At 41.1% G+C, this 576,716-nt stretch overlaps 4 protein-coding genes and 1 pseudogene across 8 annotated transcripts; 2 read left to right on the top strand and 3 right to left on the bottom strand.

Annotated features, from left to right (window-relative positions):
* Positions 1–34,667: 34,667 nt before the first annotated feature.
* Positions 34,668–34,785, bottom strand: LOC138817414 (U2 spliceosomal RNA; annotated as a pseudogene).
* Positions 34,786–120,264: 85,479 nt separating this feature from the next.
* On the top strand, positions 120,265–387,780 carry Pcsk2 (proprotein convertase subtilisin/kexin type 2). Its single transcript, XM_070006706.1, has 12 exons — positions 120,265–120,841; positions 155,586–155,690; positions 270,490–270,603; positions 274,231–274,339; positions 281,621–281,658; positions 337,591–337,667; positions 350,737–350,825; positions 357,231–357,406; positions 370,974–371,189; positions 373,113–373,213; positions 379,104–379,331; positions 384,680–387,780. Exons 1-12 carry the CDS (start codon positions 120,665–120,667, stop codon positions 385,164–385,166), a joined length of 1,917 nt encoding a protein of 638 aa, XP_069862807.1. The 5' UTR covers positions 120,265–120,664; the 3' UTR covers positions 385,167–387,780.
* Positions 387,781–392,011: 4,231 nt separating this feature from the next.
* On the bottom strand, positions 392,012–450,434 carry Bfsp1 (beaded filament structural protein 1). Of its 2 annotated transcripts, none has more exons than XM_070007654.1 (8): positions 450,355–450,434; positions 420,499–420,559; positions 409,637–409,732; positions 407,078–407,170; positions 404,455–404,562; positions 396,763–396,983; positions 394,456–394,541; positions 392,012–393,124 (listed from the first exon to the last, which is right to left on the bottom strand). In XM_070007654.1, the coding sequence occupies exons 2-8, from the start codon at positions 420,517–420,519 to the stop codon at positions 392,166–392,168; spliced, it is 1,584 nt and encodes a 527-aa protein (XP_069863755.1). In that variant the 5' UTR covers positions 420,520–420,559; positions 450,355–450,434; the 3' UTR covers positions 392,012–392,165. The 2 variants fall into 2 exon arrangements, with proteins under 2 accessions (XP_069863755.1, XP_069863754.1); XM_070007653.1 differs by lacking the exon at positions 450,355–450,434 and adding an exon at positions 425,749–426,125.
* A 664-nt stretch (positions 450,435–451,098) lies between these two features.
* Positions 451,099–480,452, top strand: Dstn (destrin, actin depolymerizing factor). The gene is made up of 4 exons (XM_070006704.1): positions 451,099–451,234; positions 474,303–474,610; positions 477,003–477,079; positions 479,235–480,452. The coding sequence occupies exons 1-4, from the start codon at positions 451,232–451,234 to the stop codon at positions 479,342–479,344; spliced, it is 498 nt and encodes a 165-aa protein (XP_069862805.1). The 5' UTR covers positions 451,099–451,231; the 3' UTR covers positions 479,345–480,452.
* Positions 480,453–483,879: 3,427 nt separating this feature from the next.
* Rrbp1 (ribosome binding protein 1) lies at positions 483,880–556,560 on the bottom strand. 4 transcript variants are annotated; one of them, XM_070006700.1, is made up of 24 exons: positions 556,306–556,560; positions 525,260–527,609; positions 510,054–510,202; positions 508,731–508,853; positions 506,359–506,511; positions 505,416–505,534; positions 503,460–503,613; positions 499,985–500,123; positions 498,176–498,345; positions 498,014–498,048; positions 494,637–494,727; positions 493,732–493,824; positions 491,799–491,891; positions 491,628–491,711; positions 491,396–491,485; positions 490,739–490,831; positions 490,291–490,362; positions 489,257–489,352; positions 488,560–488,643; positions 486,673–486,789; positions 485,936–486,019; positions 485,427–485,525; positions 484,904–485,047; positions 483,880–484,415 (listed from the first exon to the last, which is right to left on the bottom strand). In XM_070006700.1, the coding sequence occupies exons 2-24, from the start codon at positions 527,586–527,588 to the stop codon at positions 484,380–484,382; spliced, it is 4,647 nt and encodes a 1,548-aa protein (XP_069862801.1). In that variant the 5' UTR covers positions 527,589–527,609; positions 556,306–556,560; the 3' UTR covers positions 483,880–484,379. The 4 variants fall into 4 exon arrangements, with proteins under 4 accessions (XP_069862801.1, XP_069862803.1, XP_069862802.1 ...); XM_070006702.1 differs by having other exon boundaries at positions 486,682–486,789; XM_070006701.1 differs by lacking the exon at positions 556,306–556,560 and adding an exon at positions 555,805–555,821.
* Between the last annotated feature and the right edge of the window lie 20,156 nt (positions 556,561–576,716).

Genomic DNA, 576,716 nt, shown 5'->3' with positions numbered 1-576,716 from the left:
CTGAACATTGAAACAGACTTCACAGGCATGAGATCAGAGACCAGTAATTCAACCTAGCACCTTGGCCCCAAAGTACCTCACTCTCTAGCTCATGGATGTGTGCATATTCATATGAACACACACACTCACATACACAGAGACAGATTTCTAACATCTGAAATTTCACCCAACAAATTATTAAAGTATTCAAATTCAGAGGTTGAGATATTACTTCTAATTTATATCTGTTCAACATGGTGGTACATATCTGTAATCCCAGCATTCAGGAGGCTAGGGCAGGAAGATGGTGAGCTGAAGGCCAGCCTGAGCTACATAATTAGACCTTGTCTCAAAATAATGTCCACAATAAGGTTCACAAATAAAGCCTGTAATGGATTCTTATCTTATCTATCTATCTATGAATGCTATATTACATAATATAATATATTCAAATATATATGAATTTGACACATTACTTGATCTATTAATATTAATATATTTAAATGTATTAATTCAAGTATATAAATATATTATGTTACATATATCCTTATTACAAGCTTCATTATACACACACACACACACACATACACACACACACACACACAAAAGATCCTGATGACAACAACAATCTGTTAATCCTTGGTAGCATACCGCTGCCTCGTTAGAATAACAGACCATGCCAAAGAGCCCCTTCTGTGGACATGGGTAGAATATGTAGTAGGTCTAGGTCCCAGATGAGGGAAGGCCAAAGGTAAAACACACATACCACTCAAGTTGTCTAAGGCTGGTCTATTGCTGGTTGTATGTTAGAGTCATTCAGCTTACAGATTTGTTGAGTGGATCTTCTTTCATGATACCTCAGAGCAACTTCTTAAAGTCGCATTGACCCTCATCCCTGTTCTAATCATCTACACTTCCCTGGGATTCAGAATCCAGCATCCCCTCTCCTTCTCCACCTACTCTGAGAAAGAAGTTGCCTTCCCAGCAGGCTTTGGAAATACTTCCTGCAGCTTCCCAACCTATAGTGTGAATCTATAGAAGCAGCAGGCAACTTAGGAAGAGTGGAAATTCAAAGAGCTCTGCTGGTTGGCACTGGCTCTGAGATTAGCATCAAAGGCTAAGTAAGTAATGTTCCTAATCACACAGTCATGCAGATAGCAATTAGGACTGCATTACACGGATTACTCATGTCGAGCTGTGTACCTGAGATCAAACACAGCTAATTTTCTACTCTTATTTTAATTCCATCAATTAGAAAAATAAATTGCCAATAAGAAGTCATCTTTTAAAAGGGTTTATTTTAATTTTTTATAAAGTACTTGGGGAAAAGCCCAGAGAAGAGTTTCCTGAGTGACTGCTGGTTTATAAAGGTCGAGAGAGAGCTTTAAAAAAATGTTCCAAATAGCAACAGAACTCTAAACCAAATTGGAAAAAAATAAAAAGCAATAGGACAGGGTTGCCTGGTATCTTCTGAAACAAAGAATTATAGTTTAGGATGGAAATACATGTGAAAATTGAAAATTAGGTTGAGAATATAATGTAAATGAATCCAAAGCTTTGCTCCAGCTTTACCAGTAGGTCCCCAAAGCAGACTCATGGCTCAGTCACTCAGCCCCATGGCAGCCCCAGGCTCCCTGGCTGGGTACAGCTATATACAAACAGTCCTGGACCAGCAGAGCCAGGGACCACTGGACAGCCCCAGCCTGGCACTGCCCTCTGATGCCACGCTGAACCTTGTGGGCAGTAGTGGCTGAAATGACCAGGTGGCCTAGAACCCGCAGATCTAAGAACAGGTGCAGCAGACCCTGATGGGGAAAGGCAGGAGGTTAGTGGCTAAAAGTTGTCTTGGAATAGTGATCCTCAGATCCCCAGGCCACTGGCACCCCACTTTTACAGCTCTTTTACCCATATCAGTGCAGTCTCCAAGACTTCGGGCTCATTCGCTGATCTCGAAAGTCAATGCTGGCCCAGGCCTATCAGAGGCAGAAGGAGCTCAACAAGCTGGAGGAGCAACTTTGCATCCAGGTCCGGGAAAACCAGAGCCTCCATCTCCAGAATCTGGAGCAGCAGGAGCGGCTGTGGTTTCTGGAGCAGCAGGCCAAGGTGTGGAATCAACATGCGTGGGATCAGCACAGGATCCTTGAGACAATGGAAAGAGACCACAAGATGCACTCCAGCTGGTTCAGCTGCAGGACGCCTTCCACAGGCTGAGCGGTGAGAAGGAGGAACTTGCCAATGTGTTGCGCTCAGAGCAGCAGGTGAAGAGACATCTGCAGGAGAAGCTGGGCCAGCTAGAGGAGAAGTTAGGAGACTTGGAAGAGATGGCTGAGTCAGAGAGTCAAGCAGCTCAGAATCTGCAGGAAAAGCATGACAAGTCCCTGGCCGAGCTGCAGGAGCTCAGAGCCATCTGTGAACAGCACATGGCCTCCATTGAGCAGCTGATCTCAGAGAAGGAGGCCCTGCAGCAGTACCTGCTGAATCAGACCCAGCTGCTGGAGCAGCTGAAGCAGGAGCAGGTGAAGAGCCACAGGGTCTATCGAAAGTTACAGAACACTCTGAAAAGTCTGAAAGTCACCAGACATCAGAATGAGCAGCTGAGGGCCCAGCTGAGCTTCCTGGCTTTCCCTAGGGAAGGCAAAGGAGTGGACCAAGCAGAGAAGGGTGAGGAGGTGACTCCACCTGATGTGACTGTCCCCGAGGACGTAGACAACCCACAAACCATGTGGGATTTTTACCTTGACGCGATGCATGTTGCTGAATCAAAGAAGGAGAGGCTCAGCCGGCAGCTGCGGGAGCAGCAGGCCCGCTGCAGTTGCCTGGCTAACCTGGCAGCCCAGTGCCAGATAAAGCTGGAGCGCCAGACCCGCTTCCCAGAGAGCCAGAACCACAACGTTGCTGGGGAGAGAAAGCAGGACGCACAGGCACCCAAGAAAAAGCTGAAAATCTGCTTCACCCACAACCTGCCCCGCGAGGTGGACTATCGGAAGCAATCGGATGAACTCCAACATGGATACAGCCAGCTGTCAGAACACATGCCCGCCATTGCAGAGGCCACTGTATTCTCTGAGGGACAGATGGCGAAGCTGGATGAGCTGGCCCAGGAGAAGCAGGAAAAGAAGGAAGAGCTGCAGGAGCTGCTGTGGCGCCTTGCAGGTGAGGGCGCAGGGCACCAAGGCCAGATCCGGGCAGCCGCGCAGACCCCTGCTGCTGAGGCCGCCTCAGACGTCCCAGGCCCCACCAACATGGAAGTTTTGGAGGAGCGGCAAGCCTTTGGAGACGTGAAGTTTGAAGACAACCTAGAGGCAGCCCAGAGAGAGGCTGTGATGCCTTGGCCCCTCAAGGACTGCTCTACAGATCAGATCGCGCTGGCTCAGCCTAATACCCAGCACCTGCTAGAGCTTGCAGGCTTGGACGACCACCCCTGCTTCCCATTGTTCTACAGGACGGATGAGAATGACGTGTTAGAGATAATTATTGCCTAAAACCTAGCAGCTTCCACCTGGAGAAGTGGACACTTGTCCTCTACAATGCACTTTGGGCCTTGACAGTGGGTGGTATTGTCTCAGGACTAATTCTAGTGAGGTGTGGAGTGAGGAGAGGTTAACTGCAGGCCGGACAGAACAGAGGCTGCTCTAGGGACATCTAACTCCATTTGATGCCAGGGAAGAGGCCCAGGCTAGGGTTACTACAAAGAGGAAATGCTTTGCAAAGGAAGATGAGGAGCAATGGCACAGTTTTATATTACTATTTCATAAAAGTGATAGTAATTGTTTCATGGCATATTTTAATAATACTATATTTTCTCAATTTCACGGCATATTTAATAATACTGCATTATCTTAATTTCATAACATATTGTTTTAATTTTTATATAATACAGTTACATTGTTGTAAAGTTAATCATTTCATGGTATATGTTGGTACAGTCATAGTACATTCACTTGCACTTTTGAAAACATATTGAACTCTGTACTAGTAATAGTGAATTTTCCTCTTTTTATGTTAAAATGCCATAGTGAGGATATTGTGGTGAGAAAATAATAATAAAAACTGCAGAAGATAAGAAGATACTAGTAATGCTCAAAGTTTGGGGAAGAAATGTGAATAGAACAACTAGAGCAATGCTGCAACTGAAAAATATCCACCAAATGGAGTACAGAAATGTGATCCTACAATAAGAATATAGAATGAATAAGTATTCATAGAATATCACATATCTCAATAATTTTCCAGTGAAACATACTGCAATGCTGAATGTTATTTGTTAACTAAAATATGAAGATTCAAAGCAAAACCTCACGTGAAAAGATTGGTCATTTCTATGCCTACTTTGGTCCTTTCACTAAGCATGTATCAAGCATTTATTACCTGCTGTGCTCTAAGGCAACGGCTTCACAGCCAGAGGACCTACCTTCATAGAGCATGTTGTTTAAAGACAGTCCACAGACTAGGTCAATACAAAGTTATTGCACTAAGATGGATACAGTGGGTGTGAGAGCAGCCATGATGCAATAGATTGACCTATAGTAGGCTGGTAAGAATAGTTACCCTCTTTTAGGAGCCTAAAAGAGAGGAATATACAGTTAGCCACATAGAAGCGAGTAAAGAGCTCATTCCAAGCACAAGGAATGACCTGCACAAAGATCAGGAACAAGAAAAGACTCTAAAGGACAAAATACTTCACATTCAGGACTCAGCAATACCCTACCCCTTCCTATAGATACAAACAGTATTCTTTCCAGACTTGTATTTGCCTAACTATCATGGTAATTTGCAGTATGTCTTAGAAGATGAAAATACTTATGGCTTAAGTTAAGGATTTACCAAAAGAATACGGGGCTGAGACCACATCCTCTTGGCCTCTCTTTTGGCTTCAACCTCTTCTACAGTCCTGAAGCATATGTTATACAGAGGGAGATGAATTAATGATGATTCCTAACTAGAATCTAAGCATCATGAAGGTAAAGAGCAAGTATGAGCTGTCAATGTTTGTAACTATGCCCACAGCAATTACTTGACACAGGCTAGACAACAAAAAAATCATATGAATGAATGAGTGGATTGCTTCCCCTGCCCTTTCAATCCAGGGACCCTATCAATCCAGGGATCCTATCATGCCTCCAGGGAATTCTAAGCTCCGTGCTCTTTGTACTTAGTAATCTCTATGGACCAAATATTTAGGTGCAGAAGAATGAGTGAGATCCAGTACTGGAAGACTATCTAGACCAGTGTGAATTGGATTAATTTAGAGCATAGCAGTTTTCCTATTTTACCCAGTACAGCCAGAATTATGCAGTTTCTCTTTAACGCAGGCTTTGCGAAGAAACAACATGCATTATTTAAAGATCAGCAACCAGAATAAACACTTGTAAACAGTGCATATCCATTTGCAAGCCGAAGATTAATATAATAATAATGCCTCGGATATGAAGAACAGCCAGTGAAATGAAAACCTGGCTGGGAGAAATTGCTTTCCTTCTTTGGATGAGAGTCACAAGAGACCAGAGAACAAATTATTTTCTTAGCTTTAGGTCCTTCAGGGCATCAAAGCTTCCTGAGAAGGATTATGTATCATGGAAAGTGTTAATGTATCTTATGACTCCATTTCTCTCTGATGCATACTCTGGAATCAATAAAGATGCTTAGCAGTTAAGAATTTCATTAGGCTACTCTGCAATACCAGGAATCTCGTAGATGTATATAACACCTATCTTCAGGAACTTCTTTTGAAGCAATTATAGAAGATGATCCTGCTGTATGGACCCAGTAAATGATGCCAATTTAGGTTGCTTTTCTCCTTTGGGATTCATTGGGCCTTGGGTAGGATAGACCTTATGCAAGTATTCCAAGTTTTATATGCTTTGTAAATACGTGGCTCCACTAAGCATCCCTTGAAAGATGAGGAGAAAATAACTACTTTTTTCATGGTACTAGGATCTGAATTCAATGGCACTATGCCTTGCATCTGCTAAATAAGTGCCCTACCAGTTGAATTATGCCTTAAGTCTTCCATTTGTTTGTTTGTTTGGTGGTGGTACTGGAGCTTGAACTCAGACCTTTACTCTGTCACTTGGCTTTCTTGCACACAGCTGGTGCTCTACCACTTGAGATACAATTCTAGTCTATTATTCTTTTGGTTAATTGGAAATGAAGACTTTCAGACTTTTCTGCCAAGGCTGGTGTCAAACTGAGATCCTCCAAGACAGTTTCTGAGTAGTTAGAATTACAGATGGAAGCCACCAGTGCATGGCTCCTTCAGCTTGTTTTTGGTTGTTTTCTTTTCTTTTCTTTTTATCTTTGGTTGATTATTTAATTTGCTTTTTTGAAATAGGGCTTTGGTAACTTTTTCCTGAGCTGGCCTTAAACTGCAATCCTTATCTCCATTACTACACTTTAATGGAGAAACTAATATTTAGCTAAGAAGATTGTACAGGGAAATAAAGAACATTGGTTAACTCTGCAAGACAAGAATGCAAAAAAATCACAAGGCATTCAGAAATTCTTTTTAAGAATTACTTCATGAAAGACAAATTCTCAGCAGCTGAGAGTTCAGAGGAAGGCATTTCCCATTGGGACTTGTGTATTCTGATAGTTAAATTTAAAGGGAAAAAAGAGATTAGCAGGAGTACTAAAACTATTCCAAGAAGCACCCAAGGCTGACATAGTATTTGTATTGATTGTGAATTTCCTGTAATACTAGTCTGTTTCAAATTTATTCATGACAAAATGATCAATTGCTGGGTGCTGGCAGCTTACACCTGTAATCCCATATACTCAGGAGGATGAAATCTGGAGAATTGTGGTTTGTAAAACAGCAAAGACAGAAAAGTCCTAAAGTACTTCCAAAGAAGGAAAGAAGGAAGGAAGGAAGGAAGGAAGGAAGGAAGGAAGGAAGGAAGGAAGGAAGGAAGGAAGGTAGACTGGGAGGGAGGATGGGAGGGAGGATGGGAGGGAGGAATGAAAATAAGTGATGTAATAGAGAGACTTGAATGAATATTATCAGCTAAAGAAACGAAGGCCAACAGTCTTCCAATACTAGGGGCTCAATTATTACTGCAGAAACATTTTCAAATCAATGTGTTTTTTTCAACTGAAGTATTTTGTAAATCATGTAGTCATGGAATATCTTGTAGATCAGTGTAGAATCATTTTTTGTGATTTATCTATCCTTTGATCACTTAATTATATTAGGGCCTTTTGCTAAAAACAACCTTTTCTAATATAGTACTTAGCATAAATCAAGATTTCTATAATACCCACTAAAAATATGGAGCTAGAAAAAAATACAAAAGTCTTTCATTTCAAAGCTGAGCTGCTATCTACATATTTGAGTTCATTTGGCAAAACAAGAAAAATCCTCATCTCTGAAAATGAGTTTTCTGAAATTCTCACCCACCTGTGTGGTGCTATGAGAGTTATCACAACCCTGTGTCCAGCTAATTCTCTGGCGTCATGAATATTCTCTGCATATGCATAGGTCAACATACTGAAGAGGCAATTATCTGAATTCTAGTCCCCAAGGAAGCAGACAAGGGTCAGAGGGGTTAGGGGAGGAAGAGAAGGAGATAGTTTAGTTCAATCATGCATATTTGCTCAATCTTTTGGGTTTACTTTGCTTGCATATGCAGGGTTTCCTTACAATGAACATTTAAAGAGATATAGTATGTGGTTCATTTTAGATGAATTTTAATTTTATAGACTATAATACAATTCTTTTGCTGTGCAATGCAGACCAACAATCATCCTGATTATATTTCTCATTTCAATTTCTTTTCTACAATCTTGAATCAGGCTTCATGCCAGTATGAGTCTTCTTGTCTTTTCTCACCTTTGTACCTGTCAGCCTATCAGTCATTTTCATAAAGTTAATAGAAAGATTATAGTAAGATCTATCAGGAAGCTTCTATGGCTTGATAAACACCCCCTCTTCCACCTCCATACTAATTAATTTCAGTTCTAATCACTTTATTCTTTGTAGGAAACAAAACACCTAAATTTGGTCCTCATAATCTTTGTCTACCTTCAGATTCCTAAAAATAATCCAAAACATGCATAAACATAAGGTTCTGAAGAAGCAAGCTTTATCTTTTAACTCTTTCTACCTGAAAATTTCATTGTTGGAGAAAAAGAGGCTAAGTATTCTCCTTTTAACTGGGGAAATATTTCCTAGATCTTTGTGATGCTGCTCACACAAAGTAGATGTTCATATTTTGGTTTCAGATCACATTAATTGTACTATTTATTTCTTCTTCCTTTGAGATCTTTTATGTCTGTTGCTGCTGTCTCCTGAATACATTTCCTGTTAGCAGGAAGCCCTAAATGAGGAACAGAATATGAGGTTCAAGACACTTATGTCTAACTTTTGTTTGTGGATAGCCATCATCATTTTGGCATGAAAAAAGTAAGACAAGAAGTAATGGCCTTTTGTTCAGGAGGTTACCTATCAAACTTCTAGGAGATCTTATCCCAAATGCTTGGATGCTAGGATTGTGTAATTCCAAAGGAAATATGTGTGTGTGTGTGTGTGTGTGTGTGTGTGTGTGTGTGTGTGTGTGTGTACACACACATGCATACATACACACACAGCCTTACTGAGTGAGTAAGGCTGTAGTCAACCTTCCTATTCTTAAACATCTTTAACAGAGCACCACAATGATTGGAGCACTGGCTAACAAGCCAGGAAACCTAGATTCTAGTCCCTGACTAACAATATATCTAGGCATTTGACCAACGACTGGTCTGGTCACCTTTCTGTTGTTTGCCTTCTTCATTTGTGGAATGAGAAGTTGAATAAAGAAAGTTACCTATTTTAGTTTTAACAAACAGAGCTGCTATAATTCCAGGGTGCTCTCCACTTCTGACTGAGTTTCTCTTTCTTTGCACCATGCAAATATAGAAACTTTCAGCATACAGATGGGGAGAGACATGTTCTGCCATCTGTCAGCCCTACTTGGGAAAGAATGTAAGACAGCCAAGGCAGGTAAGGATTGTGAAACTTCTCCTATATAATCAAGGGTAGACAGGTCAACATAGTCTCTGCAGCTCCAGCTACCTACCATGCTGTACCACTTCATGGAATTCTGAATCAATGTACTCCAGGTTAAAGGGGCTTTGTAGAAAGGCGATTCAAATGACCCTGTTCTCTACTTCAGTGGACCACATTAGACTCCAAATAGACTTTCTTAATGGTTAGGTAGATTAAGTTGGTTGAATTTTTAATGGGATGAATTGCTTTCAATGTTACAAAAGCTATTGTGATTTCTATGGATATACTTTGTAGCCTGCAGTGTCAGGTTTTGCTTTGCTTCTTTGCCATTTTATGAGGACAGTAACAATCCTTATTCAATGTACATAAAAGTTTGTATTTTCCCAAGTGAAATATAGTGCAGTCTTTCAACTGTCAAGTCTGTAACATGAGAGAGAGATATACCTGTCATTTTTACCCCCTCCTTCTCAAACTTTAAAATGTCACGTTCAAATGAAGGGACAAGATTCTTGTCTTGAATTCTTCTTGCTCCTGCCAGATGTCAGATGCATTTCTGATATTACATAGGTAGTCACAGGGCAGCAAAACATTCATAAATATGCAACAGCCTGGAAAATTTTTGCCTAAGTAGTTTGGTAGAAGGAAATAGGCCTGCAAATAGGATCACTGTAGAACAGTACAAGATCATAGGATTCGCCAGCTGAAGACCACTTACTCAATAGAGACATCTGTAATCAAGGTCTAAGCCTCTATTTTTGTATTGTAAGTTCTTCTACTATGACTGGAGTTTGGAAAGAAATGGCAAGAAGAAGTTGGAAAAAGAATAGTCTCCTAAAGATTTAGGGGAAGTTCTCTGCAACATCATGTTCTTATTATAGGAAAATGAAGTAATTTCCCATGTATTTTCTTACACCTAAGGAGAATACTTTCCCCCATATTCTTTATCTAATAGGTGACATGTTCCTCTTAGGATGATCTACAAATTCCATCATGAATGAGACAATGTTAAAATATTATGTTCTACACAGGATTTAGTTGAGATCTTACCTGTATTCAGTTAGCCCAAGATAGAGTCTCTCTCTTTATCAATAGGGCCTAGCTTAGACATTAAGTTGCACCAGAATTCTAGCTTTTCCCTGCTGGTGTCAAGGAATCCTGATTCCCTGAATTAAGATGATCTATTTAAAGTATTTTTGGACCTGAATTTACAAAGACCTCATCAAATACAAAACTGAAAAAAAAATGTACTCACAACAAATATCCATTCACTGAGTAAAAAGGGCAGTTGGGAACAGGATTCATTTTCCCCTGTAGGTTAGGACTATCTTCTGCTGGGTAGGAGGCCTAGTTTTGTGATGTATGGAAATACCTTGAGGATAATTGTAAAAGGTGTTGTACTGTGGCCTTGGGATGTCAACCCTTTATCTCCATGCTGTCTGTGGGCAGCAGCTGTCAAGTAGTACTGGCTACCAAGAAAGCCTTGGCTTCATCAAACCAATATCTTCCTGTCTACAAGTTAGGTTAGCTTGGCCTTTTCCAAGTTCTCTTCTTTTTTTCTGTTCCAGCAAGGTTTTTTTTTACATTTTTAAAATTATTATATCTTTAAGTAGTTGTACAAAGAAATTCCTATTCTACAAAACAGTGTATGAGTACAAGGGTGACAACATTGTTACCCATCACTCCTAACCCATCTTTTCTCTCACTTTTTAAAAAAAATTGAGATTAGTTGATTACATAAATTTCACAGTATTGTGGAATAATGATACTTAAAGTCACAAACATTTTAACCTTCACAAGGCCAATTGTCATTGTCATGATCTGAATTCTATGAGCTTTGACAATACAAATTATTTCTTCCACATCTGGGGATGATTACATTTCTTTCCTTTTGCTTAGTGTTGGCTGTTCCCTCTTTCCCTCTCATTCCTCCCTTCCAATCGCTGTCTTTGGGGTACTTAGTTCTTTTTCTTCTATGTCCAGTGCAGCTGATGGGCCCCTTTGTTGTATGTTTTTCTGTTTCCCACTTATTCTGTTCCTCCTACTGGCTTCTTTCCATTGCATGCATATATCTACCCAATGATCAAGAACATAGAGTCATTTAGCAGTGACAAAGTGGTTGGCTGTCCTTTGTTTCTTGAGTTCTGTTTATTTGTCATATCTTCTTACATTTTGGCTTTAGCATCCATGTGTCAGGGAGACCATGTGCCATTTGTCTCTTTGTTCTTGGCCTACTTTGCTCAAAATAATCTGCTCTAGTTCCATCCATTTCCTTGCAAATGCCATTATTTTATTCTTTCTAATGGCTGCATAATATTCCATTGTATATAGACACCACAATTTTGTGATCCACTCATCAGTAGTGGGGCTTCTGGGTTGTTTCCAATCTTGGCTATTGTGTACAGTGCTATAATGAACATGGAAGTGCATGTGTCTTTGTATACTGGTTCTTGTTGTTCAGGGTAGATGCCTAGTATGGCTGGTATGGCTGGGTCATAGGGGTGGTTTATATTTAGCTTTCTGAGGTACCTCCATACTGCTTTCCAAAGTGGTTATATTAGTATACATTCCCACCAGCAATGCAGTAGGGTTCCTCATTCTCCGCATCCCCTCTAGCATTTGTCGTTGGTCAAATTTAGGATGTGGGCCATTCTGACGAGGGGTAAGGTGGTATCTCAGTGTTGTTTTTATTTGCATTTCCTTTACAGCCAGGGATGATGAACATTTCCTCATATTTTTTTTTTGCCATTTTTTGTCTCTTCTTCTGAGAAGTCTCTCTTTAGTTCCCTTGCTCATTTCATGACTGGTTTGTTAGATTTGTGAGGAGTTATTATGGATATTAGACCCTTGTCTGCTATTTTTCTGGTAAATATTTCCCCCAATTAGTTGGCTTTCATTCTAGTTTGGTTGATATTTCTTTATCTGTGCAGAAACTTTTTATTTTAAGGTAGTCTCATTTGTCGAGTCTCTCTCCAATTTGTTGTGACCCTGGGACTCTGTTCAGAAAGTTCCTGTCTGTGCCTATAAGTTCTAGTGTCTCTTCTACTCTGTCCTGCAGTAGTTTCAGAGATTCAGGTTTGATGTTAAGGTCTTTAATCCATTTTGAGTTGATGTTAGTGCATGGTGACAGGCTTGGGTCCACTTTCAGTTTTCTGCCTGTGGCCACCAACAATGTACAAGCAGAAAGGGAAATCAAGGAAACAACCCCATTCACAATAACCTCACAAAAATACAGTATTTAGGAATTAACCTAACCAAAGATGTAAAGGGTCTATTTCATGAAAACTATAAAAGCCTAAAAAAAGGAATCATAGAGGATACCAGGAAATGGAAAGATCTCCCATGTTCCTGGATAGGCAGAATTACCATAGTGAAAATGGCTATACTGCCAATATTGATATACACGTTCAATGCAATTCCCATTAAAATCCCAATGATGTACTTTACCAAAATAGAGAAAACAGTCCAAAAGTTCACATGGAACAACAAAGACCTAGAACAGCCAAAGCAATTTTAGGCAAAAGAAACAATGCAGGAGGGATCACAATACTGGATTTCAGGCTCTACTATAGAGCCATAATAACAAAGACAGCTTGGTACTGGCACAAAAAGCGACCCAAAAACCAATGAAACAGACTAGAGGACAAAGAAATAAAGCTGCATATGTACAGTCAGATGACATTTGACAAAAGACGTACAGTGGAAGAATCATAACCTCTTCAACTATTGGTGCTGGGAAAACTGGGTGGCCACATGCAGAAAACTGAAAGTGGATCCAGTTTGTCTTCTTAACTCTTCCTTCTATACCATTCTCATCTCTCTGTTTTTCATACCCAGAGGTCACATGAAAAAAAATGAAGCTAAGATTATTCTATGTTGACTAATGGTTGAGTCAGAAATATACCAGCTGTGTAACATTGAGTCAATTACATATGTTGAGTTGTCATGGAACTGCTTTATGGTTGATGGAGTCTGGTTGGTGCCTTGTTTTCATGTCTGATAGTCTTTCATTAGATAATGTAAAAACTTCTATTGGTTATCATGGAATGGTCCAGTCAATTGGCTTGAATCCCAGATTAGCTCCATGTCCTTACACTCAAGTACTCAAGGCACTATTTACCATACTCACAAGCAATAAATTCTTCAAACTTTAAAAAGTTGTTTTATATTGAAGATTTATTCAAGACCTTGCACATACTAGGCAAGCACTTTACCACTTGAGTTATACCTCCCAGCCCTGCTGTGAGCTTTGGAGAGGTAATAATTCACAAAATCCAATTTACTTTTCAAATTTTCCTAGATCTTATCTTTACTAGAAGATGAACTACTTCTTTTTTTGATATGCCTATGATTTAAAGTTGTAATTCTGAAAATAGATCAATTCTTTAATAGATATATAAACTAGAGCTCATAGGGCTACATTGAGGATGAAGAAGTAGAAGGTACAATATACAAATGCATGTAACTTCAAAATACTCAGGCTGCTTGTGTAACACCTTGTGAGAAGTCAAGCTGGAATGTTTACTTATCAAAAAAGCATTGATTCTCCTTCAATACTATCTCCAAATGCAGGTTATAAATTATCTGTATAAATTAAGTTGTTATACTACTGGAGCTACCTCCAGTATTTACATACGTAACTTTGCATGTGTAACTTTTCATAATTGCTTAGACACAATGGTGACATATTAACTCCACTTAATATTATCTTAAACTCAGATAATATCTTAAAGGTACTGATGTATTAGCTTAAGCTCAATATGTTTAGAGGCTCAAATGTAGATTTGGGAGTCATTTAGGTCCACTGAGTTTCAGATAACAGACTGTGCAAGTTTCCAGAAACTCACAAAGGACAGCTTAATAGTAAACTACCTTGGGACTTCTTGAAGGAAAACTATGTTATATCTTTCAACTTGTTTATCATGAGGCCTAGCCTTACCTGGACACAAAAGTCATTTACTGGCATGCATTTATTTTGTTAAAAGGTTGAGTGTACTCAGCCTCTCCATCCAAATGTGCAAGATCTGAACCAGCTTCTTAGAGTGCTTTCAGCCTGAGGTTTGGACTTGCGCAGAGGGCCAGGCAGAGGGGCCTCTGCAGAAATAGCTGAGCTGTGCTGCGGTAAATGTCATGTTTGCTGTGCTCCTGGAAAAAATTTAATGAAGCATTCTGCACACAGGCAGCAGGATGCTGACATTAATCATCATTGCTGACTTCTGGGCTTTAAAGCAGATGGCAGAACTCATGGGTTCTCACGCAAGCAGGTGAAGGTCATGAGGTGATCCCAATTGTTTTCCTTAGCAAGACTCTTCCTTTGCTGATGTTTTTACCTTCTTCTCAAAGGACAACTGTCATGGAAAAATTTCAAAGCTTTACATCAGCTTTTGCCTGTATGGAGATGTGTCTATGTGAAACTAACTTTACTCCATAAATCCACTTTTCTCATGTGAAAGATTAATAAATATGGCAGGAGAGATCCTCTTGAGGAATACTCAAAAGGAATAGAAAAAGAGCCATGCTCTCCAAAAACATAATCCAAATATATTAGTCAATTGGAAAATAGAATTTCAGGATCTCTGAAGCTCTTCCCTTCCACCAGTCCTTTTCTTTCTCACCCTATTTCCCTTGCTGTGAAAGCACTTGGTATGAATTCACATTGGGCCAATCAGACATTATACTCTCCTGCCACCTTCTATATGGCATCTATTTCACTCTTAAGATTGACCAGCTTGTAAGCTTGTAAGCAGCATGGAGATTGATGGTTTTGAGGCAATGTGATTCCTCTAGCTTCCCCATCCATCATCCACAGAGTCACCATTACTCAGTTTGGGGGTATATTGAAGAGTTTTAAGATGGTGTTAGACCAACCAGAACCATTTAATTGTTCTCAGAATACAAATGTAGTTGGCCAAGAAGACTGTCAGCTAGACTTGCCTTTTTTTCAATATATGTGAATGTTTTGCTTGAGAGTTAATTGTATACAGGGAAACATCATTCCAAAGCCAGTCCTTGCACACATGGCACATAGTATAGGATCTGGATTCAGAAGACCAGAGCCAGGTCTGGAATAGTTTGGCTGGCAGAGACTACCCAGGTTTGAGGGTCACATGTACAGGTTCTTGAACACTCTGGGAAGCAGACAGATACCACTACTGTCAGTCCCACAAGTGCAGTTCTTACAAAAAGAGAGACCCTCAAACATGAAAGAGCCTTTTATCACTTTGAAAACCTTTATTACTGTTGAGAAGCAGACCTCTTGCACCTCCTAATGATTTTATTAAGTCCTAAACTAACTGAACAGACTCCTTTTAGTGCCTGAAACAGTCATTTGGATTTCTAAACTTCTCTAAAGAGCCTATGTAGCTGTTAATTTGTATATAAGTGTGAATAAATTCAAGGGTAGTTTAGTGACTTCTTATTTTCTAAAGGTGATAATGCTCAGTTCTAATTCTCACTCAGGATGCAACCTGTGGGATGACTCTTCCACAGAACCAGAACCCAAATTAGTCATTCTAAAGTTAGGAAAACATCCAGCCAATGAGCTAAGCAAAGGAGCACAATGCAAGATTGTCCTTCCAAAGAGCTAAACATTCTTTATGCAGCACCTGAGATGTTAATCAAACACCTATTCTTAACAACTGCCTTATGATAAGTGAAGGGGAGTTAAGACCATTGGAATTTGAACCTTTGGAACCATTCTTGTTTCCCTGCATAAAGATGGGTACCCTACATTCCATAGGTAGGAGGGCATGTTGCTGGACTGTTCTGTCTGCAGGAAAGATTGTTTTTCATTATACTACATGCAACACTTTGAATATTTGTGTCCCTGTAATAGTTATGTATTGAAATATCACAATAAGATGGTCTTTGAAAGTAGAGATCTTAGTAAGTAATTGAGTCATGAGACTGGGAACTTCGTGGATATTAGTAATGATCTAATAAGAAAAGACCAGGGAGCTAGCTTGCTGTCTTTGCAGCATGTGAGAAAACAAAAAGAAGTCTGTTGTCTGCAACCTAGAATAGGGTCAGTTTCCCAGAATCTGGCCAGGCTCACATCTTGACCTTGGACTTCAAGCTTGCTCTGTGAAAATTGAATCTCTGTAATTTGTAAGTCACTTAGCCTATGATACTTCATTATAGCAGACTGAACTAAGATATTATGCAAATCTTCCTACCCTATAACAATTGTGACCAGCTACCCACATTTATAAATGTATTCACAATAGAACCTGTGGTCATCTCCTTAGGCCTATAGGCATATTCAGTGATTTTGGTCTACCTCACCCATATCTATTTCTCATTGCACAATTGGGTTTCTCTGCCTACCAATTTATCTCCCATACTGTTTGTAAAATCAGTGGATTCTGGCTTACACATGTAATCCTAGCTATTCAAGAGGTTGAGTTCTGAAGATTATAGTTTGAAGCCAGCCAGTAGGAAAGTCCATGAGACATTTATCTGCAGTTAACCATCAACAGACTGGAACTGAAGCTGTGGCTCAAATGGTAGAATGGCAGCCTTGAGCAGAAAATGCTAAGGGACAGCACCCAAGTTCTGAGTTCAAACTCTAGTACTGCCACAAAAATAAAATAAAATAAAATAAGGTGGCTGAAGTAGATTTTATTTTTCTACAACAGTTGCAATATTATCTGTGATTTTATAACGGTCATCCTACAAACATGACCTCAACATTTCTCTCGTTGAGACTAGATATCTTCCATCCTGGAACACACTTAGAAATGTGTCGTTGCCATGATGAATAAAGCCTAATGGAAATAATGCTACACTACTTCTTCCAAGACTAGATAGCAGAAGAGCTATATATATATATATATATATATATATATATATATATATATATATATATATATATATATATATCTGCCTTGTTTTAGAGGATTTGTTCTTAGAACCTAGATCTATGCAAGAAAACCAAAGTAGCCTTCCCAAAGAAACCACATAGTGAGTTTATGTGGAAGGGGCCCAGCAAACAGCCCAGCTAAGACCTGAACTGCCAGGGGAAAAATATTTTTAAAACGCCAAGCATGAGAGTAATGATTCCTCAGATACATCCAGCACAGCAACTTAGCTACACCCATTTGAAGCTCCCCCGGTAAGCCCCAGACTCTTGACTCCCAGGATCTCTGAGAATCAAATGGTTGTTTTATGCCATTAGGTTTTGGAATTGTTTCTTATACAGCAATAGTAACTGGAATATCAACAAGGCTTTATAAACCTTGAAACAGAAAATCATATTCCATCCTGAGATTCCTTTCATGCCCCATAAACCTCCACAATGGTCCACAAGTTGCAAACTTCCCTGGGAGCTGGCTGAGAGTTTCACAGCTAAAACTGGCTCCTGATAAAGACTTGACCCTTAACCGGGCACCAGCAGCTCATGCCTGTAATCCTAGCCACTCAGGAAGCTATGATCTGAATGACAACCATGGTGCCAAGCCAGCCTCAGCAGGAAAGTTCATCAGATTCTTATCACCAAAGGAAAAAACACTTAGAGCTGTGGCTCAAGTAGTAGAGCACCAGACTTAAGTGAAAAAGTTAGGGGACCATATGCCCAGGTCTTGAGTTCAAACCCAGTATTGGTACATATGCACACCTCCCCCCCCCACACACACATATACACACTCTCTCTCTTTTAAAGATCAGTTTTTTAAAATAACTGTCTAAAAAAATAAATAAATAATAAAAATAACTGTCTATCCCTACTAAACGCAGTTTCTCAATGGTAGTGTCTCAACGGATTATATTCTCTTGGGAAAAAAACTATCAGAAGGGGAGAGATTTGTCCCTTCCTTATAACCTGCCATAATATCCAGTTTTATTGCTCAAATTATCACTAAGAAGAATCCATCTCTCTGTCAGTGACATTGATGTTCTACTCTTAACTAAGCTCTCAGACACAAATTTTTCTCCCTACTCATCACTGAAAAAGAAAAAAGAAAAAAGGCCACCAATCTCTCCTTTCTCTGTCTTCACACAAGTAAAGTTCTACATATTGTCTGGCTTTGTCTCTCCTCTGCAGGTGTCAAGTAGGAGGAATACTCACAGTATTTTACTCACATCCAGATGATCAGACCAAACTCTTGTCATATACCTTGTCCCCAAATCCACTTCTGTGGAGTTTGGTGGTAAATAATGCCCACATGCTTCAGTGTACCTTATCAACCCCAACAAGAAAGGCCTCTTCAATCAGAGAGGACTCAGAGGATTAGTAAATGTCTTCTATATTGAGCCAGAGGAAAGTGTGTTTTCTTCTCTTTTTTTCAGAACTAGACACTTGTTCTTGAGAATGACAGTATGAGTCTAATCCCCAGGTGTCAGAGAAAGCAATCAAAGCAGGAAGTCAATACAAGGCTCTCATACTGCCAGGCCACCAAACAGGGTCACTTGGACATGAAATGTAGCATTAGTGACTATAGACATTGTGGGTTGGAAATATCTCTGGAGAAAGCAGAGGAGATGTCCAAAGGCCAAGTAATAATTTAAGACAAAGGAAAAAGAATTAAGCCTCAAGAAATTCACAAAATGCTTACTAATAATCATTATTCCATTTATTCCACCAGATGTTTTATCTATTTATATCTTCAAGTGGTTGAACCAAGGGTATCCAATTCAATAGTCCATTTATGAATACAACACATCTTGATCAATGACCCTCTTTTCATAATTTTTTAACGTAAGAGTTTATAGATATTACTTATATTCCAGTCTAGAGACAGTAGCAACAATACTGTCTTCCAAGATTTCATTACATTGTAGCCCATAATGAGACATTTTCAGCCATGTCTGATTTACAGGAAAAAAAAAAAAAGAGCACTAGATCAGGGATCAGAATATTCTGGTTGTAAACCCGTTCTGCAGAAAAATGTTCATACAGTGGAAGCTTGGTTTCTACACGGGGTTCCTAGCCAACTGAGACCTCTGAACAAACACCCCATCCCTCCCTTTTGACACTTTGGAGAAGCCCATCAATTCAAGGTTTCTGATCATTTCTGAAATGGGCAAATGTCCTCATGTTATCTTTGGCTTGAACTCCTTTTTAGTATGTATTGTGTCTTAAAGCCCCAAAATAAAATCCATTCTCTTACTCAATACCTAAGATACCTACTTACCCTAAGCATTTGTGGGAGGAAGACCATATATCCTGTTAGGGGGCAGAGTAGAAACACATGTCAGGTCTTCCTGCTATGTAAAGTCTTCCTAATAATCTTGCCATCCTTCAAGTATTCCTGACCCTCTGTTTCCACCTTCAGGTAAGGGGTTGAGCCCTGTAAGTGTCCCCTTCTATTGTCTATCCTCTCCTCTTGTAAAAAGCAATAATAATGGATTCTCTGACTCCATTTTCTCCTACAGAACATTTAAATCATGTCTTTTATTGCCAGGTTCTAGCAAATACAAAGTCCTAAGAAAAGCTAGTTCTATAAATAGCTGAAATTATGATGATAACTAAGTAGATTATGCATGAGTTGCCCCCTTCATTAAGCAATAAGAAAAACACTTCCCATCCTGGTGTTTGAGTTTCTCATCTTTAAAATGCCAGGGTTGGACTGTGATCCCCCACATTGGCATTCACTGTGTGCCCACTGCAGAGCCAACGCTATGCATGTGGAAAAGAAATGTCAGCATATTGGCATCTGGGCTAATGAACAGATCTGCTAATTGTGTTTTATGTGAAATGTGAAATTCAAGGAAAACACTAGGGGATATTAGCATTGCTAAGCAGTGTCCTGTGCCATTTTAAAAAATATGTTCATTCTTGCTCTGCCACTAATCATCTGTGAAACTTTGAGTAATTAGTTAAAATATATTACCTACTTCTTTCTTTTCAGATCTGCCTTTGTCACTTGCTGTGATTAGCATGGTGATCTCTGAGCTATGCTACAACCACTTTAGTCATCTGTTTGGTGGGATATAATAGCCCTACACCAACACTGTATCTCCCACACTTCTACTCCTAGGTATAAGTCAAAAAGAAATCCATACATAAGCCCGACAAAAGATGGAGAAGAACAGTCAAAACAATACTCTTCACCATAGCCTTACTGAGGGCAGGATGGTGTTTCCCCAAAGATATGTTTGTATCTCAACCTCCAGACCCTATGAATGTGGTCTGTTTTAGGAAAAGTATCTGTGCAGATGTTATTAGGTTAAAAATCTAGAGAGGGAATGGTCCTGGGTTACTCAGATGGCTCTAAATCCAGTGACTAACATCCTTTTAAAGCACACACACACACACACACACACACACACACACACACACACACACACACGAGAAATGTAGTGTGAGAACCAGTGTCTTGTGTCTGTTATACTAGCTATTTGGGAGGCTGAGATCTGAGGATTGCAGTTCAAAGCCAGCTCAAGCAAGAAAGTCTGTGAGACCCTTATCTCCAATTAATCACCAAAAAGTCAGAAGTGGAGCTGAAGCTCAAAGTGGTAGAGCACTAGCCTTGAGTGAAAAAGCTCAGAGACAGTGCCCAGGCCCTGAGTTCAAGCCAGAGGGACAGCGTGCATGTGCCCCCCCCCTACACACATACATACACACACACATGAGAACTAGAATGAGAGGAATATAAAGATAAGACCATATAAGGACAGAGCAGGGATTGAAGTGGGTGGAGCAGCTACAAGCCAAGGAACACCTAGAGCTACCCAAAGCTAAAAAGGACCAAGAAGTTTTGTTCCCTAAAGCCTTCAGCAAGAGCACAGATGCTAGAACACCTTAACTTTAAGCTTATGGCTTCTAGAACCATAAGCAAATAAATTTATAACTGTCTCCAGGAAACTAAGACAAGTCCCCAAACTGAAAGCTATTCTTATGTTCATCAACTATATCATAGATAAATGTCTTAGTATGTTTTGTGTTTCTATAACAAAATCCTTAATATGGATAATTTTTTCAAGATAAGAGCTTTATTAAATTCACAGGAGTCTGGCTCTAGGCAAGTTCTGCAGAAGGCATCTCCAGCATGATCCCACCCAGATCTCAGGTATGTAAGTTAGACCTAATCCCCAAGGAACTAAGAAATGTACTTTTGGTAGATGATGAGGTCATGAAGTCACAAATGGTCCTAACACTCTTGTAAAGAGAGCATGCTGGCCCATTCTACCTTGTAAGGATACAATGAAAAGACAGCTGCTAATGACCCAGAAACCAAGACAGCAAACCTTCCAGATCCTAGACTTCCTAACCTTTAGAAGTGTGAGTAATAAATTTCTGTTGTGAATAATCCACTTAGTCTATGGCATTCTGTTACAGTAACAGAAACTATTAGCTAAGACTGCAATTAAATAACTTTACTAAGACCATACTATAGATGAAGAAGGAAACTGGATCGAGACCCATGAGTACTTGTCTGTCCTCACTATACCACACTGCTTATACAACTAGAAAAACTAATTTGCCACAGAGACAGAAAACAGACATGGTTTTGTAAACACAAACATCTAGGACTTGTAAATCCTTCTTCACTAAACTGATTTTCCAGTTTTAATATCCTTAAGGGTCATTTGTGTGTTCCTGTTTTATTTGTGGTGAAGTATGCTTGCTTCTTTATACATAATTAATTAATTATAATGATAATTTATGCCCATGGTATCCTGCAAGTCTTCTCTTTTTCCATAAGGTTCCCTATCTACTCCTCTCCACTATGCTTTCTGTCACCAGAGAGAACTAACAAATGTCACCTGAGAGAAAGATATGGCACACAAAGGCATACAGGTCCATCGTCCCATCATGCTGAGGTAATAACTGAAATTAACTTTCCAAGAACCAAAAGTGGACAGCGAGAAATCATTAAACAACGTTCTATATTTGATGTATATAATATAATAATTACCTGGTTCATATTGTCATAAAATGCATTTAAGATATTATAAGAAATATAGCCAAAGATGGGTAAGACTGCTTCGTCGCTCCAGAACTGAACACATGATATAATGTTATATTCAAAAGTTCTGTTCATAAAAAGCTATTCCAAGTACTCAAAAGAACAAAGTGAGTATTTTTAGCTTGAGACACATAATGGAAAAAACAGGTAGGAGGAATTGACTAGGTAGGCAGAAAAAGAGCAACTGCCCAAGTAAATACAGTACATTTGTATAGTCAGAGACAGGAAGAGGAACAAATTGAAAAGTAAGGTGAAAATAAAGCCATTTTCTACAGGCTCAATAAATTGGGCCAAAAGAGAACAGAGAATGTACTTGTGGATAGTGACCCCTAAAATATTCTTCCTCACTTGAAAAAAAATACTTTAACCACAATAAGTTTTTGATTCAAAGCTTTTGCTTCAATTGGCTGACATTACCTCAGTTACCTAATCTCCTTGGTTTATCCATCCCTTTCAGAATAATACCCCACTTCTTAGATTTAGATTTACATTTTACAGTACAGTACAGTACAGTATCTCTCTGGTTCACCTTTCAAACTCACTCATAAACACAAGCCTCTGGTAGAGTCCTATATGTTTCTTGACAATCCCATACACATGTCGTTTGATAACTCTACATTAATTCACTACTTCTTCCAGAAATATACCCATCTCCCTGTCATTCCATTTACGTGGCAACTCCCACTTAGTGTTTAAGACCAACCAATGATCTGGGCACCAGTGGCTCAAACTTGTTATCCTAGCTTCTCAGGAGGCTGAGCTCTGAGGATCGTGGCTGGAAGCAAGCCAAGGTAGGAAAGTCTATGAGACTGAAACACCAGAATTGGAGGTGTGGCTCAAGTGGTAGAGTGCTAGCCTTGAGCAAAAAAGCTCAGAGACAGTGCCTAGGCCCTGAGTTCAAGCCCCAGCAAGTGCACATAGGCATGCACGCACACACACACACACACACACACACTCACTCACTTACAAAACTGCCTTCACCAAGCTCCTCTGTTTTAGTATAGAGATAATTATATGGGCTCAAAAATGACCCATTTACCTGTCACTCTCATCTAATAAACTGAAATTTGTTAAGGGCATTAGGCTCCAGTTTATTTGTCCCTGTATTTTCAGAGCTGACTGAAACAGGGAACATGGCAATGAAGGCGTCCTTGTTCAACTGATTCAAATCAAATACATGAAATGTAGTATTTGAAACAATTCATTGATAAAAATTTCTTTAGCCCCAAAGCCTACATATCCTTTGTCCCAAGGGATTTCTAGACATCATTTTTTTTTGGATATTGGTCCACACATGTCTTTACAGACAATAAAGTAAGTAGAGGTATTCGACTTGTAATCACAATACAACTGAGTTACTAAGAAGCCAAGAAAGTTATTACCTTCACAGCCACCACAGCTGCTCCAGCAGAAGTGCTCCAACTCGAACCCTTTTCATGAAACCTCAAGGAGTGGGTAGTTTTTGTGTGAGTGTCTGATCATGTATTTTGCAATAGCTATGGTAGACAAAAATCAACTTTTGTGTACTTCTCAGATGGCCCAAGCTGGCAAGAGAGTCCAGTGTTCAGCTCCCAGGAAACTGGGTCACCTATGATATGCTGTCACATTGTTTCGATTCGGCAGTTTGAGCAGGGAGTGTGGGTTGGGCACCGCAATCAGATGGAATTTACTGCTGGTAGATGGCGATTTGTTGCATTTTGCATTCTCTGATGTACAATGTCTTTGATTGCTAGCACTGTCATTTCAGGTTTGACATCTTTCTATGGGGAACATCTGTGGCATGCAGCATTTTTCGTTACCGGCCCCAGAAACAAAAAAGAAAAAGCAGACAAGATAGTGCTAATTTTTTTATTCATATGATACAGTGGCATGTATGATAACAATTATACTACCTCTAGGCCCCAATTATTTTTCCACTTTGATAATTACTGGATTCCTATCTTGTGGCTTTCTCTTGGCTCCTCTAATTCACACCTTTGTGTCCACCTGGACCTTCAGAGCTCTGAGTTAAAGCTGAAATGATGGCTATTTCTTTGTCATTTCTTAGATGGACACTCTTTAGATATAGCTTTCAGTAATGAGAACATGCCAGACAATAGTCACCAGGCCTATCCTCTCCAGAATTATTTCTGTCCTTCAAAAAACATATTCCTTTTGACATTCCCAGTTTTACCACCATTCCAAACCTACTACATACAGCCTTCAGGATATTCCAATCTGGTCCCTGTGGAAAATAGCTGACAGAGAACTAGATCCAGATAAAACTTAGTAATTTTATGTTTTAATTCCTGCCTATTCCACTCATATACAATGACATTCATTGAACATAATTACTTTTTGTCAGGAGTAATGCCGAAGGAGTCCCTGTGGGAAGAATTTCAGGCATCCGTCATAACTTTTGAGGAATGAAGGGTTAGAAGTTCCTTCATGTTCCTATAAACAAAACTGGTCCCATCTTCTCCTACAGTATCTGAGTGACAACAGAACAATCACTTGGGTGCCCAAACATTTGTTACGGCTAATGTTTGAAATTGCTGTGGGACCCTGGACAAGGTAATTGACACCACTGGCTAGTTTTAGCAGGTGTAAAAGAAGGGAATTCATATAAATAGTATATGCGTAGCTATTGATAACAGTAGAAAAATGCTGCATAGACATGGGTGAAAAGCTCTAGGACATCTAAGAATGGCTCCCAGAGCTTGATATAGGATGCTGACAAAACCAGCAACAAGAATACTCATTTTAGTAATCCTTTTTGCTTTCCATGAAATGAAGTGTAAATATGATAAAATGCAAAGAACAATGAATATAAAGACAAAAGAGAGTTATTATGATAAAGCAAATTTTTTCCCATCCTTCTTTGGACCACAATTTGCTGCTTACTTTACAGGTTGTTTGTAAGGGAAAATATTTTCTGTCTAGGAGCTGGTTTCTGATTATATCTATTGCAGATTTTAGAATACTTCCTAGAATTTTTAGATACTTTCTTCAAACAGTGCCCTCTTTAGAACTTACACAGGGGATTAAAAATAATGATGTTAATTCTTCTCCTCCATGAGAAAGTTGATTTATGCTCCTCTTTCCAAGCTCTGGGAAAGCTCTGGGATTGCTTTGACTAACAGTGTGGTAGAAGCAATATAAGAGGTTTCCAGGTCCAACTCATAAGAGATGGAAGCTCTCCCTCCTTGCCTCTTGGAAAACTCACTCAAGAAATAGCAGCTGACACCTAAGAAGTAGAAGTGACCATCCTGAGACTCCCATGCCATGAGAATCCCAAACCTGCAGACTCTGGAGGATGAGCATCACATGGAAAAAGAAATGGGCCAAACATCACCAAGACACCTGTCAAGTGGTTGAGCCATTGCATCTAGGTGCTGGGTGACAAGATCATCTTGAACATGGATCTTTTAACCCCTGTTGCTTCTCTGCCAGCTGATATCTGGGAGTGATAAAACGCCCTAAACAGGCCCTTGTGAATCCCCAAGTCTCAAAAGCAAAAGCAAAATAAAATGTTTGCTTTACTCCTTAAACATAGGGAAGTTTGTTATGCAGAAAAAAACACCTGGAATTTGTCATCATGATCATTGAGAAAAGAGATACAAAAATGATGGAATTGCAGATAGGCCCAGTGGTTCATACCCTATAATCTTAGCTATTCAAGAGGCTGATACCAAGAGGATCACTGTTCATGGCCAGTCCAAGCAAAAAGTTTGCGAGACCCCAACAGTATGTGGTAGTAGCCTGTACTTGTCATTCAATGAAGCAGGAATTATAAATAGGAAGATCTTAGTGTAGGCCCATCCTGGAATAAGTGTGAGACCCTATTCAAAATATAACTAAAAGCATAAAGAGTTAGACATATGGCTCAAGAGGTAGAGTGTCTGCCTAGCAAGTGCAAGACCCTAAGTTCAAACTCTAGTACTGCTCAAAACAAAATTCAAGTGTCATGACTTTCTCTTTATGGACATCACCAGCTAGGCCTGTGACTCAGAGGCTTTTTTAGTTGGAGTCAACAGGACATTGGTTCTTCATAAAGTCAATATTTGCCTGTGCTAATGAAGGAGTAGAGGCTCACCATTATCAATCATTTGAAATTGCTTAATGGATCTAAAATCCCAGGTGGTGTGTATGTTTGGAAAGAAAAATGGATAGCCTCTTTTGTTTGATGTTGGGAAATATGTGTCAGCAGAAAACTACTTCACTTGAGAACAGAATTTGAGTAGTAACTAATTATTACCCTAAAATGCTCCATGATGGACTTTTGCTACCCAGAACCTCATTGCCAGACTTTGTTTCAGTGCTCAACAAACTTCAGCTTTTTATCTAATCATTTTTGTAGTTCTTCCTAAATGGATTCTCTTTGATTATCAATTGTAAGAATGAAAAGTTCTAGAGCCTTACATATTTTTACCATTAGATATTTTCCTTCTCCTCTCTCTCTCTCTGTCTTTCTTTGTCTCTAATTGACTCTCTTTTTTGGTATGTGTGTATGTGTGTGTGGTGTGTGTGTGTGTGTGTGTGTGTGTGTGTGTGTGTGTGTGTGTGTGTGTGTGTATGTGTGTGTGTGTGTATGTGTGTGTGTATGTGTGTGTGTGTGTGTCTATGTGTGATACAAATAGATATTTTGGCATACATTTAGTTTTATAGAAAAAAATCTGAGTGAGAAACTACTAAGAATTTCTTTACCCACTTCTAATTTTTCTCTGGTTTTAACATCTTAAGTTACCACAATGTATTTTATTTTGTCCTTAATAAGCCAATTTTGTGACATTATTATTACCTAATTCATATTAGGTTTTGATCACATAGCTTTGGACAAAAGGATGATGAAATTTATATACCCTGATATAGCCTTCACTTTATAGATATTGCAAAGATAGTGCACAGCTGTATACCTCACACAATGATTGTATAAAAGAAAAGGCAACTCACGCCTGTAATCCTAGCTACTCAGGAGGCTGAGATCTGAGGATCGCGGTTCAAAGCCAGCCCGGGCAGGAAAGACCGTGAGACTCCTATCTCCAATAAACCACCAGAAAACCGGAAGTGGCGCTGTAGCTCAAGTGGTAGAGCGCTTGCCTTGAGCTGAAGAGGTGAGGGACAGCGCCCAGGCCCAGAGTTCAAGCCCCACAACCGACAAAAAAAAAAAAAAAAAAAAAAGAAAAGGCAAAACAAAGAAAAGTGAAATTATGTCATCTGCAGGAAAACCAGGAGAACTGAAGATCCTTATGATAAACAGGATAAGTTAAGGTCAGAAATAAATTTTCTTGTTTTTTCACATACATGTGGAATCTAGACATAAAAACATAACAGTATGACCTGATTGTAACAGGGGTTTTTTAAAACAGTTGATCACTGCATCAGGGGAGGGAGAAAGAAAAGTAAGGTAAGGTGATGTATTATGGAAATACATTATGTATGTGTATGAAAATTTCATAAAGAAATCTATCAAAAACTGTTCAAAATGAAGAGAGAGGAGCAATTACTTTCTTAAGAAACAGTGCTACAGACAAGTCGAATTTAATCAAATCACATTACACAATGCTATACATATCACAAGGAAGCCCCTTCCCATAATTTATATCAAAAATATTAAATAATTTTAAGTAAACATCATACATTAATGTAGTGCATTGGACACAATTAATGAATTACTGTTGATATTTATTATCTAAAATAGGTTTTTTAAATTTTTTATTGTGAAAATACTGTACAGAGTGGTTACAGTTACATGAGCAAGGTAATGAGTCCATTTCTTATCCAGCATTGTTGCCTCCTGCTTTGCTTTTCCCCTACCATCTTGTCACTTCCACCTCCTCAACTTCACCCCCCCACCTAAACCCACTCCCCCCACCCCCACCTAAACTGTAAAGTTCGTTTTTCAACATTGTGTCCTGTGCATCGCATTGTTGCAATGGGTCAACATATATCTCTATTTAAACAATTTGCTTTTAGCCTTCCACTCCACAAATTATACCAATATCAAATACAGTGAAAACAGGGGTTATACTGTGGGGGGAGGGACATAAAAGGAAAAAAAATCGCATGGTACCTTATAACTTGTAAGAAACAATAGCAAGAAAGAGAAAAAAACCACTTGTGTCCCTATCTTGGGGTTCATATCGCTTAACATCATCTTATCTGACCTTTTCTGCTTGTCTCAGACATATATTAGTTATTGCAAATAAGGGAAACTATGTTTCTTTGGGCCTGGCTTACTTCACTTAATATAATTTTTTCCAAGTCTTTCCATTTCCTAACAAATGGGACAATGCCATTCTTTCAGATGGAGGCATAGAATTCCATTGTGTATATATACCACATTTTCTTGATCCATTCATCTACTGAGGGGCATCTGGGTTGGTTCCATATCTTAGCTATGTCAAATAATGCTGCAATAAACATAGTAGTGCTGGAAGCTTTAGTATCATCTTATTTGTGATCATTCAGGTAAATGCCCAAAAGTGGGATTGCTGGGTCATAAAGGAGCTCTATGTGGAGTCTTTTGAGGAACCTCCATACTGGTTTCCAAAGTAGATGAACAAGTTTATATTCCCACAACAATGCAGTAAGGTTCCCTTCTGTCCACATCGCCTCCAACATCTGTTGTTATTAGAGTTCTTGATTATAGCCATTCTAACTGAGGTGAAGTGGTATCTTAATGTTGTTGTGATTTGCATTTCTTTTATGGCTAGAGAGGTTGAGCATTTCTTCATTTGTCTATTGGCCATTCTTATTTCCTCTTCAGAGAAGTTTCTTTTTAATTCTTTAGCCCACTTATTTGTTGGGCAGTTGTTTCTTTGAGGATTTGTTGATGGAGGATTTAATTTTTTTAGTTCCAGATATATTTTAGATATGAGACCTTGTCTGTTGTATGGCTAGTGAAGATCCTCTCCCATGAGCTTTCTATTGATCTTGCTAGCTATGTCCTTTGCCATGCAGCAGCTCTACAACTTCATGCAATCCTATTTGTCCAACTTTTGTTTGATTTTTTGTGTTTCTGGGTCTCTATTAAGAAAATATCGCCTTGTGCCAAGGAGATCTAGAGTTTCTCCTATTCTGTCCTGTAATGTTTTCAGGGTGTCTGCTTTGACTCTGAGATCTTTGATCCATTTGGAGTTGATTCTGGTACAGGGTGATATGTAAAGATCTAGCTTTAGTGTTGTACAAGTGATTTTGCCGGCATCATTTACTGAAGAGGCTGTCTTTCTTCCATTCTATTTTTTTTTTAGCTCCCTTATCGAAGATTAGGTGGCTGTCGGTCTGTGGGTTCATTCCCGGGTTTCAATTCTATTCCATTGATCCTGATATCTCTTCTTGTGTCAGTACCAAGCTGCTTTGATTTTACTATGTCTTTGTAGTAGAGTTTGAAATTTGGTATTGATATTCCTCCAGCACTGTTTTTTCTGTTAAGCATCATTTTTGCTATTCGGGGTCTTTTGTTGTTCCATATGAATTTTTGGATTGCCTCTTGGAATATTGATAGGTATCGCATTGAATTTGTAGATAGCCTTGGGAAGTATGCCATTTTGATGATGTTGATCCTTCCAATCCAGGAGCATGGGAGGTTTTTCCACTTTCTAAGTTCTGCTTTGATTTCCTTTTTCAGGTTTTTAAAGTTTTCATCATAGAGGTCCTTCACTTCTTTGGTTAAGTTAATTCCTAGGTATTTTAATTTTTTGTGGGGCTATTACAAAAGAAGTTGTTTTCCTGATTTAAGCTACACTCTTCTCATTGTTGACATACAGAAAAGCCATTGATTTTTAAGGGTTAATTTTATACCCTGCTACTTTGCCAAAGTTTTGAATCAGCTGGAGCAATTTGGGAGTGGAGTCTGTGGGACTCTTTAAATACAAGATCATGTCATCTTCAAAGAGGGAGAGTTTTACTTCATCTTCCCCTATTTGGATCCCCTTTATGTTTGCATCTTGTCTTAATTGCTGTAGCTAGGCATTCTAATACTAAATTGAAGAGAAGTGGAGAGAGTGGACATCCTTGTCTCATTCCTGAGTTTAGAGGAAATGGCTTTAGTTTTTCACCATTAAGTATAATGCTGGCTGTAGGTTTGTCATATACAGCCTTTATTGTATTAAGGAATGTTCCATGGTTTTTCCAGAGCAGTCATCATAAAGGGGTGTTGGGTCTTGTCAAATGCTTTTTCTGCATCTATTGAGATAACCATGTGGTTCTTATCTTTGCTCTTGTTGATGTGATGAATTATATAGATTGATTTGCGTATATTGAACCAGCTTTGCATCCCTGAAATGGATCCTGTTTGATCGTGATGTATGATTTTTTTGGATGAATTGTTGAAGTCGATTGGCCAAAATTTTGTTAAGAAGTTTTGCATCAATGTTCATCAAAAAAATGGGTCTATAGTTCTCTTTCTTTGATGAGTCACTGACTGGTTTTGGGATGAGGGTTATGATGGCTTCATAGAAATGGTTCGGAGGTGAACTTTCTCTTTCAATTTCATTGAAGAGTTGAAGGAGTATTGGAGTGAGTTCTGCTTTGAAGACCTTGTAGAATTCCGCTGTAAAACCATCTCGTCCTGGGATTTTCTTAGATGGGAGGTCTCTTATTGCTGTTTCTATTTCAATGCTTGATATGGGCCTGTTAAGATGGTTTAACTCATCTTGGTTTAGTTTTGGCATGTCGATATTTGCTAAGAAATCGTCCATTTCTGCCAGGTTCTCAAACTTATTAGCAAAAAGGTTTGAGAAGTATTCCCTTATAATGTTTTGGATCTTCGTTGCTTCTGTGGTGATGTTTCCATTCTCATCTCTGAGTTTGTTTATTTGGGTGTGTTCTCTTCTTTTTCTGATAAGATTTGCTAAGGGTTTGTCAATTTTGTTAATTTTTTTGAAGAACCAACTTTGTTTTGATTCTTTCTATGGTTTTTTAAAAATCTAATTTGTTTAATTCTGATTTAATTTTAATTATTTATTTCCACCTACTGGATTGGGGTTTATCTTGCTGCTCTTTTCCAAGGAGGCTCAGATGTCTCATTAAATTGTTGGTTTCGGATCTCTCCAATTTGTTGATGTAGGAACTCAGAGCTATAAACTTGCCTCTGAGTACTGCCTTTGCTTTGTCCCAGAGGAGCTGGTAACTTGTGTGTTTATTTTTATAGAATATCATGAACATTTGAATTTCCTTTCTAATCTCTTCCATGACCCACTCGTGATTCAACAGTCTCCTTGTGTTCAGTCTCCTTGTGTTACAGGACTTTCTTTGGTGGCTTTTGGTGTTGAGTTCTTTGTTATCGAAGTTTTTATTTGACCTTCAGTTATGAAGGACAGTTTAGCTGGGTACAGTGTTCTTGGTTGACAGGTGTTTGTCTTTAGGGTGTGGCATTCATTATTCCAGGTTCTTCTTGCTTTAATTGTCTCTGCTGAGAAGTCTGAGGTGATTCTAATTGGTTTCTCTTTATAGGTGATTGATCTTTTCTCCTTGACAGCTTTAAGGATCCTTTCCTTGGTCTGAGTTGATCCTGTGTGAATTATAATGTGATGGTGGGATGTCTTGTTCTGTTCTGGTTTATTTGGGGTCCTAAAAGCTTCTTGTATGGGAATAGGCCTATCTCTTTTGCATGTTTGGGAAGTTCTCTGCTAGGATCCTGTTAAATAGATTTCCTAGACCATTAACTTCTGTCTCTAGGTGCTCCTCTATACCTATTATCCTCAGATAAGGCTTTCTGATGGTGTCTTCCAAATGTTGAATAGATCTATCATATTTCTTGTATTTGTCTTGGATAGTTGTATGTTCTTTCTCTATAATATCTAGGCTGCCTTCAATCCCGGAGATTCTATCTTCTGCCCGGTCTAACCTACTGTCAAGACTTTCTACTTTGTTTTTTTATTTCTTTTCCTTCTAATTGGCTGGCTTTTTTTGGAGGGGGGATCCTGTCATGGGGCCTGAACTGTGGGCCTGGGCGCTGTCCCTCAGCTCTTCAGCTCAAGGATAGCATTCTACCACTTGAGCCCCAGCACCACTTCCACCTTTTTTTTTTTTTTTTTTTTTGCTTATGTGGTGCTGAGAAATCAAACCCAGGGCCTCATGCGTGCAAGGCAAGTGCTCTACCACTGAGCCACCTTCCCAGCCCGTAATTGGCCGCTTTGATGGCTTCAAATTCTTTGTGAGAACTTTGTTTTAGATTTTGTATGAACTTACTTCCTTAATTTGGTGTTCAGTGTTTACTCTCAAATAACTTAGTTGATTAGTTTTGGTGTCCTTGGACTCCCTTTCCTTTTGTTAGTCTCCATCCAGCATTCCCTTTGTGGTCTCCCTGGATTCCTTCAGCTGTCTGTTTATGGATTCCATGAATGCCTCTATCGATCTTTGTCTATTCTCATCCCACTCATGCAATTCCTGTATTACTCTTTTTTTAGCTTACTCATACTCACGCAATTCCTGTATTTATCTTTGTTCTCAGCCTGCTCACACAATCCCTGTCGTTCTCTTTGACTCTTCTTAGCCTGGTCACACAATTCCTGTATTAATCTTTGAGCACCTTCCTCACACTGATGAGATTCCTGTAGTAATTTTTGGTTATCTTCCACATGTTTGTGAGGTTCCTGTATTAATCTTTGGTTAGTCTCGTCTGGCTCCCTATCTTACTTGCAGTGAGTCCTTTGCAGGATTTCAATCTTTGCATTCACGGTGTTTACCAGTAGTGTTTGTAGAGCTTTTTGGAAACTCATTAATTGTTCTGTCACCTGATTATCCTGAGTGGGAGCTGAGATACCTGGACTTGCCACTTTTCTTGTGTTTCTTCATCTTGTTCTGCCCACTTGGTATGAAAGTAACAGCAATTTCATGCTAGAACACTATATTAAGGAAAGCAACAACCAGAGTCCTGTAGTTGCTGAGTCAAAATGCTGCAGATACAATCTAGTTCAACAGATACAATCTATTCAACATCAAACAACTATGGATTAATGGGCTAAAAACATCCAAGAGGGATTTAGCAAACCAGAAATTATTAGGTTTAAAGAGAATTGTGGGGGAAAATAGGATTAGAATGACGTGGAAAGGTAAAAGGATAGTGAATTTAACCAAGTCCTAATCTCAGAGGGAAATGGATAGGACAGAATGATAGGAGAGAGATTTAAAAAAAAAAAAAAAAGAAAAATGGAAAAACAAAAATTATATTTAAAAATGAAACTTAAAAATTATGTAAGTAATTAAGAAATGATATTGAGAGAAGAAAAGGATATGATGAGAGGAGGGGAAACATAAAAAGGAAAAAGGAAAAAATAAAAAATAAAAATTATTAAAATTGGAATACTTGAAAGTTATATAGGTATAAAGAAATAATACTACTATTAAAGAAGTTAAGCCTAAGAGGTTGTGAATTGAGTAATAAGTTTCTGGATTTAGTATGTACATAATGAGGGATAAGGTCTAATAATCAATGATGGGTATATATCTGGGGATGAGCAGAACAGCAATTAAGTCATGCAAAAAAGAAAGAGAAAAAAAAAGGATCAATAGGTCAAAAGAGATTTTTTTTTAAAAGCACACACACACATACACTCCTAAAATAAAAATTATGAAAGAAACAAAAGAAAAAAAAGAAAAGAATTTTTAAAATTAATAATAAATAGGTAGAAAAAAGAGTTCTTTGATTTTTTTTTGGGGGGGAAGAGGAGGTGGAAGGAAGATCTTGTATCTCCCCTGTGTCAGTAACCAGTCTCTTGGTGGAGTCTCTGGTCTGCTTGTGGTGTTTCGTTTTCCTGTGGCTTGATTGGTTTCTTAAGTCAGTTTGTTTGAGCAGGTAGACAGCTCTGCCTTACCCAGGACTTTGTGATCCTCCTCCCAGACTAGTTCAGTGGGAGGGAGATCTGCTTTGAGTATCACAAAAAAGGGAAATGGCTGTTTCCTCTAGTTTGTAGATGCTGTGATGAGGCTAGGTTCTGGATAGAGTTGAGGCCTTTCAGCAAACAGTAGCTTTCCCTGAAGGGCTAGCTCCTGAGACACTCACAGAGCCCAGCCTGGAGCCATTCTCAGGGCTTATGTTTACTGAGTTTCAATTGTTTGTCAAGGCTGCTGTAGGGAGGGGCAGCCTCTGGCTCTGTTTACCCAGTGAAGAAAGTCACTCCTCTGGGGCAGAGCTTTCTCTGCCTGAGCAGGTTGACTTTCCCCTGGGTGGAGCTGAGCCTGGCAGGTCAGGTCAGGTTCCTGTGACCTGCTAATGGCTCCAATTGTTTCTTTCCAAGGCTTGGGTTGGAGCTAGCTGCTCAGCCTGGCCTTTGTCAGTATCAAAGATGGAGATCTTGGGGTTGGGAAGGTGGCTCAGTGGTAGAGCGCTTGCCTTGCATGCTCAAGGCCTTGAGTTCGATTCCTCAGCACCACATAAGCAAAAAGAAAAAAGCCGGAAGTGGCGCTATGGCTCCAGTGGTAGAGCGCTAGCCTTGAGCTGAAGAGCTGAGGGACAGCGCCCAGGCCCAGGCCCCACGACCAGACCCCCACCCCCCAAAATAGATGGAGATCTTCTCTGGTCGTGGAGGAGGAGCTGCCTTTCCACCGTGGCTTCATGAGAAGGAGTGAGGATGCCAGGGTTCTACTTACGCCAGACTTGGTTCCTGGACTGTCCCTGGTCAGAAATCAGCAGGATGAAGATTTCTGCTCCTTGTCAGTTCTTGCTGGTAGTGAGTAGAATCTGCTAGCATGCTGCATCTGGCACCTGTATCCCGGACTTTCTCTGTTGGTATGGAGGCCACATTTGCCACCGCAGCCACTTGCAGCTATGGCTACCAACAAGTGCTCAGATCTGTCTCATTCACCAATCTGCCTGGATTTTCCCTCTCTGGCCAAACTCTGTATATTGTCCTCAGATAAACGATGTATCAGATATTAAACTGATAAGAACAGATACGACACTTGATCTTAGCCAAAAGGCAGAGAAGCAATCGGTACCCTGAATCTTGTATATACACTTCTCTAATTTGGGGAGGGGAAGGGAAAAAGCAAAATGTTTAAATATGGATACAGATTGACCAATTGTAACAATGAGTTGTACAAGACACTATGTTGAAAAAGAACTTTACAATTTAGGGGAGGGGGTGTGGGTAGTTGTGGAGGTGGGAGGGAAGGGATGGTAAGGGAAAAACAAAGGCAGAGGCAATAATGCTTGATAGGAAATGTACTCATTACCTTGCTCATGTAACTGTAACCCCTCTGTACAGTATTTCTACAATTAAAAAAACACAGCATAGTATTGGCCCAAAAATAGATTCGAAGATCAATAGAACAGACTTGAAGACCCAGAAATAAAACCATACATTTACAGTTATCTGATATTTGATAAGGGATCCAAATATATACAGTGGAAACAAGATAGCCTTTTCAATAATTAGTGTTGGGAAAACTTGGCATCCATATGCAGCAAACTAAAAGTGCATCCCTGTTTATCACCATGCACAAATATTTGAAATTACTGCAAGAGGGAGTAGGAGAAACACTAAAACTCATAGACATATGCAGAAACTTTTTGAAAAGAGGCCTGGAGCATAGCAGACAGGAGAGAAACGACAAATGGGATTAAGTTAAACTGAAAAATTTCTGCACAGACAAGGACATAGTTACAAAACTAGAAAGACAGCATCAACCTGGGAGACCTTTACCAGCAATATATCAGACAAAGGCCTAATATCCACCAATACAAGGAGCTCAAGAAAGTAACCCCTCCCAAATTTAATAAGCTAACTACTAAATGGGAAAAGGAGCTATGGAGAGATTTCTCAGAAGAGGAGGTAAGGATGATAAAGAAACACATAAGGAAATGCTCATCATTCCTGACCATAAGGAAATGCAAATCAAAACAACTCTGAGATTCCATCACACCCCAATTAATAATCATACCGTGAATTCTGACAACAAAAAAATGTTGGAAGGGATGTGTGGAAAAAGGAACTCTATTGCACAGTTGTTGGGAATGTAAACTAGTACAACCACATTGGACAACAGTCTGGAGATTCCTCAAAAAAAAAAAAAAAGAAATATAGATATTCCCTAAGATACAGCCATACCCAGAACATCACTAGCCAGGATACTATAAAGACATTTGCACAAACATGTTCATTGCTGCACTATTCATAATAGCCAAGTTGTAGAAACAGCCCAGATGCCCTACAATAGATGAGTGGATCCCAAAAATGTCATATACAATGAGATTTTACACAGCCATTAGAAGAACAATACACTATTATGTCATTTGCAAAAAAAATAGAATAAATCTAGAACAAATCATGTTAAGTGAGGTGAGCCAACCTCAGAGAGACAAATGGCGCATTTTCTCTCACATGGGGAAGCTATATTTAAATACACAGGGACATAATAAGTTATATAGAACTCTTGGCATTCACATATAGTGAAAACAAAGGAGGAGTACAAAGGCTCAATGCCTATGTGCATACACAATAAGGTTTATCAAAATGAACTCCAGGAAATGGAAATGAGGTTTTTTATTTTTTGCTAATTGTGTACTTTTATTTTTATTTTGTTTGTGCATTTATCCGTCTTTGGGAAGGAAAGGGGGATACAGAAATGGAGGAACAAGGGGTGAATAAATGCAGCAGTGGTACCCACTAGATGCTATGTTGAAAATTAATTATACAATTTGTGTGTGGGGACAAGAGGGAAAAACTGAGAGAGAGTAAAGGAAGGGTAACCTTGTCCAAAAAGAAATGTATTCTTTATCTGACTTAGGTAACTGTAATTCCTCTGTACATCACCTTTATAATAACAATAAAAAATTAATTAAATAAATAAATTTTAAAAAAAACTTCCTCTAAATACTACTTTAGGTGAATCACACAAATTTTGATGTTTGATTATCATTTTAATTTAGCTCAAAATATTTTATGTTTATTTCTTTTGAGAGTTTCTTTTGATTCATTGTATTATGTGAGTGTGTGTTTAATTTTCACATATTTAATGATTTTCCAAGTACATTTCTAGTTATCAATTTCCATTGTAATTGCATTGCTGACTAAGAACATGCATTATATGACTTCTTTTAAACCCACTAAGATATATTTTGGGCTTCAAGTGTTTATATTCAAGAATGTTTCACGTGGACTTAAGAATGTGTATTCTACTACTGTTGGGTTCAAGATACTATAAATTTCAATTACAACAAGCTGATTTGTAGTGTGAATGAGGTACACTCTACACTTATTGATTTTCTGTCTTCTTAATATATGATTACTGACAGAGGAAAGGAAAAGCCTTCAAGTATACAGTGGATTTGTCTATTCCTCCTGTGACTACATCAAATTTTGTTTCATATAGTTTAATGTTCTGTTGTCAAGCATCCATAGCTTAGGATTGCTATGTCATCCTGGAAAACTAAGCTTCATAGTGTAGTACCATTTTTATCCCAGAGGATTTTCCTTATTCTTGAGACTGGCTTCTTTGATATTAATATAGCTTGAAGTGTTGAAGGGTGAGGTCAAGGGAATGGGGGGCAGATGTGTGAAGAGAGAATGGGTGGAAGAATGTAGTCATAACACTCAATGCACATAAGTGAAAATGTGACTAGGAAAATTGAAGAGATGAGTGGGGTTAGGGGAGATGGGGAGAATGATGAAAGGGCTGCAATTGATCGAGAGACACTGTACTCATAAACTCACATGATGAATTGAGACCCTTTGTACAAGTAAAGATAATAAGAGAGAGTAAAAAGAAAATTAGAATAGATACTCCAGTTCTTTGATTAATGTTAGCAGCCTTTCTCACCTTTAATTTTGTTAGTCTTTATATTTAAAATGAATTTTATGTAAACTACTTATCCTTGAGTTTTGTGTATAGACACATATTATATATATATATATATGTATATATATATATATATATATATATATATATATATATATATATATATAAAATGTAGATCTAGTCTGAGAGTCTCTTTTACTTGATGCAGTTAGATTATTTAAAGGGATGATCAATCTGTAGATTTAACATCAGCCATGTTTGTAACAATTTTCTTTTCTTCCAACTTTATTTGTATATTCATATTTCTATTTTATCTCCTCTTTGCATATCAGTTATACTTCTAATTTTAAAAATTCCAATTGCTTGAAGCTTACAATATAATTTAAGTTCACCTTCAAATAACACCATTCTGCTTCACATGAAGTTCAGGTACCTCATAAAAATAGTTTGTGTCCTCTCTCCTATCCATTTCAACATCATTGTCATTCAGCTCACATACCCATAGGCTTTAGTCACCCAATACATTCTTACTATTATTACATTATACAGTTATCTTCTACATCAATCAAGAATAATGAAAGTTTTCTATTTTATTTTCATTGATTTATTCCCTCAGATTCTTAATGTCCATATCTATTTATTTCTATATATCTGTATCTCCCTAAGATTTTTATCTACATCATTTCTATTTTCTGAAGATTGTCTTTTTAAAACATTTATAGCAACACAGACCTGCTGGGGATGAGTTCTTCAAGCCCTCATTTGTCTTAGAAAGTTAGTTCTCCTCCACTTTTAAAGGATATTATTGCTAGATAAAGAATTCTAGATTGGTGGGAGGTTTTTCTATAACAAACAAAATTTAAATAATATGATTCTTGCTGACATTGCCTCTGATGAGAAATGTGATAAATTTCTTGTCCTTATTCCTCTATAGCAAAGACAGCATTTTTTCTCTAATGTCTTTCAGTTTTCTTTCTTTATCTTTGATTACTTACAGTTTCAATATAATAAACCTAGGATGGATGTGTGGCAGCTTTTATTTTGTGGAACTAGTATGTTTAAGGTGTGTGTGTGTGTGTGTGTGTGTGTGTGTGTGTGTGTGTGTGTGTGTGTGTGTGTGTGTGTGTGTGTCCTGGGGCTTACATTCAGGGCCTGGGTGCTGTCCTTGAGAGCTAGCATTCTATCACTTAAGCCACACCTCCATTTCCAGCTATTTAATGGTTAACTGAATACAAGAGTCTCATGGATTTTCCTGTTTGGCTGACTTTGAAGTATGATCCCCAGATCTTAACCTCCTGAGTAGCTAGGATTACAGGTGTAAGCCACCAGTGGTGGCCATTTAATGACTTCTTAACTTCTCAGTCTTTGTACTGCTATCGGTCATTAGGTTTAAAATTACCAGTTAGCTATTATCACTTCAAATATTTCTTCTGCTCCACTGTTTAGTTCTTCTAGCAGTTCAATTGCAGATGCTACACAGTTTGAAATTGCCCTGAAGTCCTTAAATATTTTGTTCTGTTTTATATCTTTCTTTTTTTCTCTTGGCATTTCAGTTTTAGTTCAGGCTCATTGATTCTCTCCTTAGCCTTGTTGAGTTCACTTGTGAGTCTATCAAAGACATTCTTCATTTATATTATGTTGTTCTGATTTCTACCCTTTCCTTTCAATTACTTTTTAAAACCCCTGTGTCTCTATTTATACCATCAATTTGTTCTTTTATCTGATCTTTTCTAGTTTTTCCATTTGATCCCCTAACATACTAATCCTAGTTATTTTAAATTCCAAATATTATAATTTCATAATCCATGCCATATCCAAGTCTAGTTTCAATGCTTGCTTGTGACTGTGTACTCCACTCTTTTTGGCATGCCTTGTAATTTTTTCTTGATGGTCATATTGTATTGAATAATAGCTTGTAGTGAAATTTCACAGAAAAACAGGATGCTTGAAACCTATGGCACCCAGGAATTTCTCCTTGTAATACTCATCTATATTAAACCTCCAACAATTCATCAAAGCTATCATTTGAGTTTTGTGTTCTTGAGAGTTTTTTGGTCATTACTCGGAATCGAACTCAGAGTCTTATGCCTGTAGACAGGCACTCTACAACTTGAGCCCTGCTTCCAGCCCCTTTTGAGCATTGGCTATTTTTTTACATTTTAAATTTATTGTTATTGGGAAAAGCGATGTACAGAGGGGTTACATTTACATGCATCAGGTAAAGAGTACATTTCTTTTTGGACAATATCATCCCTTCCCTCACTCTCTCCCAGTCTTTCCCTCTCATTCCCACCCACAAGTTGTATAGTTTATTTTCAACATAGTTGCATTGGCTATTTTTAATATATATTTTATTGTAAAGATACTGCAGAGAGGGGTTACAGTTACATGAGTACATTCCTATCGAGCATTGTTACCCCCTCATTTGTTTTTCTCCTACTTTTTGAAGTAGAGTCTTGTTATAGGACCATGCAGACCTGGGCTGTCACCTCTGATTTGTGCTTCTCCATGTTGCTTGGGATGACAGGCATGCACAAGACTGCTCCAAGACATTGTGCTTCCCATATAGCTGGGATTAACAGATGCATGCTGCTGCACCCAGCCATTGACTGAGATGGAGTCTCTAGAACCTCTTTGTGTTGGAGCTAGCCTTGTTTTCTTATCTACATTTTTTTTCTTGATAGCTAGTTACCCTATTTCTAATTACTGAATAGCTAGAATTACAGGCTTGAGCTACCATGTCTGGCATTAAGTCTTCCTTCACACTTAACCAGTTTATGACTCCCGGGTTCTTCTCCAGGTAAGCAAATTGCATCTGTGACTCTCAGTATCCACCATTTCCTACAAATTTTGAAGTCACTAATTTGCCTTGCAAGCTTAGCACTCCTGTGTATCTAGGAAATGATCCTAAAAAGATTTTAATTTACATGATCCTTTTCATGTTTTCAGGATAGAAGTGACAGCTTCCAAATGCTTTTTTCAGTAGTTCTAGTTTTAGCAGACATGGTACTTTTTAGATAAAGTCAGGGCTGTGCCTTCTGTGAGAATTTGTGTTAAAACGTGATGCGTGGGCTGGGAAGGTGGCTCAGTGGTAGAGTGCTTGCCTTGCATGTGTGAGGCCTTGGGTTCAATACCTCAACACCACATGAGCAGAAAAAGCCAGAAGTGGCGCTGTGGCTCAAATGGTAGAGTACTAGCCTTGAGCTGAAGAACTGAGGGACAGAGCTCAGGCCCAAAGTTCAGGCCCCACGACAGACAAAAAAACAAAAACAAAAACCATGCTGTAAATGATGGCAAGGCTCTAAGTAACTGTAAGAGCTCTGTCCTTTATTAGGGTCAAAATAATTGAAAGAATGGAATCCTGACAGTTCATCCCATCAAGACTATTTTGTGCTCAAACACTGCTATATAAGTGGTGTTCTGCCAGGAACTCAAGCCTACATGTTACTTAAAACAAACAAGCAAAAAAAAACCAATGTTTCTTCAAACAAATGTTGTCATTATATTCAATGTACATTTTGCAAGAATTGAGCTATATAGCTTGGGGTAGGGATGGGAGGGGTAATAATGAGGGAGAACAATAAAAGGGGTGACATTAATCAAGATGCATTGTATTCATAACCTAACTTAAGGAACTGTATCCTCTTTGTACAACTACTTAATCATAAAATTTTTGAAAATTAAAAAATAAAAAATAAAACATGCTGCAAGATTTTTTAATGTAATTTTAGCCCAACACTCATAGTTCATGCCTGCAATCCTAGTTATTCAAGAGCCTGAGATCCAGAAGATCAAAGTTTAAGCAACCTAAGCAGAAAAGTCCACAAGACTCTATCTCCAAAATAACTAGAAAAAAAGCCAGTAAGAGGCATGGCTCAAGTAGTACAATACTGCTGAGGCAAACAAGCTTGAGGAATCAAGTTCAGACCCTGGCACCAGCAAAAAAAAAAAAAAATTAAAAACCCCAGTTTTTAAATAATATGAATATAAGAATTTATTGAGTCCAACAATACAAACTCAATCCCTCAAGTAAACAAAAATTTTTGTTTATTAAAGTATATATTCAGCCAGGCACCAGTGGCTCACATCTGTAATCCTAGCTACTCAGGAGGCTGAGATCTGAGGATTGCGGTTCAAAACAAGCCCGGACAGGAAACTCCGTATAAACCACTAGTAAACCACTAGTAAACCACTAGAAAACCAGAAGTGGCTCTGTGGCTCAAGTGGTAGAGCACTCGCCTTGAGCTGAAGAGCTGAGGGATAGTGCCCAAGCCCAGAGTTCAAGCCCCATGACTGACAAAAAAAAGTTAAAAAATAAAGTATATATTCATAGGCTATTTTTAAAGTTTAATATAGAAATTATAATCTCATGAACATTGAGTAGTATCAAATTTAAACTCTAATGCATTCATAAAGAACATTGTTTAAAAAGGAAATCTTTTTACTCTTCAAAGCCTGCTTACAACTGCCCTAAAAATAAATGGGATTTTGTAAGTTAAATGAGATACAGTGGGTCTACCTGAGTATTCTTGAGGTGTAATCATAAAAGAAAAACTTATACAGATGAAATATAGCCTCCCCCTTTTAACTACCTTGATTTAGGTCTACTATGTCTACAATTGCCATTGTAAAGAACATTTTAAAAAATAATATGAGAGAAAAAATGTAAATAGTGAGTTTTTCCACCTTAGAAAGTTTTCTCTATATTCAAATCTATTTTCAAGCAGACTCTATGCATTATTCTATATGTGCCCAAGAGAGGAGATCTGATTTGAGCAAACCTTGAACATCTTTCTGGGTTTAACAACTCAGGATTTTAAAAAGCTAAACAGTTGAAATTATATTTTTGTTTTCTAATCTATTTATAGGTTTGTGGCTATAGAAATGAGAAAGTTTCATGGATAGAGAAAAGAAAACGTATTTTTTGCCTGTCATGGGGCTTGAACTCAAGGCCTGAGCACTGTATATGAGCTTCTTTGGCTCAAGGCTAGTGTTCTACCTCTTGAGCTACAGCATCACTTCAGGCTTTTTCTTGTTTATGTGGTTCTGAAGAATTGAATCCAGGGCTTCATGCATGCTAGGCAAGCATTCTACCACTGAGCCACATTCTCAGCCTGAATGTTTTTTTTTAAATTTTCTCTATATTTTAAACTTCTTATATAATTTTATTATATTTTAATTTGCAATAACAGCTCATTCTTTTTGCTAATTATAAAGGTAATGTACAGAGGGTTACAGTTACATAAGTCAGGTAATGAGCACATTTCTTTTTTGAACAGTGTCACCACTCCATCATTTTCTCCCAGCTTTTATCTTTAAGTAGTTGTACAAAGGAGTGTCAATTCAACCTATCAGTTTATAAGGATATTACATCTTGATCAATGTTACCCCTTTCATCATTCTCCCCAGTCTCTCTGAATCCCACTCATCCCCTACAGTTACTTGATTCCATATTCACACATGCACATTGAATATTATGACTGCATTCACCTACCCTTCCTCTCTCCATATGTTTACCCCCTCCCTTTGACTTTACCATTACCCCCATTGACAAAGCATATTTCAGCTTCCTGGTATTCATTTTGTTATACTGTAAGTCCGTTGCTCAGTGGAGTTACGCCATTGAAATTCTTCTCTGTGTATAACATGCTTTAGTCAATTTGTTTATGTATATTTGCATATGGTCCTGTATGTGTTTATAAATGACATCTCAGAAGATGTCAAAATCCTAGTAGCAAAATTCCCACAGAAGTCTGTGGGAATACATGTTGGAGAAAAAACACTCTCTTATATATAACCATGTACTGAGCCCACACCAGTTCACCTGATTCTCCTCTGTGGACATCCTTTTAGTCTGTTGCCTATTACAAACCTCTTGATTTCTCTGTTGCATGTGACATTACTCAAATTAAATGATGTCTGGAACACCCCAGTTTTAATTGTAGAAAAGATTGTAAAGATTAAATAGCTCATAACTTGCTTCTTTGTTTTTTCTTTTCTTTTCTTTTCTTTTCTGTCAATCATGGGGCTTGAACTCAGGGCCTGGGCACTGTCCTTGAGCTTTTTCACTTAAGGCTAGTGCTCTACCACTTTGAGCCATAGCACAACTTCTGGTTTTCTGGTGGATAATTGGAGATAACTTCCCTGTCTGGGAACAGACCTCAGCCTCTTGAGTATATAGGATTACAGTTGGGAGCCACTCGTGCCCAGCTCCTAACTTGTTTCTTGAAGGAGAAAGCCAAAGTTCAGTAGGAATTACATGGTCTTCCCAGGCTTCCATAGTCTCAGCACAGGCCTAGCACCATTTCTTCTTGCTGCTGTTCTTTTCTTGTAATAGCACATTGAATGGCTCCTACAGGGCCTTTCCTGACTTGCTGATTTCATTTTACTGGCCAAAGTAGAGTATGAGGGAAGCTTGATCACCTTCTCATTCCAGCATGTTCTCTTTAGTTAAGTTTTCCTTTGAGTCATGTGTTGTTTTTCCTTTGGGCCTTTAATTGCTGTTGCAATTCACATAAAAATAACTTAATTTTTTAATGTGTATGTGTAACAAGAACACTGGCTCCTCTTTTTCTATTGTTATCTTCAAAGAGTTATATAAAGAGGCCTTGATTTAACATGTCCATGTACGTGTACAGTGTCACCATTCCATTATCTTCCCCCACAGACTGTACTATTGCCACCTGTCTCCTCAAATTTCATAGTTCAGTTTTTTACATTTGTACATTGAGTGCTATGATTGTATTCACCCAGCATTCCTGTTTGCATTATCTGACTCTTCTCATTTTACCTTAACCCACTTTAGTTGAGATATTTTCCACGTATGCTTATTCATTTTGTTAAATTTCCTATTAATTGTCCATAGGAGTTACAGCAAGAAATCTCACTCTTACACATACCTCTCTTTAGTCAGCTTGATCATGTATATATGTATATGGACTTGTATATATTTTCATACACATATTTTAGATCTAGTTTCCACATGTAAGAGAAAACATATGCCCTTTGTCTCTCTGACATTGGCTTACTACACTTAATATAGTTTTTTCTAGGTCTATCCATCTCCTTGAAAATAACATTATTTTCCTGATGGATGAATCAAATTCATATGTATATGTACATATATGTGTATATATGTATATACATATATGTAATATGTGTATATATATAATCTTCTGTATTCATTTGTTGGTTGTAGGGCATCTGGACTGTTCTATAACTGGCTACTGTGCATAACGCTGCAATAAACATGGGTATGCAGGTGTTTTTATTGTATCTTGACCTGCAGTCTTTCAGCTAAATATCCAAGAGTGGTATTACTGGATCATGGAGTAATTCTATTATCAGGATTATTTTTTACTTCCATAATGATTGTACTAATTTTTATGTTTCCACCAAGAGTGTACAAGGGTTCTTTTTCCCCCATATCTCCCCCCCACCAGTATCTGTTATTATTCACATTCTCAATGCTGGCCATTTTTACTAGAGTGATATGGAATCTCAATGTTGCTCTGATTTGCATTTCCTTGATGGCCAGATATGCTGAGCATTACTTAATGTATTTATTGGCCTTTTGTACTTCTTATGAGAACTGTCTATTTAGCCCTTTAGCCATTTATTTATTGTTATTGATTCTTTGGTGGTTTGTTTTATTGAATGTCTTGTATATTATTTTTCTTTAAGACTTTTAGGTTGAGTTATTTAAATCTTTTTTAAAAATCCTTAAGTAGTTGTACAAAGGAGTTCTGTCCAGTTTTTATCCTAGGAATATTTGTTCTCTGCATCTGTCCTGTCAATATTTGTTCTCTACATTATCAACACTCTTCCCTGGTTAAATGTTAGCCTTCTTTGTATGTTTCTTGTTGATCTTCACTCACATTTACTTCTCTCACTGTTAATTTCCTTTAAAACCTTCCAATCAAAATTTTCATTTTAGCTGGGTCACTCCTGTAATGCTAGTTACTCAGGAAGCTGAGATCTGTGGATCATGGTTCAAAGTCAGCCTGAGCAGTAAATTCTGTGACACTCTTATTTCCAATTAACCACCAGAAAAACCAGAAGTGGCACTGTGGCTCAAAGTGATAGAGTGCTAGCCTTGAGAAAAACAGCTTAGGGATATCACCCAGGCCATGAGTTCAAGCAGCAGGACTGGAAAGAAAATTGCCATTTATTTCTCCGAGGGGCCCTCAGCATACTGCTGACTCGGAATCTTCCTAGCTTCTCACAGACAATGCTTCTGTTTTCCCAGATGGTCACTAACAGCACAAAATTACAAACACTTTCACTCATTTTTTTTTTTAAAAAATAAGGCCTTCAGATGAGTTTTTACACAAGTAATCAGTCTTCCTGAGAAACATCAGGAAAAAGAGATGAGGATGTCACTTAGCAACAAATATCTTGTACATAAAGTTGATTTCAAGAAAATATTACCCTCTCTGACAACTGGTAAATAATGTATCTGGAGTCAATGACTTTGGAATTTCCCTGTCTCTTACATCAACAAGAAGTGACTACTTCAGAGCTATAGTAATGGAAATAGCTTGGTATTAGCACAAAAACAGGTCCAAGGACCAATGTATCCGAACAGAAGAGCCAGAAACAAACCTACAGATTTATAGTCATCTAATATTTGGTAAGAGAATCAAAAACATAAGATGGAAAAAAAGACAATCTCTTTGACAAATGATGCTGGAAAAACTGGATATCTACATGCAGAAAACTGAAACTGGATCATTGGATCAAAATGGATCAAAACCTCATAGTAAGACTTAAAACTTTGAGACTGCTACAGGAAGGACTTGGAGAAACATTAGAGCTTCTCAGCATGGGCAAGAGTTTTCTGAGTAAAATTCTAAGGGATTAACAAATTAGAGAATTTACATGTAGAATTATATCAAACTAAACAGTTTCTGTATGGCCAAGCAAAAATGCCTACAAGATAAGAGATCTTTGCCAGTTATAAGTCTGATAATGGTCTACTGATCTAGAATATACAAAGAGCCCAAAAAGCTAACCCCTTAAAGAATCAACAAATACGCAGGGCAACCTGGGCAAGCCACTCTACTTCGCTGAACCAGGTTTTGTCTCATGCAGGACTCTCTTGGCTAGAGGAACACAAACACAAACTCCCACTAGCTTAAGTAAAGGAGGCATTGCTATTGTTTTAAGTACAATGAATCATATTAATTGCAGATTCTACATATTTTGTGTTGTTTATTTCTTGGTTACCTGTCCTGGGGCTTGAACTTAGGACCTGGGTCTTTTTTGCTCAAGGCTAGCTCTACCACTTTGAGCTACACCTCCACTTCTGACCTTTTTTGGCAAATAATTGTAGATAAGAGTCTCACAGACTTTCTTGCCTAGGCTGGCTTCAAACCACAACCCTCAGATCTCAGCCTCCTGAGTAGCTGGGATTGCTGGTATGAGCCACTAGGATGGAGTATATTGTTTTGACCACCCATGGTCAAAAATATCAGTGAAATAAAGTCAAAAGAAATTGCCCCTCCTCCACGGTACAACCCCTGTTTTCACTGTATTTGATGCTGGTATAATTTGGGGAGGGGAAGGGAAAAAACAAATTGTTTAAATAGGGATACAGATGGACCCATTACATGAGATGTACAAGATGCTATGTCGAAAAACAAACTTTACAATTTAGGCCTGAGTGGGAGAGGTGGCAGGGGTGGGGGGAGTAGCTGAGGAGGTGGGGAAAGGATGGTAGGGGAAAAACAAAGGAGGAGGCAACAATGTGGCTAGGAAATGTACTCATTACCTTGTTCATGTAACTGTAACCCCTTTGTATAGTATTTTTATCACAATCCTCCTACAGTCCTCCGCTCCAGGCACACCTTTGTATAGTATTTTCACAATAAAAAAAACTTAATTAAAAAAAAGAAATTGCACAACCCAAAATTTTAATTCCCATGGATATGCAGCTCAGTTGATGCAGGGAAGCTTTTGGTCAGTCCCACACTACTGTTAGTTGTTAAAAAGAAAAAAAAAAGAATCAACAACCCAATTAATAAATGGACTAATGAGGTAAATAAAGATTTCTCAAATGCAGAAGTAAAAATTACTAACAGACACATGCTCAACATCTCTGGCCATGATGAAAATGCAAATCAAAACACTGAGATTCAATCTCACCCTTGTTAGAATGGCCATCAGCAAGAATACACAGAATAAAAGATGTTGGCTCAGATGTGGGGCAAAAGAAACCTTAATACACTGTTGAGAATGTACTTGTTCAGCTATTCTGGAAAGCAGTTTGGAGATTCCTTTAGAAACTAAACATAGTACTAGCCTATGATCCAGCAATATCACTCTTTGGCATTTATCCAAAAGATTACAAATCATGATATAGTAAAGCCACTTGCACACCATAGCTAAGGCATAGAAATAACCCAGCCCCTCAGTAGATGAATGAATCAATAACGTATGACATGTTATGAATCTCAGAAACTGCCACCACTATTATTTACTCAAAAAAAAAACCCTTAATGTCATCTCTTTTGGGTTGGGTTTCTTAAAATAGATCCCAAGATAGTGATTCCTGTCTAACTCATGAGATTCTCAGACACTAAGAGAAACCTATAAGCCTAAAGGAAAGCTGAACAGGGCAGGAGAAAGAGATTGACAAAGATACGTGTATCTGGAATCTAGTTTCGGCCTGATGCCAAAGGGAACTGTTCTATGTGAAGCACAAAGAACACAGCGATGTCTCTCACACAGCAGGGGGTCTACATTTTGACTCTCTAGTTTCAGTGAGTCCTTGGTGACAACCTTCAGCCTCCCATCCCAACATTTTTTGGTGAGTAGCTCTATTGACTCAGCTCAACCTACCAGAGAAGGAATTGAAAGCCATGAGAAAGCAGCAGTCACCACAACTGGGGGATAGGTGTGCCAACCTGGTGAAGGTGTTCCTGGAGCACTCACAATCTACTATGGCATCCTGGATTTCTTCCTCTACTCATTGAACTTCTTTCTGCTCAGTCAGTCAGCAAATCCTAATATCTCAGCCTTCAGATTTTAGCCCAACCCAACCCTTTTCTCACTACTTTCACCAAAATAACCTTAACGCAAACCATCTTCTCTTGCCTAGACTTCTGTGGATTCTTTTGTCAGTAATTGTGTATCTCTCTCTTTCATAAGAACTGGGAAGTAAGACAATTAAGACTGTTTTCTGAGACGTAAGCTAACCAACACGAGACCAATTAGGAAAATAGAAAGATGTACTTTCAGGAACAGAATGACTCCCCTCAGCAAACCTGGATGTAGAGTGACAAAAAGAATGAAAATAGCCTAGATCAAACATATTATATATGTTAATATATATGTTAATATGCTGTGTATACTACCATATATTTTTCCTTGTCATTCCACCCCTAAACATTCTAGTATAGCAGCTGCTTACATCAGATTTACATTTTATTAGGTCTTCTAAGCAATCTAGAGAGGTTTTTAATATACAGGATGATATGTATAGGCTATATAGAAATATAATACCATTTTATGTAAAGGATTTAAGCATCTTCAGGTTTTGGCATCTGAGGCAGTCTTGGAACTAATCCTGTGAGGATTACAGAGGCAAGATTGTCTCCCAAAGAAGTGATTGATTGGTTAGTTGAGGAAGCCACACAAAAGGGAATGAGAGAGAAAAGCTTTGAAAAAGACTCGTGAAGTCTGAGGCAGTGAATATCAGTGATCCAGATACTATTGACAGTGCAAAAGCTTCATTTTAATTTGCTGCAGTTCTGCTTCATTCTCTTGATCTATTCTCTGCTTAACAAGTGTATATGGGACATCAAGAGGGTGAAGGAAGGGGTGACACTGATCAAAAAGAAATGACTTACGTAACTGTAACCACTCTGGATATCACCTTCACAATAGCAATATACTTTTTAAAAAAAAAGAATTTGAGAACCCCTCTGTTGGTGACATTTTCTTCTCACTGTAAACAAAAAAAAGGGAATTACTTTCATATGCATCAATATCTTGATACAAAGAGCCAGCAAATGACAAATTTCCTAGCTTTCATGCATGAAAGTAAAGATCCTCAACTGTGGTAAGTTTATCACATTAACATATACCTCTAGTTTTGGCTTTCTTTGGACACAAGGAAAGTCAACCTTGCTACAATGTCTTAAGAAAGAACCTTTCCCCCAAAAAACCTCCAAAAATGAAAACTTGAGGCACGATAGCATTGTTAAACTTTATGCTGTAGTGTGAAATAAGAGGAGCAGAAAAGAAGCCAGCTTTGAAAATAATAAGATAGGGTTAGGATCTAATTTACACACATAGTGATTTATTTTATAATTGCAGGTTGCTGGAAAATTATGTGTTTCTTCCTCAAAGCCCCCAGTGACTGCAAAAGATAATTACCAACATAGCTCAGCTCTGTTCGTAGTGTGCCAGTGTCCCATGTCTCGAAATAACTTAACCTCTAGCATCACCAAGCCTCTAAAGAGAATTAGGAACAAGAACCCCACCTCAATAAATGGAATATGCCTTTCCTCACTCAAATGTATGAACTTCCTTTAATTACTTTTCTACTGTTTTCTGTGTAAGTAGATACCCAGGATGAGTTGAGAGAATCCATGTAAAGAATTTGATGATAAACACTTTCTAAAATTTTTCTTTATTTGTTGAGTTGAGGGTGAGTAGTAATAGAACTATTATTCTGAGTAATAGAACTAAGAGCCTTCTGCTTACTAAGCAAGTGCTCTACCACTTGAGTCACACCTCCTATACTTTCTGTTTTCGTTTTTTAAATAAAGTCTCCCATGTTTGCCTAGATCATGATCTTGGACCATGATCTTCCTCCCTTTTTCTTCTGAGTATATCTGGGATTAGACATCCATCACCACATACAGGCCATGCAGTGTTCTGGAAGTTAGGTTATTTCAAAGGATTTTATACTACTCAGTGGCTCCAGGTTGTTAATCTATGGAACTTTAGCTATGTGCCTCCATGTGTACATGTATGCATATGCAGACACACAGAGTTATTATTGTTATCCTTAAATCAAGTGCCTACAGTGTCCTGAGATGAAGACTGATATACTTTTTTAAATTTTTGTTTTATTGTCAATGTGATATACAGAGGAGTTACAGTTACATACGTAAGGTAGTGAGTACATTTCTTGTTGAACATTGTTACCCTTCCCTTCATTTTTCTCCCACTTTCCCTTCCCCCACCCCACCTCCAAGCTGTAGAGTTCATTTCTAACATGTTGTCTTGTGAGTAGCACTGTTGCATTGGTTCTCCTTTTGTCCTATGTCTCACCATTTTGTTGTTCCCTTTCCTTTCCCTAACTCAGATAAACATATATACAAAAAATTTGTTGGGTAGAAGTGGCAGGAACAGAGGATTTTAGAAAAACAGTCCTTGTGAGTGCAGATGCTTCCTGTAGCAGGAGTTGAAAAGGCCAATCACCTAGGCCCATTCCTCATCTCTGAAACAAGCACAAGTTATGCTGTGGGTATTCAACAATTTCTTGCTGACTCAGTTGATCTGCTATTCATCTGTCTTTTTGATCATTCCCTGGCAGAGGCCCTTACAGGCAGTGAAATGCTGAACCAGCAAAAAATATATAGAAGTTCAGCAGGGCTCAGACATTTTCCAATTCTGTTTCTACACTTATAAAATGAGTGAGTTAGGCAAGGATTCTTCCAGCTCACCTCTAACTCAAATGCTCCAACTCAGCCAGGAGACTGAGGTGGCAGGTGTTTTTCTTAGGGATTGTTGGAAGAATTATGGAAAGAGTAGCTCCTAGTTCCCTAAAAGTCCAGGGCTTATCAAGCAACAGCTGTGCTAATTGATCATATTTGTGCTATCCACAGTCACAAAAACATTCATTGTTTCTCCAATTCACTTTAGTGGAGGAAATAAAATGTACCCTATTGTGGGGTTGGAGTCCCATTGGTGGTATAAAATTGTGCTTTTATTTGAAGTGAATTTTCAAGTTGGCTGGCTTTATGCTGCCTTTGATACCTACTCAATTCTTTGAATACAACCTGGCCTTTGTTTATATACTTTTACATATTTGTAGTATGTTAACTACTCCTGGCTTCATTTTCTCCCAGCACTGAGAAGGGATTCCTAGGCTACTGAATAAAAGTAATTTCAGCAAGAACCTGACAATGTTTCACTCATAATGTTCCCTTTGCTTATTCATCACACTGCCTTGATATAGGTAGGACCCTATGGCTGGGTCCCTCCATGCAGGTATTGCTACCTCTGGCCTTGAGTTTTCAGAAGCTAAGAGGAATGAAAGCAGGTTCTCGGCACAAAACTTAAGATTTCACTGACTTCACCCTTGCTTAAGTCACTTTCCAGCACACTGCTCCCCTGTCAGCTCTGTGAAGTGAGTGGGAGGCTATATGGTGAACAATATGTGCCTCCCCTGGCTTGAAAGAGAAGGGAAGGTGAAATTCTGTGCTGTTCTGCAGGAATTTCAAAGCTAATACATGGTGGGTGTTAGAGGCACATGCCTTTAATCTCAGCATTTGAGAGAAAGGCAAGAGAATCCAAGTTTGTCTTTGTTTTTGCTTTTGCTTTGTTTTTTATTTTTAAATAAAAGCTTATCCACATGAATCTGCAAAGCAAGTCAAGGCTTACATGACATATAAGTGAGCCTTTGGTGCTAGAGTTTCCTTTGATGGAAGTGTTGGCACAAAAGACCTCTGAGCTGAGAGGTTCTGCTTCAGATATCCAGGTTTTCTCATCCATGAATGTTAGAGAGATGTTGAATACACTCTGCTGACTGTTAGGGAGTCTGAGATTCCCAGAACTGTACCACCAGTGGTGAATATCCATTATTCTTTCAATTTTTTGTTGTGTTGTTTGGGCCCCCCTTTTTTTGTAGTGGGGGGAGGATTTTACTATGTACGTTAGGCTGTCTTCCAACTTCCTACGGATTCCAGTCTGCTTTTTCACCCACAATCCTTCTGCCTCAAGCTTCTAAGTACTAGAATTACAAGAGTAAACCACCATGTTAATAGCTGTTGTTCTTGATCAGTGAGGTTAATACAGAGAAGCCAAGAGCTTCAGTAAGAGTTATCCGAGGTGCTAAAGAGGTAGAGTGAACAAATTACTTTACCATGAAGTTAGAAAACTTCACGGTAATTTCAGTTTCCTAGATGCCTAGGAAACAATTTGTTCTTGGTATTTCTCCCAGAAAAAAAATGACCATAAACTGGGACAGATGGTCGCCTCTGAAAAAGCATCATTCTTTGGTTAAGATGGCCCTGGTACATGTTTCACTATATTCCTCTTCCTGCTTGCTACAATTGCATGTGCCCTACTACTCTTCTCTTTAGGTACTGGTAGTTCTATAATCTTGATGGTTTCATTGTATATGAAGCATCTTGTGTATCAAGGCTCTAGGCTGTAGATGCAACTGAGGCAATTAGCTCTGTCCATTCCTTACGTAGTTTCTTCCTATGTGACTCTAGCAATGTCCTTGTGACTTTCTTGGGCCACAGGGACATTAGCAAGCATGACATATTCATCAGGGCTGCCTTCTTGACAGTTTTAGAACTCTAAAATTATTGTTCCAATTCCTGTCAGCCTGCTGGATGATGAAACACCTACCTGGACCAGAAATGGCCCACTCCAGATGAGGATATCCCAGACCAACTAGATTACAGCCCATTTAGCTACTGATCAGAAACATCTGAGGAAATTAAATGAGACCAGAACTTACTCTTCACCAAGCCTATCTCAAATTTCCAGCCTATAAAATCATAAATAAGTTGCTTAGGGTAAAAAAAGGGTTGATTGTCTGCTACATAGCAAAAAAAAAAAAAAAGGTAGCTTGTGAGAACTAGAGAGATAGTTCGTAAGTCATCAGTGCTGAATGTTGGTATATGATAAATATTCAATAGATAGTACCTATAAATAGCTTCTGGGGACAGGAGAGAGTACTAAAGAACAAAGAATGATATGTATGCCCTCCAACATTATCTTACACTCTATGTGAGTTAACCTTTCTATATAAAATGATAAGCAAAGTGCTGTGTCTGGGAGAAGCAAAGCTACTTGTTACTAATATTTGTATATTCTTACTGAGGTTTCTTCACAGTTTGTACCTGAAGAACAAAAATGATGATTACATGGCGAACCTTGTTCTGACCCCTAAGATGAAGTGGGTAGGTTTGATTTCTTGTTACCAAGGCAACCTCTCTCAATAAGCTTTGAAAAGATAATTACTCTGTGTGAAGACTTTTCCTTGCATTGCACCCAATGCAGTTCACAGACAATACATTTACATAAGAAACAGCAGACACACACAGGGTCCCCTTGATTTGATGAGGTATAACTACTCAAAGTATAAATATATATCTATAAAAGGATTTAATCAGGACTAGTTTATAGGAATCTCATCACAATACAGAAGGATGATTTTTTTAGGTCTATCAGGATATAAAAAATTAAACTAGTGGGTTGTTCCCTTTTTACAAATTATGAAAGTAGTGCCCACTAAGATTGAACCATAAACCCATCATCTCAGAGCTTATTAAAACAGAACTGGGACAAATAAAGGTTGAATGTCCTTCAATGCACTGATTTACAGCCAGCAAGCTGGTGCATAGTATGGCAACTTTAGACAACAATTATGTACCATGTATTTCAAATACTAGAAGAAATGATGTTTGAATATTTTTACACAAAGAAATGGTGTCTGATAGAAGAAATAACTGGTTTGCCTTTATTTTAAACATTATACAATTGGACAACACATGATATCTCAGTTACTATGTACAACCTTTATGTTTTTAGGTATCAGATAAATAACAAATGAATGAACGAATGAATGAATACGTCTCCTGACTCATATTCTAGTGCTCCTCTCATCATTTTATGCAATTTTATGATGGGCCAGTGAAGGAGAATGTATTTTAAAATACAGTACTATATTTATTCTTTTTTTCCATGCATTTTTATTGTAATTCACAGAGGGGTTACAGTGATGTAAGCCACGTAGAGAGTACATTTCTTTTTGAACAATGTCACCCTTCCCATCCCTCTCTCTCAGTTTTTCCCTCCCATTTCCATCCACAAGTTGAACAGTTCATTTTCAGCATAATGTCTAGTGAGTATCACTGCTGCAGTTGTTCACCATTTCCCCCACCATTTCTGCACCCCTTTAGCCTCTCAAAGAAAGATATATTAACAAACTAGACAAAGGAAAAGAAAGAAAAACAGCAACGAAGAAAAAATCCTCTTCTTTCTATTGATTAAAATATTATTAATTATTAATTGCTACCTTAAAACCTTCAGGTAATAATTAATAATTGGCAAGCTTAAAACTTACAGAGAAAGTTGGGTGCTGGCGACTGATGCCTGTAATTCTGGCTACTCAGGAGGCTGAGAATTTTTGGTTCAAAGCCAGCCCAGGCAGGAAAGTCTGTCAGACTCTTATCTTCAATTAACCACCAAAAAGCCAGAAGTGGAAGCTGTGGCTCAAATGATGAGTACTAGCCTTGAGAAAAAATGGTCAGGAACAGCACCCAGGCCCCAGGACTGGTGCATGTGTGCATGCATGCATGTGCACGCACGCACGCACACACACATACACACACACACACACACACACACACACACACACACACACACACACACACACACACAAATACAGAGATATACAAATTAAAGTATTATATAGTCCTTCCACCCAGAAATGTCAGTGGTTTTCCAAGATGAGGGCTTGCGTTTGTCTTTGTGTCAACAGCTGTCCTATAGTACATACTGTCAGTCCCCCTACAATAACCTCTCAGCAAGCACTCTCCTCTCTACAAATGTTCCTCAATACAGCAAATATTGTTGGTTCTCTGTCTGAGAAATTTGTCATGCCTGTGGAAGGGAAAGCCAAAAAGAAATGTCAACCAGTATTCCCAAGAAGCTCTTCTCAGCCAAAGAGGAGCACTGAGTGGGTCCCTGAGGATCATTGTACCCAGTCTTCCAGAGCTCTGAAGATGCATTACGCACCCCTTTCCTGCTGTGGGAACCTTCTCAGTCACACACATAACTAAAAGTGCAGTGGATTAATGAGGTAATAAGAGTTTTCCTTTTGGGTAATAGGATATAACTAAATACCAGGAGTAATCCTAATTAATGATGCATGTGTTACTCAATATTTGATGCTTAGAGTCTTTAAAAAAAACTCATGAAGAATCTGGCTAGTGAACAAAATAGAAAAATGATTTGAAAAGTAAAAATAATATTTTTAAAATCCCAGAACAGTAAGCAATAATTGAAACTACATTTTTTTCTCTATGTATCTCTGATTAGGTACTACAGTCTAGCAATTTTGGTGAGATGTGAAATAGGGAATAAAAGACAAAACTTGGGCTTTTACTGAATGGGTATGCTTTTGAAAGATCCAGTGTAAGGCTAGGATCTATAGAAGGAAACTTCCAGATATAGATGGCAGGGGGGAGAGGGGAGGAAATAGATTCTAAGGTAGGCAATCCATTCATGTTTAATGTTTGGCTTTGACATGCTTAATGTTTGGTTTTGGCAATAGGTGAAATATTAATAATAATAAGATAAGAAAACTAATAATAAGCAATAAAATATAACATAATAAATACTATTAAACAGATGAAATAAAATTGCTATTTAATAATAATAGTAATAGTAGTAATAAGAATTTAACCAAATTTCCTTTTAAATTTCTGACCATAGCCAACATCACCAGACTGGAGGTAAACTGATATACTCTGAAATAGTCCAAGCCTTGAATGCAAGTTAAAGTGGTCTAGAGATTTAGTCATAGAGTCATTTTGGTGGGGTCAAGAGCCTTTATTTTGCTAGCCCCAGTGAGAATGAAGAAGCGTGATCTTACCGCATTCTGTCTCACACTTTAGAACCAAGTGAGGACTTTGAGCTGCAGAAAAGAGTCACTGTGGGGAAGAAGAGAAGGGGCTATTACTGTTCTCTGCTCACTTCTGTTACCTCTTTCCTTTTCTCACTCTCTAGATGCTCAGCTCTTGTTGTTGTTGTTCTCGTAGCTGGCACTAGCACCTGAGTCACATTTCCACTTCTAGTCCTGGTTGGTTAATTGGAGATAAGTGTCTTATGGGTGTGTCTGCCAGGCTGACTTTGAATAGTGATCCTCGGATCGCAGTCTCCTGAGTAGCTATACAGGAACTCCCAGGACCCAGCAGACCAGTTTTTATTGAACTTAAGAGACATGGATTCACTGACAGGGCCAATGATTAAATAACCCTTTGAGGTTTCTTTAGGACTCTCCTACAGTGGCTTTCTCTCCTAGAGCTCTCCTGAGCAGAGAGAGCCTATGTCTATTCAAGCAGCAAATGTATTCTAAGAAAAATGCAGAACGTCAGCCTAAGGGCTCAAGTGAATAGCTATAGTGGAGATTCAATGGTGGAGAGGTTTACAAACTACAACTATGCAATGAACTGTGTAGAGAGGGTAGAAACAGGGACTAAGCAGAGAAGCTAGTACCCCATGGGCTCTGACCCAATGTGGTCTCTGGTGGGATTCCTCAGAAGCAGATTCCAAAGAGAATCTGAAGGCTGGAAGTTCTTGCCAAAGAGAGAACTGGAGAGGTTATATAAGGAAAGATGTGGTCTCTATAGGGTTAGTCAAATACAAAATGAGCTAATGGAACTGCAACCTGTAGGAGAGCCTGAGAAAACCTGAAGAAACACATCAAGGGTAGGTCACCAAAGGGGAAGGAGGCTAGGGTATTGTTACACCCTCCTCATCACTCATATGTTGAGTATCCTTCTGGAGGATATTTAATATCGAAACACTCCTGGGCCTTTATGTACACAGAAACTGTGATGAGAGTCCCAGTCACACAGATGCAGGAGCAGTCATCTGACGTCATCAGCTCCATACTACATGCATGTAGTATGCAGAATCCAGCCACCCTGCCCCCTCCTCAAAAAAGAAAATAGCATACATGGGGCTCAGAGTGAAATGAAAAGAAGATAGAGGGGGAAAATGTGTGCCTGCTGTTGGCAAGCCATTTGAGGAATAGAATATATCTCTAGATCTGGAAAGGGAGGACTCTTGAAATGGAAAGAGGATTTCAAAATAGAGAGACAAAGGATTCAAAAGGCCAAGGGCACAGGTAGGACTGGGGAGACAAGACTCACAGGCGAAATGAATGCAACAGAAACCAGCATGTGCCGAGAGAGCTCATTTACATAGCTTAAAGGAGAACGAGCACCATGGGTAATCACCAAGGAGAGCAGAGCATGTATGGATAAAGCCTAAGACCCATATCCTCCAGGATAGATGGAGCCAGCAGAGCCCTTCCACATAATTTGTTCCAGTAACCTCTTTCAGCTGTGACATTTAATTAAAGCCAGGAAGAAAAGTGAGAGAGAAAATGAATGTGCCTAGAGTGGGGAGAGAGGAGCACCACCTACCCTCCCCCCCTACATTCCCAACACAACCATAAGGAGGTCCCCAGAGCATGCAATCGATTGAAGCGCCTTAGGTTTGCTGGATGCTAAGACTGTCTCAGGAGAAAAAAAATCCCGCAACGTTATTTCAGGGCTGAAATGTCTTTCTCAGCTCCCCATTCTTAATTTGCTAGAGACTAGTCCAGAGAAAATAATTACAATGGCTTCAGTAATGTGTTTGTTTTACCACTTTCAATTAAGGACACAAATAGAAAGAGAGAGACAGACAGAGAGCAGAGAGACGGAGAGAGAGTGAAATGGTGGAAGCACTTATTTGCATGTTACCATTCCTCCATTCAAGCTTGCAGTTTTTATCAGGTTATTTTAAAATGAATAAGTCTCCAAATTGCTGTATTTTGTGTAATGATGAAAGTACAGTTAAAATAAGTTGTGGTGCTTTACATCTATAATATGTTCGGACATACACATGCATAATGAAACCAATACTAGGGAGTGAACTACCCATCACCTCAAAATATTCTTCCTGCCTTTCATAAACCCTCTTCTTCTTCAGCCTCGCTTGCTCCTTGGAACCCCCAGACAGCCCCCTGCTTCCTGTCCCTATAGGTCAGTTTATGTTATTGAAATTTGATGTTAATGAATCTTCATGGAAGACTTTTTATTAATCTGATTTCTTTCATTCAACATAATTATTTGGACACTCATCATTTTTTTTTCCTAGCTTGAACTTAGGGCCCCGGTGCTGTCTCTGAGCCTCTTTGTGCTCAAGGTTAGTGCTCTACCACTTGAGCCACAGCACCATTCTGGCATGTTCTGAGTTTATTGGAGATAGTCTTAACGGATTTTCCTGCCCAGGATAACTTCAAGCCATGATCCTCAGATCTCAGGCTCCTGAATAGTTAGGATTATAGGCATGAGCTACCGGCACCCAGCTTCATCTGTGTGTTTTTATGGTATTGATAGTTCACTACTTTTCGTTACTAAGTGGTCTTCAAGTTTTCAAGATTGTAAAGTCAGATTTTATTTTCATTTTTGAGACATGGTCATTTTATTAACTACTTTTGGCTTCTTTAACAAATTGCTATGAACTGGATGATTAAACAAATACAGAAACTGATTTCTCACAATTCTGAGAACCAGAATCTAAAAATCAAGATTCCTGAAGGAACATGGTCACTCCAAAGGCTCTAGGGGAAAATCTGTCCCAGACCTTCTCTTAGCTTCTGGTGCTGTGCTTAGCCCTTGGTTCTCTTTGGCAGATAGATTTGCCACTGCCTCTCTATCTTTGCATGTCTCTGTATACCTACTAGGTACCCCACTAACTCACCTCAGCAATTACATCTGTACTCATACTATTTTCAAATAAGTTCATATTCTGAAGTTCTAAGAAGGACATGGATACGTTTGGCAGTTTAGCAGGGGGAGAAGACAGTGCCAACACGATTCAATCCAGTACAGCCATCCTTTCTCATTAAACTAAATTTGCTAAATTAGATTAGGAAAAATAAAAAAAAGGCTACTTAAAAAAATTCAACCTATGGAGATAATGTGAGCCAGGAATCATATTTCCCAAAATGTGTTTCAGATAATTACATATGAAATCATATTCTCTAAAAAGAGGACAATGTAGTCAGTTAAGTTTGGTGAATGCTATATTGGGGACAAAAAATATAGTAGTGTCTTTATTGAAGGCATATCAAATCTTTGGCATGCGTTACTAGAAAAAAGCTGTCTCTTTTCATTTTTCTCAGTGCAGCATTGCTTTCAAAAGAGCTACAAGTCAGTACTGAAAGGCAATTTAACACTTTCTTGCAAAACTCTTGAAAAAAAAGAGGTTAATTTATATGTTATATTATATATACAATAATGCTCCTCGTTTCCCAAAGTACATTGATCACCTACCTGCATCTGCCCCCAGATGATAGCATCATCTTCTTAAACAGCAACAAATAGAATTTCTATTTCCCCAAAATAGAATCTGAGCTCAGATGATCTCTTTTGTCCTTTCTTCCCTTCTCTTTCCCAAATGTTTTGTTGTTGTTGTTGTTGTTGTTGTTGCTGCTGCTGCTGCTGCTGCTGCTGTTGTTATTTGAAAGAAGGGAAGGTCTATGCCCTTTTTAAATCTAGAAAGTTCAGCTTGAAATTCTGGGTTTCCTCAACAATAGAAACACATCAAAGTTATCTAAGAATGGACAGCGGGAACAGCAGTGGAAGGATGGAAATTCAATGGCTAAACCAAGGAATTGGAGATGGAAAAAGGACTAGGCCAGCTGCTCCAGAAAGATGGTACCTTGATTTGTTCCAAGCCCAGATCTCAAGTCCTGGTGAATTCCTGAGCAAGGGAAATTGGCCTCTTTGTACCCCTCGTGTTCTTCTCAGAAACAGAATGCCTGGGTAATTTGTCTCTCATGGTTTCTAGATAATTATGTTATATCAAAACTGCCAGTAAGATTCATACTTTTCACAATCTCAACTGTTTCTTTTTCTTCCTACTGTCTCATAACTGATTTTTTTCCCCTTCATTTCTTGGCTCCATCTACCAACGGACTCCTTCTCGTGTGAGTAAACAATCTGCCTGCAAAATAAACTAATAAGTATAGTACAAAAATAACTAACAATGTTTCTGAATTATTCTGTGACAAGAACCATTATTTCTTTTCATTCCTGTCATAGGCATTATATGTCACCTTGAGTATCCAGTTGGGTATACTGAGAATGCAAGCATTTTCTTAATTTCTACTCTTGAGGTGGAAAGCTTTTTGAATGACAAGTGAAAGGCCTCCAGCGCATGCTTGAGCATGCACACACACACACACACACACACACACACACACACACACACACACACACATACACACACACACTGCCAAACATGTCTGAAGCATGTTTTCATTTGGAATCCACCAAGAGATAGGCAAGTAGCCCATTGGACCTCTGTCATTCAAAGAACAGACTAGAAGACAATTTAGGGGTTTTGTTTTTTACTTTTGTTTTATTTTGTTTTGTGTTTTACCATGTTGCCAGTGTAATATAATTCTATGACCCTGGGTAAATCTTGAATAGGTCCGATGATAACATTAAGACCACTATACATAGTACACCAACCTTCAATTTTGAAATTCATATGACCAGTCCTTCATGGCGATAAAATACGTGGACCTGATTTACTGTAACATACTATGCCACAGCTAGACAATTATCGCATGTAAATTGGAGGGGTGGAAATGGGGAGATCTTTCTTCATCCTTGCCTATCCAATATCCTCTATCTGAAACTTCTAACTACAGGGGATGTCTCCTCCTGGAACCAACTCCAGCTAGACTAAGGCTGTGGAAAGACTGTGTTCTGAAACAAGTAACATCTCTGTTTCTCCTAACAGCAGCAGAACTTTAACTCTAAAGGAACTCAAGGCAAACATCTTCTCTCTGCACTCTTTGAGTCTCTCAATGAGGTTTACAAACATTTCAAAAATAAATGCTCTTTGTAAATGTTGCCTGTGATGGTCTAGTACCTCACTTTAGAATTGCATTTCTATTATGCGTTGGTTATGTTAGAAATTTCCATTTTAAGATACTGCTAGAATAAGATATATGCCAAAGGCAAAAATGTTAGCATACCCTTTCTTTAAAAAAGAAAGCAAGAAATTAGACAGGCCTAGAAAGTGGGATCTTTCTTTGATGCTGTACTAACCTGATTTTCTGTGAATATATGATATAAGGACAAAGGAGACCTATGAAAATATAAATTATATCACAACCCAGACCAAACACAATACAAAGTTGCAAAGTTAATTTTTATTTTAAATTATGTTTTTATCATTTTTAAGTAGCTGTACAAAGGGGTTACAATTCAACATGTCAGTTTATAAGCACAAGTATCTTGATCAATATTATCCCTTTCATCATTCATTTCCATCCTCCCACAGAGCACATTCCAAATTTCAAAACAAGTTTTTGAGATTAAACTTCAAAAGGAATGCTTCTAAAGACAATTCATTTTGAAAATTACTTCGAGAAAGCCAGGTGCTGGTGGCTCACACCTATAATCCTAGCTACTCAGGAGTCTGAGATCTGAAGATCATGAGTCAAAGCCAGCCTGGCAAGAAAATCCAGTAGACTGTTATCTCCAATTAACCACTAAATGGCCAGATATGGAGCTGTGAGCCCAAATGGTAGAGTACTACCCTCAAGTGAAAATGCTAATGGACAATGTGCCCAAGCCAAGTTCCAGGCTCAGAATCAGAACAAAAAATAAAAGAAAAACCATCAAAATGTCCATGATAAATATCCAATATAAATGTAATTTATATTTGGGATAACACATGCAATATCTATTTATTAAACAAGAATGTTTGTTCATGCTGTAGTATTAAAAATACATAATAAACCAAAATTTTATGTTATAATTCATATAGTGAAATGATAAGCACCAATATTCTAAGTTGTGGGATTACAGTTAATTTTCAGTTTTCCTTTACATTTTCTATATTCTCTGATATTTTTACATTGAATATTTTACCTTGTATAGTGATACAAAAAACAAGATAGCTTCTTTCTATTAAACAAAATTCATTTCTCTATCAAAGATGAGGTCTTTTATTCAACATAATTGTGCTTGTGTTTACTGTTACAAAATCCAATAGGGGTATTTTGTATCAATTATAATTTGGTTTTAATTATAAATTAGGCAATATTGAAGTATATGCATCTATGACAATTTTTGAAAGGTATCAGTGAGCCAAGTCACTTCCAAATGAATCTTTTATAGTCTCACAATTTAATACCTATTTCTTTTATCCCACAGGTGTGAATTGAAAATAGATAAATACATAGGTATAAATTTAAAATGCATGAACATGTTTCCCAGAACACAATAAGGAAATGTCACAAAGAACTGAGCAGTTTAAGTTCCTGATAAAATATCTTGCTTGCTGAGAGCCAGTGGCTCATACCTGTAACCCTAGCTACTTAGCAGTCTGAGATAAAAGGACTGGGATTCAAAGTTACCAGAGCAGAAAATTCCTGAGTTCCATCTTCGATTAATCAGCGAAAAGCTAGGCTGATGTCATGCTTCAGGAGGTAGAATGACATCCATGAGCAAGGAAGCTACTGTACTTGCGTGCGCGTGTGCACACACACACACACACACAGAGCTTCCTTATCAATATTGGATATATGCATTTGTGCCTGTAATTTCCAGTAATATATACAGAGTTTTAGTCTGTATGTTTATTTAAATAAGAATTCCATAGTCCTGATACTATAACTATCTTATAAGTGAACTATCTTCACTTATACTAAGTTCCTTTTGGTACCATGATAGGGGGGCAGGATTTAACTTCTTGAATTGATGCATTGAAGAGAGAGAAGAATGATACAGCAGGCTAGCATGTGCATGGATTCTCATCTGGTCTTCTTTGGGTATCACAGAGCTCATAGATGGAAAGTAAATGAGGAGCAAGAATGACTGGCTATAGCATTATCTTTTAATTGGAGTTTCTATTTCTATCAATGTTTCATTTACTCACCATAATAGCTGAAACCAGCTTGGCAGAAGCAACATTGTTGGTTTGGACAGTACACAAAAGCACACATGCAAGTGTTTTATTTCCAAGGATAATGGAAGAGGAATTCGGGATTTTGCCTGGGGAACAAAGTAGACAGAAGATTAACTGTGTTTCAACTAGATGCTTGAGGTGTCTTTGCATCCAAGGAAAACTTAAGGAATCTTTCCCAGTTCTCTTTATTCCAGCCCTTTCTAGCTAAGTGGTTAATTTTTATAAAAATTAGCGGTAAAGGATACTTTCTTCTAGTTAGCAATTGAGAAGGATGGAAATTTGGAACTATTGTGATTTGAGAGAGATAATAATGAAAAACATCAAACTATTAAGTGCATAAAATGTGAACAAGTAACTTTGTCCTTGCATGACAGGGACATTTTATAGCTCTTGTCATTGGACTCAGTTTACAAATAGAAATGGAAATGCTGAACTTGCTTATTCTGAAGAATTGAGTCTACAATTATTCATGGGTCTGAATAAAATATTAAATAATATTTTCTTTTTCTCAGTTATGAGGCCTGAACTCTGGGCCTGGGTACTGTCCCTCAGCTCTTCAGTTCAAGGCTAGCGCTCTACCACTTGAGCCACAACTCCACTTCTGTTTTTTTCTGCTTATGTGGTACTGAGGAATTGAACCTAGGGCCTCATGCATGCAAGACAAGTGCTCTACCACTGAGCCACCTTCCCTACCCTAAATAATATTTTCTCTTTTTTTGTACATTTCTTATTGTAAAAATGCTGTGCAGAGGGGTTACAGTTACATGAGCAAGGTAATTAGTACATTTCCTATCAAGCATTTTTGCCTCCTCCTTTGTTTTCCCCCTACCGTCCCTTCCTTCCCACCTCTACAACTACACCCCCACACACAAACTGACGTTGTAAAGTTCATTTTCAACATAGTGTTTTGTACTTCTCATTGTTACAATGGGTCAACCTGTATCCTTATTTAAGCATTTTGTTTTTGTCCCTTCCCCTCCCCGAATTAGAGAAGTGTATATACAAGATGCAGGGCATCAACATCAAATACAGTGAAAACAGGGGTTATACCAAAGGGAAGGAACATACAAAGCAACAAAAAACATCACATGGTATATTATAAATACGTTAAAAACAATAGGAAGCAAGAAAAAATATTTGTGTTCCTATCTTGGGGTTCATTTAGCTTAACATCATCATATATGGTCATATATACATAGCTTTTGGCCTTTTCTGCTTGTCCTGCACATGTACTAGTTATTGCAAATAAGGGAAACCATGGGACCTATGTTTCTTTGGGCCTGGCTTACTTCACTTAATATAATTTTTTTCTAAGTCTTTCCATTTCCTAACAAATGGGGCAATGTCATTCTTTCTGATGGAGGCATAGAATTCCATTGTGTATATATACCACATTTTCTTGATCCATTCATCTACTATGGGACATCTGGGTTTAATCTGTATCTTAGCTATGGTAAATAATGCTGCAATAAACATAGTTGTGCTGGTCTAAATAATATTTTCTAAGTAGTCTTTTGCTCCAAAGTATTATATCCTATCCTTTTCTACTGTAAAATACTTGAAATAACCAGCTTCTATGGAGAAGAGTTTTAGTTTTAGTTCACAATTTTAGAGGTTTCAGTCCATGATTAGTTAGGCCCATTGTTGTGGACCTGTGGTGGCATGTGTGTCATAGTAAGAGTTCATAATGAAGCAAGGCCTTCTCCCCAAGTCTGGGCCATAGGAAAAGAGGAAGATCTCCTGATCCTACAAGTCATATCAAGGACATGCCTCCAATGACCTAAATACTTAAAAAATTGCACTACCCTTTAGTAGCACCCAACTGGGTGCAAGATCTTTTTTTGATATGTGGGCCTTGAGGGATATTCTAGATCCCAGCTCAGGTACCTTAGAAAAAGCTAATTGTATTTATTATCAGACTTACGAATGCCAGTTTCCCAAGTTTTGAAATTATTCACATTTGTAAATCCAGTTACCAGGAGCGTTACTGGAGGATCAAGGTCCCAGGAAAGGCCAAGCAAAAGTCTACAACCCTATCTGGAAAACAGACTAAATGCAAGTGGACTGGGGGCCATTGCTCACATGGTAGAATACTTGTTTAGCTAGTGTAAAGCCCGTGTTCAACCCCAAATACCTCAAAAGAAATAAAAGAAAGCAGAATCTTGGGTCTCATTGTGGCAGAATTAAATTAGAACCAGGGTTTTGTAGTTCACGCAGGTGACTTTGTACACTGTAAAGTTGAGAATTATGCTGTAGTGCCTTAGTTCTCAAACCTGGCCACATATTATTTCTGGGAATTAAAAATAACTATCTGGAGCCAGGCACTGGTGGCTCATGCCTGTAATCCTAGCTATTCAGAAGGCTGAGATCTGAGAATCATGGTCCAAAGCCAGCTCAGGCAGGAAAGGCTGTGAAACTCTTATCTCCAATAAATGACCAGAAAAACAGAAGTGGCGCTGTGGCTCAATTGGTAGAGCACTAGCCTTGAGCTGAATTGCTGAGGGACAGTGCCCAGGCAAGCCCCATGACTGAAAAAAAAAAAAAAAAAACCACCACCACCAACAAACTATCAATTTATATCTTAATGTACATCCACCACTTTAAGTCAATGTCTCATTTCAAGAACTTGAAATGAATAGTTAATATTCTCTGAGGCTGAGGTGCTTGGATGGCTTAGTGTGTCTGGTAAACCTTGTGCTGCTCAGTGAGTCAGTTCATTTACAAATGAGTCTCTTATGGTCTCACAATTGACTACCCATATCTTTTATCCCACAATTGTATACTGAAATTAGGCAAATACAGAGGCATAAAATTAAAATGAGTGAAAATTAGAATTGAATTAAAACTGTGAGACCTGCTTTTCTTTTCCTTTCTTTCTCCTGAAACAGAATCTTGTATGATCTAGGCTGGTTTCAACATGCAATCCTCCTGTCTTCGTCTCCAGATGGGATTATAGACAGACATCATTATTTCCCATCAAGTTGTGACTTCTTTATTTCTCTAAAAATAAAACCGGGAGGTAAGTCCTGTCTTTATGAAATTTTGATTGTGTTTGCTCACAAAGTAAATGACAACAGAAACAATAATTAAAAAGTAATCCGGGTACAAAATTTTTCTACTAAATTTTTCCCTCCAGTCTGTGATAGTAATGCTATTCTTAGCTTACAACATTTTTAAAGTTATTCACATATATTGAGATTTTTCCAAAATAGTTGAGTTTTTAGCTTTTATTTTAAATAAGTTTTTGATTGTGAAAATACTGTACAGAGGGGTTACAGTTACATGAGCAAGGTAATGAGTACATTTCTTATCCAGCATTGTTGCCTCCTCTTTTGTTTTTCCCCTACCATCCCACCCCTCCCATCTCCTCAACTACACCCTTCACCCCCCATCCCCCCTAACTTGTAAAGTTAGTTTTTCGACATAGCATCTTGTACATCTCATTGTTGCGATGCTCAACCTGTATCCCTATTTAAACATTTTGTTTTTTCCCTTCCCTTCCCCAAATTATACCAACATCAAATACAGTGAAAACAGGGGTTATATTATGGGGGAGGGACATATAAAGCAACAAAAAAAATCACATGGTACCTTATAAATATGTTAGAAACAATAGCAAGGAAGAAAAACACCTGTGCCCTATCTTGGGGTTCATTTTGTTTAACATCATCTTATCTGCGTTTTTAACTTTTTTAAAAAGAAATATCTTTGTATTTTCTATGTGATACTTAAGCAGCATTTATAATTTCACAAAGAGCTTGTATTTTCCATTAATGGTCACGTGCATGTCTCCCTCCCACATGCTCTTGAATGCCTCCCAGGCTCAGTGGGTTCTGTGTCTGTCTCCTTAATACTGGCTGGGTTTTGTGTTAGCCATCTGGCTAGCACTGTTTCTCCTAGTGTTTCTAGGACGCTTCTATGGAATCCAGGCAGTGCACTGGTCAATGAGAAGAACCCCAGGGTGAAGTTCTGTTCAGGTGTGACAGCCAGCCAATGGTCAGCATGGAGCATGAGATGGGAGTGTGAACCTAGCTACCCAGGTTTTCATCACTTCAGGCTTTTCTGCTGAAGTTCCTGATATCTTGAACAGTGATACTAGCTCCACTAGACACTGCCCAAACTCTTAATGAGGAGTCCCAGATCATAATAAAATGCTGTTTTATGCCATGCTATTTTTGCAACCATAGATAACTGATACAATTAACCAATTTTCTTTCTTTCATTCATTATGACGTTAATATCAGGCTATATCTGAAGTGGTTCCATGTAATTTAAGGATGTTAGAAATCCACACTAATAATTTATAGTTGCTGTGTGACAATAAAAAATGATGGGTGTGTTTGAAATAAAAGAAAAATTTTCCATGTAAGCAGTGTGTAATTGCTACCCACACACCAACAAATAGGCACAAGAAACTTGTGGATATTAACATAAACATCTCATTCAATATAGGGGAAATGCCTGCTTGTGTTTTCTTAACTGACCTACTTAGGAATATCAAAGGCACAATTATGGCAGAGGCTTAATTTCCAAATGACAGAAAATACTTAATTACAGTTGTATTTAAACAAACTGCAAACAGATAAGGTGAATTAATTAGGAATGGATTTCATTTCCTATCACTTGTTCATGCATGTAATATTATTCTGTTTGCTTGTTTTCCCTTCTCATTAATAAAGGAAATGTAAAAATTACAAGAATTGGAAAGGAATTTGCAAATGGGTTCAGAGGACTAGATATTAGAAAACCACTCATTATTAGTGTGGATTTGAACTCCTTTGAATTTGTAAGGCTTCAACAAATGGTGCTGGCAGAATTGGCTATACACATGCAGAAAACAGAAGCTAGATCGTTACATATCACCCTGCACCAGAATAAATTTCAAATGGATCAAAGACCTCAATGTAAGACCACATACCCCGAAAATATTATAGGAAGGGATAGGGGAAACACTAGGGCTCCTAGGAATAGGTCAACACTTCCTAAGTAAAGATCCAAAATCACAACAATTCAAAGAAAGACTAAATAAATGGGATTACATTAAACTGAAGATTTTTGCATGGCAAAGGACATAGCTAGCAAGATAAATATAAAGCACACAAAGGGGAGAAGATTTTTACTAGCTATGTGCCAAAGAAGGGCCATATCTAAAATATACTTAGAGCTCAAAAAATTAAGCCCCCACAAAATAAACCCTCAAAGAAACACAAGACAGTTAATAAATCATTAATAAAAATTAATAAAGACTTAAACAGACACTTCTCAGGAAAAGGAGTAAGAATGGCCAATAGACACATGGAGAAATGCTCAACATCTCTGGCCATAAAAGAAATGCAAATCAAAGCTGGGCTCTGGTGACTCACACCCGTGATCCTAGCTACTTAGGATGCTGAGATCTGAGGATCACAGTTCAAAGCCAGTCTGCGCAGGAAAGTCCGTGAGACTTATCTTTAATAAACCACCAGAAACCCAGAAGTAGCATTGTGGCTCAAGTGGTAGAGCACTTGCCTTGAGCTGAAAAACTGAGGGACAGTGCCCAGGCCCAGAGTTCAAGTCCCACAACCAACAACAACAACAACAAAAAGAAATGCAGATTAAAACAACATTGAGATTCCAGCTTACCCCCGTTAGAATGGTGATTATTAAGAAAATTAACAATAACAGATACTGGTGGGCATGTGGCCAAAAAAGAATGCTGCTACATTGTTGGTGGGAATGTAAACTTGTTCAACCACTCTAGAAAACAGTATGTAGGTTCTTCAAAAGACTAAACATAGAGCTTCCCTATGGTCCAGCAAATCCCACTCCTGGGCATTTATCCAATTGAACACAAACAGTGCCACACTAAAGCTATTAGCACAACTATGTTCATTGCAGCATTGTTTACCATAGCCAACATATGGAATTGACCCAGATGCCCCTCAGTGGATGAATGAATCAAGAAAATGTAATATATACATATATATATATATGTATGTATATATGTATAATGAAATTCTATTGTTCCATCAGAAAGATATTGTACCATTCATAATGAAATAGAAAGACTTATAAAAATTATATTAAGTGAAATATGCCAGATCCAAAGAAACACAGTTTGCTTTGTTTCCCTAAAATGTGCCTATAAATCTAAAGTAAACACATTGAATGGTAAAAGATAAAATATACACTTGGACATGATAAATTATACAGGACTCTAGACATTCACACAATAAGACTAAAGGAGTATATTCTTAGGAGACGATCACAAAGACTCAATAACTATGTATATATGATCATATAAAATATTTATTGAAATGGAAATAAGAGGTTTTATGTTATTTTGCTTTTGTTTATTTTCTCCTTTGTCACTGTTTTCGATTTCTATACCTTTTGTCTTGTAGGTTTGTCTGTTTTATGTTTACCTGTTTTTATCTGTTTCGTCCCACCAAAATGGTGGAACAAAGAGTGAACAGTGATACTCACTAGACACTATGTAAAAATGAACTATAAAACTTGTTGGAGAGTGGGTTTGGGAGGGAAAAACTGGGAGAAAATGAGGGGAGATGTGACACTGTTAAAAGGAAACGTATTCATTATCTGACTTACATAACTATGATCTTGATATACATCACCTTTACAATGACAAATAAAAAGAAAACATTCAATAGTGTTAATCTACCCTGCCTAAAGTCGGAGGATCATGATTTTGAAACCATCTTGAGCTATTTAGGAAGAAGACTTTTTTTTCAAATTAATTAACTAAATCAAAAAAGGCAAAACAATAGGATAGCCTAGTCATACTCTTCTAATAAGTCACCATGTAGATAGTAATGGTGCCCATCAGACACTTTAAAAGGATGACTAGATGGCTGGATCAGTGATAGATTAATAAATGGATCCATGGGTCCATGGGCGCATCAATAGATGGACAGACTGATATGGTGCTAGGAATTGATCCCAGGCCTTTTTACCCCTTGGGCTCTAATTCTCTTGAATTCTTTTTAAAAATTTATTGTAAAGGTGCTGAAGAGGGGATGCCAGTTACATGTTAGGTAATGAGTACAGTTCTTTTTAAACAGTGTTACCCTCTCCCTCATTTTCTCCCTCTTACTACTCCTCACTACCCTATGCCCCAAGTTGTAAAGTTCATTTCCAACATAGTGTCGAATGAGTATCATTATGGCATTAAATCATCCTCTGTCCGGCTGTTTCTGTGATTCCCTTTCCCTTATATAGATAAGCATATATATGACAAAATGTACAAAAAACTAAAACAGCAAGAAAAAATAGAAATAACTGCATGCAGGACAGAATAAGGACCTCTTGTTTCCAATACTTGGAGCTCATTTTATTACACTTCATTATATATGGTCCTATGCACTTAGAGATTGGGCTATTGTGATCTCCTGCTAAGAATATTGTAAACATATTCTAGTTATTACAAATGAGAGAAACCACAAAACCTTCTCTTTGGTCCTGGCTTGCTTCTCTTTGGGGGGGGGGTCGGTCATGGGGCTTGAACTCTGGGCTTGGGCACTGTCCCTAACTCTTCAGCTCAAGGCAAGCGCTCTACCACTTGAGCCACAGCGCCACTTCCACTTAATATTTTTTTCCAGACCTTTTCATTTCCTTACAAATGGGCAATGCCATTCTTTCTGATGGAAGCATAGAACTCCATTGTGTATCTCCTTGATCTATTCATCTATTGAGGGGCATCTGGGTTGGTTCCTTATCTTAGCTATGATCCCAAACCTTTATACATGTTAATAGGCAAATGTTCTGCCAATAAGCTGTCTCAGCCCTAAAATAGGAATCTTAGACACAATAAAAACTCTAATTACTAAGAAAAGAATGTGGAGCTTTTAGTTCAAGAGCAAACATCCTATGACATTATTACTGTTACTTGCTATCTAGTTAAACATTAGACAATCATCTTAGTTGGAACAACACTTAAAATAACAACTGTGCACTAGGTGTAGATCCTACAGATACAGCTTTCTGTAATGGCTAGGAGCCAAGATCTGATTACCTGAAAAGGAACCTCAATGGCAAAACTTCAATGTGTCTGCTACATTCCATTTTGTGAATGTACATTTTATTTCCATTCAGCAACACTCACAAGTATCAGCCATGTGTCACATAAGCTGTAATACTGACCAATATGTCATTGCAGTAAATGTGGGTCCCATTGGATAAGATGCAAATGATACCTAAAATTTAATAAGACTGAGTGGTACCCAAGTGTAGGGTTCTCAAGGCTCCATGGGTTATTCTGATACACAAACTTGGCTGAAGACCCATGTAAGAGAAGAGAGGTTTTATTGTCTTCTAGAAAGACTGCAGGAAATGGGCAGAAGCAAATACTGTAGTCCAAATGCCATTATTATTGAGCAACCATGCCATGCCAGTAGTATGTAAAAAGGTGGTGAACCTTCAGCTTTTTTGACATTTATTTTTCTAATTGCAGAATTTTCCTGTACATCAAACATCTTGCCTTAAAGCTTAACTGAGGGAAATGTATGGGATAGAGTGAATCTTGTTTTCCTTCTCTTAATTTTAATTCTAAGACTAGATTCAAATGTCTATGGAAGCAAGTTATATAAATTGTGGGGTTTGGTGGATCTGTAGAGATGTCTGGAATCATAAACACATTGATATACCCAGCAGTTGAACTGAGGGGCAAATTTTGGTGCCTGAGCATCTGCCTGTGACCTAAGCAGGTGTAGTGGCTAAATGCATCTAGTGAAGGCAAGGTTCATTTGCATTTTTGTTTTCAGGAAACAGGGAAGCACCCACTGTTTGTTTATGCTTCTCCAAATGCAGGTGCGTTGAATCTAAATATAAGTGGGCTGGCATTTATTCCAAACAAGCTGTTCTCTGCTGCTATGAGTCTTAAATAGCTCAACACACTTGCAGGTAAGCATCTTACTTGGGCCTGAATCAAATTTACAGCCATTGGAGTCTTGGCTCTAGAGTATTGCCTTTTCCAGAATATTCTATGATTAGAACCAGATAATATGCAGCCTACACATACTGGCTTTGTCCATTCAAATTATTTCTATAAACACGTGTGCTCAGGTTTTTGTGTGGATATAATTGTCTAATGCCTTTGGGTCTATATCAAGAATTATGAGGAGAGTATATTTAGTTTTCTAAAACACCTTCACTTGGCCTGCACTATTGTTGTATCCACATCATCACCAGCATTTGGTGATGTCAGTGTTCTGCCTTTTGGTCATTCTGATAGATGTGCAGCAGTATCACACTGTTGCTTTAGTTTGTATCTTGTGATAATATTTGATGTGGAGTGTCTTTTCATATGCTTATTTTCCCTTTATGGATCTTGAAATGTGTGTTCAAGTCTTTTATCCATCTTTTAAGTTGGATTATTTATTTTCTTATGGCTGATTTTTTGACAATTCTTTGCTTATTTTAAAAAATAGTCCCTTTCAAATAAAAAACAAAATGACACAATAATGAGGATATAACAACAAACTACAAGGAGATCCTTGGAATTTGATATAATAGTATCTCCATAATAGAATGGTATCGTGTACATTATAGGCCCAGATAGCTTAACTCTGCTTCACTTGACCATCATAAAGAAATCAATGTTTGTCTTTTCAAAGAAAACCAGTGTGTACTAATCATTCCCTCTGCCTTATCATGCTGGGAACCCTCCCACCTTCTTCTAGCATCTGGGTCATAAGAAGTAATCAATGTGCATACAGGTATCAATGATGCCATAACAAATATACATTTCTCATAACCCTAAATTCTTTGTTAGAACAGTTCAAGGATCATGTGAGGAAGTAAGTTAGAAATCTTTTCATTTTCATGTCTTCTCTTCCACTCTTTATCCCCCCTGTCTTAGAACTGCCTTGTTTATTTGAATTAGGGAAGGGAAGGGGAGCAACAGAATGGTGAGACAAAGGACAAGAGGGAACCAATGCAACAGCCATATACACAAGACAGTATGTTGGAAATGATCTGTACAACTTGGGGGTGAGGCAGGGGGAAGGGAAAATAGGAGAAAAATGAGGGAAAGGGTAACAAGTTTGACAAGAAATGTACTCATTACCTTACTTATGTAACTGTGACCCCTCTGTACATCACCTTGACAATAAAAATAAATAAATAAATAACAATTAAAAAATAATTGCCTTGTTTTATCTATATAATGGAGTAGTTCACATCTGCTAGTGCATGTCACCCCTGAGGTATTGCCTCTTTCTCTGCCTCAGTCCCAACTATCAAAGAGAGGCTGCCATTGTGGGATCCTGTCTCTCTGGCCATTGCTGAACCAATCTAATTTCTTCCCTGGGATTTTCCAAAAATCTCACCCTGAAAGCTTCTGCTAGCCACCACTCTTATTCATGGGCTATTGCACAGTTTCCATAGGTATCCATGTCTCCCACCTTCTCTACCCCACCTCCTACAGACTCTGAGCCAGAGAGATCTTTCCTCCCGAACTGTATTTGGATCCTGTCAACTCCTTTCTCATCCCTCTCTTTTGATTTACCATCTCAGAATTTTCACCAGTTCCCATTATCTCACTTCATAGCTAGCCAATCTCCCCTACTATCATGCTATCTTTGAATATGTGAGACACATACCCCTGCCTTAGCACAAATACCATTTCTCTACCTGGAACAATCTTCCCATCTAAAGCAGCCCCCACTCTCCTTACTCAAGTTTCCACTCAGGTGCCACCATAACAAAGAGGACTTTCCTTATCTTCCTGACTGAGCCTCCCCGGTATTCTCTTTCCATGTGCATTGCTTCTGATTCATCTTCCTACTTTCTACCTGAAATCCAGGTAGCTTTCTGTGTATTGTCTCTCTCCTCCCATTAAAATTTAACCTTTAGAAAAGAAGGAACTTTTTATTTTATTCATTGTTATTTGTCCAGCATTGAGGACCTACACTTGTAGGTCCTGGATAACTACTATGGTGAATGAATATCTTGCAAAATGATTCCCTTATTGAGTACTTAAACTAGCTTCAACCAAATCCTAAGAACTTCTGAATGGCTGCATTTATATATGTCTTAGGAAATGAATGAACAAGAAAAAGCTTTAGTAATTATCTTCTAAAACCTCTTCTTTTCAAAGATGAGGATCTGAAACCCAGGGCGAGTTGAGTGAAGTACCCAAGAACACACAGCTATTCATTGCACAGCTGCTTTTGGCAGGAAAAAAAAACCTTACCAGACCCATAAAGGCTTGCTCCCAAACAGAGGGCATGCTTCTCCTGATTTCCATGACATCAGGAAAGCTCTCAGCAGGAAGCAGGTGCAGCCGGCTAGCTGTGTTTTCTCACAGGCCAAAGCAATATAAGCGTGACCTAAGCATCCTAAGACGAGATGGGGAAGCAGAAAATAAAAGGGCTCCTTACCCTTCCTCCTGTTTGTGATTATCTTTGTACAAATGAATCAGATAAATGTTTGCCAAATAAATAACACCGTGGAAGCCAGAATAAAACCACTCAAGGAAAGAGATCCAAGGTGCTTAATTCTTCAGGACTGGTTTCTCATCCTACAAAGTGTCCCTGTTCCTGTTCCTTCTCCTCTTCCTTTCTATTTAGTCTTACTTCCCTCCGCACAGGACAGTGCATTGCAATGATGAGTGATTTCCCAAGTGTTTGATCACAGCAGCTTAATCTCAAGGAACCCTGATGAGCATCTCATAGGTTCTTTCCAATACACAGCGAGAAACACTGCCATAATAGAGAATTATGAAGCTCAGAGGTCTTCATAGGATATCTTCCATTTCCAAGAGATGGAACTGAGATTTTGAGAGGTGTAACGACAGGTCTTGGGATCACCCATTCAGTTAATGGCAGAACAGCCCCAGCTATGACTTTTCCATTAACCTGAACTGCCTATTGAATTATGCCCATTTGGCTTCTGGAGAAGAACTGAGTTCAATTACGTTGGCCCTGTAGAGTATAAATCCTAAGGTACTCATAACAGATGATCAAAATCCTACAAGTTGTGTGCTAATTTATCTAATGAAATCTAAAACATACCAAATATTAGATGTATATATTTATATACATTTATATATGTATATATTCATTACATGAATATCTATGAAGCTTCAATATATAATATATAATGGTATGCTGAAAACCAGGAACCTACCATCCAACTAAAGAAATGAATATTTAACCTTCTACATGTGTATGTATATATGTATGCATAATGATACTTTTTATGTACCTGATCTAGTGCTCTACTTTTAATTTAAATTTCTGGAATGTATTTTCTTATATTGTTCGCCCCATTTATTTCCTCTTCTAAAAACGATTTGTGTCATTAGTTGATTTTTCATTTTGACTTGTTCACTTTTCCCCCCTATGTGTTAGGAGTCAAACCCAGGGCCTCACACATGCTAGGCAAGTGTTCATTGATGGAGTCACACCTCAGCCAGATTGTTCACTTATCTAAAACTTTATGTATTCTGGAGTTGGATACTGATCAGATATATTGATTAAATACATTTCAGAGAAGTTTTTGTTAGCAATGTCTTCTCTTTTAAACATTTCATATCTGTCTATTAGCCTAAAATATCAGTATTTTTTGTCCTAGTAAAGTATCAACCTCCATGTTTTCTTTAAGGGTTTTGATTTTTTTTATTTTATAAAGGTGATGTACAAGAGGTCACAATTACATAAGTCAGGTAATGAGTACATTTCTTTTTGAACAATGTCACCCCTTCCCTTGCTCTCTCTCAGTTTTCCCCTCCTATTCCCACCTACAGGTTGTGTAGTTCATTGTCAACATAGTGTCTAGTGAGTACCATTGTTGCATGTGTTCACCATTTGTCCTACCCTTTCTGTACCCCTTTACCCTCTTAAAGACAAATTAACAAACAAGACAAAACAAGAAAAAAAAACAAGAAAGAAAAAGTTTGTTGTTTCCACTTCCTGGAGTTCATTTCAATAAATATTATTTTATATGATCAGAGACACAGAGACGTTACACCTTTGTGTCCCTCCTCTCAGAGTGTCTTCCTTTGCTCTCACTGTATGTTGAATGCCTAGAGTGTTGTATAATTTCTCATGTCCCAGTGTATTTTAGATCTTGCTTCCGTATATAAGAGAAAACATGTTCATTTGTCTCGTTGAGCTTGGCTTATCTCACTTAACATGATTTGTTTTAGGTCCATCCATTTCTCTGCAAATGACATAATACTGTGTTATTCTTTCTAATGGTTTTGTAAAATTCCAATGTGTATAGGTATCACGTTTTTTGAATCCACTCTTCTATTGTAGGGCATCTGGGCAGTTTCTTCCATTTGACTATTGTGAATAGTGCAACAATGAACATGGATATGCAAGTGTCTTTGTGGTATCCTGGCTTGTGCTGTTCTGGGTATATGCCCAGGAGTGGTATGGCTGGGTCGTAGGGAAGATCTATGCTTAGTTTTTTTGAGGAACCTCCAGATTGCTACCTACAGTGGTTGTTCTAGTTCACATTCCTAGCAACAATGCAATAGGGTTCATTTTTCCACACATTCCCTCCAACATTGTTTTTGGTTTTTGTTGTTGTTGTTGTTTTCCAGTCATGGGGCCAGAATTTGAGCCTGGGCAGTGTCCCTCAGCTCTTCAGCTGAAGGCTAGCACTCTACCATTTGAGCCACAGCTCCACTTCTGACGTTTTCTGCTGATGTGGTGCTGAGGAATCAAACCCAGGGCCTCATGCATGCAAGACAAGCTCTCTACCACTGAGCCACCTTCCCAGCCCCCCAGCCATTGTTTTTTTGAATTCACAATGTTGGGCAATCTAACTTGGATCAGATGGAATCTCAGAGTTGTTTTGATTTGCATTTCCTTTACTACCAGATATGTTGAGCATTTCCTCTATGACCAAGTATGTTGAGTATTTCCTCATGTGTTTCTTTGCCATTCTTCTGAAAAGTCTCTCCTTAGAAGGGTTGTGACTTTAAACTCTTCACTATCTATCCCAACTCCATAAAGACATTCTTTTATAGTTTTTTCAAGAAAATTTAATGACTTTTTTATGTTCAGGTCTTTAATCCAACTAGAATTTATATTTACTTACATTGCTAAGGAGGGTTTCCTATGCATTTTCTATATACTTAACTAATGATCACATCATTCACGATTATCTCATTATCTAAAATGCCAACTCTACCATTTGTCACTTCTATTGAGTGCTGTCTTGAAGTCACAAAGTTGATAGCAAATATCAATCTTATCTTTCCTTAACAATTCAAGAAATCTAAGTGATAGGCCAGAAGACCCCCACCCTGTTATATCATCCATTCTCTTTTAGTGTATATTTGCTAAATTCTTTAATAAAGGCTTCTGTAATAAAATAGTAGAATACCAAATGCATCCCTGTGTTTCAGATACTTGACTGCCCTCCTCTGTGAAACATATTTCTTCCCATTCACCATCTATTCTTCCCAAACCTCTCATTCCTAATGACTTACCCATGGAAGTCACCACCTGAAAACCCAGAGGCAGAGCTGGTTGAGTGGCCTTTGTTCATGCTTTCCCTTCAGCAAAACTTTTACCCAGTGGATTTTGCACTTGAACTTTCCTGTCTGGCATTGCCTTTAAGCTCTGTAAGGGTAAGAATGCTAACCTGTTAACTTCTACTTCCCTGTAATCTAACAAATTGTAGGTAAGTCATGTCTTATAATTATTGAATGAAAACATGAGTAGATGCTCAAATATTCTTTTAGGACCAGTGATAAGCAGCATGGGAAAGTTAGAGGTAGTTGACTCCAAATAATCAATCCTAGGATAATCAGTCCTGCTAAAATCTAAATTACACCAGCAGAATAGCTAGAGAAAGCCCATCCTTAAAAGCAAAATATGGAAGTACTAGTGACTTAATGTGTGTGACAATGTTTTGCAAACATAAAGCCCTACACCTCTATACAAGGTAGGGTAAGGTGGAGAGTATTAGGATTTGAACTTAGGTCTTTGTACTTACTAGGCAACACTCTATCATTTAATCTACATTCTTGGTCATTTCTTTTGTGTCCTTGTTTATTAGAAAAAGTCTTGTGTTTAGCATAGGCTAGCCTCCACTGGTGATTCTCCTGCCTCTGCCTCCCATGTAGCCGGGATTACAAGCCTATGTTATAATGCTCAGCTAGCATAATGCAATTTCTGGGAACTCTTGTAATATTCCTGATTGCCTATTTGCCTCAAAAAACAATAGCTTTGGGGCTGGGAAGGTGGCTCAGTGGTAGAGCGCTTGCCTTGCATGCCTGAGGCCCTGGGTTCAATTTCTCAGCACCACATAAGCAAAAAGAAAAAAGCCAGAAAGTGGCACTGTGGCTCAAGTGGTAGAGCGCTAGCCTTGAGCTAAAGAGCTGAGGGCCAGAGCCCAGGCCTAGAGTTCAGGCCCCATGATTGGACCCCCCCAAAAAATAGCTTTTTGATACCCAAACTCCATGTGAGAAATCATCAAGACCATTTTCTGAAATCATTAAGGAAAACAAGACACTGGATTTATCAACAAATAAGACAACACAATTCAGTAAAACACCCAAAGGCAATATGATCTTCCCCACCTTGTTGACAGTTTGAAGTGAATTTAGAAAAAATAATCCTTTCACAGCAGAATTGATTAATAATCAAAGTATATAGCTAGTGTCTGTTTTGAGTTGTGCAATATTTTATTTCTGTTTTCTGGATCACGAGTATTTTCATGTTGCCTCTCTGAGTTGTTTTCACCCACAGAAGGAAGTTTCCAGGTAAAAGAACAGTGAATCTCTTTCTATTCTACCCATTACTATTAGTTGGATCTTCTCTACTCTTGTGCTTTTTTGTACTTCTTCAAAAGAGTAGCAAATGGTAATTCTAACAGGATTAGTAGAACAGATAATCTTAACATTTAAATACCAGGTAATTACAGCATAGTGCTAGGTTTACAAGTCCAGGAGTGAACAAAGTTGGAGAGATTAGACACAAGCTCATGTGGCCAGTTGTAAGGTCTTCTGATTTTAAATTCTTCCCTTGTGGGGTTTCCTCTGCATATAACTGCATTTGCTCTGCATTAAAAATCAATATGAATGAATCAAGATTGTTTTAAATGCTCATTAAAAAAACTTGAGCAATTTAATAATTAGACCACATAGGAAATTGGTGAGAAATCAGGGAAAGGGCCAAGCCATTCTTGCTGCAGAATAACCCTGTATCAGATGCTATCACCTCTGAAATTTAGAACTAGATTTCCTACTCAGATTCTGGAAAAGTGCCTTCATCTACCTTTTCAGCACAGTATGAGACTATAGAAGGCAGTGAGGTATGCCACACGGTTTGTTGTTGTTGTTGTTTAGGGTGTGTGTGTGTGTGTGTGTGTGTGTGTGTGTGTGTGTGTGTGTGTGTGTGTGTGTTGAGGTTTTTTTTTTGTCAGTCATGGGGCATGAGCTCAGGGCCTTGGCACTGTCTCTGAGCCTCTTAGTGTGTTTGAGCCACAGCACCACCTGTTTTTTTTTTTTGTTGTTGTTGTTTTTCTGAGTAGTTTTATTGGAGATAAGAGTCTTGCAGACTTTTCTGCCTAGGCTGGCTTCGAACTTCAATCCTCAGATATCAGTCTCTTGAGTAGCTAGGATTAGAGGCATGAGCCACCAATGCCCAGTGGCTATGTTGTTTTATAAAAATTAATGAATATGGCACCAAAGGAGAAAACAAAGCAGATGTATAAGCATGTATAATCAGGAAGGCATTATGTACATAATCCTAGCAGCTTTATTCAGTGGTTTATTCCATTTCAGTAAATATGTTGATAAATGAGCTAATTGCAAATTTGTTAAATAGTCATAACCAGCAATTTCTGCTAAATGACATGGACTGTCACAGTCAAAAGGATGACAGACTCTTGTGTGACATGATTTCATAGGCTGCTTCCTGCCATTGCCATCAAATCATATTTGGGCAGAGAGCAAATGGTGACCTGTCATTTTTACATCATGTGGTTACTAAGATGGATATCTAGGAGTTCCAAGTTCCAAATTCTCCAATGCCCAAGGTTTTGTAGGTGGGTTTGAGGGTTACATTGTTCTAGGTTCCATCCATTCTCAACTACTTCATGTAAATACCAGTTTGCTGAAGTAGAGAAATGAGATGAATAGCTCACATTAATTTTAATGCTTTTTGTTTCATCTTGTGGTACAGAGACTGACCACATCAGCACTAGCTGGGAACATGTTAGACACACAGTGTCTCAGGCCTTACCCTGAGAGCCAGCATCTGCATATTAATTTGCACCCCAGGTAAATCTTAGGCACTTTGAAGTTAACTTTTTCAAGGGAACCAATATCTTTGTGATGTCCATTCCCCCCACACACACACACACCCACTCCCCTTCCACCATGAATTTCTGATTTTCAGCATCTCTGTTAATCTCTAAAGAGCATTTGGAGGTTAACCTATCTGTTTCGGTCACCTACATCTAAGTGAGTGTAGTTATTATAGTAACCAGCATCTTTCCTTTATCCATGTTGGAATTTCTGTCTTCACTGCTCTGTTAGCTATCATGATACACTATACCACGGAAGCTATTCAGAGATTTTTCCCATGTGACACAAAGTACAATTAATAGGTTAATTCCTTGCTAGTCTTACTGTTCATGAGACAGTCCTTCATTCAGTTATAAATCCGCTTATATCTCATTGACACTACCATCCTTCTTTCTCATCTGGTCATTGACATCCATGCATTTGTCAAATTCAGATTAGTTGCTTTGTATAAGCAGGCTTTCTGTTTTACTCTTCTGTTTGTCATGACAGTTATAGTTGGTCATTCAGTCCATTTCCATGTGCTCTGGCCAGAGCCATCATTGTTCTTTATCTACCAAGTATCAGTCCCATTACTCAGCATTGTATATGGATTATCTCTAATTCTCTCAGCAGAAGAGCATAACAAGTGGTATCCACCCCATATACAGATAAAAATAGTCTCAGAAAGCTTAAGTTTATTTGCTCGAAACTCCACAGCAAGGATACAATGACACCCACATTAAAATGTGGATTAGCCTGAGTCTAAATTGGCTTCTTTTCATTGCTTCATGCACCCTTATAATGTATTTGACAATTTATATCATTACAGTCAGAAGTTTGCATTTGCATAATCACATTAGTGATGTCTCCAAGATTTTACAAGCATTGGTTTCAGATTGTGTGCCATGCATACTTTCCATTTAGGAAAAGGGGTATCCACAAGTGGACCTAGGTTCTAGACAAGCGTATTTTGATTACAAGGAGGAAATTCACTCAGTGTTGCTTAAATAAAAGATAAAAGATCTAAGCCTCTTGGGTAGTTAGGATTAGAGGTGTGAGCTACAGGAACATGACTAAACCCTTTGTATTAAAAAAAAATAACAAACGTACATAGTTTAAAATTCAATTTGTTCTAAAGAAAACAAAATGAAAAATAGATCCTGTCCTCCACCTATATTGCTATACAGTCTTCTAATTATTTTCTAATAGATAAATATTGTAGCTAATTTCTCAGGTATCTTTCCAGATTTATTTAATATATTCAATCATATGCATAATATAAGAAAATGTGTCAGAAATAAAAAGGTTTGTAACACTGGTTAGCATCCATCACAGACTTCCGGTACCCTGTAATTTTCACTTAACACAGCATCTTGGCAAGCCTTCCATATCAGAATATACATGATATTCCATTTTACGGGTATGTCATAATTTATTTAATTGCCTCTTTATTGATGGACGTTTGGGTTGTTTCCAGTCTTGAATTATGACCAAAAATGTTACTATGTAGAACACTGATTTGACAGGCTGGAAAATGGTTCCCTAAAGATACCAGTCCCAGCACTCTGGGATCTGGGTTACTATATGTGGCAAAGATTTTAGAGATTTAAATTAAGGCTCTTAACTGAAGAGGTTATTTTGCATTCCTCAGATCTGTCTTGAATGCATCCATAGAGAAGCAGAGGCTATTAACACTAAATATAGTTAGAGAGATATTAACACTAAATATAGTTAGAGAGATATTAACACTAAATATAGTTAGAGAGATAGTGTAAGGAGAGATACTTGGAGATGCTTGCCTTGAAGATGGCAGCAATGCAGCCAAAGGTTGCTATGACAGTAAAAGTTGACAGGGGCTCTATCCCGGAGCATCCTTGTGAAGCATTGCCTTGTGGATACATTGGTTCAACCTCATGGTGAAGAGTTCAGACTTCTGGATTCCAAGAAGATGACAATATAAATTTCTGTTCTCCTAAACTCCCAAATGTATGATCATTTGCTTGGGCAGCCAAGGGAAACTAATATACATAGACATAAAAAACCCAATTTGTACGTATATTAGTAATTTCCATAATAAACTCCCCAACAAAAGTAGTCTATGAATGTGCATCGTGTTGTCAATTGTCCCATATGGTGTGTGTGCCATTGGACAACCCTTATGACAAAGTATAAAAGTCTCACAGCTCATATCAAAGTTTAAGTGTTTTGATTATAAAATTTAACATGATATTAAGTTTTAGTATGATAAAGTAATTATGACTTTTTAATGCATTTTGTTATTATTATAAAGTACAGAGGGGCTATAGTTACGTAAGTAAGGTAATGAGTACTTTTCTTTTTGAACAATGTCACCCCTTTCTTCACTCTCTCCTACTTTTTCCCCACAAGTTGTACAGTCCATTTTCAATATAATGTCCAGTGAGTACCACTGCTCAGCTTGTTCACTTCTTACCCAGCCATTTCTGTGCCCCCCTTACCCTCCCAATGATAGACAAATGAACAAACAAGACAAAAGAAAGGAAAACAAAAGCCAAAACAAAGGAAAAAACTTCTTGTTTCCATTTTCTGGAATTAATTTCAATAAATATTATTTTATATGGTCAGATACACATAGGTACTGCACTTTTGTGTTCCTCTCCTAAGAATATCTCCCTTTGGTCTCACTCTGTGTGAATGCCTACAGACCTATATAATTTATCATGTCCCAGCGTGGTTTGTTTTAAATGTTACCACCTAGTGTGTTCACGTGTATATTTGTAGGCACATTCTAGCTACCACAATGAGGGAAATCATACAATCTACATTTCTTTTTTTTTTGGGGGGGGGGGTCCGGTCGTGGGACCTGAACTCTGGGCCTGGGCGCTGTCCCTCAGCCCTTCAGCTCAAGGCTAGCGTTCTACCACTTGAGCCACAGCACCACTTCCAGCTTTTTTTCTTTTTGCTTATGTGGTGCTGAGGAATCGAACCCAGGGCTTCATGCATGCAAGGCAAGCGCTCTACCAATGAGCCACCTTCCCAGCCCTACAATCTACATTTCTTTGGTTTACCATTACCTTACAAATGGTACAATGTCATTCTTTCTGATGGATAAGTAGAATTCCATTGTGTGTGTGTATATATATATATATATATATATATATATATATACCACATTTTTTTCTTCATTTGTCCACGGAGGAGCATTTGGGTTAATTCCATATCTTGACTGTGGCAAACAATTCTGCAATGAACATGGTTGTGCTGGTAGCTTTAGTGTGGCTTTGTTTGTGTTCTATTGGATAAATGCCCAGGAGTGGAATTTCTAGATCATAGGGAAGCTCTATGTTTAGTCTTTTGAGGAACATCTTTTTATTTGAATTGCATTCATTCTAAGGTAGATGGACTTGTTTTTGATTAATTGTTTGTATTTTTCTCTGTAATATCCATTTGTATCCAATGCTAGTAATCTGTTGTGGTTTTGATCATCATTTAATCCACTTTTAGTCATCTTAATAGGTTCAGGTAATTGATTCCTTGTATCTGAATTGCAATTTGAATTTGGTTTTGTTTGTTCAGATTTTTCTGGTGCTGGAGATGTGATAGAGTCTTGTACATACTATGCAAGAGCTCTACCACTGAGCTACATCCTATTCGTTTTGTTCATTTGTCTTTTGTCTTTGCTCATCAGACTTTTTGCAAATCACAACCATTAAATTTTTAATGTAATTAAACTTTTTTAGGCATTAGTTTTTATCATGCTTTGAACATCTTCCTCTATATCAAGATTATTTTTAAACACCTCTAATTATTCATTTCAGCTTTCATATTTAAATCTAAAATTCTTTTAAAATTCATTTTGGTATAAGGTGTGATAGATGTAGTAAATTATATTTTTTCATATGTTATTCTGGTATCCTAATTCTATTATCAGTGATCTATCTTCTTATTTCCTCATATATTAAATTCCTATATGTATTTGTATATTTCTGAATTTTCTCTCTTGTTACAGGGATCTTTCTATACACACATAAATATATACACAAAAAATATATACATACACACATACATATAATATTTAATAAAAACATAGCAAGCAAAAAAAGTGAATCCTACTTCTTGCATCCTTTGAGACCCCTGACTCAAAGCCAGATATGAAGAGCATTGTAAGAGCATGGGCTTGGCTTTCTCACAGACAAGCCCCACACTGCACTCTGATGACCACTGTCTTTTCTTTCCCACTGATCTTCCACCTTAACAGAGGTCCTTTAATAGAGAGGACTAGAGAACACCCCAACTAGAAGATAATTTCCATTGAGGACCAGGGAGAAGGCAGGTTAGAACAATCATAAGGCACTTGTGTAGGGAATGGACAAAAGCTACCACAGCTTTTGCGGAAGTGCTTCCAAGAACACAAAATTACATTTGGGGCTGGTGATGTGGCCAAGCATAGCTGCAGGAGGTCTTGGGAACCCTCTAAGCTTCCCACCACAGAAACTATAAAATCTCTAAAGCTATCTCCAGGGATGGCACACATAGGTCACAAGTACCCAGCACCAAAGACAGGAAGTACAGTAAAAACAGCAGCAGGACACACTGGCCTCTGCTTCCCAGTGATTCAAATTTGGGAGAAGGGAGGGAAAGACTTTCTCTGATATATCCCTTTCCTGGGATGGCTTACAATTGTTGCCACATTTTTATACTGTGTTCTGCTTCTAGAAAGTTATTTGTTTATTTATTTGTTTCAGCCTATTTGTGATGTACAAGCATGTACAAGATGAACTGATACACACACGTTTTCATATTCTTAAAATATAAAGCTATTTAAATAGATGCCAGTTGGAAGGCAAATGCAGACAAACCAGTTTGTTTTTCTTCATCTTAAGAGTAGAAGAAGCTCTTGTCAATCAGACTGTGATAGCATCAGCCTTGAGCAAAGATACCAGACAGACTGAAGACTCCACACAGAGTTGTTGCAGAACCCGCACAGAGTGTGTAAGCGAAAAAGGGGTTCATCCTCTTCCAGTTATTCTAGACAGACTCCACCACAGAGGGGAACCATCCCTGCCAAGGACCCTATTAAATTTAAAATTAGTTAAGGAGGAAAGAAAGATAAACTTTACCTCCTCCTTCACCTTCGAAGCAGAATGGATTATCCACTGGGCTCTGGGGATTGTATAGCTCTGGGAAATCCCATAAGAGGAAGGTCTGCTGGGAGAGGAAAAAGATAATGCCAGCAGAGGCTAGACACAGACCTCAGAAACTTCTGCTTAAATGCAGCTCATTAATTCTCAGGCCTAGCACAGGAACTTCCTGCAACAACATTTTTCATCTCTGATAGTCTTACATTGACCTCTTTCTTAGAGATCATATACATTTTGATAAAGATGTGCAGAGGGCTTTGAGTATCTGAAATAAAAGTAGAAGATAAGAAATCCTACACTTTGAAATCTGAAAATATGCACACACACACACACACACACACACACACACACACACACACACACACACACACACACTCCACTTTGTGTCAAGAACTACCTAAATATAGTGTATTTTTTTCACTAAGAATTCCATTAAGAATTCTGATGCTGTCATGTCTTCCTTTCTTTTATTGGATCCAAATGAGAAATACCCTTTCATGATAGATGAAGAAAAAATAGAGGTAATATCAAAACATCACAAAATTCCCAAAGCACTGATCTACTAACACACTTGATCTTACAGCCTTTGATTATTAGGCAAAATGATCAAGGCTAGCACCCAAGCAGGAAGGCTGCAAAATATGTGATATATACACAGAGAATCTTCTTATCTGGCAGTATTCCTGAGCAAAACACATTTTACTTTTGACTATTTGCTGATCTTGTTTTTTATGTGTCATATTTCAAAACTGCAAGAAGCCAAGATGGAGAAACAGGACTAGATTTATTTTCTATGTGAAATAACCCAAATAAGGGTAAAGCTTAGAATACTGATTTTCTTTTTAAAGTTTTTTATTATCCCTAAGTAGTTATATAAAGGGTTTCCAATTCAACATATGTTGATCAATATCATCCCTTTCATAATTCCCCTCTCCATCTCTCTCAACCCCACCCAACCCTCTATTTACATAGTTCCACTCTCATGCATTCACTCACACTTCCACTCTCTCTATTCATCTATCCCCTCCATGGACATTATCTCCCAACAACAAATGTTCTGGTTTCCTGGTTCTTAGGTAGTTGTTTAAAGGAGTTACACCATTGGAATATGCCCTTGCATATGCCATACTTGCGTGTGTATGTGTGTGAGTATGTGTATATTTGTTTTATCTAACTTCTTCATGAGAGAAAACATGCATCATCTGTCTCTCTGAGTCTGACTTACTTCAATTAACATATCTTTTTTCCAGATTAAACAATGATTTTCAAGACACTGGCCATCAGGCAATGATGAAATGAAAATAAGAAAATTACTCTGCAAAATCTCAGCTTACTGACTTGAGCAAAAACTGATCGACATATCTTTGGAATTGCCTGAGATATAGGAAAGAAGCATCTAGGAGGATTAAAGGGAGAAAAACACATGGCAGGTGTAGGGCCTTTTCTATCAGCCAGAATAGAAAGCCTTGTAATTCATAGGAGCACTGGGTAGCATGCTAAGGAGGATATTGTCTGAGTAGCCAAGAACAAAGAATTACTCAAATTGTAGAAGTAAAATCTGTAAGGATAAAAAAGTTTCTAAATCATTGAGCTACTTCTGAGAAAAAGAAAAAGCTCAAGAACATTTATAGGAGCAAATGTATCCATCATCAACAAAATAAAACTTAAGTATTGATCTGGTGGACAAGGGGGTGGGAGGAGTGGACAGTTCTAGAAACTTCAGGAGGTTGGGTCACTGGGAACATGTCCTTATTACAGGCCCCTCTATGTCATATTCTCCCCTCTTCTTTCCTGTCCTGCTGCCATGTTCTTCCCAGGCACAATGGGCCAAAATAAATTCTTCCTCCTTGAGTTTTTTCTTCCTGTTGGTATTTGGTCACAATATTGAGAAAGTTAACTAATACAGTGGGAATTCATGGTTTGAGCCTCATTGTGAAAGGAAAAGGTTCCAGTCTTTCACTGGATGAGCAGATTACTCTAGGGTTTTAGTATAGATAATATTGAATCTAATTAATAAAATATCCTCCCTTCATACCTTGCTAATTGCTTTGATTACATTGCTTTTTTAGCAAATGCTGCTGCTGAATAGTCAGTCTTCTAAAGACTTTAAGATAAGGGAAGAAAGAGAGATTAGTGGGGTCTTAAATATTCAGCAGGGTTGTCTATACCTTTCATCATCTTCATCTCACTACTCTCAAGTTGTAGGAAACTGGCAGCATGCAAACCATTTTCATTAAGGAATGAAAACTGACTTTAATGGATAATTGTTGTATGGATTTTGACCAAGTTTGCATTTAGTTATTAATTTCTTTTTTTTTGCTTATCTATCTATAACTATGTGGTATAGTACTTCGATTCTCCATTGAACTGGTTATAGTATTTTAACAGATTGAACCATAATCACTACATCTTTCAATAATGAATTAATTAAGTCTTTGATGGGTGCCCATTTTCATCAGTGCAAGGCTCATAATTTTACCTATTTTTATAAAAGGTATTACTTAACAAGATCTTTGTTCCTGGCTGATAACATTCAATAATTATTAATTCTGCCAATATTAGTTTCCGTAACAATTAAGGCAACTGACTTACATTATACTTTAAATCTATCTAGAAAAGATAGACTCTAAAGATAACAGTTATGTCTTCAGTCATTTCAGATACCCACCTAATTATCAAGCATGTCCTAGAAATTAAGTATTGCATTGTTAGGAATTAAAAAATAACTTCTTCCTAAAGGTTTTACATTATATTGAATGCTGGTTCCTGGGGGGGAAATGCTGGTTCAAGTCACCAGCAGTAAGACGAAGTTGAGCTGACTCTTCTGCTGTAAGCGAAGCTTTACACTGACAGTCTTACCAGCACTCTCGGCCAGGGAAGACCCCGAAGGAACATTTACAAGATGAGAGTCTGGTTTAAGGTATATCTTTCAAAGAGAGTTTGTGGGCCTGTGGTGGGAGGGAGAGAAGGAGGATAGCAGTGAAGGAAGACTGTGTAAAATTTTGTCCACCAGGTAAGGTTGATTTTTATAGTCTAAATGGAAAAAAAAATATTCTTCAGCAATATTTTCAACTTCCCCTTGATTTGATAGGTAATTTCATAGGAAATGACTGCCCATTTGTATGTTTATAAAGGACTCAGCTTGGAGAAAAGGTCAGTGTTCTTGCTGTGCATAAAATATTTATGAAAATAGCTTGGGCTTTGCTTTGTTTCTCCACCTGTGGTCATCCACCCCACCTCACACTGTAGTAACAGCCTGCCTTGCCCCACATTGGGCTCAGTGCCTCTCATAGCCATTTATATCACATCCTTTCTGAAAGAACTCAAGCCTTTTCTTCCATGATGTCAAGGCTTTCATTCTATTCTTTTTCCATTTCCTTTCTCTCTGGAAATACTCCACTTACTTTTACTTCCCTGATGAGTGATAAGTATTGTGAATGACAGTTTTAGAACATGTGTCACAAGCATTTTAAAGCTGCCATATTGTTCATCTCCAAAAGGGAACATTCAACATCATGGCAATTCCCTGTGGTTGTGTAATGCGCGGACTGAATAACTTATGTGGCAGCCTGGCTAGCTAGCACCGCATGATGTTATTCGGATTTCTACAGGTTTGGGGTAAACAGGAATAGCTTCAGATGACTACACAAAAGATTCAGATTAAATCAAAATGAACTCTGGCTCTAAAAATTCCAAAATAAATAGTAAAAGCAGTATCCTTGCTGTGCTATTTATAATGTAAAGCTATATCTAATTTATGTACCTTCTAAGCTTCCATACAAAAATTAGAGTTGATTCTCACAGATGGTTTGATTCTCACAGTTCCATTCATTGACTGTAACCAGATACATGCAGATGAGCAGGTAGAACTAATTTGAGCTTCTCATCTTTCTAGTGTACTCCTAGATCCTCTTAATCTTCGTAGAAGATGAAATTGGTGATGATAAATGTAACTATCATCAAAACTATCATTAAAGTGAAATGCCACACATAATGCACAGATTCTTAGTACAACAGTTAGACTCTGTAAATATTAACTATTACTCTTATTATCTATTCTCTAACTATTCTTGCTTTCTTCTAAAAGCATACCTCCTGCACCTATCCAAGACCCCTAGTCTAAACCTGCCACTGACCCTTTGTCCACCTAATCCCACATTTTCCCATGTCCATCACTGCTAAATCTAAGCAATCATGTGTGCGCATGCATACACATACTGTTTTGGGGGCTTGAACTCGGAAGCTGGGTGCTATCTTGGAGCTTCTTTTGCTCAAGAGTCTTGCTCTACTACTTGAGCCATAGCTCCACTTTGGGCTTTTTGGTGACTCATTGGAGATGAGTCTCATGGACTTTGCTGTCCTGGCTGGCCTTGACTCTTGATCCTTAGATCTCAGCCTCCTGAGTAGCTAGGATTACAGGTATGAGCCACCAGCACTTGGTTGAAAAAAATGATAAGCACACACAGGCACTAAGACAGATGAGTTTGAGAACTAGTAAGAGCACAGAGAATTTCTTTTGAATACTGGGGATTGAGCTCAGGGCTTTGCATTTGCTAGGCAAGTGCTCTACCTTTAGAGCCTAGCCCTCAGTCCCTTTTATTTTAATTTGATTTTAGATAGGGGTTCATGATAATTTTGCCAAGACTGGCCTCAAATGGTGATCCTGAGTAGTGGTGATTATAGGTATTTATAGGTATGTACTACCATTTTGAGACAGGGAATTCTTATTAAATGCTACAAGATGTGGTTTAACCAGCTATCATAGGCTGAGTCATATAACACAGCCTCTATGAGCTCCATGAGCAGGCATTGACAATTTTGACAGAGGGTGACATTTCTCTAGCATCAAAATCTTGAGACAATGTAGGAAAAGAAGAAAACAGATAGAAGACCCTGACATAAGCCCAACTACTGGATCCTTCTAAAACAGTTCTCTGGTCAGGTGATTCTCCCTATCTGTCTCAAGCACACAACCACACATACACACACCTAACACACCTAATGCTTTGCCCATTACTCACAGAATAAAATCTGAATCTGGACCCAACTCATGACCTACCTGTCTACCATGGACCTGTGCATACACCTGCTACCCTGTTATTTGGGATGTTGTTTCCTTCCCTGTCTTTCCACTTGTTCCTCAAAACTGCTTTCATACGAGGTCCCCCTTAGAAGTCATCCTTAATTCCTTTGTCTCTCACCTTCCCAAAGACTTAACAGCCTTCTTTAAACTTTCTCTGCATCCTAGGTCAAGTGATGACCATAATTTCTCTTGTTTGGCAACAAACTACTTTCAAGTCTTTCATCCTGAATATTATGAATTTGTAATGTGCTGTGTTCCTGTATTTTAATTTCTAATTTTTTAAAGACCCTAGGCCTGTCGGATAGCCACTGGAATTAAGAGTTTAAGTAATTAGATTAAGGTAGTTGTGAATGGAATCTTCTCTCTGGATGATTTCCTAGTAAAATAGTTTACCCAAGATGGTTTAGGTATCTCTGCTAGAATATCAAGAATCCTCACTGATAGCTCTTTTGATGCTTTTATCTCAAGGATCGCATGTGACACTGTCACTTTCTAAGTGACATCCAATTCAAGATTAACAGATGCTTTCGCCCACATTACATTTCTCCTGTCTCTCTTGTCTACTTGTCTTTCTTGAGCTTTTTGTTCAGTAGTAAACTTTGTTTCCTGACATCCAACTACCTAACCTCTAGCCAGGCAAAAAACAAATAAAAGTCATACACCTTTGTGGAGTCTTCTTGTCTCTTGTTCTAAAACATTCTCCCCAATTGCAACCTTTAATATTCATCATGCATTGCTTTTCTGGCCCTCCAGGGGAGCTCTCTTCCACATCAACAGGCTCTAAAATGCTGTTGTTTACAGATATTTCTCCCAGGAAAACTCAGGGCAAGGTGGCAGAGTGATACTGTGTCCTCTGATGAGATTCATTTGGTTTGGGGCCTGGCCACAGTTCTTAAATCCTGTTGTGAATTTCATTTCCTGTTGCTTATCCTGTGTGTTAACTTTCTGCTTGGTAAAATTGCAAATTCCCAATGAAAACATTCAACGATTGATTAGACCCAGGCTGCTTGGCAATTTCTTTCTAATCTCTTTTATTGTGCTTTCCATAAAAATGACAGCCTTGGTATAAATCCTACTTTAAATCAATACCAGTAAGTGCTAATCTCTTCACAGCACTGGAGATGAAAATGTCAAATGGCACCTGCTGGGCATTAGAACTCCCACAGTAAATCATCAAAAATTAAAGCAAGACCAAATTGATTTTTATTTTCCATATTTAAAAAAATCTCAGATTCATTATTTTTTTCCATTGAGTTATTCTTTTTATTTTTACTTTCAGTCTCCTTGGATGAGATTGGTGAACTGAATTTGGAATGGTGGATATAATGTCTCCTGGAAAAATATATAGGACCCCAAGACATCATAGGCAAAGCTCAGGATAGAGTTGATTTTTAGATAACACATGTATTTGTCACATTGTAACCGTTTTTCATATGACAATAACTCAGTAAACATAATCTTAGTTTAAAAAAAACATACCACAAATAGCATAATGAAACTCAATAAAACAAATTTTAAAGAAAAGGAAAAGGAAATTTTAAAAGAGTGGATGATAGAGTGGTAAATTTGATTAAACTACATAAAACATATATATATGGAAATATCACAAATAAACTCCTTTGTACAAATAATATATACTAATAAAAACAAGATGAGACAGGCACTGATGGCTCACGCCTGTAATCCTAGCTACTCAGAAAGTTGAGATAAAAGGATCTCAGTTCGAAGCCATCCCAGGCAGGAAAGTCCCTGAGACTCTTATCTCCAATCAACTACTCAGAAAATTCTGTAAATGGCACTATGTCTCAAGTGATAGAGCACTAACCTTGAGCCAAAGAAGCTCAGGAACAATGGCCCAGGTCCTGAGTTCAAGCCCCAGGACTGGCGTGCGCATGCACGCAGACACACACACACACACACACACACACACACACACAGAACAGAAAAGTTGATCAATAATAGAAATGTCTAGTCCATCTCCCATCCTTGAGGGTGTTTCCAGAGCTCCTGTAAGTCACACTGGAGGATCCTCTCCCCAGGAGTTGGCAGCCTGAATCTGAGCATCTCACAATCAAGATTCAGGAATGTGCATCATTTGAGTTTCCAGTGATCTTAGAAGAAAAGGGAAACTGTAACTTTTTAGGCTAAGAGGAACCTAAATAAACATTTTGCTCAACTTCCTACTCCACTCATTGTCTCAAATAAGGAAGAGAAGTTGAGAAACTTAAGCTAAGCCAAGGCCAGACAAAGCAGCAGATCTTTAGTTATTTAATGACTGTCTTTTGTCATTACATCATGCACAAGAAATGCAAATTCCTGATGTGTTTATTTGTGTATATGTGAGCACACAGGTGTGACAATATCCACAAAAAATGAATACACAGGAAACTGTTCGTATGTGCTAAGAATATACAGGAGTTGCCGGTAATATAAATATTACAGAGAAGGAGAAGACTTCAACCAAAATACTTTTCATGCTTCTTCTATGGTTCCCTTCTAGTTTTCTTCACAGGGGATGCTAATTAAAAAGGAAATGCTTATAAAATATGTAGGCTAAATGAGTAATAGGAAAAAAACGCTGCAGATAAAGCACATCATAAAACAAGGAGTTAGTGTTGGCATAGTGGATGATGTGGGCTATTCTCATTAACAACAAAGCATTGTCTAAACTCTGGTCCATAAGCTAACTCATATTTTTAAGTTCATTAACAGCAATAACAAATGGGCACAGTTTTCAAAATTATATGTTTCTTCCTTCATCAATTTAAGTAAAAGTCATAAGGTAACAAATACAGATGAATATTTGAGCCAAGCAGGTAGCAAAATTAAGTAACATGATGCACTGGGTGAAGGCTGGCAAATGAAAGAACACATCTAAAGGAAATAGGACTCCTTAGCTAGAAAGTAATTAGTTCATCCAACTTTTAAAAACATTTTTATCAGCATATATTTGTTGTACAAAGATATTTCAGTGTGAAATTTCTATACATGCTTACAGTGTCTGATGACCAAATATCCATCCTTTTCCTTCATCATTTCTCCCTACTTATTCAAAAAATTATCAGGTTTCAGATATGGAACCAACCCAGATGCCCCTCAGTAGATGAATGGATCAAGAAAATGTGGTATATATACACAATGGAATTCTATACCTCCATCAGAAAGAATGACATTGCCCAATTTGTTAGGAAATGGAAAGGCTTGGAAAAAATTATATTAAGTGAAGTAAGCCAGGCCCAAAGAAACATAGGTCCCATGGTTTCCCTTATTTGCAATATCTAGTATATGTCTGAGTCAAGCAAAAAAGGTCAGATAAGGTGATTAAGGAAATGAACCCTAAGATATATATTCAAATGTTTTTTTTTCTTTTATGGGATTGTTTCTAACACATTTATAAGATTATTTCTTTGTTGCTTTGTATGTCCCTCCCCCAGAGTATAACCCCTGCTTTCACTGGATTTGCTGTCAGTATAATTTGTGGAGGGGAAGGGGAAAAACAAATTGTTTAAATAGGGATACAAGTGGACCCATTGCAACAATGAGATGTACAAGTTGTTACGTCGAAAATGAACTTTACAACTTTGGTGCAGAGGGGTGGGGGTGGGGGGGAGGGATGGTGAGGATTGGAAAGGGGGGAAAGGATGGGAAGGGATGGGAAGGGGAAACAAAGGAGGAGGCTACAATGCTTGATAAGAAATGTACTCATTATCTTGCCCAGGTAATTGTAACCCCTCTGTACAGTATTTTCACAATAAAAAAAATCATCAGGTTTCATTGTCTTATTTTTATTTATATACATTCATTCTCCTTCCTCTTTTCAAATCCATGGGTACCCAACTCCCCAACAATCTGCTTTACTTTCATGTCATTCTTTTTGTTTTTGGTTCTTTAATTATATTTTTGTTATCTTTATAAGTTTTTGTACAAAAAGATTTCCATTTATATATGTATATATATATACATATATGCTAAAAATGTTACATTTTAATCAGAGTAACCCCCTGTATTGCTCTCTCCCTATCTCTAAATCCTCTATTGTTTAACAGCTTTCAGTAAGTGTCCTTATGCCAGCTATAGCCATGATGTATTTCAGAATATAGCCACATGTATTTTGCAGGTAATATAAATATTACAGTGGAGAAGACTTCAGCTCAATGTCAAGTTTACCTACTTAATCTGGGTTTCTGTTTTACTTCTAGACAAAATATTTTTCATGCTTCTTAAATGGTTCCTTTCCATCTTTCACAGGGGATACTAATCAAAACAGAAATGCTTATAAAATATATAGCCTCAATATTTATTCTCCATCATTTTCTCTCTCTCACACACATTCATTCATTCTTTCTTTCTCACCATCTCATCCACCCAGTTGATTTTGGCAGAGATGTCAGAAAATCAATGTGGCATTTCCCAACTGGTAAATTTGCCAATGAGTTCAAAATAATAATAATAATAATAACGATGGTAATAATAGTAATAATAATAATCATGTGTACATGTGTACCACCAGTGGGAGACTTAACAGTTAAGGATGAGAATTTAATGTAGAGTTTGATTAACAAGGAAAGGTGAACCATGAAAAGTAACACTGTCAAGGGCTCCTGTGGGTTCTCGTGATAGCTTGGCTTTCTGATTTCATGGAATTGCATTGTGCGGAAGGGACACATTTGCCTCAGAAGCAGAGGTCAACAGGATGGCAGGTGTTAAAGAGGATACTGCTGTCCACAGAATGAACAATGCGGTGGAGATGAGACTGGGGTTGCCTCTAGTTAAGCTGTGTAAACATAAATGAATCACTCACATCCTTGCAGCCTTTCTCATTTGTGAATTGGTCATAAAAATACCCGATGCCCTTGTCCTTTTTTGTGACACAGAGTGAAATGGAAATACAAATCAAATTTCTTTGTACAAATACAGAAAAGAATCTACATCTTGACCCTATCCAGGATTTAGATGCCAAACAAATCCAGAAAGACTGGAATTATGATGTCTAGGCTATGAGAGGAACACAAAGGCAAAGGAGGAGAACAGAAAGCTGTGGGCAATGAAATGCAGTCTGTGCTCTCTGCCCAGAGACCCTGGGCATCCATTTTTACCTTCTCCATGGCGCCTCCCCTGCTTTTGTCTGCTTTTACTTCTGAAAGCTGCTTTCGTGACCCTCTTTCAGCCTCTGCCCTCAAGACACTGGAGCTGCTTTGTTTACAGAGATCACTGGAAGTGCCCCCTCCATGCTGGTCCTTAGACAATGACAGCTCTTTTGTCTCTAGTTGAGACAAACTTTGAGAGGTAACTGGCACCCCACAGCTCCTCACAGACCCAGGCTGCTCTGCCATCATTCACCCCTCCCCCCCCCACTCCATTCTAAGCCCTCTGCATATCCTTTATCAACCACTTATACTTGAGACCTTTCTCTCTTGGTGTGCTTCTGGAATTTGTCTCAAAAAAAGGGCTCCCCCCTTTTGGTGGGGACAAAGATTGATTGAAACTGGTTCACCTCAGTTAAAGCTTTATTTTTTCAATTCAAAAATAAAGTATGCCTTATGTACACAGAAAAAATGCTATCTTTTTCATCCAATTATTGACAATGTTTTGACAAAACCAGTTTTTGTTTCAGCTCTGAGAAGGTTGTAATGGATAGGTGTGTACATGTGTGTATACAACTGTGTAAAAGAGATACTTCAAAACATCATGGAAGAAATACAGTTGGGCACTGAGGATGTTGCTCAATAATAGAACACAAGGCCCTATGTTCCGACTTCAACACTGTAAAAGGGAAGGAGAGAGGGAAGGGGAGGAGAGGGATATTGGTTCATTATATCTGCAGGATAAATCAGCCACAGATGGATTTAAAGGTTCTTTTGGTGCCAGTTCTGGGGCTTAAACTTAGGGCCTGGGCATGGTTCCTGAGCTTTGTTTGCTCAAGGCTAGCACTCTACCACTTGAGCTAGAGCTCTACCACTTGAGCCCCAGCTCTACTTTTGGCTTTTTGGTAGTTTAATGTAGATAAGAGTTTCACAGACTTTCCTGTTAAGGATCACTTTGAACCATGTTCCTCAGATCTCCGCCTCCTGAGTAGCTAGGATTACAGGCATGAGTCATTGGTGCCCAACATAAGAAAATATTTTTAATACATCTGTACTAAGAAGAGAGGGACAGACAAAAGAAGGGGCAAGGGGAGAACGCAATCAAGAATTTATTGTGTATATCATAAAACTTAGAAAAGCAAGGGAAGGGGTAGGTGGAAGGGGTGAGAATGTTGAAGAAGGTGACATTGATCAAGATACATTGTATTCATGAACTGCTTTGTTAAATGACACCTCCTTTGTACTATTTAAAGATAATTTAAACTTTTTAATGCATTTGTACTGAATATACAAAGATCTTTCTTTTGTCCTTATTCTATACACCAAGCCATAACTATAACATGGCATTTTCATTGCATTAAGTATTGTTAGTAATCTAGAGATTTAAGTACAAGGGAGGATGTATACTAGTTATAGGAAAAGAATTCTAAACCATTTTATATGAGGCACTTGAACATCCACAGATTTTGATTACTCACTGGGGGAGGGAGTCCTAGGGACTACTATAATTTCAGCTTCCACGATACCATATCTAGCTAAATGGTAGTGAGTGGCATAAATCTCACTGTGTACTTGATCCATGTAGGCATTAGGTTTGATATAATGGCCAATAAACAAAGTAGAGTAAAGCCATTTAGCTGATACATCAGTGGTAAGATATAATTAGACGAAGCAGGATATGGATTGGGGATTAAATATATTTCTTCTTAAACACACAGAGATAAATAAGACAGCACTTAAATGTGCATTTTTTTCCATATCCTAAAATTGGGAAAATATTCCTACAGCAATGTAAGCTACAGTTGTTAACCGATTCCATAATAATTTACAAATGCAAAAACACATAATTAGACTAACAGCTATTTGTAAAGTTAATTGTAACAAAAAGAATATTGAAATCACAAAGCATTCTTAAAATAACTTAGTTGAGTACTTTGTAAGTAGAGACATTTCAGCTATATTCGATTATAATTACAAAACACAGTGGGTAGATTCAATCTCGGGACTTTCCATTCTGGGCTTAAGAACTATGTGTTATTTATTTTAATGATCTGTTCTGTTGTAGGTGTATCAGATCTGAAAATAGTATTCTCATAGGTAATACAATTCCAAGTCATTTTTTATTCTTAAGAGAATAGAAAGAGAAAGAATATTAAAATGCAGAAAACACCTTAGGTTGCTGAAGGATGTCTTAATAACTGAAATACTTTGGTTAGTTATCAGGACTTCATTCGGTGATATCATACATCATATGAGTGTGAAGCTTGCTATTTACCCAGTGAGAGCAGAAGCCTCCTCCTCCACTTTTCTCACTTCAGTGTTGCTTGCTACTCCTCACAGAAATTGAGACGTTACAACAGACAAGGGTCTCATACCTAAAATATATCTGGAACTCAAAAAATTAAATCCCCCAACAACCAATCCTCAGAGAAACAACTGCCCAACAAATAAGTGGGCTAAAGACTTAAAGAGAAACTTCTCTGAAGAGGAAAGAAGGATGGCCAATAGACACATGAAGAAATGCTCAACCTCTCTAGCCATAAAAGAAATGCAAATCAAAACAACATTGATATACCACCTCACCCCAGTTAGAATGGCTATAATCAAGAACTCTAATAACAACAGATGCTGGAGGGGATGTGGACAGAAGGGAACCCTACTGCATTGTTGGTGGGAGTGTAAACTTGTTCAACCACTTTGGAAAGTAGTATGGTGGTTCCTCAAAAGACTCCACATAGAGCTCCCCTATGACCCAGCAATCCCACTTTTGGACATTTGCCCAAATGATCACAAACAAGACCACACTAAAGCTACCAGCACAACTATGTTTATTGCAGCATTATTTGCCATAGCTAAGATATGGAACCAACCCAGATGCCCCTCAGTAGATGAATGGATCAAGAAAATGTGGTATATATACACAATGGAATTCTATACCTCCATCAGAAAGACTGGCATCGGCCCATTTGTTAGGAAATGGAAGTACTTGGAAAAAATTATATTAAATGAAGTAAGCCAGGCCCAAAGAAACATAGTTCCCATGGTTTCCCTTATTTGCAATAACTAGTGTATGTCTGAGACAAGCAGAAATGGTCAGATAAGGTGATGTTAGGGAAATGAACCCCAAGATAAGTATTCAAATGGTTTTTTTCTTCCATGCAATTGTTTCTAACATATTTATTTATAAGATGATTTCTTTGTTGCTTTATATGTCCCTCCCCCATGGTAAAACCCTATGTTCACTGTATTTGATGTTGATATAATTTGGGGAGGGGAAGAGAAAAACAAATTGTTTAAATAGGGATACAGGTGGACCCATTGTAACAATGAGATGTACAAGACATTATGTTGAAAAGCAAACTTTACAACTTTGGCAGTGGGGGGGGGGTGTTGGGAGGGCAAGGATGGGAAGGGGAAACAAAGGAGGAGGCAACAATGCTTGATAAGAAATGTACTCATTATCTTGCCCATGTAATTATAACAACTGCTCTGTACGGTATTTTCACAATACAAAAAGAAATGTACTCATTACCTTGCTCATGTAATTGTAACCCCTCTGTATGATATTTTCACAATAAAAAAACTTATTAATAAAAAAGAAATTGAGACTTTAAGGTAAACCATAATCTAAGAACTTGGAGATCTGGAGGCCTCATTCTGAACTATATTCAGCTATGGTCAAAGTCGTCTGAGCTTCAGTTTTCTTCCTGTGACAATAATTGAGAAAAAATAATAGAATTAGCATAATTTTCATTGTCACCACTGTATTTTGACCATCAAAAAGTCTTTTAACTAAAACTGAGGATAATGACTTGCAACCTCCCAATTTTCTAGAGAGTACAGAATAATTCTGATTGGGAGAAATGGTATTGTGGACAAAGAGTTTCTCTGTTACCATGAATAAACCATAAGTCTGTTTTGTCCCATATTAGTCCCTCTTTTGTTCCAATGAGAAAAGTATGGAGTCTCCATTCAACTCTATAATAACTTGGTGGTCCAACGTTTTTAAAACCTTGATTTTTGTTTTCCCACTTCCAGACAACCAGCCAACAGATACTCTTTCCTTCAGCCTTACTCAGATTAGTGTAGTATAGTATTGGCTTTACCACTTTTCAATCAAACACAGCTCTTGGGTGTGGTACCCTCTGAAGATGTGGCCAAGCTCTCTCTCCCTTCTTCCGACAGCTAGATGCACTGGGAATGCCATACCAGCCCAGATCACACCTTCAAGCTAAACTGCAAAGGACCAATAGAAATAGAGTCAAGGTGGAGAAGCAGCCCCTGGAAGAGAAGCATAAAAGTAAATGGCTATATTTCCTAATTCCATCCTGACAGTTATTCCCCACAGTGGGGAAACAATAGATGGTTTCACAATGTGGTAAAGAAAAAAGCAGTCCATTAGTAGAGAAAACCCACCTGGCCTCAATATAAGCTACATGAAGGATGCTCAGCCTCAATGCAGAAAGTCTCTTTTCTGTTGTTCAAGTCATGCCAAATAAAGATGAACCCAGAAGCCTCAAATTACAGAGTGATCTGAGCTATTTTCTTTCCCTTTATGCTGGTACCAAGGCTTGAATTCAAGGCCTCATATATTCCCTTTCTGCAATGGCTACCCTACACTCTACCACTTGAGCCTCTCTTCCAGTCTAGTGTTTTCCTGGTTAAATAGCATTGGAATCTCTCAGACTCCTGGACTGACATCAAACTATGATTTTCCCGGTCTTAATCTCCTAAATAGCTAAGATTACAGTCCGGAGCCACCAATGCCCATCTTTTTTGCTTTCCCTTAATATGAAAATCTTTGGTAATCACACAGACAAAAGCAGAATTCAGTTACTGAAGACAACTGCCTCCTCTCTTCTGTGACTTCATAGGAAACTAATCCATCGGGGTGGTCCCATCCAAATCAAGGAAGAAGGACAAAACAAATAGTCACATCTAGGCTCTCTACTGGCTCAGCTCTGTAATCCTAGCTACTCAGGAGGCTGAGATCATGATTTGAAGCTAGCCTGGGAAGAAAAATCCAAAAACTTCTGATCTTCAATTAATTTCACAAAAAGCCAGAGGTGGAAATATGGCTCAAGTGGTAGAGCACCAACCTCTAATGATAAAGGGAGAAAGCCCTGGCTCCACTACCATCACACACACACACACACACACACACACACACACACACACACACACACACACACACTCACACACATGCACACACACACACACACACACACACATCATCATCATCATCATCATCATCATCATCATCATCACCATCATCATCATGTCTGCCTCCTTTCTAGGAATCTGTCTTCATCATAGAAATATCAAATATTAATCTTCCTGCCCCACTATTCATCATTCTGAATATAGTCCATGTCCAGGTGGCATTCTGGAGTGCATTTGTGATCTGAAAATGTGACTATAGATGAAAGATTTTCCAACATTACCCTAGAAAGGAAATTCTCCTGGAAAGGGACATAGTGGGATGCAGGGAGAAAGTGAAGAGCAAAAAAGGATTTCTTCAATGACAGTTTTCCTTGTCTTCTTCAGGGCCAGCTGCAAGAAAATTTATTCCAATTAGGCATGAATTTTCAGCATCTTTATGCTGGTATCTGTGAGTAAGATCTTTGAATGGTGATCTAATTCTCTTCCCATAGGTTGTTCAATTCAAAGTACCTAACCTAGTTCTAAGCTCCTAGGTGCTTGGCAAGGAAATTCTTGATTCAAGAGGATTTGATCATTTAAATGATCTCTCTGAGAAACTGAGATTAAAAATGGTTAAGTACCAAGCTCACGGTCATGCGGCTAAGAAGTTATAGAATCTGGATTTGAATTTGAATGTGTTAACTCTGAAGTGCATACTTTCTCTGTGGCCACAAAAAGAATAAGGCACAGTTATGAGTGAGGGCTGTAGGGCCAGATTTCCCAGGTAAGAATTCTAGCCCAACACTGAGTTCTGGGATCTGGTTTGCAGGCACCTTAACCAATTTGTACCTTGCTTTCAGCATATGTAAAATGGGACTTTAAAAGTATCTACCTTGATGTGCTGTTTCTCAGTATTAAATGAATTAACCAGTGGGAAGTACTTCCAATAGTCCTGAGCTCTCAATCATTCATTCAGTTAAATCATCCTGACCAGTTTGTATGGTTGTTAGTATCAAGGGATATGGCCAATCAAAGAATATGATCTCCAAAGTTAGGTAAAGTTCTGTCTATGCCTAGGAAAGCCCAGGAGGCAGCAGAAGAAACCGAGTGACGTTCCTTGCAGTCCCACTTTGCACTGGAAACTTCTATCACCATCAGCTTAATCAACTTCATCACCACCCTAGTTTCCTTCTGTTCATCTCCAGCTTTCAGTTGCTTGAAATTCCATTTGCACTTTCAAATATCTCTCAACAAAAGTCTCCCATGTCAAGGTCTTTATTCCTGAGTCAGGCTAAGAGGGACAGAGGTAAGTATTTCACTGATTTTGTGGCTTATGTTTGACTCAGCCAGGAAAGCAGCCTGGCACAAGGGAGGAAGAAATAGTTCATGGGTCAAATGCATCACCTTCATGTTCTTTCTCTATTTAGCTTCTCATAATACCACTGGTCTTCAATTTCCTCATATGCAAATAAAAATAAGAGAGAGAGAAATGTAGTCAGAGTGTCTAGCTAGGTGACAGAATTTAAGCACAGAGTACCCAGTCTTGACCCATCCCAGTCATATCCACTTTGACTCAAGTTATGATAAAAAGACAAGTATTCTCCAAGATCAGGAAGAGAGAATGTATTAAATGCATGAAAAAGAGGAATAAACAAATACATTGAGAGCTAAAACATTCCTATAATTTGGTATCATATATGATTCTGTTCCTCATGGAAGGCAGAGCAAAAATGGAAGTCAGGGAGTTTCCAAAAGAGGAAGAAACATAGCAGTGCTTCCAAGACAATAGTCTAAACTGACCATCGTTTCTCATGTAAATCCTCCTGAAGGTAACATTGAGTGACATGATAGGCAAGGCTCTTGACATCAATTTTATCGTAAAGATGTATATCAAATTTTACTTGGATGTTTTAATAAAGAATTTGGATAACAACTGAGAGGTTAATGTAAAAGCCCATTTCTGTTTGAGTTGAAAGATTGTTGAGAGATTAAGTTGATGTGGTTTGAGAATGAAGCTTGACAGTAAATTGAACATGACACTGGGCAGTCAGAAAGCATAGCCAGGCTGAAAGATATGGAATAGGGAATTTATCACAGCAATGAAGCTTTGTAAAGTTACGGGAGGTGGTGATAAAGAAAGGGTCTGACAAGAGGAGTTAGCATGCCCTAGAGAAGTCCTCAGCCAGACATCCAGAAGCACTGGCATGAGTGGTCATAGCAGAGGTTTTACAGAAATTTGGAAGCCAGATGTTTCCCATAACGAGAGGGACTATTAGCTGGACTGTTGTAGAAGTTTGTAAAAGCCATTTTCCCTCATGGCTCATGTTGCTGTGAGTTTACAGACAAGAGTCCAGTAGCCAGACTGGGTTTTGTTTTTTGTCAGTCAGAAGGGCTTGGAATCAGAAAGCAAAACTTGGTCTGGAAACAAACCAGAACCACCTGCATGTGTGTCTTTCAGCACACCAGACACCATAACCTTCTGAGGACTAATGGCTGTTGCTTCCATTCACTCCTGCGCCCCAGCTTCCCACAGAGTTCTCTTCTGGATGGTTCTAATCTGGAAACATACAATAAAAGGTGGTCTGAGTAAATATTTTTTTTGTCATTTTAGCCAAGTAGTATCTGAACAAAGATCACACAGGCCCTTTCCAGCTGGTCTCAAGGAAGGACACAAAAAGAGGCAGACAGAATGTACACATGACCATTCAAGATGAGGCTAAGCCAAATGAACTCCAAGACAGGGAGTTGTTTTTAATGTACTATGAGATTTCTTGTTTCTTTGTATTTTTCCCCTATGGTTTATCCCCTGTTGTCACTGTATTCGATTTTGGTATCCTGGGTATTATACATACATTTATCTGAATTAGGGGAGGGAAGGGGAACAACAAAATAGTGAGACAAAGGACAAAGCAACAGCGATACTCACAAGACAATATGTTGGAAATGATTTGTACAACTGGGAGTTTGGGGAGGAGCTAACATATTTGACAAAAACTGTACTCACTACTTTACTTATGTAACTGTAACCTCTCTGTACATCACCTTGACAATATTTTTTTAAAGAAGAGGAAGGCAGATAAATTAAGGGTTCCCGAATCATAAGAATTGTTTTAGAAGTGGCTTATAGTAATTCTGCTTCTGATACAATAACCACCTGTTAGACCTGTTGGGTCATTCTCTGATCACATTGTCTCACCTTTATTTTCAGATAAAATTCCAAAATGTATTCTTGGGCATCTACTCAGAACATCACAAGCCAGGATACCATAAAGACACTTGCACATCCATGTTCATTGCCACACTATTCAAAATTGCCAAGTTATAGAAGCAGCCAAGATGCCCTACAGTAGATGAGTGAATAAAAAATGTGACACCTATACACAATGGAATTTTACATCAACATTAGAAAGAATAATATACCATTTGCAGAGAAATGGATGGACTTAGAACAAATCATGTTAAGTGAGGTAAGCTAAGCTCAGAGAGGCAAATAGTGCATGTTTTCTCTCTTATGCAGAAGCTAGATCTAAATACACTGGGACATAATAAATTATGTGCATCAGATCATACACAACAATGTTTATGAACTCCAGGGATATTTTTTTGTTGCTTGCTGTTTCTATTTTCTTTTCTTTTGTTCTGTTTGTTTGTTTATATGACTTGGGGAGTGTAAGAGGGACACAGAAATGGAGGAATAAAGAGCGAACAAATGCAGCTGTGGTTAAAGGTGAACAATACAACTTGTGGGTGGAGACAGGAGGAAAAACTGGGAGAGAGCAAAGGAAGGGTGACATTATATAAAATGAAATGTCCTCTTTACTTGACTTATACAATTGTAACCCCTCTGTACATCACTTTTATAATAACAATTAAAATATTTTTAATTCCAGGATATGGCAGAGAAGATCCAAATAATGACTTGCTTTAATGCTTACCTAACCAAAACCACTGTGCTACTTTGAAACCTAATCACCTTCAGTCATCTGAGTGGATCTAGCTGGGTCCAACAGTACCCTAGGGTAAGAATAATTAATGCATGATTACACTGTCCCTTATAAGGCCTCTGATGAAGAAATGGTAGCACCAGGTGGGCTGAAGGACTAGATCTTCTATTTAGTAGTATAATCATTCCACTCAGGCTTATCATAATACAATAATTTATATCATTTTATATTATGCAAAGCATTATATATGTTTACTCTTTTCAAATCCCCACATTCTTAGGGGACTTAACAAAAGAATGAATGGCCTTCTGTAAGTTTAAAATATTTCTCTAAGTCACACAGCTAACAAATACCAATCCAGGTTTTGAATTATGACCCTCTGATACCTCTCACTGGACTTCCTTGTCTTGCTCTCTACTATTTGATAGGGCCCTGTCATTGCAAAGTACTTAGTAGGAAAGAAAGGTGTTTCTGCCGTGTTCACATCTTGGTCAAGTATTATCAGCTGAGTCAGGCTCTTACCTGAGGTGTATCAATAACTGTAATCAAAGATCATCTCCAAGATCAAGCAGCAAATGTGATCGCTCTCAGCCTGTGTTGATATCCCTCACCTCAATTCCTCACCCTGTCAGAGTTGTGCAATAGTTAGATGAGCAGTTCCACATACCTGCTAAAAGTGGTCATGTACCTTGCCATTGCCATTCTAGTTCTCGGGGTTCATACAAGTATTCTCAAACTTTTCTTCCTTTGGAGTCACACAAACTCAGTCTAAGAGTTGGTTTTTAGGCCAGGACATTATATACCCATATATATAGATATAGATATAGATATAGATAGATAGATAGATAGATATAGATATAGATATAGATATATACACATGTATATGTATATATATACATATATATACACTCATATATATACCTATATATAGGTACTACCTACTTATCCACCAGAAAATCTCTCTTTTATCAGGTTGTTACTGATGCTGATTAGTAATGAAGGCTTTATATATACTTGTTTATTTAAATTGGCAAACAAAATATTTAATACTCATAACATGTTTTTAAAAATGCATCTGCGATGGAATTACTAAGTCAAGCTTATCAACATATGCATTACTTATCTTTCTTTTTCCTGTTGCGAATGCTTAAAATCTACTCTTGTAAAATATAATACATTGGAGTGGGGGAGGCAAGGCTCAAGTGGAGAGGTCCTTGCATACATAGCAAGTACAAGAGAGAATTGAAACTCAAAACTCCATTACCACCAAAACTAAAAAAAGAAAGAATACAATCAATTATTACCTATAGTTACTGTACTGTTAAATAAATCTTTTTAATTCATTCCTCCTGTCGAACTGTCATTTTGTATCTTAAGATCTTTTTATGTGTACATCTCTCAGGCCTGCCAGGGAAGATGGGATTTTATCCCAACTGTGAAAACATAACCTCTTATTTTGCTAATGAGTTCCAACTACCAATGATCTGGTTTGACGTAGGAGGAGAGGGAGTATATTGTATTCTCCATAGTGTTACTATCTAAAAATTAAAAAATAGGTTATCAGAAAGACCTTGTAAATTACTAAAGACAAAACAATTCAAAATAGTTATTAAATGTATTTTGTTTTATTTTGTTCCCAAGTAGTGAAATATCTAGCAAAACTTCTAAGAGGAGAAAAGTCTGTCATCTTAAAGCAATTTATATCTTAAGTGTAAAGTCTGAGCCCACTGCTGTGAAACTATTTTCACTTGAAAACATCTAGTGAAACAGGCCAGTGGCTCCTCCCTGTGATCCTAGCTACTCAGGAGGCTGAGATATGAGGATCACAATTCAAAGCCAACCTGGTCAGCAAAAGTCCATGAGTCTCTTATCTCCAATTAGCCACCAAAAACAGCTAGAGATGGAGCTGTGGCTCAGGTGGTGGACTGCTAGTCTTGAATAGAAAAGCTTAGAGACATTACCTAGGCCCCGAGTTCAAGCCTCAGAAAAGGCAAAAAAAAAAATTAATTAATCAATTAAACATCTGTGAATGTCCAAGTATGGTCATGCCATAGGTTTGGTCCATGTCTTCATAACATGAACACACAAAGATAGAATGATTCTGTCTCTGACTTTTATTATTTTCTCCATTTCTGAAGTGCACTAATTGTTTTTTACAAGACTGGTGCTTTAACCAACTAAGCTATGGAGCCCACCGCACTAATTGTTTTTTATGCAGAATTGTTTGAGTACAGTCTGTGTTTTATAGATATGTACATTTGTGTTATTTTTAAAAGGCTTCTACAGTCCAAGTGTTGTGTGATCAATTTATTACTGGCCATTAAAATTGTTATGATAGTAAAAGTGTTTTGTTTTCTCTGACTTGCCCACTTTCTATAAAGGGTGCTGCCTATTGACTCCTCAGCAGAAACCCTCTTGAGGACCAGCCTGGATTTGAACTATGCAAATCTGGAAGAGGAGACTGTTTTCCCTGAGCCAACACAATTCTATGAAGAGTTGTCAAAAGGTATATAAGAGTACAGCTGGAAAGGCACATGGAAGTGAGTAGTCCTCAAGACCTGTCAGATACTTTAGGGAGTATCAAGATATTCGAAGGTGATCCAATTAGAGCAATTGAATTCAGGCTCTAGAGACTTGAAAAGACCCCAGTTTTCTGGAGCACTGTATATGCATGAATGCTTCTGCATAACAGTCTCCTAAGATTAAAATTCTCTGCATTGTTTCAATGTGTTCCAGTTTCCTTTTCCCATCTCCACACTAGTTGTTCTTCTCCCAGGGAGTAGTTCTCAGAAGTCACTGCAGTGTTTCCATTAGTATTAAATCCTACACTTTAAACTTAAGATTTTAATATTGAGCTGCAAAGCTTTTCAAAACTTTCAAATCATTGCTGATAGTGCATTTGATATTTTTTCTCAGAAATCATGAGCTTTGTGTTTGCTAAGAACTGTCGAATTGAAGATAACTTAAAGAAAATACCTATTTCTTTCCCTCATCTAGAGTGGTTATACTAAATGATATGTAATAAAGCAATATCTCTTATTAGGTTGTGATTCCTTTCCCAAATCCCAAATATTCACTTTTGTTTTTGCTGTTGTATCACCTAATTTATTTTAATCATTTTCTTTTTAGAATTTTAATCCCTATTTGAAATGTGAGATAATGATCTTTTCTCCCAGGATTAAGTAATGGAAGATAGAGAAACTCAGTTCTGTATTTATGGATGCATATTTGAGCATTATCATTTTGTGGACTTAAAAAGTCACTTTTACTCAGGCCTCTTATTTTGAAACAGCTTCCTTCACTTCTCACATTTGTGCCTGTCTTCATTGTAAATTGTTTTAGCATGGTAATATGCTCAGATCAATTGCCAGTGGCAGTAATGCTGGTATCAATCATGTACAAACACGTACTAGCTGGGAGACAAATGAGATACTCCCCCTTCTTTTAGTCTGGTACAGTTTGCTCTTTGAGAAGATGCCTTCAGTATAAAGCAATTTCCAGGGAAATCACATCAGCAAGGCACTATGAATTATTTTTCCAGCTCACCTGATCTGCAGAGGGAGAAATGTGCCGAAGTGTTGACCCAGTCAGCACCATGGACAGAGCCCACCACCGTATTGCTGTGGGTGGTGCATCTGAGCTCTCTCAGGGCTTTTTATGCCCGCTTTCCCTCCCGAATGTTTTCTGTAGTGAGTTCTTTTTTATTTGCTACGTTTCTATCCATCAGATATTATAATTTCCTGGTTCTACCAAATGTGAAATCTGCATATTATGTTTTGGAAATGTTTCTTTACAATTCCGGATTTCCCCATTTTTCCTATGCTTCTTGCCATGGTTTTCATGGATATTATTCTCTCATACTAATACATAAACATATCTATATATTACATTACATGTTGTCCTTTTTAATTGTAAACGTGATGGACAGCTGGGTTGTTTGTTCTTCTATATTATGTTCTTCAGGGTTTCATATTGTTTTGTTTATGTTGACTATTATGTTGCATCTCCCAGATCCTGAAATGTGGTTTATTTACTGAAAGTGTTGCATTTAAGTGTGTAGTAAGTTGGCTGTCCATCTTTTCTATGTCTTATAGGCCATATTTCATGGTGGTTTTTCTTCAGCTAGAATGAAAGAGATAGTGCCCACAAGTGGACTCATTCAGGAAAGTTTGTTAAGGAGCTGATTTCAGGTTTATGGAAATATGTAGAAAATATAATAAAGTGTATGATGCAGTCCATGAAACTAGCAAAACGATGGGGCTACTGTCCTCTTAAACCTGAAAAAGGAAAATAAGAAGGTGGTTAATGGGACCCAGACCAGCTTCCTTCAACAAGCTACAATATTTGGTGAGGGATGCAATCCATTTGTGATGAGCCACCAGAGAAGGAATATAAAACATAAATCCCTGAGTTGACTTCCTTGCCCCACTCCTCAGATTTTTAAACAGTGCTTCCTCTTGGCAAATCCAAGGGGAACCTGTAAAATGCCTCTTATTGATGTGCTCTACAAAGTCAATTTGCAGGCATAATTCATGTCAGAGAAAAAGAGATGGGGGGCAGGGAATAGAAATAACATTATCTGTTATGCATTGGGGGAGCCTATAAAATATGTAATGATGTCAAATATTACCAAGGTGTTGTAATCTTGGACCATATTATAGAACACATCTCACCCATGTACTGGTACTTATAAACATATAGCTGACCCTCCAGTATCTTATCCTGCTAGAACACTTTTTCCTCCCTTGAACACAAAGTCTGTGTGTGTGTGTGTGTGTGTGTGTGTGTGTGTGTGTGTGTGTGTGTGTGTGTGTGTGTGTGTGTGTGTATGCTCGGGCTTGAACTCAGGGCCTCACAGGTTTTTCCACATGAGGCTAGCATTCTGTCACTAGACCCATACTTCCACTTCCATATTTTTGCTAGTTAATTGGATATAAAAAGTCTCTTTTATTTGTCTACCTGAACTAACTCCAAACTAGGATCCTCAGATCTCAGCACTCTGAGAAGCTAAGATTGCAGATGTGAGACACTAGAGTCTATTATTAGTCCATAAGATTATTCAGTAAATACCACTCATCACTCAATAAATTGGACAAAGTAGTCACCATTGTCTAACACTCTGACATAAACAAAAATGCCTTCAGATCCATGAACTCAGCCATATGTGAAAACCCGACTTCATTTTCTACCAAAATCTCTTCCTCCATGATTTATCTTTTAAAATCCCTCTTGGTTGAGTATTGGCCTTAAAATTGCCAAACATCCACAGCACTGTGGTTTTTGACAAATCACCTCAGCTAAAGACGCAATCTCATGCTCCTTATTTATTCATCTGGTCTTGCCAAGGAAACCTGCCAGCTCCTCCTCGTGTATGTCTCATGGGGAAAATGAGAGGAGGAATAATAAGGGCACCTTGAAGGAACAATGTAATTATACAAAAAGTACTGTGGGAAATGGTGAGATGATTTTCTCATCTCATGTGGAACTGAGAACAAGACACCTTCATTCTCTACCAGTGAAGGAAATGTGAAGACACCTGCTAGGGTAGGTAAATATTTTTTGAAAGATTTGTTTTGATTACCAATTGAATCTTGGTGTTTACTTACTGCAATGTGGTAAAATGACGAATGGGCTTTCTCTCCTCAAGACTGAACCTGTGATTTGGCTCTGCCACTAGTACCATGTTCTAAACAGTTAAGTCAACCTTTTATTGACAAGTTACACATAATATAGCAACATTCTATCTGCTAAGAGGTATAATTGCTTTGAGGACCATAAAATGGAATGACCCTTCTTCACTTCCACAAATACCTAGTTCATTACATGTCATACTCTTCATCCAGTACTTAGAGGATGTGTTAATGTAGCACCAGACCAATTGCAAAGTTTGAGTTTCGTTTTAATCAATACTCTTCAATATATGTGTGCTTCATAAATAGTCTCTCACCCTGACATATTGTCCATCTTTGATCACCAGAAAGTAGGCATCTGTCCTTTTTATCTATCTAAAATCCTTGCCTTTCTTTCCTAGAAGAATGACCTCTTATTTTCTTTTGTACAAACAAAAACTTCACACTTTCAATCTATAGTCTTTAGTTTAGGACAAAGTCAGGTATCAACTGTAGCAAAAGTCCTAGCCAGTAGACCAGGTAACTCATTCTAATCCTTGGAGCTTGTAATTGGAAAAGAAATGCAAAAAAAAAGAAAAAAGAAATGCCCACATACTATTAACCAAGTTAAAGAGCTACTGCTGCAAAGTTTTAGGAAAAAAACTATTTGGGAAAAGTAGCTCTTTCCTAAAGTTGAGCCAAGAAAAAAGGTAACAAGAGCCTGAAAGTGAAGATGAGAAAACTTTGGATGCAGCTAGACCTGAATCTGTTCCTATCTCTGGATTCTTAAAGTATGCAAAACAAGAAATTCCTTTCACCATGTGAGCCAGTTAGTCTGTAGTTCTATCACTGATAATGGAAAGATAGGCTTGTGATTATTTCAAGTGTCAAACTACAATTTGTAATATGTCCAAAAGTCTATGGTCATGTGACTAGAGTCCAAGACTATTGCCCTCTCTGGGCTTCATCCATTCCATTGTGACTGCATCTGAGATGATCCATTTTGAAGTAAATGAAGCCTTACTTCTGTTGCCATCATATTAAGCATTGTCATTCTGGCCAAACTCGGACCCCTCCTCTACCTGTATGGCTACTCCAGAAGGAATGTCCAAAAAGACATCCACTCTAATTTATCTAGGTCTCTGAGAGCCCAATGATTCATTCCTCCACCCAGAAATAAGATTATCAAAATGTTCTTTCTCAGCATTTTAGAACAATACTCTTCAAGTGCATTACAGATATTAATTTTTTTAATTCATCCTTCAAAATGGCTTGTATTACTGAGGACATGACTCAAGAAGTATGTGAGCAAGCTTGAGGCCCTGAGTTCAATTTCCCCAGTACTGCCCAACAAATCGATCAATAAATACTTTGTTTCAATTGTACTAGTTCATGAAAATGTGCCCTATTTTGTGTCAGGGTCTTCCTATGTGGTCTAGTCTGGCCTCTGATTCACCATCCTCATGCCTCAACATGCCCCAGACACTGGGATTACAGGTATGTGTCACCATGCCTTGCTTGAAAACAGACTGTTTAATAAAAATTTCTGCAGCTGAGACATTTCTTGATTTTGGATGACTATCCTGGACATATTCTCCCTGCCCCCTTATCTTTCTACTGTGAATAGTGTTAGGCATGGCTATATGACTTACTTTGTTTGATGGTCATGATGCAGTGATAGTTTTCAGAATTTCTGCAAGTCTTGGCTTAGGTTTTGAACTCTAATAAAAGCCCACACAAGGCCAAACAGTAGTGGCTCACACCTGTAGTCCTAACTACTCATAAGATGAAGATTTAGAGGACTGTGGTTGGAAGCCAGCCCAGGTAGAAAATTTTACCTGACATCATCTCCAGACTAACCACAATAAAAGTCAAGCTGGAGGCATGACTCAGGTGGTAGAGTGCTAGCCAAGCAAGCAACCCTAGCAAGTGGAAGAATTTAAGTTCAAAACTTGTTACCAGCAACTAACTAACTAAGCAGCCATAAGAATGCCCTCAGTCGCTGCTACTATCATGTCAGCCTGCAATTCAGAATAAATGACATGGAGTAGATCTAAACCAAACAGAGGCCTGAAATAAAGCCATCACTTAACAAGCCCTGCCAAACCATAGGAAACTACAATAAAAGAGTGAAACATTTGTGTTAACCACTGAGTGTAGGAAATTTGTTACCTAGCTTTATAGTGGAAGTATCTGACTGGCACACTTTGTATAGTCACATGCCTGTGTTTCATGAGACACTGCATTGCCTTGCTCATTAAGCAGTATGTCTTAGTAGACATGAGGTACATAAAGGAAACAAGAGTTTGGACTAGAAGATACCTTTGAACACTACCCCTGAACATGATCTTCAACACCACTAACACAAGTAATTACCATCCTCAATTTATATTGAAGTGAAAAGTATGAATCAGCTTACTTCAGTTCATAACTAAAATGACAGTACCAAGGTCACACCAAGGAACCTTTGTCTTTCCACTGTGCTATGCTAACAGGTCTTGAGTCATTTGTAATTAATTCACACTCTGCCTAAAATTCTTACTCTCCTCATACTGGTAATCCTGGCTGGGACTTCTCTAAGTGCTGTCTTACAGCAAAGTCCAAGACATACACATTAACCATGCTGGACATTTGCAATGACTTTCATTGCCCAAAATAGGAGAGTTCCAATTTGTCTATTCTGTGTTACCAGAGTGCAGGAGGGTTGAATTGTGGACATTTGAACTGAGATTGTTATATCATGCTAATAATGTAAAGAATACACATTTATTTTACATTATTTGAATATGTCCCATGAAACCCATTATTTAGAAAGAAAACAAATCACAAACTCAGGTGACTTTAGGAGCCAGATAGGGCATGTAAACCAGCTGAATCAGGAGTCTAGGTGAGGACTGCAAACTTGGCATCTTAATGTACTAAGTACGGAGAACAAGAGCACTAACTCAAGCTTGTTTAGCCACCAAACCCATGCCTTTGATTTTTAAGTGGAAAACAATAAACTTTTTAAAGATTGTGGCTATTGTTATTGTCATGGAGATCTATATAAAACATGCCTGCAAGGGGATGCCACTAGCATGTAATCTCCAGTATGAGCGAATGCATAGGGTAGTGTGTTGTTAGAAAATAAGTACACTGGTTAGGTTGCATATGAATAGAACTAAAAGAAAATAAATCTACAAAGATACTAGTGATGGTGTCAAATGAATGTTTCTAGAAATCCCTTGTGTATGAGGATGTAAATTTTGGTCCTTCTCCCCCATAGCCTAAAAAGATAAATTGAACATTACATTATGAAATTTCCTAAAAACAGACTATGCCATAGTTCTTTAAACCAGGAAAGGAAAGAATCAATATTCTCAAAAATGTCATATCTGAAAGCACAAGCCAAACATGATAACTGCTATTCCTGCATGTTAAATAATACTATATATCAATTTCAGGACTTGGATTGGGTCATCCAAAGTGATTTAAAATCCTGTATCATTATCTGAAGCTTCCAAGTCAAGGGAAAGACTGTTTTGGAAGCTTGTGTATTATTACAATGGCAGAGTTGATCTTAGATAGCTTGTATCTAGCCTCTAATATGTTAGGTATTATTTTGTACATTAGATTTTTATCTTTTAAAATCCCTGTTTACATTTTCTAATAAGCTACATACCTTGTTCTCTCCAAATTATTTCTACATTACAGGCAGTTTGAGAAGTACAAGAAAAATCTCCCTATTAAAGATAATTTCCATAATCCTTCAAAAAGTGAATTGAGGGAGATTTACTGCATTTTTTTTAATTTAAAAAAAAAGTAAAGAGAAAAACACAAGGTGGAGAATTCATGAATAGGTAATCACTTTCTACAGACAATAAGCAATGTTCCAATAAGCCCTGAGAAATAACTAATTAATTTTCCAAGTGAGCAAACATTATTTTGTAGTCCTGTAAACCTGGGGAGGAATCTAAAGATAGTGAATAGCACCACGTTTTCTAATTCTCAAAAGAAGATTAAAAGGGCCCTTGGTCCTCATTGTTTTGCTACTTCAAATGCTATCAAAATAATAGAACCTAAATTAGCACAAGAAATAAATTTTCACTGTCCCAGAAAACAAGGAAGCAAGGAGTAGCTTTTGTTTAGGAAGAGTCGATTAGTCTGAATAAATCTGACAAGTTGTTGAAGTTACAAAATGCATTCTAGATTCAATGCTTTAACAATAATAAAACACTTGATTGAGCCCCATGAGGCCCCCTCAGCTATGCTAATCTAAAATGGCTTTAGATTAAAAAAAGAAGAAGAAGTCACTGAGAATTCTCCACTGAAGGAAAAACAGACGATGGTCATTTAAGGAAAAATGTATAAATTGACAAAGCTATAGGAATTGGACTGAGGGTCTACTAAATCGTATTCCAATGACTTAGAAAAAATGGATATATACTGAGGAACTAATTAAAGCACTAAAATCCTAAGTTAAAAGCAAATGAAAAATATAGGTAAGTACCACAGGAAAATGAGGTATGATCATGAAAAATAAGCAATCATCTTGGAAGAAAAAGGAAAACTTAAAATTGAGATCAGAACTTGGTAGGATCTATGCAGCACTGGTAGGGTTTCAGAGATCGTGAAGGTGAGCTGAGATCCAGGAAACAAGGAAATCAGAGTCAGTAGGAAGATAGACTATAAAGCGTGCTAGTACAATATGATAGAAATATTATCAACCAGTGAAAGTATCATTAGTGCACTCGAAGTAGGCAAAAGAATGCAGCAAAAATAGCAAAGCTTAAAAAATGTATGTTTTAGTATTTATTTATATATTTGAGACAGGGATTCATTATGTAATCCAGCTTGATAAGGCTATGGTTTAAATTGTGACTTTCAGTTATACATATCTCATTCCTCACCAGACTGCTCCCCACTTGGTGTAAGAGAAATCAACAGAAAAATCACTTTCTTTAGTGATCCAATCAATAATCAAAGGCCCAGAAATCTCCTCTAGGTCATCCATTAGATTGCCCCAGCCCTGTGGTAGATTTTCCTTGTCCTCTTGAAGTACATCTGAATGGGAGAATTCAATAATGGCTTTTGTTTAATCATTCTTGGATTTATAGTTATGAATCCATGAAATGGTAATATCCTGGTTTTTTCAAGGAAAAACATCTTCAAGGTGGAGGGAGGAATTCTGACATATTTCTTAACCAGAACCAAATAGCCCATGGAATGAAACACTAAAGAAATTGAAAGACAGTCAAGGGCTGATGGTTTCATGCTTGGTATTAGAGTCAATCTTGATTTCCTCAAGTCCACAAAATTAGTAAAGATGAGAAAGTTTGGGGTAGGATTTCAGAAAGAGCAAAGGCTATTAGCCATCATAATACTATCAAAAAGTGTGACTGTCCTCACCATTCCACAAGCTCTACATTATAGTCTGTGCTTTCGTATCTCTTTGATGTGTCTTTTCTTTTCTGGTGGGATGATTGGGATAATAGGGATTCAAATCAGGGTCTAGAGCATGTTAGGCATTCATTCTACCACCGAGCTAAGCCCCTGTTCCTTAACAGCTCTTTGGAATTCTGTATGTTTGCATTTAGAATGTATCAGATCAACTTAAGAGATGGAGATGTTGACAAGTGCAATGGTTTGGTCATCTAGTGGTTTAGGCAGTGATAGCACAATCTGCAATAAAATTCTTAAAAACTGGTTGCTGGGTCAGTCCTCAAAATACACTGCTGCCATTCCCACCCTGCTTACCTTCTTTCCCTAAAACACAATGGCTATTCAAAAAAAAAAAGTAATTGTTTAAAAGAGTGATATGCATGCATACATGGACATATATTTGCATTTCAAATATCAATTAAATGAATCAGTACATGTCTTCTACAGGCTTACCACGCTGCTGTGCATTAAAATTTTAGCATTTCCATCACAAAAATCCTCTTTTCAATTGCTATGCCCTTCTCACAATAAAAATTTATGACAAATTATGTACTATGTAAACCAATAAAAGCAGTGCATTTTAAGCAGCCATACAGGCTTCTTATTTAGTTTGTACTCTATTTTACATGGCTTTAATTATTTTCATTGTTATTATAAAGGTGATGTAGAACGGGTTTACAATTACATGTGTCAGGTAAAGAGTACCTTTGTTTTTGGACAATGTCATCCCTTCCCTTGCTCTCTCTTGGTTTTTCCTCCAATTCCCATCCACAAGTTGTATATAGTTCATTTTCAACATAGCATCTAGTGAGCAATATTTGTTCACTCTTTGGTTTTATATATTTGAAGTACAAACATTATATAGTTCATTATATGGTGTAATAACGATATTAGAATCTGGGTTTGCGTGGTTCTCAGTTTGGGATTCTGGGAAGTCTAAGAACATGATGCAGACATCTGGTCAGTGCTTCTTGCTGTATCCTAACACAAGTGGAGAGCATCACAATGCCAGACAGAGAAAGATAGCCAGAAAAAAGCTGGCTCTAATAGTAAAGCCACTCCCTAAGTAATTCCTTAGCCCATTCACCATTGAATAATTAAGAGGGAAGAAACTTCATGATCCAATCACCTCTTAAAAGCCTAACCCCAAGCCACGTACTGGTGTTTACACCTCCCATCCTAGCTACACAGTAGGTTGAGATCTGAGAATTACAGGTCTGAGCCAGGTTGGGCAGTCAAATTCAAAGTGGAGATTGTTCTTTCCAATTAACCAACTAAAAAGCCAGAAAGAGAGACATGGCTCAATGTGATGGAAACCAGCCATTAGTGAATAAAGCTAGGCCCTGAGTTCAAGGGCCGTGTGTTCGTGCATGCACAGGAGCCCCACCCCTCATTACTACAGTAGTGACCAGATTTCACCTTGAATTTAGTAGAAGATGAACCATGGTAACATACAAGATTCAACATTTACTACTAACGTATCATCCTTGGAACTTATTTTGTAAGTGAAATATTACTCTGTGGTTTCAGAAAAAAATTAATAAATATCTCTAAATAGATGATAATTTCATGTTGGGTTTTCAGAGATTTAGCTACATTAGCTGTGCTATTTCCCGACACCCATAATCTTCTAAATTGACTTATTTGATACTCTTCAGATCTATTTTTCTAAAGACTTAGATTTTATCTCTGTTGCTGCATTTGAAATACTCTCTGTGATGGTGAATCAATCTAGCATAATTTTCACATTTGATTTTTTTCTCTCAAAGGACAATATAGCACAGGAAGAGCCACATGGCAGTGCTCTACACCAATCTAGAACTTGAACTTCAACTATGGAAAAGCAAGAGGGAAAGAGCAATAGTTCTCTGAGTAAAAAAGCCTTGTGTTACAAAGAGATAGCAAAAGGGATAAGTAGTGGAGCAAGATAGGGATAAAAGAAAGAAGCCTTGCCAGGCTTTGGTGGCTCATGTCTGTAAGCCCTGCTACTCAGGAGGCTGAGAGCTGGGGATTTTGATTCAAAGGCAGCCCAGGCAGGAAAGTCGGTGAGACTCTTATCTTCAATTAACCACCAAAAAGCCAGAATTGGAGCTGTGGCTCCAAAGTGGTAGAGTGCTGGCCTTGAGCACAAAAAAAGCAGGGACAGTACCCAGGTCCTGAGTTTAAGCCCCAGCACGCACGTGCATGTGCACGCGTGCACACGCACACACACACACACACACACCTTAGCAAAATGAATCAATTAGAAGAGATATTTGAAGATTCCAGAGTTGGTGTGAGCCTTTTATTAATACTTTCCCGGAAATCTTGTTTCCATTCAAATCCTTCTCACATTTAGTCATGTTTAGCCCATGGTCTGCCACCTTCTCCCATATCATTTAGTTTGCTTAAAGGAATTAAAACACTGCTAATAATGATGGCATATGGAACCTCTTGTGTTTTAATCAAAACCTGCAGCAATGCCCATATTTTTGCTTGGCCATGTTTAGAAGGCTGTAAGGAAACCAACTGTGTGAACAGCCAGACCTTGTCTGGAAGACAAGTGTGATTATTCTACCTGTCCTGCTTTTTTTTTTTTTTTTTTTTTTTTTTTATGTAGGTTGTGATTCCTTGCTAAGTAGGAAAAGGATAGATAGAATATGGGTATGTATAATGTGTCCGTGTAACAATTTCAGATTTAATCCATAATATCTATTTATCTATCTCTCTTAAGAAAAAAGTGTCTTACCTCTTTGCCAATAGAAGGAAGAATTTGGGGATTAAAAAACAAACAGGGTAAGTGTCAATATTCACTGTTCCTCAACAATTTAGTTACTTAAAAACAATCGTACTCATTATCTTGCCCATGTAATTGCACCCCCTCTGTACAGTATTTTCACAATAAAAAATAAAAATAAAAATAAAGCAGAGCGAGGCTACTTCTCTCACTCGGGGAAGAAGGGGAAGTCAGTCCTTGGTTATTAACCGAGTCGCCTGTAACTGCATGGCGCACGTTTAAGTGGATAACTTACAATTCCTGCCACTTGAACTGAATCTGACTCCAGCGAGACCGCTTGTAAAAGCGGTGCCAAGGACCTGTGACCACACCTTCGCAAACTAGGGCCCTTGCTGTCCACGTGCAGATCAAGGTCCCCAGGTCTGAGGACGTACCTGCGGGCGGTCCTGGCTGCCCCCTCCATCTCTCCCCAAGGCAACTTAGACCCTGGGTAGTTTCTCCTAGGGCCATGGCTGCAGGGGGCCAGCACGGCCTTCTACTGGATTTCTAGCTGCTTAGTAGCTGACCTGTGCAGAGCTTCCCCCCCGCAAAAAAAAAGAAAGAAAAAGAAAAAGAAAAAAATATATATAATAAGCCAAGAGGGAAAAACTCATTCCTGCACTCTGGACCCCAGGAGTCAGTCACCCTTCTTAAAAGGTTGCTTTTCTTAGTCCTCCCAGAGCCAGGAAGGGGAGTGAATTCGCTCCTGGGATTGGCCCAAAGTGGCGGGAGGAGGATTAATATTTGTTTTGTTATGAGGAGAAGCAGAGGCAAGTATGCCTCGTGTGTGTGTGTGTGTGTGTGTGTGTGTGTGTGTGTAAGAGAAAAGCAGAGAGCGAGAGAGCGAAGGAGAGAGAGACAGAGGAAGACAGAGAGACAGAGACACAGAGAGCGACAGAGACAGAGAGAGAGAGAGGGAGGGATAGAGACAGTTGTTTTGTAGCTGAAAATAAGCAGGAGGAATAGCCATAGGGAGAGGCCGGTGCCCTAGCTCCCCTGGGGGGTGGGGGAGCCGCACACCCCGTAATTCCCTTTCCAGAGCCTCACAGATTTCCACAAACAATGACATCACTTGGGCGCCGCCGCCGGATTCCAGCTGGGGGGGATTTTCCTGGGCGCGCGGCGGGCGGCGGGGCGGAGAAGCTCGAGCTCTCCCCCGCGCGGCGAGGGGCGGGGTCGCGGGCTCGCCCCCCGCGGGCGGAGGCGGACTGGCCGGACCCGGGGCTGGGGGGGGGGGGGCGGGGGCGCGGGCAGGGGAGGGCCCGGGGCGGCCCAGGGCGGGGCGTGCCGCTTCTCTGGTCTCCATTGGCCACTGGCGGGCGCGCGTCACCCAGGCTGGTGCTCGCCTCCAGCCCGGGTGGAATTGGAGCCGAGGCGGAGCTGAAAATGCAGATTTAGCATCAAGCATCAAGACCTACACTCGCTCTTTCTCTCCGGTACACACAGCTCCCCACATTCGCACCCCTGCCAGCCAGCCGGGCCGCCTGACTGCACAGCTTCCCCACCAGCCAGATGCTGGAGAACACACACTAGATTTGCTGCTTTCCAAGCCACTATACTCCTTCTCTCTTGCTCTATACTTATTTTTTTTTAAAAAAGAAAAAAAGCAACTACATATCTATTTTTATTTGCATCTTCCCTCCGCGTCCCCAACTCCACCAGCCTGCGCGCCTCCTAGCCCCACTTTCCACTCCCAGAGAAGGATGAAGGGTAGTCGTGGCTCCCCGTGGAAGGCAGCCGCTGGGCTCCTCTTCTGTGTCACGGTTTTCGCATCTGCCGAGAGACCGGTCTTCACGAATCATTTTCTTGTGGAGTTGCATAAAGGGGGAGAAGAAGAAGCTCGCCAAGTTGCAGCACAGCACGGCTTTGGAGTCCGAAAGGTAAGCTGTACCCCCTCCACCCCTCTCCTCCCCCCCCACCCCAATGCATTTCGCATGTTGTATCCAAAAATTCCAAGGGGGCAGCCCTGCGCAATCTCCTTGCAGAAGATTTGCAAGTTTTCTGTCTTTCTCCTGCGATGCAGATATTCTGCCATCGGCTCTCAAACACGACATTGCCTCCGGTGATCTTTCACGGGTTATATAATTAAAGTGTCCTTCATCTGTACTACTAAGGTCATCAAAATAATATTGCTCTTTGACTTGGTTGGGGCGGGGGAGGGGGGAGGCGGGCCCCGGTGGGGAAATCGGATAACACCTGAGAAAAGGATGCTTTGCGCCAGGGCTGCTGTCCGAGGTACCAAGTTCTCCAAAGCTGCCTGGGGATGGAGGGATAAAAACCCCAAACTGCTTGGATTGGCGTAGCCTGCTTTGCTGGGGGTGTCTCCTGCACCCCCCATTCCCCCCTGAGAGGAAGGCTGGTTTCCCACACACAGGGCTTCAAGTGTGGACATTGCAATTCACCTCGGTACTTCTCCAGCCCGCGCCTAGGAGACTTCTTCAGAGTGACTCCCTCCCTCCTCCCTCCCCCCCCCCCCCGCCTCCCCAGGAACAAGTGCTTCCTGAGGCTTCAAGTCTTGGAAGCATGAAATTGGTCTTTCTTTCTGAAACCTGGGCGGAACGTCTGCACTTTCTCCCCCTCCCACGACCGCCCACCCCTGGAGCGCACTCCTGGTTGGTTCGCTAGTTCTCAACTCCTTGCTGTAGGGAGCGAGCAAGAGAGGTAGAGTTTGAGGGTGATTCCCTACGGAAAAGTCGAGGTGTCCTCTCCTGATAATGTGGGCGGCCAGCCTGGCTTTCCCAGGAGAACGCGGGGGATCCCCATTACAAGAAGTTGCCAGAGTTCGATTGTTTAGGCAGCTGGATGAAGCTGCTGGCCTCAGACACCTCTGGGAGCCTCTGGGGACGCTAGGGTGCCCATTCCAGGAGCACAGAGGAGAGGGGAGTGCTGCGAGGGAGACTGAGGCTGACCTGCTTGTCTTTTCTTACAAAATACCCGCGTCCGAGCTCTAGAATGTCCTTAGGGGACCTGGCGGCCAGGTGGAATGGCGTGAGGATGTGGGGGGCGGGGGGAAGAAGCTGGGATGAAGAGAAACCGAAGAACACAGATGCAATCTGTTGACCAGAGGACGGAGTGGATGGAGGTCAGTTAGATTCACTCCTGATTCCGGGAGGACACAAGAGGCAGGAGCTCTGTGGCTTGCTGCTTTTCGCCTTGGAGGGCTGTGCGCCCTGGAACTCCTTTCTACCTCCTCCACCCAGCCTGCCTTCCCACGCTTCCCGCATCTTTCCCTGCCACCACCAGGGCTCCTTCAGGGCCAATGGGCTCTCTAGCCTCCGTGGGGCGTAGACAGCAGTGGGTGATTTGCATCCCAGGTGGATCTGACAACGAGTTTCACAGAAGTCTGCAAGGAAGAGCCCGGTCTGCCCTTGGCGCGCGGGCGGGTCTCAAAGAAAAGAACTTGTTGCTGCGGGGCGGGGGGGGGGGGCGGTAAGAGTGGGAAGCGGGAAGCGTGGGTGGAGAAGGGCACAGAGGAGGCGCCAGCTGCTGGAGCAGCCTGCTGTCTTCCTGGCCCACCGCCTGCTGGCGGTGTCCAGAGTGCAACGTAGTAGAATCCCCGTTTCTTCCCACCCCAAAGTTGACAAGACCCAGGACCCAGGCGCCCATGAACGTGATGATTATTCATTGACAGCTACTGGGAACCTTTCTGTGTCAGAGGCCTCGCGTACATTCTTACTGAATCTTCTTAACAGCTTCAAGGTGGCCACTGCTGTTTACTCAGCACTGAAGAGGGAATTAATTCAGATAGGGGGCCGCAAAGAAAATCACATAGGATGTTAAAGTCGCTCTTAGAAAGTTGAGTCTGAACTCCTTACCCCTTTGGACACACTAAAGCAAGCTAGATGCTCAAAGGGTTTGCCAGCCTTGGGGAGCAGGCTAGGGAAGGTGGCAGCAGACTTCTTTTTGGAGTGTAGGGAGTTGCTACTGACCTGGACATACCCGTGGTCCCTTCCCTCTACTAGGCCTCTTCTCTGTGGATAGGCACACTGCTGCCCTCCATATTTATTTCTCTCCACTTCCTCCTTCGAATATATATTTCCTTTGGATCCGAGCATAGAAAATCAAACCTAGCTAAAGCTGAGAGGATAATGGCTTAACTTATTACTTCTCCAAGATGAGAATTTTTGTTGTTCAATCCAGTGAACAGCTTTATGAAGGATCCACAGCTTTGATTATGGGAATTCAAACAAATAGAGACAATTTGTTGTCTCAATCAACTTATCTTAAAACCAAAGGGAGCTTCTGTTTAGGGGAATAACTAGGCCTCTTTCTTCCCCCATTCTTCTTGGAGAGGAGCCCATTGATTTTTTTTTTTTTTTTTTTACATCACAGTGTCAAACCCCCAACTCCCACTTAGGAGGAAAAGGCTCTTACCTTCTTTCTTTACCTCTCCCCAAGCCTCTTGGGTCTTATCTTTTAATCATGTCTAGTAGGTTTTACCCTAATACATATTTAAGTAAGTCCATGACAACAGTACTTCTATCAAGGAAGCCTGCAACATGCAACACTCATCCTTCAAGACCTAATCTAAACCTTTGCAGAGCTTGGACTACAGTGAGCTTTCTCTTCTCCTTATGCCTATGGAGCTAATGGGTCAAACCTGTGCTAGGGAAAGCCTATGCCAATACCTTCTATCACATGTCCCCTGTCACCTCAAGCACAGCAGTAAAGATGCACCAAACTATTGCTTTCCTTTGGAAAGCTAAATATTCAAGGATGAGCTATTGAATATTTTCCAGTTCTTTGCCCTACCTAACAGGCACACGATTGTGTTTGCCAGGCTTTAAAGACGCTTTCTTAGCTTTAGTAATGATTTCAGGTTTCCCCAGCCCTGTCCTGTCTTGCTTTTTTACACTGCAATGCACTTTTGCTGACACATGTCATTTGTTTTGTTTTTTCAATCCTCAAAGTGTCCTTCTTTGGGTTGTGCTCCTCAGCAGCCTTCCAGGGTTCCACTGTCACCCATAACACTCACAGTCAGACACAAAGGAAATTCAATGGTTATTTGTTCATCCATACATGCGAGCTCATTAAATTATCTCAGTTCAGCCTCTCAAACTTTACATAGAAATCATGGACATCAGCTGCAGCCTTAGTTCTCAGATGAAAATGTAATGACCAAACGGGTAAAATAATTGCCCATAGCTGGCAAATTAAGGAACTCACATTTATTTTATTTTTGTTGTGTTGATTAACTAGATTTAATTATTCCACAATGGATATATACTTCCTTACTCTCTTTTAAAACTGTATTTTTTGTCTTTTCTTTTTTGAGATTTTTTTTAATGATAGAGTTGATATACAGAGAGGGGTTACAGCTTCATGAATCAGGCAATGAGTATAACCATGTCTTCTGTTCCCTCACTCCCAGTTTTTCTCTCTCATCCCCACCCACTGTTGCATTTGTTCAACCTTTGAGGAACTTACCTTAAAATCAAGACTGAAAATGATTGCTTTTTTTTTTTTTACTATACTGCCTCCTGAAAGGCCTCCCTCACTGTCAGGAGTTCTACTTCAGAGTTCTAATATTTTTCTTTCCCTTTTTACATGTATTTGATGGTAACATACAAATGCATGTCACCCAATAATGAGTGTGCCAATGGACTTCTTCAGGTAGCCTATAGACCTACAAAGTGGAGTAATAATATGCTGAGATGAACCCTAGGAATATGAGATTCTGCAAATGAAATATTAGAAAAGGATTTGTCAGTTTTGTGTGTGTGCCAATCCTAGGGCTTGGGCCTGGGTCTGAGCTTCTTTTGCTCAAGGCTAGTACTTTACCACTTGAGCTACAACACCACTCCCTGCTTTAAGCAATATATTTGAGGTAAGAATCTCATAGACTTTCCTAGTCAGATTGGCTTTGAACAGAGATACTTAGATCTCAGTCTCCTGAGTAACTAGGATTACAGGAGTGAGCCACCAGTACCTGGCTTACTTTATTCTTATAAGACCATTAACAGCAGGGTGCTGGTGGCTCATGGCTGTAATCCTAGCTACTCAGGAGGCTGAGATCTGAGGATTGTGTTCCAAAGCCATCCTGGGCAGGAAAGTCCATGAAACTCCTCTCTCCAATAAACCACCAGAAAACCAGAAGTGGCACTGTAGCTCAAATGGTAGAGCACTAGCCTTGAGCTGGAGCTGAGAGACAGCACGCAGGCCCAGGGTTCAAGCCCCACAAATGACAAAAAAAAAAATTAGTAAACACCTGTATTATCTCTTTGAAAGGGAGTCAACATGTATAAAATTACCTCAAAGACAGACTAAAATGTGCTACTTGATCATTGCCTGGTCCTGATTCAACACCTTTGTCCAAAGGAGAAGAAGCATGTAACTGCTGGGTGAGTGGCCTTACAATAATGACACATGTATTATTCCAAGGAGCACCTTCAAATTCCCACTATGCTACTAATTTTAATTCCCTTGAAAGAGGAAATAAAAAGTATTGATTGAATCTATGTACTGAAGTTAAATAAGAGTAAAATTTTTTTTAAAATCAAGAATTGGACCAGATACTGGTGGCACAAACCTGTAATTGTAGCTACTCGGGAGGCTGAGATCTGAGGACTACAATTCAAAGCGAGCCCAGGAAAGAAAATCTGTGAGATTCGTATCTCCAATTAACCACCAGAAGACTAAAAGTGGTGCTCAAAGTGGTAGAATGCTAGCCTTGAGCAGAAGAGCTCAGGGACAGGGCCCAGGCCCTGAGTTCAAGTCCCAGACAAATTAATTAATTAATTAAAAATTAAAATTAAAAAATCAAGAATGAATGTTAAAGAAAAACTGACTAGGTGTTTTTATTCTATTGTGGTCTACTTTGATTGTGGTACTAAGGTTTGAACTTGGGGCCTTGTTATTGCTTAGCTTTTATGTTCAATTGATGCTCTACCATCTTAGCCATGCTGTCAGCTTTGCTTTTTGAAATCCCACAGACTGGGCAAATAAGGGAGAATAGTTGCAAGGCTATACTAAAGCTACCAGCACAACTAGGCAAATAAGGGAAACCATGGGACCTATGTTTCTTTGTGCCTGGCTTACTTCACTTAATATGATTTTTTCCAAGTCTTTCCATTTCCTAACAAATGTGCCGGTGCTGTTCTTTTTGTTAGAAGCATAGAATTCCATTGTATATAAATACCACATTTTCTTGATCCATTCATCTACTGAGGGGCATCTGGGTTGGTTTCATATCTTAGCTATGGAAGACCAATGGAATAGAACCAAAGACCCAGAAATGAACCCACAGACCTATAGCCACCTAATCTTTGACAAGAGAGCTAAAAATGTAGAATGGAAGAAAGACAACCTCTTCAGTAAATAGTGCTGGCAAAATTGGTTAAACACCTGTAGAAAACTAAAGCTAGATTCTTATATATTACCCTGCACCAGAATCAACTCCAAATGGATCAAAGTAAAAGCAGACAGCTTGAAAACATTACAGGAAGGAATGGGAGAAACTCTAGGGCTCCTTGGCACAGGCCAAAAATTTCTTAATAAAGGCCCAGAAACACAACAAATCAAAGAAAGGTTGGAAAAATGGGATTGCATGAATCTGCAGAGCTTCCGCATGGCAAAGGACATAGCTAGCAAAATCAATAGAAAGCCCATAGATTGGGAGAAGATTTTCACTAACCATGCAATAGACGAGGGCCTCATATGTAAAATATACTTAGAACTCAAAAAATTAAATCCCCCAACAACAAATCCTCAAAAAAAACAACTGCCCAACAAATAAGTGGGCTAAAGACTTAAAGAGAAACTTCTCTGAAGAGGAAATACGAATTGCCAATAGACACATGAAGAAATGTTCAACCTCTCTAGCCATAAAAGAAATGCAAATCAAAACAGCATTGAGATTCCACCTCACCCCAGTTAGAATGGCTATAATCAAGAACTCTAATAATAACAGATGCTGGAAGAGAAGTGGCCAAAAGGGAACCCTACTGCATTATTGGTGGGAGTGTAAACTTGTTCAACCACTCTGGAAAGCAGTATGTAGGTTCCTCAAAAGACTCCACATAGAGCTCCCCTATGACCCAGCAATCCCATTTCTGGGTATTTACCCAAATGATCACAAACAAGACCATACTAAAGCTACCAGCACAACTATGTTTATCCAGCATTATTCTCTATAGCTAAGATGCCCCTCAGTAGATGAATGGATCAAGAAAATGTTATATATATATATATACATATATATTATGTATAATATATATGTGTGTGTATGTATATGTATATATACACACATGCACATACATACATACATACATACAATGGAATTCTATGCCTCCATCAGAAAAAATGACATCGCCCCATTTATTAGGAAATGGAAAGACTTGGAAAAAATTATATTAAGTGAAGTAAGGCAGGCCGAAAGAAACATAGGTCCCATGGTTTCTCTTATTGGCAATAACTAGTATAAGTTTAGGACAAGCAGGAAAGGTCAAAAGCTATGTACATATGACCATATAAGATGATGTTAAGCGAAATGAACCCCAAGATAGGGACACAAGTGGTTTTTTCTTTCTTGCTATTGTTTTTAAAATATTTATAATGTACTATGTGATTTTTTTGTTTCTTTGTATGTTCCTCCCCCATGATATAACCCCTGTTTTCACTGTATTTGATTCTGGTGCCCTGCATCTTGTATACATACTTTTCTAATTTGGGAAGGGGAAGGGAAACAAACAAAAATGCTTAAATAGGGATACAGGTTAACCCATTGTAACAATGAGATGTACAAGACACTATCTTTAGAAGATGGTTAGTGTAGAATGGTGCTTGCAGACATGACTGCACTTGGGAGGCAGAGGTATGAGAATCATTTGAGCCAAGGAGTTTCAGGGCAGTCTGGAAAAGAGAGGGAGACCCTGTCTCAATTGGTTTTAATAGCATGAAAAAAAATGTACAGTGAAGTTTTGTTGGTTTAGACCTGTAGTCCTAACTAATTGTGAGGCTGAAAACAGGAGGATTGTAGTTTGAGGTCATCCCAGGCAGAAAACTCTATGAGACTCTGTTTCCACAGAAAGAAAGGTAGACACAGTAGTGTACATGTGTCATCCCTGTGGTGACAGGAGCCCTGAAAGTTGGTAGACTGTGGCACAAGAAATCCCACCCTAAAAATAAATAACCAGTGAGCCAGGAGCTGGTGGCTCCTGCCTGTAATCCTAGCTACTCAGAAGGTTGAGATCTGAGGATCATAGAAGCTAGCCCAGGGAAAGAAGTTTGTAAGACTATTATCTCCAATAAACTACTCAGAAAAAGTTGGAAGTGGTGCTGTGGCTCCAGTGGTAGAGTGCTAGCCTTGAGCAGAACCAGGCTCAGGGATAGTGCCCAGGTCCTGAATTCAAGCCCCAGACTGGCAAAAAAATAAATAAATAGCCAGTGAAAAACAGGGCTGGAGGTATGGCTCAGGGTGCAGTGCCAGCTAGCAAACATGAAGTCCTGTGTTTAAATTCCAACACAGTCCTAAATAAATAGGAATATACATGGGGATCTGAGCATAGGGCTGGGTGCAAAGAGTAAGATAGCTATTGTTTGTAGTGGTAAAAATATCAGTGCGGTGGCCTAATAAAACTTTAATTATTCAAGGAGCAATCATGGATTGTGTATTTGCAGAAGTAGCAAATGAATTTTGTGTGGAATAGACTCCATCCTAGTGACAACCCATCCATGGGCTAACTATGGCCTATGAAATGACCTGGTTCCAATCATTATGAATTTAATTATTATTATATTTTTGTCGGTCGTGGGGCTTGAACTCTGGGCTTGGGCGCTGCCCCTGTGCTCTTCAGCTCAAGGCAAGCGCTCTACCGCTTAAGCCACAGCACCACTTCCAGTTTTCTAGTGGTTTATTGGAGATAAGAGTCTCACAGACTTTCCTGCCCGGGCTAAATTTGAACCGTGATCCTTAGATCTCAGCCTCCTGAGTAGCTAATATTACAGGCGTAAGCCATCGGCGCCTGGCCAAACTTAATTCATTTTACAACATATTTGTTGTTGCTATCGAAAATTACAGCTTCCTTAGAAGATTTGACTGGCTGTTTGATACAGAGAGAAGAATATAGTTGCCACGAGAGAGCCAGTATAGGTCATAGCAGACTCTGACAGCTTTCTAGCCCCATATGCTAGCACACAAAACCTATGATGGTTTCTGAACCCTAGTCACCATATTCATTTCCCCTTGAACTTGAGCCACAGTAAGCCCGCATTTCTTGACCTGCTTTGTAGGTCACTGTGACTATGTGCCAACTCTAGCTTATGTAAATAGAATGATATTCTTCTCCCATGCCCAATGTAAAATCCTTCCCTACAAACTAATTGCTCCCTGCTCTTCCTTCTGGGGCTTGAGAACAGCAACTTTGGAAGCTAAATGCCAAAAACAAAAAAAACAAAACAAAACAAAAAAACAAAAAACAAACAAACAAACAAACCCAGCAGTCATAAAATGAAAGACATCTAGATCCCTGGCTCCTGGCTTAGAAGACCTTCTGTCGTGAGAAATAAGCTGCTATTCCATTAAGGCTCTGAGATTTGGGAGGGAGGATGGTTATCTGCAGCAGCCAGCATCACCCAAACTAATATGCTGTCAATAAACATCCCTATTCTTACATTGCTGGAGGGATGCTCTAAGCCTGGCAGCAAAGCCAAGCCAAACCACAACAAAAACAATCTTTCAAAGCCTTGTGAGAGCTCTTGTGCTTTTATCTCATGGTGTCAATCATCTGTCCAAGTTTTCTTAAAAAATTTGTCTTCTCCAAAATAAATATAAAACTCTTTCAAATCTATGCCCCCCCAACTAGGACAACTAGGAGCCAATATATCTGTTCATTAGAGGTGGGTTTTTTTTTTTAATGTTTCTTCATTGATGAATGCAGTTGAATCAAGATGGTACTCAAGTGGAATGTGCTGGAATAACTGTGCTTTGAAAAACCATCCCTGTATGATCTATTTCTCTGTGGACAGAGTTCAGCCAGGAAGTAGAAGCAAGTGGCAGCCAGCCAGTGTGTGCCTGACATACTTGTGTAATTCCCTAAAATTCCAAACTCAGATATCACCTATAGTAGTATGGAGAAACTCTGAGCATAGATAATAAAGTCTAGTTAATCCATAACCACATAAAAAAGAGTAGAGGGGGTTGAACCTTCTTTTTGCCGACTGAGTGAATACCTTGAAATCAACTTCTATTTCAAAAGGTCCTCTTGTCTGTAGATCATGTTGTACCATAGCAGGAAGAGATGCTTCCAGTTTGCAATAATTACATAGTCAGCTGTAACTACTCAAAGTCAGACTTTAAGAACAAAATATAAAATCTAAAGCTTAGATTTTTTTCTTCTGATAGAGAAGGAATTTTGTTTTAACATTGAGCTCAGATCCATCATTTTGCATAGAAATCCTGTATTGAATTTGTACTAGACTGTACAAACAGGATTTGCATTTTTATTTCTTTTATTGAGTTATATTTGTTGTAAAGTCTATTATAACAATGAAAATGGTCAGGGAGTGAAGAAGTTGAGATAACACTGCTGTCTATATATTAATAGGTGAGACATACATAAAAAGAATAAAACTGCATTAAAAAGTTCTTGTTACCTGTAATGTTAACTTAACCCCATCTTTTTGGATATGTTGAGATGTTCTGAAATGTTATGAATATAATTGACTATAGCAAACTCTTACATTGTAGGTGAAATAATGACACAAACTCTTCCTTTTTTGGTCTAGAGCAAAACAGTTTGGGAAACTGAGTTTTTTTGAGGCCTGACAATTTTACAGGATATTGGTAGAAAGGACAAGAACAGAAAGAAAACTTTAAGATCTTCAGGTTGCTCTTCATTTATAATTTTAAATGTGACATTAATTTCCATAAATATCCATTTCTTTTCCTCATCTCATTATTTTTTAAAGTACCAAGTGATATAAAATAGCCTGGGAAAAAAAGCATTTAAAATAATCCCAATCTCATTACTCAGAAATAACCATTACCATTATAAGAAAGTTTTATTAAAATATTTCTGTATGAATATGTAGATATAAGCAAATTGTTTTGTAGAAATGTAATCACATTAACCATTCTATTTGCAGTTCTAAATTATTTAATTAAATTATTATAGAATTTACTTTACAAGTTTGCAGGAGGGAGTGTAGTCATGGAGATGGCAGGGCAGGGATGGTAGGAGAAAAACAAAGGAGGCAGCAATGCCTGATAAAAAATGTAATCATTACCTTGCTCATGTAATTGTAACCCCTTTGTATGGTATTTTCACAATAAAAAACCTATTATAAATAAATAAAAATAAATATATATGTAAATATGCACATATATGTATAAAATTATTATAGAATTTAACTGTAAATAGAAGAATTGAATTGAAAACTAAAGAAATTATTTAAGTTCAGTTCTGAGAACATAGCTTCTGTTGTAGAACACCTGCCTAGTAAATTACAAAGCTATGAGTTTAAACCCTGGTTACCACACACACACAAAAAGAAATTGTAAAACTTCAAATAAATTTTGTCATATAGTTATTTCCAAATAATATATTATGTGCACTATTTAGAAATTTCTGATAATGTAATTTAAATATAAATGTTAGAAGGACAAATAATTATATATTTAATTGTGTGCTTCAAATTTAGCAATATATGGACTGATTTGCAAAGTGGAAAATTTAACATCGTAACAGTCTTCTTCATCTTCCCTCTTAGAATCCTCAGTTTTTATTAGGTATATCCTTGTCACATGATGTTACAAATAAATATTAAATTTCTAATTTTAGCCATAATTTATAGTATTTCTTGCATTCATTCTATCTTAAAATTGCTTTTTATTTCCTTACAAAATTTTTTATTAGAACTTCTGTAGTCTGGTAAAAGATTGTTTCATTGTCATTCATTTATTGGCTTTCTTAGAAAAACCAAGGGACTAGCCTCTGCATGGAGGCTATTACATCTGAATCTGAAGGGAGAAAAGTGAACCACCGAAGTCCTTTGTGTAGGTACCAGTCAAAGTGTGGTGATAACATCCACCTAGGGTCACAATTACATCAAAAAGTGTAAGAAGGAAGGTCCATGAGAGTGGATCATCAACATGAAAGAAGCAAAGGTGGTCAAAAAACTGAAAAATCCACGGTGAGAAGACTCATTCCTATATACATCATTCATACCACACACACAAATAGCATTGCTAAGGAAACTGTGAAGAGAAATGTACAGAAGAAATCTTAAGAAAAAATCTAAGAGGTCTTGGGATAATGGAAGAAAGAGCCAGAACTCAAACTATTGAAAATGTAGGAAAATCAACTGTGCCAGCTGAGAAAGGAAGGAAGGAAGGAAGGAAGGAAGGAAGGAAGGAAGGAAGGAAGGATGGAAGGAAGGAAGGAAGGAGGGAGGGAGGGAGGGAGGGAGGGAGGGAGGGAGGGAAAGAAGAGAGAAGGGAAGAATGAAAGAACAAATGAAGGAATGAAGAATGAAGAAAGAAGTGTGGGAAAGAGAAGAAGAAAGGGAGGGAGGGGAGTGATAGAGGGAAGGGACAGAGGAAAGGAAAGAAACAAATAAGGAACAATTATGACTACAGGTTTTAGAAAGAAAGTCATTGTTGAAATTGGAGGAGTCATCTTAGAACTCTGGTAGAAGAGAAGTATGTTAGTGTGGGACTTCAGGAGTTGGCCATGAGATGAAGATTTAAATGAAAGTTTAAAGTTTATGCTATGAGTGATTCTAAAAATGTTGACAGTGGTGGATCAATTAGGGGAAAGGAAAGTAAGCACAAAATGCACATTGTAGAACAGGTTGACACTGATGATAACTGGAGCTCTGTCCAACAGAGAAAATGGAAGCTGTTACAGCACATTTGCCTCAATGTCATCCTGCCCAAGGGCATTTATATTCCTGTTGCATCCAGACGTGTATTAATGGTTGACAGTTACTCTAGCCCGGGGTTAACTCTCTAGCATTTTGGCCTGCCATAACTCAGATAGGGTAGAATATAACTGTCCAGGAAAAAAATATCATAGCAATATAGAGATAGGTGTGCAGCACTAAATGATAAGTCTTGGGGGTATCTGAGAAGAAAAGTAATAACATCTGCCTCAAAAAGGAAGCCTGGTTTTGGAAGGGAGTGAGTGGAGGTATCAAATGTCAATGATTCCCTCAAGAAATGTGGTTGCAAAGGGTGTCATAGTAACTTGATGTGTGGAAAGATTTTTATGCATAATGATTTCTAAACACTTGTCAGACCACTTGGAGATTGTTACCATACCAAAATATTGTGACATCACTCATTAATCAAATTGGTTTATCCAGAATCATTTACATTTTTTGCAAATAATAATTACAATGATAGAATTACAGCTTGTCAAAGCAGGAAGAAATATTAAAAAGACATTGGGTTAACCCTTTGTCTTATACTTGAGGGATCTAAGTGTTTACAGTCTTCACACTGACAAGGAACATTTGAAACCCCACTTGATCATGTGAGTTGGTACTATCTAACCAGGTTTTCAAACTGGATGTGCAGTGATGTGAACCACATAATAAGCCCATGATGGATGAACCTCAAACACCAACTCATTCCTACTACATTGACTCATCAGATTCATCTGGTCTGGCACTCACCATTAACTCCTAGAGTATTTATTAATTCCAGTTTTCTTTCATATATATTTTATTGTAAAAAAAATACTGTACAGAGGGGTTGCAGTTACGTGAGTAAGGTAATGAGTACATTTTCTATCCAGCATTGTTACCCCCCCTTTTTTTTCCTCTACCATCCCTTCCCTTCCCACTTCCCCAACTCCTCCCTCCCCCCCACTCCCATCCCCAAAGTTGTAAAGTTCATCTTCAAGATAGTATCTTGTACATCTCATTGTTACACTGGGTCAACCTGTATCCTTATTTCAGCATTTTGTTATTTCCCTTCCCCTCCTCAAATTAGAAAAATGTATATACAAGATGTAAGGCACTGGAATCAAATATAGTAAAAACAGGGGTTATAGCATTGGGGAAGAACATACAAAAGAAGCAAAAATCAAATAGTACATTATAAATATACATTAAAACAACATCAAGAAAGATAAAACCACGTGTGTCCCTATCTTGGGGTTAAATTCACTTAGCACCATCTTATATGGTCTAGGAGTGGTTGTGGCCAAAAGGGAACCCTACTGCATTGTTGGTGGGAGTGTAAACTTATTCATCCACTTTGGAAAGCAATATAGAAGTTCCTCAAAAGACAACACATAGAGCTCCCCTAAAACCCAACAATCCCACTTTTGGGCATTTATACAAATGATCACAAACAAGGCTATACCAGCACAATTATGTTTATTGCAGCATTATTTACCATAGCTAAGATATGGAACTAACCCAGATGCCCCTTAGTAGATGAATGGATCAAGAAAATGGGGTATGTATATTCATATATATATATATACATATACATTATACATATATATATATATATATATATATATATATATATATATACATACACATACACACACAGGGATTCTATGCCTCCATCAGAAAGAATGGCACTGCCTCATTTGTTAGGTAATGGAAAGACTTGGAAAAAACAAACTTTACAACTTCCACGCCGGGGGTGGGGGTGTGGGGGTGTGGGGGCGGGGAGGGTAGTTGTGGAGGTGGGAAGGAAGGGATGATAGGGGAAAAACAAAAGAGGAGGCAACAATGTTTGATAGGAAATGTACTCATTAACTTGCTTATGTAACTGTAACCCCTCTGTACAGTATTTTTACAATAAAAAACATACAAAATATTATATTAAGTGAAGTAAGCCAGGCCCAAAGAAACAGGTCCCATGGTTTCCCTTATTTGCAATATCTAATATATATCTAGGACAAGCAGAAAAGCTATGTAATATGACCATATAAGATGACGCTAATTCCAGTTTTCTAAGTAAAGCTGCCCACTAATTCCATACAAACAACAACCTACTGGGTTTATACAAGGTAAAACAAAGAGTAGGAATTAATATTTCCTTGACTACCCCCTTAGTGCCTAGCAGAGTGCTGTGCATTCAGTAGCCACTGAATAAATGATCAGAATCAATCTAAAAATTTAGCATTGTCACTCTGTACCCAATGTAGGATGAATAGCTGTGTCATGAATCAGTTCAGTAAGAAATTCCAAGCATACTATATGAGGTTATTTGAATATCTGATTCTATGCCTCTGTTAAGTGGCACCCATTAATTCATTGCTCTTAATAGCCTAACCTTTTGTGACTTAATTTTTAATTAAAGAATCAGCAACAGGGGAGAATAAAGTGATTCACAAATCCTGTCTTTCTTTGACCTTAGCTTGTTCAAGAAAAAAGAAGTTTGATTTTATTAGGAACCAACCACTCACATTTGTGTTATGCCAGTCCTGAAGCTTGAACTCAGCCTGGTCCTGACTTTTAAAAAAATTTTATTGCTTAAAATTTATTTATTGGGCTGGGAAGGTGGCTCAGTGGTACAGTGCTTGCCTTGCATGCATGAGGCCCTGGATTCGATTCTCAGCACCATGTAAGCAAAAAGAAAAAAGCCGGAAGTGGTGCTGTGGCTCAAGTGGTAGAGTGCTAGCTTGATTCTCAGCACCACGTAAGCAAAAAGAAAAAAGCCAGAAGTGGTGCTGTGGCTCAAGTGGTAGAGTGCTAGCTTTGAGCTGAAGAGCTGAGGGACAGCGCCCAGGCCCAGAGTTCAGGCCCCATGACCAGACCCCCACCCCCCAAAAATATTTATTTATTTTTACAGTACAGAGTGTTTACAGTTACATAAATCAGGTAATGGGTACATTTCTTTTTGAACAGTGTCACCTCTTCTCATTTTCTCCTAGTTTTTTCCCTCTCAAGCCCTACCCCCAAAAGTTGTATAGTTCATTTTTAACATAATATCAGTGAGTATCACTGTTATTTGTTCACCCTTTGTCCCACCATCTCTGTGCTCTCCCTTACCCTCCTCAAAACAGATAAAATCATATACATGACAAAGAGGTACAGAAATCAAAAAATGACAAAAGAAACACACACACACACACACACACACACACACACAAACAAGAACAAAATACAAAAAACCTCTTGTTTAGGCCAGCCCAGGCAGGAAAGTCCGTGAAACTCTTATCTACAGTAAACCACCAGAAAACTGGAAGTGGCGCTATAGCTCAAGTGGTAGAGCGCTAGCCTTGAGCTGAAGAGCTGAGGGACAGTGCTCAAGCCCAGAGTTCAAGCCCCACAACTGACACACACAAAAAAACCTCTTGCTTCCCTTTGTTGGAGTTCATTTTGATAAACATAATCTTACATGATCATATGCAAATAGCCATTGAGCCTTTGTGATCCTCTCCTAAGAATATCTTCTTTTGATTTCACTGCATGTTTAGAGTCCTGTTTAATTTATCATGTCCAAGTATAATTTTTGTCTTTTAACACCTATCGTGTTTACTTGTAGATTTATAAGCACATTCAATTACTACAAATGAGGGTAACCATGCAACCTATGTTTCCTTGAGTCTTAACATGTTTTTGAAGTCTTTTCATTTCCTTATGAATGGCTCAATGCCATTCTTTCTGATGGAAGCATAGAATTCCACTGTGTATATATACCACATTTTTTATCCATTTGTCCACTGAGGGTCCATCTGGGTTGATTCCATATCTCAGTACTAGAATAAAGGATAATCATGGATAACCCACTCTATTCTGTAATGTTATGCTCTTGGGAAGGGAAGTCTTGATCTTAGAATCACAGAGAGGGTTGCATGTTATCCTACAGCATATTTTGGATGTGGTAAATAATGAACATGGTTGTACTGATAGCTTTAGTGTGGCCTTGTATGTGCTATTGGATAAATACCCAGGAATGGAATTGCTGGGTAATAGGGGAGGTTCCTTGAGCTCTTCTGTATGTGAGCATGACCCACTTCTGGCTTTTTAGTAGTTAATTGGAGCTAAGCATTTCATGGGAGTTTCCTTCCTGGCTCGAATCGTGATTTTCAGAGCTCAGCCTCCTGAGTAGCTAGGGTTACAGAAATGAGCCACCAACACCCAGCAGGAAGTTATCGTTCTTTTTAAAAGAAGTTGAAGAGAGTTTAAAGGAGACAACAGACATCCAAGAGTCAACTCTAGTTAGTTATTTCTGTCTGTTTCTACGTACTGTCATTTAACAAGAGACCCAGACAGAGCCTAAAGAATTCAAGATTTGGGGAGAAGGATGAGAACGAATCCATTTATGATTTATTGAAGTCTATGAGCAGAACTATAGAAGAAGAGAGGCTCAGAATCAGGCTGAAGGGATTGGAAAGTTGCATAAGCCAAAATTAGGGGCCAGTAGTTGAAGTCAAAAGCAAATCCTCTTGACCATTAACTAAAACAAATAAAAGGTCCAAAGAAGTACTATAGAAGCTTTGAACCCCTAGACAATGAATATTTTCATTGTCTATAACAATCCTCAGTTATAGCAGAGGAAAGTGTAGACACAGAATATTTAGTTCATGAACAAACATGTACTGAGAACTTTCAATAAGCAATTAAGAGGTCAGTTACCGACACACTGATTTAGGAACAAGTAGGCAACATTCAATTCCTTGGTCTGAGAAAGTTGCCAAAAGAGAGAAGAAAGAGCAAACTTCAGGGTGAAAACATTTATAATTTGCTTGTATCACAGTTACTAAATCCCACTGGCTAAAGCAAGCTATATAGTCAATCTCAGAGTTAGTGTGGTAAGGGACTAACAAAGCCAATGGATTCAGAGACATGATCAAAATGAAAACCATTACTGTAGCATTCTCCTTCAGGCCTTTCCAATGGTTACAGGATTTCTAAATTGTCCCGTTGAAAAGGAAAGGGAGTTGGGAAATGTAAGCATCCATTGCCATTTCACTTTGGTGGAGAGCCGCTCCTGGAGAACATCAACTCTCTGGCATTCCTGCATGGTCCCAAGAAATCATTTCAGAATCTATAGCCAGACAGTGTGTGAAGGCAGAGCGATGCATGAACAATATTGGCAGGTACAAGTGATGACTATGGGTGATCTCCAGGGTGGGCCAAGGGAATACAAGCAGGGTATCAACACCATCTACTACAGCAAACTTAGATAAAATACAGGTCCTGACTTCAAAGAATCACAGATGAATGGGAGGTCTTTGCTGTGATTGATTTACAGTGTAGAACAGGTAGGGTGATGGCTGTCAGCAGAAGGGAAGGCCTCACAAAGCAGGCAACATTAAGGTCAGATGAATCCACACTGAGGTTTATCATCTCAATAGGTTTAAAGGAAACAGGTGCACGGAGGAAAATACAGATGCACAACATAGTGACTAGGGATTTTAGAAAGACTAGAAATAGTTTTGTCTGGCTAACTACTAAGAGAATAGATGTGGTACTGGCTCATGGGAGATTAGCCACACCAGGCTGAGGAGTTTGTATTGCACTAGGAGATAGAGAAAAATTGTAATGCAATGGAAAAATAAATGCAATAAAAAATCTTAGGACACTAACAGAGCTGGAGTACAGAGTTGAGGAGACCTAAATCTCAGCCTGGTCCCCTTGTCCTATGGAATGGATCAGGTGCTGGCAGCCGAAACTATTATCCTTTATAGCCGATAATGTTACGAGGATGTCAGGTTATTTATCTTTGATATCCCATTGCCACTGACTGATGACCTCAATGTAATAATGCTTGATTAATTATTGTCCTGCAAGTCTCAAGGAAGGGCTAGTTGATACAGTCAGTTCTGCCCAAGAACTTAGTCCAGTTAAGAACAAAGTAAATGCACCCTATTGTGTCCCCAACATATATATATGTATATATATATATATATATATATATATATATATATATGAAGTAAAGTAGATCCCCTAACTTAGAAGCTAACCTGAAAGGAATGAGTTTATCTCTATAGTCTAAGCCTACTTAATAGGTAGATGAATCCCTGATGATCCAAACGATAATGATAATAATGTTTGTTTCAAATTTTTCCTTTTTGAGAACATACATGGAATTTTTTTCTGAGACTCAAAAGAAAGGGCATGTGATTAAGGCTGAGAATCTGAGACTCAAATACCTACTACCTGATATAAGCCAGTGGTTTAGTTCTTTGAGATCATAGTTTGAATCCCAGGCAGACTAGTAGCTCAGTACTAGAATAAAGGATAATCATGGATAACCCACACCATTTCATAAATGCTATGTTCTTGGGGAGGGAAGTCTTGATCTTAGAATCACAGAGAGGGTTACATGTTATCCTAAACAAATGCTTAGGAATAGCTAAGAACTCAGGAAGGTGGGCTCAAGCTAGGTGTCCCTGGTGCTGGACCAATGACTTTCCACTGTCTTCTGATTTTCCTTACACATAGCCCCTAACAAGTGGACTGATTTTTGTAGGAACATCCATCTCTATGTTCTTATTTTATTAACATGTTTTTATTGAGCCCTATGGAGATGTGACATCTTGGAAGGGATGAGTTCTACAGACAAAAAGGTGATATACTTAAGTTTATGTGCAAAGAAAAGTACATTATTAGTTCTATAAGCTAGTTGACAAGACTTCACCACAGCAGATGTACCCATCAGCCTCTATAAATACCTTCTTTATGAGTTAAAGTGTGAAAAACTCAGCAATTGGTCTCTAGTCTACATGTTCCCCTTGTAAAACACCCTAATTAACTGAAGCTGAATAATACTTTACAAAGAATCTCTGCTGGCCTCCTCCTATAGACAAAAGAGCCGAAGACATCCATAAGTAATTAGGCTCCTCTACTGTATGAAAGACATCTGTTTAAAGGAGCAGTCAGGCCTTCCACTCTGCCAGCGAAATCATATTTACTTTATTCATCTAAATAACGTGGCTTGTTTGCCTTCTGTATGAAATTATCTTGTGCGGTTGCTCATTGATTGAGTTTTATGAGACAGCATATGATTTTCTGGGCATCCATATGCCACTCTGTTGAGAATGGAATGGCTTCTTGTTGAGTAGTCTCAATCATCATATCCTTTTATAATTTGGACGCATCAGATTTACCCAAAATGTCCAGTTCCCCATTCCTATTTTCTTCTCTGGTGCCAAGCTCTACTCTTTTCCCCAAAGAATAGAGAAGAATAATATAAATAAATCAATAATATATGGATACCCTATATTCCATTTCTAATGAGTTGCTTCCTGTTTGGGTAATTATGGCAATCTGAGTCTACTGGAATAGGATGTATTTTTAGTCATTCAGATTGTTCATACTTGGATGCTTAGAAACATGTGAACAAGAAGGATCAAAGTGGCCACAGATGTGACTTCTACTCAGCTTGAAAGTTCAGAACTGTTGGTCAGAACTTGACGCAGCCATATTATAAAAACAACAATGTTACTGGGTGCTGGTGACTCACACCTGTAATCTTAGCCACTCAGTAGTCTGAGATCCGATTACTCCATTGTTCTTAGAACACACACACACACACACACACACACACACACACACACACACACACACACACACACACACACACTGTCCAGCTCACATATATATGTGTATTTAAAAAATTAAAGAAGCCTTGGAATTGTGGCATATAACTGTAACCCCAGCATTCAGGGCACAGAAGGCTTGTAAGTTTAAGACCAATCTGAGTGAGGTAATAGGCTTCTAGCCTGGGCTACATAAAAGAAACAAAGGGAAAGAAAGGAGAGGAAAGGAGAAGAGAGGAGAGGAGAGGAGAGGAGAGGAGAGGGAGAGGGAGAGGAGAGGGAGAGGGAGAGGAGGGGGAGAGGAGGGGGAGAGAAAGAGGGAGAGGGAGAGGAGAGGAAGAAGAGAGGGAGAGGGAGAGGAGAGGAAAAGAGAGGGAGAGGGAAAGGAGAGGGGAGGAAGAGGGAGATGAGAGGAGAAGAGGAGAGGAGAGGGAGAAGGAGAGAGAGGAGAGGACAGGGAGAGGGAGAGGGAGAGGGGAGGAAGAGGGAGAGGAGAGGAGAGGAGATAGAGGGTGGAAGAGAAGACAGGGAGAGGGAAAGGAGAGGAGAGGAGAGGGAGAGGGAGAGGGGAGGAAGAGGGAGAGGAGAGGAGAGGGAGAAGAGAGAGAGAGGAGAGGAGAGGAGAGGAGAGGAGAGGAGAAGAGAAGAGAAGAGAAGAGAAGAGAAGAGAAGAGAAGAAAAGAAAAGAGAAGAAAAGAGAAGAAAAGAGAAGAAAAGAGAAGAAAAGAGAAGAGTTAAAGAAAGTGCAGTAAATTCAAGATGCTGGGTGACAGATCTCTAAGAGTTCTTCACACTTTGTCAATTTATATTACCACAAATATGTGTATGTTGACTCCAATCAAACATCGAGGTGTGTCACCCTAAAATGGAGCTAGGTCAAACTTTCTTAGCCACCATGAGGTTCTGCCCCACCGCTGCCACTGCACAGCAGTGTGCATGAAACAGAATCATGCTTCACCTTTCCCTCTGTATCATCCAGATGTGAACTAGAAACATCTGGACCCTTAAGATCTGACTGTTACCCATGCAGAATTCTGCTATATGCCTGTGGAGATCTCACACCCTTTCCAATAGTCCTTCAAAACTCTAAGGATGGAAGTTAGGTACTCATTTCACTCCTATATCAATTTCCTGTTTCCATTAAACATTTCCAGGTAAAAAAAAAATTACCCCTTTAGTCTACACATGCACCCTCCACTCCCCAGGACAGGGACTCAAGTGTGAAACTTGACTTCTCCATCCCAACAAATCCCCCAGCACTCACCCAAGGCATTTGTGACCAGAATGCACATCACCCCTTGTAATGTCAGGGGTGCCACCAAGGCATGTAAAGTATGGCACATGCATGCTTTCTAAACTTCTGAGTCACCTCACCTCTGAATTCCAATTACGGTCCTCTCCTGTCCAGCTTCATACTTCTTACTGTCTCCTCTCTCATTTCTTTGTTCCTATCATGGCTGATGGCAAATTCTTCCCAAGAAGAGCAGACTTTCTTTGTTCTCTAAGCATCAATGGTCTCAGGGCCCTACAATAACCTTGGGATTCTCAGGAATATAAGGACATTTCCTTCCTCAAGAGAAACGCTTGAGGCCAGTTGAAATCATCAAATTCTCTCTTGCATGAGCTCTGTGAAATGAGACACAGTGATGGATACTCCTAAGGGGTCTGTTTCAAGCATGGAAATGCCGATATACCAAGAATGGAACTTAGTTTTATTTTATAGAATTAAAATACCTTTTTATGCATGTTCATTTTGGGGGGAGGTACATGTGTGTGCTGATCCTGGGGCTTAAACACAGGGCTTAGGCGCTGTCTCTGAACTTCTTTTGCTCAAGGCCTTTCTTGGGGCAGAGGTAGTTTATTGGAGATAAGAATTTCTTGGAGTCCCTTGTGTGGGCTGGCTTTTGAACCATGATCCTCAGATCTGTCTTTTGAGTGGCAAGGATTACAGGCATAAGCCCCTGGCACCTTTTAAAAGAATACATAGTGGCCAGGAGCCAGTGGCGTACACCTGTAATCATAGCTACTCAGGAGGTTGAGATCTGAGGATCACAGTTCAAAGCCAGCCCAAGAAGAAAAGTCCATGAGACTGTGATATCCAATAAACCACTAGAAAACCAGAAATGGCGCTGTGGCTCAAGAGGTAGAGTGCTTACCTTGAGCTGAAGAGTGCAGGGACAGCGCCCAGGCCCAGAGTTCAAGCCCCACAACCAACCAAAAAACAAAAAAAGAAGAAGAATACATAGCATGTTGCAAAAAATAATATAAAGAAGAGAACAGAAGAGAATTAAATCTTATTAAATATTATCACCTGTCATTAACACGTAGGTGAATATTATAGGAACATCCCTTTACCTGAGAGCCCTAAGATTTTCAAAGACTACATGGTATTCCAGCTCTTATCTCTTAAAAGTACAATAAACTTTCTTTTCTAGAACCCTGCTTTCTTCTTTCACCTCCATTTCTATAGTCTCTGTAATTTGTTTCAGTGAAACTGAGGTTGCTATCTTTTATTTTTACCTAGTCCTAGAACTTGAACTCTGGGCTTGGACACTGTCCCTGAGTTTCTCTTGCTCAAGGCTAGCACTTGAGCCACAGGGCCACTTCCAGATGTTACTGAATAGTTTATTATTACTCAGCAGACTTTCCTGCCTAGACTGGCTTCAAACCATGATCTAAGCTTCCTAAGTAGCTAGGATTACAAGTGTGAGCCATAGGTTGATATTTTAATATATAATTTGCCGTTGGTGTCATTCCTGTGACATATACAAACTAAAAATATTGATAGATGATGGGCTCTATAGTGAAAGGGGGAGGGGGAGAGAGGTGGAAGGGACAGTGTGAGGGAGGGAGTGAGAGGGAGGGAGAGATCCGTGTGGAATTTAATAGGACATCAAGAGAACCTCATTGTCCACATTTAATACTGACTTGTGACTTGGCCAACTTCAGCCTTTGTCTTGATTGTTCAAGCTTGCAAAAGAACAAGTTGCTTGTAAAGATGGTACCATGTAATTTCGTCATGTGCCATCTACTTCCTACTTCCTTCTCTGATTTTTCATTTAGAGAAAACCTGAACCCTAAAGATAACCTAGCTCCTAAAGGGAGTAGTTAATCTCTCTCATTTCTCATAGCTGTCCACCTCAGAGAACTTGGGCCTAACCTTAGCAAAAATAACAATCTTCCTTGTGTCAATCAGTTGGATCTGAGGATATTTTTTTCCTAGTTCAATCTCATGAGTTCTTTGTAAGTACAAACCTCTTTAGGATGTATCTTATTTCCAGGTGCTTCATAGCATTCTAGACTGTTCAAATCCACAACATGCAATGTGAAGAATCACAATAACAAAAACTTGTTCAGCCTGCACAGGATTGTTGATCTGTTTGTCTGAGGTAGAACACATACCCTTAGATTTATACAAGCCCCACCTCTCCCTATTGTCTTATTCTTGATTTAAATAATTATATTTTACTACTTATTTGTTTTTTTAAAAATTACAAATATTCTGAAAGCAGTAAATATTTTACCGAGACACAGAGGATGCCACGCCCCAAGAAATTTAGTCCTCTACATTGCAACATGCAACTATCTAGTGACTTATAATATTTTTCTTCACACAAGAAATATTTGTGGGGCTGGGAAGGTGGCTCAGTGGTAGAGCACTTGCCTTGCATGCCTGAGGCCCTGGTTCAATTCCTCAGCACCACATAAGCAAAAAGAAAAAAGCTGGAAGTGGCTCTGTGGCTCGAGTGGTAGAGTGTTAGCCTTGAGCTGAAGAGCTGAGGGACAGTGCCCAGGCCCAGAGTTCAGGCCCCACAACTGGACCCCTCCCCCCCAAAAAAGAGAAATATTTGTAAACATGCATACTCTGTATCAGACACTAATGTGCAAAATAGGCATTGTCTCACAGAGGTTGTAGACTAGTCATCCTCAGATCTTTTCTTGAGATAACATTCATTAAGTTTCCATGAGAATTTTTAAAAACAAAGGTTTAGACAACATGCAACTAGTTCAATTGTCTTCTTTCAGCTTACACTTCTTCTAATCTCTATGAATATATATAAAACCAGCCTTATGCATGAATCTTCCTTTAAGTAAAAAAAGTATTTCCTTACTGTGAAGTATGTGTGTGGTCCACTAAGCTGTGCACTAGAATGGCTCTGGTGGAATTGACCGAGGTATATTCGAATTGGCAAGTTGCCAATAAGTGCAAAACAAGACAGATGATAAAAGAAATTAATTACCATCAGGAGAGGCTCCTGGTTCTTGATATTTAAAGGGAGGCTAGCAAATGCAAGGTGTTACTCAGAGAATGCCTGAATGAGTGGGCCCTCCACTCTGCTGTAATAGCCTATCCCTGGGGGACCTGAGGAATATAGAACACACCAAAATGACTCAGTGCTGTCGATCAGAGTCCATTAGACTTGTCCTAGATGACAGCAGGGTTCCATAGTTGATAAATGTTTGATTTAAAAAAACTATTTCCTATTTCATGAAGGAAATAGACCTTTAACTTATTTAATTTAAACTAATTAACACTTTGCTGTTGATCTCAAAAACAAAATTGCTCTGGAATTTATTCTTTTCCCTCTCTCTCTTTGCTCTGGAGTTGACATTCAGACCAGTCAGTAAGCTTCTGAATTCTTGCTCAGGTCAACTTGCCTTGTACATAATCCAAGGAAATCCATAGTGCTCCGATGTCAGCAACATGCAGGACTCATCTTCTGATTGATCTAGATGGAGATAAGTCATTATGAAGAAAAGAAAGCACAAGATGAATGAAAAATAGAAGGATCATGGGCTTCGGAATCCACCAGATTTAAGTTTAAAGGAACCTCTCTAAATAATTGTTACTTCATAAAATCTAGACATTCACACCCCCCTTACAGAATAGCCATGATCACTATTGTGAGGTAAAGTTTGCAAAGTTCCTGGTACATTGTGGTAGTGTGAATTTAATTTCTTCTTCAAGCTTTTTTCTGTTGGAAACTAACAACATTGCTTTGTCACCTTATCCTGAGGATGATTTCCCTCATATATCAGTCATCTCATCTAGCAAATCTAACAGTGTTGACTTAAGTGTCATATCCTCTTGGTACGGGACAACCATCAATGTTCCAAAGCTGATGATGACACATCTTTAGGCATGTGTAGAAGTGACCTGTGCAACATCCTCTCTGTGGGTCTCCTGATCTAATGCTAAACATGGTAGGTTGCTTTGATTGATGTTCACAGTCATCAATGTTCTTGTGGCTGCACTGGAACTTTGAGTTCTTTCCATATTCTGAGTTTGGACTCATCTCTGACTTGCTTTGAACAAAAAAATAAAGCAGAACTGCTGCCTTGCACTTACCATTTAATCTCGTGCACTATTGGACTTGCTTATGGAATAAGCTTGGTCTAGGTAACTAGAAAATGAGCCATGAGGAAAAGAACTAGAATTCCCCAACTAACGGGTAGAGGTAATGTGAACTCAGTGAACTAAAGTTGACAAAAAAAAAATGCATGCGGCAGGCAGTTCAGTCAAGACCTAAGCAACCACTCATTGAGACTAACTTGATGAACCATGAAACCATGAGTTGGACATATGGGGATGTTTTTAAGGTAATAGGGGTTTTATTTTTTATTTTATTTATTTATTTATTTTGTCATTTGGGGGGCCTGAACTCTAGGTCTGGGCTCTGTCCTTCAGCTCTTCAGTTCAAGGCTAGCACTCTACCACTTGAGCCACAGCATCACTTCCGGCTTTTTCTGCTTATATGGTGCTGAGGAATTGAACCCAGGGCCTCATGCATGCAAGGCAAGCACTCTACCACTGAGCCACCTTCCCAGCCCAGTTTTTTGTAGTGCGTAATATGTAATGAAGGTGACACGATCCCTGTGGTAACTGATAGCCTAATGAGTACCCCTGGGCCCTCTCAATCATCAGAGCAACAGACTCACACCACAGGCTTGCTTGTCCTACCAATGTTCAGCCACTGATTGTGTTCTTGGATCTTCTTTATGATTACCTGGCGGCCTGATGATGGAGACAATTTGTCTATGAGGAGGATAGACAGATGATGTGTGCATCCCCCTTTCTAAAGCAAAACAGGAAGAACTAACAGGATGCAAATACTTAGAAGTGTGATATGGGGTCCAGGTTTTAGGGAGGGGGAATCTTTGGTTGGGAAAAACATACAAGTTAGTACAAGTGAGAGGTTAGGAATAATGAACTAGAGAGTACTCAGACATGGTTGTGTTAGAGGTTGGATTCTGCCTTCTCTGGTCCCTGCCTCATCCTGTCTCCTCCTAGAGATCTCCACTCTGTCAGCAAGTTTAAATTGAAGCATTAGTTGTCTATGGCTTAGGGTGCTACCAGTTCATAGATAATTATACTTTCATGTCACTAAACATTCAATATAGAGAGGCAGAGACAGAGAGACAGAGAGGGACCTCTTTACTTTTAAAGGTAAAAGCATCTTGCATGTACTTATATCTATATCACATGGACCAATTCTGCCTCTAGATTCTGCCTGCCCTCCTCTCTTCTACTGTCTCTATTTCCCCCTCCCCAATACAGAGGTGAGATCACTAGTTCTATCCTTATTTGTTTTGTTTTGCTGATTGATTGATATTTTTGTTTATTTATCTGGTTTTTGAGATGGGTTCTCACTATGTAGTTCAGGCTAGCCTCAAACTTATGATCTTCCTGCTTCAGCCCCTAAGTGTTATGGTTACAAGTGTGAACCACCATGCCTGGTTTTTATTCTTGTTACTATAATAGTGAATGTTTCTGTGAACTTTACAATATAATTTTCCTGTCTGTGCTTTTCTTTGTTGGTCTATAAGCATCTGTAGGGCAAAGCCACACACATATGTACACACAAACACACACACACATACCACACTGATATCACACCGCTATTGGTTCTTTTATTGTTCCTTTTTTTATACTTCCCACAGGGTGCCATGCCCTTGTATACAATCTTGAGAAATCAAGAATAGTCTTTGAAATATCATAGGAAAATTCAGAACCCATCCCTGTGTATAAAATATGGACCTCAAAGTTTTATTGTCAAGTAATTCTAAGCTGAACTGGTTTATACTTCCTTGCTGTATTATTCTATTTTCCAATCTTTATTCCTTAAACCTCTTGACAGAGCTTCTCTTGAGAATCACATCCTAAAAATCCTTATATGTAGAGTGATTCTCAAGGTTCTACCAAAGCAGATTACCAACTAAGCTTGACTGAGGGTCATGAAAACTTAGCCTAATGAGAAAAAGGAAGAAAAGCAGCCAGAGGAGAGCAATGGTTTTGACCCAGGGAGTCTTCACTGTTTGGGATATCTGGCCCCTAGTATTCCTGAGAACAAGTAGAAGCACAGATTTAGGATAGAGGTAAGGGGCACAATCCCTCCAGAGAATGCAGGCATGGTCTTAAGGGGAAAGAAAGCTGATCTAAAGAAAAGCAGGACTTGGGCTCCATAAGAATGTAATGCATTTTGTCTGTTCACAATCAGCTACAGCATCCTGGGCTTTTGGTTGCTGGGAGAAGGGTGTGTGTGTGAGTTGAGAGAGGTGCTTCAGCTTGGAGCCCTAGTTATCAGTGGACAAGGAAGAGGAGTTGGGTAGGTTGTGAGGAGGATTGCTGGGATTCATAAATGTGTGTGGCTTATGAGAATTTCTTTAAAACTCCAGATCTGACTTAGCAGCATTATTTCATTCTCACCCAGTCCAAACCTTCAAGCTGACACACAGAATGCTATGAATTCCTTTTCTCCTTCTGAACCCTCCAGCTGACACACATGGAAAGCTGTGAATTCCTTTTCTCCCTTTTCTCTTTCCTTCTAGAGCCATGTACATTTTTTCTTAAGAGAACAAGGTAAGCATGTGTGTGTGTGTGTGTGTGTGTGTGTGTGTGTGTGTGTGTGTGTGTGTGTGTGTTCCTATGAGGGGTGTATAAAATGCTCGTGATACAAAAATACAAAATGCTTTCTCCTGTAATCCTAGCTACTCAGGGGGCTGAGATCTGAAGATCACAGTTCAAAAATAGCCCAAGCAGAAAATTCTGTGAGACACTTATCTAGAATTAACCAGAAAAAAAGCTAGAAGTGAATCTGTGGCTCAAGTGATAGAGCACAAAAACTCAGGGACAGCACTAACGCTCTGAGTTCAAGCCCCATGACCAGCAACAGGAAGAAAGAAGGGAAGAAAAAAGATAGAAAGAAAGAAAGAAAGAAAGAAAGAAAGAAAGAAAGAAAGAAAGAAAGAAAGAAAGAAAGAAAGAAAGAAAGAAAGAAAGAAAGAAAAAAGATAGAAGAAAGGGGAGGGAGGGAGGGAGGGAAAAAGGGAGGGAGGGGAAGGGAAGGGAAGGGAAGGGAAAGAGGGAAGGAGGGAAAGGCAGAAGTAGGGAGGGAAGAAAGAAGGATAGAAGGAAAGAAAGAGGGGAGGGAGGGGAAGAGAAGGAGGGAAGGAAGGGAAGGAGGGAGGGAGGAAAGAAAGAAGGAAAGTAAAAAGAGAAAGAGAAAGAAAGAAGGAAGGAAAAAAGAAAGAAGGAAGAAAAGAAAGAGAAAAGACAACTGAGGAAGATACTGACCAGCAGCACTACATTGTTGAAAGCTGTATGGGTATTAAGTGCCTTCTACCATGGCACACAGCATCTGTCTCCCACCCTGTGGGGCAGGGGGATACTGCTTGCTCAGCAGCCTCAAACAGCTTCCTGTCAGATGTGCTCAGTTAACAGTGGATCTGAGTCTGCTTTTCAAAATAAGACACACACCCCTCCCCTGAAAAAGGCCCAGGAAAACAACCAATGCTTGTAGGTTAATATTTTGTTAGGTTTATGATTAAACAATTTATCTATTCGTTATTCAAGAGTTTCTGATTTTAGCCTTGTGAAATCAGTTTACTCCATTGTCTACCACTACCAAGACAGCTCCTAATTACCAGACTCTGGGATCATGTGTCCCAAGGTTAAAAGGATGAGTCCCATTCATCCTTGCATGAATTCCAGCCTAGGATCTCATTAATTTACAGCCATAATTGTAAAGGGGATGGGTCATAGAAGAGGAAAACCACAAAACTGTGATATTAGGAAAGGTGCCGGCTGGACACTTGGAAAGACCTGGGATTTCTGCCCAGAATCTGCTCAGCTAAACAAGTGCTAGCCCTCCCTGAGCTAGTGCCTGTCTTAACAAAATGAAGCAGTTAGACTAAGCCAGGAGGTATAGCTTAATTAGCTCAAGTAACCCAACTATGGAAAGCCACCACAGTATGTGACAAGCAGAAGTGGTAGGAACCTGTGATTTGAATGGCCTCTGGAAGACATTCAAAATTGAATGTTACAATGTTCTTAAATTTGTATCTTGAAAGTTGGAAATGATAGCATACTTTTCAAATGCTGCCCAAACTAGCACAGATGCAGTACATAGCAGCATTCTTCACAGTAGCTAACAGGTTAGAAGCAACCCAAGTATTCATCAGTGAATGAACAGATAAACAAAATGTGGTCTATACATACAATGGAGTATTAGTCTGGCCTAAAAAGGAAGGAAATCTGATACATGCTAGAAATTATGCTGAAGTGAACTAAGCCAGACATAAGAGATCACATATGGTATGATTCCATTTATATGGGACTACAGTACTCAGCTCACAAAGGCTAGAAGTTTAATGTTGCCAAGGACTGAAGAGAGGAAGAAGCTGATGTTTAATGGATGTAGAGTGGGTTTTGTTTGTTTGTTTGGAGTATTTTTCTTTATGTTTTTCATTGTGTTTTTTTTTTATTGTGAAAATACCATACAGAGGGGTTACAATTACATGGGCAAGGTAATGAGTGCATTTCTTATCAAGCATTGTTGCCTCCTCCTTTGTTTCCCCTTCCCATCCCTTCCCATCTTGCCCCCCCTAGTCCTCCCCCTGAGCCAAAGTTGTAAAGTTCATTTTCGACATAACATTCTGTACATCTCATTGTTGCAATGGTTCTACCTGTATCCCTATTTAAACAATTTGTTTTTTTCCCTTCCCCTTCACAGATTATACCAACATCAAATACAGTGAAAACATGGTATTCATAAGATTATTTCTTTGTTGCTTTGTATGTCCCTCCCCCACAGTATAACCCCTGCTTTCACTGTATTTGATGTCGGTATAATTTGTGGAGGGGAAGGGGAAAAACAAGTCGTTTTAATAAGGATATGGGTGGACCCGTTGCAACAATGAGAAGTACAAGTTGTCATCAAAAATGAACCTTACAACTTTGTTGAGGGGGGGAGGATTAGGTGGGGGGTGGGGAGAGGCTGGGAAGGGATGGGAAGGGGAAACAAAAGAGGAGGCTACAATGCTTGATAAGAAATGTACTCATTATCTTGCCCATGTAATTGTAAACCCTCTGTTCAGTATTTTCACAATAAAAAATAAATAAAAATTTAAAAAATATGTTAGAAACAATCACAAGAAAGAAAAAAAAACATTTGAGTCCACATAGTGCACTGTGTTTTTTGAGACAGTCTCAATGTACATCGTCCAGGCTGGTCTTGAATTCTCATGTAGCACCATCCTTCTACTCTGCCTCCACAGAGCTTGGGATTAGAATGGTGTACTGCCCTGCCTGGCTTGAGTATAGAGTTTTAATTTAAGATGATGCAATAGGTTTGGAAATGGATAGTAACAACGCACCATGTGAATGTACTTAAAACTAAACTCTACACTTTAAATTTTTTTAAATGGAGCCAGGCACCAGTGGTTCACCCCTGTAATCCTAGCCACTCAGGAGGCTGAGATCTGAGAATTGCAGTTCAAAGCCAGTCCAGACAGAAAAGTCTGTGAGACCCATCTCCAGAAAATTGGAAGTAGCACTGTGACTCAAGTGGTAGAGCACTTGCCTTGAGCTGAAGAGCTGAGGAACAGTGCCCAGGCCCAGAGTTCAAGCCCCATGACTGACAAAAAAGTATTTAAAATAGCAAGTTTTGGGAAGATGATTTTTGGAAGAGATGGAAGAGAATGTTGAAAGGGTTGACACTGATCAAGATGCATTGTACTCACAAACTGACATGTTGAACCAAAACCCTTTTGTATGACTACATGAAGATAATAAAAATAAATAAATGTCACTTTTGAAAAAAGCAACAGAGAGATTCTGTATGCCTTTAATCCAGCCTCCTCAAAGTTAAGCTTTTATATAACCTTAGCACAATTATCAAAGCCAGGAAATAAACATTGTTACAATACTATTAAGTAACCTACAGACCTTATTAAACTGGCCAATTATTCCACTACCTTCCTTTTATCTGATCTAGGACCCAATCCAGCATATGTATTGTATGTATTTAATTGTCATGTCTTCTTAGGAGAAGATAAAGACAATTTCCTCAAATTTGGGAATGCTCTGCAGAACTTCCTGGTCTTTTATGAGCATGACTACTTTAAGAACACTGGCTAGCTATGGGTTTGTCTGGTGTTTCCACCTTGTTGAACACATATTACTTATCTGGGGCAAGAAAATGACATAAGTGAAGTTGTGTTCTTTTCAAAGCATCATATGAAGCACATGGTTTTGAAACATCTCATCATGGATAAAGTTAATGTAGATCACTTGGTGGTCTCTGCCAGGGTCATCCTTGGGAAAGTAGCAATTGCCCTTTATTTCTTGTTATATTTCACCCATCAATTTTAGCATCCACTGAGATTCTTCCTAGCTACCATTATTACTGTGGGATTTTCCAAATGATGATATTCAATTGCCATCATTATTTCTATTATTCAACTTCCACTATTACTTCCACTACTAGGAATCTATCTCATTGCCTCTATTCAAATTTAACTTCTAATACTCAGGGAAAAAAAAAACCTGCCAGAATAAGGGTAAAATATATTCCTCAAAGCCGACGGGCTCCTAACCCCAAGTTCTATCCTAGTGTCAGATAAATAGTGCCCCCTTCATAGAAAAGAAAACTCTCACTTGGTACCTTCTGACAGTGGTCAAAGGCATAAAGGCTTGAAGAACAAAAGATAATATACCTATATTCTCTTCCATCCCTCTACTATTTTTAAAAAATCAAACCTTAACATTACCCTATGCATATAAATGAGGTTACATAGAAAAGGTATTGGAGAACCATTCAGCCTAGAAAATACACATTAAATATTTATGTTAAATTTGCCCTAGAGAATGTGGATATTAATGAGCAGGAACTAAATGACAAAAGCTGCAATGTTCTAAAGGACTTGCATTTAGACACCATCTCCTGGCAGAGTTGGCTGTGTCCTTTAAGTCCACATCTTAGATGCTGATTTGACCCCAGGCTTTCCCCCATGTACCAAGGATATCCCAGGATAGCATCTCTCTGAGCTGCTTTGGTTTGAGGACAAATTGACAATTAATGTTGTATAGTTTCCAGTTGTTCTGAAAGCTGAGGGAGTAAAACCTTTTAAAAAAATCAGTTAGCTATTTGCTCCTTACTATCCATAGTTAAGTAACAAATCAACCCAAAATTTAGTGGTAAAAAACAACTATCTTTTTATAATCTTAAATTTGGAGGTCAGAAATTCAGACTTATCACAGAGAAGATGACTAGTCAGTCATCCATAATGCATGCAGACTTCTGCAGAAGACTCGACAGCTAGAGGATGACAGAAATGGCTGGGGACTGGAGTTGTCCAGAAACTTTCTCATCTATGCATTAACAATCTGAACTAGGATGACCTGAGGGTTGGTTCAACCAGGACTGTCAACCAGGCATGAATTTATATCTCTTGATGTGATATGGTAGCTTGAGAGTAAATGGATTTATTCAGTGGTAGGTCAGTATCTTCAAAGCAAGTGCTCAGAGGACAAGATAGAAGTCACATGATCCTTCAAGACCCAGATCCACAAGTCATACAGCAAAACTTCCATATTTGTTGATTGATCCTTTCTTTCTTTATTTCTTCTTTTCTTTCTTTCTTTTGTTCTTTCTTTCTTTCATTCAATCATTTGTTTGTTTTTGTGAGACAGTCTTGCTATGTGGCCAAAGCTGAGATTGAACATGTGTATGTATGCACACACACACACACACACACACACACACACACACACACACACACACACACACACACACACACACACACACACACACACACATGCATATATGCTAGTATCAAACTACCGAGAGTATTATAGCTTTGTAGTAAGCTTTCACATCAAAAGAGTTTTTGAGTCTTCCAATTTCTTCTTTTTTCAAGATGATTTGAATTTTTCTGGATTCTTTGTATTTCCATTTTAAGTTTAGGATCAACAAAACAACAGCTGAGATTTTAAAAAGAAATACTATCATGACCAAAAATTGAAGAATCTTAAATCAGCCCCACTTAATTTGAAAACTTGTCTCTCCAAAACATTCACATCCATTCCCTTTTCTGTTAAACATATACACACAACTAAAATTCAACAGCAAACACATTGAGTAGGGAAACATTTTTTTGTTCAGGGACCCCTTTGAGAATCACATGGAAAAACCACATTTCTTTTCAGAAAATGTATATTGCACATTACTTTCTCAGAATTTTCAAGTAGTCAAATAAATTAGCTAGCCACATTAAAAAATGCAAACTGTATCTCTTCATCAATATGAAAACATGTGAAGAAAAGCCAGAGAGCTGGAAACTTCAAAACTTCACCTCTGTACAAAGAGAAAGACAAGCCTGGAGAGTGATTTGCCCAAAGTCACTTTGTTAGGTGGTAACAGGCATGAGCTGTGTCCAATTGTCCCAAATTCCAGATCAAGATTCTTGTCTAAGTTACCTGGGATCATAGAACAGATGACACTCTTCTTTAGGTCCTCCAAGATTCTTAGAGTTCCTGAGCCAAAGAGAAGCTCTGAATCTTGTAATTTCTATCTGTTCTGATATTCATACCTGCTTCCAAGAATCTTTGTGGTAAGAAAATAAAGGGAAACCTGTCATCCAAAAGGCACATACCAAATTTAAATGATTCCACTCTCCCAAGCAGGCTAAAAGACACCAAGGACCCACAGAGAAAGCCTGAGACAGGTTAGATAATCCAGCTGCAAAGACAGAATTAGATCACAGCACAATCAAGAAGCAACCAGGTACATAGAGTATAAACACTAGTACAAGAGAGGAGAATGGAGAAGTTGACATGGGTATGGCAATGGAGACAGAGCTCCATGGAAGTAAAGAAGGAATCTCTAAAAAATGGAAGAAAAAATATAGAAGGTATTTGGAAAGATAAAGGCATTTCCCAGGTAAGCAAAAGGAAGGGAAGGGACAAAATACAGATGTTAAGAAGTAGAGGACCAAGCTCAACAGATTTGCCAATGGTTTTCTTTTTTTCCTTCTTTTGATTATAAAGTGATATACAGAGGAGCAATAAGTAAGGTAATGAGAACATTTGTTTTCGACCAATGTTACCTGATCCCTCATTTTCGCCTGTTGTCTAGTGAGTATCGCTGTTGCATTAGTTCACTCTTTGTCTCACTGTTTCTGTGGTTCCCCATCCCTTCAAAGACTGTGACCACAGGGAATAAACTAGAGGGAAAAGAAATTCAAAAGAAGAAATAACTGTAAACACTACACTAAACAACAACAACAACCACAAACCTTCTGGTTTCCATATCTTGGAGTTCATTTCAATTAACATCATTGTAAATGGTTATATGTACATAGCTATTGAGCTATTGTGATCTTCTGTTAAGAATAACCTAGATATATTCTAGCTGTTACGAGTGAGGGAAGCCATACAGCTTATGTTTCACTGGGTCTGGCTTACTTCACTTGACATAATTTTTTTCAAGTCTTTCCATTTCTTTATGGATGGGGCAATGCCATTCTTTCTGATGGAAGCATAGAATTCCATTGTGTATATGTACCACATTGTCTTGATCCATTCATCTAACTGAGAGGCATCTGGGTTGGTTCTATTTTAGCTATGGTAAATAATACTGCAATGGACATGGTTGTGCTGACAGCTTTAGTGTGGCCTTGTTTGTGGTCATTTGGGTAAATGCCCAGGAGTGGGATTGCTGGGTCATAGGAGAGCTCTATATTTAGTCTTTTGAGGAACGCCTATTCTTGCCAATGATTTTCTCACATTGCATCTATAGGCCTTGAGTCCTGTGTGCAACCTCAGCTTAGATGTCCCTATCCTGGGACAATTGAGAAGCTAACCATTCTTTTGTCTGACTCTCCACAGCTCCCCTTTGTGGATGGCCTGTACCACTTTTATCACAATGGCCTTGCGAAGGCTAAAAGGAGACGCAGCCTACACCACAAGCAGCAGCTGGAGAGAGACCCTAGGGTGAGTTCTCCCCAGAAATTTACATGTCAGTCTCCACTGCCACAGCTGAGCTCATTTGGTCCACTGTATGCTGTGGGGAAAAGCAGGCGATTTTTAAGTCAAGGCATCTAATGTGTTATGATAGGCCAAAGGGATCTTTATGAAGAGTGGCACTGGTGATTTTGTACTCCTCTGTGTGTAATAATTAGTCCTAGACTCATAAAATATTACCCCTTCACTGCTGTCTTCTTCTGACTTATTGTGTGAGGCCTTTAGCTTGCTCAGGAACCTGTTCTGGCATATTATCAATAGGAGGACATCAAGAGTTAATGAGTCATTTTATGAAAGATTTCCTCTGGTCTGTCCACATGCTCTGAGGATGTTTCCATGTCTGTGTCATGAATGGGAAAATAAGTGGTTCAATCAGGGACTATCTCACAACAAGCAGTGGGCTTTTCACTCGCCAAGCATGGCTGAAGCCAGGAGACCATCTCAGCCTTCTCACCCTGTATTTTCTCATGTCACCAAACTTTCCTCCGTGTTTTAACTATCTTTGTGATACTCATAACTTCTGTTTTCCTCCCTAGTTGTTACCTCATTCTTGGACTCTTAGTTTCATTTTCTACTTCCTCTGACAGTGTGAATTCAAGTTTCTCTCAGGCAAATGTATCCTCTTCCTGCTTTTCAGAATAAGAAAGCTGGTCATCCCCAAGCCCTCCATTTTCCAGTCTTCCACCTCCCTATGTACCTGCATACTCATGCTATTGGATAGACTCTAGTTTCTTTCGTGAAACCCAAGGAAAACAAGCTGCTTTTTATGTATTGAAGGCAGGGTAATCTCTTCCCTGGGGTTTAAAAAAGAGCTGGTGAAAAGTGGGTTGGATACTTGAGTTAGTGATTTGCATAAGTTCCCCTTTGAGTGAATGAATCTAAACATTCATTCTTTTGGAACTTTTCATGTGAATATTTGTATGGCTTTAATCAGAAATTAAAGGCTTCCCCCAAAATCACCAATTGCCATAGGAAATTTTCTTAACTCTTCTACCCAGGTCTTCTCACATGTTCTGGAATGGGATATCTTATGCTTCACGGAGCCACTTAATCATTGCTTTTGAAGTAAGACTCAATAACCTGAGCTACCAGCCAATGTCAAGCATTTTAAGGTTCTCTTGTAGAAGTCAGCGCCATTAGCTTTGAGGTAACAGCCATGGCCGTACCAACTCATTGCTTGGTGATATCCTTTGGCAGCCATTAGACAGGCATCTTACTTGTCACATCTATGAATCTAAAGTGGACCCCACTAAGTGAAGAGCACTCTGGTGGTCATGATACTGTTGATCCTTACATTTTAACCTTGCTCCCATGGCCTTGCCCTTTATGGCCAATTGTTTTCCTTTTATTTTAGGCAATTTCTTAAGTCTTACTGATCTCTCTTCTTTTAATTAAATAATTTAATCATTTTTTTCAAACAAGTTTTTTATCTGTTTGTGGTTTTAGAGTAGAGTTTCCAAGGATTTCTATACATTTTCCTAAGATCAGACAGAAAGAAACACAAAGAACTTGAAGCAGAAGGAAAGAAATGCTGAAAAGTCTTAGTCTGGGAAAGAAAACTGAAGATCAATGAAGCTTTAAAAGAAGCCATTATATGGGCAAACCAGACTTTGTGGGACCATTAGAATCCTCAAATTTGGCATCGGCTGAAAGCAGACAAATAATGATAACTATTGTTGAACAAAAACCATTGACTATGTACGGTATAAGAACAGCAATATATTCTTCCCTGTGTGTTTGTAGACCTTAAACAAAATTCAGATATGTCTAGTGTTGGTATATATCAATTTGGGGGCTCCCAAGTACATTTAAACAGATTGCAGAAAAAAAGGAAATCAAATTAGACAGAGAAAGAGGAAAGCCCAGGTAACCAAAAGAAGTCATTATCCAAGCTCTTACTTCTTGCCTACATGTTTATGAACCAAGTGTTTGAAAGTATGTATTTTTTTTAATCATTCTCTAAAATCTGTTGTCTTCTAGACCTATCAACTCTATCCACACATGCCGGTCTAACTTTCTTCTCCTTCCTCTCCCCCCACCCCCATACACTTTTTTGGCCTCTCTCATCACGGTCTGTAGGCTCATGAAGAGGAGTAGAGAGCCTAGGGAACCTAGGAATCCTGAGGATTCCTGAGTACGGGATTATGGGAATTGCTACCGGCTGTCAGGGCTGGGTCTACCTATGTAGCTTTCTAGTCAAAGAAATCAACATGACCTGCTACCAATGCAAGACATAACGACAATAAAAGATGGAAGAAAAACATAATTTTTCATCCATTTGTGGTCTTAGAGTAGAATTTCCAAGGATTTCTATGCTTTACTTAACAACTTATTTTTAGGTTCAATGGAAAGTGCTTCAACATGTTGGCCTTTATTCATCAACATGCAGACTATTTTAGAAGTATTCTCTTGTCTTTCCAAGTCTTTCTAATCAGCACATTGCTGATTATCATCATGTCAGTGCTAAAAAGTGAAAAATACTGGGTGCCAGTGGCTCACACCTGTATTCCTAGCTACTCAGGTGGTTGAGCTCTGAAGCGTGTGGTTCAAAGCCAGCAGGAAAGTCTGTGAGACTCAACTCCAATTAATCACCAAAAACCCAGAAGTGGAACTATGGCTCAACTGATAGAACACTCTGCTTAAGCAAAAAAGCTCAGGTTAGCACCCCAGGCCCTAAGTTCAAACCCAAGGACTGTCATAGAAGAAGTAAATAAAGTGAAAATTGTGTCTTATGTTTTTAATATCTGTACATAGTATGCATCTGAGTACACTGTTCCATGTGTGATTTCAAAATAAATAGATGATTTAAATGTTTTTCATTGAAGATATAATTTAGGAAAATTCTCCTTATATTTTATCCCTGTTCTAAATTAAACAGCCAAGAAACAAAAGTATTCTTAAGAATCCCATGAAAGCTTGATTTTAATTTCCTTTTTACAGTACTGGTATGTAACTCAGGATCCTGTCATTCTAGGAAAGCACTGTACCCCTTGTTCCTTTTTTGCCTTGGTTATTTTTGAGATAGGCTTTTGTGTTTATGCCCAGGGAAATCTAGACTATGATCCTCCTGTTTACACTTCCTGCATAACTGAGATGACAACAATACCACGTCATCTATCGTTTTTGGTTAAGATGGAATTTTGAGTAATGTTGCCCTCCCTAGCCTCTGTTTCCCAAGCAGACAGTATCACAGGTGTGAACCACTGTGCCTGGCCTAAATTTTAATTTCTAAAGTCCAGTATATTCTCTTTCTAAGCACATTCAGTTAATAACCAACCTCCAAAGCTAAAGTAATTTGAGAATGTAGTCAATAAATCCAAAGCTACAATGAAATAATAAAACTAAAAATACCTTCTCAGAATGAAGTACAAATATTCTCTGCCCAAAACTTCTGTGAGATTTATTAAATTTTATCTGGAGCAGCATCAGCAAATCTTGAAGCCAAACTTAATTGTGATTCACAGGCAACATATCAGAGGCCCCACGCTCTGCAAGCTCTTGAAAAGCTTTCTTTAAGATGGCATTTGTTTCACGGCTCTGTAAAACCCCAGTTACAGGCCTGAAATGGAGTGTTGAAACAAAACACATTTTCAAAGCTATACAACTCACATCTTTTCACCAGTAATGCATATTACACACAGAGAAACCAAATAGCCTAATAAAGACAACCCAGACCTTATTGGTTGAAGAATTACCTATGTTTCTTTTTTGTTCTAAGTAATTTTACCACTGTATAAAGATTATTTTTTTCAACCTTCTTCAAGTCTTCAAGTTGGAAACTTCAAGGTCTGGGATTATAGGTCAATGGTAGAATGCTTGCCTAACATGAACAAGACACCAGATTCAATCTCCAGCACTGAGAGAGGGGGGGGGGTGAGGAGAGAGAGGGAGAGAGAGGGAGAGAGGGAGAGAGGGAGGGAGGGAGGGAGAGAAAGACAAAGGCAATTTTATTAGTTCATTGAACACATACTTTGTTTTACTTTCCTCAAGAAATAATAGCTTTGTCTTTTGTATTTTGGATCTGTGACTCCTTAGTTTCTTTCTCTTCCAAAAGTATCTATGTCTAGCTGGCAGCCAATGGCTCACACCTGTAATAGGATCACAGTTTGATGCCAGCCAAAGAAGTAAAGTCCATGAGACCCTTATCTCCAATGATAGAATGCCAGCCTTGAGGAAAAAGCTCAGGTACAGGACCCAGCCACATGGCTGGAAAAATCATCTATGTCTAAGTGAAACAAAAGTGATATTTGCAGTTCTGAGTCAGAGCTCAAGACCTCACAGTTGCCAGACATGCCCTCTATCACTTGAACTCCTGTTACCCCATCCCCTTATTTACTGTAATTATTTTTAGATAGATTCTTGTATTTTTACCTGAGGCCAGCTTACACCATCATCCTCGAAAGTATGTTCACTCTACAGTTGATATCACAAACATATGCCACTACACTCAGCTTATTGATTGAGATAGGAGTCTCATTACCTTTTTGCCTGATCTGGCCTCAAACCACAATCCCCTTGATCACTGCCTCTCAAGTTGCTGAGATTGCAGGCATGCTTCACCAAGCCCAGTCCTCTTTGCTCATTCTTGAATATAATTGTGGAGTTTTTAACTATGTTCTAATAATAGATAATAACACTTCAACATCACACAGCCTACCCACTAGAGCACAAAAGGAAAGCTTTTACTCTTTGAAATTAACTAGACACTGTCAATAATGAAATATAAAAGACCAAGCTAATGAGAAAACCACTGACATCATAATATAGAAACTGCTATTGTTTTGGAGATAAACATCACTGCACCGTTGAAACTCAAGTGATTGGGAATGACTTGTAATTACTGCAAGTTCCTTTCTGACATGATATAATAATGCATGTTAAATCCCATTCAAGGGGTAGCTTAGCCACAATTGGTGAATATATGTATATGTATATATATATATATATATATATATATAGAGAGAGAGAGAGAGAGAGAGAGAGAGAGAGAGAGAGAGAGAGACTCAGAAAAGTTCAGCATAGATAACATAAAAAGTAATAGCTGAAGGAACCCAGAGCAATATCAGCAATTCGATAACAATCTATATACATCTTTTGAAAAGAATATTAGTGGAAGCCCAGAAATTCACACATCTCCTTCCTCTAAAATTTATGAGAAATTTTGTCTCAATTGTAAAGCTCTTAATTTCCAATTATTTTCAAAGACCTTATATCCATCATCACTTTTTACAATAAGGAAAGGCTACATTGTAAGTATTATCCTTTCCTTTGATTTATATTATTTAATAATTTCATTACTTGAATTAAAGATTAAAGAAAAGAAGAAAAGTCATGATTGCCTTCTCTGTTCAAATAGAAAATGTCCTAGAGCATGTCCTTCCAAAGGTAAATTAAGAGAATTTGTGATGACATCTATTCCGCAAGAGGATGCATGCGTCTCTCGGCCTAGGGCTGGCTAAAAAAGAGAAAGAATATAGTTTTAGAGCTTTTTTTTTTTTTAAAAAAAAAAAAAGGATGTACACTCTAAGAATCATTTCCTTTTATCCTCAAACCTGTTATCTATAAAACAGTAAGGTCTCAGGTTGTGAGATTATTTCACAAGAAGCATACAGGAATGTTCTGATTGCCTCCCAATGTATCTGTAAGGGGAAAGAAAGGAAAAGATCTATCATTTCACTTATTGAGAAATATATGTAAGTAATATTGTAAGTTCATTGTTTATATCATAGCAAATATCCTAGTCCTGGATTTTGTGTTGGATTAGAATATTTATTCCAGAAGGCACTTATGGCTGCTGATTCTTCAGATTCTCATTTTTTTGTAGTCATAACATAACATAACATAACATAATTTAACATGCTAAAGACCTGGGGTTGTAAATGAAAGAGGGTCTTACCCACTACATGGTGCTCCTTTGTCACAGATCTGTACTTCATAAATTAATTTTCCCTGCTCTTCTGCACAAAGAGGATAACAGATCAGGAAGAGCCCCCAGGAAATGTGAATTGGCCTTTGCCTTGAAGCTTTAAAAGATAATTTTACCAGTTAGGCAAAATAGACCCTGAGAGGTTATGCAACATCCCTGGGGTCACATAACTGTGACTGATGGGGGAGGAAATAAACTCAGGACTCTGCAATAAGAGACTTGGTTTAAATAAAAAGCTAAATGAAGATGAATCTTACTTATGAACTTGTGGTTCTTTGTTTCAGAAACAAAGTAACAACTGAGTAACAACTGGAATCTCTAGTTCCAAATACTGTGCAGCCAGGCACTGTGATTCACATCTATAATCTCAGTCAAGAGGATGACACCTGGAGGACTGAGGTTCAAAGCCGACCCTAGGCCAATAAAAAGGTCTATGAGACTTTGTGTCCAACATAACCAGCAAAAATACCAATAAGCTGGAGGTGTGGCTCAAGTGGTAGAGTACCCATTAAGCAAACACAACTAGTGCAACCTTGAGTTCAGATCCTGGAAGCAGTGATGATGATGATGATCATGATGATGATGATAGGAGGCAGAATTCAACAGAGAGAGAAGCTAACCTGGAACAGAAACTGATCTCAGTCAATCCTACAAGAAACTAGGAAACAGGGATGGCCTTTCAGATGTATCACAAGTTGAAGCCAAAGGGACAAGGCATTTGTGTCCCTATATTGGCTAGATATTGGCAACGGCCACATTTAATTCAGGAGTCATTGTCTGGAACTCAGTTCATTAACAGACCAGCCCCCAAGGCCATCTGGGAGCTCAAAATCAAACTAAACCCTCACTCATCCCTTTGGATTTTTTCACTCAAGGCTGGCGTGCTACTACTGGAGCCATACCTCCACTTCCTTATCTGTCCCTTTGGGAAACTAATAATCTGAACCATGGTGCTCCATGACCCTCTGCTCTGTCTTGCTCCTCATTCCATTCATGCATTCTGACTTGGTGACACAGGTCACAGGAGCTGGGCCCATGAGCATGTCTACTGATACAAAGAAGGTTCCGGTTCAGAGGTGCATATGCCTTCCAGGGTCAGGCTCTCACTACTATGCCCAGCCACCTGCATTCATCCTGTACTGCCCTTCTGCAGAGGTTCTCTCTAAAACTCTGAGGGAAAACCTCCATCTCTGGTATATGACCTTGACTATGTTTTGAGCTAAATGCTGAAGCTGCAAAACCCCAAGTAGAGCAGATTCTGCCTTCACCTCCCATCTGGCAGACAAATTCATTTTCTAGACACCATGTCAAGAGGCCAGCAGGTGTTCATAGGCCATGCATTTCAAGGGTGACTCGGCAACCATGAGGAGGAGAAGGATGGGGGAGGTGAGGAGAAGCAGGGGGAAGTACCATATCCATGCTCCAATGGGTGAGAGAGGCTCAGCTGCCCTGATCCACTAGCTTTATTGTGCGGCATCTCCTCTGGGCATTGCAGATGTGCCTGACTTCCCATCTCAAAAAGCTGCTGCTAGTGCTGCAATTAACTATTTGTGGGGAGCTGGGGAGAACTATTTACTACAGCTTCAGAAAGGCAGAGGGGAAGATGCTAGTAAGGAATGTGCTGCTAGATATGAGCACAGTTTTAAAAGATGACTACTGTTCTTGTTGCCATACTTCCAGAAGGAAAGGCAGGAATGCTGTAGAAGAGTGATACTGGCAACTCAGAGATCTCTAGGCAGCTTAAACCTTCACTGGGAAGACTCTAAAAAGCCCTTGTGTCAGGTTAACTCAACCCTCTGGCTTCTGCTATCCATGAGCTGGGATTGCAGGCAGGTAACCACACCCAGTCTCCAATGTCATCTTTCCAACTCACAAGATGAATACTCTTAAATGGCGGGAGTTGTGGAAAGATCTTATGTGACTAGAAGGCAATTTTCTCCAGAGCTATCTCAACTAGTTTCTTCCCCACATACTCACAAGATATGAAAGGAAATGTGTTTGTATATCTGAAAATGAATCTATTCTCTTAAAGTAAGCATTTTTTGTATGAACGTTTAACTTGCCATGTAATTTCCTTACCATGTTGCTTGTTTGCAGAACATTTATTCATTCAGCAGGTATTTACTGAGGTCAAACTATAATGTGGCACTGTTCTGGGTACTGGGAACATATCAATTAATAAAACAAATCTTGCTTCCACAAAGTTTGTATATTAGTGGAAATGAAGAAAAAAATAAAAACCAAGCGAAAAATCAAATGCATAACCAGTGCTAAAAATGATAATAATAATAAAGTATCATAGGGTGAAGATGAATGGAGCAGAGTGTGGGAAGGAGGGAGAATCATAAAAGAGGTGATTCTATTTTATATTTTTTTAAAAATCCAAGGTTGCCTACTGTGGTAAGATGACTTTCAAATACAGACTCAGAGGAGATAAGGAAGAGATTTATGTAGACATGTGCAGGAAAGACATTCCAGGCAGAAGGACCAGCAAGGGGAAAGATCTACTGTCCAGGGCACACTTGTGTTCTAGAAATAGTAGGTTGTGTTCTAAGAACAGCAATAAGGTTGCAAAGCGATGAGCCAAGGAGAGTGCAGAAGAACAAGGTTGGGAAGGAGAAAGAGAACATGGGCCATTTTACTATTCAGGTAGGAAGTTTGCATTGACTCTGAATGAGATGAAATCCTTTTGCTTTGGGGCAAATAATAGACTATGGAGAGGACCAATGAAATCATCAGGGAGGGTTGTAATATGTTAGAGAACTGCAATATTTTAGAAGAGAAAGGCTGGTGGCTTGGCCGGAAGGGATAGGAAGGATAAGAAAAAAGTCAAACTTGTCATGCTTTATAGGGAGTCTTCAAATTTGCTGGTGTGTTTGTTTAGGGATGTGAAGGGTAGGAGAAAAAAAGAGAGAAGGCAATTATGTCTGTGGAAATGTTTGTTAAGTTTACTATAAGATGGAAATACTAGTTGGGTAGATGGGAAAGATGGTGGGTAGAGCAAGAGGGTCAGCAGTAGAAGGAGATTTAAGGTTTAGTACTAAGCATTTGAGAGTTCTACTGAATAAGTGAAGATGCAAACAGAACAAAGGCTTTAAGAGGAGCTAATAATTGATAGTCTTCCACACACTGGGAGCCTTCAATGCCAAGGTTGTTGCTGAGATTACCTTAAAAAATGACTGAAGATAGAAAAGAGAAGCTGAGGGAAGTCCTAGAGAATCAAAGGCTTAGGAAGATAATTGAGGATCCACTAAAAAAAAAAAAAAGACAGTAAAGTAAGGGAGTAAGAAGATCAGAAGGCAACAAAAAACCAAGTCAATGTTTACAAATTCCTGAATTTTTTACCAGACTAAATCAACCATACCTAGGATTATTTCTTATTGAAGATACCAAAGTTTTTTTTCATTTTTTTCTTTCATCTTTTTTCAATCACTTCCTCTAAGAATATCAAAACTTGTGGTATATGTATAGATTTATGAAAGAAAAAGAGTGGCATGAACTTTTTGTTCATCTGGATGCTGTAATATCTTTGCTGGGCAGTGAAAATGAAGACAGGGAATCACAGTAAACTCAGGATGATGAGATTCAAACTCTTAAGAACTCAAGTTAGAGCTGAGCACTGGTAGCTCACACCTGAAATCCTGGCTACTCAGAAAGCTGTGATCCAAGGATCCCAGTTTGATGACAGCCCAGGCAGGAAAGTCTCAGATTCTTATCTTTGATTTTGAAAGCCAGAAATGGAACCATGTGATAGAGTGCTACCCTTGAGTGAAAAAGCTAAGGCATAGTGCCCAGGCCCTGAGCAAGCCCCAGTACAAGCGTGCACACACATGCCACACGTGCATGCACGCACATGCACACACATACATCTCAAGTTCAAGGCAAAATCTCAAGACAAGAACTGGATCTACCAGCTACATGGTGAGGTTACTATAAAGAATCTCTGTTTAACATAACAAGGAAACCAGATTAGGCAACTCTTCTTAATTTTAAGGAGTTATAAAAGTCAAAAGAAAGGTCAAGGTTTGCTTCAAACCAGAAGGAAAATGATCACTAACATGTAATGAAGGAAAATAAAAATCCAAATTGTATTTATTCAATACTCATCTCATTTTCTTGGATTTCAAAAAGATGAAGTTCTTGAAATAGTTTATTTGCTAAGATTCAAAAATCATCCTAGATAGTAATTTCTCACTCCTCATACTGGTGCTCTAAAATGAAATTTATTTGATCCTTAATTCAAAGTGACTAGAAATGTTCCTTACTCATTATACAAAGAAATATAAAAATGCTTAGCTAGCTACCAAACATTCCTAAAATAATGCTTTGTGAGGCGAAGGTAGATTTCAAGTTGTAGAAGCCTAAAGGAAAGTTTCTTTAATACTTTTCTGTTATATTATTCTTGTTTATTTGGCCATTTTCTCTTTAGAATGCCCACTGGCATTTTGTTGTGATACCATCTCTAAGCAGGCTTGCTCATTTTAAGTCCAAAAATCATACGTATTTTCTGAAAGTGAGTAGAATTGAAGCCTTTCCATTTCCAGTCATTTCAAAGTCATGTGGAGTCAGGAGAGGATAAGATCCAGAAAGGAGTAAACAGCAGTTAGACAGGGAGATTCCTGCCTGAATAAGAACCCCATTGTTGGAGGTTTTCTAATTGGTTTGCCATTATCTGGACAGAAAGGACTGTTTTCCCTCTTCTCTATGGCATGTAGCAATAAATGTTGAGAGAAAGCAGGTAAGACCATTTTCTGTTCTCTATTCCCCTGAAAGAAGAGAACAGCTCACCTCACATAAGAAGAACACTGTTTTGCTGGATGTTAGTTTGTAAGGACACCTCAGTGTTGATCTGAGGAGCCCCCCTCCCCACCTGCACAAACAGAAAGCCATGCAATTGAAACCTATTGTGTGGAAAGACACTCAAATAATTGTCTATCAGAGAGCAAAGGAGTTGAGGGTTCTAGTACTAGTGCTGACTCAACAAATCACTTTATTTATTGACTCTAGTTCCCATATGTGTATTGTGAGAATATGGACACATTGGTGTCTAAAAGACCTCTTAGGCCAGATGCCAATGGCTCTCACCTATAAACTCTAACTACTCAAGTTCTGAGGATCATGATTCAAAGCTAGCCTGGGCAGGAAAGTCTCTGAGACTCTTCCCTCCAATTAATCACCATAAAACTAGCAGTGGTGCTGTGGCTCAAAGTGGTAGAGTACTATCCTTGAGCATAAAAAGCACAAGACCAGCACCCAGGCCTTGAGTTCAAGCCCCACAACCAACTTAAGCGGGGGAAAAAAAAGACTTCTTAGATCTTCAGTTTTGATTCCAGAACCAAACCTGAAGTCCTCACCATCTGGTTGTGGTCAAGGCCAGGACTAAAACTTAGGTATTTTCTCTAGTTCCTGATCCTTCTTTTATATATCTTTTTTGTAATTTGAGACAAAGGGATTTTTCTATAAGGCAAAGCACTTGGAAAGCCACCATTTATATGTGGTGCCCTCAACTTTCAGATGTGAATTTTAAGTTCTTTGTTGCTTAACATTTCAGCAGAGCTCTGAGTGTCCATTCCTTGTTCCAAGGGAAACACTAGATGAGGAGGAAAAAATTACTCCTGAACGCCAAAGGCAATAGTTTTCCTTACTATGCATTTTCTAAAAAGTGGTCACATTTTAACTTATTACTTATCATCTTTAAATAGTTGTGCAAGTTCAATGAATCTTGATTAATATCACTTTCGTCATTCTCCTTCTTCTCTCCCACTCAACCCTTCCCTGCAATTTTTCTAGTTTCATAGGATATGCATTTAATATTATGCCTGCACCATCACATGTCTATTTCTACTGCACTTTACAAATTTGGGTTTGGTATTAAGTGTCATTGGCCTGGTAGATGTGGAAAAGTGTACATGAGGGAGTGTACCTCAATAAAAATTAAAATTTGCAAATCACTCGTTTTTAAACATGTCCCATTCTTCACTCCATTCAATCTTCTGTCCAATGGAGACCAGAAACCAAAGGCCAAGAAAGGCCAGGCAAATACGTTTCAAACTCAACCAAGAGAATAATGGCAAAGTTATCCATTGTCCCTTTGAAAGAGTGCAAAAGAGAGTGTTGGAGACTTTGGGGAAAACTCTAGAGACACTCTAAAGACCTTGGAGAGAGTACACAGACAAGGGGAAGCAGATTTACTTCTTCAGCTGATTGTTACCTCCAAATATTGAAGCTTGTGGTTATCAGATGCACAAATGTTTCAAGAAAAGCAGTAAATACCAATCTCTGTACAGACTTTTTATCTTGCCATGAAAAGTTGGTGATCAGCTGAGTCTAGGTTACATACCTGTAATCCCAGCACTTTAGAGCCAAAACCAGGAGGATCACAAGTTCAAGACCAGCCTGTGCTACACAGTAAGACCCTGTCACAACAAAAGGAAAAGAAACAAAATAGCTTAGTGACTACTTACACTGCCCAAGCTATGGAAAATAAAGCAGCAGAACAAATCTAACCATGAACCTCCATGTTTCAATACCCACTCTACAATTTCCCAGAAGACAATGATCCAACATTGACCATACAACTGTATGATCAACTGTATGACCTAGACTTTCCTATTGGTTAAGCTGGTCCACATAAAAGCTCTTCCCCAAGGATAAAAACTAAAATAATTTTTAAAAGGAAACAAGATAAATCTGGGAAAGAAGAAAGAAGAAAAAAATCAAAAGTAAAAGAAAGAAAAAATAAAGAAGGAATACCTTTTCCCTAAGATAACCAAAAAGCTACCTCTTTATTATCTTGGTCCATGATTTCATTTCTGCTTTCTGGAGACAGATAATTCTATCTTCCATGTGAGATCTTTTCCAACTTACCAGTTGTCCTGAAACTTCTTAGGACAAACATTCCCATCTCCTCCAGAAGTCTTAGTTAAATTTGTATTCACTTCCCAAGCTTTATTGGGATGTTGAGAATTGAAAACCCCATTCAGCTGATAATACCAGAGTAATATTGGATCCTCTTCTCTGTGTCCCCCTATATTTTTGAAAGCTATTCTTCTCTCAACATATCCTAGGATCACTGTAGCCATTTGTTAGGCCTACCAATTTTCTTATTGACTAATATTGACCCTACAATTAGGTAATACTTCTAGGTCCTTCTCAGATATACGGATAATTATTCTGTCCTTTTTTGGAATTGGCATATTGATTGTAAAACAAAGAAGCTAGATGTGCTTCCATTTTTCATCATATTAGAATTCATTGTGACTTGTCAAGATTTGTTGGGTCCTGATTTGGTCTCCTTTGCATTATCCTGTCATCTGTGATTTTGATTATCATCAATATTCTCAATCAGTTCCAAAGAAAGAAAAAGGTTGAATGGGACAGAAATAAAAATGACAAAGCTCAGAACCCTTGGTCCAGGATGATATAAATCTATTAATATACACTCTACAGAGTGTCTCACACTGACCCTCTGTTAAAAGGAAATTATAAAACACCCTAAGTTCCAATAGCTATCATTCAAGGTAAATGAAAAAGAGTGTTTCAACCAAGGAAGCTATTTGAGGATTGTGTTCATATGGCTCAACTGCCTCACTCTGAATCTAGCTGATTTGTTTGTGTATATTGCTCCCTGAGAAAAAAGTTTATTTGCCATGGAGCAATCTAAATGAGTCATTCACATGACCAAAATCACCAGACCAACCAGTTTTCAATCTGGTCCTTTGAGGCAATTTGAATTTAGTTCATAACTTGTTCACACACCTGCAAACTGGTTGATGTTAAATCATGAAAAAAAAATCAATTTAATCAGAAAAACAAAATCAATGGGTAATTGCTAATCATGCAAGTACCAGGTGGTGGCTCTTAAGTGTGAACCAAATCAGAAATTTTATATATGTATAACTTAATAGAGCAATTTCTTTTCAATGAATAAGTCATAATATCTTAGAAGTAGACTTAATTCAGCTCATGGTCATATTTCCCATAGCTTAAAAAATACAACTTATTATTTGACTTATATTGGTGCACTCAAAAAAAGTATTCTAACATTTAATCATGTGACCTGGGTGAGTCACTTAACCTTTACTAATAGTCTCCATTTCACCATCTCTGTCATTAAATACCAGCAAAAGTCCGAATATCTAGAAATAAATTGCCTTAGGTTGTTAATATCTATTGTGGAATCACAGGAAAAGTACCAATAATGGGAAATAAATACCCAAGACTTCAGAGCTGGAGCCATAAATTCCTTTTTGGAACCACACATTAATTTCATAAATATATTCTAACTCTGCCAAAGGGATGAAGTTTCCAGCTGAAAACTATTTTTTGCTGGTTCTTCCATTTTATCTCGATTTTATTTTAATTGTAAAGATGATGTACAGCAGGGTTATAGTTACATACGTCAAAAATGAGTACATTTCTTTTTGAACAGTGCCACTCCCTCCCTCATTTTCTCCCAGTTTTTCCCCTCCTGGCCTCCCTCATCCCCAGGTTGTGTAGTTCATTTCCAATATAGTGTCTAGTGTGTATCACCGCAGAATTAGTCCACCCTTTGTCCCACCATTTCTATTTTTTTTTGCCTGATTCTACATCATGGAAAAAAAAATTTAGGTACAACTGGAGGTTTTCTTACCCCAATATTATGGTGGAGTTCTCGAATTCCCTGCCAGAATGTCATGAATAACAAAAATATTAGTCAGAATAGGATGGATTATGGTGCAGTAAGGAATTATCTCTTTGGTTTTTTTATTTTATTTATTTATTTATTTATTTTGTCGGTCATGGGGCTTGAACTCTGGGCCTGGGCGCTGTCCCTCAGCTCTTCAGCTCAAGGCGAGGGCTCTACCACTTGAGCTACAGCACCACTTCCGGTTTTCTGGTGGTTTATTGGAGGAGTCTCGCGGTCTCTCCTGCCCGGGCTGGCTTTGAACCGCGATCCTCAGATCTCAGCCTCCTGAGTAGCTAGGATTACAGGCGTGAGCCACCAGCGCCCGGCAGGAATTACCTCTTAAATGCCACTAGTTTAATACACAAGTATTTGCTTCTTACTTGATAGAGGCCCTGATTAGCATAATCTGTCAGCTACTGGAAGTTTCAGCTTGTTGATAAGCCACTGTCCTAGCATATGTCTTCCACAGCTCTAGAGAAGAAAGAGAAAATAGATGCTTGATGCGCTCAGCCCCCTTATAAATGCCTTCCCTTGGAAAAGGCACCTTCATGCTCCTTCAGTTGGACAGAAATACACATTATTTGTAGAGAATGAAAGAGAAATGAAGGTTCCATTGTGCTCAGAAAGGAGAGCAAAAGTTCCAGCAAAAGTTCCTTACATAGCATTATCTATAGTCCAATAGTAGTAGCAGTAGTAGTAGTAGTAGTAGTAGTAGTAGTAGTAGTAGTAGTAGTAACATAATATGAATAACAGCATGTTCTCTGGGTGATTCCATGGGTTTAAGACTTTTTGAGAAACTGAGAATTCTATTATTCTTGTCTAGATGCTGGCTAATAATAAATTACAGGGGATTTACTCTGAATACAGCCTTCATAGTTCCTTAAGATTCCTAAGAAGCACCTTCCATTCCCTGTTCTTCTGCAATGTGGCCTTGTCCCTTCTCGATCAAGAAGAGAGCTTCTTTCTCAACCTACTTTGAAAGCTCTGTGACTTTTTCTCCAGTAGAATGTTGTGGTGTGATGCTGTGCCAACTCTAGGGATAGCCTCTACTTGAGTGGGGAGCAGGGAGCATCAATTCTTTCCTTTTGGAAGCCAATCACTACACAAGAAGTGGGACTACCCTGTGAACACTGTGCTGTGGGAAGGGTGAATCAAGTGGCAAGGGTGATGTGCTGTGGGATAAGGGAGACCATGAAACCAGATGTGTGGGTGCAGAAGCCATACCACAAGAGAATCTGCAGTGACATCAGCTGTGCCTATGGACAAATTCTCCCACAAAGTTGTTTTAAGTCACTAACTTTTGACCATTAGATGGTCTAGTGGGAGATCCCTAGGTCATTGGGAAGGTCAGTCCTTTGAAAGGAATGGTGGGAACCTGGCCTGTTTCTTTTCTTCTCTGCTTCCTGGATTGTGTTCTACCACACATTTCTGCCATGAAGTAATGCCTCCCCACAAGCCCCAAAGTATGAGGTCAATTGTAAAACTGTGAAGCAAATGCACTTTTTCTCTTTATAAGTTGATTACCTCAAGTATTTTGTGATAGTGTCAGGAAAATCACTCCCACAGAAGTTGTAACCAAATTTTATTTGTGTTCTTTTAAAATGATATATCAGTGTAGGGAAAACTCATGAAAAAATCAGCCCAGTGAAGAAAGCTTGCTTGTTAATGTTCATTCAAACTTAAGAAATTGATGCATTTATATAAAAGAAATAGGCTTTTCCAAAGTGTGATTGTTGGTGTGGAACAAGCTCTTGGTGGACCCCTGACAGTGCAGTGGATATAAGTGCCTCTTGAATGACAGTATGCACAATAGAATGAGGGTGAGATAGTTGGGAACTGTGAGTTCAAATCACAACTTGATTATCATCTATGTGAGCTCCAGGAGAACACTGAGGTCTTATGGCCCTCAGTGTCCCTATTTGTAAAGTGGTATGCGTATAACAACAGCTGAGTATACTTCATGGAGCTAGTGGCCATTGTAGGTCATAAAGGAGATCTCTCTGACAGCTCCAAAGTATGAGTGCCGATCATAGACCCAGAGGAGCATTTTAAGTTGTGTGCTGGCCATCTTAAAATAATATGACTGAAATTGGGTAAGAAGTGACTTTAAAGGAAGCTCAAGGAAGTGGCACTGTGACTCAAATGGTAGAGCACTCACCTTGAGCTGAAGAGCTCAGGGACAGCACCCAGGCCCAGAGTTCAAGCCCCACAACCAACCAAAAAAAAAGGAACCTCAACTTTAAAAATTATAGCTACTCAAGAGTCTGAGATCTGAGGATTTCAGTTAGAAGTCAGCCCAAGCAGGAAAGTTCATGAGATTCTTATCTCCAAATAACCACCAAAACTGGGAGCAGAACTGGTACTCAAGAGCACTAGCCTTGAGCAGAAAAGCTCAAAAGTAGTGCCTAGGCCCTAAGTTCAAGCCCCAGGACTGTCACACACACAAAGAGAGAGAGATAGACAGACAGACAGACAGAGACAGAGACAGAGACAGAAGACAGAGAGAGACAGAGACAGAGACAGAGATCACAATTACAATGATACCTGAGTATTATTTTGATTATCCAATAATACCAGGGTAGCTCCTGGCATTTTTTATGTATCAGACTTTCTAGCTTCTAGCTGGACAAATGGATATATCTGTGAAGAAAACATAGCAGATGATAAACCCTCAAGTCTAAAGTGTAGAGACTTTGTGTCTTCTCCAAAAATGAATTGTTCTAATTTGTTTTTCAATAATTTCACTGGATTATTCCTCTCTGCTCACAGAACTTTCATTTATGCCTGGACCAATCTTTATGAAAGATTTAGTGCCTACTTCCAATGCAATGCTTCACCTTCTCCCCTTTTCCCCTTCATCTCCTTTTTTAAAAGTCAGTCTTTTACTTGAATGTACAGTGAGCCAGGTGGAGTTCACCACCAACAGTCTTCCTTTGGATTGACACTTAGCCTATGAAGCTCTTCCTCAGAGGACACTGCTCATGTTGACTACCCAAAGAAATTAATACAACTTCATAACTGTACAATGAAATTCGATTTCTCCCTCACTTACAGTGTTCTTTGCCTAATATGAGCCTTACTGGAACTCCCTATCTTCTCTGGATGTTTCTGCTAACCCTCATGATAAATGAATTCTACAAGACAAGTCAATGAACATTGAAATTGGATGTTGCTGTCCCTTGGTGGGTAGATCTCAGCAAGGATGGACCCTAGTTTGGGTGCTTTATTCAATGAGTTATACCACTTCCTATGACATCTTGTTCTCATGACAGTGCTAAGAATATCCCCAAGACCTCTCAGCCAGGGCCTGTCCACATTTGGATTGGGTAATCTGGACATGAAAATGCCCTATGCAAATATTTCTCAGAACTCTAATTCATCTGTCCAGGCACAAAAGAAGCTGATCTGGCTTCTCATCCCTGAACAGCCTTTAATCATATGCCACCAGCTCTCTATAGCCATAGATTTTCCATGCACAGATTCAATCAAGCAATGACTGAAAATACTATATTCCAAAAAAAAATACATCTGCTGGGCACTAGTATAATCCTAGTTACTTAGGAGGTTGAAATCTGAGGATTACTGTGGATTGAGAAGGGTTCTCACAAACTTTTCTGCCCTTGCTGGCCTTGAACCATGGTCCTCCCATTGTCCATCTCACAAATAGCTAGGATGGTAAGTGTTAACCACCAGGGCCTGGCTTGCACTCATCTTTATGCTGATGCTCATTGTTGGTTGCTAGAAATCCCTACATATGTCTAACCTGTTAGCCAAGCAATAGTAGGCCATGATAGCAAGCAAGATGCCTGACTAGCGTTTTTATAGAAACAGGGGTGCTGGAACCCTCTGGAGTTAGCCTGATCATTCTCACATGAGTCTTGTATACACACTTTGACCTGCAGACAAAGGTTCTCTCTAGGTGTTGCAGGAAAGCTGTTATCCCACTTGGCTATTCCTAGTATGAATATATTTTCCCAGCAGGGGATGGTGCCATATATCACATGAATCCACATTTTTCTCAAACTTTGAGCCACTCTACGCCATGAACACAATACAAACAGTTCTCTCCCTTCCCTGGTATATTTATTGTTGCTTTGATTCCATATTTCAGGATTTTCTCCTGGTATGTGTTCCATTGAGGAGGTTCTATTTTACTTTCAAGTGAAGTGGAGGAAATCTGTCTATACATTGTTCTGTAATGTCTGAGCATTTGAAGAAGTAAGAGTAACTAGGTATAACTCCCACTCTGCCATTTTTGCCAATTCCTAAATAATATTACATAGAAACATCCATTGCTTTCATTGGGTCACTTCTTTTGGCATGTATCTTCTCTTTAGCCATTGACTATTTTTTGTGAAGACTATCTCACTCAAGGAAAGCAAGAGGAAGTGGCCCATTCATTGAATGAAATTCAGACTAGTTTATGCTGATGTTGTATCCATTCCTTGTCTCATTCCTGTAGTTCATGATTTTAAAAAAATCCCAAAGGAGACTCAAAGAACACATACATTGATTTTTTTTAAGGGGAGGCGATTTTTTTTCCCCTAAGAAGTGCCTAATAGCTAACGGACAAGCAAAGACGGCTAATTAGTGGTAATATTTCCTTTGAAAGGACATGCACATGTGAATAAAAGTATTATACTTGGCCTTTTCTTTAATAAGTGAGACCTTTGTCTTTTTCCTATTAATAACATAGGCTGAAGAGAATGAATCTGAGGGAGTTTTGTAGCCAAGACCATGATCTGAAGATTACTCAGATCTCATGTATCTCATTTTCTGTTCTGAGGAGATTTTCCCCCCATTTCTTATTACTTCATCCCTTCGTATGGTTGATATTGGGGATCTCTTTATACAGTTAGATCGAACAAGGTATGGTGACTTAACATCCTTAACCCAATTAACCAATATACCCTTTGCCAGGACACCTTCTGTAGGTCCTGTACCTTGGTCCTGTACCTGTAAAGTACCTCCAAGGTACTTTACTCAAAATCCTGTATTGAAATAAGGAAGATGGAATGTGCTATCCTACATAATTGAAAGGAGAGATGATAGGAAAATATTGATAGATGATAGATATCTATGTAAATACATAGATATGTAAAGAGACTACAGATTGAGAACTAAGCTTTACAAAGAGATCCTTAATAAAGAAGTATCTTGTCATTCCTCAGTATCCATGGGGAATCACTTCCAGGGCCCTTAATCTGAAGATGTTAAACGTCTGTACACAAGTGTCCTAGAGACATACAATCTTGATCCATTCTCCTGTACACTTCAAAGCATCATGCTTAATACAATATAAATGTAAATGCTACACAAATGGTTGTGACAGGTTATCATTTAGAAAATGATGACAAGGAAGAAAATCTGTATGTGCTCAATACAAATGAAATTGGAAAAAAAAACAATATTTTCTATCAGCAAGTTGGTTGAATCTCTAGATGCAGATCCCATGGATACAAAAGACCAAATGTTTTCACAGATGGGAGCAGAAGAGTGCATTTGAATCCTTGAGATCTTATTTTGGGCTCATTTTGCTGCATCCCATTGTGCTTACATGCCTCAAAAACTCCAAAAGAAAATGGCCAATTTGATAAGCACATATTCACCTCAGCCAAGTGCAAGGGATCCTGAGGGATCCTGGACTTCCACACATTAAGCATCTGAATATTTGTGGAACAAAACATGAGAATAAATGAAAGTTTTCCAAGAGAAGTTTTAATGTCTAAGTGTTTCTCTCTCAAGTCAGAGTAGACCACTATATAATTTCAAGGGTAAGATTTTCCTGTGATGCTGGTGATTGAACCCAAGACCTCATGCATGCTAGGCAACTGGTCTACCACTGAGCCACATCCATATCCTCCAGGTAAACCTTTTTGGCAGGTACTTAAGGTTTTTATTTCTGGTACTAGCAGAGTTGTCATGTACAGGAGAGAGATGGGAAATAATTCCATCTTCTATGGTGACACTCCAAGTGACTTGCCCCACCCAAATCAAACTAGCAGGCTCAATTACCCTGAACCAACTGGAATAAAAATTACTTTCCTCCTTCCCTTCCATCTTCATCTCCCTTGATGGGTACAAATGAGCCAAGCAAACCTTCCAGAATAGTTCAGACATTATTTTGTAGATGATCCAGTTTATCATGGCACAACAAATGGCCAGAGTGTTTTGGGCTAAATATGAGATACAACATGTTATCGACATGGTCTTAATGCTACATGCTAATCACAACTACAACACTTTGACTCTATGTTCCAAAACTTACCAGCTGTGTCTTCCCTGTCTTTTTCTCTTATGGAAAAACATACATGTACAAGCTATGACTCTCTCCATAGTTCTTGAAAACATTGTATTTTTAGCTCTGCCTGCAGACAACAGCAAACTCAGTAGTTCTGAGGACCAAAGCCCTTTTCATGGTACCCATGGTCCATCCTCACTGTAAGGAATCAGAGTAGAATTTTCCTTCCTCTAGATCTAGCAGTTAGACCATAACTTCACCCATAGCCTAGCATACCATAGACCCACCTAGTAGTAGTCTAGTCAGTAGTCAAAGCCTCAGAAGATACTTGAAGCCTAATGACTGTGTATTCATAACTATAGGTTTACCTTTGGTTTTTTCAATTCAGTTATATTTGGCATAAAATTTTATTTATTTAATTAATTTAATTTAACTTGAAGCCTATAGAAAATGTATAAGTCAAAGATAACCAAGACACTCCTCTACTTAATCCATCATTTATTTCTTACTTGTTCCTGCTTCCTCCAAAGCAGACACAGGCTTTGAATAATGAGGTGAAGACTCATGTTTTAATCCTATTGCCAAAAAAATTTTTTTAAGAAATCTTACTATCTGACCCATGTGGCTCCTTAAAAATTATCTGAAATAAAGCAAGCCAGAATTGGCCTAATTGTGCATAACAAAACCCAGATGTCTCTGGAATAAAAAGGTTAATCGAATGCTAATGATAAATGAATGAGTTGTAAAGGCAGGAAGAAGAATGTTGGAAAGAAATAAGGTACAGTCTCCAAGTGACTTGGAAGAGCAAGCTCTCTGCACGGAATGTTTTTCTTTAAAAAAGGAACTTAACCTTTTCTTTAACACCTAAAATCTGTCAGAGGCTTTATAAGAAAAGTACTAAATATACCATGCCAGGAGCTTAAGCTTCAAACATGAAGCAAAACTACTAAGATGTACCTGGTAGAAAAGAAAGCATAACGAAACAAAACAAAGATGTGGCAATTGTTAAATGATTGAATATTATACTTCTATCCATTTTGGTAGAAGTGGGTATTTAAGTCCTGGACTTGTCAGAGATTCAGTAAGAGCTGGCTGTGTTCTTAAGCAAATGTGCTTTGTAAGTTGCAGAACAGCTCTTGCTGTACTCCTCAGCACCTTCAACTCTTGTCTCCAGCCTGATGGAGACAGCCACATTCACAGTCAGGATAACGTTCTCTCAGTAAATGACACAATAGAATGCATGGATGAAAGTCAAGTGGGGGAGGGGCCTTTATTCTAAACAATGTCACTATGAAAAATGTTCCAAATCTTCAGGGTAGGTAGAACATTCCAACAAGAACTGATGCTGCAGCTCAAGTCTATGCAGATTTGAGAAGCAGAATCTCACCCCCTTCCTCTTCTGGAAATCTGTCTTTTTTTCCCCCTAACACTTCAACTGACTAGTTGAGACCCACCCATAGCATGAGGATAACTTACTTTATCCCAGTCTACAAATTTAAATGTTTATGATATCTAGCAAATTCCTCCAGGGAAACACCAAAACTGCTATTGGAGCAACTATCTGGGCAACATGATCAAACTAAGATGAGACATGCCATTAACCATCATACAGTTCAGCAAGCCAGGCAAAATCAGATAACAATTGATGGCCAGGGGAATGCATGGTAAGAAATACTTCTCCATGAGTATCTACAGGCCCGTCAAGTCTTGCACAGATGTGTGTGTGTGTGTGTGTGTGTGTCTGTGTGTCTGTGTGTCTGTGTGTCTGTGCTGATATAGGAAATAAAAGAATGATATAAATGAATCCTAAACAAGTAAACATATCAAGCAGAGCAGAGTTTGTTCTTTATCTGGTATGAGTTAGATCTCAAGCACAAGAATAAATGTAGTCAGATATCTTTCCTTCCTTCTTACCTTCCTTCCTTTTTTCCTTCCTTTTTTGGGGGGGCGGGGGGGGGGGTCCGGTTGTGGGGCCTGAACTCTAGGCCTGGGCACTGTCCCTCAGCTCTTCAGCTCAAGGCTAGCACTCTACCAATTGAGCCACAGCGCCACTTCCGGCTTTTTTTTTTCTGCTTATGTGGTGCTGAGGAATCAAACCCAGGGCCTCATGCATGCAAGGCAAGTGCTCTACCCCTGAGCCACCTTCTCAGCCCCTCCTCCCTTTCTTTTTTCCTTCCCTTCTTCCCTTCTTTCTTTCTTTCCTTCCTTCCTTCCCTTCTTTCTTTCTCTTTCTTTCTTTCTTCCTTTCTTTCCTTCTTTTCTTCCTTCCTTTCTTCCTTCCTTCCTTCCTTCCTTTCTTTCTTTCTTTCTTCTTTCTGTCTGCCTGCCTTTCTACTGATACTGGGGCTTAACCTCAGACTAAGGGTACTCCCTTTTCTCTCTTAGCATTTTTGCTCAAGATTAGTGCTGTGCTCTATCCCTTGAGCCACAGCTCCGTTTCTGGCTTTTTTTCTTTTCTTTTCTTGCTGGTTAATTGGGGATAAGCATCTCACAGACTTTCCTTCCCTGACTGGATTTGAGCCATACTTCTCAGATCTCAGCCTTCTGACTAGCTAGGATTACACGCACAAGCCATCCATACCCAGGTCAGATTTCATTTTTTAATAGTGACTTGAACCTTCTCATATCTTAATGACAGAAAGAACTTAACCATCCAGGAACAGTGGTGCTAAAGGAGCATTGGTGCCATCACTAGTACACACAGATGTGGCACTGTTCTCTCTGGGTCCAACTTCCTCCTTTGCCCAGTCAGTACTCCTCAAAACTAGTAGGAGAGAACTAGGGTGCATGAAACCATGCTCAGCCCCTGGGCCTTGTACAGTATCTGGCCTTTGGCCTGCCTGCCTTTCTACTCAAGGTGGCTTTACTTGGGATCCTCATTGCCCTGGCTTTACCCACAACTGATGTGCCTACTGAAAGAAAAACTAGACTGGAGTCTGGGGCCTGGTGTTTTCCCCTTCTCTCCCAGAGTGCCCGCTGTTCAGTGTGGACCATCCAATTGTACCTCCCCCTCTTCCTCCCATTCTAATGCTACATGACCAGGTAGGAACCCTTCCTGTAGCAAACAATTCTGCCCTAAGGAGATCCCTTCTTTTGGAAGATGACACTGGTACCAGTATCAATCATGTCCTCCTTAGCAAGGACTCTACTACCCTCAAGCATATGAGAATGCTTCCAAGGGTGGCAGAAATTCACCACAACACTGCAATAGGAATAACATGAGATCTTTCAACCTGATCTGGCCCAGAGGAAGTTGGCTTTGATGAGGAGCAATAAAATCAAGGTAGGGAAGTGAAGATGTACCTCGAGAGATAAAGCAGCAGCGTTGAGAGCAAGTGGGAGCAAGTGGGAGCAAGAAGCACCAAGTTCAAGCCCCAGCTCTGCCACACACACATACATACACACACACACACACACAACACACAAAGGTAATAATAATACTAATAATCATAATGATAGGTCAGGAAGATACAATTCCAAGGGTATATAGAAGCCTTCTCTAGTGCCCAAGAGAAGCAGTAGGTAGGGGGGAGCAGGAGTCATTTTTCCACTCACCTGCTTACTATGATTTGATTGCCTCCTCCAAAGCTCACATTGAAATGTTTTAACAGTGTTAAGAGGTGGACTGCTTAGGAGAGAACTTGGTCATGAGGGCTATGCCCTCACAAATAGACCAATGCTGTTGTGACAAGAATGGGTTTGTAAAGTGGAAATGAGTCCCTGATAAAACATTGAGTTCATCTCAACTCTCTCTATGTTAGGCATAGTTACTTGCTCTTCCACTGTGCTTTGGTAGTGCACACAATTTCTCAGCAGGCGCCACTGCCAGGCTCTTAGACTTTCCAGCCTCCAGAACTATGTGTTAAATAAACTCCTATTGCTCATAAACTATCTAGTCTGTTATAGCGGCAGAACATGGTCTAAGACAATATCTACCACCAATGGCTGCCATAGCACAATGCTTGTTGTTGCAATACTTCATATGTAGTTGTATTTAGAGTCAGGATCTTAAAAAGATAAATAAGAGCCAGGTACTAGTGGCTGGCTATTCAGGGGGCTGAGATCTAAGGATTCTGGTTCAGAGCCAGTCCAGGCAGGAAAGTCTACGGAGACTCTTATCTACAACTAACCAGGAAAAAAAGCAGAAAATGGAGCTGTGGCTCGAATGATAGAGCACAAGCCTAGTGGAAAAAGCTGAGGGACAACTCTGAGGCCCTGAGTTCAAGCTCCAATACTGGTGTACATACATGCACGCACCCACATACACACACGAGAGTAATTATGTTAAAATGACATCACAAGAGTGAGTCCCAATCCAACATGACTAATAACTATACCAGAGGAGAAAATGTGAGCATACACAAGGAAGATCACTGGGAGACATAGCAGTAGGCCGAATGCAAGAAAAAGACAGAGACTAGAGAAGGTATCAGCTCTGATGTACCTGGGACTCCATTTTCTGGAGCCTTCAGAATATGAGAAAATAAACTGTGTTATTTAAGCCAGTCTGTATTAGTTTGTTACAACAGCCTTAGAAAAATAATACATTTATCCTGGTTTTAAATCTAACTGTGATTTAATTTTCAGTCCTAAAAGACTGCATGAAGCAGTCCTCACAAGCTATAGGAAAGCAAAACTGGGATCTTGTGTTGTACTACTATATCATAGAAGGAAGTGAAGACAACCAGATGTTTCTACAAACGCTTTTGTGCTAGAAGGAAGCGATTCTTTGCCTCAGTGGACCAAGGGCAGAGCTCCAAGTGGTAAAGCGGTGCTGAATAAATGAGAGATACAAATATGTTCGCATTTGGGATACAAATGTATACTGTGATAACACCTCTCAACTTCCCTAGATAGCTTAACCTTAATGGGTTAGTCAATATCTGGAAGAAATATTGACTTGGTCTTTTTTGGTTTTGTTGTATGACACAAGGTCTCACTACGTAGCTCAGGTTGACATCAAACTCCTGTAGAGCGCTAGCCTTGAGCTGAAGAGCTGAGGGACAGCGCCCAGGCCCAGAGTTCAGGCCCCACGACCGGACCCAAAAAACCCCAACAAACTCCTGATCCTCCTGCCTTAGCCCATGCTGAAATTACAAATAGTTGCACTATCTAAATGCCATGGTGTAGTTTCCTTTCAGTATTTCCTTGATTGGTACTTAGATGAATGACACACTCATGTGAGTAATTGTGCTTTAGCTAAGCAGTCCAAAATGGTTATCAACATCTGGATTTCTACAGTCTTCTGCAACAACCCCCATTCTGCATTTCTCATGAGTAAGAACATCCAAAGGACAAATGGCCAGAACAGAGTGTTACAACAAAGAGAAAAAACCTCTATAATTCAGCAGATGTCACCTTACCAAAGCAGCTGCAACATACATTTGTGCTGCTCCCTGAGGCACAGAAGGCCTTGAGTTTATAGATCAGAAATTATGTTGGTTGCTTGTAATAGAACCCCAACCTCACCCCCACCCCCAGCAGCACAAAAAGATAAGGGTTTTATTTTCTCACATAGGTGTAATCTAGAAACCAAAATATAGAGCTGACAGGACTTCTCTACTTCAATTCATTTTTCTGCCTCTGTCATTCTGAACATGTGACTTCCAGTCTTAAAGTGGAATAGCTGTGGACACTCTGTTCTTTACATCTCCATTACAGACAAGAAGAGTCAGAAAGATCGAGGGGTTAAAAGTAACTGTCATTGAAGTCCAAAAATATCATTGCCTTACCCTATTAGCAAGAAATGTTGCTGTGATGAATGTATTTCACTGGCCTAGCTCATTGCTCGCCTCACTGTACAGGAGCTCTATACAATATTGTTGGCAACATTGTTGCCACTGGCTGGTAACATGGTTACAACTAGCTAGCAGCATTGGTATACCTGGTTATCATTTTTGCAACTGGCCAGCAACACTGTTACAACTGACTAGAAACATTGTTAAAGCTGACTAGCAAGGTTATTGCACCTGATTAGCAACATTGTTATTACTCTTACATAGTCCTTGTTTCAGGAGAAACAGATGTCCCATTCCAAAAGTCAAACCACATTTCTTTCATTTTCTTTGAATTGTTTTATGGCCTTAATTCTAACTCTGATTCATTTTTTATTTGTTTCAGCATGAAGAATTTTTTTAATTAATGACTCTTTCTTATATTAAGAAGAAAAAAAAAAGGTCTTGGCTGGTCACTGGTGGCTCATGCCTCTACGCCTAACTATGAAAGAGGTTGAAACCTCAGGATCATGGTTCAAAGCCAATCCAGTTAGGAAAGTCCATGAGCAAACATCCTCAGGGACAGCACCCAGGTCTTGAGTTCAAGCTACAGGACCAGCATAAAAATAGGGGAAGAGAAGAGAAATGGGGAGGCTTATTTAAAAAAAAACATTCCCCAACCAGTCCTTCAAAAAAGAATAAGAAAATATTTTCATCTTTTTCTCTATTTATGCAAGATCAAGTCATAAAAGCCTTAGACAAGTTGGTTTTAAAGGTACATGTATATGACTGGCACTTTTAAATTTATTTCAGGATGTGATATCAGACTTTTTTCTTTGGTTAGCCAATTGGCTCAAGCACAAGTTTGAATCTAATCTTGCACTGATAATCTATTATATACAATGGATTTTAAGCAACACATTTGAGAAGGGTTTTCATAAACTTTTACAGATTACTAAAAGGGGTAAAAGTAATAACTTCACAAAAATGAGGTGGCCATTTTAAGAGCATGACATATCTATCAATTTATTAATGTATTTCAGAAGTTCTTCAATATAGTTTTATAGGTTTGTATGCTTGTCATGGATCTAGTCCGAAGACTTTCATAGTTGAGTTGTCATTGTAGATATTTATTTTTCTATGATTGCTTATGCATAGAAAAGCTATAAAATTTTTAAATGTCAATGTCCCAGCTTGCTGAACTTCTATTCTGATAGCTTGTAAAAATGATTCTCTTTAATTTTCTAAGAAACAAAAAAAAAAAATTGTAGCCAGGCACAGTAGCTCACGCTTATAATTATAGCTACTCTGGAGGCTGAGATCTGAGGATCACAATTCAAAGCCAGCCCAGAAAAATGTGTAAGTCTCTTATCTCAGAGCAAAAAATAAATAAATAAACAAAAACAAATTTGAAGTTGTGGCTGAAGTGATGCTAGCCTTGAGCAAAAAGGGACAAAAAGAGCTAAGGACAGATGTGAATGCTATGCATACACACATAAACATATACTGTCATTTGACCTGTCTTTTATAGCATTAACATCTCATACATTGTCTTTACCCTTGTTTTGGATCCAGAGAAATAGACAGCCCCTGTTAGTGAAAACATCTTTGTGTTGTACATGATTTTGCTAAAAATATATCTGCTTCATTTTTATATTATTAGATGTCTATCCTATTTCACAGCAATTTTGTGTGCTTCCAATAGATAGAAACTATTCAACAGAAGTGGAAACTTTCTCCAATATATCCCATGTAGTTAAAAATATATCAACATGATTGTATTTAGTTCTGTCTTCAGGGCCTGGGCGCTGTCCCTGAGTCTCTTTAGCCACCTAATCTTTGATAAGGGAGCTAAAAATAATAGAATGTGAGAAAGACAGCCTCTTTAGTAAATGGTGGTGGCAAAATTGGTTAAACACATGTAGAAAACTAAAGCTAGATCCTTATATATCACCCTGCACCAGAATCAACTTCAAATGGATCAAAGACTCGAAGTCAAAGCAGATACCCTGAAAACATAACAGGAAGGAATAGATGAAACTCTAGGGCTCCTTGACACAGGTTGACACAGAAACACAACAAATCAAAGAAAGTTTGGACAAATAGGATTGCATGAAACTGTAGTTTCTGCATGGCAAAGGACATAGCTAATAAGATCAATAGAAAGCCCACAGATTGGGAGAAGATCTCCACTAGCCATATAACAGACAGGGGTCTCATATGTAAAATATACTTAGAACTCAAAAAATTAAATCCCCCAACAACAAATCCTCAAAAAAAAAAAACCAACAAAAAAACTGCCAGATAAATAATTGGGCTAAAGACTTAAAAAGAAACTTCTCTGAAGAGGAAATAAGAATGGCCAACAGACACATGAAGAAGTGCTCAACTACTCTAGCCATAAAATAAATGCAAATCAAAACAACATTGAGATTCCACCTCACCCGTTAGAATGGCTATAATCAAAAAATCTAATAACAGATGCTGGAGGGGATGTGGCCAAAAAAGAACCTTACTGCATTGTTGGTGGGAGTGTAAACTTGTTCAACCACTTTGGAAAGTAGTATGGCGGGTCCTCAAAAGACTCCACATAGAGCTCCCTATGACCCAGTAATCCCACTTTTGGCCATTTATCCAAATGATCACAAACAAGGCTATACTAAAGCTACCAGCACAACTATGTTTATCACAGCATTATTCTCCATAGCTAAGATATGGAACCAACCCAGATGCCCCTCAGTAGATAAATGGATCAAGACAATTTGGCAGTTTGGTACACACACACACACACACACACACACACACACACACACACACACACACACACACACACACACACACACACACACACACACACACAATGGAATTCTATGCCTCCATCAGAAAGAATGACATTGCCCCATTTGTTAGGAAAAGGAAAGACTTGGGAAAAGTTATATTAAGTGAAGCAAGCCAGGCCCAAAGAAACATATGGCTCATGGTTTCCCTTATTTGCAATAACTACTACAAGTCTAGGCCAAGCAGAAAAGGTCAAAAGCTATGTACGTATGATCAAGGTTAATGGTCTACCACTTGAGCCACAGCACTAATTCTCACTTTTCCTGAGTAGTTTATTGGAGATAAGAGTTTCATGGACTTATTTACCTGGGCTGGCTTCAAACTGTGATCCTCAGATCTCAGCCTCCTGAGTAGCTAGGATTACAGACTTGAGCTACAAGTTCCCACTAATTTTATCCTTTTAAATTATTAATTTAATCAAGTAGTTGGTATTCATAGATCCCCTGATGTTGAAAACATCCCCAAGTTATTAAATTTTACTTTGTCATGAAATTAATCCTTCTTATACTCTGGATTGAACCTGTGAATATTTTTAGAAGTCAAAAAAATGTGTATTCCTAAATGACCTTTGTATCTAAGTCTCCTCTTTCTAGTTGTCTTCTCCTTGACTTCTCCTTGTGAATCCTGCAAAGTGAACTGGGAACTTCCTGATTCTTTTTTATGTTAAAGCTGAGCTAGGTGGGTCTTTACTTCTCTGAACATTTATCTTTAATGTTTCAATTTTTCTTGAACATGCAGTCTACTTGAGTTTCTAGTAATTTCTGGTAATTCACATATTCCTAGTAGTATACCTATTCATCTCAATTATCAAATTTGTTGCCCTCAACTAGTGTGTATTTTTTCTTATTATTTGAACATTCAGTATCTGTAATTATATGTCTTTATTTCTAATGCAGTACATTTCTCCCCCCTCTCTCTCTCTCTCTCTCTCTCTCTCTCTCTCTCTCTCTCTCTCTCTCTCTCTCTCTCTCTCTCTCTCTCTCTCTCTCTCTCTCTCTCTCTCTCTCTATCTCTCTCTCTGTCTTGTTTGTTTGTTATAGCTTTAAAAGTCTGTGTGTTGAACTGGCCTTTTCAAAAAAAAGCTTGTTTTTCTTTATTTTTATCCTCTTTGGAGTTAGATAGGAGATTATGTTTCTTAATCTTTATAATACCTCTTTCTTATTAATATTGAAATTATTCTTTTTGTTTCTTGGGTTAATACTGTGTTAATACCTGACTTGCTTTTCCTGCCCAAAAGGATATGGTGTTGAGTTGATTTCTCTTTACTTCTTAGAATTTATTCCTTATATATCCCAAAGTAATTGTTTTGTTTTATGAATTTTATCAGCATACCTTACTTGTAACAATGAAGGATGCCCATTGCAACATTTCCATACATGTATACAATGTATATATCCTGATTAAACTCAACCCTGCTGTCACTGCCTCTCTGCCTCCCTCCCTCCCTATGTCTAAACAATTGCATTTGTTTCCATGTTTTACTTTCATTCATGTCAATCAGCTACTTTGACCATATTTATATTCATCCTCATTCATCCTCTAGACCTCCTCCTTCTACTGGTAACCCCCCCTCCCAAAAGTAGAACCTGTTTGACTTTCCTATTATTCTATTTTTAGCACATATTAATTGTGCCAAAGGGGTTCATGGTTGTATTTCATATATGCATATATTGTATTTAAGTTAGAAAATCCCTGTCAATTCTCTCTTCTTCCCTTTTCATCCTCTATTGATCAAAAACTTTCATTGAGATTCCCTACATCTTCATACATAGCTGCAATGTCTTTCACATTTACTCTCCTTTGTTCTTTTCTTTTCTCTCCTCCCTCTAATAGCTAGAATCATGTTGTATGCATGTGTGTATGTATATATGCGTGTATATAAAGATAATACATGATTAATAGATGATGGATGTGCACATCAATGGAGTCTATTGATTAGAAGATTAGAACCACATCCTACAAACATACATATATATACACACATATATGTGTGTACATGTGATATCCTAAACAGTCTCATGGCTAGACTCATGTTCTATTCACACATAGATGTGAATATGGCTACACAGATGTGCATATTTATGAATATGTGTCCTTTAGATCTAGTTTCTACAAATGAGTAACCACATATTATATGTAACTCTTTAAACTTAGCCTGTCTTTCTCAACACAAGAATGTCCAGTTCCTTCTATTTTCCTGTAAATCATATGATTTTATTTGTCTTCATGGTGGTGCAATATTATGTACTGTTATCTTTTTATCCATTCATCTTGTGCTGGGTACCTCAGCTGATACCAAAGCTGTTGTAACAAGCATGGGTATGTAGGCACACCCATGTATATGGGTATGTCTTGTATATCTCCTTTGGACATATAACCAGCGATGGAGGATTCAAAAGGTAGATTATAGTTATATGATGAATACAGTAGTTAAAATTTTTGTGGTTGAAGCCAGGTGCTGGTGGCTCATGCCTGTAATCCTACCTACTCAGGAGGCTGAGATCTGAGGATCACAGTTCAAAGCCAGCCCAGGCAGGAAAGTCCATGAGACTCTTATCTCCAGTTAACCACCAGAAAACCAGAAGTGGCACTGTGGCTCAAGTGGCAGAGCACTTGCCTTGAGCTGAAGAGCTCAGGGACAATACTCAGGCCCAGAGTTCAAGCCCCATGACTGAAAAAAAAATAAAATAAAATTTGTGGTTGTTCTTGAGTGGCAGTCTTTTTTCATTAGTTAGTATTTTTTATTGTAAAAATACTGTTCAGAGGGGTTAGAATTACATGAGTAAGGTAATGAGTACATTTCCTATAGATCATTGTTACCCCCTCCTTTGTTTTCCCCTATTATCCCTGCCCTCCCCACCTTCCCAACGTCTTCCTGCCCCCCCCAAAAGTTGTAAAGTTTGTTTTCAGCATAGTATCTTGTATGTCTCATTGTTACAAATCCTTATTTCAGCATTTTGTTATTTCCTTTCCCCTCCCAAAATTAGAAAAATCTATATACAAAATGCAGGGCATGGGAATAAAATACAGTGACAACAGGGGTTATACTATAGGGGAAGAACATACAAAAGAAACAAAAAAAATCACATACTACATTAAAAACAAGAGCAACAAAGAAAAAACCTCTTGTGTCCCTATCTTGAGGTTCATTTCACTTAGCATCATCTTTTTTAAATTTTAATTTTAATTTTTTTAATTGTGAGAATACCATACATAGGAGTTACAATTACATGGGCAAGATAACGAGTACATTTCTTATCAAGCATTGTTGCCTCCTCTTTATTTCCCCCTCCCATCCCTTCCCATACTCCCCCCGCCCCCCACCCGGTCATCCCCCCACCCCCCACCAAAGTTGTAAAGTTCGTTTTTCAACATAACAATTTGTACATCTCATTGTTGCAATGGATCCACCTGTATCCCTAGTTAAACGATTTGTTTTATCCCTTTCCCTCCACAAATTATACCAACATCAAATACAGTGAAAGCATGGGATATACCGTCGGGAAGGGACATACAAAGCAACAAAGAAATCATCTTATAAGTATGTTAGAAACAATTGCATGAAAGGAAAAACAAAAACCAAAAAACATTTGAATACTTATCTTGGGGTTCATTCCACTAACATCAACTTATCTGACCTTTTCTGCTTGACTCAGATATATACTAATTATTGCAAATAAGGGAAACCATGGGACCTACGTTTCTTTGGGCCTGGCTTACTTCACTTAATATATGTCATTCTTTCTGATGGAGGCATAGAAAGGTTGGACAAATGGGATTGCATGAAATTGCAGAGCTTCTGCATGGCAAAGGACATAGCTAGCAAGATCAATAGAAAGCCCACGGATTGGGAAGAAGATCTTCACTAGCCATACAATAGACAAAGGTCTCATATCTAAAATATACCTGGAACTTAAAAAATTAAATCCCCCAACAACAAATCCTCAAAGAAACAACTGTCCAATAAATAAATGGGCTAAAGACTTAAAGAGAAACTTCTCTGAAGAAAAAAGAAAGATGGCCAATAGACACATGAAGAAATGCTCAACCTCTCTAGCCATAAAAGAAATGCAAATCAAAACACTGAGATACCACCTTACCCCAGTTAGAATGGCTATAATCAAGAACTCTAATAACAACAGATGCTGGAGGGGATGTGGACAGAAAGGAACCTTACTTCATTGTTGGTGGGAATGTAAACTTGTTCAACCACTTTGGAAAGCAGTATGGAGGTTCCTCAAAAGACTCCACATAGAGCTCCCCTATGACCCAGCAATCCCACTTTTGGGCATTTACCAAAATGATCACAAACAAGACCACACTAAAGCTACCAGCACAACTATGTTTATTGCAGCATTATTTACCATAGCTAAGATATGGAACTAACCCATATGCCCCTCAGTAGATGAATGGATCAAGAAAATGTGGTATATATACACAATGGAATTCTATGCCTCCATCAGAAAGCATCATCTTATATGGTTTTATGTATATAGCTTTTGACCTTTTCTGCTTGTCTGGTAAGATTATCCTAAACATATACTAGTTATTGCAAATAAGGAAAACCATGGGATCTATGGACCTATGTTTCTTTGGGTCTGGCTTACTTCACTTAATATAATTTTTTCCAAGTCTTTCCCTTTCCTAACAAGGGACATCTGGGTTGGTTCCTTATCTTAGCTATGGTGAATAATGCTGTGATAAGCATAGTTCTGCTGGTAGCTTTAGTATGGCCTTTTTTGTGGTCATGGGTAAATACCCAGAAGTGGGATTGCTGGATCATAGGGGAGCTCTATGTGGAGTCTTTTGGGGAACCTCCATACTGCTTCCCAGAATGGTTGAACAAGTTTGCACTCCCACAATGCAGTAGGGTTCCCTTTTATCCACATCCCGTCCAGTATCTGTTATTATTTAAATTTCTTGATTATAGCCATTCTAACTGGGGTGAGGTAGAATCTCGATGTTGTTTTGATTTGCATTTCTTTTGTCTTTATTCTTTTTTTCCATTTTTTTTCCAATTTTTTTCTTTTTTCTTTTAGTGCTAAAGATTGAACTCAGGTCCTCAAGCTTGCTAGGCAAAGGCTCTAGTACTTGAACACTTTCCCCAGTGCTTTTTTTTTTTAGATTTTTAAATTTTTTATTGTAAAAGTATGTACAGATAATGAGTTATAGTTATATTATTCCGGTAATGAGTACATTTCTTCCTTTTTTAAATTTAATATTTTTGTCATGGTGATATACAGAGGGGTTGTAGTTACCCATGTAAGGTAGTGAGTACATTTCTTGTCAAACATTGTTACCCCTTCCCTCAATTTTCTACCACTTTCCTTCTCCCCTCAATGCCCCCCTCCAAGTTGTACAGTTCATATCCAACACATTGTCTTGTGACAATCACTGTTGCATTTGTTTGCCCTTTGTCCTTTGTCTAGCTCTTTTGTTATTCCCCTTCCCTTCCCTAATCCCCAGTCCTTTTTAGTATTTTTTTTTCCAGTTAGGGTGTTGTGCTTTTACCCAGGATAGCCCTGGACTGTGATTCTCCTACCTCCACTTCATAAACATCTGAGATTATAGGCATGTACCACTACACCCAGCCCACAGGTGCCATTTTAACAATATGAAATATTCCCTTCTCTCCCCTTTATTTGCTTTTGCTTAGCTTCTATCTTGGGATATTAATATTGTCAGCTTGTGTTTGAGGTGAGGAGGTTTTGCATTCATTTAACAGATCTTTGTGTCAATCCTTTGAACTCGTCCTTTATCTTACACATATATCATTTGGTTGACAGTATGTATCTCCTGTTTGCTCTGGTTTATTTTATATGCTTAAACATTTGACAGTGTTGATGTTTACAAGGCCTGTAAATCATTCATACTCACTGTATCCATAATGAATGCATCCCTTACTTTAAATTCTATGTGCTTTATATTCTTGCAATGTTCTCTTTCCCTTCCTTCTCCCTTTGCTCAAAGTCTTTTGCTGGAATAACCAACTTTACTTTGAGTCTCCTGTCTCTAAACAGGAAGGGTGCAGAGCTTCAAATTGATTTCAACAGCCACAATCTCTTTTCCTGTGAGCCTTGCAAACCACATTCCATTTTCCCCTAACTTACAATGTTTCAGATGAAAAGTCTAGTAAGTCCAAATCATTCTGTCTCCTTTGTAATGCTTCTTTTCTTCCTGTCTAAATGTTTATGAGTCTTTTGCTTTCTCCTGGAACTTCTGCAATTTCCCAAATGATTTCCTTCCAGAAATCTGTTATTCAGTGAGAGATACCAATCTAAAGACTAAAACTTTCCTGAGAGTTAGAAATCATTTTTCCAATTTTCTTCCATTTCCTCTGTACCTTCTTTCTCTCAATTCTTATTACATAGATACTAGATACTGCAGTTCTCTCTCTTTCATACCTCTTAACTTTCTTTTATTTCTTTCTCTTTACTTGCTCTGTTCTCCAAGATAATTCCTTGAATAGGTATTATTCACTAATTTGTTTGTTTTATGGTTTTTGGGTTTTGGTGGTTTGTTTTGTTATTTTTTGTGTGTGTCAGACAAAGGGGCTTGAACTCTGGGCCTGGGCCCTGTTCCTCAGCTCTTCAGCTCAAGGCAAGTGCCCTACCACTTGAGCCACAGTGCCACTTCCAGTTTTCTGGTGGTTTATTGAAGATAAGATTCTCATGGACTTTCCTGTCTGGGCTGGCTTTGAACCATGATCCTCAGATCTCAGCCTCCTGAGCAGGCAGGATTACAGGCATGAGCACTGGCACCTAGCACTAATTTGGTTTTTAACATTACAACATTAAATTTGAGATAGTAATTCATGTTCATTTTCTGTTCCTGTAACAAAAGACCTGAGATAATCAACTTAAAGAGAGAATAGTTTCTTCAGGGAACATTCAAGATTCAAACTATAGCATAGGTTTGTACATATCTTCCAGGGGTCATGTTTTCTTGCGTGATTGTTTTCTCATAGCAAATTACTCACAACCTTGTATGCTTTCTGATTTCATTGAGATTGGCCAAAATCATGAACCCTGCCCTGCCCCGCCCCCCCTTCTTCAATGGCTCCAGGGAGGTCCACACATACATTCAGCCCACATTTATCAGGAGTTCAACATGCATCAAGCATGGTTTTCAGTATGGTGTGTATGTAATTCAGTTAATCCAAAGCAGCCCTGTGAGGATTAGACATTCACAGCAGGTATGACTGTTGTCACCAGTGTTTTACACAAAGGAGACTGAGCAGAGCCTGAATGTCAAGATAGGCCATCTGACCACAGAGGCTGGAATGCCCCACCCTGATGCAAGAAGCCTGCTGTTGTTCTCATCCTCAGTTCAATGACCTGTTTTAAGCTGCAGCCTCTGCAGCTATGTCTGTGAATTTTCTACTATCTTCCTCATTTGTGTGTGTGTGTGTGTGTGTGTGTGTGTGTGTGTGTGTAAGGTCAAATGACAGCAGAGTATCCATGAAAGTGCTTGTTCCTGCTTGTCCCAGGATGGCACTGACCTGGGCTAAAAGTCATGTCAGCCTCTCCTCATCTGGTGTCCATCCAATTCATTTCTTCAGCTTCTAAAGCCAGTGGGCAGAAGTGTGACTACTCAGTGTCTGGAAGTATGGCTGCCTGAGTGAATCAGATGCCAACAAGCCAGGCACTTGCATGACAACAGCAAGGGCTCAGGGAGGGTGAGCAGGACACAGATAGTGTCCATAGACATTGCAGTGTCTCAAAACTCCCAGCATCCCCGACCGAGTGTTCATCATTCATAGAAATTGTGAGACATATGTCACAGGTCTTTTTTGATATGAGACTTTAAAATGTTAATCATTTGCCAGCACCGGTGGCTCCTATCTGTAATCCTTGCTCCTCAGGAGGCTGAGAGCTGAGGATCATGGTTCAAAACCAGCTCAGACAGGACTGTCTGAGAGGCTCTTATCTCCAATTAACCACCAAAAAGCCTGAAGCAAAGCTGTGACTCAAGTGGTAGAAAGGTAGCCTTGAGCAAAATGCTCAGGGATGATACTCAATGCCTGAGTTCAAGCCCCAAGACTGGCACCAAAATATAATAAAATAAAATTTTAAAAAAATTACAAATTTTGGAAGGTAGAGAATAAATGCAACAACCATTCGTGGATAACCCTAGAGTTGACCCAGTTGAATTACTTGCACTCCCTCATGGCTTACCTGTGTTCACTTTGGTGCTATCTGTTCACTGTCTGCCCACAGTTCTTCTAATGCCACCTGCTCAATCTGACATTCTAGGCTTTCTAACATTGCTGCATATTTTTACCTTAAATGCATGTTCCTTTATGTTATGTTAGTACAATTTCAGTTGAAAAGGAAAGAAAGCCCCTGAGCTCAAGTCATCATCTTGAAAAGGAGTCTTACATTTCAGATTTTGTGCTACTTATTATTTTTCCTAGCTTGCTTTTCAGCGCCTTGAAATTGCTCAGCTTGTTTCCTTAGCTGGTACTATATACTATCTGCACTACACCTCTGGTGCAACTTTTTGCTGATTAATTAGAGATGAAGGCTCATACACTTTACTGCCCAGGCAAGGCTTTTGAATGATGATTCTTTAGGTCTCTATCTCCTGAGTAGCTAGGATTACAGATGTAAGCCAATGACCCCTGGCTCTGATGATACTTTTACATACATTTATCATTCGCAACATGCTGCTTTTGCAGTAAGTATGCTTTGTGGGTTGTGGTGTCCGGGATGATGATGAGGGGAAGTTAGGCAGACATTGGTTAAAGGTTCCAGCATTGAAGTTAGACAAGAGGAATCTGTTCAAGTGATCTCTTGACACAAGATGAATATTGTTTTGTTGATAACATTGGATTGTATCCTTAAACACTGCTAGAACAGATTTTGCTGTTTTTTCAAGTTAAATGAAGTAGCACAAAATTTTAATCAGGAGAAAGAGTGTGAAGGATTCTTGGTGGTGTCAATTCAACCATGAAAGTGCTTTTAAAAATTCAGCCCCAAACCCATTTGTAATCCCTGCTAACAAGTTAAGGTATGTTTTAAAACGCTCTGCGCCTTGGTCCAAAGATGAAAAGCATAACTGAAAGTAGTTCCTTTGTAATTTGTGTGTGTGTGTGTGTGTGTGTGTGTGTGTGTGTGTGTGTGTGTGTCTTTGCATGAATCTTTTTAAGGGATTAATGTTTCTATAGCATGTGAATTTAATTACAGTGACATCAGCTTAATTAATTGAGTTGACATTTAAGCAGAGAGTGAACAGGGTGTCATATGCAGTGAGAAAAGATAAGCTCAGTTTAAGAAGGAGCTATATACCATAAACAAATCACACAAGGCCCAGGAGGGAGGGAACCAAGAAGGCCATAAGTCACAGGATTGGGTGTTGAGCAGAGTCAAAGAGGCCAGGTTGTGTTGGATCTTGTGAGTCATGCCTGGGCGCAGGATTGCCTGTGCCAGAGAGACATGAGAGGCTTCAGGGAAGTTAAGTGGCATCATTCAGCCCCAAGAGGAAGGTTGATCTCAACAGATTGATGATGGTGTTAAGTGTTGGCAGCTGTGGTTGAGTTGTGGTGTTTGGTAGCCTCTGTGGGGCTGGGATTGGCTCATTGTGGATGGATCCAGATTGGACACCACCATCATCTGGCACCACTGTGGGTTATAGGATACTAAACTGTGCACTTCAGGACGCAGCTGAGCTCAAATCTCTCCAGGTGTCTCTCTGCCCAAGACTAGCATGTGCTTGCAGCCTATCCCATCTGTGGCAACAGCCAAATGGGTTTGTGGAGTTTGGCGTGATGATGCTATTTGGTGCACAATCAACTTCATTACATTCTCACTGTCGAATCATTTCTTATCATTATGAAATTACATCATCTCATACTTTCTGGCTTCAAGTCTATTTTGCTCAGTATTTCTACTGCAACGTTCACTCTCTTATCATGAACCTGATAGATCTTTCGCTAATTTCTTCTCTCTCTCTTTTTTTGCCCTTCTGTGTCAATATTTTAGCTAGTACTTAGAAGCATACAATCATGTTTTGAGTTTTTATCTAAGCTGAAGGAACTTTATTTGTCCATTAGAATTTGAAGTTTATGATCCAGTTGCTGGTGGCTCATCCCTGTAATCCCAAGTACTTGAGAAGCTAAATTAGAGGATCACAGTTTGAGAGCAGCCCTGCAGGAAAATTTGTGAGACATCCTTCTCAACCAATTACTGAGTGTAGTGACACATAGGAAGCGGAGATTGGGAAGATTACAGATACAGGCCAATCCTGGCCAGAAAACTCCAGTTGACTCCACCTCCACAAGGGAAAATTGGACATGTTTGCCTGTGACCCTAGAGATGACCAGAAGTGGGGTAATTTTTACCCTTAGAAGGCAATTGTCAACATCAATTATGATGACAATTTTGATTGCCCCTGTTGGGCAAGGGTGATGGCTACTGGTGCTGACTGAACAGAAGCCTGGAAGATTGCTCAATGATTTACAACACACAACATACTGTACAACTGCACAAAATTTACCAGTAGTGCTAAGACTGATAAACTCTGGTTGAAAGGTTTTCAGGCTGTTTATGGTTGCACTTAATGAATATTATGTCTTTTGACAAAGCCTTCATATCCTTACTCTATTTATTCTTTTTCAGTACTGGGAATTGAACTCAAGGACTTGTACTTGCAAGGAAAGTGCTCTACCACTTGAACCACACTTTCCAGTTCTTTTGCTTTGAGTTTGTTTTTCAGATAAGGTCTAACACTTTTGTTCAGCCAACCTCAGACCATGATTACAGAGATCCTTCCACTTCAGCCTCCCAAGTAGCTAGGGTTATAGGTGTAAACCACCATACTTGGCCATCATTCTTTATTTTTTTTAATTGACGTTTGTCCTTAGCTAGCTAGAAAATGCATTTTCTTTGGAGGAGACACCATTGAAATCTATGCTTTCCTGAGTACCGGGTGATTCCTGGGCAGGCTTTAATGCCTTTATAGACAAACTTCCCAGAAGCAGAGAGAGGCTTCCAGACAATCCTTATGTCTCCTGAGCAGGAACATTTTTCTGGTAGAGAAACAGTTCTCCCCATCTATTTGCACATTTACCAACTTCATATGTTAATTGCCCATCTTTACCATTCTCATTTACCTATTTGTCTTGCTATCATGCAAAATCATGCCTATGTTTAATGCCTGTACTATAAATACTTAACTTGTGACATATAACATGTGATATCTTAATTATCTTTCCAATGTTCATATTCACAATTTTCTTTTCTTTATTCTGAGTCTCCCCAAGAGCTTTCCCTTCACATATTTTGCTAGAAAGTTCATATCCATCCTGAGATCAGATACTTCCCAATTGTCTTAAATTATGTTTTAATACATGATCACTTCAACCCATTAGTATTAATTCTGGTGGTTTTTACAAAATATATTGGAGTTGTTAAACCATCCACCATTGCTCTCTAATTTCACATGTCACTATTCATAAGGGCTGCTTTATTGATTCCATTTCTTGTTTTGTTGAATATCTTTTCTTCACTAATGTCTCAATTTTTTTTTTATTTTAAGTAGTTGTACAAAGTAATCCAACAAGTCAGAGTGTGGTTCAATGCATCTTGATCAATGCCATGCCTTTCTTCCTTCTACCCCATCTTTCCCAATCCCAGCTATACCTTTAAGTTGTGTGGTTATATTTTTGCATATGTATATTGAATATAATGACTGTATTTGCTCTCCCTTTCTCTCTCCATTTGTCTAACTTCCCAGTTTTAATTGTTTGAGCTGTATAATGTTTCCCTACCTGCCAGCCTTCCTTTATTTACAATCCCATTTAACACCCTTTTAACTTCTTTTTGTGCATTTATTCTTTCAGAAGACCTTTGGACTTGATGTCCTCCCATTTCAATAATATACCCTTGAGACTTTTGACTGAAATTTCATTGAACTTCTGAATATGCATACTAGATATTGCCGACTGGCTTCTGTTTCTCTTTTCTTCCACAGTTTTTAACCTCTTCATTTTTTTCCCTGTGTGCTGTGGAAATTTTTCTCAGATTCGCTTTTTCCTTCACTAATCTGATTTTCTACATAGTCTACTATTCTTCTGGGCAGCAGTTTTAAATTTAACACTTCTGTTTGTTCTTCATGCAATCTTTACTGATGTTAAAGCATTTCCTTTGGGGGAAACTCTTTGATCTGGAATTAGGAAAACACTCATTGTCCTCTTGCTGCTAGCTTTAAATGTGTTGTGGCAGAAAGCATCCATCAACCAACTCCTGGGAAAGGTGAACTGGAGGTCCCAGAATCTAAGATTGTCTCTGAATTTCATTCCCAGAAGCAATCCTGAGAGATGCTGTCCACATAGTTAAGGCCCGGAGAAGGAAGGAGCAAACAATTGAGATCCTCTCTGGTTTGACTTCGGCTGTTTAGAAGCACATGAGAAGGACAAACAGACCACCTCCTTCCTCCTCTAAGGAGGCAGCCCAGCAGGGGCTTCACAGGTCACCAGCCTCAGCATACCCTCATTACAAGTCCACACACCTGTCCTTCCAACAGAGCCATCTGTGCCTGTCATAGTCCAGGGTCTGCACTGTGGTGGGCACCAAGTGGCAGGGATGGGATTAAAATGCATCTCCCCAGGGCCTGGCTGGCTGAGTGACAAGGTGCGGACAAGCTCTCCAGAGGCCCCTGGCCATCTGCACTGAATATGGAAGAAATGTGAGTCCTTTCTTTAGTTCATATGCCAGGAAGAGGTTTCTTCTTCTAGATCCATTGTTCATAGTCATTTCCACAGAGGTTTGGGAGGTGAAACTTTGACTGCCTCCAGCCCATCAGGGTGTTAAGAAGCAGAGGGGTGTCAAGAGAAAGCTGAGCTTTATCTGTATCTCCATTGTTTCCAAATATTTTTTCATCTTTCTCATTTTTTCCTTTCTTATTGTTGTACTATAGCAGAGAGCATTTTAAGCAATAGTATTCTAAAGAACTCACAGGATACTGAATTTATCCTGATGAGAATTGAGTTTTCACTAGAATTACTCTGAAAAAAGAGTTCATGACCTTGAGGGAATGCCCTCACATAAAACCCCTTTTAAGAGGCAGCCTCACAAGTTCCCCTGAAAGAGATTTCTGTTTGCAAGAGGCATGCATTTGCCTAAATTACCTGGAGCCATCAATGCTAATTATGGACACTGTAGAAGTAATCCAATCAAATAACTGAAATGGGGTTGAAGGCATGGCTTGGGTGGTAGAGCACTAACCAATGAACAAAAGCATCAGATACCAAGTTGGAGTCATAGTCTTAGAAAGAATAAAGAAAGTAGGCAAGCAAGCAAGAAAAGTAACCGGAGATAAAATGAGAGGAAGTGAGCAGAGATGTTCTCACTATTGCTTAGGAGAGCCTCTCTGTTTCAAGAGTTTCTTTGTTACCAGCTCTTTAAAAATTAATTTAAAAAGCAAAGGAAAGGTCAGATGCTGTTAGCTCATGCCTATAATCCTAGCTACTCAGGAGGCTGAGACTTGAGGATCAAGGTTAGAAGCCAACTCAGGCAGAAAAGTCCATGAGACTCTGACCTCCAATAAACTGAAAAGAAAAAAGCTGAAATGGGACTCTGAGCAGTAGCCTTGAGCAAAAGAAGTTCAGGGACAGCACTAGGGCTCTGAGTTCAAGCCCTGGGACTAGCATGCATGCGTGTGCGCACACACACACACAGCAAAGTAATAGGACAAATATAGCCAGACTACTCAATATGCATATGTAATAAAGGAATTGGGAACTATGAAATGAATCTGGGAGAGGGAACACACTGGATAGAGGAGGAGGATGGAAGGGCTGACTGATCAAGAAGCATGAGGCACATCTATGGCCATGTATAACCTTTAAGCTTAAAGAAACAAAACTCTTAAGAATGAAGAGCTGTTTCATGTTAGGAGTAGAAATGAAGGAATGGGGGTGGGGGTGATATTTCCAGCACTGACACCTTTGGATTCAAAAGGTACCAAATCTTAGATCATCTTACTGGGACTGAAGATGTCAGAAGTTCTGCCTCTGTGACCACAGTGACATCTCACAATGCAGTTCAAAGAACCAGAAGCCCACATGTCACAATCTCTGACAAGAGCTGGGGTAAAGTATGTCAGAAACCACAGACAAACAATACAATGAAATCAACACAATGCGGACATAATATTAAATGTGTGTAAGGAAACAAATTCACTTTCATAAGGAGACACTTTGACTGACTTGTGTACATTTCAAAAATCTTTTAGAACCAAGTTGCCCACAAGACATTTTTTTTAATAGTCTTCTTAGGAAAATGAAATATTACATTCTAGTTGAGGTCACTTTTTCTTTAGACAGATTTGACCTTAACATGGTCATAAGACCTAACAAAGATGTATATTTTAAGAGAAACATAGCTCTTCATTTTATTTGATAGCCCACTTCTGTTTATAACCATATAAACAATAAATAGTTGGTGTGTTACAAATTGCAACTTGATGTGACTTGGCTGTTTTGATTTCAGCTACAGAGTTTGAAGGATGATGGTTTATTTGTTGCCCTGTATAAGTTTTGGTACTGGTAATATATGATATCTGCTCAAGTCAAAACCTGTTACCCAATACTAAATTGTCCTAATTGTTGGAAGCCCAAGGCCTAATGTCCACTCTGCAACTCCAGTTTTTCCATTCAATTTTTCCATTCTTATCATCATTATCCCTGAGCAGAAATCAAGCTGTTTGTTTCTGCTTTGGGGTTTTGGTTTTGGTTTTTGCACATAGTTAATTGCTGCTCACTATTGTAATTCATTCCTCTCCTTTGAGCCTCATTATTTCTCTTGCTGCAGCACACTCAGTGGCAGTTTGGTTTTTCTGTAAGACTCTATATCAAATACATTTTGGGAGTATTTAAACATCCAAAAAAATTCTTCATGTTATGTTCTTTTCTGATTAATGGAAGTGTTGATAAGAATATTCTAGGTTCATCACCTTTGTCCCAAGAGATAGAAGAGCTATTTCCTTCCTTTTCATGGACACACAGCCCTGACCCAGCTCCTGGATTCACACTGAAAACCAGGATCTAACTCACACTGTAAATAAGGTTTGTTTGGTCCCCCGCCCCATACACACTCCCAATCTTCACTCTGAGGACCACTGGTTGATTATTTTATCCAGTCATAGTTACAAATAACCTAAGGAGCTATAAGCCTCATCATTTTTACAATGTGTTGCTGCTATTGATTTTATTTTCTGTTTCTGGTTGCCTGTGCACATAGTGTAGCTAATTTTTTTATGTTATTTATTTTCTATTGATATAACAAACTATCTTAGGCTGGATATTATAAAGACTTGCATTCATATGGCTCATAGTGCTGGAAAATACACTGGTACCTGCTCAACAGCTAATGAGGGCTGTCTCCCCATGTTGTACCATACTGGAGAGAGAGAGTGATTCTGCTGGCTCCAGTGGCTTTTTTTTATGCTTTGAATGCTTCCAAAAGCACCATCTTTAAATATCATCAACACATGAATGTAGAGATTAACTTTCCAACACATGGGATATACATTCACACATAGCAATGTTTTTTTAATCTGATATCATTGAACAGGGAATCTGGAAACTAGGAAACCTCTAAACTCTCATGTATTCTCATATGTTCAGTTGCTTGCCAGGCAAAGGGATTGACATGGGTGAGTGATTAAAAATCTTAAATGTATGTGTGTATATATATTTATATACATATATCTGATATAAATATATAACATATAAATATGTGTATGTGCATGTACATATATAGGCATATATGTATCTATATACATCAGTATACGTACATGTGTATATGTGTGTATACCTACATATGTGTATGTGTGTATGCATATGTGTATTGTGTATATAAATATTTTGATGGGGAAATGTCTTAACTCATAACAATCAGAATCTTTGGCAAAGTTACTTCAATGCTCTGAGCCTCAGTTGTCTCATCTGCAAAGTGGGGGTGAAAAGCATAACAATTTCTTGAGTATATTCTGGAGAATTATCCATAATGAAGGGTAGTGCTTATCACAATGATTATGATAAAATAACATTTAATGAACACTATTTTTGGCTAATTATAAGTTTTGATACTCATTATGCCCCCTATATTTAGCTCAATTACTGCCAGATGGAATCGTGCAATGGAAACTTACAGAGAAACAGCCGTAGCCAATGGAAAGCCTCAAAAGGATCAAGATAATATGGTATTGTGAGTTAGGAGATAGAATTTCAGTATAGAGCTTTTTGATTAGCTTTTTCCCTTTATGGATTCTTGTCAAGTTTATTACTGGGGGAAAAGAAACGTAGCAAAAACAACTATGGACCATCCATTATATTTGATAATGATAGCAAACAACTATGTTACATTTCCTGTACTGTGCTTGTTTGTAATTCTACAGTTATTTGCATATTTATTTGGTCAACATATTTTTCATTCAACTGATTCCATCATAGGTAATAAGAATACACTGATTCTGTGATAGATAATAAAGAAAATGCTAGATTTTTCTTTCCAGTGAATCCCTAAAACCTAGCAGAGATCCTGACATGAACTAGGTACTCAAGAAGCATTTGTTGAATGATTTGGTGGTGAGAGTACATTACTGGTTAACAGACAGTAGAATTTCCTGAAAATGTATCTAAGAAAATGTTGTAGGAATATTACACTCGATTCTGAGCAGAAAGCTAACTGTTTCTTATGTACTTATCTCCTCTACTTGAGAACTCTACTGAGTGCTTGCATATTTTCCACTAGACATCTTACACATTAAAAAAAGAAGAAGCTGTGAATTTAGGGGGAGACTGACTGAGTCATTACCTCTGAATTCTACTGAAGTTCAGTCCTCAGTTGTGTGACTATACTGAACTGAGTCATCCCATGACTCTGTTTCTCCACTTACAAAATTCAGATCACAATAAGTGCCTACCTACCTCAGTCGGTGAAGGAGTTTATTCTACTCCACAGAGGAGTAATTGTATCAAAATAGTACTTTCCAAAATAGGCTTTATTAATAAAGATTAATAAGTAAGATGAGACTTGCAACACCCTTGAAATAGAGCCTAGTACACAGCAAATGCTCAATTTAAAAGAAAAATAAAGGATGTTATCATGAACATTGCTATAACATAATACCAAATATAATTTTTAAGAATAACATTACTTGACTTATGTAATTATAACACCTCTGTACATCACCTTTACAACAACAATGAAGAAGAAGAGGAAGAGGAGGAAGAGGAGATATTATAGGGAAAGAACTTGCAGTAACCAGAAACTGTAAACATATATAACATATATGAAATGTTATATATTTATATATTATTATTTCTATATATAATATCTTATTTATGCATAGATTATAGTGTATATTATATATTTTATATATAAAGTATATATAATATATATATATGAAATTATTCTAGTCTCTGACTCTCCTGGCTTCCTATTATACCTTGCTTAGTTTCATTTCTGCTGGGGTCATGTGTTAAAGTTCAACCCAATTGGATGTCCTGTGACTCTCCCCAGCTCAGTCTTCGCTGTTCCTGCATGCTCTTAGCTTCCTACTGGTAGGTAGCAGGAGCTTCTAAAAGGGAGTTTATTCTACTCCATTGAGGAGTAATTGTATCAAATAGTACTTTCCAAAATATGCTTTATTAATAAAGGTTAGGCAAAGGTAGGTTTGCATCATTAGGGAGTCTGGGGCACTACTTCTGTACACAATATTAAGCAGATGTCTTTATGCCAAGGTCATTTGGCATTTTAAACATACAAAGGTTTCTGTTGCATTCCTGACAAAGAGGAATGGGGTAGGCAGCTTGCAAATATGAAAAATATTTTCCTAAGACATAAAGACAGCAAGTTTTCTTGTGCTGAGGACTTGTGCTGAGAAATGCTCTACTGCAGCTCCATCTGGAGAAGTGGGAAGTATGGGTGAAATTGAGAAGCCCTGCAGGGAATCTAGGTACAAGGACAACACCAACAGGTGTCATGGGCTTTGCCCCAAATATCACTTCTGCTTTAAGCCATGTGACTGAAACGGATCATTTTCTTTCCCTTATTTTTAAAAAAATTTCGATTAACAAATAATTTTTGTGCATATTTATGGGCTGCAGTATAATATCTTGACACTAGTGAGTAGAGGTGGACTAAGCAAATTAGAGTAGCATTTCCATCTCATCTTTTCTTCGTGCTTGGAGGTTCCAAATTCCTCTCATCTACTCCTCCAGAAAAAAATACCATGTGTTGTGGTGAACTATAGTGCCCACCCCCCATGCTGTGGAACACTAAAGCAGAGCCCTTCTTCCTGAGTTGTGGTACTTGTTATCCAAACTCCCTTCCCCAATGCCCCTCCCCCACCACCACTCTCCAACCTCTTGTCATCACTATTCATCATTCAGATGGACTCATTCAGCTCTCACAGATGAGAAAGAACATGCTGTCCCCTGGTCTTTATTTTTATTATTATTAGCCTTAACTGGTTGCACAAAGAGGTTTCAATTCAGCATGTCAATTTAGGAGTATACTGCATCTTGATCAAAGTCATCCTGTCCGTCATTTTCCTCCATCCCTGGTCTTTAAAATGAGGATAATACTAGATCCCTTAAAGGGTCATTGTGAACATTTAATTATTTTTCAGAGTACATAGGCAGGGGGAAAAAAACCTCAAACAATGTCAATTGACTTATTTATTTCTTACATTCCTAGCATTTAACATAGCATCTATAACTACAGGAACTCATTAAATCTTTGTTAAATAAATAAATGAAAGAACTTTATTAGTTCACTGAAGGGTAATTATTCAAACCTTTGCAGAATAGCACTGGGCCATGTACACAAATCATAAGAACAGTGTTGTAATGAAATCAAACCTGATATATTTTTGTCTCTGTTAGCATTCTCATTGTGAATGTCACCATCTTTTCTTAGGCAGACATTTTTCTATAAATGTATTTCTCCCAAAATGAGAGCATGAACAATGTTATGGTACTAAGAACTGGAGTTATTAGGATGAACTATTTCTATAGGGCTTTCTAAAACACAATTATATGGACAATACAGTTGTATCTCCCTGTAACCAGAGTATTGGCAATGCAATTTGTACAAAGTTTATGGGAATGACTTTAGTTCCTTGGTTGTCTCTTGGTTTGCAGATAAATTATGTTAAGGTGATCATTTCTTTTCAACTTGGCATTTACAGTGAACATGTGAAACATGAAAAATAAATTTGAAGCAAAAATAAGCCCTTTGGTAAGGAGGCTACATACTAATTGATAGAGAAAGTGAAGTTTCCCAAAGAGAACAAATTGAATCCTTTAACCATAGATGGCTCCAGGCAGGGGATGGCTTAGTATATCCAGATGGCATCAGAGTTCAAAGGTAAAACTACCTGTCTTGAAATTGGATATGTGATAGTCAAAAGTCTGGTTGTGCCTATCATGGGTAGAATGCTATTAAGTAAGACCTGGTAGAAAGGGCACTATTGAACAGTGACTTAGGAGCCCCCAGCTCCCTCCAGTTCTCATTATCACTCCATCTGGTTAGACCAGTGGGTCATTAATGGAAATAATGTCAATGATTGGAGAATCTTTATTATGTCTTATGTAGAGCTCCGAGAATTATATAAGGAGCTACACGCAGACACTCTCAGCTTTGACACTTTTCCTGGAGAAATTGGTGTCAGTGCTAATTATAACTCTTTTTTGCCACAGTCTTAAAGAAAAATCCCTCCCTCCTGAGCAGCTATTGGTCCTTAAATAACAAGCTTTGAAATAAAAATAAATAAATCTCATGGACCTCTCATTTAGGTAGCTAATTTGGGAGGAGAAATAGTCTGGATGCAATTGGCTTATTTATTCCTTTCACTAAGTTTTCTATTAGATGTTAAATTTTTTTCATGGTTTACCTGCTTAGGACATCCTTGAAACAAGAATACTAACCATATTCTGTTGTAAGATTAGATCCTCTTTGCTATTATAATTCCATCACCACCATGCAGAGTTAGTTCATTGACTTTATCAATTTCATTGGACAATTTGGGAGAGGAGGGAGGGCCCTTCTTACCAAGAACCAAGGCTAAAGAGTAGAATGATAAATAGTCTCCAACATCAACATATTTTCAGGCTAATGGACAAGATTATTATAGATACAACTTGTAATCCATTCAAAAAAATAGAGATAAAGAATAATTAGTTCTCCTTGGTGACCAGAGATAAGTAGATGGGGGAGCTGAAGTTTGAGCTGAGAGCCTTGAGGTATGAAGGGAAGCCTTTCTGGAGTGAATAGTGTCATTGGAGGTAATGTCTATTAGGTAATATGGCATGCAGTCTAATGTAGTCAGTAGGTGATTGTGTGACCATGACAGGAACTCCCTGACAGGCAAGTGATGATAATCCATATTTCCATGTAACTTCTGTCAAGTTATAGCAAACTGAAGAAAGTATTCTCTTCCTTCACCAAGGTCTTAATTGAGTTCCTCAACCCTGTAGACAAGGGTAGGGACAGGGGAAGGAGGGAGACGGAAAACAACAGACTATTTGGTTTGTTTTTAATTTTATAAGGTAAATAATAACCACAAAAGCTAGAAGTAGAAAAGAATGTTTCACAAAGTAGCAGATAAGGTGCAGAGCACTAAAGTTAGGTAATGTGATGGACAGTAACTAGGAAGTACAATTCAAAAGAATGGCCAGGAAATGCATTGTCAAGTTTACATTGAAGCTGAAAACTGAGTTATGGATAAAGAACCAAATATCCAAAGATCTGAGGAAGACAACGAATACAATATTTTTTAGGAGAGGAAAAAGAATGAGAATGGACTGGAGCATAGGAAGTTTCATATATGTATTGCCCAGCTATTGCTGCATAACAAACTATCCCACAACCTAATGACTTTTCTGAATGTCAATAATTTAGACTCAGGTCAGGTATTTGACTCCCTCAGGCAGCTGTGGGTTGCCATGGATCACACAGGCAACTTTGCTGCTCTTAGCCAGGACTTATTAACATTAGGCTTTAACCAAGACTCTGGGGTCTTGGTTGAAAGATTTGAGCTGACTCAACTCTGCCCTTTGTGGTCCTTCACCTTCCAGTAAGCTAGCCCAACCTAGAGAGTGGGTAGCAGTCCAAGGACCACAGACATTACCAAGTCTTTTGAGTCCTCACCCCCAAACTGGTATACCATTGTTTTTTTCCAGATTCCATCACAGAGTAAATATTAACTCAAGTCATAAGCTCAGATGCTAGAGGAGGGGGCTGAAAGTCACATTGCAAAGAGAAGTATTTAAGGGAGAATGACCTATCATGGACATATTGGCATTAGCTACCATAAAATTTGAGTGGCTTGCCACAAATTAAGGAGGCTTTGTCCACCTCTACTCTTTAACTTGTGATCAGAAGTGAAAGAAGTCCATAGGACAGTTCTCTTATCAGGTACCCATAAAATAATAGGACTGTGGCAAAAGCTGGAAATGAAAGTTGCAACAATGAGTAGTGTGTAATTAATTGATGAGCCATAAGAGACTCTGTTGAATCAATTGCAAACATCCTTAGTGAGTTCCAGAAACTTAAGGGAAGAGCTGAAGTTTAGTAGCAGGAGTCTTACTTTCTATACAGGAATCTTTCTATTCCCCATATGACATGTCTCCCTGACTAAAGACACTGACACACTTGCTCCTATCTTACAGGCTTGGAACTACAAGCACAGACCTCTATCTACAGGTTTGGTTGTTATCATAAGGTTAGAAAAATATGGTAATAAATACCTCAATATTTCCTTTATGTGGAGATCTTTATTATCTGATACCTCCACTTATTTAAGCAACATTACAACATTAATGTAACTACTAATACTGGTTGACAACTTACCTTGTTCGTCTTCACTCGATCACTGAATTGCCAAAAATAAATGTTACCAATCCACACATATGTCATTATTCAAAGTCTGTTTTCTTCTATGACAATATTATTCTCCAAATTTGTCTAGTCCCTTACCACATAGTAATTTCCTTGACATCAGGAATTTGGTCTAACTCATCTTCATATACACAGTAGATCACATAACACCCCACCCCAAGGAAAGTCATCAAAACTACTCATTGAATGAATGAATGAAATCTTCCTTAAGAATAGGGAGATGAAAAGAAAAGCCATCAGAAAGATTCAACAACTGATGTAGCATGGGGTCTCTAAAGGCAGGAAAAATCTCCTTAGAGCTCTCCCTGTTCCACCCCATCCCACCTGCCACCTACAGTTTCAACTCTGAGAATCATGTTTTAACTGAGAATAACAATGAATACTTGCTACCTTTTACAGAATAAAAAAGTTATTGTTTTTTCGGCATAGTAGTACATTTAGAAACATTAATCCATTAAGTATTAAATAGTTTTATGTCCTGGAAAAGAATTCCCTTAAGTGGGATAATTTTTCATACGCATACATTACTTAAGGAGTTTATACATCTACCCCTTGGTTGTTTTCTCATTAGGAGCAGTGAAGGTCAAGGGCATTATCACCATCTAACTGGAGTGGTAAGCTAATGATCTTCAAGGTGACCCAGCAAGTAGATGACTGGATCTCTGAGTGGGTGATTTATTATTTCATTCTAGGAGAATGTGAAGAAGTCTTCTGCTTTTAGGATGCACCTTGGACCAATAAAGTGTACAGTGACAATGATGGATGTCCTTTCATTATGTGGTTTGTAATGGATAGATCAGGGCTGGGATAAGAACCTCATCTTCTGATCATAATATTGTTTGTTTTCAGAAGTATATCCTCAACCCATGCCCCTCCCTCCAAAAAATATTAGCCTACAAGAAATCTAGATCTTAGAGAAATAAAGATTGAGGGTTTTACAAGACAGCAAACAAACCTGGTTTGATAGATTTAGGAATATCTCCAAGAAGTATTACTTTTTTCCCTCTCTCCTTGTGTAACTGCAACTCTAAGCCATTAGAACTAGCTCACTATACAAGCACCACTTGGGAGACTAAGACCTGATAATTGTGGTTCAAAGCCAGCCCAAGCAGGAAAGTCAATGAGACTCTTAACTCTAATTAACTACCAGAAAAAGAAGTGGAGTTATGACTCAAGTGGGAGAGTGCTAACCTTGAGAAAGGACAATACACAAACCCTGAGTTCAAGCCCCAGTACTGCACTAAAAAAAATCTTTTTTTTTAATTTTTTTTATTGTAAAGATACTATACAGAGGGTTACAGTTACATGAGTGAGGTAATGAGTACACTTCCACTTCCTCTTGAACATTGTTACCCCCTCCATTGTTTTCCCCCTACCATCCCCTCCCTCCCTCCCTTCCCCAAGGTTCTTTTTTTTTTTTTTTTGATTGTGATTAAGTGATTACTTAATTTCCGGAAATTCACAGTATTGTGGAATAATGATGCTCATTTAAAGTCACAAGTTCATTCTAACTTTCCTGGAGCAAATTGTCTATCACAGTCTGTAATATATAATGGTGCTCATATGTTATATACCATATATGTGATCAGCAGCATGGGGATATTTAGTAGTGGTTCAACCAGATGAGTGGGAGTTCTTTGTTTTTTAAGTCCTGTTAGTTTTGTCATATCACCTAACATTTTGGATTCATCATCCACTTATCAGGGAGACCATGTCTCTTCGTTCTTGGCTTACCTCGCTCAACATGATTCCTTCTAGCTCCATCCATTTCCCTGCAAATGCCATTATTTTGTCATTTCTAATGGCTGCATAATATTCCATTGTGTATAGATACCACAATTTTTGGATCCATTCATCTGTGGTGGGGCATCTAGGTTGTTTCCATATCCTAGCTATTGCGAACAGTGCTGCAATAAACATGGAGATGCACGTGTCCTTGTATATTGGTTCCTGTTGTTCAGGGTAGATGCCTAGAAGTGGTATGACTGGGTCGTAAGGGAGGTCAATCTTTAGCTTTCTAAGGACCCTCCAGACTGCTTTCCAAAGTGGTTGTATGAGTGTACATTCCCACCAGCAGTGTAATAGCGTTCCTCGTTCTCCACATCCCCTCCAGCATTTGTCGTTGGCTGATTTGTGGATGTGGGACATTCTGACTGGGGTAAGGTAGTATCTCAGGGTTGTCTTTATTTGCATTTCCTTCACCACCAGGGATGATGAACATTTCCTCATGTGTTTCTTTGCCATTTTTATTTCTTCATTTGAGAAGTCCCTCTTTAGTTCCCTTGCCCATTTAGTAATTGGTTTGTTGGGTTTGGGAGGGATTCGTTTCTTGAGTTCCCTGTATATACAGGATGTTAACCCCTTGTCTGATATATTGCTGGTAAATATTAAAAAAAATCTTTAAGAATATATTTATGTCTCTTCCTTATGCAGTATGTGCTCATACAAGTCTAACTAAGCAGAGAGACTCAGAGCAATAAAAGACATTCCATTCTATTTTTATAACCCGACTGCTTTGCGACCTCTATTAAAGAGAATTCTCTATTTTGACTCCAAACATCATTTCATCAACAATTCTTTACTAAGCAGGTGACTATGAAAATACAGCCTCTCATTTTTCAGGTTTAGAGACTAGATTTTTATGTATTTCAAAATTCAGAAATTCCCCGTCCAGTCTGGCCCAGTCTTCCAGCCAGGCCTAGATTCTGCAAATTACAAGTTCTTAGGCTGGGACACATGAGTCTCTTAGCATTCTCTCCTCCCGTCTTTTCATACTGAGGTTTGAACTAAAAGTCTTGTACTTACCCGACCACAATCTTCCTATCTATGCCTCATACGTATACCTGGGATGACAGGCCTATACACCATGCTCCTGATTGGGGTGGAGGACCTGTTAACTGTTTGCCTGAGGTGGTCTGCAACCACAATCCTCCCAATCTCTGTCTCTTGAGTAGCTGGAATTACAAGAGTGAGCTATCATGTTTGGTGCCTTGATGTCTCTGAAAAGTAAATCCTCTTTTTCCACAACCAGAACTCTTCTTTTCCAAGGATCATTAATAATCCATTTACTAAGACCATTTAATACTTCCTAATTATATACCCAATCCCATTAACTCATTTGTTCTATGTATCAACTTTATGAAGCCAATAGGCAAAATATTATCATGTTTAATAAATGAGAAGATGAGTTATATGCTGTGCAAACAACTAACTCTAGAACAAACAGAAAGCCTAGGCATTGCCAAGAAAAAAAAAATCATATGACAGGTCCCTAGCTGGAGAATGTTATAGTTTTCTATAACATTAAAAGTAAGATTATGTGAGGGGAAATGCAGTTGTAATGGTACAGTGGGTTTGCATTGAGTATCCAAGAATATTTTAGCTAAAGCCATCCAGTCAGTCCCAAAGAAATTGTAATTAAATTAAGAAATAGGCAGGCACAGCTCTATGTCTGGAATTTGAGAGATGTTTACTTCTATATCCCAAACCCAACTTTATTCCTTCCCTTTCCAGACCTTTCCCATGAGTACTTAATTTACTTCCTGAAAGGAGAATTAAGGTTACTATCCTACTCAAACTGTCTTTTTTGAATTCACTAAGACAAATACCACTGAAATTACAAAGGGAGCCATATAGGTGATCTAATACTTTGCATAGGCACATCTTTAAAAGTAAGACAGAGAAAATAAAATAATTTTAGTAATTTTCATTTCAAAGTATAATCCATATCAGATTGTAAAACATTTAAACATTATCATCTCACTGTACAAGCCATCTAAGATTATGCTAGTAAGCTACTTACCTTCTTATTTATATAGCCTTATATTTACATTCTTACTTTTATAGAGTAGAGCTAGGCACCACTATTCAGGAGGCTGAGATCCGAGGACCGCAGTTCAAAACCAACCCAGGCAGGAAAGTCTATGAGACTCTTATCTTTAATTAACCAGCAAAAGGCCAAAAGCAAAGCTATAGATCAGCTGGCGAAGCACTATCCTTGAGCAAAAAAACTCAAGGACAGTATCCAAGTCCTGAGTTCAAGTGCCAGGACTATCACAAAACAAAGCAGTCAGACACCAGTGGCTCACACCTATAATCCTAGCTATTCTGGAGAATGAGATCTGAGGATGGCAGTTCAAAGCCAGTCCAGACAGGAAAATCCATGAGACTCTTACCTCCAATTAACCACCAGAAAACCAGAAATGGCACTGTGGCTCAAAGTGGGAGAGTATTAGCCTTGAGGGGGAAAAAAAAAAGCTTAGGAACAGCAGCCAGACTCTGGGTTCATGCCCCACCACTAACAACAACAAAACCAATGCAACAGCGATAGTCACTAGACTCTATTGGAAATGAACTTTACAAATTGGGAGGGGGGGGAAGATGGAGGAGTCAGGGGAGAGGGAACGTATGAGAAAACGAGAGAGGGGTTAGCACTACTGGAAAAGAAATATCCTTGTTGCCTTACTTATGTAACTGCAACCCCTTTGTACATCACCTTTACAATAAAATTTTTTAATGAATTTTTCAAAAGTGTATCATATACTCCCAGCATACCTTAATTGGACCAACGAGTTCTCAGTGCCTCTGAGCCTCATGTGGCTGCAGAGGCTGCAGAGCTAGAAGGAAACATTTGAGCTAACCCTCAAATTCCCTGAAACTATGTCTTCAGGGATGTGCTAACGTTCTTCCTGCCACTGTTGCAGCTCCTGACCTCCAGTATCTCAATAGCAATTCTAATGTTGGATCCCAAGAGGCCCTACTGGCAACACTAAGCCCAGGAAAGAGCAAATGACATAGATCTGACAACGGTGACTTGTCAATCTTCCTGTCACTCCTTGTCAGTTTTCTTTTTTTATTTGCGTCCTAGGGAGGAAAATTAAAAGGCACTCAGGGTTGCTTTGTGGGTCACTGCTTGGTAATTCAGGCAACAATGGGTCATAATTTATAAGGTTTTTCTCTCTGCAAGTCAACTATCACTAATGGCAGACCAACATTAATGTTGATGTCCACAGAGTGGAAGATAAAAGGGTGGATATTTGTTTGGTCAGCCCATTGAAAAATCCAGGCCTCAAATGCATTTACAGAACATTTCCTAATAGATAAATGAGACACAAATCATGTGTACCTGACTGTAAATGAATAGCTGGCATACACAAGGTAAACTCTGAAAACTCCATTTTTCAGCCAAGATAGCAGTGACTAATGACATGCTTTTGTTTCTGCCTAAGACTAAGTGCTTTTTTCCAGAAGGAAATGGACATGAGCTTTGCCCCTTAACCCCTTAACCACCCCGAAGAGACTGAATTACTGCCAGTATTAACAAATGTTGCCAGACAAAAACACAAGTTATCAAAAACACCAATTCTTTCCTGAAATAGAACCTAAGTAAGTGGTCCTCTCGTTTAGTAACTTTTTTAGGGCTTTCAATCTGCTTTGACTTCTTTTCTAGGTAGGTTTTTATTTTGTGTTTCAGCTAGGCACCGGTGGCTTATGCCTATAATCCTAGCAACTCAGGAGGGTGAGATCTGAGAATTGCAGTTCAAAGCCAGCCCAGGCAGGAAAGTCCATTTGCTTTAATCTCCAATTAACCACCAGAAAACCAGAAGTGGCGCTGTGGCTTTGAGCTGAAGAACTCAGGGACAGCACCCAGGTCCAGAGTCTAAGCCTCACGACTAACCAAAAAAAATTTTTTTTGTCATTAGGTATCAAATTTTTTCAGTGTCAAGGGAAAATCAGAACCAGGTTTGAAAATTATCCTGGGAAAGGACTGGGGGGGGGGGGGAGAAAGGGAATGGGACTGGGCATGTGGGGGGGGGGGGTCGGGGGAGAGGTTGGACAGACATCTAGAATCAAACCCAGAACAAAGTAGTAATGAATCAAGCCAAGAAGATCTCTTCAAATCCTGAAGAAGTGAACTATTTACATCCTGGATAACATTTCACATCTACATAGAAACCATCAAAGGTTATTGCCACCTAATTCTCTTAATAACTTACCATTACTGTTTCCAATGTGATAGTTTGGGGAGAGGTTCAGGTTTATGTGCCTGTGTGGTTCAAAAAGTTTGGGGCAAAATGAACCCCAAGATAGGGACACAAGTGATTTTTTTTCTTTCTTGCTATTGATTCTAACGTATTTATAATGTACCATGTGATTTTTTTGTTTCTTTGTATATTCCTCCCCCATGGTATAACCCCTGTTTTCACTGTATTTGATGTTGGTGTCCTGCATCTTGTATATACACTTTTCTAATTTGGGGAGGGGAAGGGAAAAAAACAAAATACTTAAATAGAGATACAGACTGACCCATTGTAACAATGAGATGTACAAGACACTATGTTAAAAAACGAATTTAGGCTGGAGTGGAGGGCAGTATAGTTGTGGAGGTGGGAGGGAAGGGATGGTAGGGGAAAAACAAAGGAGGCAACAATGCTTGATAGGAAATGTACTCATTACCTTGCTCATGTAACTGTAACCCCTCTGTACAGTATTTTCATAATAAAAAAACATATAAAAAGTTTGGGTGATTTATGGCTTGCCAATAAATGTGGATAAGTTTGTTCTGCTTTTATTGTACATTAAACCAGATGAACCTCAAGATACCAGATGTTACTTTTGAATGATTTTTAAAACTATGTTTCTACAAGTGATATTGATTTATTCGATTGATATTTAGTAAGACCTTTTCCAATTCTTGAGTGTCTGTTAGTCACTGGCCTTCGAAATGATATTTCTACATATTGTCCTTGCCACTTAATGTTATCAGGTGTTTCTTAAGTGTTTGCTAATCTTAAGTGTGACTCTTTTCATGCTTGCTTTAGTTTGGAGATTTCTTTGCTATTAAATCATAGAACTGGAGATTTAGAGATGGCCAAAGAAGGAGTTTTTCACAAGCAGAGTAGACGTCAGATGTGCTTGTTGAATGCCAGGGAAATAGAACATTAAACCCTGTGTCTCTCTGAAAGTCTATGTAGCCCTCTGTGCTATGCACAGCCCTCCAACCAGCTCCTGTAGTACAGGTCTGGTGACTTCCAGGGTCCTCCTAGGGCTAACCCCTGCTCTGATGCTCCACGTGAAGCTGATGGAACTGCTTGCCTCTTAAACTAAAGGATGGTGGCAATAGTGATCTGTGCCTACATAAATGTGCTGTTTGGAATGAGGTGGAGGGACTCATTGCCTGGGCAGGAAAGTTGAACAGAGAAGAAAGAACAAGTAAATAGCTTCTTCCAAATCCAGAAAACCACAAGCACAAAGGTCTATCTTCACAAATCTATCTACAGAAGTGGTTACTTAAATCACTCTCTAGAACCCCCACACACAGAGAAATTGGGTGCATTCTGCAGTGGAAATGCTACAGGATGTCACAAGAAAAATCTGAGCACCCCCCCCCAATAGGACAAAATAGAAGTTGGCCACATTCTTTTGTCCCCTGCCTTTCTCTCCCCTTCCCACGTTCCAAATAATGTACTGAGGTTGCACTGCTGAGCAAATCACAGCCTCTTTGACCCCAAAGAGGCAAGAGAGCAAGAAAAATGTCTTCACTCAGAGGTGTATGAGGCTTTTTCATATGCTAGACTATTGGTGTCTATTTAGGGAATAAATGAAAACAACAACAAATGAAGCCTTTGAGTAATACTAGAACTGAGGTTGTTATGACTTGTCATCAAGTCCTCTTGGCGGGCACAACGCTTCCCACTTCCCAGGAACTGTCCACAGCTGGTCCCACCAGGTACTTTGTTTATCCCTGGGCAGCTCACACACACACACACACACACACACACACACACACACACACACACACACACACACACACACACACCTGCCAGGCATTTGCAGGAGCAAGTGTCTTCCAAGGAGGGTTCCACAGACACTAGAGCTCTGTCCTCTTCTTACTGTTAAAGATTAACCCAAGGATTTGTTGGCATCTTTATTAACAGTTCCATCATTAGTGCTGACAATCCAATCATGACAGCTGGGAGCAAGTGCAGGTACAGAGGAGAACATGACCTCTCAAATCAAGCTGCTGGTTGTATCCTTAAGCCTTATTTGATGTATGTCCCATTCCTTTTCTGTCAGATAGAACCACAGTAGTACAGACTTCATAGGACGTGCATGCATCCAAGGCACTCAGCACAGTGAGTGGACAACATGTGCCTGCTGCATGTACATAGTAGCCACCTGCCCTCACCCACCTCGGTTCTTGTTTTCATCTGGAATGCATCTGCCCCAGCATTAGGCAGATGCATATAAAATGCACTATGGGGTAATGTCCCACCATTTCTGTGATTCCCCTTCCCTTCCCAAAATCAGATAAACATATATGACAAAGTATACAGAAATCAAAGCAGTGACAACTAGGAATAAAGCAAAGGAGGAAAAAGAAAGAAAAAAGAACTGCAAACAGTACACTAAAAACCCCTCCTGTTTCCATTTCTGGACTTCATTTCAATAAGCATAATTTTATGTCCTCATATTCACATAGCTATTGAGCTATTGTGATCCTCTACTAAAAATATCCTAGAAATATTCTAGTTATTACAGATGATGGAATCCATGCACCTTATGTTTCTTTGGGTCTGACTTGTTTTACTTAATATACTTTTTTCCAAGTCATTTCATTTCCTTATGAGTGGGGCAATGTCATTCTTTCTGAAGGAAGTATAGAATTCCAGTGTGCATATATACAACATTTTCTTGATCTATTCATCTACTGAATTGATACTTTATCTTAGCTATGGTAAATAATGCTACAATGAACATAGTTGTGCTGGTAGCCTTGTTTGAGATTGTTTGAGTAAATGCCCAAGAGTGGGATTGCTGGGTCATAGGAGAGCTCTATGTTTTGTATTCTGAGGAACCTCTACACTGCTTTCCAGAGTGGTTGAACAAGTTTACATTCCCACCAACAGTGTAATAGTGTTCTCTTTTGGACACATCCCTGCCAGCATATGTCATTATCAGTTTTCTTGATAGTGGTCATTCTAACTGGGGTAAGGTGGAATTTCAATGTAGTTTTGATTTGCATTTCTTTTATGGCAAGAGATGTTGAACATTTCTTTATGTGTCCATTGACCATTCTTATTTATTCCTCACAGAAGTCTCTTTTTAATTCTGTTTTTTATGTTTTTTATTATAAAGATACTGTACAGAGGGGTTACAGTTAGATGAGTAAGATAATGAGTACATTTCCTATCGAGCATTGTTACCCACTCCGTTGTTGAATTCTTTTTTTTTTTTTTTTGAGTCCAGTTGTGGGCCTGAACTCTGGGCCTGGGCACTGTCCCTCAGCTCTTCAGCTTAAGGCTAGAGCTCTACCACTTGAGCCACAGTGCCACTTCTGGCATTTTTTCTGCTTATGTGGTGCTGAGGAATCGAACCCAGGGCCTCATGCATGCAAGGCAAGCACTCTACCACTGAGCCACCTTCCCAGCCCCTTTGTTTAATTCTTTAGGCCACTTGTCAATGGGGTTGGTGTTTCTTTGAGGATTTGGTTTTGGGGAGGGGTAATTTTTTGAGCTCTAAGTATAATTTAAATATGAGGCCCTTGTCTATTGTATACCTAGTAAAGATTTTCTTCCAATCTGTGGGCTTTCTATTTATCTTGCCATCTGTGTCCTTTACCATCCTGAAACTCTGCATTTTAATGCAATCCCATTTATCCAGCTATTCTTTGATTTGTTGTCATTCTGCATCTTTACTTAGGAAGTTTCGACCTATGCCAAGGATCCCTAGAGTTTCCTCTATTCCTTCCTGTAATATTGTCAGTGTTTATGATCTTACATTGAGGTCTTTGATACATTTGGAATTGATTCTGGTGCAGAGTGATATATAAAAACTACATGTTTTCTACATGTGTATAACCAATTCTGCCAGCACCATTTGTGAAGAAGCCTTCTTCCATCTTTGTTTTGGCTCCTTTATCAAAGATTAGATGGCAATACATCTGTGGGTTCATTTCTGGGTCTTCAATTCTATTCCATTGGTGCTCAGGCCTGTTCTTGTGCCAATACGAAACTGTTTTTTAATAACTACAACTTTGTAATAGAATTTGAATTTTGGTATTGATATTCCTCCATTACTATTCTTCCTGCTAAGGATTATTTTTGTTATTTGGGGTCTTCCATATGAATTTTTGGATTGCTTCTTCTATTTCATTAAAGAATGTTGTTGGGATTTTGATGGGTATTGCATAGGATTTGTAAATAGCTTTTGGCAGTATTGCCATTTTCATGGTGTTAATCCTTCCAATCCAGGAACATGGAGGTTTCTCCACTTCTTTAAGTCTGCTTTACTTTCCTTTCTCAGGTTTTTAAAGTTTCCATCATAGAGGTCCTTCACTTCTTTAGTTAAATTAATTCCTAGGTATTTTATTTTTTTGAGCCTATTATAAAAGGAATTGCTTTCCTGATTTCAGTCTTGCTCTTCTCATTGTTGGCATACAGAAAACCTATTGAGTTTTGTGGACTAATTTTATACCCTGCTACTTTGACAAAGTTTAAGATCAGCTCAAGTAACAGAGGAGGTTCTTTAAATACAAGATCATGTAAACTGCAAAGAGAAAAAGCTTTACTTCTTCTTTCCCTGTTTGGCTCCCCTTTATGTTTGCCTCCTGACTTACTGCTCTAGCTAGAAATTCCAATACTATATTGAAGATGAGTGGAGAGAGTGGACATCATTGTCTTGTTCCTGATTTTAGGAGAAATGGTTTTAACTTTTCATTACTAAATATAATGCTGGCTGTAGGTTTGTCATATATAGTCTTTATTATATTGAGAAATGTTCCATGGAGTCCTAGCTTCTCCAGAGCTTTCATCATAAAGGGGTGTTGGATCTTGTCAAATGCTTTTTCTGTATTTATTGAGATGATCATGTGATTCTTGTCCTTGCTCTTCTTGATGAGTTCAATTACCTTAATTGACTTGCATATATTGAAACAACTCTGCACCCTGGAATGAATCCCATTTGATCATAGTATATGATTCTTTTGATGAGTTGTTGAAGTTGGTTGGCCAGAATTTTATTGAGAAATTTTGCATCAATGTTCATCAAAGAAATGGGTCTACAGTTCTCTTTCTTTCATAACTCCATCTGGTTTGAGGATGAGGGTTATGCTGGCTTCATAGAATAAGTTTGGTAGTGATCTTTCCATTTTAACTTCATTGAAGAGTTTGAGGAGTATTGGAATGAGTTCTCCTTTGAAGGCCTTATAGAATTCAGCTGTGAATCCATCTGGTCCTGGGATTTTCTTGCATTTTTTAAAATTTTTATTTTTATTGTAAAGGTGATGTACAGAGGGGTTGCAATTACATGAGGCAGATAATGAGTATATTTCTTTTTTAACAGTGTCACCTCGTCCCTAATTTTCTCCCAGTTTTTCCCTCCTAAACCCCCTTCCTCTACAAGTTGTATAGTTCATTTTCAACATAGTGTCTAGTAAGAATCACTGCTGCATTAGTTCACCCTTTGTCCCACCATTTCTGTGCTTCCCCTTATCCTCCCCAATCAGATACACTTACATATAAGACAAAAGGTACAGAAATCAAAAATAGAAACAATAGGGTGAAAACAGAAAAAAAAACACAAAAAGTAAACATTTTTAAAGCCTCTTGTTCCCATTTCTCTTGTGAGTTTAAAATCTTGTATGTGTATATATAGGTGAGATCTCATATCAACATGTACTTATGTAATTTTCTCCCATTAAGAGGCTGAAAACATACTCTCAATTTTCCAAAGATCCTTTCCTTTCTCTCCTACCAAATCATCCTGGGATCGTTGTGCCAATAAATTTCTTGTTCTTAGATCCCACTGATGGTCTGGTTCTGAGTGATAGTAGTTCAGTTCTTTCTCCAGGATTCAGGATGGTCCTGCACACAGAAAACATGCCACTCTGCATGCAAATTAGCATTCATTAAACTAATGATGCTGATCTTTCTTTGCCATCTTCTTGTCTCCAATACTGTGACATGTGCTGTGTCGACTGATACATGTGTAATTTGACAGCTAGATTGTGAGACTGAATGCTTAAGTGAATTACATATACAAAGAGTCTAGTGTTCACAGAAACCCAACCCAGCAGGGAAAAAAAAGAAGGCATTAAAAACTAATTCTAATATGGCCTAACCTCTCCCAAAGAATGCTACTGAAAGTGTCTCTTGAAAGTTCACTTTTCTTTCCTTCCCTCTTTTCTCCAGCTATTTGAGAGTGTCATAGCCTCTCTTCTTACTCTATCTCTCTGCTTCCTGAATGCTGTCCAAAAGAGTCTCCCTCTTTCCCCTCCTCTTTTTCTCTCTTCCTATCTCCTCTCTCTTTTTCTCTCTCAATAAATTCTTTCTTCCTACAGGTTAACCAATTGTAACAATGAGATGTACAAAACACTATGTTGAAAATGAACTTTACCACTTTGCGGGGGGGCCGGGGGGGGGGGAGTAGTTGTGGAGGTGGGAGGGAGGGAAGGGATGGTAGGGGAAAAACAAAGAAGGAGACAACAATGCTCAATAGGAAATGTACTCATTACCTTGCCTAGGTAAGTGTAAAAATGTACAAAAACAAGAGAAAAAAATAAATTCTTTCTTCCATCAACTCTGAGGTAAACCCACTGACCTTCCCCATATGTACTGATTTTCTCCCAGCTTCTAAGGTCTCTAAAAAGGAGAAAAATTTGGGAGCTGACTCAATTGTTCCCCAGTACAAAGTACAAAGTGGTGGGTGTGAGGGAGGGTAATGTGAATGTTTATAAATAAATAATCTTATCCCTAATTAAACTTGCTTCCCTGGAACATCCTGGTGAACTTTGAAAAATAGAGGTCTAATAATTTGTTTGATTATCCAAAACTCCTTCCATTCCTATCAAGCCTCTTTGACATTTCTCACTGGAGCGGGTATAATTTCTTAACATTCTCCATGGTGTTGCTTGGCTGTTCTATGTCCCTCTTTGCAAATTGGGATTTGGAAATTAGGTAAGTAAATCTTCTTTTATGAAGTGCCTTTTCTTTCACTCACAGCCTGTTCCTCTCCAGCTCCAGGCAAAGTCCGCCCCCTACCCCCCCCCACCCACAAACACACACAAACACACCCTCCTGGGATGTTTCTATTCTGCTTGCCCTTTATTTGCATTCACATTTAAGGATCACACAATCTTTGAAAGAAGAGAAATAAGAAGTAACTCAAAATAGAAATAAGAATAAAATAGTGCAAGCAATTTAAACGAACAAACAACAAACATGAAAACAACAAATGAAGTTCAGCTGGGAAATAACAACAAAAAAGGTTATTTTTAAAAAGATGTCGATGTAGGAAGGACCATGAAGGAAGGAACAGAAAGAAGAATGAAGAATAAATGACTACAAGACAGTCTGGGACAGAGATAGGGAAAATTTAAAATGTTTGCTTTATTTTATTTTACAGACTGCCCTTTTAAATTTTACACGTCATTCAAATTTGTTTTGATAGACCAGCCATCTACTGTGTCTCTCTATAGCTTTGGATGCAACTTAGTTGGACAATTGAATGTTTTCAGATTTGCTGTCCAGCTAATATGCCATTTTACTTGCTTACAATGAGCTCCCAGTTGGAACACAGTTCCAAATGGCAAAGAAAATTGAGGACAGAACAACACTTCCAACTCCATTTCTAGACACAATGCAGCCAAAGAAAATACCAGGCCTTCAACCTGCACTCCAGTTGGTTATATGCCATCCAGAGATCACATGAGGTCTCTGTGCCTGCTCTCTCAGGGAGATGAAGGATATGACTAGTGAATGGATATTTGCAATCCAAACTGTACTGAGGTCGACTTGTCATCATGATTTTCATTTGCTCAAGTCCTATGGAGATGAAAACTAACATTACCCAGCCCCTTTTCAAAGACAAAATGTCTTCTGATTTGTATATGAGCTGGGTAATGTCAAGTGGCTGTGATTGCTGTGTGGGAGTTGTTTTGGTTTGGTTTGGTTTGACTTAAGTCAGGAAACAATGACTATGTTTGTCATTTTCTAAACAATGTGCCTCCAAACCACTTATGAGTGGTAGTCTTTCAACTCCATGGGGCATTCTACCCAACAACTACCATCTGCCGGGGACTCCTACAAATGTCAAAGTTCTGCTTGGTCTCTCTGAAGCCTGCCTTTGCTTTTAGTAGCTTTGAATAAGCTATAGGGCCACAGGTTACATCTATTGTCATGTCTTCAGGGATAGACAGGAATCCATCTGTTGCTTTAGATGAGATTCCCATAGGAAGAGTACACACACACAATCAAAGCAACCAGTGTGGGATCATTCAATTCAACTGCAATCAGAAAAAGTATGAAAGAAAAGAAAAGAACATTTCATTATATGCAATGTTCACTTCTGAGCCAGATGCTGTGACAAGAACTTTTTTAATTCTTTTGCATCAGTAGAGTATAGGCAACCAAGAACCTAGGCTGTAGGCAGCCCCATCTATAACAGAGAGAACTAGTTTCTGATTAGTTATAAATGATTCTTTTCCTACCTTGAGTTCCTATAATTCTCCATTGGAAATGGTTACCAAGCTCTGCTCCTTTAAGAAGTTACCATGGAGAATTAAAGACAAAAAAAGTTCCAATAAATCAGCTTTTGGTTATGTAAGAAGCCATAATAGGTAGAATTGACTATAATGCAAGCATTTGTTAGCTCCGGGTCAGAGGTTTAGGATGGTTCAGTTGGGTGGGTCTTCTGCTTGTTCTTTCTGGGGTCAGTCATGTAGGTCCAGTCAGAGGGTGTGTGATGGGACTGAGATTGATCCCAGATGAATTCATTCACATTTCTGGGTTTAGGTTGGCAGTCAGCTGGGAGAGGTAGGGGGATGAGCTTTGTGTCTCTTAACAGGTAAGCCAAGGTTTATTCATATGTCAGTGGTCCTAGTGTTCCAAGATGTAGCAAGAGAGAACCAGTTGCAGTATACATGAACTTCTCTAAGTTCTGTTTATGTTCTTTTCAAGTTTCTGTTTGTGGTTTGTTAGCTATGTCTCATCAGACAAAGCAAGTGATGTAACTAGGTCCAGGGACAATATGGAAAGGAAATACTCAAAGAAATAAATACTCAAAAGAAATAAATATAGAGATGCAGGGACAAATTAGGGCCATGATCCCAACAATATACTCTAGAAGTATTCTTGGAAATAGTTTTAGCTGTATCATCAGACTAATTCTAAGGACCTTGAATCATGCAATCATATGGCAGAATAAATCTCAGGTGTTTTGAAATTCTTTCTTTAACAGATGAAGCAATTTCAATTGAGAGAGGTGACCTTTGCCCAAGATCATGTGACTAATTGCCTCACTAGACCCCCTAAAGGAGGTGGGGGGGGGAAGCTCTATCAGGATTCTAGCATCTGGAAAATAGTTTAAGAAAGAAAGAGACAAGCTCAGATGGGCAGATAAATAAACAGATGTAATGAGAGACCATCATCAATTGAAAGCCAAGATATATTTTTGAAGCATGAGTTATCCTATTTTCCTCTTTTTTCTTGTTGTGTTGGTTTGATTTGGTTTGGCTTGCTTTAGTTTTGAGACAGAGTTTCTCTACGTAGCCCAGAGTGGCCTGGAATTCATGATTGCCCTACTGGATTGCCTCACATGAGCTGAATTACAGGTGTGTATCACTATGTCAGCTATTTTAAATACATTTGGCAGCACTTTCCAAAGTGCCTGTGAATCACCCATGGATTTGTAAAAATGCAAATTATGGTTCAAGAAGTAGATCTTGAGACTCTGCATTTATAATAATATCCCAGGCACAGCTAACACTGCTCATAGATGAACCGCACTGCATGGCAAGGTGCATGCCTAATATTTCCTCATTCATCTTGATTTGGCCTCTGAACATCATCTCTCCTCTGTGGTATCACAACTCCTCACAGTGACTGATGTGTTTAGGAAGCTTTCCTGTTATAAAGGCTGGATGTCTAGGAGACATCTGTATTGTTCCCGTGAATAATACAGAACTCACAGGGGGTCCTGGATGTGATCACCTAACGATTTTGAGGGATAACTGTATTTGATCAGGGGTTCATTCTGTCCCTGTCATTTCCCCCAAGCTGTGACTTTAACCAAATTATCTTCTCCAGACTTCCACTTCCTCATCTGTTAAAAGATAAAAATGGAAGGGGTGATACTGATCAAGATACATTACACACACAATTTGACATGTTGAATTGAAACCTTCTTGTACAACTATCTAAAGATCATTTTGAAATGATTTTTTTTTAAGTATAGCAATTATGGCAACATAGGATATGGTGAGGATTGAGTAAAAGGAAGTATGGATCACCCAGATCACCCAGGAAAGGCAACAGGTGGCATCCTCCTCCTCCTATGTGGCTCTCCAGCTTCCTCATTGCTCACATCAATCTACTTAATCAATTTGTATTGAAGTCTTACTACATGTAGAATTTAAACTACCAGGAAATACAGAGCTAATAAAACAGAAACCTTCTTTCTAGTAGCGTTCTGTTTGAAGAAACATGTGTTAAGAGCTCTCACAAAATTAGGTAGTGACAAGTAGTACTTTCAATGAAAAGAGTTCCAAGCTCTCATCTCAAGGAGAGGGGAATTATCCTCTGTTTTCTTGTAATTTACATAACAGTAGTTGATTTTATAAGTCACAATCAACTTCTTGATCTGCACAATGCCCACCAAGTGCCATATCTAACAACACTATGTTCCATGTGAAGAACCCTTTGACTAACCTCCCAGTGATTCTGACATTCCAAGGACTCTGAGGGAAGAGTTTAAAATATTTTAAAAACTACTGACTTGTATCAAGCATAGATTTCCTCAGACAAAACAGAGAGACAGAAAGCTTTTGACATGAGATTATTTTGTCAATTTGGGAAGAAAACAAAAATTATTGTTCAAGCTTTGAAAATCTTTTCTCTGGAGAGGAGATTGAAATAGGAAGCAAACAAACATTGGCTGAGTATTTCTGGATATCAGACACTGCAATAGCATCTTTATTTGTCATTTTGTTTGATCCTGTCCACTCCACCAAAAGCCATCAATGAAACTCATCGATCAGACTTACTATATTTGTCAGACTTACTTAGGGCAGAGAGAACAATTTCTGGCTGGAGAATGGTTTCAGCTTAAGCTGGACTGGTTTTGGAACCCATCTTTCAAGGTGAAGAACGTATCTAGACTAAATGCACAAGATTATTATTTGCTTTGGGTTGATGGGCACACAGAGGTAAGGGCCTTAAAGGGAGTTGCCAGTCTTGATAAGTAAGCAGTTTAGTTAGTGCCATGACATGAATAGATGTCCTCAAAATAGGACTGTATTTGAAGAAAGGCCTTTAAGGAGGTCATTAAGCCGGTTGCCAGTGGCTCACACCTGTAATCCTAGCTACTCAGGAGGCTGAGATCTGAGGATCACAGTTCAAAGCCAGCTTGGACAGGAAAGTCCATGAGGCTCTTATCTCCAAGAAAACCAGAAGTGGTGCTGTAGCTCAAGTGGTAGAGTGGTGGCCTTGAGCTAATGAGATCAGGGACAGCACCCAAGCCCAGAATTCAAGCTCCACAACTGACCAGAAAAAAAAAGTCATTAAGTTTACATGAGTTCAAACAGGTAGGTCCTCATGGCTGGCATTTGAACCAATTTGTTCTGCTGTGATAAAATACCTACACTGAATAACTCATATCTAAAATATACCTGAAACTTAAAAAAATTAATTCCCCAAAAAACAAATCTTCAAAGAAACAACTGCCCAATAAATAAGTGGGCTTAAGACTCAAATAGAAACCTCTGAAGAGGAAAGAAGGATGGCCAATAGACACATGAAGAAATGCTCAACCTCTCTAGCCATAAAAGAAATGCAAATCAAAACAACATTGAGATACCACCTCACCCCAGTTAGAATGGCTAAAATCAAGAACTCTAATAACAACAGATGCTGGAGGGGATATGGACAGAAGGGAACCTTACTGCATTGTTAGTGGCAGTGTAAACTTGTTCAACCACTTTGGAAAGCAGTATGGAGGTTCCTCAAAAGACTCCACATAGAGCTTCCCTATGACCCAGCAATCCCACTTTTGGGCATTTGTCCAAATGATCACAAACAAGACCACACTAAAGCTACCATCACGACTATATTTATTGCAACCTTATTTACCATAGCTAAGATATGGAACTAACCCATATGCCCCTCAGTAGAATGGATCAAGAAAATGTGGTATATATACACAATGGAATTCTATGCCTCCATCAGAAAGAATGACATTACCCCATTTGTTAGGAAATGGAAAGACTTGGAAAAAATTATATGAAGTGAAGTAAGCCAGGCCCAAAGAAACATAGGTCCCATGGTTTCCCTTATTTGCAGTATGTCTGAGTCAAGCAGAAAAGGTCAGATAAGTTGGTGTTAAGGGAGTGAACCCAAGATAAGTATTCAAATGTTTTTTTTTTGTTTTTTTTTCCTTTCATGCAATTGTTTCTAACATATTTATAAGATGATTTCTTTGTTGCTTTGTATGTCCCTCCCCCACAGTATAACCCCTGCTTTCACTGTATTTGATGTTGGTATAATTTGTGGAGGGGAAGGGAAAAAACAAATCGTTTAACTGGGGATAGAGGTGGACCCATTGCAACAATGAGATGTACAAGTCGTTATGTCAAAAAATTAACTTTACAACTTTGGTGCCGGGGAAAGATCAGATGGGGGGGAGGGAGGAGTATGGAGAGGGATGGGAAGGGGAAACAAAGAGGAGGCAACAATGCTTGATAAGAAATGTACTTGTTATCTTGCCCATGTAATTGTAACTCCTTTGCACAATATTCTCACAATAAAATAAATAAATAAATAATAAGCAAAAAAAAAAGAACACAAATTAATTTCTAGTTCTGGAAGCAGGGAAATCCAGGCTAAAGGTACCAGGTTCAGTATCTGGTTAGAGGCCTGATCTCTGCTTTCCAATGGCACCTTGTTCATTCTCCCAGGGGAGGACCACTGTTCCCTCAGATGGCAGAAGGGACACATTATCAAGAAGCCTGAGCTTGCTAAGAAGCCTCTCTTATTAGAGCATTAATTTATTCATAAGGGTGAAACTTCCATGTGTAATCGTTGCCAGAGCCCTATCTATTAGTACCACCACAGTAAGGAATAAATTTCAGCACAGGATTTTGGGAGACCCCTCAGGTCATAACAACTAGTTGTCTGTACAAATCAAAAATACTAGGACACAGATGGACACACACACACACACACACACACACACACACACACACACAACTATGAGAGGACACAGGAGAAGAGAAGTATCTGTAAGCAAAGAAATGACCTTAGAAGACCCCACACTCACCAACAGCTTAATCCCTAACTTCCAGACTCTAGGATAGTGAGCAGTTCTGTGGTGTTTTGTTGGGAAAGCCTGGGGAAATGAATCTAGTTGGTTAATAATTGTTTCCAGGAGTGGGGAGAAGAAACATGCCCAAGATTGCAACAGTAAAGATTTTAGCTTACAGTCTATTGGTTGCAAAACCTAATACTCCTTCTTAGTTTGAATTTTCCTCAAAAGCAGAAACAAGATATAAGTAAGGTCTAAATGGGATATAAGAGAACTTTGTTACATCTTCTTTTTATGTAGCTGTCATTTCATTTTTTAATTACAATTTAATGATTTTTTTTGTTTAAATGGTACTAATGAATCAAACCTAGGGCCTCATGCATGTTAGGCAAACACTGCCATTAACCACAATCTCAGCCCCTTTTTTTCCTTTTGATTAGTCAATTTTCCTTGAGGCAAAAGACAGCACAGTGCACAGATGGCTATTTTTCCTACATCTTGCATCCTAAGAAAACATCTTGTAATGTATCAAGTATAAAGGAAAGCTGTTGTTTTTCCCTGATGACTAGACATGCCAGTATCCCACCAGCTTCTGCTCAGGACTGACTCCTAGGGGTAGAAAATTCAGTGACTTCCAACTGCCAGTACCTTCCACTCTTCGCCTGAAAGGATTCTCACTTGACCCAGATTCATGGGCAATTTGAAATTCTTAGAAGTGAATACCCACACCCATCCCATGGAGTAGCTTTGAACCAATAATTGATGGGATGTGGTAGAGAAATAACCCAGCTCCCTCCTCCCTCCTGTGGGAAAACTCTGAGTCATGTTCTATGCTGTTTTCCAAGTTTCCCATTGGTTCTGATCCCCAGGCCTGCACATAATAAATGGCTGTGTTGACAACCTGCTATGGCTGCCTTTCCACCTCCACTAGTGCTTCCTGGGACCACCTTCTATATAAACTATTTGCACTCAAGTCCTTGTGCTTTGGGATCTTCTGGAGAAACTCAAGTGAAGTCACTTATCCATTACTAGTGGCTCTGAACAGTTCCCTCTCACCGGAGATACCCCTAAGGACCTACAGTTCCCTTTGCAAAATGTCACTTTTTCTAATATACTGACATGATGCAAAACCTACCTATCCTTATCAGAGTTCTTGGCTTTGATGCTGACAAATTAGTGTGAATAACTGAAGCAGAAAAGGAATTTGTTAGAAGGGCCTCTTCCATGGAGTCAGCTTCGAAGGCTGGGAGCCAGGTCAATGGATAAGTAAAAAGCCAAGAAAGGCCTTGTGGTAACAATGATCTGGTAGGGCCACCCCTGTCTGTGGGCCCCAATGCACTCTAGTCCTCATCATTAGCTTCCTGCTGCAAGATTCTACTTCCTGGACATTCTTTTTGCCACCACTGAATGCTCAGCTACCAGCAGCCCATGGGAGGAAACTTAGGTTTGACATGCCATCAGTGTACAAAGAGAGAGGTCTCTTCTGTTTCCCCAAGTTCAAGCAAGTGAGGACAAACCAAATGGTGAGTGGGCTCAAATCTCTGGACAAGCCAGAAGCCAGCCCGCTTCTACCGAGGTTTCTCTTCTTCCTGAACTCCAGCTGCACCAGAGTTTGTGCAGCTCTACACCACCATTATGCTCCCTCTTGCAGTCTGCAGAGTGGGCTCCTTGCACAGAATCCTCCCTTCTTTTGCCTAGTCTGTTCCTTTTGCTTCAGAATTCAGGTCAGCCTTCCTAAAGGAAGATTTCCTGCAAACACAACCAGGTCAGACTCCCTATAAACGCCTGCACAATAGCTTTCCTTTGAGAAAGGCACTTTCTTGTAATTGCATTTTTATCCACCGCTTTCCAAGAAGTCAGCTCCCTGAGGGCTAGGGCTACATCCATTCTCATTCACGCCCATGTGAGGGGCCTAAAACATATTAGGCACCAACTTAATCGCCGAGAGGATGAATAAGTGAGAAAGAAAAATCATGTTCATAAGCAGCTGAGTTTTATTTTTTTTCTAAATCCCTGTAGACACTTAAAGGTAAAATAGTTCCTATTTTCAATGATAAACATGTCTTCTTATCACAGACACAATAGCCAACCAGGGATGTGAATCCCCTTGATGGCATGTTCTCAAAGAAATGCTTTTTATAAGACTCAATTTTTTGTGTTAAGTTCTTGTAAAATCTTAAGTACCTTTAATGTTAGGACTGCATAGCCAATGTTTCCAAGCTTAGCGGTAGAAACCAGCAATCATTGATTATTATCTATCCATCGGGGATTGGCTGGGGTACTTGGTATAGACTAGGCTCAGTTGAGGGTGGCTCTGCTCCATGTGTCTTTGATCTTTCTCATGCCACTGGTGGGCTTAGCCCAGGCATGTTCCCCTTGTGGCAACAGCAGAAGCAAAGGAAGTCAGAGGAAATCACAGGCGTCCTTTTCCTGCCTAGCTCTGATCCGGCTCATTGTCACTTCTGTTCATTTGCTATTGGCCAGCACATCTTAATGTGACCAAGTCCAAAGTCAACAGGTCAAGAATTATATTCCACCTACAATGAGGCCACAGCTAGGCTCTGGATGCAAGGAGGGATGACAAATCAAGTCCAATAGTCGACCACAAGGTAAGAAGTCAAGTAAATGGTAAGGTTGAAAGCCCTTTGAGAAGCAGTTGGAGCCAGTACTCCTCAAACCTATTCAGGTCATCCCATGCCACAAAAAAAAATCTATGAGTATGGAGGTTCCTCAAAAGACTCCACATAGAGGTCCCCTATGACCCAGCAATCCCACTTTTGGGCATTTACCCAAATGCTTACAAACAAGACTACACTAAAGCTACCAGCACAACTATGTTTATTGCAGCATTATTTACTATAGCTAAGATATGGAACCAACCCAGATGCCCCTCAGTAGATCAATGGATCAAGAAAATGTGATATATATATATATATATATATATATATATATATATATATATATATATATATATACACACACACACACACACACACACAATGGAATTCTATGCCTCCATCAGAAAGAATGACATTGCCACATTTGTTAGGAAATGGAAATGTTTGGAAAACATTATATTAAGTGAAGTAAGCCAGGCCCAAAGAAACATAGGTCCCATGGTTTCCCTTAGTTGCAATATCTAGTATATGTCTGAGTCAAGCAGAAAAGGTCAGATAAGGTGATGTTAGGGAAATGAACCATAAGATATGTATTCAAATGTTTTTTTTCTTTCATGCGATTGTTTCTAACACATTTATAAGATTACTTCTTTGTTGCTTTGTATGTCCCTCCCCCACAGTATAACCCCTGCTTTCACTGTATTTCATGTCAGTATAATTTGTGGAAGGGAAGGGGAAAAACAAATCGTTTAAATAGGGATACAGGTGGACCCATTGCAACAATGAGATGTAAAGTCCTTATGTTGAAAACGAACTTTACAACTTTGGTGCAGGGGTGGGGAGAATTGAGGGGAGTAGTGGGGGGAGGATGGGAAGGGATGGGAAGGGGAAACAAAGGAGGAGGCTACAATGCTTGATAAGAAATGTACTCATTATCTTGCCCATGTAATTGTAACCCCTCTGTACAGTATTTTCACAAAAAAAAAAAAAAAAAAAAGAATTCAAGGAAATCTGACAAATGAAAGTAACATGAAATCCTGGATGGGATTATGGTATAAAACTAAAAAGAATTGGTTAAAACTTAGAAGAGTTGATTAAAGTATTATTAAAGTAATAATAGGATGTGTATGTTGGATCATCAATGATGAGAAAGGGGAGAAAATGTTCTCTTTATATGACTTACATTACTGTAACCCCTCTGTACATTACCTTTACAATAACAATTTAAATTTTTATTTTTTAACTTTATTGTCAGGTAGTGAGTACATTTCTTGTCAAACATTGTTACCCTTTCCCTCATTTTTCTCCCACTTTTCCTCCCCTCACAACACCTCCCCATTTGTAAAGTTTATTTCCAACATATTGTCTTGTGAGTATCGCTGTTGCACTGGTTTGCTCTTTGTCTTTTGTCTAACCATTTTGTTTAAAATAATCATAAAGGAAATTGAGTCAGAGGGATATGAGAACACCCTACATTTTCAACTTCTCTGTACATCTAAAATTCCAAAACAATATTGTTTATACAAAAAAGCATTGAGAGATGAAATATGGCTTATGATAGCAGGAATCTCTTTTTATCTGGACTTGTCAAGTTCTTAATCTTATACTTGTCTCACAAATATCACATTTGCTACCCTTGTAGAGAGAGAGGCATTGTGATTGTAGCACCAGAAAGGTATACCCACCTGTGATACCTACCTGCAGAAGGGCTGGAGGAACCTGTAGAAAGCTTCTGTCTGAATCTCTATCACTCATTCCTTGGTGCCTTCCCCTTATACTCCTTCCAGCTCATTCCACTGATTTTATTCTTTCCAGTATTAGAGTCAGTCAACAAATGACAGGCTCTTGGTTTCATCAAAGAAAGAATTCAGGGACTGATACACAGAGAAAGTTTTAAGAAAGTAAGGTTTATATAAGCAAAAGCTAGACTTTATTGAAATGGAAGTGATTGGAAAGTAGTCAAGTTCCCTGAGTCCCAAGTCTTAAGTAATATAAATAAGGTTTAATGATTATGTTAACGATAAGTACATAATTTTGGAGTTTGGTTTTTTTTTAAGAAATTGGAGAGCAATTGTAAGCACTGGGGAGCAGGTAGTCACTTAACAAATAAGGTATCCTCAGAGGCAAGATAGTATATTGAGGTGTGGTAAGTGCATGAAACTACAATTATGAGATATAAATAAGACCTCTGACTAAGCTCTAGATTTTGGAAATTCTCTGTTGGTGTTATTGCTTGGATGTTGATTACTATGACAAAAAGTATCCTCAATCATGTTTAACCACTACCCCAGGACAATGGTGGAGAAGGATGTTTGAATGTGTGGAGAAAGATGTGCTGAATCTACTCTCCTTTGTGCTATTATTATCCTTCCTATCTACTTACCCCATATCACCAACCCATACGTCCTCTATTTGTTTCTCCTCTTCTCTTTCAGAAAGTCAGACTATATAAATTCCAAACTTATGTGACTTTGGATTAACATCTTGTAAACAGGATAACCTAAACGTCTGTAGCTGCTGACTTTACAAAGTAGTGGATGAAAGTCATATTTTATCTGTCTTCAAGAGGATCCATTGGCTGGGCATCAGTGGCTCATGCCTGTAATCTCAGCTACTCAGGAGACTGAGACCTGAGGATCCCAGTTCAAAGCCAGCTCAGGCAGAAAAGTTCATGAGACTCTTATCTGCAATTAAGCAGGAAAAAGTCCTAAATGGAGCTGTGGGGCAAGTGGTGAAGGGCCAACTTTGAACTGAAAAAAGCTAAGATATAGCACCAAGGCCCTAGCACCAAGCCCTAGAACTGGTACCAAACAAAAAAAAAAAAAAAGAGAGAGAGAGAGGGGCAGGGAATCTATCTTCAAAAGGATGTTGCTTCCTTTCAGATAAACATGAGGGGGCAAGTAGATGCTTTTTAAAAATTATTCATATACTTCTGTAAAATACAAAATAAATTAAAGTTATTCCAACAGTAAAACAAAAAAAAGGTGGTGGTGTTGTTTCATGAGAAAATGCGGCATTTGTGACAACGCACAAGAGAGATGAATTGGCTGAAGGCAATTCACTTGTACCTTAGTCAAGTATTGATTAATCTTGCATTGCACTTTATTATGAAATTTATATTGTCCTCAATGAACTGTAGCAATGGGAATAAGGCAGCCCACTTTCATTTCATTTCTTTTTTAAAATCTGATGTAAGTCTTTCCTCCTCCCAAGAAAGTTTCTTTGGTTGCTATAGCCTTCAGTATCTCCACTGTTTCTAGACACAGGTAGCCCTCATATCGTACAAGCATGTACTTCTCACTAGGTTTCTTAGATTAACTTTAAGTGCCTTGAAGGCAGGGAAAAATATGAACACAGTCTGTATCTTTCAAAGACTCAACAGATTTTTTTTTATTTTATTTTTTGCCAGTCGTGAGGCCTGAACTCTGGGCCTAGGCGCTGTCCCTCAGCTCTTCAGTTCAAGGCTAGTGCTCTACCACTTGAGCCACAGCACCACGTCCAGCTTTTTCTTCTTATGTGGTGCTGAGGAATCAAACCCAGGAACTCATGCATGCAAGACAAGCGCTCTACCACTGAGCCACCTTCCCAGCCCAGATTCAATAGAATTTGAAGCCATATACCACCACTCCACCCTAGCAGATACCCAAGGCACAGTATACATGCTCTGCCCCTTTCCTAGGGCAGAGCTGGCTGTCTGGGGTTGCAGGCAGCTCACAGGCATAGCTGGCTGCCATGGCAACCGGGCATCCCTCAAGTCAACCATGCTCCATAGTGTTGTGGAGCAGCTGCTACCGCTGTGTCTCCACCCGTGCCATTTCTGCTTCCCTGAATTTTATATTGGCTGGAATAATAACATGAATTAAACTATTTGCTGGTTTCTATTACCATTTTTTGGTAAATTGCTTTTTCCATATTAAAGCATGGGAAAGAGACTGTCTGCAAAACATACCATTCATTTCACTGAGAATGAGCTTTAAATGTTCGGTCATGTTTTTCTACTATAATTCACTGCTTCCAAACGTATTTACTGTTGCCTCAATAAATCCATGTAAATCATGCTTTTATGTATGCATGCTCTACCCAGGTTGAGATGAGATTTGTTAATAGGCTATGTTGGTTGAGGCCTGTATTTGACTCTTCACTTAGGACAACTATACAGAAATGCTGCTTGATAATAGAATAAATGTTAGGAAAGAAGTCTTACTTCATCATTGGAAGAATTCTAGTTTAAGGATGACAGCCCTAAATGGAAAAAAATGAAGAGGATAAGAGAAAACTTAAGCTTACTACATTTCCAAAATGAAATTTCCAATAAGAAGCTATAAAGAATTTTTTAAATTTTATGTTATTGTAACTGTACAGAGGGCACAGTTACATAAGTAAGGTGATGAGTACATTTCTTTTCGAGCAGTGTTAGCCCCTCCCTTGTTTACTTCCTAAAGAATTTTTAAAGTTAAATTTTATGACCAGTTTGGGAATACATCTATTTTTTTCCTCTGCTATCACACAGAGAAGATTTTGGGAATCTAGTTTATGTGTTCAGTTTCCACATTGGCATTTCCTACTCTGGTGGCATATTTGTATATACAGATATGATCACAGATATGATCTAATTATATATCACCTATGAGTATATAATATTTAAGTATATTTTCAGCTTTATATAACTGTGTCCTATACAATTATAAGTGATTTTTAAATCATGCATAATTTTATATACTTAGAAAATCATACATAATTTTATATATTTATAATTATTTATATATACTAAAATAAGCATGCATAAACATGGATTCATTCGTAAAATGTATTATAGTGGAGACATTTATAATGCAGCTAATTAACTGTGGCTTTAAACAATCTACATGTCTTATGGATAAACTGAGCATTTTGGTGCAAGACAGTGTTGCAGAAAAGAAAAGGAAGAGAGAAAAAGGAGGAGGAAGTTCAAAGCTGAGAGAGAGATTTAGACTGTCTTCCAGGCCCAAACTTATTTTCATGGACCTGAAAAGTGAAATTCTAAAGGGAAACGGATTTTACCCACAATGCACAGCCACCTTGTGGCTAAGCTGTAAGTCAAATGATGACAGTGAAGCAAATCACTTGATTTCAGCTTGAGTTGGGGACAATTGTAAAATAACCCTCGAAGACTATGGTGCATGCGCCTTTGTGCCAATCAGTATCTAAACTTTGCCAGAACCCAGCAAACAGAAAGCAAAGACACTTTGAGGGTCCTTCTCCCCCTTTCTCCCCTTGAAGAATTACGACTCCCCTCAGATCCCTGCTCACTATTTTCCTCTTCAGCTTCATTTACAGACTAGGAATCATGTGCTGTCTTTTTAATTAAAAATAATAACAATTAACATACTAAACAGCATTGAATACAAACAAACCATTATTCTTCTTTAATCACTGAAGCCCAGTAATTTATCTTTGCATTTAGCAAGATCTCCAAAGGAATAAATTAAAGTTAATCCTAAAATTTAATGAGTTGGAGGTTGGAGGGGGAGGGGGGGAATGAAACTAAACTTATCAATGCATCACAAAAAAAAAAAAAAAAAAAAAGCCAAGAGCCAGAATGAACCTAGGCTAGTTTATAAGTTGCTGTGTTCCAGGTGTGAAAAGAAAGAAGTCATAAATATTGCTAGCTACATACGAACTAACCCAAATACATCTTAATTTCTTTATCACTCACCTTGTATTTGTGTTCCTGATCTCATAAATATGTTCCCATCATTCAGAAAGAAGCTTCATTTATAGATTTGATTCTGCTTTTAAACACAGATAACACTGTTTCATTATCACAAATTCCTTATGGAATGCTTCTTGGTATATATTGTTTGATATTTAAGGTTGCAGAGATTGAAAGTGCCTGTTGTACATATTCAACTGAACATAGTATTTCAAAAAATATAGTTATCAAGTTTCCATCCTTAAAATGAACCCCAGTACCCTTTTATTGTTGACAAAGCAATTTTTACTGCAGAGTACCTCGTGTCTTCAGATCTTGTCTTATATTCCCAGGGCTCACACATGTAATCTATAAACCAATATACCATATAGAAAATTCAAGAAGTATATAGAGGAGAAATCTCCCCCAAATCAAGTCCCCAATTTATTTCCTACCTTGGATAACCATTGTCATTAGTTTACTTCTCCTTGCCAAAGCTGGGCACATAATATTAAGTAGTCACATTTAAAAGATAAAGAATAGGTAAAAATTAGTTTTAGTAATGTCTTATGTAGTATCCAAAGTATTTCCATTTTACATGCTTATTTTGTACTGTCTTCAAACATCTCAATTCAGAATGGTCCTATTTCAAATGCTTAAAGGCAAGCAATCTCAGGCATAGACTACCTATTGCATGACACAGCTAAAGCTCCTTCTGAGAGAGAGAATGAAATGTAGCCAGAGAGAAAGAAGAGACAGAGACAGAGAGAAAAGCTGTGGAATATTATGTCAGTTCGGGATCTTAGAGACAACAGTTCAAAGGCTGATCCAGCAGCTGACAACTCAGGCTCCAGGTTGCTGTCTCTGAATTTTTCCTCCCTTCCCCTGAGGTTGCACTATGGTTGCTGTAGGACCAAGCAGCATGTCTCCCTACTCCAGCCTCCAAAGGCAGTATGTTGTAGAATGGCTGGGAAAATAAGAAAAAGAGGTATTTAATCACTCAAAGAGGGTAGAAAGTGGGTTGTTTTTTGTTTTGTTTTGTTTTCAGATGCCCATTGATAGCTGTTGGCCAGAACCGATCAGTGGCTTTCCTTAATCACAAGAAAAGCAGGGAAGGGATGGTAAGGGAAAAACAAAGGCAGAGGCTACAATGCTTGATAAGAAATGTACTCATTACCTTGCTCATGTAACTGTAACCCCTCTGTACAGTATTTTCACAATAAAAATCTTATTTAAATAAAAAAAAAGAAAAGCTGGGTTGGTACTTAGGAAAGCAGTATGGAGGTTCCTCAAAAGACTATACATAGAGCTCCCCTGTGACCCAGCAATCCCTCTTCTGGGCATTTACCCAAATGATCACAAACAAGGCCATACTAAAGCTACCAGCACAACTATGTTTATCACAGCATTATTCTCCAAAGCTAAGATATGGAACCAACCCAGATGCCCCTCAGTAGATGAATGGATCAAGAAAATGTGGTACATATCTAATATATATATGTATAATATGTGGTACATATATATAATATATATAAAATGTGGTACATATATATTATATGTATTATATATAATATATGTGGTACATATACATGATATATATTATATATTATAATATTTATATATAATATATATTATATTGTAATACATATGTGATATGTATATTATATATATTACATATATTATACACATATAATATATATTATATGTTCCTGATATATATGTGTACAATGGAATTCTACGCCTTCCACAGAAAGAATGACACTGTCCCATTTGTTAGGAAATGGAAAGACTTGGAAAAAACTATTTTAAGTGAAGTAAGGCAGACCCAAAGAAACATAGGTTCCATGATTTCCCTTATTTGCAATAACTAGTATACATCTAGGATAATCTTACCAGACAAGCAGAAAAGGTCAAAAGCTATGTACATATGACCATATAAAATGATGCTAAATAACACAAGAGGTGTTTTTTTAATTGTTGCTGTTGTTTTTAATGTACTATGTGGGGTGTTTTTTTTGTTTCTTTTGTATGTTCTTCACCCATGGTATAACCCCTGTTACCACTGTATTTGATTCCAGTACCCTGAATCTTGTATATACGTTTTTCTAATTTGGGAAGGGGAAGGGAAATAACAAAATGCTGAAACAGGATACAAGTTGACCCATTGTAACAATGAGACATACAAGACACTATGTTGAAAACGAACTTTACAACTTCAGGGTGGGGGGAGGAGTTGGGGAGGGTGGGAGGGAAGAGATAGTAGGGGAAAAACAAGGGGGGGGTTAACAATGCTCAATAGGAAATGTACTCATTATCTTACTTATTGTAACTGTAACCCCTGTACACAGTATCTTTACAATAAAAATATTAAAAATTATATATATACAAGACAAAAAAAAGAAAAATTGGGTTGGAAGTGGCATTTTGGCTCAAGTGGTAAAATGCTAGCCTTGAGCACAAAGAGGCTCAGGCACAGCTCCCAGGCCCTGAGTTCAAACCCCACAACTGATGAGAGAGAGGGGGGGGTGAGGGAGGAAAAGCAAAGCAAAGAAAAGAAAAGCTGGGTCAACAGGTGACTGACAATACTTAGTCTACAGTAATAAGTTGGAATAGGAAAGTGTTGAAAATAGTTCAAATGCAGGCACCCAAAGAACTTTTCATAATAGATTTAGAAGTTGAATTCCTGGCTCAAACAACACGCCCACTTTAGAGTTCCCACACACACCACATGTGCTGTGCTAATTCACACGTCCTCCAAAAAAAAAAAGTGTAAGAAAGTACATTTCATCTCATCTGCAGCAGCGATGGCCATAGCCAGATTCTCGGATATCCTTGTACATTTCATGCTTTCATGACTACCACCTGCAGTTTATCCAGAAGTTAAATCATTTCCACGGGACACAGCCAAGAAGAGGATGACCCATCTGCCATCCCAGTTACAGTCCACCTGACAAGTAAATAATAGTTCACGAACACAGAAAGTACAAGTAAAGAATCTCAGGAACAAATGTAATCATCCAGTGTAAGATTCAGTCTTTCCCAAGATAAGCTTTAGTATTTGTGAAAACTTAAAGGTGCTCAGTTTTAACAGGCAAGAAAATGAGACATAAGAAATAAGTGTTCTACTGTAAACCGCTTGGAATAGCTTCTGTTCTTGAAAAAAAAAGTTAAAAAACTCAAGACAACAAAGGTAATTCATAGCTCTCAAATACTTTTATGGAAGCAAGTATGGTGGTGCATGCCTCTAATCCCAGTACTAAAAAGGCTGATGCAGGGGCTGGGAAGGTGGCTCAGTGGTAGAGTGCTTGCCTTGCATGCATGAGGCCCTGGGTTCAATTCTTCAGCACCACATAAGCAGAAAAAGCCAGAAGTGGGGCTGAGGCTCAGGTGGCAGACTGCTGGTCTACAGCTGAAGAGCTGGGGGACAGCGCCCAGGCCCAGAGTTCAGGCCCCACAACTGACCAAAATAATAATAATAATAATAATAATAATAATAATAATAATAATAATAATAATAAAAAAGGCTGATGCAGGAGGATCAGAGTTTGATGCCAGCCTAGGCTATCTAGTAAATTCAAGGCTATCCTGAGCTTCCTAGCAAGACCTTAGCTCTAAATAAAATGTCCATCAACATTTATGATTTGAAAAAAAAAATTCTGGCCTAGCAAGACTTTATCTCTAAACAAAATGTCTGTCAACTTTTGTGATTTGAAAAAAATCTCTGACACTGGCAGAAATGTCTGAACTTAGTTGAAAAATTTGAAACTCAGAGAAGTAAAATGATTGGGTTAAGATTAAACATATAAGCTAAGACATATAACCAAGATTCAGACATTGAAGTAATAGGTTCAAACATGTAGCTAGGACTCAAAGTCAGTAGATGGTAGAAATGGAGTAGATGCAAAAGGCCTTGGTTATGAGAGGTTGCAAGTGAGTTCCTTCTTTCCTATTACCAAAACCTTCCCAAAGGTCTAGGCCCTGAGTATGAGAAGCATCACTCACACTCCGAGCAATTACTGCATGCCACCACCGCTCTATATTCTATACTTGCTCACTTACTCAACTTCACAGTGGTCCTATGAAGTTGTGCATCCACCACTTATTTCTGCATAACAAACAGAAAAATTTGCAGAGTCTACAATAGACAATAGATTCTCATTGGTGTGTTTATGGCCTGGTTGTGGTTCAGCTGACTTGGGATAGGTTCACCTGGGCATAGCTATATGCAAGGGTGAGATGTGCATGTATTTCTGATGAATACACATCAGAGTGTCAAAATGTTTACGCTCAGTGGCTCTTGTACAAAAATATTGTTTTCTCAGTTCTTGGAACAAGTTGGAGTGTCTTGGTAAAAAATCTGATTCCAACAGGTAGACGAGTGCCCCCATGTCCACTCCTATCCAAGTGTCATATGGAATTAACACCAGAACATTGAATTTGACTGGTGGGAACTCACTGATGGATTCATCACATACAACCTGGTAAAGGGTGCCATCTAGATCAGCTGCTCCCAGTTTTGAGTTACTGGACAAGCAGCCCCAGCAGCATCGAGGAGCTTGTTAGAATTTTTCCAAACTCCACCCCACATCTACCACATCTCAAGCTTTTGGGGATGTAGCCCAAGAACTTGTGTTTTTATCTAGCTTTCCAGACAATCCTGATGTTGCTTTGAAATTTGAGAACTGGCGCTAAGAGGAGCTTCTGAGAGCCTGGGGAATTGGAGCTATGTGGTATCAACTGCAGCCGCCCTGCTGCGAGGTTGGTGACTTGCCACAGTTCTGTCCATGTTCTTGGTTGGGTGAACACTGCCTAAAATGAACTACATTTACAGCAGCTGAGATGGTTTTTAGTCTTTTTTAAGTCTTCTTAGTCCCTGGCCTACAAAAAGTACTCTAACTTATCTTTGGTTTTAGTTTCTTTAGAGATAAGAAGATGGTTGGCTGGTTGGTTGGTTGGTTGGTTGGTTAGTTGGCTGATTTGTCATAAAGAATATTAATGACATAATAGATGAAATTTGAATAAGAAATATAAATTAGATAACAGTACTAAAAGGATACTATTTCTTGATTTTCATAATTGAACTGTGGTTAATAAAAGAAGGTCATTAAAAACTGGAAGAGCTGGGCACCAGTGGCTCACACCTGAGATCTGAAGATCACAATTCAAAGCCAACACATTCTGAAAAGTCCCCATGAGACTTATCTCCTTTTAACCACTCAAAAACCAGATGTGGTGCTGTGGCTCAAAGTGGCAGAGCACTAGCTTTGAGTACAAAGAACTCAGGGAGAACACTTGGGCTCAGAGTTCAAGCTCCACAACTGACAAAAAAAAAAAAAAAGAAATATACTCATTACCTGATTTATGTAACTGTAACATCACTTTTACAATAACAATAAAATAAATAAAATAAAATAAAGTGAGCACTGTTTTTTGGAAACACAAGGAAGTATTTAAACTTAACGAGACATATTATTTGCCGTGCATTCTCCAAAGAGTTCAGGACCTAAAAGTAATTGTGTCTGTGAGAGAGCACAACCACAAAGAACAGTAATGCACAAGGATCTGAGTTCAAGCCCCAGTATTGGCACCAAAAAAAGGAAGAAATAGTTGGCAGTGATAGAAATACTAACTACCCTGATATGGTACACACATGGTACACATATATCAAAATGCCACTGTACCTCATAAATATGACGAATTATTGTATTTTCATTTAATTCTTTGTCAAAAACTAGTTGTCCTTTGTGGGCAAACAGACAACGATTAAACCCCACCTCATTCATTTTCAACCTTGATGGCCTTGAGTAAGCATTCAGCATGTTTTCACTGGCAAAATGGAGCTGATAGTCATAATCAGTATTAAATTAGGGACTGTGCTAAACTCATGGTAAATTATTTAATAAATGTTTATTGTTGTCCCTACAACAGCATTTCATATATTTAATAGTTCTAACTACAAATGTAGTGTTCACAGTATGTTCATAGCATGTTCAGGTTTATCTGGCCTACTATCTCTCTATTTATAACTGAAGGAATAGACACCCAGAGAGGTCCAGCCCAGGGTAACACAGCTTGTCAGCATAACTTACCAGCCCAAGTTCTTTGTACCTGAAGTAATTTCTTCCAGCACAGTCTCAAGTTTGGAGGATCTGGGAAGGCAGTGGCATGGAGCATAGGTGATCACTGGTTTTCCAGAAAAGGCCTTTGGGTAAAACCAGTATGGCCTTGAGGAGCCCAGGCTCCTCCTGACACGGACATAAGATGTCTCACCAGTCCCATCAGCCATTAGAATAAGAAAATGCCAGAGAGGCCAGGAGCTCTGAACATTTTTTAAATCTTAGGTATTTTGTGGGCCATGGTAAGGACGACAAAACCATGAGACTCAGAAAACTGAGAGTTTAAATGTGCCAATTAACCCAGGCAGGTCACTGAACTCTTTTAGACCCCAGTTTCTGTAACTGCAAAGCCCTATTTGCAACACTGACTTCTGCATGTGTGGCACAAAGACCAGATGGAATGCTTGCTGGTAAAATAGGCCTGGGGCCTGGGTAGTCATTAAGCATTTGTTCTCTGCTCCCCAAAGGCTGACTGTGAGCAAAGAAATTGATGGTAAAGTGGAGGTAGGAGAGGCCAACAGGAAGAGCCCAGTGGAACTGCAATACCTAGAAAGAAAGCTTCCAGGGTTTCTGTCTTGCATGTGGTAATGACCACCTAGCATTACAGGATTGGTACTTTTTCACTCACATGCATGGGCTGGAATGGAGAACTTTGTCCCCAACTGGATCTTCAAGGAAGTATGTAAAACAAGAAGGCAGAAACCGGTGGCTCAGCCCTATAATCCTAAGCTACTCAGGAGGCTGAGAGCTGAGGATCTTGGTCCAAAGCCAGACTGGGCAGGAAAGTTGTGTGACTTTTACCTCCAATTAAGCACAGAGAGAGAGACAGAGAGAGAGAGAGAAAGAGAGAGAGAGAGAGAGAGAGAGAGAGAGAGAGAGAGAGAGAGAGAGAGAGAGAGAGAGAGAGAGAGACATCCATAGACAGAGACTTCACTTTCTTATTCATACATCCTCATTAGGACTGGGTTTCCCTTGCGTTTACTTGACTAATTATAAAGACATCATGGCATAGAGAGGAGAACACTGATTTTTTGTGTACTGGAATAAATCTGTTAACCAATGATTGAAATTGTGGTACTTTGGGTTCATTTTTTAAAAGCTCATGAGGCTCAACCTCCTCTCTCATAAGATAATTGTTAACCTAAAGTCTGAAGATGGGAAGGAACAATTATATTTGGTTTGCTATTTTGTGGGTCACCAATGAGGAAAGGCACAACTTTGGGAGGAGGGAAGTCGGGAGGGGAAAACTGGGAGGAAAGGAGGGGGTGACACTGTTCAAAAGGAAATGTACTCATTACTTGAATCATGTTCACTGTAACCCCTCTGTATATCACCTTTACAACAAAATTTTATTTTTTAAAAAATTGGAAAGGGCTTGTCAGTTACTGCTTGGAGTCTCAGTTTTGGTCAGATAGTGGTAGGGTTGGAGTCACTTGAAGACTCTCCAGGGCTGGATGTCCAACCTCTCCCATAGCCATAGGCTGGGAGCCCTGCTGAGGGTGTTGGCCAGAGCACAGCTCTACATGGCAGTCTCAGGGCAGTTGGACTACCTTAACATGGTGACTGGCTTCTCTTAGATCAAGGAAAACAGTTTGTATCTTCTGGTTTCATCATAAAAGTCAGATAACATCACTTATACCAGGCCAAAGAGTCACAAGCTACCCCAGGTCAAGGGACAGGACACAGGTCCTAACTCTCACCGGGAAGAACACCAAGGACATGTCTTAACAGACAGACATATTTGAACATTTCCACAGTAATAATTCTGTATTACAAGATTGTTGAAAAGATTCACCTTATCATAATTGTAAAACGTTTTGCATTTGGTGCTGTTGAGATTTGTTTTTGTAATCATTTTCTTGTACCAGGGTGATGGGGTGTTGCTTCTCATGGGTTGGAGAGACACCGGCCAAAAACAGGGTAGGTAACACAGGTGGCTGGTGTTTCTTCAAGCTGCAACTTTATGTAAACCTAATCAATCATTCAAGTCCAGGCTTGGCAACTAGTTGAAAGTCATCGATTGTTTAGATGAATTGACAGAACACCTTCTCCAGGTGCCTGAGATGCATTGATCTTTCCTCCCCAGGGCTGTATGAGTATGGCTGAATGGTGAGAGGCTTTCTAAATGGGCAGAGTTATTGATTTTCTTTTCTCCCATTTTTGAAAGCTCTCTGCTTACCAAGTGCTGAGCAAACATCAGGCAAATGGCAGACTGTGTAGAAATAGATCAAGTGACGAGCAACAAAGGCAGTCCTGGCTTTCTGAACACAAAGCTGGTTAAGCATCATGTGCCCCCTGCCCCCACCCCCACACAGGCACTGATTTTAGATTGGAAAGTGCACACCATTGTTCACACTTCATTATTTGCCAATTGATAACACAGCTGGCCCAGATGGCACTGAGTAGCATCATGGAAAATATTTCCAACCAATCTGAGAAGTGAAGCTCGAGCCCTACCTATAGGCTGAGATAACCTAAGCATACAAGTCAGAGTAGTGCTGAGCCTTTCACAAGATGGGCTAAGCATCCTGGGTGCCAAAGTGAACAACTGATTGTATTTTGGATTCAGTAAAGAAAGTCCTGTCTTTGGCTCAATGGTGACAGAAACACAAGTGCTTTCTGGGGTTCTTTGCTATAGAAGACATTTAAGAAAACACACATCAGTACTATGTCACCATCAACCCCCAAGGAAACAAATCTGATTGTCTTTTCTCAGGAAAAAAAGCTAGAGATTCCCTCAAACAAGCAAAGAAAAGTAGAATAGATGACACCTTCATGGTGACTGGTGTCACTGGAAGGAGAGCAATAAATACAGATGGAGGTGGGAATTCTGGGGTTTGGAGTTGGCTCATTACCGTTACACAAGTCCAGAAGACCAGTACAGTAGCAGAGCCTGCCTCAAAGAACAACAAAGAACATCTTCAGATAGCACTACTATGTCATGATTGTGTCAGATTTGCCCGATTTATGTTTTTACAGTCTTTTCTTTATTGTAAACTATAAAGGTAATGTACAGAGGGGCAGCTACAGTTACATAAATCAAGTAATGAGTACATTTTTTAAACAATATTACCTCTTCCCTTGCTTTCTGCCATATTTTCACTCCTGCTCCCCCAGAAGTTGGATAGTTCATTTTCAGCATAGTATCTAGTGAGTATCCCTACTATATTTTTTTACTCCTTGTCCACTATTTCTGTGCTCACCCCTTACTCTCCCCAAATCAGATAAACTTACATACAAGACAAAGGTTCAGAAAATAAAAACAGTGACAAAGCAGAAAAATAACTAAAACACGTCTTGATTCCATTTCTTCAAGTTCACTTTGATAAATATCATTTTATATGATCATATGCAAATAGCTATTGAGCCTTTGTGAACCTCTCCTAATAATATCCTCCTTTGGTCTCATTGTGTAAATGTCTAGAGTCATATATATATATATATATATATATATATATATATATATATATCCAAGTGTACTTTTTTTTAATCACCCAGTGTGTTTATTTGCAGAGCTATAGATATAATCTAGTTACAACAAATAATGGAAACTATGCAACCTCTGTTCTTTGGGTCTGGCTTACTTCACTTAATACAGTTTTTCCCAAGTTTTTCCATTTCCTTTTGAATGGTACAAAATCATTCTTTCTGATGGAAGCATAGAATTCCATATATATATATATATATACATATATATATATATATATAATATTCTTTTGATCCATTCACCAATTGAGGAGCATCTGGGTTGATTTCATATCTTGGCTATGTTAAACAATGCTGCAATGAACATGGTTGTGCTGGTAGTTTTAGTGTGGCCTGGTTTGTGGTTAATTGGATAAATTCCCAGGAGTGGAATTGCTGGATCATCAGGATTCTCTGTTTAGTTTTCAGGAACCTCCATATTGCTTTCCAGAGTGGTTGAACAAGTTCACTTTCCCACCAACAGTATTCCCTTTTGGCCACATCTGCTCCAGCATCTGTTATTTTTAGTTTTCTTGATGGCCATTCTAACTGGGGTAAGATAGACTCTCAATGTTGTTTTGATTTATATTTCTTTTATGGCCAGAGATGTTGAACAATTCTTCTGAGAAGTTTCTCTTTAAGTCTTTAGCCCATTTATTAATTTGGTAATTGTTTCTAGAGGGTTTACTTTGGGGTTAATTTTTTAGCTCTAAATATCTTCTAGCTATGAGGCCCTTGTCTGATGCATAGCTAATAAAAATCTCCCATTCTGTGGGCTTTCTATTTATCTTACTAGGTATGTCTTTTGCCATGCAGAAACTCTTCAGTTTGATGCAATCCCATTTATCCAGTCTTTGTTTGATTTATTGGTCAGATACCATGAAAATATCACAGCAAGGTGTAGGAAACACTAGTATTCCTAGGCATGGGTCAAAACTTCCTAAGTAAAGATCCAGAATCACAGCAAATCAGAAAAAGATTTTCCCCATTTACATGGATTATAGCTTTCAACAGAATCTATTGAAAACTGTCAGAGGGCATTCTTGTCTTTGGTTTTAGGTTTATGTGATATTTTTAGAGAAATGACTTAGCAGAGTGGGTATGCTCAGCTCTGTCCTTGGAGCCACTTTTCAGCACTTCACTTGTTTGGAAGAATAATTATCTTAGCCTCAACTGGGAATGAGAACAAGATGCAGTGATTTCATTTAAAACTGGGAAACAATAGGGCTTTTTCTATCCAATTTCTCAAAGGAACCAACAGAGAAAGCCACTTTGTCTTACCTTACAAGATAATTTCCCTTGTTTTTTTTCCTGCATTGTTTTAAAGCAGTGTATGAAAGGAAAACAAAGCCTAAATATTTTGTATATAGTATGGTTAGAGAGGTACTGGAACAGTGGCTACTTATTTATCCTTCTACCTGAATTTTGATGCTTTCTCACTGGACTCAGGTAACTCAGTCCAGAAACTCTCAAGTTCTTTATTCTGAGAAAAAACTTGATATTTTTGCTGCTATTGCTATTTTTGCTTTAAAGTGAATTTTTCACCTGTTCAAACAGCATCATTTTGGGAGAGTAGCAATTCTGAAGAAGACCTTGTCCAATATATCTTTTTTTAAAGACATGTTTAACTATTTTTTAAATCTAGTAAATAGTGGGTGCAATTACTCAATCTTGTAATCCTAGCTATTTGGGAGATGGAAATGAAAGGAAGTAATGAGAAGGGAGGAATCATAGTTTGAGGCCAGTCCCAGCAAATATATATTTTTTTCCACAAGATTCCATCAACCAATGATTAAGTGTGGTGACATGCACCTATCATTCCAGTGATGAGAAGTACTAATAAGAGACTGCAATCCAGCAGCTTGAGTATAAATTGATATCCAATCTTGAAAATAACTGATGCAAAAAGGGCTGATGGAGTGACTCAAGTGGTAGAGAGCACTTGTCTAGCCACCACAACACCCTTAGTTCAATACCCAGTACAGAATATATGTGTGTGTATCATGTATGTATATATATATATATATATATATTATGTGTGTATGTACTCCAACAAATACAGTCATAGCTTACTTAACAATTATAATATGTTCTAAGATATGCACCTTTAGGTGATCTTGTCATTGTGATATTGTGTGAGCATCACAGAATTCACAAACCAAGATGATTTCAAACTTGGAAAAAATTATATTAAGTGAAGTAAGCCAGGCCCAAAGAAACATAGGTCCCATGGTTTCCCTTATTTGCAATATCTAGTATATGTATGAGTCAAGCGGAAAAGGTCAGATAATGTGATGTCAGGAAAATGAACCCTTAGATATGTATTTTAATGTTTTTTTCTTTCATGCATGTGTTTCTAATGCATTTATAAGATTATCTCTTTGTTGCTTTGTATGTCCCTCCCCCACAGTATAACCACTGCTTTCACTATATTTGATGTCAGTATAACTTGTGGAGGAGATGGTGAAAACCCAGTTGTTTAAGGATACAGGCGGACCTGTTGCAACAATGAGAAGTACAAGTTGTCATGTCCAAAACAAGCTTTACAACGTCGGGGGGGGGGGGAAGGAGAAGGATTGGGATTGGGGGGGAGGGGGGAGGCTGGGAAGGGATGTGAAGGGTAAACCAAAGGAGGAGGCTGCAATGCTTGGTAAGAAATGTACGCATTATCCTGCCCATGTAATTGTAACCCCTCTGTACAGTATGTTCACAAATAAAATTAAATTAAATTTTTAAAAAACCAAGATGATTTCAGTGTCATTAGAAAACACAATCTTGCAGAAGCATGATCCTACTTATGGTCCATGCTTGACCAAATTGTTTTGTATTCACATGTATGTATTATTGACCCTTACTTTGCACCTGACATTTCTAAAAGCTCAGAAATAAAAGGGGGGCTAATTACAAGGAACAAGGCTGGTATTGGGGCACAGTACCCAGACTGACAAAGAGCTTTGGTAGATATTGAAAGAGTAAATGAACCCATATTACCACTAGAAAAATTAGGAGATAACTGTGCCCTGCAATTCAAGTGAAAAACAGATGAGTCTTAATGGATAGGTGAACTTTCAGCAAATCAACCTCCTTAAAATTCAAGACAGTACTTCCAGAGGGACGTGAGAATGTCACCTAGCTTCCAAAGTGATTCGGGTAAACTCATAAATTCATCAAGATAGACTGTCTGTTTTTACATTAAGAATATTTAGGGAGATGTAGTAAACAATATAATAAAATGCTTCTCTAGAAGGCTTCTTGGGGATATACAGCACTGTTTAGATTCCACAAAAACAGTTGCATAAAAGCAATTGAATTTCACACTATGCAATGATACGTGTAGCTTGTAAAAATGCTGACAAGGCACAAGCAAGCTGATGACTTTCCATTTGCTTGTTTAACCAGAGGATGATCTAGTTCGTGTCTAGGAGTAGGGGAGAGTAGACAGAAATCATAACCTGTCAGAGAATAAAGGTAGGCTTGAGAAGACCTTTCCATAAATGTAAAGCTGTAGGATGGAAGTCATTTATTCTCTCTCCCTGAGAATGGGAAAGTATTTTTCACATTGATTTTGTTGTGCCTACAAGAAAATTGTAATTTAATGGCAATTCAGCACCAAAGCATATGAAACACTCAGTGTTCAGGGATAAATAATTGTATATGGTTCAATCCATTTGCAAGAGATGTGACCAAAACTAACGATGGTTGTCACCAGGAAATGTCACAAATATCAAGGAATGGGGGATGAGGAATGGGTTTATGTGTCATTATTTTCACACACACACACACACACACACACACACACACACACACACACACACACACACGGGAGTAAACATCGAGATATGAGTATCTGTGCCCTAGACAGTAGACACATGGGGACAAGTGAAGATTTAGTAGGCAGGCTAGCCTGTCTTGATCAGCAGAGGATGGATATAACATGCTAACAAAAGTGGGCAAGATTCTGAAACTTTGAAATCCAGGCTAAAGCACTGTTGTGCTCTACTTACAAAAAAAGCACTTGCAACTATGTGAAGAATCCAGGACTAGGATGTTTGGGAAGAGCAAAAATAGTCCTCCTCGCTGGCCCTGTGGCTCTTCTGCGACCCCCCTGGCTGTACATAGGAAATGAGAAAGGCAGCAAATGTGTAGGACTAAAATGTTATTGTTTACTTTACCAGATTCATCCTGAGAGTCTAACCAGAAATGATCACCTTCATCATTTATGTAGCCTTCAGCTTTCCCAGAAATAATATGACTGACAAAACATCCTTCTATGCCATCTCCAAGATTCCTGACCTACAGAATCTGTGAGCATGATAAAATAGTGACTTAAAACTACCATATCCTGGTTTGGTTTGTTTAGACAAACACTGACCTCTTGAATAAATCACTAACTGGCTTTTACCATTTAGTTTTGGAAAAAAGGCCTAGCACTACTTTCTTTTTTTTTCTTTGCTTTTCTTTATATTCTTTATATAACATATTTTTGTTTCCTCTTTGGATGCTTCTGGGATTTTGTTTCTATCACTGCATTCAAATAACCTCTGGAATATGGCTAAGTGTAGATCTTGTGCTGTTAATCTTCCTTAGATTGTGGCAAGCCTTTCCAGCTGTAGACACCTGTGCTTTGTGTCTATTCTAGTATTTGTTTTGTTGTTTTCCAGGACAATTGTTAGGAACATTCTTGAGCTGAGGAGTTGGTCCTTCATGATAAATTTGGATATTGAATTCAAACAGTTTCATCTACAAACTCAATCCGCTTGCTCCAGGTCTGAGTCAAGTAGCCATGGGCCCATAGACATTCTACCTCCATGGGTAGACTGTGGGCTCCGGCTAGCATAGATACCTATGTAACAGTGAATACTGGCAAAGGATGTGTCTTCAGTTAATATTTTGGATCACTGAGTCTAAGGATTTGTCTTTCATACCCTCCACACAGCCCAACCCTACATGGCATTGCTTGTTACATGGCCCATGGCTCCTCTCAGGCTTCAAACACTGACCCTCTAGCTATAAACTTTTTTTGCAACTTCACTGGTTTTATTGATTTATGTATTTTCTTTTTATTACTACCTTCAAGCAATTGTACAAAGGAGTTGCTATTTCTCAAAGCAGCTTATGAATATAATATATCTTGAACAATGTCACCACTTTCAACATTCTCACCCATCCCTCCCCTCCCTACCTCTTCCCTCCCTCCTGTTAATGTTTTAGGATATACATTGGATTCTTTATTTTTTATTATTGTAAAGGTGATGTTCAGGAGGGTTACAATTATGTAAGTCAGAGTACATTTCTTTTTGTACCATGTCACCCCTTCCCTCTACATATGGATTCTTGACTACAATTTCCCCCTTTCTTCTTCATTTGTCTACCCCTTTCTCCTTGACCACCCCAACCCCACCACTTTTGAATACCCATTTCCTTGTGTTTTATTTGACTGAACTTTGATTTTGCCTTTCTAAAAACTTATATTATTTGAGATTTCCCTGGGATCAGCAAACGCATTTATATACACTTGCATACAAGTAAATAAGTAAATATAGTAAATATTACATATTTACTTATACATTCATAAGCTAAATCTAGTTTCCACATCGAAGGAAAAACATGCATCCATTGTCTCTCTGGGCCTGACTTACTTAACATAATTTTTCCAGGTCTTTCAATGTATTTAAAATAGCACAATATCATTCTTTCTGACAGATGAATAAAATTCCATGATGTGTATACATACCACATTTTCTTGATCCATTCATCCACTGACAGACATTTGGGCTGGTTCCATACCTTAACCATGGTGTAGTGCTGCAATAAACATGGTTGTGCTGGTGGCTTTACAGCCTTTAGGGTGGGAGATTTTTATCAGACAATGGCCTAAAATCCAGAATATACAAAGAAAAATTAAACCCTAAAAAAAACCAGCAACCCAATTAATAAATGAGCTAATGAGGTAATGAGAGTCTTCTTAGAAGAAATAAAAATGGCCAATAGTCATGAAGAAAGTCTCAATGTCTCTAGCAAATGCAAATCAAAACAACTTTGAGATTCCATCTCAGCCCAGTTAAGATGACCATTATCAAGAAAACAAATGGTAACAGATGCTGGAGAGGATATGACCGAAAAGGAACCCTAACACACTGTTGGTGGGAAGGTAAGCCTGTTCAACTACTCTAGAAAGCAGTGTGGAAATTCCTCAAGGAATTAAACAGAATTATCCTATGATCCAGCAATTCCACTCATGGGCACTTACTCAAATTATTATAAACCAAGATATAGTAAAGCCACCAGTTATAAACTCTTAAGCAAAGTGTTCACCCCCCAAGACTGGTACCTAAAGACCCAATGGGACAGAAATCACCACCCCCACCCTCACTAATTCCTACTCTGTGGCTTACATTAAGGAGACATTGAAGCTTCTGAAGTAAAAACACACAGGCAGCTTTGAGGTAGAGTCAGCTAGGTCCTCATTTAAAGGTTATTTGATTCTAGACCATTCACATTCCACATTAGCAAATTTTTTACTAGAAAGCATTTAGGAACATTCCCATATCCCAAATTAACTAGAATTGTTATGTCAAATCTATTTCTCTGTTGAGTCACACACTCTTATAATTTTCTCCTTCAACATTTTCATCTATTTCTGGTAGAAAAATTTCCCTTTACCGTCATTGACCATTTCTACATTGTCAACTTTGCTGCTTTTAAAACAAATTTAAAGTTTGCTTTTAGGCTCAGCATCCTCTTTCAATTTCTATGTTTCATCAGTTTACTTTTTTCTTATCTTGATGCATGTATTCATATCTGTCTTATTGATTTGGGCTCCCATTTCATTACAACCTTGATTTATGTCAACATGCCAACAGACTCTGTTCTGGCTCTTATGTCTGGTTATTTTTAATGTAATACTTTTCCCTGACTATTCAACCTGACATTCTCCCTCTCTTGTTTCCCTTATTCTTAGTATTCTTTCTCAGTTTTCCCATGTAGGCTTCTGTTTTCTGATTTACTTATTTTTAAGCAAGAAGCTATATCCAAACCAGTATAACCCAGACCCAGTGGTGGGTAGCCTTTGGTCTGCCTATAAATTAAGTCACCTTCGAGACATATATTAGCAATGCATAGCCCTTTGCCAAGTTCCAAATGGAACTAAAGGACTTGCAGAATTGGGCTGGAGTATCCTTCTACCCTCACTGTGAACACTCCTATCCTACCACTTTCAAATACCCTGGACACACTGTGACTTAAAATGGTAATACACTAGATACAGTATACCCAGGTTCATCTCCCCATTTCTACATTCACATGTATACAGAGTACTTTGACCCACAGTTGCCACCTTTGAAGATGGACAAAGGGAGCCATGAACCAAGAAATGCAGGAAATCTCTAGAAGTCATGGAAAACAAGAAAGCAGGTCCTCTCCTTAAGAGCTTTCACAGTGTCAGCTCTGTTCATCCCAGAAGTTCATGCAAGTGTGTATGTGTGCATGTGTGTGTGTGTGCATGCATGTGCACATGCACACACACACACATGCCAGTCCTGGGGCTTGAACTCAGGGCCTGGATGCTGTTCCTGAGCTTCTTTTTGCTCAAGGCTAGGACTCTAGTACTTGAGCCATAGCTCCACTTCTGTTTTTTGTTTTGGTTTGGTTTGGTTTGGTTTTTTTGGTAGTTTATTGGAGATAAGAGTCTCACAGATTTTCCTAAGTGGGATGGCTTCAAACCTTGATCCTCAGATCTCAGCTACCTGAGTAGTTAGGATTACAAGTGTGAGTCACTGGCACATGGATAGTTCATCTGTTTGTAAGCCACTGAATTTGTGGCAATTGGTTACAGCAGACCTGAGAAACTAAGCCACTTCTAACCAAAAAAAATCTTTTCTTCTGCTATTTCTCAAAGGGTAAATCTAAGTGTCTGGATGGTTCTGTGCCTTGCAGGAGGGCTGCTGCAAAGTCTATTTGTTATGTTCTTCATTTGTTCTGCATGGCTGTGCTAGGGCTCATTAACACCCATAGCTGAGTGCCCAGTGCATGAGAAGAAGTGTGTTAAGAATCAATAGCTCTGACCTTTATTCCTTACTGGTGTTTTCATTTGTAGCTGCTTGGCTTGGCATATGAATTATGTTCTAGCTGCCTGCTGCTGGGGTTGCAATTCACCAGTCCCCAAATATTTCAGACATAAGCCAATAGCAGTTTGAACACACATTTCTTCTCTCCTCTGTCACCTTGGAACTGTTCCGTTGACAACTAGTGAAACATGAGAGGGAGAAGAATTCACAAGACTTGACAAAGGAGAACACCTGCAAGGAAGAAAAGACAAAAGAAGTGAATCTTCCTTCTCTTTAACTTTTCTTTTCTGATCCTGGGACTTGAACTCAGGGCCTGGGCACTGTCCATTAGCTTTTCTGCTCAAAGCTAATGCTCTACCGCTTGAACCACAGCTCTACTTGTAGCTTTTTAGGGTTAAGTAGAGGTAAGAGTTTCAGAGACTTTCCTGTCAGGGCTGGCTTTGAACTGAGATTCTGAGATCTCAGTCACTTGAGTAGCTAGAATTACAAGTATGAGCCACCTGGTTCTTCTTTTAACTTTTTAGTCCATTGTCCTAATTGGGGGAAAAAGATTTCTTCAGTGTTTGTTCATTTTAGAAAAGGAAATCCCAGCTACTTGTAAGACAGACATTGGGAGGATCCTGGTTTGAGGCCAGTCTAGGGAAAAGATTAATGAGATTCCATCTCAAATAATCAAGCCAAGCATGGTAGCTCATACCTGTAATCCTAGAAATGAGGGAGGCATAGGTCAGAGGATCATGGTTCAAGGTCAGGCTCAGGTCAAACCTCAAGACCAAGGGATGGAGGGGTGGTTCAACCATGAGCTTCTGAGATCAAATCTCAACACCACCAAACAAAAAAGGAAGACAAAGATGAAAAGAGAAGACTGTGCATTTTTAAGAATCCATGTGTATTTTATAGCAGTCAGCCCCCCCCAACCCCTGCACAGAGAGAGAGAGAGAGAGAGAGAGAGAGAGAGAGAGAGAGAGAGAGAGAGAGAACATATATGAAGAAACAATACTGCAACCTTTTCTAGAGCAAGTAAGTGCGGTGGCTACATTCTTCTCCTGCATCCTGAAGGCATGACAAATAGCCTGGAGAAGCAAACAACCTGGCAAGGGCTCTTTCACCAACTTTGCCTTCATCCTTCCTTAGGAAGAGAGTGTCTTGATCCTTTGTTGTTGAAGCCCACAGCGCTCTTCCTCAGCTTGCAGAAAATTGTTTGTGCTTTCCAAAATTGATTTTTTCCCCCCATAAACTCTCATCCCTTCCTTGTACCTACCTCAACCATCACCATGGAGAGAAGCTGTCTAATGAATGAGGGCCTGCACCCGTGTGAGTGAGAACACCTGCATGTGTTGTCCTTCCCAGAGGACTTGTTTTCCAAATCTTCTTAAATAGAGGTGTAATCAACTTGGATAATGACTGTGTAAAATTAAAGCTTAACGCTTTTGTGACGAAGTTCGGTCTGTGTGCATGCGGAGCTCAGGGCTGGCAAGCTCTTGCCTTGCAAGTTACACTGTGTGCACCACTGGCCCAAATGATGCCCTCAATTCTTCCCTCATCGTAATTATGACAGGAATATTATGCGTCATAGTTCCCAATAAAGGAAGTTTATTTCATTTGATCCTTGCCTATATGGGCAAGAATTCCATCATTTCCATGCTGTACACCAGGATCAAAAAGCTTTCTACAAAGGCCAGAGTGCAGATGTGGGGGGGGGGGGAGGGGAGGAATGGCCAAATCACTGCTCTAGAAGAAGAATGTATGACTACTAATGAGAGAGGGTCCTACCTGACAGCATGCACAAATATGAAGCGTAATATGGCAGAACCTGAATCCAGTGTTCTCTGACTTCAAATCTAGGGCAGGGGTACTGTCCTCAGCACTTGGGAGTCATGATTTGGGATCAAAATGAATCACACCCTTCACCCAATTCCTGTTACCATCACCCATAGAAGCATTTGGGACCAGGGTATCATCATTTGCCTGTGATCATGGAAACAGAATCGAGGGACATGCCCCACAGGACTAAGCCAGGCTGCCTTGATGCTATAAGCTCTTTCACATGAAGCTTACCAGCCATTGAAAACATAATTGAATGAAGCTGCAGTCCATCTTCAATGAGATTGGTGGTACCAGTCTCCAGAAGCACATGATTGAGCCCTTCTTTCCCTACTTCTGTATAGAATGGAGAATCTTGTAGCCCAGTCATTTCACTACCCTAACCAGCATCAGGATGGAAGCTATACAAGACAAAACTAGGGAAATGGGCTGCTATGACATACTGATGCACATTCACCCCAAGCATTGTCTTGAGCACCTTCTCTGAGGCCTCTGATGGCCTGAAGACACCTTGATCCTACCAGCACCTTCCCAAGGAGGTGCTGAACCCAGTGGACTGGTAGTCACAGCTGGAGTGGAGATGGTAAGAGACTTTTTTGTCCTCCTTCTTCCCCACCCCATTTGTCCTTCCAGGACCTTCTGCCTACTGGTGATGGAAAATAAAGCAGATGGGGGGGGGGGATGATGAAAGAGGTGATATTGAACAAGACAAAGTGTATTGACAAATTGACATGTTGAATCAAAATCCCTTTATACCGCTACTTAAGTATAATTTTTATAATAACATTTTTTAAAGGAAGGAAACCGACCAGTCCATATAGCTCAGTAACTCAATCTCACTAGAATGTTGTAGTGTGTTAGTGTGTGTGTGTGTGTGTGTGTGTGTGTGTGTGTGTGTGTGTGTGTGTCCAGAGCTCTATTAATATCATAGTGGCTTAGCCTTGTTTTGCGTCTTTTATGAGCTCCCCTCAAGAAATTTTTCTGGAAAGGACCATATCATTTTGACATTTAAGGCATTCTGGCTGCTGTGATCCTCTAGTCTAGCAGCCCTACCTTAACATTTGGCAAGTGCCTGCCCTCTTTTAATATTCTTTACTCCCCTAAACCCAACTCCTAACATTTTCCACCATGACCCTGATAACAGGAACAAGGGGGAGTTCAAGCTCATACCAAAGTACGACCTCAACTACAATACACACACTCCAGCAAACTAGTGAGTTGAGACTTCAGTGGTGTTTTGTTACACATGCTCCACTAGAAACATCTTTTGCTTCCTCCTTAATTGCATTGATTTATCTCATGGCACTGCCTGTGTGCAGGGCTTTAGATGATAGATAGCAATTTGTTAATATCTTGTCACTGAGACGCAATGGCTGGAACTGTGGTCAGAGGCATGCAGCCATATCTTCTTTCCTCGATTGATCTTTTTCATTTTTTGCAAGGTGGGCAAACCTTTCTAAATGAGGGCAATCAATACTGTGCATTCAGCCATAATTGTAGCTTAACTCGGTGTTCTTTTGAAACTTAAGCCATGTGATTTGTGCATAATTGGGCTTTCCAAAAAGTCATATCTGCCTGCTCAAGGAGGAAATTAAGCGGCCAGGCTCCCTTACTGTTAGCCACCTGCTTCCTGCCCTTCCCCACCAGTGCTTGAGATCCCAGAATCAGGCCCTAACACTCTCCCACCCCGCTCCTGCTCTCTGCTCAATCAAAATCTCTGCTTAGATCTTGACATCCAAGGCCAGAATTTACTAGGAGAGCTGATGAGCTAGAACATCTGAGCCTAGGAGAGGCCTCTTTCTTTTGCAATCTCCCATGTCACCTCCATTATGGCTTTGGGGAGTTTCTTGTTCAGTGGGTCACATGAGCTTATCAGTTCAAATTGATATTGTACTCTGCCTTAGAAAGGCAAAGCCAGAAAAAGGAGACCCAACAATGAAACTTGGTGTCAAATGTGGGCTCTAAGCTATCAAGACGCCTCAACATAGGGTCTTTTGGATGAGAGAATTGGTGATGGAGAAAGCTATTCATGGTGGTGGGGGAACAGGACATATATAGAACTCTCTAAACGTATCTTTCAATTTATCTGTGAGCCCCACCGTACTTTTTTAGGTCCTACTTTATTATTATCTTGAATAGTTGTAAAAAGGGGTTTCAGTTCAGCATGTCAATGTATGAGTACAGTGTATCTTGATCAGTGTCACCTCCAGTATTCTCACCCTCATCAATCTCAACCCCACTGATAGCCTGTGTTATGTGGTTCCATTTTCACATGTGTACATTGTGTACGGTGACTGTATTGGCTCACCATTCTTCCCTCCATTCATCTTCCCCTCCTCTACTTAAGCCCCACTCCCACTCAAACAAAACATGTTTCAGTTTCCTGGTATTCATCTTGTTAAACTGTCAGTTCATTGGTGGAAGGAGTTATACCACAGGGATCCACGTCTAAATCTGTCTTACTTCAGTCAGTTTGATTGTATAAATATGTGTATGGCCCTGTATACATTTTCATATATGCTGTGTGTGTGTGTGTGTGTGTGTGTGTGTACTTGTGTGTCTGTGTGTGTGTGTGTGTGTGTAGGTGTGTGCCAGTCCTGGAACTTGAATTCAGGATCTGGGCTTTTTTGCTCAAGGCTAGTGATCTACCACTTGAGCCATAGCTCCATTTCTGACTTTTGGTGGTTACTTAGAAATCAGAGTCTTGTGGACTTTCCTGCCCAGCTGGCTTTGAACTACAATCTTCAGATCTCAGCCTCCTGAGTAGCTAGGATTACAGATGTGAATCATTACAGCCCATTCCATATATGCTTCTTGATAGCCATCCTGATTAGAGATCATCTCTAAAGTACTTTTGATTTGCCTTTCCTGATTACTAAAGATGTTTAACATGAAAGTTGTACAGTACTCCCTGGTCTGCATGTACTCCAATTTATTTATCCATTTCCCCATTAATGGACATTTATAGCTTTCACAATGTTTAGCTTTCCAATAATGTTATAGTCAAGTAACATTTGACATGTGGTTTTTTTTTAATTTTATTTTATTTTATTTGTGAACATACTGTACAGAGGGGTTACAATTACATGGGCAGGATAATGCGTACATTTCTTACCAAGCATTGCAGCCTCCTCCTTTGGTTTACCCTTCACATCCCTTCCCAGCCTCCCCCCTACCCCCCCAATCCCAATCCTTCTCCTTTCCCCCCCCTCCCCCCGCCCCCCGCACCTACGTTGTAAAGCTCGTTTTGGACATGACAACTTGTACTTCTCATTGTTGCAACAGGTCCACCTGTATCCTTAAACAACTGGTTTTTCCCACTCTCCTCCACAAGTTATACTGACATCAAATATAGTGAAAGCAGGGGTTATACTGTGGGGGAGGGACATACAAAGCAACAAAGAGATAATCTTATAAATGCGTTAGAAACACATGCATGAAAGAAAAAAACATTAAAATACATATCTAAGGGTTCTTTTTTGACATGTGTTTTTATCAACTTGAGTATTCATTTCTTCTTTAAGAAGTACAATTTAAAAAAAAGAATTACAATTTATTTATAGACATCTGAGGTGGGTTTTTTTAATGCATGTATTTTTTTCTGCCATTTTATTTGTCTCCAGTCATGTTACTTTTCTCCTCCACTGGCTCTAGTTTCCCTAATAGACTTTAATAATCAAAAGTAACCTTTTAAAAAGAGTAGTTAAAACAAACATTGAGAAATGCACAAGAATGAACTCCATCTTGTTCTCTTCCCATGTTTAATTCTATTTAATCAGCTAAGAGCAGGCTCTATGCAGCATAGGCACTATGGGATACTTTGAAATATAAGCCATGGTTTGGAACAAGGGAAGTCAACACCCCACTGCCATTCTACATTGTCTGAAATACTGCAACATGGTTGACAATTTTAACAGTGATCGCTGGAATTTAACAGTGATTGCTGGTCCTTGCTGTGGGCAGTTGTCTTGTGAGACTCCTTTGAGTCTTACCACACCCAAACAGGAAGTGGGAACAGAGGAGAAATGTGGAATTGTAGAACAAGCTTCAGGCCCTGCTGGTAGATTGCCCAATGTTATATTGGTCAGCTAGGTTCATTCTGAATAGCAAGCCAGGATGTTTGTACAACAGTAAGTTATGAAATCAAAGGTTAAGACCAAGATGTGGGCAGAACTGGGATTTGAAGGGACTATGAAGGGAAGATCTGTTCCAGGTCATTCTCTTTGGCATGTAAACAACAATCTTCCCCCCTGTGTCCTCACACTATTCCCTCTATTCGTACCGGTGTCCTTTAATTCCTTTTAAGAGGACTGCAGTCATGTTCGACTAGATCCCACCCTAATGTCTACGTTTTACCTTATATCTTTTTCTTTAATTTTATTGTCAACCTGGTGTTAATCTTACACCTTTAAAAACAGTCTCCAAGTACAAGCACCTTCTGAGACACTAGGGATCAAGACTTCAACATTTGATTTTCGGGAGGGACATCATCCAAGCTGACAGGCATGAAGCAGGACTCTACCCTTGGCAAGCTGTGTGACTCTCGCCCAGCCATTACTTCCTTCATGCCTCTATTCTCAGCCTGTTGTGATGGTAAAGCAAAATAACTGAGATGATGTACATGAAATGTTAGAGTACTGCCCAGCACATCATCACTCCTCCACTCATGTTAGTTATTATTAGGGCTCATCCCCAGTTCACAGGTGAGCAAACTGAGCCCTAAGTGGGTTCAGTATCTTCTAAGCTCTCAAGTTAGTGAACTTCAAGTACAACAGGGCCTAGCTAAGCTCCCTCCTTTTGAAAATTTGCTACTAAGTAGAAGTCATTATTGTACCCAATATTCTCCTTCTCTTGCAATGAATGATACCCAACCTCATCGTGTTAGTTTTCCCACCTACTCAGTGTTTGAAATGTAAGTCCCCAACCATGCCTTTGGCACTTCCTGTGAGAAATAAAAGACCCTCTCTCTGTCTGCCATCCACATCTGGGAGCCTACACTAAAATGATGGACACCCTCTTCCCTTTCCCAAGAAGACAGCAATGATGAGGAAGAGACAGAGGGACTTTCTGACTTGAGTTTAACCTAGTATCCCATAAGGAAGCATCTCAAGTGAATGTGCCCAAACCTACCCATGGTGTTCTAGCTAAAGTATTTGATGAGATACTTCATTACTATTTTGTTTTGTTTTATTTTTGACATATTATGGAAAGTAAGTCTTATAGTTTGTAATAAAGGCTAAGTAACTGTCAGTGTAAATCAAGATTACAATATCCATATTCTTTGGAGACTTTTGCAATATACTTGAATCACCTCTCCTTACTTACTCCCCCCCCCCAATCTTACATCAATTGACTGTATGTTACATGTTATTAGATTGGTGCTGGTGCATCTATTCATGCTAGTTGCTATATGTAGTTGATATGTATGAATATATATATATATATAGCTGTATATAGTTGCTAGAGGGGCTATTATGAGGTTCAATCAAGGTACACTAAGTCTTTTGGAACAGTCAGTAGGTCTGCAGAGAACTTAGAATGGAGACTTCGCTAATCTTTAGTCTTACTAACATGTTCTTCTTCCTAATAGCAATCTTTATCTGTAAGTTAGAGATCGAAGGACTTGTGTCTGCATGATTATCTCAATAGATGCAGAAAAAGCATTTGACAAGATCCAACACCCCTTTATGGTGAAGGCTATGGAAAATGTAGGAATCCAGGGAACATTCCTCAATATAATATGACAAACCTACAGCCAGCATTATACTTAATGGCAAAAAGCTAAAGCCATTACCTCTAAACTCAGGAATGAGACAAGGATGTCTACTCTCTCCACTTCTCTTCAATTTAGTATTAGAATACTTAGCTACAGAAATAAGAAAAGATTCAAACATAAAGGGATCCGAATAGGGAAAGATGAAGTAAAACTCTCCCTCTTTGCAGATGACATGATCTTGTATTTAAAGAATCCCATGGACTCCACTCCCAAATTACTCCATCTGATTCGAAAGTTGGCAAAGTATCAGGGTATAAATTAACTCTCAAAAGTCAATGGCTTTTCTGTATGCCAATAGCAAGAACAGCACGGCTAAAATCTGGAAAGCAACTCCTTTTGTAAAGGATAAAATACCTAGCAGTTAACTTAACTAAAGAAGTGAAGGACCTCCACAATGAAAACTTTGAAAACCTGAAAAAGGAAATTAAAGCAGAACTAAAAAAGTGGAAAATCCTCCCATGCTCCTGGACTGGGGGGATTAACATCATGAAAATGGCAATGCTGCCAAAGACTATCTACATATTCACTGTGATACCTTTCAATATCCCAACCTCGTTCTTCAATAAAAGAGAAGAAGCAATCCAAAAATTCATATGGAACACAAAAGACCCCAAATAGCAAAAACAATCCTTAGCAGAAAGAACAGTGCGGGAGGAATATCAATACCAAATTTCAAACTCTACTGCAAAGCCATAGCAATCAAAACAGCTTGGTGCTGGCAAAAGAACAGACCTCAGAACCAATGGAATAGAACTGAAGACACACAAATGAACCCACAGACCTATAGCCACCTAATCTTTGATAAGGGAGCTAAAAAAAATAGAATGGAAGAAAGACCGCCTCCTCAATAAATGATGCTGGCAAAATTGGTTAAAGACCTGTAGAAAACTAAAGCTAGATCCTTATATATCACCCTTTACCAGAATCAACTCCAAATGCATCAAAGACATCAAAGTCAAAGCAGACACCCTGAAAACATTACAGGAAGGAATAGGAGAAACTCTAGGGCTCCTTGGCACAGGCCAAAATTTTCTTAATAAAGGCCCAGAAACACAACAAATCAAAGAAAGGTTGGACAAATGGGATTGCATGAATCTGCAGAGCTTCTGCATGGCAAAGGACATAGCTAGCAAGATCAATACAAAGCCCACAGATTGGTCGGAAGTGGCGCTGTAGCTCAAGTGGTAGAGCGCTCGCCTTGAGCTGAAGAGCTGAGGGACAGCGCCCAGGCCCAGAGTTCAAGTCCCACGACCACAAAAAAAAAAAAAAAAAAAAAAAAGCCCACAGATTGGGAGACGATTTTCACTAACCATAAAATAGACAAGGACCTCATATCTAAAATATACTTAGAACTCAAAAAAATTAAATCCCCCAAAAATAAATCCTCAAAGAAACAGCTGCCCAATTAATAAGCAGGCTAGAGACTTAAAGAGAAACTTCTCTGAAGAGGAAAGAAGGATGGCCAATAGACACATGAAGAAATGCTCAACCTCTCTAGCCATAAAAGAAATGCAAATCAAAACAGCATTGAGATTCCACCTCACCCAAGAACTCTAATAACAGCAGATGCTGGTTGGGATGTGGCCAAAAGGGAACCCTACTGCATTATTGGTAGGAATGTAAACTTGTTCAACCACTCAGGAAAGCAGTATGGAGGTTCCTCAAAAGATTCCACATAGAGCTCTCCCATGATCCAGCAATCCCACTTTTGGGAATTTACCCAAACGATCACAAACAAGGCCATACTAAAGCTACCAGCACAACGATGTTTATTGCAGCATTATTTACCATAGCTAAGATATGGAACCAACTCAAATGCCCCTCAGTAGATGAATGGATCAAGAAAATGTGATAGATAGATAGATAGATAGATAGATAGATAGATAGATAGATAGATAGATAGATAGATAGACAGATAGACAGATAGATAGATAGATAGAGATATACAATGGAATTCTCTACCTCCATAAGAAAAAATGACATCTCCCCATTTGTTAGGAAATGAAAAGACTTGGGAAAAAATTATATTAAGTGAAGTAAGCCAGACCCAAAGAAACATAGGTCCCATGGTTTCTCTTATTGGCAATAACTAGTATAAGTTTAGGACAAGCAGAAAAGGTCAAAAGCTATGTACATATGATCATATAAGATGATGTTAAGCAAAATGAACCCCAAGATAGGGGCACAAGTGGTTTTTTCTTGCTTGCTATTGTTTTTAACATACTTATAATGTACCATGTGATTTTTTTATTTCTTTATTTATTTTTTATTTATTTATTATTTATTTTATTTTATTATTTCTTTTTTATTTCTTTTATTTCTTCCCATAGTATAACTCCTGTTTTCACTGTATTTGATGTTGGTTCCCTGCATCTTGTATATACATTTTTCTAATTTGGGGAGGGGAAGGGAAATAACAAAATGCTTAAATAAGGATCCATTGTAACAATGAGATGTACAAGACACAATGTTAAAACAAAGTTTACAACTTGCAGGGAGGTGGAGTCCATGGGGAGGGAGGGGGGGAGGGAGGAGTTGTGGAGGTAGGAAGGGAAGGGATGGTAGGGGAAAAACAAAGGAGGAGGTAACAATGCTCCAGAGGAAATGTACTCATTACCCTACTCATGTAACTGCAACCCCTCTGTACAGTATTTTACAATAAAAAAAAATTTTTAAAAAGAACTGTGAGACAAACTATGGCCTGACTAGTGTGATTTCAGGTTCACATGGAAAGTTTGCTCCCTGTTGGCCAAAGTGCAGCTATTTTAATTTTTATTTCCATAAATACTGGAGGTTAGAAAGCTAGTATGGCTTTCAGGAGTACATAATTTACCCCATAACCATGGTAAATAAAACCATTCTTTTTTAATATACATTTTTATTGTAAACATACTGAACAGAGGAGTTACAGTTACATGAATAGGGTAATGAATATATTTCCTCTCGAGCATTGTTATTCCTTCCTTTGTTTTTCCCCCACCATCCCTTCCCTCACCAACTCCTTCCTCCTCTCCCCCCACCCCAAGTTGTAAAGTTTGTTTTCAACATAGTGTCTTGTACCTCTTGTACATACAGGGTCAACCTGTATCCTTGTTTCAGCATTTTGTTGTTTCCCTTCCCTTCTCCAAATTAGAAAAATGTATATACAAGGTGCAAGGTACCAGAATCAAATATGGTGAAAACAGAGGTTATACCATAGGGGAAGAACATACAAAAGGAACAAAAGAAATCACATAGTACATTGTAAGTACTTTAAAAACAAGAGCAACATAGAAAAAAACCTCTCGTGTCCCTATTTTGGGGTTCATTTCACTTAGCAACATCTTATATAGTCATATGTGCATAGCTTTTGACCTTTTCTACTTGTCTGGTAAGATTATCCTAGGTGTATACTAGTTATTGTTTCTTTGGGCCTAGCTTACTTCACTTAATATAATTTTTGTAAGTCCTTCCATTTCTTAACACATAGGGTGATGTCATTTTTTCTGATGGAGGCATAGAATTCCATTGTGTCTATATACCACATTTTCTTGATCCATTCATCTACTGAGGGGCATCTGGGTTGGTTCCATCTCTTAGCTCTGGTAAATAATGCTGTGATAAACATAGTTATGCTGGTAGCTTTAGTATGGCCTTGTTTGTGATCATTTGGGTAAATGCCTAGAAGTGTATAGGGGAGCTCTATGTGGAGTCTTTCAAGGACCCTCCATACTGCTTTCCAGAGTGGTTGAACAAGTTTACACTCCCACCAACAATGCAGTAGGGTTCCCTTTTGGCCACATCCCCTCTAGCATCTGTTGTTATTAAAGTTCTTGATTATAGCCATTCTAACTGGGGTGAGGTGGAATCTCAATGCTGTTTTGATTTGCATTTCTTTTATGGCTAGGGATGTTGAGCATTTCTTCATGTGTCTATTGGCCATCCTTCTTTCCTCTTCAGAGAAGTTTCTCTTTAAGTCTTTAGCCCACTTACTGATCAGACAGTTGTTTCTTTGAGGATTTAAAACAATTCTTAGTGGTACAGAACACAAGTGTTGTTTCCATCAGTTGACTGGGGTCCTTTTGCTCTACACAGATAGGAATTTTGAGTGGGAGGAGGAAAAGGGCCCTGTACCCTTTACCATCTGAGACCCAGAGACTAGAGTAAAAGACAAGCCCTGAGAGCCAGATACCTGTTACTTCAAGCTTTAGAAGCCATACTTATGGCTCTAGGCACTCCAGTTGGAAATATAACACTCTGGACTTTATTTTATTTGGGGGGGGGGAGGGGGCCAGTCGTCGGCCTGAACTCTGGGCCTGGGCGCTATCCCTCAGCTCTTCAGCTCAAGGCTAGCATTCTTGAGCCACAGTGCCACTTCCAGCTTTTTTCTTTTTGCTTATGTGGTGCTGAGGAATCAAACCCAGGGCCTCATGCACACAAGGCAAGCACTCTACCACTGACCCACCTTCCCAGCCCCACTCTGGACTTTAATAATCAGCAGGCCCTGACAAATAGCTTAGTATAATCCTAGGCTTCCAGAAATAGCAAATAGTAGCAAACAGCAATGAGTAGCCGCTTCTAGTGTTCTAGCTCATGTGCAGGCCTCAGGTGCTGAGATCCTCAGCCCTACAATGCCAAGTGTGGTAGCTCTTAAGCTGTCAGGATCACCAGCCCTGAAAGTGGCAAGTGTTACAACCCTCAAGCCTAGGATGTCTGAAAAGGTGAACCTGGAAGCTTGGCAACTCTTTGGAACTTTTCCAATGACCAAGGTCACTCATCTCAATTCCACTGCTTCTGGTCCAAGGCCTTCCTGCCTTGGCTGCTCCTTGGAATGCTCCGGTGCCCTCGTATTGTCATACTGCTGTCCTTGCTGCTGTTGCTGCCAGAGCAGGAGCTGCCACCAGATTGACCACTGCGGTCACTTCTGCCATCTTCTCTCTTCCTATTATCAGCTCACTCAGCTGTACTATTGAGGAAGATGAAATGTGAATAAAGACCAATCAATAGAAGCCTTTTGTTGCTCCTAACACTACACCATCAGGGGTCATAACAGGAGGGCGTCTCCTGGCTGTTTCATGAAGTGAGCAAAACAGGTTGATAAATATTCAAAAGGGGGATGTGGCAAAGATACATGTATAAATCATAACAATCTTTAATGGAAATGAAGGATTATGTTTGCACCAGTAATGTCCCAGTCCCTCATTAGCAAAAGGGACTACACCTGCACCTAATACATAAGTTCCTCATGCAAATTAAGGGTTATGTGTGTATCAGTCACATGCTTTCTGGTGGGTCTGATCTTCCCACTGGCTTGGGTATAAATAACATCTAGAGTTTACTGGAGCTTGTGGTAATGAAAAATTTCAGCACAGTCTGTTTGAAATAGTCATGGCTGGAGCAGGGTCTTCAAAAGCCAGAGCTGTGTTTTGACAGCAAGTAACTGTGTGCCATGTAGCTTCCTCAAGCGGCCAATGCAAGCAAGAGAGCAACCCACCAGACTGCATAGCTGATAGTCCTTTGCTCAGATAGCCAGGCACCTGCTTCAGTATCACTTGACACACATTTTATTTGAAGAAAAAAATAAACATTAAAGGCATACTTAAACTACAGGTTTATCAATAACATTAGCAGTGGTTTAACAGTATTTAACAGTTCTTTAACAATGCTTTACTACTATCCCAGTGCTTTGGGGAGAAGAGGGTTTCTCTAATCTGCCTCATTGTGATACAATCAATGGCATAGTCAACAAATATGAAACAAAACAAAGAAAACAAAAGCATTTATCCTGTTCTAGGTCTTTAAAAAACACTGAATTATACTATCCATATTCAGAAAGTCCTGTAGCAACTGGATTATGTTCTGAGGAAGGGAGAAAAGAGGTAGAGTTTTAAAGAGTAAAACACACAGCCATGCAAACTATCTTGCACAAATTATAATGGATGGAGGCAAATTGTTTATAGGCCCAAAAGTCTACTAGTTCAGTTACAGATGTTACAAGAGCAAGAAAGAAGACAGGATATTAAAGTCCATGTAGTTTCTTTCAGTTTACAGATAATAGGTTGAGAACATATGATAGCTCTTCTCAATCATGAGCACAACTCCACTGATCTATTTTGAGGACTCAGAACCAAAGTATGACCTCAATTCTTAGAATCATTAATTAATAAGCTTCAGCAATATGGTATTTGTGCATTTTTTTTAAACTTTTATTTTTTTTTAATTTTTTTTTCGGGTCCAGTTGTGGGCCTGAACTCTGGGCCTGGGTGCTGTCCATCAGCTCTTCAGCTCAAGGCTAGCGCTCTACCACTTGAGCCACAGTGCCACTTCCGGCTTTTTTTTTTCCTGCTTATGTGGTGCTGAGGAATCGAACCCAGGGCCTCATGCATGCAAGGCAAGCACTCTACCACTGAGCCACCTTCCCAGCCCTATTTGTGCATTTTCTTTTTCTTTTCTTTCTCTTTTTGATAGTTCTGGGGTTTAAACTCAGGACCTCATACTTATTAGGCAGATGCCCTACAACTTAAGCCATGTCTCTGGTCATTTTTTTTTTATAATAATCCTTTTTTTTTTTTTTTTTTTGTCGGTCGTGGGGCTTGAACTCTGGGCCTGGGCGCTGTCCCTCAGCTCTTCAGCTCAAGGCGAGCACTCTACCACTTGAGCTACAGCACCACTTCCTCTATGGTCATTTTTGCTTTAATTATAATTTTATTATCCAAGCAAGCCTGGATCTTGATGCACCTATTTATGTTTCTTACACATCTGAGATAACAGGCATGAACCACCATGTTATTGTTTTATTATTATCATCATCATCATATCATTATTGGTTAAGATCAAGTCTCATGAACTTTTCTGCCCAGGCTGACTTTGTAACACTATCCTCCCAATCTCTGCCTTCTGAAAAGCTAGGATAATAGGTGTGAGCCAGTGCACCCAGCTATGATTCTTTTATTGTACTCACTTCTTTTAACAATGTATCTCATTTCATTTGGACCATATTTCCCTTTGCTTCCCTTTCTCCTGGCCCCTGCCTACCTAGTACATTGAGTGCTAATTAACAGCTGTTTAATTATCAACCCAGTAGTGAAGTGAACATGGCTCAGGTCTTTAGAGAGTTATATACCTGGTTAAGATGTCCCAGATACTGGAAGATTGACTATGTCACATGCCCTTGGGAACAGGCAATATGACTTAATGGAAAGCTCCTGTCCTTTAGTATTAGTCAACCTGAATAACTCAACCATCTTTTTATGGACAATGGTTTCTAAACCTCCCTTTCTTATACTTTCAATGTATTTCAGTAGTTAGCTGCAAAATAGTATTTAAATGTTAGCTATAAAAACCATACTCCATTCTAGTGTGGTCCATAGGTTGTGCATTGAAGATATATGGAAAGCACCGCTGAGAAATATTTAGTTGAGAAGAACTGGAAGGGGTAAGGAATGAATAGCTTCCGTAACATTTGTGGACATTTTTCAAAATAAAGTTTAAAAGTTGAATTAAAATTATCAACTCCCTATCAGTTCATGTTCACTAAAATAATAATCAGTAACAAACACTCCCAATCTCCTGTAATTTTGCTTACTTTGTTTATTTTTCCAAATATTTTGGACAATGGTTCAATTTGGGGGATCATTCTAAACCTAAATTCCAAAGTTAACAATGTATGATTTTTGAGTCGAAAAGGCTATGATTCGATTGTAGGCATGTCAATTAGTATTGCAACCAAATGGTGATAGTAATCATTACAGGGTGAGGAAAGAGAATAAGTCAGGTTGACTTTTAGATGTGAGGGATGTAGTTTATGTAGGAAATAGTTCTCTGACATTAAGGATTTTATTACACATATAATTATAGTATTGGAATTTTCCTGACAGGTCTTTTTCTGTTTAATTTTTTAAATTTTATTGTAAAGAGGATGTACAGAGGGGTTACAGTTAACATAAGTCAAATAATGAGTACATTGGGGGGGGGGAGGGGTCCGGTCATGGGGCCTGAACTCTGGGCCTGGGTGCTGTCCCTCAGCTCTTCAGCTCAAGGCTAGTGTTCTACCACTTGAGACACAGCGCCACTTCTGGCTTTTTCTTTTTGCGTGGTGCTGAGGACTCGAACCCAGGGCCTCAAGCATGCAAGGCAAGCGCTCTACCACTGAGCCACCTTCCCAGCCCAAGTACATTTCTTTTTGAACAGTGTTACCTCCTCCCTCGTTTTCTCCCATTCCCCCCCAACTTCCTTTCCACCCAAATTGTATAGTTCATTTCCAACATAGTGTCTAGTGAGAATCACTGTTGAATTGGTTCACCCTTTGTCCCACTATTTCTGTGTCTCAGAGGTCTTTAACAATAGTTTATAACCTCATCTTTTGTCATAGTAATTTCAGGTATAATAGAAAAAATTCTAAATGACCAATAAAAGGAAGACAGTTGAATAAATTATTTTTCCTGCCCCTATAGATGTATACAAATTAAGATATGATGACTGTATAATAGCATATTAAAATTTTTATGGTAAGATACTCAGGTAAAAGAATACACAATTTTATCTATAGCATGAGACTTGATTGTGTGAAAATTAAATGTGAATAGAAATTAACATTGGACAAAAACCTATAACAATACAAACAATTGATAGTTATGTGGTGATACCAAAAACACTGTTTTACCATTACTTGGATGTGAACATGCTTTTTTTTTAATGCTAGTCCTAGAGCTTGAACTCAGGGCCTGGTCACTATCCCTGAATTTTTTTTTGCACAAAGCTAGTATTCTACCACTTGAGCCACAGATCCACTCCTGGCTTTTTGGTGGTTAATTGAAGATAATCACCTCACAGAATTTCCTTCAAGAGCTGGCTTTGAACTGCAGTCCTCAGATCTCAGCCCCCTAAATAGCTAGGATTACAGATGTGAGCCTCTAGCACCTGGCATGAACATACTTTTAAGTCTTTCATCTTCTTGAAGTGTAACCCTGACCTTCACTGAGGATAGGAAGTGGACTGATAAACTCCAAATGCTCTTTTAGGCTCCAAATTCCTCAAGTTCCAAGTTCCAAAGAGCAATGGTATCCAGAGACTGTAGCATTCCCCAGCATTACTGGTTTTCATTAAAATCTCATTTATGAAATTAAAAATTAATTTCATGCAAATTAATTTAAGCAGTCTTTTCATTAGAGTGCTCATGGTCTAATTGAGTTTGGAGTGGTTGTAACTGTCATTCCTGCACTGTTATTTAAAAAGATGTGTTGCAATGGGTGTCTTTTTGTTCTTATTCTGCTAGGAAACAACATATAGATAAGTTTTCAAACTTCTACAAGGTAGTTACTCCTGTTTCTCCACTATTCTAATGAGGGAAGGTGATATCTCAAGGAAGTAATTCATAGTAATCTAATGTAATGAGAATCCCTCAGTAGAAGCCAATCAAGATATTCCTTTAATGAATAGAGAAGATAAAGACTTCATTGTGGGAACAAAATGGGAAAATGCCAATGGCTAAACCCAAGTTCCTTCTTTCCCATGCTGAAGAGACCCTTAGTGGGACACTGAGATATTAGTCTTGAAAATGTCCAGAGCAGGTGTTGTGGTAACAATTATAGCCAGGATCCTTCATAGGGAGTATCTGATGAATGGGCCTTTGGGATAAATAGTCCCCAAGGGTTCCTTGTCCTTGCATCATTTTCCCAAGATGCAAATCCTGGGGGAGATAGCCATGGAGGCACCCTGTGGCCTAGGAAGACCTCAGTGCCTTCACATCAGATATTGCTCAGAACTTTAGTCCCACCAACACAGGACCAATGGACTCATAGACACCTCCCCAAAGACAATGAGGAAAGTTAGAAAGAAGAAAAATAAATGATGCATCATAAAATATATTAGTAAACATTCAGCATGTGTTTGGTTTATACATGGACCTAGTTCTTGATTTTGGAGATGTTCAGATTGACCATAGCTATTGGATAATCATTTGATTATTAGTCAATGGCTAAGAGGAAGAAAGCTTCCTGATAGGGACAAAGCCTCATCATGATCCAGAGTCTGCATGAACTAAATTAGCTCCAAAGTTTCCTGTCTATCCAAGTTAGCTTGGGATTCTGCCTGACTCCCAAAAGGAAAGTGTGAGTAGTAGGAAAGTGGGTGCCATCCATCAATTTCTTTTCAAAGCTCTCTCAGTTACCTTCTTGAGCTTTACAATAGGACTTGCTGGCTTTCTAGAGGGTGGTTTCATTTTATTTTGCTTTGCTTCTTTGTTTGCTTTGTTAGCTGATTCCCAAATACAATAACACTATCAATAAAGGTAAAGACTGGGAAGACTTCCAGAAATATGAGCTATGAAGTTTCACCCCTCGCCTTTCTCTCTCCTTAACAGAATGTTCTTGCTTTGTTTCATTTAACGTCCTCTCCCACTTCATCTTCCTGAAAAGCACTTTTCTCCATCTAATTCTTACTTTAAGGAAACTCTCTGTGAGCTATCACCAAGGCCTTGTTTGTCTGATGCAGCCACAAGTAAATGCTCTGAGAAAATAATCATAAAATGAGAGTCAACATAAGATGAACTCCCTTTTTCTGAGAAAAAAGAAAACCCACATGATTTACTAATGAAATTTGCATTTATGGAAAGAGAAATGTATGGGTTGTCATAGATAATTGACTAGTAATATCATTCCAGGTAAAGATGGCCTTGCAACAGGAAGGATTTGATCGAAAAAAGAGAGGGTACAGAGACATCAATGAAATTGACATCAACATGAATGATCCCCTGTTCACAAAGCAGTGGTATCTGGTGAGTTTCTCTGTTACTTCTTCATCCTTCACATTAAAAATATATGTCTATTTCTTCGTGATCATCAGGATGTCATCCAGCCTCTGGCTCAGATAACCTCTTTTTTTCTATAAGTTTTTTATTGTTAAATAACTGTACACAGGGGTTATAGTTACATGAACAAGGTAGTGAGTACATTTCTTACAAGCATTGTTGCCTCCTCCTTTGTTTTTCCCCTACCATCCCTTCCCTCCCATCTCCACAACTACACTCCTCTCCTCCCCCGCCCCCGCCTAAATTGTAAAGTTTGTTTTTCAACATAGTGCCTTGTTCATCTCATTGTTGCAATGGGTCAACCTGTATCCCCATTTAAACAATTTTTTCCTTCCCCTCCCCAAATTATACCAACATCAAATACAGTGGTATATAGATGTCATTCTTTCTGATGGAGGCATAGGATTCATATGTGTGTGTGTGTGTGTGTGTGTGTGTGTGTGTGAATCAGCTTTCTTTTTGAATTGCTTCCTAGGGACAGAACTACTACTCATAGCTATTCATGTTCTCCAAGATGGAAAAATTGCACCCATTTATGAACTAAAACTTGCAAAAAAATAGAAAGGTCAAATCAAAGTTCTGGGAAGAATAATCCAAGGGTCCCAACGGGCAGAGAAAGGGAGGATTCAATGAAAAGTCACAGACACAAGGGAAAGAAATCTGGTAGTTTCACAAGGGGCAAGCAAAAGAACTCAGAAACTGAAGTAGCAAAAGTGGCATTTCTTAGTGCTTTCCAAAACAATTGCCGTCAATCAACTTCCTGAAGCTTAATTGATGAAGGCTTCAGAACACTGGAACCTAGTCTCCTGGTGAAGAGAAAATTTTCTGGCTCAATGACAATTCATCATGATCCACTTAGATTGGTTAGATTCAGTAACTCCAAACAAACCTGAACTGCAGGGCATATTTTGGGAGAGTGATTAATTTATAAACATGAATAAAGCTCTATTTTATTTAAAATTAAAAGGTCATGAGCAGGACAGCAAACAAAAGTTTGGACTTTTGATTTGCTTCATTATGAGGAGGCATCCCAACTTCCTTCTTTAGCTTCAGAGTTGTACCTTTTGATATAGAATTCTCAAAATCCAACTGGGTAATAGAATCAGTTTATGTTTACTAGTCAGGATAGGGTAAGTTTGTTGCATTAACAAACAACCCTCAAATAACCGTAGCTTATTAAAATCAAAGCTTGTTTCTCACTTTTTTTAATTTTATTTTTATTGTAAAGATGCTATACAGAGGGGTTACAGTTACATGAGTAACGCAATGAGTACATTTCTTGTCAAGCATTGTTACCCCTTCCCTTGTTGTTCTCCCACTATCCCTTCCCTCCCCCCACCTTCTTCACTCCTCCCCACCCACCCCACCCAAAGTTGTAAAGCTCATTTCCAACATACTGCCTTGTGGGTATCATTATTACAATGGGTCACCCTCTATCCTTGTTTCAGCATTTTGTTATTCCCTTTACCCTCCCCAAATTAGACAAATGTATATACAAGATGCAGGGTACCAAAATCAAGTACAGTGACAAAAGGGGATATGCCATAGGGGGAAAAACATACAAAGGGAAAAAAAAGGAAACACATACAAAGGAAACACATACAAAGGAAAAAAATCACATAGTACATTAAAAACTACAACAACAAAGACCAACCCCTTGTGTCTATATCTCGGGGTTCATTTCACTTAGCATCATATTAGATGGTCATATGTGCATAGCTTTTGAGCTTTTCTGCTCATGTGATAAAATTACCCTAGACATATACTAATTAATGCAAATGAGGGAAACCACAGGACCTATATTTCTCTGGGTCAGGCTTATTTCCCTTAATATGATTTTTTTCCAAGACTTTCCATTTCCTAACAAGTGGTGCAGTGTCATTCTTTCTGATGGAAGCACAGAATTCCATTGCATATATATATATATATATATATATATATATATATATATATATATATATCACATTTCTTGATCCTTTTATCTAGGGATCCATTCATCTACTAAGGGGCATCTGGGTTGATTCCATATCTTAACTATGGTGATTGTTTCTCACTCTTATTGAAACATCACTCTGACTGCTTCCATAAGCACTCAGCAATGAAAGGGGTAAAGCTGGCTGGATGTGCAAAAATGCCACATGAGCTCACATTCCATTAACCCAAATCAGTCATGTGACCATTGTGATATAAAAGGACTTGGAGAGAGCCAAGCATAGGTCTGACATCTGAGGATCACAGTTCAAAACCAGCCCAGGCAGGAAAGTTCATGAGAATCTCATCTCCAAAGGAGATAAAAGGAAAATAAAAGCCATAAGTGGAGCTTTGGCACAAGTGGTAGAGTTCTAGCTCTATAAAGAGAAAAAATTCTCAGGGACAGCACCCAGGCCCTGAGTTCAAACTTAGGACTGGCGTGCATACACACAGACACACAGACACACAGACACATACACACACACACACACACACACACACACACACACACACACACACACACACACACACACACATACACATACACGAGACATAGAGAGATGTCATCTTAACCTGTGCTTGGAGGAAGAAGAGTAATTTTTTTTGTCAGTCATGGGGCTTGAACTCTGGGCCTGGACGCTGTCCCTCAGCTCTTCAGCTCCAGGCTAGCACTCTACCACTTGAGCCACAGTGCCACTTCCAGTTTTCTGGTGGTTTATTGGACATAAGAGTCTCACAGACTTTCTTGCCTGGGCTGGCTTTGAACTGCAATCCTCAGATTTCAGCCTCCTGAATAGCCAGGATTATAGACGTTTGCCACCGGTACCCAGCAAGTAATAACTTTTATAAAAAGCACTAACAATATTATTACATTTTGGTACTAGCCAAATAGTCATTGGTCACAGGGTCTTTGGCCAAGTACACATGCTATCCTCCCTACTTCCCTATGAGCCATCTTTGAGAAAAATCTTCATTGGACAAAGATGCATATCAATTTGGAACATTTTCATCTCCTGGGTTTTTTTATATTTTGGGGTCTGCATTAGAACATTTGTTAAAGCTGAGCTATATCTATTTAACTCCCTTTAACAAATATTTTTGAGCAAGACTTGATACAGTGTTACTGAAGTTTCAGAGGTAAATAAGACATGTTTTCTCCCAAAATGATATTGTGACTGAATAAGGAAATTATATTCAATAAGAATAATCCAAGATATGTGTGCTAAATTCACACTGTGAGATAAAAACAAAGAGTTATGGAAGGGAACACTTAACCCTGTTTCAGGACAGGGCTACAGTGGAAACACCCAAGATTTGCATTTTGAATGAATTAAAACATAGCAATCTAGCTAGTAAATGTGGGGAGATTGAAATCACTTTTGTGCACACATAGAGAACAGAAAACACCAATTGCTTGTATGAAAAAAAGAAAAAGACAGGTAAGGTCACGGAAGGTGTAAGGCTTACCCTGGGATATCAAATTGCTGCAGAACATCTCAAGTACACACACACACACACACACACACACACACACACACACACACACACACACACACACACACACACACACACACACTGTACACCATCAAACTAATGAGATTCTGTTTTGAATTTCTCCACCAGATCAACACTGGGCAAGCTGATGGCACTCCTGGGCTTGATTTGAATGTGGCAGAAGCCTGGGAGCTGGGATACACAGGCAAAGGTGTGACCATTGGAATTATGGATGATGGTGAGTATATTACAGACTTTAATCACTTGGGAGCAAGTGTGCTTTGCCTCCCTGTAGAACATGGAAGATTCATTGTTTTGGAAGATGCTAATCGGAAGCAGAATTGTCATCTCTGGTGTTGGGTCTAAGAACACTGTAACCAAATTCTTATCTTCCTCCAGACCAGTGATCATTAAACTCCAGGATACTCTTAACAAATACTTTTTAATTAATCAATAAGGAACTAAAATAACAAATGTCATCTAACTGCCATTCAATTTTAATTTGATATTGGGCCACTGCCTATAGCTGACTACAAAATGTCTTCGAAACTTATTTATATTAACCACCCACACTGGCCAGTAGAGTATGTGTGACTACTTAACTTTTAATTGTAATTATTTAAACGAAATGAAATTCAAATTTTCAATTCTTCAGTCACACTGGTTCCATTTCAGGCATGCTTGGTTTGGTTTGCTTTGCAAGCCTGAGGATCAAACCCAAACCCTAGTATATGCAAGGCAAGCACCCTACCACTGAACCCCCTGCCCATCAAGTCAAGTTCTTGATTGCTACATAAATTATATCAGCTGCTGAAATTCAGACCAACTCCATTTCAACAGTCACCAAAAAAAAAAAAAAAAAAAAAAAAAAACTCGCCACAATTAGAGCTCTAAAGCTGTGCAATCACTTTTTAAAAACAGGATCAAGATTTTGACATTTTAACTTTAATGATACCTTCAGAATGAATCTTTGTCAAGCAGCTTTTGATAGCATTAATAATACACACACACCTCCTATAGGTTATTCTACCCTACATACCTGCCAAAGATCTAACAGAGCTTTATTTTTCTATAGTTGAAATTTAGTCTCTGTAGTCTGAAACCACTGGGTTTGATGAATTGATGTTTTCCCAATTCCACAAGTCCTTGACCCTTTCGAAATCCTACGGAGTCACCACCATAGCATCATTTCACTGGCATAGGCCTGTGCCCTGCAACTGGCCACCAGACCCCCAGTTCAAAGCTCCACTGTGCATTATCCATCTAATTGCATACAAAGGCTCCACAGAGATGAAACAATGGAGCCTTCCCTTTCTGACCATCTTCTAAGAGCATGGTGTTGTCTAAAGCAAGCCTTTGAAGATGAATTGATGGAGGCAACAGGGAAGCCAGCATGCTTAAAATCTGTGTTGCCTTTGTATGGGCTCATTAAATATCAACACAGAAACTATGACTCAGTGTGCTTCTGATGTGTGAGATGTTTTGAAGTGGATGTAAAAGCTTTCTGTGATGGCTGAGGACTTTCACAAGAAGAAAAGAGAATTGGGAAAGAGTGAATGTACACAGGATATCAGGAGCTTATGATTATATTTTTTCCTTGCTAACACTTTGGCTTGGAAATCTTTCCAAAGCAGCTGAAGCTAGCGTACACACACACACACACACACACACACACACACACACACACACACACACACACACACACACACACACACACACACACACACACACACACACACACACACACACACACACACACACACACACACATCTAAGTTTAAGGGAAACTTACCCAGGATATGATGGCCCATTCAGTGTTTGTACTGGGTATCTTCTCCCAAGGACCAAATAGACTAAAAGTGACACGGTAGAGTGACAACACATGCTCATACGTCATAAGAAACCTCCAGCAGCACTCTGGATACTCATTTGTTGTTGCTGCTGCTGCTGCTGGTGCTGCTGTTGTTTTTATTATCCATGTCATCCTCATTGTTGTTTTGGATGATACAAAGGTTTTAACTCAGGGAATCATGCTTGCTAGTCAAACACTCTACCACCTAAGCCACACATTTGGTGCTTTTAGCTTGTTTTTCAAATAGAGTATCACATTTTTCACAAGCTGGTCTTGAACTGTGATTCTCCTGCCCCCACCTCCTGAGTAGCTGGGATGACCCACTGCAGAATTCTTAACTATTGCATCCTTGCCTAACACTGACATCATCCCTTCCAAAAACAGCAGACTCCTGACTCAGTTCCACATTGAGAGTCTAAACCACATAGAAAGTCCCGCAGAAGTTTTTTGTTTCATCTTATTTCTTCTGAACTCTCTGTCCCCTTTCATCCCAATTAAAACTCCTGAGTTCTTTATTGTTTTTGTTTTCTATCATAGAACAAACTACCCCAAATTGGATGGGTTTTTTAAAAGAAATATGTTTCACAGTTCTATGAGCTGATAGGGCTTAGCCACACAGCTGTGTGGCTGCTTCACTGGGGTCTTTTCTTGTGATGCTAGAGTCAGAAGGCAGAATTGGCTGGAGGCTCAACTTGGATGCCATGCCTCCTTCTCCACCTAGTCTCAGAGTTCCCAGCAAAGCAGATTTCTTAAAGGTGACTCATGACTTCCAAGAACAGGAGTTCCAGGAGAGAGGGGAAACTTGCCAGATGGACCTAGAGTAGGAGGCATTGCTCTGTCACTTCTGCTGGACAAATAGTGTCAAGGCAGTCCAGCTTTTCAGAGGGGAAATACATTCTTCCTCCCAGTTTAGAAGGGTGGGAAAATGGATAGCAGATCTCTGACTATCTCTAATTCAATATGATCATTAGAGAAATGGAAGACACTAGGTCATCCCTCAAATCTATATTTGGGACAAGAGCAGCACCCGCAGGACAGGGACAAAACCCACATACTCAGAAGCCTCTCACTATATAGTTGAACATCTCTGCCTTAACATCCAGAACTGGAAAGACAGAGTTCTCCAGTAGTAACTTTCCTTTCTTCGCTCTCTATGTACATGAATGGTATGGTATCATTTCCCACATAGTCTGACAGCAAGGTGTTTCAAAACACTATTTTTAAAAAACTGACACAGATACTGAGCTAGATAGTCAAGGGTAAAAGTAATTATATTCTGCAAGCATTGGCTATGTAGCTTGGCCTGTGTGGCAAATGAGCAATTTTCTGTATGAGAGGTTCAATTTGTTGGCAGCTCAGTTTTAATAGCTAGCTACCTGTTTCTGATTGCACAACTCAAAATTCAACCCTACCCCCACCCTACCCTCCAGATCTAATGACTTCATAAATAATACCTTCTAATTCCTTTAGGGGCAATGCAATGCCATTTCATTGGGGAGTACCTCCAAAGTGAGCTGTTGATAATAGCCCTTTGGCACTGGAAATTATTTCTTCAGGGTCTTCTGGGGCATTCCAGGCATGGATATGTCAGTAAGGACCTTGCTTAATGATGACAACTCCATCCCTTTCATCATAATGCAATTATTTAGTGTAGAAACATGATGTTGAAAATGGTATGTACACATCACAAGATCCAAGGATGGATAAGAAGCACCAGCCCAGGCACATGTTAGAGTCTGAACAGCCAAGGAGCACTATGCTTGAATGAATAGAGTACAAATTCAAGATTGCCCTGTACAGTGAGGCTTGAAGTCTCACAGGGAACTAGCAAGGGACTCCAGGTCTCCTGGTCTTCCCTTTTAAAGTCATTCTGCCTTCAAGTCCCTTCAGATTTTATCTAGCTGTCCAATAGGAACATTTGGTTACCAAGTGTCTGCTATCTAATACAGATATCTGCATTGACCACATTAAGGAACTGAGAAGAGGCAAAAAAATTCCTCTTAATCAAAACAGAACTTAGAAAGTGGAAAAACCTCCCATGATCCTGGATTGGAAGGATCGACATCATCAAAATGGCAATACTTCCCAAGGCTATCTACAAATTCAGTGTGATACTTATCAATATTCCAACCTCATTCTTCAAGGAAATAGAAGAGGCAATCCAAAAATTCATATGGAACACAAAAGACCCCGAATAGCAAAAACAATCCTTAACAGAAAGAACAGTGCTGGAGGAATATCAAAACCAAATTTCAAACTCTACTAAAAAGCCATAGTAATCAAAATAGCTTGGTACTGGCACATGAACAGACCTCAGGACCGATGGAATAGAATTGAAAACCCAGAAAAGAACCCACAGACCTATAGCCATCTAATCTTCGATAAGGGAGCTAAAAAAACTAAAATGGAAGAAAGACAGCCTCTTCACTTAATGGTGCTGGTAAAATTGGTTAATCATTTGTAGAAAACTAAAGCTAGATCCTTATATAATTACCCTGCAACAGAATCAACTCCGAATGGATCAAAGACCTTGAACTCAAAGCAGACACCCTGAAAATATTACAGGACCGAATAGGAGAAACCCTAGGTCTCCTTGGCACAGGCCAAAATTTTCTTAATAGAGACCCAGAAGCACAACAAATCAAACAAAGGTTGGACAAATGGGATTGCATGAAATTGCAGAGCTTCTGCATGGCAAAGGACATAGCTAGCAAGATCAATAGAAGGCCCACCGATTGGGAGAAGATCTTCACTAGCCATACAACGGACAAGGGTCTCATATCTAAAATATACCTGAAACTCAAAAAATTAAATCCCTCAACAACAAATCCTCAAAAAACAACTGCCCAATAAATAAGTGGGCTAAAGACTTAAAGAGAAACTTCTCTGAAGAGGAAAGAAGGATGGCCAATAGACACATGAAGAAATGCTCAACCTCCCTAGCCATAAAAGAAATGCAAATCAAAACACTGAGATACCACTTTACCCCAGTTAGAATGGCTATAATCAAGAACTTTAATAACAACATATGCTGGAGGGGATGTGGCCAAAAGGGAACCTTACTGCATTGTTGGTGGGAGTGTAAACTTCTTCAACCACTTTGGAAAGTAGCATGGAGGTTCCTCAAAAGACTCCACATAGAACTCCCCTATGACCCAGCAATCCCACCTTTGGGCATTTACCAAATGATCACAAACAAGACCATACGAAAGCTACCAGCACAGCTATGGTTTTTGCAGCATTATTTACCATAACTAAGATATGGAACCAACCCAGATGCCCCTCAGTAGATGAATGGATCAAGAAAATGTGGTGTATATACACAATGGAATCCTACGCCTCCATCAGAAAGAATGACATTGCCCCATTTGTTAGGAAATGGAAAGACTTGGAAAAAATATTAAGTGAAGTAAGCCAAGCCCAAAGAAACATAGGTCCCATGGTTTCCCGTATTTGCAATAATTAGTATATTTCTGAGACAAACAGAAATGGTCAGATAAGTTGACGTTAGGCGAAATGAACCCCAAGATAAGGACTCAAATGGTTTTTCTTTCTTGCTATTGTTTCTAACATATTTATTTGTTGCTATGTATGTCCCAGGGATGGTAAGGGAAACAAAGGAGGAGGCAACAAAGCTTGATAAGAAATGTATTCATTATCTTGCCCATGTAATTGTAACCCCTCTGTACAGTATTTTCACAATAAAAACATATTCATACAAAAAATGTTCCTCTTTGTCAAGAATAGCTGAGCCCTGCTCATGGCAGGAGAAAGCTAGAGCAACATTCCAAATGAATGTTGAACAACTGTGAAAATTATAGACAGTCACTGCACTCCAGTGGGCTTCTTACACCACACGTGGTTTCTCCCAAAGTGTACACTTGAAGGAAACAGGTAGAAGATGCCTGGCCTTTCCTGTCCTGGTCTTAGAAATCACACACTGAGCTCCCACTAAGTCTGTTGATTGAAGCCATTACAAATCCACCAGACCTCACGGGATACAGGAATGGTGCTGCCATCTTTGGAAAATGAAATGTGTTAATGGAGTTCCACTCCTCATCATCATGTAGTTCAGTAGGGATGGAGGAGCGGGTTATGCAAGATGTTAACTCCCCTAGGGCAGTGAAAAGCACTAAGCTCAGGGCCAAGATCCTGAAATGTGGAACTGAACTACTGAGATTCTAAATGGGAATTAGCACATGGAACTCCTTGCTAGTTTCTGGAGTCTCAAGCACTATCAGGGCTTCCTGAGAATTTAGGCTATTGTAGGTTATACTTTCTGAAAAGATTCAAATAGATGGCAGGCAATTAATATTTATGAACAAAAATATAGCCAAGTATTTGTTATGTGTATGACACATGCCTTATGATCTATTGGCCATGAATCAGCCCCACACAGACTATGTACCAGTCACAAGTCATCAGAGCCTCTCAATGGATGGTTTCATAAAACAGGAAGAGAGGGAGGGAGGGGAGAAAGCAATCACATATATAAAATGGTAGCCCAAGCTTAACAGACAATGTGGCGAAGATGCCAGCTGTGAGAGGCACTTTTAATATACTTCCAGCTTATAAGCACTGCAGTATAAGTTTAGAAGCTAATAACTGTAGTATCTCACTATAGATATTAAATGCACCAGCTGCAGAGCTAAGCCCACCACATTCATTGATTTCTTTGAGTCCCATCCTGTCTCACCTCCAGTTGTTCAAGAAGCAAGCATGCAAGAGAGCCCAACCAACTTGATGGAGATTCTGCTGCCTGCCATCCAAGTGGTTTGGAATCAAATTCTCATCTTTGATTCCAAATATTCACACTCATACTCTGCTAGGTGGTAACAGGAATCCTCTCTGTTTGTTTCTCCAGAGGCTTAGACATTCAGGTGTGGCTGTTTCCACAATTCTAGAGCTCTGCTGACCTAAGGAGAGCTTTTCCATTTCTTTTGATGTCATATGATAATCATCCTATGATTATCTGAGTGGAACTCAGAGGCACTCCTAGACCAGAACTCTGTATTTGGAATTATACTGGGCCCCCATTCAACAACAAGCATGGGACTGCTATTGAAAGAATGAGAGCTTCTGACTTTCTACAAGGAGACAGGCATCAGCTCCCACCCAGGAATACCTCACTGGACACCATTTGCCCTTTTCCTAATGGCTTTTCTCACCCAGCCATGTATGTCTTCTTATTTCCTCGCTAGAGTATACGCCCCTAATCCAATGCTGTCCAGGCCCTGTTAAATAATCTTCGCTTTTCCTCCCCAGGGCCAGCTTTATTTCACAAGAAAAGCCAGTTGGTGCTTTAGAAATGTCAGGGTTTCTACACATCTCTTTTAGATCAGTGCTTTGATGAGCCATCCATCTCACAGTCACTAAGCCCCTTAGGGCTGACATTTTTTCAGAAGCATTATCCTTGGGCCCCAGGCTCTAATTGGTTTCACTCTTCTGCAACATGACAGAGGCAGCCAGCTCTCTGTTGAGCACAGCCTTCACACAGAAATTACAAGGCTGGGGAATTGTGCTCTGGTGAGTCCTCAAGTCCCTCAATCCCTACCACAAGTCCCCTGGCTCTGGCCCTCTATAGAAAGGTGCTTTCTTGAGCAGCTTTCCTGAGTCCAGTGGCAGGTATTAACCTTTAATTCCTGTGTTCTTGTTATCTTTTCACAGGAATCGACTATCTCCACCCGGACCTGGCCTCCAATTATGTAAGTACAAGCTGATTTGGGGAGCACAGAAGAATGCATGCTTTAAAGTGTTCTGGTGCCCCCTGGTTATTGGGAATATACCTGAGTGTAAATACACCAAATGTACACACAGAATTAAGCATGTAAAAACATGGGGCACACACATGCACCCAAAATGCATGTACATATGCACTCACAGACACACTGAAACACACATTCATGTGTGTGTGTGTGTGTGTGTGTGTGTGCGCACACACACACACACACACACACGTACTAGAACAGCTAGAACAGCCCATCTTATTAGAGCCACAGCTCTGGCCAAAGGCAAACGTCAAAGCATGGGGCCTGGCAGCAAGCAGAGGTGGCAGCTTTGTAAGAAAAGAAAACAAGCTGAAGTTCGAAAGAACAGAGTGCCAAGAAACTAGGTACAGAGCAGGTGGAGAAGAGAGCGACTTGGCAAGGCTTAAATCAACTCTAGCTGACAATGCTGAAGGGAAGGGTGGAAACGAGCCATTTAGGTTCTCGCTGACCAAAACGGAGGCAAAAAGCCACAAGCCTCAGCAATTCACATTGCAACTGTCACTTTATGAAAGTAAGAACATTATCTGTTTTTACTATTTTTATCTCTTATGACCTCTTTGCGCTGAAAATCCCCACATTGGGCACCTCACTGAGCAACCTCTAACAAACAGATGATTAACAGGACCACAGCAGCTCTGCTAGGTTAGGACCACCCCATAACTCATGCTCTGCTTTCTTGATGAAACCTGCAAGCCCTTTAAACATGATTGATCCCTTTTTTCAACCTGAGCCTACAATTTTAAACTTTGGTAAGTGCATTTAAAATTATCCCAACTAGCCAGGCCCAAAGAAACATAGGTCCCATGGTTTCCCTCATTTGCAATAACTAGTATAAGTCTTAGGACAAGCAGAAAAGGTCAAAAGCTATGTACATATGACCATATAAGATGATAAGTGAAATGAGCCCCAAGATAGGGACACAGTGTTTTTTTTTCTTTCTTGCTATTGTTTAATGTATTTAAAATGTACTATGTGATTTTTTTTGATTCTCTTGTATGTTCTTCTGCCATGGTATAACCCCTATTTTCACTGTATTTGATGTCAGTGCCCTGCATCTTGTATATACATTTTTCTAATTTGGGGAGGGGAAGGGAAATAACAAAATGCTGAAACAAGGACACAGGATGACCCATTGTAACAATTAAATATACAAGACACTATGTTGAAAATGAACTTTACAACTTGGGTGGGGGAGAAGGAGTTGTGGAGGTGGGAAGGAAAAGGATGGTAGAATAAAAACAAAGAAGGAGGTAACAATGCTCAATAGTAACTGTAACCCCTCTGTACAGGACTTTTACAATAAAAACATTTTAAAAGCTATGCTGCCCCTATAAACTCCAGACCTAAGTATAAAAAATATATAATCTTAGTAGCTACAAAGACTTCCATTTAGAAGAACTAGGACACAACTAGAAGGATGTTAGCAAGCCATAGTTTAGGGGTACAATTTCTGAGTGTCTTGCCCTGAAAATATATGTCTACATTTCAAAATGGCACTGGGGGACTTTTTCCCTTTGTTTTTATTATTGTTAAGTAGTTGTACCAAGAAGTTACAATTCCTTACATTGGGTCTTGAAGTGGAGTTTTTATATGTGCTTGTTGCACTGAGCATCAGGAAACAGGTCAACAATGTGATTATGTTCCCTACATGGGTTTTATGAATCTAGAAGCATGCAAATTGATCTATGCATCTTTTTTAATACTAAAGAATATAGAGTAAATCTCAGGCACAATTCAACCACTGTGGTCCTAGAAAGATATGGCAGGTGTTAACCAAAGCTTTATTCCCAGTGATGCTAATCAGCACTTGTAGAGAAGATAGTAATAAACTGCATCAGAGTTGTGGAGTCTGCTCTATGGTCTTGTGGGTGTCAGTCATCTAAGTCTTCTTCCCTGTTCCTATGGCTGCTTCCCCACTACTAAAATGCAAGGAACTCTCTGCTCACTTGTTCACTGACTTTCTTAAAGACATTCTCTGACCTCCTGACTGTGGCTTAAACCTCAGTGCCTCTCTCTTTCTCCATAACTGTAGGCCCTGGAGATGTCTCTGATGGGAGACTGAGAAACAAATTTACACTTTCTCCAAAACTGCTATTCTAAGGTCTATCCTTGTAGAGATATGGCACTGATACCAACTTCAAGGCCACACAATTCACCCTCAAGGGCTGCAGAAGCACTGACATTTCTGGGTTTGGGTTTTTTTGTTGTTGTTTCTGTTTAGTTTTGTCAGTCATGGGGCTTGAACTTGTGACCTGGGTACTGTTCCTGTGCTTTGGAAGGCTCTACCACTTTGAGCCATCATGCCACTGGCACTGACATTTTCTAAGATTCACTCCCAGGAACCAGAACCTTCAGAATATCCACATAAGGTTCTGCTAGCTGGTCTTAACCATCTTTCCCCTTGGAGTACAACAAGATGGGGTGGTTTTCCATCAGGCTGGAAAGTTGATGGCCCATTGCCTCTGGATGCGCCCACAATTCAGTCCTGTGAAGGTCTAGGACACCATGACTAACCTTTCAATGCCAGCCCAGATGCTTCCTGGCAGTCTGTTTCCCATGCCGGTTGCCAGACTCAAAAGAAATCCCAGTTCACGTGGTGAAAATGCTTCAGAGCTCTGACTTACCTGTCTAATCCTCATCTGAAACTGGAACTAGCAAGAGGTGCTGGCTTTCTTTATTTTCCAAAAGTATTTTTATAAATTAAAAAATAAATATTTATTTTCTGTAGAAAAATCAGAAATGTTTAAATAGATTCAATATTACCATAATACAATCAGGGTTTTTATTTGTTTGTTTTGGAGGGGATGGGGTTTTGTGTTTTGTTTTGTTTTGTTTTGTCAGAGGTGGAGCTTGAACTCAGGACGTGGATGCTTTTTCACTCAAACCTAGAGCCACAGCACTGCTTCCATTTTTTCTGGTGGTTAATTGGAGATAAGAGTCACAGACTTTCTTGCCCAAGCTGGCTTTGAACAACAATCCTCAGGTCTCAGTCTCCTGAATAGCTAGGATTACAGCCAGTGCACGGTTTACTACTTTCATTTTTAGTGGCTGGGTCTTTTGTTTCTGTTATGCATATTGTTCATAAAATTGGACTCTCATTGCATAGGTTACATTCCTCCAACCATGTGATAAGTCATACTGATACTGTTATGCTTTAAAATATTGTAATTTTAGTTAAACATTTTCTAGTCCTTGATTTGTTGGACAGTTAGGATGCTACCAGCTGGTACCTCATATGACAGCAATATGTAAGGATAGAAAGATGCCATAAAGTGCTACGGAGGGGCTGGGAATGTGGCTTAGTGGTAGAGTGCTTGCCTAGCATGGATGAAGCCCTGGGTTTGATTCCTTACCACTGCACAAACAGAAAAGGCCAGAAGTGGCTCTGTGGCTCAAGTGGTAGAGTGCTATCTTGAGCAAATATGAAGCTCAAGGACATTGCTCAGGTCCTGAGTTCAAGACCTAAGACTGGCAGAAAAGAAAAAAAAAGAAGAAAGAAAAAAGGAAAATGCTAAGGAAAGATGAAAGAATGGAAAAAGTTTGTTCTGGGGACATAAAACAAAAACTCAAGAGGTATGGTAACTATATTTTCACATGTCCCAAATTCGCCTGTGCAATAAGGTACCCAACATGTTCAGCAATTTCTCCCAAGAAAATTCTCACCACTGAATGGCAACTGTAGAAGGGAAAATATTTTGTTAGTTCAGTTAAAGGAAACATCATTTTGGGGTTAAGTGTAATAAATAAATAGAAGTAATACATTCTCCATATCTGAAATGTTCAGGAGGGCAGGGATGTTATTATAGACAAGGTCTGCCCTACCATTAACCTAGATGGCACTCAAATCTTAAGTAGGAAAAGGTAGGCCCTATACCAAGATGTATCTCCTGATCATTTCCATCCAGAGCATGATATGAACCTTCAACATTTATCAAACAGCTGGTACCTCACAATTTTATACATTTCCACTTGGCTGTGAAAACTCTTTGCTTTCAGTGAGAAAACTGGATTCAGGTACCTCTTTCTTTTCTGGTCCTGGGGCTTGAGCTCAGGACCTAGGCATTATCCTTTTTGCTCAAGGAAGGCTAGTGCTGTACCACTTGAACCACAGCTCCGCTTCCCGCTTTTTGATGGTTAACTGGAGATTAATGCCTAATGGTCTTTCCTGCTTGCTGGCTTCAAACCACAATCATCAGATGTCAGCCTTCCTGAATAGCTAAGGTTACAGGTGTGAGCCATTGGCACCAAGTCAAATACCTCATTTTTAATTTTTCATCAGAGAGATCAAGCTGGCTGGATTTTTCTAGTCATAGCATCTCCCCTGCCCTGTCAGAGTTGAGTCTAAGGCTTACTGACCACATTTATCTTCTTTATTTTTAATTTAAAAGTTTATACTAGGGCTGGGAAGGTGGCTCAGAAGTAAAGAGCTTGCCTTGCATGCATGAGGCTCTAGGTTCAATTCTTCAGCACCACATAAGCAGGGGAAAAAAAGCTGGAAGTGGTGCTGTGGCTCAAGTGGTAGACCACTAACCTTGAGCTGATGAGCTGAGGGACAGCACCCAGGCCCAGAGTTCAGGCCCCATGACCGGACCAAAAAAAAAAAAAAAAGTTTATACTATCATTAGCAGAATGGGAGTGGCAAGTAGCAAAGACCTCCCCAAGAGAGCCATGAAATCAGTGGACAATGGTAGGCTGGAAAATTATATGAACAAAGGGTTAGCAGGCAGTGTTACATCTTGTTAAATGACTTAGTGGCTTACATGTGATGAGCTAGCCTACCACCTCTCTCAGGAAAGGGCCTTTTAGGAGGAAGTCTTTGTTTAGGTTTCCTCAGAAGTAGACCCGAGACAAAGGTTTAAGCAGAAATGGGTTATTTGGGAAGGTGAATCAAAGGAGGGAAGGCAGCCACTGAACGATACATTATCAGACAAGTTTCCCCACTGGGTAGCTGGAACTTCACTCACTAGTGAACTCTGGGAGCTGGTGTAGAATATATGCACCACTGGAGTGACGTCACCTGCCACCTGGGTTACTTGGGAAATCTGATGTGTTCATAGCAACTTCAGCAGTCATTGGAGGAGGGCTGATCCCTCCTCCAACGTTTATGTTTATAATGCAGCATTTCTGCCTCTCCAGCCTCGAGGAGAGGATACGGCAGAGAAGCTGGGTACAGGCAACTGTGCTTACCAAGCACAAAATGGTGTCAGGCTAATGGATTAAGCAACAAAATCTGCCACAGAGGGTAGGATTAGAAATCTCTTGCAAGTTAAAATATACACAAAGGTCTATGTGGAAAGAAAAATGAAAAGATATTCTTCTGGTTACTTATTTATTTTCAGTGAAAAGTGAAAAATTCTACTCAAGGCCCTTCAGAAAAATCTCTCCATAATCAAACCAGGCAAAATGTTTCCCAAAGCAGAATCATCTACAAAGCCTGGTCATACATTGTATTAAAAGAGAGGGATCAGGGGCTGGGAAGGTGGCTCAGTGGTAGAGCGCTTGCCTTGCATGCTCGAGGCCCTGGGTTCGATTCCTCAGCCCCACATAAGCAAAAAGAAAAAAGCCGGAAGTGGCGCTGTGGCTCAAGTGGTAGAGCGCTAGCCTTGAGCTGAAGAGCTGAGGGACAGCGCCCAGGCCCAGAGTTCAGGCCCCACGACCGGACCCAAAAAAAAAAAAAAAAAAAAAAGAGGGATCAGAGCATGCCAGCAGTTCAGTGTTCTTTCCATTAAACTGAGAATTAAAATACTTTGAAAACTACAAATCAATATATAAATGTAAATCATTAGTGTTAATTTAATTCAATAAATCTACATTGAGCCTGTTGAGCATTTAGATCACAGGATAATAACAGCCACTTGTATTATTACTCTATTGTTCTATGATTGAATTTAATCTCAGGGATCTGGTCCCACTAGTAAATGCTTACCATTCCAAATAATTAAGATTCTCCTTTCTCCACCCCAATAGTAATAACATGAAGTGAGTATTGGTGAAGAGGCTATTTTAGACCAGGTCAAAGTCAGAGCCTTCTTTACCCATCTTCTCTACATAAAAGCCTGAATCATTTCTCTAACTAACTACAATTGTTATGTGTCAGACCTCAGGTCAGTAAGAGCCCAGGTATGGAGATATGTCTTATGGGTGAGAGACAAACAAAGGAGGAAGTGGCTCGTTTCTTTCCCTTGTGGCTTACAGTCCAGTAATAACTGCAGGCTTGTATCCATGGTGCTGACCCTAGCCTGGGGTTTTTTGCTAAGTCTGGGGAATAGAGAAGCTCCGGAACTGGTAGAGTGTGGATGAGATGGCAGCTTTCAAAGTGTGAGAATGAGTAGGATGGAGCATCTCCAGCTTTGCTCCACAGACCTAAAGCCACGAAGAGGGGGGTCTATAAAATCTGAGGAGAGTCTTCATACTACCTGTTAGGGTCAGACCATGAGACCAGGACTAGAAGCCAAGTACAGTCAACTCTATATTTGTGGCTTCTGACTATGTACAGGCATTCTTCTCTTGTCCTTATTCCCTCAACAGTAAAGTGTTTTCTGTAGCATTGAAATTATATTAGGCATTATCAGAAACATAGAGATGGTTTGAAGCATAAGGAAGAAAATGACTGGGTTATATGCAAATACTATACCATTTTATACAAGCTTGAGCATCCATGGATTTTGGTACCTTTGGGTGAAGAGGCAGAATATCCTGCAACCAGTCGCATGTGGATATCTGGGAACAACCATACTTCATTTGGAAGAAAATCCTAAGAAGCACCAGAAGGGGAGAAAGGAAGTGATCATGAAGGGTTTGTTATTAAGAAAATTGCCACTGAAGGTAAGAGGCACTTAATTTCCAAAAAGAGCTCAGGCAAGCAGTATAGAAGGACCCTGTCTCAGAGCACCCACAAACTCCTGCCAATCACTAGGTAAGACTGCTGCACAGGAGCAGGGCTGTAGTAGAGGGAGAAAGCATCCATTATTGGCTCTTCTGCCCTGCCCTGTAGTCAAACAGAATGAAGTCCAGCAGATAGGATCCTTTTTTTTTTCTTTCTTTTTTTCAATTTTTTTTTTTTTTTGGCTATATCTGCTGACAGCAAAGTTTCCGACTGACAGTGTAATGATTGATGTTGGAAACTGAGTCAAACCAGAGTATATCTCCTGCTACCCTATTCCCTAGTTGTGGATCCATAGATGAATATATTAAACCTATCTGAGTCTCATTTCTTCATCTGTGAAATGGGCAGAATGAAACTTTGGTTAGGTTTCTTGACATTGTCAGGTATTTTTGAGATAACATTTATAAATGGGCCTGGCACCTAATATAATGAATGTTCAGTAAACATCCATTGCCTTCCTGAAAGAGTTGCTGATTACAACTCAGCCTAATGTCAGGTTATGCTGATGAAGAAGCAGCCGAGTTGAGAATCAGGAAACCAGTACAGTTGCTCAGCATGATTCCCAGTGGGCTCAAAGTTATCAAAAGAGAAAACAGGGCAGCTGATCCAAGCTAAGTAAAAGATTGTGAGACTAGGGAAGAGAAGACCAAAAAAGAAAAAAAATCAGAGGATACCAAAATAAATTTCACAGACTCTGAAAGGCCAATACATCCAAGCAAAGAGGAGATAAAGGGACAGAGAAGAGTCACTCTTCATGGCCAGAGATATAATGAAGAAGAATGCTACAGAGGAAACAGAATTCCTGATCTGCACCTCTGTCACAGGTCTTTGAACTAAGAGGATATTCATGGAAAATCAGATGGAAGGGCTAATTCACAGAGTGGGTAAAGTGGGTAAGATAGCATTTTCTCCAGATGAGGTTTTCTCCAGGCCAAGAAAATCACACTTCCTTGTATTTAAGTGATCACAGCTGCAGGCCCCTGCCCTGAGGGTGGGGAGGAGTTGTTTCTTGCACAAAAGCTCCCATCTTTTAGCCTGAAACATGGCTCTTCCTCTGGGGAGCTCCACGATCCTATGCTGAGGATCCTCTGTCTATGCAGATTCCTGTGTTTGTCCTTGAGTTTTTTCCACAAATTCCTGAGTGCAGCAAACATGGAAGACAGCACTGAGTCCAATTCCACATTCCCTTCCTGAGCCTACAGTTTCTACCATAAGGTTTTGTATATCCTCCCTTGAAAGGGACTGAAGTAGATTTCTTACATCTTCTCATCCATGGTTTTAATTGTCATGATTTTAGTGATCTACAGTCAACAAGAATCTGAAACTATTAAATGGAAAATTCCAAAAATACACAGCTCATAAACAGTGTGCTATTGAGTCATGTAAAGAAATTTCAACACCATCTTATTCCCTCTCACCCAAGGTACAATTCATATCATGCCTTTGTCCAATTTCTCCAACCTGGATATGCCATCTACCCCATTAATCAGCAGCCTTCTGATGATCAGATGAGGTATCTGAGATTATAGTTCTTGTGTTCAGTTTACATTCAAGTACATAGTAACCCAATGTTATGTTATGGTATATTGCCTATATCATTTATTCCACTCATCTCATCACACAGCTATTGTGGCAGCTCACATCTTTACAAAAAGAGTGAGTACAGTATAACATTTTAAGGAAGGGAGAGCATATCCACATAATCTCTTTTTTTTGTTGTAGAGGGTTTGAACTCAGGGCAGAGATGGCTATACTACCAGTCCCTTTTTGCATTGGTTACCATCAAGATAGAGTCTCACGTTATCTCCTGCCTGCCTTGACTGTGATCCTCCTAGATGTACTACTCTTTTTTTTTTTTTTTGCTGAGATAACAGGTACGTGTCACTGCATCTAGCCACTAGTCAATGAAGATGGACTCTCATGAAACTGTCATTCCCTGGCTGGTATGGAACCTCATCCCCTGAACTCTGTCTACCAAATAGCTAGGATTAAAGACTTTAGCCTGGTCCTCACATAACTTTCACTACTGTGTTATTAACATTATTCTACTTTACTATTAGTTATTACTGGTAAGCTCTTCTGGGCTGAATTTAGAAATTAAAATATAGTGTATCTAACTGTGCAGGAAAAGGAATGGTATACAGTGGTGTATAATAGAGCCTAGGCTCTCTAGGCCTTAAGTTGTTTGATATGTTTCCATGTGCTCCCTCCCTGTACCTCTGCTATCATCATTAGCCCTGGGAATAGCTCACTGGACCCAGAGGAGGATGAGAAGCACATGGGGAAGAGCTGATCCCACCGGCATAGCCTGAAATGCTGCCACTCACATTGGCCACAAAACCACAGTAAGAAGTGGAGCTGCCTAGCTGAATCTCACCAGTGCCAATCAAACTCCAGGCAACAAATAGAAACAAACAGCTCTGCCAGAACAGCAAAGGTGCCCAGCCTACACTGCCTGGAATTGCATCGTAGATTCCTAAATTATATAAATGCTCACTGCTATATGCTACTGATGTGTTACAGTGTTTATGTGAAACTGTTGCCCAAGCAAGACCTCTCCCAGTCCTCCCCCAGTATCAGACACCCACCCCAATGTAACCTGAAAGGAAATACAGATGCTTCCCACTGGTGGTGGGATGATGCCCCATCAACTCATCTAAATGAAAGGTACCCTAAGTCAAAAGTACATTTAAAACATCTGACTAACAGAACACCCTTCTTTTGCTGAGCCTACTCAGAACATTTACATTCGTTTACAGTTAGGTAATATAATCTCATACCAAGCCTATTTTGTCATCGAGTATTGAATATTTCATGTCATTTATTGAATGCTGGAATCCAAGAAACATTGGCAATGCAGTAGGATATTGACTAGTGGTGGCTTCCTCAACTGATGGCAGGTCTGACAGCTGACAGGGAGGTGCAGATCAATGTACAGCCTAGCATCACAAGACAGGACTGCACTGAGCATTGTTAACTCAGGGAAAGCATCAAAATTTGAAAGTCAATGTGAATGTACATTGCTTTAGCACCATCAAAGGCAGATAAGGTAAGGTGAGAACTGTCTGTATAGGTTTCTAGCCCTACCCTACATCAATTGAGTCAAAATCTTTAAGGTTATAAGCTTCATAGAAATGTTTAAAACCTTAAAGCTTTTCCAAGATTCTGATGTGATTAACTTGATCATTTATTCTGAGATTTTACCCATTTATTCAGCAATACTATTCTCCTATAGTCAATGACCACATCATAATTAGGTCACAGTTTGTAGGATAGTATTTGCCTTGTATGTACCTTATGTCCCTCTTAATACTTAGCATAATGTAAACCAGGCATTGAATAAATATCTTTTAGCTTGTGTTGAATATTATTTCAATACTGTTGCAAATGAAGCCAGGAGCCAAGCCATACCATGAACCTCTATCGATGGTGACTGGAAACTCTGATGTACAGAATTCTCTCATTTCCAGCTCCTCACCACCTCATAGGCAGATACCACCATTGAGCCTTTGTAGTTTATGACAGTGATGATAGAAATCAAGGACGATGGAACTTAATTGAGATCTCATAGATATAGATCTAGGGAGAATATGATTTTCAAGCAGGTAATCCACATGTACACACCATAAGTTATTTCTTTTCTATCACATAGAGATCTTCTCAGGTTGGTGGAAATATAATTAGGTCCCCAGTGAGGGAGGACGAATTATACTCCCTGGTTCCGTTCAAAATCTGAAACATTATTGATGCTGCAAGGGTTGTTATTTTACCAACAGAAGTGCTTGTAAGATGAAAAATAGCCTGGCCCTAAGCCTGCACTTTGCATTCTTTTCATGGGTTCTGACAGGTAACTGTCTCTGAAGAGCAGGCCTGTGGAGAGCTCTGAAGAGCTGCCAGCACTGAGCCCAAAGGAAGTGCCTGGAGCTCAGCAGCAGTGCGCACACCAGGGCTCCAGGTGGCACATGGCCGCCATGATAAAAGGATGACAGCTGGAGATGGGGACTGTTCTCTGAGACTGGGGATGACTCAGATGCCATGCAGTATTGATCACATACATTGCTCCAGGCTTTTAAAGCTATGAATATTTAAATAAGTGCATTAATAATGCATATAATCTTGAGTCTTAAATGCCCTTTGTGTCTTACTGAAAAGAGAGGCTGGCTTGTTTCCATGCACTGCTAAGTGCTGACCTGGTCCTAATGTACCTTCTCACCAGGAGGCCAGCCTGAGAACTGGGTTGAGAACTGTTTTCATGAGTATTTGCATACACTGTCAGTCAAAATGACAATTATCTGACTCAATTCATAGACTAGAGGAAACTGTTCATTTCTCCAGATGCATATTTTGGCATAATCATAAGGAAAATATAAAACCTTAATTGTTTAATGAAATAAAACTCCTTGTTTGGACCTATAGTTAGAGCTACGGACAAAAGCAAGGAAAAAATATTTAATCAATCTTTTTTTTTTCCATATTGTTGAATTGACTCAACTTTGTTCCAAGGAACCCAGACAACACTTAAGAGACCCATGTTGACTTCCTTCTGTGTACAAGGTGCTAAAATAAACTAGTGTCTGCCCTCAAAAACGTTTCCACAGGGCTGGGAAGGTGGCTCAGTGGTAGAGCGCTTGCCTTGCGTGCTCACAGCCCTGGGTTCTATTCCTCAGCACCACATAAGCAAAAAGAAAAAGCTAGAAGTGGCGCTGTGGCTCAAGTGGTAGAGTGCTAGCCTTGAGCTGAAGAGCTGAGGGACAGCTCCCAGGCCCAGAGTTCAGGCCCCACGACCAGACCCCCCCCCCCCAAAAAAAAGTTTCCACATAGATGTATTATTACAGTATAATGTACTCAGTACTCTTTTAGAAGTAAAACACCATCCACTTGGGAATGCAGCAGAATGAACAAAAAATAGTTCCCCATTAGAGAAGGGAATCCACTGAAATGCATTTAAAGAGCAAGCAGTAACTTGTTACACTGAGGTAAAAATTTTTTTTTCCTAGAAGGATATATAAGAACTTGTCTAGAAAGCTGATCCAATGCGTGAATGTCTTTCCACCAGAAGGTTTGCTTCTGCCAAGAAGCATAAACTAAAAGTAAAAACTCACAAAAAAAATCATTCTTAACCCCAAATTCCCTAAAGGCTTTTGACAAAACCCCAACTCTTTGACTAAATTTAAGTGACTTTAAATCCAGCATAATATCTTTTAATTTTTTGCTTGTGAGCAAATCAACTGGGTCTTATCCCCCAGGGAAGATCATTAATAGAGACATTTTCTGCCAGGCATGCTTGTACACACCTGTAATCCCAATTACATAGGAGACATAGATAAGAGGATAATAGTTGAGACCCTATCTGATCTAATAATAATAACTATATTGTTTAATAATAACTAAACCAAATAATTAAAGTCAAAAGTGTCTGTGGAATATTCCAATTCAACTCTAGTACTTGTGAGACAGAGACAAAGAATATGTTTATTTACACAAAAATTAAGGCTGGATGGTTGAATGACTGAGTGGGTGGATAGACAGATAGGTAGATGTTAATATTAGCATTTTATTCATTTTATATCCAAATATACCTGCTCAGTATTACTACATGAAAAGCCACAAGAAAGTCATTATTGCAAAGATAAAAATAGTTAACTATCTCCTTCCTTCACTACAATTGTTTCTTATTCCTCACTAGTAATATATACTGGCTGAATTCCTAAGATAGAAAACATTTCATTTTTATTTTCCTTTTGGATTTCTACCACAGAGAATCATTAGGACATTCGTAAGGGACCAGACCTTGCTTAAGACAGACTTTACAAATAACTAATTTATTCTCAACTCCTTGTTGCAGTTGTAAGGAAAAAGACTGCAACTATTGAAGTGGCATGTTTAATTTCTTCCTTTCCTCTTGTGCCAACTTCCCAAGAATACTTCCTTAGAGCCAGACATCTGAGTATCTGCAGGGGTCCTGCCTAAACTCTGGAACCGTTGTGTCCCATCCAGAAGGGGAGCAGGATAAAGTATCTATCCTTTGCTTACCAACAATGTAGAGGCCATCTATAGGGACACCAATGGCTTATTACCAAGGCATGGAGCCTAACTGAGTGTGTTCACCAAGCCTAGCCCAGGTGAGGTGATTACTAGAGCAAAGGTGAGCCTGGTGAGGTCCAAAAATCCAGCCCATATCCAGCACCAACCAAAGTGCAACAATGACCAGGAATCAGTGCTTCGACCTCAACTAAAGAGGATAAAACACTGAGCCATGAGGTTTTCTAACATGTGACATACCTGATAAATTGTGAGGACATCCATGCCCCCTGCAACTGGATTACATCCACTAAAATCTCTCGATGCTTTTTTCCTGAAAGACAAATATTTGGTGAGGCAGGCAGAATTCTAAAGTGACTTCAAAGATCCCCAGTTCCGGATGTAAATACTCTATAAGGCCCTCTTCTCCAAATCTGGAGTGTGAGCAGGACCTATAATTGTAAAATGACACAATTGCCATAATTAGATTACACTATATAGCAAAGTTTTCAAATGTAGTTAAGGCTCCTAATCAGGTGAACTTAAGAAGAAAGTGTCCTGGCTTGGCCTGAACTAGTCAGGTTAGCCCTTTAATAAACATATGCAAGTCATAGAAGGAAGAGGTCCAAAAGATTTTAAGTAATAGAGGCTCAGCTCTTGACATCAAGGAAGAACTTGTCACAATGTGAAGGGGACCACCTGAACCATTATTTATCTATCTACAGAAGCACTTATAGGAGAAATGGTAGCTACAACCTCAAACCAGTGGATTCTTCTAATAATTAAAGATGAAGAGAACCCCTAGCCAGCACTGCCTGATTTCTGCCAACTGTCACCCTGGACAAAGAACCTGTCTGGTCTCTACTAGAAACTCTGGAGATAATGGATTTGCATTGTTTTAAGTCACTGAGTTTGAGGTAATTTGCTATACAGAAAGAGAAAATCAGCCCAACCTTCTTAATTATAGAGAATATTTGAGCCTGAACTAATTTAATCAGTTTTTGTAAGTCACTAATAAATAGATCACTCTTCAGTTTTTACATATTTAGTGTTTGTTTCCATCTCAAAAAGTGTGGGGTCATTCATAAATAATAGTTCTGCCACAACTGGAGACTCAGATAAAGTTAGCATGAGCCAAATATGCCCAAACCAGATTCCTGAATTCAAATCTCCCCCAATTATTTCCTTGCCATGTAACTCTGTGCTTCAATTACCTCATTGTTAACATGGCTTCACAGTAATACTGCTTGTATTAGTTTTGCATTGCAACAAAATACCTGAGACAACTAACCTTAGCAAGAGAAAAGGTTTATTTTGCTCACAGTTTTGGAGGTTCAAGCTCCAGGATCAGGTGGACCCCATTTGGGGTTTGGCTTGTGATAAGGGTGGCAATGGTGGAGTGGTATGTAGGAATGAGTATACACATCTAGATCCAGGAAGGAAAGAGGATAGTTGGTGTCCCACAATCCCTTGTGAAGACCCATTCCTACAACCTAGGGGCCGTCTACTAGGCCCCACCTTCTAGAGGTTCTGATGGCTCCACCCTGAGGACCAAGCCTTTAACAACATAGGCCTTTTGGGGTGCATTTGACATCCAACCCCTTACTGGTAAATATGATCATTTTATTTAAGTCATATACAGGGGGCCTTGGGAAGCACAACAAGCACCCTGTGGATAAGCAGCTTCCCAGGGTTGCATAGCTAGGATTCAGCAGAGGACAGCAAGTCCAGATGCAGGCTTTGGGACCTGTATTCTAGCCTCCTCCTGCTTCAAGACACAATGAACTTATGCAAAGAATTTCCAGAATGAAACTAAGGGATCCACCAAGGTGGTATTGTCATCTCCGTTTTTCCTCCACTTTCCTTCTACGACGCAGGAGGCCAAAACTTCATTCTGCTTTGCTTTTGTTGAATTTCAATCCAACCCTAAGCCAGAGTCCAGATACTGCAGCATACAAAGTCCATTGTCTATTTCAGGAATTAACTTTAGTCCTGAAAGTCACCGTATAAATACATTCTGACTACACAGAGGCACACAGTCCCAGGGGATCATGGCACGATGCTTCCTTATTGCATAAGTCAGGATATAAGTGTGTGTGTGTGTGTGTGTGTGTGTGTGTGTGTGTGTGTGTGTGTGTGTGAATGTATTTACACACCAATGCTAAGGACAGATGGAGCACATGAGTGAAAGATTGGACTGGTTGGTATTATTACTGACTGCCTTCAGTTGGGAGCAGACAGAGGTGGGAATTCCTGAGACCGTGCGTTTACTGGGTGAGATGTCTCAGGAGAAGGCAGAGGAGGGAAACAAGACAGAGGAGGGATGCGCGTCTCGGCTGCAGCCCAGACTCAGCCTCTTCCCGTAGGGAGCCCCAGAGCATAAATCATGTTACAGAATACTTTGTTTCCTGAGGAAGGAAAATGCATGTGTACTCCCGTGGCCATCACTGCCTGCAGAAATCCCTGAAGCTCACACAGATCATTTCCCAGGTTTGGTAACTCTCATCTGTTCAAGGGCCATTTTCAAGAGAAGACCACTGTCAGCTTCTAGCAATTAACACCCCTAGAGTGGAAGTCTAGGAGTACTTGCCCCCAGACAGGGGACCTGCCAGATCCTGGTGACATTCGCTGCCCAGGGAATTGCATCTCTGTGAGCCTCTTGAGTGAGGACAGGGTCATTCCTCATGGAATTTAGCAGTGTGATGATGGATGAATAAGTGAATGAATGAATGAATGAATGAAGTCAAGTGAGAGAGTACAGTTGAGGAGAAAAAATCCAAGCAAACCATGAGTAGAAAAGAAGACAGGACAGTGGAACAGCCAGGCAGTCAGTTGAATAATGACCCTGAGGATGTCCACCTCCTAATCTCACCTGTGACCATATTACGTTGCATGCCCTAGGTAAAGAGCTTTGGCAGTGGACTTAAGGTTAAGATAGGAAACTTCTCCAAGTGTGCAAAGTGCGATTGGGTTTTTCTGAAAAGTGAGAAAGAAAAGAAAAAATCAAGGTTAGAAAGAGGCATGGAGGTAGAAGGAGTGAGCCATGAAAAAGGTTCAACCCTGGCTAAGAAATTGGAGAAAGAAAGAAAGGAAAATATGGGTCAGACACAGGATTGGCCTCTGAAAACTGGAAATGGCCTTCAGCTGACAGCCCACAAAAGTACCTTGGTCCCATAGGAACTGAAATCTACAACTGGAACCAGTAAGTTTATATGCACGCACACACACACACACACACACACGTGCACATGTGCTTGGGCACGTGCATACACCTGGGCTCCACAAAGAGGCACAGCCCTAGAAACATGTTGAGCCCAGGAAGGCCCATATGAGATTTGAACCTGCTGAGCCCTAAGCCCACAGGTATGTCTTCTTTGCTTCTGTCTACGTGTGCTGTGACTTCTCACAGCCACAATAGAAGACAACCCCGAACCATCCTCAGTGGGAAAGCTGGTTCCCTCCACATAAAGGAGAGATGGGTTGAGCATTCAATCTCACCTCTCAGTCATAACCCCAGCACTAGGGGCTCAGTGTGGGCACAGCTAAATCAGTTCTAAGACCAGCAATGATGAACCCCAAGATAGGGACACAAGTGGTTTTTGCTTTCTTGCTTTTGTTTCTAACTATTTATAATGTACCATGTGATTTTGTTTCTTTGTATGTTCCTCCCCCATGGTATAACCCCTGTTTTCACTGTATTTGATGTAGGTGCCCTGCATCTTGTATATACACTTTTCTAATTTGGGGAGAGAAAGGGAAAAAACAAAATGCTTAAATAGGGATACAGGTTGACCCATCATAACAATGAGATGCACAAGACACTATGTTGAAAAACAAACTTTACAATTTAGGCAGGGGAGGGCAAAGGTGGGGGGGAGTGTAGTTGTGGAGGTGGGAGGGAAGGGATGGTAGGGGAAAAACAAAGGAGGAGGTAACAAAGCTTGATAGGAAATGTACTCATTACCTTGCTCATGTAACTATAACCCCTCTGCACAGTATTTTTACAATAAAAAAAACATATTTTTAAAAAAGATCAGCAATGGCTATGATACACCCCCCAAAGAATTCCATGTACAATCCCCCAAATCAAAGCTTTTCAGGATATGCTATTAGCAGGAATGTGCAGACATTGAGACGGAACCCTGACTTGTTAGTCCTCATTCTAATAGAAACCCAAAACCCATGGCATCTCCTTTTCTCCATGATGGGCTTTCTCAAAGCTGAAACCGTTTCTGCTTTATGTTGCCTTAGGTATGGCTTTGAAGGCATAACTAGTGTGTGATGGGTGCTTGTGGGAGCTTCATTCTGTTTACTTGTTTAGTTTGGAGACAAAGTCTTGCTATGCAGCCCAGGTTGGTCTTGAACTCTTGTAATCTCGCCTTTGAAGTACTGGGATGACGAATATGTGCTACTACACCTGGCTAGGAGAATTTTAGTCTCCAATCCATTCCTCCAAGTCACGTGACTAAAACACATGCTGCCCAGGGGAACAGAGAAAGGTGACCTCACTGTGCGGAAGTCAAGGTCACAATAGCTGGCATCATAGCTGGTCCCTCACTCTGCAGAAGAAGGAAGTAAGGCCCAGGAGAGTATGGATTGTCAGAGGCCATCCTGTAACAGCAGAGTTGGTCCTGGAACTCAGGTCTCCAGTATTTACCCATGACTGAACGTGCCCCTTCATGACTGAGACACGCATCTGGCTGCTGCCAAGTATGGAGAGCAAATCATCATCATTGTTGTTGTCATCATCATCATCATCATCATCATCTGGTCCCAACACAAAATGACCTGAAGATTTTATGTTTTCACACTAAGATCAATACATTTTCCCCTGCCAAGTCCTCCCATGGCCCTCCCTGCAACCGACAAACTCTATAATTACCGCCCCCCCAAAAAAGTCCTTGAAAAGAGACATCTACCCTGGTCCCTTTGTACCATAGTCTCCATGTTCCCTCCCCTGCTTTTGTCTGGTTGTGCCTCTTTTCTGGGAAATTGGCCGAGGGCCTTTAAACTTCTATCTTTAACCTACTAGTGTGGAGACCTGACAGGTCTTGGGGTTTCCTCTGGGCAGCTGTTAATACAGAACTGTAGTGTCCATTGAGGACATGCAGATGTGGAGCTGGCCCTCTTGCACCCCCTGCAGGATAAAGCCAAAACTACCCCTGCAGGACTTCACCTGAAGAGACCCCTATCCTTGGCTTGCTTTTTTTCTGCCCTCGCTCTCCTCAGGAGTCCTCTACTGGTTTCTGCTGCAAGTTTGTCCTTCATAAATCACTTGGCTTCAAGCCTGCATCTCAGGAGCAGCTCCTAAGGAGGCTGACCTTCTTATATTTGAGCAGTCTGGAGCTCCGGGAAAAGCAAAATTTTCCATCCTGTGTGGCCAGGGAAGAGAGAATCTCTGACGTCCAAATAAGATTAGCTTCTCCACCATGGTAACCCTGCTGGCTCCCAACCTACGGGAAATTATTTTTCACAAAGAAAGAGCCCTTAATTGCTAACTGATAATTAAAACCTGAAGCCAAGTGCAGGAAGCCAGAGTTGGGCTCTTACTTAGCAATGTTCCTTAGCATCATCCTGGGTATCATGGTGAGGTCGGTACTTTCAGTCAGGCACACACAGAACCACTCCACCATGGGTACTCTGCTCAGCTGAAGAATAAGATGTATTACAGTGTGTGGGAGATGTTTTCATTAAGCTATGGAAAGAGAAGGCTTGTGTTTTATAGCTCTAGCATTGCCAAGTTTTTAAATAAGGGGTTTGGTGTAAATCTAAACTCTTCAGAGTGTACTAGTTCAAGGACTCCCATTGAGTCCTTAAAGAAAAGAAAAGGCATTGTTTAAGCTTTAGAACTCTCAGTTTCCCTACTGTAAAACAGGGTTGATTCTTTCCTTGACAAAAACCTGGCTGTTTCCATAGTAACAGGGGTAGAAATATTATCCTTTATTATCCTTTTCACTGACATGAAATGGGTCTGTATTGATCTATAGCTAATCTAGGTTTATGTTGATCTATCAAAAAACTATTCCTTGAACTCTCCAGAACATTAAAGGCATTGAATGTTATTGTGGTACAAATACCACCCTCTTGTCTGTTCTGTACACACACACACACACACACACACACACACACACATACACACACACCCCTTGTCTCTAATTTAGAGAGAAGATTCCAGAAGACTCAGTAAGGAGCCATTGCCTGTGTAGGTGCCTGTGTGATGATCACATTGCCACTGAGTCATCTGATAGAGTCAGTATCTTATTGAGGTTCTTACCAAACACCTTACAAACATGTTTCTTGCAAATGAGACCATGGCCAGGGTACAGAAACATTACAATTAATCACTCACACATAACCACGATTTTCATAGACCACATGGTACTTCCATTGAGAGCTCTGAATTGTTTGCTTGGCCTGGCTCACAAATTCATCTCCCTTCACATGGAGAGCTGGTTGTGGCTCAACAGAGTATGAAACCCATATTTTTGCCTCCCATCTCTCCTCTTTTTGGTTTGATATATCTTCCATTCCTTTGAGGCCCACTGACTGCTCCTGAATTGTGAGAATATTAGCACCCAGTATTTGCTTGTACTTACTAGTTGCCTGGTCTTGTATTTTATATACATTGATCCTATTTAACCTGCATAGTAAACTACTGGGATGGCAACTTTCTTATCCACCTCTCCCATATAGAAAACTGAAGATCAGAAAGGTTAGTGGTTCTCCCTCCTCACCTAGCCAATGCATAGGAAAACACGAAGATCACCATCTGTCAACCTGCCCCCTCCAGTCTCTCCACCTCAGTAAATGACACTGACACAGACTCAGTGTCTAATGCCCCAAACACCTGACTCATCATTGACTCCTCCTCTTCCCCCCTCCCTAACAACCAGCCATCCTGCTAACTCTGTTCCTCCAGACACCTGCTCTCTCTTCACACTCTCAGCATCCTGGACTAAACTAACATCGCTTTCCTCCAGTATGCCACAAAAGCTTCTTGCTTCCACTTTTCTAGTGCCATTCTCCTCTAGTAAACCAGAAAGGGCCTTACAAAGAATTGAGCAGAGTAGGCCATATAACCTTTCCTGCTTAAATTCACCTCGAGCCTCCCTTGCCTTAAAAACACTCCTCTGCCCATTCCCTAGAAGGCCTAACAGGTCCTAGCTTTAGTCCCCTTATCAACCTTTGTCCTGCCTTTAGAAGACTTAGAAGACTTACACTGGCTCTTCCCCCTTCTAGTTCTTCCCTAGTCACCTTCCTAGGTGTGTGTGTGTGTGTGTGTGTGTGTGTGTGTGTGTGTGTGTGTGTGTGTGTGTGTGTGTGTAGACATGGGGAGGCAAGGGAGGGAGGGAAGGAGGGAAGGCAAGCAGGCTCCTAGTTGGAATGCTAGCCCCAGAAGGTGGCAGGTTTTGCTGTCTGCCTCACCTGTCTATCTTCTATAGCAGTGTAGCTAGAGAACCATCAAAACTTCTATGTGATGATGGTTGACTGGCTGGTGAATAAATACTTTTCTTTGCTCTTTGACTCTTGTCCTCACCCTTGCATTTCTTCTGGCCCTGCATTCTCTTCCCAAAGTTCCTCTTTACTTTTGTTCTGTTCCTTCTTTTGTTCTGTTCATGATAGCAATTGACTTATACCTCAGCCACTATAAGCATTACATTATGAGGGAAAGCTACTGGTCAGCACCACCCAGAAAAACAATACTTTAGTACTTCAAGCTCCTGAGAGCTATTGGTATGTTTCTTCATTACAAGGAACAGAGGAACCCTCTGCAAGATCTCTTTGTCTATCCTGAGAAAATAGAAGGGAGAAAAGAGAAGGGAAAATTCACTTGATGTTTTCAACATGTTCATTTGTGCTCTGTGCAATTAACAGTAATCATTCCATTTCTCAAAGCATGAATTTTGAAGCTGAAAAGTTAGCCTTGGTTTTTTTTTCAGTATCCAAAAGATTTTGAAAACAAAAAATATATATGGACTTGTTCCTAGTTAATAAGCTTTGCTTATCCTCTATTCCAGTCGGGCAAAGGAATTCCCAAAACATGAGGACTCTTTTCACCAGACTCTCTGAAGAAATATGCTATTATGGCACCATATTTATTAATAAACTCTTGATGCACATATTTACAAAAAGCCTGCCTTGGAAACAATGCTTATAATTATGATCATGGATTCTTCCAATTCCTCACAGGGAATGCTTGCTTAAAATATCAATTTAAATGCAAATGGATTTTATCATTCTAAATTAGACTCGTCCCATCATGTTGAAATGAATATACAAAATGATATTGAAAGCTAAATTGAAAGTAATTAATATTGACACAGGGAAAAATATCCACTCTCATTTGGGGGATGCAGATACTTGGAATGGGGAGACTTTTCTCCTGTGTGTGCTATTGTGTGTTATGATCACTGCATCAAACACAACACCTCTGAGACCTGGCAGGGCTAACATGCAGGATTAACATAGCAGAAATGAGAGAAGGAGACAAATGACCACCATGTGTCTTAGGGTTGAGGAAGCTATTCTTTGAACTTAAAGAACACACTGAAATGTATTTAAGAGACTATATGATTTATGCATTATTCAAAGTAAATCATCTCATAAATGTGAAAACACTACAACATTTAAGCATTTAAGCATTTCTCTTAAACAGAAAGACAAGGAGAACCTTTCTCTCCTATAATCTAACCTACAGGCTACCTACCTGTGTTTTTTTAATAAAGTTTCAATGGAACACTGTTTACCTATTTGATTAGTTCTTATCTATGGCTGCTTTCATACTATAATGGCAGATTGTGACAGATACCTTGGGACCTGAAACATAGAAAGATGATTTGGGGGTTTTTGTTTTTATTTTTTAAAAATGTCCAGAAAGCTGTATTATGGGATCAGTCGTGGCTGGACTGCTTTTTAGCTGTGTGGCATTTAGTGACATGCTGAACATCTCAAGAGTGTAGCATTCTCCTGTGTAAGCTGAAAAAAATGGACTCTTATCTGTTGGAACCCTAAAATTTCATGAAACTTTCTTCCCTTCCAATAAAAATCACTGATTAAGAAACAGAAGCTGAGGTGGTTTTGTAATGAAATGAAACTGCCAAGTACTTTGAATCTACTTAATTTGCTTTTGAGAATAAAAGGTATTAAGTCAAAGTTATTCTTATTTTCCACACCTGATTTTCTTTTCACTAAGCACTATTTGGAGTGATTTAAGAGAGTTTTGCCTTCATATGTTATCTCAATTGAATCCCCCAGAAGCCAACAGTGGGAGATGGAGTTGCAAGTCCATGGGTGATTTAGGATTTGGTCCCAGGAGCATAGGCAGGAATACCAGAGAATCATACAGGGAAGGGAATGTCTACAGGATAGGTAACAGGGGCGTTACCATTGTGAGCAGCTGGAGTCCACTCCAGTGATCCAAGTGAGAAGAAACTGGGGAAGGGTGACACTGGTTGAGGAATCATAACAGGGTGGAGGAGAGTGTCCTGCCTTTTAAACTGCTGAGATTACTGGTTGACAGGGCTTCAGAGGTAAAGAGCTGAAACACTGCCATGAGGAAATTGCTCATATGTCAAAACAGCAGAAACAGATTAGGGATGAAGCATCCAGCAGAATCTTCTGTACTTGTGAAGTCAAAGGTCTTTAAATGTTTGAAGCAGATAGATAGATAGATAGATAGATAGATAGATAGATAGATAGATAGATAGATAGATAGATAGATAGATAGATAGATAGATAGATAGATAGGTAGATAGGTAGATAGACAGACAGACAGACAGACAGACAGACAGACAGACAGACAGACAGACAGACAGACAGACAGACAGACAGATAGATAGATAGATAGATAGATAGATAGATAGATAGATAGTTATTCTCACTGTGTATGGTATTCCTTTGTGATAATGGCTCAGTAGTTGGGAGCCTTTCTGCTGCCATGGGCCATTTAGATATTTATAACATCATTCTCAGGCCAGCTGGCAAGAAGCATACAAGAATCATTAGTATGTGTCCCATTGTGTACAAAATAATTTTAGAGCTCTGACATCCCCACCTCTGGTTACATCATAAAACATGCCTAAGGGATTGGGAGAGATAGGGAGAATAATAAAAGGAATGCCATTGGTCAAGGTGCATTATACTCATAAACATGTTGAATCAAAATCTCTTCATATAACTTCTTTTTTTTTTTTTTTGTCGGTGGTGGGGCTTGACCTCTGGGCCTGGGCGCTGTCCTTCAGCTCTTCAGCTCAAGGCTAGTGCTCTACCACTTGAGCCACAGCGCTACTTCCTCTTATATAACTTCTTAAAGATCACTTTAAAAAGAGCAACAACCAAAACCCATTTTCCCCAAGGTATAACCCCTATTTTCACTGTATTTGCTGTTGTTATAATTTGGGGAGGGGAAGGAGAAAACATGGGGAGGGGAAGGGAAAAAACAAATTGTTTAAATAGGGATACAGGTGGACCCATTGCAACAATGAGATGTACAAGACTTTATGTCAAAAATGAACTTTAAAATTTAGGCGGGGGGGGGGCAGTGTAGTTGTGGAGGTGGGAGAGAAAGGATGGTAGGGGAAAAACAAAGGAGGAGGCAACAACGCTTGATAAGAAATGTACTCATTACCTTGCTCGTGTAATTGTAACCCCTCTGTACAGTATTTTCACAATAAAAAACTTATTTAAATAAAAAAAAGAAGAAAAAAGAGAAGTTCAGGGACAGTGACCAGGCCCTGAGTTCAAGCCTCAGAACTGGCACAAAATAATAATAATAATAATAATAATAATAATAATAATAATAATAATAATAATAATAATAATAATAATAAATGTTTAAATTAAAAAATAAAAAGGAAAGAATCCTGTAAACATGCTAAGCATTAATGACATTGTTGCAAGTGAAATAAGCCAGTCCCATAAAGGCAACTACTGTCTGATACCACTTGTATGTGGTGTTTAGTATAGAGACAGGAAGTAGGAAGGTTGCTACAGGAAGTAGACAGGAACCTAGAGGTTGAGGGTGAGAAGATTAAGAAGTACTTAATGAGATACAGTTTCAGTTTTGCAAAGTAAGTTCTGGAGATTACTTTCACCATGATGTATTTAACACTACTGAGCTGTACAGTTAAAAAACGAATAGAAGAAAGTAAATTTTACGGAGAGGAAGGGAGGAGAATGCAATCATAATATACAATGCATATCCTAAGAAAATTGAGGGAAAGGACAGTTTGGGAGAGATGAGAGAGAGTGATAAAAGAAGTGACATTGATTAAGATGCACTGTGCTTATAAACTGATTTGTTCAATGGTAACTCCTGTGTACAATGACTTAAAGATAATAATATAATTCTAAATCAATACTTAACTCCAGCTCAAAAAAGAAGCTGTAATATTTTCTCCATTCCAGTGGATTATATTTTGCATTAACTGAGCACTGGGGAGCCTTGTTTTTAAACATGATCAATAAGAGATTACATTTTTTAAAAATCCTAGTCAAACATGAGAGTTCATGACTGCAATCCCAGCCATGAAGAAATCATAGCGAAGAGAATTGTGATTAGAGGCTAGTAAGAAGTGTGAGATCTTTTTTGAAAAGAAATAACTAAAATGTCAAGGGCTGGAAACAAGGCCTAGCAAATGCAAGGCCCTGAATTCAAGTACCACCACACACAAAAATAAAATCCTTTAGCCAGGTAGATGTTAAGAAGTCTCTCTCTGGGGGAGATAAAACAGTGTCATAGAATTTGCACTAATAAGGATCATGGTCTCATCCTGCCTCTATCATTTTGTTACTGTGATTTGGGACAAGCTACTCAGACTCTGAGTTGTGCAGTCCCCAAATGTAAAAGGAAATGTGTAGTTACTTTCATTTATTCACTCAATAACTTATTCATTGAGTTGGTAGTAGACAAGAATGAAAGCAGAAAGATTGTATAGGGGAATTTTTCCGGGAGAGTTTCTTGGCCAAAAAAAATTTATGATTTAAAAAGAGAGAAAGTATAGTTAAAGAAGCCAGAACTTAAGTGACAACATTACTTCCCCCTTCCCTTTTTTGGAAAAGAGGAGGGATGGGTGGGAGGGGGAACTTAGGAACATTTAAGTTTAGATTTGAAACCCAGGGATATCTCAAAAGAGCAGACAAAAGGACTGTCAAATTGTGCAGACCTCATTAGGCCCTTGTCAGCCCAGGTACCCAGGTCCAGAAAGGATCTCATCATGGGACACAAAGTGGAGGCATCAGAAAGCTTAATGCCCTGTTCCATTCACAGCAGGAGTTCAGACCACCCCACAGAGAGATCTGAAAAGCATTTGTGATCTTAATCAGAAAGCACACAGTGCTATCTGGAAATTAATTGGATGTCCAGATTGTTCGCACATCATGGAGAGTTAGATTTTATACAGATTTTTAACAGGAGTATATTTAGTAACAGTATCACTGATGTTCAATCTCAAGTAGGAACCCAAGCCTACTTTGTGGGGCTCATTATATTCTGAGTGACAACGGGAGCTTGGTAAACCTCTTTTGATTATGATGATCAACCACGTTGCTCAGAATGGATTTAATATCTTGTGAGGAACTGTGCCAGAGGTAAGATCTACAACAGATAAATGTCATTTTCCATATAAATAGAATGATCACATAAATAGATGCACACTCATGCCCTCAAATCCCTCCTGTGCAACCCTAAGATATCCTGGAGCCTGATATGCTAGTAACAGAGGATCTTGGGAAAAAGAGCCAGGGTCATTGATATATTTAGGCATGACACAGGGAATGTGTGCCTATAGGATCTATAAGATACAGGTATTTTAAACCACATAGTGGCCAATATAGGGGGAAATGGTGGAGAAAGCTAGACTATCAACTCAACATGAAAATCAACTTAACTTAAAGAAACTTTTTGATCCATCAATGAAAGGGTGAGAGATCCTCAAGCCAGGAAAATTCATTGACTTTGCAAAGACTCTAGTCTTCTGAACCTACCTCCTAGGACAGGGAACAGGACTCGGTTGGGGGTCTGGGATGGTCAGGACTCAACAGAGTGTTTCCTGCTGCTGAGAGATTCCTGGGACTTTTCCTCCAAAGGCAAACACCAATAGGCATATGTGAAAGAGGGAATTTATGAGGGCAAAACCTATCAGCCACCTCCTATGTTAGCTTTTGCAAATGTCTGATGGAGACATCCCTTTGGAAAAAGATTTCTAATCAAGTTAAACACACACTTAGCAAACTCAGCAATCCTATTTCCAAGGATGTACCCAATAAAGATGAAAGCACACTTTCACTAAAAAGATAGATACACAGCCACTTTATTCATATAAGCAAACCTTAGAATTAATTCCAATGCCCATCAATAAGTGAATGAATAAACAAAACTTTGATTTGTTCATGAAATGTAATATTATTCTACAAGAAGATAAAACTAATGCATACAATGAAATAGGCAAATCCCCAAAACATGTTAGCTAACAGAGACAAAACAAAGGAATACATGCAGCTGGGTGCTGGTGGCTCATACTTATAATTCTAGCTACTCATAAGGCTGAGATATGAAAATCGATGTTCAATGTCATCCCAAGCATGAAAGTCCATGAGACTCTTATCTCCAGTTAACCACGAAAAAGCCAGAAGTGGAGTGCTACCCTTGAGCACAAAAACTCAGGAACAGCATTAAGCCCTAGGGCCATTAGGAAAAGAAACAAAGAATACATACATGCTCACTTCCATTTACCTAAAATTTTAAAACAGACAATTAAAATGCAGCAGAAATCAAAACAGCATTTACACAGGCAAGAGGAGATGAACCAGAGTTTCTATTGTATGTGCTCTTTCCAAGGTGGTAAAAATGTCCTATGTCTTAATTAAGGTATGTGGACTTCCAAAATATATGCTTAAGACCACATGATTTATATACATAAATTATAACTAATGAAAAACTATAATTAAAAAAACAACTGGCCGGGTACCGGTGGCTCACGCCTGTAATCCTAGCTACTCAGGAGGCTGAGATCTGAGGATCATGGTTCAAAGCCAGCCCATGCAGGAAACTCCATGAGACTCTTATCTCCAATAAACCACTAGAAAACTGGAAGTGGTGCTGTGGCTCAAGTGGTAGAGCGCTCACCTTGAGCTAAAGAGCGCAGGGACAGCGCCCAGGCCCTGAGTTCAAGCCCCACCACCTACAAAAAAAAAAAAAAAAAAAAAAAAAAACTGTCAGCCAGGAGCTGGTGGCTCATGCCTGTAATCCTAGATACTCAGGAGGCTGAAATCTGAGGATCGTGGTTCAAAGCCAGGCAGGAAAGTCTATGAGATTCTTATCTATAATAAACCACTCAGAAAACCAGAAGTGGCACTGTGGCTCTAGTGATAGAGCACTAGCCTTGAGCTAAAGAGCTCAGGGAGAGTACCCAGGCCCAGAGTTCAAGCCCCACACTGACAAAAAAGGAAGGAAGGAAGGAAGGAAGGGAGGGAGGGAGGGAGGGAGAGAGAGAGAGAGAGAGAGAGAGAGAGAGAGAGAGAGAGAGAGAGAGAGAGAGAGAGAGAGAGAGAGAGAGAGAAGAAAGAAAGAGAGAGAGAGAAAGAAAGAGAGAGAGAAAGAAAGAGAGAGAGAAAGAAAGAGAGAAAGAGAGAGAGAGGAAGGAAGGAAAGAAAAAAGGCAAGAAAGAAAAAGAACAACTCTCAGCAAAAGGAAATCAGTAACTACTGAATATGTCCAGTGAACACGGTAAGAGCAAGAGTAGGATCTGTTCCTGACCTAAGAGACTTAAGTCTCAGCTTTTCCACTAAGAAACGTAAGTTTTCCAACTGCCCACTGAGGCAGGGGAAGGGAGTATCTTCCCTCTCCTGGCCATCTCAAGCATAAAAGATTGAAGTCAAGGCACTTGGAAACTCTCTGAAGGGGCTGTCCCCAGATGGTTTTCAAGGGGTATTGTTTGAAAGTTGTTAGTTCTTAGAAAAGCATCATTCTTGGGGGGAGGGTTCCTCCCTCTATTTGAATTTTAGTATAGAAATAGTGCTTTTTACATCGTGAAGAGACTCGAACATTTTAGAAGAATTAATTAAACAAAAAATGCCATCTCTCTCCTCTCTCCTTTTTTTTCTCCACTACAAATCCCACTCACCTTCCAATTCTGGTAATGTGACAGTTCTGTGTAGATTCTCCCACATAATTTTTTTTATTCCCAAACTGGAATTATTCAGTGGTATATTATAACATGCATCCTACTCTTTCATTTAACAACATATCCCTTTGTACAATATGGTTAAACCAGAATTTACTTCACTAAGCCCCTAATAATTGAATAGCTTCATTTTCCCCTAAAGCTTTGTTACTATAAATAACAGGATGAATATATTTCCTTAAATTATATCTTTGAGTCTCTGTGTGAATATTTCTTTCAAATAAACTTCTGTAAGAGAAATGTCTTGGTCAAAAGGTACACACAATTTTAATCATGAGAAACATCATCAGGTTATTCACTGGAAATTCATAGACTTCCCAGGAGTTCCTTTTCTCATTTTGATCTCAAAGAGAAGGAAAATACAATTGAGATGATGTCAAACATTTGAACCATTCAACACCCTTGAAAATGAGAGCTGAAACAAAAAAGAAGGAAAGAAAAAAAAGAAGAAAAGAAAAGCAGAGCTTGCAATGGCTTTTTCAGAATTTATTGAGATGATCATATGATTTTTATCCTGCCTTCCCAGCATATGTTCATTTGCATACACTGAGCCATTCTTGCATTCTCGAAATGACACCAACTTGACCATGGTATGTGATTCTTTTAATGTGTTGTTGAACGCAGTCTGCAAAAATTCTGTTGAGAATTTTATGTCTGTGTTCGTCAAAGAAATTAATCTGTAATTTTCATTTTCTATTTTGTCCTTATCTACTTTATCAGAATATATTGTCATCACAGTATGAGTTAAGGTAATATTTCTTCCCTTTCTATTTTATAGAATAGTTTGAGGAACATCAATGTTAGTTTTTCCATTAGTGTCTGGTAGAATTTGACAGTGTAATTCATCCCATTCCTGGGCTCCTCATTATTGGGAGACAACTACTGCTTCAATCTCATTGCTTATTATAGATCTGTCTCAGTGGTTTCTATCCTTTTGATTCAATTTTTGTATGTCATGTGTATCCAGAAATGTATCCATTTCTAGGTTTATTCAGATTATCAGAATATAAGTTTTTGTAATATTCCGTAATGATTCTCTGAATTTCATTGGTATTTGTTGTGATAGTCCCTTTAGTGTCTCTCATCTGGGTCATTTCCCTCTTTCTTCTGGTTAGTTTGGCTAAATGTTTGTCAATCTTACCTTTTTAAAGAACCAACTCTGTTTCATTGATTTGTATTGTTCTCTCTCAGTTTCCATTTAATTGATTTCTGCCTTGATCTTTATTATTTCTTTTCATCTACATTTTTTTTTGTTTGGCTTGTTACTGTTTTTTTTTTCTAAGAGCTTAAGATGCACCATTAGGTTATTAATTTGAAATCTGTCTTTTTTTTTAATGTAGTCACTCATAGCTACACACTTTCCTCTTTTTTTTTTTTTTGTCGGTTGTGGGGCTTGAACTCTGGGCCTGGGCACTGTCCCTCAGCTCTTCAGCTCAAGGCGAGAGCTCTACCACTTGAGCTACAGCGCCACTTCCAGTTTTCTGGTGGTTTATTGGAGATAGGAGTCTCACGGTCTCTCCTGCCTGGGTTGGCTTTGAACCGCGATCCTCAGATCTCAGCCTCCTGAGTAGCTAGGATTACAGGTGTGAGCCACCAGCGCCCGGCTAAAACATTTCTCGTTTTTTTTTGTTTGTTTGTTTGTTTGTTTGTTTGTTTTGGGGGGGGTCCGGTCATGAGGCCTGAACTCTGGGCCTGGGCACTGTCCCTCAGCTCTTCAGCTAAAGGCTAGCGCTCTACCACTAGAGCCACAGCGCCACTTCCGGCTTTTTCCTTTTTGCTTAGGTGGTGCTGAGGAATCGAACCCAGGGCCTCAGGCATGCAAGACAAGCGCTCTACCACTGAGCCACCTTCCCAGCCCCCCACACTTTCCTCTTAACATGGCCTTTGCTATATCCCAAAGGGTTGTTGAAGTTGTGTTTCCATTTTTGTTTGATTCTAGAGCCCTTAGTAACTCCATTAATTTTTCAATGACCTATAGGCTATTTGAAAATATATTATTCAGGCAGATGCTGGTGGCTCACATCTATAATTCTAGCTACTCAGGAAGCTGAGTTTGAAGCCAGCCCAGGCAGAAAAGTTTGTGAAACTCCATCCCCAATTAACCAGCAAAGTCATGCTAGTGTTGTAGTTCAAGTGATAGAGCACGAGCCATGAGCAAGTAAGATGAGAGAGAATGCAAGGCACTAAGTTCAAGCCCTAAAAGTATATTGTTCTGTTTCTATGTGTTTGTATATTTTCTATAGTTTCTCTTATTGTTGATTTCTAGTTTTATTTCATTGTGGTCTGATCAGAACAAAATCCATGAAGTTATTTATTAGATAAGACCTGCTTTATATCCTAAAATAGCATTTATTTTAGAGAAAGTAGATGTCTATGAAGTCCATTTGCTCTGTAGTATCATTTAATTCTGAAGTTATTTTGTTGACTTTGTCTAGATGATATATCCTGTCAAAGTCCTTTAACTGCATGTATAAAAATAGAATAATGAAACTATTTTAATAAAACTGTAAAAGAAGTTGGGCACTGGTGGCTCACACCTGTAATCCTAGCTACTCAGGAGACCAAGAGCTGAGAATTGTGGTTCAAAGCCAGCCCAAACAAGGAAGTCCATGAGTCTCTTATCTCAAATTATCTACCAAAAAAAGTGGTACTGTGCCTCAAGTAGTAGGCCACTAGCCTTGAGCAAAAAAAGCTCAGGGATAGCACCCAAGCCCTGAGTTCAAGACCCAAGACCAGCACACACAAAAGAAAATAAAAATAATAATACTAATAATAGACTAGTAGAAGTACTGGACACTTAAATGGACATGTAAAATTGTAATTCCCTTATACAAGACTTTTTTAATTATAAAAGAAGGGTTGGGGGAAGACAGGAAAGTAAGAGAGGAGGTAAATTTGATCAAAATATATTAATATGCATTTGTAACACTATCACAATAAAGCTCCCTTGTACTAACAATATACTTTATTAAAAAATAAAATAAGTAAATGGGGGGGGGAACAAAGTTGGAACTGAGGGTATTTCCCTATTTTCCTTGCTGATTTGAAATTTCTATAATGAAGAAATAAAATACATAATTTTTAAAAACCTCTTAAATACTGAGATTAATGAGAGTTGAGTGCACATGACTTGAACATTTGCTTGTTAATAGGTTTAAGGATAGAAACAGTGTTGTGTCAATTGCTGTAATTAGCCAGAAATGTAGATGAATTAAAGGGAGCCTTTCTTGTCAGCCAAGCGGCAACTTAAAATATTGAGCAATAAACTACTAGCAAGAAACAAAAGGCATGAATCAGACCAACCCTCCCTCAAAACATGAGCTGTGTTCTCAGAAAGTTCTGAGAAAGAGAAAAGTTCTACCCTTCTAGGTCATCCATGCCAGGAAATCCAACACTGACCTACTAGCACTTTTGATAGCTCCCAAGGCATTTTTTTTTCTCCTTAAATGGAGTTCAGGAAAATAAGCGAATATGACCTAGAAGGAAACTCAGGATTCCATACCTGAGTTATGACATTCCAAGCCATAAAAACACCCAGAGGTGCAGCCCTTCAATAGTCTACTGACCACGCCAGAGAATTCATGACCCTTAGGCATCAATTTTGTCCAGCTTTTCAAAAAAAGTTGTTTAGACAAATCATATAGAAAAGAGGTGAGGAGAAAGAGAGAGAAGGAGGGAAGAGAGAGGACAATATATGCCAACATTCCAACTAGAAATCATGAGAAATTTTCTCCCAGGATGAGAGTACATTAACTTCTTGTCTTGTAAAGTTATTCTAGTCTGGTAACCAATAGCTATTGTTTCTCTTTATCATTACAGAAGTAAAATTTACTGTGTTGGTACACCATCCTGTGAGTTTTGTCATACATATAAAATCACCACAATCAAAAGATTAGAACATTCTCATCACCCTCCCCTCAAAATTTCCTCATACGTCCCTTGTAGGCAAAACTCCTCAGATCTGTCTTCCTGCTCTACAGTTGAGTCTGTTTTAAATTGTCCTATAAATGGGATAAGACAGTGGATAGACTTTTGAGCAAAGCTTCCTTTACACATTTATGTTCCAGCCATGGGGTTGTGCATCTCAATGATGTTTTCTTTTGTATTGCTCTATTGTGCTCTACTGCAGACTCTACTACATTTTGTTTACCTAATCTCCAGCTGTGGGACATTGGATGACTTCAAGTTTTGGGCAATTCAATGTAAAACTTTGGGCAAGGGACATGGGTCAGGCAATAGAGTTCTTGCTTACAAGTTCAAAGCTTGGTAAGACAAAAGGGAAATGTAAGGGAAAATTAAATAAAATAAATTTTCCATTTACATTTTTTGCGGGGTGGTGGGGGAAAGAAAGACCCTATGCTTGAGACAAGTTCTTCTTCCTCTTCCTCTCCTCCTCCTCCTCCTCCCATCCTTTCCCCCTCCTCCTCCTCCTCCTCTTCCCATCCTTTCCCCCTCCTCCTCCCCCCTCCCCCACCCCCCTCCCCCACCCCCCCCTCCCCTTCCCCCTCCTCCTCCTCCTCCTCCCCCCCCCCTCCTCCTCCTCCTCCTCCTCCTCCTCCCCCTCCTCCTCCTCCTCCTCCTCCTCCTCCTCCTCCTCCTCCTCCTCCTCCTCCTCCTTCTTCTTCTTCTTCTTCTTCCTCTCCTTCTTCTTCCTCTCCTTCTTCTTAGACTATTTTCTAAGTTAGCTATATAGCCTTTATGACATTCTTGATGGTTCTTTATATTTAAAGGTATGTTATCTTGTGTAAATGTCTGTATCTGAATTCTTTTATCTAAGTCCAGAGATTAACATCTTTTTTTTACATCTTTTATTTATTCAATAAATGTAGCATACAGGTAATATATAAAAAGACATCTATCATAATTAGTGGAAGCTTTAATCAACTCAAAATTAACCCAAAACAGAATGCAAACATTGGATGGATCTTGTGTTTTGATCCAATCTGTTACTCTTCTTTTGTTTGGAGTCCATTAATGTTGAGTGTTATTATAGAAAAATGTGTCATTTCCTGTCATTTTCTTAATTTCCTATATTTTGTTTTTTTCCTCTTCCTGTGTTTACTAAAGTGATCTTTGTCTGATGGGTTTCTTTGATTTTGATTGTTTTCTTCAGATTGTATTCCTCCCTTTAGAATTCTTTGTAATGCTTATTTAGTGATTATGAATTCTTTTAATTTTTGTTTATCATGAAAGGTTTTGCTTTCACTATCTAATGTAAATGATAAATTTGCTGAGTAGATCAGTTTGGGTTGGCAAGTGTTTATCTTCAGTGCTTGGATTATACCAGACTCTCCTTGCATTAAGGGTTTGTGTGGAGAGGTCTGCAGTGAAGCATTTAAAATCAGTTCCTTGCTATTCGTGTTTAATGTATTTACTAAGATATGTCTAGAAGTGAGGGTCCTTTATATGCTTCTGTTAAGCAGGTAAGATTTTTCTCTCTTAAGAATGGGGGTTTTCAATGCCTTTACTATTAAATTCTCCTCCCTCACCCCAATTATGTGTAGATTTGATTTCATAGCTGAGTCTGCCAATTTCTGGACTTTTCTTTGGTAGGTTCTGAGTGTTTTTTTCCATACTTTTGACTTTTTGTTCTAGCTCCTCTGTTTTATCTTTGATTTCTGAAGTTCTATTTTCCATTTCACTTATTCTGTTACCTATGGATTCCACTGTAGTTTGCATTGTAGAAATTGAACCTTTTATGGTTTTGAAATCAGTTCTCATAGTGTCCATTTCATCTTTTAATGTGGTGTATAGCAGGTCTGTTTTTCCCTCTGAATCTTTCTGGGAGTCTTGGATTTTCCTTGTCATTTCTTCTTTGTGCTCTTGAAGTTGTTTTTATATCTCCATTCCTCTCTGCACTGTCCAGGTCTGCTGTTGTGGGAGTTTTCAGCGTCAGAAAGCTTCAGTCCATTAGTGGGTCCTAGGGTCCAAGGCAGCCGCCCGGCCATTTTCACCCACTGCTGGAGCGGGATGGGGGGATGGGTGAGAGCTTTTTGCAATTTTTCATCCTTATGTGTACAAGTTATGAGGGATTTTTTCAGTTCCTGTGACTCTCTGCTTATTTCTATATTTATTGTTGTCCATCTTTTGGGGAGAAGTGAGTGTTAGGAACCCAATTCTCTGTTTTGTTAGAGAAAGTTGGAGCGATTCCCTATTGATTGGCGGCCATCTTACTTCCTCTAACTTTCCATTTACATTCACATACAGGTTTTTGTGTGTAATTAAGATTTCCTCTATCTTGGATTTACTGGAGAGTCTGGAAAGCTACCTGCTACTTAATCTAGTTTCAGAGTTCATGGAGGCCAGCAAAAGACTGCTTGCTCCTAGGGTGGAGAAAATGCTTCCCTATGAATATCACTCTCATTTATGAAGATGCATTGGTCTAGATATGAGTTGCTTGTCTGCTCTTGTCTGACTGTCCATCCCAGCCAGCAGTGTCCTCAACAGCAGATAAGTGCTCAGATCATGCTGCTGCCCAGAAGGTCACCTGTCTGGTTTGATTCCAACTTACCTGTCAAGCTAAGCCAAGACACTTCTGTTCTTTCTTTTGCCCCTCCACTTTTATACCTTACAAGTTTTGCAGCTATTTATAAACAAATGAATCTTGAGTTTTGTTTTCTGGGGTTTTTTTTGGGGGGGGGATCCAGTCATGGGGCCTGAACTCTGGGTCTGGGCACTGTCCCTCAGCTCTTCAGCTCAAGGCTAGCGCTCTACCACTTGAGCCACAGTGCCACTTCCGGCTTTTTTTCTTTTTGCTTATGTGGTACTGGGGAATCGAACCCAGGGCCTCATGCATGCAAGGCAAGCACTCTACCACTGAGCCACCTTCCCAGCCCCAAATCTTGAGTTTTTTTGACTAAATGCAATAAATTTCACATTAAATCCTGATTATATTTGAATTTTGGAGAATATATGCAGCTCACAAATTTGAACATCAAGTATGCATTTATAATGTAAGATTATGTTCCCAGAAAGCTTTAAAAAGTTAAAATTATCATGATTATACAATCCCTATTATGCTTCAACTCATAGACATAATTTTTGATGGTTTGTCTTCAAAAAGAAGACTATTTAAAAATTTTTCCCTTTCCTATGGCAATTGAATGCTGTTAAGTCCAATGAATATTTGACCAGGCTTGAAGATTTTGTGTTTGCAGCACATCTTAGGATCTCTATCTTGTTTCAATTACATTAAGTTTGTGAGTCCTCTATTTTTATCTCTAGTGTCAGCAAATATCCTCTTCATTGTTTCACTTATTTTTCTAAAATAACAGCAAAAATGCAATTATAACATGCAAATAATCCTGCTTTAACACAACCATAGCTGAGTGTAATATAAATAAAAGTGGTATAATACTGACAACTGAAGACAGGAGATCTGACCTAGGTATAGCAGCTCATGCTTGTAATCCAGCATTCAGGAGGCTAAGGTAGGAGACTCATGAGATCTAAGGAAATCTTGAGCTACACAGTGAAACCTTGTCCCCCAACCCAAAAAACAAAACAAGAAGATGGAGGCTGGAAGATATCAATATTATGATAGTAGAAAAAAAAGGACAAGTAGTGAAAAGTTGAATATTGAGTGTTCAATGGTTTGAAGTCTCTTGGAAACATGCTCATATTGCTCTGCACAATTTTAAAAATAAACAATCATATTTTAGTAATTTTGTTAATGTAAAAAAATAATAAGCAAAGCCAGGCACCAATGGCTCATGCCTGTAGTCCTAGTTATTCAGGTGGCTAGGACCTACGGATTGAAATTTAAAGCCAGCCCAGGCCAGAAACAGAGTCAATGAGACTCTTATCTCTAACTACCCACTAAAAAGACAGAAGTAGAGCTGTGTGGCTGAAGAGGTAGAACACTTCCATTAGGCCCTGAGTTCAAGCTCCAGTATTGGCATGAAAAGGAGAGGAGAGGAGAGGAGAGGAGAGGAAAGAGGAGAGGAGAGGAGAGGAAAGAGGAGAGGAGAGGAGAGGAGAGGAGAGGAGAGGAGAGGAGAGGAGAGGAGAGGAAAAGAAAGAAAAGGAAAGGAAAGAAAAGGAAAGGAAAGGAAAGGCGGAAGGAAGAAAGGAAGGAAGGAAGGAAGGAAGGAAGGAAGGAAGGAAGGAAGGAAGGAAGGAAGGAAGGAAGGAAGGAAGGAAGGAGGGAAGGAGGGAAGAAGGGAGGGAGAGGAAGGGAGGGAGGGAGGGAGGGAGGGAGGGGGAAAGGAAAGGAGAAAAGAAATACATGCACAAATACTACCTGACAGCTCTCAAAATGGCATGTGATACTAGAATTAACAAAATAACAGAACCAATTCCGGGATTAGTTTATTCATTTACCGTATTCACTGAGCCTACTGTGTGCACAGAGATACAGGCAAAAGACCCAGTCCACATTCTTGATGCTCTTACAGTGACCTGGACAGGTTGGATACATGAGTCATGCATTCAAGACACCCTTCCACAGCAGAGTTGTTTGCAAAAAACTTGAGCTGAAGAGCTCAGGGACAGCACCTAAGACAAGAGTTCAAGCCCTACTATTGACAAAAATAATTAATTGTAAGAACAATTGTGGATGTGCAACTAGGGAGTAACAACTTAGGCCTAAAACTTCTAGGAGGTGGTTTAATAGTGAAATAAAATACAAATTTAGATTGAAACCATTCTCTCTCATGCACACTCTTTCTTTCTCTCTCTCTTTCTCTGTCTGTTTGTCTCTCTCTCTTCCTCTCTCTCTCTCTCTCTCTCTCTCTCTCTCTCTCTCTCTCTCTCTCTCTCTCTCTCTCTCTCTCTCTCTCTCACACACACACACACACACACACACACACACACACACATACACATGCATACACACACACACTAGACAGGGAATTTTTTTTTCAGGCCCAGTGAGACACACTGGTGATCAGATAGTGAGAGAAGTAGAGTAGAAAAGAAATCACTGACATTTAACCTTTGTGATTTCAACAAGGTCATTGCTGGAGGCTATGGAAAGCCAAGGAAGATGCTAAGATAGTCTCAAATGGGGAGCTGCAAAGGTGAAGGGTTGAGGATGATAAAGCAAGGGTTTTCAGGGAGCTCTCCTCCTGATTCGAAAGCTTCCTAGAATCACAGTAGTAGCAAGGGACACCATGAGTCAGACAAATGTCATCTGCAAAAGATCTAGAAGAGAACATTTCCTTCCCAAGGGACCAGGGTGCGTAACTCACCTGCCGGAACCCATGCACAGAGGGTTGTGTGATTAATGTGGATACCAGGGTTCCATCTTGTAGCAACTTAATAAGGTATGTGCACAGCCTCCAAATGAAGCCTGTAATCACTTTTCCATAGTTTATGAATTATGAAGTTGGATTCCCATCATAAATGCTGTCAAAGTTTTCTGGCTTCAAAACCAATTAAAATGATGAATAGCTGTGAAAGGAAATAGACGTGCATTTAATCTTTCTTCATAACAGTTGGGGATCCGTCCTTCCCCTCCCTCCGCCCTTTGGCCACATTTCACATTAGCAGGGAACATAAAATTGGCCTCATTTAAAAGTAAGACTCAACTTCTTCATGAAAGGGTACTGAGCCACTTAGCTTTTTTCCAGCTATAAACAGGGAGCTAATTACCATGCATTTGGGGCTTTCTTTCCACTCATCTCCCAAGGTCATGGTCCTCTCTTTTCATCTTCTCTTCTTAGCAAGGTTATCCTGCAACACCACCAAAACAGGGATTAATTCTTCAAAGCAAAAAGAAACCAGTGAGAAGATGACTGACCAGTTTTTGAGTTTGACTCTTTAGGGAAGAGAAAATAGATGGAAACCCAAAACCCTGAGCTCCTTCTCTCCTGTTGAGACCCCCAGTCTCCGTGCTATTTGATGTTTTTGAGGTCTTGGTGTTCCTTTCAGGACTTGGGATTTGGGGCTGAGTGAGGTGTTTGCCATCCCATACATTTTTCTCTTTATTCTTTTGCATTAGCATATGCTGCAAATGTCACATCATGCAGAGAGGACAGAAGGTGCCTGAGTCAGATGATCTCATTGCTAGTACAAATTCAATCACTTCTAGCTGAAAATCTTGAGCAAAGCTTGTAACCTCATGAAGTTCCCATTTTCTTATCTGCAGGATGTGTTAACAATACTTAGTTCTCAAAACTGGGCTGAGACTCAAGTGAGATAAATGTGGGCTGAGTTAGATACATAGGTCGTTCACATATACAATGTAGATCCTTGTGTCAAATCTGTTATCCAAATAGCTGGGCTTTTGACAGGAGAATAAAAACATTGTGTAAGATGTGCTTAAAATAAAACCTCCAATAAATGATATCCCAGACAGTACAATCCCTTCAATGAGGTGACTCAACTATCGATAACTCACCTCTGCTATTTTGGGGGTTGAGAAAGAACAGGCAGGTAATATGGAGGTTGTGTAATCAGCCAGTAGAGACAGCAGAAGACATGAACTAGTGCCTCCATCTCTCTCAAGACACTTGGACTCAAAGGTAGTATTCCTGACCTCACATGCCCTTCAAAGGCTGAAAGAACTCCATAGATGGGACCAGGCTGCAGCCACCTTGAGCATGTCTACAGCTCATCCATCAGAAAACACCTCGTCAAAAGGAGGGGACCATAAATTGACTTGTACCTCATCTCCTTGACAACACAAATTGAGACCCTGGCTGCTACATTATCTCCTGATTCCTCTCCAAAAGCTGCACCTCTGCTTGCCTTTCACTGATTTACGTGCTAGTTACTGCACGGTTTTGACAGCACACTTGGTCTTGGTGGAGCTGTGAACATCAAACAGAAATTGCCTACGGAGCCAGCTCCACCGGGCCACTTCAACTTACCTTCATCCACGTTCCATAAGTGTAGTGACTGCAAATCCAGCTCCAGGCTTTTCCTGAGGCAAAGAGGGCACCCCTGTGGTCCCACTGATTGCTAGCCTTACCCTTTCATTAAGCTATCAAGATGAAATTCCACTGCCTTCTAAAACCTACAATCCATACCTTTCCTTGCTCATCAACCTCAGATTAGTCAGTGCGGCTGTATGACCCTCTTTTTTTTAATAGTAGATAATAAAGTACAGCACTGCTGCAAGTGGCTTTCTTTCCCCACGCCCCCCCCCATAAGAAGTAAATTTAACTCAAGGCACTTAGGAATGTAAGATATGCAATGCCTTCATAGGAGTGAAAAATTCAGTTACAAGAGAAGCACTGTGTCCTAGTGGCTTTTATGCAGCTCTTTCAAGGTCAGCTTTGTCATGTGGGCTGCAAAGATAGACCTCAGCACCAAAGGCTACTAGGAAATGGAGCAAGGCAGCAGAGATAGCACAAGACTAGGAGAATTGATCCACTCTGGGGCAGTCATCTCGATGGAATAGGTCATGAGCTTGGATCTGCTTCATAGAGCTCAAGTGTGGACCGTGGGGCCAAGCAATCACAGAATTGCAGAGCACTGTGGGTACTTGTATGCCTCTGAGTTTTGCTAAATCTAAGTTACATCTCAGTGCATTGTAAACTTGACTTTGTCTGTATCATCTTTTAGAGTTCAGAAAACATACATCCTCTCTCTTAGGAAAGAGGCAAGATGAAGAAGAAAAATAATGCACTGATATCTAAACACATTTGAAAAGGAGTGTTTTAACTCCTGGTGTCATTAATGCAACCTGGCATTTCATTTATCTCTAATTGGCTGTATTTTTGAAGCTTTGACACAAACATTTTTTAAGCAACAGGAGACAAAAATAACCCAGGCCTTAGTACTCATCAAAATTTATTTAACAGCAGGAAACCCTTTGTTCCACACTTTTGTGTTTTGTAGCATCAGGCCCTCACCTTCCAGAAGCAACAGTAAATCTACTAACATTATTCATAGCAATCACACACTATCTTGTTTTCTTGGCTTCCTCTGGTGTCTCCTATGGAATAAAAAGACTGTGACATCTGGGCTCTTAGAAGTGACCAATTTGAGACGTGCCTAGAAGCCTTGATGCTCCCAAACCACTACCTTTTTGTGTTCATTATTAGAGATTAAGTTCTTTAGCCTCTTTAAGTATCCATTCTCTGTTAAAGCAAATGATATTGGGAAGGGCAATGTACTGGATTTAGTTACTCTAAGAAGAGCTTGTCAAATTTGCTTTCTCCCTGAGAGTTTAGGGACAATGAGAGATTGTAACAGAGAGATTACGGAGTCTTCAAGGGAGGAGAGACCAAAGGCAAAATGGGCAGCCATTTTACAAATAAAAGGGCCAATGTACCTGAACATCCTGTTAGAACACAGATTCAGTCAATCTGGTCTGGGACGTGACAGTCTCTATGTCAAGTGTGCAACTGCCCTAAGCCCACACTTGGGGCTCTAATGGGCACTAGTGACAGAGGAGCTGGAACAGGGTTTCCCAGCCTCAGCTGAACAGCACAATCTCTAGAAATGGTTCCATTGTTTGGTTTGGTTTTTCAATTACTGATACTCAGGCCCACCTCAGATCAATTAAATTAGAACTGGGATGACAGAAGGCAAGGGAAATTTTACCCTTGTAACAAAACTATCAGGCAAATGGAGAAGGGGTACAGGGGACAGAGAAGGGTTAGGCTCTCCCCCATCCTAATCAGAGGAAGAAATAGGCCCTTTTATTTAGGTGCTAGACGGGTCCATGCTCCAGTAATTTTCCACTAGTCATGGGGATGGCTTGTTGTTTTCTGTTTGTTTAGTTGCTCCTCCTGTTTTAAGATTTCCTTGTATAGGACAAAGATCAGTAACCAGGTTCTTTGAGGACATCATGGATTGTGCTATACTCTAACTGGAAGGTTTTGTCCCTATGGTAAGAGTAGAAGGATAGGAAGGAGACAGGGGTAAGGGATGAACCCATTCAGCACATTGTGAACAAGGAAGGGACGAGCTATATTTTTACTATTACCTATAGGAATTAGTGGCTTGTGAACCTGCCTCTTGTCCCTGCAAAGGTCCCTGCTCTACTTCAAAAGGGTTGCTTGAACATTTATATGCCTAAAAATCTTCCAGGCAATTCTCTTTTGCAGCATGTGGTAGGCAAAGAGTTTATTTACCATTCCATAAACTAGTGTATTAGCTCAGGAAGGCTAATAAGATACTCTAGTCAAGGACATCTGCTCTCCAATGGCTTGTCTGACAAGCCATTTTTTTAAGTTGTTCAATAAACGTTTAACTCAGCAAAAGAAATAAGTAGACAAGGGGCTGGGAAGGTAGCCAGTGGTAGAGCGCTTGCCTTGCATTCATGAGGCCCTGGGTTCGATTCCTCAGCACCACATAAGCAAAAAGAAAAAAACCAGAAGTGGCGCTATGGCTCAAGTGGTAGAGCGCTAGCCTTGAGCTGAAGAGCTAAGGGACTGCGCCCAGGCCCAGAGTTCAGGCCCTATGACCGGACCCAAAAAAAAATTTTTTTTAAAGAAGTAAGTAGACAATTAGCTGAAGAAATGAATGAATATCTTTGACCAATAGTCTACAGGCTGACAAAGACTGAAGCCATGATGTCACCACTTGAGGAGAGAAAGGATTCCCATTACTTCCTCAAATCTCTCACAGAGGTCTGTAATTTCAGGACCACTTTTTAAAGCTGACTCTGCTGATCACTGGAAAAGTCAAAGCCACAAATTTTACCATTACTGTTTTCCAGTGTTTCCCAAACATCCACCTGTCACAACACACCTTTTGAATTTTCAGTGACTAGTAATATTATTTGCCTACTGTGTTTTTCTAAATTGAGTCACTCTTTGAACATGAAATAGATGTATTTGAAAGGGAAACTATAAATCACTATTTCAAATAGCAAAACAACTAAAAGTAAATGTCGTGAAAACCACTGAAGCGGAGATGTTTCTGTCTACTAGTGCTCACCTCTGTCAGAATAAAGGGGTTAACATGTTCAGCGAGGTGTTAAAGCTAGAGGATCTCTACACAGAGACTTTGTCATTGGCACAACAAGAAGGTTGGAGCATTTTGAAAGAAATCACAGGTTCCTGCAGTGTCAGGCTATTTGCAGTAAAGAGTAAGCATCAAAGATGAGCATATGTGTTGGTCAACTTTCTGTTGCTATAACAAAATACCCAAGATAATTGACTTAGAGGAAAAGCCTGTCAGCCTACAGTTCTGCTGGTTTTAGTCTGTAGTCAGTTACCCCATTGTGTTTCAGCCTGTGGTGAGGCCACCCATCTAGGCAAGGAGCTCATGGTAGAATAAAGCTGTTTACCTCAGAGTCCAGAAGTGAGAGAAAAAGAGAAAGATCAGAGTTCCAAAATTCCCTTCAAGGGCACTCACAATAACCTAAAAATTCCCATGAGGCCCCATGTCTTAAAGCATTCAATAGCACTAGGGGCTTTAACAGCATCTTATGAAATTTTATCCTCTGCCAATGTGTTCAAGTTCTACCCAGATATCTAAAAGATATCAGATAATGCTGAAGAGAAAAGGAAAAAAAGAAGAAAAAAGGAAAGGAAAATAAAAAGGGAAAGGGAAAGGGGAAAAAAAAAAGGAAAGGCAAGATCATCAAAGATTTCAGCTTTTAAGTAATCCAGCCACCAATATCACTTAACTAGACTGTCATTTTTATGATCTTCAAATGGTTTGCAAAGGGGTTTCAATGTAACATATCCAATTATCTGTACAAAGCATCTTGATCAGTCCTACCCCTTCCATCCTTGTTTAAACCCCTACATCTATAAGGTACAGTATAATCACTGACAATAAAGGAATGAGTTAAAAGCAGAAAAATTAGCTTTCCCAAATTATACCAATCTTGGATGAGAGAATTCATTAAATAAAATCATGCTGTTAAAAAAGAAACAAGAAGAGGGCTGGGAAGGTGGCTCAGTGGTAGAGTGCTTGCCTTGCATGCATGAGGCCCTGGGTTCGATTCCTCAGCACCACATAAGCAGAAAAGGCCAGATGTAGCGCTGGCTCAAGTGGTAAAGCACTAGCCTTGAGCTGAAGATCTGAGGGACAGCACCTAGGCCCAGAGTTCAGGCCCCAGTACCAACCAAAAAAAAAAAAAAAAAAAGAAGAAGAAGAATGGACCATACAAGTAAGAGATACATTTTCCAGGATCTTTAGTACTCTGTATCTCATTGTGAGGGATTAAATTATTAGCTCTGTTTATCTACAGAATGATCCATTGGTGCTCTGGGAGAGTAAATGCATCAAGTTAGTCTTTCATATTTGCTAGACATTTGTTTTTCTCTTTTAAATAATGTATGTAGCAGAATGCAGTTGTTATGATTTCCATGCAGAACAGCAAGATTGGATAGGTAGGATAGAAGCTTCTAGAACCAGACTGCTGGCCAAAATCTTTGCTTTTAATCTTTTATCATCTGTGTGATCTTGGGCAAGCATTCAACCTCTCTGTGCCTCAGTTTCCTTGCTCATAAAATGGGGGTGATAAGAACCCTATCTATCTAACAATAGCATAAAGACAAGCAAATGCATTCAAAACATATGAAAGAGTCCCTTGCACAAAATAAGTGCTCCATATGTGCTATTTGTTATTATTACTATGTCAAAAATTTTAAACTAAAAAGCTTATGCATTGTCTGCCAGGACTAGCTTTGAACTGTGATCCTCAAATCTCAATCTTCCACCCCAGAGCCCCAGACCCTATCTATAGGCAAAACTCTATTTTAAAAAAAAAAAATTCATGTTTCCCTGCAAAAAAAAAAAAACAACTCAATGCATTTACCATCAAGTATATATCCTTCTTCTATATAAATGGGGGTTCATTACTCACTCTATTCTGGACATTGCCATTTTTTACTTAATAACATATCCAAGAATGAATTCCTATAGACTTTGGACCTCATTCTTGGCCAGAGGTGCAGATTTTTGCATCTTGTGAATGCATTATAGTTTACTTAACTCATCCCCAACTTAGAGATTCAGGTTGCTTCTAATTTTCACTATTATAATTATGGCTATGCGGATATATGTAAACATATATCTTTCATACATATGCAAATGTAGCCATAGGTTAGATTCTAAGCAGTGAGAATCACTGGCTGAAATGCTCAGTTCACATTTCATCTTGATAGATGTTACCGAATTCACCTTCAAAAAGATTGCACCAATTAATACTCCACCCATGTACACAAAGTGCTGTGTCCCTTTATTCTAAAAGCCATACTTTAGATTCTTAAGAAAGGGGAAGTAGCTCATTCAAGCCTCTTTTATAAGGCTGCTAATCTCGTTCACAGGAGCTCCACTCTTATGGCCTCATAACCAAAGAGCTCACGTTTTGTGTATGTGCCAGTATGGGATTTAACTCAAGGCCTTGTGCTCTTCCTTAGCTTTTTTGCTCAAAGCTGGTGCTCTACCACTTGAGCCATACCTCCACTTGTTAGTTAATTAGCAATAAAAATCTCTTGGATTTGTCTGCCAGGACTGGCTTTGAATTGTGAACCTCAGATCTCAGCCTCCTGAGTAGCTAGGATTTACAGGTCTGAGCCACTACTGCCCAGCTCTAGACCTTACTTCTTCATTACCAGTGCACTGAAAACTAGATTTCAACAGATGAATGAAAGGACACAAGTTTTCAGACCACAACACTAAGAAAAGCAACTATGTTAAGTCATAGTTATCAAAAGATTATAAATACGGGGGCTGGGAAGGTGGTTCTGTGGTAGAGCGCTTGCCTTGCATACTTGAGGCCCTGGGTTCAATTCCTCAGCACCACATAAGCAGAAAAACTGGGAATGGTGCTGTGACTCAAGGCACTAGCCTTGAGCTAAAGAGCTGAGGGACAGCATACAGGCCCAGAGTTCAGGCCCCACAACCGACAAAAAATAAAAAATAAAAATACACATTTGTGAAAAGGTAACCAGCCTCACCCCCAAATTACTCAAGCTGATTCAAAACTTTGGCAAAGTAGCAGGTTATAAAATTAACCCCCAAAAATCAATGACTTTTCTGTATGCCAACAATGAGAAAAGTGTGGCTGAAATTAGGAAAGCAACTCCATTTGTAATAGCCTCACAAAAAATAAAATACCTAGGAATTAACTTAACTAAAGAAGTGAAGGACCTCTATGATGAAAACTTTAAAATCTTAAAAAAGGAAATCAACACAGAACTTAAAAAATGGCAAAACCTCCCATGCTCCTGGATTGGAAAGATTAACATCGTGAAAATGGCAATACTTCCCAAGGCTATCTACAAATTCAACGCAATACCTATCAAAATTCCAACCTCATTCTTCAAGGAAATAGAAGAGGCAATCCAAAAATTCATATGGAACAATAAAAGACCCCGAATAGCAAAAACGCTCCTCAATAGAAAGAACACTGCTGGAGGAATATCAATACCAAATTTCAAACTCTACTATAAAGCCATAGTAATCAAAACAGCTTGGTATTGGCGTAAGAACAGACCTCAGGACCAATGGAATAGAATTGAAAACCCAGAAATGAACCTACAGACCTATAGCCATCTAATCTTCGATAAGGGAGCTAAAACAATAGAATGGAAGAAAGACAACCTCTTCAGTAAATGGTGCTGGCAAAATTGGTTAACTACATGTAGAAAACTTAAGCTAGATCCTTATATATCACCCTGCACCAGAATCAACTCCAAATGGATCAAAGACCTTGAAGTCAAAGCAGACACTCTGAAAACATTACAGGATGGAATAGGAGAAACCCTAGGTCTCCTTGGCTCAGGCTGAAATTTTCTGAATAGAGACCCGGAAACACAACAAATCAAAGAAAGGTTGGACAAATGGGATTGCATAAGGTTGCAGAGCTTCTGCAGGGCAAATGACATAGCTAGCAAGATCAATAGAAAGCCCACGGATTGGGAGAAGATCTTTACTAGCCAGACAACGGATAAGGGTCTCATATCTAAAATATACTTGGAACTCAAAAAATTAAACCCCCCAACAACAAATCCTCAAAGAAACAACTGCCCAATAAATAAGTGGGCAAAAGACTTAAAGAGAAACTTCTCTGAAGAAGAAAGAAGGATGGCCAATAGACACATGAAGAAATGTTCAACATCCCTAGCCATAAAAGAAATGCAAATCAAAACAACATTGAGATATCACCTCACTCCAGTTAGAATGGCAAAAATCAAGAACTCTAACAACAACAGATGCTGGAGGGGATGTGGACAGAAAGGAACCTTACTTCATTGTTGGTGGGAATGTAAACTTGTTCAACCACTTTGGAAAGCAGTATGGAGGTTCCTCAAAAGACTTCACATAGAACTCCCCTATGACCCAGCAATCCCACTTTTGGGCATTTACCCAAATGTTTACAAACAAGACCACACTAAAGCTACCAGCACAACTATGTTTATTGCAGCATTATTTACCATAGGTAAGATATGGAACCAACCCAGATGCCCCTCAGTAGATGAATGGATCAAGAAAATGTGGTTTATATACACAATGGAATTCTATGCCTCCATCAGAAAGAATGACATTGCCCCATTTGTTAGGAAATGGAAAAACTTGGAAAAAATTATATTAAGTGAAGTAAGCCAGGCCCAAAGAAACATAGGTCCCATGGTTTCCCTTGTTTGTAATATCTAGTATATATATGAGTCAAGCGGAAAAGGTCAGATAATGTGATGTCAGGAAAATGAACCCTTAGATGTGTATTTTAATGTTTTTTTTCTTTCATGCATGTGTTTCTAACACTTTTATAAGATTATCTCTTTGTTGCTTTGTATGTCCCTCCCCCACAGTATAACCCCTGCTTTCACTATATTTGATGTCAGTATAACTTGTGGAGGAGATGGGGAAAAACCAGTTGTTTAAGGATACAGGTGGACCTGTTGCAACAATGAGAAGTACAAGTTGTCATGTCCAAAACGAGCTTTACAATGTCGGTGCGGGGTGGGGGGAGTGAAGGGGGGGAAGGAGAAGGATTGGGATTGGGGGAGAAGGGGGAGGCTGGGAAGGGATGTGAAGGGTAAACAAAGGAGGAGGCTGCAATGCTTGGTAAGAAATATACGCATTATCCTGCCCATATAATTGTAACTCCTCTGTACAGTATGTTCACAAATTAAATTAAATTAAAAAAAAAAGAAAAGGTAACCAGCCTCATTCTTTCCAATAGATTAAAAACAAAATCCCATGTAATATACTGAAAAGGTATCTCTGAATATCTGCTATCGTAAGTATATAACAAAATATAATGGTGACAAGTTCACAGGGTACTGTAGTTTTTATTTCCTACTCATCATAGAAGAAAATGCTAGATGCCAGGTGCTAGCTAGTGGAAATAAAGATGTAAATTTCTTTCTGCCTGGGTTTTGAAGCTGTCTTTTGTTGTTGTTGAGTCTTCTTTTTATTGTGGTTTAAGATTAAATTTTAACAGTGTCAAATGAAAATAAAAGTGAAGCTGTCTTAGAGGCAGCTCTGGCGAATTTATTACCAAGGAATGCTTCCTTCTCAATCTATTCCGTGGGTCAAGGCTCTGGTAGCTCACACCTGTAACCATATCTACTCAGGAAGCTAAGAGCTAAGGACTGTGGTTCAAAGCAAGCCCAGACAGAAAAGCTTCCAATTAATCACAAAATCCCAGAATTGGAAGCATGGATCAAGTGGTAGAGCAGCTGTCTTGGGTGAAAAATAAAGCTAAGGGGCAGCACCCAAAGTCTGAGTTCAAGCCCCAGAATCGACACAAAAGAAACAAAAAAATATGCATGGGAATAGGCCTCAGACTAGCTTAGTAAAAGCTACACTAGCCATGGAAAGTATTAAGAGATGCCATAAAGGTAGGCAGGCAAAGAGCACTATCAAGAACCTTCCAATGGCTGCCTTAACTGTTACTCAGAGTGACTGCTCCCTTTCTTCTTCAACACAGGACCCCAAAATGTCTGGGGAAATATCTAAGAAATTAAGATATTCAATATTCCTCTGGGGGGAAAAATGGAAGGTTTTGTTAATTGAGAGTACTTTGCTAGGCATTAGGAAGTATTGTTGTTAGCAGTTCCTTTTATAATCAGTGCTTAAAACCTCCAATTCTGCTGGACTGTGGCAAGATAGAGTCAAAAGATAGCACTGCTCAGAGTTGGAAAAGATATGGCTGGAGATATGGTGATACCTGTGTCATCTAACTACTTATATTACATCTTTCCTCTAACCTGGAGAGTGCTCCAGTAACTAGAGAAGCTCCTAGACTTTCTAGACTCAAGAAAAGAATGAAAGAAATGCTCAACTCTACCATCTGAGAACACTGTGTTGATGGCAAAAAAATAATAAACAACTCTAGAAACCTTAGGAGTATGGGGGGGAAGATGTCCAACAATTTCTGACTATGCATTTTTCTGTAAATTTTTCAAGTGCTAGAGAAATGTTAAATTTCATTAAGTTTTATAGTCAGGCTTAATATAGACATAAATCCCCTTAATGTTGGTTTCAGTCAAAAGTGAGCTGAACATTATCGTTAAACCAGTGCATGCAAGAGAATTATTTGAGGAAAATAAAAATAGGCACAGTTGGGAACATTCAGCCATGGCCATATTAGATGCAAGTAGGCGCAATAGCAAAATTCTTGAAGCTCTAAGAGACTGGGCTATTTTGTTGTTCAGTTTCCATGCAGATGAGCTTTGTTCTGGGACAATATGGTTGCAGTTTGAGATTCTATCTAGGGAAGCTCATTTCTCTTTCATTAGCCCATGAGCACAGTGCAATTTCAGCTAATACTGTTATAGAGCTCCTAGCTGGGTTATTTGGTTAAATGCCCTGAGGGAAAGTAGCAATCCTGAATAAAGGGAAGCATGCCATGTACTTTCATGTTCTAAATTCCTATAGCTGTGCAATCGCAATGGCAATTGATCACTCGACACATGATCTTAAAGACCGATTATCTGACATGTTTTTTGAGTCTTCTATTATTTGATGTCTCACCAAAGACTTCGGATCTCTATGGTTTAATTTCTTTGAGAGATAAGCTTTTTATAGGATTATGAGTACAGAGGCCTAATTCTTGTCATGGTTCATAGACATTCTAGTATATTCATAGTGCTTTTGCATGAAATTGAAGAAGGCACTTCCTAGCAATGGGTGTAAAACAGCAATTCAAATATGCCCATGGGGGTTGGGAAGGTGGTTCAGTGGTAGAGCGCTTGCCTTGCATGCATGAGGCCCTAGGTTCGATTCCTCAGCACCACATAAGCAAAAAGTAAAAAGCCGGAAGTGATGCTGTGGCTCAAGTGGTAGAGTGCTAGCCTTGAGCTGTGCTGTGCCCAGAGTTCAGGCCCCACGACCAGACCCAAACAACAACAACAACAAATCTTCCCATGTTCTATGCAGATGAATAAGCAGGCAGGGTGAGGGGTATGCCCTCTGGGATGGCCAGTTGTTTTATAAGATTCCCCATCTTCATGCACATCTCATAGGACCTGCCCAACTGCACATGGCAACCCTGATTGCAGAAACCACTTTCCCAGCTTTGTGGTCAGACCACAGAGTTTGACCCTCTGTGCTGTTCCATCACACCAGTGGTTGCCCACATCAGCGTATCCCAAGAGTCCCATATTGCTGGAGTGTGAACACAGCATCACTTGTTGGAATGAAAGATAAACAAACCCTTGTATAACAGACACCACATGTGCCTATCTCACCGAAGTAGTCACCTGTGCACCATGGAGGGCTGTTTCCTGCAAATGCTGCTGCTCTGCCTAAGGTGATGTCCTGACCAGGACAATCAGGACATTTGTATATGGAAGGATAGACATGGCCCCTCAGAGATGCCCTCCACCAATGATGGACATCTTTTTCCTAACCGAAGTTTCTGACCAAGTCACTTGTCTGATAATCCACCCTTGACTAGCATGAGACAGGAGAGGAGTAAGCATCTGACTGGCTTAAGTCTGATTCTTTTCAGCAGCCTCTACCCTCCTACATGAGACACATATATTCCAGAGCACACATATATTCCCAGGAAGGCACAATATTGGCAAGACACTGTGGCATGAGCCTTCAGAATGCAGCCTGGGAATACAAGTGGTCTGGAACATGCTCAGACATCTTCAAAGTCTTTCCAACAAATTTTAAGTAGTATGTATTTTTGGTTTTGCAGTTCTCAGCACAACTACTTAACTCTGATAGGTATTGCAAAAACAATTCAACTCTGCTATTGTACTGCCAGAGCAGCCACTGCAATTTGTAAACAAATGAATATGCTGTGTTCCAATAAAATTTCATTTACAAAAATACATAGTGAATAGACCCATGAGCCATATTTTGTGACTATTGCTATAAGTGGCCAAAGCAGCCAAAGAAAGAGAAGTAAAACAAGTAAGAGAATGAGCTGGGTATGGTGGTGCCCACTTGTAACTCCAGCACTGAGAAGCTGAAACAGGCTGATCAAGGTTCTAGGCCATTGATACAGAGAGAGAGAAGGGGGAGGAGAAACAGGAGGCTGAGGAAGGAGGAGGCTGAGGAAAGAGGAGGAGGAGGAGGAGGAGGAGGAGGAGGAGGAGCAGGAGGAGGAGCAGGAGGAAGAGGAGGAGGAGGAGGAGGAGGAAGAGGAGGGGGAAGAGATGGAGCAGAAGGGGAAGAGGAGGAGAAGAAGGCAGAGGAGGAGAAGGGGGAGATGGAGAAAAGGAGGAGGAGGAGGAAGGAGAAAAGAAGAAAAAGGGGAAGGAGGAGGGGGAAAATTGAGGAGAAGGAAAAAGAAGAGGAGGGGGGAAATAAGGAGGAGAGGGGAGAAGATCAGAGAGAGAAGAGGGAGAGGAAAGGAGAAGAAAGGAGAGAAGAGAAGAAAAGAAAGAAGAGAAGAGAAGAGAAGGAGAATGCTTATATAAATCCACCCATCCTTTCATTTTACCTTCACAGCGACTGTGTACTAACAGTTGCATCATCAGTGTTTTAAAGATAAAGAAACTTTACAAGGCCAAAACAAACTAGATGCAAAACCAGGTCTATGTGATTTTAATGTCTCTCTCTCTCTTCCCTTCACCAAGAAAATGTCTGCACACAAGTGGGTCTTATGCAGCCCCCACAAGGAGGGCCTACTGGCCACAAAGGCTTTCCACTCCATATTCATTATTCTACTGCGGAGTCCTCAGAAGCATCTCTGTGATGTGAAACCAATGGGGCATGGTTACCACAGTGTTCAGGAACTCAGTAAGACCAGCCCCAGCATCTGAAGTGTGCATTGGTCAGCCTGTGCCTTTTATGGCCACACAAACTAATCTCCAGGAATAACAAGACAGTGGGTTCTGTGACATTCAATTCTGCCCTTGCCTTGTTTTAGCATAGTGTGTACACTGGCCATTTAGTGCAAAGTGCCCCATGCAAACAATGGGCAAACTATTAAACTTTTTCTAGGAGTAAACATGGCCTGTCTTTCTGAGTATGTATTCTCATACTCAGAAATAAAGCCTGCAGATTATGAAATACCCAGAGATACTTTCTTTCTACCCTTGCCCTCAACTTTCATAAGAAAATAAATGAGCCATTATCAGAAGTTTCTTCTAGAAATAACTTCCAGGGAAGCCCTAAGGTCAGTTTGGATTCAGCCCAGTCTTCTCACTGTCTGTTGATGGTGCAAAGATAATTCAAGTTCTTAACGATGACTGAATCATCACGATCCTGAATCATAGTGGATTAAGCTACATTTGCTGAACAGCTAGTAATTTCTAAAACAAGAAAATAGGTCCATATTTTAAAAAGAAGTTATACAAGTCCGAACAACAGCAAGCATCTCATTTAGCCGAAGACAACCAGAACACTAAATTTGCCAAGACACCACCTACTCTTAAATGTCCACAGCAATGGCTGTCATAGAAAAGTCTAGCATAATTCAAGGCCAGTATAATTGACTCTTGTACACGAATAATTTTACAGGGGACAACATTGTAATTCAAATCAATGAATGATTGAGTCTGGCTATAAAAGCATAAGCAGAACTTTTGAAGGAATTGCTCACCGTTCTCTCTTGCTAGAAACCATTTGAATTTTAGCCAGAAAACATACGCCCAACAAGAACAACTCTTTGCCTTCCTTAGTGTTTAGTGTGGACTATGCCCCCCACCCCCGACCAAAGAATTAAGCATTAGTCATCAAATTCATTCTACAAACAACAAAATTACTCAGGTTCCAAAGTTTTCATCTGTTTCAACATTGAGAGCCAAATCTGACGCCCAGACAACACATGGTTTTACTTCTTGGTACAAAAATAGGCACAGAGTTTTCAAGGGTTCTAAGTTTCCAGTTTGGAGCTCAGAATTTTCCAACCCCTTCTTCTAACTCCCACCTGCCTCATAGCAAGTCATCTTCACCAAAGCCAGAAATAAGAGCCAAAGAGAGTTGATCAACCGAGAACCCAGCAGGAATTATGAGGCAGAAATAAGCCACGGCGGAATACTTTAAGAAACCAGTCACTTGGGCAATTATGCATAAGGTACAGGAATCCTGCATTTTTCCCTAATTAAACTATGTTCTATCTGCCAGCAGCCTGATTGCATTGATAGAAACTTGATCTTAATCAGCTCAGGGTTTTTTCCCCTGGCCTCCTATCTCTGGAATTGACTTTAAGCTTCCAAGGGCTAATACAACATTAGGAGTGGGAGATGATGTGGGAGCTAGCTTTCCACCCTCTCTCTGCTCTGGCTTCTTCAAGAACCCATGCACATTGTCCCACCATCAATTCACAGAGATTCCCAAATCCTGGCTCCTCATTGTCTTGACCACCAGAACTTTCTAGGCCAGCTGATTCTCTCTTCATCAGTCTTAGCCTCCTACAGAATATTCTGCCACTGAGAGTCATGCAGAACCACTTCTGGTGTGTGATTCCGGGATAATGCCATAAGCATGAACCCCAAACCTCTCCAATGTTTTCTTTTTTTTTAATTATGAAAATACTATACAGAGAGGTTACAATTACATGGGCAAGATAATGAGTACATTTCTTATCAAGCATTGTAGCCTCCTCCTTTGTTTCCCCTTCCCATCCGTTCCCATCCTCCCCCGTCCCCCACACCTAATTCTCCCCCCCCCACCAAAGTTGTAAAGTTCATTTTCAACATAACGACTTGTACATCTCATTGTTGCAATTTAAAAAATTTGTTTTTTCCCTTCCCCTCCACAAATTATACCGACATCAAATACAGTGAAAGCAGGAGTTATACCGTGGGGGGAGGGACATACAAAGCAACAAAGAAATAATCTTATAAACATGTTAGAAACAATCGCATGAAAGAAAAAAACATTTGAATACGTATCTTAGGGTTCATTTCCCTAACATCAACTTATCTGACCTTTCCTGCTTGACTCAGACATATACTAGTTATTGCAAATAAGGGAAACCATGGGACCTATGTTTCTTTGGGCCTGGCTTACTTCACTTAATATATTTTTTTCCAAGTCTTTCCATTTCCTAACAAATGGGACAATGTCATTCTTTCTGATGGAGGCATAGAATTCCAATGTGTATATATACAACATTTTCTTGATCCATTCATCTACTGAGGAGCATCTGGGTTGGTTCCATATCTTAGCTATGGTAAATAATGCTGCAATAAACATAGTCGTGCTGGTAGCTTTAGTGTGGTCTTGTTTCTGAATATTTGGGTAAATGCCCAAAAGTGGGATTGCTGGGTCATGGGGGAGCTCTATATAGAGTCTTTTGAGGAACCTCCATACTGCTTTCCAAAGTGGTTGAACAAGTTTACACTCCCACCAACAATGCAGTAGGGTTCCCTTCTGTCCACATCCCCTCCAGCATCTATTGTTATTAGAGTTCTTGATTATAGCCATTCTAACTGGGGTGAGGTGGTATCTCAATGTTGTTGTGATTTGCATTTCTTTTATGGCTAGGGAGGTTGAGCATTTCTTCATGTGTCTATTGGCCATCCTTCTTTCCTCTTCAGAGAAGTTTCTCTTTAAGTCTTTAGCCCACTTATTTATTGGGCAGTTGTTTCTTTGAAGATTTGTTATTGGGGGATTTAATTTTTTGAGTTCCAGGTATATTTTAGACATGAGACCCTTGTCCATTGTATGGCTAGTGAAGATCTTCTCCCAATCTGTGGACTTTCTATTGATCTTGCTAGCTATGTCCTTTGCCACGCAGAAGCTCTGCCTCTCCAATGTTTTCATTCTTACCTGTGCACATCCCACACAGCTCAGAAGAGAGGCCACTCAGTGCTCCCTCTGACAGTGTCACAGTGGCTACTTATGTCACATTCCCTACCCAACCCAATCTACACCAGGCAATCCTAATCTCTTCTATAGAGAAATAAACCAGACTCAAAGTAACACAGCCTATATCAAAATAGTAGTCCTGGAGAGGGTTGAAATCCAAATATGTCAAGGAAAGTCACAGGAGAAATAAAGCCAAATAGGTGGTCTCCCAGGAAAAAATGTAATAGACCAGACATACAATTAAGTTTTTAAGTGAATGAAAGTAATTTGGGATCTAAGTAGAAGAGGAAAGGCAGTAGGTACTTGTCCAGTGCAAACAGACTTCCAGTGTAGACTTTCTACAGGCCTGCTGTTGGGATGAAGACCTAGATTCTGAAATAGGATAAACAACTCCAGAAATGGAACCTAGAGGTTTTACTTTGTTGTTGTTGTTGTTAATGTACTGTATGAAGTTATTTCTTGTTTCTTTCATTCTTTTTGTTTCTTCCTATGGCTTATCCCCTGTTGTCACTGTATTTGATTTTGGTAGCCTGTGTATTATATATACATTCATCTGAATTAAGGAAGGGAAGAAGAACAATCAAATAGTGAGACAAAGGACAAAGGGTGAACCAATGCAATAATGACACTCACAAGACACTATATTGGAAATGTACTTTATGCCTGGGGGTGGGGGAGGGATTTGGAGGAGGGAAAGTGGGAGAAAATAACAAAGGGGGTAGCAATAAAAAATAATAAAAAAAGAAGGGGTAGCAATGTTCACCAAGAAATGTACTCACTACTTTATAGATGTAACTGTAACCTCTCTGTACATCGCCTTGACAATAAAATTAAATTTTGAAAAAAAGACTCGGGGGGGGGGAGACATTTCAGAATGGCTCTGCTCATTTGTTTATTTAAATAAATTACTACTGACTGAGTAGCCCTCATCCACACTGCTTGAGATCATTGTACAGTACCAATGTGGCAAGCACTCTCAATAGAAAAAAAATGGAGGAATGAGATTATACTTGAATTTTATACTCCTCACCATCTACTATAGGGTCTAAGCTTATAAAAGCTTACAATTGTCTGTTTATTTTTTAGCCATTTTCTTGATGCTTGTTTCTCCAGCTAGACTATAAATCTTACAAGGACAGGGATAGCACTATTGTACCTCACTCTTAGCAGTCTTGGATGTATGGTGAAATCTTTATATATGTTGTGTAAATGAATGATGTCCATCATGGGTGGTGTTAGGGAATTGGGCAGGGGTTTAACATCAATAAGATGAAAGGAAACAACATTAATTGTCAGACACAGCAGGAGCAGAAGTGAGACTTCTGCATAAGACAAAAAAAACCTCTAAAAAATATCTGACTTCTAAGAACTAGAAACATGTTGCCCATTGGTTGAAGGAGCCATCAAGGAAATTTCCCATTCATTTTGGATTCTGAGGAAAGTCTGCTCACCTACAAGGGGTGCCAACAAATAAAGACAGACTTGGAAAACACAGGGCTTCCATTTACTAACCATTTGAAGACTTCAAACAAGAAAGGGGATAAAAAGAACATTCTAGATCCGTCCCAACTTTCCAAACATGTCATTATACCACAACCCTCCAGGGAGGGGCTATAAACATTCAAGAGTATAGCTCACCATACTGGTCCCTTAATGAGCCTCTGGCTTCATTGACCTAATGAGATATCTTGTGTTTTTCAGAATGCCGAGGCAAGTTATGACTTCAGCAGCAATGACCCCTATCCATACCCTCGGTACACTGATGACTGGTTTAACAGGTAAGCCAAGCCTTGTGAGCATCTTTGACAGTGGGCTTTAGGGTTTTGCTTTATTTTGTTTTGCCTAAGGATTGAATATTACCATGAAAACCACCTCAATGTTACGTCCCATTATGTTGGAGTTTTCTTTCTACTTGGTGGCTATATGCTCTGAATGTGTGGAGATTTTTCTAATACTATAATGCTCCTCAAGAATTACCTTTTGACTATTTTGCTCTGTTGAACTAGGAATAAACTGCCTGTTAATCTATTAAAGATAGGATAAAACAGAAAGAAGAAATCTTTTACTACAAGGGAATTTAAAAGAAAAAAAGAAACACAGCACTCTGATTTTGCTTGAACTGTTAAAACCATTGCTGAGGAACTTTTTGCTTCATGGGCCTATACTGGTGTGTTTTTGAAAAATGTTTCTGCTTATAACCTTACAATTACTCATGTAGTAAATGACAAAGAGTAAATATAGTTGGCAAAGGTTTGAGGCAATGTCGGGGATAAAGAGTGTGTGTGTGTGTGTGTGTGTGTGTGTGTGTGTGTGTGTGTGTGTGTGTGTGTGTGTGTGTGCTTGTATGTGTGTGCCCACGTGCGTGTGTGTGTGTGTGTGTGTGTGTGTGTGTATACACTAGTATGGGAGCTTGAACTTGGGGCTTCATGCTCTTGCTCAGCTTTTTTGCTAAAAAGACAAAGGCTACTACATAAGCCATATATCTACTTCCAGCTTTTTACTGTTTAATTGGGGATTTTTTTTTAAATCTCAGATTTTTCTGCCCAGACAGGCTTCAAAATACAATCTTCAGATCTTAGCCTCTTGAGTAGCTAGGATTACAGGCATAAGCAACTGGCACCCATCCATGGGGAATAGAGTTTCAACCGTACAAAACTACCCAAATGGTCCACCCAAATGGGTTTTTACCCTATTGTACTACTAAAGATATAAATGTGCTTTCTGTTTCAGTGAAGTAAATGTCTTGTTTTGATGGTTAACTGCACAAAGAAATATCAAGAAATTAAGATACAGAGCTTGTATACAGTCAGAATTTTCAATGTAATGTATGAAAATGGAACATAGTAAGCTGAAGGGATGGGTAGAGTTGGGATAGACGGAGGGGAGACTGATGGAAGTGATGACATTGATCGGGATGCATTGTATTCAAAAATTGACATGTTGAATTGAAACCCCTTTGCACAACTGCTTAATCTGGCAAACAGTTCTGCAGTGCTTTGATGTGTGTGTTCGGAGAATAAGAATTTATTTAAAATGTCTAAGAACTTTGGGAGTGAATTTAGTCCATGTCTTATAACCCTAGATCCTAATGTCTGTTTAACAAACTATCCGCAGACACAGGGATATGAAGTTAACAAATAAATGTCACTACGGCAGGGGTTAGACGTAATTGGCAATAACAGGCTGGAACACTGTGTTGAGTAGGGCCAGCTTCAGCCCAAATGTTTGCCAGCTCTCTGCATGAATATCAGAAAAGAGAGAGGCAACATGTGTAACAACCACTTGCTATCTCTCTGGAAGTCTTAGGTACTAAATTAATTTTGATAGATTGGCCCAGGCACAAAAATATAACCAAGCAAAGTTTTTCCCAAACCCCATATTTCAAATCCAAGCACAATCTCCCTCAAATCAAGTCTTTTGTGAGATGATATGAGACTAGTCCTTTAAAAAAAAAACTTAAGGCAATGTCTTCTCTCAAATATTTTCATTCACAAACTTTTTTAAAAAGTACCATTCTAAACCCCCTTAAAACCTGTAATTAGACCTAATTAGTGTTTCGTGTAATAAAATCCATCATTGTCGGCAGTAACAAATCCCAAGGGTCCATTTACCCAGGGACATTGTGATAGTGACTCAGACAAGCATGATCCCCATGTCCTAGGAAGCCAATGACTCAAGACAGGGTGTCCATTTTGACCACTGAATGGTTTTCCCCAATTATCAGGTCATTTTCTAAGATCCCCATCCACCATGGCTTGTTACTATCAAGATTAGATGATGCCCTCCTTGACTCCTGTCCTCTCAAAACTGACAATGAAAGAATGATGTCAAAGTTCAAGCCTACAATGCTGGGAGAATCCTTAGTCCAAAATGTTGGCACCTGCTGGGCATAAGGAAGATTTTAATAACTTACCTTTCTCCTAAGAGGAGGGTATATTCACTCGAAATTCCCACCAGGATGAAATGACATTATATTTTGTTTCTTCTTCTTTGTATCTATAGCTTGAGGTAGAAAGTTAGTGAATAAGTTGGGCTGTTGAGAAAACAATAATTGATAAAGCTGTAAGATGGGTGACATGGAGCTCACTCTACTTTTGTATGACTTCAAGGTTTCCTACATATACACGAGTCAGTTATCCATTGCTGTGACAATTCCTGTCTGAGAAAGACAAAATAAGGACATTAAGATTTCTTTGGGCTTACAATTTCAGAGGTGTCAGTCCATCATTATCAGGCTCCATTGCTTTAGGCTTGAGTCAAGGCAGGATATCAGGATGGTAGGAGTGTGGAAGAGTAAAGCAGCTCACCTCAAAGAGGACTGGAAGCTGAGAGAGAAAGACAGAAGGCATCCAGGGAAAGGTCTAGGCCCCAAGGACACTCTCTTGTGGAAATGTGAATGACTGTATGGGCACTCCAAGTGACTCATCTCCTCCAGCTAGGCTGTACTTCCCAACATCTCCAGGACCTCCAAGAATAGTGCCACCCACAATGCAATAAGAAGTTTACCCATGGGGCTGGGAAGATGGCTCAGTGGTAGAGCACTTGTCTTGCATGCATGAGGCCCTGTGTTCAATTCCTCAGCACCACATAAGCAGTAAAAAAAAAAAAAAAAAAAAGCTGGAAGTGGCACTATGGCTCAAGTGGAAGAGCGCTAGCCTTGAGCTGAAGAGCTGAGGGACAGCGCCCAGGCCCACAACCAGATCCCCTCCCCTTCCAAAAAAAAAGAAGTTTACCCAAAATTCATAGCATATTAAAAAACAGGCAAGAGTTCTATGCTACTCAGAAGACTACTAGTTTTGGTGTGCAAGCTTTTGGGGGGCTTGCAGGATCATATAAGGAAGAAACACATGCTCAATTCCCTACAGTTCAGAAGAGGTCAGCACTAACATAGCACACTGAGGAGAGCTAACACACATTGAACAGTTTCTCTCTTTAAGGCCCTGACTCAAGGTTTTATATGTACTCATTCAATTGATTCTCATAATAATCTTCTAAACAGATATTAATAAAATCACCTCACTTTGGAAACCAAGGCACAGAGAGTTTAATTAATCTGTACAAGGTCCCATGGCTAATAAGTAGTAGAAACAGGTTTGCATGGGGACTATTGGCCCAGAATCTGAGAAGAGGTAATAAGTAGACTTGGAGATGGGGCAAATATCCAAATTAGGCAAAGATAGTGAGACAAAGATGGAGGAACATGTTATATTTGGGAGGTGGCTTGGATAACTGGTATGGGAGTTGGAGACTGCAGAGAGTTGCATTCTAAAAAGGGTTCATGGAAAAGATGAGAGGAAAGATTTAAACAGGCTGCTAAGAAGAGAAGAGTTTACAGTTGGCTAAGAAGCCATAAGTGATTATTCTTTTCCCATTACATTCATGGAGCATCACTACCTGGAGGCCCCATGACCTTGAGCTCAGCATCTGCCTTTGTCCGATGCAGGATCTGCTACTGATCTTTCATGAGTCTCTCACCAACTCCACAGCCATAAAGCCATGCTGTGTTCTCCTCAGGTGCTCTTCCTAGACCTGGGCACCGAATCTTGCCCCTCATCTCTGTTCAGCATCTTGGGGGCCTTGAACAATGCTCAGTTCCACATACACTGACATTCCAATAAAGACTGGCTGTTGCTTTACGAGAAAGGAGTTGTTGCTATTAATTATTTCAGCCACACTGCTTGCCACAAAGGCTTGTTAGAACACAGAAGTGATTGCTGCCTCGGCGTCCGCAGCAGCTCTCCATCATGGGGTCGCCATTTGCTGTGGGAAGTAGAAAATAAAACACACTACAAGAAACGCCCTCAAGCAAACATGTAAAATGTTCCCCTTGGATGAGAAACCACGTTCAAAAGCATCCCATCCCTCCTGGGTTCTCCTGACGCTTTAAACCATTGCAGCACACTCTGTGCACTTATTTCCCTTCATGTCTACTTTTCATTTTCTTTTTAGCAATCAATCCTGGTGTTTGAACTCAGGGTTTCATGCAGGTGCTCTATCACTAAATCCACACATCCAGACCACCATGTACATTTCTTTAAGAACAGATCTAAAACTCTTAAGCCAGGCACTACTTATGAAAAAAGCAAAACTGCTTGATTGGATTTGGTAAGATTGTTCCTTTTAATAAGCAGAGCCAGTATATTTATTCCATGATAAACTAGTTAATAATTACATGCAGTATTTCAGCTCCAGTTCCGAACCAGTTGAGAAATTTGCAAACAGAGTATGATTGTTGCCAAGCTCACATTCAGAGGACTACATTTGACCAAACAAAGTAACAATGGTAATAACTCAAGTTATAAAAAGGGAGGAAAATGTTACAAATCTAATGAGCATCAATAATGTGCATAACAGATATAATTGATTTGTTGGGAGGCATCAGGATCTAACATCACATTTTTTTCCTGGCTGGCATTCAGTAAATATTGATCAACTGGGTGATAGATGGGTGACCTACCTTCTCAGTCATGCTGAGATGTTGAACAGCCTTGACATCTGTCCATTTTAGGTCTGCCTGCTACTCACAAGGTTTGTGGCCCACATTCTGTCAATAATCTTGCAGCCTGGCTCAGTGTTAAGTCAATGTTTGGTGATGCATTGCGGATCTGTATTCCATTACTGCACGGTTGTCCATAAAAATCTCTCTTGCATAGCATTTCTTTGACAGGCGTTCACCACTGAAATGTCATCCCTGCCATCAGTGATATTTATGAGGTTACAAAAGACACAGTACACTCTATCTATTAAGTCCTAAAAGAGTAAGAGAATATGGATTAGATGCAATTCCTGAATGCAAAAAGTTTCCCATAAATCCAGGAAGAGAGGAGACATTTATTACAACCAAAATGGAGGATGGAAGGAAGGAAGCTCTCTCTCTCTCTCTCTCTCTCTCTCTCTCTCTCTCTCTCTCTCTCTCTCTCTCTCTCTCTCTCTCTCTCTCTCTCTCATATATATATACATATATATACATATATATGCTGAAGACTATTTATCTCTATATGTGCTAATTTGGTTGATAGTGGTAGATAAACCTTCAAGTAAACAAGATTTTCGGTGACTAGGCTTTTTTTCCTTTATAAAAGCCATATTTTATTTTGAAGAACCTATGCACCAGGCAGTAGAAGAAGACCAAGGGAGAAAAATGGCTCTCTCTGGCTTCCTATTTTCACACTGATGTAAGAGATTTTCTATCCCAGTGACACTTAATGGTTTAGGAGGAGATGAACATCTTTTCTACAGGTCTTTATGGATTAATTCAGGAGTCACCTCCTGGATAATAAAATTCCAAGTGTTTTCAAAGACCTCATCTAACTTCTTTTCATGTGAGCACTGAGCTTGCCTCATAAGTCGATATTAGCTTAAAATTTGTTGCTTATAACTAACCCTCTCTACATCCAAGTCAGAGCAGAGTGAAATCCAATGGAGTATAATTTTGCTAGCTATTTCAAGCCACTGGAGAAATATCATAGTTTCTTTTTATTTCTAGTCCTCTACCTGAGATAGACAAATTTTTATTTAAATTGTTCTTTGGGCAAAAGGAAATACACATAATATAGATCTAAGAATTGTGGAAAAACATATAAAGACTATAAATAAATACCTGAATGTTGGTATAATCAACTCTGCTTTAGAACCTAATGTGCCTGAGATACGGGTTGTTATTGTGCTGTTGTTATCATCTTCAAGTAGCGATGACTCTTTTCTTTTTTATGTACATTTTTTATTGTAAAAATACTGTACAGAGGGGTTACAGTTACATGAGCAAGGTAATGATTCTTTTCTAAAGACAGCAAAATGGAGCGGATAGGATGGAGAAATGTAGTGTTGTGTGCATTCTTCAGTATGAAACTAGTGATTCCTAACTTAGTTCTTTGTTTATAAAATGGTACGAACGCTGCTACTTTCAAAGTCTGAACTGGAGCTGAGAGGCATGGATACAGATTGCATGTACACAGCCTGGCAGACAATAGACACTCTGTAAGTAGTACCAAATCCAAATTTGAGTGACAATGAAGGATCTTCCATAAGAGCTAAATCAAGCCAGGTGCCAGTGGCTCATGCCTGTAATTCTAGCTACTCAGGAGGCTGAGATCTGAGGATCACGGTTCAAAGCCAGCCCGGGCAGGAAAGTCCATGAGACTCTTATCTCCAATAATCCAATGGAAAACCGGAAATGGTGCTGTGACTCAAGCGGTAGAGGGCTCACCTTGAGCTGAAGAGCGCAGGGACAGCGCCCAAGCCCAGAGTTTAAGCCCCACAACCAACCAAAAAAACAAAAAAAGAGCTAAATTATATACTCCAAAACTAGATGCAAAGCAGAAGAGTATATACCAAAGGAGTCCATGGAAGATCCGGTTGTTGATCCCATTACTTACCTAGACCTTCCTTCTCTCCTGCTCAGCACCAGTTGAACTTCTTGACAAAAGTCAAGTGGTATGTTTCTCAATTGCTAATCAAAAGAGGACTAGTTTCCAGTGATACCTTGTGTATGTAATACCCAAGGTGAGTGGTAAGGGAAGTCAACAAGCCTAAAGTAGGGTCTCAGAAAAATGGAAGGCCTACCTTACTTCTGTAGAAAGCACCACAGGCTGGTCGACAAACTTTAGGCTTCCCAACAAAGGCCACTTACCACTTGTCAGTTATCCTAGCCTATCCTGCCTAAGTTATTCATTCAGTTCTGAACAATAGTCTCTTGAAACCCCCAAAACTCTTGCTTTGGGCATTAGCCAACAAACAAGGCTTATGCCAAAATAATTATCTAATCTACATTTGAGCTCCAATATATCTAACATTAAACTCTGTCTCCACAAAGGATGCGTATTTTCCATTATATGTATGTGGAAGCTAGTTTTTAACTTACAAACTTACAAGTAAATACATTGGGTGGTATGCTAACATATACAAATGTATTACCTGGAATATAGTAGATTCAAGTGAGAATTCAATTAGTGTAATTTCTTAGAAAGGCAAAGTCAATGTAACTGTAGCCCCTCTGTACAGCATCCTTACTATAAAATAAAATTTTAGAAAAAGAAAGGCAAAGTCAAAGTTCAGCAAAATAAAACACCAGAAAGCAGATATTCAAAAGGGGTGGGGTGGGGTCAAGGGGAAAGGAGTGGACAAATGATGAGAGAGGAAAAATGCAGTCAAAAACCCAGTGTATAGCCTACAAAATTAAGAAGAGAGAGGGAAGGGATGGGTAGAGGAGGAATGAGTAAGAATGTTGAAAGGGATGACATTGCTAAAGATACATTGTATTCATAAACTGCTTTGTTAAATGGCAACTCCTTTGTACAACTGCTTAACAATAATTTAAATAATATTTTTTAAAGTCTCCAAAGGCATGGTTGAAAAAATTTTAGCTGGTATCATGGGACTTTGGCAAGAGTCTGTAAACCCAGGGAGACTGAAGAGTGAAGATGACTTCTGGTGAATGGATAGAGTTGCACACTATTATGCTGGTTGAATCTGTCTTCTCTGCAGTGTCTCTACGAATCCAGAGCCTTGAAACTCCAGGATGGGGTCTAGCTGGGGATTCAGAATTAAAGCACAATGAAACAGTCCCAGGATCAATAACCAGAGAAAGAGGAGTCCAAGGAAAGGGAAAGAAGAATGTGTATCTCTACCTCAAAATCTGAATTTAATTCCAACATATCTGCAAAGAGGCATACCCACCAAAATTTAAAACCAGGATAGGAATTCATTCCAGATGAAATTGATAGTGTGGGGCAGTTGTGGAAAAGATGTGAGTTACGTATAGTTAGCTCTGGGTGATAAGTGCAAAGATACACTGTTGATTTACAAAGAAAAAATTAATATTGGGAGAAACACAGGCAAAAATAAAAATATGAGTTAGGCACTGGTGGCTTAAACCTGTAATCCTAGCTACCCAGAAGGCTGAGATCTGAGGATCATGATGTGAAGCCAGGAAGAGAAGAAAAGTCTATGAGACTCTTATCCCCAATTAATCACAGAAAAAGCTTGAGGCTCAAGCTTTTTTTTGCTCAAGCACTCGCCTTGAGCAAAAGGTGCTAGGGACAGCCCCCTAAGTCCAGAGTTCAAGCTCCAGGACTGGAAAAAAATAAAATATGAAACAAAAATTAATTATTTGAAAAATATAATAAGTGAAATAGGAAATAAAATCATAATAAATGGGATAAAATCTAGCCTGGGTACTGTTGGAGAGATAATTATTGAATTGAAGATAATAGAGACTCTTTGTGTGTGTGTGTGTGTGTGTGTGTGTGTGTGTGTGTGTGTGTGTGTGTGTGTGTGTGTGTGTGTGTGTGTGTGTGTGTGAAAATACCGTATAGAGGGGTTACAATCACATGGGCAAAATAATAAGTACATTTCTTATCAAGCATTGGTGCCTCACCCTTCCAATCCCTTCCCATCTCCCCTCCCCCCCACACCAAAGTTGTAAAGTTTGTTTTTTGACATAATGACTTGTACATCTCATTGTTGCAATGGGTCCACCTGTATCCCTATATAAACGATTTGTTTTTTTCCTTCCCCTCCACAAATTATACTGACATGGAATACAGTGAAAGCAGGGGTTATACCGTGGGGGAGCAACATACAAAGCAACAAAGAAATCATCTTGTAACTATGTTAGAAACAATCGCATGAAAGAAAAAACATTTGAATACTTATCTTGGGGTTCATTTCACCTAACATCAACTTATCTGACCTTTTCTGTTTGTCTCAGACATATACTAGTTATTGCAAATAAGGGCTAAAACCTATAGCAAACATTCTTCTTAACCGTGAAACTTTGATAGCATTCTCTAAGTCTGGAAAAGATAAGGGTGTTGTCCATCATTTCTTTATCAAACACTATGCTACATCTCATAACTGATCAAAAATTATAAATCTAAAGAACACTCTGAGACAATTATAAAACTTTGCAAAGATATCACAGCATTCTTGAGTTATAGAGTGGCATGCTAAGGTCATGAATAAGAAGGAAGAACAATATATAAAGATGTCAAGTTAATCTATTAATTCAATGTGATTTCAATTAAAATTTCAATAGCATTTCTCAATGGAACTAGACAAAATCATTCTAAAATTGATATGAAAAAACAAAGGGCAAAGAATAGAAGACAAAGAGAGAGGAGGGAAAGAAGAGAAAATGTAGGAAAGGAATGCAGATAATAACAAAAAAAAAAAAAAAGGCCAGGCACCACTGACTATACTCAAAAGGTTGAGATAAGAGGATCTGAGTTCAAAGCTAGCACTTACAGATAAATCCCTGAAATTCTTATTCCAGTTAACTAACAAAAAGGCCAATAGTGGAGGTGTAGCTCAAGTGGTAGAGTGCCAGCCTTAGCAAAAAATCAAAGCAAGAATAGGAGGCCCTGAGTTCAAGCCCCATTATCGGCACATCAAAAAAAAGAAGGAGGAAGAGGAGGAGGAGGAGGAAGAAGAGGAAGAGGAGGAGAAAATAGACACCAGAACAACAGTGAGAAAGGGAAGCTTCATCTGCCAGATGTCAAAACATTATAAAGCCATAATATGTATAAGTGCATAGTGTGAAAACCAGGAGTAACAAGATCAAAGAAATGGAACAATAAGCCCAGAAACAAAAGGAAGCTTAGAACATGACCAAAACAGACAGCAATAAAAATGCAAATGCAAATAACCTGAGAAGTACTGTTGGATAAATGGTGCTAACTATTCACCTGAGGGAAATAGATGCCTATCCACATAATGAACATAAATTCCAGGAAAAATAAAGATGTATACAAATCATGAGTGTGTGTGTGTGTGTGTGTGTGTGTGTGTGTGTGTGAGAGAGAGAGAGAGAGAGAGAGAGAGAGAGAGAGAGAGAGAGAGAGAGAACCCAGGGCCTTTTCTTGGCTAGGTAGGCTTTCTATCAGTTGAGCCATGCTTCCAGTCTCTTTATATGTTGGTTATTTTGAAGCAAGGTCTCACTTTATGCCCAAGCTTCATTGGGTTGTGATCCCCAACTTGTGGTTTCCTGTGTGGCTGGTGGTGACAGGTATGCAACACTATTCTCAGCCATTCATTGGAATAGAGTCTCTCAAAAATCTTTTTGTCTGATCTGACCTCAAATCACAAGCCTCCTATCCTACTTCCCAAGTACTTTGGATTACAGATTTGACACACCATGTGTGTGTGTGTGTGTGTGTGAGAGAGAGAGAGAGAGAGAGAGAGAGAGAGAGAGAGAGAGAGAGAGAGAGAGAGAGAGAGAGAGAGAGAGAGAGAGAGAGAGAGGAGGGAGGGAGAGAGAGAGAGTTTTGTTGTTGTTGTTGTTTTGGCTAACCCTGGGGCTTGAACTCAGGGCCTGGGTGCTGTCCCTGAGCTTCTATTGCTCAAGTCTAACACTGTATCTACCACTTGAGCTACACTTCTGGCTTTTTCTGTTTATGTGGTACTGAGGAAACGAACCCAGGCTTCATGCATGCCAAGCAAGCACTCTACCACTAAGCCACACTCCCAGACCCTTAGAATGAAATGTAGAAGAAAAAATCTTTATGATTCTGACATAGGGGTGGATTTCTTCTTTAATTTGTTAATAATTAATTATACAGAGAGGTTACAATTCTGTAAGTCAGGCTAAGAGTATAATGGATCTTAACCAACATCACCCCTTCTATCATTCTCCCCCATTATTCCCCATCCCATTAAACACTAAAGAAAAAGATAGATGAACCTGATGCATGATAATTAAATACTTTTATTCAACAAAAACCATAAAAGATGAAGCTGGAAGACAAGCCACAGAATAGTAAATATGCACAACAAATTTTGTGGAAAACCAGTAGTTAGTATTCTAATTTATAAAGAAAAAGCAAAACAATAAAATAAAAAGACAAATACTCAATAGGAAAAGAAACTAGGCCAGTGTTATAGATATAAAAAATAACATAAATTTAAAAATTAAAGACATAATAGATTGCATGGACATAAGACATATGTGTAGTTTATGGTATTTAGGTGAATGTATAATTATATTATATACTAATATATGAATATATAACTAATGATACTCAAGTAGATATAAGCACAAATAAAGCTTAGCTATAGACCTGCTAATACATAGGAAAAACTGCAAAGTGTGTATTTCATAATGTATCCTATATATGTGGAAGCCTGCCTGCCCTTTTCTCCCCATTTTATATAGCAGTTTCTAAAGAAATAGAAGCCATGAGAGTCACAGCCCCATCAAGTTAAACCATATTGAAGTGCCTTCTCCAAAATCTCCAGTGTGCTTTGCAAAACCCTGAAGCCAAGTAGCTAGCAATGCTCAGCCCTTGAATTTTCCACAGATCAACCTCACAGTGACTCCAGGGTTGATCTGTACACAGTGTACAGATTTCATTCCTATTCCAAAGAGAATTTTGAACCCAAGAGACAAACAGCCTTTACAGAGGTAGGATTTACTTTTGTTCAGGCAGAGAAAAAAAGGTGTGTATGCATAGATAGATAGATAGATAGATAGATAGATAGATAGATAGATAGATAGATAGATAGATAGATAGATAGATAGATAGAGATAGGAATATATATGTATATACAATTAATATTTAAAGTAGTTATAAATGGAAACATACTATGTTGTTATAATTTATATACATTATAATTATTACATGTATATAATTGCAGTATAATTTATATACATTATCATTTATATAATGTATATACATTTAATGTTACATTCTTTATATGATATATGACATAATTTAAGAGTTATAATTTATATCCCTATTCACATTATAATAGAAATATTTAAATGTGTTCTATATAAATATGTAATTTATAATTGATAAATATATTTAGAAGTTTGGAGGGGTTATTTTTGCATTCTTTGATTTGATTTTTTTTAAGATCTGGGCATTTGTTTTATCTGCCTCAAGGAAAGGCCTTGCCCAGATTCTTAATCTGCTCAGTCTCAGTTTCTATAGAACCCTTGAAGTCAAACTGCCAAATGTTGCCAGTATATGATTTTTTTTCTGGGTAAAAGTGAAGACTTGGAGCATTCAATCACTCCTCACAGGAGGCTAAGATGCAATGAAAAGGCATAGCCATGACCCCATTATTGAAAGGCAGTATGACACCCTGTGTGTTGAAATGTTCTTGAAAATAACACCAGACCACAACTCCAGTAATTAAGAAACAACACAGCAAAGCCAGTCAGGTCTCATGGCTCCTGCTTGTGATGTCAGCTACTTAGCCAGCCCTGGCAAAAAGTTAGCAAGTGTCATCCCACCTACATGGGAAGCATAAATAGGAGGATCACAGTCCAGGACAGTCTGGGCAAAAACTCCAGACCCTCATTCAAAACTAACTAAAGCCAAAAGAGGCTAGGGGAATGGCTTAAATGGTACAGCACCTTCTTAGCAAGGGCAAGACTCACAGTACCATCAAAATAACAAAGTGAGAGAGAGAGAAAGAGGGAGAGAGAGAGGAGAGAGAGAGAGAGAGAGAGAGAGAGAGAGAGAGAGAGAGAGAGAATCTCAGAGCCCATCTAACCCATCTATATCTGTTTTATATTGTTTCATTTTTAAGGAAACGTGTGTGTTTCCTGCAGGAAGATACTTCAAATTTTACAGTTAAGATCAAATGTTAAGGTTGAAAATGTTCTTAGAAACCATTTTGTGAAAGCAAGAGACCAAGGTCAAGAAGGCCGCGGGTATGAAGTAGGAGGATGAAAGCGGACATTGGGATATACAGACAGGAAATGAGGTGGGCCACAGGCTGTCTCGACCCCAGTTGGGCCACTGAAAAGAAGCAAATTGTCTCCAGCTGGTAGAATTTGAGACATTGCCTCCACATTCTTTTTAGCAATACATCTTACTTGTCTTTTATTTTTCCCCCCAGCCATGGAACCCGATGTGCAGGAGAAGTTTCAGCTTCAGCCAACAACAATATCTGTGGAGTTGGGGTAGCGTACAACTCCAAGGTGGCAGGTAAGGTGGCCCTGCCCAGTCTGGGCAGTCAGCCCCACAAGATATCCCACTCTGGTCTCCAGCCTGATGGGACCTGGCAGGAAAAAAAAATCACACTGGGGCAGGTGAGACACGGTCCACAGATAGAATGAGATTGAGAATACTTTGGCAAATCATAATGTTCACAGAAACATTAGGCTATTTTTATTTTAAGTTTAAACACAGCTATGGTAACATTCATGGATCATAAGTAAACACTCAGTAATTTTTTCCCACAAATGTAATATCTACAAAACCAGCGCATGACCAGATCCCAACACCCTCCTCATACAACCCAGCTACTATGCATCAGCCCAAGAAAAACCACAAACTTGTTGTCTAACAGTTTTTGAGCTCTATACAAATGGAACTGCAAGCTTGCTACTCTTTGCTGTCCCGATATTCATCCCAATATTCATACCTAACTTCACTATGTAACCCAGGCTGCCCTTGAATACCCTGGCCAACAGCCTTAGCCTTCCATATACTGGGATTATAGGCACATACCCCCACACCCTGCTATCAATAATACTTTCTGGAAACTCAAATATAAACTGCAGGATAAGACAAGCTATGTATAAAGTATTCATAATGATATTCAGAGTATTTAAAGTGCTTCTTACAGTGGATTTCATTCATCTCTAAGGAGATACAGTCTACTTAGTTTTGTTTTTTGTTTGTAGTTTGTTTCATTGGGGATTTTTACCAGTACTGGGGCCTAAACTCAGGGCCTGGGTGTCATCCTTTAGCCTTTTCGCTCAAGACTAGCACTCTATCACTTAAGTCACAGCTCTACTTCTGGCTTCTTGGTAGTTAATTGGAGATAGGAGTTTCATGGACTTTCCTGCCCAGGCTGGATTGGAACCATGATCCTCAGATCTCAGCCTTATGAGTAGCTAGGATTACAGGCATGAACCAACAGCTCTCAGCCACCTTTTTATGACATTTCATTGAGTGTGATATTTAACCATTTCCTCTTTACAGAGACTAAAACCTTATAAAGGGAAGTGGCAAGTCAGTGGGTGTTTACAAACCCCATTTCCACCCAGAGTGACAGACAGACAGTCGCAGAAATAGACAGTGAGAGTCCGAGATTCCTAGATTTTTCTCAAGATGTCCAAGAATGGATGTGGCTATGCCAAATTTTGCATCAAATGAGTTCTTGATGTATTCAAGCTCAATCACACAGCCTTGGTTTTTTTCCTTTCTTTTTTTTTTTCAAGTGCCTTGATTTTATTTTCCATAAACTGGCTTTGTACTGACCTTGCATTTCCAGGAGCCTAAATAGAGCAAGCCTCTATCTCCCCACACTTAATCCATTCAACACCTCCTGCCTGATGAGGGTGAGAAAGTTCACAAAGAATGCATCTGGAGGTTTCTGAAATGTACATAGAGAAAGCTTGGCCCCCAGGTGTCAGCCCTTTAACTTTGTGTGCATCCAAAATGTCAGAAGCAGTGATGAGCTCAGGGGAAAGGATTTCATTCTGTTGATATTTTATAAGCCAGGCTCACACCTGGGGTGGTACCTGATGCCAGTCACAGGGGAAAATGGGAGACAATTGAAATTTTCAAGCTTGAATTTCTCATTTTCAGTGATGGTCTTCAATAGAGTTACTGGCTTTTTTGAACAAAGAGATTTGTAAAATAACAGTCTATAGCATTTAAAAGAGGTGCTGGCCATGGCTTCTTAGAAGTGTGTGATGGTTCCTTCCCTGTCCCCTTACCTCTGTCTTTCTAGCTATCTCTTTGTCTCTCTCTGTCTCTGCCTCTGTCTTGCTCTGTGTCTTTCTCTCCTTTTATTATTTGCACTCTGTAAACATCTGAGCTGCTCACAATTGGACCTAATTTTCCTGCTCTCTTAGTTTGGATTCCCTAAATGCAAAACACCAGACAAGGATTTGGGTGCCAGTGGCTTTTTGGAGTGGGGAAGAAGGGATGAAAGGGTAATCCTAGGACCCCAGAGTGAATAACTAGGGGGTGAGGGGAAAGAGAGCTAAAGGAAGGAAGCCACAGAAGGTAGATTGACACACTGATCAGTCTAATAGACAACCAGGGCTCAGCCCTGCAGGTGGCTCTCAAAATGGACCCCTCCCACCAGGTGAGGAGGCTGAGGAGTTGATTCACCAGCACCTGTGACTCATTGGCCAGTAATACTCTCACTAGCTCATGTAGCTCACCAGGGCTGAGCAGAACTCAGCTAGGTAGAGAAAGCCTCCCAGTCAGAGGCCCAGATGGCTGGAGGAGCCTCTGCCTCCCCTGCCAAAAGCAATTTAATGCCTCTAACCCACTGGGATATATAGATCAGCAACCTGCCACAGAAATTTTGAGCAAACACGCTGCCTTGTCCACTCCTCTAGCCCAGCCTTGCTCCTTGTGGCCAATCACTCTCATCCTAACTGTTCTAGCACTGGGTAAGCTAATTCCACCCTTCAGAGCTGGTGCCCTTCGAGGCATCTAGCATCCTCTGGGTTCCTGGAAGTGAGTTGAAAAGGAATTCTAGTTCAAGGAAATGCTAGTTACTCACACCGTGCAAACAGGGGCAGAGTTTCAGCTTCCTCAAACTTACAGATTTGAGGAGCTTGATATTTTACTCACTCAACCTGACAATTGTGAGCGTTGTCTGGCATCTTATTACTTGTTAAAAATGAATCAAATTCTTCCAGAAAAAAAAAAATAATAATAAATCTCCCTGTCCAGAGCTTTCTGATCCAGAGAGGGCTACATTGCCCTCTAGTGGCCTACTGTGGTCACCGCTGGTCTCTGTTAGTCTCCAAGATGATTAGGGTTTTGACAGTGATGTTAAAGTCCTTCTCTGCTCTGAAAATGAAGAAGCCTGTTGATTCCTAGCTTAGGAATTTTTTTAAAAAAAAGATTGTAGGTGAATTTTGCGATGAGTCTTCTAAAAGGAGAAAAAGAAAAATATGCATTAGCATCTTTCCAAGAGTTTGTTTCCTACTTAGTTTTCTATTCATAAACTTTGCTCATTTCTCTTCTCATTGATTTTCAGGCTTTCTTGGTATATGTCATAGAGCTAGCCCTAGATTCATTTCAGTGTGGCTATCTTCTCCATAACTTTCATATGCAGTCATGAATTCATCTGCTGTCCACCTGACAGGTGGTGCTGACTGAGGAAGGACCTAGTTCAATTTTCCCATCCAAGGGTCAGTGTGCCCAACAGCCTCTCTGCTGTAGTCCATCCTGTCTCTGTGATATAGGTATACATGGCTAAACACAACTCAGACTGGAAATCTCCTAGCAAATGCATAAGAAAGTGTAGTCACTATTCTCCTGGACCCTCATATGGGCTGGTCCCTCTGCCCAGAACCTTTCCCTTTATGCTTCATGGCTACCTCCTTTTCTTCTCTTAGTTCTCAAGAGCCCCTTACTTCCTCTGACATTGCTTCTCTGGCCACTTTACTCATCTAGACTTGGTTTTTAAAAAAGCACTCTACAGTTTTCCTTCCCAGCACTCATTGCTGTTGATTGTCTTCTTCTTCTTCTTCTTCTTCTTATTATTATTATTATTATTATTATTATTATTATTATTATTATTATTATTATTATTATTATTTATCATGATTATTTTGAAGCAGAACTTTTGGCATTTGAAAACTACACTGTTGATTACTGTCAGAATGTCTTGCAATTGACTCTACAGCAATGAATCACTTTCATAGATTACCATTATTTTTATTAGCCAATAAATCTTATAACACCTCAATGACTTTGTACCTATTTCATCTGAGTTTTAAATAAGCCAATAAAATAAATCACCATAAGCACAGTTATTAATGAGTTTTCAGAACCTAAAACTTGAATGAGTGTAAACGTGCTCCTTAGCCTTCAAGGATAATATTCGTGAGTGCACAAACTGACTCTGATGAGCCTGGACAAATGTCAGGTGCATATACATCCTTGGAAATGGGGTCAAAGCAGAAACAATTCTGCCTCCAATCCACTAGACCATGCCAATCCCAGGCCACTAGGAAGGCCAGCTGTGGTGCCAGATAAGCAGGTAAATAAATAAGGACTCTAAATAAATGCAAGAGAGGCCACACACTTGTGGCAGTCTTTACAGAGGTAAGGAAACAGACTCCTCACCCCTTTGACATCTCTCTCTACCCACCCACCCACCCTGGACATACACACCTGGTCCCTCTAGCTCCTCAGCATCCAGAGTCAGGGGAGAGGCCCTCCCTAAATGTCCTCAAGTCACATTTGGGCCTCTTAATGGTATTGTTGCTTGCTAATACTGTATCTCATTTAGTTAAGGTATGCCTCATACCTCCTGAACTTAACACAATTAAATGTCGGGCACCTGACTGTACAATATGAGTGGACATGGCTTGCAGTCTGTGGCCACTCCTGCCCGCCTCCACCTGGGTGCTAAAGCAGTCAGAAGATTAATATATGTCAGCCCCTGTGTTCCTGTGCAATAGGAAGGGATTCCCATTGGGAATTCCCATTCACCATTGGGGTGAAGAAGGAGAGCAGCTAAGGGCTCAGAACTACAAAAACGAAGCGGGTATTTGGCACACCTAATTGCCACTAAGCCAGCTCTGACAAAACCTCAGCTGCCTTTAGCTGATGGATGGAGAAATCAAGGTAACCTTGCTCAGAGTTGACTTTCTATCACCTTCTCATTAAGGCGGTTGTTCAGGCATTAGACAGGTTCAAAAGCATTTGTGTTTTCTCCTTCTGGACAAGTGAAGACAGGACTCTCCCTTACACCCTACACACACACACACACACACACACACAAACAAACACACACACACATACACACACGTATGTGTGCATGCACATGCATGCTCACTCACATCTGTATAACTTCATGTAAAAACTATGCTGGTCTGTTTATTCTGTGGCCTACTGGCCATCTTCATGTAGAGTTTTAGACTTCCTATCTCCTGATAAAGCGTAAAACTTAGCTTGCAAAACATTCAAACCAGCCGGGCGCTGGTGGCTCACGCCTGTAATCCTAGCTACTCAGGAGGCTGAGATCTGAGGATCGCGGTTCAAAGCCAGCCCGGGCAGGAGAGACCGTGAGACTCCTATCTCAAATAAACCACCAGAAAACTGGAAGTGGCGCTGTAGCTCAAGTGGTAGAGCGCTCGCCTTGAGCTGAAGAGCTGAAGGACAGCGCCCAGGCCCAGAGTTCAAGCCCCCCGACCGACAAAAAAAAAAAAAAAAAAAAAAAAAAAAACATTCAAACCAAAGATTAGATTTATTCTGGATAAGGCTTCCTCTAATTAAAAAAAAAAAAATAGTAAAGCGCTGGGAAGGTGGCTCCGTGGTAGAGCACTAACCTTGAGCTGAAAGAGCTGAGGGACAGTGCCCAGGCCCAGAGTTCAGGACCCACGACTGACCAAAAAAAGTAAATAAATGAAAAGAGTGTTAATTCCAGCAGTCCTCATGCATCGAAAGAAGTAAGTCAGCTACATAACACTCTAGACTCCTTACCACAGAATATTGTTACCAATTGATTCCTCCCCGGGGGGGGGGGGGGGGGGGGGGGGAAGGGAGGGGCTGTTGCTATAGAAAACAAAATGGCCCAATCAGCAGCACTTTGAAGGTTGTGATGGTGGGCAGGAAGCCCATCTCATTGGCTGCTGGTGAGTTAGCCCTAGAGAGGCACTTTCTGGATGGTCAAAGAATGATGTGCACTATGGGAGATATAGAAATGGAAGCCACCCTCTTCTCTTCTCCTGTATCCCAGTGAGAAGCTCAGGCTTACCTACTTAGTCCAGCAAGAAGTCATACCTACATGGCATCAAAGAGAAACACAAACACCACTGATATACCATGGGAGGGAGAGGAGGGGCTGCATCACACATCCCATTGCTAACACAGTTTCAAGTATCCCACTCAAAACTTCCGCCATCCCCCATGTCCCCTCTCAGCTATACTGAACTGAGAGCTCCTCTTTCCTCATCATAACTTGGACCTGTCCCTGTCCATCCTTGACCTCTGGAATTTCACCTTAACTCTCAGTTATCAATTATCTCCTCTACCTGTCACACATAGTTGCTTTATTTCTCTCATGGACCTTGACCCCAGTCAACATGGAATTCTTGCAGGCTGAGCTTCCACTTAACAAATGGGCTTATTAAGGAATCTCTTCAGCAAACATGGCCTCTTACCATTATAGGAACTGTAGTGAAGTTTACTAGAGGAATAAATCCTTTTGCCAGTAGTACCATAACAGAAGGCATGAGCAAGACCTCGAGGCATCCTTTCTGATCCTTGGATTCCAAACTGTTCCCTGGATCATCCAAGGTTGCCATCTGTTCTAACCATAGCTAATACCCAAGCTCTTCTCCATTGCCAGGTCTCCTTATGACTTGGGTAACAAAATGTGCTATCTCCGCTCACACCTGTCCACAGGTATCCGGATGCTGGACCAGCCATTTATGACAGACATCATTGAGGCCTCCTCCATCAGCCACATGCCTCAACTGATCGACATCTACAGTGCCAGCTGGGGCCCCACAGACAACGGGAAGACAGTGGACGGGCCCCGAGAGCTCACGCTTCAGGCCATGGCCGATGGTGTGAACAAGGTAAAGACACCCCTGCCACCATGAGATCCCAGTCCCCTCATGAGATGGGAGCCGGTGGGTGAAGTCATGGTGGCAGTGCAGGAGATGAAAAGCCGTGGCAGGGGCAGGAGAAGAGGCAAGGTTCTTTCCCTGTGTGCTACTCAGATCCTGTGAGAAAAGAACACACCAAAAATAGGTTGAGCAAGGCAGGAAACTTACAGGGAAGGACATCTCTGATGGATAAAGAGGAGGAAGGAAAGCAGGTGGCAGAAGAGACATCTCACAATGACAAGGCCAGATCCCTGTATTGAGGAGAAAAGGGTCTCAGATGACTGCCCCTCTCTAAGGAAGTTTCTGCTAGATTCACAGCCAAAGTCACCCATCCTAGACAACAATGGGCCAGTATTACCTTCCCCTCCATGCTCCCTGGCTGGTTGGGGCCAGCCTACAGGAAGTAGATGCTCAACCCACATTGGATGAGACCAAATGCAAGGGCAGGAGCTAGAGGATAACCACAGTACTCCCATAGTAGGAGGTCTAAGCAATATGTCCATGGGTTCCTAAAACTAGCCTCTTTGTCTACTGACCAAGAGTCAAGGGAAGGAGACAAAGGCAGGGGCTCCAAAGACAGAGCAGCCTGGAGAGCCTGCACAGTGCCACTTAGTGAGAGACAGAGGTTTCTTCTCTGAGGTTTTAGAGTAATGACCACCCAAGACAAGATACAAGCCCAGGCTTGGGGATTAGGGGATTGCTGGGTCAACTCTCTGCTTCACCATTCAGGGCCTGAGCACCTAGTAGCAAGTGACTTAACCCAGCTGGGTTTATTTTCTTGCCTGTACAATAGTCACAACGTTGGGTCCATCAAAGGACCAGGATCCAAATGAGGTATACATGAGATAAGCATGCATATACAAGGCACTGGGGAATGGATACCCAGAAAATGGTAAGTGTCAGCTGCAGTCATGACTGACCCCAAAATACAACTACTGCAGATTCCTGGAGCCTAGTCATGAACTCAGATAGGGCATATTGGGAGTGACTTGTCTCTGCTCCGTGAGTCCGGGGACCTAAAGTGACACAACAGTCCTGGTTTGAATATGCCTTCACAAAGCATTGGGGAAGGGGATTGGTGGTGGTGATGGTGACTTGGTTTGGTGCTAGTACCAGAAATTGAACTCAGGGCCCTACATTCTCACTCAGCTTTCCTGATCATGGAAAGCACCCTACACCTCCATTTAATCACTCTATTCCAGAATTGTGCTGGTCTCACAGACTTTTCTTCCCCAGGCTGGCTTGGAACTGAGATCTTCTAGATCTCAGCTTCCTGAGTAGCTAGAACTCTACTAGTGTGGCGACTGGTCCACCTAGGAGTGTGAGCTGGTACCATGTCTCAGCCTCATCCACCTGATGCATCCGACTGCACTTTAAGAAGACCCCGCTAAAATTTGAGGTGTTGCTCGAAACAACATCCTTCAGGATGAGACCCTAAGGTCCTGGGACTCTGTGGAAGGACTTTTATAAACTCACACAGAATGGAAAAGGGCATGAGGTAACTGGTGCTCTGAATTAACAGCAACCTACTTTCCCGTCAGGGTGCTGTGTTAGGTGGAGTGTGAGTGACCAAGCTCCACATTTTAGTGTGTCTCTGTGATGTGGATACAGAAACCTACATAACTCAATTGAAGGAGTTTCTTGGAAGGAGGCACCGGAATGCTGAATTCAGTGGGACAGTTAAAACAGGTCCCTGAATGGCCTAGAAAGAAACAGACAGATGTGCTGGATTCCAGGCATCTGTAAGATCCCAGCCCCAGGATGTGTGAACATCGGGGTTTAAGGCCTCTCGCCCTGTCTGCTGCTGCCTGGCTTTGGATCTTCCTTTCTTTCATCCTTCCTTCTCTTCTTTGGGGGTGTAGGTTCACAGGGTGTTTCCACATAGATGAGGACTAACAGCATCCTTGCCAGCCACAATCAGTCAGTCTCTGCTCTAACTGCTACTTATCCTTGATGCTGTCAAGGAAATTTTGGTCCTAAATAGAGGGTATACCTTCCCTGCCATCCTCCTCTCGCTCCACCCCTACCCCATCTCACACCTCCCACCCCCCAGCGCCCCCATGAACCATCAAAGCAAGGAAATGTGCTTCTACTAGAAAGGTCCAGAACTCACAGAGTGAGAGGACATTCAGGTTTCCAATGTGTCCTCTTTCTCATCTACTCTGCATAACATTGAGTGTGAGTCATCTGTATTCACACTTTCTGGCCCTTTGGTGGAAAAGTGTCTTCTTTTTTTTTTTAATTGTGAAAAATACTGTACAGAGGGGTTACAATTACAAGGGCAAGATAATGAGTACATTTCTTATCAAGCATTGTAGCCTCCTCCTTTGTTTCCCCTTCCCATCCCTTCCCATCCTCCCCCTGCCCCCCCCACCCAATCCTCCCCGCTCCCCCCCACCCTGCCCCGCACCAAAGTTGTAAAGTTCGTTTTCAACATAACGTCTTGTACATCTCATTGTTGCAATGGGTCTACCTATTTAAATGATTTGTTTTTCCCTTTCCCCTCCACAAATTATACCAACATCAAATACAGTGAAAGCAGGGGTTATACTGTGCCGGAGGGACATACAAAGCAACAAAGAAATAATCTTATAAATGCATTAGAAACAATCGCATGAAAGAAAAAAACATTTGAATATATATCTTAGGGTTCATTTCCCTAACATCACCTTATCTGACCTTTTCTGCTTGATTCAGACATATACTAGATATTACAAATAAGGGAAACCATGGGACCTATGTTTCTTTGGACCTGGCTTACTTCACTTAATATAATTTTTGGAAAAGTGTCTTCTGTGTTATTGAATTGTTACAGAGGTCTGCACATAAATATAAGACCATCTTCCCCCCACAGACACACAAACTCTCTCTCTCTCTCTTCTGTTATGTGGTTGGATTATGTATTCAAATATTCATACATTGAAATGTTATGCCCCAGGACCTCAGAATGTAAAGTTATTTGTAATCGGCCTTGTTACAGATGTAGTTAGTGAAGATGAGGTCATACAGGAATTGGCTGAGCTCCTAATCCAATACGATTAGTGTCCTTATTTTGGAAAGGAAAAAGGAAAATTCTAAGGGAGAGACCACAGGAAGATGAAAGCAGAAATAGCAGACACAGCTACAAGCCCAGGAAGGCTAAACATGGCTGGTACAACATCACAAGCTGGAAGAAGGGCAAGGAGCATTCTTCCTTGCCAGTCATTGGGAGGAGCTAACACTGATGACACTCAGTCCTGAATTTCTACCTTCCAAAAGAGCTAAGCAATAGATTTCTGTTATTAATGTCACCTAGTTTTGAGGATCTTATGGTGGGGGCCCTAGAAAATGAACACGCCTTTTCAATTTTAGAATGAAAAACCCTGGGAGAGATTTGAGCTCACTAGAGCAGCAGAAACAACCTGGTCACTTGATAGTACCTGGGTTTCCTTTTATAGTCAAGATGGGTGATAGTCAACCCAAGGAAAGTAGTTTTCTTCTCCTTTTTTGGGAACTGGTAAGGTCTCCTTCCCCCATTCGCTAACATAATCATTCAAAGGAGCAATGTGCACAATTTCTCATTATGGACAGAACAATGCTCTTCTGTCAGGCAAAATGTCTTGCCAGAATTGGCGCCTGATGATGTCACATCAGTAGCTTCAGATCAGACATGGATCTTGGCAAACACCACAAGTGAGGGCCTTTGTGTCGGGGCGGGATGAGGGGTGGGGCAGAAGAGGGGGTGGGTCCTGGGGTTTGAACATAGGGTATGGGTGCTGTCCCTAAGCTTCTTTTGCTCAAGGCTATTGCTCTACCACTTGAGCCACAGTGCCACTCTGGCTTTTTCTAGGTATTGGAGATAAGAATCTCATGCTCACTCATGCCTGTAATCCTAGCTACTCAGGAGGCTGAGATCTGAGGATCACAGTTCAGAGCCAACCCCAGGCAGCAAAGTCCATGAAACTCATCTCCAATTAACCACCAGGGGGAAAAAACAAAAAAGTGGAGCTGAGGTTCAAAGTGGTAGAGTGCTAGACTTGAGCGAAAAAGCTCAGAGACAGTGCCAAATCCTGAATTCAAGCTCCATTATGGATCAAAAAAAAAAAAAGAGTCTCACAGACCTTCCTGCCCAGGCTGGCTTCAAACCATGATCCTCAGATCTCAGCCTCTTGAGTAGCTAGGATTACAAGTGTGAGCCACCAGCATGGTGGCCCTTTATACTCACACTCAGAGAGCTGGTCATTAGGCATTTACCAGCACACTCCGGTTTCCTTTAAATTAACCACATTTGCATACTCATGTAATCGCCCTGCAAGTAAAGGCAAAGCAAGGCCTGGAGAAGGCTGAAAATTCCCTTTGGAAAGATGAACCACTAGAGAAAAGCACCAGAAAGCCTAAATCTTATCTTTCCCCAAGATGACAGGCTTTCCAACGAGAGTTTCAAGTTACCGGAAGAATATGAAGGGTAACTTCCCAGTCAAGACCTCACTGTTAGATTCATGCCTACAATATAAGGGTCTCCCAGAAACTCAGGAATGGGGGAGCCCTTGAAGTGAACAGCATCATGTCATCTGCTAACAATGGTTACATTTGGGCAGGTCTCAGAAATAAAGAGATGATATTTTCTTATAAAATAATGGCAATCTGCTGTTGAAATTCAGCCCATCTGAAAACCCTGATGTATGAGTAGTGCAGGGTTGTTTACAAAACTGGAGGGAATGACAGGAGGTGATGTTCCTGGTCCATATTGAGGTTGAACTTTTTTTGAGGGGTGGGGGGACCTGAACTCAAGGCCTAGGCACTGTCCCTGAGCTTTATTTTTCTCCTCAAAGCTAGTGCTCTACTGCTTGAGCCATTTCAGGCTCTTAATTTTTAGTTATTTTGTTTTATTTTACTTTTGCTGGTTAATTGGAGGTAAACTTCTCACGAACTTTCCTGCCAGGGCTGGCTTCAAACCAAGATCCTCAGATCTCAGCCTCCTGAGTAGCTACAATTAGAGACGTGAGCCACCAGTGACCTGGCTTAGGTATAACTTCTGACACACACACAGCTCATCTCCTTTAATACTGTGTGGCTGGAGAGGAGTAATGCCGCATCCAACCCAGGGCCAGATGTCAGCATGGCCCAGGGGAGCATGTGGCAGATGCCTGCTTTTCACAGACAGGCATGTTTTTGTCACCTGAAGCCACCAGAGATAATGTGTGCTCTGAGTCGATGATGTGTGCCCTCTGCCAACATTTACAATGCAGATGGCACTCACTGCAGATCATCTCTGGGCGGCCCCTGTCAGCTTCCCTGGGCCTCTGAACTCCCTCGCCACATTGCTAAGCTGGGTATGTGCTGCTGCCCCATCTGTCACCTCCCTAGCTACAACTGAAAAGGCCTTTTTCAAGCGAGATTGTTCAGCAAAGCATGCCAAGGATGCCGAGACTTGAGAGAGAGGGAAAAAAAAACATTATGACTATTTTCAGATGATAACATGTAAATGTTTTTTAAAAAGGAAGCGATGACAGGTGCCAGCGGCTCATGCCTGCAATCCTAACTCAGGAGGCTGAGATCTGAAGCTGGGGGTTCAAAGCCAGCCTGGGCTCTTATCTGCAATTAACCAGCAAAAAGCCAAAAGTGCAGTTGTGGGTCAAGTGGTAAAGAAGAAGTCTTGAGCACAAAAAGTAAAAGGAAGAGAGAAATAGAGAAGGAAAGGAAGGAAGGAAGGAAGGAAGGAAGGAAGGAAGGAAGGAAGGAAGGAAGGAAGGAAGGAAGGAAGGAAGGAAGAAGGCAGGCAGGCAGGCAGGAAGGAAGGAAGGAAGGAAGGAAGGAAGGAAGGAAGGAAGGAAGGAAGGAAGGAAGGAAGGAAAGAAGGAAGGAAGGCAGGCAGGCAGGGAGGAAGGAAGGAAGGAAGGAAGGAAGGAAGGAAGGAAGGAAGGAAGGAAGGAAGGAAGGAAGGAAGGAAGGAAAGAAGGAAGGAAGAAAGGAAGGAGTTATCCATCTCTGAAAGGTTACAATTACCTCTCACAGAGGCAGTTTTAGCTGTCTTTAAATCTTAGTATCTTACACATGTGCTTTGTTTGACTAGTATAAAAAGGAAGAAAAAGAAGAGACCTTACCAGAGCACACTGTTTACCACAGAACCCACCATTCCCAATTGTGACACACAAACCTCACCTACTCCTAAGTTCGCTTAATGAATACTTAATGGTGTGGTCAAGAAGAAAGGAAAGAAGGAAATTTTTGTTGTTGTTTTTGCTTTCCTTATTTCAATTTGTCAACTTCATAGTCCATGTGTTGGGTATATAGTTAAAGCTTTTTTTTTTTTTTTCGGTTGGTCATGGGGCTTGAACTCTGGGCCTGGGCACTGTCCCTCAGCTCTTCAGTTCAAGGCTGGCACTTTACCACTTAAGCCACTTCCGGTTTTCTGGTGGTTAATTGGAGATAAGAGTCTCATGGAAGTTCCTGCTCCAGCTGTCTTTGAATCGCGATCCTCAGATCTCAGCCTCCTTAGTAGCTAGGATTACAGGCATGAGCCACTGGCACCCAGCCAGTTAAAGCATTTTTCACCTTGTAAGTAGAAAATGGGCAACAGAGACCCCTGAATTATGTGATAACTCATCATGGCTTTCTGCCTTACTTGCAAATCTCCTAGAACCAGATACTGAGAGAAAATGGCAGCTCAAGGTCTGAGTTGAAATTATTTGACAGGTTTGAGTTGATATTATCTGGGAAGCTGAGGAAAGGCAAGAATAAGTAAGAAAGTACTTCTGAAAACAGAATGGGTCGATTCAGGTCGTCTCATCAGGACAGAACCACTGGGAGAACCTCTGAGCACAGGAAGCTGAAAACAGGATGGACACAAATCTATTAAGTGACCTACCTAGCAACATGAGTGCAGGACAAAGCCATTGATGGAGGTTTGTTCCCCACGGTGGGATAGCCCAGCACTCTGGGCTAGAGGGCAGCCTTCAGGTTTGGGGAAGAAGAAGTTCTATAACAAAGAGATGCCTGTGCTGACATTTCAATAGTCCCCTGGCACAGAGGTTCTTGGGTCTACAGAGGTTCTTGGGTATGTGGGCTGACTGCTCCTGCTGTTTGCTCCCAAGGGCTGGGGTGCAGGTTGAGTAAAACCTAATCAAAGACTTGGAGTTGTCATCTGGATAAATACAGCAGTGGCAGGCCACGGTGTTTATTGCTCAAGGGAGAAAGATACAGCTCTTGCAAGGAGACTAATGGTCCAGCCGTGACAAGTCATGATAAAACACCCATCGTATGTGGTGGCATCTCATTTTACTCTGGCAAGCGGAAGGGAAATTCGGATCACCACAGAGGAACCTTGAAGGTGAAAGTTGACTCATAAAGTTCTTTGACATCTGGAGGAAATGCATTTACTTGGGACAGCCCTGACACCGGCTGGCTGGCTCTGATCCTTCCAGGCCACTTCCTGTTCATCACTTTTCAAGATTGCTACTAGAGAGAATGATTTAGGAATATTTAAAGACAGGAAACATTCTGAGATGCAAAAAAAAAAAAAAATAAGGAACTGCATTGTTGTGCGTTTCCTGGGTGTAGAGACAAGGAAGAGGTTGCAGAAGTGTGGAGGTTTGCCTGGACAGACTGATTAATCAGGCACGGGCCAGGCAAGGCCCTGATGCCACCTGCTGAAATTTAATCAGAGCATGGGTCAGACACGGTGGCAGCAAATGCCAAGGCTTCTGGCAGGCAATGAATGTCTCCTGTCATGAAGTTCTCAAGAGTACTCCACTAGCCCTGATTTATGCTCTTCAGCCCGATGGAAGCTCGCGATGGAACAGGGCTGCTGCAGTGCGCCATCTGCAACCCAGCCTCTGAAATGATGTTGCCCTGATGCTGATTCCTCCATCTCTGGATTTTAGAAAAGGAAAAAAGGTTGGTGGGCTCCAGGTGATGTGTCCTGACGTATGGCCAACTAGAAGCAGTGGCCAGGTCGGAAGCCCACACTGGGTCGTCATCCTTTGAGTATGGCTGCACTTAGTAAGGAGTTAAGGCCCCTCCACGTCCTTTCCTGGTCTGCTAGCATACTACTTTTTAAGGCTGCATAATATTTCATCATCTATATGTCTAGTATTTAGGCATTCACTAGTCCAAGGCATCTTAATACTGTACAGAGGGGTTACAGTTACATGAGCAAGGTAATGAGTACATTTCCTATCAAGCATTGTTGCCTCCTCCTTTGTTTTTCCCCTACCATCCCTTCCCTCCCATCTCCACAACTACTCCCCCTACCCCTACCCTGGCAAAAGTTGTAAAGTTTGTTTTCAACATAGTGTCTTGTAGTGTCTTATAACATCCAACATAGATTCTATGTATATAAAGAGTCAACTCCTTTGAATAAATGCCAAGAGTACTACCTCTAGGTTATTTGGATTGGAATCAATTTAGTTTGGAAGAAAATGCTAAACCATCTTGTAAAGAGGCTACAAATGTGCATTCCCACCAACAGTGGAGGATAGTCTTGCCCTCCCCATCCTTACCTGCCCTTGACTTTGGAGGAGTTTGACCATTCTATCAGGTGTACCACTGTATCTTGTTTTACTTTACATTCCCCTGAAGTCCTGAGTTGTGAAGCATCTTTTCATATGCTTATTTACATAATATCTGCATATTTCCATCCATGAGCTATCTGTGCAAGAGTCTGCAAATTAAGAAAAAGCACTTTATAAAGGAATATTATCTTTGGGGGCCTGGGGCTTTGCTAAGTCTTGCACAGTGAAGAGAACAAAACATAAGAGTCTAAATTCAACCTTCAGAGAAGAAATATGTAACTGAAAACAATGTGGTACCATTTTATCCACAAAGTTAGGGAAACTGTTTTTGAAAATTAAAAGGACTGAGCCTGGTGCCAGTGGCTCACACCTGTAATTCTAGCAACTCAGGAGGCTGAGGTCTGAGGATCACAGTTCAAAGCCAGCCCAAACAGGAAAGTTCACAAGACTCTTACTTCTAATTACTACTTGAGCTGGTAGAGCATCAGCCTTGAAGGATAAAGCTAAGGAACAACATCCAAGCCCTAAGTTCAAACCCTAAGCCCAGCACAAAAGAGAAACCTTTCTTAACACGTATTTGGTGATTTTGCTCTTCATAGAAGACTGTTATAAATTGCTCACCATCCACTAGGTGGGGGTCCAGCTAGATTCCTATGCCCCCAGCACATGGTCTGCATCCCAGAAGGTGAGACTCTGAGAAAGGTAGGGCTCCAATGAGTCAGACCCTCCATCCTAAGTAACACAGTTAATGGCTGGTCCAGGATTCCTGGCCCAGTGGGGAGATGGAGGAAGAGGATGGGGAAGAGGGGATGGAGGGAACCACACATCTGGTGAAGCTAACCTGAAAAGTTTGCCTTTTCCTAAATACCCAACTGTGCTTTTCTTTTCCAACCAACTCGACATCTTAATAAGGCATTGGACATGCTTTAAAATATTACTATATTTTATTATAAAAAATCATAATCATTATTCAAGGCATCAGTGGCTCACACCTGTAATCCTAGCTACTCAAGAGGATGAGATCTGAGGATCATGGTTCAAAGCCACCTTGGTCAGAAAAGTCTGTGAAACTCTTATCTCTAACAACTAAAAAAAAAAGCCAGAAGTAGTAGAGCTCTAGCTTTGAATAAAAGAAGCTCAGGAACAGTGCCCAGACCCTGAGTTCAAGCCCCAGGACTGGCACCAAAAAAAAAAATTCACATTCAATACAGAATAATTCAAATAGGCTATGAAGAAGAAAATCTCTTTATACTCTTCCATGACTAAATGATTCTTGATGCTGTGAGTCCTACAAGTTTTATACATAATGGCAAAATATAAAAACAGCTTAAGAAATAGATCTGTGGTCATAAAAATATATCCACTCTTTTTGATCTGCCCCAAATGTGTTTCTTACTGTTACCTAATCTTTCCTCTTCGATGTCATATTTTATTAGTCTTGTTAAATAGACCTCTCATAATTCCTTTCATCTTTTACTTAAGAGGAAAGGTTATTTCTAGTTTTTAAAACAGCTTTAAAAATAAACATAATTTTATACATTTTAAATATTTCCAGCCAGGCACTAGTGGCTTAAACCTGTAATCCTAACTATTCAGGAGGCTGAGATCCAGAAGATCTTGTGTTCAAAGCCAACCGAGGCAGAAACATCCAGGAGACTCCATCTCCAAAATTATCAGCAAAATGTCAGGCCTGCAGCATGGTTCAAGTGGTGGAGCACCAGCCAAGCAAGTATGAGGCTGAGTTCAAACCCCAATATCACCAAAAAAAAAATGTTTAAGGTGGAAGGGGAGAAAAGAAGGAGAGAGTTCCAGAATGAACAGGGCAGGTTATTCATCCTTACTAGTTCCCAGGTCCCTAATCTCTGGGTCATCTCCCATGTCTTATTGGGTTTGGATAAAGTGCCCTGTCTGGTATGGCAGCAGTTGTATGAACTAATCTGAGTCAATACAATATATGTATTGGGATCATGTTAAGTTTCTAAATCAACATAGGGAAAATTGACAAGTGTGACATGATGTCTTTCTATCCAAGAAGGTAATATTCTATTGGTTGTTTTCATCCATCCCTCCATACCATTTCATATGGCACATTCTGTTTTTCAGTGTGTTGAATGTCTCCCTATTTTCTGTATGGCTGGTGAAAGAACCAGTCTTCCACCCTCCCTACCTCAGGGTGACGATGTGATGTCTAGCACTGTTTACTTACAGGAGGGGTTGTTTGTCTCACCAAGAGAACTGAGGACCTGTGTAACTGAGATAGGATGAGTCCCATGGCCCATCTCTCCCATTTGTCCTGAACCACATCAACATCTCTTTCAAAGGATGCCAGTTTTATTATTATTGTTATTATTGTTGTTATTATTTTAAGAAGTTGTACAAAAGGATGATAATTCAACGTGCCAGTTTATAAGCACAGTATATCAATGTCACCCTTTCCACCAGTCTCCTCCATTTCTCCCAACCCCACCCATCCATCCATTTTCCTGCTTCCATTTATACCTACACAAGTTGAATATTATGAGTGCATTCTCCTCCACACTTCTTGTCACTTGTTTACCCAGCTTCCCTTGACCTCACCCTCCCCCCACACCTCAAGCACCAGTTTCCTGGTATTCATTTTGTTAGGCTACTCAAAGGAATTGGAATTCTCCCTTGCAGAGACCATACTTTAGTTAAATTACATGTGTAAATGATCCCCTGTATGTTTACATGTATATTTCTAAATTAGAATTAACTTCCTTATATTAGAGAAAACATGTCTCTCTGGGCCTGACTTACTTTTTCCAGGTCCATAATTTCTTTGCAAATATCATTTTTCTTGATGAATGAGTAAGTTTCCATTATGTATATTATATATATACACACACACACACACACACATCACATTATCTTATTCCTTTTGTCAACTGAAGGGTATCTGGGCTGTTTCCATACCTTGACTATGGTGAATAGTGCAGAATGAACACGGGAGTAATAGCTTTACTGTGGCCTGATGGGTAATCTTTTGGATAATTACACAAGTGGTATTGCTGGACCATAGAGTAGTTCTGTGTTTAGTTTTTTTGAAGAATCTCCAAGAATTTCCACAAGGATGCCATTGGCATCTGACACTGGCTAAGTGTGTGTGTGTGTGTATGTGTGCATATGCATATGCATGTGCACATGTGTGCATGTGGTTGAGTGTGTAACTTGTAAGATGACCCTTTTTTCTCCTTGGTCTGTTTCTTAGAGCACTTACTTGTTTGGATGGAGTTTGTCAGTGGTGTAGATTTACCAAGAAGCTGAAGACAATTTCCAGCTAGTGCTGGAATAAATACATGCTGAGTTATTGACTCAATCAATCATGGGTTAATTAACTCCCTGCCCCATTAGAAGCAAGGCAAAATATCCCTTCTCATTGTCAGGAGTAGACATCGCCTGGAGGTAATCCAGTCATCTCGCTTCCTTTTGGCATCTCCACTTCAAAACAGTGAATCAGACCTTGGACCCTGCCAGCCTTACAAAGACAGACTTTCCTGCCAATATCTTCTGCCTTCTCAATCTAGACTAGAGAATCACCAAGCTGCCCTGAGCCAAGCTGCACACCTGCCCCTCGCCTCTCACACAGCCCAGCTCTTCTCCTCTCCAGCCAAGGGGGGAAAAAACAAGTAGCTAAGCTCTGCTGCCTGCAGTAAAATGGGAGAAAGCAAGAAACAAAGCACCCTATGCTAGAGTGACAAAGACACAATAAATCTAATAGAACATGAGCAAAAGAAAATGGAAAGGTGAAAACACTGAGAACATGGTTTGAACATATTTATAAATTACTATCACTGTGCATATCATCTAGTACTTAAATTTCTTTTTGTTTTATGTTTTACTGGAGAATATTCTACTTTCTTCCTATATCTGGTGAGGATCCTTTGCATAGTTACAAAGTTATATAGGATTATGTTTAATAGAATGCCAGGGCTAGTAGTGTGGTTCAAGTGGTAAAGCACCTGACTAGCAAACACCAGGCCCTGAGTTCAAACCCAGTACTGGAAAATAAAAACTAGAAAAATTTAGGTGTGCATATAAGCATAGATGTATATAAACATATATGTGAAACATATATTTGGGGAGAAAATGTATTTTTATACTTAGAATATTTATATATATAAATGTATATCTTCTATAGCAAAGTATAAATATACATACATTTAAGCTTTCACTGAAAGATAATACATAAGACTGAGATCAGCTGGGAAATGGGGCATGGCTCAACTGGAAGATTATGTGCCTGGCACTCACAAGGCCCTAAGTTCAAAACCTCAATACTGTTGATAAAAGAATGGAAGCACAATGACTACCTTACTCCCGCAGAAGTGCTTTTTCATTGTCCTTTCCATATACTGTGGCTATTTTTAACAATGAGCATGTACTACCTTTATAGCTTTTCTAAAAAAGCAGCTCATTTACAAATTTTAAGGAGCTTAAGTAGTAAAGCTAGCTTAAATTGTAAATCCAGGTGAGTTTTGATATTGGATCCTCCTGAAAAGAAATAATATCCCATTATGCAACTAAAACGATATGATTCCTGAAGAATAAAAAAGTAAAACCAGCTGGGGGCCAGTAGCTCACCCTGTAATCCTAGCTACTTAGGAGGCTGCAATCTGAGGATGGAGGTTCAGAGTCCATCCGGGCAGACAAATCCATGAGACTCTTATCTCCAATCAACCAGGGAAAAAAAAAAAAAAAAGCTGGAAAAGAAGAATGGAGGCATGATAGGGTGCAGCTATGAACAGAAGAATCTGAGTGAAAACAACAGGCCCTGAGTTCAAGCTCCCGTAACAGCGCACGCACGCAAGCACGCGCACACACACACACACACACACACACACACACACACAGAGTACCAGCCACTATGTCCACTTGTTGATGAAATCCAAATCCTGACCCTCCCTGGGCCAGAGCTTCACCTGGACTGGGAATATTGCCCCCTATCTGTTTCAGGGCCAGCCCCCAAGTTAGCCCCTGTCTTCTAGATGTTGGCTTAACCAGCAGCACCTCCCTTGCTCTTGTAGGGCCGAGGAGGCAAAGGCAGCATCTACGTGTGGGCCTCCGGGGATGGCGGCAGCTATGATGACTGCAACTGTGATGGCTACGCCTCCAGCATGTGGACCATCTCCATCAATTCAGCCATCAACGATGGCAGGACTGCGCTGTACGATGAGAGTTGCTCCTCCACCTTGGCATCTACCTTCAGCAATGGGAGGAAGAGAAACCCCGAGGCTGGTGTGGTAAGTGTAAGCCATTTCCTGCCCTTGCTTCCTTATGGGATGGACATGTTAACTCCCTTTCCTCAAAGCCTTGGGAGAAGATCCACTTTCCTCATGTCTCATTACACTGTGTGATCAAGGTGGAGACCTACCGTACATGCGTTGAAAGCAAGAATGATAAGGAGCCCTGTGTAGCTCACCTTCCATAGATGTCCTTGTTGATATTCTGGTATACAAATGATGATGGCCTCTGGTTTATAATTAAGTTGCCTTGGCTTATCACTTGCAAGAATAATTAATTGTAAGAACTGAGACATCATGCCACAACCCCATCTGAACCAAGAACCCTATGTATTATAATAGTGACAATATAGCATTGCTAGGATGTAGCATGTCAGATACTCTAGGTTTGTTCCTCATCACTGAAAAAAAGAAAGAAAGAAATAATAATATCCACCAACAAAAAAATAATAATATCCACCAATAGACTTTTCTGGGTCCCTTAAACCCTTTAGAATTGGGTACAACTGGTTTTTTTCCTCAAGGTAAAAGTGTGGTTTTCATTGTATTTTTAATAGATTCATGACTTAAAAAGCAAAAATTAAGGCTTAGAGAGTTAGGTTATTTTTCTTCTCTTTTCGAAGCAAAAGACTTTTCCTTCTTTGCTAGGTGCTCACACTTACAATCCTAGCTACTCGGGGAAGCTAAGCTCTGAGGATTACAGTTCAAAGCCCGCCCAGGCAGAAAACTCTGTAATTAACCAGTGGCAGTTATGATAATTGCAATTAACTAGTAAAAAGTTGGAAGTGGAAGTATGGTTCAAGGGTATAAAGTGCCAGCCTTGAGCAAGAAAGCCAAGTGAGATCGTGAGGTCCTAAATTCAAGCCCAAATACAGAAAGGGGGGGGAGGGAAGGAGGGAGGGAGGGAGGGATAGAGAGAGAGAGAATTCTCCTTCCTAGAGAACTAGGATAGTGCAATGGTAAATAGACATCACAGCTGTATAGCATATTTACCCTCTGGGAGTCTCTTCCTTCCTATTTTCCTCACATACAATTCTTTCCTCAGGCCTCCAAATTAAGGATTTAGTATGGAAGTCAATAGATGAACTGCATCTTAATGGCCACCCACCACCAACTACCCAAAAGAGGAAAAGATGGAAGCTCAAAATAAAAAAAAATCATTATTTCCATCTAAGGTTTTGATCCCGTTTTCCCCTGGGCTCTGATCTTGTTGAGATGATCAGACTGCTTTGTGAGCCAGAAGAAGCCCTTTCCATAAAAGAGACATGGCTGGTAACAGCCTGTCTTTCCTGTGACCCACCTGGTTGCCTATTGGTCAGAGTATGCCAGCTCCTCCCAAGCAGAAGGAAGGCTTAGCTCTTTTTATCCCATCCAGAGTCCTGCAGAGAAGAGCAGACAGTTGGGGAAGGGAGAACCTCAGACCTATTCCTTTTGTGATACCCACTTTCCCCTCTCTTCCTTTTCTTTTGGAGGGAATACCACCCTTTCGTTCAAGAAGAAATGATGGAGTCATCACCCTAAAACTGATCCCAACCTAACAAAATGCACCATTGCATGGACCAGGGGATAGAACTTACCTATCACTTTTTAACCTCTGGTGTCCCCTTTTCTGTTGCAGAAAATAAAAGTCTTTCTAGTCCTTGAAATGGCCATATTCTATGCTTCTTTGAACAATTGACTTACCCTGTGGATACTGTACTGATAAATGATAATGTCCCTTTTTGCATGGGTTATTAGGAAACTTGAATAAAATGTATGCCAAAGGAGAGAGGTATTTGGGTGCTAAGCTTATCCTTAATTTCATCTTAATCTTCAGAACAAGATATATTTTAAATAAAACAAATATCTCATAGCCTGATCCATTGTTTGGGGATTCAACATGATAAGATTTGTTCATTCATTAGTCAATCTCTTCTCTTCCAGGCCACCACAGATTTGTATGGCAACTGCACTCTGAGGCATTCTGGGACATCTGCGGCTGCTCCTGAAGCAGCTGGGGTGTTTGCACTGGCTTTAGAGGCTAAGTATGTTATAGCTCTGGGCCCAGATCTGAAGGGTGGGTTAACATGTGCCTCTCTCCCCCCATGCCAGGTACCCATGGAGGCAAATGTGGGTATGAGAACCTATTATGAACTCTCCTAAGCATTTCTAATGATCTATGAGCCTTAAATCTCATGTGCACATATAGTCACACATGTGCATATATGCATGCACATATACAGCATAAAGCTACACCCTTAAGAGAGCAGAAGGCTCCAATGCCCAACTCAGATACCAAATAGGAGCACATACATATTTCTTCATGAAATTCCCCTTTTATAATCTGTGAGTTCCTTGGTATTTACTCTAATAAATTCTCTCAATCAGCTACAAAAAGAAAAATCAAACTGTCAAACTGAATATCTAGCAAGGAATTTCAGAGCATTTAGTAAACAGCATGTTTCTACTCAAGGTTTGTTCATTGTATAGGTTGGAAGTGTGGCTCAGCAGTAGAGACCCTGGGTTCAAACACCACCTCAGAAAGCAAGCAAACAAACCAGAAAGAAGAACGAAGGAAAGAGAGAGAGAGAGAGAGAGAGAGAGAGAGAGAGAGAGAGAGAGAGAGAGAGAGAGAGAGAGAGAGAGAGAGAGAAAGAAAGAAAGAAAGAAAGAAAGAAAGAAAGAAAGAAAGAAAGAAAGAAAGAAAGAGAAAGAAAGAAAGAAAGAAAGAAAGAAAGAGAGGGGGGATGAGAGGGAAGGGGATGAGAGGGAGGGAGGGAGGAAGGAAGGAAGGAAGGAAGGAAGGAAGGAAGGAAGGAAGGAAGGAAAGAAGGAAGGAAGGAAGGAAGAGAAGAGGGAAGGGAAGGAGGGAGGGAGGGAGAGAAAAGAGGAAAGGAAGGAGAATAAAATAAGCCATGGGCTTTCCTGGAAAGCCCTCTCCTTGCACTACACAGCTTACTCCATTCACCTTGGGTATGAACATCTGTGGAGATACCTATCCATCGGCTGTCCTCCCTCCTCTCAGTGAAGCAGAGGCTAGCCTTATGTTTGAGAAGTGGTCTTCAAACACAAAAACACTACATACATAGAGTGACTGTTAACACCTGCCTTGTGGGGAGTTCTCAGAGAAGGCATCATTCAACAACTTGTGAGAAATTGGATTCCGGCTCCTGAGGAAGGAGAGTTGAGTTCCCATATGCCTGTCAGCAGTTGCTAAGCAACGGCAGCTTCTACCGTCCATCTCCAAGCCATGCTTGGAGTAGCCCTCCATGTATGCAGTGCATTTTCTGATTTACAAAAAGGACAAGACTTGCCTTTTTTAATATGATGGCAGGAGTGTTTAAAAGATTTTCTAGTCTAGCATCCTCCCCCCCCCCGATAAAAAAGAAGAAAGAAAGAAAGAAAAGATGTAACTATTCTCCTTTTCTAGAAAAGGCTCCCAAATTAAGAGTGTCTTCTTTAAACTTTGATTCTTCTAAGAAAAGTCAGATGGAAAATTTAGGACTCAGAATGGGCCACTGAGCAGAGCTTAACTATTAAAGCTAGCTATCTCTGACTTATTAAGCATAGAAACCAAAACTTACTCACAAATGATACCATTTTCTGAAAATGAACCATGTTGGGATCTGAGCAGGTCCTGGAGAAGGAGTGGATTTAATCATTCCAATTCCCAACTACATAGAAAGGGTCTCCCTTTCAACCTCAGTGGGCAATATTGGCTCATGGTCTCCTAGGCAAACAGAGCCATTTGCGTACACACACACACACACACACACACACACACACACACACACACACACACACACACACACACAGAGAGAGAGAGAGAGAGAGAGAGAGAGAGAGAGATTTATTTTTTGGCTGGATTTTAAAATTGGCTATACCTTAAAACTGGAAATTGTTCATTGATGTATTTTTAAATATTTTGACCAATATTTTAATTGGAAAATAGTATTTATTTTCTTACTTCTATTCCCAACATATAAAATAGATTTTTTTACTAATAAAATAAAGTCTTCATTGAACACTCATTCTGTGCCAGTTCCTTGGCACATCTAATCCTTTACTTCATACCCTGGAGCAAACCTGTCAGGCCTTGTCCCATTTTGAAGATATGAAGCTGGGGTTCAAACTGTTAAAGCAACTTGTCCAAGTTCCCACCATTGGATCTAAATCCTGTGATACCTTGAAGGTTCCAGTGCTGGGGTTTTTCCTCAACCCAACTCTTGGACCCAAAAGAAGCAATGACATTATGGAGTCAAAAATAAGACAACGGAATAAAAAATCTCCAGACTCTGACATCATTGTATTTACCATGTTCAAAGACTGAGCCACAGTGGAGAGCCACATCTTGGAGGAGTGCTCTCTCACATCGGTGTGCATAGGAAACATCTGGAGAGTCATCTTACCGAGTGTCAGTCTCACCTCGTTCAAGATGCTGACTCAGGAGAGTCAGGAACTCACATTTGTCACTAGTGTCCAAGTGGTTCTGATTCAGGGAGCTTGAGGACCACAGTAAAAGCCAGTAGGTGGGATCTGCAGGGGTTCTACTCAACCCTTCGCCCGCCTCCTGAGTGACCCCATCATGAGAACTGTCACTTTGTTAATGCTGGCTTGTCCATGTAAGCCTAGACTACAGGCTCTGTGAAGAAAAGGGTCTCCCCTTGACATGCCCAGAATTGGGGCATCATACCCGAGCACAACACTTAATGATATTCATGGAGTCACTTCACATGAACTACCTTTCCATGTCTGTCTTATTTTCCCAACTATTATATAGAATGTTCAAGAACAAGAGAGAATATGTCATGTTCCTTGTCCTACAACCTCCAACACGGTGACCTTTTCTTGCCGATAGTCTGTAGATTCATTTTTTATTATTTAATAACTATCACCTGAGAGTCTTGAGCTGCTAGGTGAAGATTAAAACTTAACACAGGTTGGTGAAATTTTGCAGACAGTATCTTCCATCAATTTTAAAATTACTAAGAAAGGCCAATTAGAAGAGACCTGATTTTACCATTCAGACATATGCAGATGGCTAACCAAACCACAGCATGCATTCAGTTACGTACTCAGTAGGGACTCTGATTAATCTCAGAAGTGAGAAGTTCTTTGCTTGGATTCTCTCTCCCTCCCTCTGTGCTTTCCCTTTGTGCCTCTCTGTCTCTGCTCTTTCTCTCTGCTCTTTCTTTTTCTCTCTGCACTCCTCTCTGTCTGTCTGTCTTGTCTGTCTGTCTGTCTTGTCTGTCTGTCTCTCTCCATCTCCATCTCCATCTCCATCTCCATCTCCATCTCCTGCATGAGAATACATCTGTGAAGAAACATCTGAGGAAATGGGAGCACTGCCCACTCCTATAGCAAACATAAAAGATTCTTCCCCCTGCCAGCCCACTCCAAGGTCATCTAGATCCTCATCTGCTAAAACACTTCTGGGATTCATAAATTCAGAATCCCATTCCAGCAAAACCACGGTGCTTTTAGCTATAATCTACTTCAGGAAATGTCACACCATTCTTTCAGGTCCCTGGGGACCATGCGTGCCAGATTTGTTCTGAATCTTCTCAAATAAGCTTGACCTTCCTTTGAACTTTCTCCTTAAAAGAAGATCTGCATTTCAAGAACATGTGGATTATTGGAACACACTGGCTCTGATTGAGAGCCCGAGATCAATGAATTTTGTTTGCATTGAAATTTTACCAAATGAATTACATTGTTCCTGGTCCTTAAAATTATTTGTCTTCTGAGGAGAACAGTAATTCTGAAATCTGTCCATTCTTTTAACCATGACCCTCAGTGAGAAATAAATTCTGTACTACAGAACAACACACACACCAATACACACACTCCAAATGTTTCATATAAAATATTTATATGAAAAATCTACATGCACATCACCCTGTTATTGTTTTCTCTCCTGGTCCACTTACAAATGAGAGTCCCACACATCACATCTCTGCTTTACAAGGATATCTACCTATTCAAATGATCTGGAAAATGTAATACTTTCCAATGGCTAAGATTCTCTTCCAGAGATTGTGGTTTAATTGGTCTGAGATACAGCATAAGCACAGGGATTTTAAATGTCCCCAAAATGATTTTAGTATGCAGCCTAAGTAGACTATATATATGTGCAATAAGCAGATTTCCTAGCTCACAACTTAGTTATGACTTGTAGTTTGAAAAATCAGTCACTAGGTAACAATAGACTAATTTCCACAGGAAATACCATTTGCAAGCAAGACTGGTTTGTTCAGCAAACAATGCACCAAGGACTGTCCTGGGCACTGGGACACAAATATTGAAGATATTATCTCTGTCCTACAAGAACTGGCAGTCTCATTTCTCCAAAATTGAGCACACCAGGTAGTCATCTCCCAGGTCAAGAAAGAGTACTGTCAGCTGAGTCCCTTTCCAGTCATGACTCACAACCAACCACTCATCCCATTTCCCACAACACTGTTCCTGTTGCACTTTAAACAAATTGAGTCCAACAATATGTTCTCTGTTGTCCTCCATTTTACCTTGCTATAATGAACTACTTGATGCTAGATACTTAATTACAAAAGAGTACTTTTGCTCACAGTTGAGAAGCTGAAAGTCCAAGATCAAGCACTCCATCATTTTGGCCGCTGCTGAGGGAACTTCTGGCTATGTCATATCATGGCAGATGTCATCATGGTAGATGCACACGTGAGCAGATACCACATGGCTAGACAGGAAGCCGAGAATAGGAAGGAGACAACCTTGCTCTTGAGACAAGGGTCCCCTGGGATCTACATTACTCTTTCCTGAGGGCAGCGTCCCAGGGGCCAAGCACCTCCCAGTAGGAACAACCCCTCAATGGTCCTAGGACCCCCAAGCTTGCAGCACCTGTGGATATACTCAAACTGTATGCATTCTCTTTTTGTGTCTAGCTTCTTCAGGTCAACGTTGTACTTGTAATTGTAGTTCACTCCTTCTTACCCCTCTGTAATACTCTACATTCTCTAAATTATACCTTGATGGTTGATTCATTCTACTACAAAAGGATACTTGGGGGATATGCAAGTCGGGGCTGTGAGCAGTGCATAAGGCTGATGGATAGATACACATTTTTTGGAATAGAATTTCTGGGCTGTGGCTTAAGCAGATGGAAAAGTCTTAGGAGATACAACCAGTTTCCCAGAGTGGGTACAATAATTCGTACACAAATTCCATGCATTGCAGTTGCTCCCTGTCTTTGACATGTGATCTTGTCAATCTTTTTCATTTTAGCCAATCTAATGTGTGTTAGGATATTCTTTGGAAGCAAAAATATGTTAAGAAAAGCAAACTATTTAACAATAACAAAAAGAAGTGCAGAAAAGGACTAGAGATATGGCTCAGTGGTAAAGCCCAGGCAAATAAATGTGAGGCCTTGAGTTGAAACCCCATTACCACTCCAGAAAAAAATCTGCTACATAAATTGCAAAATATATTATCAATAAGAATATTGTTATATACAAAAAGAGGGGCTGGGAAGGTGGCTCAGATGTAGAGTGCTTGCCTTGCATGCATGAGGCCCTGGGTTTGATTCCTCAGCACCACATAAGCAGAAAAAGCTGCAAGTGGCACTGTGGCTCAAGTGGTAGAGCACTAGCCTTAAGCTGAAGAGCTGAGGGACAGCGCCCAGGCCCAGGCCCCACAACGGACAAATAAATACATAATAAATTTAAAAATTAAAAGAAAAGAATATTGTGAGTTTTAACCGTATCCAAAAACAAAAAAGAAAAGCAAGAAGACTTTGTAAATTGACATAATAATGGTCCCAAATAGTGTGTGGAACCTTCCTTGCATGGGGTTTGTAGACTAAAGGGTCTGTGTCCTGAGCATCACTTCCCTTCATCACGTTCCTCTTCCTCTCTCTCCCTGCCTCTCGCCCTTGCTCTCACACTCTCTGCCTCTGACAACCAGTCTGGGTCTGACCTGGCGAGACATGCAGCATCTGACCGTGCTCACCTCCAAACGGAACCAGCTTCATGACGAGGTCCATCAGTGGCGGCGGAATGGAGTGGGACTGGAGTTTAATCATCTCTTTGGTTACGGAGTCCTCGATGCGGGCGCCATGGTGAAAATGGCTAAAGATTGGAAAACTGTGCCTGAAAGATTCCATTGTGTGGGAGGCTCTGTCCAGGACCCTGAGTAAGTCGGGACACTGCTTCTGCTACTGCATGTCCAAGTGGCCCAGAGATGGTGTCATAAGATCGCCCACACAGCTGGACTCCCCCTCCCTGTCAGAGGCAAGCACTGGATCTGATTCAGGAACAAACAGTTCCTAGGCAGAGTCACAGAGTTGCCCAACTTGGGTGGAGGTGGGGTTGGGGGGGGAGGTGCTCTGGCATTCACAGAGAACAGAAATGTATAATCAAAAAGTGTGAGCTATAACTATTTCAGCAGTTATCATCATCATCACCATCATTAGCATTAGTATTAGTATTAGTATTGTACTTAGGTTTAAACTCAAGGCCTTATGTTTGTTCCATGTGCTTGTTAGTGAGGTTCCCTCAGACCTCAACCCGCTGAGTAGTTAGGATTTCAGGTGTGGGCCAGCTTATGTGATTATTTTTAATTGTACAAATCAACCAATGTAACCAGTGCCCACATTAGTAAAGAGAATAGGACTTATGTCCCAGGACCCCTATAGGGTCTTCCAACATCCTCTCCCCAGTGGGGACCACTTGTCTTACTTCTAACTCTATAGATTACTTTGCCTATTCTATATTCAGTGTAAAGAGAATCAATACTCTGCTCTCTTTTCTATCTAACTAATCTTATTCTAATTTAGTTGTTTGTGAGATTCAGTCAAATTTAGTATGTACTTATAGTTTATTCTTATTATTGAAGAGTGTCTCAAGGTGTGACCATATCACAATTAGCTTATACCTTCTACTCACAGAACAAGGGAAGGATTTGATTTTGTTCTGAATGAGGCAGCGTGCCATGAGAAGGGACCTGAGGGAGGAATTTCTTACATAGAAATCACTGATTTAGCCAAGCATGCCAATTTTCCTTCCCACTTCCCCTTCATGACAAGAGAATTGGCCAATAAGAATACCTCTTTGATTTCTTGCTATCCTCATTGGTTCACCAATGGCCCAATGAGAAGGCTGAGTCAGGAGGGTTGTGAGTTCAAGGCCAACTTGGGCTACATAGCAAAACCTCATCTTAAAAAAAAAAACTAGCCAGCCATCAATGGCTCATGCCTATAGACCTTGCTACCCAGGAGGCAGAGATCTGAGTATTTCAGTTCAAAGCCAGCCCAGACAGGAAAGTCTTATGTCCAATTAACTACCAAAACAGCTGGAAGTGGAGCTGAGACTCAAGAGGTACAGTGTAAACCTTGAGAAAAAAAAAAGCTCAGGAACAAAGCCCTTGATAAATGCAATTTTTCCTCTCCCTCTGATCCACAATTTTAAACATGTTCAGTTCAGAACTGCAGAAAGAAGATGAGCTCCTAGAACTGGGGATGGAATCCTTGCCTAGTTTTTCTGTGAATTGCAAACTGGGCACATTTATTGCTTAAAGTAGACTCTTGTAGACAAGCAAGCCCTCTCGGATGCTCATCCCATTGGCCCACATCCTCACTGGGTGAGCATCCTCCATGGGTGAGCATGCCCATTGTCTACTCACTGAGTCAAATGGATCATTACAGAACTATGAGGTTTTCCCCCATGGACCAGTCCATAATCTCATAATGTTCACTTTAATCAGTAAAGTTTCCACCCAAGCCCCATAATAATTTAAAAACATAGAAATGCATGTCCCAAGTGACATCATATATACTTACAATGAATTATAATATATAATGTGCTTATAATGCATTCAGGTTTAGGGTGTAGCTCAGCACAGAGCGCTTGCGCTTGCCTTGCAGATACAAAGCCATAGATTACATCCTCAGCACAAACTTGGGAAGGATCCCTGACTGTGATTGCATCCCTCAATGCCTTCCTCACCCAGTCCCACACATGAACTTGTTCTTGAATGCAGGAGAGTTAGCTCTAGGGCAGTTATACTTATTGGGGAGCACAGAGGCTGGTCAGAAAAGCTTGCATGGAAGCCCAAGGCTGGTTGTGCCACTTGACAGAGGTGGCCCTTGTTACCTGGAGTCACACTTCCAAGGAGCTTCACTGTGAACAGCCTTGGCAGCTACCATTTCCCATGATAGGATATTTGGGGCTGCACAGCGACAGCATATAAGAAGAGAGCAGAGAATGATTGTCAGATTTATTCATTTTGTGAGCATTTATCTTCCCCAAGAAGGAGTCAATTTGAAAAGTGATTTTCTAAAGAGACTTTGCTATGAAGAGAGTCAGTGAAGGGTGTTCAACGAGGATCAAAAGAAAAATGCAACTGGCTGCGACCAACTGCACCTGCCTCGTGAGCAGAGCAAGCAAAGGCAGTGCCATCAGCCAACACAGAAGGAAGCAGTTAGCTCAGAACACCACCAGGACTTATATGTGCGTCCCAAGAGAATCTCCCTGCAGCTTCTTTAAGGCCGTGGCCAAAAGCATGTTCCAACTCTTAATATTTAGAGGATTTGGGAATAAATAACATATTTTCTCTTTCTTTCCTTCTTTCTTTCTTTCTGTTTTCTTTCTCTCTATCATTCTGTCTGTCTGTCTGTCTGTCTGTCTTTCTTTGTGTCATCTTGGAGCTTGATCTCAGGGTCTGAGTACTGTCCTTGAGCTTTTTTGCTACAGGCTAGTATTCTACCACTCAAGCCACAGCTCCACTTCCAGGATGTTGGTGGTGGTAGTTTTTTTTCTCTTCAGTGGTTAATTGGAGATAAGAGTTCCGACTTTCCTTCCTGGTCTAGCGTCAAACTGAGATACTCAGCCTGAGATACTCAGATATCAGCCTCCAAATATCAGCCTCCTGAGTAGCTAGGATTACAGGCATGAGCTACTGGTGCTCAGCTGACAACGTGTATTGTGTTGGTATGAATGCTGGAAGCAGCATGAGGGAGAGAGAAAACAGCTTAGTCAATCACATGACAGATGTCTTCCTATGTGGTTAGGTGTTCAGGTGGACTCTGTCCCACTAGGAAAAAGTAAAGTTCAAATAACCAGCCACTGAGTGTTCTACAGGACTACCATACCACAGGTGTTTACAGCACTTGAGAAACAATGACTGTTATTATTACTATTTTATGGCTCTAATAAAATAGTCACAACTACATGAATTTATCACACACTTGACAAGCGTTGCATGAGACACCCCTCCCCCCTGAAAATACCTGCTTCTAAGTTCAAGGCAACATTTACAATGATGTGCAATAAATAAAGATACAAGTCATTCTCTGTCTTTTACAGGATTTGAATTCTAGGCTTTTGTCCACCATCTCTATAAGATCAAAGAGGGGGGAAGTCACTAAGTCTTTTTTTTTTTTTTTTTTTTTTTTTGTCGGTCGTGGGGCTTGAACTCTGGGCCTGGGTGCTGTCCCTCAGCTCTTCAGCTCAAGGCGAGCGCTCTACCACTTGAGCTACAGCGCCACTTCCGGTTTTCTGGTGGTTTATTGGAGATAGGAGTCTCACGGTCTTTCCTGCCCGGGCTGGCTTTGAACCGCGATCCTCAGATCTCAGCCTCCTGAGTAGCTAGGATTACAGGCGTGAGCCACCAGCGCCCGGCTTCACTAAGTCTTTTCGTGCCTACTTCATTTTCTGCAGGAAGAACTGTTAGAACACAGCCTGCGAAGTAATACCCGTGACTATTTAAAGTTTCTGTGCTGAGATTCTTTTGGTTCCATAACATTTCCTATTTTAACTTCTTGCAACCTGACTATTCCTTAGCACATATCTTCTTTTTCCTTTAGAATGAATTTTTTTCTTTTCTTTTTATAAAGGCAATATATATGATCACTGTAGGAAGATCATAAAATGCAAGTGAGACAAAAAGAAAGAAATAGGAAAGGAAAGAAGAAAAGAAGGAAGAAAGGAAGGAAAGAAGGAAGGAAGGAAGGAAGGAAGGAAGGAAGGAAGGAAGGAAGGAAGGAAGGAAGGAAGGAAACAGAAAGAAGAAGAGAAAAAGAAAGAAAAAGAAAGGGAGGGAGGGAGAAAGAGGGAGAGAAAGAGAAAGAGAAAGAAACAGACTGGGAATGTGGCTTACTGGTAGAGTGCTTGCCTAGCATGCATGAAGCCCTGGATTCAATTCCTCAGTAAACAGAAAAGGCCAGAGGAACCTCTGTGGCTCAAGAGGTAGAGCACTAGCCTTGAGCACAGAGAGGCTCAGGGACAGTGCCCAGGCCCTACGTTCAAGCCACAGGACTGGAGAGAGAGAGAGAGACAGAGACAGAGACAGAGACAGAGACAGAGAGAGAGAGCAAGATGACAAAGATCAAAGTCAGCCCTTGGTATATGTGGAGAGTTTGTTCCTGGGGCACCCCTCACACCCCCATGAATACTCAAATCCATGAATGCTGGAGTCCTTTATATAAAATGGTATCATATTTGTGAATAACTTATGCATGTTCTCCTGTATGCTTTAAGTCACCTCTAGATTACCTATATTATACAATGCAAATGTTATGCAAATAGTTATTATATTGTTTAGGGAATGGTGATGAGGAAAACAGTCTATACATATTCAGTAGAGATGCAAATTTGCTTCCAAATATTTCCCATCTGTGCTTGGTTGGATCCACTGAAGTGGAGCCCATGGATTTGGAACAGTGAGCGTACTGCCCCTAGGCTTCCCCAAAGCTACGCTGCCTGCCAGAAAGCTTGCCGGAGCTTGTTGGCCCTGGAATTCACATCAGGCTTTTAATTTAATTTCAGAGTAACAGCATTCCCAGCCCAGCCCAGACAAATGTGTGTACTTTCAGGGGCCCAGCTCCAGTGTAGTGAGCAGTCACACCGCAGCACCGGGGGTTGCTTCTGCCACCATCGCTGCATCTCAATAAAAGAAGTGAATGCTTTGTATGTTGGTCAGCATGCTCTCCCAGAGCCTGTGAACCAGGAAAACTGGAAAAACTGACCATCCGGGTCATGGATTCATGGCATCACCCCAGGAAAACTAGTTAAAAGTGTACATAAACTTCCCAGGGATAGAATTGCCTTTATTAATGAGAAGTAGTTCAGAAACACTCTTCAGTTTGAAGCCTTGGCCCCAAGGGCAATGCAATGGTACAGGGTTTCTATTGAGGGGTGAGATCCTAAACCTTTGCGTGGCCTGAACGTAGGCTGAACAATTGGGGCAAAGCAGGAAGATGCTGGTGCCGGAGGTGGGAAGTAGTCAGGCTATCTGCACATATGCAGTCACTTGGAGCACTTAGGAGATGTGGAGGGGGTTGGGGGAGGGCACAAAGCAGCATATGCTTCATTCTCTACTCACAGAGAGGGTTCCAACTGTACAGAACTTGCTTACACTCACAAGGAAAGATGGGAATAAAATTCACGTCTGTTGGATTAACCCCAAAGCCACCTTCTCTTCCTGCTACCCTAAGAGTACCTTAGTACCTTCCCTCACCACCTCTTCTTTCCTTTTGCCCTCAGGAAAATTCCACCCACGGGCAAGTTGGTGCTGACCCTCAGCACAGATGCATGTGAAGGAAAGGAAAATTTTGTCCGCTACCTGGAGCACGTCCAAGCTGTCATCACGGTCAATGCCACCAGGAGAGGGGATCTGAACATCAACATGACTTCCCCTATGGGCACCAAGTCGATTTTACTAAGCCGGCGTCCCAGGGATGATGACTCCAAAGTGGGCTTTGACAAGTGGCCTTTTATGACCACCCACACTTGGGGAGAAGATGCCCGAGGAACCTGGACCCTGGAGCTGGGGTTTGTGGGCAGTGCACCTCAGAAGGGGGTGCTGAAGGAATGGACACTGATGCTACATGGTACACAGAGTGCCCCGTATATTGACCAAGTGGTAAGAGATTACCAGTCGAAGCTGGCCATGTCCAAGAAGCAAGAGCTAGAGGAAGAGCTGGATGAAGCTGTGGAGAGAAGCCTGAAAAGTATTCTAAGCAAAAACTAGGGCCATGTTTCTGCCTCCACGGTCTCCCTCCCTCTCTGTCTCTGCCTCTGTCCTCACCCCGTGTTTCCAGCAGGTACCTAGCAATTACTGTCACCCACACACACCGGCAATGCCATCTTCTTAATCAACCACTTTGCTCACTGTCAGTGATTATTTTCATTACAATGGAAGTGATCTTTTTTATTCTATGCCCCAAATATAGTGTTTCCCCCATAACATCTATGTCCTACGTGTGACTCTACCTTCTTTATTTCTGTCATTCAAATGGGTGATATCCTGCAAACAAAACTGGGACCGTTTTTCCTTTGATTTTTTTTCCTATCTGAGCAAACGCATGTTATAAAAAAAAAAAGAAAAAGAAAAAGAAAAAGGCACCTACAGTGACTGGAGAACATTTGTCTGTGGTCTCAGTGAGGAGCTGTTATATAACATGGAAAGCAAAGCTGAGGCAGAGCTGGGGGAAGGCGGGCCTCTGCCACTCTTAATGCACAGGGAAAGCTGCAAACTTCAATTTAGAAAAATTCATAAGGGGTATCAGAGATTTGAGTGACGTGATGAGCGAGAAGCCATCCACAGGGAGCCTAAATCACAACAGGAGAGAAAAAAAAGATTCCAAATATGATCGCTGGACCTTTACCATCAACACTCAACAGGAGAGAAAAAAAAGATTCCAAATATGATCGCTGGACCTTTACCATCAACACTAAGATCATAACTCACTCTCCTCAACCAGCCTGCTAGGAAACCTTACATAGTGTGGCTCTCCTTACACCAGCTGTTGCTCAGATTTATTGTCAAATCTGCTGGAGCAGCCCAAATTTCTTCCCATTTGTATAGAGTTACACACACACACACACACACACACACACACACACACACACACACACACACACACACACACACACACGCACACATGCATACATATTTATTTTCAGGGATTCTCTTTTATAGCTATTCAAAAGAAAACATGAAAGCAAATCTAGCAACAAGTCTATGAAAAAGTAGTTGGTTCGTTTTTTATTACAAAGAACGTTCCTTTGGGGCTTTCTGCTCTGGTGTGACTAGGAGGTGAGGAGTTGATTGGGTTGGATTTGGCTTGTTGATGAGTTTTACAGCTTTACACACATGCTTGGACTTTGCTTTCCAAAAGCATAATTGGAAAGAAATGTCTCTGATATGTTAGGGAAACTGCATTTTTTCTGAGAGAGGTGTGGAAGGAGTGAAGGTGGTACATTGGAGGAGCAGTTGTATTCTTGGAGACCTCCATTTGTGAGGAGCCTATCTTGATGAGAAGGGCACTTATCAGCTCTCCCCTTCGTAGCTTGAGCCTGCGTTAAGCAATCCCTTAGGAAAAGACCTAGTTGCTACCTTTCCAACTTAGAAATCCATGAGCACATTGGACATGACACCCAAAGGTTAGAGTTGCCAACCTCAAAAGACAGCATTCACTCCCAAATACTTTTAACCAAGGTGACCTGTTGTCATATTGTGTTCTTACCCCAGGACGGGCTTCACACCCAACCTCAGTGCCCAGCCACTCACAAGAAACGTTTCTTTGTTCCTAGCCACTCCTAGCTCCAACCCCTCCCTCCCATACAGCATCCATGACTCAAACCAGCAATCAAGAGCTCTAGGTTTGACTCCCTGATGGTGGTAACTTGAACAGAGAATCCTCACTTCTATTCTCTCTTTCCCCATATTGGCATGAATTTCTGTCTTCTCTAGCACCCTGTGAACTATCCCTGTATATGCTTTTAAGTGTAACAATATTTATGATTTTTTAAAGAAATTTATTACTTGTTGCAAAGATCTTTTTAAACCAGTTTAGATTTAAAGAAAAATAAATGGAAGTCATTGAAAATGCATTTCACATTAATGGTCTGAAAATAAACCAAAGGACATTATGTGTGCCTGTGTGTTTAAGTGCACACAGAAATATATATATATACATATGTAGACTATATACATGTGTGTATATGTGTATATATATACACCTGTATAAATGTATATACACACATATACTTAACATGTGTGTATGTGTATTTATTGAAGAAATAGACACCATATTCATCTCTAAAAGAATATTCAGAGAATATCAAGGTGATCCTGGCTAAGAGAAAGCCAGTGGAAATTCAGGTGAAAATGTTCATCGAGTCCCATTATGTCTCCTCTGTAATTTTGCAGCTCTCTGTATAAACATTAAATGTCTTATATATGCAGCACAAATATAAAAGTTGTCCATATTTTCACAGTTGTGGCATAATTTATGAAATCAGAGAGTAACTTATCAGCTTCTTAATAGAAATGGCAAGTTTTGATATGAGAATATAGTATATATAAATATATATAGTGCTATATACAAATATTTGGTCTCTATTTCATTTTTTGCATCAGTATTAACACTAAATTATGTCTAGCTAGTGATGTTTCATGATATCCCTGATCCTAATGCAAGAGAGTATTTATAGTCATTTATTTTAAAAATGAAAATAACTGGATAATGATTAATCAGGTTAATATTGTTACTCCCTGTGACAAAATTTTATAAGTAAATTTAAAAATATATGTTGTAAATTAAGAGGCTCAACAATAAAACATTACCTTCCAGAAATTATGTGAGATGTGCTATATCTTACATGAAAACACTTCCATCATTTGTAGGAGCAGATAATAAAAATTTGCCAAAGAGAGACCTAAAAAGCCTGCCTGTCTTAGTAAGAATACACAAAAGACACAATTAGCATGTACATTGGACACAAAGTATGGTCAGCAGTGGCATTCTTTTCATATTTAAGTTACATCCATTAGTTGTTGTAAAATCAACTTTGGAAGTCAACACTAGGGTATTTTAATAGAATAAAATAGGATAGTCTTGAGTAGACTAGGTCATACCTATTAAAGATAAGTATTATTTCCTGAAATATGTTTCTAGGAGGTAAGTACAGAAATCTGTTTGTCTGTTTGTCTGCCTGTCTGGTTCATGACATAAACTAGATTTCTTATTACGGTCCACGGTCAAAATCTTTTAGAAACACAATTCTAGAATACATGCACATTAGAGTAGATTAAGTTATAGTTTAGTAGCAAATAGCCTCAAAAATCTCAGGGAATGTGGCTTAGTGGTAGAGTGCTTGCCTAGCGTGCATGAAGCCCTGGGTTCAATTCCTCAGTATCACATAAACAGAAAAGGCCAGAGGTGGTGCTGTAGCTCAAGTCATAGAGTGCTAGCCTTGTGCAAAAGAAGCTCAGGGAGGGCTGGGAAGGTGGCTCAGTGGTAGAGTGCTTGCCTTGCATGCATGAGGCCCTGGGTTCGATTCCTCCTCACCACATAAGAAAAAAGAAAAAAGCTGGAAGTGGCACGGTGGCTCAAGTGGTAGAGCACTAGCCTTGAGCTGAAGAGCTGAGGGACAGCGCCTAAGCCCTGAGTTCAAGCCCCAGGACTAGCAAAAATAAATAAATAAATAAAAATAAATAAATAAACCTCAGTGGTTTAATACAATGAAGATTTGTTCATCGTTTATTTATCATTCACACACTCTAATGAGGATTCAGTTGACTCTCCAAGGCCACAGTGCCATCCTCCATGCAGTGACTTGAAGATTCAAGCTACCTGAGTTTCACTATTTATATACTGAAATATATTTCAACATTTATAGGGCTGGGATGTAGCTCAGTGACTAAGTGCTTGCCTAGCAAGTGCAACACTGGGTTTCATCCCCAGTACCTAAAAAGAAAAGACCAAAAAAATAATTTATAAAGCTACTACGCCATGCTGTTGTTACTATCCCTTATAAATTAATGATGATTTTCCATGTGATCAGTTGATCACACTGATTAGAGTGATTACCTAACAATGATACAACATAAAACCTTTAGTACACACATACCCAAGCACTTCATATTTAGGGAGAGAGACAAGGACCGAATTAGGGGAACCATTGATCTCGTAGTCAGAGTCAGTTGTTAGATGGAAAGAGTCTAATTTGCTACAAATTATTTGTAAACTCAAACTTCTAGGAAACCTGCAATAATATTAGCACAGAGTATCTCCTAGGCCAATCCAAATGTCATGGTTATAATCAGCAGGGAGGTCCTCCAAGTTCAAAAAAGAAATTAGTCAACAGAATGGATGGCAAGAAGGAAAGACACTAAACTATAGGAGCTTAAAAATGGGTGCTGGTGGCTCACTCCTGTAATCCTAGCTACTCAGGAGGCTGAGATCTGAGAATCGTGGCTCAAAGCCAAACCAGGCAGGAAAGTCCCCATAAGAGTCTTACTTCCAATAAACCATTCAAAAACCAGAAGTGGCGCTATGGTTCAAGTGGTAGAGCTCTAGCTTTGAGCACAAAGAAGCACAGGGATAGCACTCAGGAGAGTCAGGGTGACAAAAGTTGACAGACTGGTGTGCAGAATCCCTAGCTCTTAAGTCTATTGAAGCTAGAGAGGGACTCTTAGTGAACTTCTCTCTCCCAGATGGAGTGTGCCATCTCCTGCTAATGGTCTCACTCCATGCCCACCCCCAGAACCTGATGCCTCATTCAGCCTCCCAAGAACATTGAAACCAGCCTAAGAAAGTCACACACTTGAATCGACAAAAAGGCCCCTCTTTACATTTACATGAACTAATGACACTTGCGTTTTCCCATTCGTCTTTTGTGCATTTAGTTTGTTCAAAAAGCAAAGGAGAACATTTAAGAGCACCTAAAGTATGTGGGAGCTGGGGGTGGGAAGGGCTTTGCGTGAAGGCTGTCTGGTACCAGGATGGTGCAGGCAGTGTGCTTGCTTCCTGCTCACAGGAATCCGGAGGCTGCCACGGGGCACCAGGGCCTGTCACACCTGCACCTCCATCAGGTGGCGCATAAACACTGCCATACAAAAGGATCTGAAAAGTGGTAACCTAAGCTTGGGAGGGAGAAAGCCAGAAGGAACTCTGAGGGAGGTCCATATAGATCCCAATGGGTCCATTCATCGCCTGACCTGGGGACAGCAGCCTGGAGTGAAACACCAAAGGCATCACCTGGCAGCTGGTCCTCCAAGGTTTCCCTGGCACTTTGGAAAGTGAACCTATGCCATTTTACCTGGGAAATGCAATGTGCAGCAGTGCTGGGACTGTAATGATCTCAACCTGAAGGTTGTTGATTGGCAGCAGCCAATCAGCTGTTGGGCATAGGCCAGGTTCGCCCCTCCCCACCCCACCCCAAGCCAACCTTAAGGCAAGGAGTCAGGTCAAGGGGGTTAGGGTGAAAGGAAGCATCTAGTTACGGTGAGTAGGAAACTAAGACAGGCAAGAAGAGATCAAGAAGAGGCAGTTGAGATGTCAGCATCTGGAACTAAAACCACCGGCGATCTCCAAAAGACTTTGAGGGTGCCTCATAGTTTTTGCAACAGAAATCATAGTTTTTGCAACAGAAAGTGAGAGGGCCAAAGTACTGACCCACCATGGCTGCTCCGCAGAACTCTCAACCTGCCCTGGTTTCAGATGAGCACTCTCCTGTGACCCTAGGAAATCTTCAGGCAAAGGGTTGTATGTGCTTACAGCAAGGACCCCTCAGGGTGTAGGCATAGGCTAGACAGCAGGGGATCTGAGCCATGCATGTCTGGCAAGAGTTGAGACAACAGCAGTAGTCCAGTGGCTTGGGAAATGAGTGAGGCAGGGGTTGCAGCGTACCTTCTTCAGGGTGGAGGCCATCTGGGAGAGTCTCACCACAAGGGAAGAGGTGATGAAGACCCCATGATCGGTGCTGTTGGGAGGTCTGCTCTGAGACCCCCATTTTATAGCAAGAAATGCTGTTTATGACACAAGAGGCTTTGGGCTCCTTCTCATAGCCTTCAGGGAGAGGGAAAGCCAGGAAAGGCACTCCGTGTGCAGCTTTACTGGAGGAGAGCAAACTAAGCAGGGGCAGTGGACAACAGCCACCAAGAAAAAAATGATCAAGTGGGGTTTGATCTCTGGGACCCTTGGGTGGCTTTACTGTGCTCCCAAAGTGCCCACTTCAGCCAGGACCACCATTGTCCTGCTTTTTAGGATGGGTTGATGCCCCCCGGAGAGTGTGGTCATGTGTTCCCTGCCTTCTGTTTTCACCTCACCTCCTTACATCATACCACTCCAATCCTCAATATTTCTTCTTTTTGAATAGGCCAAGTCCATTCCTGCCCCCACCCCAAAGGCCCCAGGGCCTTTGCATTTGCAGTCCTCTCTGCCCGGAATAATCTTCCCTCCGACGTGCACCTGATGCCTCTTTCTACCATTCACACCACATGTCACCTCCCCCACAGGGTCTTCCCTGGACCACCCATCCCAAATAGCCCTGCCGTCACTCCAGCATGGCGTCCTATGTGATTTTCTTCATAGGACTTGTTCTAATTTTCTCCTCCAGTCATCTGCTTACTTGTACATTTCCTTCCTTCCCATCCAGAATGGTATAGCTTGGATCAGAGTCACATCTGATTGTTCCCTTCAGCACCCAGAACTCTGCCCAGCACAAAACAAACTGCGGGTCCATTCTCCTTGATTGACTCAATCAACATGTAAAAATTGACTGGGCGCTTGATCAGGATGTCATTACATATATGCCTGCCATCCTGGCTCATTGGGAGGCTGTGATCTGAGGATTGAATTTGGAAGCCAGCTGGGCAGGAAAGTTCATGAGACTCTTTATGTCCAATTATCCACCAAAAAAGCTAGGTGAGGGGAGTGGGCAAGTCTCTTTCCTAAGCAAGGAAAAGTCGGTAGCCATTTAACAGGGCATCCTTGTCCTGAGCCAAGCTGAGCACCCCCCCCCTCCATTCCCAAGGCCCTAGGAATTAAGACAAGGGATATTGTGCAAGCAAAGAAAGCATTTTAATGAAGGTTCATAGACAATGCCAAATGGTCAATTATAATCAAATCCAAACAGGAACCATCACTCTTTTATCATTTGTCCTAAAATATCAAGGTATTTCCCCTACAGTAGCCTCCACACACCCCTAAAAGAATTTCTGCCATTGAACTGGGGCATTTTAGGAGCCCTTCTCTCCCAGTTTCTTGTTGGCCTTTGTCTTTCCAATCACAGTCTCCACAATCACAGAGGTCTCTTCATAGGTCTCAATGCTCTCTGTTGAGATCTTCTCAATAGATTCCACTACTTCTACTTTCTTAAAAGCCAACGCCTTGGGAGGGATTTTTCCTGGCAGACTGCTGTTCTTATTCCCAGGCCCTTCTGATCTATCCTGGACAGCCTCGGGCCTTTGAGAAGGTGGTGGAGATGGTCCCTCTGGACCAGGTATGATCACAGGGCAGGTTCTCTTAGACCCTTCATCTTCCTTCTGGCTATCATCTCTCTCCCTGGGACCTTTCGGTTCTTCAGCACTTATCCCATTCTCCTTGTCTGCAGCCTGCTGGTCGCTGGAATGCCCGCCATCTTTTCCCTGGGGACCCTCTGATCCATTCTCTAGAGGTGGTGTGGGCGGCTCCGGAGATGGCTCCGCGTGGCCATCATGATTTATGGAGTCTTCCTCAATGGAAATCACCACCCCACCCCTGGTTGGGATGGAGGAGGAGCGGAAGCCAGGGTCCACATAACTGGCATCCCCTGTGACTAACACATGGCGCCCTTTGGTGTAGAGACCAATGGAGGGCTCAGGCATAGGCTCTTTGGAACCTTTTATTCTCTCCTTGACCATCTTGCATAGTTTCCCAAAGGCTTTGCTTATCTGCCCTCCATCTGGAACATCCTCTGGTCCCCCCTCTTGAGCTGGGGGACCTTTTTCTCCATCCCCTGCTCCCAGCTGAGATTCACCTTCTTCTTTAAGTTCTACTTGCACTGACTTTGTGTCTTGCTGCCTTTTTAATGATACGTCTTGCACATTTTCTTCTGCTTTGTCTTGAGCTATAATCTCCTTTCTTCTTGGAATGCTTTTGGGGAGGCCCTTTTGTCTTGGCTTAGCGGTTGTTATATCCTGAACAGCCCTGGTGAGGTCTAACAAAAAGCACAAGAAGTAAGCCGAGGATAACTTCAATGAGCAGGAACACAAAAGTACATTCATTGAAAACTATGTGAATCGTACTGCAGACAGGTGCAGCTCTAAGGGGGCATGTGTTAAATGTGGAGCAAAAACAAAAGGGAAGAAAAGTCTGGATCTGTTGAGGTACCAGCTGTTTAAGTACCAGCTCTCCACATCCAACTGTGCAAAAATGTTAAACAAGTCTGGCTTTCTCCCTAAAATGAAGGGAATGGTCATAGTTCTCCATCACCCTGGAATAAATCCAAGACATATGATTCTACTGCTATGCCACTCATGGCCCAGCTATGTTCACAGTGGATGTCTGAGTCCACAGACTATACCATAGGAACCCACTCCACAAAGTCATTCTCTCCAATTTCTTCAAAGGAGGCACAACAGGACTTCCTGGACCTCTGATATGCTCAGATGGCTGCAGACATAGGGATTGATTCCATCCACAGTGCCCCGATAACCTAAATCAACATGGCCACCCCTTGGTCAGCATCCCCTTCCTCCTGGGCCAAAAGAGGAAATGATGTTATTAAATTCCAAAATGGCAGGAGTCCCCTGTTTTCAAAGTGCTAGCCATTCATTCCTCCACACTAGCTGCAAGGAAAAACTAGAAGCTAAGAAAACACAGAAAAGTCTTGTCATCTGTGAGACTTCCTAGCTTGTTCCCATAGTGATATGGGAATTTTTTCCTTCCCAAAGTTCTTCTCCATTCTATCCCATCAGAAACCCCAAAACTAAGATAGACAGGGAACTAGTACATGACACTGGCTGACCCATGATGTGTGAGGGGGAAATAGCAGAAACCATTTAGGAAGCCAAGATGAAGGGACTGCAGAGAGGGACGTGCCAAAGAAACTGGCAACTGGTCTGAGAGGAGAGACATTTACTGGACCAGCTACTGAATTCCAGGATTCACTGTAAAGGAAAGAACAGGATCCCTTGTTCAAAATTAATAGAAACTTCAGGACAGTGATGGCCACAGTAAACTTATCTTCTTGGCATAGCAAAGAAGCAAGAAGTGAACATGGAGTTTCATTTCTTTTCCAATTAAATACTTTATGTGTAGGAATGGCACTTCCTGGGTGAGCTATACCCCAAGAAACTTTTCCCTTTACAAACTTTCTTGGCTCAGAGTGAGAGACAGACTTTTAATTTCATATAAAAACTTTTAATTTCCAGATGACTCAGAGGAGAACATGAGTGTCAAGGTCAGAAATTTTTTTTAGAAATAATTTTTCTAATATTTTCCAAGACAGAAAACAAAGTCAAGACAGGGTTAGGGGTGTCTGGTTACCTTTTGCACTGGAGCCAAGGCTGAGGGAGGCCCCACGGCTTGGGGTGAACTGGGTGATGGGTGTCTCCATGAAGGCAGAGCTCAGCCTGGCAGAAAGAACCAGAAAGAAGGTAGCACCACTTTCAATCATCAAGCCAAATAGAGGGTTGGGGGCTAGAGTGACCCTCTCTAATCTTAACTGAAAATGAAAAGGCTTTCTTTACGTCAGATTGCTTATGAATGATATATGATTACCAAGTGATAAGCTCATTGCATTTATACACTGGATGAGAACATAAAGGAAATTGATCATTTATTTGAACTCAAGTCATAAACTGAGAGACAGAGCTATAGAAATACTGTGCTATATGAAAACAAGAGACAGAAAGTACTTGAAGAAATAATTATTAAAAACTTTCTAAATGGGCATGCTTTTTGTAGTAATGCAAATATTCTGTATTTGAGTTCCATGTGTATAAACATTGGTGAAAACACTTCTTATTGTACAATAAAAATGAGAGCATTTATTTGTTCACAAATTGCATCTCCATAAAAATGTTATTAAAAATAAAGATGAAATAAAAATTTAAATCTATAAAAAAAAAAAAGAAACACTGTGCTGTGATTAGTTAGAAGCTACCAAGCCATCTCTCTATTGGATGAGGGTGTTTATATTGTAAAGCATTTTAATTAGAAGGGCCAATCAGATTAAAATATATCCCCAACTTATTTTCTAAAATAATAATTTATATCTGCCCAATGCTGGAGGATCATGCCTGTAATCCTACCTACTCAGGAGGCTCAGAACTGAAGATCACAGTTTGAAACCAGTCCAGGTGGGAAAGTCCATAACTCTTCTCTACAATTAAGCACCAAAAAGCTAGCAGTAAACCTATGGTTCAAATGGTATAGCACCAGGCTTGAGTGGAAAAGCTAAGAGACAGTGACCTGATCTTGAGTTCAAGCCCCAGTACTAGCACAATAATAATAAATAGTAATAGCAATAACATATTATATATAAATAAAGAGAAAAATGTTTAAAGCAATTGAGACAAATGTAAACAGCTGGTGAATTTTGGTAAAAAGTATTCTCAGGAGGTCTTTGTTCTAATCTCACATTTATCCATTTGAAACCCTACCAAAATTAGAAATTATAAAGCTGAGCACCAATGGTTCATACCTGTAATTCTAGCTACTCAGGAGACTGAGATCTGAGATTCCAAGTTTGAAGGCAGCCTAAGCAGACAAATCTGAGGTCTTTATCTCCCATTAACCAGCAAAAAAAAAAACCAAAAAACAAATGGAGAGGTGGTTCGAGTGATATCGTGCTAGCCTTGAACAAAAAAGCTAAGTGAGATCATGAGGCCATGAGTTTAAGTCCCAATAACAACACAAAAGGGAAAAAAAATTACAAGTTGTAAGCTGGTACTCAAAGGATTAGTTAACTTCTTGTGGTGCCCTGTGCCCAGGGCATCACATAAAATAATCATATAAAATATTCCCCATGACATAACGATAACACCAAATTATCCAAGACGCAGTGACTATGACTGCCAGGAGAAAGAGGAAACATTGCATTTCCTGCTAAGCGCTTGAGCACTGGCAACCAACATGCTCAGCGCACAGGGCAGAAACACCCTTGTGAGGTAGGGGGAGGGAGGACTCTCTTTTAACTCTCTCTAAACCCAGAAAATCAGGAAAATCAAGTTAAAAGAATCACAACTCCATACCTAATCTGTTTTCTGAACATTATCTCTAAATACAAATATCAACATAGGCATAGATGGAGAAAGAGAGTGAGAGCACAAATTTCCCAGCAGTCCTAAAGTAAATGGGGTTCTCTCATGAAGACAGCAGATACCATGTTGACCCAAAAGATGGCTGCATTGGGGCACCCAATCATCTTTTGATGGTTGCATCCATGACCCTAAGCAATACTCAGCAAGTGCCAGGGTGCTGGGTAGCTCATTCCACCTCCTCCTCATCCCTCCTGCGGGACGGTTTATATCCCCAGATTCCAGGGACACAAAGCCACCTCCTCACCCAGGCCACTTCTGATCACTCTATTTAGAAGTTCCAGTACATCCATACTCACTTCTCTCCTCTCTGACAAACTTTCCTCCACAGCAAGACGTTAGCCAAGTTGTCTTTCTCTCCCACTAGCTTTCAAGCTCCCTGACAATGAGGGGGAAAACCTGTTTCCTTTCCTGCAACAGTCCCACAGCCTACCACTATACCTGATACATACACCAGAGGCAATCAACAAGGCTTTGTGGAATGTGTAAGTGGTCAGGATGAGCGGGCAGGTGCGCAGATGCAGGAACACACCTGTTGCCTTCGATCTCCAGGATCCGATGATAGCGATCCAGCTCGTTTCTCAGAGTCTGCTGGGCCACAGCCAGCTGCCGGCAGTCATAGGAAGACTTCTCCAGCGTCCGCTCAGCCTCCTCCATCTCCTTCCTCAGGCCCTCGATCTGCTCATTGTAAAGCTGTATCTCGTCATCGTAACTTTCGTGGGCACTTTTGATAGCTTGTTCCAGGGTCATTGTCTGTGGGCAAAGATCTGCTGTCAGGAAATCCATACCTCTCTATCCCTAAGAGATAGGTTTGGTCAGGAGAACCAGATCTCTAGGTCGGAAATTCTACTGGCTTTGCTTGTTTCTCTCGTGATTACATATCAGCAATGACTCACACTGTACCTTCATGCATGTTTAACATCTGCAATTATGACTATATTCTCAGGGGCTGCTAGCATGGCTCAAGTGGTAGAGTGCCTGCCTAGCAAGAGTTGGGGTCCGTATTCAAAACTCCAGTATTACAAAATATATACGTGTGTGTCTATAATAGTATATATTATATGCCATATAATGTATACTGTATTGTATATTGTATGTAATATAGTATAGTACATAATAGATGTAATATAAATAATATTTATACATATGTGTATATAATCGTATATTATATGTCATATAATGTAAAATATATGTAATATAGTATATTGTATATGTAAAATAATATATACAGACACTATTTTATCATTTTACTCTCAAATAAGAATTTGACAGAAATTCTTGGCAGAATGGAACACACAAAAACACTACTTCTGGGCTGGGAAGGAGGCTCAGTGGTAGATTTGCTTTCCTCACATGCAGGAGGCCCTGGGCTCGATTCCTCAGCAACACATAAGCAGAAAAAGCCAGAAGTGGTGCTCTGGCTCAAGAGCTGAAGAGCTGAGGGACAGAGCCCAGGCCAGAGTTCAGGCCCCATGACCGGCCAAAAAAAAAAAAAAACATTACTTCTATATCAAGCAGCTCTTCTCAAATTCCTCTGGGCATTAGAACCACCCAGGGATGATAAGATTCAGCTTTCTGTGGGGTAGGTGTGGGCGAGAGCAGCAGACCTGTATTTGTAACCAGCTCCCAGGCCAGTGGGATGCTGCGGCTACACCAATGTCTGCATCTGACTTCATGTATATGCATTACAAACTACTTCCTGCACCCTGACCTCAGCATCCATGGAAGACATCCTGTGATGTCCTATGGTCACAGGATTTTTCCCTTACACTGGCAAATCTGGCCTCAGGATAGAAAAGTGATAACATATACAGGAAAATGCCTTTTACATCTGGAAGGAGATAGGGAGGAAGAAAGGCACATATATTAAACATTTGGGGAAGATGTCTGTCCATCCTGTGTCATTCAGTCTATTCCTCCATAAGAGGATCCTGCCAGCAATGTGGCCTTCTCATCTGTCCAGAGCTTGGAATGAGGGGTGGACTCGACCACTCAGGTGGGACTTTGGAAAGGGATCTCGGGGGTAGCAGTGAGCTGGTGGAACACATCGATGGAGAGCTGAGGCTGCCACTCTGCACTAGTGATCTTTCATTATGCGCATGGAGAAGCGGAGAAGCCACTCCTTGTAAGGGAAGAGACACACAGAGAGGAGGGATCCTGTGGTAGAAGAAAGAAGAGGAGGCGAGGGAGATGGATGAGCAGCTGTCTCGGATCCTTGTTCCTGGCTCCTGGTTAGTGTTACACACCAGCTCTCAAATATCAGTCACTGCCTTTTACATCCACTCCTCAGGGGAAGGGGCTGGGAGGGGGGTGCCCGCCCAGTGGAAAACCTGACAAGACACCACTTTACAAAAGCAATCAAAATTAATGTCATCGATAGGGAGGAGATGTATTGACATACAAAGGTCACCAGGTCACTTCCCAGGAATTCTTGCCAAAAATACCAACCTCAGTTAATCCTTAGAACACAGCAGGCTAACCCAGATGGAGGGCTGTTCCACAAAAGAGCTGGCCTGGGCTCTTCAAATCATCAAAATTGGGAAGACAAACAGACTTTCTTCCCAGACTGAAGGGGACTAGGGACAGGACCTGGGGCCAGAATATAGCACTGAATATTGATGACATTCTAACACAGTCCATTTATAATGCAGTATCACTGTTAATCTCCTGGCTTGCATTATTATCCTTTGCTTATAAGTTATGAACACTTGGAGAGGCCGGTCAAAGAATATATGGTAAACCTTAATGCTATTTCTGCAACTTTTCACATGATTTCAAATTTTAAAAAAGCATCCTTTCTGTTTAGGCCAGTTTGATCAGGTTTTTGTTCCCCAAAAATGATTTTTTGGGGGGTCCAGTCATGGGGCCTGAACTCTGGGCCTGGGTGCTGTCCCTCAGCTCTTCAGCTCAAGGCTAGCGCTCTACCACTTGAGCCACAGCGCCACTTCTGGCTTTTTTCTTTTTGCTTATGTGGTGCTGAGGAATCGAACCCAGGGCCTCGGGCAGGCAAGGCAAGCGCTCTACCACTGAGCAGTCTTATAACAGTTATTTAAACTATTCATCAGAATGAAGAATATTCAAAACAATGAAGAGCCCCATTCGCATAAGCTCAAACTTGGGTGAGCTGCCCTGGCCAGAACCACCTTGGCACTGCATGGGACACAGGTTCACTAGCCTGGCTATTGGAGAATGAGACCCAGTGCTCACAGTCCAGGGCAGGAGATGGTCCTGTCACACACACACACACACACACACACACACACACACGCCTGGAACAAGTCACATATATGACAAGGAAGATGTAGGGCCACTCCTTGGTCCTGAGAAAAGAAAGAGGTTTCCAGGAAGAAGAGAAATAGTATATCAAAGGTCAGGTGCCAGAAACCACAGAAGTGGTCAGGAGAAGAGTAGAGGATAGCCAAGGTCACCTTAAGAGGAGAAGCGAAGATGACCCTGGAAAGAGAGGCAGGAAGAGGATGTGGGCCTTGTGGCAACTTGAACTTGATATTCTATGAAGATAACTGCTGTGATCATGCTGAGACCAGCTGGCTTATCTGTGTCACTCCACTGAGCTGTGAACAGTGAGGCCAGCAGTGCAGGCAGGAGTCTGACTGTGAGCCCCCTCTGGAGCAGTGAGCTCCTGTGTGGGTCCTCTGAGTTCTCCAGATGCCTTAGGATACGAGATCTGAGATCTTTTTTGAAAAGAAAGTAAATTAGTATCCTTCACTGACTACGGGCTGGCTTATCAAACTCACCACTAGATGGCGCAAAGGGTCTGTAATGAGAAAGGAAGCCTGTGAGGTTCCAAGTTGGCAGTTGAGCGTTTTTTTAACTTTCCTGTCACAGACATTCAATGCATTTCCTGTCCTTTCTCTTCAGCCTGTAAGAAACGCCATCTCCAGGGGTCTCATGGTTCTATGTTTAGCTTACTTGAAGAAAAAGTCCCCAGTTCTATCTCAGGCTCTGATCCTTCTAGCCTAAACTAGACTGAGCTAACCTTGAGCCCGTGGAATAAGAAGTTTGGGGGCTTATGATAACAGGGACTGCCCTGCTAGAGTTAATGACTCAGTTGGTCTGGGATGTGCCAGTGAATTTGCTTTATTTTTTAACTGTTCTAGGGATTAAACCCAGGGCCTCACACATGCAAGACAAGCATAACACCCCAGACTACATATTTGCACTCCTAACAAGTTCCCAGCCTTCCTGCCACTGACTTCAAAGGCACAGAAACCTTGAGCTAAAGGATCTAGTGGCCTCTGTGAGCACTCCTGGCCAAGAGCCAACAAAGAGGCAGCATCCTAGGTGCATACTGAGTGGAATTCTGTCAGCAACAATTTGAATGAAACTGGGTGCAAATTCTCTCCCAAAATCCTCCAGACACTGGCCCAGGCCAACCCATACTTTTTTGTTATTTTTTATTTTATTTTATTTTTTGCCAGTCATGGGGCCAGAACTCTGGACACTGTCCCTCAGCTCTTCAGCTCAAGGCTAGCACTCTACCACTTGTGCCACAGTGCCACTTCCAGCTTTTTCTCCCTACGTGGTGCTGAGGAATCGAACCCAGGGCCTCATGCATGCAAGGCAAGTGCTCTACCACTGAGCCACCTTCCCAGCCCCCTAACCCATACTTTTATTTCAGCCTCAGGAGACCCAGAGCAGAGAAACCAACTGAACCTGCACAGATGCCTGCCTTACAGGGCAACAAGAGAATAAATGGGTGCCATGTCATTGTAAGTCCCTAGGTAATTGGTGAAGGCAAACTGTGTTCATTAGAACCACCACTGCGTTTTGTTATTGAATCCAGATCCAAAGCCTCAACCAGCTGGAACATTTCTTAATAGCATCTGCACTGCACACACACAGGCTTCTTTCCCTGAACAACACAAGATAACAAGTAGTTACTTGGCATTTATATACACCTAGATGACTTAGGCATGCACTTCCATATACTTAGAGAATGATGGACAGCTTGTGAGAGGATCACATAGGTTTCATGCAGGTTGTGCACAAATGCTCTGCGTGCTGCAGAAGGGATGGGAACACCCATGGTTTAGTATCTATGTGGTTCTGAAAATCATAGCCCATGGATATTTGAAGGCTCACTATCTAAACATATCCACAGCATCCCAGCCTTTCAACAGATCAGCTCAGGATTTTTCCAGTTTACTATGGTGTGAAAGCAAGGTGTGCTCTGTAGAAACCATGGTTCTCATTTTGCATTTTGCTTTTTTCCAAGAGGAGCTCTGAGTCAGCCTGGAGACCATGAGGGGAAAGGAACAGCATTCTACAACCTGCTGTGCTGCTGAGTTAGGATATACAATGTGAGCTGTACTTCAGCTACAGTGGGTATGTCCAGATGTGACCCCATTATAAGTCCAGTATTGTCTGTATAACTTTATATGTGAAATGATTTGATAATGTTTTGATAATGGTTTCAGTATCATTGGTTTGCTTTTCATAACTGTCTTAACTGGGTGTGGTGGTTCATGCCTGCAATACTAGCTACTCAGGAGTCTGAGGTTAGAAGAATCAAGGTTCCAGGATGGTCGAGAAACAAAAAGCTTAAAAAAACCATCTCAATCGATCACACACCGATCATCTCAGGTATGCAGGATGGCATGATGGGTGGATAGTTCAAATGGTGGAGTGCTTACCTAGCAAGCATGAGGTTGAGTTCAATTGCCAAAAGATTAATATTTTGTGCCTTTAACCACATTTTTCTGAAAAGAAATCCACAAGCATTACCAGACTACCAGAGGCTATGGGGAATGAGGGAGAGGCAGCACGGACGGAAAGGTGGAACTCCTGCTTCAGAGACATCAGAATCAACCAATCTCTGCAGCAACTGGGGGTAGAAACAGGTGGTGACAGACAGTTTATTTCCCATTCTCAGAAACCACACTAGTCCTTTTTTTTCCTATTCACCAAATGCATACAGGTACAGAAAGACAAAGGGGTTTTTGTCATCCTTAGAATCTAGAGCAATGGTTTTCAATTTGTTGCCACAGCCACAGGAAATGACATATTTCCTACGAAAAGCCACAAGTGTCATAGAAATGTGCATGCCTCTGAACAATTATTAGATACATGAATATATACTTATTTGAATATCTATACCTTTAAAATAAAAGTTTAACAAAACAAACCCTACCTTTTCACTTGCTATGCATTCTGTTATTTCACATTGTTATATTGTATAGTTTAGGGCTGTTGGTTTCTACTAATTTTTTTTGCCCTTACCAGGATGTCAACTCAAGATCTCACATTTGCACATCCTTTGCTTGCTCAGTGGATGTTCTTATCACTTGAATCACACCCCCAGCCCTGCTTTTTGCTGGTTATTTTGGAGATGGGATCTCATCGATGCTTCTGCCTAGGCTGGCTTCAAAGCATGATTCTCTAGATCTCTGCCTCCGAGGTGGCTAGGATTACAGGTGTGAGCCACCAGCTCTTGGCACTACTTTTTCTTATACAAGCCAATTCTATGAATTTCATTTTATATCCAATGAGTTAATGAGTTAAAAACTGGTGTCTAGAATCATGGCTGGCTCTGAGCCTACTTGTTCAACAATACACAGAACATAGACATGCACACAGGCCTAAATATATGAACCACATAATACCTCACAGATACAGCCCACCTACATATTCATACCACATGCATATACACACAGCACATGCATACACACCACACACACATGCCACACATAAACACACATCCCATATATGTGTGTGTATCTATATACATATAGATAGATAGATATAGATATAGATATACACACACACATATACCCTCTCTCCCTAGGCTCTCCCTTTTTCTCTCTCCCTTTCTCTTTCTCTCCTCTGTATTTCTTTCTCTCCTTCCTTCTGTCTGTTCAGGTCCTTAGATGAGACCACAGTCACCAAGATGGGGATGTGCTCCTGAAGCCATGGCTTGTCTCCAGAGAAGGATGAGTTCTAAGGGTGTCCCTCTCCCACCATGATCCTCAGCTCACATGACAGTCATGGTCCCTGAGTGGCTTTGGAACTCTGAGAGCCGCACGAGGGGGTAGGACTCTAAAGCCCCCAAATGAGATCCTGATGTGGAGGGCACTGAATGTCTATAAAATGCATCATGTGTAGCCAAGGCTTTAGATGAACATACGACAACCAGATGTTCCAGGCTCACTAGAATCAGACTTTCACAGTGTTGTTGTTGTCGTTGTTGTTGCTTTTCCTCCTTATCCTTTACATGTACCGGCCTGACTTGGGAAATGTGATTCCACAACCTTACAGGAAGGGGCAGTATCTGAGCAACACATCTCATCACGTGGTCAGGGGGATGGTGATAAAGACAAAATTAAAGAATTTAAGGGATGAGCAAGAAGCCTTTTAGCCTTGGATACAGAGCAGCCATCAAAACAGACTGAGCTTTCAAATGGAGCTCCAATTGAAAGGGGAGTGGGAAGAGGCAGGATAGAAACATGACGTTTACTCTAACAAATGTCCCACTAGAGACAAATACTGCGACAATCACTCTTTCCAGGTTGATAATCAAATGTCAAAGCACAAATTTCATCATGAGAGAGGAAAAGCAGGAAGCACAGATTTGAGAAAGTGTAGGATAAAAAGCCAGAATCCAGTGGCTACACCTGTAATCCTAGCTATTCAAGAGGCTGAGATTTAAGGATTGGGGTTCAAAGCCAGCCCAAGCAGAAAAGCCCATGAGACTCTCACCTCCCATTAGCTACCAAAAAAAGCCAGAAATGGAGCTCAAGTGGTGGCATACCAACCTTGAGCACAAAAGCTCAAGGCTAATGCCCAAGCCCAGAGTTCAAGCCCCAGGAGTGGCACCAAAAACAGAAAAATCCAATATGTGTCTACTTATTCTTAGCAAGTTTGATCTAAGTAAATAAATCCAAGATGAAGCTGAGATAGTTCACCCTTGGTGGGAGAAGAGCATAACCCAAAAGGACCATGAGGGGAATGGCTGGGAGACCAGTATCACATGACCCCCATAACAGGCCTCTTCCAGGCTGGATGCTGGGAGTTCTGAACCCAGGAAGCCTCAGTCCAAGTCAAAACAAGGCACATGGTCACCTGCTCACAGCACTATGGCCGTGCCAGGCACACAGGTATGCTTGGTTGTGGCAATTCACAGAGCTGGATCCCTGTGCATGCATAGGACATAGATGTGGTGGGAATGGTCACTGGCACATTGCAGACCCAGGGGTGTGGTGGTTACCTGGGCCTGTAGCTCAGCTCTCTGCACCTGCAGGTGATGTAACACCTCCTGGCTCTCCTCCAGCTGACTCTGTAGGGCAGCCACTTCCCGTTCTGTCAGGAGCTTCTCCTGCGTGAAGAAAACCAGACTCAGACTCACACACAGAAGGAAAGACAAAAGGAAAAGGAGAAAAGCACAGTGTGGGATGTGATGGGCTGAATGTGTGTGGGACACCCCCAAATTCATGTCTGAAAACCTTCATCTCCAAGGTGGTGGTATAAAGAGGTGGAATCTTTGAGATGCGATTAGGGTCACGCAGGTGGGGGCCCATGATAGGAATCAGTGCCCTGTGAGAAGAGGAAGACTGAGTACTGACTCAATCTCTCCACCATATCAGCACACAGCAAGAAGGTGACCTTTGCCAGCCTGGAAGAGAGCCCTCAGCAGATCCTGACCTTGCTGGCCCCTTGACATTGAACTCCTAGCTTCCAGAACTGTGAGAAATAACGACCAGTCTATGGAATCCCATTCTCCCAGCCTGTGCAAGCTCCGACAGGCCCGTAACAGCCACTGTTTGTATCTTTGGTTTTGTCTTCTAAAAGCACAAAAGACTATTAGGAGGCCTGAATGTAGACCTATTTGTGTCATCAACTGGTTAATAGGCATTTGACTTTCAAGACCTCATTTCCCCTTCTGTGAAAAGAAAGACCTGGAATGCAGACACTCTGTGCCATCAGCTTGTGGCAATATGAAGCAGGAGCCACTGGATCTCAAAAGGTAAAAGAGAAATGGGGCCCAGGGGAGGCCTCCATATACCATCCTATGGATGTTTTATGGAATCGTCCAGAAGGAAATCCTCCTGCAACCAGCCCACACTCTGCCACACAGCTCCCTCTCCTTATTCACCTCTCTACTGTCTATGCAAAAATACTCATATTGATTCACAAGTGCCTGGCTGCTCAAAAGCGCTGCCTCCCATCACAAGCAACACAGCATCAAAGACATGCTATATCTTTGCCCAGTCTATGCCCAGTGCCCTCGTGTTCAGTCCCACCTGTGAAGTCTGCCTCCTGCTCACAAATGCCTCACAAAGAGGCCTTCTGGAGTGTCCCCCCAAAGTCCCATGGGTTAAACACTTGGTTGACAGCATGTGGGGCCACTGGGAGGTGGTGGAACCTTCCGGGGGTGGAGCCTAGTGGGAGGAAGCTAGCACATTGGAAGTTAGGTCATAGGTGTGCTCTTGAAGGTGATAATGGGACTCTGACCTCTCTTTTTTTCTTTCTCTCTGTTCAATCTGCTTCTCTGTCTGTCTTTGGCTTGTTTCTTCGTGTCTAATTCCCCATCTCCCTGCCTCAATGATGTAGACAAGAATGCATGCGAATGCATGCAGCTAGTCACAGAAAAAGGGAAGTGATGCTGGGTACCAGCCTATAATCCTAGCTACTCAGGAGGCTAACATCTGAGGATCATGGTTCAAAGCCAGCTGGGCAAGAAAGTCCATGAGACTCTTATCTCAAATTCACCACCAGAAAACCACTGGCACTGTGGCTCAAAGTAGTAGAGCACTAGCCTTGAGCTGAAGAGCTCAAGGATAGCACCCAGGCCCAGAGTTCAAACTGTGTGACTGACCCAAAAAAAAAAAAGCTTAATTGAACCATGGTGTTAGAGGTAAGGACATTGAGAGGTATAAAGATTAGAGACAGTTACTAGGGTTGAGCTCCATGATTAAATCCTGATGACTATAAGAAAAATCAAACACATTATTCTCTCTCTCTCTCTCTCTCTCTCTCTCTCTCTCTCTCTCTCTCTCTCTCTCTCTCTCTCTCTCTCTCTCTCTCTCTCTCTCTCTAACACACACACACACACACACACACACACACACACACACACACACACACACACACAGTCCCTGTCTCTCCAGCTCTCTGTGATATCCTATTCTATCTTGGGACTTGCCACCATCAGTTGCAACCTCTTGCCCTTGGAATCCAGAACTATGAGTCAACATAATCTTATTTTCTTTGTGATCTGTTCTTTTTGTGGTATTGTTGTTATTCACAACAGAAAGCTAAAACAGTACACCAATTTTGGAAAAACAGTTTGTCTATTTCCTGTGAAGTATGAAATTTCCTATGAAGAAAGAAAAAAATCTTAAGACAATCGTCAGAGACACAGTTTAGGTCTCCTGTTGTTTAAATATTAGCATGAACAAAGAACATGTGAACAAGGAACAGAGGAATGAACTTCACAGAAGTGGCTGTGGCTCCCCTCACAGTCAAGCCCACTGCTTGTCCCTCCACCACTACCAAGGTCAACCAAGCCCATTAAAAAAAAGTTGAAAAGGGGCCGGCACTGATGGCTCAAGCCTATAATCCTAGGAGGTTAAGATCTAAGGATCATGGTTCAAAACCAGCCCAAGCAGGAAAGCCTGTAAAGCTCTTATCTCCAAGTAACCACCAGAAAACTGGAAATGGTGCTGTGGCTCAAAGTGGTAGAGTGCTAGCCTTGAGCAAAAGAGTTCAGGGACAGAGTTCAAGCCCCAGGATCTTAAAAAATAAAATAAAATAAAAAATGAAGAAATGCTGCAGATGTGATTCCACCAGGACAGGCATGCTTTCCCTGCAGCTGGGGCTCCTGTGCTCACCTCCTTCATCCCAGCCGTAATGGTGGATGCTGGAGAAGCAGTCTGGGTGATCTGCTGCAGGATGCTGACATAGGTCTGAATTTCCAGAAGGTTCTGTGGAGGAGGGAAAACAATTTCATTGTAAGCTGAGTTTTTCCCTTATCCTACAAGAATCCATGAATGGACCCATTTGCACATTCTCCTAGAGTCATGATCGAATAGGGAGTGAAAAGAGGAGGAGGACTGGCAGCACTGCCATTCCCTTTAGTCTTCACAAGAACACCAGGGCAGGTGCGTAAACCGAAGCCTGGATTCTTTTATCCTTCCCCATCAGTCACATTGGAACTTGGCAGAGGTGTGGGAGAAAACCAAAATGAAATCCTCCTGGAGGGCTCAAAGGACTCTTCCTGGCACCAGCATAGGACGGCAGTTCAAAGGCAGAGAGGAGGAGAGCTTACTGAACAAATGACTTACTGAATATATGTCTTCCCAAGCAAAACTCTGAAATCTCCTAGAATGTAAGACCTTCTGAAAAACAGGGGTAACTAGCTGCAAAAAAAAAAAAAAATCCTAATGGCTCACGCCTGTAATCCTAACTACTCAGGAGGCTGATTTCTGAGGATCAGGGCTAAAAACCAGTGCAGGCAGAAAAGTCTGTGAGACTTTTATCTCCAATAAGCTACTTAGAAAAAGCCAGAAGTGGCGCTATGGCTCAAGTGATAGAGTGCTAGTGTTGAGCACAAAAAAGCTCATGACAGTGACAGGCCCTGAGTTCAAGCTCCAGGACCAGAAAAAAAAAAAGAAAAAAGCGTGCTAACCCTTTACCCACCCAAGCACTGGCCGCAGTAATAACCGCCCTCACCAGAGAATTTCCCTGGCCAGTTCATGGTCATTCCATCCAGGAAGCTAGAAGGGCTTCACCCTATCCCAACCCAGGCCAATGGCTTACCAACAGAGAAGTACAAAACACCACCTCTCTTGTCTCCAAGTGGGAGACAACCCTGTGGTGTGATTCACACTCTCCCCAGCTCCTTGGAAGGCCGAGGCGAGGCTTCAGCTGAGACTCTCCCCTTTCCCATGCTTGGCTCCCTCCCTCTACTAAACAGTTTCCCTTCCTCCCTTTATCCTCAGAGCTCTCCACACAAACAGCAATAACCTAAGGGTCACTATCTTGGCCTCTGAACATAAGGACTTATCTGAGCATCGTGAAAGTTTCCCAGGACCGCTACCTTCCTCATGATTCTAAATGGCCTCAAGATTACTTTGAGCTACTTTGGAATTATCCTACCCACTCCACCCCCCACCCCATCTCCCCTCACACACACACTGCATTGTTCCCAGGCTTCTAGAAGTAAACAGAAGCAAGAAGGAAGGTGCAAAGGTGGAACCAGATCAGGGCATGTTGAAAGATGCCAATGGGAGAAGCATCCATTGCAGAGCCTGGATTGACCCTGTGCAAACACTTATGCACAGGTAGAACTAGAACAGGTTTACTGAGGCCTCCCCAGGTTCCAGGTTGGACCTACCCTGCCACATTGTTTTAGTTTAGGTTGTCCTAGCATCAGACCCTCAAGAGGAGCTAGGTGGGAATAGTTGATGTAAGAGATAAAACTGGGAACTGTGAATCTGTGGAGTCCAGTCCAGCAGGCACAGGGAAGGGCAGGCAGCCCAAAGGGGTGTGCTATCCATCAGCCACTCTCCAGGCCGTGAGCTCCAGGCTCATGAGAATCTTTGGGAACCCAGAAGCCTCACACAGGCAAGAGGGAGCCAGAATATTGGTACACTACCTCTCATCAGCCCCTGGTTAGGTTCGCCAATATTTTCTTATAGACCAGAGAGCAGCCTTTGACTGCTAGGAGAAAGTTCCCAAGCTATGAATGAGCATATGGGACTCCAGAACTCACAAGAGAGAAAAGACCAGAGGGAGAGATCAGGGTCAGGCCACCTCAGGTCTCCTCCATTCACTAACCTACACAGCTGAAAAAGATAACTGGCATTTGCAATTTCAAGGTAAAGAAGCAAACCAGAGTGGTCCAGCCACTAATGGATGGATACATAATTCTAGAGTTTGGTTTTTCTAGTACACCAAGCACTCTACCCTCACCCCAAGTCAGGCCTGTGAGAAGCCGGTGACGGTGAATAAAACTCAGGACATGTCATAGGAGAAGGAGCTCCTACATAAACATAAATGTGCTCCTCAGAGCTGGGAAAGTGGCTCAGTGGTAGAGTGCTTGCCTTGCATGCCTGAGGCCCTGGGTTCGATTCCTCAGCACCACATAAGCAAAAAGAAAAAAAGCCGGAAGTGGCGCTGTGGCTCAGGTGGTAGAGCACTAGCCCTGAGCTGAAGAGCTGAGGGACAGCACCCAGGCCCAGAGTTCAAGCCCCACGACCGGACCAAAATAAATAAATAAATAAATAAGTGTGCTCCTCAAAGGATGTGCTCAAAGACTTAGCTGCCCATTTTTGGTCTAGAGGGAAATGTATACCCAAAGGCTAGCCACTTCTGTAGCCTGTGTTCAGCCATGAATATCCCAAACTGAGTGTTTTTGGATGAAAGGACATCAGAAAGGCCAGGGTTACCTTTTTGTATCTGTCCTTGGCTGCGCTAATATCATCTTGCAGAAACTGGGCTTCGAGCTGAAGGCGCAGGTTGTGCAGTAGGGCTTCATCAGCTTCCTGAAACGAGAAAGTCCCACTCTTGCATCTCAGAGGAGACTTGGTATGAAGTCAGCCAGATGTCTGCTTACACAGATCACTTGGGCATACTTAAACACAGATTTTTGTTCAGTAGCTCTAGGAAGTTATCTGAGATTCTGCATTCTAGCAAAGCATTAGGTTGTCATTAGATCTGGTTGGGAATAGTTTTTATTAGGCCAGGTGCCAGTGGCTCATGCCTGTAATCCTAACTACTCAGGAGGCTGTGATCTGAGAATTATGGTTCGAGGCCAGCCCAGGCAGGAAAGTCTATGAGACTCTCATCTCTAATAAACTATTCCAAAAAAACCAGATGTAGTAGAAGTTGAGGTGGTAGAGCACTAGTCTTGAGCAGAAGAAGGTTAGGGACAATGCTCAAGCCCTGAGTTCAAGCCCCAGGACCAGCAAGGATAATTTTCATCAGAGGGTGACTTTGTACTGAAGGGAATCTGTGCCAATATCTGGAGACATTGTTGATTGTCATTGCTAGAAAGCTGGAATGTTTGTCCAAGAATCTGGTAGACAGAGGCAAGGGAAGTTGCTTAACATACAATACACAGGACAGCATGCCAGTCCAACATGAACACAAAGAATATTCTATCCTAAATTGTCTAAGTTGAGAAGCCTTGATCTGGAAGGTTATGAGAAGCCAAGCATGGTGACACTTGCTTATAATCTTGAGACTTAAGAGACTGAAACAGGAGAATCATGAGTTTGAGACCAGCCTAGACAACATAGCCCAGTCTTGGCTACATAATAAAACCCTCCCCCGCCTCTCTCTCATTAGCATATATTATATATACTCTATATATACCACGTACCCTAAAATCTAAATGTCATCTGTATTTGCTCTATATCTTGTCAGGAGTGCCTTGAATTTCTAAAACCAAAACAGAGGAATGGCTTCCTTTAATATTGAAACCTGTAAATTAATAGTTTTCTCCCAAGGATGGTTAATATCCCCTGTGAGATGTAACTTTGACACAAAATATGGGTTTTTTAGAATGATTGCTGTCACAAATAGCATTTATTCCTATAACTTAGAAATGACATGTCACAGAAGGTTGAATTTGCTCACCAAACTTTCTTCTAACTTAGATTCACCTCAACGGTGAATCTGACCTTGTTTGGACAAAACAAGTAGGCATAAGGGAAGAGTTCATGCTGTGTTATCAAAAATTGGCTCAGATACTTCAGTGTGTCCAGTGTGACATCCCAGGTGAACATAACTGAAGAGTATCAGGACGCCCCACACCTCTGCCAATACATGCCTGTCAGTACCTGAGATCTTGCTAAGTGGGTTCTTACTGGCTTTTTAATGACATACTTATTTCTAAGTATGATGAATATTAATAACAGGCTTTTATTAATAAAGGTGGATAGATGTTTTGGCTAACATATTTAAGAAATACATGGCTGAACAGAATTAAGACAATCAAGCTGCGCAAGGTATTTGGGGATGCTCCCCACCTTTGGGAGAGTTTGGGTTTAGGCAAGGCCTTTAGACTGTAGTTTCTGGAAAAGTACCCTATTTCTTAACTCTTCTTGGAAATGACCACTGATGTAGGAAGATTTCTGGTTTTCCCATGCGGACAGCCAGGAAAGGGCTTTCCATGCAAGTTTTGTCCTCACCTTTATATTCTCCGAGGGCTGTCTTCACCTGTGATACTAAAGCTAGCGCTTCAATGAGCTGACAGATAAGGCTTACAGATTTTGGAGACTTGTGTCAGAATAATGGCTTTGGATAGATCCCTCACTCTGGGAGCAGTGGTTGGCTTTGAGGTAATTCGACACCCTGGGGCTGGGGTCAAACTGTCACAGAGATATGACAAATATGAGGCAAAAGTGACAGAACATTGGGAAAAAAGAAGTCCTGAGCCAATTTCTTGGGATATTTTTCCTTTGCCCCTTCTTAAGCCTGCTGAAGAGGAGGTAGGGTGGAGACTTCTCAAGCATCTCACTTTTTTGCCCAAAGTGAATCCACAATTGCTAAAGCCGAAGAACTAGAAATAGGTTTCAAGAACTCCTTCTGTTGTAACCTAGAGATCAAATATTTAGAAATAGAAGGAACTCTGGGAGTCAATGGTCCTCAAATCTTTTTATAATCCACCAGTATGATCCATTCCTCCCACAGAAGCCAATATATAGGGATGTAGCCAGGCACTGGCGGCTCACACCCATAACCCTAGCTATTCAGGAGGCTGAGGTCTGAGGATCTCAGTTCAAAGCCAGCCTGGGCAAGAAAGGTCAGGAGACTATCTCCAATTAACTACCAAAAAGTCAGAAGTAGAGCTGTGGCTCAAGTGGTAGAGCAAAAAAGTTCAGAAATAGTGCCCTGAAGACTTCAGGGATAGTTCAATTTCTAGGACCACACACACACACACACACACACACACACACACACACACACACACACACACACACACACACACACACACACACACACACACACACCACCCTGGGTGCTGGTGGTGGCTCACATCTATAATCCTAGCGACCTCGAAGGCTGAGATCTGAGAATAACAGTTCAAGGACAGCCTGGACAGGAAAGTCTGTGAGACTCTTATCTCCAATTTACCACCAGAAAACCAGAAGTGGAACTGTGGATCAAAGTGTTAAAGGGTTAGCCTTGAGCAAAAGAGCTCAGGGGCAGTGTACAGGTCCCAAATTCAAGCCCCATAATCAACAACAACAACAACAAAATCAAGGATGCTTTGTTGCTATCCCAGTGAGTGGCAGGGAGCTGCTCCAGACTGAAGCAAAGGACTTGTATATGCTAAGGATATGCTCTACCACTGGGCCATCAGTAGTAGATACCCTCAGCCAGATATCCTCTTCACACAGAGCAAAATGGGTCACAGGCAACCCATCTGTCCAACAGCCTTGTTCCCATAGAGGCCCTTTAAGTGACCCCAGGGCTCTGCCAAGTGCAGTCAAAACCTAAAGTTTACTTTACCAAAGGAATGCATGAACTTGACTGTTCAATGAGTCACCCAGCTGGTCAGTGAAATTAATGGAAGGTAATGGGACTGGAGCTTATCTTAGACCTCTCTGCACTGGTTAAGAGTTGGGCCACACACCAGTGGCTCATGTCATTAATCCTAGCTATTCAGAAGGCTGAGATCTGAGGATCATGGTTGAAGCCAACGCAGGCAGAAAAGTCCATAAGACTCTTATCTCCAACAAAGTACCCAGAAAAAGGCAGAAGTAGCACTGTGGCTCAAGTGGTAGAGCTCTAGCCTTGAGCACAAAATGGCTCAGGGTCAGTGCCCAGGCCTTAAGTTCAAGCCCCAAGCCTGGCAAAAAGAGTTATGTATGGGTGGAGTAGGGTATCCCTACTCGCTACCTCTCAATGATAAACAGGCCATCAATTAGGATTTTAAAATCATTTATGAGGCAGGCACTTGTGACTCACAACTGTAGCCTTAGCTATTCAGGAGGCTGAGATCCAGAATATGGTAGTTTGAAGCCAGCCCCAGCAGAAGAATCCACTAGACTCCATTTCCAAAATAAACCGCAAAAAGTAGGGTTGAAGACATAGCTCAAGTAGTAGAGCACCAGTAGAGCAGTAGTAGAGCAGCCTAGCAAGCACAAAGCCCAGAGTTCAAACTCTGATATCAGCAAAAGCAAAGCAAAACAAATTATTGGTAGTGATAATAAAAGGACAACCAATGTTGACATTAAAATAGGAACTAACCAGAAGCTTCAGCAAGCATATTATCTGGTTTTGAAGGTAATCCCCTGATTGACTGCCAAAAATTTTAAAAAGCCCAGGTGAGCTGATGCTGTAGGAATGTGCAGTTGCTGATCTGTGGAAGAAAATTTGTTTTGAATGTGTTTTCTTTTGTTTATACCAGAACTCAGAAATGTGTAGACACTGTGATTTTATTATGCATAGGATGCTGTCAGCTGAGCTTTCAAATGTTTCACTGGCAGAAGCATCTAGATTTTTCTGAATTGAAAAATCTAGGTCAACATTCCAATTTTGGAAAAACAATCCAGTCCTAGTATTATGCATATTCTAGATGCAAACAATGGTTCCCAAAGTATGGTATGGTACCTGCACCATACCACCTGGGCACTGGGAAGAAATGTAACTATTCCAGTGTATCTTAGACCTACTGGCTCAGAATTTCTGGAGCCAGACCACAGGAATCTAGGTTTTAACACTTCTTCCAGGAGACCACTGAGTCACATTAAAATTACAGGATCGCTGGTCTAGAATGCTTACAACATTTTTTAAGATCTCCTAGCCAGATGCTGGTGGCTCACACCTATAATCCTAGCTACTCAGGAGGCTGAGATCTGAGGTTCAAAGCCAGCCCAGGCAGGAAAGTCTGAGAGACTCTTATCTCCAATTAACCACTAGAAAACTAGAAGTGATGCTGTGGCTCAGAGTGATAGAGTGCTATCCTTGAGCACAAAGAGGCTCAGGAATAGTGCCCAGGCCCTGAGTTCAAGCCCTATGACCAACCTAACATATATATATATGGTGGTGGTGGTGGTGGTGGTGGTGGTGGTGGTGGTGGTTGTCATCGTCATGGGGCTTGAACTCTGGGCCTGGGCGCTGTTCCTGACCTCTTCAGCTTAAGGCAAGTGCTCTACCACTTGAGCCACAGCACCACTTTCAGTTTTCTGGTGGTTATTGGAGATAAGAGTCTCATGGACTTTCCTACCTGGGCTAGCTTTGAACTGCAATCCTCAGATCTCAGCCTCCTGAGTAGCTAAGATTACAGGCATGAGCCACTAGTGCCCAGCTCAAAAAAAAATGTATTTTTATGGTACTGGAAATTGGACCCAGGGCCTCAAGCATGCTAGACGAGCACTCTACCACTGAGTTATATCCCAGTCATTGCTAAGAAAGGATCAGGGACATAATCAGAATTTGATGTACCCTTGAAAATCAACCTTGACAACGTTCTCAAGGATATTCTAAAGGGTTCACTAAAAGCCCAATTGAAAAAAAAGAATGGGGACTCCATTCATTAAAATTAATGGTTAGGTAGGATTTATTTTTTTGAATACTTTTAAGGTTGCTGACCTAGACCCTAGGGCCAGCCTGGAGGAGTAGACAGAGGGAACGCTCTCCCCTCCCCATTTTCCTCAACTTTGCTCTCTCCCCTTTATTCTCCCCACTCTTTCTTTACCCATTTTTCCTTCAGATCTCTGCACCCCAACTCTTAAACTTTCCCTCCCAGATTCCTCTACTCTTCAGGAAGCTCCTTTCCAACCTAAGAGGAGCCCTTGAACATGTGGGCACTGGTATCCCAGAAAAGGGGAAGCCTCATGTCCCATCCTTCCATGCCCAAACTCCCTTACCTCTTGGGCTTTTCCACAGACAAATCTAGAGACATACGGATTGCGTGGAAAATACTTAATATGTCAGCCGTTACATATTTTTAGTTATTTTTAAGTGAGATCATTTGACTAGAACCTACATTGCCTTAACATTCTGGGGGCTGTGAAAAAAGAAAAGCAAAAGAGGAAAACTACAAAATCTACTTTCTTCATTTTCCTTAAGATAAGCAAACTTAGGCATTATGAGGACCAATAACCTCCCATATATACATTTAGTGACAATGAGATCTAGAGGTTGGACAAACCTGAATATTTTTAAATATTGACTTTTAAGTCATCTTAATTTCTTTGTGCCATCAAGTGGCTGGAAATGTGACTAACTTTAACTAAACTATGTAAGTAGTTATATTGAAGGATTTATTTCCCTTCAAGTGCATAGCAAAGAGTGGCTTGTATTTGCTTATCTGGCTGTTAGAAATGCAATGCAAAAACTCTGATTGGGATAATTAATTACCTGGCAGCCTGGAAGCTTGGTAGGTTGTGAGAGAAATAGCATCCAATGATCTTACATGCACTGTGGCATTTTCCAAAGAGGATCCAAAGACTAGGTCAAGGATTTCTCAGAGTTTCACACCAAAGGAAGAATCCCTTGTACCAATGGCTCTACAGGAAATGGGCACTGAGAGTAAATGGAGAGCCAAAATCCTGTTGATTTTATGTATGCAGTTATCCAATGATTTAGCCAAAATCACTCATCTGAGAAGATGAGAATTCTGCTCTTCTCATCTGATGGCCTCCAAAGACAGAGAAGAAGAATGCCCAGTGCTCAGCTAGCCAACTTTTTGAGAGGCTATCTTGATTTGAGCTTTCCAAGCAGACCCCAAGGCAAAGTCTGAGTATGTGTCTTATTAGAGAGGTGATACCAGGAAGTACAGGTTGGGAGGGTAGAAGCAGTCATTAAAAAGATGAAAGCAAATCAGGGTGAGTTGATAAGTTATCGCTGTGAAAGACACAGTCAAGTCCCACTAAGGACCCTATCGAGGGCCATGCTGGATTGTCATACTAGGGGATAGAGGGAGCTGGGGAACTCATCTGCCCTCTCCTCACCCTCAGTGGCTGAGGTTTGCTCCCTGTCTGTTAGCATCTAACTCTGTCCATCTGAGAAGTCATGAAAATTCCAAGAAGCAGAAGCCAGAAGCCATCTATGTGTCCAGCATGCCTGGGTAACAGCTAGGATGTATCAGGAAATAAAAACAGGACTCCCACATCACAGCCTAAAGGACCAACTTTAACCTACAGGACCCTGACTTTGTGTCTACCTTCTAAGAAACAGATTCCTTGACTTTCTTAGAAGGTGGAGAATGAGCCATAAATAATAAGAGTCCTTCCAGGAATGGGCTGTGGAGCTCTGAAGTCATTTACCCTCAAGGGTGAATTTCTTCACTGGCAAAAAGAAGAGGTTGAACTGGGTTGTTTGGGGAACCACCAATAACCAAAGCTGTTCTGATACCCCTGCAAGCTAGCACAAGGACCACTTCAATTCCCACATTTGCATGCTGTGTTCATGACCTCCACCACATCCAAGGACCACCTGGACTATTAGTTACTTTGTCTTTTTCTTTAGACTGATTCATTTTTACCTGGATTTATTTGAAAAAGAACTTTTCCTGTCACAAAAGATAAATACAACAATTCACAACCATGAAGAAATGATTCCTCTATCCACTATGAACACGAGTACCTCCTGCTGGAGAAGTGGCTTAACTAGTACAGTACTTGAGGGGCATGCACAAGACCTTAGGTGCAACCCTCAGGATAGACAAATAAAATAAAATCACCTCTCATTCCACCAGGGACTTAGACACTCCACACTTAAAAGAAAACTGAGCCAGCATCTGTGTGTGTGTGTGTGTGTGTGTGTGTGTGTGTGTGTGTGTGTGTGTGTGATCATGGGGCTTGAACTCAGGGCCTGGGTGCTGTCCCTGAGCTCTTTTTGCTCAAGGCTAGCACTCTGCCACTTTGGGACACAGCTCCACTTCCAGTTTTCTGGTGGTTAATTAGAGGTAAGAGTCTTAAGGACTTTCCTGCCCAAGCTGCCTTTGAAACACAATCCTCAGATCTTAGTCTCCTGAGTAGCTAGGAATACAGGCATAAGCCCCCAATACCTGGCTGAGCTAGCATCTTGTCACAGCAAATAATTATGACCAAAGATGATGCAGTACCATGTGATATAATATATATGTATATGTATATGTTGCTTCATTTTCACTAGACATGTGGACATTCTTACATTCTGATGGTAGAAGAAACTATCATTGTCCCCATTTCAGATGAGAAAAAGGAAGCTCAGAGACATGAAGCAGTTCTCCCTTACCCTAATGAGTTCTCTGCAGTAGGGTAAGATGAGGCTATATTCCTCTTTTGGACCCACTCACTAGTGGGCAGGAAGATCTATCCTCAGCCCAGAAAAGAGTCAGGTCAATTCCTTGTGTGAGACCTCACCTGTGTTCATGGTAGCATATTTTCCCAAAATATGACCCTATTCTTATGGGGCTAATGCATCCTAAGATCCACACTCGGTTACAATATACAGGAACAGATCATTTGTTCACATTATCTCTACCATCTTATTTTTTCTAATGAGAGTAGGCATTGCTTTTGCAATAAGAGAAAAGTGACAGAAGGTTTTTGAATCCACTGTCACTTTCCACCAAGGGTAAAAAGACAGTCCATTCTTCTGCACTCATCTTTGAAGCATGTGTAAGAGGGCATGCCCTAGTGTCTAGTGCCAGCCTGGAGGAGGGGGCTGCATGAGTGACAACCTTAGAAGTAAGTCCAGGGAAAGGCCTGCATATGGTGATGTTAGGAGATGGGGGCTTTGGAGAGCTGACTTGGATATCTAAGTGAAGGGTATCAGGTATCTAAGTCCTTGAAAGCCGTAGTCTGTGGACAAGATGATGGTTCAGCTGGCAGCCTGAGATTGTCATCAGAAACAAGAACAAGATAAGCTACCAGTGTTGCCAGAATTGGATGTTAACAAGAAGAAACCCCCAGCTCTGACTCACAACAGGCACAGACTCATCACTTCGCAGGCTGCCTGAAACCTGTCCTCAAGGATTTTCTGAAGGCCATTCTCGCCACCATCTTTGTATTACTACCTAGGGTGCTTGTAGGTCAAGCCATGTTGCATAAGACAGACCTGGATTTTAATAATTGCACTGCATCATAGTTGTTTTGCTTTTCTATTACTTTATTTTGCATTTAACTTAATTTTTTGTTATTTTTGTAAAGGTGATGTACAGAGGGCTTATGTTACATAAGTCAAGTAATGAGTACATTTCTTTTTGAACAGTGTCACATCTTCTTTCGTCTTCTCCCAGTTTTTCCCTCACATTTAATTTTTTGATCAGGAAACATATTTACATAATCCAAAAGGCATAAAAGAACATAGTAATATGTCCTTCCCATACATCCTTTACATGTGTGGGAATATCACAATGAGCTCCTCTCCTCATACTAATGTATGCTAATAAGAAAAATCTCCTTCCCATCTATTTCCCTATAGTTATTCATTTCAGTTCTCCACAGATACCACCTTTGGCATAATATTTCCTTCCAGAGATATTTTATGACCTGTGTAATTTTTGATGGCTACTCTTTCACATAAGTGTCCTGGCTTAGACAACCCACTGGAGTAAATGTTCATAGATAGAATAGACACCACAAGCAAATAACACTGACAAATTGAGAATCTTGGCTTTTCAAGATTCTTGTTGAGTTCTCACTGGCAGGAGAAACAGAGGTTGGAGAAGACTAGGAAATAGTATCCATTAGCTACCCTTGACTATCTGGAGTAGATGCCTGACGTTATATGCAAAGAATTCTAAGGCCTATCTGGGCCCAGAAAGGAAGAACTTCATGTCTTATCAGCAATTACATTGTAGTGATGGGCATGGAATGGGACAGGAGCTGGCAGCCCACGTGACCTAAGTAAGCAGCCCTTCAGCTAATGGTCACCACAGGTCCTTGCATCTGTAGTTGAGCTCTGAAATGCTTGGAAAAGGATAATGATGATTAACGTTATTTGCCATCCCTATCTTTGCCCAACCCTTGCTGTCTAGGATTTTTTCATTCTCCTGGCTACAGTAGAAAAATTCCAACTAGTCAGTTAATGATGGAAGGTTAAAAGAGGAAAACTCTTGTGAGGAACAGCTCATGAAGAGTTTGCCAGGATCTTTGGCATCACTATGAGGCTACTCTTTATGCTCCAAGAAAAGGGAGCTTCAAGAGAAATGGAAGTTTCTTCCTTAGTCCTTGTGAATCTTTTCCTGCACAAAGCAGGGGTATTATCTTTTCCCAATAACCATTATTCAAAGCAAGTTCATTCCTCAAGTTGCTATGTGGGATCAGTATGTCTGAGTAGGAGAGCAGCAAATGATCACTGTAATGCTACATATTCTGATAACCTAGTACTATGGATTTGGGATGTGTTGAGTGAATCCCTCAAAAACTTGTGTGTTGGGAGCTTGGTACGAAGTGTTGCCATGGTAAGAAGAACTTCAAGATATAAGCATAGTAGATATACTGGAAATGAGCTTTACAACTTTGGAGGGGGGGAGTGGGAGAGGTGGGGGAGAGAAAGGATAGTAGGAGAAAAACAAAGGAGGGGGTAACAGTGCTCGACAAGAAATGTACTCATGGGCTGGGAAGGTGGCTCAGTGGTAGAGTGCTCGCCTTGTATGCATGAGGCCCTGGGTTCGATTCCTCAGCACCACATAAGCAGAAAAAGCTGGAAGTGGGTGTTGTGGCTTAAGTGGTAGAGCGCTAGCCTTGAGCTGAAGAGCTGAGGGACTGTGCCCAAGCCCAGAGTTCAGGCCCCACGACCAACCAAAAAAAAAAAAAAAAAAAAAGAAATGTACTCATTATCTTACTGATGTAACTGTAACCTTTCTGTATAGCATCTTTACAAGAAAATAAATTTTTTTTTAAAAAGCATAGTAGAAGGCCATGACTGGCCCCTCCCCTGGCTCTGGCTTTCTATAGTCATGTGACCTCTCCTCACATGCTCCAACTACAATGCCATCCATCATGAATTAATAGAGCCAAGGATCCTGACAAGACCCAACACCATGCTGATTGGACTTTCGACCTCCAAAACTAGAAGGTAAATAAACCTCCTTTCTTTACAAGTTACCAGCCTTGAGTATCATTATATTCGTGGAAAATAGCAATACACTAAACATACTAGTCACAAACATCATAATTTGTATGTGTGTGAGTTCATTTACACAGACTCAGTTGAAATTAAGAAGGCAAGGAAGAGAATGACAGTAAAGGAAATAGGTGGACCCTGAAATAACACAAAGATGAGGTATGGAATACAGTTGCTGCTGACATTTCACTCTACACTGTAATTAAGCTATTTAAGTCACAGATAATGTTCAACTCACCTTGTTAAGTCGTTCAAGCATTTCTTTTAGAACCAGTTGACATTCACACTCATTTTCATACCTGCAAATGAGACACAAAAGCAAGAGTTGGGCAGCTTCTACTGTTTCTTTTTTGGGGGGGGGAGGGGGTCCAGTTGTGGGGCCTGAACTCTGGGCCTGGGCGCTGTCCCTCAGCTCTTCAGCTCAAGGCTAGCGCTCTACCACTTGAGCCACAGCGCCACTTCTGGCTTTTTTTTCTTTTTGCTTATGTGGTGCTGAGGAATCGAACCCAGGGCCTCATGCATGCAAGGCAAGTGCTCTACCACTGAGCCACCTTCCCAGCCCATACTATTTCTTATGTGTGGATTATACAACCAACATCAAGTTCAATCTCAGATACTATTGTAACCTCTCTCCTAAAGAGAAGTTCGTTTTAACTTAAAGAAGTAGCTAATTTCGTATTTCTTTGCCCACTGTTTCCCAATGAGGAAGTAATAATATTTGCATAATGCACTGGATGACTGGTAAATGGAACAAGAAATTTCTCAGCCTGGAGAGCTCAAACTGCCATATGCATAACTGGATCCAGCCATAGCATAGATGGGAAAGGCTACACTGGGTGATAAGACAACAAACACTCTTAACCTGACCACATGTAGACTTCTTATGCAATTGTATTCACCGAAATGTGTAACATGAATTTTTTCTGGATTGTGTCATTTAGTCCTTACTACACTCTGAGAGGAAGTAATTTACTGGCATTTCAAGGGGGAAATGAGGAGAGTGAGGTTGAGAGACATGTCAAACCCTCAGGGGCTGCACTGAAGCTCATCCTTGGCTACTCAGCCAGCAAAGATCTCCTCAGGACCAGTGGGCAGAGCAGACTATGTATGAGCCAGCTGAGCACTCCTGGGACAGCTCTCAACCTCTGCTGGAAGCCAGTTGGTGCATAAATATCTTGGCCTCCTCCCCTCAGATGAGATCATTGAAAAACACTCCTTAGACCCAGTGGTGAGGCAAGTGCTATGGAGTTTATGTCACTTGTTGAAACAGATCCTAATTAACCCTAAGCCCAACTTGCAAAGCAAGCTTTCTCTTCTGTGTCCTTGCACAACCAGGTCATGGGCTTAAGTCAAGTACTTCACAGCTGTGAAAGATGCTGGAAAAAATCACACTCCTATGTTCACAGAATTACAAATCCTGGACTCAAGGAAGGATATGTAGAAACAGGTGCACCGTGCATACATCCCAAGTTCCAAGATCATCTGAATAGCTCACCAACAACCAGTAAGTTACAAATCTTTGCATTTGTTTTACATTTTATGCACATATAGCTACTTCTTTCACATGTAACTCTAATAGACCCCAGAATAATTTGTTAAATGGGCAATTACAATAGAACTATTAACAAATCTGCCTTTCTCCTTGCTCTTTCCTGCTAGGAACATCTACAAGTTCCTGTATCTTAAACATGTGTTGATAAACAATACAATATAATGTCATGAGTAATTTATATGCCATAAAGGCAACCTCAATATTATATCAGAATTTATAATAAGAATTCAACTGTTCATACAAATGAATTCACGGGATGAAAACAAACACTTTGGTTGCTATTTGTTGCCAGATTGTTTTATAAGGATAGCTTTTGATTTTCAGCAATTTGGATTAACTGACTCTATTCCTCACTGTACTTTGTACTTTTTATTTATTTTTTTGGATCTTGGTTTGTTTCATGTTTTGCTTAGTCTTTGATACGCTAAAGGTCTTGATTCTGAAATTATTCATATCCCCAGGTAGAAGCAAATATCTAATGCTAACATGTGGCCAGCTGCACACACATCTCCTTTCTGTATGGTTTTTTTACCTTGACTTATTCACCTCTGCAATGTAAAAGCAAATTCTGTGTCTGTGTGTGCGCACGTGCGCACATCCATGAATGCAGATGAGTGTAGTTTTCATAATGATTTTCAAATCCCACCACCTCAATCAAAACACTGAAACTTCTCCATGGGAGGAATGGTTTGGACTCAGTTGACTGGAATATTTTTAATAAACCACAGGACCCAAGGAGCTGCTCTGTAACAGACACACACACACACACACACACACACACACACACACACACACACACACACACACGTGTGTGTATGTATATATTATATATATTATATAAAATATATATTATATAATATATGTAATATAATACATTTATATATAAAATCCAGCAGCAATGAAATCAAGAAAAGATCAGGAGCACTCACTCAGCATGGCTGGTAAGTGAAGACAAATGGTAATCAAACCTGCCCAGACAAAGCACAGTGGATGACAGCACCGCCTAGTTGTAGCCATCTGGACTTCTAGATATCCTGAAAACCCACTGAACTACCCCATACATCTGAGATACATAAGATTATGGGGCTGGGAAGTTGGCTCAGTGGTAGAAGCGCTTGCCTTGCAAGCCTGAGGCCCTGGGTTCGATTCCTCAGCACCACATAAGCAAAAGGAAAAAAGCCAGAAGTGGTGCTGTGGCTCAAGTGGTAGAGCGCTAGCCTTGAGCTGAAGAGCTGAGGGACAGCGCCCAGGCCCAGAGTTCAGGCCCCACGACTGGACCCCAAAAAAAAAAAAAAAGATTATGAATGCACTCCATCCCACTGAACTGCACACTTGAAATGGTTATAATGACAGGTTTCATTTGCATTTTACTATCCCCCAGCAGCAAAACATGGCACTGGCTTCATCAAAATAGAAGTACATTTCTCTCTTGCATGAGGTCAGAGTGAGTAGTTCATTGGGTTCTCTCTTCTAAACAGGTCCTGTCTCTAAGCCTCACACTATCAGAATCCAAGAATGGATTTTCCAAGGCAATTAGTTCTGGAAGAGGTAAGACCAGGGCAACTGATGGGCATTTAGACTGATTCCAAAATTTTAGCAATACAGATCATGCAGCAGCAAATATATTTGCAGACATGCTATTGCACAGCTGCTAGAGTATACGCTAGAACAAATAAATTCCTTGAAGTGTATTCCTCAGTTTAAAAACATCTATCTTTTTATGACTTAGAACAATGATAACAAATTGCTGAGTATGTTTTTTTTTCTTTTTTCTTAACAGCTGCTAAGTGATAATTCTATCTGCACAGGAAGAGAGGCCTGGCCCTAGACCATGACTTCTTAAGTGTCAATGTTTAACTTCTTAAACTAGGAGTTACTGGGAAATTTGTTAAAATGCAAATTGTAGGACTGGAGGTATGGCTCAAGTAGAAAAGCACTGACCTAACAAGTAAAAGCCCTGAGTTCAAACTCCAGTACTCTCTCAAACACATACATGCATGCCTGCATGCATACATACATACATGCATACATACATGAGGATGTGGCAGAATAAAATGCAGACTGTGATTCAAGAGCTGGGGAGGGTGGGGGCCAGAGAAGGAATCTATACTTCCCAGCAAGCTTCCTGGTAATGCTGATGTAGAGGTTGTGGAACCATGGACCACATTTTAAGTGGCAAAATCTAGAAGACACACACTGAAACTGTGGTGCTATGAAGACAATTGGACTCATCATGCCCAGAACCTGAATTCCATTTCCAGCCCAGAATTCACTACTCTAGTGGCCTTGCTCCAACACCTCCTCAGGCTCATCTGAAAACCATCAATTAGGATAAGGCTGTGCAGGTTAAAACACATCCCTGTTTCTCAAAATATTGAGTTGATAAAGAGTTATGCCATACTATCCTTTGGGCCCTCTTCTGGAAAAGTAAAATCAAGTCTCAAATAATGCCTTTTATTTTATTTATTTATTTATTTTGGCTGGTCCTGGGGCTTGAATTCAGGGTCTGGGCACTGTCCTTGAACTTCTTTTGCTCAAGGCTAGTGATCTACCACCTGAGCCACAGTGCTACTTATGGCTTTTTTCTGAATAGTTTATTGGAAATAAGAGTCTCACAGACTCTCCTGCTCAGTCTAGCTTTGAGAGGCCATCCTCAGATCTCAGTCTCCAGAGTAACTAGGATTACAGGAATGAGCCACCAGCACCCAGCAAATAATGCTTTTTAAATCACATCCTCAAGTACTATAAACATAGGAGAGTACTGTATCATATCTCTGTGACTATAAAATACCTTGTGCCTGCTTTATGATACATAGTAGTGTTTTAAATGATGCTACTACAGAGTGTTTTCTTTCCAGATGATGATTGAGAAGCTAATGTTAAAAAAAAAAAGTGGGGGCTGGGAAGGTGGCTCAGTGGTAGAGCACTTGCCTTGCATGCATGTGGCCTTGGGTTCGATTCTTCAGCACCACATAAGCAAAAAGAAAAAAGCTGGAAGTAGCGCTGTGGCTCAAGTGGTAGAGCACTAGCCTTGAGCTGAAGAACTGAGGGACAGCATCCAGGCCCAGAGTTCAGGCCACACAACCGGACCCCCCCAAAAAAAAGTGGTGCAGGTACCACAACATTAATAGAATAAAAAAATTGATTTTTAAAAAGCCAAACACATGAAGTACATATTGTTGGGAAATTCTACAAAACCAAAGAGGGGGGAGGAGAGGGAAGAAGAGGGGAAAGAAAGAAAGAAAAAAAGAAAGGAAGGAAGGAAGGAAGGAAGGAAGGATCTTACAAATCAGAACCCTGAGCACAATAAGTTTGGAAGAGGACTGACTGGAAATGAGGAGGGAATTTTGGTAATAGTGTGTGTGTGTGTGTGTGTGTGTGAGAGAGAGAGAGAGAGAGAGAGAGAGAGAGAGAGAGAGAGAGAGAGAGTGTCCTGGGGCTTGAAATCAAAGCCTAAGTGCTGTCCCTTAGCTTTTTCACTTAAGGCTGACACTCTACCACTTGAGCCACAGCTCCACTTAGGTTTTTTGCTCGGAAATAAGTGTCATCGATTTTCATGAGAGCTTTGAAATGCAATCTTTGGGTCTTTGGATCTCAGCTAGGATCATAGGCATGAGCCACCAGGGCCCAATTTGGAACTTGGGCAATGGAAATTTGTTGTTTTGACGGTCGCACTTGGAGTGTGCATTTATTGTGTGCATTTTCTGAACTTAAAAATATACTAAAAACAAGTGATCTGTCTCGTGTAAATGTGGAAGTGCATCAAAAAGAAAGCTAGGCTTAAGGAAACGCTGACACCTGCAAACCCTCTGCTGGAGTGAGGCCATTGGTAGGTAGCTGGGGAGCAAAGCTGGACCTCCAGCTCCGGCTCCTAGATCCGCGCTGCCAGGACATACCACACCTTGCCTCTGTCTCCCCTGCAATGTCACCACTTACTTGGTCCGGAACTCGTCGAGCGTGCGCTGCGCCTCTGCGCCCTGGCGCTCCAGCCGGGCGCGCTCAGCCACCAGGTCCCGGGCACGCTGGTGGTTGGCCTCGATGTAGCGAGCCAGGGCATCTTCGGGGCCGGTCAGCTCGCCCAGGCGCTGGAAAGCATCCAGCTGCCTCCGGAGGCCTGCGTGGCGCTGCTCGAGCGCTCGGGCCCGCTGGATGTGGGCAGCCACACGTTCGCCCAGTCCCTGCAGCGCCGCCAGGCTGGGCCCAGCGATCCGGGACTCCGGGACCTGGAGCTCGGGCTCGGCCGGGCCAGAGGCCTGATCGGCCCGTTCATATTGCTCCTGGCGGGCTTGGAACACGTAGCTGCGGCGGTACATGGCTCCTCTGAGAGCGAGTGGACAAGCCTCCCCCAGGAGGCCCGTGCCCAGCCAGCAGCCCGCTAAATAACCATCGGACGCCGCTGGGACGTTCCAGAGCGGATCAGCAGTTGGTCCAACTCAGGGCCCCTGGCCGAGAACAATAGAGACCGCAGCGCCCTGCTTTGTGAGCCGGATTAGGGGCCCATACAAGCTCTGGGGTTGGAAGGTTCAATTGAGCAATGAGGTTTTTGTTCTGTGATTGTGAAGACCTGTTGCTTTCTGATTGAATGGAGGGTCAGGGGACAAGGGGGGAATGGCGTTCTTTTGACTGGTTCCACTGGGAACTGTGAAAGCAACTCAAGGCGAGCTTATTAAACTTGAACTAGCTCAAGACCTGCTCTCCTTGTCTCTTTTTCGGCTGCTTTCTGATTATTTAAGGAGGTCCTTCCCCAAATAGCATAATATTGGGGAACTCTTCTCTGTGGTGAGGATTCATAATCACAGGAGCAAGGGGGAAAAAGACATCTCTAGTAAGGTATATTTCTTTCTTACTAATACTTGTGTATATTTGCAAAGATGCTATCTGCTCTCGTATAGTAACTTAAGAAGCATGTGCAGTGATGTTAAAACATTACCCTAGCACTCCCAGTGGTGTTAGAATGTTACCCTTACTCAGTGATGTTACAATGTTACCCTAGCTCTTTGCTCTATCAGTGATATTACAATGTTACCCTCACTCTCGAGGATTTTGATATCCTTTTTAAATAGAAGACCCAAGTAGAGCTGCATCAAGACATAGCTGATAGGGTTTTCTTTTTTTAACTAAAAGAGAATCTCATAGCCTAAAGATTTAATAAATTGGCCAACTCATATATGCATATACATGTATGTATGTACTATGTATGTATGTATGATTGAATAGTTAGGCTTTGAAAAATCATTTATACATTGGGGAAACTATTTTTATTGGAGAAAAATAATACATGATATCTACAATAGATAGACATAACATTATTAGCTTATACTAATGCACAATTTAGAGTTTAATACCAGAATAGACAATCAGGAGTTCAAGTGAAGAGGTATATAAGAGTGAAGAGGTATAGAAAAAAAGAACTAGAGGGCTGGGAAGGTGGCTCAGTGGTAGAGCGCTTGCCTTGCCTGCATGAGGCCCTGGGTTCAATTCCTCAGCACCACATAAGCAAAAAGAAAAAAGCCAGAAGTGGCGCTGTGGCTCAAATGGTAGAGCACTAGCCTTGAGCTGAAGAGCTGAGGGACAGCGCCCAGGCCCAGAGTTCAGGCCCCACAACCAGACCCCCCCCCCAAAAAAAAAAAGAACTAGAAACAGGACAGATGGTAACTTTTTTTGTTATATGATTAACAAAAAGAGCCAGGTGATGGTGGCTCATGCCTGTAATCCTAGCTATTCAGGGGGCTGAGATCTGAGGATTGCAGTTCAAAGCCAGCCCAGGCAGTAAAGTCCATGAGACCCTTTATCTACAATTAGCCATCATAAAACCAGAAGTGGAGCTGTGGCTCAATGTGATAGAGCACTAGCCTTGAGCAAAAGAGCTCAGGGACAGCACCCAGGCTCTGAGTTCAAGACTCACAACCGACAACAGCAAACAACAACAAAAGATTAATAAAAAGTAGCATTTGAAAAATAACGTTATGCCGGGCGCTGGTGGCTCACGCCTGTAATCCTAGCTACTCAGGGGGCTGAGATCTGAGGATCACGGTTCAAAGCCAGCCCAGGCAGGAGAGACCGTGAGACTCCTATCTCCAATAAACCACCAGAAAACCGGAAGTGGCGCTGTAGCTCAAGTGGTAGAGCGCTCGCCTTGAGCTGAAGAGCTGAGGGACAGCGACCAGGCCCAGTAGTTCAAGCCCCACGACTGACAAAAAAAAAAAAAAGAAAAATAATGTTATGACAGGTCTTTGATAAGCAATATTACCATTAAAACAAAAGTGAATCTAACCCTTGCTGTGGTAGCATAACCTCCCAGTCTTAAAGCCCTAAAACAAACAAACCAAAAGAGATTTATGGCTCATTGTGCACATCCATCCAAAGTCCACTGTGGCTTCTCCTTCATGTCCTCCTTACTTCAGCACCTAACCACTAGAGCAACCACCACCTTATACACTGATGCTCATCATGGAGAAAAAGCAATAGCATGCACTGGCTTTAAAAGTTTCCACAAAAATCACATTGAATTGGCCCAAGTAAGGTACACAGCCTCGTCTACATATGGTAAGAATGCCATCCTACCATGTGCCTCAAAGAAGCACGTGTTGGGCATTTATGTCAACAACTGTCAAGACTCCATTGCTGGTGGGCAGTCATTCAATACAAATGGAGAACATGTACATGAGAAAGAAATCATTGCTGATGGAATTTGGCAAATCAAGAGACATGTTTGTAGGGAGAGATTCTGTGGGCTTGATAAATGATCAGCCTTTGGGGAACTGTTAAACATAGTGGAACAGCACTAGTTTGGGTGTGCTACAATCAGAAAGATCTGATAGTAAATTTGGATCTCATTATTTTGATAACTGATTTATCCAATCTGGTTCCGGTATGAGCACTGGGAATAACTACTTCAAAAAATAAAGGTCACTGGCTAGAAGTATGGCTCAGTGATAGAGCACCTGCATAACAAGCACAAAACCCCACCACCAAAAAGAAAGAAGAAAGAAGAAATAGTGTCAGTTTGCCTAAGACAGACCATAGTTATACTCTCTACCTCTTTCACTCTTGCCTTCTGGTCTGTATAACCTGGACGTATACCCTACATTTAATAAAAACTCCATGTAAGAAAAATCCTATAATAAAGAGAAAAGAGATCCATATGTGGTGACACACACCTGTAATTTCAGCACTGGGGTGACTGAAGCAGAAGGATCCTGAGTTTAAGGCCAGCCTGTGTTTTTTAGTGAGACCCTATTGATTGGGGGAGGGTGAAGGGGAGGGGAGACAGACAGAGACAGAGAAACGGACAGAAGGAGTGATATTCTTTAAAAAAAAAAAAAAAAAAAGTAAATATCTGCCAGGTGCTGGTGGCTCATGCCTGTAATCCTAGCTATTCAATAGACTGAGATCTGAGGACTAAGTTCAAAGCCAGCCTGAGCAGGAAAGTCTGTAAGATGCTTATCTCCAACTACACACACACACACACACACACACACACACACACACACACACACACACACACACACACACACACACACACACACACACACACACACACACACACACACACACACCAGAAATAAAGCTGTGGGTCAGTCAAGTGATAGAGTACTAGTCTTGATAAAAAATGCTCAAGGACCACACCTAGGCCCTGAGTTCAAGCCCCAGGGCTGGCACCAAAATAAAAAATAAAGGTAGGGCTGGGAAGGTGGCTCAGTGGTAGAGTGCTTGCCTTGCATGCATGAGGCCTTCGGTTCAATTCCTCAGCACCACATAAGCAGAAAAAGCCAGAAATGGGGCTGACGCTCAAGTGGTAGAGTGCTAGCCTTCAGCAGAAGAGCTGAGGGACAGTACGCAGGCCCAGAGTTTAGGCCCCACGACCTACCAAAAAAAAAATAAAAAATAAATAAAAATAAAGGTAAGTATTCATAAAAGACAGAGAGAGGGGGCTGGGAATGTGGCATAGTGGTAGAGTGCTTGCCTAGCATGCATGAAGCCCTGGGTTTGATTCCTCAGTGTCACATAAACAGAAAAAGCCAGAAGTGGCACTGTGGCAATTTGTGCAATTTGCTCTCAAATAATTCTGAAAAAATGACATGTATAGAATGTAAATATGTACATGAAGGGAAATTAGACAACATGTGAATGAAGGAAAATAAGTGAATAGCATATGTGTGTCATTTGTACTATTCCTGCAGTTAAAAAATTATTTTCATTGTTAGGAAATGCAAAGACTTAGAAAAAATTATATTCAGTGAAGTAAGCCAGGCCCAAAGAAACATAGGTCCCATGGTTTCCTGTATTTGCAATAACTAGTATATGTCTGAGACAAGCAGAAACAGTCAGATAAGTTGATATTAGGTGAAATGAACCCCAAGATAAGGACTCAAATGGTTTTTTTGCTATTGTTTCTAACATATTTATAAGATGATTTCTTTGTTGCATTGTATGTCCCTCCCCCATGGTATAACCCCTGCTTTCACTGTATTTGATGTTGGTATAATTTGTGGAGAGGAAGGGATAAAACAAATTGTTTAAATAGGGATACAGGTGGACCCACTGCAACAATGAGATGTACAGGAAGGGATGGGAAGGGGAAACAAAGGAGGAAGCAACAATGCTTGATAAGAAATGTACTCATGGGCTGGGAAGGTGGCTCAGTGGTAGAGCGCTTGCCTTGCATGTGTGAGGCCCTGGGTTCAATTCCTCAGCACCACATAAACAAAAAGAAAAAAGATGGAAGTGGCACTGTGGCTCAAGTGGTAGAGCATTAGCCTTGAACTGAAGAACTGAGGGATAGTTCCCAGGCCCAGAGATCAGGCCCCATGACCAAACCCAAAAAAAGAAAGAAAAGAAAAGAAAAGAAAGAAAGAAAGAAAGAGGAAAAGAAAAAAAGAAATGTACTCATTACCTTGCTCATGTAATTGTAACCCCTTTGTACGGTATTTTCACAATAATAAAAAAAATTTCAAAACATTTGTGTAAGGTGGGATCCTCTTTTAGATGAAGAGCATGGCAGTGTAAGCATTTGCTTGCTGTACTTTTTAGCCACATACGTATATAATAGCAAAGACAGGGAAGAAAATGAATAGAAGCTTAGTAAAGGTCAGAGAAAATGGTTTATACCTATTGACCCATTTTAATCATGTGAATATAGTATGGTGTAAGTGAAAATGTCTGTTACAAGCAAGAAGGGAAAGCAAAACTCAAAACACCAGATGTATGGTGGTTACAGCCACAAGAAAATAAATCTCTACAAATCAGAAGTTAATGAAATATGTCAGGCTTTGGCTCAGATCTCCTATCTCTATCTCTGTCTCTGTTTCTCTGTCTCTGTCTGCCTGTCTCTCTCTCTCCCTTCTCCTCCCCCCCATCAGTTGTGGGTCTTGAACTCAGGGCCTGGGAGCTGTCCCTGAGCTTCTTTGTGCTCAAGGCTAGCACTTTACCCCTTGAGCCACAGCACTACTTCCAATCCAGCTTTTCTTTTCTTTTTTATTGTCTTGTATATATTTTTTTAATTTTTAATGTTTTATTGTAAAGATACTATACAGAGGGGTTACAGTTACATGAGTAAGGTAATGAGTACCTTTTCTTGAATATACTTGCTCAATTTAAATATCACAATGACTACTTGTCGATTAAAAATAAAATGAGGGCTAGGAATGTGGCTTAATGGTAGAGTGCTTGCCTAGCATGCATGAAACCCTGGGTTCAATTCCTCAGTATTATATACACAGAAAAGGCTGGAAGTGGCACTGTGGCTCAAGTGGTAGTGTACTAGCCTTGAGCAAAAGAAGCTCAGGGACAGTGACCAGGCCTGAGTTCAAGCCCCACAACTGGCAAAAAAAAAAAAAAAAGTAGTTTAATTATAGAAAAAAACTTTTGAAAATTTGTTTTTAGAGACGTCTTGCTATGCTGCATAAATCCTGCCTCGTAGACTCAGTAGCTGAGACCACACACAGGAACCATCACACCTTGCTAAAAGTTTCATTGATATTTTTTCTACTGTACACTTGTTTTTGTGTTTGTATGTGGTTTTCTTATGTATGTGTACTGGTCCTGAGGCTTGAACTCAGGGTCTGAGCCTCTTTTGCTCAAGGCTAGCCCTCTACCACTTGAGCCTCAGCTCTACTTCCACCACCACTACCCGTTCTTGTTTTGAGTCTCCACTATTTTTTGAGCTCCATTTCTGGCTTTTTTTTTTTTTTTGAGTCTCATGGACTCTCCTGCCCAGCTGACTTGTGAATTGCAATCCTCAGATTTCAAGTAGCTAGGATTACAGTTCATGGGTACAGGCTGTTTTATTGTTGTTGTTATGGGTATTGAAAAAAGTGTGAGTGAAATATAGATATATATTATTTGCCATTCAGTTCATTGGAGTTTTGAGCCATTTCTTGCACTTAAGATACACTGTGAATTTACTTTAAGTTTGTTTGTTATCTATGAGTCCGAGAGCTGTAGATTCACATTAACAACAGAGTCTATCTATAGGAGCTATCTATCAGAGCCGTAGATTCACATTGGGCCTCTGATGTATACCTGGTGACTTTGAGCAAGCCAGTTATTCCTCTTTTTAAAATGGTGAAATAAGATCCACTTCTTGTTTACAATGGGATGGACTGTGTCTTCACCAAAATCACATGCTAAAATTCTTACTTCCTGGTGCTGTGGCTCAAGCAGTAGAGTGCTCACCTTGAGCTGAAGAGCACAGGGACAGCACCCAAGCCCAGAGTTCAAGCACCACAACCGACTAAATAAAAAATAAATAAAAATTCTTACTTCCTCAGAAGGTGATTTCATTTGAAAATAGGATTAACGTAAATGACATCATTAGGATATATTCTAATGTAACTAGCACTCTTAAATGCAGAGGGAGGAGATCAGGACATAGGGAGGCAGCCACTTGGAGACACAGGGAGAAGACAACCTTTGGCAAACCAAGGTGAATCTGGACACCTTGATCTCACCTCTCTAGCTCCAAACTATCAGAAACAAATTTCTGTGGTTTCAGCCACCAGGTCTCTGGTTCTGTGTTTTTACAGCTCTAGCAAGCTCATATAGTCTGAGTCTGCCATCTTTTGCTGCAATCCTTTTCTCAAAGTATACAGATGTCTGCCACAAGAGGGCAACACTGCACTAAAATTGAACGCCCTACTGTAAAGCCCTAGTAATTGCAACAAAAGAGACAGAGGCACAGACGCACAGTTACACGTTGTTGTGCCTTTCTAGGAAACTGCAGCACTCAAAAGAAAAACCAGCCTCAGAAATTCTCATTTTGAGTAAGGAGGTCGATGACCCAAGGAAAAAAGAACAGATTTTCCATTCCTAGCCCAGTTCTATATAGCCAGGGCTGTCCATCAGGCTTCAATCTTTAAAGACACTGTATCACATGCTGAGTGTGGTGAGTCAGCATGAAGGATGGCAAGTGATAGAAAAGTATACTTGGGGGTCTGGGAAGGTGGCTCAGTGGTAGAGCGCTTGCCTTGCATGCCTGAGGCCCTGGGTTGGATTCCTCAGCACCACATAAGCAAAAAGAAAAAACCTGGATGTGGCGCTGTGGCTCAAGTGGTAGAGCACTAGCCTTGAGCTGATTGCTGAGGGACAGTGCCCAGGCCCAGAGTTCAGGCCCCATGACCTGACCCAAAAAAAAAAAAAAGCAAGAAAGCAAGAAAGCAAGCAAGCAAGAAAGAAAGATAGAAAGTAAGAAAGAAAGAAAAAAAAGTATACTTGGAAGCAAGGCTTCTCTTCAACTACACACATACAGTTGGCTGAAAATTTGTGGGAAGGGAAACTTAAGATTCAAACATGTAAATGCAAGAAGACACTAAACATCCAACTTGGTTTTCTAAGGGTCTAATGTAGAAACTGAAGTATCAAAAAAAAAAAATCACCATACACTGGTGGCTCACACTTGTAATTTTAGCTACTCAGGACCTTGAGACCTGAGAATGGAAGTTCAAGACCATTCAGGATAGAAAAGTCTGTGAGACTATTATCTCCAATTGACCAGCAAAAAACAAAACAAAAGTGAAAGCATTGCTCAAGTAATAAGGTAACAGCCTTGAGTGAAAATGCCAAATGATAGCACAAGGCCCTGAGTTCAAGTCCCTGTACCAGCACACATACACACACACACACACACACACACACACACACACACACACACACACACAAATAAAAGAAAACTCAACTTTATATGATAAAAGGTATATTCCTGGTTCTCTGATTGAGAGACACAAAGAAATAACAATTGAGTGCAATAAATGATGTTGAACTAGATTCTAGCTTGGCAATAAAAGAAAAAAGTATAAGGGACACCATTATGGCAATGGATGGAATTTGAATATGAAATCGGTATTAAAATAATAATTGTAACAAAGTTAAAATGGCTGATTTTGATCACCATATTATGACATGCCAGAAAATGACCTCATTGTTAGTAAATGTAGACTGGTTTAGGGATAAACATATACAGAGAATAAGAAACGCATGTTTATATAATTCATAACTATAAATAAAAACATATACTAAAAAGGCAAATAGAACCAGGCACCCACCAGTGGCTCATGCCTACAATCTTTGCTATTTAGGAGACTGAGATATGAGAATCATGGTTCAAAGGCAGCCTGGGTAAGAAAGCCCCTGAGACTCTTATGTCCAATTAACCACCAAAATTCCAGAAGCAGAGCTGTGGCTCAAGTGGTAGAGGGCTAGCCTTGAGTGGAAAAGCTCAGAACAGTGCCCAGGCCCTGAATACAAGCCCCAGGACTGGCAAAAAAAGAGAGCAAAATGTTAATAACTAGTGGAGTTGGGTTTTAGAAGTGTTCCTTAATGTCTTCTATATGTTTGAAATTATAAGGGGAAAAAAGTTATATATCCAAATCCCCAGTTCTTCAGGAAAATGTCTTCTGATAATGGAAATAGAATGTAAAATTTCTCCTTTGATTCACCAAATGGTCTCAGCAACCGAAATCTCATTGGTGCCTATGGGAAGAATGCCCATCTGAATGCTCTTAACGGTAGTTAGATTTTTTTTAATGCTGACACAGGGACTTAAACTCAAGGCCTGGCACTGTCCCTTAGTCTTTTCATTCAACAGTAGTGATTTTTACCATTTGAGCCACAGCTCCATTTCCAGCTTTTTCTTTAAATAAGTTTTTTATTGTGGAAATACTATACAGAGGGGTTGCAGTTACATGAGCAAGGTAATGAGTACATTTCTTATCCAGCATTGTTGCCTTCTCCTTTGTTTTTCCCCTACCATCCTGTCCCACCTCCTCAACTACCACCCCTACCCCTCCCACCCTCCCTTCCATTTCCAGGTTTTTGAGGACTAATCAGCAATAAAAGTCTCAATATCTTTCCTGCCCAGGTTGACTTCAAACCTTGATCCTCAGATCTCAGCCTCCTGAGTAGCTAGGATTACAGACATGAGTCACCATCACCCAGCTTGGTGGTTAGGATTTTGAGGATATATAGACTTACCTTCTCTGCCCATAAGACAATGGGCCACAGTCTTGGAATGTCATTGGCACAGGGTCAGTCATCAATTCATCATCCCTTTGCCAGTTCATAAAAAGTGGCTGTACCTGTGACCTCTATCATGCAGAAGTGAGTCATCCCAATACTTGTCAGGGCCAACTATGGAGTCTCACAGTTATAATTTCTGTGGATATCAATCAAGCCATGGTGTTCCTGTTTTGGCTCTATAATTCTGTTTAAGATATCATAAAAAGACCTATAACCGCATTCAAGTTAGGTCAGACTGCATCTCAACCATAACCTCTCTTCTTCTAGGAGTAAACTGGCAAGTTGTTGGGTATATTATCAAGCTGAAGTTGGTCAATGGGCATACCCATAATGCCCTAAAAAGAGGCTGTTCCAAACTCTGCTTTGTACCACCTAAGAGATGGGTCTCAAGGAACTGTGAATGCTCAGCCATGAAGGTATTTCTGAAGGAAGTTTTACTCATGGAGTTAAACATATACTTTGACTAGCTGTTGTTTGTGTAAGTCTAGGTCTACTTTCCTATGATATCAGAAGGGACTGATAGGACTATTTCATGAAGAAATATATTATATCTTCCCAAATGTACCAGATTCCTAGCTTTTACCTAAAATTGAAAACAATGACACCTCAAGCTAGCTTTCTCATAAGCCATTTTCAAATTCTGCATACAGTTTAAGAGTACAGTAAGAGATAGAAAGACTGTACATTGTAAGCCCTCTTGAGCTCAATGAATAATTTTCTAATGAACTTACTAGCAATAGCTGGTTTACAAGAGACTAACATTGTTTGGTGGAGTTTGGCCAAAATTCAAAGAACTATATATCACAATCATCTGACTTCTTAGCTCATTTGCAAAGTGCTTCCTACTGACTCATTTATTTAAAATCTGTGTCACCTGGCCTTTTCACCCAGCAAATACCAACATCTTCCTTATTCCTATACCCTCCCTCCCAACTGCTCATGCATATTCATGTATGCAAATAGATGCATTGAGAGGTCTCCCTTCTATGCACTACTGGCCCCATAGGCTGACGCACCCCCTAGCTCAGGCTTCACCTCTCTACCACCATCCTAGCAGACCTGACCATAGGTAATTCTTCCCGAACTACAGTTTCTTAAAGGCAGGACTGATAATAATACTGATCATTCCCAATAGCCATCCTCCACTTGATCCCCAGGGACCCAAATTCTATCCTTCTCCCAGTGACTTGAAACTCAAAAGGCTGATCCTCCCAGGTTGTATCATGTGCCTTCCACATTCTCTCCTCCCATACCTTTGGGCAAAGGGATAGCTAATGCCTGCAGTTGCTATTTCCTACATGCTTTACCATGCTTTGATGATTCCTTTGATCCTATTCCAAGGATGACCTCATACAGAAATATAAGACCCTATCGAAAACATTAATTAAAGCAAAAACAAAGCTAGAGGCGTGGCTAAAGAGTGTCTACCTAGCAAGTGTAAGGCCCTGAGTTCAAATCCCAATGCCACCAATACACACATACATACATACACACACAAATACATACATACATACATACATATGAAGAAATTTGAAGATAAAATTGGGAGTCTGATCTTGAGGTTTTTTTTTTTTTTTTTTTGGTACTGGCATTAGGGATTGGACTCAGGGCCTAGGCATGTCCCTTAGCTATATTATATACTTGAATCTGGTGCTCTACCACTTAAGCCACAGCTCTACCACCAGATTTTGCTGGTTAATTGGAGATGAGAGTCTCATGTACTTCCCTACCCAGGCTGGTTTTGAACAGTGATCCTCAAGATCTCAGCCCACTGTATAGCTAGGCATGAGGCCATGGCACCCAGCTTCATCTTGAAACTTTTAAAGAGGAATTGGATGCCATGTGATCCAAGATGGAGTTTTACAGCCACTTTTAGCAGTGGCTCTAGGGAAGATCTGGTCACAACACTCCTTATTTGCTGACTAGTCTGTTTGAAAGGGCAGTCAAACTTAGTAGCAGCCCCAAACTGAAATTTACTCTGCTGTGATGTTTATGATGGCTAGATTTATGCTCAATTGTCTTTTATCATTAGATGAAATATATAAGAACAGAACAAAACTACATTCATTAAGAAAAAAAAAAAACAGAGCAGCAGGGCATCAGTGGCTCACGCCTGTAATCCTAGCTACTCAGGAAGCTGAGATCTGAGGATCTCGGTTCAAAGGCAACCAGGGCAGGAAAGTCCATGAGACTCTTATCTCCAAGAAACCACTAGAAGTGGCACTGTGGCTCAAGTGGTGGAACTCTCACCTTGAGCTAAAGAGCTGAAGGATAGCACCCAAGCCCAGAGTCCAAGCCCCACAACCGACAAAAACGAACAACAACAAAAAAAAACAGTGCATCAGTCAGCAGAATGATGATACTTGTAAGATGCACACAAAGGAAATATTAATTCCTTGGAAAATCACTTTCTATTTTTAAAAGATGGAAAGTAAGAGATGTTCCTAAGTAACAGACAATAAAGATACTTCACAGGCATCCTCAAAGGCTGTGGCTTTTCAAATGCAATCCTAAAGCAAAACCCATTTTGAAGGGTGGCATTCAAGCTGATTCTAGCTGCTTATTTTCTTCTGTGGTCAGCCTTTGCTGAATGTAGCAGTCTAAACTCCAGCCTCAAACTCTGAGTGGGTCCTTGTCTCTAAAATGCCCTTCATTGTCCTCGATGACCCTAATTGTATGACCTGGCAATTGAAGAGGGCGTTTGGATCAAATTCCCCCAGGGCAGGGTGATAGAGTATGAGAGTGTCCCCCCAAAGTCCATGTATCACCCTAAAGTCTATGCTTCTTGTCCTCTCTTCTCTTCCTCCTCCCCTTTCCTCTCCCTTCTCCTTCTCCTTCTTCTCTTCTCTTTTCTCCTTTTTTCTTCCCTTCCTTGACCTTTCTACCCTCTCCCACCTCTCTCTCCCACACAGTGCTTAAGGATGGAACCCAGGGCTTTGTGTACATAGGTAAACTCCTGTACCACTGCACTTCAACCCCAGCTTTGTTGGAATCTCAAGTTCTCAGTGTGGCAGTGTTGGAGGTGGAGTCTAGTATGTGTCATGAGGAAGAGATCTACATGAATGAATTAATGCCTTGCTCTCAGGAATGATTGTGCTGTCACTGAGCTCAGTATTCTTCCAGTCTTCTTCACATGGCCACTTCTTCCTTAGTTTCCCTTATGAGTTGAAGCAGCCCAAGGCCTTCCTTAGAGGCTGAGTTGATATTGGCACCATACCCGTGGACTTCTCAGACTCAAGAACTATAAGCAAGAGGTAGGAGGTCGTAGCTCAATGTCAGAGTGTGTGCTTAGCATGTGCAAGGCTCTGACCCCAATCCCAGAACCAAAAACAAACAAAATCACCTAATTTCCCATCCCCCCCTACACAAAAATAAACCTTGCAAGCTAAAATAAAATTCAACATTTTATAGATTTAGAAAGTTTTAGAAACTCTGTCAAAGCAACAGAACAAACTAAGACAGATTTCAAACACATTGGATCTAAAAGTACTATTCTGTCAGGGTTTGCTATATACTAACCAAGTAACTGCAAGATCAATTCTAGGATATTAAAAGAATGGAATGAAAGAATTGTGCCCCTGCCACAAGGCAGTGGGCCCAAGCTTGCCTTGGGGGAACTATATGACATTTCTTAGAAGCTCATGAGAGTTCATTGTTACACTTTCAGAAATTTTGTCAGCTGATTGACAACTCATCAGTTGCTTGAAACTGGCTGTGGTGAGAGTATTTACACCACAAAACCCAGCAAACATGGAAGATTAGGATAGTTCTCCCAGGGAAAGTCAGTTGTTAACCACTTACTGACATTATTTACTATTTACTGTTATTTATTGATTATTATCTATAAAATAATATTATCTCTGGTGGCTGAAACTGCCAGATGAAATTAGTAGCATCCTTTGTTCAGTCTCTGAAAATTCAAAGAAGAGAATCAGGTTTTCCACGTATACTATTTAAAATGGTGCCCTAAATTTAAATGCCCAGTTTTTTTTTAAGACTAAAATTAGTCTATTGCCTGAGAATGTAGTTGTTTTTGCTTTTAGTTGGCTCAAGAAGTTCCTGAAAATTAATTTATGATAAATTGCCTTATAAAGTTAAAATGCTTTCCAAAATTTTATGGGGCAATTTGAAAACCTGGGGAAGTCAGCCAGTAAACTAAGCATATCTCTATTTTTTAAAAGGGAAGGGGGAAGGAGATTTATCTAAAATATAGTTAAGGTCCAGCTGGAAGAATTTTCCTCTGTTTTAGTGAAAAAGAGACAGCAACCTCTGGATAATCCCAAGATTTCCCCCCCCCCCCCGAAATAATAGCTATCAGCTCTGTTGTCTTTGGCAAAGTCTTCTATCAAAACAAAAATTTTGCAACTGTAATGACCTAACTTGGGAAACAATTTTAGGAACCACAAAACATTTGTTTTAGTCTTTCTGGAAACCAACAGTAGAAGTTAAGAGAACATAAGATTGTTCTTGTAACAAAGCAAAAAATGGAACAAGGTCAACAATGAGAAGAATATTCCAGTTCAAATAAGGGTCATCCAGGCCCAATGAGATGTCTTCCAAATCAGAAATAAACATGCCTCATCCAACATCAAAACCAGCTAAAACCCTGCATCTGTTCAAGCAGTTACCAGGATATAGATGGTACTTTTATCACACAATACATTTAAAGCTAGGCAGATAGTTTTGACAAAAGCAGTAGGATTCCAAGATTGAAAAGAAAATAGAGCTAGACTTTAGAAGGACCAGGAGGGGGAAAAAACACTGCTGATGTGGTTGGAAAAAGAAAAGCTTCTTGCATATGACCCAGATTTCAGTGGGAAGTGTGCAGAAAACACAAGTTATGCAACATTATTATTGCTGATACTTTACCAAAAATTCATTAGCTCAACTTTATCTCCCTCCTGCTACTCCCCCTCATCTTCACAAATTTCACCATAATGTGTAAGCCAGATTCAGGAACATCTATACAGAATATAGATTTTTTTTTTTTTGAGTCCGGTCGTGGGGCCTGAACTTTGGGCCTGGGTGCTGTCCTTCAGCTCTTCAGCTCAAGGCTAGCACTCTACCACTTGAGCTACAGCACCACTTCTGGCTTTTTTCTTATGTGGTGCTGAGGAATCGAACCCAGGGCCTCAGGCATGCAAGGCAAGTGCTCTACCACTGAGCCAACTTCCCAGCCCCAGAATATAGATTTTTTTTTAAGGCATGAAAATATTTCTTCTTTTCATATGAAAAGAAGAGAGACTGTGTGTGGCCACCATCTCTAAAATAAACAACTGTCTTGGCAATTGATAAGGAAAGGATTGACACTTGCTTTCATTACTGTAAACTTTTATTGTGTTGCCTAGAAAATAAACAAACCAGAAAACCTCACCCATAATCAATGACAATGGCTAACCAAAATGTAGGGAGAGCTGAGTAGCTCACACCTGTAATCCTAGTCACTCAGGAGGCTGAGATATGAGGATCACACTTGAAAGCCAGTTCAGGCAGGAAAGCCTATGAGTCTCATCTCTCCAATTAGCCAGAAGTGGAGCTCTGGCTCAAGTGGTAGAGTGCTAGCCTTGAGCAAAGAAGCTCAGGGACAGTGCTTAGGCCCTGATTTCATGCTTCTTTAGGACTAGCACCCCACTCCCCAAAAATGGGGAGAAAGTTGGGCACTAGTGCCTCATGTCTGTAATCCTAGTTAGTCAGGTGGCTGAGATTTGAGGATCACAGTTAAAGTCAGTTCATGAGATGCCTATCCCCAATTAACCAGCAAAAAGCTAGAAGTGGAGCTTAAGTAGTAGACTACTAGCCTTGAGCAAAAAAGCTAATAGTGCCCAGGCCCCAAGTCCCAGTCCCAGTTCTGACATAAATAAATAGGCAGATAAATAAATAAATAAATAAATAAGGAAAGACAAAGTATTAAGCATAGAAAATTCCAAAGTAATTGGAAGAAGAAACATTCATAGAAAAGTGGGCAGAACATATAAACAGTTGAGAAGTTTACAGTTTTTGGTTCTGTGTGTGTGTGTGTGCTTAAACTCAGGGCCTGGGCACTTTCCTGGAGCTTTTGTGTTCAGTGCTAGCACTCTACCACTTGATCCACAGCTCCACTTTTTTGGTGGCTAACTGGACTTAAAGACTCAAGACTTTCCTACATGGGCTAGCTTTGAACTTTGATCTTCAGATCTCAGCCACCTGACTAGTTAGGATTACAGGCATAAGCCACTAGCTCCTGGCTGTGATCTTTTCTAATTGGAAGAAATAAGCCATATTTATGTAGTCCAAGGTTCAAATGCACAGTTGCTAAAGTATGTTAAAGATTAAAGAAAGCCGGGCGACGGTGGCTCATGCCTGTAATCCTAGCTACTCAGGAGGCTGAGATCTGAGGAGCATGGTTAAAAGCCATCCTGGGCAAGGAAAGTCCGTGAATCTTTTATCTCCAATAAACCACTAGAAAAAACTGAAGTGGCACTGTGGCTCAAGTGGTAGAGCACTCGCCTTGAGCTGAAGAGCTGAGGGATAGCACTCAAGCCCAGAGTTCAAGCCCCACGACTGGCCAAAAAAAAAAAAAAAAAAAGATTAAAGAAGGCATATTGCCAAAAAAAAAAAAATGAAAAAAATGTTTAATATTGATCAGAACACTGTAAATATAAGATAAACAGGAAGTACCTCCCAATATGGACAAAAATAAAAGAGCTCATAACTATCCAGTGTTGATGTAAGTCAAGAGGACTCCACATTCCATAGGTTGCTCATAAGAGTATGAAATTATGTAACTTATAGAAAGCAATCAATTATACAAATTATATTCCTTTAACTAGCTCATGGATTTCAACGTAGTAATTCTTCCAGGTATTTAGCTGAAGAACATATAATTTCTGAACTTTCACACTGCCCACGAATGGCTAAACAGCCAGAGTTCTCCAAAGAAACATATATCTTACATCTACCTACCTACCTACCTACTTACCTACCTACCTACCTACCTGTGTACATGTGTGTGTATGCATCTAAGTATATGCTTGTGTGTATACAGAATAAAGTCTGGAAGGATACATTTCATTCAGACTTTGCTCTGCATGTTCCAAATCAATGATATTTAATTTTGGTGAGAGGAAAAGAATTAGAGAACAAAAGTAAAAGTTTTCTAATAGAAGTAGTTTTTTGTGGATGTGGATATATGTGTGTGCTTTCAGACCTAATAATGTGTAAAAAATGCTTTATAAAACATTTTTAAACATCATAAGGCAGCTAAGAGAAGGTAGTTGTATTCTCTCTTGCACATAATCAAATCTGCCCCCCCCCCAGCTAGTTGGTTTTGTTGTTATTTTGACACAAGGTATCAACTACATAGATCAGTCTGGCCTTAAACTACAGATTCCCTTGCCTCAGCCTCCTTAGTGCTGAGAGTAACAGGCAAGCTAAACTTTTATCTTTTAATTGGGGGGGGAGGGGTTGGGGAGAGGGGGGGAAAGAGCTAATGTGATTTCCATTCTTATATTATTTTTTAGTGCCATTTGGTTCAACCAGCAGAATGGCCCAGGTCCATCCAAGTCCTGGCGCAGGGCCCAGCCCCATCCCTTGGCAGCCAGTGAGGCATTTCTTGCCGGAGCTATCCCAACTGCTGCCACTGTGGCTGCCAACATCACCTTGGTTACCTTCAGGGACACTCTTGCCACAGCCTGGCTAGTGAGGGGAGCTCCAGTCCCATCAGGCTGCAATGCTGATTAATATAAGATGAGCCAAGATGCAAAGGGAAGAAAACCACAAAAGGTCAGACCTCCCAAAAGATGACTCTAGCTTCCACAGACTGGACACCAGGCCCATGTCACATCTTTGTACTGGTCTTGTTCTTATAGTCTCTCTCCCTGGAGGAATTTGAGATGTTTCCCAGCAGCTGTGTCAAAAGGCATTCGATATAGTGTCTGGTTACATGTCCCTTCCCACCTGTGCAGGTGTTTCAGGCCATATCTGGGCTCCTAGTTTCTCTTCCACTTTAGGGGAGCTTCACAGGAATGTGTAAAATGGCTCTATCCATGTTGCTGCCTTCAACCCTCTCCTCAGAATATCCTAGAGACTTTTCTCTGAGCCTTTACTATCTGTCCTCTCTATTGGCAGAGGAAAAGTCCATATGTCCTTGGTGGCATCCTCAAATGGTTGTCCAGTAAATTGAGGAAAATACTTTATCAGTTCCAGATTTTGTGTCCGCTTTTAATCGCCTTGCCTGAGAATCTCAATTATTCACAGTGTCCATACCATATAGTTTTTCTTTTCTTTCTTTCTTTCTTTTTTTTTTGGTCATGGGGCTTGAACTCTGGGCCTGAGCGCTGTCCCTCAGCTCTTCAGCTCAAGGCGAGTGCTCTACCACTTGAGCTACAGCACCACTTCTGGTTTTCTGGTGGTTTATTGGAGATAAGAGTTTCACGGACTTTCCTGCCCGGGTTGGCTTTGAACAGGGATCCTCAGATCTCAGCCTCTTGAGTAGCTAGGATTACAGGTGCGAGCCACCAGCACCCAGCTAACTTTCCAGATTCTTAACATCACTCTTGATGCTCAGTTTCTTCTATACACAGACATGGAGGAATTTTTTTTTAACTCAGGAAAGGAAAATATTTCCTTTTATTTTTTTTCTTTTCTGAAGGGAAGATATTTTCATCTTCATTAATTTTTATGTCATTATTTTAGCCCAGAAATGTCTGGACTAACTCCATTTGAAATTCTTCTCACTAGGAAGACACGGCAAGCAGCCCAGAGAAATTTCTGTCCTTAGGAAAGGGGAGCTCACATAATCCAAGTTCTTTCTTCTCTGCCTAAAAGTAGTATCACAGTGTATCTGTTGAATATTCTCCTCTTGCTTTTTGTAACCATGGTTTAGAGAAGTGTTTCTTAGGTCAGCCTTTGGCTGAGCCAATATTTATCATTTAAAATTTTTCCATGAGTCATAAACGAACCCCGCACTGCACTGTACCTTCTATGGGAGTTTCTTTCCTAGAGTCATTTAAAGGAAAATATGCTGAACTTAGAATCCAACACTTGGCCTTTATCAGAGTATGTGCACACTTCCTCCTGCTTATAGGACCTTTCTCTGACCTTTCAAAGGTATGCCACCTGAAGTACTCTTCCTACTCAACAATCTAGAACTCTCTACAGAGGGGCAGGCTTGGCTAGGCTAGGTAAGAAAGGAAGCTTGGGGGGGGCGGTGAGGGGAAAGTGGGGGGAGGAATGGGAAGGGATGAGAAGGGGAAACAAAGGAGGAGGCAACAATGCTTGATAAGAAATGTACTCATTACCTTGCCCGTGTAATTGTAACCCCTCTGTACGACATTTTCTCTCTCTCTCTCTCTCTCTCTCTCTCTCTCTCTCTCTCTCTCTCTCTCTCACACACACACACACACACACACACACACACACACACAGACACACACAAATAGCAATGAAAAAATAAAAGGAAGCTTCAGAGGTTAGCATGGAGGGAGTGATTCACTGGCTCAAGGGGCGGGGGTGGTGGAAAGGTTTTCTACAGAATCAAAAAATGAAAATGAGCAAGAGATTCCATCCACATCCAGCATGGATGTGAGTCCACCTCTAAATGAGTGGGCCTAAATTTACTGTCCAATGCCTCCCTAACTTCCTTCTCCCTCCCACACCCACCCACCCACCCACACAAAGCTGGTTACCTACTGCTCATTCCTGTAGTCCTAGCTACCTGGGAGATTAAGAATAGGAGGGCTGATGTTTGAGGTAGAAAAGTTCATGTGAGCCTCCTCAACCTATAGCTGGGTGTGGTAGAGAGTGCCTGCTACCCTAGTGATGTGGGAATCTGAGATTGCAGGCCAACCCCAGTGAAGTCTGCAAGGCTCCATCTTATCAGAAAGAGGCTGAGTATGGTGGTACATGCCAGTGATGACCAGCTTAGGGAGGCCTAGGATGGGCACAGATACATATCTTAATCAGGAAGGGAGAGCCTACCTAAAAAATAATCAGGAAATAATCACAAAACAGGAACTGGAGACAAGGGCCAATAGTACTTAGCAAGCATAATGCTCTGAGTTCAAACCCTAGTACTTAGTACTGCCAAAACCCAATAATAATAATAATTAATAATAATAATGAAGAAGAGGGAGAAAGAAGGAGGAGGAGGAGAAAAAGGAGGAGGAGGAGGAGGAGGAAGGAAGGAAGGAAGGAAGGAAGGAAGGAAGGAAGGAAGGAAGGAAGGAAGAAGGAAGGAAGGAAGGAAGGAAGGAAGGAAGGAAGGAAGGAAAAGGACTGATTGCAAGATGTGATTGTTGGCCTCATCTGTACATCATGAGTGTGGTGAGGTTAATGCTGTTGGGTCCCTTTGTGCTGATCAGCTCCCTTACCTTAAGATATAGGTAGCAAAGGGAACCCCATTACTTTGTAGTCTGGACCATTATAGCAATGAATTGATTTGAATATAAAGAATAAGCATAGATTTTTTAATACTCAAATTCTAAGGTTTATAAACCAAATTTCATGAGCCTTAGTATGTCAAACAGGAGTTCTACAAATTGTTAAGGTTATGCTAGTTCATCAAAGATTTGTGTGTGTATGTCTGCGTGCATGCGCACGTGCTAGATATTGAACTCTGGGCCTTAAACATTCCAAGCATGAGCTTTACCTCTAGCCTCAATAATCCAAAATGCATGCATACATCTTAGAGCCAAAGGGATTATTCTTAGCCCTTCCTGGGCCAAGTATTCTTTTTGAGATTCTTATGAAAAGCACACACACACTGAAAGATTCATATTTGTTCCAACTCACAAAGGTTGGTCTATAATCTGTAGGAGTTCATGTACTCCTCTAAAGCTTATCTATTAAATTAGATATCTCAGGAAAGTATGGGGGAAATGTTCTGAAAAAGAAATCTAATGTGGAGATAATGAAACAATCCCATAGACAGATTTATACACACCAAGCTCAGAGTCCATATCACACTGTTTATCAGTTTAAAACCCTCCACCTTAGAAATGAAACAAGTGTTAGAGCATAAGCCTTCAGCAAAAAAACAATGGGACAGTGACCAGGTCAAGCTCGAGCTCTAGTACTGGCACAAAACCTTCCAATCTTTTACATGTACATATACAGTTGATCTCAACAAAAGGCTGCAGTTTGTGTTTATGCATTCAACACAAATGGGTCCTCATACACATTATTTCCTATTTTTCGTAAGGATGCCACCTTCTGTCTACAGTTCTGGTGATTGTGCTTCTGAAGAAAAATACTGTTAGAAAGGCTCAAATGGGACAAATAAAAAAAAAACAAGAATTGGTTTCAAGAGAGACAAAATGAATTCAACCCTTTAAAATGCCAAGAAGCTCAAGGACTGAGTATAATAAAAAAAAATATCAAAGGAAAGAATGACTAGAAACTTACAGTAAATTTTAACATCCAAAAGCAAGGGGCCTTTTTTTTTTTAAAGCTTGAGTCCTTTTAGACAAAGTAGGGCTATACTATATGCCCTAATGGAAAGGGAATGATAGAGAAATGCCTAGCATAGCTGGTAGTGGTGAACTCTAGCTGGGACCCATTTGCTGTCCTGTCCCTTTGTAGACTTCTGCCTCTCTTATTGCTACTGTGGTGGGAAAACATTACAGCTTGCGAAGTATCCAATGCAGAGGCTGCCAGGTAATGTCAAGATTACACTAGAGCCCTGCAGAGGTGTAAAAAGTTGTATTAATACGTGTTTGAGCTTCACAGTGCTTCCTTATTTCCTCTATTATTCTAGCTTCCTAGTTTTCCCTTCTTCTGGGCATGGGAGGAGAGATGACAAATGATTCAATCGAAGAAACCCAACTTGTCTAGTAAAGGAACTCAAAGGACACCTCCACCAGAAATATAAAAAAAAAATGGCCATGATAGGAAACTTGAAAATGATTGCTGTGATACTGTCTACTCCATTTTCTCATGGTTTATGTACAACTTATTCTGCCAACAACTTACTCTGTAGAGAAATCATGTGGTACAGATCATTTCCATGAGCATACTCCAAATACATTTAGTCTTTTTCCTACAATATATGGCCAAGACTTGAGGCTGCCTGACCCATCAGGTTTGGGTTATGGGCAGTAGGTAAAGGGATGTCCATCTTTTCCTTCGTTTCCCTTCGTTTAGTTTTGCCAGTAACCATCTGTTGTTGAAGCATGGGACACACCTGTTCTCTTCAGCCTCACCCATGGGTGAGGCCTGTGTGGCCTGATGGGAAGGGCTATATGCTTGAATGTCACTGCTTATGCTTCTAGGCTCCCAAGGAGTATTTCTTCATCTTACCTTATCTGTTGTATGAGATCAATTATATCTACCCATGGTAGTCACTGCTGGTATTTCTCAGTCTCCATTTCTCTCCCTTAGTAACCCTTAGTAAAGGAACTCCAATTTCTATTTTTTTTGGGGGGGGGGTTGAAAACAGAACTTGTAATTTTAACATACACAGAAGACAGGATCTTTGGATTAAAAAAGTGTAGTTTACTTTCTAACCAATATCCAAAGGTAGGATGAAGTATTTCAGGAAGGTATCCCAATTTCTTACCCAAGCACATGAATGGTCAGGAAATAAGACATTTCCCAGTCTCCTTCGCAGGCATGTAATAAAAGCAGAAACTTTTGTTGGTACTTCTGGGGAGGGAAGTTTCTTTAAAAGGTGAGGAGGTTCACTTTTTACTTTCTTTTTACTGCCTAGAATGTGTTCTTGTACCCATTGTTGACAATTAGGTGACCCTAGGAAAGGAATTTATGCACAGCAAAGCATAGGGTATAGACTCAATCTTAAACATTATATCAAATCAATATACAAAGTCTAAATTACTTCCATTGTAAAATAAGCTCACATATTAATATTTGATGGTGGCTTAAACCATTATTTTGAAGTCTGCAATACAGAACATTGAAAACATACATACAGCTTGATTTTGTTCATTTATTCAGCAGTGTATGTTGGCAACTCTCCATGTCATCTTACATTACAGAAAAAAAACCACATATGGAACATTCTTTCCACATATATTTTAAAGAAATCATTTAGTCTAGCCTTAAATACTTAATTCTCTTATTTGTCCCTAAGAGGTGTACTAGTATATGTATGCAAAAAGGCCATTCACAAGCTAGTCACTGAAATATTGTGACAGCTGTGCACTGAGAGTAAATAGAGTAACTGGTATGCTTTACAGTAATTTCAAGGGATGATAAGGCAAAGTCACCAAGTAACACTCCAGGCTGAGAAAAAGATCCATCATCACGTTAACTTTAACAAGAAACGTTACGGGCTGGGCTTGGTGGTATTCCTGTAAATTCCAATATTCAGGAGAATTGAGGCAGGAGAATCCCAAGTTTGAAGTAAGCTTGGGCTACACAGTGAGACCCTGTTTTTATTTATTATTATTTTTATTTATTTTGCCAGTCCTGGGGCTTGAACTCAGGGCCCGGGGACTGATCCTGAGCTTCTCTGGCTTAAGGATAGGACTCTACCACTTGAGCCACAGTGTCACTTCTGGCTTTTTCTGTGTATGTGGTACTGAGGAATCAAACCCAGGGCTTCATGCATGCTAGGCAAGCACTCCACCACTAAGTCACATTCCCAGCCCATATTTATTGTTTTTAAGGCACTAGAATGAGAAGTTTTGTCTGGGAAGGACAGTAGAAACTTTGGAAGCTTGGAAGAGATAGGAAAGACAGGCTGAGGCTCAAGACAGAAAAGTTTGGCTTGCTGAGAATTCTGGAAGAAGCCACAGAAAACTTTAAGCAGGCAAACAGTGGGTTTAGGTAGACTCTGTGGCAGAGCAGAGGATGGAAATCGATCAGGTGAAAGAAAGAGCAGGCAGTCATGTGTCCATATAACAGCATGCTTCAATTCTGGACTAGGAAAGGAAGCTTCATATTTACTGGAGGCCAATGAACTGTAGACAGACAATAAAAAGGAAGGAGGGAAGGGGAAGGAGAAGGGAGAAAGAAGGCAGGCAGGCAGGCAGGCCAGGCAGGCTGCCAGGCCAGCCAGTCTGGTGGTGTTGGCTTATACTCATGTAATCCTCAGGAGACAGATCTGAGGATCATGGTTCAAAAACAGCCTGGGCAGGAAGACTGTGAGACACTCTTCTCCATGTAACTACAAAAAAAAAAAAAAAAAAAAAAAAAAAAGCTGGAAGTGGAGCTGTGGTTCAAAGCACAAAGCTCAGAACAGAGCCCAGGCTCTCAGTCCAAGCCCCAAGACTGGCATAAATAGGAAAGGGAAAGAAGCAAGAAAGCAAGCTAATTATCTTGCTTCCAGATGCAGGGGGGTGATAAAGAGTTGTTTCTCAACAGTTATCCAGTGTAATTCCCCCCCCTCCCCCCACCCATTCCCACCAACCAGGTCAGGTCTCTCACTTATAAATTTGAATTTGAACAGGTTCACCAGGTGATTCTGACTGCCAGTCTTCTGGCTTGCCAAGCAAAACAAAACAAAACAGTAGCAAGTGGAGCAGGCTTAAAATAGCCACAACTTGCTTACTGTCTTGAAGAAAAGTTATGACGACTGAGTTTCCAGGCTCAGTGGGCTGAACTAAACCCACACACAGGAACACACACACACACACACACACACACACACACACACACACACACACACACACACACACACACACACACACACACACACACACACACACACACACACAGGCTCCGATCCGCTAGTCCAAATTTGGAGAAATAAAATAGTTCTGGTAGACATTACCACCGTGTTCTCAGTAGCTTAAATGAAATAGAACTGAAAAATAAAGTTAATCATCCCAGTTGTAAATTCTTTCCTATTACACACACACACAAAACCACCACCATTGGGTTTCCCTGGGACCCTCTGAACACTGTGCTTCCGTGCAGCCCACCCCTTAGAAAAGCAGAATCCTCAATTTAAAAATGCAGAGGGGCAGAAGCCACCGTGCCAAGTCCGGGCAGGCGTCTCCCAGCCACACCCCCGGGGGCCGGCCGGGTCTTCCCGCCCCCCCCCCCGACGGTTCCCAAAGATAAATCAATCACTCCTGTGTTGCAGACCTGGAATGAACGGTGACTCACGGCGCACTCACGACAGCCACGGCTGCCACGGGAGGAAGGAAAAAATGTGCACTTTTTTTTTTTTTTCCTCTTTCAGCCAAGGCCGGACGCGTCGGGCTGGCCAATCAGGGGAGGGTGGCGGGAATCCTACCAAAGTAGGCAAAAAAATGCGGGACGCCGGCTCCCGGCCGCGGCGCGGGCTCCCGCCGGCCCTCCCTCCCGCCAGGCCCTCCTCCCAGTCCCCCTTCCCTTCCCCCGCCCCAAGCCCGGCCCCCACTCCGTCCTCCGCCCCGCTCCGTCGGCGGCGGCGCGCACACCTGCCCAGGTGGCCGCTTCTATGTATGGGCAACGGCTGCGCAGTGGGCGGGGCGTCACGTGGCCTCGTTCCTGACGGGGTGCGGGGCTGGGGGGAAACCGGTTGGTCCACCTGAGTCATCCATCCTTAGTCTGTCCAGCCCTCGCCAGCAGGTCCGGGAGGACCCACCCACGGCTCCCCTTCCCCTCCCCACTCTCCTCCCCAAAGACCAGAGCTGGTGACTGGAGACTCCGCCCCGCCAGCGCGGAGCAGGTGTGGGAGGCCTGCGTTCCCCACCCCAGCAGTCCGCAGTCCGTTCGGCCGCAGGAGTGGGGCGTGGCTAAAGCCGGCCGGTTGCGTAGCAACGACGGGCGGTGCGTGGCGTGCGCAGCCGCATTTCAGCCCGACGCGAAGCGCGCGTCCTCGCCCCCCCCCTCCTACCCCTCCCTTGGTAGGCTCGCGCCGCCGCGTCGGCTCTGCGCTCGTTCGGTCAGTCCCGCCGCCGCGAGGAGGACGCTCTGAAGACTCGGCGCCGGCCGTCTCCCTTCCCCCCCCTGAGTCCCTGTGACCGCCCCAGCCAAGATGGTGAGTGGGAGAGAGCTCGAGGTGTAGGCCGCGGCGGCTGAGGGCGGTGGGCGCCCGGGGCGCCGCGGGGTCTGGCCGGAGCGAGGGGCGTGAGGCGCGTCCCCGCCCGCGGCAAGGAGGGAGGGCTGCGGCACTCTCCCGGCCGCGGTCGCCCGCGCTGGGCTCCGCACTCCTGGGCGGTTCCCCGGCCTCGGCGTTGCGCCCACTGGCGTCCAGGCCGCCGGCCCGCACTGTGGCTCGGTCTCCCGGCCGGGCCTCGGTTCCACCGGCCCTGGGTTCGACGTTCCCACCGCTTGATGAAATCGATCCGGAGGGCTGCAGACCGCGGGGCGGGGCGCGGGCCGGGAAGCCCGCCGCGGGCTCCTCTCGGGGCGGGTTTCTCCGCTGCTGTTTCGCTCACCGACCCGTGTGCATTTTTGTCGACCACAGTTCTCACTTTAATCTCAGTGAGGAAAATGAGGCCTTCATTGAGCCGCGGTGGAGGGCGTGATGATGGCCGACGAGCGCGACCCTGGCAGGAGTGGGAGGCGGGGGCCGGCCGGGCCGGCGCTTTGTCTGTCGTATCTGACAATCAGCTTCCAGCAGCACTCTCGTGGTGCTGGTCGAATCTGGCACTGTCTCTTTTAACCCTCCCCTGTCCGATCCGTCCATCCGTGCTTACTGTGCTTTTCTTTTAACCTTATGGACAGTTCTGCCATAACTTGGCATGAAAGGGAGGAGAAGGCTTGGTCCTATTAATCAGATTTTAAAAGCTTTTTTTTTTTAATTACTCGAGTGACTGGAAGGAAACATATGTAATGCATCCGAGATGGCGATTTTTCCTAAATTTACATAATTTCTCTCCTCTGAGCAGTGGCTGGAAACTGTTGTAAAGCAGTCGTCTCTCCTAGACCATCAGGTGAAACAGTTTGTCATTTTCTTTGGTCTGCACACACTGTTACCATTTTTGGTCAATGATTTGCAGGGCAAAGCCTCCCCAGGCTTTGCTTGAAATATTCCACTGTTAACTGCGTCTGTCTGCCTGGAAACAGTTGGTTCCAGTTTGTCCGAATACACAGTGTTTTCACTTGAGAACAATTTTGGTTTTCACTGAGGTGTTGAAACTTTCTTACTGATACAGGCTGGCTCATTAGTGGAAAGGAGGAAAAAAAAGAGAGACTAACAGGTAGTTTCTTGATGACTAACGATGTGTAATTAGGGTTTGGCATGTAGTTTTTTTTGTCCTTTGGTTTAGTGCTATAAGCTACAAAGAGAATCAGCATCTTAAGTCTCTTTAACCTCTTCAAGGTTTTAAAGGTAGGCACTATCCTGTTTTTACTAAAAGACTTAATCGAAGGGCTTTGAGTACTAATAAATTTGACCTTCACCAGTGATGCAAATGCCTTCAGAGGACTGGAGCTTAGTCTAGTATCTTCTGATTTAACATCTTTTTTTTTTCCTGCTAATATAGACTTTTCTTTTCTGATTGAAAACAGGACCAAACATGTTTACTTAGTACTTAAAATTAAGTCCTTAAAGCTTTGCTTCTAGACTCCCATTGTAAGGAAACTGAGTCACGAGGGGATTAGAATAACGAAAGGGCAGAAATAGAACTTAACAGATTTTATTTGGGAATGAAGCTTGGGAAGAGTGACCAAGTTTGTTTGCTTGTTTGTTTGTATGGCTGAAGGGGAAATGGCACTCCCTCCCTCCCCCACTCTTTACAACTAGGGTCTTTTTAAATATTAGGTAGAAAAAGTGAAGTGGGAGGGGTGTTTTCAGTTTAAGTCATTTTCCACCACATATTTTTAGATAAAGTGAAGAGCCTAGTACCTCCTAATACTTTGTGGGCCAAGTGAACGATTAAATATAGGCCTTGGGTGAATGTTTGTAATCCTAGCTACTCTAGAGGTAGAGATCAGGAGGACTAAGGTTCCAGACTAACCCTGGACAAAACATTTAAAAAAGTTAGATCCTGTCTTACCCATCAAGCCAGGCATGTGGGAACCGAGCTATAAGAGAGCTATTATATAGGTAGAAAGATTTAGGTATGAGGTCAGTCCCCAGCAAAAACTCAAGACCTTTTTTTAAAAAAAAAACTAAAAAAGGTCTGGACATTGTGGCTCAGGTGGTTAGTGCTAGCCTAGGGAAGCACCAGGCCTTGAGTTCAAACTAAGATATTTATTTATTTTTTTGTCGGTCGTGGGACTTGAACTCTGGGTCTGGGTGCTGTCCCTCAGCTCTTCAGCTCAAGATGAGTGCTCTACCACTTGAGCCACAGTGCCAATTGCAGTTTTCTAGTGGTTTATTGGAGATCAGAATCTCACAGACTTTCCTGTCCGGGCTGGCTTTGAATTGTGATCCTCAGATCTCCACCTCCTGAGTAGCTAGGGTTACAGGCCTGAACCACCAGCGCCGGGCTTCTAGATGCTTTTAAAACCTACTTCTGTTGGATGCCTGCAAAGAATTTAGAGCACAAACCAACCATTTATAAAGATTGCTTTTACATTTGGTCTTAGACACAGAAAGCATCATACTTCATTCTGAACGCCACGTTCTCTATGTTTTTAAAACTATTTAGATTTGTTGGTTAGCTGCTTGGTTGCAGTTTTTGTTGTTTTATGCCAGTCCTTAAGGCTTCAACTTGGGGCCTGGGCACTGTCCCTGAGCTTTTTCTGGATATAAGAGTTTCATAGACTTTCCAATCCCATGTTGCCTTAAACTACAATCCTCCTGAGGAGCTAAAGATAACAGGCATGAGCCACTGTTGCCTGGCAAGTTTTTTTTTTTCCCCTAACATTTTTATTTCTAAATAAAACTTTATTATTACGGTGTTTGGCAGAGAGGTTATCATTTCATAAGTCAAGTAATAAGTACATTTCTCTTGAGTTAAATTTTAACTAGTAATTGGTTTGTTCTAAATAAACAGAATTACTTCCTAGTCCTCAGTAAGTCATTCAGAAACACTTGGGGGGAAAAGCAAACTGGAATTGACTCACTTGAACACTTTAAGAAATTTCATGATTTCAAAGGTCTCACTCACTATAAAGTGTCCCTTCCCACCCCAAGTGTACCTCCACATGAACCACATTTACACACCCCAAATAAAACTTTCCTCTGTGTTTACTGAGCTTGCCAGCTTCCTTGTATGTGCAAAGATGATTTACCAGTCTATCAAGTTCCTAGGGTTATTTGTTCTAGTTGATGTAGATTGATACATTGGCTATATAGACTTGCCTAACTCCTCCTATGGCCTTGTTAAGCAATTGTAGCATAGCTACATGCTTCTCTGTAAAGTAGGAATATATACTACCCCCTAGAACAGTTAAAAGTCTACCTGGCAATCTACCTAACTCTAACCTTACCATAAACAGAATGGTACTCTAACAAACTGAGCTTATTAACATAGACTGAATAAAATCTTCTACTTGGTGGTTAGTAAAAACAATTTTACTTAGAACAACTTGGTGAAAGTGATGATGTACCTATTTGATATATGCGAAAACCGATTGGAATGGAATAATAGAATAGGAGAAGATCACTTTTTGTGACCCTGAAATCATACTTTAACTTTAATTTTAACCACCAAACATAGAGTCAAGGTCCTTTTGTATTAAAGAGAGAAAAAAGATTAAGGCTGGGAATGTAGCAAGAAGCTCAGTGGTAGAGCACTTGCCTAGTATGTGGTCTTAGGTTCTATCACCAGCAAACAACCCCCCCCAAAAAAAAAGAGGCTAATTTTGTCATATTTCATTTATAATAATTAACAACTAAATGGTAGCTTGTTTTTCCCATTCCTTCTCCCTTTCTTCCCTAGAGAAAACATCTCTTTGTTTAAAGACTTAATGTAGCCTATTAAGTTTTTTTTTTTTTTCCAGATTGCTATAATTTAGAATATTCATTAAGAAAGATCTTCCCAAGGCCAAAGAGATCCTGGGAGGAGTAAACCAGGGAGTCTTGAGGAAGGATGAGAACAGGTCTTATCTTACAGTATATATATACAACAAGCCTATCTTCAGTTATTCAGAAAAATAGGAATGAATGAGGGTGGATTTTTATAACCACTGCTTTTTAGGAGCACAGGACTCAGATAAATTTCTACCAGCACCCAAAATAAGTAGATTTCATTCTTATTGGTACTTTCATACTTTCAGCTATACATATGGAAGCCTTAATAACAGATACTTCATTGGTGAACTTATGTATGTGTGTGCCGGTCCTGGGGCTTGAACTCAGGGCCTGAGCACTGCCCTGGAGATTTTTTGCTCAAGGCTAGTGCTCTACTGCTTGAGCCTCAGCTCTACTTTTTGTTGATGGGCTTTAGATTTTTATATAAAATGCTATGCCTTGGTACAGCCTTCAGTACTTTTTGAGTTTGTTTGGGGGGAGTGATTTTTTTTTATTTTTAACTACTGAGTAGTAGTCTATTATGTGACTTAAATGCTATCCATTCCACTATTAATGACCATTGCACAGTTTTCCATTTGTTTACTTAAGCTATTTTTACAACAGGTTGTTTCTACGTAATACCTTACTATATACTACTTCCCTATGTGTATTTCTTCTTGTTTTATAACTATAAGTAGAAGCCTGGGTTGGAGGGCATGCATATATATTTTAGTCTCTGCTGATGTGTTTTGCTTTGCTTCCCATCATCTGTAGCTTCTCTCTCTCTCTCTCTCTCTCTCTCTCTAACTCTTTTTCTTTCTCTCGCTCTCCCTTCCTCCCTTTCTTTCTTTCTTTCTTTCTTCCTTCCTTCCTTCCTTCCTTCCTTTCTTCCTTCCTTTCTTTGTCAGTCGTGAGGCTTGAACTCTGGGCCTGGATGCTGTCCCTCAGCTCTTCAGCTCAAGGCTAGTGCTCTACCACTTGAGCCACAGTGCCACTTCCTGTTGTCTAGTGTTTTATTGGAGATAAGAGTCTCACGGACTTTCCTGCCTGGGCTGGCTTGAAACCGTGATTCTCAGATCTCAGCCTCCTGAGTAGCTAGGATTACAGGCGTAAGCCACCGGTGCCCGGCCCTTTTTTTTTTTTTTGATGAGGGGGCAAATCTAAAGTCTTATGGTAGATGTACAACTGAGCTATACCCCAGCCCACATCTTATGTTTTTATGTGCATTATACAGTGAATTTGACCTCATCTAAATCTTTTTTTTTTTTTTTTTGTCGGTCGTGGGGCTTGAACTCTGGGCCTGGGCGCTGTCCCTCAGCTCTCCAGCTCAAGGCGAGCGCTCTACCACTTGAGCTACAGCGCCACTTCCAGTTTTCTGGTGGTTGATTGGAGATAGTAGTCTCACGGTCTTTCCTGCCCGGGCTGGCTTTGAACCTCGATCCTCAGATCTCAGCCTCCTGAGTAGCTAGGATAACAGGCGTGAGCCACCAGCGCCTGGCTCATCTAAATCTTATATAGAGCTATTCAAGCATTTAAAAAATCAACAAGCAGGGGCTGGGAAGGTGGCTCAGTGGTAGAGCGCTTGCCTTGCATGCTTGAGGCCCTGGGTTCGATTCCTCAGCACCACATAAGCAAAAAGAAAAAAGCCGGAAGTGGCGCTGTGGCTCAAGTGGTAGAGTGCTAGCCTTGAGCTGAAGAGCTGAGGGACAGCGCCCAGGCCCAGAGTTCAGCCCCCACTACCGGACCCCCCCCCAAAAAAATCAACAAGTGAGGTGCTGGTGGCTCACGCCTATAATCCTTGCTACTCAGGAGGCTGAGATCTGAGAACTATGGTTCAAAGCCTGCCCAGGCAGGAAAGTCACTGAGTCTCTTATCTCTAATTACCAGAAAATTGGAAGTGGATCTGTGGCTCAAAGTGGTAGAGCACTAGCCTTGACCAAAAACCTCAGGGATAGCACCCAGGCCATGTGTTCAAGACCCATTGGTCAGAACCTTAGCCTACAGATTAATACCCCTTTCCTTTTAGAGTAAGATTCTTTCTAGGCCTCTTAAGCTGCTGCTAAGTCACAGAATTCAGTACTACAAATTCTAGTCAGCTGCCATTTTCAGGCTTCTGGTAATGGTAGATTGTAGGATGATTGATTCAAGATAGTTTTCGTAGCCAAGAGAGATTAGTCCTCTCTACTTTATACTCTTCCCTCTTTTTCCTAAGCTGTTCATCTAACCAAAACATTAAAAACAAACACATAGACCATAGGTGAGAACTCTACTTTCTGCTCAGATTTACTGTGAATTAAACAAAAATTCTCTGAGAGGTGCTGAGAAGGTGGCTTAGTGGTAGAGTGCTTGCCTTGCATGCATGAGGCCCTGGGTTCGATTCCTCAGCACCACATAAGCAGAAAAAGCCAGACGTGGTGCTGGCTCAAGTGGTAGAACGCTAGCCTTGAGCTGAAAAGCTGAGGGACAGCGCCCAAGCCCAGAGTTCAAGCCCCATGACCAAAAAAAAAAAAAAAAAATCTCTGAGAAGAAAAAAAAATAAACATACAAAACAAGGCAAGTCTGACTTTTTTTTTTTTTTTGAGTGCAAGGGCAGGGTTTCACTAAGTAGCTAGCCCTGGCTAGCCTTGAACACTTGATTCTCTTGCTTTAGTTTCCTGAATGCCAGGATTACAGGCATACATTCCCCATGCCCAACCTACTATTTATTATTGATAGGATTGTTTTAAATAAAATGGTGCTTAACAAAGGAATATTCCTGAACATTTGTGTTTTGTGCTGATAAAACTTTTCTTACAGAAACTTTTTTTTTAATGTCTGTCCTGAGGTTTGCACTCTGGGCTTGGGCGTTGGCCCGGAGCTCCTTTTGCTCAAGACTAGCATTCTGCCACTTGAGCCTTAGTACCACTTTTGGCTTTTTCTGTGATTTAGAGAAATAGAGTCTTACAGAGTTTCCTGTCCAGGCTGGCTTCAAACTGATCCTTAGATCTTAGCCTCCTGAGTAGCTAGAATTATAGGCATGAGCCAGTAGCATCTAGCTAGTAACATTTTTTTTTTTAGATGAAGCAAATCATACATGAAATAAAAAAAAAACTTTATGCATAGTTTTGTTTCAGTTTCACTTTTTATTTTTTTTGCCAGTCCTGGGACTTGAACTCAGGGCCTGGGCACTCTCCTTAAGCTCCTTTTTTTGCTCAAGGCTAGCATTCTACCACTTGAGCCACAATTCCACTCTAACCTTTTCTGTTTATATGGTACTGATGAATCGAACCCAGGGCTTCATGCATGCTAGACAAGCACTCTACTATTAACTCACCTTCCCAGCCATTGATTTTGCTTTTTGGAGCAACATTTTAGTTCCATGAATGTCTAGGCTTGATCTGGTCTTTTGTATATGTAAACTATGGACCATATTTTGAAAATAATACTGCATATACTAGTATGCACAATTTAATTGACTAAAGTATAATGTATGCAGGAATTAAACTCCATGGAGTAAATCTTTTGAAAAATTAGCAGTTTAATGAAATAAATATCAGGATCCTGAAATAAGATTGGTAGGGGTGAAAAGTAAGAAGGAAGGCGGATTAATTAATCTTAGCCACTCAGGAGGCTGAGATCTGAGGATCACGGTTCAAAGCCAGCCTGGGCAGGAAAGTCTGTGAAACTCATCTCCAATAAACCACCAGAAAACCGGAAGTGGTGCTGTGGCTCAGGTGGTAGAGAGTGCTTGCCTTGAGCAGAAGAGCTGAGGGACAGCGGCCAGGCCCAGAGTTCAAGCACCACTACCGACAAAAGAAAAACAAAAAAACAGGGAACACGTACAGCAAGAATACTCATTGTACTTACGTGATAAAGGAAGTAAGAAATGTGAAATGAGTCAGAGGGAAGGAACATTTAGGATGGAGGAGAATGATGGAAGGAGTAACGACCAAGAAGCACTAGACACTTAGATGGACATGTTAAATTGTAACCTCTTCTACAACCTTTTGAAGTTCAGAGGGGAAAAAAATGCCTAAAAAAACAAAATGTTAGTATGAGGCTCTCTGAGTTCAAACTCCAGTACCACCGAATGGATGAATGAATGAGTAAAAGATCGTTGAAGTACCTTAAACTGATTTCCATTGGGACATAATATTCCCCTCTAGATAGTCCATGAAAGTCATCGTTAGAATTTTCCCACATAAAACTTGTAATATTTTAAACACAACTCCCTCTGTCCCTGCCATGTTTCTCTGATGTTAGAAGCAACAAGTTTTCACTTCCAAGTAAAAATCTTTGTTATTTTTCTTAAAATTTTGAGAAAAGTACAGACTTAGAAAAAATAAACATTGAGTTCATTCATCCCAGTGATAACTTTGGACAAACTTGTTACATTCATCAGAATCTGCTGTGCAAGGTCTCTTGTTGAATTCAGTTGATTTCAGTCTATAGTGTTGTAGCTGACGGTGTAATGCTTATGTACTTATTTCATTCCATGATTTGTTTTACCATGTTAAAATTTAAGAATTTTAAAGTTTTAAAAATTTAAGTAATTTTTAAGAATTTTTAAACATTTAGGTCAAAGCAATGAAAAATTAAGCAACTAATCTAGTTGCAAATGTGGAATGGCTGAGAATTAGTTCTGTTGCAGTAAGACAATAGATGAGCACTTGAAAGATAGACTTCACCGCATACATAGGAGGGCCATTTGTCATTGTTTTGCTTTTGTTCAAGGCAAAGGAAGCCTCCTTATTACTTTATATGTTGCTTCTATATTTATCTTACTCAGAAAAGCAGAGATGAATTTGTTCCTATAATTGGTTATAAATATCAATCTTTTAAAATGTTCTTCAAAGTTTTGTTGTATTTTCATGTAATGATAGAACTAAAGCTAATTTGCAGGCAGGCAAATACAAGAAAGATTCCAATTTGCTATAGAGTGATTGAAGTCAATTGTTGAAGCTCAGAAGCTTCGAGGAATTCTCACATTGTTGAAGTTTTGTTATAAGAATGTTTGTCAAAAAAAAAAGAATGTTTGTCATTGGAAATAAGAACTTCTGCTTTATTAAAAAAAAATGTTACTATAGCAGTGTTGTCAAAGAGAAATAAAACATTATCTGTGTACTTTAAAAGGTTCTGAGCTGGGCACCGGTGGCTCACGCCTGTAATCCTAGCTACTGGAGGCTGGTTCAAAGCCAGCCCCAGCAGAAAAGTCTGTGAGACTCTTATCTCCAATTAACCACTAGAAAACCGGAAGTGGTGCTGTGGCTCCAGCAGTAGAGCGCTTGCCTTGAGCTGAAGAGCACAGGGATAGCACCAAGCCCAGAGTTCAAGCCCCACGACCGACCAAAAAAATAAAAGGTTCTGGTTGCTCCATTGAAAAGTAAAACATGAAATTTATTTAAATATACTTCAAATATTACATTAGCATTTAATCAATATTAAAAGCTTTTCATGATTTTTTCCTCAAAGTGATTGAAATTCATTTATACCTTAAACACAACTCAGATACTTAAGATTTTATTGGATATATTTGATCTAACTTTAGTGTAAAATTTACAGCTGAAAAAAATCCACATGTCTAACTTGTTCCAAATACTTAAAATTTCCAGTAATGGAATTCAGATTTAAAATTTTTATATTTGTTTAAAATACAGGTCCTCAGCTGCAATACTCATATTTATAGAACTCATTAAACTCAAAATGATTAGTGGTCAGTCAACTTATTGAATAAGCTTTATACATTGTGGATGATTGTTTTTTTCCATTTGTAATGGGGAGTTAGTATGGATACCAATACTTAATTCTCTACATTTCTGCACATGTCTAAGAGTAATAAGATAGTGTATGAATTTCTTCTGTAAGACTTAACCAAGGTATTTTGTGAAATTCTTGAATCTGCACATATCAGTAGTAGAATGCCTTTGTCATAGTAGTTCACACAGATGTTATTGAATGAACACTAATGAATAATGAGAGGGTTTTTTTTTTTTCTTTTCTCCTCCCTTCCTCCCCCCCCCCTTTCTTTTTCTCTTTTTGTACTGGTCCTGGGTCTTGAACTTAGGGCCTGGACACTGTCCCTGAGCTCTCTTGTTCAAGGCTAGTGCTCTACCACTTTGAGGCACAGCTCCATTTCCAGTTTTTTCTAGTGGTTAATTGGAGATAAGAGTCTCAGACTTTTTCTGCCTGGGCTGGCTTTAAACCACAATCCTCAAATCTAAGACATCTGAGGAGGTAGGTTTACAGGTGTGAGCCACTGATGCCCAGCAAGAGTTTTCTTCATTATGACATAGGAACCTTCCCGTGTAAATGGATTTTTCTAATCTTCTACCATTCTCATACATTAAAAAAAAAAAAATACTGGGAATTGAGGTGTAAGTACTGCAATAATTAAGAGCTCCCCTTTATACACTACATAAGAATTTGTATACTACATAAGAATTGAGTCTTTCAGTAAAAATTCCTGGAGATGAAGCATGTATTGTTAAAGTGAACCTAGAATATGGAAACTCCTTAATCAGTGCTAGTCTTCCTTTTTATGCTCATTGAGGCATCTTGAGCCATAGAAAGCCACTTGCAGGACTAATAAGTGAAAGAAGTTAATGCTATCTTAGATAACTTTCAAATATTATTAGGCATTGTGTTACCTTGTTGCATTCAATTTTTATAGCACCTGGTGAGGGAGGTGTTATCATTCCCATTAAACCATACTGACAAGTGGCTAGGAATTTCACACACAGAAGAGCAAAATAGATGTAACAATGAAAATATAGTAGAAAACCTCACCAGATGAATAGATAAGCAAATGAGTACAGATAATCAAAACAACAGAGTGGCAGAATTACTAAATACTTTTTCACAATAACACTGAATCTTAATGGCTTTAGGTTTCAAGCAAAAAAGACAAATTGACGAACTGGATTTAAAAACAAGACTCAACTATTTGGTGTCTGCGGGGAACACATATCACTGACATACTCTAGCTTAAATGGAAAGAAAATGGCTTTGGAAGCATATGCAGCTCAAAAGCAAGCAGGGTGAAACAAAGGACAAAGGGGGAACCTTGGCAACAGCAATACTCACAAGACAATATGTTGGAAATGATCTGTACAACTTGCAGGGGGGCCGGATTGTGGGGAGGGAAAGAGGGGAGAATGAAAGAAGGGGTAACAAGTTAGACAAGAAATGTAATCATGGAAGTGCCGCTGTGGCTCAAGTGGTAGAGTGCTCACCCTGAGCTGAAGAGCTGAGGGATAGCAGCCAAGCCCAGAGTTCAAGCCCATGACCGATCCCCCCCCCAAAAAAAAAAATACATCAGGGCTGGGAAGGTGGCTCAGTGGTAGAGCGTTTGCCTTGCATGCCTGAGGCCCTGGGTTCGATTCCTCAGCACCACATAAGCAAAAAGAAAAAAGCCAGAAGTAGTGCTGTGGCTCAAGTGGTAGAGCGCTAGCCTTGAGCTGAAGAGCTGAGGGACAGCGCCCAGGCTCAGAGTTCAGGCCCCATGACCGGACCCCCCCCCCCAAAAAAGGAAAGAAATGTAATCACTACTTTATGTAACTGTAACCCCTCTGTACATCACCTTGCCGATAAATTCTTTTTATAATATGGGCGTAAAAAAGCTAGCAGACACTAGCCATGCTCATTTGACAGCCGACTTTAAACCAAAGTTAGAAGAGACAAAGAAGGTTACTTTGTATTGGTAAAGAGAAACAGTCCACAGGAAGATTTATCTATTGTAAGCATACACACCAAATGTCAATGCATCAAATTTCATAAAAGAAACATCACTGAACAAAAAAGCTCAGATAATCTCCAACACAATAGTGGGAGACTCACCTTTAAATAGGTCATCCAAAGGGAAAAAAATTCAAGTCATCTTCATAGGTCCTACTGACCAAATGGGTTAATAGCTACAGAATATTCCACATACAGCTGAAAAATACATATCTTCAGCAGTTCATTCAACTTTTTCCAATAGATCATATATTTCCAGAGTTAAAGTCTTAAATGTAAGGAAATTGAAATTCTCATGTTTTTCTTTCTTTCTTTTTTTGCCAGTCCTGTGTCTTGAATTCTGGGCCTGGGGCACTGTCCTTGAGCTCTTTTGTTCAAGGCTAGCACTCATATCACTTGAACCACAGTGCTACTTCAGGATTGTTCTGTGACTAATTGGAGCTAAATAAGTCTCAGACTCCTGCCTGGGCTGGCTTCAAACTGAGATTCTCAGATCTCAGCCTCCGGAGTAGCAAGGATTATAGGCATAAGCCACTGGGGACATCTGTTTTTCATGTTTTTTCAGACCACAGTGGAATATAACTGGAAATCAATTACACGAGAAACTGTGGAAAATATTCTAACACATGGAGACTGCGCTTTTGAACATGGAGTTGGACATAAAAGAAAGGAAGGGAAGCACAAAGACCAAAATAAAAACACAGCTTACTAGAATTTTTGGAAATAGCAGGACATGCTAAGAGGAAGCTTTATACCATCAGTACCTACATTAAAAAAAAAAAAAAAACTTCAAATAATTAACCTAACAATGCATCTCAAGCTCTTAGAAAAGCAGGAAGCCAAACCTAAAAGCATAGACAGGGATAATAAGTATTAGAGGGAAATGAGCAATAGAAACTAAACAGTAAAAAGAATCAGTGAAAAGGCTGGGAATACGGCTTAGTGGTAGAGTACTTGCCTCTAGCATGCATGAATCCCACATAAACAGAAAAAGCCAGAAGTAGTGCTGGCTCAAGTGGTAGAGTGCTAGCTGTGAGCAAAAAAAAGTTCAGGGATGGAGCCCAGGTTATAAGTTCAAGTCCCAGGACTGGCAAAAAAAAAAAAAAAAGTGAAAGAAGTTGATTCTTTAACAGATAGAATAGATAAGCAAGACTGACAATTTTTTTGAACTTTTTAAAATTTAATTACATATTAAAAGCCCTAGAATAGTAAAAGATTGGATCAAATTTAGGGCCTGAAAAGCGAAGTTTTAGTCTTGGGGTGGCTGGAATCGAACCCAGGTCTCCGGCATGGTATACAAAAAGTCTACCATTGAGCCTTCAGCACTAACAATGAAACTGTCTTGTAGTAAAACGTATTCACCCTGTTAAGACTGACAAACTTGTCCAGTCTAACCAAAAGAAAAAGGAAAAGGAAGATGAATAGAAATAGAGATGAGAAAGAGGACAATCACAACAAATACCAAAGAAATCCAGGAGATTATCTGGAGTTCTTTAAAAAAAAAACAATATTCTAATAGGAAGATCTTCTAAAGAAGTAAATTTCTAGGTCAATTGGTGTACTAAAATTGAACTAAAAGGATGTAAGCCACTTAAATATCTATAATAAGCAATGAGGTTCAAACATTAATAGCCTCCCAAACAGAGAAACTGATTTCTATACCTTTAAAGAATTAACATCAATGTTCCTCAAACTACTCCATAAATCAGCAAGGGAAGGAATAGTAACAAACTCTAAAGCTATTATTACTCAACTTGAAAACCAGATTAAGGACACAAAAACAGAAGGAGAAAATAACAGACCAATTTCCATGATGAACATGAATGCAAAGTTTACAACAAATTCAGCAAGCCCATTAGAAAGATTATACACCATGATGAAGTAGCTTTTATTTCATAGAAGCAAGGATGATTTAATGTATATAAATCAATAAAATTTAATAACATAAACAATATGGTAAAAATCTCATGATCCACTAGGCACTGGTAGCTCATGCCTATAATCCTAGCAACTCGGGAGGCTGAGATCTAAGGATCACAGTTCAAACCCAATCTGAGCAGGAAAGCCTGTGAGACTCTTATCTCCAGTTAACCACCAGAAAAACTGGAAATAGAACTGTGCCTCAAAGTGGTAGAGCACTAGCCTTGAGCAAAAGAGTAGAGGGACAGCACCCAGGCCCTGATTTAAAGCCACGTGACACTGCCCCCCCCCCCAAAAAAAATCACATAATCTCAACAGATATGGAAAAGGCCTTTGACAAAATTCAACATTTCTTCATGTTAAAAGCTTTGAAGAAACCAGGTATAGCAGGAGTATATCTCAACATAATAAAAGCTATGACAGATCTATAGCCAACATCATATTAAATGGAGGGAAAACTGTAAGTCATTCCTCTACAATCTGAAACATAACAAGGGTTTCTATTCCTCTGCAGTGTAGTACTTGATAGAACAGTAAAGCAAAGGAAGGAAATAAAAGGGACTCAAATAGAGAAGAGAATTCAAATGAACTGTTTGCAGATTGTATGATCCTCTAAAGACACTAAAGATTCTACCAAAAAACACTTGGCAATGTGTAGTAGGAAATTATATTAATTTATAAGATTGATACATTTTTCATATACAACAGGCTGAAAAAGAATTCAGGAAAATGGCTCCATTCTGATTAGTCTCAGTGGGGGAAAAAGGAATAAACTAAGAAGGTGAAAGAAAACTAAATGAAAACTGAAACCTAAAAGAAAGAAAAGATACCAGAAACAGGGAAAACCTTCCATGTTTACGGATTTGAAGAACTAATGTGAAAATGGCTCTGCTACTGGAAGCAGTGTACAGATTCATTGTAATTTCATCAAAATCCCAATGTCATTATTGGCAGGAAAAGAAAAATCAATCCTAAATTTCATGAGGAAGCATAAAAAACCCAAATAGCAAAAATAATCCTGAGCCAAAAGAGCAACTCTGGAGGTATCACAGTATCAACACCACATTATTCTGCTGTCATAAAACAGTATGGTAAGGGTACAGAAACAGATTACCAATGGAACAGAATAGAGAACTCAGATACAAACCTAGATAGCTACGGCCATCTGATTTTTTTTTTTTTAATAAAAGCGCCAGAAAATAATATGGTCTCTTTAACATTGTTGTTGAGAAAACTAGAAGATTGAAACCCTGTAGAAGATTGAATCTGGACCTTGTCTTTCATCCTGTGTAGAAATTTATTCCAAATAGAACAAATAATATAAATCCAGAAACTTTGAAACTGCTAGAAGCAAACATAATGAAAACCCTAGAAAAATATAGGAATAACTAACACTTTTCCAAATATAGAACCCTAATTGCTAAGAAAATAAGAACAAGAACTTAGAAATGTGATGACGTAAGATTTAGTCTTCACAGTAAAAGAAATAATTGCCAGAATCAAAGGGAAACTAAAGTGTGAGATCTTTGCCAGTTATTCCTTGGATAAAGGGTTGATACTAAAATATATAAGAGGGCTGGGAAGGTAGCTCACTGGTAGAGTGCTTGTCTGGCATACCTGAGGCCCTGGGTTCGATTCCTCAGCACCACATAAGCAGAAAAAGCTGGAAGTGGTGCTGTGGCTCAAGTGGTAGAGCACTAACTAGCCTCCAGCTGAAGAGTTGAGGGACAGAGCCCAGGCCCAGAGTTCAGGCCCCACAACTGACCAAAAAAAAAAAAAGAAACTCCAAAAGTTAACCACCAACAGAATAAATGGCTAATAAATGGAGAAATGATTGGAAGAGTTTTCAAAAGTGCAAATGGCTAAGAAATAGAATATTCAACTTCCTTACCACAAAGGAGACACAAGTCAAAATGACACAGATTTTTTTTAGCAAGAATGCTGGGAACAAGAAACCCTTATACACACTGTTGGGTGAACATAAATTAATGAAGCTATTATAAAAATCAGTATGGAAGTTCTTACAAACAACTCTGGCTGGATGCCGGTGCCTCACGCCTGTAATCCTAGCTACTCAGGAGGTTGAGATCTGAGGATCACAGTTCAAAGCCAGCCTGGCAAAAAAGTCCATTCTTATCTCCAATTAACTACCAGGAAAACTGGAAGTGGTGCTGAGGCTCAAGTGGTAGAGTACTAGCCTTGAGGTGAAGCGCCCAGGGATAGCACCCAGGCCCAGAGTTCAAGGCCTACAACCAAAAAAACAACTCTAATGTTCTTGCTATACCACTCTTATACCTATATCAAAAGGAAACTCAACAATACAGGAAACCTGTACACCCATTTTTACAGCTGTCTTGTTCACAATATTAAAAATAGGGAATTGGCCTAGGTGTTCAGTGAGTGAATAAAGTGTGTTGTGTATGTATACACAAGGGACTATGATACAGCCATAAAGAAGAACAAAATTATGCATAAGCAGATAGAACTATTTAGCAAAGTAGACCCTATAAAGAATGACAAATACAAACTGCTTGTTCTCATACACATAACCGAGTCCTTAAAAATGAATGACGGGCCAGGCGCCGGTGGCTCACACCTGTTATCCTAACTACTCAGGAGGCTGAGATCTTGAGGATCACGGTTCAAAGCCAGCCCAGGCAGGAAAGTCCATGAGACTCTTATCTCCAATAAACCACTAGAAAACTGGAAGTGGTGCTGTGGCTGAAGCGGTAGAGCGCTCACCCTGAAGCGCTCTGGGACAGCGCCCAGAATGACAGGTTTGCCAATGAGAATGGGGAAGATGAAGATGAAATAGGGACGAATATGCTCAAAGTGTTTTTTACACATGTATGAAAATGAACAAAACCTGCTGAAATTATTTTTAAAAAGGAGGGAGAGGGGATGAGTTTGTGATTAAATTGTACATTTGAATGGAAATAACACAATGAAACTCTAATTAATGTGCTTTAAAAAAGAAAAAGGGGCTGGGAAGGTGGCTCAGTGGTAGAGTGCTTGCCTTGCATGCCTGAGGCCCTGGGTTCGATCCCTCAGTACCACATAAACAAAAAAGAAAAAACCCAGAAGTGGCGCTGTGACTGAAGTGGTAGAGCGCTAGCCTTGAACTGAAGAGCTGAGGGACAGTGCCCAGGCCCAGAGTTCAGGCCCCACAACCGAACCCAAAAAAAAAAAAAAAGAAAAACTATAAGGAAATAACCAGCTGATTCCAATTCTATCAGCTCTTTAAAAATGACATACTGGCATAGATAAGAAATTGGGAAACTTGGAAGTGGCGCTGTGACTCAAGCGGTAGAGCGCTTGCCTTGAGCTGAAGGGCGCAGGGACAGTGCCCAAGCCGAGTTCAAGCCCCATGACTGACCAAAAAAAAAAAAGTTGCAAAGCACTATATATAATATAAACCTTTAAAAAATTGCAGAACAGCACATTTCATATAGACATCTGTATACATAATTAAAGAAATTGGGAAACTTAGAAAAGATAAAAGTCACTTTTATTTCCATGTAAGACATAAAGTTGTAAGTTTCTTTTTCTCCAGGTCATTTTGATAGAATTTTGATTATACCATGCATATAGTCATTTGAAGTTAATTGTCAATATTCTGTTTATATTATTAACAACTTGCCATAAATATGGTTTTAACAGCAGCACCAGAAGTTTTTCTGTGGTCATACAAAAGCTTACTTTCCAACCCCCCTTTCCACATTTACTTGAATTTTTTATTTCAAATAATCAGTCTACTGACTTTATTAGTTTTAACAGTTGTTTGACAGTCTAGGTTTTTCCATATCATCTTTTTTTTTTTTTTTTTTTTAACCAAGATAGTTTGAGTTCTTCCTTTCATATTCTGTCTCTCTTGTCTCATCTCTCTCCTTTCTCTCTCACTGGTTCTGGGGCTTGAACTCTGGGTGTCGTACTCTTGCTTAGCTATTTCATTTAAAGGTTCTGTTCTATCACTTGAGCCAAGACTCTGTCTCTGGCTTTTTGCTGTTTAATTGGAGAGCAAATAAAGTCTCTGATTTGTCTGGTGAGGCTGGCTTTAAACCAAGATCCTCAGATCTCAGCTCCTGTATAGCTAGGATTACAGGTATGAGCCAACCTGACAATTTTTTTTCTTGCTTTAATCCTCTAAGACTTCAAACCATGCTGAATAAAAGTAGTGAGAGAAAATGTCTTCTACTTGTTCCTGATTTTAGAGGGTGTTGACTGTCAGTTTGTCAATATAGTCTTTTGTTTGGAAGGGGGGCAGAGGGGTAAGGAGGGGGGTAGAAGGGTTGTGGGGCTTGAACTCTGGGTGTGGGAACTGTCCCTGAGCTCTTCAACTCAAGGCAAGCACTCTAGCACTTGAGCCACAGCACCACTTCCAGTTTTCTCGTGGTTAATTGGAGACAAGAGCCTCACAAGCTTTCCTTTCCTGCTGACTTCAAACCACAATCTTCAGATCTCAGCCTCCTGAGTAGCTAGCATTACAGGCAGAGCCACCAGCGTCCAGCTTACTTTTACTTTGAGCTTTTTGATGGTTAATTGGAGATGAGTCTCACAGACTTAACTGCCTTATCTGTGAGCCTTTTGAGGTACTTTGAATTTAGTTTCCTAGTGTTTGAATGAGAACTTTTATGTTTAAGATCATCAAGGGCATTAATCTTAACTGTTTCTTTTTTTCTTTCTTTTTTGCTCCTATCAAGGTAATGCTGGCATATCATAGAATATTTGGAAGAATCAGAGAAGTATATTTTGGTTCTTCATGAAGGATATGCAAAAAAATATAAATATAAAACTTTTCTTTTTCAAATATTAGCAAATCTTCGATATTTTTTTTTTTTGCCAGTTATGGGGTTCTGGGTGCCACTGTCCCAGTGCTCAAGCTAGAGCTCTACTAGTTGAGCCACAGTGCCACTTCTATTTTTTTCATATGTATTAATGTAAAAATATTGTACAGAGAGGTTACAGTTACATGAGTACATTTCCCATCGAGCATTGTTACCTCCTCCTTTGTTTTTCCCCTACCATCCCTTCCCTCCCCAGTTTCTCCCCCCTCCCCCAACATAGTGTCTTAAACATCTCATTGTTACAATGGGTCAACCTGTATCCTTTTTATTTTAATTTTAATTTTTTTGACGGTCATGGGGCCTGAACTTGGGGCCTGGGTGCTGTTCCTCAGCTCTTTAGCTCAAGGCTAGCATTCTACCACTTGAGTCATAGTGCCACTTCCGGCTTTTTGTGCTTATGTGGTGCTGAGGAATGGAACCCAGGGCCTCATGCGTGCAAGGCAAGCACTCCATCACTGAGCTATTTTCCCAGCCCCTGTTTCCTTATGTAAACATTTTGTTATATCCCTTCCCCTCCCCAAATTATAAAAATGTATATACAAGATGCAGGATACTGGTTTTTGAGTGGTTAATTGGAGATAAGACTCTCATGGGGACTTTTCTGCCTGGGCTAGCTTGGAACCACAGTACTCAGATCTCAGCCTCCTGAGTAGCTAGGATTATAGGCACGAGTCACCAGTGCCCAGCACTCAGTATTCTTTTTATCTTGTGTAAAAGTACTCATAGATACATCTTACCAAATAATGCCTTTTTAATTTTTCAATTGCAGTGTCAAGTGGCCATTTAACAAAGCTATGGATTATAGAATTACTTAAATATGTGATTAATATGTCTCTTAATATGTATAGGTCTCTGTTACAGCATTTATCCAGAAATCATGTGATATTCATATATTTGACATTAAAAATAATATGTATCCATGATTTTATAACATAATCTAGGTATTACATTTTTATTAAGTAAACAATTGGTAGCTTTAGTTCTTGGAAGATGGAGGTTTGGATGTTTGTTGAGTAGCAGATTGATAAACTTTGGAAGAGGATTGGGGATACAGCTCAAAGGTGGAGTACTTGCCTAGCATGTACAGGACCCTCGGTATATCTCTTAACACTGCAAAAAAAAAAGTTCTTGCTCTTAAAAATAGCTCTCAACAGTATTATGTTAGAAATATATTTTGTGTTAGTAAATAAGAATATTTAAATTAGAGAGGGTAACTGGAGGGCCTGCTTAGAGGAGGTGATGTCTAGCTGAAAGGTGACCATTTGAAGAGGAGGGAAGTAAGATGTCACAGGAATATGACATATTCAGGGAATCTTAGAATTTTGTGTGATTGGAAAAGGAGTGCATGCCAAAGAAAAAGAAATGTAAAAGGAGGCTAGAGAAGTAAGCATAAAGAGCTTTATCCTGTGACAAGGGAATTGGATTTAATTCTGAAGAAGACTAAAACCCTTGAATGAAAACAGCAGTGGCAGTGTGCTTACCATCCCTTGGTTGCTTTTCCCCTCCACTACCATTTTTGTATGTCTCTCTCTCTCCTCTGTCTTAGAAAGTGAGGAATTTTCTTTGTAAGGTTTATAAAAGTCCTTATTCTATATGTAAACATGTACAAGGTCAAATACACATGTACATGAACAACTAAAGTATAGTATATGCAGGAAAGAATTCCAGTGGTGTAATTCTTTTTTCTTTTCTTTTCTTTTCTTTTTTTTCCCCCCAGTCCTGGGGCTTGAGCTCAGGCCTAGGCACTGTCCCTGAGTTTCTTTTTTGCTCAAGGCTAGCACTCTACCAGCGTGAGCCACAGCACCACTTCTGGCTTTTTCTTTCTGTTCATGTGGTACTGAGGAATCAAACCCAGGGCTTCATGCCTGCTAGGCAAGCACTCTACCACCGAGCCACCTTCCAGCCCCCAGTGGTGTAATTCTTTCGAGCAACTAACTTACAGTTTAGCAAAAAGAATATTAGGAAGCTGGTACTTGAGGTATATGGAGGGGTGAGGTATGAAGAGAGGAAGGTTGGCAGAATACAGTCATAATATTCAATGTACATGTGTGAAAATGTAGAACTAGGAAAATTGAGGGGAGGGTGGGATTGGGAGAGATGGAGGAAAGTGATGAAAAGAGATGACAATGATCAAGCTTCATTATACTTAGATGGACATGTTGAATTGTAATCCATTTGTACAACTAAAGATAAAATCACAGTAGTTGAAAAAAACTGCCTTCTTGTCTCTACCCTCCCTTTCTCACTTCTTGCCTGTCACACGGGATAAGCAAATCTTATAAGGATTGTCTTTTATATATTCTGAGTAAGATTTGCAAATGGACTTTATTATATACAGTTTACTTTGTTGGAATAGTTTCTTTTCCCCACTTATTAAAACAATAAATAAGTTTCTTCATGAGTTTTTACCCCCTCCTTTTGGAAGGGGGAGCAGTGATTCATAGAGTTTTACTTAAGGTTTAACTGAGTTTTAGTGGGAGTTGAATGTTCATATATAACAGTAGGGTTGCTATTTGGTCTGCATAAGCCATCCTATCAAGAATGTTATTTGTACTTTGTAGAGAGTGAGAACTTTTACAACTGGAAATTGGTAAATTTAAGGCTATTCGTCCTTTAAAAGATTTTTTTCAGAGTAAATGTATTAAGGCAGAGAGCTAGCTTGGAATATTTTCTAGATCCCTGGTAGTAACAGCAAATTGGAATGCAGGGCTCCCTCTGTGATGGCAGCTGGAGGGGAGCAGAAGGCTCCCCTTCAGCTGGTTGTGCTCCTGCAGGCCAACAGCTTGCCTAGCAGAGAGGGAACTTGGATTCAGCTCTGCCACACACCTTAAGCAAGACATGATCTGTAAAACTATATTGCAGTACCTTTGCACATTTTTAATTTATCAGAGCGATTGAATATTTGCTGTGTGCTTGCTTGAGACTTGTATATGGGGAAGGGACAGATTTAGGATTAACCCTAGTGACTCACCCAGAGGCTGCACATTTCTTCATGGTGGATTTTTATGTATGCCTACAAGCAACAGAAGTACCTAAGATAATGGTTAAGAGGTAGTGTCATTGACTCTTAAAATGTTAAGAAGGCTATGATCTTTCTTCTGTGCAAATATTAGCTGTTTAGGCCACTAATATAGTCAAGGGAATAACAAAGAAATATGTATAGTTTATATTTCTTCTCAACCCAACAAAGTTGTTTTGAGTATCAGTTTAATTTGTGTAGTTCTTTAACCCAAATAATTTTAATAAAAATTAGAGTTGAAGAAGCTCTAACAAGATGATAAGTAAATCTTTGTTTTCTTTTTTTTTTTTTTTGCCAGTCCTGGGCTTGAACTCAGGGCCTGACACTGTCCCTGAGCTTCTTTTTGCTAGTACTCTACCAGTTGAGCTATAGTACCACTTCCTGGCCTTTTCTGTTCATGTGCTACTAGGGAATTGAACTCAGGGATTCATGCATGCTAGGCAAGCTAAGCCACATTCCCAGCCTAAATCTTTGTTTTCTGAATGGTACCCTTGCTCTTTGCACTTAGGTGCCTGACGTGTGTGGTCTAAATCTTCTCGAATTAACAGTATAATTTCCATTTTACTATTGTTAAAGCTAAGGTTACAGAAGTTAGTTGGAACATGACAAGTTGCCAGCTTTGGATATGTCTGATTTACCTTGTAGTATGTTCTCTCTGTTACTAAAAATGTGGTTTAGAGTCAAATGTTTCAAGTTTAGTTTCTGAGGAAGAGAAGATAGCCAAGTTAAATCACCTGGATCTTATTGTGAATGAAGACTCCCATCTTTCCAATCACGGTCTCCACAATTACAGAGCTCTCTTCATATATCTGAGTACTCTTCATTGAACTATTAAAATAAATAGGAATATACTACTGAAGTAATGAAAGCAAAAGGTTTAATAGGAGAATGTTTTGTGGTTTTGTTTTTGTTTTTGGATGATCATGGGGCTTGAACTCTGGGCCTGGGCTCGTTCCCTCAGCTCTTCAGCTTAAAGCTAGCACTCTACCCCTTGAGCCACAGGGCCACTTCCAGTTTTCTGGTAGTTTATTGGAGATAAAGAGTCTTCCGGACTTTTCCTGCCTAGGCTGGCTTTGAACCTCGATCATCAGATCTCAGCCTCCTGAGTAGCTAGGATTATAGGCATGAGCCACTGGCACCCAGCTTGGAGAATGATTTTTTTTTTTTTAAATTAGCTTACATTAGTTGTATGGGTGGATTTCATTGTTACATTTCCACTCACATTTCCAGTGTCACTATCACCCCCTCTTATCACTCTCCTTGTCCCCTTATACCTCCCCCCCACAAATTCCAATAGCTTTCATTTTAAAATTTTCATATTAGCCCATAAATGAAAATTTAATAGTGACTAATAGATTGCTGAATATTAATCACCAAGTTTTTAATATATCAAGAGCCCTTCAATTCTTTTTTAGTTAGAAAAAGAGATGTTATGGAGATGGATTTTTTTCCAACTGTCTATTGTGTATTACAAAAGGAATATACTTATATATTCTTAGAGCCCCAGTGAGGGCTGTTTCCCCTAAATCTCTTATGGTATGGTGAGGAGTGACTTATACAGTATATGTAAGCTTTAAAAATAGTTTAGTTTTCTTATCTGGTGGTATGGAAAATTTTTAATATTTGCCAATCTGTAGCCACAAATGCAGCAGTCTTATATTTGGCATGCTAAAATCTGTTTCATACATTTCTTTTCTCATCATAGGCCTCTGGAGTGCAAGTTGCTGATGAAGTGTGTCGCATTTTCTATGACATGAAAGTTAGAAAATGCTCCACACCAGAAGAAATTAAGAAAAGGAAGAAGGCTGTCATTTTTTGTCTCAGTGCAGACAAAAAGTGCATCATTGTTGAAGAAGGCAAAGAAATTTTGGTTGGAGATGTTGGTGTTACCATAACCGATCCTTTCAAGCATTTTGTGGGAATGCTTCCTGAAAAAGATTGTCGTTATGCTTTGTATGATGCAAGCTTTGAAACCAAGGAATCTAGAAAAGAAGAATTGATGTTCTTTTTGTGGTAAGTGTTTAGAAGTATTGGGTCTCTGTAAATCTGAGCATTAATTTCCTAATGTCAGCACTTGGAGAACAGTCTAAGACGAAAGTAGTGCTTCAGGCTGTTTGCAGTCATCATTTAATTTTTATTTATTTATTTATTTATATTGTGAAAATACTGTACAGAGGGGTTACAATTACATGGGCAAGATAATGAGTACATTTCTTATCAAGCATTGTAGCCTCCTCCTTTGTTTCCCCTTCCCATCCCTTTAATTTTTATTTATAAGATTTCATAAGGTTTTAGCTGAATTTATGTTTGTGGGACTTGCTTGAACTCTGATGCCACATTCCTTGATATGACCATACCCCTAAAGTTAGAATATTCTGTAGCTTCCAAGGGAAAGGGGAAATGTGTTGGGGTATGTGAGGTAGGTCTAGGGAAAGGTTCTTAGAATGCAAGCCTCCATGGGAAGGACAAAGAATTGAGATTTAAAGGAAACCTTAGATCACACCTCAGTTCTATTTTAACAAGCTTTTTCTGTACTTGTTTAACCCAAGGTATTGTAAGGAATGCAAGTAGGGGGTCAAGTTAATATGGATTGGGGCAGCTCCATTGAAATTGGTATGTAAAGGTAATAGTTGGTAAGACAAAATTAGAAGAATTTGGGTTTTGAATGAAGGTGCGTTTATTAAACTTTATTTCTACTGTGTATTAGTATTACTAGGGTTTGGGGAAATGAAAAGTGCTTGTAATGAGCAGTGAAGTACCTGCTCGTGTGGGATTGTAGCTGAGGCAGGCATGCCAGCTATAAATCCAACTTTTAAGCTGGTAGTTCCTTTATTTGCACTTAGAGTTTCTGTATTTTTTCCACTATGAAAATTAAATTTTCTTATTAACATACATTTTGAAAATAAAAATAGAAGAAAAGGAAATTTAGTACAAATGCAGTGACTTAGTTTGCACTATTAACTTACTTTATGAAGATATAAAACTTTATTGTAGATGTTTCCATAACAAGTTCTTTCCACAGTTCAAAGAGTAGTTCCTCAGTATTTTAGCAATGTAGTTGAGTAAAATCAGAACAGCCAATGTTTTTTCATGTCCCTGATGGTAAAAGGAGAACGTATCCACTTAACTTTTAGATCAAACATCTACTAGTCCTGAGGTAGTTATGGTTTTACCCACTAAATCTTAGGATTGAGAGGAAACAGCATCCAAACAGACTAGGTAGTTCAGGGTCCTGGAAATGGAGACTTCATTATACTTGATTCTGGCAGTGTGATATGCAGCCAGTCCTGGGGCCTGCTGGTAAAAAAGGGAAAGAAAACATTACTGTCTAAGCATCTAAGCAGGGTGAGCTTTCCTGTTCACGGTTAATTGTTGGTTTCCGTGTTGCTGGTTGAGAGTGCTGTGTGAAACAGGCACTGTGCTTGGCCTGTGCTTCCATTCCTGAGAGAAGGCACTCAAGTATTGTATATACAAGATAATGGGGATACTGACAAGCAGGGTATAATTATTACCAAGTTGTTATTTAGCCAAAACAGAAAAAAAGTATCTTGAAAGTTGTATTTAGGATCATGAAGTCACAAATACGGCTTTAATCATAGGTTTTGACTCCTGACTTGACATTGAACATCTGTTATATTAAACTTAAGATGGGAACAAGTGTCCATACCTACTGTTGAAACAGATGTAAATGAGAAGACTGGAAAGGGTTGAGAGGGGGACTTGTACTTACTTGTAATTCATTCTTTTTTAGGAAATAATTCAGAAGCAAAAATGCCAGAATAACATTTAAAATTTGGGGTGGCAGACATTAGACCTTGTTGGTGTTTTTAAATCTTTTTGTGTGTGTTTGAAACTTTTGTAAATTAGAAACTTTATAAAGTTAGAAAAACCTTATAAAAATGTAATTATTAGCCTGAATTTTAACCACAAGAAAAAAATGATTTAAAAAGAAATTAGAGGGCTGGGAAGTTGGCTCAGTGGTAGAGTGCTTGCCTTGCATGCATGAGGCCCTGAGTTTGATTCCTTAGCACCACATACGCAGAAAAAAGCCAGAAGTGGCACTGTGGCCAAGTGGTAGGGCACTAGCCTTGAGCTGAAGAGCTGAGGGACAGCGCCCAGGCCCAGAGTTCAGGCCCCATGACCGACACTGGGAGGGTACCCAGTGCCAGATCTGTTATGAAGCTGTTAGTGGTTCTACTTTTTACATTGTTCTTGCCTTTTGTATTCACTGGGGTCAGCCTGAGTGATTCTGTATATACTACCATCCATAGCATTTACCCTCTGAGAAAGTGGGGACATAATTCTGAGTTTCCTCTTGTTGTTACCTGTCACTGATAGAAAGTGATAAGATGGCAAGTCGTACTTCCTTTTAAACCAGTTTTATTTTTGGGATCCTTCCATCTAGGGCACCAGAACTAGCGCCTCTGAAAAGTAAAATGATTTATGCAAGCTCCAAGGATGCCATCAAAAAGAAGTTTCAAGGTATGTGCTAATGTGCTACACATCCAGGTGTTTAGGTAGGGGTAAGCCCCTAGAACTGCACTGAAATTTTTCTTGATTTCTTGTTCTGAGGAAATAGCCCCTGAGCATCTGATGTTACAAAGCCATTGTTAGCAGTACTTACTTGTTCAGTATTGACTGTATGATACTTATTTAAGGGTGGCCTTGTTTTATGTATTCATTCATATATTTAGTGCAGGTCCTGAACACAGGACCTGGGTGCTGTCCCTGAGCTTTTTTGCTCAAGGCCAGCACTCTTACCACTTGAGTCACAGCTCCACTTCCAGCTTTTTGGTAGGTAAGAGTCACCTGGACTTTCCTGTCTGGGCTGGCTTTGAACCATTATCCTCAGATCTCAGCCTCCTGAGTAGATAGAATTATAGGTGTGAGTCACCGGCACCTGGCTAGCTTTTTATTTTTTAATGACAAGGTCTTGATATGTAGCTCAGGGTGACTTTGAATTTTCTGTGTTCCTCAGGTTGGCCTTTAATTCTTACTCTTGCTTTGTAACCCAGCACAGACATATGGGTTACACACATATGCTACCATCCTTAGCTAAGACTGGTTTTAAACTAGTCTCTCATGGAGATGTGGAGACCAGTTGTTTTACATTAGTCATACTGTATAATCAATTTTTACTATTGCTTTTGAATGTAGTTAATACGACTGAGTTGTAAAAAGTAAATGTTTATAAGAGGGCAGAATGCTCTTATCTCTAGCCTTACTGTGGAGAATGGTATGACTTTAGGTAATTGATTTGTCTGTATCCAAAGGAAAGTGCATTGACCTTAAGCTGGCCAGTTATTTGCCTGCCAGTCGGTGACTGGGGTCTGGACAACAGGGCCTGGCCTGAGTCCAGCCAGGAGAAAATGGTATGGTGGGAAGAGCATGGGGGTGTGTTCCCAGAGGCCCATGCTGAAAGCTAAGCTTGTGCTAATTGCTGTATGACATTGGCCAGAACCGAATAACCTCCATGAGGCCTTGATTCTTGGTGTTTTCCTGCTGCCTCCCTGCCACAGCTATTTCCAAACAGCTACCTGAGCCAAAGGCTTGTCCAGAGTTGGTTTTTTCTGTGAGTGGTTCTTGTATTCTTGTAGAACAAGTTTTTTTTCTCCTTAGTTTTACTTAGCTAAGAAAACAGAATCCTGCCTTCTTTTCCTTTGTCCCAGTACCCTGCGGCACACAGTTCAGTGCGTCACTGGGTTCTTCATGCTTACGTTGGGCCACTACCAGCAGCCAGTTCACCTGGTGGTTAACTGACATTCTCACACTCCTTAATCATCAACAGAGAGTCCAATGGGTTCCTCATCACTATTAGTATGCATTGCCTTTTTAGTATAGAGGATTGCTGTATATAGACTTGATTTGATTATATTAAATGACAGTCACTTTGTCACCTTTTCCTAATGAAGACACCAGCTTTCTCAAATCAGTCTTAAGTTGCCTCAAAGTTGGCATGCTGTGCTTTCAGCAAAACTTGAGAAATAGTCCTAAACTATTAGAATAATGCAACTATTTAGAACATAGCTGCTCTTAGCAATCCTGGAATGAAGCTTATTGTGTGGGATGCCGATAGAACAGTGGGAATGTGTTAGTTTTCATCATGGTAGGTTTCTCAAGTGTGTTACATTCTTGGAGAGGTGGTGGCTGTCTCAGGAAAGTGCTGCCATAGGCATTCCTACATTTGCCTTATTGAGGTACAGCACATCTTTAGAAGAGTAAGCTCATAAATTATTGTAGCAGTGCATGAAATTTCACAGGCTAAACTGAATGGTTGACTTTTGCTCTAATGACCAGCATTCTAGAAGCCTCCATCATGACTGCTTGCATTCCTGCCCTTTCCCCCTTACATACAAGGGAAGCCAGGGTGCCTATGTTACTGTGAGCTGATTTTGTGTACTATATAAAAATCATACAGAATGTAAACCTGTTGGTTTTTTTCTGGTTTCTTGAAATCAACGAGTCATCTATTTTGATGCATGTGGTTACAGATTACTTCTTCTCATTACTATGTGGGATTTCATGGTATGTAAACACCAGTTAATCCATATTGGAGGTGACCTTTAAAAGCACTGGTATCTTAAATAACTGAGTTGCTTGCCCTAATTCTAAATAGGACTATTGTTTTTCTCTCTAGGTATAAAGCATGAATGTCAAGCAAATGGGCCGGAAGACCTCAACCGGGCTTGTATTGCTGAAAAGCTAGGCGGGTCCTTAATTGTAGCTTTTGAAGGGTGCCCTGTGTAGATCATCATTCAGTGCCACAAATTGAAAGCTTCCATGTTTAATATTATCCTCTTGCTATATAAGTAAAGCAAATTTTATTTAGGCCAGGGTCTTACTGAGGGGGAGCTGTCTTGTCATCTTCTAGAGTAACATAAATATAAACATGTCCAAATATAGCCCTAAATAAATCTAGAGTCTAAAGTTTTATCAGTGTGAACTTAAATTCTTAACTGGCCAAATGCCTGTTTTGATGAGTTAACCTATAAGGATGCTTATTATGCTCAGGATTTTTAATAATGCAGTTCACAAAACAGCACAAGGCCATGTGAAAAACATTTTTACATCCTTGTTAACCAATGCAGTTACTTTTACTTGGAGAATTGGTTATAATTTTGGCTCAAATTATTCTTAATTCTCTATTCTTTATTGACCTGAACAGCATATTTGGATATAATTTTCTTCATAATGTGTAACAACACTAATATACTAACAGCAGTAAGACTTAAGTCAAGCAGTCTTTTAGTTCTACCAAATGTGTAAGGAAGTCCACCTCAGAATTGTGTCTACTTATAATTCACGCTAATGTTACAAAGCACAACTCCAAGCCAAGGTGGGAGTGCAAGAGGCAGCATGGCACCTGCAGTTAGCAGCCTCACTAGCTGGGAGACCATTTGTGAGTGACCTTGCAGCTTAGAAATCATGGTATGTCCTCAGAAGAATGTGCAATGCCTTGTAACAACTAATTATGATGCAAATAGGGCTCCACTGTAATCTGCTTTGTCAATGAAAATGATAAACAGTATATTGGTAAGCCAGGACACTTGCAAAATCTTTCATTGTGTCTCCTTCAGAGCTGTGCCGAACCTGGTGCAGTAAGAGTGGAAGAATGCTGTTGGTTTCCTCTGGGGCTTGGGAGACCATAATTTCCTAGAGCAATCTGTCAACTGTGCAGGTGGGGAACAGGTATGGAGGATGACACTCACAAGGGACCACTGCCCCAATGACACTTGGAAGTGATTGTCTTTAACATCACAGGCATGACACACCGAACAATGTAGAGATGCACAAACAGTTGAACTTAGAAGTAGCAATATAGGCTTTATGTAATAAAGGAAGCATTTTTAACTTATTCTTGTGTAATTATTCATGTGTGCATTGGGAATGAAGGATTTGGCTTTCTATATGGTATTTCTGACAGTTAAGGTAACAGCTCCTGCTCCTCTGCATGAATGAAAATGCAAGGCCCCCTTATTCCAGATGTGTATCCAGATGTGAGCCTTAGGGAAGCAAAACATGGAGCATTGTGCTTTCCTGTCTTTCGGAGTTGCCCAGAATGGTGCTTCGCATCCTGGATTTTTTTTCTTTTTATTATTATCTTTAAGTAGTTTTACAAAGAAGTTGCCATTTAACAAAGCACTCTATGAATACACTATGTTGCTTAATGTCACCCCTTTGAACAGTCTCACCTGTCCTTCCCCTATACCTCCTGCCCTCACTCTTCTTAATTTTGTAGGATATACATTTGATTCTTGATTACATTTTCCTATTCTTCATTTCCCCCACTCCACCCCTTTCAAGAACCCACTTCATGGTGTTTTATTTTGCTGAACTTTGCCTAATTACACTATTTGAGATTTCCCTTGAATCTATGGTGTCATTAATGTATTTGTGTGGATTATTTTTCTCTGCAAAGCACTGCTTTCAGTGACTATAGGTAATAGTACACCAAGGAAGTGTCACCACCCAAGGCTGCCTTGTCAAGAACAAGCCCTGTCAGTGGAGCCCTCCAGCTGTGCTGCAGCTTACGGATGTGGCCCACATCCATCACCACCACTGCTTCAGAAGTCCAGGCTTGTGAGGGAGGGGAAGGGTACGGGGGAGGGGGAAAGGGAGATGAGAAGGGTGGGGTTCTGTGGGAAAGGTTTCAAGCAGTTGCCCATGTCTGTTAACACACAGCCTTACATTCTTATTCTAGAAATGGGGAAGGCATTAATGGTTACTTATGTATCTGGAACCTGTTTGATTTCGGGCTTTGGGGGAAGTCTTAGGTAGCTGAGGTCCGAGCCAGGAGTTGTACTGACAGCACTCCTATTCAGGTGGGTCTGGTGTGATGAGTTCTCACAGGTTAGGAGCAAACTGCAAGTATACTGTGCTTCTAGAAAACACATTTACATCTTAAAAGGTTTAACACATAAATGTATGAATGGTAATTTGCTTATGGTTCTGAGAAACAATCAGAACTTGACTGTGAGGTGTACTTGACAATGCAAATCTCTGAGAATACAATGGACACAGTGACTTGGGTAACAGTTACAGGCTAGCTAGTGGTATCCTGGCTACAGAATGACTGCCTTGGTCTGGACACTTCATTGTTGACAGGTTTGTTGTTCTGTGAATCATTGGATACAAGTTCATTTCTGAAATTTGCAGATTCTAGAACTGGGTTCCAGCCAGGCTGTAGGTAGAAGGGACATTAGTTGCATTATGTGTATATAAGGAAGTAAGAGTATGAATATGGAAGGTGGTGCATGAGGGCAAGCTTACTCAAGCTGAGCAGCTCTTTGTCTGGCTAAGGCTCTTCCTCTGGGGGAGCTGGACTAACTGAAGCAAAGGCCTGGCTCCCTTAGCTGGCCTGGGAAATGCTGCTGGGCTTCAAGAGCTTAAAGTGCAGAAGGCAGTTCCCTCTAAGTGGTTCTTTACTAGGGCAGCCCTCCAGGGCCCCATGGTGGGCATTGTACTTGTCTTCGTCTTGTCTCCTCCCCCACAGGTGGACACAGCTCCCACTGGTGGTCTGAGGAGCAAGTAGGGCTGATACCATGTGTGAACAGAAAAAGCCAGCAGCTTGGTAACCCCAGCATCCTGTGCCTTTTTTCTCCTTTCCTCAAAATGAACACCTCTATGCTATGTATCTACCCAGATGGGAGCTTTTAGTGTGCAGTCTGGTGGGTGGGGACAGGCTTATTGTAAACATAGGCTCCTGGCTCATAGTGATGACTTAGCTTTTTTGGTCATGGCTGGAGCTCCACCACTTGAGCCACACCTCCAATCATGGTAGCAGTTCATGAATCCTGGGTCAGGGGACAGGTCTGGCCCCCACTCACCAGGCTCAAACCATCCATATGGATGGCCACCTGTATGGAAATTCTGCTTCTCCCATGGCCCTTTTCATCCTGTCCTCCTGTTCTGTTTGCAAGGCAAACAGATTATACTGAGGTGCCACATTTTCTTAGGGCTCATCAATTTAGATCTGGATCTCCAGAAAGCAAGCCCTTTCTCCAGGCTTGACACCCAGGCTACGCACACATGGTACAGTGTGCCATACTCTAGTGATGAGATGGCACCTGGCCCGGTAGCTTATGAGGTGAGGTGCCTTCCTTTCCACAGGGGCCAGTTCACCTCACATGGAGAACCAGGGGCTCCCAAAAGCCAAGTAGAGCTGGGCACAGGCTTTTATCAGGTGATCCTTACTCTAGCCAGAAACCAGCATCGGCCTCAAGACCTGGGCACCCTCTCCACATCCTCCCAGAGTTAGAAGAGGTATGATACCTTCACACTACTCAAAATCCCCGGGTGGCTCCTCCTACCTTTCCCAGTACAGCCTCATGGCCTTTAGTCTTTTTCAGCCTCTCCTTCCCCTCACTTGCACCAGTCCCCAGGTGGTACTTTCCTTGTGAACCCCAGCTTAAACGTGACTTTTTCCAGGACACTAACTCAGGGTAGTATAGGGCCTAAGGTTTGGCTCTGGTCTCACTGGACAGCATTCCTGCTCTGGCAGATGCTGTGTGTATAGATAGGCTGCTAAAAAATGAAGGCCAAGAGCACACAAGCACAATGACCTTTCCCAAGTCAGCCACCTTAGAATGAGTCATGGTCCCAACTAAGAAGGCCCCAGAGCAGTGGTACACTCCACTCTGTATCGCCCTCACCTCATACTGCTGTCTCGTAGGAACTGCCATCCAAGAGCTCAGCTGTGCCCCCGCCTAATCCAGCTAATCAGGAGGCTTGGCAGGGATAAATAGTACTGGTACTTAGTGGAGACAGCCCCTTGACAAGACTGGTTGATAGATTCACCATCCCTTCCCAGCATGCCCCTTGGCCAGTGTCACGGGCCATAGGGCATTTATAGGTCTGAGGATCACAGGAACCTAAGTTGGCTTCTACTGCAAAGGACAAGCTGTGAGCTGCTGTCCTCTTCTGAGGCATGATGTCTACCCACATCCCAGGCCACGCCTTTGGTCCACCATTTAGAACTCACTTCACCTGACAGCTCAGGCCATCCTCTACTTAGGGAAACCTTAGGCCCTCAGGAGCACATCACCATTCGAAGTCGCAGGCCCTCCCTTACCTACCCGGTAGGCACTGGAGCCTGAGGGGGTTAAGAGTCACTGGGGTGGGGGAGGGGATTACTCCCATTCTACACAGTGGCTGGTCCTGACTTCAGAGAAGCCAAGACCCACGCTTGGGCTCTGCCACTGAGGCCAGGCCCTTGTGTTCTGTTCTCATCCTGGACCCAATAGGCAGACTGGGGAGTGCCAGCAGAATACACAAGACAAGAGTGCCGGGCAACAAGTTGGTTTTAATGGCATTAACATCCAGGTCACATCAGTTCTTGGCAACTCCAGGGGTGAGGGACTGTTGCCTTGCTGATAAGGGCTCTAGCCTTCCAGTCTGCTCTGCAGCCTCTGAGAACTCACCACCCAGTCTGGCCACTTCCTGGCCCCCCACCCCACTGTGAAATACATGGCAATTGCACTGATTGACATAGCTCCCCCCTTACTGTCCCGGCCTCCCAGAACACCCTGGCCTGGCAGAGTTGATGAGGCTTTGGCGTCCGCTCGAGGTGGTCCAGGGCTGCTCCCAGGAATAGTGTTTATCAAGTGTGACAAGTTTTTTACAGACTGGAGGGTCTGGAATATTTTTTTTCTGTTCTAAGAGACTCTCGTCTCTAATGGCTTCTCAGGGCTACTGGAACTTGGGCCTGGATGACGCTGTATTGGTTGTTCTATTTGTAAGGAATGTGTAAGGCATTTTGGTAAGTTGAAGTTTCCACAGAGACTCAGACAGAGGTGCCTTCCTTTGAGCTGCCATCCTCCTGCAAACAAAAACAGACACTTGAGGGGAAGGACTGGCAAGGAGCCCAGGCACAGCCACTCACCCTATACCAGGTCCAGGCTCTTGAGAGAAAGCAAACCCAGGCTGGCTGTATCAATCCACAGCTGTGTCTGGACTTAGGGACAGAGGATGGAATGGGAGAGACCCAAGAATACAGGAGTGTGAGTGGGCATGTCTGGTCCTGCAGGAAGGGGGCTGGCTTGAGGAGGGGTCCTTGCAGAATGAGGACTAAGCTGGCCATGACCTCTTGCTGAGGAACTGTGTTTCCCTGGGTGCAGGAGCCTGTGTACTAATGCCCATGTTACCATATTAGTCTCCATCTCCATCATCACTCCCTCTCTTGGCCTACTTCCCAAAGCCCCTAAGCACCACCTCCAGTCCCTACTAGCAGCTGACTTCTGCCCACCCTGCAGAGCACAGGGCCCACCTCCATGAGCCAAACCCAGGCAGTACAACATTCAGACTCACTGTCTTATCCAACTGTTCCTGCAGCTTCTTCACTGTGTCCTTCTCTTTTGACAATTGCTCCTGGGTTGTCTTCAGAAGCTCCTGCAGTTTGGTGGCGGCCCGTCCTAGGTCACTGGTTAACTTCTTCTCTTTTTCTAGTCTCTCCTGAGAGTTAAAGGTTGAAAGGGATCAGCAGGTAGCCCCCTCCCCCTGTGCAAATGGGGCCCCCACACCCAGGCATCTTTCTTCCAGAAGAGGTCTTCTGCTCTCTGACGCATTGTCAGCTGGGAGGAGCAGAGAACTTCATGGGCTGACTACCTGTGCCCTGTTGTCTACCGGTGCTGCCAAGACAACTCTCTGGCTTAGCCCAACCAAAACAATCTGCTCTGTGCTGAGCAGCAATTGCCATGTGACAACTCATTCCCTTTGGCTGCCAATGAGGAAAGTCAGTGCCTGGGCTAGGAATGGGTTTCCACTAACTGCCCCACATCCAAGGCTAAGAGTGACCACAGTCTTGAGGAGGTGCCCCAGGCTCATCCTCTACCTTCAGTTGTGTGACCTCTTCTGTTCCTGAAGACTCCAGGGGGCCAGCAGCTCGGAGCTTCTCCAATTCTTCTTGTAATCGACACGCTGTGGCCTGAGCCTTATCAGAGGGGAGGGTCTGGATGAGACACCCTACAAGTGGACCAGCTGTCCAGCCCAGTTGAGGCCTGCCTAGGCACTGGGGAACCACCCCAAGTCTAATGGGCAACAGCCCAAGCCAGCTAGACCCTACACGGACAAGGAGTCCTGCAGGAGCCTGACCGCAGCAGGCTGACTTACCCATGAGGTGCCTGCTGCTAGTTGTCTCCACCCTATGCCCACCTGCCCAGGACCCTACTACCGCTCCTAGTCCCAGTATGATGGAAGCCGGTCATTGGTTAGCTTCTAGCCACTCCTGGAGGTTAACAACAGGATTAGAGCAAGTGTCTGGTGGGGGCAGATATGACCCACTAACTCCATGGAGACTGAGCTTGAAAGGTGATGGGCTGAGGCCGATGGGCAGAGCCTGACCTCCTCAAACTCGGCTGTGAGCTGCTGCCTCCGCGTCTGCTCGTTCTCCAAGATGGCTTCTGTATGTTCCAGCTGTGTGTTCAGCTGTGTGGAGACACAATAAACAACTTGAGAATCTAGTACTCTCTTGGGTCCTTAGGGACCTGGAGCAGATTGAAACAACTGGCCCCACCTTCTAGCTACTTTCCAGGGTTCCCTCTTCCCCCATCACCCCAATGAGTTGTTCCCAATACTCTTCCTTTGGAAAGACAGTGCTCCAGCCCTACTAGAGAAGCTGGTAGGTTGGAAAGATGCCAAGGGGACCTTCGTGACCCTGGAAGCTTCTAACAAGACCCTAGGACAAGAAAGATGCTTCAGAGCATGAGGCTGTCCCAGGTACCCCTGCATTCTGGCGGTAGCTTTTGGCAGCTGTTCCTTGCTCTAAACTCTGTAGAGCAGATGTCTTGCTAATAAATGTCCCAGCAAGGATTTTAACAGGAGTAGAGTTCTATGGCTGCAGACACAACCAAAGGCTGCTCCCTCAGCTCAGCAGGCACAGACTTCAAACTGCAGCCACCCTCATTCTGTAAGAACCAGCACCTCCCACTCCCCCACTGCCTCTGCTTGGTCACCTGCCCTTCGCACTGCATCTTTCTCAGCCCTTAGTAGGCCACGCAGGTGGACAGAGTAGCAGTAGGGCCAGAAGAGCCACACAGCTCCACCTGGGGCAGTTAGTAAAAGCCTAAGTACCAGCTCACCACCCTAACCTTCATAGGGTCCTGCTCGGCTGGGGGAACTTCTGAGGGGATAGCCGGGGACCCAGCCACGCCACCATCCTCTACGTGGCTCTTCATCTCACTCAACTGCTGCCTGACCTGAAACAGGGAGGGGCAGGTTTGTGCAAATACAAATGCAGATGTAGGAGCCTCGTACATACATCCCCACCCACCTCAGAACTACAGCTGCTCTCCATTACCAAGGCCCCTACAGGTGACCTACACCCAAGTCCTCATCCCTGCATAGGGTGGCAGAGATAAGGGCCAAAATCTGAGCCAAACATCAAGCCTCTGGCCAGCCAGACCGATGTGCTTAAAGTGAAGTAGCAGGAGGATTCCTGAAAGTAAAGGGATCCCACCTAGGGGCAGAGATGCTGCTGCCTGAACCCTGAATTATCCTTCAAGTATGTGGTCTCTCAAAAGCACTCTAGGGTCTAGAAAAAAAATAAAGACAGCTTTTTGCCTAATATAGTCCCCTTCCTCAGTTCTACTGCGGGGGCAAGTGACTACTGAAGTGGCCCAGAGGTTCCCAGATCCCATTTGATGGGCAGCAAGGCCATCGTGGGAGCTTTGGAAAAGTTCTAAGGCACAAATACTCCATGGGACATAGTATCAGGTTCCATTCAAGAGGCAGGGTGCTCGGGGCCACCCTAACAGCTCCCAAAAGTCCAACAGCATGAACCTGTGGGAGATTTGCTCTGCATGCACTCCCACCTAAAGTGCACCCTCTTCCTGGCCTATCCTCCGGATCTGGCACAGCCAAGGGCTGAAAGAAGTAGCCTGAAATCCAGGCTAAAAACCCACCTCTGGCATGGGATCCAGGATGCTGGGAATATGCTAGCCCATCAAACCAGACAGGTCTCTTAAAAGTCAATACATTGTAACTCAAAGCCTTCTAATTTCTAAATATTGACAATCACCTCAAAGTTATTTTTTGTTGTTTTGCTAATCCGGGGCTTGAACTCAGGGTTTGGGTGCTGTACCTGATCTTTTGTGCTCAAGGCTCTCTCTACCACTTAAGCCACACAGCTCCACTTCTAGCTTTTTGCAGTTAATTGGAGATAAAAGTATTAAGACTTTCCTGCCCTAGCTGGCTTCAAACTGCAGTCCTCAGATCTCAGCCTTCTGAGTAGTTAAGACTGCAGGCATGAGCCACTAGCACCCAGCAACCTCGACATTCTAAAAAGACTGTGCAAATCAGAGAGAACACTGCAGTGGCTGGGCAGACTGCTGCATGCAGTCCTGCTCCAACAGGTCTATGAATAAGGAGGGGCTGAACTGGCCAAGCAGCTAGGGCGTGGGCTCAGACACTTGGCCGAAAACCAAGCAAGCCAAACAGGACTCAGGCCACCTGCACAGCAGGGTTCTTCCTATCAGTGAATAGGGCTTCATCTCTGCACCCAGTGCCTGACATTAGGCTACTGTGGCACAGGCCCACAAGCCTGTGGTAGGGATCTGAGCTAAGGAGAACCCACAGAAAGCAAGGACTTGCCAAGAGCCACAGGGTAATAGGTGGCCAGGCTAAGAAGGACCCCTAGGCTATCTGGTGCCAGGAGTCACACCACATTCCCAATGCTCATAGGAGATGAGATGGCTTCACGAGGTATGCCTACCCCCACAGCTCTTCCCACTGCTTGGTGCAAGAGACCAGGCTGCCAGAAGAGGGAAATAGAGATGGAGCATTCTGGTACTGCAGCCACAGACCAGCTCAGAACTTGGGGTAAACATGCAAGAGGCCCCATGGAGTCAGTCAGTCACAGACTACTGGCGACAGTGGAATCTTTGAGTGGATATCCAAACAACCAGCAACTTCATCTCACACACAGCCCCACATCACACTCCCCTGCCAGGGACACCAAGTCTACCTACCAGGGCAAGCTCGCTGCTTTGTTTCTGGGCTTCACTCTTGGCTGCTTCCAACTGAGATTGAGATTCTAATAAAAGTTGCCTCAACTTGGGTGCAAAAGGAGAGAAGAAAATACCAGTTCCAGTGAGTTTGCAACTAAACATAAGCTTCAACGTGTTCATTCACCTCCAATGCTGACAATTACACGAGCAGGCAGAGGTTCCTCTAGCAAGCATTTCCCCAGTGAAGACGATGTGCATCCATGTCAAACCTTCCTACATACTGTACGTTATTTCTCACTAGCAAAAGGCCAGAAATTCGAGATTAAGGCAGGAAGAACTGGATTTATGCTTTCTGCTTCTGAATGGTTAGAAGACAGGAACAGATTTAAATCCGTTTCCTCCCAGAAATGGGATCTGCAAGCCAGGCAGCGTCCCTTGCTGAAGGGGCAACCTAGAATGTAGAATGCTGCCCCGGGCAGGCCAGGCTCACCAGTACTGCTCCTGCCTACTCATGGAGTTGCCCTTTTGAAACCTGCTGAGACAGGTCAGTGCAGTGAAGTGTCTGCAGGACTCTAAGTAAAAAGCCTGAAAACAGACCTCACCGCTCACACTGACAAGAGTCAGTGTCCTTTAAAGAGCTACTTTGGGGAAAATCCAGCTCTGCTGGTCAGGGGCTATATGGGGCAAAGACAAGAGTTCCTGAGGTAGGTGGACTTACCCCTGCCACTTCCTTGGCATAGTTCTGGCACTCAGCGCTAGCAGCTGCCATGTGCTTCTCCAGCTCTGCCTCCAGTAGTGAGGTATGCTCCCGCACCTGAATAATGAAAAATCATGCGTGTGTGTGTACACACACACACACACACACACACACACACACACACACACACACACACACACACACACACACACACACACACACACACACACACACACACACACACACACACACACACGTAGAGGGTCATTAACAACAGGGAGTACAGTGACAAGAGTCAAGACTGGCTGGCCCAGGATTAGCGAGCTAGGGCTCTGGAGCACTCAGCTACTGAATAACCCAAGGCCAATAACTAACAAATCCCTGACAAGAGATCCCCTTACTGAAGATGGCACCCAAACTCTGGTACTGCTGGGTCCTGCTATGTCCTCAAACCTGAGGAGTTGCAAAAACAGGTACCAGAGATACTCTCTGAAAAGCTGGGGCACACTGTAGTGTCTGGAAGAGAAGCAGTTCCCCTCAAACACAGCCTGATTCTGAAGAGGGATAGGCAATTCTGCATAGGCTCATGCTGTCTCAGGCCACTGACGTAGCAAATGCTACATTCAAGGAAAACAGGACAAGATCTTTGCTCAGGAGAAAACAGCTTCTCTTCAGACATGGTCCATATGGGGAAAAAATGACTCAAGTAGTCAGAGTAAGGTTACTTTTTTTGGGGGGGCGAGGGGAAGGACAGGGGGTCAGTGTGGGGCTTGAACTCGGGGCCTGGGCACTGTCCTTCAGCTTCTTTGTGCTCAAGGCTAGTACTCTACCACTTGACCCACAGCGCCACATCCTGTTTAGTTGGAGATAAGGTTATCACTGGGAATCACTGGGACTTTTTTGCTTGGGCTGGCTTTGAACCGCGATCCTCAGATGTCTGCCTCCTGAGTAGCAGCTAGGATTACAGGCGTGAGCCACCAGCGCCCCCATGTAATGTTACTTTCAAAGAGGCTCACAGACAAGAGAAAGCAGCTTTCAGCACAACCCCCACATACCTGATCTGAGTTTTCAAGTTCTCCTTTTAGCTTCTCTACAGTGTCTTCGAGATGTTTCACTGTGACCCGTGACTACCAAGCAAGGGAAAGGCCTTGTCAGACATGTGGATCTGGGGGAATCATCTTGGGATGATTCAAGCAGCTGTGCATACCCAACCCCTCCAGGCAGAGCCAGGCACCTTGGCAGCCTCTTCCAATGGAGATGGGAGGAGGAGTCTCTAGTGATCAGTGAGCTATCATCGTACTAATGTGACTTATAGGACATCCCCCCACAAAACACCAATCATGGTACCCAAGATTCTTAGGTGACAGATGATCTGTCCATCAACCTCCTGGACTTTGTAGAATTTGGAGCCAACTGTGTACTTATAGCACAGTCCGTTTGGCTTCTCTGTGTCCCACAGCAATGCCTCTGCCAGCCCTGGGGAAGTATGCACAACTGTCATACCTTCTGGAGTTCTTCCTCTGCAGCGCCTACTTTGGCTTTCCACACCTGTTCCTCTTCCTCAACACTCTTCTGCAGGTCTTTGAGCATGCCCTCCTAGGAGTTAGAGAAGCATTGAGATGGTCCTTCTCTTTCCTCAGAAGCTCCACAATCACACACTGCATCTTCCCCATAGCTCCTCGTGGCGACCTGCTGGCACCTCCCTGCTCTGAGAATCTGGCCACTGTTCAAGTGCTAGATGTAGAGCCATGCCGGGAAAGGAGTGTGACCCACATGAGGCCATTAGGACTTCCATCACTATAGGACTTTTACATAAAAGCTGACCCCAAGGCAAGCCTGATTCGTTGCTGCCTGTCACATCATTCCTTGTCATATATAACCAGGCTCTCCCCAGTGTAAGACACCAGGATAAACTGTCAACTTAGCCTTCTCTTCAGCTCAGAAATAATGAAGATCAGAGAGGCTTATCCATCCCCTTACCATCCAACTAAAGAAATGGGGGCCCAGTCAGGGGACGTAATCTGCCTCAAACTACCCAGAGTTAGCAAGCTTTGGTGAGATTCCTCACTATCTCCTGCCTTATCTCCTACAGCTCTCCCTCATGGCAGCCCCTGGGGAAGCCCAGCCAGTGTTCACAAATGCCCATCTCTGACTGCTGACCGTCTCTGCCAGGATGGTTCGGTACTGGTCACACTCAGCTTGCAGGGTGCTCTGGGTCTCCTCAGCTTCCCTCAACTTGGAGGCCAGGTCCTGAGGGCAGAGAAGGACATGTCTGGTTAGTCTTTCCTCAGCTACCTGCTGAAACAACTGTGGGAACCCTCACTCCTAGGAAAAGGAGAGCTTGGTGCAGGGCCCACCCTGCTCGAGGCCCCTGCCCAGCAGCCTCATGTACCGAGGAGGGTTCTGTGGCAGCCAACGGCTTCTTCAGCAGCTCGGAGCCCTTCTCCTTGAGTTCCTGCAGCCACTCGCTGTAATTCTGTAAGGAACATACACGGTGATCACAATGGGGCTTGAGTTGTTCCGGCGGGGCCTTGGAGTCCTGGGGAGCCGCCCTGCCTCCTACCTGGTGTGCTGAGATGGGGAGCTCTGGGAGCAGAGCCAGCAAGGCCTCCCTAGTCTGGGTCTCAGTCAGATGTAGCTGCTTTTCTGATTCCTCCTATAGGGGTGAAGAAGAGGAAGAGGGTGGCATTTACCTTTATCCCAGGAAGGACTCTTCACGGGAAGGACAAGAACCAAAGCAGAAGCCAGTCTGGTGGGGTAGGGCTATGTAGGGCTGGTCTTAGTCCTGGGTGGTAGGTGCAAGTTGCCTTATACCTCCCGTCAACAACTGGGGCTCTAGCAGCTCTCACTTTCCCAGCTCTTTCTGTCTGTCCAAGCCAGCTGACAGGGCCACACATGTAGGGGCCAAGCAGGTGGGTGGAGCTAGAGCAAGCAGCTGGGCAGAAGAGGCTTTCACTATTTTGAAAGCGGAGAGGCAGAGCACCCCACCCCACACCCCCAGCACCCACTCTGGTTACAGCCACTGCCAAATGGGAATAGCAGCTGGGAAGGCTCATCTCCAGCGGCCCTGGAGGGAGAGAGGATCAAATTTCCACTTGGCAGAGGAAGAAAACGGACTCAGACAACACAGGGGAAGTTGTTTGGGGTCATGCCTCTCCAAAGCTTGACTATTCCCTATGTCCTGCCAGGCCTAACTTCCTGTACTGCTCCTCCTTGAAGAGAACAACCCAGTGTCCTCCACCAAAAGTATGACAAAAGAAAAGCAGTCAAGAAGGGCCAAAGGAGCCGTTAGGCAAAGCAGAGGACCACAGAGCGCCCTGCCCACTCCACCTTGTGAGATGGCTGAAGGAGACTTCTGCCTAGAACGAAGTTTCATCTAATAAGCTGCCACCAGCAGATAGAAGCCACTGTCAGCCAGGCCTCACCCAGGGCACAGCCTGGGACCTTAGGGTGGCATCAGGAACTGGAATAGAGCTATTGGGAGTGTGGCACTACTGAACAATAGCTGGAACATTCTATGTGGAGTATGTCTGAAATGGACCTGCCCTGACCACAGGACCCCTGGCTTGGACTCATACCTAAGAAGCAGCGCCTCCCCCAGTGACCCACAGAGCATGTCAGGGCTTCTGAGTGTGCGGAGGACCTGTGACTTCTGACTCTGATGCCACTCAGGCCTTCTAGTCATGGGAGTCAAAGGCCCTTGGATGACAAATCGTAGAGATCTAATTAAATCCAGCCCTAACACACAGTGGAAGGCTAGCCTTTCTTCTTGCCTTATCTCCAGCTCTTCATAGGATATTCTCATGAGGCAAGAGGATCACTGGGCCACTGCAAAGCTCACCACATCAGGACAGAAATTCCTTCCACTAAATAAGGCTTGGAGGGAATGACCTTTCACAATGGAGCGAAACGAGTGGTAAGGGGCAAAGGTGCTAGCTGCTGACCATGTCTCCTGGTCAGCACTTGCACAGTGGCGCCCAACTTCCCAGAAGCCTAGAATGCCACATGAGACTCATAAACACTTCAGTCCCCAAATGCTCACTGGTGAAGATGCCCTGCTCTCTGAGCTGTACTGTAAACATCACTTGCAGAACCCCTACTGAGCAATGATTTCAGAGGGCCCAAAGGGGAAACATGATCATTCAAATGACCTCAAGACTAAAACAACACAAAACTGATCCCGGGCTCACCATGCTCCCGGAAGGCTGGCCTTTCAGCCTCCAAAGCGGAGGCTGCACTCATTTCCTCTCCTGTGACACAGGGGCAGCTGAGAAAACCCGGGCACATACTTCTCGCCTCCATTTCATGGAAAAATGAAAGAAAAGAAGGAAAGCAGGAGAGAAAAGAAAGGAGAAAACAGGCACCAGGGAACACTATGCTGAGCCCTGAGCATTTCCATGTGGATTTATGAGATGATCTGAGGCCAGGGCTGTCTTTTCTGCAGCCACGCAGGTGCTACTAATTGGTGCCAGTCTGAGGCTGGCCAGGGCTCTAACCTTGGCTTGGGTCAGAGAGCGTAGTTTCTCCTCACAGGCCCTCTCAGATGAGGCCAGGGCCTCCATTGCCTTCCAGTTCTTCTCTCGCAGGTCCTGGGTGGGGAGAAAAGGGAAATATCAATGGCCCATATGGATCCAATTGCAGACAGGGCCCCTATACACTCCTCAGCTGCTATCAACAAGTGTGGGACCCAGAACCTCCCTGACACCACTCTGGTCAGCGACAAAAATGTCTTTTCCTTGACCTGCATACATGTGGCCTCTCCTGGGCAGCACTCAACACAAAGGTGAAGAGCTATAGCCTGATGTGGGACTGGCCAAAGCACAAGAGGAAAGAGAGAACACCTTTTCAGGCTCTATCCTCAGAGAAAAATGGGTCCTGCAGCTGAACAGCAGGCTCTGGCCCTGGAATGCTCCCAGGGAAGTTTCTGCCTCTACAGGGCAGCAGCCAGCAAGCCCTGGCTGTGTCACAGGGCAGGTGACGAGGATGGACCAAGGCCAATCCAGCCTCCACAGAGAGGGACAGTGTGTCACCTGTCCAGTTCCTCCAGGCCCTTCTCCGGCATGAGCCTATACTCACATGCTTAGAGTAACCACATGTCACAAGCCAGGCCAACTGGCACACGGTGTCCCCCGGGAATGGTACCATGCTTGGAGGCATGATGTAAGCTGCCCCAAGGACAATGTGCACTGGAGCCACTAGTGGTCTGCAGGAGAGGGAAGAGGCTGGAGGAGGGAGGGGAGCCCATAGCAAACAAGGCAGGAAGGGAAGAGTATGGCAAACAAGCTGGGCCCTCTTTTTATCTGATAATCTGGGGCAGGGTCCTTGTCCTCAAGATCTTCCCTAACAGCCTCACTCTGTTCCTACCCTATTCTTCCCACCCCAGCTCAGCGGTATCACTCACATTGTTCTTCCCTTTCTGCTGCTCCATGGCCTCCTTGAGTTCTGCAGCCTCCTTCTCCAGACACAATACCTGGGACTCCAGCTCCTTGAGTCTGGGGGATATAGTAAGGTCATAGCCTTGGCTCTATTTCCAAAAGGACTCCTTCATCTGCCCAGGGCACCAAGCCCTGCCTGAGACTTCACACTGCAAGGAGTGCCCCATTCCCCACAGCTGCATCTGTCCCCGGCTCTGCTTCCTAGGAAGATACCCCAACTGAAGACTCCTGCTGCCATCTCACTCACTGGGACTCTGGGCACCACTGCTCTTGGGTGTTTGCAAGAGGCCACTAACTTCTAATTCTGAAACCCAAAGGCTTCTCTCCTGGGATCTGAGGACTTAGCCGAGAGAACCCCCTGCCATTGAGAGATTAGTGAAGTGTTAGTCCTATGTGGACTAACCCACTGGGCTTTGTCTACCCTCACCATCGAGCAGTGAGTGGTTGATGCTGCTACGAAAACTGGAACATTTCCAATGGACACTTTAACATGCCCCCTTCTGCATTCAGATTTAGAAGACAGACAGGGAAGTCCGAAGATGTATGAAACCTAAAACCCAGAAGTAGCCAATGTTGGCTTGAATAAGCAATCCCAAGAGTCACCCAGATTCAGGAAGAAGACCCATGAGGGGGAGCTGCCACTAGCCGGGTAAAGGAAGGCTCTGCTACTACTGCCAGCCAGATGGGGACCTGATGTACTTGTTTCTCCTGGGAAGCCATGGTCAAAGCCTTTTTGAAAACCACCTTTCTATTGCACACTAATTGACCATAATGTCAGGCCTAGCAATCAAGGTGGCCATCCTTACCATCTTGATGATGGACTCCAGCACGTGTGTGTCTATGCGCACACAGGCACACACACACACGTACACACGTGAACTCAGGGCCTGGGTGCTATCCTTGAGCTTTTTTGCTCAATGTACCATTTGAACTCCAAGTTCACTTCCCATTTTTTGGTGGCTAACTGGAGATAAGCATCTCACAGACCTTCCTCCTCAGTCTGGTTTTGAACTGAGATCCTCAGATCTCAGTCTACTGGGTAGTTAGGATACAGGAGTGAGCCACCAGCACTCTTGAGCAAGCTTCATATGTTTATCCTGAATTCAGTGGCCCTCATTGAAAACCCTAGCCAACTGCTTGAACATTGATTGGTTTCAGGACCTCAGGTACCTTCACCCTACCTTTAAAGCTCTACGGGAAGAACCCCTAAGATCTCCCTCAAATCAAGAGCCTCCTCCAGCAAGCCACCTCCAGAGTGTACAACCCCAGAGTGTCTCCAGAATAAGACCTGAAGGAGTCTATGTGGCAAGAACACACTGATAATAGTCCACACCCCACACCAGGAGTCACTCCCAAGTTACAGAACTGACCTCAATCATCCATTCCTCTCTATCCGAACAGGGTGGTCTAGCCTAGACAACTTACAGATAAACAGAAAAGGATATAAGCCAGTTCCTGCCAGATATTTTTGCATGATACAAAAAATTAAAATCAATCCTATTTGCTATGTAAATTATTATGCTAGTAATCTGCTGTGTGGTGCAAGAATCTAATCTTTGCTCTTTAATGCAGGGTCTTATGTGGCTCAGAACTTTTGTTGGCCTCTCAAGGGTGGAATCAACAGGTATGCACCACCACGCCCAGTTTCAAAGTCTAATCTTAAAATGCAAGAGAAAAATAAAAATAAGCAAATGAATTCAGCCTCTCTTCCCTCATAAATATGAACATCCATGCCTTCTGGGAAAGGAGGAGAGTTCTAGTTTCCTCCTCTGGTCTCCAAACAACAGATCCCAATGGGTGCCAGGGAACACTAGCTGTGGTCTGAGGAGAAAAATTTGCTGAGAAGCATATGGGAAGATAAACAACTCTTTATCAATGATGGCCAAGATAAGTCACCTCGTTTGTTGAAAGCCTAGGACACAACCAAACATAAGCAGGGGGGATGGAGGATAGAAGACATCCTCTCCAACACAGCTGCTTTGGGGACATGTAGCTGGGACACACCCAGGAGGTGTGAGTATCTGTGAACATCTCAGAGGTAATGATCACAAGGACTCTGGACTCTTGAGCCACCCCACCCAGGTGTCAGCTCTGTTGCTAAGGCAACAGCAAACTAATAGTCTCTGAACAGGGCCTGGTGCTAGGACTGCTGACACTGACAGAAAACAAGGTCTAGTCAGTGGTGAAGTCAACTCACAGACAAGGGAAAAACAGCCCTGTAGCATGATCAAATCAGTGCTAAACTGCTTCAACATCCCAAATATGGGTGGCAGCAGAAAGCCTTGACCATATCTATCTACTTCCAATTTGAACTACTGGCCTCAGTCCCTAAAATCCTTTGTTTTGGAAATACCGAGGAAGCTTTGACCAGCTAATCCTTCCCCAGTGGGAAAGATGAAGAGTAGTGGCAGGACATCTGCTCTTGTTGAGGTAGCTCCCACCCTCCACACAAATGAGTTTGGGTTTTTGAGACTGAGCACAGAGCTGGTTGTGCTTTGAGTGTTCTCTTTCCCCCAGTGGTTCAGCATTTTGGAAGATTAGTTCCTCAACGTGGAAGTATTAAGAAGTGACAGAGTCAAGCCCTGGTGGATCAAGCCTGTAATCCTAGCCACTCAGGAGGCTGAGATCTAAGGGATGTGGTTCAAATCCAGCCCAGGCGGGAAAGTCTGTGAGACTCTCCACTTAATCATCAAAAAGCTGGAAGTAGGGCTGTGGCTCAAGTTGTAAAATGACAGCCTTGAGCAAAAAAAGCTAAGAGACAGTGCCCAGGCCCTGCATTCAAGCCCTATTTACTGGCACATACACAGTGAAGTCACTGGGGGCGTTGTCCCAAGGAGGAAATGATGCTGGTTTTTTTTTTTGAGTAAGTTGGTTTCTCTGAGTGAGTTGTTATAAAAGAGTAAGCCTGGCCCCTTCCTGTCCCTGGTTTTCTGTCTTGCCATGTGACCTCCCGTCCTTGCACACAGCATTAGGCCATTCACCATAAGGCTCTCACCACAAGCTAAATACATGGAACTTTCTGACTTTGGACTTTCTGCCTTTAAATCCTTTTCCCCAGAATATCCAGCTAAAGAAAGTCTGTTAAATAGCGATGGAAAACTGACTAAAACAGGACTCGTTGCAAGGCTGCATTCTTCCCCCAACCCAGACCTGTCCTCTTCTCCAAGTCACTAGGGAGACAGAGGAATAGGACAGAGACTTCTGAAAGGTTATCTTCCTCCAGGGAACTCAAGCAACCAGATCAATGTCCCAGCTCACAGAGGCCCAGGGTCACTCTGTGCTGAGGCTGAACTGAGTGGGCAGGAGCCCAGCAGTCCCTCAGCCCTCCACCTTGCCAGCTTACCGGGTCTGCTGCTGGTCGGCCTCAGCTCGGATGGCCTGGAACGAGACACAGAAATCTCCTTGGTCTCCATGAGGCTCACTTGTGCAGCTACTAGTCAGGGCAAGAGGCCCTTTGCTCAATGGAGTCCTCCCTCCCCTCCTGTCAGCCTGGGAAGGGGCTGACCTGGGTATCCTGGGCTTGCCCCGCCTCTAGCAGGGCTTCGATGGACCGGATCCTCTCTGTGAGTTGTGAATTCTCTGCCCTGGCTTCCTTGAGTTGCCCATGGAGATCACTCAGCTCCTCACACTTGCTCTTCACTTCTCCCTCGGAAGACTGTAATTTGCTGTGCAGCTCTGTTGCAAAAGGAAAGTAAGAGAGAAGTCAGGGCCTGGGGTGGACAGCTCAAACTGCTGCCCCTCTCCTCAGGCACATGAGTGTGGGCACACACCTGTGTGCCCACAGGTTTTAGAACCCCTTCTTACCAATGGAGCTTCTCATGAGTACTGAGGGTGATATAAGGAAAGTTATATCCTGGCAATGGCACTTTTGAGGATCATTAGGTAAAATGAAATGCCCACAGACCCCTTGATAAGAAAATGATGGAGATCTATAGTTGGGTATATGCTGAAGCTTCTAAAGATTCATTCTCTAGCTCATTCTGCCTCAAATCAGCTGAGACCAAGAGTAAGTAGGGGCAAGTTGCCAGAGACTCCTTTTAAGCAACTATGTGGACCCAACCAACCAAGCCTACCCAGGACCTGTCCTGAGCCCCCTTCTCCTCACCAAATGCCCTCCTCTTCAGTTGATTTTAGATGTCCCACAGCTTTGCTTGTGGCTCAGGCATGCACCTGTGACACCCTCCCCTAAGGCCCAATCTTATTCATAACCCCAGGCTCTGCTGCCTGCAAATTCTAAATGAAGCTGTATCCAGGCAACTCACAATCAGGATTTCAACCTCCCAGGTGTCCTCATCCTGGCTGCTGTTTTCTCTCACCCTTTGTCATCTCTGCCAATTTGTCCCCATTACCACCTCTACAGCTTCTTGGACCAAGCCCTGAGGCTTGGGGCTGGACCACTGCAGAACCTTGTCCTTGTTCTCTACGGGCCACACCTGTCCCTGTTGTCCATTCTCCAGCCAGGACCACAGTATCCAGAAGTGCAGGTGAGACTGTTCTGTCCCTGGTCCCCAAACCTTCCTGTCACACTACTCCTCACAGGAAAGGTGAGCCCCTGCCCATTAGGCCCTATGCTAATCATAGGTTTACCTCATTGCTTGTTTAGACCATGCTCAAGCTGATTCACTTCTCAAGAGCTCTGCGCTTGCTCCCCTCTGGGCCTGACCCAATCATCATTCGCATCTAGGTTTAAGAGATCCTCTCTATTACTTCAGAGAAGCCTCCCATGACTAAAGCCACACTTAGCCTTCTAGAGAAGGGACCAGCAAATGGGCCACAGGCTGCTCTTCTCCTTGCCTGTTTTTAATAAATGAAGCTTCATTTAAACAGTCATGAACAGCCCTGAGGGTTCATTCCACATTGTTTGTTGCCTCATTTGGCCATAACAGCAGAGCTGAGGAGCTATAAAATAAAACATGGGGCTCTGGAAGCCACACCTACCATCCTTCCATAGATTTATCTGTCCCTCCACAGATTAAGTCTTTGGGTAGAAAGCACTGCTGTGATTCTGACCTTATGGGAGGCACTGATAGTCCAGAAGCCATGGCACTGGCTCTCACCAGCGCCATGTGCCCTATCCAGCCTTTGCAGACCTTTCACGGCCCCACTTCATGTCCACTCTGCACACCTAGAGGGCAGTCTGCTACTGGCTTGCCCCCACCGGGGCAGGGGGTACGGGGGGGGGGCAATCCCAGCCTCTTCAACTCTCCAAGGGGTAGAGTTGGCCCACTGTGCCGTGGTGCTGGCGGTAGGACAACAGTGAACAGACTCCCCTGGCTCCTTCCGGTAGCAGGGACCGCAGGGACACCATCCTCACCTGCCATCCGTTGCTGTTGCTCCTGGGCCTTCTCAGCATCTGCTCGGAGGCTGGCATGGCTGGTCTGTGTACGGCACAGCTCCTGGCTGACCTCATCCAGGCGCTTCTGCAGAGCCTCCTCACTTTCCTTATGAGATGCCTGGGGAAGGAGGGATGAAACAGGGCTGTGAGGAAGGGAGGAGACTGGGCCTTCATCAACTCTGAGGTTGAAGAGGTCAAAGTTCTTCACATGGCCTTCCTTTGCCTACTAAATCCCTGTGTGGTAGTCTTTGATTTGTCTGTCAAGAAAGATCTCTTATTTCTTTTTTTTTTTTTTTTTTTGTCGGTCGTGGGGCTTGAACTCTGGGCCTGGGCGCTGTCCCTCAGCTCTTCAGCTCAAGGCCAGCGCTCTACCACTTGAGCTACAGCGCCACTTCCGGTTTTCTGGTGGTTTATTGGAGATAGGAGTCTCACAGTCTTTCCTGCCCGGGCTGGCTTTGAACCGCGATCCTCAGATCTCAGCCTCCTGAGTAGCTAGGATTACAGGCGTGAGCCACCAGCGCCCGGCTAAGATCTCTTATTTCTGAATGCTCTCAAACTGCACAATTTTACTCCATTGTTCCTTTCCTACTTCTCTGGGGTGTTTTAATATTTTAATATTCTCAGGTGATTTGTGAATACAAGTGTACAGCCTGAGTCCAAAATTAGTGATTCGAAGTAAACTAGTAGTTTCCTCAGGAAGGTCTTTTGACTCTTTCCCCAGAAATGTCAGTCTGGTGGGCCTCTTGAAGCAATACACAAACAAGCAGGTCCATGGTCAAGATCACTTATATGGCAGTTCTCCTAGATCGTTCACATAAAGAAAAGATAGGGAACATGCAGCCTGATCATTTGACCAGATTTTTTTTTTTCCTTGGGAGTACTGGGGAGTTGAACTCAGGGCTTCAAGCACGTGAGACAAAGGCTCTATCTCCTGAGCCACATTCCCAGTCCTCAAAAAAATCACTTGATAGGACATGACAGGACAGACACGTATGCTTCTCATTGGCTGCCCACAACCTGTCTGCCTGGACTGATAATTTTGTATGGCCTGTGAATGATGTTATAAATATCCAAATGACCCTTGGCAAAAAATGTTCTCCACTTTTGACTTAAAAGATGCAGCCATATCAAACTGCCAATGTTCCACCTTGTTTAAGCCATAAAAATGGCAATTTCATGGGGTTCAATTTGAATCAGGGAGACTTCTGCAGCAGTATGCAGATTTAAGAGCCACAAGAGCTTTGATGCACAGGTGTCCATGCAGTTCCCTACCCAGTGGCAGGCAGACTGCACTCAGTCTCTGAAGGTCCCAATTGATTTTCCAATGGACGTCTTAGTCCATATTTCCAGTATTCCCACACACTGAGCTCCAGGGAAGAAGTGCTTGTTAACCTCTTTGAAAAAGACTGATTTCCCGAAAGACTAGATCACTGACTATAGAATTCAAAAGTTTGTGTAAGGCAGGGCTAGGTGAGCAGGGCCAGTCAAAAGATGACTCTGGAGACCGAAGTGAGACTCTGAGCAATGCCTCTACTCCTTCAGCAAGGTGGCGTTCCCACATCCCACTTTTCATTCTCTTTAAGGGCTGCTATTCAGGTAACTTTTATGATAGCAGCCATCACAGAAGAGGTAGGTCTGAAGCCACTGAATCCATTGCTAAGAGTGTGCCCACCGGGCTGTGGATACTATGCAGGGAGTGGGGAGTGTTTTTCTCTGCATTAAAAGGTGGCAGTGGTTTTACTCAGTTCCCTATCTGGGGGAGGAAAGAAAGGAACAACTGTCAATAACTGCATTGGGAAGACCTGCTTCTCCTCTGCCCTGGTACCACAGCAGGATCCTGCCTCTTTCTCTTGGATTCCACACCCTCACAGCTCTGCTGTCACCAAGAGAGAGGGCAGAGACACTCGGCCACCAGAGAAAGCACCAGTGGTTTCTCTTTCTTCTTAAAAAGGAGATTCAGCTTAGACTACATGGAGACTGCCCTTGACCATCACTAATTAGAACACTGGTTCTAACAATACGGAAATAGAAAGGAACTCAAACCTTAGAATCTTAAGTGAAAAGCACATGAACACATGAGGACCTCAACTCTTTTTGCCGAGAAGAAGGTGGTCAGCATTGCCAATCTCATCAAACTATTTCAAAGTTGGTCCCGTGCTGGGAACCTCTGTGAAAAACTCTGCATTTCTAAAACTGAGTTTATCCACTGAAGCAAGAAGCCACAGTCAAGTGATCCTCAAAGAGAACTTTGTCATTTCCTCCACAGACTCACTAAGCCACCCAAGGGCAGAAAGGCTCCGGGCTGGAGGTGAGGAGCTACTCCCTGAAGCCAATGGTTTTAGACTTAAGGTCAGCACAGGAAGTCTCGCCTACCCTGGTCCCTGGAGAGATGGCTTGCAGTGAAGTGGCTGAAGATGAAGGAAGGACTTCAGCTTGACAGGCTAAAGTAAAACTACAGCCTCATTTGGATTTCCTGAATGTCTCTGTAAAGTTCACATTTACTGAACTTGTTTCTGTGCAAGGCCCTGTTCTAGGTCTGAGTGTGCCAGCATGGCGTATTCCCACAGCCACCCTATGGACAGGTACTAGTATCATGGCCAAGTGCAAAAGAGAAGCAGGACTCTTAGGTAACTGGTCTAGACCAGATCAACTTTTTTTTTTTTTTGGTCGGCCGTGGGGCTTGAACTCTGGGCCTGGGTGCTGTCCCTCAGCTATTCAGCTCAAGGCTAGAGCTCTATCACTTGAGTCACGACGCCACTTCCGGTTTTCTGGTGGTTAGTTGGAGAAGAGAGTTTCACAGAATTTCCTGCCCCAGCTGACTTTGAACTGTGATCCTCAGATCTCAGCCGCCTGAGCAGCTAGGATTACAGGCCTGAGCCACCTGAACCCAGCTTTGTCAACTTGCTTTGGTATGAGCCAGTGGGGGTATCAGAAATCAACAAGGCCCCTGGGCTGAGGAAAGCATCCTAGATAGTCTCCTCTCTGAAGGAGAACAGGCATATCCCCTTGGAAACATAGCTTTGAGGCTACAGTTTCTATGGCCAGTTAGCTCCCTGGCAGAACTGGCAGTGGTGGCCAATATAGGAGGACAAATGTAACCTGGAGCTAGACTCAGAGGGTACAAATCCGCCTTTGCCATGTCCTGGCCATGTAAATTTAGGGAAGTTGTTTGCCTTCTCTTTTCCTTATAGGTAAATTGCAAGTGCCACTTCCCTTAGAGAGTCACAATGATAATTACCTGAGTTAATGCTTGGAAAGTACTCATAATGATGCTCAACACATAAAAAGTACCCACTAGGTACTAACAAGGCTAAGATTGAAGGTTCAAATCTCAGCACTACTTTCATCTCCAGCCATCAAGAGATGACTTGAAAGAGATGACTCAATATGACCAGGCAGACAGTCTTAGAAAGCAGCCAACAGGGATACTGGGGTGGCCACCGTGCTGACTCACCTGTAGCTGCAGGACCTGCTTCTCAAAGGTGGCTGCCTTGGCTTCCAGAGCCTTCCGCTGCTGCTCCTCCTGTCTCGAAGCCTCTGATTTCTCTACCAGCTCCTTGCTGACCTTGCTGAGTTCCTGCCGGAGCTTTGCCAACTCAGCATTCTGCCTGTAAGACAGTCATCAGCCCTGACTGATGGACAGAAGAGGGTAGCAAGGCCCAGCTGCCTGCGCCTCCCTCTGAGACGTCTGTTGTTTTGTAAGTATTCAAGTCTTAGAACTATTACTGCACTATAGGAGCAGTATTGTCAAAGATATTTTGCTAGCAGTATAGTCCAGAGGAAGCAAAGGCAGAAAGTACAACGAAGCATCCCAGAGGAACCCCTTTAAGAAACCACTGGAGTTGGGCGCTGGTGGCTCATCCCTGTAATCCTAGCTACTTAGGAAACCGAGATCTGGATAACTGTGCCTGCCCAGGCAGAAAAGTCTGCAAGATTCTATCTCTAATTAACTATCAAAAAGGTGGACTGGAGGCATGGGCTCAAGTGGTAGGACACCAGCAGCACAAACAAGCTGAGCAAGCATGAAGCTCAAGTTCAAACCCTGGTATTAGCACAAAAAAAGAAGAAAACCACTGGAAATGTAGATTAAAAACAAGGCAAGTTGCTCTTTTCACATAGCAGAGGCAGGGCTTACCACAGCAAGAGTCAGGTGACCTGAGAGAAAGGACCACATGGGCTGAGAGATGGGGCCTAGGAAACCTATGGCAGTGCTACGCACTTCCTCTTAGATGGGGCATCCAGACTCAAGGGAGGCAGCGGTTACTACCTTGGCTCAACAAGTTCTTGGGTTTTAGAGCCCCAGCAGATTCTGCATGATAAAGGGGGCCAGAGCATTCCTCAGTCCCTATCGTCTGCATCAGGAAGGAGATAAAGACATGTATATGCACATGCAGAGAGGACCTCAACAGAAGGTACAGCCGTGAGAAGGTGGCTATCACAGCCAGGAAAATGCTGTACCTAGCCCTCCTTCACTGCCCAGCTCTGGTGCTAAGGCGTGCTTACACAACATCTGGTCATAAGGTCAGGTGTCAGGGATCAGCTAGTCCTCTTGATGAGAGCTCTCGGAGTAAGAGTACTCTAGCAGGCATTTTAGGCCAACAGACAGTAAAGATGGGTATCAACTGCACTGCAGCACGGTTCCTGAGGACAGCTTTCTGAGACTGCAACAGTAGAATTGGGAAGCAGGGGCCAGGAGGACAGTGTGAACACTGGAAGCAAAGAACTGCCCTCCAGACCTGGGGTGCTGGCTATGAACTCTCTAGCATTTCAGCTGGCAGGAAGTAAGAGTAGGAACTCTGCTAAACAAGAGCCTGGGTACCAGGAAACGACTCACTCACAGGATGTAAGGGGAGATGGTGTGCCCAATGGAAGTTGAGGCCATAGCAGGTCCCTAAATCACCAACATACTCTCATTCCAAACAAACTGCTTGGTATTGCTACTCTGGCCACAAACAAGAGTGTTGAACAGCCCCCTGGGAGGATTCTATGAAGACAGGGACGCAGCAAGTATCACTCTGCCAGGACAGTGAGACTCCAGCACCAGCCAGAGTCTGAGGGATGCTTAACCCAAAAGACACTGTGTATGTTGGCAAGAGAGGGCTTCAGACCCACTTTCGGCTTCAAGAGAGAGAATGCTGCTCTTCTTCAGGGACCTGACCTGAAGTGCATCAGGTCACCTGCCAGAAAATTCAGTTGCCCAGAACCTACACAAGAGATGGTCCGCACCAGGCCCTGCATGAGGAAGCAGTGGAAACGCATGGGTGGCCCATTCAACACATGGGGCCCATGTACAGATACTACACCAGCTGCATATTGAGCAGGAAATTAAGAGTGTGTCTGCCATAGCCCCTTGAGAGTCCAAGGAGCCCCCATAAGCTCCAAAGCTCTCCGTGTGGGCCATTCAGCTTACTTGCTCTCCACCTGGCTTGTAGCCTGGTTCAAGGCATCCCTCAGGATAGAGTTCTCCTGCTGTAGGCGGGCTAGCTGGGTGTTGGGGCCATTCTCCAGCTGCTCCTGAAGAGTTCGGATCTGGAAAGTCATTGAGGAGAGCATCACAGTGCTGCTCAACTGTACAGAGAACGCTGACCTCTAGGCTACAACCTGTAGGATCCTCCCACCTGCTCCACAATTTTTAGGTATCTTCCTCCTCACCGCTCTCAGCCTGCCCTCAGCCCAGCACTCAGCCCAGAGCCTGAGACATGCTCATACATGTCTGCTGTTGAGATCACATGGGCTGACTGTTTTGAGATAAAAAAAGCACATGACCAAAGTCACAGTCTACAAACCACCGCCAAGGAAGACTCGTTTCCTGACTTTTGACCATTCATGCTACCTTCTGAGACATACTGGAGGGAGGCAGCCAGGGTCCAAATGAGCAGAGTCAGGTGTCAGAGATAAGCATTACACTCTGACAACGAAGGCCAGTCCAGACAGGCAAGTGGCCTTAGCTCTATGCTGGGCTCTACAATATTCAGGCCTCTTGTTTTGAGATTCTCCCAACCTCACGTGGGAAGGTGGAGCCAGCATTACTCCAGGTTCAGGTGGAGCAAAAGAACTTGACTCTAAAGCACCTAGGAGGCTGCAATCTACTGCTGGCCACTTAAGGTTCTACACTTTTAAAAAGTATTCTTTAGTACATTTTATACCTTCTTGGTTATCAGTATCAAAGACATACATAGTGGGATGCCAGGCACTACCTGGCCAAAGGCAATACCTCTGTCCTACAGGCTCCCCACAGGTATCCTCTCCCTCTTTCCCCCTACCACCGGTCTCAGGTCTTGCCCGCTGGTCACCCAGGACTTTCGGCTTTCCTCAGCCTGCCCTATCCTCCAAGCCTAGGAGCCACGGCTCACCTTGCCCTGCAGCTGCTGCACCTCCTTCACGTGCTCCCGGTAGCTGGCTTGCATGCGTGCCTGCACAGCCGCGATCTCCTGCTCACGAGCTACCAGCTGCTTCTTCACCTTGGCTTCGCCTGCTGCAGCCTTGGCCTTTTCTGAGGCCATCTCCTTAAAGGAAATATCAGACAAGAGGGCAGGTAAGGTGGGGGGAGCACCACATTTGTTTTTTTGAAAAGTAGTCCTGATGGTGGTGGGAGGTCAGAGGTCAAGCCTGGTTTTCTCTCTCTGGCTAGGCAAGGAAGCACAGAACTGGCATGAGTACTTGGTACAGAAATGACTTGGTACCTTCTTTGGGGCTCTGGTCATACATTTTTTTCTTCTGGTGCTATGGCAGAGGTTTAGTGGGGTTCCACATGGCTTGATGTGTGTCTGAAGGTGGTACCCTCTTACCTGGATCCACAATTAAGGCTGATAGTTATAATTCCTACCACAGCACCCCAAGAACACCCTTTTACATCCCCGAGGGCCTCATGGCTCCTTAACCACTGAGTCAGAGCCCAAGTTCCTCCCAGACTTTCAATCTCAGGCATTAAGGGAGGGATAGGATAGGTCTAGTCTTGAGGTCCTGGTGGCAGAGCCTATGGTGCCTGGCTTGATAAAGCTAGAAAGGTTTAATAGAAAGTTGAGTTCTTGGCTGTGATACTAGAGCCCTGGCCTGGATTCCTTAAGTCTGCCCAATGACCCTGAACGCACAGGGGATCAGGATGGAGCTCTGAGGGATACCCAGGTCCACAAGCTCCTACAAATGTACTGGCCCTTGGGGTTCGGCGCTGCTGGACTTCATCATCCCATCCCATCCCACATCCCACGGGAGTCACACACACACGGCACATGACCAGACATTCTAAGTGCAATTCATGCTTAAAACATGACTCCCAGAAAGATCTAAACAAAACCTCTTTTTTCAACTATAAAAAACTTCTCTACAAGAACAAAGAAAACATGTAGAAGAGATTAGAATATGGAACACACAACCTATTTATAATCTTACTGGCTTCAGTGGGGGTTAATTTCAGGAAACTTCCACATGCTCAGTCACATGTTCCCATATGTTCCCTTAACACGCTGAGCTAGATGTGATACAAGAATGAGTTGGCATGCCAGCTGCACAGGACTCTTGACAGAACTTCTGAGACCAATGGCCATCATTTCAGGGATATAGGAAGAAAAAATGGGCAAATGCATAAACTATCAACATTTAACAGTGGTATAAAATGCCAATGAAATTGCATGCCAGCTTCAGGCCTGGGGAACTACTTGCTTACAAATAGCCTGCTGGGCTGGACAGGCAAGGTAGCCGGAATGGCTGCTGTACAAGGCTCACAGCTATCAGGAGCCAGATACAGGTCTGTGACACATATTCCTAACAAAGACCTCTGTCTGGGACAGGACCTTAGGGGATTTCTTAAAGATGGAGACCATTTCAAATTGAATTTTACAGAATACAAAGAAATTGCCCAGGCAGGAGGAGCAGGTAAGGCTAAGAGAAGAGTTCCAGGGGAAGCAAAGAAGGATGGGATACATCTGAGGGAAGGCAATGATGCAAGAAAACAGGGAGAGATCAGAGGTAGAACAGCTAGGAAAGTAATGCTTGGGTGTGAACTCAGAGGCTAAAGACTAGGAGCAGAGTTTGAAGGGGGTCCTCTTAGATCAGATTGGCATTTGGGAATATAAGAGCACCTCCTAAAGCTATATGGAGCAGCATGATGTTAGAGGCAGAGGTCCATGGCCGGACTTCACCTTGCTTTAGAGCCCAGACTCTGGAAGGTGAGATAGGGAAAGTCAAGGACTTAAGTCCTGCAGTTCACAATCAAGAATATGTTCTACTATCTCAACAGGGGAGGGAAGGCATCTAGATCTGGTGAGGGTATTAGAAAAGGAGAAAAAAAAAAAAAAAAAAAGCAGCCACTCCCAACCCCTGCCCCAACTCTCAAGAAAATAACAATGGACCAAAATGTGTCCATCCTCCTTCCTGGTAATATTACCCAAGAAGATGGCTTGGCACCAAGGCACCAGACAGTGAATGCCAGTTCTGGTCCATCCCATTACCAGGCAAGGAACATGTGTTCTTATAGCTACAAAGCAGCAACCCCACCTCACCCTGGGCTCTTCAGAAATCATGTCTAATCATGGCACTTTTGATGCTTGATAACAGCCACATGCCTAGCAGGCAAGTTGGTGGGAAAGCTGCCTGTCTGATCCAGCTCTGAGCAAGATCCCAGAGCAGCAGTGTCCCCAGGGATAAGGAGGTCCTCAGATAATGGGGCCGTGGGGGAAGGACGGACGAACCCCTTGAACACACTTGCTTCTCGGCTTGGGCTATATACCTTGTTGAGCTCCCTTAGTTTGCTCTTGGCAACAGCTGCGTCCTCCTGCTCCATGGCCAGCAGCTTTTCTTTCTCTTCTAGCTGGCGTTTCAGAATTGCCACAGGGTCACCCTTTGGAGTGGCCTACAAACATCCACAAAGCCATGTTAACAGAGAAAACAGACTTGGCTTACTCACCTCCACCGCAAGAGCAGAGGCCTGAGTATCTACTGAAGTAGGAGCAGATATCTTCAAGATGAGTGCACCATCCTGACTACACACAAGGAGGAAAGTGACTCCACTCAGCCACCCACAGTGAGGCTCCCAGGCCATGTGTGGAAGGATTGCTGGTGGCAGTTTTTAGGACCAGCTCGAGTCCGGGTATACAGACTAGAGTTGCAGTATAGGAGCTAGGAGAGGGGAGGTTAGACTCTGTGGACAAAGTCACAAGTATGCTGGGACCATATCAACCCTGACCCCCACTAACAGACAGGCCCAATGGGACCCTGTTACCCAATGCTTACTTGGGTGGAATTTCCCAACAGTACTGAAGCTGCCCTGCATAACCATGTAGCAGCTAAGGAAGAGGGGTGACTACCACAGGCTTCAGGAGAGGAAACCCCAACCTGGCTCTCAGGATACCCTCACACCTTTAGCCATTCATTTTCCAGCAAAATTACCTGCAATCCCAATTCTGGCTAAGGAACTCTGGCATAATATACTTCCCAAGGAACTCTGGCATAGTATACTTCCTAAGGAACTCTGGCATAGTATACTTCCCAAGGCAGCTCAATGGCCAGGGGCACTGGAAGGAGAAGCCAGCCTCTGAGCATGCCTCTGGTAAGCCTGAGAGAAATCCAAGAGAATTTCAGGGCTCACCGCAGGGTCTCCTCATACATACACTCTGTGTTCCTTCACCATCCCTGCCACACCGAGCTCTGGCCACAAACCAACTAGAGCTAGCTTCTGTGTTCAACCCCTGGGAACATTTGTAATACCGAGTTCCACCCCTGCCCCTCGTCTCTTAACAGACTTCTGGTTTGGGTGACCAGACTATGGCAGGAGTCACAGCGTCTGCACGGTGATTTGTGTGTCCTGAGTATGGGTGGGAATAGCAGGATTCTTCTGGAAAGAAGTGGAGGCTGTTGTAGGAATATTTTCCTTTGAAGCCTGGCGAGCTGGGTATGATCCATGATATGCTACCTGGGGAGGTGTGTATGGGGGGGATGGAGGGGGGTGGGGAAGAGTCCCAGGACCCCAAATCACTGCAACTCACCCGTCTCTAAGAGGAAAAGGAGATGGGGGCAAACTACTCTGGCCCACTGCAGTGGCCTCTGGGCCCACCTTATGCCAAGTGTCCTGAATGATGCCAGCCTTTTCAGACAGGATCTCGATGAGCCTCTGGGTCTCGCCCTCGTTGAACACCATGCTTCCGACCGTGGAGACCAATGTATTGTAGGGCAGATAGAGAGGGCTGTTGGAAACTGAGGGCCCTAGAGCGGGAAGGAGCAGGATCTTACATTCATACCCCAAATAATGACAGATGTGACAACAAAACCCAGGAGTGGGTCCTCACCAGAGCTGCTGCTATCCAGCCAATGAGCCTGCTCAGAGTGCCTCCTTGCTCCTTCAGACCCCTGAGAATGGCCCAATAATAAGACCCCATCCCATCCTTCTAACCTCACTTACCCAAAGAAAGTCCCAGCCTAGACTGGGAATAATACCCCTCTTTTTTTCCTTCCCTTTTGACAGTATTGGAGATAGAACTCAGAGTCTGGTACATTCTGGGTAAGCACTATGCTACTATTTTTAACTGAAAGCCCACTTTTCTTTTGTTCTTTTTGCTCTCTCTTTCGTGTGTGTTTTGTGTGTATATGTGTATATATACACCAGGGTTATTCAGGGCCTTTTTTGCTCAAGGCCATCACTACACAAATAAAGCCACAGCTTTATTTCTGGCTTTTTGCTGGTTAACTGGAGATAAAAGTCTCACAGACTTTTCTGCCCAGGTTAGTTCCAAAACTCAGTCCTCAGATCTCAACCTCCTGAGTAGCTAAAAGTACAGGTGTAAGCCACCAGGGCCTGCCCCCTCCTTTTGTTTTGGTTTTTTTTTTTTTAGTTACCAAGAACTTAGCAAGGTATACTTTTCCAAAAGATTTTTCTGCCCTTCTTTTTCTAGCAATTGCTATGGTCCAGTTCTTGCCTAGCATACAACACTCATTAAGATCTTCCCATCATTACCAAACTCTGTAAACCCTATGTGTCATATTGTCATGACTGACCAGGACACACAGATACCCAGAACCATCCACCCGAAGCCATCGAGAAGGACAGAAGACAACAGAAGGCTGTTTTCCACACATCCAGGATCAAGCATTCTATTTCTAACATTCTCTGGATGAAACTTAAGCAGTGGAGATTTAGAAAGAGGAAAAGCTTAGTTGTGTTCTTCCAGAATGGACCTGTCTACTCCTCAGTCCAAAAATGAATGCTTAGAAGACACAGAGCCTTTTGCTAATGACCTTCAGTGCTCAGCAAATCTACCTTTTCTTCTAGTTTCTCTGTTCACATGTGCCCCACACACACATGTGCACATGCATGTGCTTGTGTGCAGGCACATGCACACACGTGCACACACACACACACAAACACAATTTTGTTCTGAAAGTAGCTGCACTAAGCCTTGAAGGTAAGAAAGGACGAACTGCCCAAAATGCCTAGGCAATTCTCTGCAGAGTCCCACATCTTCCCCACATTTGAAAAATGCAAGTGAAAAATGAGGCAAAACAAAGAAAACAAGCTAGACATGGTGTTGTTCACTGAAAACAGCAGCCTGGACCACACCTTCAACAGATCCCACCTGAAGAGGATCTGTGGGGAACATTTCCATAGCAACCCTGGTTCTCTGATTTGTCACAATATTTTTACTTAGCAGTCACAATATTTTCATTACAAGCTGAAGCACTTAGAATGATACCTTAATAAGGAGGAAGTAGTATGTGGGCGAGCTGTTTGCTATGAGTACCTTTATTTTATGACTTCTTACTTGGATGAAGCTCGGGAAATTACATAACCACATTGATATTAAAGGCCAAAAAGTTCATGGGTGCCAGGAAAATGAGAACTGTAGAGGAGCATACAACCTTTATTTCATTGAATTACATGTGTGTGTATAATTGTAATGATAAACTTATACATACTAGAGAAAATTCTCAGTACTATCAAGTCAAAAAAATTAAACGCCCCTATCAACCTCACTCAGGTAAAACCCCACTGGTACAATTTTGGTTTAAGGCTTCATGTAGGCTTCTCAGCTGCAGCAGCCACCCCCTCCACCTCCATCCTAGATACACATGCACTGCCAACACTATCCAGAAGAGGGAGACCACCTGTTTCAAAGACACATGCATGAAAATTACAGGAGGGGAGATGGCTTCCTAATCTAGCAAACATTTCAAAGACATTTCCTTTTCCTGATTCAGCCATCAGTGGCCAATAAGTACTTGCAATGTGTATCATGCAATCTGAGATGTAAAAGTTAAAAATGTACCTTGGCTTAAAAATTAATGCCAAGTGGGGGGAGGGATGGGAAGGGATGGGAAGGGGAAACAAAAGAGGAAGCAACAATGCTTGTATTCATTACCTTGCCCATGTAATTAAAACTCCTCTGTACTGTATTTTCACAATAAAAAAATTAATGCCAAGTATCTAATCATTTTACATGCTGCTTACATGTTGAAATGATAATATTTCAGATAAAATGAGTTCAGTATATCATTAAAATTCAATCCAAGTCAGGAGCCATTGGCTTAAATCTGTAATTGTAGTTATATGGGAAGCTGAGATCTGAGGATCCTGGTTCAAAACCAGCAGGAAAGTTCATGAGATTCTTATCTCCAATTAATCACCAAAAAGCTGAAAGTGGAGTTGTGGTTTAAGTGGTAGAGTGCCAGCCTTGAGAGCGTAAGAGCTCAGGGACAGTTCCTAGGCCCGCAGTTCAAGCTCAGGACCAGTACATGCATCCGTGCATGCATGCGAGCATGTGCACACGGTCGTGCGCGTGCACACACACACTCACACACAAGCATTCCAATAGTTTCTTCTTTACCTATGTTAATGTGGCTAAGCAGGAACAGTTAAGTCACGTATGTGGCTCATGCTTATGGCTCACACTGTACTTCTTCTGAGCTGGCTAGTCTTTTCCTTTCCAGTCCTATGGCACCCCTAAGTAGTATACTCTCTGCCTAATTTCTGGTACCTTTGTTTCTCCATAGATGTCTCAGAGTGATCACGAATTCTGCCCTCTCTTAAACTCTTGAAGACATTCCTACAGTCCCAATGTGAACGAAACATCTGCTAACACTGCTGGAGGAGACCTTACTACGGAACATCCTCTTCAGCCCAAGTGTCACCCCAGCTGGATGCCCTGCTCTGTCTAGAAAAATGCTTGTGCTCCTTCCTACACTCTGTCCAGAGGGCTTCAAAGGATATTGAGAATGACATTCTAATGAATCTTTACTAGAACTTCCTAGTGCAACTATATTAAACCTTATTAAACAATTTAAAACACACACACAAAATTCCACATGTGCTAAGTCAAACAATCCAAAGCTGTATGTAACAGTATTTACTGTATGTAGCAGTAAAATTTAGCATTATTCTCTGCCCACCACAAGAATTTCCATGGCCTTCTCCATGCTCATATACACTCTCTTGTAAATTATTTTTTGGAGAGCCATAACTTTATAAAACATTTTTGCTTGAATCTTTTAGGTAAGAACTGTACCATCTCTACAGTCCTTAGACGGACAGTAAAACTGAAAGATTAAAGCACTTAAAAAGGGGACCAAGAATTTCTGAGCTTCTGGATAAGTCATATTCAATACATCAACAAGAGTCTAACATATGCCAGCACCTCACTTACGTTTTCAGCAGATACTTAACACTCTGGTAATCCTTGGGATTGGGAAATTTTAAGGCACTAAAATAAAGATGCCAAAAATTCAACATCTGATCTGTTCAACTTTAGACCAATATGTTAAACTAAAGACAAAGGGAATTCTAGAAGAGGTCAGTGCCCTATAGCTATTCCTACACACCCATCTTAGTGGGTCTGAAATACCAGGAAAGAACAGGCCAGGAGGCCTGGGGAGGGAATAAGGCTCATGGAGAGAGAAGAGTGGAGTAGACACATATTATAAAAAAGAGCACAGAGGCCTGGGCTCAGGGTACACTGAGTAGCCCTGACCTTGGTATCTTACTTTCAGATGATGGCTCTCATAGGAACTCTGGATCAGAGCCCTCAGAACTGGAGATTTGTCAAGTGATTGAAAATAAGATATTTTATGTACAATTTCCTGACCTTTAGTGCTGTCAGCTAACTCAGTAGAAAGTAAATAAGTGAAAAAAAAGCACCATGGAGCTAAACAGATACATCAGTGGGCCAGGTCCTGTCTAAGGTCACTTTTGCCCTCGGTCACAGCAAGACCTCACTGGAGGCCAATGACATGAAATAGAATTTCCATTCAGTTGCCCTTTACCTATGTCCTTAGAGAAGTGGCTTAACCAGCCTTTGCTTCTGATTCCATCTGTGAAGTAAAGTGGGAGTGAGTCTTTCCTCTCCAGCAGCCTGGCTACAAAGTCCAAATTGTAACATACTTGGGGCAATGTCTGACACAGGGTAAAGCACTGAAAATTAACCCACAGGCCCAGCCTTCAAGACCCAACTACAGAAGAATCCCAGACCTTGACCCCTCTCTGAACAGACAGAGAAACCCTGCCTTTCTCTGCTGTCAGTCAAGCAATAAAGTCCCACAAGTGTGAGGCTCAAGAGTCAGCCCTCAGCTGGGCGCTGGTGGCTCACGCCTGTAATCCTAGCTACTCAGGAGGCTGAGATCTGAGGATCGCGGTTCAAAGCCAGCCCGGGCAAGACAGACCGTGAGACTCTTATCTCCAATAAACCACCAGAAAACCGGAAGTGGTGCTGTAGCTCAAGTGGTAGAGCGCTTGCCTTGAGCTGAAGAGCTGAGGGACAATGCCCAGACCCAGAGTTCAAGCCCCACGACCGACAAAAAAAAAAAAAAAAAGAGTCAGCCCTCCATGACCATGGCTGACCAGGGGATGGCCAGGGAAGAATACCAAGGCCTGGAGCCCTGTTACTCCTGCCTTAATGCCACTGTCTTTTGTCCTAACTTAAAAAAGCCAAATGGAAAGGGCTTTAGGTAAAAGAAGCCCTGTGTTACCAGGGCACTCCACTAGAAGAATGCAGAGGCTCAGATGGTGTGCACAATGTCCCAGGACTTCAAAGCTACATTGGCTTTTGTGACCAGGCTGAAAGGCCTCACCAGCTACAATATTAAACTTGTCTTTCTTGCAAAGAGGTGACTTCCTCTGTTAGCTATAGTGGAAGAAGCATTCTTTGCCTGAACAATCACCCCAATGATGAGTCTCAACCATAAGAGGAAGGCGTTGACTGTACAAGAACCCAAGTCTTAGCAGCTCTGTTCCTAGTGTGCAGCTACAAGACTACACTGCACTGTTCACAACCACTTCCTCCATGAATAGAGAGCACTGGAAATTCCAGGGCCCCACCTCTCCAATACCCACAGACAACTGACAGCTAACAAGGAGATTATCACCTCAGCCCCAGTTTGGGCCATTTGAGTGTCTCTGGCTTGATTCCAGATGCTTCTAAAAGCACCTAGCTATCCTGCCCAGAGCAGGCAAGTCCAGCTGCTCTCCAAACACCAAGTGCCAGCAGCCTGCAAAATGCAAGCCTGAAAAGGTAAGTTAAGAAGGTGAGCAGGGTGCCAGTGGCTCACGCCTATAATCCTAGCTACTCAGGAGGCTTAGATCTGAGTTCAAAGCCAGCCTGGAGAGAAAGTCTGTGAGACTCATCTCCAATAAACCACTCAGAAAACGCTGTGGCTCAAGTGGTAGAGCACTTGCCTTGAACTGAAGAGCTGAAGGACGGCACCCAGGCCCAGAGTTCAAGCCCCACGACCGACAAAAAAAAAAAAAAGGAAAGAAAAAAGGTGAGATTGAAGCTAAGAGCTGGGCAGAAACAGAGAGGCATGTAACAAAACAAAGTGCAGCAGCCCTGGGGGAACAAATATGGCAGCAGTAAAGGCGTGGGTACTGAATGAAGCCAAGCACATCTGGAAACAAAGGAACAAGGGTGCTATGGGAAGGGAAGCAGCCCAGAAAGGTACAGAGGCCTGCAGGAACTCAGCTGCCCAAATACCTAGAGGGGGTTGAGGCTGGAGTGAATATAACAATCACAGACCCCAGAAATCTAGATTTTATCCTGCAGGAAAAGAGCCAATACCTAGTAGAGAGCAAGGTCTGCACTTGGGAAAATGATTTCAGGGTGCTAAGAGGAATGAGGCTGAAAGCAGGCAGCCCAAGAATCCAAGACTAGGGTTCAAGCTTGAGTATTTAAGAGGCTCAGTTGGTGGGAGAGAGGCCCAGGCCGTCAACTTAGATACTCCGACAGTGGAAACTGGACACAAATGTGATCTTGAGGGCTAGTGAGAATCCAATGGCAAAGGCATTCGTTTTCTGAGGAACTGTCCAGACTCTTGTGAAGGCCTCTCCCTCAGACACACAGATGCAAGCCCAACAGCCACTGCCTCTTGCACAGGGGCCAGACTGGATGGAATAGGTTCTCAACACAGTGTCCCTACAGGAAAGAAGTCATACCCAAATCTTAAGTCCATTCCTAGCATGCTCATCTCTAATAACTACAGGCAAACCTGTTATTTGCTGAAAGAAGGCAAAAGCCCTAGGGCTCTGAGAAAGGCACCTTGTACCTTCTGGAAGCCCAGGTCACCTGCACCAAAAGCCAAGGGTTCAGGCTAAGCTCCTGCTGGCCTCAGCCCAAAAGCACCTTCCTTTCAATCAAGAGGCCAGCTCCCTGCACAGCTCTGCCAAGCTGCTGACATCAGCTCTAGAAATAAGACACTCAGGCCTAAATCACGGCAACCCTCACCTAGCTGGCTGTCATGCACTGTGGCCATGAAACCTGGGGAGCAATGACAATTACAAGGCCCTCACAGAAATGAAGAGCTACCACAATGCATCAAGAGACGCCACTCTGCACATTGGCCCACAGCTAATGCAGGTCTAAGCAGCACACAAACCACCGACTCCATGTCGGTGGTTCAAGCAACGAAGCCCCACGCTGCCCAAGTACAGGTCAACCCTCCTGACTGGATGCAGGTTCACTTGACGACTAACTGCCAAGGAAGTCCACCTAGACTCTCCATTTAACTAAAGCTAAGTACAAGTATGCCAACAACAACCTACCTGGGGCCATCTAATGAGGACTTTTCCTTTGCTTGGAGGAAAAGTAATTGTTACCAAACTGAGAAGACACACATTGTTAAATAGTATTTGAAGGAATTTTAAAATACCCTATTGATTGAATCTGTTTTCCTCCTCATATATCTGTTTGGCCTCTGCTAGACTTCAATAAGATCAATTTATGCCTGGAAAAATCTTCAAAACAAGAAAAAAACAACAGCAGGAGGGTCTTTGAGTCAGACCCCCTCCTTGGGCTCCTCAGGAACACAGGGAGTCCAAGGTTTCAATGGCAGGCAAAATTTTATTTAATGCCTTTAGAAAAAGACAAGAGGTTTCTAATCCTGGGCTTTTGAGTACATCTGCCCAGGTGGTGATTAGAGACCCAGCACTGTCTTACAGTGACCAAATGTTAATTTCTGGAAGAATATCACCTCACAGCTTCACATGCTAAACCTTGGCTCACTTCCCTAAGGGTTGTTTTTGTTCTCTTTTAAAGAAAACAAGGGAGAAAAAGAAAAAAAAATAGGTTTGAAGAACTTACACAGAAAATGAATAATGCCTCCAAAGCCCTTGCGGGTTTTCTTCAAAGCTTCAGACCTAAGAAACTGAGTTAAAGTCCAAGAAAAAGTATCAAGACTTGCTTAGAGCACACACCTTGGTGCCCCAGCTGGTAGGAAGGGCATGGTGCAATTGGCAGAAAGGGAAAGAAGTCCTGTAAAGGGCTACCTGGAGACCCCCTACTGCCATCTGCTGGCTGCACAACTTGTACCAAGTGTGAGCTATGTTTTCTGCCTTTGTAAAACAGGTAAAAATATTCATTTGAACTTACAACTGTATGAGATCTTTTATTGTTTTTTTTTGTTGTTGTTGTTGTTGTTATTGTTGGTCGTGGGGCTTGAACTCTGGGCCTGGCCACTGTCCCTCAGCTATTCAGCTCAAGGCTAGTGCTCTACCACTTGAGCCAAAGCACCACTTCCCATTTTGTGAGTGGTTTATTGGAGATAAGAATCTCACAGGCTTTCTGGGCTGGCTTTGAACTGTGATCCTCAGATCTCAGCCTCCTGAGTAGCTAAGATTACAGGCGTGAACCACTGACTCCCAGTAACAACTGTATGAGTTTTGTAAAGCATACACTCCAAGAAAGTTCTTGTTGTGCAAGCACAGGAGTTATACTCCCTGTGTAATCAGCACCAGGCCTAGGACACAACAGGCCCAAGATGAGGACATGAAGGATGAACATAGATGGGTAAGTCGTAGGGAAGAAGGGCTGTGATCGTCATTGTGTCGAACAGCAACCGGACAAGGGCTCTGCCAGGCTGAGGACACATGGAATGATGGTACCTCTCAATGACCTCAGGCCTTCGCCCCCACTAGGTCATAGACTTTAGACTGCATTGCTTACTGTGCATTCCCACCTGATCTGCTCCAAGGTAGAATGGTGGCCCAGTGAGGCTAAATACAACCAGCAGCTCACAGATATCACAACAGTATCTAAAGACCAGTTCCAGAAGGCAGGACCACTTTTTGCTGTTGTTGGTTTGGGGGCTTGAATTCAGGTCCTGGACACTGCCCCTGAGCTTTTTGGTTCAAGGCTAGCACTCTACCACTTTGAACCACAGCTCCACTCCCAGTTTTCTCGTGGTTAATTGGAGACAGTACCAGGGCTGGCTTCAAACTGTGATCCTTAGATCTCAGCCTCCAGAGTAGCTAGGATTACAGGCGTGAGCCACTAGCACCTGGCCAGAACCACTTTTAACTTTCATCTTAGCCTATAAGTAGTTACCAGGTATCAGGGCTGAGTACCAGCATCCTGCTGGAGGCCTGAGAACTAGCTGCCCTTCGTCCTAATCACTGGACAGAATGAACAGGTGCTCATTTCTGCTGCCTAGAGATATTCTAGGAATGCTCAGGACAGAAGTTCTAGCACTTTGTTCTCTATTTAATTTAGAAACAAATAATAAAGTTTTCATTTTTTTATCCACTTAAAAATAACATATGCTATAGAAAAACTGGAAAATGGAGGGGGAGGAAGAAAAGTATTTACAATCCTACCTCTCAGTGATAGAACTATATAGACTTGCTTGTTTGACAAGATGGCAATAGTGGGCTTTGTAACCCTATTTTTCTATGAGCATATTCTACGGGTAGAAGTTGGTGGGATTCGCCTGGCCTTGATACCATGGTTACACAGCAACACCAGCCTATATGACCAAAAAGCCAACCAAGGGTCTATGAGACAAGTGCCATGGCCCCGGGTTGCTTCCCATGCTACACTCAGGAAGACATGGATCCCTGGGTGGGCTACCTGCCTGAGTCCTGATCTCAGACTCTCAGCACCAGCACTGTGGAAGCCTAGCTTCAGTAAAAAGCACATAATTCTACAGCTCACACTAAACGCACACTCTCAGCACATACACATATTACTTCCCCAGTCCCAGTCTCTCACTTACCAGGCTCTCACTATATTGACCAGGACTTATTTGTAAGTGCTAAGATGGGGGAGGATCTCCTCACAGCACAATGCTAAGATGCCAAGTGTAGTCTGGAGCTCAGGGCAGGAGGCAATCTAAAATGACTTAGGAAAGCAAAGACTAAACCCCAAGGATGAAAACAGCCCGGGCAGGAAAGTCCATGAGACTCTTATCTCCAATAAACCACTAGAAAACCGGAAGTGGCACACTGTGGCTCAAGTGGTAGAACACTCACCTTGAGCTGAAGAGCTGAGGGACAGCGCCCAGGCCCAAAGTTCAAGCCCCAGGACCGACCAAAAAAAAACAAAAAACAAAACAAAAAACAACCAGTACCACATACACGGACTTCTCGTGCAGGAAGCTGGGCTTTCCTAACAGACACTAGGCACCGAGTGATAGGCTCTGGGCCAATGCCAGTGATGGCTTCCCAGTGGTGGGACAAGTTCTGGGAGCTCTCCTTCAGCCTCCACCAGTTCTCTTTTCCAAACATTTGGAAAAGAATCCACACCTTCTGTTTTATAGGCCAGTGTTTTCTTTTTATAATCCTCTCCCCAGAACTTAAAACCATTCCCACAGTGCCATGGGAGAACCATGTGAGCAGCGATTAACTCAGAAAACAACTGTACAGGCCTCTCATCATAAATCACGGCATGTTTTTGGAGAGCAATGGAGCACCCTCTTCCTAAATTAAAAATGTACCTACCTTTGACTTGCAATTACATATCTAGGAATTTAGAGAGATACTCACATAGCAATATACGCACATCACTGCAGCATTAATTTTAGCACCCAAAAAAGCCTGCACACTACTTAAGTGTCATTTAAATAAATTATGATGCATTCATGCTACAGAATATTGTGCAGCTGAATGCGGCAGCTCTGCAAATGCAACGTGGAAAGATGTCACCAAATACACCAATATAGCAGAGAGCAGTATCTCAACTGTGCACACCACAGTGGTCACGTGACAAGCTGTGCCTCCAGGGCCCCCCCAGGATGAATGGGGATAAAGATGGAATAGGAAGAAATACTTTGCATTTGCATTTTCACCCCACCCCACAGCTATGCTTCTGTATTATTTGAATTGTTTGCTGGAAATAGGAATTTACGTAATAATAAATTTTAAGAAGCAGAGATTAGGGGAGCAGGTGTTCATTGTCAAACACAGCAACAGACAAGGGCCTTGATCTGTTCTTTAGAAAAATCAGAGCATTAGTTCTGAAAGAGTTCCAAGATGGGCCTGCAGAAATATGCCCTGTATCTGCCTGTACACCTGCTAGGTCTCTTTCATGGCACCTGTCAGCCATCGATTTAAGTGACAATTTAAATGGCCAATGCAACCAATGGCTCTCAGTAGATAATAGCTCTAGACCATCCTCTGCTGCTCATGCTAAAATCTGCTGGCTTTAGGACCCCACCTCCTTGTGGCTTAAGTCAAGGTGTCCTGAGTTTGTTGAGAGGAGCTCCCTTTCCAGCCTGTTCCACATTGTAAGCAACCAAGAACACTGCTTCAACATTTCCTTGGTCCCTGCAACATGCCATCTGGCCACTTCACCCTGTCCTACCCACAGTGCCCACCAGTTCTGCCTTGGGCATGTGGCCTCAAGGTGGATGGAGGCTGTGGATGGACAGAGATTTAGTCCTAGCTAAGGGGGAAGGAAGGAAGGCAGGGAGTAGGCCAATTAGGGCTGACCACAACCTGAGCCAACAAAATAGAAGAGGTCCAACTACATGTAAAAACTTAGGCTTGCTTTTCCTTCATGTCTACACAAGTACAACATGATCAAAGCTGCAAAAGAGCAATACGTATCTGAAACACACTGGTACACTACATACAAGGAAGTATAGACAGATTCCATAAGCTCCTGGTAAACATCCATGTTGTCAGTTCTCAGATTCATGCACCAAACCCTCAGTTACCATGGCTTATGACTAATGAAACACCCCTGAAAATGAAGACAGAAGCCCAAGGACACATCAGACAAAGTGGGAACATTGCTACAAATACCTAAGTGTTCCTACACTAAAAATGACTCTCATGATGCAAAATGGCCCAGCATATGAAGCATATCACCAACACCCAATTTTGGAATGGATCTTCACAGAACAAGGTGTAAGTTGGAATTCTCAGTTATTTTCAGCAATAGATTTTACCTTTTCTATTGTTTCCTTGAATGTTTGTACGTGGGAACACCCAAACTGGGGGGAAAGGTCACCCACTTTGCTAAGCCCTCTCTGGAGAGCCTCTTGTACAAGCAAGGCTGCAATGTTATGGGTGCTGTGGAAATACTTTGCTTTGCCCTTCTTGCCTGCACACTTGGCCGTGGCTGGAAGTTGCATCCTCCCCCTCCTCCCGTCCCCCCACCCCATGCTATTATCAGCAGGAAAATGGTAGCCATAAGGAAATTAAGCAACATCTCTAGAAGCCATTAGCCAGAAAGAACAGAAAATACATTTAAGCTGGGAATAAGCAGACTATTACAGAATCTATAAGGCAAACCCAGAGGGTTCTCAAGACATAACATTAAACACACACACACACACACACACACACACACACACACACACACACACACACACACACACACACACACACACACACACACACACACACACACACACACACACACACACACACACACACACACACACACACACACACACACACACACACACGCTGGTCTTAACGGCTTAACAGCCGTTAAGCCTTTACATTAGATAACTGGGACATTTTGAGAAAATGCTAGCAAAGACCAGAGAAGTGTACCATGTAATAAAAAGCACAGTAACTCATGAACATATCCTTGCCTTGCCTACTTTGGTTTGACACTGTCACATGGGGTCTAACCACTCCACTAAAGACAAAATGAAAGGGCATGATTCTTCATTTCCATCCACACAGACTGGCTATGAGGTCCTCCACAGGAGGTGCTCAGCCATCACCAAAGATGAGACCTCCACCTTAGAACTACAGAAATGGCTGACACTTAGGACACAGAGGTTATCTGTGGCTTACCTGGGAGCCTCAACAATATACCCTACTGATCTATGGGAATTGAGGACATCAACCTGTCAACTGAATGCTTCTTGGAATCTCCAGCTCTACCACCCCGCCATGTGTGCCACCTAAGAGCTCCCTTGTGTATTCATAAATGCTTCTCTTCATCTGTCCTGGGCCAAGCTCTTGAAAATCACAAAGGACTCTTCCTTGTGACTGGGAGGCCATGCTCCCTTATTGACAGTCCTGTGTAACTAGCCCAGCCTGGGATGCTACCAATGACCTTTAGCCTTTAATGTCTGTTCTCTGCCACTCCTGCTCCTAAGTCCTGCGCTGTGTTTCAATGCTGAACTCCTAAGGAAAGTCAATCCTGACATGCTGAACTACATTCAAATGCAGAAAAAGTTGTACCCAGGCTCTTCTAGGTATCTTTCTGGATCGTCTTAACATCTGGAAATATTATGGTGTTTGAGTGACAGATAGTGGATTTAAGATAATATACCATGATCCAATTTTATGATCCTAAAAATAATTTCATAAAGTCATTAAATAATAAAGATTTTAATAGGAAATTATCCACTCCAGTAGCTCATTAGAATTCCTGTCCCATGTGGCCTTGCATGGAGGAGAATGATATTGAAGGTCTTCTACACGAAGTTTCCAACACCAGGGGATGCTGTCACAGCTTCAAGATCCACTGTTTTCTTCAGGGCTGCTTTCAATTTTGAAGGATAAAATATTAGCACATTACAAGAAAAATAAATAAAAGAAACACCTGGACTTCTCACTGTGGAACATCCAATCTTCTGTATCCATGAGTTTTCCACAAGATTCACCCAACCGTGATCAAAAACAATTTTTTTAATTGCAGCTGAGAAGGAGAGGTACAGTTCAAGTGGCAGAGTACCAGCCTTAGCAGAAAAAGCCAAGCAATAATGCAAGACCCTGAGTTCAAGCCCCAATTCCAGTGAATCCACATACACGCACAAAACTGCACCCTAAGAATAAATAGACTTCTTTCTGTGTCATTATTCCATAAACAATATAGTGTAACAACTATTTATATAGCATTTACATTGTATTAGGTATTCTAAGTAATCTAGAGACCATTTAAAATGAATGGGATGGTTTAGGATTGCAGGTTTGTGATAGAGCAATTGCTTAATATGCACAGGCCTTGGGTTTAATCTCTAACATAAAGAAAATAATTAATATACAGGACACTGGGCATTGGTCATATGCAAATATTAAGCCACTTTATGTAAGGTACTTGAGCATCCCCAGATTTGGGGGATGCTCAGTGGGGTCTTGAAACCATCCCCTGAGATATGAGGGAAGACTATATGTTTCCCTAAATCATTTCTTACATCTTTATCACTTAATGTCTTTGTCTTATATCGTTATTATATTGTTTAAAGAATCTGGTATCCTATTTTTCTCAACAAAACTGTGCCTTCTCTGTATGCAGCTATGGAATCTTCACACCCATCACTGTTGGTGGCTGTCTATGCCTGAGTAGGCAGAATGTACTTAATCCCTAGGCAGTCTAAGGGGCATTAGAGCTGCCAACTACAGATTAGTGTGTCAGTTTACAATTCAGGGTGAGGAGGAATAGAAACAAATATAAGTAAGTGTCAAGTGAATGATGAACAGGATCAGACTTCCTGGCCCAATTTCTATATTAACAGCCACTAAAGAGATAAAGGCAAAGCAATGTTTTCTATTATTATTCTCTGTCTACATAGCATCTACATTAATGCTCACTGAATGACTTGGGTGGGGGCAGGGAAGAAGGGAAAGAGTTGGGGGAGGAATATGAAGGAATCCAATTGTTCCTTAAAAACATTCTCCTGCTGGGTGCTGGTGGCTCACGCCTGTAATCCTAGCTACTCAGGAGGCTGAGATCTGAGGATCTCGATTCAAAGCCAGCCCAGGTAGGAAAAGTCCTTGAGACTCTTATCTCCAATAAACCACCAGAAAACCAGAAGTGATAGAGCTGAAGAGCTGAGGGACAGCACCCAGGCCCAGAGTTCAAGCCTTATGACTGACCAAAAAACAAACAAACAAACATTCTCCTAAGCTGGCACTGGTGGCTCACATGTAGAATCCTAGCTACTAAGGCTGAGATCTGAGGATCTGGCAGCTCAGGCAGAAAGTCTATGAAACGCTTAATTCCAATTAACCACCAAAAAGCCGAAGTGGTACAGACCTAGCCTTAAGCACAGGTCAGGGACAGCGCCTAGGCCCTGAGTTCAAACCCCATTATTGTTATTCACTGAACACACACACATAAATAAAGTTATAAATAAGGCATCAGGTAAGGTGAAAACACAGAACAGACTGGCAGAACATGACATGAACTGCTCTGGAAAATGGGATACTGGATTAAAACGAGCCTACTTGAAATGCCCTTCTGTGCCTCTGCTATAACCCTGAGAGGGCCCCTACCCTGGAGAGCCCCTGAAACTCCAGCCTAGGCCCCAGGGTGAACACAGATGGAGCACATCTGAGCTCAACCTGCAAGGAAGGCAGCCCAAGAAACCACAGCCTGAAGGACAGACTCACAGCAGACACAACCCACACCAGCAAGCAACCGTCAACCAACTTACAGAAGCAAAAGCCAAGGACAAATGATTGTTGCTTGATTTGGAGGATGGTTGTTACATAGTCTCATTGTAACAACAGCTGACTGGCATACCTGGCACCCTTAAAGGGAACCCACACGCCAGAAAGAAAACAGTCTTCCCAAATTCAAGAAACAGGTATGTGCCACTCACCAGACTCGCCTTTTTTCTTTGAACCAGACTTCTTCTTTGTAGGAACTTCTTGCTTTGAGGCTTCCTGGCTCTGGACTGTATCTGCATTTTTACCCTGGGTTGGAGCTGACTCTGCCTTCCTACCCTGATTGGCAGCAGTGTCCACCTTTTTGCCCTGGTTGGAGGACCCTTCTGTCTTTTTGCCTTGGTTTGGGGCTCCCTCACCTTTTTTGCCTTGATTAGGGGATCCCTCTGCTTTCTTTCCCTGGTTGGAACTACCCTCCGCCTTTGTGCCCTGATTAGCAACTGATTCTGTCTTTTTGCCCTGATTGGGAGCTCCCTCCCCCTTTTTGCCCTGGTTGGGGCTCCCCTCTGACTTCTTACCCTCCCCCTTTTTGCCCTGGTTCTGGGCTCCCTCCCCTTTCTTGTCCTGGCTTTGGGCCCCCTCTGCCTTCTTGCCCTGGTTCTGAGCCCCCTCTGCCTTCTTGCCTTGGTTCTGGGCTCCCTCTCCCTTTTTGCTCTGGTTCTGGGCCCCCTCCCCCTTTTTGCCCTGGTTCTGAGCCCCCTCCCCCTTTTTGCCCTGGTTAGGACATCCTTCCACTTTTTTGCCCTGGTTCTGGGACCCCTCCCCCTTTCTACCCTGGTTCTGAGCCCCTTCCCCCTTCGTGCTCTGATTCTGGGACCCTTCTGCCTTTCTGCCCTGGTTGGGAGACTCCTCCACTTTTTTGCCCTGGTTCTTACCCTGGTTCTGGGCTCCCTCTACTTTCTTACCCTGGTTCTGGGGTCCCTCTGCCTTCTTGCCCTGGTTCTGGGGTCCCTCTGCCTTCTTGCCCTGGTTCTGGGGTCCCTCTGCCTTCTTGCCCTGGTTCTGGGGTCCCTCTGCCTTCTTGCCTTGGTTCTGGTCACCTTCTCCTTTTTTACCTTGATTCTGGGCTCCATCTACCTTCTTGCCCTGGTTCTGGACAGTATCCCCTTTCTTGCCTTGGTTCTGGGCTCCCTCTACCTTTTTGCCCTGGTTCTGAGCTCCTTCTCCTTTCTTGCTCTGGTTCTGAGTACCCTCCACCTTCTTACTTTGGTTCTGGGCTCCCTCCCCCTTCTTGCCTTGGTTCTGGGCTCCCTCCCCCTTCTTGCCTTGGTTCTGGGCTCCCTCCCCCTTCTTGCCTTGGTTCTGGGCTCCCTCCCCCTTCTTGCCTTGGTTCTGGGCTCCCTCCCCTTTCTTGCCTTGGTTCTGGGCTCCCTCTCCTTTCTTGTCTTGGTTCTGGGCTCCCTCCACCTTCTTACTTTGGTTCTGGGCTCCCTCCCCCTTCTTGCCTTGGTTCTGGGTTCCCTCCACCTTCTTTCCCTGGTTCTGGGTTCCCTCTCCTTTCTTGGCTTGGTTCTGTGTTCCCTCCCCTTTCTTGGCTTGGTTCTGGGATCCCTCTCCTTTCTTGCCTTGGTTCTGGGTTCCCTCCCCCTTCTTACTTTGGTTCTGGGTTCCCTCTACCTTCTTACTTTGGTTCTGGGTCCCTTCCATCTTCTTGCCTTGGTTCTGGGATCCCTCTCCTTTCTTGCCTTGGTTCTGGGATCCCTCTCCTTTCTTGCCTTGGTTCTGGGATCCCTCTCCTTTCTTGCCTTGGTTCTGAGCATTGTCACCTTTCTTTCCCTGGTTCTGGGCCCCTTCCCCCTTTTTGCCCTGGTTCTGGGCTCCCTCTAACTTCTTGTTCTGGTTTGGGCTCCCCTCTCCCTTTTTGACTTGGCTCTGGCCCCCCTCTGCCTTCTTGCCCTGGGCAGTGGCTGAGGCACTGCCCTTGGCACCTACTGGAGGTACAGCCATCATAGGCACCTCCTTGGGAGAGGCTTCCAAGATGGCAGACTTTGAAGCAAGAACCTGGACAGAATTCACTACAGAACTAACCGCTGGCTGCACCTTTGCCACTTTTTTCTCCTTCTTCTTTTTGTCTTTAGGAGAAGAGGCCAACTTCTCTTGAGGCATGGCGGGTACCATGGCTACAGGGGAAAGGACCACAGGAGACAGGACTGGGGTTGGGGCCACAGCCACTGCAGGTGCGCGCACTGGTTCCTTAAGGAGGATGGTCATGTTGGGGGCCAGGTCGTGGTCAGGTATCTTCCCATTGGGTTTCTCTTCCTTTTTCTTGGTCTTTCCTTTCTTCTCCACAGTTTTCTCCTTCTTTTTCTTATCTACTTTCTGGTGGTGAGTTTTTGCCATCTCCTTGCGCTGGTTGGCGAGGGCTTCTTCATAGGACGTCTCCTTCATGGAGAAGGTTGACACCAGGAAGATGCCAATGGCAGAAACCACCATAAACCCGCCAAAGACCACAACCCCCAAGGTCTGAGTGTCGTAAATATCCATGCTGGTCGGCTTCCTTTCCACCTGCCAAACACATACATGTAGATTACTTTCTGGAGAAACTGAGGCACATGAGACATTTCTATCTCCCCACCCTCCATCACTTAACCTAAGGTGTCCCTGTTTTTCCAGATTGAATTCAAAATAACAAGTGCAAGAAATCTTTGGTGCCCAACTCTTCTTAACTCTTCCTCTTCAGAAATAAGCATGTTTTAAAACTCAGTTCTGAGTAGTCCCATTTAGTACTAGAAGACATAAACAACAGATGGATGGCAGCATGCAGGTTGATACCTGATATGTAATGCTTCTAACTCAAGATGCTCCCTAGTGTAGCAATCAAAAGTGAGCATCAACGTGCAAACAAGGTGTGAAACAGCAAGGTGGAGCAACTGGCAATGCTGACTAACTGAACTGTCCCACCTAATTAGGCACTAGCCATAGTAGATTATCACAGAAGGTAATCAGAGACAACAATACTTCTTTATACTCTTAATAGCATCTCACCGATGGCCTTCTATACCTAGGGTCACAGGTAGAAGAACTGTCCAAGGCTGGCCCCCAGCAAAGCCTCAAGACCCTACTTAAAAATAATAACTAAAGCAAAAACAGAGGCTGTGATCATGGCTCAAGTCGTAGAATACCTGCCTAGCAAGTGTGGGTCCCTGTGTTCAAACTCCAGTACCAACAATAACAAAAACACAAAAGTCAACTCAAACATATCTGCAAGCTCTCCAGCTGCACTCCTGACTGTCATCTCCTTTTGTTACCTCCCTTTATCCCTAGTGCAGCTAAACATAACTACCTAGGTTCCAAGACAGTCTAAGAACTTGGTAAGGAAAAGGGGGAAAAAAGCTTTTTGCCTGCAATACCTTCTGAAGTACCATTTGCATGTCTCTAAGTTGGGAATTTGCAGTCTCTAAGTTTGGAATTTCACACCTGCTGTGTCACCAGGCTCTTTACCACACAACGCAAACCCAACACAAGACAACCCACACCATTCTAACTGCCTATGTACCAAAGTCTAAAGGGTCAGAGACAACTGAGTCCACTCTCCTTGGTAGAAGTCCCTGAGATTTGTTTGGATACATTCAGCTTTTTTTTTTTTTAATTTCTTCAATTCGTTCTTCTCTCCTCTCACCACTTCTTACAATTTAACACTAGAATATGTTCTTGTTAATGTTACTAATTCATGTTCATATTGCCAAATCCAGTGGATACTTTTCATTCTTCATTTCATTCGAACTCGTCTTTTTCCTTGGGCAGTAGTAGGGTTTAAATTTAGGGCTTGGGCTCACTCATCTTGCACTACTATTTGAGCCACACCTCCAGCTCTGGTTTTTGCTTGTTATTTTGGAGATAAGAGTCTCAGAACTTTTGCCTAGACTAAGCCTTACATCATAAGCCTCAGGATCTCAGTCTCCTGAGTACCGAGAATTACAAATGTGAGCCACCTGCATTAACTCTTCACTTGAGCTTTAAATTAAACATTTTATTGTTCAGTCTTTCTTGAAATACTATCTTATAACTCCTGTGACAACTCATTCACTTCCAGATTTTTTTTTTTTGAGTGATGGTTATTAGGGTTTGAACTCAGGGCCTTGTGCTTGCTAGGCAGTTAGTTACTCTACCTATGAGCCATGCCTCCATCTCAGCTTCTTTTCACTGAGATGGAGTCTTTCAAACTTGTCTGCCCTTGAATCATGATCCTCCCGTGTTTCAGCATTCCATACAAATGGGATTACAGGCATAAACCACTACATCCAGAAGGCGTTTTTTACATGTGTGCCTAAGGGGGCCTCACACTTCAATCATCCAGATCTCAGCCTCTCAAGTAGCTTTACACTCAACTCTTAAGTCAAATTAACACTATCAGTAGCTCCAAATTCCTGAACTAGAGGGAGAAAAAAAAACTGGCCCCTCTACACGTGATAGAATTGAGTGTAGAATAGGTGGGCAACTGAGAGGGCACAGCATAAAGAGAAAGGAGGAAGACAGCACTGCCCTCCAGGATCCTAATCTTCAACACTGTGGGAGCCAAGGACAAGCTGTCCGTTGGGAGTTCAGACATTGAAATTCTCTTTCCTCATTTGAGTGGGAGCGAGAGACCAAGTAGGAATTCCTAAACAGCAATAATCATGAAACCAAAAGTGTGACAAGAAAGGGAGATTGTTTTAAGCATTTCAACATGGTATTCGAAGACAAATCTCTTTCTAGTAAATTCAAAAGGTTGCACAGTGTCTTTCGGGTAAGACCCTTGAGGAATGTTGGATACACCCATGATAAGGACTTCAGCACACACCTTCCAGGATTCTCACTCCCCACTGGCTGCTGTGACACTCCCCAACAGAACTTAGTGCCCTGAGGTGTTCAGGGATAAGACACAACTCTCTCCATCCAGTTATCACCATGGCAAATGAGGTGTGAGGAGAGCTCACAGAGACCTTTGAACCCCAGGCAAGGAAGCATTTATGGACGTGTGTTCTGATCTCTGGCTGTGAGGGAGTAACAAGTAAGCCTTTGTCACAAAGGTGCATTTGTGAAAGGCTTATTTGTAAGAGCCATAGAAGCTACACTAATAAGCCTTTGCAGGACGCATCTCAGCTTAGGTATTGAAAGGAAACTTGTCTTTTGCTAGATCTCCAACAGCAGGGCAAGAGGAACAAGAAGGCTTGTCAGTCAACCCCATTTAGTGGTAGGCATCCACCTACTCAAATTCCTCCCAGTCTTCCCCAAGACATCTCAAGGCTCGGCCAGCAGAGACACATTCAGGTACAAAAAACTAAATTATAGTCACTATAGTCAGCCTATTCAGATAACAAGACTTCTGGAGCACCAAGCTTCTCCAGAGGCAGTCTGCCTCATCCGGGACACAGCTCCACAAACCCCAAATGGCTTCCCAACAAATCTGCATTTAAGGGGTAGCCTCTCATGGAACTGCAGTTGGCACTGGTCAGCAGACCCTGACACAGTGTACGGCTATCCACAAAGCAGAGCCTGTTCATAGCCGAAAGACTGTGGAACTCTGTGAAGCCTCGTGCTTTCCAGTTTCCCAACTCTAGCAGAAAAGCCACGGTTGGAAAATTAGCCTTTCATCTAAGTCCACATAGGCAAACATGAGATACAAAAATACATTCTCTGTGGAGAGCTCAGAATCAAGAAAAGCAAACTCGGGAGAATATTTTTCTTCTACAGTACACACAAATGTATGTTTTATAACAGGAGAAATGTGTCTTCTCAACTTCTGCAGAACAAGTTGCTTTAAAAAGAAATTACATCCTCGCCACTAATTCCTGAGTTAGAATTTAAAAGAAAGCTTTCACAGGAAAATGAAAAACCCTAGTCTTTAGTAATACACTGAAGCATTTAAGGCTATGGCAGTACAGCCACAAACAGCAAAGAAATAAGTAATGAAAAACCATCTTTCTGCTGCTCCAGTCAGCCTTGGTGAGGCATAACTATATCCTGAGAGATTCCTGACCAGCAGAACTGATAAGGCTAGAGAGCCTTGCAAACATACTCTTGAGAAAGCATCCTGGGGGCTTTATTCCTGACATTTGTGTGGTGCTAGGAGCCTCCTAACCTAGTCTCCTCCAAGAATGTATTCCAGGACTTTCCCCAGGACCAGGAATAGGTGGGCAAAGAATCAGGTAATATTTGTGTACCCACTCAAATATTTTATATGGTCTAACCACAAGGACTCTATATTCTGTCAATCCCAGTAACTTCTGTTAAACAGGTACTTCTACTTATCCCCTATTGCTGATACACTAAGAGTAAGGGCAAAATAGGGAGGCCTTTCCAGGGAAGGAGGGAGGAAGCCACTAAGGGCTGAGGATCATTTCTATGTTGAGCTGAATGAAAACACAATGAGCATATCTATCGCCAAAAGAATAGCTTTTTGTAAGAAATGAGAGGCAGGCTCAAAGGGTTTATTGGGGGACAGACTTGCCAGGCTGCTCCAAGCACTAATGGAGGTAGCAGCAGTGAACAGGTATAGGTAGAATTTAACAAAATTTTAAGGGGCAGTCAAATGGGTCACATGGGCAGTCACATGGGTCACATTATATGGACTATGGGAATTCAAGGAAGAGAATCTGAGAAAGATGTGTTAGGTGGGAATTGTTACTACAGGAATTGGGGAAGAGACTCACATTCCAAGAAGGAGTATAACAAGACTGTTTCAACTGGGGTGGGAATTTGTACATTATATCAGGAAAACAGTATAGCATCGGGAAAACAGAAACAGGTAGGGACTCAGGGCAAGGACTCAGTCAGCAAGCTGACTCTGAGACCTCAGACTTTCCTATTCTTAAAATTTGGGGAACAAAAGGAAGTTAAGGCTGCAAATTCCCCTGACATCCATCTGCTAGTTTATGTGGTCTAAACAACAAAGTTCACTCAGGCCAATTTGGCAGTTGGGATTTGGGTGGGTTTCATGAAGTGACCCTCAGCGGCAGCCCTGTGGCTTGTCTTATCACTAAGCAGGGGCTCCATGGTGGACCACGTTGGTCAACAAGGACAAGCCTCCAGATCCATTTCCTGGGCATAAGGTTTAACTTTTCAAGAAGATACAGAACTGAAACAACAGGTACAATGAAACAATAGATGAACAAAAGGCCAAAGTAGGCATGGCTGCACCAAAATCATTATCTCTTTAAAAATGTTAAACATTATCCTAAAAAGTCTGAAACATCCAAATACTAAAAAATTCTGAGCGTGACATTATGCCACAAGTGACAAAGTCCACACCGCACCTGATGCGATGGTCTCAATCAAAATACAGATGTGGCAGTGCAACACACCTGCAAGCCCAGCACTTGAAACGTTGAGGAAGGAGGACTCAGGACCTAGGAATGAGGATGTAGGCCAGCCTGGGCTACACAGCAAGACTCTGACTCAAACAACAACAAACTGAAACAAAAACTGTATACAGTGACCTTCAGGTTATGCATACACGGAATGCATTTACAGGAAATGTAAATTTAGTTTCAGACTTGTGTTTCATCTCTAAAAGATATCATATAGTATAAATATTGAAATTCCCAAACCTGAAACTCTTCTGGATTAAGAATTTCAGCTAAGACAGCCAACTTGTTATGAAAGTTTCAACATAGAAAATAACCCATTTCCCATCACTCGTCTATCAAATCCAAATAGTCATATATTCACATCAATTTATGTATTCTTATTTGTATATGTGTGTGTGTATATATATATATATATATGTATCATCTCATTCTATAGAAAGCCAGCACACTTTATATTTTTACACCTATTTTACACACGAACAAAATATAGTGTTTTATATGCTGGCAATGCTATATAAGGGATATTACAATCCTTTTTTTTTTTTTTAACTGAATTTCATTTGTGAGATTTATTTAGATACAAATAACTAGACCACACTACCCACACTGCCCGCACTACCATATATGTAAGTTTTTAAAATGTATACTGTTCACATGAAACAATATGTGCTATATTTATCTTCATATACCACCCTGCCATGCAGGGTCCCTTCCTGGAGGCCATCGTTGTGACAGAAGTCCTTTGACTATTTAGAAGTTATTGTCTTGTAAAAATTTCAGTAATGCTTTTGCAGTTAGGTTTTCAATCACTTGGTATTTGTTTTAGTATATAACAGGAAATGGCTACATGCCTTTCCACATCAGTTTAACTACCAGCACCATTCCCTGACCATTCTCTTCCTTCCTTCCTCAGTGTCATTGGTCACAGGGGCAGGGAAATGAGGACTGTTTCTGGACTTAATATGGTGCTCTACTGATATATTTACTTATCCCTGCATCAATACCATGTTTTTAGCTTATTTATCTCCTCCGGAATTTATACTGTACTTTGGGAACTTCCTATCAAGAACACTGTGTGCTTACTACAGTACATTGATTTAAATGTTTTCTTTCATACTTTGGAAGGTATTTTGTTTTTGCTTTGCTTTGTTTATGCTGGTCCTGGGGCTTGAACCAAGGGCTTGGGCACTGCCCTTGAGCTTCTGTGCTCAAGGCTAGCACTCTACAACTTAAGCCATAGCTCTAATCCTGGCTTTTTTTTGGTAGTTTAGAGAAAAGTCTCATAAGCTTTCCTTGCCTGGACTGGCTTCAAACCTGTATCTTCAGATTCCTTGTTAGCATCTGAATAGCTAGGAATGCAAGCTGGAGACGCCAGTGCCCTGCTGTTTTTGGTTTGATTTTGTTTTAGTTTTTCTCCATAGACACCTTACATGCCTTTTGTTATTAAGGTTAGCTATTTTCAAGTGTTCTGGGAAAAAAACAATACCATCATAGATTACTTTTTTCTATTCTTCCAATTATAAATAACCAGTAAAATTATACACTCTTGCATGTTTTCATTTACCTTGTTATTACTCTTGTCAAATCTAGACATTTGTAGGTTCTCTTCCACTTTCTTTGTTAAAAAAAATTATCTGTGGGGGGAAAAGGTAAGTGTCTTGCTTTCTAAACTGTATTATCTCATTTTTTCTTATTGTCTTAACAGCTGGCAGAAAACTCCCATGTGGATTAGGCAGAGCTGGTGGGAAGGGAGCATTCCCCAGTTTCCATTTCTAATTGGTTTATTATCACCTGTCATATGAAGTTTTTGGGTAGAAATTTTTCCTGGGTTGAATAACACATCTTTTTAGCAATATAGTGTTTTTAAAAAAAACAACTAAGCACTGAATTTTAGCAAATTCTTTTCCCTTAACATTTGACATTTTCTCCTTTAATTTGAAATGTATTGGATATATTAGTCTCTCCACCTTTGTCTGCTCAGGGCTACAATATCCAAGACCTCCAATGGAGGCCTGAAAGCACAGTACAGTAATAAGTTATGCACAGTAAGAGAAGAACAATAACAAAATAGAATCAATATAATGATGTAATACAACTGACAGTATCACTACTCAGGTGGCTTGGGGCTATAAATCAGGGTTGTGCAGGTAGCATATACAGTGTGGTTATACTAAATAAAGGGAGAACTCGTGGCCTGAGTGAGATGAAGGTAAATAGCGTGAGATTTCCCCACACTGGTAAGAATGGCACATAATGAACAACGTATGACATCTAGGATCTTCCACTTAATATTCTGGCCCGAGATTAACCTTGGGTAACTGAAGCAGCCAAAGAGTGGAACCATAGAGGGAAGGGGCTACTGTATAACAACACATAGTCTACTAAACTTAAGGATGGCTGTATGGAATAAATGTTCCTCCATTCTTTTCTTTTTTAAGTATTATCTCTAGATTTCATTTGCTCACTTTTTTTTTTTTTTTTTTTTTTTGCTTGACAGTCCTGGGGCTTGAACTCAGGGCCTTGGTCACTGTCCCTGAGCTTCTTTTTGCTCAAGGCTAGCACTCTTCCACTTGAGCCACAGCGCCACTTCTGGCCTTTTCTGCTTATGTGATACTGTGGAATAGAACCCAGGGCTTCATGCATGCTAGGCAAGCACTCTACCTACCACTAAGCCACACTCCCAGCCCTGTTCACATCTTATGTGGGATTTGTACCATCTTCCAGAGTGAGAAAAAAAATCAACGTTAGGCTATTCTCTGATCCTGCTATCAGATTACTTAATTGGGAGTGAGGGGTGTACAGGTCCTGGGGCTTGAACTCAGAGCCTGGGCACTTTTCCTGAGCTTTTTTTGCTCAAGGTTAATTCTCTACTACTTGAGCCATAGCTTAACTACTGGCTTTATTTATTTATTTATTTTGAGTAGTTATTAGTGTTTAGAGTCTCACAGACTTTCCTGCCTAGATTGGCTTCAAACACCAGTCCTCAAATCTCAGCCCCCAGAGTACTTAGGATTACAGGCATGAGCCACCAGCACCTGGCAAGCTTTCAGATTTTTAACCATGATTTAAAAGTAACTTTTTTTGGGGGGTGGGGGGGTCCGGTCATGGGGCCTGAACTCTGGGCCTGAGTGCTGTCCCTCAGCTCTTCAGCTCAAGGCTAGCACTCTACCACTTGAGTCACAGCGCCACTTCCAGCTTTTTTCTTTCTTGCTTATGTGGTGCTGAGGAATTGAACCCAGGGCCTCAAGCATGCAAGGCAAGCGCTCTACCACTGAGTCACCTTCCCAGCCCTTAAAAGTAACTTTTATGTATCCTAGACATGGACACAGACACAGACACACACACATAAACACACACATACAAATCTAGCATACATAAGTGTACATAGACACAAATAAATAACAAAATTCTCATGAAGCAGGAACTCAATTTTAATACATATGATACACTGCTATTTTTTATTTTTTTATTTTTTTTGTTTGGTTGGTTGTGGGGCTTGAACTCTGAGAAGGGGCACTGTCCCTGAGTTCTTCAGCTCAAGGTGAGCGCTCTACCACTTGGGCCACAGTACCACTTCCAGTTTTTTGGTGGTTAATTGGAGATAAGAGCCTCATGGACTTTCCCGCCAGCTGGCTTTGAAGCCCTATCCTCACATTTCAGCCTCCTGAGTATCTAGGATTATAGCCGTGAGCCAATGGCACCTGGCTACAGTGGTATTTTCTAAGCCATCAAAAATTCAAGTTTTTCACAACAAAACAGACTTTTAGGCTAGCCCTATGGTTTGAAATTTTAGATGATGTGACATTTGGTAACTTTTGCTGGACTGTGATTGTGCATACTACAAGATTCTGCATATACTTTTTTTTTTTTTACAAAGGAAAATATTCATTTTGTCTTTCAAATCTACATACTATGCTCAGGGAAACTAATATCAGGAGGATAGTGGTCAGAGGCCTGGACAAAAAGTGTGAAATGGGGGGCGGGGCGGAGCCGGGAAGGGATGGGAAGGGGAAACAAAGGAGGAAGCAACAATGCTTGATAAGAAATGTACTCATTATCTTGCCCATGTAATTGCAACCCCTCTATACGGTATTTTCACAATTAAAAAAAAAAAGTGTGACATCCAAGAAAGAAGCTGGGTATGGTGGCATGCACTGCCGTCTCTTACATGGCTTAGACATTAGCATCATGACTCCATACCAGCCTGGGAGAAAATGTCTGTGAAACTCTCCTCATATACTTTTAATTCAATTTCAATAATCTTATGTACTACCACTAGGTTTTTGTCTGCCCAAACCTAGTAGCCATCGAGAACTCTTAACTTTTCCACTATGATAATGGCCCCACCTATTTCTTTATTGCAATGATTCAATTTATGCTTTATTTGGAGATCATCTTGGTAAGTGAACATAAAGTCAGAATTATTACACCTTCCTAGTGCTTGCTACTTCCCTCTCTCCCTATATTATAATGACTTTCTTTATCCTATTAATTTTTTTCATTAAAGTCTAGTTTAATCATTTAACTATTTTTAAGTTTAGCGACTTTTTGTGGGATTAATACAGGCCTGGAACCTAGTTTCCGCTTCAACCTTGTGTTTATGCTCTTAAAATAGCATATAGTTGCATTTTAAGGCTAGTGGCAGGAAGTGGTGCTGTAGCTCAAGTGGTAGAGTACTCACCTTGAGCTGAAGAGCTGAGGGACAGCGCTCAGGCCCAGAGTTCAAGCCCCACGACTGACAAAAAAAAAAAAAAAAGAAGAAGAAAGGAAGGCTAGTGGCAATTTATCTTTTCAACTGGTAGGTTTAGTATACTAACATGTACTGCAATTTCCTACACAATTAGACTTGTTTATACCCTTCATTTTATTCTTCCTATTTATGACACTTCTTTATCTCCCTCTTCTTTTTTTGCATTCTGTTTGATTATATAAGTATTATCCTTTATTTCTTATATGGTTTGGAAGCTAACATTCTATTTTTAAATGAGTACTTTAAAAAAAAATCCCAACCCTAAAATGTTCTTTCCATTTTCTCAACATCCGTACTTGACTCAATTTCACCTATTCTTCCACCCACTGATCCCCAAGAGCAGAACCTACAAATCCTTATGCCTACTGCTTTCCATCTGACAAGAGCTCCTCCCCACCCTCTCTCACATCTGGACTAATCACTGTGATTCTGTCCCAGACAGCAGACACTTGCTGGTTTAAATTCCTCAACTGCTTGCCATGTGCTCATCACTGCTTCTTGCATTTCACTCTTTCTGGCAGGATCTTTCCAAAAAACATCCCTGATGAGTTCCTTGATAAAGTTTCAGCCCTCAGAGACCTGAAAAGATTTGTTTCACCCTCATTCTTCATGAAGGCATTAACTGCATACAATAACCATACTGACAAAGTTCTCCCACCTCTTTGAAGATTCCATTTTTTTTGCCTTGGCAGTGGGAGGGTCACTATTGTGATATCTGTCAACTGTCATTTCTTATCTTTTTAGCCTTTTTTTTTTTTTTTTTTTTTTTTGCCAGTCCTGGGGCCTGAACCCAAGGCTGGGACACTGTCCCTGAGCTTCTTTTGCTCAAGACTAGCACTCTACCACTTGAGCCACAGCGCCACTTCTGGCTATTTCTGTTTATGTGGTGCTGAGGAATCAACCCCAGGGCTTCATGCATGCTAGGCAAGCATTCTAACACTAAGCCACATCCCCAGCCCCTCCATCATTCTTTTAAAGAAACATCTCAGGGTTCAAAAGATTCCACACTGCCCACCCCAAAAAAAAAAAACAAAAAACCCTATGGGTGTATATTTAATCTTATTCGGGCTAATTGTGCTTTCCAAGATGGAGGAGTCATCAAAATTCCATCAATTCAAAAACAAAAAAAATCCTTGGCCACTGAGTTCTTGGAAAATTGTCTGTTCCTTACTAGCAGAACTAACTCTTAATTCAATTTTATTTCCTTTATGCTATCACTTGGGAAAACTTGTAGCCATAAGCTCCCCTATCAGTCCTCTCTTGGGCTGAATCTAACCAGCTCTTCAATTAGTCCTTGAGTTACTTATCCCCTTTTTCAAGTTTGCTTGGCTTTTTTTTACAGTACCATTTTTACCCATTTTCTGTCTTTTTGCCTTCTTTCCTATCTTTAATAGACATATGTATTATATGTACAATACAACGTAATATAGAATGTATACCTTATAATATAACATACATGAATATATAAAATATATTTGGTGAGGTTTTACCAGTGGCAAACCTTTAGGATCTTGTCTCCTAAATTCAATTTTATCTTTGCTTCAACTAAACCCTCCAGGAAGTCAATAGCCAAAGATGCAATTGTACTGAGGCAGGAGTCTCAGGTTAAAATGGTCCTGGAGACTTTGCTCTCTAGTCTCAGAACAAAATAGACAAGCTCCCACCATTCTCATCCCTAGCTACTGACTAGAAGCCTTTTATTCACAGTGCAGCCCTCCAAGAACTCAGAACAGACGCAGAGTACGAGGGAAGGTTCAGTTCCTACTCCCCACCTTAGACAAATCCCTGTACAAACTGGACACTAAAATCCCAAGATGACTGCAGCTTCCATAACTTCCTATCCCTGATTGATTTATGGCCCCTGGCTATCTCTTTGGGACCTCCCCAAGTTCAACTGAGAGCTCTTTTAAAAAAAATTCTTATTAACTTTCTAGAATTCTTCTAAGAAGGCCTCAGCATTCCTCATCTAAAACTTTAAGTGTAACCTATGATTTTTTTTTAATGTGTGTTCTAGATGCTGCCCCTGAGTTTTGTTTTGTTTTTTTTGGCTCAAGGCTGATGCTATACCACTTAAGCCACAGCTTCACTTCCAGCTTTTTTGATGGCTAATTGGAGACAAGAGCCTCACAAACTTTCCTACCCTGGCTGACTTCAAACCACAATCCTCAGATGTCAGCCTCCTTAGGATGAGAGGCACGAGCCACCACAGTGCTTGGTAACCTCTGATATATTTTGTTTAACCTGAAAAAATGAGGAATGCAACCATTAAAAGAGGATTCTGAAATAATCCTGAAAAAATGAGAAATGCAACCATTAAAAGAGGATTCTGAAATAATTTATTTCATGTGTTAAGAGGATAGAAATAGGCCGGGTGCCAGTGGCTCACACCTGTAATCCTAGCTACTCAGGAGGCTGAGATCTGAGGATCACGGTTCAAAGCCAGCCAGGGCAGAAAAAGTCCGTGAGACTCTTATCACCAATAAGCCACTCAGAAAACCAGAAGTGGTGCTGTGGCTCAGTGGTAGAGCGCTTGCCTTGAGCTGAAGAGCTTAGAGATAGCACCCAGGCCCAGAGTTCAAGCCCTACAACCGACAAAAAAAAAAAAAAAAAAGGATAGAAATAACTGACTTCCTAAAGAAACAATATTATTTGTTTTAAAGAGCTGAAACCCTAAAAATAGAAATGTATTCTCTTATAAGCCTTAGCTTATCCAGTAGCCATTTCAGATTCAATGTTAATGCCTGCATTGACATGTTTTTCTCCAAAAACTAAAAAGTCTGTGAAAAAACAGGTATTTAAACAGACCTAAACTTCTGAGAGCTTACAAAGAAGCCCAAGTCTCCAAATTATTAATAAGGAAGATGACAGGCCAACATGGCAGGAATCAAGAATCCTGATTTCTCAAAATAGATATGAAGAATTTAGATACACTGGGCACACAGAGTTCTCATCTGAGGAGACCGGTATCTAGAAAGCAGAGCTCAACCTGATCCACACTGTATCCCTCCAAACCTCGGCACATCAGCACTCGGGCAGTGTTTGCTGAGCAAATGATCTACTACATATCACATCAGGATAGTGTTTGCTAATCAATACTGTTACAGAAACCAAATTCAAATAGAAAACACAAGCATACTGATGGAGACAATAATTCACACCAGGAATGGTACATACTATCAGTTACTTCTTGGTTCTTCACAGTTTTTATATTATTGAATATAACCCTCAAGTTTCATTGTTTGCTGTTGGTAGTCAGGAAGGTAATTGATTCAAGTAAGATGATCTTTATCCCTCAAGCAACTTTGCCTAATTCTAGTGACATCAGTAGATTTTAAAGTTTTATACATATGTAAGCATATGATCACAATTTTGCTCCTTTCTTTCTGTTCCTGGTATAATCTGCTTCATTTTTCTTGAATTGTTGTACAGGGTAGGAGCTCCAACACAATGCTAAAGACAAGAGTGACCAGCAGGCAACGACTTTTCCCACAAATTATAAGGCAAAGATTTAATTGTCTATTGTTCAACGTGATGCTTACTAATGACTTTTTATAGACATTCTTTATCAGGTTACACCCTTTGTCAGGTTAAAGAAGTTGCTTTTCCTCCTTAGTCTGCATAAACTTGAACTGAATTTTATTACATACCTTTATCTGTGTCTGTTAAGATAATCACATTATTCTAATATTGCTTTATTTTTATGTTTATTTAATTTAGCTTAATCCAAGTTTTCCCAAATGTGCCACTGACGCTTGGGGGGAGGGGAGGGGTGTAGGCAGTAATGGGGTTTTGAACTCAGGGACTTACACTTGTTAGCCAAGTACTCTATCCTAAGCCACATCTCCAGCCCAACTATGCTTATTTTAAACATTAAACTAAGTTTGCATTCTTAGAATAAGTATGGTTCAATTGTCAAGTGAGCAAACATCAAATGAGCAGGTAATGCTCATGTTTTTTTTTAAAGAGTTTATGAGCAACTAGAATGCCAGTACAGCTAGCGAATGAAATCACCTGAACCTGGTGCTTTTGGTTTCTTCTTTAAATGAGAAAACTTACTCAAGGATCCATTTCCTTAATGATTATAAGACTATTATGCCATGCATTATAACCCTCCTCCCCTATCAGCTTAAAAATAAAAAAGAACAAAGCCTTGCTATATTGTCCAGGCTGGCCTTCAATCTGCAGTCCTTCCTACCTCAGCCTCCACAGTACTTGGGATTACATGAAGGTGTGACTGTCAAGTTCTATTAGACATTTTTAATAAGCACCAGTGATATTAATTTTGAAGTGTATTTTTACTTAGCACAGCTCTTCACAATACCCACTTATCTGTAGTAAAATTCCAGTTATATATTTGATATTTATGCCTTTCTTTTGATCAATTTTGAGATTTTGAAGTTTGTTTTCTAAGGATGAAGGTACAGCTTTGCTGAGGTTCTCTAAGGTTTGTGTTCTGTTTATTTCTTACTGCTACTTCCTTATGATTGGACTAGGTTTACTTTGCCTTTCATAATGTCAAGATACATGCTAAAAGGGCTGTGAATGTGGCTTAGTGGTAGCGTGCTCACCTAGTATATATGAAGCCCTGGGTTCGATTCCTCAATACCACATGAACAAAAAAAGCTGGAAATGGAGTAATGGCTCAAGTGGTAGAGTGCCAACCTTGAGCAGAGTTCAAGCCCCAGGACTGGCCAAAAAAAAAAAAAAAAAAGGTATTAATTTGCTAATAAGTTCATTAATTTCCATCTTTTTGTTAATGCATTTAAGTTACAAATCTCTCAGGATGTAATGTTTAGGTTACATACTTCAAGTTTTAATATGTAGCATTTTCATTTAGTATTTCCCTTTATAGTTTTGTTTTTGTTTGTTGGTGGTACTGGGATTTGAACTAAAAGGTTGTGAACTTACCAGGCAGACATCTTAGCACGAGCCATTCCACTACTTTATTCCTTTAGCTGTTTATTGAACATGGTCTTGCATTTACGCCTAGGCCACTGTAGACTGTAATCCTCCTATTTATGTTTCCTTTGTAACTGGGATGACAAGCACACTTCTATTGATTGAGATGGGGTTTTGCCAGGCTGGCCTCAAACCACAATCCTCTGGATCTCAAGCTCCTAAGTGGCTGAGACAACAGGAATGAGCCACTGTGTCTGCCTCCAATCATTTTTTTTAACCATCAACATGTATTTCAAAACATTTCAAAATTTCCAAGTACATGGAAATTTTCTATTTATCTTTTCAGTCATATTTCTAGTTTAAACTGTGGAATAACTATTCACTCCATATAATTTCAAGACTTTAATGTTGAGACTTATATTAGGGCCATAGCTATGGCCTTTGTGAAATACACTTTGGCTGTAGGGGTTTATTTATATATAGCTGTATTTGTATAAAGTTATTGTTTTGTTGAAAAGTCCTTATCGTTTTCCTTGTGCCAGTCCTGGGGCCTGAACTCAAGACCTGGGCACTGTCCTTGGGCTTTTATTTTTGCTCAATACTAGAGCTCTACAACTTGAGCCACAGTTCCACTTGCAGCTTTTTTGGTAGATAATTGGAGATAAGAGTCTCACAGACTTTCCTGCCTGGGCTGGCTTCAGGTCTCAGCCTCCTGAGTAGGGAGGATGGCAGGCATGAGCCATCAGCGCCCAGTTTTGTTTTCATAATATTTCCGTAGTATGTCCTCTTCCATTCTTTCACTTTCATCCTATCTTTTGTAAACACCTGGGTTTTTAAAATCCAATATGAATAGTATCTATGTATAAGCTACAGTGTTTCTATATCTAATATGAATATTTTATTGGTTTAGAACTTTATTTTGTGCTACCTTTTCACTTGTCTTCTTTCTTAACTCTTTTTGGATCATTTTTAAATGTTTCATTTGTTCCTATCAACTATTATAGAAGTGAATGGTTGCTTCATTCTTTAGTAATTGCCTTTGAAAATCAACATTCAGGGTTCACAAAATTACAAACCAAACAAACCTTCGCCTGATTCCATTACCTCTTTCCACTCAGTTATGTTTTCACGCTTTTTCAATTACTCAAACACTATATTTTACATTTGCTCAGGACTGTCCAAATACTAACCATCTTTTCACTGCTTTATCTCACCTTCTTCCACTGGACTTACCTTCGTTCCAGGAATATATCTGAACATTTCCTTCAACAGAGGTCCATTAATAAATGTCTGTCTTAATAATTATCTTCTTTTCAGAGGAATAACTTTGTGATATATTTCAAGTATATGTGAAAACAGCTTAAGAGGTTCAATGAAAGCTGTGGATCAATAAGGGAGTGGGGGCAGAGAAAGAAAAATAGGTTCTATTTGGTAGATTCTATCTAGGAGGGAGTAGGGCTAACAAGGAAGTTGAATACTTTCAAAATAGATTATTTGCAACTCTAAGAACAATGAAATCTGCTGAAATTGTTTGGGGATGGGACAAAAGCGACAAGGATGAGTGGTAGAGGGGTGAGAGTGGAATATAAACATGTGTAGCAATGTAACAATGAAATTACTCCCTGTATAACTAAAGTAAGCCAATAAAAATTAAATAAATAACACATCTCTCTCTTCATGCCTATTGTTAAACTTTTCCCTTTATTACATCCCTAAATGTATCCATGTGGATTCTATTTTATTCTGCTTGGTTATTCCTAGATTTTTGTTTCAGTTTGTTTTTCTTTTTCTTTTTTCATTTTTCCCTGTCTTGGGGCTTGAACTCTAGGCCTGGGCGCTGTCACTGAGCTTCTTTTGCTCAAGGCTGGGGCTCTACCATTTGAGCCACAGCGCCACTTCTGGCTTTTTCTGAGCCTCAACTTTCCTGCATGGGCTGGCTTCAAACTGCAATCCTCAGATCTCATCCTCCTGAGTAGTTAAGATTAAAGGCGTGAGCCACTTTTTTTTTTTTTTTTGGTCAGTCGTGGGGCTTGAACTCTGGCCTGGGCTCTATCCCTGCACTCTTCAGCTCAAGGCGAGCACATGAGCCACAGAGTCACTTCTGGTTTTCGAGTGGTTTATTGGAGATAAGAGTCTCACAACTTTTCCGCCCAGGCTGGCCCAGGCTGGCCCAGGCTGGCTTTGAACCATGATCCTCAGATCTCAGCCTCCTCAGTAGCTAGGATTACAGGTGTGAGCCACCGGCGCCTGGCTTGGTTCACTTTTTTAATGAGTGTCTCATCCATTCTGTAAAACTGTTAGTCAGTACCTCTTTAAATACTAATTCTATTTCCTCTCCTCTCCTGAAACCTCAATTAAAAACATGTCTCCAGATTCCTAATTGGTCTTAGGAATTCAATTATGTATTTCTTTACAATGAAGCCTGTATATTTTCTTCAGCGCTACCTTCTAGTTCATTTCTGCTTTTCCAGTTTTGTCTAGTCTGCTGATAAACCTATCTGCTATATTTTTATTATAAGTGTCAAACTTTTCATATCTACATGTTGCAAGGGCCCTTTTTCAGATGTGCTGAGACATATTACAAGTCACTGTTCCCTGTTGATATCTTCAGACTCAACTATAACTTGGAGTACAGTAAGTGGTGGAGTTTAAAATCTGTGCCAACTCCACTGTCTTAGGTGTTTGTTCACAGATCCATTCCTCCTGGTCCTTATTCACAGTGCTTTGCATCCTTCGTAGTTAGTGCCTTGTGTTTGTAACTGTGGGCTGACTGTTCATTTTCCTGTCTTAATTATACCTGGGATTCACTGAGCCTAAGATAAATACCTGCTTGCCCACAGACTGGCCCAGGAACACCGTCTGTCTGTCCAGATCAACTCTTAAATCTAAGATGAGCTTTTGTTTGCCAGCATGTGGATGAGCATAGGATGAGCATGAAGAACTTGAGGTATGCACTTCTCAGGCTGCACCTTCCCATCTGCCCTGGCTCTGGATAAGTGCTTACCTACCCACCCCACCAAACACACAACACACCCCAATGCTGGAGATAGAAGCTGCAGCATCATGAATGCTAAGCAGGGACTCTCCTACCGAGTACACTCCCAGCCACGGAAGTGCTGTGATAACTTCTGACTCATCTTCTGCCAGAAGGGATCTAGGCTGTATTGGTTCCAGCTCTTAGGGGAAGGGTCTCCTATCCCACAGCCTATGTTTTAATCTCTGATCTTTTTGCCTAGAGATACCATCAAAGCTTTGCGTTTCCCCAGTTCACTGAAGGTCTGCAGGGCTGTTTATCCTACTAGGTACTCAGATCACCATCTTCCTCAGAATTATCTGAGTCATTCCGTATTTTCCAGAAAAAAAAAATTTAATCTTTTATCTAGAACTTACTCAAACTTATTCCAAATCAAAAGATGCATGTAGCCAACCCCATCTCCTTTATCACCAGAAACCCAGTGATACTTCCATCTGTAAGCTAACTGATACTTGGTGTTGCTGCTGCTCACAATCAAATCAAATCCCAGCCAGGGCTTAGAAGGAAGAACACAGCTGCTGGGTGATATGAAGGTTGGCTGCAGCAGGAAACAACTCCTCCTTTTCCTAATCCTCTTCCTCCTTCTTTTTCTTTTAATTACAGGAATAACTTCTTAATCCAGAGCTGGACATCCAAAAGTTCTCCCTTATACATGCTTTCACTTTCTGATGTTTGGATTGCCCAATCAGCCACAGTTCAAATATGTATGATCACAGGCCAATAGTAGCCTAATGCTGCATCACAATACCTACGTTGTCCACTTCGCTGTATCTCATGATGTACATATTGTATCATCCACCTCCATCACCAAGGTTGTGAATACTGTACAGTACAATAAGATAATACTAATGCTTCCACTTTTAGTTCTGCCTAATTTATAAATTTGATGTCATCATAAGTATGTACATAAAGAAAAAAGAAAGCATAAAGAAGGTTCAGTTAAGTATTACCTGCAATTATAAGCACTCACTGGCCATCTAGGAATGTATCCTTCTACAGACAGGAAGACTAATGCAGCCCAATCCCAGAGTAGAGATGTAAGGAAGTAAAGTTCCTACAGGGGTATCTTCATACCACCACCAACCTCTGGATGAGCAAATTTTCTGATTAAAAAATATATAGTATTCAGATGCCAGTTCCTGCGTTTTTATAAAATTTGCTTTGGGGACAGTTTCTGATAACTCAAGATTAGAGCATTGCTCAATTCCCTCCTTTAACTCCTATGAAAAGCTGTTTTTCTGTTTCATTTTGGGATGAAGAAATAGCATTTGCTTAGTGGCAACAAGATCTGACCTGATCTCAAGAGGCCTTTTGCAAAGACTCACCTTTGGATTAACAAAGTCTACTGCTAGGCATTTTGTCCCTAGGATAAAAGAGAACTTGAGTATAAAGGAGTTAATTTTGATTATCAATGACAACTCAAACTTCACTTTGGTTCCTTTTTAAAGCCAGTCATTTTATAATACATTACTGCGCCAAGAGGGACTTAGTATAAGCACTTGGGGGAGAAGCCTAGCACACTCTTCTAAAGCTGAGGCTATTACTCCTTATGGCTCCACAATTCCATGCCATATGCCATAGCATACAGACTAAATGGAAATGTGTGCATGCCCGCCAAAAGTCAGTAAGACCATTTATGCCAAGGTTATGCATAACAGGTTATCCATAGTCCCCCAAATACACATGTAGATTAAAACAGATACTGTGAAATATTCACACTAGAGTGTGAAACAAGAACGAATGAATTAATGGATTACAGCTATTCCAATCACACATATACCGAGGAAAAGACAAGTGAGCATCAATTATGTGATTCCATTTCCCTCACGTTTAAACACAGACAAAGTGCTGGGCATCAGTGGCTCACACCTGTAATCTTAGCTATTCAGGAGGTTGAGATCTAAGGATCACCCTCCAAAGCCAGGCCAGGCAAGAAAGTACATGAGACTTTGATCTCTAATTAACCACCAGAAAACTGGAAGTGGAGCTATGGCAGAGGGCTAGCCTTGAGCAAAAAAGCTCAAGGACAGCACCCAGGTCTTGAGTTCAAGCCCTATGACTAACAAAAACAAACATATGCAAAATGTTAGAAATAGGAGCAACTGGAAGAAGACAATGATGTATTTCTTGATTGGTTGGTTAAGCAGGGATATGTAATTTGTAGACTCAAAATATATGTACATTTTACAATTACATAAATGTGTATATATTTACTTCAGTAAAGAGTTAAAAATATGTGCCATCTCTGCTAAGAAAATGCATCCCATAGGGCTGAGAATGTGGCTTAGTGGTAGAGTGCTTGCCTAGCATGCATGAAGCCCTGGGTTTGATTCCTCAGTATCTCATAAACAGAAAAGCCAGAAGTGGTGCTGTGGCTCAAGTGCACTAGCCTTGAGCACAGCCAGGTTCAGGGACAGTGCCCAGGCCCTGAGTCAAGCCCAAGAACTGGCCAAAAAAAAAAAGGAAAAGGAAAAGAAAATGCATCCCACAGGTTCTGAAGGAGAAGCACCTTAAAGGCCTAAAGAATCTGGAATCACAAAGTATGGTCGCTACTGCCACCTCTTAGGTCTTGCCACATACACTGTTCTCTCCAGAAATGAATTAACAGGAGTCTCACCAAGATAGCTGTCACTTCTTGCTGCAGCAAAGATGAGAACTTAGTCTCGTTTACTATGCTTTCCTCTTCACAATCTTTTAAAAGTTAAAACCCACTAAGATGCATTTGTACTGCTTGGTATGGGGCCTCACACTTGTAATCCTAGCAACTCAGGAGGCTGAAATCTGAGGATCACAGTTCGGAGCCAGCCCAGGCAAGAAAGTCTATGTGACTCTCATCTCCAATAAATTACTCAGAAAAGGCCAGAAGTAGCTCTGTGGCTCATGTGGTAGAGTGCTAAGCCTTGAGCAGAAGCAGCTCAGGGACAAAGCCCAGGCCCTGAGTTCAAGCTCTATGACAGGCAAAAAAGGAAAGAAAAAAAAAAAAGAAAGGAAAGAAGGGAGGGAGGGAGGGAGGGAGGGAAGGAGGGAGGGGAGAAGGAAGGGAGGAAGGAAGGAAGGGAGGGAGGAAGGAAGGAAGGAAGGGAGGGAGGGAAGGAAAAGATACATTGTACTCAAAAATTGACATGGTGAATTGAAACACCTTTGTTCATGAAACAGTAACCCCACTGTACATCACCTTTATGATAACTAAAATAAAATTTAATGTTTAAATTTAAATTTAATGTTTAAATTTAATGTTTAAATTTAAATGTTTAAATTAAGTTTAATTTTTTTTAACTGTACAAAATAAAACTCAGGATCTTCCAACTAAAAAGGGAAGTAATTTATGACATGAACCACTGTTCATGATGACATGATGGTGACTGGGCTTCGGAGCAAGGCAAGTACACTGGAGTCCACTAAGCCACATTCCCAGCCCTTGGAATCATGCTAAAGCTAGCCCTTGACACATCACTAACAAGACTTTTCATTGAAGGTCTTAATTTATTTACTCTTCTGCTCCTTCCTTTCTTCAATCACTGTGATTACTATTGTTTCTCCCCTCTAATGTGGACTGACCCCAAGGTTTCACACTTAAGCAAGCACTCTTGCCTCTTAATTCACACTTCAGCCCTATAGTTACTATTAAGTTCTAAGAAGTAATATGTTTTTCTTTCTAATGATAGTTAAGATTTTCTAAATCTTAATACTATAATACAAGCTATATACTTTCTAAGTACTATAGTACAAGCACCAAGAACTAATAGTAAATAATAAGATACCTAACAGAAATAGAGCTAGATCTAATTCCTATCTGGGTCAGCCTTCAGAGGAAACTTGTTTTTGATACAGCTGAGTTGTACATTTTAATTACTAAATGAGAAAAGTTCAAAAGAAATACCACTTGGGTATGAACAATCCACGTAAAATGAGTCAGTTACACATTTCCATCACAAAGAGCTAGGACTGTAGAATCGGTTTGTCTTTTCTTTGCCTAAAAGTAAGAGAGGCAGGGAAATGAAGGATGGGGTGGCTGGACTCCCTCACCACACTTCCTCCACCAGACTTCCATATGTGAGGAAGGCCTTGAAAAGAACCTGCCAGGAGGTAAGAAAAGGTTGGGTGCTGAGATTCTGGGCTGCCGAGAAACAGGTGTGTCTGGGAGCAACCAAAGCTGCCTGGAGACCCTAAGCCCCAGCTCCTCAAGTGCTTACATCTCTGGCCTGGCAGTGAGGGGCTGTCCACACTTGACAGCACCAATTCTACCTTCTTATCAGTTTCTCAACTGAAGCCAGGATGGATGTAATCCAGAATTTTCTTGCATTTGGCTCTGGAATATGTTTTTGTGTTTCTATTTGATGCTCTAGAAAATCCAGATGACTTCAGGCAAAATGGCAATAGACTCACAAAACCTAAGCACTAAAAATACCTCTCACTTAGCCCAGCAAGCATGGATATCTACTGGGTGCCATCACTGTTTTACACATTGCTGGTATAGCTTATAGTATTTGGATCCAGTCAAACATGGGACCTGGGCTGGGAAGGTGGCTTAGTGGTAGAGTGTTTGCCTTGCATGCCTGAGGCCCTGGGTTTGATTCCTTAGTACCACATAAGCAGAAAAAGCCAGAAGTGGTCCTATGGCTCAAGTGGTTGAGCACTAGCCTTGAGCTGAAGAGCTGAGGGACAGTGCCCAGGCCCAGAGTTCAGGCACCATGACCAACCAAAAACAAAAACAAAAACAAAAACAAAAAAAATGGGACCTATCAGGTAGTGGCAGGTGGTGGTAATGAGAAAGATATAAAGGTGAAACGGAAGCTGTCACTTTAAAACAAAAATGGTAGTAGACCTGAAGGGGTTGGGGAAGCCACCTGTAACTACCAAGGAAAAGGTCCCCAGGTAGAGGCAACAAGACAAGACAAAACCCTGGGGCAGATACACATGTGCCTGAGGATGAGAGACCAACACAATAGGGAAAAAACACTGTGAACACTGGCCAAGGAGGACACTGACAGGAAGAGTGGCACCACCTGCTCCAGGAACAGACCTGAAGAGCTGGATAACTACTTCAGAGGGTGGGAAAATAACCAGGTCGGGGTAGTGATCAAGGTAGAACCAACGGAGGTGGTGCAAAGCATGAGACAAAAAACAGGCTTTGAGGGTAGAGCTGATGGGATTTGCAGATGCAGGAGACACAGTTCTGAGAGCTAGGAGTTAAAGTTAAACCAAGACTTATAGATTGAAAGACGAAGCCCTTTGGCCTGCTTTATTTGATAAGTGGACACTGAAGCCCAGGAAGGAGAAACCGAAAGCTATGTCTTACCACTCACGGCTAGGGTTAGAACAACCCCCAACTAGGGCTTCTCACTGCCCAAGCGCATCTCAGCCCTCCTGCAGCTCATGTGTTACAGCTGAGCCAGAGATGCTGGTGATAGATGAGCCAGGTCACACCCAGGTGCCCCCAGCCCCTCAGTAACTGCCAATATGCAATCATACCACATAAACTAGGGAAAGATGCTGGTGAAAAAGGCATCAGCTTTGCCCAGGAAGGTCAAACACGGGTCACAGTTGCCACAAGAAAGCTAACCTGATGTGACAAGAAACTCTCATTTTTCTTGAGAGTCCTAAAAATCTAAATTTAATTAGAAACTGAGTGGCTCAGCTGTATGATACCCATGGGGTTGAGTCTAGTCCACAGAAGGACAGCTTGGAACTTGTCTCCAGAGTGCTAACACAGACCTTGTCTGCTTATAGCCTACTCACAGTTAGGGTACAGAATTAAAGGTTTGGGTTCAAGATGGTCTTTAGTCCAACGACTGAGTCGCAGATGATACCAATTATCACCATAAATAACTGACAACTTTTCAGTGGACCTCTTCTCTGACCAATAAGAGATTAACCAACTGCCCATCAGGTTGTTTAAATCTTGGTTTTACGTTATTCTACAGAGCACTAAGATGAGCCCACTCATACAATGAAAAATGCACAAATTCTTTCCATACACTGACCCTTCCAAATCCCAATGATCCTTTTAAAGTGGTATAAAAGAATATGCAAATAGTTACTGGCTTAGGAAATTATTTACACCAGCCAGATAGGAAAACTACGGTATAATGGAATAAAAGGTTTGGGGACCAGGCAGGTATTCCAGTCTTGCAAAATAATCTAGAAATCAGAAACTGTAACCTTCTTTATAAAGTTGCTGCCCATTGCTTCACAAGTGGGAAAAACATATTACTTACAACACTTAACAGGAAAACAGGAGAGGTGTCTGGTTTTAAACATAAGCATCTGCCTGACTGTTTCAGGAAATCCATTCAAAATTTGTCTGCCTAAGAAAATGGTCTCCTAGGAAGTCCCTGAGTTAATTTCCTATAATGCTAAGTGGCCTTCCTTGCCCAGGCTCTCACACTTTAAAAGAAATATGTATTTTCTTTACAAGCCCATATGCTCTCCATCTAATAACCACTTATTTTCTGTGTTTGGTACATTTGATCATTTTGATGCTGTGAATATCAGGTAAAAACTGCTGCCTCCACAATCAACCCCTTTTTCTTGGCATGTGGTTTACAAAGCATGAAAAGCTAGGACTAATGCTTTTTAAAATTTACATTTTATTAGGCTGAAGTTTATATGTGATCTGCCACCAATCAGCTGTTTTGACTTACTGAATGGCCAATTTCGTCTGGTCCAACATCATAATATTTCTATAAGCTCAAGAACAAGAACCTGAATGTTCAGTGAACGCCAGCTACCTAACCCAAGCTGTCTAGTCAGACTTTCTGTGACAAAGGGAATGATGCACACCTACACTAACCAATATGTAACTAATAAGCACTTAAAATGTGGCCACCATCTTAACTTTTTAATTTTTTTATTTTTTTTCTGTTGGTTGGCAGGGCTTGAACTCAAGACCTGAGCTTTTGTGCTCAAGGCTAGTGCTCTACCACTGAGCCACAGCTCCACATCTGGTTTTCTGGTGGTTATTCACAGATAAGAGTCTCATGGAAGCCAGGCACTGGTGCCTCACATCTGTAATCCTAGCTACTCAGGAGGCTGAGATCTGGGGATTGCAGTTCAAAGCCAGTCCTGGCAGAAAAGTTGGTAAGACTTATCTCCAATAAACGACTCAGAAAAGCTGGAAGTGATGCTGTGGCTCAAGTGGTAGAGTGCTAATCTTGAGCACAGAGAGGCTCAAGGACAGAGCCTAGGCCCTGAGTTCAAGCCCGAGGACCAGCAAAAAAAAAAAAAGTCTCACAAACTTTCCTGCCCAGGCTGGCTTTGAACCATGATCCTCACATCTCAGCCTCCCGATTAGCTAGGATTACAGGCCACCAGAGCCCAGCTAAGATCTTAATTCTTTATTTCATATGGACCTAGGAATGATACCTAGGTATCATTCACTGTATGTATAGAGTTTGAAGGCCGAGTATAGAGATGCTTCATAAAGAAATGAAATTCAGAATGCCTTCTCTTAGTAGCTCATTTTCAACTCACTCAACAGCTTTTTACCACTGAATCTCTTAATTTCAATCTTCTAGTTTTGCATCCTCCCTTCGGTAATTACTGTCCCAGGAAGGTAAAATTATACAGCCCCATAGAATGCTCAAAAGGCAGAGAAGTTGTGTGCCAGTGGTGCACACCTGTAATCGTAGCTAGCTATTCAGGAGGCTGAGATTTGAGGTTCACCTTTCAAACCCAGCTAAGGCAGGAAAGTTCGTGAGACTCTTATCACCAATTAACCCCCCAAAAGCTGGAAGTGGAGCTATGGCTCAACTGGTAGAGCACTAGCCTTGAGCAAAAAAGCTCAGGGACAGCACCCAGGCCTTGAGTAGTTCAAGCCTCAGGACCATCACGTACACACACACACACACACACACACACACACACACACACACACATACACACACACACACACACACACACACGGCAGAGGGACCATGTCACTTAGCTAACACAGGACAGGCACAACACCTCCTGGTGATTTGTTGGGCAACCTCATTCTCATCCATGAAAGAGATAACAAACAATAATAACTGCCTTATAAATTAGGGTTGTTGTGAGGCCTAAATATATAAAGCAAAATTACAGAATCTAATTTTAAATAGCAAATTTAAGTCAGGTCGGACTCAGTTTCATTTATACCATGAGACAATTGTTTGTCTACCTCCTTTAATAAATAGTAAGTATTGACACCCTCTGCTTCCAAACCCCAACATTCCTTTCTTGCCTTCTTCTCCCAGTCTTGTTCCCCTCCATCTTCTGGGCCTCAATTGCCCCAGAAGCCAGGCAATCTACATTTTTAACACTCCCTTTAGGAAAACCAGGAAGATGTGTGAGGACTTAACTACTGCATGTCCAGGATGTTGAAGGATGGTACTATTTCTACCCTTGTAGTTCTGACCCTTTTTTTCCCCTCTGGATTTTTCTTTGATTTTAGCAAAGAAAACACAAATGATCTGCTCACTTGATCCTGTGTCATTTGTCTATTAAAGCTTTCAGGGTTAAGAGAATAAGAACCCAAGGTCCCATACACTTAAAAAGTATCCCTGCCGGGCGCTGGTGGCTCACGCCTGTAATCCTAGCTACTCAGGAGGCTGAGATCTGAGGATCGCGGTTCAAAGCCAGCCCGGGCAGGAGAGACCGTGAGACTCCTATCTCCAATAAACCACCAGAAAACCGGAAGTGGCGCTGTAGCTCAAGTGGTAGAGCGCTCGCCTTGAGCTGTAAGAGCTGAGGGACAGCGCCCAGGCCCGGAGTTCAAGCCCCATGACCGACAAAAAAAAAAAAAAAAAGTATCCCTGCTACATAATAAGCCAATAGCCAATTAAATCATTTGCACTCAACTATTCAAACTGAGTTTGGTGCTATATAATTATTGCAGTCGGTAGAGTTAAAACTGATTTCAGCAAAGAGCATATTTGCTCAAATGTGACTCGATTCAGGATTTAAAACTCCCAATAACAAAAAAATGTTCATATATCACAGTATCACTCTAACTTCTTATTCCCTTGATAAAGATGGTCAAGGCCTGATTACTAAATATGAAAAGGGAAGAGTTCTGTTATAATATAGTACCTATACCTCTACTTACTGGAAACCCTCTTGGTTCCAAAATCCCAAGATCCTTTTCTTGCTTTTGTCCCCCATTTTGGCCTCCTCTAGGCCTCAACTGGCCCAAGAGCCAGACAACCCCGGCTCGCCGGGCAATCCAGGTCTGCGCTGCTCCATGTATAGGAAATCTTATAAAAAGGTCTGCCTTGACTTTCCCTTTTCTTAACTAGACAGGCATCTGTGGGCATCTCCAGACTTTCAGACCTGGAAGCTGCATTTGTAAAGGAAAGTTCGGAAAGAAGTTGGCAGACCATAGTAAACTGACCTTTGAAAAGTTCATAATAACCTTACTCATGTAACTGTAACCCCTTTATACAGCATCTTTACAATAAAATAAAATGTGAAAAATAAAGAAAAGTCCATAATGGAATTAGGACAGTACACAGGTAGCATGCTGCAGGGTCACAAATTTCTTAGGGTCTCGGATTAACAGGAAGTTAAGACAAGGGTATCTGAAAACTGTAATGAGGTGAAGGGGGTGGTGGAAAATGCTCAACAGTACAGGGCTACTGTTAAGTGTGCAAGATGCTTAGCCTAGGATGTGTAATTCTCCGGGCCTATTTCCCCAACCTCCCGAAAATTCCACCTAGGGACTCCTGAACCAGAAGGTTTAAGCACACTGAATGAACAGCTCAACAAATAGTGACCCGGGAGGCTCCAGAAAGCCTCCTAAATTTCATTTCCGTGGCGCTTCCCAGCCTATCCTGACCTCTGACCTCCAGGGTTATTGCTAAACTGCCTTCTGTTTGCACAAGGACCAGGCAGGGAGGCACTTCCCTGAACAACAACTCTGATCCTACTGGGAGTGGGTGGTACTATCTCCGGGCTACAGATAAGAAAACCCAGGTTCATTGGGGTTAGGGAACCTGAGCCAGAGGTGATGTAGCCAGGACCTATCTGGCTCCATTTTCCTCTTAAGTCTCTAACCCCGCATCCCACCGTAAAAGGAAAGGTAAATGCGTGTTAACTACTAGCTGGGTCCCCAGTGCTGTCCCCTCAAGTACAAGCGAGGAGGATCCCCTTACTCAGAGAAGGAAATGAGAGGTCCCGAGCAAAAGGACTTGTCCGAAGCTACTCCCCACGGCATGGGGACCTCAGACAGAGCTCGCGGTTTACAGTCCTGGAAGAGGCCCCTGAAGCATCCCCTCCCTTCCTACTGGAAGCGCAGGCCCGCTTGCTCTCCCAGTCCGGGGCAAAGCCAGGCAGCCTTGGCGGGCCAGGGCGGGCGGCGGGACGGGTGCCAGCATGCTTGGCTGGCCGGGCCGGAGGTGCCTGCTTCCGCCTGGGCCTGGCACCGCTGGTCCATTCATCCTAGCCGCGGGCGGGGCAGGCCGGACAGAGTCCTGGGTGCCCCTCGACCCCGGCCGGGCACCCTCGCGCCGGGGTCCGCGCGGCCCCGCCGGGGAAAACGGTGCCGAGGCCCCACCGCCAGGGGGAGCAAGGAGCCTCGCCCCGCACTCCGGGAAGTTGCCACGGCGGCCGCCGAGCGTCCGGCCCCGGACAGCACCCTCGGCCAGCCCCGTGGCTCCCAGCCCGCCCCGTCGGGGCCACGCCGATACCCCCCCCCCCTGCCCCCGAGGCGGGCCCTAGGCCACAGCTCGCAGGCCGGTGAGCTCCTTCCAGGGTCGTCCATCTCACCTAGCCTCTTCCCCCGGGGCGGCCCCGCCGTCTTCCGCCCCCCACCCCCACCCTCCGGCCCGGACTCCAGCCCGGCAACGTCATCCGGCGGCTTCCCGAAACTTAACCCCTTCCTCCGCCAGCTGTGCGCCGCCCCGCCCCGCCGCCAACTTTCTTCACCCAACTTCGGAGCGCGCCGGCCGGCCCGACGGCCCGGCCCGGAGGGAGGGGTCGCCACGTCGCGCCGCGTAGCCACCGCGGTTCCCCGACGGCGGGGCGCAAGGTCCGCACGGCGGGGCGCGCTGGGGCCGACGCCCCTGCACGGGCTCGGCCTGCCAGACACCCCCTAACCCCCAGGTCCCACCCGAGGGGCCTGGGCGACGGCCGGGGCGGGCGGGCCGGCGGCGCCGGGGGAGGGGCCGCCAAGGAGACGTGTCACTCGCAGTGCAGCCAGCCCGGGCGCCCCGACGGCCTGGTCCGCGCGCCGCCACCGCCGCTGCAGGGCCCGGCCAAGTTTTTTACCTGCAGCCGGAGATGCGAGAGGGAGAGCGAGAGGGCAGGAGATGCCGCCGCCGCGGAACCGCAAGAGAGGAGCCGGCCGAGCCTCCGCCGAGAAGCCGCCCCGAAGCAGCTGCAGTTCCCGCGACCCCGACGCCGTCCGCCCCGTCCGCCGTCCGCTCCGGCCGCTCGCTGGCTGCGTGCGCGCGTGTGGAGTCGTGGCACTTTCTGCCTCCGAGCTGGCGAACGGCCCCCCTCCGCCGGGATCGCCGCCTCCTGCTTTCCCCACCCGGGCCAGCCATTCATCGAGACGCCTCTCCCCATTGGACAGCTCTCCGCCACTCTGCTGGTCGCTGGCCACTCAGGACACGGACGGCCGAGCCGCGGTCGCAGCCATTGGGCAGAGGGGCGGGTCTACGCCGCAACCAATGAGAGAGGGGAGGAGCTGCAGGGAGCTGCGGTGGGCGGGGCCGTGGGGGCGGGGCCGCGCAGCGCAGCTCTCGGCTCTGCGCGGGGGCGGGGCTAGGACGCCCGGCCTACCTAGGGAGGTCGCAGGCCGGCCACGCCCACCCCGGGGCGGGCTGCGGCGGGGGTGGCGGCCGGGCTACTAGCTTTCGCTTAACTGGAGTGGCCTCCGCCTAGTGGGGTGGTGGCGGAAGGTTCGAATCCTGGCGGTCCTGGGCCTACTGCTCTGAACTCCGCCGGAGCTGAGATGGCGGTGGGTGTCACCCTGAGCAGGATTGCGCAATCTGGGAACATCAGGGGAAAAGCTTTATTTAAACCCAACTAACTTCGCCCAAAGCACCGCCCCCCTGGGGTCTCTGGCTGTGAGGACAAGTTCTGCTGTCTGATCTTCCTTCCAAGAGGTTTCAGACTGCATGGAGATGGAAGGGTCAGAGGTGCTCAAGGAATTGAGGTAGGGTTACACACCCCTTGAGCAGCCAGGGAACACCTGAGACATAGTCTGAGATACTGTACACACCCTAACCCGCAGAGCAGAGCAATAGTTAACTAACCATCCATCCGTGGTGGCAATCTTATTCCCTGTAAAGGGGAGAAGGAAAGGCTTTGGCCCAAGAAAACCCACCTATATCCCGAAAACCCCAACAAATTGCTATTTCTTCATTACCTAACCTTACCCCAAAGGGTAGCCAACCCTCTCTCCTTTATAACCTAATTCTTTTTTTTTGTTTTTGTTTTTTTTGGTTGGTTGTGGGGCTTGAACTCTGGGCCTGGGCGCTGTTCCTCAGCTCTTCAGCTCAAGGCTAGCGCTCTACCACTTGAGCCAAAACGCCACTTCTGAGTTTCTGGTGATTCATTGGCGATCAGAGTCTCACGGACTTTCCTGTCCGGGCTGGCTTTGAACCGCGATTCTCAGATCTCAGCTTCCTGAGTTGCTAAGATTACAGGCATGAGCCACCAGCACCAGCAATTTTTTTATTATTTTTTGCCAGTCCTAGGGCTTGAACTCGGGGCCTGGGCACTGTCCCTGAGCTTCTTTTACTCAAAACTAGTGCTCTACCTACTTTGATCCACAAAGTCACTTCTGGCTTTTTCTCAGTAGTTTATTGGAGATAAGAATCTCATAGCCTTTCCCACACCCTGCTGGCTTCAAACCACCATCCTTAGCTCTCAGCCTCCTGAGTAGCTAGGATTACAGGTGTGTGCCACTAGCACCAGGCTCAATTAAATTAATTTTAAGCTTGGTTTTTAACCACTATTAATAGTGTTGATTTTTAACAAATTGAATTAATAGTATTAATTTTAATTCTTCAAAGCCAGCTTTTTTTTTAACATGTTTCTAAGAGGCCAAAAGAGCTGTGGCTGACCCAACTGTCCACACTGTTGCTGTAGCACCTGTGGCTGCAGAATCTGGGGCCTGATACCTGTTTCTTGGACAGTCCTCCACCCCCTCTCCACTCCCATTTACATTGTTCCCCTTCTTTTTTTTTGGTGGGGGGATCCGGTCGTGGGGCCTGAACTCTAGGCCTGGGCACTGTCCCTCAGCTCTTCAGCTCAAGGCTAGCATTCTACCACCTGAGCCACAGCACCACTTCCAGCTTTTTTCTCTTTGCTTATGTGGTGCTGAGGAATCGAACCCAGTGCCTCATGCATGCAAGGCAAGCATTCTTACCACTGAGCCGCCTTCTTGTTAGATGTGGAAAATAAAAACCTGCATGAGGGAGTACAGGAGGGTTAGGTTGAAATTAAACCATTCGTTCCTGTTTTTAATGGCAGTGGCTCCTAAACCCATTAATGATTGATGAACAGGAATTAACCCGGATTAGCTTCCTATATGCAATCATTTTCTAGCAGTGGGCTCAACTTCAAATAAAAGTCAAGCAGTTGCTACCCACTAGTTCTTCTTGACCTCGGGCAAGCCATTGAACTTTTTGAGTATGGATGTACTCCTCTGGGCTTTAGAGAGGTTGATCATTTATTTGTTCACTGTGTGGAGTGCTAGGATTTGGTACTAGGTTGAGCAAGGAGTCTGAAATGACACATGGATCCTTTAAAGACCCAGATGTTGAAGAGCTATCCATGGACAGGGCCTCCTTTATCTTATCCACTGTTTGTCTTTGTTTAAAGTTTTCCCAGAAGCAGACCCTGGCAGGAGGACTTAGTTCAAATATAGTAGTCAGTCCCTTGATATTTGAGGGGGATTGATTCTGGGATCCACCACTAATGCCCAAATCCAGGGATACGCTAATCTTAAGTAAAATGGCTTAGTATTTGCATAGAACCTAGGCACATCTCCCATGTACTTTAAATCATCTCTAGATGATTTAGAATACTTAATACAATGTAAATGCTACGGAAATAGTGAGGATATTGGGTCATTTAGGGAATCATGAATGATAAGGGGAAAAGTCTATATGTTTAGAACAGATACAATTTTTGCTGAATATTTTTTATCTTGGTTAACTTGGTGGCTGCAGCACCTGTGGTATGAGAGGCCATCTGTAATTTGTCTAGAGGAGGATCATATAGGAAATAATTGGTGGGGAAAATGGAAAAGGAGGAGCCAACAAAGAGCACACCATAAAAACCCCAGCTGCTGGGGGTTCCTGGTACCACAGGCATGTCTGGAAACCATATGGAATATACCCTGAAAATGTCCCATCCAAAGGGTAAGAATGTGGTTGTTGATTTACTTGCTCCCAATACTCACTCCCAATCTTCATTGATTAATAGTTTTTACTGGTGAGGGGGACTTCCAACTCACCCCTGCCCTAATCAGTCAGAGAAAGCCTTGCAACAAGAAGCAAATCTGGACATAGTGTATCAGAATGTATCAGGAAGTATCAGAAGGTGAGGATAAGGGGCACCATAATGTACTCTGTGCAGAGGGTAGAGCCTGCAAAAAGGGGAGACCAGTAAACACATGTTCTGTAAATATTATCCTAGGAATGACAGGATCACAAAGTCCCTAGAGTGAGAGATGTTTACAAAGGGGCCTCCCTGTGTCTGTTCCTTCTCCTAATTCAATATTTGGTTCAGCCTCAATACAACATTTACTTCAGAATGGAAGCGTGGCCTGGTCTGAGTTTGCCTTTCCTTTGTCCCTCTCCTCATCCTCTCCCACCCCTTCTGTGGTGTGGTATGCCACCCACCCCCAGATTCATTGTCCTCAGGCTCCTTTGAGCTGAGAACACAACCTCCCTCCACCAGGCTCCATGAAGGCTGATCAGCCCAACTACTACCATCATCATCATGGTCTGATCCTCTCACATACTTCTGCACCCAAAGAGCTCTATCCTTAGCCCTGCTCAGCCCATTAGCTCTCCTAAGATACAGCTGGGAAAACCAAAGGTATCCCAAAGCCTGCTGGATAGAAGATGCCTTTGGGGAGTGGGAGGGAGTGAAAGACACTGCTTACCCCGGTTGAAGTCTTTTACTGCTGAGTCTCAGCCTTCCAGCCACATGAGGAACATTCCATCTCGCAATGCTAGAGAGCTAGAAACAAGTTCCTGCTGTCTCAGGTGTAGACAGGTGATGTCAATACAAAGCCAACACAAGGAGGTGTTAGAGAAAGGCCTGAGGGGATCTGGGGACTGTAGGCATGGAATTACTCCACACTAAGGAGAGAAGGGGGTGAGCAGCAGAGTCTTCAAGGAAAATGTAGTAGACCACCAGCCTTGAGCAAATTAGCTGAGCAAGCTCTAGGCTGTGAGTTCAAGCCCAGTATAAAAGGGGGGCGGGGGTGGGTGGGAAAGAGCCAGACATTGATGGCTCATGCTTGTAATCATAGCTACTCAGGAGGCTGAGAGCTGAGGATCACATTTCCAAGCCAGGCTGGGTAAGAATGTGAGACACTTATCTCCAAATAGCCACCAGAAAACCAGAAGTGAAACTTTGGCTCAAAGTGATAGAGTGCTAGCCTTGAGTAAAACAGCTCAGGGACAGTGCCCAGGCCCTGAGTCCAAGCCCACCCACCCCCCCCAACTGACAAAAAAAATTAATTTCATTTGTTAGCATATCATACTTAAAACTAACTCAAAAAAGGAACATATCAGATTTTAGTTGTATATTTTAAGCAAATAAAGCATTCTTGTTAGGAAAAGTTAAACACACCAGAATAATTACTTAACATGGTCTATTAATTCATGACAGTATTCAAAAAATACTTTTTGAATATTTGCAATTTAGTAAGAGCAGTAAGATATCTTACAGTTTCAAAAGTTTTGCTTTGTCAACAACTGAAAGAGACTGGGAAAATGACTTAGTGGTAGAGTGCTTGCCTAGCATGCATGAAGCCCTGGGTTCAATTCCTCAGTACCACATACACAGAAAAAGCCGGAAGTGGTGCTGTGGCTCAAGTGAGAGAATGTTAACCTTGAGCAAAAGAAGCTCAGGGACAGTGCCCGGGCCTTAGGACTGACCAAAAACAAAAACAAATTATGAATGAATGATAAATGACAATGAAGTAAATAACACATGAAAAGGACATGGTACCAAACTGCAATATGTTCAGATTTTATCATGTACCATTTTTAGATGCCCTATACAAATATAGCTAACCCTCAGAACAACCATGTAAAGGAGGTACCATTGTCTCCATTTTATTTTTGTTGTTCTGAGGATCAAACAAGGACCTCATGCACGTTGGCAAGTGCTGTCCACCTGAACTATACCTTCAGTCCTTAATGGAGAGTTGTTGGTTTCCTTTTTTTTCTTCCTTCCTTTCTTGCAACAAAATCTTGCTATGTATTCAAAGCTGACCTTGAATTCACAATCCTCCTGCCTCTGCCTCCTCATTTCTGTATCATCATATCCAGCCCATGATCTTCATGTTAGAAATGAAGAATCTGAGGCACAGGACTTAGTACTCTGTTCACAGTCACAGGGCTGATTCCTGGGGAAGCTTTTGCCCTTACCATTCTTACTCATAGCCATAACACTCTCTGTTGCATTTTTTTTAATTCAGTAGAGATGAACACAAAATGAGCTCTTATTTTTATTTTTATTATAGAGTTGATATACAGAGGGGTTACAGTTACATGAATCAGGCAATGAATACAATTCTTTTTGAATCATGTCTCTCCTTCCCTTGCTCTCTCCCAGTTTTCCCCACCTGTCCCCACCCACAAGATATACAGTTCATTTGCCACGTAATGTCTAGTGAGTACCACTGTTGTATTTGTTCACCCTTAGTTTCACCTTTTCTGTGCCCCCTCCACCCTCCCAAATTCTATTACATCTTGAAGGTGTGGTGTGTGGTGGAAGAGTCTGGCACATGTAACTTCTGGTAGTGGTTCTTTAAGGAGGGGTTTGTGATGCATGGCATCTGTGATCATTCCCTTGACATGTTCTTTTTGGGTGATTGGGCCCAATGGATTTGGAGACCATCACATCAGCTCAGGCAATGCATGGACACAAGTGTGTGTGTGTGTGTGTGTGTGTGTGTGTGTGTGTGTGTGTGTGTGTGTGTGTGTGTGTGTGTATGTGTATGTATGTATACACATGGAAGGGTCCTTCATGAAAGGTGGTTAGGAGGTAAAGTGGGTAAGTCTTGATCCCCTGAATGGGAAGGAAGTCACAAGCCTGTTTCTGGCATGAGTGACAGGAGAGTTAGTGTCACTGCTGAGATGACACTCAGAAGAGTGAACAGGTGAGAAACAGTAAGGAAGCCTGATGCCAGGGGCTCACACCTGTACTTCAGGAGGCTGAGATCTGAGGATCATAGCCCAAAGCCAGTTCAGATAGGAATGTCCATGAGATTCTTACCACCAAGTAACCACCAAAAAGCTGGAAGTGGAGCTGTGGCTCAAGTGGTAGGGCCTAGAGCGGAAAAGCTAAATAACAGTACCCCAGGTCCTGAGTTCAAGCCCCAGGACCTAAAACAAAAACAAAAAATATTCAAGGAGACAAACCACGTCTGGGTAGAGATCCAGTCTTGCTTTACTCAACAATCACACATTCTGAGAAACATGACCTTAGGCGATTCTGTCCTTGTGCAAATATCAGAGTGTGCTCATGCAAACTAAACCACCTTGTCACTAGGTGATAAAACCTGATGGGATCAGTGCTGTGTTGACTGAGACATGGCTACTGGACCAGTGATTGTGTTCTTTTGGGTCTGAAGGTATGCTTGGAGTCAGGATTAGTGATACCTTTTTTTTTTTGTGCCAGTACTGAGGCCTGGGGTCCATCTCTTAGCTTTTCATCCAGTGGTGGTACTCTACCACTTGAGCCACACATCCACTTCCAGCTTTTTGGTGGTTCATTAAAGATAAACGTTTCACGGTCTTTACTGTCTGGGTTGGCTTTGAACCAAGATCCTCATAACTCAGCCTCCCAAGTAGGTAGGATTACAGGTGTGAACCATCAGCACCTGACTTCAGTGACACATTTGAAAACTAAGCATACATTTGTCTGTATGTGGGGGTGGGGAGAGTCTCCTAACCTGAAGCTCATCAACAATCACAAACAGCTTTTTTTTTTTTTTTTGGCCAGTCCTGGGGCTTGAACTCAGGGCCTGGGCACTGTCTCTGAGCTTCTTTTTACTAAGGCTCACACTCTACCACTTGAGCCACAGCATCACTTCTGGCTCTTTCTGTTTATGTAATACCGAGGAATCAAACCCATGCATGCTAGACAAGCACTCTACCACTAAGCCACATTCGCAGCCCTTACATAGCATTTGAAAATGCATCACACAACTCTTGCTCATAACAAACCGCTCTGGAACTTGGGGCTTAAAAAAAAATCTAGTTTTGTTTTAGAGCTCAGGACAGTCAGGTCAGCTGAGGCTTGGATGTGCTGGACTGGCTCCATCACAAGTCTCTGGGTGGACTGGTGACTTTTCTTTAACCTGGGCTTGACTGGGGTATGTTAGAAGCTCACTCCTAAGCTCTTGGCTCCGCTCTTCTTGGGATCAGCAAGCCTTTCTCATGGAGATGACTGAAACAAAAGAAACTAAGCAAAAATACAGGAGGTTACTTGAGATTCAGAACCAAGTTGCTTTTACCTCATCTATTTGGCCAAAGCATGCCATAGTTGGGCTCAGTTTGGAGGGGAGGGGAGATAGAGGCAGGGATAAGAAAATGACACCCAGGATACAAGAACAGACAAGGGAAAAGTTAATCAAGAGGATGGGTTCACAGAGAGAAGAGAGTGCAGAAGTGAGGAAAGGTAAACATGGAAACTCACAGGTCACCAAGAACCTGGAAAGATAATTTTAGAGGAAGGAATGGGTGGCAAAGGTAATCATTAGGTTGTGGTGAATGGGAAGAGAGAAGGTAGAAGCAATGTCCCACCCCTTCATCTAATGTGTCCAACTGAGCATCCTCTATCTGTCCATCACTGTTTAAGATGCTGGGAAGGCAAAAGGAGGGTCTTCTTTTAAGAAGTGCATTCACTTTGTTGTCAACTAATAAGCAAGCAAGATGAGTCAAAGTGCTGCCAGCCTGTCCTCAAGATGATGATCTTCCTACCTCTGCCTCTTGATTAGAAATATGTGCTACCACAGGCAGCCTATTACTGAAGTGGAGATGCTGGGTCTAATGGCACCACCTTGGCCATGTGGCAGATAGGGAATTGGGTTTAACTGCTGTCATCTTGTCTTCATAGTGGAGGGAGGGAGGGAAAGTCCCACCTCAGGTGATTGGTATGCCTGAATTATTAGAGGCAGGGGTGGGGAAATGGATGATAGGTTACTGGGTCTGTTAGTCCTGTGCCTGTCTACTGTGACCCTGTCCCCAACCTGACCCTATATTAGGGCCAGACCAGCTCAGACACCATTACACCAGGCCTTGGGTGCTGTGTCCTGTCTCCTGGGTATCTTCCAGTTAATATGGCATCCCACTTCAGCTCTCTAACAGGATTGATCTGGTTTATTGGTATTGTGTTTCTGCTCTTTCTTTCCTTTCTTGCTCTCATGGCTCAGTTTTCTAACAGTGTTACGTGTATTCACAGGGCTGCAGGCTTTTTGTGATTGGAATCCACCTGCAGTCACCAGCTTTCTAATAAAGACTCCCAATGTGACCTCTCAAAATGTGGCTTCCCTGTTTCTTGCTGACTGGATGCACCTTACAGCCTTACTTTTGGTTGTTATTGTTTTGTTTTGTTTTGGATTTTGTGGGGAGAGTGGTTGTTGTTTGCTTTAGTTTTTGTGCCAGCCCCGGGGTTTGAACTCAGGGCCTGGGCACTGTCACTCAAGGCTAGTCTACTAACTACTTGAGCTATATCTTCACTTCTGGCTTTTTGGCCATTAATTGGAGGGAAGAGTCTCGTGGAATTTCCTGCCCAGACTGGCTTTGAACCACAATCCTCACATCTCAGCCTCCTGAGTAGCTAGGACATAAGCCACTGGCATCCTACTACGTGTGTGTGTGTGTGTGTGTGTGTGTCTGTGTCTGTGTCTGTGTGTGTGTGTGTGTGTGTGTGTGTGTGTGTGTGTGTGTGTGTGCGCGCGCGCATGCGCACAGACCGGACCTGGGGCTTGGACTCTAGGCTCTGACCCTGAGTCTCTCAGGGCTAGCGCTCTACCACTTGAGCCACAGCGCCACTTCCAGCTTTTTCTGAGTAGTTTATTAGAGATAAGAGTATCATGATTTTCCTGCCAGGGCTGGCTTCAAACCATGATCCTCAGATCTTAGCCTCCTATGTAGCTAGAATTAGACATGAGTCACAAGTGCCAGTCAATGTGAGTTTTAATGATGGTTTTGTGTAATAACTGCTAGAGAAAGTCCTAAAAATGTAGCAATAAGTTCTCATAAGTAGGCAGACTTCATCATAGCACTGAAGATTATTGTCAACTGGAATCTAGACAGGCGATGGGGTGGTAGAGGGAGGATGAAAGGGAAAAAGAGAGGGAAGAGGAGGGAAGGGCACAATGCAGAGGCTTAATAGGATTAAATATTTTTAATGAAATAATTGTGCATTCACATTGATGTTTCTGCACATGTCTCATCTCCCCATCTAATCTGTAGGCTCATTTGGGGTCAGTGGCTCTATCCATTGCATCATTATGCACATCTAACACAATGCTTTGATTCTAGTAAGGACTCACTTCATTGGAGGTTGAATCTCTCCAGAAACACGCCCTAGGAAAATGTTATAAGTCCAAGTTTACTTAGGAGACGATCCCAGAAATCACCAGTAAAGGAGCAGGAACATGAGATGGGCAGGAGAAGACAGCCAGTGAAGAGTCCATCCTCACTAGTTCCTGCTTGGGTTGCTTCCGAGATTCCAAACTGAGAAGCAAGGAAGCTAGCATTTTTATTCCCACTCCTATCCCTCACCCCAGAGAAAGCACTGCTGGGGTTTGTAATCACAGCCTCCAGATATGCACTGGAATGACAAGAGGGGATATGGGAAGGGTACTAACTGTACTCCAAAACTCATTAATACTTCTTAAATGAATTAATAAGTGAACAAATGGGTTTAAGTTCTTGGTGTTAATCACAAACAATTTAGAACTTAAAAGTTTTTAGAATAGACTATGCATTCTGCCATTCCCTGGTGAACACATGCATTGTGTGCTTTTGCAAGCTCTAGAGCACAGAACCCATGTGATATCCAAGATCATTTGAAATCTGCAGTAGTGTTTCATGAAGTAATATTACTATATACACAAGGGGAAAATCTATAGAGATGATAGTAACTGTTAAAAAATGAAAACATATACAAATGAAGCAGATGGTGCATGTGAAATCATATTACAAATTTCTGTGGTTGTTGCGGTAGGAACCAATAATTTGGGTTGGACTATTTGGCTGTTTTGTGGGTGATTTTGCAGGTGAACTTAGAATTAGGAACCTTTACAGAAAGGGCAATGAATTGACTCAATGGCTGGCTGTAGGGCCTGTAGAAAACAGAGAAAGGCCAGGCAGTGGTGACTCACTCCTGCAATCCTACTCAGGAGACTGAGATCTAAGAATCATGGTTCTGAGCCAGCCAGCCAAGGAAGGAAAGTCCATGAGACTCTTATCTCCAATTAACCAGTGAAAAGCCAGAAAAGGAGCTGTGGCTCAAGTGGTGGAGTGCTAGCCTTGAGTCAATAAGTTAAGCAAGAGTGCAAGGCCCCCACTTCAAGCCTCAGTACTAGAAGAAAGATAGATGGGAGGGGAGGGAGGAGGGGCAAGGAGGTAAAGAAAACCAAAATAATAGATGAATGATATTTATCTGACTTTTCTTTTTCCATAGTGCTTTGCAAATGATCCTTAATATAACCAAAACAGGAAAGCATTATTATCATATTATCATTATCTTCAATTTATAGGTGAGGAGCTAGAAGCTGATATTCAAGGAAATACAGTAGTTTGCCCAACTCTTCACTTACAAACAGCAAACCACCCCCTGGGAAATGAGCAGTTATAACAGACTGTACATGTACCATGTACCAATGAAACCTTTTTTTCTTCCTTTCTACCATCCTTCGATGCAATTGGCAAACTGTCACAAATGTTTTAATTGAATCAAAGACCCTATCTAATTGTGTTGTCCTTTCTCAGCTGTGATATCCTAGGAATTTAGGGATCACATCCCTTCATCTCAGGCCAAGGAAAGGACCAGTTAGGAGAAATTCTGCAGCCCTGAGGACAGCCTGGCATGGCTAGATGCCACACACTGGACATCTTGGGACAAAAGCCAAGGGCCATTGGATTAGAAAGTACAATGGGCTTCATCTTTTCATCCCTGAGCAGAAGGCATTCTTTTTTTTTTAATTTATATTTTTGAATTACGAAGGTGATATGCAGAGAGGTTACTGTTGCATAAGTCAGTTGATGGGTATTTTTCTTTTTAGACAATGTCACCCCAGAAGACATTCTTTTTCTTTTCTTTTCTTTTTTTTGTCAGTTGTGGGGCTTGAATTCTGGGCCTGGGCACTGTCCCTGAGCTCTTCAGCTCAAAGCAAGCATTCTGCCACTTGAGCCACAGTGCCACTTCTGATTTTCTGGTGGTTAATTGCAGATAAGAGTCTTACAGACTTTTCTGCCTAGGCTGGCTTTGAACTGTGATCCATAGACCTCAGCCTCCTAAGTTGCTAGGATTACAGGAGTGAGCCATCAGCACCCAGCATAGAAGGCATTCTTAATTAGCCTAGCTACATACACATCCTGGTTCCTATGGAATATTACCAGAGATGAAGAGCTCAGGACTTTGACCTGGAGTCTATAGCTTCATCCTTCATTCCTGGTTTATTTTATTTATCCATTCAATAAATATTTATGGACTACTGTGGCATGATATAGTCTATACTGACTGACTGCCAAGACTTCAACAGAGACAAATAGGACCCATGGCCTCATTGAGTTTATAGTGCAATGGTAATATGGGGAGACAGGCTATTAATAATTTAGCAGGCTAACATTCAACTGGAGGTAAGTGCTCCCAAATAAATTCACATGGCAAAGTGATATACAAGGACTGTGAAGGAGCCCTCCGCTATTTCCTTTCCTTTTTTAACAAATATCACCTTCAAAATGAAGACCACAAAACTCTTCTCTCCAAATAACCAGGAAACAAACAAACAAAAACTACAAGTGTTGGTGTGGCTCAAGTGGTAGAGCACCGAGCCTTGAGTGAAAAAGCTAAAGGAAGCCCTGAATTCAAGCCCCACCACCAGCAAATATACAAACAAACAAAACACCCTACTGCTTCTATCTTATCAGGAGCTAAAATGCTTCTCTGCCTGACTTACTTTCTTTTGCCGGTCCTGGAGCTTGAACTCAGAGCCTAGGCACTGTCCCTGAGCAACTTTTGCTCAAGGCTGGCACTCTACCACTTGAGCCAAAGCACCACTTCTGGCTTTTTCTGTGATTAATTGGAAATAAGAGTCTCAGACTTTCCTGCCCAGGCTGGCTTTGAACCTGGATCCTCAGATCTCAGCTTCCTTAGTAGCTAGGATTATGGGCTCTCTGCCTGAATTTTATAAACCTCCATATACCAGAGACTGTTTAACAAGCAGTACTGTTGCTTCCTGGAGCACATCCCCACCCTCTCACCTTTCAAATGTGATCGGCATTCATTCATTCATTCATTCATTGGCGCTAGGTTTACAAGTACCCTGTTTCTATTGCTCTTGTTGGTGGGGATGTTTTGGTTGTTACCCATCCTGAAAGAGCAAACACAACTCCCCATCTACAAAGCTCTCAACACCCCTCCTCACCCAACCACCACCACTGGCTCCCTCTGGGTCACCAAAGGTTACTGGTAGATAATGTATAAACAAGAGTCAACCCTGAAGCACCAATAAAACTGTAAGGCCCAAGCCATACTTTTTTCCTTCTCAACCCCCTGAGATTTCTATTCTTCAATAAGCTAGTTTTGGTTTCAGGAAGTCCTTTCTTAGGTCTACCTTAAGTCCCTCCTACCTCACTATGTGCTTATTTCTTCAAGTTTTGTTCTTCATTGCTTTAGGGCAAAGCTGAGACACCCTGCTCAATGCTGGGTCTGGTTTAGGAAGCATCTGTCTCTGTCAGTTGATTAGTAAGTGCCTGACACTTCAGCATCATTATTTGATTCCATTTCAGGTTCTTTCCTCCAGCCTTAAAAACTGCAGCTCCTTAAGCTTCTGTTCCCAAACCACTTCATCACCATCTAGCTCTTCTCAAACTCCACTAATCAGCTTTTATTTTTTCTTTATTTTTTAATCATTAGTGAGAGTTTTGAAGAAGGTACTTAGCCAGACGAAAGGGAAAAAAAATAGAAGTCTAATAAAACTCTGAAAGGACCCAGTAAGGGGAATGAGCTCCACTCTGCCTTCAGCCTGGCTGTTCCTTCGACAAGCTAATCCATCAGACAAGCTGTCCTGGCTCAGCACAGCGCTCCCAGACTCCCTCGTGAATGTGAACTGCAGAAAAATTAGATTTGGAGGGAGGAGAACTTAGTCTGCACCCCCATTGGCTTTCTGTGTTAGGCTGCTGGTGGCCACTGTCGTCAGAGAACTCCAGATCTGTGTAGAATTTAGTTACTTCTGTTTAATTTAGGCAGCTCCCCCCACCTTCTTTACAGAGTCATTTCCTTAGGAGGCCACTGATTCTCATAGAGCTCTAGGTACCATCTGCTGGGGCTGAGGGTGGGGGTGGGGTGGAGAGGGAGTTGTGTGCCTGTGAGTGAGAGAGAAGGGGAATGACAGACTAATTCATAGTTGTTTTATTGGTTACTATTCAATGCCTCTTCAATATTTTTGCTGAAGTAGCAACAGAATGGAAGTGAACATTGAGGGTTGGAGACTCTATCCATCAATCTTAGAACCATGTTAGTATTGATGCTAAAACCCATGTGAACCGGATGCCAGGGGTTCATACCTGTAATCCAAGCTACTCAGGAGGCAAAGCTCAGGGATAGCATCCAGGATCTGAGTTCAAAACCAGGACCAACACACACACACACACACACACACACACACACACACACACACACACACACACACACACGTACAGAGGGGGAGAGAGAGCAAGAGAGAAAGAAAGAAAGAGAGAAAGAAAGAGAGAGAGAGAAAGAAAGAAAGATAGAAAGAAAGAAAGAAAGAAAGAAAGAAAGAAAGAAAGAAAGAAAGAAAGAAAGAAAGAAAGAAAGGAAGGAAGGAAGGCAGGCAGGCAGGCAGAGAGAAAGAAAGAAAGAAAGAAAGAAAGAAAGAAAGAAAGAAAGAAAGAAAGAAAGAAAGAAAAGAAAGAGGAGGAAAGAGAGAGCGAGAAAGAAAGAAAGAAAGAAAAAGAAAGGAAGGAAGGAAGGAAGGGAGAGAAAGAAAGAAAGAAAGAAAGAAAGAAAGAAAGAAAGAAAGAAAGAAAGAAAGAAAGAAAGAAAGAGTGGCTGGGAAGGTGGCTCAGTGGTAGAGCGCTTGCCTTGCATGCATGAGGCCCTGGGTTCGATTCCTCAGCACCACATAAGCAAAAAGAAAAAAGCCGGAACTGGTGCTGTGTCTCAGGTGGTAGAGTGCTAGCCTTGAGCTGAAGAGCTGAGAGACAGTGTCCAGGCCCAGAGTTCAAGCCCCACGACAGGACCCCCCCCCCAAAAAAAAAAGGAAGGAAGGAAGGGAAAGAAGAAAGAAAGAGTAAGAGAGAGAAAGAGTGAGTGGGGGGGGAGAGAGAATGTGTAATTTTTGCATTCTTCTCCAAAATAGATTCACATTGCCAGGTGTCAAAATGGAAATAGCTTTATTGTAATTTTGTGTATATGTATGTGCCAGTACTGGGGCTTGAACTTAGGACCTGGGTGTTATCCTTTAGCTTTTTTACACAAGGCTGGCACTCTATCACTTGAGCCACAGCTCCACTTCTAGTTTTTTTTTTTTTTTTTTGGTAGCTAATTGGAAATAAGAGTCTCACAGACTTTCCTGCAGAGATTGGCTTCAAACTGTCATCCTCAGATCTCAACCTCCTGAACAACTAGAATTACAGGCGTGAGCGTGAGCCAACTATGCTCAGCTAGCTCTATTGCAACTTTATGGTCTAAGAGTAGACATGTTTGAATATATAATATGTATATGCAGGATAAGATATAAAGAAAAATACAAGAGAGATCTATCTTCTGATGTTGCATTTAAGTATTTCCCTTTTGTTCTTCTCTTTGTCACCCCCCCCCCGCCTCTTTTTTGTTGGTCCTTAGGCTTGAACTCAGAGCTTTTTCACTCAAGGCTAGCACTCTACCACTTTGAACCACAGTGCCACTTCCAGCTTTCTGGTGGTTAATTGAAGATAAGAGTCTCATGGATTTTCCTGCCTGGGCTGGGATCAAACCATGATTCTCAGATTTCAGCCTCTTGAGTAGCTAGGATTACAGGCATGAGCCACCAGCACCCAGCCTACACTATTTTCTATATAGAAAAACACATTGTTTCACAGTACAGTGGTTTATTATTGTTTTGTTTATTTATTTTGACACAATACAATGTTTTGAATCATCACTCACTAAAAAGATTCTGAGTGTTTATCTGATATCAAGTAGTCTAAGCACTGGGGGATTGACTTACACTATTGTCCAGTTTGAAAAGCAAGTGTGTGGGTATGATTGCTCAGAGAAATGGTGTGTATTCACACGAGGAGGGAAGGAACATTAGTAGAAGAACATTCTGGAACATTTTCAAGGTGGTCTCTACAACAAGAGCAGGGTGCTTTCCTGCCTCTGCTTATGTCACCTAGGACAGTGGTACCATCGCTGGGGGGTGGGCTGATGTTTCCCAGCATGACTCACCCACCTTCCTCTTGGGAAGCTTTGCCCTCCTTCCACAGAGCAAATATGCCGGTTGCTCAAGAAGCCTTTTGTTTCTTTCACACATGAAAATTAATGAGCTCCCTCTTTGGCATGGGTTAGAAAATTCCACTATGGTGTTGGCAGGGCTTGCACTGGTCCCAGAACCTTGCAAAATCCCCATGCTGACACTGAAGAGAGCCGTGAGGTGGGCTCTCCTTGCTTTTGGTGGGGAAAGGATGATACAGCGGAGAAGAGAACACCTGGCCAGGAAGGTTATACCCAGCAGTTTTTTTTTCCTGTGCTCTTTTCCAAACACATGCATCTCTGTAGGTAGCACAATGCCCTCTTTATTGCCCTGTCTTCAGTGGAGTTGTTTGACCAGGGCAACCACACCTGGAGAGATTCCTCCAGCCACTGGGACCAGAACACCTAGCATTTACCTCCTAGTCCCTTCTTTCTGCAAAACAGTTGACAACTGAACTGAATCCATGAAATGTGTAGCCTACTGGTCAATAACTATTTGTTCATTCAGTCTGTAATTTGGAGGCACCTTTGGTATCCAAGGCTGGAGCTCTGTCTATGAGCAAAACAGACAGAACCTCTCTAACAGAAGGGAGATTTTTGAATGGGAGGTAGACCATCAGAGCCAAACAAGCCAGGTAACTTCAGGTTCTGAATTGTCCCTTGATCAGCACTTTTGCTTTAATCATGGCCAATGGAAGTCCAAAAAAAAAAAAGGAAAATTGCAAAAAAAAAAAAAAGAAATCCATGAGTTTTAATTTGCATGCTGTTCTAAGTAGTCACACAGATAAATGAATCACCACTTTGTGCAAAGTAGCCAAGCTGTATAGGCTACCCTCCTGCTAGTCACAGGAGCCTGATGTCACATGGGCTGCCTCAGCACCACTATGCTTGTGTTTGGGTAACCTCTGCTTAATAATGCTCTGAGCACAAGGACATTGATGCAGTGGAGGCACCTGGGTATAAAACGTGGAAAGGATATAATTGTCTCTGGTACTGTGTGATAGCATTGCTGGGCACAAAGGAAAAGACGCCATATTTATTAGAACAAGGGAGGATTGCTTCTAACTACAATAGAGAAGCGACAGAGAACCATGTGAACGTGAGGAGGTACATGCTTTAGGAGGCTTAGGCACAGTCTCAAGAGATATTGGATCTAAAATAAAAATCAGCTACAGGGAGATGTAGAAACCGGAGTCTTCCAGGTAGGAGTAATAGTGTATGCAGAGGCCCTGAGGTGGGAACATAATTGACCATTTCAGAGAACTGGATGAAAGTTGACAAGGAAGGAGTAGCAAAGAGCAATGAATGAAAGAGGCCTAAAAGAAAGGCAGGGCCTATATTTATTATATGAACACTCTATATACCACTGTGTGTTTACTAGTTTATATAAGACTTTCAACACACAACCTCAATCCAATGATCCCAACCACACCACTGTATAAATAAGGAAACGGGGTGAGGAAATGACTTTTTCAAGGCCAGAAAACTAGGAAGTAGTAAGACAGAAATTTTGAGCAAGGACTGAAGATTCTCTTCACATAGCAGGAAAAATTATTCACATCAATGCTTGGGATATAGACAGTGAGCAACCAGTGCTACTGTATAAGTAGTTTTGTGCCAAATTAGACTTGTTTTCTCTAAATTGCTATGCTAAAGGTGGATGGAAATATAAAGAATAAAGATTTATCCTTTGGGATGATGATGTAATTGAGTAGTTAGGCTACCATAGCCTAGCATGTGTGAAGTTCTAGGTTTTGATCACCAGAGACATAGACAGAGAGAGAAAGAAGACAAGAGAGAGAGATATAGGAGAGATCAGTCCAGTCCAGTCCCTGATGAAGACATGATGTAGTTACAAAGCAGCAAAGTATAGAAAGTTGGTGGGTGAAATACTAAGACAGTATTTGCTTTAGCCAGGAACATTATGGCTGACTTTCTAAGGGATTCCAGTCTGCTTTGAAGTCTTAGAACAGGCGATATCCAGAAACAAATCCATAGGATTTTACCACACAGAATACACACTGAACATGTAGCATCCTGGAGACCACCATACCTTCCTCACTCCACGTGCAATAAACAGGGACATTTCTCTTACTATTACATAAGAGAAGAATCATGTAGGTAGGAATTATTGATAAGTCTAAGAAGATAAAAGAACCATCTAGAATACCATCCATGAAACACAAACCTTTCCTACTTTAATGTATTTCCTTTTAGAGTTTCCCTAGACAAGCCATTTGTGTATTTGCCTGTATGTTTAATAAATAACATAATATACTGGACAAACACACTTCTGTGCATGCATTTACCTTTAATAAGGTATACATTAGACTTTTAAGATTGTTTTCTTTTTCTTTTTTACTTTTTTCTTTTTGTCAGTTGTGGGACTTGAAACTCAGGGCCTGGGCATTGTCCTTGAGCTTTTCCCTCTCACGGCTAGTGCTTTACCACTTTGAGCCACAGGTCCACTTGTGATTTTCTGGTGGTTAGTTGGAACCACCAGTGAGTGCCTGGCTTCAATTCATCCATTTAATTGTATAGATCTGTGTTGCTGTTCACACAGCGGGACCCGGGAACTCAGTGTCTGGTAAGCAGAAAGGAACCCTACCTTGCGGGTATAGACAAAGTTTATTAAAAACATCATACACTTAGATAGGGCATAGGGGCAGAGAAGATTAAGTCTGTAGTCAGAGGACAGTCACAGGACAGTCACAGATAATCAAAGGGCAGAAAGTAGACCTTCTTGGGGAATGTGGACAAGTAGCAACCTTTAATTGGTGATTGGAAAGTGTCCTTTAAGGTAATAAAAGAGGAAGCAAGGAGCAAGTGGGGCTCCATTAAATAGACAAAAGGAATCTTGACATTGTTCTACACAGTTAACTAAGAGGAGCACCAACAGCACTTCCCCCAAACCATCACCTGAGTCTGGCAGTGGGTGCAGGACCTTGCCCTGCATGGAGGAAGGGGCTTTCCTTCCCCCACCCCCGCCCTCCAGGAATGTGTGCCAGCATGCACCCTCATGGCACACCGGAACTCAGATGGGGTCTTACTCGTCAATGTCTCCCACAGATCTGAATATTAAGCAGGGTGCTGGTGGCTCATGTCTGTAATCCTAGCTACTCAGGAGGCTGAGATCTGAGGATATTTGTTCAAAGCTAGCCTGGTCAGGAAAGCCCATCAGACTCTTGTCTCCAGTTGATTTCCCCAAAAAGCTGGAAGTTGAGCTGTGGCTAAAGTGATAGAGATCTAGATCTAGCCTTGAACAAAAACGCACAAAGACAGTGCCCAGGCCCCGAATGCAAGCCCCAGAACATTCATAGTCTCTCTCTCTCTCTCTCTCTCTCTCTCTCTCTCTCTCTCTCTCTCTCTCTCTCTCTCTCTCTCTCACACACACACACACACACACACACACACACACACACAATCAAGAATATTCCTTTTTTTTAAAATTTATTTTGCCGGTTGTGGGGCTGAACTCTGGGCCTGGGTGCTGTCCCTCAGCTCTTCAGTTCAAGGCTAGCGCTCTACCACTTGAGCCAAAGTACCACTTGCGGCTTTTTCTACATATGTGGTGCTGAGGAATCGAACCCAGGGCCTCATGCATGCAAGGCAAGCACTCTACCACTGAGCCACCTTCCCAGCCCTCAAGAATATTCCTTATACCCAAAGAATCACCTGTGGCAGCTTTAGCCCATCCCCCATCCCCCCCACTCCTTCAAGCAACTATTGAACTTACCTCTGTGGCCTCAGATTCTCTTGTTCTAGAACTTCCCATAAATGAAATCCTGTTGGTACTCCTTTATTTCTGCCTCTATTGCTTAGCTGGATTTGAACTCAGGGCATGACACTTGTTAGATAGTTGCTCTAGCACTTGAATCACACTTCCAGCTCTTGCTTTAGTTAACTTTTCAGATAGGGTCTCTCTTTTTTCTTGCCCAGGACCAGTCTTGGATTGTGATTCTCCTAAGTATACTTCCCATGTAGCTCACATTACAGATGAACATCAATCATGCTTGTAAGGTATATTAAATAGGTGGGTTTCATTAGGTAGCCAATGAAGAGAATACCATGTGCTATTCAGGGAGAAGTTTATTTACCAAACTGTTGACCCTGCCATGCATGGTAGAGAAGCATGGCTGAAAAGGAAAGGGGCAACCTACCCCTGGCCAGGGACAGGAAGAGGTGTGGCCAGGTGGGGGGAAAGGTGTGGCCACACTGGATCTGGATATGACCTCAGGGTCTGGGACCCTCCTGAGGTCAGATAGGAGGCATGTGACCAGAGGTGGCCCAAGATGTGACCTAGCAGGAGGGAAAGGTGACTGCTTCCAGGTGTGCCAGTTACCTAGGTAACAGATACTGGGCAGAAACTTAGCCAAGAGGTAGGGAGATGTCCCTGTGCAGACCTTACAATGCTCTGTTTATTTTTTTGAGATGAGGCTTGATAATTTTGGGGGGGGGGGAGGGACAGGGCCTTGAACCACAATCCTCCCTATTTCTGCCTCCTGAGTATCCTAGATTACAAGTGTGTGTCACCTTTACTGGCTGACTCCATCCTGAGTTCTCCAAATTGGGTCTAAGGGCTGTAGCCAGTGACCTTGTGAATCCTGGGTGTGACTGAAAGGTAGACCCAATACTCTGTCACTATAAGTGTCATGCTCCCATTAGCCAGATTGAAATGTGGGGGAAAAGAAGAACCCTTGAGGTACCTTGTCCCCTAAGAATGACCTCTGAAGGTGGTCGGTCCATCAGCAATTGGGTTTGTCAGTGGC

The sequence above is a fragment of the Dipodomys merriami genome, unplaced genomic scaffold (assembly GCF_024711535.1).
Source record: "Dipodomys merriami isolate MVZ:Mamm:240054 unplaced genomic scaffold, mDipMer1.0.p SCAF_7, whole genome shotgun sequence".
Taxonomy (NCBI): domain Eukaryota; kingdom Metazoa; phylum Chordata; class Mammalia; order Rodentia; family Heteromyidae; genus Dipodomys; species Dipodomys merriami.
Note: the sequence above shows the minus strand (reverse complement) of the source record. Positions and strands in the feature narration are given on the sequence as shown.

Coding starts and splice junctions, on each gene's coding strand:
- Dstn (XM_070006704.1), top strand. Junction 474,611..477,002: donor GAATTGATGTTCTTTTTGTG/GTAAGTGTTTAG, acceptor CCTTCCATCTAG/GGCACCAGAACTAGCGCCTC. Junction 477,080..479,234: donor CATCAAAAAGAAGTTTCAAG/GTATGTGCTAAT, acceptor TTTTCTCTCTAG/GTATAAAGCATGAATGTCAA.
- Pcsk2 (XM_070006706.1), top strand. CDS start 120,665: ATGAAGGGTAGTCGTGGCTCCCCGTGGAAGGCAGCCGCTGGGCTCCTC. Junction 274,340..281,620: donor CATTGGAATTATGGATGATG/GTGAGTATATTA, acceptor ATCTTTTCACAG/GAATCGACTATCTCCACCCG. Junction 379,332..384,679: donor GGCTCTGTCCAGGACCCTGA/GTAAGTCGGGAC, acceptor TTTTGCCCTCAG/GAAAATTCCACCCACGGGCA.
- Bfsp1 (XM_070007653.1), bottom strand. CDS start 426,125: ATGTACCGCCGCAGCTACGTGTTCCAAGCCCGCCAGGAGCAATATGAA. Junction 407,171..409,636: donor CCAAGGACAGATACAAAAAG/GTAACCCTGGCC, acceptor CCTCCTCCACAG/AACCTTCTGGAAATTCAGAC. Junction 404,563..407,077: donor TTACGGCTGGGATGAAGGAG/GTGAGCACAGGA, acceptor TTCTTCACGCAG/GAGAAGCTCCTGACAGAACG.
- Rrbp1 (XM_070006700.1), bottom strand. CDS start 527,588: ATGGATATTTACGACACTCAGACCTTGGGGGTTGTGGTCTTTGGCGGG. Junction 500,124..503,459: donor AGCAGGTCCTGCAGCTACAG/GTGAGTCAGCAC, acceptor CTCCTTCCCCAG/GCATCTCATAAGGAAAGTGA. Junction 493,825..494,636: donor AGCAGAAAGGGAAGAACAAT/GTGAGTGATACC, acceptor CTCCCCACCCAG/GACCTGCGAGAGAAGAACTG.